The 576716-nt window shown below is 30.1% G+C and overlaps 5 protein-coding genes, 1 long non-coding RNA gene and 1 other non-coding gene across 17 annotated transcripts; 3 read left to right on the forward strand and 4 right to left on the reverse strand.

Annotated features, from left to right (window-relative positions):
* Positions 1-33776: 33776 nt before the first annotated feature.
* Positions 33777-76437, reverse strand: LOC142321531 (adenosine 3'-phospho 5'-phosphosulfate transporter 2-like). Of its 5 annotated transcripts, XM_075359688.1 has the most exons (6): positions 75923-76437; positions 69351-69496; positions 47208-47847; positions 46757-46801; positions 41718-41904; positions 33777-34088 (listed from the first exon to the last, which is right to left on the reverse strand). In XM_075359688.1, the coding sequence occupies exons 4-6, from the start codon at positions 46791-46793 to the stop codon at positions 33926-33928; spliced, it is 387 nt and encodes a 128-aa protein (XP_075215803.1). In that variant the 5' UTR covers positions 46794-46801; positions 47208-47847; positions 69351-69496; positions 75923-76437; the 3' UTR covers positions 33777-33925. The 5 variants fall into 5 exon arrangements, with proteins under 5 accessions (XP_075215803.1, XP_075215805.1, XP_075215802.1 ...); XM_075359690.1 differs by lacking the exon at positions 69351-69496; XM_075359687.1 differs by lacking the exon at positions 47208-47847.
* Positions 55601-86738, forward strand: LOC142321120 (uncharacterized). Its single transcript, XM_075359110.1, has 9 exons — positions 55601-55641; positions 58307-58393; positions 68041-68142; positions 69020-69143; positions 71877-71991; positions 78749-78789; positions 82801-82820; positions 86265-86365; positions 86626-86738. The coding sequence occupies exons 1-9, from the start codon at positions 55601-55603 to the stop codon at positions 86736-86738; spliced, it is 744 nt and encodes a 247-aa protein (XP_075215225.1).
* Positions 86739-102356: 15618 nt separating this feature from the next.
* Positions 102357-212418, reverse strand: LOC142321533 (GTP-binding protein RAD-like). Its single transcript, XM_075359695.1, is given in 7 exon segments — positions 102357-102771; positions 102774-102818; positions 107236-107425; positions 194135-194300; positions 201767-201947; positions 211841-211929; positions 212279-212418. Coding segments are annotated over 6 exon segments (831 nt in total). The 5' UTR covers positions 211881-211929; positions 212279-212418; the 3' UTR covers positions 102357-102562.
* Positions 173166-254701, forward strand: LOC142321534 (uncharacterized). 5 transcript variants are annotated; one of them, XR_012755655.1, is made up of 6 exons: positions 173166-173396; positions 188647-188710; positions 192630-192822; positions 210294-210391; positions 246780-246898; positions 254199-254701. It is a non-coding gene; the product is annotated as an uncharacterized LOC142321534 (long non-coding RNA). The 5 variants fall into 5 exon arrangements; XR_012755658.1 differs by lacking the exon at positions 188647-188710 and having other exon boundaries at positions 254199-254700; XR_012755659.1 differs by lacking the exons at positions 188647-188710; positions 192630-192822 and having other exon boundaries at positions 254199-254697.
* Positions 218396-395292, reverse strand: Sap-r (prosaposin). Of its 3 annotated transcripts, XM_075359691.1 has the most exons (21): positions 395118-395292; positions 341135-341234; positions 328729-328879; positions 317738-317944; positions 314635-314817; positions 306613-306771; positions 305303-305476; positions 304557-304688; positions 301829-301925; positions 295067-295154; positions 290241-290388; positions 279687-279890; positions 277109-277420; positions 273385-273414; positions 267265-267390; positions 263566-263791; positions 260456-260562; positions 256887-257073; positions 228076-228215; positions 225626-225823; positions 218396-218938 (listed from the first exon to the last, which is right to left on the reverse strand). In XM_075359691.1, the coding sequence occupies exons 1-21, from the start codon at positions 395164-395166 to the stop codon at positions 218861-218863; spliced, it is 3096 nt and encodes a 1031-aa protein (XP_075215806.1). In that variant the 5' UTR covers positions 395167-395292; the 3' UTR covers positions 218396-218860. The 3 variants fall into 3 exon arrangements, with proteins under 3 accessions (XP_075215806.1, XP_075215807.1, XP_075215809.1); XM_075359692.1 differs by lacking the exon at positions 273385-273414; XM_075359694.1 differs by lacking the exons at positions 218396-218938; positions 225626-225823; positions 228076-228215 and adding an exon at positions 247631-248139 and having other exon boundaries at positions 395118-395290.
* A 72142-nt stretch (positions 395293-467434) lies between these two features.
* Positions 467435-518144, reverse strand: LOC142320875 (uncharacterized). Its single transcript, XM_075358854.1, has 4 exons — positions 518016-518144; positions 494048-494156; positions 485394-485495; positions 467435-467622 (listed from the first exon to the last, which is right to left on the reverse strand). The coding sequence occupies exons 1-4, from the start codon at positions 518052-518054 to the stop codon at positions 467555-467557; spliced, it is 318 nt and encodes a 105-aa protein (XP_075214969.1). The 5' UTR covers positions 518055-518144; the 3' UTR covers positions 467435-467554.
* A 44148-nt stretch (positions 518145-562292) lies between these two features.
* Positions 562293-562457, forward strand: LOC142322530 (U1 spliceosomal RNA). Its single transcript, XR_012755924.1, has one exon. It is a non-coding gene; the product is annotated as a U1 spliceosomal RNA (small nuclear RNA).
* The last annotated feature ends 14259 nt before the right edge of the window (positions 562458-576716 follow it).

The raw sequence follows: 576716 nt of genomic DNA on the forward strand, positions 1-576716 counted from the left end.
GGGATGAAGACTGCAGGCATACATTAAGAGATTGGCGCAGGGCTTTACGTAATTTCAATTGAAGACCTACAACTGAATTGCTCTGCGCCTTCCACAATGCGAGGACCATTTGCTGTTTAGTGTTTCGGTGTGCTAAACAAAAATCTTGGCTGAATTATATAGATTTCATATTTCAGACAACACAATCGTCTATTATATGGAGAATGGTTCAGCCCATGTGTGTATCAGTACAGTCACCACAGGCAATTGGACTGGAAAGCAGTGGTTCCTTGTTATCGCGACGATTGATTTAGTAAATATATTTGAAAGGTCGTTTAGGGCAGTTTTTCTCTTACATTATCTTACTGTCCTGAGTTTGTGAAATATAAGTTGCAAGTAGAAAATACTCCATTTGTGATTGGAGACACATTAAATGGATTAAACATGCCCTTTTCTTATAATGAGCTAAGGTATGCCTTGAATAATTCTCGTGACGTTTCACCCAGAAATGGTAATATCAGGCTCAGAATGTTATCACACCTTCCAGATACCGCACTATGACATGTTTTGTATAACTATAATAGAATATTCTCTGACCAGGTGTTTCCAGAATCTAGTCAGAAGTACTGGTGATTCCCGTACTGAAACCTGGTAAAGATAAATCATGCCCAACAAGTTACCATCCTACCTCCTTGACTAGTACCCTGTGCACGGTAATGAAAGGAATGGTAAACTGTCATCTAGTGTGGTACCTTGAGACAAACGCTTTAATTCCCCTAGAACAATGCTGTTTCCGCCAAGGTAAATGGTCTATTGATCACATAATTACCCTGGAAGCAATTATTCAAAACTTTTTTACTTCGCCAATGCCTGGTTGCTGTATTTTTCGATTTTCAAAAGGCATACGACACGGCGTGTATGAAAGGAATCCTTAATACACTTCATGAATGTTGTATACAAGGAGATTTCCTTGCATTTATCAGCAATTAACTCGGTAGTCGGTCCTTTCAAGTCGGAACGACAATATCCGAAACTTTCACACTAGAAAACTGATTATCACAGGGAGTGTACTAAGTGTTACTACTTCCTTACCGTAGCCATAAATAGTATAATAGTAGCGAGCGTAAATTATGGTTGGTTAGGTTTTGACCAACATTTCTTTTTCTGTTTCACATCCAGGAATCACCTTCAGGTATTACTTCAGAGGATGATATGTATGAGTCTAAGTGAATTGTATTCTTGTACAGTCTAGGTTGACAATTACTGATATGTGTGGTTTAATTGAAACCCAATCACCAAAGAACATGGTATCCACCTGAAATCTAGTATTCAAATCCGTATAAAAGTAACCTTTACTAAAATTTGAAGGTTGGAACACTTGACTTTGAAATAAACTGATTTGCAAAGATGCTTTCACTATTAGACCAACTCAGTGGGTCAGGTTATGATCCAACATAATCTAAACAAATATAATGAATCATATGTATATCAAATACATATACATTTAAATATACCTTAGCATTCATTTCATGATGTGATTTCGCAGGTATATACTGAATTGATATTATGCATATTAAATTTATCCAGAACTTTATTACCATACATTGCTTGATGGAGCGAGATAGTACCATCCTTTTCTTTTTGAATTTGTAATCACAGATATGTGCATGAATAGTCTTCAGTTACTTCAAATTCTTGGCATAATCTGTGTAAAAGTCTATCAGCATCCCTTTGGTTTTTGGCCTGTCTGTTCGACAATACAGGCTGTTAGTAAGGTAGTGAACTGGGCCTCATCTTAGAGGAGTGGGAGATGGAGAACATGTCTGACAGTATTCTTTTAGTTGTGAGGAATGGCTTCAGGACATTGCTATGGAACATGATAATGGCTTTGCTCAGTAACAATGGTATTAGCCCATATTTAAGAAGGCAGGTGAGAGAATATTTTAGTGAAAGGTGGGCGACTGCAGACATGGAGAGAGGTCTACTCTGCTTTCAAATATATGGTGGTGTGCCGCAGGACTAGGTCCTGGGCCTTTATTGTGGCTCATCGTTTACGATGATGTGCTGAGATTGAGGGTACTGAAACAATAGCTTTACAAACGATCTTGCAGTATGGTAGGAGGCTGAAATGAAGTGGAAGTTTCAGACCGAAAAACGAGTCGCTTGCACTGACTGGAGCGTGGATGGCTGAACATGGTTTACAACTATTGCCACATAAATGCGAATACATTGCCCTCACAGGAAAGAGAAGGTTCAGCCCCATCTCTGCTGCTTCAAGTAAGAGACATTGTGAAGTTCTTGGATATAAAACTTAACAAAGGGGGTAGATTCAGCGAACATGTGCTGGAATGTTGTGAGAGGGCGGAAAAAGCAAGTCATTAAACACTATACTGATGTCACGTACTGCATGCAGATTATCTAAGAAGAAATTAATAGCATCTGCGATAACATGAGCTTTACTTTATGCAGCCCCAGTTTGGTGCACAGCAAAAAGAAACGTCTTAAGACTGCAATGCCGCCTACAGACTTATTGGTGCAAGAACGGGCCAGTAGGTCAACGGCCTGAGTAAGCAAGAGCCTATACAAGTTACTCGAGCAGCCTGGAATATTAGATGGAGGTCAGGTGAAGTGTCAGAGTGGACCAGGAAACTGATCCCAGACTTAGAACCTTGATGTGAACTTTTGGCTTTGCAAATTTTTACTGACCATGGAAATTTTCTTTTCGGAATTGGAAGACAGGAGACTCAGACATGTATGTTCTGCACGTTGGAGGATACAGTCGAACGTATGCTTTTACACTGTCCAGAATGGGCATCTGAGACAGTCAAGTTGGTATTGAGGGCCCCAGGCCTAAGGACATAATATTGCATATATGTTGGAATCGAAGTTCAACTGGATAAGTTTGTATTCACAGTTATTGATGGGAAGGACATTAAGGGTAGAATAAGAGGTTATTAGATTAGGGTTTGGTGGACAGTCTCACCCGTGAAGGCCGGCATACTCAGGTGTGCCGATTTCAATGATCGGGTGGGGACTCTGAGGAAAAGTAGGAGAGGGAAATGAAAAGACCGAGATCCGGCCGTCTGGTGGAAGTTTGGGCACAACGTGGTCGGGCCTAGACCACTTCCCTGGCGGTTAGAGACTGACAATGCAAAAGATCGAGACCCAATTCCTGGAGGGAGTCCCAGGAATGACGTAATCGGGCCCGGTTATCCTTTCTGGAGATTTGAGGCTGGCACAAAAGATGCAAGCGGGGTGGCCAGACTTACAGCTGGTGGGTGGAGAGCCTCCCTTTGAGTTTAAGGACACTCTCCTGCACCGAGTTTTACGTAGTTGTACATGCAGCCCAAGGGAGTAGGAGGAAAAAAATTTCAAAAGCTCACCTTCTTTATCCATAACTGTTATTGGCAGAGAGATCAACTTTTAATATTTATTTGCACTAAGGCCTGGTTAATATGTAACCTCTTCACACTTAACAATTTTTACAAACTTTTGAGTAAACAACTTTTTATTCTTTTATTTTTCATAATAACAAAAAATATTGTTAACACAATAATGGGTCCATAACCTATTAATAATTGCACAGATTGTTTAAAAAGAGTTGATTAATTCAAAAGGAAAATTTATTGTATAAGAAGATGTGCCAAAAGCCATAGGAAAATTCTGATGTGGATACCACATGACTTCGTTATACGCCTATTAAATTACATATACATGTTTTTTTTTAATGAAAAGTACATAATAGTTTTATTTCATTAATAACTTTTGATATTTTTTCATAATCTTTTTTACAATCGGAGGTTAATAATTATTAATAAATCAATATATTTAAAATAAAAAAAAGAGATGAAGTCTGATTTGAACCGATATGCCTTCCCCTTATACGATCCAAATATTTCATTAATTAAAATTTTATTTGGCTATAACTCTGGAACCAATAAAAATAAGTACCACTTATGATATGTTGTTGAAAAGCTCTCAATGAGGGCTTATTAGTGCAGTTAAGATTAATATTAAAATCCAAATTGTTTTGGATTTTGGGCTTATTTGGACACTTTTGATTCTGTTGATTGCAATCAAAAGGGGAGGTGCAGAACTAGATGTTAGAACAGTCCAAAATCCAAAATTTCAACATTCTATGGCTTATCATTTTTGAGTTATGCAAGATACATTTGTACGTACAGATGTCACGCAGAAACTTGTCAAAATGGATATTTCCATGAAATTTGAAAACCGAAATTTTTAGTGATCACAATACATCCTTTACTTCGGACTAGGAGTAAAAAGATATATAACTATGCCACATAAAAAAAACAACTATAACAGATGGTTGCAACACATACTTATAGTTAACTGACATCTATAGTTTCAGATTGTACTAAAACATAATTTTTATTATTTGTTTTTCGTATATAATATTATTATAAACACTGATATAATTAATATTCAGCAGTAATAATATCAAGATTGAAACAAATGATGGTTCAAACAATAAATATCTGCAATTCAAACAGTTAAATTTTAATGTTGACATTACCATTACCAGAATATATAACTTCAATATTTTTTTAATTTAAACTTACCTTCTGTTGTTAAAATTAAGTTATCTCATTTTTACATTTTAAAATCAAATTACCAATTTATATTAGTCATGTAAAATTTTAGCAGTTTGTCACAGAATTTTTTTCGGAATGATGATCATTTATTTTACTTTTCTCTTGTTTAAGATAAACTTACAAAATACTACTGATTATCCTTTTACAGCCGTAACCAAAATTAGTTGCATTTAATTCACTTCGCCTATTTTTCAGATAACAGAATACTTAATCATGAACTCTTGAGGGTAAAATATAACCATATCTTTAAAAATGAATTTTTAAGTTTGTTGAATGCTAAAATTTGCCTGATTCAATGAGAAAACAAACTGATTCCCAATATTTTTAAAACAGTACAATCTAAATGTATCCAGTATTTCATTAATGTAAACAAACGCAACCAAAAAAACATATTTCATTAATACTTTTGTTTAAATTTAGATTAAAATTTATGATTCTATAATGTACAATGTATACAATCATTCTGTGTATCTCTAAATCTTTAACTCTGTTCATTAAAGTGGAACAGATTTGCAACATAATTTATCATATAGTACATATAATGACAATTCAAAACATAGACTATAATAAAATTCAAATTAATGGAAAAGATATCAAACATTACACTTTACAACATGATGAACAGATTCCAGTCTATCAGTGAAGTAAAATAAATATACAATTTACGATATATTGCAAATTAAATATATATTTTATATATATAGAGAGAAAGAGATTAGCTTTTCCTTATTTATTCCTTAAAGTATAACATATAAATGTAAATACAATTTACATTTAACTGACCAAAATATTTTTGGTACAAAAATTTTTTTATTAGTACAATACATAAGAAACTTTTTTTATTTTCCATAAACATATACAAAAACACTGTACATTGTGGGAAATTTAAGATTTTTATCACCAACCCCATCAGAGTTATTTGAAGCTAAAATCTGAATTTAAAAAAAAAATTATTTTTCAAAAATTCACAAATTTAGGGATAAGTATATCACCATTAATATTAATAATTATGGTAAAACTACTAACATATACCTTCATACAAAAACATAATTAAACTGTGTATGCTATCCCTGCCTCTTGAAAAAAATTAACAAAGTGAAATTTCAACTTTTTCATGTTCAACTTTATTGGTAATTTTCTCATAGAAAAAAGAGAGATAGGTAAATAAACCACTGAACCAATCTTTTACTTTGAGAAAATATGATTAGATTGTTTTTGTTTTAAACTTCCAGGATCAATACTTTTTAGTTATGATTTTTTTCTGTACACCGTTAGAATCACAAAAATAGGTGTGCACACAGTAACAAAAATGGCCACCACAGGTAAACTGCTTAAATAAAAAATTTTAACAAAATACTTTTAAGGTCCTGAAACATGTAGGAAACAAGTGGGTAAGTTTCAGTTTTTTTTGAATTTGTAAAGCATCCAGCTTATGTTTTTTAAGACACTTCAAATGGATTGACCGAAATTTAACATTACTGTCCATTGAAAATTAAATATGTGAAAGATTAGGCACTGATTTAATAAAAGATTTTGCCAAAATATAAGCCCAAAAAATACAATTTCATTAAATATTGTTTTTGATTTTGGTGAAAATTGTTGTTTGATACATTCATACTGATACAAAACCAGAATACTTACTTTCTCATGTTTTAACAACACAAGTGATACATCACAGAAAATGTGTACAGAACTACTTTTATACAATATTTTTATCAAATACCCTCATTTTACACCCACATCTTTATTCCGAATTGCTCATGAATATAGACAATTTTAACAAAAACTGATTTCTGCCACCATGTTTATTTTTTTTGGAAGCTATCATTTTAACTCGCAACCTAATTTTCTGTAAAATACATAATAAAAGTGAAAGTCCCTATATTTCACATAAATTTAAACTATAAAATAGATTATAAATATTCACATATAAGAAACTTACACACTTAGATTTAAGACAATCTTCAGACATAACAAACATTTTGCTTCTTCTACTTCCTTCTGCTTGATTTCTATTTTAGTTTTAGTGCACAATGGATCTTCATCTACATGTGATTCACAAACTGGTACTTCCATTCTCTATAATGAAAACAAAAATTTAAATTCATTAAAAAATAAGACTAATAAAAAATTTAACATACCAAACAGTACTTGTGTATTTTAACGGCGTCAAATTATAATCTAACTTTATACCAATGTACCAATAAAATTATAAATATAATTAACCAAATTTAACCTACGCTCTCTAACCTTGACTAGTGAGCAAAGGTTAAGTTTGGTAAATTATATTTATACCTTATGACAACTTCCCAACAATGGCGGTGCCGTTATAATACACACAAGTACCCATCAGACAATAATCCAATAACAATTGATAATATAGGGCTTACCACACTATTTTACTTCATGTTAATAAATTTTGTATTTAAATTTTAATTAAAAAACTACAAAAAAATGAAATCACTATTTACCTTAACTTTAAATAAAAACTGAAAATGCATGGATTAACCATAATCCTGATATTTTCTGATACAGACTGTGTTCAGTTCATCTAATCTCAGGTATCTAGTTTATTTATGACAGCTTGTATTAACAGATAGATATTTTATTCAGACTGGTAAATAATTATGATTATACAGACAAAATTAAGAATATGTGCAAATCTATGAACAAAAAAGAAATAAAAAACCACAAAAATAAATAAATATATTTTAAATAAAAAGTAAAGGGAAATTTTTATTTGCCTCAACCACATGTTTTGCAACTCTGAAAGCTCAGCTTTCCACTTTAAAGTATAATGGCAATATCAAAGTGGTTAAACACATAGATGATTCACAATAATCTATGAAGTGAAGTTGATGAAATTGCAAAAAGTTAAACAAAAGGCATGCCACAACTTTTAAACAATTATGGATGATGTAAAATTCTGAGAATTTTTTTGTAAGTTTTAAACATCCATCATCATTGTTTAAGCAACTTCTTACAATTTTCAATCATCCATGATTCTATAAAATTTTGAAGAACATGTTTGCTGAGTATTACGTCACCTAACAGATCTCAAAGAGAATTGCTTGAAGAGAGGCTTTTGAAACATTATTTAGTTGAAAGATTCATTTCTGAAATGGATAATAACCAATGAGACATGGATCCATTACTTTGAACTCAAGAGTACGGCTGAGGTTACAACTTTATATTTTACATGACATCTTTCATCTTGTACGATGAAAAAATTCAAAACTCACATGACTAGAAAATCTGATAATATTCTGGGATATGAAGGTCCAGTTTCTTTCTATTCACTTCACTATCTAAAGGTTAAGTGTAAACAGAGGATAAATAGGGATGGTTGCAACCCCTGAATGCAAAAATCTAGCCCTAAAAGCCATAACTTTCACTCACTAAACAGTCCTAATCTGGCTCCACGTGATTTTTAACTTTCTGGCACAATGAAAGAAGGGTTGCAAGTTAAGGGATTATGAAAACGATTGAAAATTGACTAAGCACAGGAATGAAAGTTTCTTTCGAAGGAATTAAACAATTTGTTAAAAATGGAACAAGTACATAGAACGAGAAGATTACAATGCAAAATAAGTAATATTATTTATGTAAGTACAGATAAAACCACTATTGCTTTATTAAATTTTATTTTACTTTTTTATTCACCTGCGTATATAAAATATTTATTTAAATTTCCTTTTCAGTCAAAATACACTTAAAGAAGTATTTTGCATTAATCATGTTTTAACAATTAGTTCACACTTAACTTCAAAGGTTGAACATAATACTTGACGAAACAAGAAGTCTAAAACAATCCCATAATTTCGTAAAATTATTAAAATACTGTGAACAGAACAAAAGTAAATAACCTTCTCAATGTTACCCAATGTCGATAAGAACAAAAAAATAGTAAGTCAAAATAAATAACTCCAAAGACATTTATAATAAAATAATTTAACATCTACAATGATAACATATAATCATTACCAAAACAAAACACAACATAAAATACGGACAATAACTTGTTAGAAAAGCCACTGATTTTCCAGTATCAATCGATCAATGATGCCAACATTATTGCCACCATAATTAGATCAATAAAAATTATAAATCTTTGTTACTACTGAAACTAGCACTTTTACTCTGCAGCAGCATCAGCACCTTCATTTCCATCAATGGTAATGTGTCTAGAAATTCATCCAATTACAAAATTTAATCCTTTATACTAAGATATAAGCATTGTGTAAGTAAAAGATACAGAAAATAAACAATTTAAAAATTGAGTTAAGTTATCTGCCCCATTGCTTTTTTAACTTGTACATAGAAGAAGCAATTCAGAAATTGAAAGACAGATTTGATTCGCCACTGATAATGTTGTGATAAAAACAAAAAAAATGAAATGGCATATATTTAGGAGGAAAGAAATTCTGCCTGAAAATAAATAACTTTTAAATAAAGGTTAACAAAACCTGACTGAAAGGAAGATAATGAAGTTAATTGATTCCACATAACTTCAAAAGTAGGGTTGTTAGATTTAAAAAAAATGCATATTGCTTTTACAACAATTTTTTTAAAAATATTATTAAAAAAAATAAATTAATATATACATTTTTAATATTAAATAAATTTGTTGTAAAGTGAATATGTTTTCTTTTATAATATGACAACCCTACTAATGAACAGTTATGAGGAATTAATTAAATTCTTTATAACTTCCCATAACATGTCTTATTATATGATAAAGAAAAAAAACATAAAAGTTTTTAATATTTTTCATTTACTGCTGCATTTTTCAAAATGTTTTATGCTTGTTCATTTTCAGTTTTTTAAAAAATTGCGAAACTGCTTGCATGGGAACCCTGTTCATAAGCTATGATGGGTTAATATAAATACCATTAGTTTTGCTATTTGGGTAGCAAAATTGCAAAGATTGTTTGAAATAAGGTAGAGATCAAAAGTATACTAATATAAAGCAAGGAAATTTTTTTGTAGAAAGAAATCTGTTAGTATTTGATAAAGATTAATAATTAAAAAGATTTATTCTCAATAGAGTGGATTTCATTGCAAAAGATGGATGATAAAGAAAGGAGGAAATGATTAACATCTTTATAATTATAATTAGACTAATTTTTTTTTCTTGATGCCCATTACTTATATCATTAAAAAAAAATAATAAAAAAATATGATTAACTTGCTGCTCTGATTGCTGGCATTCATTGATACTATTTTTTGTGAACAATCATTAATCAGATAAAAAAGTACAGTCACAAAACAAAATTTTCAGATATTACATATAAGTATATTTATTTCAGTATCCTACAAAGATATTATAAAATATACTGAAAAGTCAGTAGCCAGATTTGAACCGGAAACTTCAGGGTAATGAGAATCTTTTATTTCAAAATGTGTATGTTGCAATCTGTTCAACTAGGGAACAATAAGCAAACCCCCCCCCCCCTCAATGGCACATTGCGATGAGGATGAGGTCTAAATATGTAAAAAATCAGTTATGTTTATGAAATTAAATTGTTTCTAATAATAGTTGCTGACATCTGAATAATCTGTTTTTAAAGAAATCAGTATTTGTTTTTTTTACTTATGAAAAATGAATCTCTCAAATATAGCCAAAAAGATCTTATTTTTATTTTGCTCAATGAAAAGATTAATTTTTACTCTTCACTAAAATAAAGACCAGTAATAAAATAATTTTATCCCCGTTTGATTTTATTTACCCCATAGAGTTGTTTTTATGTAATCATACCTATTTCTTAATTTTTTTTCAAAAATAAAAATACCTGTGGTAACAATCTGCAGTGATAACAACTCCTGGATTATTGTTGTAGAGAGGAATTGTAAATTTAAGTATACTTGGAACTAATAGGGCAAGCCTGTCCTGAAATAATGAAAAAACTGTTAGAATTTTACAATAAAATTTAATTGTGTACTGAAACACACTTGAAATGTCATACTGAGAACATTTAGAAACATTAGTATGAAATGGCTGACTGGAAATGGAATATCTTTGAATTCAGTTATTAACTCGGATACTTCCTTTGAAATTATTTGCCCTGTCATTTAGCAACAAACCCCCACAATATACTATATTATTATTATTATACTATACTCTATAATATAGTATATTAGAGAATATAAGATAAAAAACTTGGTCTGTTAGATCTCATAAGCATAATTGTAGTAGGTTGGTGACCTGACAGGACTACAAAAACAGCATAGACAGTTATTTGCTACAATTTTTTTCTCAAGAATAAGAAACTTCCCATGTCTGGCTTACTAGGGAAAATTAATAGTTAAATGGTGTTTTCAACTGTCTTTTTTATTAGGATATCAGTAAATATACTGTTCCATACCAGCATGCCAAGCCAACATAATTTTTTTTGGAGTTATTAATCAATTGTTTGATGGTATTTTCTCTTTCGTTTTGTTCTTTGCTGATTTTAAAACTGTAACTTAACTATGTTGCTTCTTTAGAAAACTTAGCAAATTTCATCCTCAATTATCTGTTTTATACATTGCAGTCTGACTTCCTCTATGACCTTTATCTTCTACATTTCCCTGTATTGCTAAATTAACTAATAGGCCAACCAACCATCCTTGGTTGACTCTGCAAGACTTTGCTGTAAACTTCTCTCTTCTTTGATTCACTCTTCATAAATTCACCAAAATAAAGTGAATATTCAGCTCTTAACAGTCTGTTCACCAGTGGGAATGGTTGCACAATGGGTATCATTAATTCTCAAAGTAAGCAAATTATTATATCACTTTGTAACATTTTTTCTGTGAAACAATGCCTTGTACATACTATCACAACTCAGTGTGAGAAATAAAATAAATAAAAATCTCATGAAACAGAGTTCATTTGTAACTAAAATACAAATGTGAGCCAGAAGAATGAATATGTCATCACTTATAAAAAATTGATGGATTCAAATTATCACAACAAAACATGTACCAAAGTTCAAATACATTTCACTGTGTTAAATGATTGCAGAAACGAAGATATGCTTGAGATAAATCAGGTTCTCATTCCACTTATGACAGGTGTTCAAAAAATTGCCATTTGTACCGGATCTGTAGTCTCGAGGTAAAGGACACATTGCCACTTTTGTTGAAAATGGGTTTGAATGATTCGTATAGTACTTTTGGAACTCATTCCAGAGGTACACAACGCTATTCCCAGTTGATAATAATATATCAGATAGCTACTTTTAAAATGACTAAAAGTACAAATTTGACTGAGGTAAACACCAAGTGCAGATATCACTGTATACCTCTTACAACAATTAGTCTTAAGTACATCATGTATGTGCACATGGTGTTTTATAAACTTGAATCTATAATTTTTATGTGGCTGTTGTGAGATGAGTCACAAGATGACATATGATAGAAGAATGAACTACATAACACACAATATTACTTTTAAATATTTTGAAATCATATTAAAAAAGTAATTAATTTTAAGTCAAAATTAATTACTCATAGTGGTATTCATTTCATATTAGTGCCTATCTAAACTTTCTAACATTCACAATTCTAATAATTTTATAGAAGTTTTTTCTAAATAAACATTTCATCATTATTATTAATATTATAATTATTATTATTGTTATTTTTCTCCTCTTAGGTTTAGTCTTTAGTTAACATAAATGTTTCAATAGCTGTTCAAAGAAACTCTTAAATGTGCTAATTTTTCCTGATGTTCTTATTTAATCACTAGAATAATGTAAGTAATTTTCATGATATGTCAGAGTTCCAGTGGACTGCTCAACATGATGTTTTACATGCTAATTGCAATTGTATTTCGGCTTATACTCAAAGATTATGAAAATCTTAGTGCTACTTCCTTTAGGTCCCCTATTCCACCTTTGACTTGTTACAAGGCCAAAGTAATATGACTAATTGTTAGGCCAGTAATATGCAGCTTATCATGAAATTGATTGTTGAGTAATTGAAATTGAAAAATCAGCTTTTAAATATAAGATTAAATATATGGTCAGAATCATTAGTAAGTAAATAAAGTAATCAGGGAAATTTTTTTATAGAAATTACATTACCTATAAAATTCACATTATCCATGTTGTGGTCACAGCTGGTTATAATAATATATATTCGTGCTTTAATGTGGGTAATTTTATCCTGGCATTTGGGAAAATCTTACTGTAAATGCTTTGTATCGACCTTATGCTAATTATTCTTGTTTTTTGAAGGCTTTCAATATTTTGTATATTTCAAAATACAAAAAACATGTTTGTTAATTTTAATTAACAAACACGTTAAAATATTCAATTTTTCGGCTAGCTGCACAATTATAAAGGTTTCGGTTTATTCAAACTGTAATTGTGTAAAAATAGGTAAAAAAATGTTGTTATAGAAAATTAATGTAAATGAACCATTACCTTCATTTTAAAATGAACAAGTCCATGAGGGAACCTCAGCTTTTCCCAATTGCTCTCAAAATGATCAAGTTACAGTCACATTTGTTAGAAAAGACATGTATTTGTGACTGAAAATACTTAAGAGGATGAAGATTATGTACCATCTTCAAATGTAAGATCTGATTCAGAGAATGAAATGCATAAACCTAAGAGAAGGTATTAATTAAAACAGTCATTGAACAGCAAGGTTGAAAATGACAGAGAAACATTGAACAGTAGACTTGTAATATTAGCAAACAGAAGTACTTAGCTGGTGAAAGCAATCAAATAAAAAGGGCAAAGAAGTGGCTGCAAAAGAAATTAAGCCTCTGTATATGTGTAAAATGAACTGTTATCAAAAAATTACTGAGTTACAATGCAATTAAATTTTTAAGGCTTACTGGGATTCAAGAAAGGGTCACGACTTAAAAACACAGATCATTGCATCCTATATTGAAGTAAGTTTATAAGAAAGATGTATAGGTATGGATGGTACAAAACCAAAAGAAAATTCTTGTTATTATAGTTTAACAAAGAGGATGGCATACACTTGCTATGAAAACACCAGAGGAAATAATTCAAAATGTTATTCAACACATAAATGTTATCCTGAAATATGAGAGTCATTGTTCATGCTTGAAAACTAAGAAACTGTTTCTAAGTCCTGATTTAAATTTAGAGAAGTTGTATTTAATTTAAAAATTATGTGCTGAAAATAAGGTAGGTAGAGAAAAAGTATCAAAAAACTGGCTTTACATAGTCATATACTGCGATACCTGTGATTTATACCTAGCAAAATTAAAGGGTGAATTAACTTCAGATGGTAAAAAATTGATTTAAAGTAATTATGAATTGCACCTTAAGGAATCATGGAAGTGTTATGACCAAACAGTAAAGATACTCAAGATGCAAAGAACAGTAAATGTGTTAACAGCTGATTTACAAAAATGTTTATCAAAACCACTGTTAACAAACATTAAAAGTTTCTACTGCAGGAAGTTGCAGACATTATTTTCACAATTTATGACATGGTGGCAATGAAATATCTTCTTGGATGCTAAGATAGCCTGAACAAAACATTGCCAAATAAAAAACTGAAGAAATAGTATTATGGTCATAAAATTGCTATGCCCAGTACAAAAATTTGGATATGTTTTATCTATACTTTACACTGAGGCTATATGTATATGGAAGCAGTAAATGTCCAAGCGCTGATAGAATGAAACAAGAAGAAATAATGAATTTTTACAGATGCTGACACATAGGGATTGACAGCAGCTGGTTCACCAATGTTCAAAAACGTATCTTTTCAAAATGGAATTACATGATTTCAAGAATTTTAAATCACTGTACAGTAATACATTTCCATTTATTTACACAAGTTTTTAAGAAGCAGCCAATAATCCTGACATAATTTGTTCACATTAAAGTTCAGCAAGAAAATATTGATGAATTATTTTATAAATATGAAGATATTGGCAAAGAATTTCTTTCAGTCAATTTATGAAAAAATTTGAGAAAGAATGACGCAAGTTTCTAGATGTACTTGTTGTCATTAGGCGATCCAAAACTGATATCACAATTAAAATACAGAGACCTGTTAATCTACTTCAATATTTACCATCAGAGTGTCATCTGTTTTATCAAAACATAAGTAACTGCAGTGGAGCAAATGATTTCCCTGAAGAAGAAAGTGATGAAAACAACAAGGAGTAATTATTGTTAATGAAAAATTTAGTTTAGAATACTTTTCTACTATTTTATCATTTTTTATTATTAATTTTCAATGTTTTGTGAATTTTTATTGTACAGTAGATAATATTACTTCTGAGGAAATTATATTTTTTCATTCTTTGTAATTTTTGTTGAATGTCCTTAACAATAATGTTGTATTACACTTTTTTTGTATGAGCAATATAATTTTATAATAATAATAATTAGTCTTTTAAAATTACCTTTTTCTTTTCATTGCAACAGTGTTACAATATTTTACAATCTTTTTAGAATCAGACTTCATCTCCTTTTTTTTAACTTTTTTGCAATTTATTTTAACATTTTTTTTAAATTTAAATATATTGATTTAATAATTATTATTAACCTGTGATTGTAAAAAAAAAATTTACAATAAATTATAATAAAAAAGCAATGTAATTTAATACGCATTATTACTTATATCTTTATAATAATACATTTGATGAAACATCTGATTATTTAATATTAATTGAAAATTATAATTTAGAATACTTTTTCTAATTTTCTTGTTTAATTTCTGTTTAATTATATCTACTTTAAAGTCAACTATAGAGAGACTGAAAAATACAAGAAAAACATATATACTGAAACATACATGCCCGAATTTTAATAAATTGCAAAAAATTCTTACCTTTTAGTTCATTACGCCTCTCATGTTATCGGACAATATTTTTCCTAAATTTGAGTTGATCATTTCATTTATTTGTCTTTGTTCCCAATCATTTAATCACTCTTTGGTTTGATATAATTCTTCTGATCTTAATATGTGGACAAGTTCTCTAGTTTTCAAACTTTCTCTCTTAAAATTTACTTCTATCATCCTCCCTTATTCTTTTTATTCTTTCCTTGGTTTTAATGATTTCTTCCTCTTCATATTTATAATCTTCTCTTAATTTTTATTTTTTCCTTGTTTGCAACATTTTCTTCCTGTTTATTTTTTATTTTGGCTTTTAACAGTTTCATCCATTTTATTTTTTCTTTGGTTTTAACATTTTCTTCCTCTTTATATTTATCATCTTCTCTTAATTTTTTATTCTTCCCTTGTTTTTAACATTTTTTCCCCTTCATTTTCATCTTCTTGCAATTTTTTGAGATATTACTTCGTGCTGTCTTTCTTTCTCCTGTCTGATTGTTTCTTTTGCATTTTTAATTATTCACCAAATAAGCCAATATTAAAAAATGAATGTTTTACACTGTAAGGTTGAAATTAACATTTTTAACCAGTATACAGGAGTTCACTAAACGGAATAGTTTAATTATTATTAATGTTTATTAATACGACACACTAAATCTAAAACTTTTGTTAATTAGCAACTCATGAAGACACGAATAATACTGATCTAGTAATAAGAGTAATAAAGGAATTTTTACTCTATCCTAATACTTTATGTCCTAATACTTTATGTAAGATTGTTGAATTAATATTCAAAGTTAATAAACACTAATATTTCAGCAATTGTGTAACTGTCCACATTATAAAAAAATTGGAAGATCGTATCCCACTTTCAAATGAAATAAGTTTAAATGAAGTGCAGTACAGTAATTTAATAGGCATAACAGATTTTTTTTTTGGTTTTTATTTTATTTTTATAATTTTTGTTATTTTTAAAAGATTAGTGAAATAACTGATAAGTAAAATTTCTGTTGATGCGTGAAAATTAATAAAACAAAAATTTAAACGTATAAAAATCAGTATTAACTGTTGAAGGAAAAATTTAAATTATGACTAGAGATTCGAACTTTCCGTATGATAAAAACATTAATTTTTTTAAAATTCTTATCTGTTCATAAAACTGGAATATCTATCAACTTTTAATAAAATAATTTTTAAATTTCTAACTAGGTAGAAGGTTTATTCCTCTTTTAGTGATCAGTATTTTTTTATAACCTTCTGAGATACGTTGAAGTTTTAGGAAAGAATTTAAAACAAAATATGTTAAAACTATCCTTCTATGTGCAAAGTCCTTCTATGAGCAAATAAACTCCACGCTCTTTGCATTATAAAAATGTATTGGCTAAACAGTTTTTTTTTATTTAGGCTTTATTTACTTTTAAAATTCAAGAGATAAGAATGATAAATATTTAATGATTACATAATTAAGAAAAATTTTTAAATGTTACTCCTCAATAATTAATTGAAGTAGGTAGTTAAAATAATTGTAACTTATTCAAAAACCACAGATGAAGAACATTTTAATTCATTAACAAAAATGAGTTTTTTATTATAATTTGGGATATAAATCGAAAATGAATTAAGTTTGATTATAAACACTTATGACAAAATAAATTTTTAACGGCACAATAAAGTGTGTAAATGATTTAAAAAAAATAAAATACCAACAGAAAGCATATAAAACAATTTAAAAGATTACATACATTACATATCTCTTTTTAAAAGAATGTGGGTCTATTTTTTCTACCTTGAAAAATTTTGGCATCTTTCTAGCACGGTCTCCAATTCCTCCTATTCTAAAATCAAAAATTTCAAGGCTGATCAAGGTTGTTTAATGTTTCTGAGCTTCAAATGCTATTTTTCAGTGTAATCCAAGCTATTTTCTGTATTCTGCAATCTGATATATGTTGGCTAATCCAATTTTTCAATGTTTTTAACTACCTTGACCCATTCTGGTTGCTATATTGTATGACCATTATCATCCACTATATTGAACAGTGTGATTAGGACATAGGATTACAAGATGATTTTTTAGAACTGCTCAGATTGATACTCTATCCCATTCTGTAACAGAGGACCTACCAAAAGTTTCCATACTACACTCAGCTTATTTTTCATTAGGGTAACTCTACATTTGAATTCTGCTATCTGTATGGTGGAGTGTAAATTTACTCCCCCATAAAAAGGTGTTGAGTATGGTTAATCTGTTGTAAAGCTGCTTTGCCTATACTTTCCTGGCTAAATGATGTCCTCTGGCTGGAAATAATGCAAGCTTCCTTTTCCTCATGTCTGTGATGAAACCTTCTACTGATGGTTTGTGAAAAAACAATCATTTTCTTAGCGCTTTTTTAGTACAAGATTATTGTATTTGTATTTGTTTTTCTTAAAGCCAAACCAGAAGTAAATCAATCCTATTCTTGAACTGTTGCATCCAGATGGTTCCTGCTAAGCATAAAATTACCTGCATTAAAACTATTCTCATTGTTGTTTTTAAGCAATATATAAATGACTGATATTCTTATTGTTATTTTTAAGCAATATTTAAATGACTGTAAAAATATTACTCATGAGCCCTTAGTTGAACCCAAAAATTTTTTATCCCCTCTCCACATCAAGCTAGGACTAATACAAATTTTGTAAAAACAATGAAGGATAGTTCTGGGTTTTTGTACATCAGGCAGAAATTTCTGAATGTAAGTGAAGGAAAAATTAAAGAAGGAATATTTGTTGGTCCTCAAATATGAGAGTTGACCAAAGATGATGTGTTTAACTCAAAGTTAAATAATGTAGAAAGTGCAGCTTGGGCTTCATTTAAAGATGATTGTCAAAAATCTGACAATTACCATGATATTACTAATCAACTTCTTACTTCATACAGACCTATGGGATGTAATATGTCTTTGAAAATACATTTCCTCCACTCACATCTGGATTTTTCCCCGGATAACCTTGGAGATGTAAGTGACGAACATGGTGAACGTTTCCATCAAGCCATTTCAGTGATGGAAAGCCGCTATAAAGGGAAATGGAATACTAACATGCTAGCCCCGATTACTATTTTACATTAATTTGTGATGTGTCTGAGGCTATTTATAAAAGAAAAGCATCAGCGAAATCATTCTAAACAGGTATGGCCATGCAAAATTATAAATTAAAAAAATTTTAACTATATTTTTCCTTAATTGTTTTTGAAGTGTAATTAATTTAAAACTAAGGGTTATAGAAAAATTGTATTTACAGATCTGTAATGTACGCAAAAAAGCAATTCAAGAAATGGTATCATACTTAGAGAAACATTAAAAAAACTTTTTTTTGTCTATCAGTGTTATTAATCATCTGTAGTAAGTGTCAAATACAAAATAAATTAATTTACAAATTAAAACTTCAATAAATAAGATCAGACAAACAAATACAATACAGAAAATAAATTTGTACTCTTTAAAGTAGTACAGTATTTTAACATGCTGAAAGGTCTGTTACAAATTGATAGTTGGTCTTTGCTTTTTCTGAGATAGTCCCATTACTGGAACCTATTGTTTCAACTCTAATTTAGGATGATTACATAAATCTCAAAACCAGCTAGCTAAGATTTATTTGGATTTGTATCAAGGTACTTGCAACATGGCAAAACAGATGAAAACATTTATGAAACTAGAAGGCTGAATAAATATTAGTAAATACTAGATATCTGCATTGAAATTAGTTTGTTCTGAATCAGTCTAACCACATTTGACATGAATGGATTTTGATCCTGATTGTTTCAAAAAATCTTGATGGTTGTAGATTAAAAACGTTTTTAACGTACTTGCCATGATATCAAAATGATGTTTTACTCTATTGCAGTGTATAGTAAAGTATCACCTGAAAAAAGGGTCTGTTCAACTGTGCTGAGACCGGTAGTAATGTCAGTGGTTAAAACCACTGTTAATTGAAAATTGATAACAACAGATGAGAATATTAAGGTGTCCCTGTAGTAGTGATAACCAAAAAAATGGTGTTATTAGAAGTAATATAGTAGACTAGATAGTGGAATATTCTCAGAAAGAAAAGTGTAAGGTATGTTGATAAAGGTAAAATCGTAACAATGAAGCTGCTAGACTGTAAAAAAGATATGTTAATAATAGTGTAATAATATAAGAATAGTGTTAATAATATAAGAATTCATCTATATAAGACTAATGTAAGGTTATGGGTGTAGACCATGACAAATAGAAGAAGGAGAACATCTTCTCCTAGGATCTCACATAAGTGATAATTAATGTTGAATACACTTAGATAATTAAATAAAAAGTAATGACTAATTTAGAGAGTTATAATATGGAAAGAAGGCAAAATTTTTAGTTATCAGCAAATATGGCAACTGAATTAGAATGAGCATATCACAAGCAGTATAGCAAAATATTTTGAAAAACAATTTTCGTGTTAATTTTTTTGCGAGGAAAGAACAAGTGGTTTAACAAAGTATTGAAAAATCCAATATGAAGTGGGAAACTGAAATGTTATCTATGCAGAAAAGGACTAAATATTGTCGGTGGTAAAGGCAAAGTCAAAGAAGAGTATAATACAAGGAAAAAATTTCAGAATCAAATTATGGGCTGTAAAACGTAACCTGAAGTGGTCATGGAGTACACCAAAATTTACTTATTATGAAATATCTGTGTGATAGATTCAAATGTAATGAGCAAATTAGCTGGATATTTTGGGATTTTTCTTTCTCTGAGACAAAGTGAGTGCATTACGTCTTACTGACCATATGTTTTATAAGAACGAAATTATTAATTTAGAAATGACTTTTCAAATAAAAGTTATTAGGAAATCATTCTTAAAAACTAAAGTAGTACACTATAGATCTTAATTTACTTAAAACATGAAGTAACGTGGTAGCAAAATAAAAGTTAATTAAAAACCATGGATATAAAAGTATATGGGAATTGCTTTTCAACAGTACAAGGTGAAAAGATAAAGATGCTACGATTTGCTGATGATATAGTAATTCTAGCCGAGAGTAAAAAGGATTTAGAAGAAACAATGAACGGCATAGATGAAGTCCTACGCAAGAACTATCTCATGAAAATAAACAAGAAGAAAACAAAAGTAATGAAATGTAGTAGAAATAACAAAGATGGACCGCTGAATGTGAAAATAGGAGGAGAAAAGATTATGGAGGTAGAAGAATTTTGTTATTTGGGAAGTAAAATTACTAAAGATGGACGAAGCAGGAGCGATATAAAATGCCGAATAGCACAAGCTAAACTAGCCTTCAGTAAGAAATATAATTTGTTTACATCAAAAATTAATTTAAATGTCAGGAAAAGTTTTTTGAAAGTGTATGTTTGGAGTGTCGCTTTATATGGAAGTGAAACTTGGACAATCGGAGTATCTGAGAAGAAAATATTAGAAGCTTTTGAAATGTGGTGCTATAGGAGAATGTTGAAAATCAGATGGGTGGATAAAGTGACAAATGAAGAGGTATTGCGGCAAATAGATGAAGAAAGAAGCATTTGGAAAAATATAGTTAAAAGAAGAGACAGACTTATAGGCCACATACTAAGGCATCCTGGAATAGTCGCTTTAATATTAGAAGGACAGGTAGAAGGAAAAAATTGTGTAGGCAGGCCACGTTTGGAGTATGTAAAACAAATTGTTGGGGATGTGGGATGTAGAGGGTATACTGAAATGAAACGACTAGCACTAGATAGGGAATCTTGGAGAGCTGCATCAAACCAGTCAAATGACTGAAGACAAAAAAAAAAAAAAAAAAATATATATATATATATATATATATATATATATACATCACCAGTACAGGCAAAAGAAAGCTGAGAGAATAGGAAGTTTAAACTATTGCACAAAAGTAAATGGAAAAATTTGCTTAGAAATTGATGGGAAAAGAAAACAGTGATTATTTTATATTATACTATTTTATTATCAGAATTTGGTAGGATTCTAAAATTTTAGGCAAAAAGGTAGTAGGAATAACAATAATAATATCATTAAGATTGATGTATTCATTCACAGGTAGGCTTTAATTTATGACAGTGAGCATGTACCCTCAGGTTTAAAGAAAAAAGTATAATTATTTTAAAACTAAATATGTATCTCCAATTGCAAATAAATCCAATAATTGTCAGCCTTACTCTGGCATCTTGTGCATTGAAATTATTAACTAAGATAATTTATAGATGAATTGAAATGAGATGGACTTTAACTTGCCTAAAAAAAGAATTAATTTTCAGAAAGAACATCAACGCAATGCAAACAGTGTCATATAAAATTGTGTGTTATTTTCAAAAAGGTATTAAGTTATGATAACATCTAAAATTCATTTTCAGGTTTCTGTTTTCTTTTTAATTTTCCCTCTTCAGAAAAAAATAACTGAAAAATTCAGAATCTATTAAAGATGTCTTCTAAAAAATTAACAACATCATGTAAAAAAAAAGGGATTGAGCTAAACTAAAGGAGAAAAAAGTTTTAAATTAAAAAGTAGAAAAGAAAGGGATCGACCAAGAGACTATTTTAGAAAGAGTAGGTCAATTTACGTTTAATTGCTTGCCACAAAAATATATCAATATTCTTAATCTGTTAGTTAATTTAATAAATTTAACTTGAAAATTCAAGAAATATCAGTAAAACAAAATTTGTCAAAAAAGAGGAACCAATGAGAATAAAACATTTCTGGAGAAGATATTTTCTAATATGCATTTACATTAATCAAAATGTTGTTGACCATTAATATCCTTAATAAAACACCCCAAACTCCCTACAAATTCTAGAAGGGATTGGTGCTCGACAACTTGAAGGGTTCTTGAGTTATTGTCCCCAATCTATGCTCTTATGTTTTCTGTAATGCTGGTAGCAGCATAAGTATAATAACTGACACCTATTACATAAAATTGGGCATTCTCAAATATAAATAGAAAATATGGTTAGTCTTTATACCAAGAAAAGGATTCTTTGTTTCCACTGAATGATGACACAGTAGCGGTAACCAGTCTTTTTAAGTCACCAGATAAGTAGACTGACAATCACAGAGAATAAAACTTTAAACATTGCACTTACCAATTTCAGATCTATGTCCCTGTCGCAAAATGTTAAGATTCTGCACAACTGTTATGTACTTTATGAATAAAAACAATTGTAATCTCCTGATAAAATTTTTAAATCCGGAACTATACATGTTAAGAATGAATTTACCGTGTTGTAAATTGTTTAAAAAAATAATGTTAGGTATTACCAGTTCTGATTGCCCAACTTGGGATGACAATGATTTCATATGGGACAATTTTGTAATTAATGAAAATCATCAAAAGTGCTGTCATTAATAATAACTTTTATTTTTACTGGATAATAGATTTAACTGATCACTTTCTACAAATTTGGGTAATGAGACTAATTAAATTTTATTTAACTAACAGCTGTTAAATAATATTTCATTATGCCTATTCAAGAATTTTATGATAGAGGAGGGTATTCAACATCAAATAAAATAGAACATTTTGAAAAAAAATTACTGGAAGTGCATATACAATTAGGTAAGAATTAGGGTTCCACTTTTGTAAGTGTAATGATGGCAGAACATTTTTATTTGAGAGTTTTAATGTCAAGGATATTAGAGCAGTGATTTAACTAAAAATTTATTAACTAAAGAAAGTCAGAAAGAAACATGTATTATTGTTATTATTTGAATAAGCAGGTGAATTTTTGCTGTAGTTAACTCAACTCTACAAACGTCTATGTATGAATTAATAAAACTAGAGACAATGAAACAGATTTTTTTTTCTAATGGTTCTTTTGTTCACTATGCACTTCTTTATAGGTTCTCTATTATAATAAATTTTTGGTACTTTGATGCTATGGAGATGTAGACTGAAGTGAAATAAAGTCCTAAATATTTATCAAAATATTTTTCTGATGAAGTTATTACGCAGCTTTAACAAGGGTTGAGTGAGGTTGCTCATACTGAGAGTTTGCATTGCATTTAGCTCTGTGTTTAATAGCTTTTTGGTAAATTTTAAGATACGGATAAGTCTTTAGTTTCAAATTTTTTTGGTTGACAGATTGCACTGTTTTTTAGTGACAACGTTACTTCTCCATATAAGACAATGCTTAACCTATAGACTAGTTGGGAGAATATTTTCTAAGTCTTTAAGCACTCAGCAAGACTGTGAAGTCAACGATTTTGTAAGTAAACAAATGTCGGCCTCTGTGGCAAGAGTGGTAGCGTCTCAGCCTTTCACCCGAAGGTCTCAGGTTCGAATTCCAGTCAGGCATGGCATTTTCACACACGCTAACAAATCATTCATCTCATCCTCTGAAGAATGCCTAACGGTGGATCCGGTGGTTAAAAAAAACACACAAGACTTGTAATGCTTTCTATACCAGGGATAATTTTTTCTAAGTCCTGAGGCTCATTATATGGGGGAATTTTTATCTTTAAATAACTCCTGAACCATACCTAATCCACCCGAACCATTTTGGATCTTCACCGATCACACCCCCCCGGAGCCACTAACCACCAAAACCCCAACCTCAAAAAATACCCTCCCGAAAAAAATTCAAAAAATCATTTTTCTTCAGGTTTCACTCTTCAGCACCCTTCTGACAACCCCCACCTTCCAAAATTTGACCTCAGATTTGGGGTAATACATTTTACTTGCCCCAAAAAGTCCCCTTCCAAAAAGGGGCTTAGGAAAAAGGCAAGTGGGTACTCAAATTGTGCGAAATTGAGCCCAGAACGAGAAGTCAAGACCCTCTTTGGGATAAAATATACCTGACGGCCAGGGATGAACGAAAACGTTTTTAAGACGTCCAGTAGACTAGAGAGGTCACCAGTTAGGGATAGTCCATCAGTTCATGGCTCAACATCATCGTTGCGGATGGAAGCCCCAGGTGCGACTGCTGCACCGTCGATCTCGGGAAGAACCACGCTAGTGGGTAAACGTGCCCAAGTTGCATTGTTAGACGAAGAAGAAGAAGAAGAAGAAGCTGTCGACTTGCTAACGCTTGTTGCTAAACTAGAGGTACTTTCTAGTAATTTAAGTAGCTACATAGAAAGGAGTACTAAGCGTGAAATAAAACTCCTGGATAATAAACTTGCTTTAATGGCACTCGATTTTCTGACATTGTGCGAACAAACGCCACCACAGGGGCATATACAGAAGAACCTTATGCCGGTCACTCAATCGATGCTGACAGACGCACACAAGATATCAGAAATTGACGAGATTCTTAGAAGCGCCTTATCAAATACTGACCTACTGGACCAGCTTCCGCGAAGATGGCCGCCAGAATTTATAAATAGAGTTAGAGAGGTGAAAACGCTGTCTTTTGAAAATGTAAATTTATAGTCATTAATCGCACCCGTGGAACAGGAACAGAGCAGCCGGCTGTCACAAGTTATAAACCGGAATGTCGTTAGAGGAGTCCTATCTCTCATGGAGGAAGAAGTCGAATCTCAATGGAGATGCAGATATAGCATATATTACGAACAGCACATATAAATTTAAAAAAATCAGCAGTCATCTTGAAGGCAGTGACAACAAGAGTGCTGGTGAAGTCAGCATCTCCGATATTTATCCTCCGAGGAGGCCTGCTTGGAACAGCGGTCAAAAAGATTTTGACTTACCTCTTCAGGAAGAATGCCGAGCCAGTATCAGTGGTTGTCCCAAAACCTGAACGCTCCAGATCGAGGTCGGCTTCAGCTAAGAGGTTGACCCCTCCAGTCGAAGACAGCCGCACTGTAGTAATATGCGCCCAGGATAAGACATACGCAGACTTGTTGCAACGATGAAGATGTCAATCACTAGAGAATAGGCGGGTGAAGTGCTGTCTATAAGGCGGGACAGAGGAGATGAATTACAAGTTAAAATTAAAGGCAAACAAAGTGTGGATCAATTTTCCAATACATTACGAGCCGAGCAGCGAGCTTACAAGTCGACATGTTAGAGAATCCTAAGCCCCCTAGCATCAAAGTAGCAAAAATTTATTATTATAGAGAACCTATAAAGAAGTGCATAGTGAACAAAAGAACCATTAGAAAAAAAATCTGTTTCATTCTCTCTAGTTTTATTAATACATACATAGACGTTTGTAGAGTTGAGTTAACTACAGCAAAAATTCACCTGCTGATTCAAATAATAACAATAATACATGTTTCTTTCTGATTTTCTTTAGTTAATAAATTTTTAGTTAAATCACGCTCTAATATCCTTGACATTAAAACTTATTAACACATTCAGTGAGAACTGGGTTTATAATGGTGACAAAAAGTGAAAAGAAACAATTTTATTGTTGTTTACAATAACGCATGATAATGATAAAATAAATACTGTGTGTTTCAAAATGAATATCAGGGTTTTAAAATGTGATATATGTGTTAAATTTACTTACATTAATAAATTATATATGAAATGAAAGAGAAATTCACAGTTTTTTCTGTCAGTGTTCAATGTAAGCACTATTCGTTACACAGTACACATCCGGCCGTTAGGAGAATTCATTCCATGTAATTGGTGTGACAGCTGCTTCAATCCTGAGTCAAAGTTGAGTAGGTCAGCTGGAATGGTGGCACATATACTTGATTTTTTATAAACCCCAAAGAAAAAAATCATACAGGGTTAGGTCGGACGAACATGAAGGCCACATCAAATAAGCCCTGTCATCTGGTCCCCAGTAACCAATCCAGCAGTTGGGGAGAATTTCATTCAACCAGTAACGTACAGTGTTATGCCAGTGAGGAGACGCACACCATCTTGTTGCCAAATAAAGTTCTGTGGTTCATACTGCAGTTAAGGAAAGAACTATAGTTGTAGCATAGCCTAGAATTTCCTGGACTACACACAGAAGACTCTCTTACATATTCAACATTGTCTTCAGACACAATCGGTCATCCTGTACTGTTCCCTTTAGAAATACAGCAAGTGTTTTCAAATTGTTTATACCATCTATGAATGCTGTTGTCACTCAGAGGATCATAATGGAATTTCGAAAAGAATACTTTCAATTGTGGAGGGCGGGTCGTTTGAAAGTGAAAAGCGTGGAGGGGTGAAAAAGCGATAATCATAAACAACGACATGAATAGATTATTGCAGTGGTCGATAGGTTTCAGTTGTGTAGTTGGAACAATGGATCCGCTTTTGTTTGATGATAAATTAATGCGAAAAGAATCGATAGGGTACAAGCAGATACTGCTTGTTCAGACTTGTAAGTTGGAAATGCAGTAGTAAAAAAATTAGGGGAAAGGTGATTTTCACACTGTCTGTAATGATAATTATTTCAGAAGTGTAGATTTGATGGAAAAGTTAAAGTGACAGAAGCTACGATGTTCCCATTATCCCGTTCGCTTGTGCCACTTTCAAATACGGAGATGAGATCAGAATTCCTGTGAATCAACTCGATGTGTGCACATTACTTGGTGAAAGTTGACTGCATGTTGAAGAATATCGCGGATAAGAGGAAAGCCACTAAAGTTGGTGAACAACGCGTTCGCGTTCCTCTACGAGATCCGTTACGAATTTAATACGACAGAAATCACAAGGATTAACATTTTCATTAATATTTGATGATGATATTAACAATATAGTATTTCAAACGAACCTTTATGTCCAACAGACTGGTAAAAGGTATAGTCCACCGATTTTACTGAAATAAAAACCTTTCTTGGGATAAATCTATTGATGGTAATCAAGAAATCACCCAGTACAGAGGTTATATCCAAATTGATGCCTGTTATTAGATTTGGATGGTTCTTTCGTAATCTGCAAATAAATAATAATAGCATCATGCCTATTTGTACTTCCCCAGATTACTATAAACTGTTCAGGATAAAGCCTTATTTAGACAGCTTGAAAGTAAATATTAAAAAATGTTTCTTGCCATCAGCTATTGTGTCTGTTGATGAGAGCATGATTAAGTTTAAAGGTAGATCCAGTATTTACCCAACAAGCCTATAAAAAGTGGATATAAGGTGTGGGTCCTGGCTGACAAAACAGGATATATGCATGATTTTGACATTTACATAGAAAAATTGGAAATACAGTAGTAAAAAAATTAGGATAAAAGTGATTTTAAGAAATGACATCTCAGTTATGCAATAAATTTCATAGTGTCTCTATCGATAATTATTTTAGAAGTGTAGATTTGATGGAAAAATTAAGCTTTGTTAAATTTTAGCTTGTTGAACTGTAAACAGCAAGAGAAATTTGCCAAAATTTGTGAATGAAAAATCTCTCCATCAGTACAAGTTTGATTACTGAAAATGAAATGATTTTTAGCAATATTATGGAAAGACAAAAGATATGTTTGTCTTATCAAATTTTCACAATCCTGATGATGTTGAAACAGTCCCTAGATGGGACCGACATGGTATTGTTTCGGCAGTATCATGTCCAAAAATCATTAAAGATTATAATTTAAACATGAATTCGGTTGACAAGTTTGATCAGCTGAATTCAGTATATGAGCCGGTGAAAGGAAAAGTGATTTAAGTCATACTTACATGGTTTTCAGATTTATAGTGCTTTATTAGAAACGATGCTGTAAATCAGACAATTATTTTGGAATATTGTTATTTATTTTAAATATTTCCAAAATAATGGTTTTCTTGTTAGTTTTTTACATTTAAAAATTTTAATTTTCTTTAACATAAAACTGACTTACACCACTTCTACACTTACAACACTGCACGAAAAAATAACTTATAAAATTTTAAGTTTCAGAATAATGTACTATAATCAAATTAAGATAACATAAACAAATATAAAATACTCCTATTGAGTAATCATCAGAATGTTCATCTATCATAAAGGGGCCTTCTGCTGCATTCCTGTTCTCATCTATTAGTTAGTTAAAAAAACTCATGATGAACTTGGTATGAATGGTAAAAGGTCAATCATATCTCTTTTTTTTGGGTTGCTGATGGGGCGATGTTCTAGGTACAGCTGTAAGGTTAAAATTATACCCTGAGTTGAGTGGTTTCTTTCTCTCCTTACTGGTGTAATGTCTAGAACATTAAATCCAGTTCATTACTCAGTGATTCTTTGTAAAGTATTTTAAATGGGTCATCTTTTACATACCTTAACCAATGGAATTTTGTCTAAGATACAGAATTTCCTATCTCATTAATTTCTTCTTGTAACTGATTTTTCAAGATCTCTAGTAGAAAAGAATTCTTCCTGAGTCATGACTTCTACATGAAATGGTCTCTTTCGCTTTGACTGGGCAATAGATGAATACCAGACATTAGGAACATGCATGAGTTTTCCTGTAGAAAACTGCTCAACTCTACCAAAATCACAATCGTTAGGCAAGAAAGAATGGCCACTACCATAAACTTATGGTCAAGTATCTAATATTGTTCTCTTGCTGCATGTAATGCGTGCAAGTTAGCATAATCTTAATGTTCTGGTTTTGACCTCCGCAACAATTACTGAACATGACAACTTCTTCTACACTGTTGGAGGGTCTTTAATGTAAATATTTAAATTCTTTGATGCAAGCCATAAATTCTTCATAAAGACACCCACAGGAATGCTAGGAGAAAGTTAAAAACCATACATGAAATTGCCTGTAGAAAGTTCATGGCATCCAAGATTATAAACATACATATTACACTTGTAATATGCCACTGAGCACTGAAGCATGGGAAATGGTAATGCCTTCTGCAAATCAAATGTAAAGGTGTATAAATTTGGGATTGTTAGACATTTCAGTTCCCTGATCCAAAATTTGCTGAGCAAGATCTGCTCTGTGAAGATGCAAATCTGCTGATTTCAAGAGCCTCTTTTTTCTTCAATATTTTAGATGAATCAATCTTTATTTTGAAAATATCACATTTGACATATCTTTATTAGGCCTGTGAAAATGTAAATTAGAATCTAAATTAAAAGTTCGGCAATAGATAGCTTCAGACACAGGTTTTACATTAACATTAGCATAGTGTTATTTGTTTAATTATGCATTAACCGAATGTTCAAATTTCTGGCAAGTACTGTCTATGTGGATTATGAGCTGTTGTATAGTGTGTCTAATAACAAGGAAAAGAAACAATGTGTGATCACTTAAAATTTTCATCTCTTCATCATTTACTTTATTTACAGGGGTTAGCTTCCCTCTCGTATCATATCCTGGTACTATACCATCACAAACTTTTTTAAGCGCTCTAAAGGCTTGGTCATCAGATATTTGAAATGTATCTAAAAAAAAAAATATTTTTTACAAACATTTATATTATCATCTGCTACCTGGAAATAGCATTCGACACTAATCCCTTTAGTACCTCTTCTATCATCTCTTGGACGATGCATTTTTGGTACAGTTTGATGACAAAGTCCAGTAATGTAAACATTTGGAGTTTGAAAACTTTCCATTTTGTAAAAAGCATTAAATAAAGAATTTCTCTGCTCTTCAGTAATTTTCTCACCACAAATTTACATAGGCATGGTGAATTACAAAATTTTTTCTCACAAACTATTTTTCTTTTGTAAGTAAAATACTTTTTACCAGAATAACATTTTCATTTATGCTGTTCTTTGACATTAATATTTTCTTTGCCACCTTCAGCTCTTCACATTTGCATTATTTTATACATTATGTGTAACAAAAATTGTTACAGATTTCAATAAACACTGTTAGGATTTTTATTTAAATAAATAACTTTTAGTTAAATTAAAATACAGTAGCATGGGTATAAGATTAATTTATAAGACTTGATTGATACAATAATAAAGACAGTGTACAGATGCTAAAAATATTTTAAAAGCTGTTATGGCTCAAAATACTTGTGTAATAAAAAACTACTTTAAAATGAATAGTTTTAGCATGTTATTACTGAAACTCTTTTATTTAAATTCTCATCATATTTTCATTGACAAGCGGATGGATGGGTGTGAGAATCAGCTAAGGGCCAACTTGACCTAGTCGATAGAAATCTATCCACTACGGTTACAGTTTATAATAATAAATAATTAATACTTTAACATAATTATAATACTTTTTTAAATTATAACACTTTTACGGTTATAATAATAAATAATGATATTACTGTAAAAACTATTATCTTTATAATATACTGCTCATAATGATAATCTGTTTTGCAGACATCTTGACAAATAGAAGATTCAGACTCACTACTGTCAATAAGATCTTGTAAAATATGTTTATTGTTCATTATATTGAGTTAGTTTAATTATTTAAATCTAAATTCACATCCACTTGATGCCTGTAAACACTAACAAACTAATACAGGTTAAGGAAAAATAAATTAATTCAGACTTGCACCACTATTCCTTACAACAAAAGAGCTGTTTCCTTGTACAGCATAACCAATGCCTTCCGTAATAAAAAATTCTTTGAGCTATTTGACTTGATTCACTTTTCCTTAAACATCGTTAAGGTACGTAATTACCATAGTAGTAGGAACTTCAAGATTTTTGACTAACATCACTTTTCCTTTTCAATGGCTAATATGAAATCGAAAAGCGACAAGTGGTGGTGGCATCATATATTCTTTCACTTCTTAGATGCCAGTGTGGTCAACGCTCGCATATTAAACGCTTGCTAATATTTCTCCAAAGATATGACTAAATGCATCAGCACATTAACCAGAAAGAAGTACCAGAAGATGCTGTGATTTGTGTAGTACAAAGAAGAAACCTACACAAAGTGACTGGGCATGTAGTACTATCCGTGTTACATTATGTCTGGGAAAAAATAAAGACTGTTTCCAATCATATCATTCTAATAAAATAACATGTATAAATTTTCATTAATTAAATTTAGTTTTTTTTTATTACGTTTTGTTATAAATTTTGATTATGTTTGTTGCATTATAATTATATTAATGATAGGCAACATTTTAAATATTAATCGTATTATTAGGTACAGTAAAAGTATTAATAAATCAATTTGCTTTGGTTAATTTCAGATTACGTACATATTTTTACCAGGAATGTAATAGAGGTGGTGTCCCTTATAAACTGACTGTGTTCATAATTGTTTCTAAGTTTGACTATGATTTTTTTTACCATACAAATTATAATAATGATATTAAACATTTTGAATAAATTACTTTTTTGTGTATACTGAAATTAGTTTGCTGATGTACAATTTAGTTTTATGAAGATAAAAAATTACTTTTATGGGATGGTAGTCTAAATTTTAACCTCCCGCCTACCTATTAAATAACTATATAAATTTTACATATTTTTTCCTTGTATATTTGTGGTTACTTAGTAAGAAATATTAATAAATTTGGGTAAAATTTATAAAAAATATTTCTGTGCTGCTAAGCTCTGTTAATGTTGTGGCTGATCCATGCCTGAAAGAGTGATAGATTATAAGTGATAGAAAACTGATAGATTATAATTGTATTAACATTTACATCAGTTTAAAAACAAAAAACCCTCCTCAATATATTTGACATCATGCCTTATCTGGTCTTCTTCTTGTTAATTTGTTATGAAATTGTTATACTTAACTTTTAATTTTATTTATCTATTTCCTGTTTTCAATAAATTGAGATTCTTGAAAAGTATATTCACTTGATTATTGATCAATTCATTTATGATCGTTTTATTGTTACTTTATAATTTAAAATCTCTAGATTTTCTATAATATTCATTGTTCTTCCTTGTAACATATGTGAATTAATTTTGTTGATTCTTCCATTTTCATTGGAGTATGTCCTTCTTTTATTAAATTTTTGCATAATTAGAATCATTTTTTTTTATTTCTGAAAGATCTCATGTGTTCATTATATCTTACTTTTAATTTTCTTCCCATTCGTCCATTGTATGTTGCATTGCATTTACATTTTATATTGTGTATATCATTACTGCTATATATATCTTTTTCTTCTATGTTGTTATTAAAAACCCTTTTTTAGTGTATTGTTTGTATTTATAGCCATTTTTATATTATATTTATTAAAGAATTATTTGATTGGGTAAATTTCTTTCTGACTAAACTTGGTCAGATTATTTCTATATATGGGGCATTATTGCCCCAAGGATCTTAGAATCTTGTGATTTCACCTAATTAACATGTTTGCTGCGACGGATAAAATGGGGAATAACCATTTTATAGTATAGGCAACTATGATGCCATATAGTAATTACCTATTATGCGATACGGCGCATACTGGCCCATCCTGAGGTTTCATACTTTGTGTGTAGTTTCTATATGGAATTACTCTATCTGCTGATCTGTTTGACCTTGGATTTTAATTCGGTATTCATTTGTGTCTTGCAACTGTATTGTCAACTTTTTTTATACCCGTTATTTTCTGCTATTCGAAAAGCAATGTTTAATTTTTTTTATTTGCTGGTTTCTTTAATAGTAATAAGTTTTGATAATGGAGTGATTCCAAAATATGTCAACAAGAGATAAAAGAATGAAGCTAAGAAAGTTAAGCAGTACTAAACATACAAATTATCAATCAATTACTATTTTTATCTAACAATCTTATTTAATTCTATAGAAAAATTAACCCATCAGGTTAGTCTGGTGACCAAACTCATCATCGCAAAATCAGCTGATTTTTGAAGTCGAAAGTTCTAAGTTCTAAGGTTTGAGTCCTCATAAACACAGATGCTTTTATATAGATTTGAATACTAGATTGGATACAAGTGTTCTTTTATGGGTGGGTTTCATCAATTAACCACACATCTCTGGAATAGTCGACCTGAGTCTGTTTAGTAATGTTTAATGGTACATTTACACTTACATTTGCAGCTGCAGGCCTGTAAGCCAGTAACAGTAATTGCATTTGCCTACACACACACATACTCAGACCTGGCAGCAAGCTGAAAAACTGGTTGAAATAATGATAAATAGAAAAATTGAAATGAGAATAGCTTATGGTGGAAATTTTTATTTATATTTAGTTTCTCAAGGCCTTTTTTGATTGTTTTCATTAATAAAATTAAAAATGTTCTTTTCAGTCTGTTATTGTTCATTCTATAATGTCCAATGAATTTTATCCATTACTTTTTTTCTTAAAAAGAAAAAGAGCACTTATTGCAACAGTAGATAAAAAAAAGAGTCCAAGTGATTAAGAATATTCCAAAAAAAAATATTTAAAAAACTAATGATTGTTAAAACACCTTCTTTTCAGTTTTATTTTATTTTTCTATTTCACGTCCAATATGCTTTTTTTTTATTTTACAAGTTATCTTTTTTTTTAGTACCCAATCTAAATATAAATTTAATAACGCTCAACAAATTACACAAGATTAACAGGATCATTGATGTTGTAAAATATATTAATTAATTAATATTAGTAGATAGGTTAAATAAAAAAAAGAAGAAAAACATTATAATATGAAAGACTGTCATGTTTAATAAGCCATTTTAAATACACTGAGTACAATTCATAATATACTTCTAGTAAGAAGTGAATATTTTCCACAATATATAAAGTTATAAATGCTTTATACATAATATTATACTACAAATATTAGTTCTAAGTATCACAGTTTTTAAACAGTTGAAAGAATATTCTTTCGTTCTTTATAATTAGGACGAAGTACACCAATAATTTGCCTTGGAATGTGTTGCAAATACAAAATGAACTCCTTATTACTTTTACTAAGAATATTAAGATATATTGCAAGCACTATTAGCAATCCCGACCAAACATACCTGAAACAACAAAAAATTACTATCATACTTCTTATTCTGAAAGCAGAAAAAAATTATAAAATAACACTCCTAAACATCATTTTTCTTTCCTAACATGCGATACATGATTTTAATCTGTTTTTAGATGCTGAAAATGAGTATGAACTCAGAATCTTTTATCACCCACCATTTTTGAATGTTTAAATTTTAATTAAAGGATTTTTTTCATTTTTCAATATATAGTTAGCATTTTAATCTCCTGTATTGTATTTTGTTAGCTCATATTTTATTATTTAATTTTGTTAACATAATTTGTAAGCTATAAATAAACAATACTAGGCAAAGAATTAAATCATATCATAGTCAGATATTATGACATATCTAATGTTGAAGAATAAGCCTTCATGGACAAGATTAATCATGTCTGTGCAGGTCAAAATATGTAGCTGAAAACACAGCTGTGTTGGTTGTATTAGGCACTGGATATAGGAATGAATTAATTTTGTTCAGTATTATTGCTGTCTTAAGTTTGTTAACAGTGCAGTGCCATAATGCCTCTAAATTGTGTAAACGATGTAGATGCCTTTTGTTACATATGTGGTGAGTTTACAGTAAAATCAAATAGAATAAATATTCCACATTTAATTAAAAAAGCATATCATTTGTACTTTCAGTGTAAAATTGGTGATCAGGATAAGACATGGGCTCCTCATATAGTATGCACTAATTATTCTGCATATTCAATAAGATGACTGAAAGGTACATGGAAGGCTTTGTCATTTGGTGTACCTATGGTTTGGCGTGAACCAAATAATCATGTAACCAATTGCTACTTTTGTTTAAGTGTGTCTGGAATTTTGTAACAAATCTAAACACACTGTAAAATATCTTTCATTGCAATATGAAATCAGGCCTGTACCTCACAGTGAAATTATTCCAGTTCCTGAGCCACCTGTGAATGTATGTTTCAAAAGTGGCGATGAAGAATCAGGCAGTACTGAAGAAGACAGCAATGATTTTGATTTTCAATTATCTTCCAATAAGCCACATCTTATATCTCAAGGTGAATTAAATGACTTGATTAACTATTTAAAGTTATCAAAAAATCAAGCTGAACTGTTAGGATCAAGATTGCAAGGTTGGAATTTACTTTAAAAAAAATACTAAAATTTTGGGCTTTTGAAGCCGACAAAAAGAACTTTCTCAGTACTTTATTGATGAAAATAGTTTGGTGTATTGCACAAATACTGATGAGCTTATGTTGCACTTAAGACAAGCTCATAAACCTGAGGATTGCCGCCTTTTCACAGATTTGTCCAAGTATTGTTTAAAAGTCGTTCTACTACACAACGGTAACAAATAAACTTCAATACCAATTGCCTATGGCATTATTTTGAAAGAGACATATGATGTGATGAAAGACATTCATGAAAAATTATAAAAAACATAGCTGGAACATATGTGGTGATTTGAATGTTAAAGCTATTTTGTTAGCATACAGTTGGGCTATACTAAGTACTTGTGTTTTCTTTGCGAATGGGATAGCCAAGCTCGGGATAAACATTATGTTATCGAAGAGTGAAAGAGACGAAACAACTTAACTCCAAATGGGAAAAATATTATTCATATTCGCCTTTAGTTGAACCCAAAAAAAATATTTTTACCCCCTTTCCATATCAAGGTAGGATTAATGAAAAATTTTGTAAAAGCAATGAAGACAGATGGTCCCGGATTTTTGTACATCAGGCAGAAATTTCCGAATGTAAGTGAAGGAAAAAGTAAGTGAAGGGATTTTTGTAGGTCCTCAAATACGAGAGTTGGCCAATGATGATGTATTTAACTCAACTTAAATAATGTGCAATTTAAATAATGAAAGTGCAGCTTGGGCTTCATTTAAAGACATTTGCAAACATTTTGTCGGCAAAAAAAATCCAACAATTACTGATATTGTTAATCAACTTCTTACTTCATACAGAGCTATGGATTGTAATATGTCTTTGAAAATACATTTCCTCCACTCACAATTGGATTTTTTCCAAGATAATCTCGGAGACGTAAGTGACGAACACTGTGAATGTTTCCACCAAGACATTTCAGTGATGGAAAGCCGATATAAAGGGTTATGGAATACTAACATGCTAGCCGATAACTGTTGGACATTAATTCGGGATGTGCCTGAGGCTATATATAAAAGAAAAGCATCAGCTAAATCATTCTAACACTGGTACGGGTATGCAAAATTATAAATTTTACAGATTTTAACTATATTATCCATTAATTTTTTTTGAAGAGTAATTTATTTAATACTAAGGGTGATAGAACAATTGTATTTATAGATCTGCATGTAAGAAAAAAAGCGATACAAGAAAATATATCACACTTAGAGAAATATAACTTTTTTTTGTCTATCAGTGTTAAACATTATATTCTTAATTTTTCTTTTATTTACCTTAAAATTGTTATTTTTTATATGATGCATATGATGTTCGTTGACTTCTATTATTTACAATATTTTTTAATAGATTTTGTTGAAGAATAAGTCTAACTAATGATGTATCATTAACAGGTAGACAATTTGTGGTTTTGACTGAACCATCAAAAACAACCTGAATTTTAGTCGTTGAACTGGATGGTTTAAATACTGCATGTGATGAGGTAAATAAAGTACATTTGACCTACTGACTAACAAATTGTCTGAGTTAAGTGCAGACATGTGACCTAAATATCAGTGCTCCTTGATAAAGATGGAATAATTATCCTTAAGACTAAAGTTATTTTTTAACATACATTTGAAAGATAGAAATCTACAATTGACAAAATAATCACCAAGTTCAATGTCATCAGATTTGCAAGGTAATGAAACGAAGAATCTGCTATCTTTATTGCGGAAAGTGTTAACAGAAAAATCCTTTTCACACCTTGAGTGTTTAGTGATTGAAACATCAGTGTCTTCCTCTACTTCTCAAAATTTTTCAATTATGGATTAGAGATTTTTATTATCATTAAGAATAAAAAAATGATGAAAGAGTATTACTGCTCTTAACATCTAAAGGGAGACATCCAGCAACATAATCTGGTTTCTTGGATAATAGGATACTGAGGATTTTGCACAAACTTATTAGTTAAAATGAGAATCAAATAGAATTGAGCACCTAACAAAATATCAGTGTGACCTGGGATATTGAAATTAGGATCAGCAAAGAATAAATTATCATGTAGATTGAAGCGAGAGGCATCAAATGAACCAGCAGGTAGGCTATCTGTTAAATTTGGCAAACAGCGCTTGTACTTCAAATGAAAAATTTTTATAAGAGAATGTAATTTGACTGTGACGCTATAATCAGATTCACATGACGAATTACGAGGCATATTCATAAGTAAGTTTGATCATTAAAAAATCCTTATAATTCTTCAAAATCATGATAATTAAAACCTTTTCGTGAGAAAACGTTTTTACTTACAGTTTACTGCATATCTACTTCACATTTCCACATAACTGCTATTCATTTCTAAGCACTTTTCATAATGCTGCACCAGTTTCTTTAACCCCTCTGCACAGATGTTTGCCGCCTGGAAATTGAACCAGTTGACAACAGCAGTCTTGGTTCCTTGTAGTTTTCAAACCATTGTCCATCAAGCCACTTTTTTAAATGCAAGAGGAAGTAGTCACTAGGTGCGCTATATAGAGAGTGGTCTAAAAGTTCCCAACAAAATTCTTGAATCTTCTTATAGATTAAGGCAGCGGTGTGAGGACGCAGTTATTGTGAAGGAGGATTACACCGGACGACAGTTTCCCGCATTGTTGATTTTAGATTGCACGTCTCAGTTGGTGAGTGTTTCGCAGTACACATCAGTTGTAACTGTTGATCCACGTTCCATGAAGTCAACCAAAATGATGCTCTTTTCATCCCATAAAACAGTAGCCACATTTTTTGACTCGAGTACAAAGATTGCTTAAACATTTTCAGTTTTGGGGAACTTGAATGGTGCCACTGCATTGAATGTTTGTTGTTTCAATTCTGCATTGGTGTAGGATATACACGTCTCATCACCCATAACAATGTGAGAAAACAATTCATTTCCATCTTGTTGACAACGGTCCAAAAATGCTCATCCACTGCACATTCTTTGCTCTTTGTGTTGGTCGCTGAGCATTTTCGGTACCCACCTTGCACACAATTTGTAATATCCGAGCTTTTCTGTGAAGTCAACTGCCCAATCATATCGCAGTTTTCAGTTCACTTGTTTTGTCGGTTTGAATACAGGGCCTGCCACTTCACTTTTCGTCATGCACATTTGTGCAGCCATTTTTAAAGTCTTGACACTATTGTCTAACCTTTCCTCCACTCATTACTGTAGGTCCATACACTAGGCACAACACCTGATTAATTTCAGCAGCTGAAGATCCTTTTGCACACAAAAATCGAATCACAGTGCGCACTTCACAACTGGCGGGAGAAATGACTGTCGTAGACATTATGATCTGCATTCACCAGCAGGCAAACAACTACCGAATCAAAACAACAATTGCAGTGGCTTTGTCAATAGCTGATAGATGACCCTGCATGCTTGAAGCTGTGTTCAGATCTGCTAATATTTAAATATAAGCCGATACCCATACTTTATGAATATGCCAGATACAAGATTATTTTTGGTAATATTAAGTCCTAACTTACGTGCAAATTCATCTACACAAAAATTTGCTTGGCTGCCAGAATCCAGCAAGATTCTGCATAAATAAAAATTTCCAAATTTGTCACTAATATTACAAACTACAGTAGGTAAAATAATGCTTTTATTTGTTTGAAGTTTGAGAGCACAATAAGAATTGTTTTCAGATTTATTGCTTTCTACCTTAGAAAGTTAGAAGTTAGTTAACATCTATATGAATCTGAGAATGATGTTTTTTAGAACAGGTTTTACACATAAGCTTATTAAAACAATCATTAACAAAATGACCAGTATACAAACAATTAGAAGAACATTTGTTTTGAGTCAAAAAAGCAATATAATTGTTATTCGCTTTTTAACTTTTTTACAATAATGTATCTGACTTACACAAATTAGCAGCAGACTCCTCATTAGTAGAATCTATTCTTAAAATATTTTCAACATCATGAACAGAAATTACATATTTGTTATCAATTCTCTTTTTAAGTAAATCTAAGCTAACCAAATAATTTTTACTGGTCATTGTAAATTTTTGACAATATTTAAAGCTTCATCCTTTAATGATGAATGCAAGTAATGAATAGTAAAATTCTCCTTATTCGCGGGGGTTAGAGACCATAAAAATGCCATGAATATAGAATGGAACTAATACTCATTTAAGAAAGAATGGTTGGTTAAGTTATATATAAAATGGGAAAAATCATGCGTACTTCCTTAGGAAAATGTTATTGATGATAAAATACAGATGGCATCATTAATTATAAGCATTGGTTTAATACACTATATAGGTACGCTATACAAAAAATATTTAACAAAATACCATTTATTTCCTAATTTACTCAAGCACTTACCAAACTGCTTGATTTAAAAACTCACTACAGTACGTACAGTATGTACTATATTAGAAAACGGTATTACATGTTCAAATTGTACTCAGTAATCGCCTTAAAAAGTCAAGAAAACAGCACTACAGTAGTAGATACACTAAAACTAAAATTACTGTAAAGAAAATTTATAAAACTAACCTACAATAATTTGGACTGCATTTACAGAAATTTGTAATTTTCCCTTGTATCGCTCTTGTTTTTAAATCCATGTGAAGTTCTGTGTATTCTTGCACAACATCTTTAATTTTGCGCTTAAAGTTAAGCTTCTATTCAAAGATGGAACAGCATCTATAAAAAACCAGATAAGATCACGGGCTAGTTTAATAGCTTACGTGAGCATTTTGCCATTTAATAGTTTTCCAGGGATTGTATCTTCTATCTCTTTATGTTCATACTCTTAACTGCGCCGTTAAATCTTTTAATATTTTTACTTTTTAATGTCGCTACATAATGTAATGTACGTGAATACGAAAAATTCTAGCTGCGAATATAGAAGAGACATTGCAAAATATGCACCATGAATAATGAAATTGCAAATACAGGAAGCACAAATAAGGAGATTTTACTGTAGTTTTTGCATGTCAAATAAATCAACTCTGGAATGAACTAAATCACTAAACATATTATGGTAGTGTTGCCATTCCAGTAAGTTTCCATTAAAATATCATAGATTTATTGGCTGTAACCGAATCTGTCTGGCACTAGTGAAAATTAGTTTTATGTATTTATTGAGTGATTTCTCTTTAATGGATGTTTGATCTATTCAAATTTTTAATTTAAATTCAATTTTACTCAGTTATCTTGGCCAAAGAGACAGTGTCACCTTTGTTATCAGCTTCAAGCTACGACTGAATGTCACATTGTACTTGCTCTGTAATTCAAGAAAATTTCTTAATTTAATTTGTAGGGTGTAAGTTTCACCTTGCGTTGTGTCAAAATTGTCTGCGAAGGTGTTAATTCTAGTAACTGAGGCTTTGATTATGCTTCTCCTTTTTATTAAATGTTTTTTGTTCATGATTAATTGATTTAACTTAATAAATACAAATTTAACTTTAACAAATAAGAAAATAAATTGAATTATAATGAATAGCGATGTTGTGTTACAACTATGATGTACGTTCACTGGTGTGAAGATAATGCATGTACGCTTGATAATGCTTGTTTGCTAGTATATTGATAGAAGATAGTGAGGAATGTTATGCGACGTTGACTAAACTGCTGGCACTTGATAACGTTGAGTCTGCGACCTTAACATCCAAAAATAGCTATTTTCTAATGCTCACATATACAAAAATTAACACAATTCACTAATAGTCTATTAGATTTCACGTTTAGTATCTGGTTTGGAGGACCAAAAATGGTTAACAACCTTCCTTGAATCATTCAAGGATTGCAACTGTTAATGGTGTTTGATGTAGTAAATAATTGTTGAATTGTAAACAAACTGTAACTATGTTTATTAACTTGACCAATTACATTATTCTGTTTGATGATGAAAGCGTTTAGGTAAATTACAAATCTACACTTATAGATTTGATTTATAATATAAAACACAACATGATTGCAATAACTGAACATGTAAAAGAACTGCTATGTATGAATAAATTGACATGACATGTTGCTGTAATGAGTGGAGAAAGCCAACTGAACAAAGCAACCATAGAAGCAGAACACCCTAGTGGTCAAAAAACATAAAAAAACTTATGCTTTTAACTGCTATCATCTTAACAAGATTTGAAATTCTTATTCTAATTCTTCACAAAGGCATTATTCTATTTCCTGTGATAGACAAGTTTAAAAAGATATTTTCAATATATTAAAAAAAAAAAGTAATATTCTGTACCTCTTGTTCTGAGATGTTGCAGAGTTATACTGTAAATTAATATTTGCAAATAAATTATTCATTAAATTGATCTTAGATCAATTAATCTAAATTAATTAGATCTAAATTGATCTTTAGACTGAATAGTGAACACTGTTTTGAATTTTACATTATTTCTTTATCTTATATTTTTTTTTTGTAAAAAATTACACACTGTATTAACAATATGAACACATTTATTAAAACAAAAAGTTTTCATATATAACTTACTGGAATGTAAATGGTTTAGCAAAGAAGAGAAATGAAAGAACAATAGTGATGGCTTTTCTACAAGTTGTAATTGTTACTGCACCAAGAGCACCACAAATTCTCACTAATGTCAGAACAATCTGAATACCAAGGTACCCAGATAATGAAAACAGATTGTTCAACAGATTGTTGCATACACATAAAAAAACTGAAAAAAAAAATTACAACAAAACCTTGCTTGATTAGAACTTTATAAAAACAATTTATAAAAAATGTAAAATTTACAACATTTAATGAAATAATGTGATCTCTTCTTTTTAGACAACTGCTTGGGATAGAATGAAACTAATGTTCTATTATTATTATTATTATGCTTTTACGGCCAACATGGGACCACTTAAGTTAATTTTAGTTGGATCTTTTCTGAGAAAAGCGTGTTATTTTACTCATCCGAGCTGTCCAGTATTTCTTCATCCGTTCAGATCTTGCTTTCTTTTCTTCATCCGTAAACACCCTCTTCGTTATTTTGTTGTTGTATTTTGTCGTTTGTCTGTCTTTTGTTTAAATCTAATGCTTTTGTCTTTTAGCTTTGTAATTTTTCCAGTTTTATTCTGTAGGTCAGTCAGGGAAATTCCCAATTCTTTCATATCTTCTCTAGAGAATTAATGTTGTGAGTGGCAATGTAGTTTATTTGTTTGTGTTTTATCCTCAATTTTGAAGTTGTGTTGTTTTTGGGTGTTTCCAAACGCTCCGATTCATTGTTATCTTTTAAGCAGCTGTCCACCGGATCCGAGTGCAGCCTTCTCTGGTATTTACCAGACGGTGGATTTTTTCTTAAAAGACCTTCCATATTTGACTTTCAAAGGCAAGTCAGCCTTGGGTGGGAATAAATTCCCCGGATGTGATCCAGAGAGGTGATTCCAATTTAGTTCACCAGTAGAAATCTCCACGTTTCTAACTGGTTATCCAGACGAACCATCGTGGAGGCGCAAACCGATTTTCTTAATTGAGATTTTAAGTATGGAGAAAGTTTAAATCGGTTCCGGAATCATTTCGTCCAAACTAATGTTCTATCATAACATTTTTTAGTAGTTAACTAATATGTTACATTTCAAAAAATTTAGACAATTCTTTCATGTGAAGATACAGTTACCCACTATGTGTTTGCAATATTGCATTCATAAACGCATGCTATGAAACTGCCAATGACTTAACTAAAATTATTATAAAAATAGCACAAATAGTTTATTAAAATTAAGTAAACAGTATTTACAATTTTTACAGGTGGTAGCCTCAATTTTAAAGGAAGTACCATGTTTTCATAGAAATTTTCCCAAACAATTAGCTATCAATTTTTTTCTTTTTCATAAATTCTTTATTTCATTTCGAATTTAACAGTGAAAACCCTAAAAGTCCGTTAAGCAAGTGAATTTTAAAGCTGTTGACATGTTTTTTTTTGTAAGGCACACAATAAATAATGAAAAATAAATAATTAACTATATAAAAATAGTACTAGGTAGAGCTGTATTGAGTACAGAATTTCTTATATGACATTTTGAGTGACCAACCTAAAACAGTATTGACAGAGCAGAAAATGTCCATACACTTTGATGTCTAAAAAATGCAAAAAACTTGCAATTCTGTAATTACTTTTTTTCTATTATACCTATACTTCTTTTTTCAATGTACAGAGGTCTCATAATTTACTATGCAAGTGATTTAACATGAGGTACAAGTCTCTTCTACAAAACAACATAAAATGCTATTTACACAAATCTCAAAAAATTTGCATTTCATACTACACTTGCCACAGAAAGTAAGAAGTGAAAAATTACTTATTTATCGAGTGGAATACACTACTATTCTGCATACCAGCATCTCAAGCCCACTGAAATTCAGATGCTGTCAGTTTCATAAATGACATCTACTTTCCATAGTGAATAGATTTGTTTTCCAAAAAATAATTCTTAAGCAGTGCTATTTTATTTCAAGTGCTCTTCAAGTATCACAAATATGAGGTTGTATAGAAAATAGCTGAACATTTTTAATTATGTGCCGATGGAGATGTTTAGTGAAATGTGGTTGACAGCAATGCATTCTGCATAACCTCCTCTGTAACCACATGTTCTTAGATTGTTAAAATTTCATTCAGTTTTCGTGTTACTGTTATTTGTATACAACATGTTTAAGTGTTAGTAACAATTTTTATAATGCTAAATATAAGAAGAAAAAATTACAAAAAATAAATGTATGTATACATACATTTTCTTTATTTTTTAAATAAATTATATACATAAAATAATTAATAGTTTAAATTATTTCACTTGATACAATGATACACACACTGACAGTTACAAATAAATGTGAAATTCCAAATCATAACAGCATTCCTTCTTAAGGCCATAATAAATATGAATGTAAACATATTAATGACATGGATTATAGAAATATCTGTAATACCATAACTAAATAAATGATATATATTAATACTATTAAACAAATAAAAATAATAATTAATATAATTTAATAAAATAACACACATGCTGAAAAAAAATTCTTAACCAGAATCAATAAATATTTTTGTTATAATTTTAAATAATTTATTTCACTTAAAATAGAGAACATAATTTTTAAGGCAAAGAATTCAATTTTATGTCTTATGATTTTCAGGACCTTTAGATACAATGTACAAAAATGCAGACTTTAAAAATCGTTCAAATTGTACCCATAAAATTTTTATATGATAAATCTTTGGACTTATCTGTTATCTTGACCTCTCCCCTACTATTTGAGGCACCTGTCTATTTTTCATTTCATTCCTATATGGCAAATAGTAACTGAAAAAATAGAATATCAAATAATTAAAGTTTTTGTGTTTGTTAATAAAAATACGTGTTTTTCATTGTCATTCACTTGTGCATTTTTGTCACATTTTATTTGATATAATTAAAGTATAAGATTCTAAAAGAGCAGCTCATTCCTCCATGAATAAGTTTTAGTAAATTATTAGAAATGAAAGAATATGCATAATAAGAAATTGTTAAAATTTAGGCAGAGCATTGTGAAATTGTGTTAAGATAAAAAAAGGATTAATGTATCTGTAACTGCCTAAACATGTCATAGAACTCTTCATAATATTTGTACATGAGCTGGATCAAGCAAAACTGTTATAAAGATTCTGAGGCAGATAGTGAAATGTCTACCAAGAAGCAGTAATTGACCAGAATATGTATCTATGTTAGATTTGTTTCTACGCTATGGCCAAAGACGATGGAAAAATTAGTGAAAATGCAATAGTTGTAGAAAGAGATGAAAGTTAATTTACTTGTCATAAAATTCATACAAAAATGATGGAGGTTTGATGGTACATGCAAAGAACAAAACCAGTTATTTATTGTATATGTTTCTAAATATTTTTGGTAATGGCACACAAAATGAAGGTGGTCCAGATCACAGACAGGTATTAAAATTTCTATAAATTACAACTTTTTAAAGAGAGAAAATAAAATACAAATCATTACTTCCAAACACTCTCATCCATACACAAAATAAAGTCCATAAATTTTTATGTGTACAGAGTTTTGAGTTTTAAGATTTTGATGTGATACAGTTTTAGCAAAACTGATCCATGTTCCAGCATAAATGATCATCTGCAAGTCACTTATGCATGCTACAAAGGAGGGAAGACTGGCTACTAATTATAAACCTTGACCTAGAACACCTTGTTACTGTTGTGTAGATTTAGTAGATATACTGTACTATAAAAATACAATAGCTGGTTTAATTAGTTTTTAAAAGTTTTAATAATTTCAACATATAACCTTAAGTTAGAATGGGCTCAATCCACATAAAAAACCATGCACTCAAGTAAATGGCAGGAACATTAAAAAGTTATAGGTTTTATAATAAATTGTTACAGGATGCAATATAGAATGCTACAGGATGCAATTTCCATAACTACATATTTGTTAATTAAAAAAATTATTAAAATTACCTAAAAACTAAGTTTGGATGAAGGCAATCTGATTAGGTTTAAACATTATATACAAGCTCTTGTACTACATACAAAGAGAAATTTTCAGACTGTTCTGATTACATGGCAACATTAAGATATAGACAGATGTGCCAGTGGAGTAAATGGCTGTACTGAATACATAGAAACTTATTATAGAACGAATAAATTTTTTAGAGAATTTGTAACTACTGTTATGTAATCATAAGACAATAGAAAGAAGCGATCAAGATTCTCAACATGGTTGTCATTTTTTGTGTGGAAATCAAGGTAAAATCTATACCAATATTCAAAATAATTCTTGAGTTTCAAATTAAAAATGAGATGAAGATGTCATGCTCATCATTATTGTGCCTTGAAAGTGGTAAAAATTTAACAGTTCATGCACATTACTAACCGTCTGCAATACGTGACAAATTAAATGACTGATTGATTATATGTGGCTGGTGTAGGTTAGTAATGTGGTCCTCACAATCATGTGTCATGTCACCACATAATAGTTTCCAGGTTACTTACGCCTGAAAAAAAGCATTACTACCTGGAATAACTGTCAGAAGTTAAGAAAATGCAAATAGCGGACTACCAGAGCATTTCCAGTGCCATAAGAAATAACACAACTGATGTAAAATAGAGAACTGAAATGAATAGATGCCTTAATTCAAAAGAAAGGGCTTGAATTGAATACAGCAAGAAGCCTTAGAAAATTTTCTGCAACTATCTGAGTTATGAGAGGGCACTAGCATTTTTGTATTGGCCATAAGGAAATTAATCTACCAAGGATGGAAGCCAACTGTAAAAATACAATATAGATACGTCTACTTTTTTGTTAAATCTGGAATGTTTTTAATAATACCATGTTATTATACAAAATTATAAAATACAAATATTAAAATTTTAACTACCTTAGGAACATATAATACACCAGTCCAAATACTGCCAGTTAATGTCATTAGTACTAATAAATAAAGAAATCCAATAGCATAGGAATACATGACTAGTTCAGTATTAGAAGCAAAAAATTTTTTTAACATTTTTTCTTGAACATTACCAATAATAGCATCACATAACAGAGCGCAGGAAATCATTACCACACCTGGAAATAATGAAAAAATATAACTTGTAATTACTGAAGTAACATATTGAATCTTTTGAAAAATAAACATTATAATTATGCATTAACTTTAAAATTATTTATTAAAGAAAACGATACTAAACAAACTTATTTATTTTTTCAGAAAATTTTAGAGAAACAAATTAGTATTTTAGCAAAAACAAATTTGCGAGAAATTCTTTACTTTTTTGCAAATGCGCGAGAAATTATTTAATATTTGACAAATTTGCAAGAAATTCTTTAATTTTCCTCAAATTCGCAAGAAATTCTTTTTTTTGAAAATGCGCAAGAAATTATTTAATTTTTCACAAATTTGCAAAAAATATTTCATATTTCTCAAATTTGCGAGAAATTCTTACATTTTTTTACAAATGCACAAATTCTTTACCTTTTCCCAAATTTGCGAGAAATTGTTTTCTTTTCCTCAAATTGGCGAGAATTTTTTTAATTTTTCACTAATTTGCAAGAAATTCTTTTCTTTTTCCATAAATTTGCGTGAATTTCTTAATTTTTCACAAATCTGCAAGATATTCTTCACTTTTTCCTCAAATTTATGAGAATTTCTTTAATTTTCTCAAATTTGCTAAAAATTCTTTTTTTTTCACAAATTTTTTGGAGAAATTCTCTAATTTCACCAGACAAGAACTAATGTTATGGTTTGATCATTTGTTTTTCTTTTCTTTAAATTAGTTTAAACATCCATTTTTTACATAAATACCTTTTTATTCTGTTTCTATATTTGTTATTGATTTGTCAGATATTTAAAATTATTTTTGTTTTCTTACTTTGGTTTTGTCTTGATGATTTTTAAAATTAACTTTATTTCCTAAGTCTTGGTCTTATTCAAGAAGAAGTTTTGTTGCAGAGTTTCTTTCTTGAGTTCTAGTTTTTTACACTTAAAAAAGCTTCTGATCTTTTCTTCAGATGTATCTTTTAATGCTTCCTTTTTCTTTTATATTTCTTGAAGTTTTTCTTTGATTGAACCTCAATAAGTTTTAGTTCTAAAGTCAAGTTTATAACATGTACTCCTAAAAAAAATTCTAATAATAAGTGGTTTTAAGATATTATGATGACTGTTATTAATTACTGATAGACATTAAAAGAGAAATGTTTTTTAAATTAATGTTTACGCAACATCTATATTAATATTGTTCTGAATGTGAGTAGTTAATTAAAAGACAATGAATGTTATTGCCGTATATCTCTCCACAATATAATTTTTTTCTCGTTCATACCATACCATACCAGTTTGTATCAAGTTTAGTTATGAGGGTACTTGAGTATATAGGTAGATTTTATTTTTTGTTATCTTACCTACTTTACATGAATGAGTATTAATAATTTTCATTAAACATGGTTTTTGGTGATCTGTTATGTAAAACAGTTTAATGCTATTTTCTTGTCCCTGCCTTCTATACTAATCTTCTAACCTGAATAAATACTACACTAATTAAGAATGTGCAGTTAACAACTTTATGCTCTTGTCCCAGATACTAGATATCTCAGTTTAGATTTTCTTAAAATGCAACAGTGAAAATGCATTTAATTTTTTTCCAATAATAAATTTGAAAAATGAAAGCAAATAAAATTATGTAAACAAGAATTCCAACCACATGATGCCTACTCAGTCTAGCATCTTTACATTATAAAAGAAACATGTTTCCCAATATTTATAATAATTTAGATGTGGTATACACAAATAACAATGTAGATCTAGTATAAGTTAACTAGTTTTCAGAAAGATAAGTAAGCTATTTCAAATTTATTTTCCTTATTTCTTATTGCAATGAGAAATCTGATAACATTTTTCTGTAAACAAGCTAATCTAATGTGACATTAAAAATGTCAACTTATTTTATTATACATAAAATTCTTTGATTGTTCTATATTTTACTTCAAGTATGTGGTAATTTTTAATTGTTAATGATTTTACAATATATTTAATAATATTGTTAATCTACTATTTTTTTAAATTCTATTTGAAAAACTATTTTAATGCGAAAATATTATTTTTCTTAAGGTCTACTAGGTGGTCCAAGATTCAACAATGCAATATAACTTGGGTCCATATGATAAACAATTGGTTAAAAAGTACTTTTCTTTCCAGAAAACAAAACATGACATTTAAGTATACAAACTAGATTTATTTATTAACACCTCTTTGCATCAGTCATTAAATGCTTAATGGTACTTAACTTTTAAAAATATGCAAATTTGGCCAATTTGGAAAATTAATAAAGTAGCCTATTCAATTAGTCTAAAGTATTTTAATTATCTGAAAAAATACACAGGAAAACCACAGTTTATCTCAGTAAATAATAAAAACTTTGGCTCATTCTACCCTGTATGCAGCAAAATCAAAAGGAAAAATATGTGTTCTGTGACCTTGGGAAGTGCCACCAATAGCAGGAGGAGGAAATTTACATTCAATGTCTTCCTTGAAATGTCATAAATATCTTCCTTGTCTAAAAAAAAAAAAATTATTGCTGAAATTCACTCTTTCGTAATAATGAACTTCATACATCTCATTAGGTAATTTTTCCACAATTCTTGCAACATAAAACGATCTCTTCCTTTTTCCCCCTATGATTTTTACTAAAACAAAGTCCTCAATTTCAATTTCCAAATCAAGGCTTCTTTCAAATATTAAATCTTCTAATTGGTCTCTTATATACATTTCAATTAAATTATCTAAATTGTCATCACTCATGTCCTCTGCATGGTTGTCAATTCTGTCAGGATCATCAGAATCTTCATTGTTCATAATCAGTTTTTTCTTTGAGGATTTCTTCAAAGCTGTCTTTTCATATTCTTTTTTGCTTTCTTTGCTTTTGACTGCTTGATTTAACATTTCCTGGGGTATCTGTCAATATTCTTGTCTTGCCTTTTTTCTTCCTTTATTTCTTTTTCTTGATGGAGCCTTTAGGAAAGGCGGAATCACTTCTGGAGATACTGCAATAATTCCTTGAGATTTTTCATTATCATTAACAGATGCAGGCATTTTGTCATTCAGAGGAATGTCTTATTGTTGTGTGCTAGGCCCTGCTACTGCATTGGGTTGAGTTCCCTGTTCATCTGTCACATAAGAAGATAAATATTCTTCTTCTCCAAAAATATTTTCATTGAGAGGGTAGATTCCATTCACATGAAATTCAGTCTTGAAATGTTCTGTAGTAAATGCCGGGTTGAAGGTTGTATTGATCAAACCAGCAAGTTCATATTTAGTGACTGGTGTTCCGGGGTATCTGGATCATTCAGTCATAAAGGTCAGCATAATAAATGAACTGTATGGTCTGAAAATTTCACGGTCAAGAGGTTGGAGTTTGTATGACATGTGGGGGGCAACGCCAACATGATGACTTGATTTTCCTTGGCCACAGTCAGGATATGTCTTGTAGTTATCGATAATAAGGAGAGTTGGATTATTTAGAGATGGTCTGACATACTGAATGAAGTGTTTGTGGTATTATATAAACAAAATTTCACGGGACTACCCTGAAGGGTTTGCCTTGGTGACAGTGTCTGTCAGTACTCATATGATCATACATGTGTTCCATGAAATTTGCCTTCAGCAATATAAACATTGGACAAGCATGGTATCCAATATTATTTATAGCAGCTACCATTGTGATATTCATGCCCCCACTCAGTTGATGTTGCTGAACCAAGCTGCTATGTTTTTTGTCACATATAACTTTTGAATGCTTGTGAACTGTAAAATATCCAGTTTCATCCAAATTATAAATCATATTACGTGGAAATTTATATTTCTCCAATACTATTTTTAGATTAGTAAAAAAGGTTCAAACATTTTCCTTGCTGGAACTCATGGCCGGGGAAAGGCTTGTAGCTTCAGGCTTCCATAACGTTAAATCAGGAAAACATTTACAAAATAGCTTCCTGGCTGATTGTGTTAACTTCCAATTTTCAGGGACTTTAAGTTATTGAATTTTGCATAATCATAAGCTAACTTAAATAGAGACTTTTTGTAAGTCCATAGAGAAGCTTTGCAGCATGATTCAAATACTTTAGCACTGTTTCTTGTTGTTTTAAAAACACTTTTTTAGCATCAATATTAGATGTATAAAAAAACAGTGCATCAACAGACCTAGAAAGTTTATGTTTATTCAAATGCCTTTGCAAGGTAGTATTTGAAACATTGTGTTTCAAGGCAGTTTCCATAATATCAATTTGGTTCTGCAGCACATCATTTGCTGCTTTTTCATGAAATATTATGATCACTGGCTTCCTTTTATTACCCTTTTTGCTTCTAGGCATTAACTACACAAAAAAAAACTTAGAGGGTCATATATGTTACTTTAATATAAACGTAAATGGAATGGTTGTACCTTGGGTTGACCTAAGGTACAAACAAATTTTAACATGACCCAAAGTACAACATTAGCAGTTATTTTACAAACTGCCTCATGTTCCCTTTATAGGTTAGGCTTTTAGACATTATTATATACCATTAGATACAGAAAAATACAAAATAATTCCTGTATGATTTTTTCAGCTTGTTTATGTGTTTCTCACCAAAAATCAAGAAACTCAATCAAAAATATAAATTTTCATCATTGAAAAACTAATTTTTCAAAAAAAGTTAGTGTTACACATGGAGTAAAACAATATTCACAGTGCTCCTAGCGGCAAATCAAATAACTACAGACACTACTTCGTTATTACCTGTTCAGATAGCAGTACAATGCAGACTGATCCAGGTACATCCGACCCAACGAACAACACTTTTCCCTACTTATTGCATAAACAATACATATTAACACAATTTGTAGAAAATGACGATAATGAAATTCAACAAAGAACCTTAAGAGACTATTAATCATAACTGATTTGTAGTATTAGAGTAGGTTACTTTTTGTGTTCAAAAGACAATAAATTGTAAAAAAAATTCTAAAATATATGCGAAAGTGAAAAAATTACTTTAATGATTATTCATTTCTGAGCCTGCGACAATGCTTCGTTGAAAACCGAAGCTGTTACTTCAAAAAATTTGTAGAAAATGACAGGGTATGATGTCACGGAATCTTAATTTTTACTGGTAAAAAGCATTTTACATGGTATGAGATAACGCTAATCGAATGACTTAATATTTTGATTTCTTTTTTTATTCTTTGTTCCAAAGTCATATCTGCATGAGACCAACAATCTGAAAGAAATATGATTTTAATTAAAGATGAGTCGGGAGAAAAAGTAATTAATTTTGGTCAACGAGAGAAAAAATATTGTCTTTTGATTCAAATGAAATGCGTTATTCCTTGGTTTACATAGGTTGGAATAAGCTGTTTCCTACTTGTACTGTAATACTAATGAAATGTAGTCAATAATAATAATAATAGTAGAATCATAGAGTAACCACGTTCGATAATACTGTATTAGCAGGGCAGGATTAAAACGTACAAATCTAAACCACATACTGACTGGTTCAATCACAGGAACAAATTTTTTGAAACGGATAAATAACAGCTGTTTTAGCGACTATTAATTACTTTCATTAAATGACTAAATGAATCATTATTTTAAGGTTCAAAATACGTGCGTTAAATAAATTAATGAATAATCAAATCGAACAATACTCATTGAAAACGTTTATAAGCAACAGCAATAAAGTACACAAACGTAAAAGCTACTGTATTTGGTATAAATTAAAAATATCCTACAACTTACACGTGTTCTTAACGAACCTAATATTTTTGACATGAAACTTACAAATCCACGATCATGAAAATTAAACATTATTTACTGATTTTAATAGTTATTTGTTTTGGAATAAAATCTACTGAATTATTGTAAGTTTTTACACATATATAGTTCAATTGTTTTAAAATTAAAAATGATGTATTGCTGTAGTAAAACAATCGTAATACAAAAACACTGCATTTTTTTTTACTTTCTGTAATATTTTTATAATTTAGTTTGTTTTTTTTTGTCATCAATTTGACTGAATTGAAGTACTTCAGAAGTCCATACATAAAAGGAATGCTGCATTTTTCATAGCTTCAATATATCTCTTACATTTATATCCTTAATTATTTATTTAAATTATTAAATATTTTTTATCCTCTACTGTTTTTTTCCCCTTCACAATTGTTTCTACAACCAGTTTCACTAACCTTGGATTTCAGAAACACATTTTATGTGTTGCTAAAATTAAACACAATATTTTCCTTTAAATCTTTATCAGTAAATTAGCATATTTTTTATAATTATGATTTATTATGACTGGAAAGTATAACAAAACATAATACTAAAAGTATTAAATAAAAAAGGCCAATATTAATGACAAATTCATCCAACAGCATTCTTTAGGCCATAACCCAATAATACTGTACTTATAATACAAAAAAAATTTTTGTAAAAATAATGCAGTAAAATTGAATTTATAAATTTGAAAACTGATGAAATATTATGATTACACTTAACTTATTCATTTAAAGCATAAAATATTAAATTGTTATTTAAATTTTACATTAATTTATTTTTTTAACAAAGGAAAGATTTACAGGAAATACCAGTAAAAAACTAATTCAAGAAGTTCTTCCACTTGTGTGGTTGAGGAAGTTTAATTTTAATGGTTTACCTTTCAACATTCAGCAAAGATTCTCCTTTTCTTTACATAAATCTCATTTTGTAATTGTCTTCTTTATCTTCTAATTGTCCTACAAACAGAAGTTTCTTCTTCTTTTATACAAACGCTTCAAGTTTAGAATCATTTATTAGTATTGCAAAATTATCATTTTCAAAGAACATATTTTCTTCAAATTTTTATGTCCCAAAAATCAAAAGTTGTTCTACATCTTCACATTATAAAGATACTTCTCCACTCTCACTACCAGAAGATTATCAAATAAAACTTTTTTTTACAGGCTTGTATTCATTTTTTATCTATTTTCTTATCAACTCAACTTAATAACTCAATAAGTCTGCTGCAGGGTTTTTTTTGTTTATTGTAGGGTGATTTTCAGTTGTGTAGGTTGCTACAATAAGCAAAAAAATCAACTCTAGGAGATTGATCCTGTTGCAGGACTGCTACTTTAAGAATAGGTCTAGTATTAGGCCTAACATTACACACTTCAAAATCAGAAATTGGCCAAGTACCAATTGCTTTAAAAGCTTTACTAATATTTTTCATTGTAAATGAAGAAATGTAAGCTGCGTTTGTTAATGCAGCCAGATTGTGGATGGTGATTGTTTTTGCAGGATTTGATACTAAATTAGCTGATTTCAAAGTTGAGAGTTCTAAGGTTCAAATCCTAATAAAGGCAGTTAATTTGTACAGATTAGAATTAATTTGTACAGTGGTAGATCATGGATACCAGTGTTTTTTGATGGTTGGGTTTCAATTAACTACACTTCTCAGGAATGGTAGACCTGAGACTAATAAGACTACACTTAATTTATGTTCATACATATCATTCTCCTTCATCCTCTGAAGTAATACCTTACTTCACTAAGTTTAAACAGAAAGAGGCTAACTGAAAAAAAGAAAGAGAGAGTGAGAGAGAGAGAAAGAGAAAGGATTTGATACTAGCAAGTCATTTTGTGCTTTTCAGTTTAGACTTAAATGGTCCCATTATTCTAACATTCAAGGGCTGGAGTCAGTGCGTGCAATAAGGGGGAAATGTTATTAACACTATACCATTGCCCCTAGTAAACAATATAGCATCAAGAGTTCAATGGCTTTCATGGTTGTCTATTACCAGTCAAATTTTTTTTTCTTTCAAACACCTTGTGTGTTTTTATATGTTCTAGAACCTGTAAAACTAGAGGGCCGATCATCTCTACTTTTGGTACTGTTTACTAAGCCTGAACTTCCCCCAGGTGCTCTAAACACAGTGTATCACGGAATTTCACCCTAGGAAATAAAAATACTGGAGGGACTTTATTTCCGACAGCATTGACAATCATACACACTGTTATTTCTCATACTTGTTTGTAAGTTAGGCTATAGTTCATATTTGAACTTTTTACGATATGAAAAAGCATATTTTCTTGATCTGTGGTGAAAACTTGCCAACTTGTATACTTGGAGTTAAAGAGTTTGATGAAGTATCCACTGGTGGGTTATTGTCAAGATCTATTGCCTTACATTTTTTGGTAATAAAAATTAAACTTACTGTTTTTAGTTAATAGAATTTTTATTACTATTGATAATAAATTGTTATTATACTTCTATGATGATCAATTACAAATTCATAAAATTTTTTTCTATCTTATAAAATAAAGCAGAACAGTTCATTCAATTTGTCCTAAGGGACACACCATCTTTAACGGTTTGCAAGGCCTTAGCAATCTCTTCCTCATTCACGTCTGTCTTACTATGCTTCTTTATGTAAGTTCATATGAAATTGCCTGAATCTGAAAGAAAACTTATTAAATTAGTAGTACTTAACTATTTTGAGGGTTACAGTGTTACAGTGTTAAGGTTACAGTGTTAACAACTCTTTTCAAAAAAGGAGTTTCTAGTTGTTAATATGGTTAGATGCAATAATTCTTAATTAATTTTTTGAATAAATCTAACCTCAATGGATGGCGATTAAGAAAAATAATTGATAAAAACAGTTTTAATTTTACAGAAAACAAAACAGAACTAATTCCATAACAAAGCACATATAATGGTAAATGGAGGGGAACCTACTGCCAGCTGTTCTATCATAACAGTAGTTCCTATTGAAACTGTTGAAATGTGCCCTCCTCTAGCATAATTAAAAAAAAGGCAGTAAATAGTTTTAGAAAAATATCATGCGGAAGAAAGTAGGCAATATGTGGACTACAATTGGGTTAATATACATGACTGTTGAGAGGTATGGAGAAACAGATGAAGGCATAAAATATGGAAACAGCATTTTACTGACTAATATGGCATAATCTAACTAAATATTAAAAAGTCAAGAATTAGCTTGGAAAAGTAGAAGTTAATTTTAAAAATTATATCTGAATTAGAAAAAAATTATGAAAACAAAATGCATGCTAACCAAAAGGAAGAGAACTAAATCAAAGTTCTGTCCATCTTAAATTTTGTTCAGTAAGTAAATTGAAGATATGTGTAATATGAAGATCAAAAATAGTATGAAGGGTTCAGCATTTGGGGAAAGAAAAAAAAATTATTGCATAAAACTAGCAAGTGACATGGTATTTTTAGGGATGAAGCAATGGATATTAGACGGATGACTTAAAAATGAGAAAGTATGGCAGACTGTGTAAAAGAAGTTAATATTAAGAAACAAAATAAAGGTAGGGAACAGTGCAAGTGGGTAATGAGGGTTTACACAAAAGAAGGAGGAATTAAACAATCCACATACCATACAGTACATTAATAAAAGATTAATGAAAAATGAAGTTAAGAGTTGAAAAAGCATTTTTTCAATTGTCGAACTGGAATGCACTTTTATATAGGTGTGAAGCAACAACATTAAGAGAATGGGATAAGGTAGGTTGGATGCATTTGAAATAAAAGGTTGGACAGAATAGAAAATAAAGAAGTAATGTAAGTAGATTATAATAGAAGGTTAATCAGAATGGTATAATTAAGTGAACTTCAAAATAGGAAGAGAGATACTGTGAAAGAAGGATTGATTAAAACAGCTATAATGAAGAAATATTATATAGTAGAAAGAAAAAAATTATGGAAAAGAGTAAAAATATTTACAATATAAAAGAAAATGGGAGCTATCATAAACTCTACAGCCTATTTTAATCATAGACTAAACATTTTAATACTTATAATATCAAAACTTATATCACAAAATTTTTTAAAATTATAAAGTCTGAATGGAAGCATCAAACACACGCAAATTTTTTCTTTATCTGGTTCAAATGGTTTACTATTATCTGGTCAGATTTAAGAATTAAAGGTAGTTCAAGAAAAAGGTGATGATGTTACCAGGATGGCACTGCAGCTGATTGCAATATAAACAAAAATTTTACTATTAACAAATAGCTATAATTTTTATCAAACTTACTAGATTACCAATCTATAATGCATATTTATAAAATTTTGTGACGCCTTTTAATATTTTAATTATAATAAAAACATAAATCTTAAAGTAGAAGATAATTTTAAAAATTATATCTGAATTAGAAAACAATTATGAAAACAAAATGCATGCTAACCAAAAGGAAGAGAACTAAGGCAAAGTTCTGTCCATCTTAAATTTTGTTCATTAAGTAAATTGAAGATATGTGTAATATGAAGATCAAAAATAGTATGAAGGGTTCAGCATTTGGGGAAAGAAAAAAAAATTATTGCATATTTTACATATACAGCAAATACATACATATATTTTTACAAATATTTTTTCCTAATATATTTTACCTTACATATTTTTTCAAATCAGCAGATCCTCAAATAATATTTATAAAATTCTTGATAATAGTTGTAGAATGTCTGACAAAAATGCATACAAAAAACTTTCCTTCCTCACATTTAGGCTGACATACACACTTTTTTCTTTTTTATGTTTGAAACTATTTTACCAAGTTTCAAAAAAAGTATTAAAATATATAAAGGTCATTAAATTTGGTTTAATCAGGTAAGAATGAGTAGAATAGTAGTTACTATTTTTCTACAAGTAATTTTCTTAGCAATAGAAAAGTTATTTATTACAGATTTGTTTTAATCAATTTATAATTAGATTTTTTAACTTATGGAGATTTATTAAAATAGTAAATAAACTTAATATACAACAATTTTAAACCTTTTAATATTTTCAATATAACAAGTGTTGATCTACAAAATAGAAATAAAGAACTATGCCAAACAGTTATTAAAATAAAATAAACTGAAAAACAAGATTATACTCAAAAAACTTTCTAAAATAAGATGGTCATTTCAATTGTTAAATGAAATGGTCATCAATTGTAGGCATTGAAGAAAAAGTGAATATAAGAAAACAATCAAAAAATTAAATAAATAACCAAATTAATAAAAAATAAATAAATAATAATAAAATAATACTTATAATGTTATCATATAAGATTAATGTAACATATAATTTATTAGTGAAGAAGGAAACAGAAAAACATTTCATTCATTTTTTCCTTGGTAAGCCTGATGTAGGATGTTATACTGGAGAATGGCCATGTCTTTCGGAATGACTTATGATTCCGGAATAAGGTTGCCTACAACAATCACACACGTACACACAGACATTTACACAATCTTATTATATAATTACAACACAGCACCTGATATCAGTCATTTCAGGGTAGAATTTTCAAATCCCAAATGTTTAAGAGCACAACTTAAACTTAATAAAGATGGTGTGATAAAACACAAATATAAACTATGAACTTGTTGCTGTATGCCAGTGAAAATGTCAGTTATGTACAACTATATATTTCACATGAATGAATGAAGCTATTTAATCTTGTTTCGTGCACTTAAACTGAATACAAATATAAAATATGTTATATATCTAATGCTAATAAAATTTGTTTTCAAACAGATGCCAAAATTTCTTTTTTCAGAACAAAAATTCTAACTCAAGACATCCTTAAGGAATTTTCATTTCCATATATGTTAGGATTACCAAAAAAATTCCCTTTCTTACAAGAGTAAGTAAAGACATGAATACTTTTTTACTGTAAATTTTTAAAAAAAGTGGAAAGGCAATGTTAAGAATTGTTGGGGTTATTCTTGAAGTATTTTAATTCCTGAAATTAATTAATTTTACAGATGTTTAAAATCTCATAATGGCAAATCTCATAATAAATTCACTCCACTTATAAGTACTCAGATAGATAGTGTATTGAAAAGATTTAAAGCAGGAATACAATTTTAATTCGATAAGTCCCAAAAAGATTTATCATTAATCATACAAAAAAAAAATCCTAGTGCATAATAAATTACCATATGATAAGAGGGATCTATTGTGGTGACAGGTTGGCATCTGTAACCTAGCAGCAGTGAAACCTTAAATTCTATAAGGGAGGTATGATCTGAAATTTCCCCCTCTGTGAAAGTTACAAAAAAAAAATCTTTGTAAAATATTTCATGACTCCAGGTCTTAGAATAATGAATTTAAAAAATGTTTTTTTTTTTTTTTATATCAAGCACTTTATAATGAGAAAAGTATATATTGTTCGGAAAGTAAATGTCTTCTTTTTTACTTTTTAAATTAAAGTAATATTATTACATTACAGGAAATGGCAGTATATAATACTCAAAATGTCTGTTATGTAAAATTATTTTTTTAGGAGGTAAAACACAAAACTCCAACCAATTTGTGAATTTTTTCTAACAAAACATACTTCCATTTTCTTGAATGAGTAATAATACAAATTTAATAATTTTTTTTTTGTTATATCAGTCATATAAGTGATGCAGTTTTCTAATTCTTTTCTTTAGTAATCTCTCAAGCTCAACATATTTACTACATTTTATGTTTAGTTAACCATTTCAGTCTCTACTTCTCTCTTTACTTTCTATCTACACATCCTTCTATTACAAAATTAATTTAACCTTATTATCTTAGTATGTGGTAAACCAAACAATTTCTTCTCTTTACAAGATTCCAGCAAAAATTTTAATTCTCTTAAGTGCTGCACTTCACATAAATATTTTAAAGAAAAGCTTTCTAATAGTTAGATCCATATTTTTTTAATAAAACTTCTTTTGTGCATGAAAACTCTACTTGATTTTGACAGAATGGTTCTGATCTCTACTTTACTTTATACATCCTTTATCATTTTGAACTTCTGATAAATTTTGTTCCAAATATAATTTTTTAAGAATATTAATATACATTTGAAAGTACTGAAGATGAAACAGTTTTTTTAATTCCCATCACTTCATTTAAAAAAATAAATAAAAGTATTAGTTTATACATTTGAATTTTCATATTTAAAAAAAAAATAAGTGTGACAGATAAGTAATGATAAGAGTAAGCTTAACTTACCAAGAAAATTATAAAAACAGTTATGTTTACATTTCTATGGGTATACAAATACATTTTGCTTTATATATATATATATATACACACACACACACTTTGTGCATATACCTTTTTGCTTTAAAGAAGCTGAGTATAGTTGCAAAATTTATTAAACAATTAATAATTATAAGAATTGTATTATTTCTATAAATGTGATATGTAATAAGTATAAATGAAATTGGGCCAATAAAAATTTTTCTATTTTTTCCTTATTATATGAAACGCTTAAACCTAGTTTATTATCTACTATTGTATATCTATTGTCTATTACATATATTTAACATGTATTTTTTTAAAACAAAATTCTAAATTAATAACAGATTTTGATAATAGAAATATAGTGTCTTACCTTTTTTGATATCAGTATCATTTTGTTAAAAACAGTTAACAATACGGTTAACAGTCTTACCATACGGTTTACAATTTCATTGTAATTTTTTTTTTGTATTTATTATACTATTATTAGATATTACTACCATATATTCCATTGTAGTCATAAATGACATCATTCATGATCATAAAAAATGAATATAAATAATCAGGAATTATTTTATAATAATTGTTAATTATTATAGAGATATTGATTCTGGTTTTGTCAATACAGCGGTCTGTGTTGCCAAAAATCAATAAATTTACTTATTCTTGGTAATTTGTAAGGTTTGTAATTAAGGTTGTAGTGTAGCTTTAGCGTCAATAACATTAACAATCAAGTCACTAATATGCAATAAAAATTATTTCCAATTTAATAAAAAAATTTATCTACAGTCTGATAATGGAATATTGTAATACTTTGTCAGAAATTCATAATCATGATTTTGAATTCAAAATAGTTCTTGGGATTAAGTATACTTACAAAATAATATTTATACAATACCTATTTTTAAGTAACGCCAGTTTTGAAATTAAAACAAAATTGGAAAATGTGGACAAACTTTATATTATGTACACATAAAAACTACAATTATTTACCACTTTTCTATGTAACTACCTTAAACACATTTTTCATAGGGTTTCACTGGCTTAATTTCTTCTAAAAGAAATTACGAAATTTTAATTTTTTCATTCCAAACTTCATAAATCAAAAATATCCTTGTGACATGATGAATCGCCGGTTTTCTCGATTTATTCGTCAACTTTTTCAATCAAATCATCCTGATCACCGACGGTGGCCGCTACGTTTTTCATAATGAATATTCGTTTGCCCTTCTCAAAATGATCGACACCACTATCTTAATCTAGCTTCACTAATAATAATATTTGGCCCGTTGTCACAAAGTAGCCCGTGAATTTTAGCCGCAGAATTGTTTTCTGCCATCAAAAATCGGATTAATCCTCCAACTTCATACGTGGCATACAAAATGTACTTATATAAATGGATGAATATAAACAACTAGTTACAAAGTTACTAGACCAGCGTTTCTGAACCTTTCAGTATTTGCGACCAAATTTTCATCATGCCCCACCACTCATACAATAACAATGTATACAATAATAATGTATTTTGACGCTAAAGCTACACTACGACCTTAATTACAAACCTTACAAATTACCAAGAATAAGTAAATTTATTGATGTTTGGAAACCGATCCGCTGCATTGACAAAACCAGAATCATAACTCTCTATTGCTACCTGTCTTATCTCCACCATATCGGACATTCTCGCGGCTTCGCGAGAAGTTCCGATTTATCTCGAAAGTCTGCGCAAACGTGTATAAATGCTGCATCTCGTTAAATTACAGCCAGTCTCAGTCGAGTCGATCTTTCTATCGCTTTTGAATCTATCGTGAATGTGTATGCTGTAATTTGCAATTCACGGTATTAAATGTTCACGGCAGTAGGTTTATGCAGAATCTGGATAAATTTTTAACTGGGCGTAAGCGAGCATTAGACGATAATGAAGCATCAACAAGTGTACAGACGAACGTGGTTCCGAAAATAAAATCAAGAAAATATTCTCCAGAATACTTAAATTTTGGGTTTACCCAGTACTGAAGTAAATTAAGAAGAACAACCTTTGTGTGTCATTTGCTCAAAAATTTTGGTAGAAGACAGCATGAAACCTAATAAACTTAAACGGTATCTGGAAATGCTTCATAGCGAGTACGTTAACAAACCCCGAGAATTATTCGAATTAAAATTAAAATCATATGAAAAGCAAACATTTGAAAAAATTTTGTGAATGAAAAAGCTTTACTTGCCTCCTACAAAGTTTTATATAAAACAGGCAAATGTAAAAAGCCTCACACCATTGGTGAAGGGTTTATTCTGCCAGCTGTAATTGAGATTGTAGAAACTATGTTCGGAGATAATCTTGCCAAACAGTCACAGTCCACATACCTTTATCAAATGATATTGTTGCCCGTCGAATTGGTGATACAGCTAAAGATGTACAGCATCAGCTTTTCGGGAAGTTGTGTGACAGAAATTTTTCAATACAGCTTAATGTGGCAACAGTTAGCAATAGAGAAGCTCATTTCATTGCCTATGTTCAATTTTGTGATGGTAAGTCAGCAGTAGAAGAACTACTTTTCTGAAAACCAATAGAATACAAAGCAACAGCACTCGCATTTTTTGCTATCTTGAATGATTTTATAAATGAGGCATAGAGTGGAAAAATTGCGTCGGAATATGCATCGATGGTGCTAGTTCACTTGTGAAACAAAATTCTCCACGGTGTGTCACATTGCATGATCCACAGAGATCACCGACTTCCAAAGAAATGAGTCCTGGTCTGAATGTTGTGCAAATGACGGTTGTAACCGTAGTAAATTATGTAAAAATGAGACCCCTAAAATCATTAATCTTTCCTGCACTTTGTAAAGACATGGGTACAGTACATCCCAGCCCCCGTAAGGGAAGACACCCACCTTGTGGCTATTCCGGTTGCCACACCACCCTATCTGTTCCTAGCCCTGATAGGCTTTAATGGAGGTTGTCTTTTGACCCTCTAACTGATTATACATGTTATTATCAGCCAGGCCCCTAAGTTGGGTTGACACTGATGTAAATGCCTCGGTAGACATTTACATCCCTGAATTTTAGTTCAGCCTTTGCCTTCGCTGCAGACTTCTTTCGGACATCTCTCTTCTTGTCCTACATCATCGCCCTCTAACAGATCATTGCCTTAACTAGATAACAGAGACTGTGGAAGCACGAACCCCGCGCCTAGTTCACTTTTATGGGTGCAGTGCATTTAGCATTACTATTTTACTGTGAGGAAAGACAGTTATCACGTGGAAAATTTTTGCAATGTGTTTACGAATTAAGAGATGAAATCTTCATTTTTCCTAGAAGATGAAAACCGAGAAGTTTTGAAATGGTTTATACGTGATGGAATTGAGCTACTTGGTTGAAATGTTTGAGAAATTAAATACGCTGAATCTTAACTACAATGAACAAATAAACATATGTTAGATATGAGTGATAAAGTCAATGCTTTTTGTAGAAAACTGGAATTGTAGGGCAGAAATTTAAAGTAAAAAACCTAGAAATATTTCCAAATGTGGATGAATGTGTTAAAACTTACAAGGTTGAAAAACAACATGTGAAAGTTGTTTTTGTAACCATTGAAAATCATTTAGTCATACTGGCAAAAAAGTTTAAAAAGTATTTTCCTGCTGACAACTTGGTAGCAAGTTACGAGTGGGTTTGGGATCCATTTCAAAATACTACCGAAGAGCTGTCAACTGCCGAAGAAGAAATCTTCATAGACTTAACAGCAAGTGGCCAAATCAAAAAAAAATTTAGTAATAAATCACTCACTGAATTTTGGGCAGGGTGGATGATCAGTTTTCTTGACTGAAAACAAAAGCATTTCATTTATTATTACCATTTTCAACATCCTTCCTTTGTAAAATCGGATTTTCTGCGGTGGCTGCTTTCAAGACAAAATGTAGATCTCAGTTAAATATAGAAAAAGAACTCAAGAGTGTCTATTTCTAACATTAAACCTTCCTTTGAAAAACTTTGCTTTGCAAGACAGGTCCAGGGAAGTCACTAATAATTATTAAACTTGTTTTTTTAATTTAGTATTTATAAGTTAATTATTAAATACATTGTGCAGTACTGATACAATCCTATTTATATGTGCATTATATCAGTGTAAATGTGTATTTTATTATTTATTATGTCAGAATGTATTTTGGTTTCTTTTCAGAAAATTAATAATTTTTTTTTAATAATATTTTCTTTTCAATATGCTTGCGCTATCGATTTAGTGTTATCACACCCCTCTAGGGAAGTGTGCCCCACAGGTGGAAAAAGACTGGACTAAACTGTTCCTGCTAATAGATGATCACTGATTGAAATAACTGGCTGCATATACACCATCTTTACATGTGTTTATAGGCGGCAAGTTAAAAAAACATGCCTCATACATCATTTATTAGGCCTTTGTGTAGATAATATTCTTGTAGACAATAATAATAATTTTTACATGCATGTGATATAACCAGTTATAACAAACAGATAGTCATGGTAAATGTATGAAACTAATACAACAACAAAATTTATGTTTTACTCTTAAAACACGTAAAAGTAAAAATTACCTTTTTAGCTATTAACATAAATAATAATAGAAAAAAACTGAAACAAATATTAAAAAGATAAACTCTTTACTTTTTAAACTATAATACATAATTACTCATTAATTAAAACTCATAAAAATCATAATATTTATTCTATAATACGAAATAAATTTCATATGCAAAATAGTTGTACAGACAGTATGCCAAAGTTAAAGATAACTTTATAAAAAGTCAATAAGTCATCTGAAACTCCCATTAAAATGGTCTTTTCATGTAGTTTTAAAAAAATACCACTCCACTGATCTCCATGATGGAGTGTCTGCATTTCATCCAGAAGATTACAGGTTCAAATCTGGTCAAGTTTGATATTTATCATAATCTTCAAAATTCATCAGCCATAAAGTGACTTGATTATGCATAAGCCTGCTGTTGCTCAAATAACAAATAAATAAGTAAAAATATCTTTTAACTGAAAAAATAATAAATCTAAAAAATAATATATTTGGTTTTTAAACCAAAAAAATAAATAAGATATAAAACAAACCATAAAAATAATTATTATAGAGGTAACATCTGTGTACTTAATTACCTGTAACCATATTTATACTGGAAAAATAAATAGTAACTTAAATGTTTTAGAAATTAGTAACTTACTAAATATGAATTAAAACCAAGAAAAGATTATAACCTACAATTACATTTTCTTTCCTAATGTGTGTGTGGTACAAGCAATCCTGCACAGGCCAATCAGATGAAGATGATATGTATATGAGTCTTGTATACTCATGCCAACTATTCCCGAAATGTATGAATTATTGAACCCTGACCACCAAAGTACACCTGTGTCCACTGTCTAGTATTCAAATCTGTATAAAAGCAATTAACTTTTACTAGGATTTGAATCTCAGAACTTTTGACTTTGAAAACTAGGTGTTAATGATTTGCAACGATGAGTTAACCATGAAATCAGCCTGGTGGACTATTTAACATTATGAATGTAAAATTTATGAAACAGAAATGATCAAAGTGATAATTTACTTGTGGATAAGAACATGTTAATGGGCTTATTACATTTCTTTTGTACATATTATGGATGAAATCAATTATATCACTTTTGTATAACTATTTTTCATATGAAATTTAATTTTTTAAATTTTCTTTATTTTCATGTGTGTATATCACATTTCTGTATATCACTTAAACTAGTATAGATTATGATTTTAATCCATTTTCCTGTTCACTAATGAATGATGGGGACAAGTTTAATTTTTGGCAACATATATTATGAAGTTTTAAAAACTTTTATGAGCTGGTGTTTAATAATAGTTCTCTAATGGGCATAATATGCTGAAAAATATTTATGATAATATTTCCAAATAAACCTTTTTTGGCAGTTTGATAAAAACTAAACAGCCTACGTTCCAAAGTAAAATGGTAATAAACACTATAAGGAAAACCATTTGTTAATAACATCAGTGATGCCTCTTTTACAAAAAAAAAAGTCAATAGATTAATGCTAAAATGATTAAGGTCAGATGATTAATCCATTCTTTGTTATCAAATTTGATCTGTATGAGCAGAAAAAATACTCATTATAAGCAAATGTTAAAAACAATAATTTCATTTCCCAATGAAAACCTTTTAGTTTGATGGTTCATACTCATATATGTGACACTATTTCATTATTAATATCTATAATTTTTTAATTAGTCAGTAATTGTAAAATAACTGTGTCAGGTTGCCATAGTTTAATAGTTGTAAGTGGCTTGTAAAAATACACTTATGCTCAACTCCACGCTTAGTTTTCTGAATTGCACTTCAGATTTACCACTGCAAGTGATACCTTTATTCTGCTCACCATAGGGATTGACAGTATATAGAACATCATTATTTACAGAGGCAGTTGCTCAAAGTGGTGTCGTAAGTTGATTTATATCAATTGAAGCCATTAGAAAAAAGAGGTCAAGTTATATAAATCAGGAAAAACTAATTTGTCACTTTCCATCAAGAAGAAAGTAATTACTTGATTTTTACTATTTTTTTTCTACTTTATGTTGAGGCCTTTAAGTAAACAATCTGCAAGTGTGTAGTGCATGCAAACACACAACACACATACATATGACAACCTTCAACCAGTTGATGCAATCCACAGTGGATAAAAATGATCATCCTTTTTAAAAACAGCTATCACACGATAAGAAAGTTAATCATTTCCTATGCCTGTTATTAATATCAGATTATAACATTATTAGTTATAATTATGTAATTATAAATATGTTAGGTCTACAGCAATGTAAACAATGCACTATTTTTAAAATTTATATTAATTGTAGATTCTTAATTTTATAATATTCATATTATTTTCTACTTGAAGCCTAAAGTAAACAAACGTTCTATGCGTTAGTGAAAGTATTTGTAAATTGCAATTTGGTACATATCATATAAGACGTTATGTAAACAATAATAATACTTCATAGCTATTAATAGTTTTATGACACAGTTTAATTATATTTCCAACACTCTTTTAAAAATGATTACTTGGTCTTGTGAAACTTCATTGTTATTTTAACTGCTTGTGATAGAAGTTTCTTTGAGTGAGGTTTTCTTTGTCATTAATTTGGTTTAAGTAAGTATCATACTGAAATTTATGACTTATTTGCTTTATTAGTGTTAGAGATTAAATTTTTGTTTTTAAGTGTCATGAAATATAACTATGGCCGAGAGTCCTTCTTGCAGTATAGTTAAACACAGAAAATGTACAGTATTAGGAAGTGGGGAAAAGATGATAATTTGTAATGGCAGATAAGTGGAGGAACTGTGTTGATATCGATTTGATTTTGTTGATATCGAGGTGGATAAACTTATTAATTTCAAAAAAGACTTCTCGAATCTAATGTTAGCGAAGATGGTGATGAGGTTTTGTGTGGATGTGATTCACTGTAAGAAACTGAGAAAAACCAACAAAAAATGGTAATAAATCATAAAATATTTTTTAGTATATTTTATGCATGTAAATAGTTTCTCAGAGTTTGTGTAAAGCACTTATCAAGTATTTACAAACCTATTTACGTTTAGCATTTCATTAAACCATTATTATTTTATATAGCTACTAACTGTGTATGACAATCTGTGCTGTAACAGTAAAAAAAAATTACCACCGAAGATAACTTTAATATATTTAACAATTTATAACCTTTTCTTAATTTAACAAACATTATATGTTTTAGAATATACCGAGCAATAAGTAATTTTTCTGTATTATTATTATTACAATATAGACTAAATCACGCACACAATTTTTTGTACATCTGGTTCATACTGCCTCGCTCGGCATTTTTTTAGCATGTTTTTTTTACTTCAGGCCTCAACGTAAAGTAGACAGGTATTTATATAATTTTTTATATAATGCATTTAATACATTTACTTCTTTTATTCAGTAGGGGAAAAAAGGTATTTTTGATTAGTGAAACCTTAGACCATACATCTTGTTCATTAGTTTATCTTGAATTTACCTATATGTTCACAATTAGGACATCATTAATCCCACATTTCTAAGAGTGAATAAAATGACAGACAGTTTAACATGTTATGGAATTCTTGGCATACCAAGCAGTAGTAAAATAAAACCAAGCCCAATATTCTTAATAAATCTGATGTCATGAAAAATAGTGCCTACTAAAAGACCTACTTTACAGAAATATCAAGGATTATGCTATATTTTTATGAAATTCTTTATTTTCAGTTCACCTTCTACAGAATCTTTTTTTCGGGCAAATAGTTGGACAGGGAAATTCGGCAACCCACAAATACCAGTTTATCCTAAAAATTTTCCTTTTCCACCAGAGTAAGTAATGATTAAAATATATTTTTTTTTAAAACATTACAATAATAGCTTTACGTTAATTAGCTATAGGTAATAGTAAGTGTATATTACTGATATGGTGTACAAATGAATTGGTAGCAAAATAATGTACATTTACATAAATTTGTTAAGATGCATTTAAAACTACTTGCTTTCTAAATTTAGCAAAATTGTGGTCTCACTTTTTAGAACTGTGACCAGTAAGTAATGATGGTGAGTTGAAGAATAACTCTAGATTTAGCTTTGAGAGAGAAAGAGTGAGCGAGAGAGTAGGAGAGGGAGAGAAAGAGAGAGGTGCATAATTGTTATTATCTTCAACATTGTATTCATTATTGTCTTCATTCATAATGAAGACAATAATCAGTGTTATAATCTGTGTTAGGCGACTCAACTATATAATAAAAAAAGAATTTACCAATTTTTTGTCTTTCTGCATCCCTCCTTTGGACAGAACAATGCATTGCTGATTTTGTGGTTCTTTCATTTTTTCAATGTATTGTATCTACTGTTTTTTCTAAAATTAATAGCTATAATCCATACTTTGCTTCAGTGCAATTGGGTAGCTGATTCATCAGCATTCCAATTTATTGATGCCACATCTGTTTAATTGGTTATGTTGTAAGCCATCAACAAGTATATATATGAGACAAAACAAATATCACCTCCATAACAGTATGGTAACAATTCAAAAGTACCATCTGGGAGAACCTGTGTTTAAATTCCAATTAGAATTGGTATTTTCATACACCACAAAATTTTAAACAATATCTCCATGAAGGACAGAAACAATTAAGTACTAGTACGATAATTTTTGATAATTTTAAAGAAAAAGGAAAAAAAAAGTGTTATGATTTTATAGATGTGAACAGGTACAAGACATTCCTGGGTTGAGATTTCCAAGAGAAGTTGTATGTTCAAATAAAATTCCTGAGATGAAAGTGAAAGAAGAGCACAAAACATTCCTTTGTAGTGATCCACGTTATGTAAGTACACAATTTTTTTTCCAAAAAGTATTACTTAATTAAAAATTACAATTATTTAATGATATAATTGTTAATATATTCTCCAAAATAAATGCTGTTTATTATGTGAATATATATTATAGTAAATATTATGTGTACTGTAAATATTAATAATTATTGTAAATACAGTTAACAAAACTGGTGTTGAATTACTTTAAACCATGTTACCTGTGCATCAAGCCTGCTGTGTAGTTTAATTAATTAATGCAATCAACTAATCAACATACTATGTCACCTGAAGACCATACATGAATATTAAACACTGTAATAGACCTAATGTTCAGAAATATTACACCACACCTACTGATAATCTCCTACAAAAAAAGGAATAAACTAAACATAAAAAACATCATGTTAACATATGTATAAAAAATACTTGGAAAACAAATTATGTTACACAACTGTAAAATAACAAAGGAAACCACTACACACAAAACCCAATCATCAAATAAAATAATGCCCTTGTAATATATAGACTGTACTGACTGCACAATGTTCTACATAGGTAAATAGGATATAACTACAGGCAAACATTTAAAAATGCTTCATAGTAACATAAAAAAATTTAGCATTTATCATATTATAAATACAAATTACATCATTGATAATTCTAACCAAAAAAAGATATCTTAATACAGTTAATGTTTTGAAATATGTATAACACTGCTACAATAAATAGACACAATTCAAATGTTTGCAACACCCTTTCTGACCTCATTCTATGTACACATCACCGTAATAAAAAATGTTATTGTTTTGGTAACATTAGCTAATGCCATGTAAAACAGCAGTAACAGTTACTAAAAATAGCACAAGGGTGAATGAAAACATTTTAACATAGTTTTCAAAATGTTATATTTGGTTCAGTTTGTCATTAATAAACTTATATTTTTATATAATATACGGTATTAACTCGCTGCCATATTTTGGTTTTACCACCTATGTGAATGCAAACTGTGATTTAATAGCTAGTTACTACTGACGTCATGAAGACAAGCAATCCATTTTTTTTGTAGGCTCTTCAGCTACTGTTTGTCAGGCAAAAAAATCTCATTGATTTGTAAAATGAGCTATAATACAAGTAGCTTATAAACTTCAACATGTGCCATAAACAAATCAAATTAATCATCAATAATTAACTTAAGTGACTTTTTCAAACTCATTACTTCCTCAGATAATCACTTAAGATGAACCAACCCAAAATTAAAATATAATTACTAATATATATTAGTCTCTTCCTCATTTCAAAACATTTTCAACTACACTGGTTAGTCTTTAGCAGTACGTTTAATATTATCACATTAAGGTGTCAAATAAGTTATTATTAGTAAGTAGTTTATCTCAAATTAAGAGCATAATTTACATTAAAGTAAAATTGGAAACGTCTGTTGAACACTTTATTTTCTATTGCCTACAATTTTATTTATAGGTACTACAAATACTTTTTTTTGAAGTACTTCCACATGATGATCACTGTATATGATTGTGGTTATTGTTTGTCCATTACATTTAATTTAAATTATAATTTTGCATTTCTTTTATATTTAGTTTACACGTAAAATAAAAATATTTGATTATTAATTCCTAATATGATCTTTGACAAACCCAAATAATGCCATTGAAAGAAATTAAATGTCATAAGAAAGGAGAACAAACTAACAAAAAGTGAAATGAGAATAATTATCGGAATTAATGATATTACAAAACAAAAGTGTAGGTAGGGCAAAATGTACAGAGTGTGCCAAAGAAGACACCCTATCTATCCTGATGTTCTTCGGGGAACCACTTGCACCTGTTATAGTTTTGTTTATTAAGAAAGGTGAAACCTTTTGGAGGGAGCCATCTTCCTGACTATTTCGGAGAACAACGAATCTAATATTTTTAGAATTCAAGTCTAATGATTTGTGGTTTTCTTCAGTAGGACTTTTATCCTCGTCAGACAAAGCTGACCGAGGTCTCTTCACAAGACTAGATTTGGTGGTTTTTTTCAGATGGACCACCAACCATCATTGTATTTATTATTGGAACTGAAATTTTGGTCCCACGAGTACCGGTGAAAAATGGACCACTCCAGCAGAGCGCATGCGTACTGGAACTAGAGATAAATACAACTGGGTTCGCCCTGATGCCCAGAGGACATTGTTCGAGACTCACATTGTTCGAGAGCCATTCACCCATTGGCACGATTTGTTCCCACCTTGGGTTACGGTTGCGTTTCGTAAGATGTCGCAAGACCACCGAGTGTCTTGCGACATCTTACGTAAGAATCAGTGTAGGATGTTGTTGTGTAATTGTGTATGTTGTAATTTATGTAGTGTTCTTGGTGTAGAATATGTGTATAATGTAAAGTGTTCTGCAGCTCACTGTATAGTGGGAAGAAAAGCTGCAGAGGCTAGGCCTGTGGGGGACGCCAACCCCAAAGTCTTAAAGAATAAGACTTTGACCAAGTAAGACCAAGGAAGTAGTTGTTAGTGTAGCTATAGATAACAGCTCTGAAATCTTCTATTCACTTAGAAAGAGATTTATTTAAAAAAAATATGTTTAAAGCACTGACTTAGTTGTTTTTTTTTTTTTAAATTTATTTCAATAAAGAAACAACTACTTATTTGGTTTAATTTAAATTAAATTAAAATAACATACAAAAACATTACAATTTCTCTGATACTAATATTATTAAATCTTAATATTTTCTAGGAAGAAAAATTTTTTATGCTAGTAACGGTCTTTTATGCAACTGACAACAAAGGTTTTGTTAGTACATCAGTGGGCACAAAATACTACGATCAAAATTATCAAGAGATTAATTATAGTAAGTAAATCTTAATTTACCTATAGATTAATTGTAACTGTAAAATCTTAATAATTTAACCATCTATCATGGATCCAATCTGAATTATTGAACTCAATAAAAAGTGCTATAACTTGCCACTATATTAATTTTTTAACTGTACTTAGATTACTATAAACTATAAATATAGCTTAAAATTACTATATTTAAGAAATTAAATATATAGTAAGTATAAAAGGCAACTGCGAGCATTTCAACCCTTTTTTCTTAAAAAAAAAGAATTTAATTAATAATAATAATAATGAACATATGAGAAAACAAATTTTTCAATATATTTTATATACATTTAAGCAATAGTAAAAAATCATTGTTTTAAAATATTTTTAAAATAAAAATTATAGAACATAAGTGAGCAATTGCTAAGGCACTCCAGAAAATTCAAAATGGAATATCAAGATCCTAAAGGAAGATATTCATTACCAACATGACATGCAAAGTTAATCAGAACCCTCAGCAAATATACTATTTAGATGTGATTATACTTGTACTACATTAATGGAATAATTTTTTTTTTAGAATAAAATTTAACCAGCTTAACAAATAACTTAAGAATAGTATAAGTGCACTATTTTAAAGCTTAAGAAAAAGAAGATCATAGTGTACAAATGTTGCAAATGGCAGGCACCTATTATTATTTTAAGTCCATACAAGAACTGTTCAACTTATTATTTTTTTAAAACACAGAAATAATATAAACTTCAAAATGTTGGCCTTATTTTTGAATAAAATAATTTTAGGAGTGTAAATGTAGATCTGTAAATTTCCATTAATTTTTTTTAAATGATAAAAACACTGATACTATGACAATATTTTCCAAGGTAACTGTTGAAATACTATTTACACAGTAAAAAATGAATTTTAGGTGTTTTTATATATTTATCTAGCTGTTAAGGTACAAATATGTACCTCAATACATATATCATAATTAGAATAGGTTATATACAAAACATGTAGGCGAGAATCTTGTTTTACTTGGTTGATGCTGTGATCACTCATATATATATATATATATATATATATATATATATATATATATATATATGGTAAACATTGAATCCAGAAAAAACTTAAAACTCATATAGTATTCCTTATTTTAATAAGGATGATAATTTCTTAAATTTAATAATTTCCTTTTTTTAGCAAAAAGCTTTTAATGGCTTCCAAGAAGATTGCTTTTGAAAGGACATCAAAACATATAATTTTGAAAAAGAAGGATGTGAATATTCCAATCTTTCAATTTTGAATTAAAGGAAGCTAGAGAGAGGTCTTTGCACGAGTTCTGTTCAGAAAATAACCGAACTTTACTTTTTTATTAATTTTACAGATTATTGGTCCTTGTCTCCTTCAAAGTACTCTCCTCCCCTATTCACAGACAAATTACTTTTTCCCACCTCCCCTATTCACAGACAAATTACTTTTTCCCAGTCATGGTTAGCTTCATTTGAAATGACCTTTAAGATGAATTATGACAACGGCGTCCTTTCATCATTGATTTTAATTTCAGAAATAAGAAAAATGCAAGAAGCCAGGTCTGGCGGGTAGAGAGGCTAAGGCAGGACAGTCATCTGATGTTTGACACAAAACTGACAAACTGACAGAGCTGAGTGTGCACACGCATTGTCAAGCTGAAGGAACCATGAGTTGTTTCATCACAATTCTGGTCTCTTTTGTGGATTTTTTTATGTAACCGTTGTAAAATGTCTTGATAGTATGCACAGTTCACTATTTCACCTTGAGGCAAGAATTCAAAATTCACAATTCCATTAAAATTGTGGAGATCCTTTGCCAGTCCAGTTCAATCCGATGAATTGAACTTTTGTCTCAATGTATAGCCAGCCGTAAACCCAGCTTTTGTCTCCCGTTATGATCCTTTGCATCATGAATGTTTCATTGTCATTGACTTGTTCAAAAAATGACCAACAAATGTCAACTCATGTTCTTTCTGCTATTCGGTCATCAAAAAAGGAACAAACTTTGCTGCAACTCGGCCTACATGTTTAATTTTTTAGTCAAAATGTTATTGCAGGATCCAATTGATTTGCTGACCTCTTCTGCAAGTTATTTGACAGTCAATTGGCGATTTGTGCACGCATCTGATCGTTGGTTTTCTGAACATGGGTGTCATAAGTTGAAGTGGAAGGACTTCCTGGTCGAGGGTCACCTTTAATTGGCCACTTTTACATGAAAAAAAACCATTCATAACATTGTGTACGACCTAGAGCATCATTTTCGTAAGTTCGTTTCAAAAATTGAAATGTTTCTGTGAAAGTTTTCCTCAGTTTTACACAAAATTTTACATTGTATCTTGCTCCTGATAATTGCTTCTAACACTATAAAAAGTTATATTCAAATAACAAAAACATGAAAACTAAACAAGATATCAATAATCCAAGAACATGTGGTTACAGAGGTCATGCGTAACACAATGCTGCCAACCGCAAGTCACTAAATACCTCCGTTGGCACATAATTAAAAATGTTGGGTTATTTTCTGAAGAGACCTCGCATGATGACTGAAATTCTTGGAAAACATTATGTTTCTTAATTTTACAGAAGATTAAAAATATTTTTCAAAACTACGCTTCAAATATAAACAATCTTTTCTGATTGAGGGTGATAGAGGCCATGAGCCACTTTTACAGGCAAAAAATTAAAAACCTGTTCTATAGGATATTGAGCCTTTTTTTGAGTTGCTTTAAAAAAAGCTTACACAAGGCAGCACATATGAGAGCAATGGTGCATTAAAATCTTGTTTTAATTTTTTTCCTTAATAGTTAAACACATTGGTACTTACATATTAACGCCACCGCAGCTACAGCTTCATTTAAAAACAAAGTAGTCAATCGGGTTTCGTTGGAAAATGAACTGTCTCTTTATAAATTTTAATAAATGGTTATTTATATTTATTTATTTTATAAATATAATTTAACCAAACTTAACCTAACCTTGCTTCACTCGCTAACCTTGACTAACTAACTCCGTAATTTTTTGAGTATTTATTTAATAAATTCATTAATTATTGCAATTATTTAATATTTAAATAATCAAAACACTCCTGTTAATTAGTCAAGGTTAGTGAGCGTAGGTTAAGTTTGGTTAAATTATATTTATAAAATAAATAAATATAAATAACCATTTATTAAAATTAATAAAGAGACTATTTTGAATCTGTTAAACTCTATATCGGCCCATTTTCCACCGAAATCCACCGATTGACTATTTTGTTTTTAAATACAGCTGTAGCTGCAGTGGCGTTAATACGTAAGTACCTATTTCTTTTCGTACTGCTAAAAACTTCAACAGCTCCGACAACCTCCATACCACCACTTGCCCCTTTATAATTTTTGGTGCAGTTATGTTCCTGTGCATTCTGAGTCACACATTTTTGACAGTATTTGCTCAATACACTAACATCAAGAATTTTACTAGTATCAAAATCAGTTACACTCACAAATCCATTGAGTGAAGTGTGACCAAGAGCCACGTTTAGATTTCATGAGTTATTGTTTACAGATACAGCTTCCTCAGTGGTTCCTATCATACTCTCTTATGCACAACACTTAACAGCACTCTAAATTAATTTTGGGTAAACATGAAGTTTTGTCAGAGGTGGGGATAAGTCCATGAGGGAACAAAATACCTTACAAGGATTCGGACCTTTGCCACCAGTTCTCAGACATACACAAAATTCAACTGCAAATCATATTTACCACTCTTTGTTTTATCTGCATTCATAAATTCAATTGATGTATTACACTTATCACAAAATAATAAAATAGTTTTGGCCAAACAAACTACTTTCTTATCAGAATAAATCAAGTTTACAATACTTACAAATAACAAATGTTTTTAAAAACTTAATAAATTAACATCAAATATGCAATATCCATCACCTGATTTTTTAAAACTTGTGTAACAATCTAAATTCAGTTTCTTATTCACAAAAAGAAAAAACTGCTAGGCCTGTTTACATTTGGTAGCGACTGATTAAATGTAACAGGTAGATCTTTTACAGGAATCCTTTTTTTAATGTATTGGTTTCCTCTAAACTTAATGGTTTTTTGTAAACCTTTCAAATCACGGTGGTTTGTACAAACACTTGTTATATAAACTTCACGATACACAATTGTACTGATTACAAACTTGCCACAAAGAAATGAAAACTAAACAAAAATTTACAACATAACCTTTTACGAATAGCAATGTATAAGCAAACAAACAAACAGCAACTTATGTCATGTATTTTTACCAACATTTAAAACAAAACAACGGAATCTCTTGCGGTATTATGTAGAAAAATATAAAAAATATAATAAACGAATTTCAGGTCTAAACAACACATTACAAAAATATATCTTCCGTATTTTTTATCGTATGAGCAAAATAACTTGAGTCTCGGGACAGGACGGTGAGGATACCGAAATGAGCCGATCGCTTGCTCGAGTTCTCCTCACAGTCGAGCCACGCGCGTATTTCAAATTCAGCTTCTAATTGGTCTCTAATCAAATTAGTCTCTCAAAAATCATATTTAATCTTTTAAATTTTAATTTGTTCTCAAAATATGTCGTCTAAGTATTCAATTACATGGTTATATACGAATTTTGTATATATATTTTTAATTAAATGGTTTAAATAATTATTTTTCTGACAAAAATAAATTTAAAGAATTGATAAAACGACTGCTTTAATTTCGAAAAAAAAAGTTTATTGATTAATGTGTTTAAAAAAATAATAATTAGTAATTCTATTAGGCTGAAAAAGTTTTCGCTGTTTTTAATTAGAATTTAATGTTGGGAAACGAGAACTTTTTAACGTCCTAATAGATTAATAATTATTAATGAAATAAATTACAAAGTTTTATTGATTTTTGTCCGCCATTTTGAATTTTTCAAAACGAATTTAAAATTCGTAATATAAGACTTGAAAACCCCTTGTATAGCGAATTTTACAAAAACAATGCATTTCTTCATTTTTTTGCCCAACATTTTGAATTTTGAAAAACTAATTTAAATTCGTAATAAGCGAATCAAAAAATTTACTGGTACAAATTTTCGTCGAAAATTGACTAATCAGAAAAACGTATTGGGTGAAAGGGTTAATGAAATAATAAATAAAAAAATAAGATAAAAATAATCGAAATAATACATTTATAATTAATCAAATATTTATTTTTTATTCAAAAATAATTGCAAATAATTTTTTCATAAATAAGTATAACTAAGAATTATGAATAAAAGCCGTCAATTAAATTCACGTTCAAGTCGTAATTTCTTTATTGGAAGTTGAATTTGAAATACGCGCGTGGATCGATTGTCAGGAGAAATCGAGCAAGAGATCGGCTCATTTCGGGCGAGTTCGTGGCTCCTCACAATCCTGTCTCGAGACACAAGTAGCAAATTTAAACACGGAATTATAAATGTATAATAAAATGATGCAAAACAAAAAACCAGTTATTTTGCGATTTTTGATGGTCACGCTTACCTTAAGCAATCTGTGGTTAAGAATACATTATTACCTTTCTTCTTTAACTGTGTGATTTTTATTTTTTGAAGAACACATTCTGTAAAACAAGAATTAAAATATTACAATAATTCAATTTTTATAAATAATATGGGGTTGTGAGAGGAGAGGCTTGCAGGAGGTCAAAGAGCTGAACAATTTTGGATAAAATTATGTTTTAATTTTTTTACTTAAGGTTGAACATTTAAAAAAAAATTAGTGGTTAAAATATTGTAGAGTTCTTTTCATCAAGATGCCCGCAGCCGATCTACTTAGTCAGTTGTGATTGTATTAGTTGTTATATGGCGCCACTGAAAGGAGAAAATGAAATTATAACTAACTTTAAATTTATGTAGTAAATGAATATAATCTAACTTATATATAATATTTATAGTATATATAGTATATTATTTATTTATAGTGTTATTTATAGTATTTATTTTTATAGTATATTATTTTAATGATATTACAGTACAATGCATGTATTTAAAAATTTAAAAAAATGTACTAGTTATTTATTTTTTCCTTTCAATGGCACCATCTAATAACTAACTACAACTACAACTAACTACACATCTGCTGTGGGCATCTTGAAAAGTACTTGTGGTTCAACTTTTGTGAATTGAGGATAACTAAGGGATATGAGCACTTTTGCAGGGAAAAAATGTGTATATTTTTTAATCTAAGTGTTTTTTTTTAAGTACAAAATGTTTCAAACATTGATATAATACAAAAATAGTTTAAGAGTAAGTGGGTAGATCCCCTTAGTATCAAGGAGAAAGTAAAAGAGGTTAAAATCTTTTGTAAAATTTTGTGATGGTTTTGTAGAATTAAATTCCAAAATTTGTTCAAAGTATGATGAAACAGTTTAAATTAGATATTATTTTTCATCTTTATATTTATTGTAAATCAAATTACCATGATGGAGCACTAAGGGCTGAATTTGGGTGATTAATAATTATTTCATAGTCTATGACAACTGGGAATCAACCTTTCAACCAGTATAGGAATTTTATATTTATTTTTGTGTATGCAATATGACGTGTGTAATAGTGTTAGTGGGATTGAAAACAATGACAGTAAACTGTTATTGCAGTAATATTATTGAGGGCATCAGACATTTACTGATTAAGTTAACTGCAATAGTTAAGATAGATTTGTGAATCTCTGAATAATGATAAAAATTATAATGTTTTACGTATTTTTTTTGTTTGTTTTAGATGCAGATGTTAAGTACCAGCCAGTTAATCAATTCAGTAAAGTATGAATAAAATAATTTATACAATTTGAAATGAAATAAATTTTTAAATCTAGTTAGTAAAATATATTTTTTTTTTTCACTTCAGTTCAGTCCAAAAACAATTTTTTTCTATTCTATGATCATGTTTAAATAACAATGAATTGTTCAACATTAAATAGTTAATGTAACTGGCCTTCTTGGAAATTATCAGTTTAATTCATTACATCACCTTAAACAGTTAATTATTGAAAAACTAACACTTTAAGTCAGAGATAAGAATGGAAAATAGCAATATGTAGAACGAGACTTTTGTACATGAGCTGACAATGATACTTTACCCCTTCCGAAGTACAACAGAGTCCTGACAGTTCACATATTAATAATTTATACCACAAATATAAGTAAAGATTAAAAAACAATCAATGTTATTTCTATATTACATTAATGTGATAGATAATTTGTCTCATAAGAGTATATGATAATCACACTCTTTTGTTGTTAACTTATTGCATTGTAATACATTTTTTAAGTTTTTTTTTTTTTGTAATTTTAATAGAAATGTACAGGATTTTACTTAGGTATAATCTGTACTAAAATGAACATAAGTAAAATCCTGCACATTTCTAATAAAATCCTGAGCCCATTATTTGTCATAAAAAAGCATTAATGATAAAGTGAAAAAACATTTTCAATAAATAAGAAATTATAACACTATTGTAAATATTTTATTTACATTCCACTGATCTCAATGACTGAGTGGTGTAGCATCTTGGCGTTCTGGCCATCCAGAGGTCCTGGGTTTGAATCACGGTCAGGCATGGCATGGCACGGCATTTTTCACGTACTACAAAATTCTGTTTTCAAACCCCATGTACAAGACTCAAGCTTATCTGGTCACCTCAGGTTTGCTATAAATTTTAACTTATTCAGAAATTAAAAAGACTGTAAAAAAAGTCTTTTAATTTAAAAGGAAAAGGTTTGTAATTTAAAAACAAAGGTCAATTTTATGAGAAACCTGATTAGACAATATTAATTATTTTTTTATTATATTATTTCAAAGAGTTTGAGTAGATGAGAGAAAAAACATTCATCAAAGCTCAATATTTACAAAATTTTCTCATGATTTTCTATTACAGTGCAGTAAGTTCTGATTTTATGGATTTAAAAATTATTTTGAAATTTCTACTATCGTAATGCAAATCTTTAAGTTTGTGTGGAGAGATATGATTAGTGTCAGAAATCTTCTACTCTGAGATTTGATTATTGTCCATCAGCAGGAGTTTAACTGCAGTAATAGTAAACTATATTATTACTTCAAGAATAGTATACAGTATATAAGATGTGTAATAATACTAATATATGATATAATAAAATGAGAATTTAAATACTTTATTACTCCACGATAGAGTAATATTGTGTTGTTTCTTAAATAAAAGTTCTAAATATGAATACCATGCAGTCTTAACATCTAATCTAATATGTTACAATAATGAAAGTAATTAATGTTAAGTATCATAATGGTGTAATTACACTGTATTACTTTTTTATATTTACATGAACATGAATTAAGTTTACATACAAAAATAATATATACATATTAAAACGGCAATAGTAGAACAAAACTGTTATTAAAAGTATATAACACAGGGTATAGAGATTAATACAAGTTTGTAAATAACTTGAGGACACTGGTGTCAGTCAGGCATTCACATCCTACTATTTAAGTGACCAGATTGCTATCTTCAACAGCATAGACATATTTTATTAACACACACTCAATCATAAAAACTGATTGGAGAATATTATTATTTCATTGTTAAAAATTGAAAAATATAATAAAATTTTCTGCATATCAGTTGGTATGCAGATTAACAAATCTTAAAATAAACCACTGGATATAATGCCATATAGACACACTTGGCATGCCAGTTTAACAGTTACGATAATATAAAATTTGTGTTTTAATTAAATATTAATTGATATTTGTACAATCAGTATTACATAATTTTTTCATAAAAAAAGACAAAGCCCTATTTGTTTGTTCTCAAAATAACAACTTTCAAGTTAATTACAGCATTAAGTACAATAGTTAAACTAAAATATACAGCATTCTTTATTTAAGAGTGCATTACTCACCTGAAACTACAATTTGTTACTCTTGGGAAGTTACACTCTGGTTCTAACAACATTCCACTGATGATACTATAATGGAAATCATTTGTCATTATTGCTTTCACCTTATTCATTTTTTATGTGTAATTTACAGTACCAAAATAATAACCCTTCATTTGATGTCAGATTTAAGGAAGAGATAAAATTCACATTGTGCACAAGAAAATAGAAATTAAAATTGTGAAACTTACGATCCAGTTGCAAACTATATTTTCATTAGTGATCATTTACATTTTTACTCTACTTATGAGGTACAAACAGGATAAACGTATACAGGACTAATAGGCAGTTTAACCTTTTCTCTTTTGAAGAAATTGATTAATTTTATTATAAACCTAAATTATTTGATAATAGAGAATATTGAATTATCCAGTAAGAATCTAATTTAAATTAAAAATAAAAATTCACTTATTAGTTTGAACATATAATTGATAATTAATGATAATAACCATTCAAATATGAAAATTTTACATTTTAAGAGTATATTACTATAGTATGTTACATTTTAAGATAATTGTTTAACAATTTTATTAATTAAAAAGGGAAAAATAATGTTTGGATTAAGTTTGTAGGCCAGTTTAATATCATCTCCATATTATAGATCTGCAAAAATAGCAGAAAACTTATAAATAAAAACAAAGAATTATGTTTGTAAATAATATGAACCTGCAATTATTTGAAAATCTGTTTGGTGCGAGAATGCTTACGTACATGTAGGCTTATATACTGTGGTCACTAAGTTTCTTTCCACCTGAAATAAAAATTAATTATTTGTCATTAGTTTATTTAATTTCGTTATCGATAAAACTTATTTTATTAACTTACATTTGAATATGCTTCTCTGTTGTCCATTCAATTTGTATCAGTTTCCAAGTGCATTTAGACATTCTCTTCCACATTAACAGTGTTCAGCACATCAACAATCCTTATTTGCAAAAGAGAGTTGTCAGGTTGTTAATTTTAGACTTCTAGGTGAGCACTGAAATTTGGATCCTTTACCATTCCACAGCCCATCAAAATGCTCATTAAAAACTTTGCAATTGAGAATAATGAGCGAGTGGAACTCCATCTCATAGTAAAATGGCAAATTATTCTATTCCAATCAATCAAAGCTGAGAAATAAAATAATTCTCAAGCATGTTAAGGTATGAAATGCTGTTAAAATTTACTTCAAAAATAAAATGGTATTAACAGATATTGCTGCCAACATCGCATGAAAAGAATCATAGACCACACATGTGATTGGTGATGTATGATTTTCTCTTTAAAAGGTGATATTTTTTACACCAAAAATATATAATTCAAGATCTGTTATTAAGGTAAAAATGGCACAACCATGTAAGAAGAAATGTTTTTCAGTAATTGAATATTAGAAAAATGTTGTAGAAGAGGTTTGCAACAAGTTTCCCTTTAATCCATGTTCCAGTCAGAAAGCTCATTAACATGAACAGTCTTAAAAGGTTTAAAACTAAGAACTTATTTCATTATTTAATGAAGTGTTGAATGGAATATTTAGTTCTGAAGACCTTACCCTGATTAACTTATGAAGAGATTGTAAACAGAATTCTTCAGCAATCTAATCACTTGATTGAAGGTCGCCCAGACTGTTTCAAATTGAGGGGTGGCCTGGTAGAAAAGACTTTTCTTTCTCCATTTATTAAAGTGTTACTACGGGTGGAGCTGAACAAATTTGTTACTTATGTTTTCATCTGATTTTCTATATTCATGAGTTCAAATGTTAGTAACAGCAAGTCATTCTTCAAGTGAATTCTTTGTGGCCACTTTGTATTTTCAAGGAGTTTATTCTGCAGAATGCCAGAATAATTTCTCAAAGTGATCTGTTTTCTTTTTTCTGTTTAGCCTCTGGAAACCACTCCAAGGTATTACTTCAGAAGATGAACAAGGATGATATATATGAATGTAAATGAAGTGTAAATTTGTACACATTCAGGTTGACCATTCGTAAGATGTGTGTTTAATTGAAACCGAACCATCAAAGAACACTGGTATCTAAGATTGTGGAGAAAAGATCCCATAGGCTTTTTTTCATAAAAATTTGAATATTATTTTTATTAACATAACATTACAATATTAAAATTAATTCCCATCAAACAACTTGATAATTAATTATATGGTAAATCATTAGTAACACATTTTGATACCACATTGAAAATATGTTTCTATATTTTAACTCTCATGTAATGTTATCTCTGTAAAATTAAACAAACATACATATATAAATATATTTCCTTTCTAAAAATTGAGAATGAAAATTACTCTTTTGTTTTTGTCACACATAAATGTTATAACGGACATAATTATATACATATATTATTATTTATCTTAACTGCAATATATTTGTTACATAATAATTAAGTAGAACATTTTAAAAAAGATATAATAATAATCCATTAATCCTAAAATTCAGAATATATTTTAAAGGCACTGATAATAAATAACAAACAAGTTAAAACACATCCACTGACATAAACTCTAAATAACACAAAAACATATTTCACTAGACATTAAACAATATATTTTATTTTGTATTATGTTATAAATATTTAAATATTTTTAATATTACAGAATTAATAATTTCTTAAATATAACAAATTACGCAAAGTAATATTAACATTATTGTAATATACTTCCAATAGTAAAAAATCTATTCTATACGTAATACTATGCTGTACATATATTATTGTCTATCAACATAAACTTTGGAAGATTTTTTTTCAAGTAGCCTAATGAAAGTTACGTTCAAATATTTAGACAACTTGAGAGAGTATGAAAATAATTTAGAGAATGTGTTTTTTTTTAAAGGATAGCCTTTATGGACTAAGAAACCCTCATTTTCATTGCTAGAGTAGTTATATTTCCTGTACTTGATAAGATACATTAAATAATATAGGAAGTGGCTGTGGACTAGGGACGTGCAGGAGCAAATATTTATTAATTATGGTCAGAATAATTAAAGACTTATTATATTAACCTCTGATTTATAAATGATGTGCATGTATTTTACTTACAAAAAAAATTATATTTTTTTTATTAATAATATATTTTTATTAAAAACTATTTTTTAATTTTATTTATAACAAAACTTGTAAATTAATCTGCTAATAAAAATTAATTTTCATTTTATTATATATATCAAGGAAAGAGATTACTTAAAATAAAAAACCTATAATGCAGCAAATTTTTAAAAGTTTTTATCTTTATATTCATAACCTGATGTGTTTAAAAAGTTACAAAGATATTAGAATCAACTAAAGTACACTTTATTTTAAGAAGAAAGTTATAAAACTTTCATCTACATCTGAGCTGAACACAAAGCAGACATACTAAAGTAATTTGATGTATAGAAACACAAATAAATATACAAAAACATTCTGAACTAACACAATTCAAATTGCACACTGTTCGAATATATAATAAATATAAAAATCATTCAAAACACAGTTCCAATGCCATATCCAATTGGCTTCATATCACTCAATGCTGCCAGTAGCAGTTTGAAGAAGCTTAACATACAATGAGAGCTAACTCAGACACATGTAAACATTTTATTACTTTCAAATTACAATAAAACATATTGATTTCTTTTTTTAGAATAATATAACTGAGTTAAGTGCCTGTAAACAATGAAATTTAAGATGCAATACTTTTCTGATTGTTTATTTGTACTTTACTATAATCTCTAGGTGGATAGTTACTCATAATTCATTTAAATTATTAGACTCTCGTACATTTGGAAATGTACTAAATATGTCTCAATTATGAAATCAGTTCTAAAAATTAACAGATGATCATTATTTTTCTTTAATAGGTGTTTAAAATATATAAAATTAATTAAAATGGCTACAAAATGACTGAATTTATTTTATTAACAAGAATATGTTAAAATATATTTTCTAAAATTCATTTTAATTTATTATACCATATAATTACAAACTGAAATATAATTAGTGTTTTTTCTTTAAGATATGTTAATCTAAACATAGTAATAACACTTTTATATTGATATTTATGTACAACTTCATCTAGGGCAAAAAACATTAAAAGAAACTGTTTACAAGAAAAGAGAATATCACTTGAAAAAACAGCATATTTTGGTAATTAGGATAGTAATTTATTAGTACCCACGACATGCTATTATGAAAACTAATTTTATGGACTAAAAAATTTTCTCAATCCTTAAACTTAACAACACAGAATCTCTGAGAACAGATGGAAATTTCCTAACCATCATTGTAACAGCACAGGAAACGCGGATGTCCCATTTTTAGATATCTTTCTTTAGAACCTTTATATATGGGATGGTACTAGTTTTAAGTGGTTTCATGTTATTGAAACCAATCTTATTGGATATATGTTTCATGTTAAAAATGATCAGATAGTTTTATTTATTTTTCAGATAGTTTAATTTATTTTTTCTTGACATCTTGGTCTATTATCATCCTACTTATTTGTAAAAATTGACTAGTGGTTTTAAGATGATTCTATTTATATAATTCTATGATTCTATTTAATCTTTATCTATAGTTTGTACATTTTCCTTTTGTTTAACTGTAATTTTATTTTAATAAATGGATGTATAGGAAAATGATGATGATTTTATTGAGCACTCAAAGACCCTGATTATAGTAATTTTGTTGAAATTAAGTAAAAAAATTAAATTAATGAACAGCTGATTAAAAATCTATCCAACTACAGCATCATAGACAAAGCTGAAAGGTTTACCAGTTTACTTATGAATCATAAGTAATCAACTCATTAAGGCAATAATTGTTTAACTGGAAATGATTTATTGTATAAATGAAAATGTCACAATAGGTGAGGTGTTAATAGCATTTGGTAAGTTTAAAATAGTGGTTAAATAAAAATTTGAATCTAGCTGATCTCAGAGACCAATAATTTTCTACTTATACATAGTAAAAAGCAATGTTTAGTATAAGGGCTAAAGATTAAAAGAAGTATTATTAATTAATTGCAATTAATATATATTACTTCAGTTTAAGTTTAAGGATTAAGAGTAAAATGAAATATTTTTGGTAATTAATAGTGATGTATGCATGACTAATGTATGTACCAGTCATTTTATGAATTATAACAATGCATGAATAATATACAATATTAATGCAGTTTATTATATTAATATTTTTATAATATTAATATAATAATGCTAATATTATAAATATTTATAAATATTTTATAATGCTATTCTAATAAGCATCAATATTTTTTTGCTAAAAAAATTTACTAAATTAAGTAGCAGTAGTAAGTTAAAAATATTAAGATATGAACTACTAACATCATTGTAGTATTGAATGTCCTCCTAAGGCTATGCTTTGCTTAGAAATGTCACTAGATATGGAAGATAATCTTGACTTACTACAAGCATTAACAACTCGGGCATTAGCTGGTAAGATGCGATGAAATTTTTGTGCCTATGACAGTTTTATGGACCATCATGCTTTTCTTAATATTCTTCCCAAATTTTATTTCAGTAATTAGAATTTTGGCTGTGCCTGAGTCCAGCAGTTACAAAATTATGTATACTGATATCTGCAACCTTATTAAGAATTGTGTGATTAAAAGAAAATTTACTGACTTACTGATATTATTCATTAACGAGTTTTTTATTTTTTCTATTGCATTATTTGTTTTAATTTTATATGATAGATATTATTAGACATTATGATAAACATAGATATGATAGACATTATTTTAAGTGTTGTAGATATTTAAAGAATGCAAATGATAAAGGGGATATAAAGTTCTATGGTAGATTGTAACTTTATAGTTTTTTGCTTTTTTCTATAATTAATAGTGAAAAATTATGATATGTCAATAATTACATTATTTTAGTCCCATAAAAATTGGTTCCAGTTTTTAAGTTGTCAACAATTTAATTTTAAATTATTAAAGGCCAGATAAAAAAATGGTCATACAGAATAAATATTAATAAATAAAACACAAACCCTTTGACAAGAAGTAAAATGTAATTATAGAGCTGTATATAATTTTAAGGAATTTTAAATTATTATAAACGAGCTAAATTTTTCTCAAAATATGGATGTTTTTTGTGCCTGTTTTCCAGCCAAGGTCTCAATTCTTCCCACTACAAATTCAATAATTATTCTTTACTTAAAAATTAGCGTAAGATTTACATCTTCATGAGTACAGATTATGTAAATGGTAATATTTATGTAATGTTAAAAAATACATTACAATTTATATCAAATAATTTTTTAACAATAACACATCTATTGTAGTTCTTATTAGTATTGTTGTTTATGAAATAGCCTGACAATTAAAATTAATTTTAGATTTGAAAGTTAATTTAACTATAATAGTAAAAGAAATACTAACTATTCTAATTGTATTTTTAATTAAGCTACATGGTCATTACAATATTATTTTTTATTTTTAAAATTAAACTTTGTAGACTATTTGTAAGAAAGAGTTAAATTTATAGTATAAAACTTTTGGTCATTTTAGAACAATGTAGAGTACATAAATTTCATATCTAATACTGTGTAGTTAGACATAGTCTTATCCTATTTATAAATGTGTAATAGTAATAATGCTGGTAAAAGTACAGTGTTTTCTAAAAATGTAAGCATATTTGGGTGTTTATTTAAAAAGAAAGTTAAGGTTATACCAGATTTTTCATTGAGATAAAAATCAATCAATTTACTTTTACCTTATAATTATTAAATTATACTAATTGGATTGGTTTATTTTTCCATTCAGTTTTCAGCCAGTTCTAACTGTTCTTAGAATTATTTATGGAAACAAGTAGTATTCATTAATTTGTATTATTACTTAAAAAATGCAGGTCTTTTGGAGTCAGTTAGGAAAACCTGTTGTACGTTTAGTTTTACATACTCGACAGAGTTGTACCTACTTGTCCATTCTTGTACAATTTCAAACCTTTCTTCGCTTCAAATATGTATGAGTTTCTAATAGAAAGAGTCTCCAAAATAAACTTAGATAAGATTGTGATATTTTGTTTTTCATTTTGAAGTTAAATAAATACTTTATTAATTTGATAAGAGATATCAGGATCCAAATGACACTGTGAAGTATAAAACTTAACAGAGGTCATAATTGTTTTTGATTGTAGGGATTTATTTCTTTTACGATATTTTGAAACAAATAATTTTAAAGTTTATTATGTAAAAATAATTTTAATACATATACCTAACTCTGTGTATCTGAATCTCCTAGCTGAAGAAAAACTAATTTTAAAATGTTATATTGCACTTCATTAATATTTTAAGAGATAAAAATGATATAGATTCATTAAAAATTCATGGGAAACGTATGGCTACTGGGAAGAATAACCAAATTCTAAACATTAATATCAACAATTCCATAAACAGAGGTAAATTAATTTTATTACATGAAGTTTAATAAACTAGATTTCACAGTAAAATCAAGTTTCATTATAAACATACAGAACTTCGTTAAAAATTTGAACTCAGGACTTCTGCATTACGGCTGGCAACTTAATGTAGAAAAGGTCATAAAATTTACTATTTAATATTTCTCAAAAAAATATTAATTTTCAAAAGAGAAAAGATATTTCTAATGAAGGGCTTATAGAATACAATATTTAAGGCCCAAATATGTTTTATTTTATCAATGTTCATTAACTCTTCCAGGAATATACGGTGAATGAAGGTGGTAATATAAATATGCATGAAACTGTTTTCTGATTGAACAGAATATTAGCTTTTGATTAAATAAAATTGTAATACTGCTGTGGAGAAACCATTCCAAAAAGTATTCATGTGTATTTTTTGTTGTAGTAATTTTAAACTAAATTATATACATCCTAATATATAATATATATATATATATATATATATATAATGTGTGTGTGTGTGTGTGTGTGTGTGTGTGTGTGTGTGTGTGTGTGTGTGTGTGTGTGTGTGTGTGTGTGTGTGTGTGTGTGTGTGTGTGTGTGTGTGTGTGTGTGTGTGTGTGTGTGTGTGTGTGTGTGTGTGTGTGTGTGTGTGTGTGTGTGTGTGTGTGTGGTGTGTGTTACACAATCTGGCTTTTAGTTCATAAGATTTATAAAGTAGTACATAAATACATATTAGATATGATTAGTAGCATAAAAAGATTATAATTATGTGCATTATAAATTGGACCAATTCTTACATTAATTATTTATTAAATTATTAAGGATTAACAATAGTATCTACATCATAGTTAATGTTTTTTTATAATAATTAGTAGTGATCAATAAATTAATGACACATAACATGGAATATAAGTTAGGAATTTGTTAATTTAAAATAAAATAAGTGCAAATGTAATTATTTACAATTAAAATATTAATATCAATTAATTCAGTATTAAAATAATTTTTATTTTTGATTATTAACACAATCATTACTTATCATAGTAAAAGGAAAGTAACAAAAATAACACTTCTTTTTAAAATGAATTGAAAGTTAAAAATTATTTTGTAATTTTAATCCTAAAAATTTGATTTATCAAAGAAAAAATTGTTAGAAATATCAATAGACTGACAGATTGAATATCTATTAAAACATTCTCATATTGTAACATACATCATTAACCAGTCATAAATAATACTAACCAGTCTTTTTGTTAAAACTTAGGAATTCATAACTTCATTAATCACAATGAAACTACAAAAGTGCTATAGGCAGTACTTTAAGTGCATCAAGTGTGATACCTTATTCCGGCTTATATTGTAAAAAATTATTATTCCTTAAACTAGCGTATAACACTTTTTTCCCATTTTTTTTTCTGGGTTTAGAAGGTAAATTAGAAAAAATCATTTTTATATTTCAGTAAGAATAGAAGAACCATTAATTTTGAGATAAGTATTTGAAATCAAAGATCAGCTATTTATTATGTGGCATTGATAGTCTCATATAAATGTATTGTTAATTTTAACTGAATTTGAATTACTTTTGTTTATTAGAGCTCAAATAATATCACAGAGATATTTGGTTTGAAATTAGTCAAGGCCAACAACACCTTTACGATTAACTTATGCCAGTGTTCTTGCCAGTAATTTTGAAGCATTGTTTTAAGAGCTTCATAGTAGCAAAGCTTAGTTGCTGTATCACATCTAATTCTGAGGTCAGATAATTTTGTTTTTGTGTCACAGCCAGAAATGTGTAATTTATTACCAGCAGTAATGGTAGTAAAAATTGGTAATAATATTTTATACAAATTAATAATCTTGGTCTTGAAATTTTTATTAGTTTTACTTTTAATGAACTAACTATTAACAAAACAGGTAATAAAATGTAATATAATTTTTTTATATGGTGTCTGCTTTTCTTCAGACAGCTTTCCATTTCTTAATTCTGGCTCATTGCAGAAATTCTAAAACAAATAATTTTTAGTATTCAAATATCTATATAAATTAAAAAAAAATTATTCTTTGTGTTTAACAAATTATGAAGACTTTGTTAAGTAGTTATAACGATCTTAAATACATTTTGTAAGTTTTTGGCATGGTTCTTTTTATCTTTGTAAATATATCTGGCCAGTAAAATATCGGTTTGAACATTTTTACATAGCAAATAGGTGGAGACTGCAATTTTAGAGTAATGCCTGGCATAGTTTCTGGCATATCTTACAGTTTTGTGTTGTACCAAATTTTTGATGGAAGTATGAGTACAAATGCTAGTTTTTCATATTTGTAAGCTTATCTCCTTAATAATTAAGAAAAAAAACCCGCAGTTTATTTTATAAAAATATATTCTAGATGATGTTTGTTTAGGGAGACAAAAGCAGTACCTTGGTAATTTTTAGTTTGGCAGATGTTGCTTCAAAATAATCTTTTCTTAATCAAAACAAGTTAGAATATCTGAAGAAACAAAATACCTGCACTTTCAGCTATGATCCTCTTCTGAGAGCGTAGAGGTTGTAAAAAGGTAACACAAATACAAAATATTCAAAGTCAAATTGCGAGAAAAATAACTCCAGGAAAAGATGAAATAACACTGAAGTCATGTGATATGCCAAGAGATGACATAAAGAAATCACGAAGAAGAAGACGAACTCATCCAAGTTCCTCTTCCTGCACATGAGTCCTAGCACCAAAATGGCTTTCAGAAAATAAGTGAAAGGGAACTGCAATATGGAGTAAAGTTTTCAAGAACCGCTCTCTGCTGAAATTAATCTAAAAATTATTAAAGTATCTATGATCTAAAGGAATATTAAAGCAAACCACCCTCTAATCTATTCATTTGTTATAATTACCAGACATTTAAAAATACATAACGGACAATTTTTTTAAAAGAACTAGCAGCACAGAATGAAAGTTGGTAACATATGGAGGGGAGGATAATGCATCTCTTTAATAATGTTTCTTTAATAGAAAGTTTTTTAGAAAATTCATGTACTATAAAGATTTACCCTAAAATGTCGTTGATTACATAAAAATTATTGGTAATTTTAAGGTTTAATGTTTTACTTTTTAAGATATTGCATTTTAGTTTTATTTTTAAGCAAATGGTTGTAAATTACATTTTGAATACTTTTTGTTTTATATAATTCTCATTGTTATTGCTTAATTATTGAAAAAAAGTTCCTTGAAATTTTCTTCAACATTTTGAAAAATTTTAGTTTTGGATAAAATTTGTTTGTTTTTTGAAATGAATTCAAATACCTGAAATACATCAGCTTCTATTTAACAAAACATATTTGACCTTAAAAATGTATACTAATGCTTTTTCCCTTTGAAAAGCAACTTTAGTCTTAATTATTCACATTTATTATTGGTGAAGGAAAAAAATAATATAGTATTTATATATTACTGAAAAAATGACTGAAACAAATTTCTTTTTATTTTCTATTTTTAATTTGAAGCATTTTAAAATACCTTCAATAAGTTTCTGAGAAACAGAATTTGTTATAATGTTTTAATAATTCATTATCTTATCATTAGAGTATAAATACACGATCGTATAAATACACAATCATCAAAAATGCATCACAATCACTAGGTTCATTAGAGAATAATTATTATTTTTCTTTATCTACAGTAAACTTTTTTAATTTGTCTCTCAAAATTAATGGTTTTAATTTATTTTGAATTTGATAACTCCTTAAATTTCAGTGTTTAATTTTCTTTTTTATCTTTACATATGGTTAGGTTTTTGCTCAATGATCATATTTTTTTAACCAATCTTGATTAAACACCACTTATATACATCTGTATCTTTTTTATTACATGTTGCTACTTTAGTTCCATGTACTGCCTTTTTGAGAGTCTGCCTAGTTGTTTTAAAACCTTATGATTATTCTCAAAGAACATCCCTTTTGATGTATTTCTTTCCTAATTTCATTATAGATGGCAAAATAAACATTCTATGAAAATATGACTTACTCTAATCTACACTAAATAAAATTATTGTTAAATGACTAACTTTCAAATAGAACTTTTTCTTCTAATGGCCTTTAGATGGTTTCAGCTTTTACTGCCACAGAGTACTTGGTAGCATTCTTGAACTTCAGTTACATTGCAGCTCTGAAGACCTTTGGAAGAAAATGTTCTATTAATTTAAAGTAAGTCATTTAATAACTTTTAAGTTTTATTGCATTTTATCATGCACTTTAACAGTCTACACTAAATCTCTGTATACCAGTTTTCTTGAATACAAATTAATTTTTACATAAAACCATCTCAATTTTCCAAAATCCTTTTAAACAATCTCATTTTGGTCATTTGACTTTTTTTTTATTCTTTTATAATTAAAGCTCTAATCCATCTAATTAGATTTGAAGTTAGTTGGTAAATAATTCATAGTTCATCATAATATGTGTATTTACTAAACTTTTGATAGTGGTTGGCTGAATTTTTCTGCTTTGGATCATTGTGTTAATAGCTACATACAGTGACTTCAATATTATCATTTATGTCTTGGTTTATTTCTTTAGTAAATGGTTATTTTAAACATTAAATTGTCACTCTTTGTATATTTATGATTACCCAAGGATATAATAAAATAAATTAATATCTTTCATCTATTTGTATTAATAAGGAACTACATTCCTTTTTTAGTTACACTGAAGTCTTGCTGTTTGCTGTAAATTGCCAGTATGTATCCTCTGGACATGATGGATAACTGTAACTGATTCTCAATGAACTGTTGAGTAATTGTGGTGCAAAGAATTACCAGTTCCCATTCAGGAAGTAGACTTATAGAGTCTTGGTAGGATTGGTTTAATTTAATGCTAACTACTTCCTACCATCTCCTGATAACCTGTTGGTTTTTAAGTAGTAATTAATAACTTATCCAGAGATATACCAAACTGCAGTAGGTATCTGGAGTATTACAAAAAATTTCATCTATCAGTCAGTCAAATAAATAGACGAAGCTTATTAGTCTGAGTTATTCATAATAATTATTTTGGTTTATTCTGCGATTTCAATTATCCATCATTTATGTGGAACAAGATCTTCCTAAGTAAGAGTATCCTTGCATTATATCTGTAGGTATTTCAAGTAATGAGAGGATCTAAGTGTTTTAGGGTAGGTGCTAAGCTTTCCTGGCTCTAAAGAGAACTAAAAATAGTTAAACTCTTAACAGCAAGAAATAAAGCAACAGAGTTTCTTTCATGAGAATGTTTTATGATTAAATGATTTAATCATTTCAACTGTTGTAATTATTTCAACACAATTGAAATAATTTATCACATGTTAAGACAGTGACAGAAGATTTATAGTGATATCTTGTATCATGCAAAAATATGACAATATTGTCTCCTAAAAACTAGATTAATCAAAAAATAAAATGAGATCGCTTATAACTATTTTGTTGATTTATAAGTACGTATGAAAAATAAGTAGACAAAAATTTTTTAAGTGTAATAATCATAACCAGCTTATTAATGAAAAAATCGATATACATACAAATTTTATTACTGAATAGAAAAAAAATTGTGATCCCTTTGTTAGAAGGCAAAATAAAATATTATTACATACAGATATCATTTGTAAAAATATTACATTAAGCACACTAAAAGAAAACTACATTTGCAATTATTTTATGTTCTGATACTATGTTGAAAATATTCTGACACATAAATATAATACAGTAACAAAAACAATTGATTAGGAAGACAAATTTTTAAGGCTTATGCCTTCTATTTATGCAATATTTTTTTTTTTAATTTTAATTAAATAATATAATTACATATTTTAATTACTTGATTACACAAACTTTTATTTATTTATAAATGTATCAAAATAAGGGAAAAGAATTTATTTAATAAAACATTAAAAAAATAATAAAAATCAATAAACAAATGATATAATCTAAAAAATCTTTTTAACTGGGAATAATTTGCATGTACTCAGTCTTCTTAAATTTTACTAAAAAAATTAATAATTTATATTTTTAAACAAACTACTTTTTTATTGTTTAATAACATTTATTTTTATTTAATACTTGGGAATAAAAAATTATTCTTCAGAAAAAATGGCTTACGGGTAATTTACATTATTATGCACTAAATACATACATTACATACTTTTTTGAGTGACAGCACTAACTTAGTTCAACATTCTCCAAACATATTATAAAGTAATTAGAGCAGCTCTTAAATGACAATGTAAAGATATTTAGATTAAAAATATTCTTCAATAAGGTAAATATTTTTTCAGATTTAAATTACATAAAATACTTGATTATTTTCAACTTATACAATTTTTAGTCATTTGGAATGTACTAGAACAAAATTGTACACTAGCACTTCTACAGCAATATTAATTTAATGACTGTTAATTCAATTCCCTTTTTATTTTCTGTAATTTATCTTTAAAAAGATATTAATGATAATATTATAACTAATAGATAAAATATGAAAATTTTTAATTATATTTCATTTTAAAGATAAAACCAATCAATGACATCAATTGCTTCATGGACATATATAACTAAAATTAAATTGATTTTTACAGTAATTATTTAATATGTTACGATAAATTTTATTTTAGCAGCTTATACTCAGCAGTTCTTTGAGACAACATAAAAAACATATCTATGTACACTGTACCAAAGTAATTCTTCATTTCTAGTTAATAAGAATGCAGTTGTAACATAAATAATTGTAAATATGTTTTGGAGCAAAGATAACACTTATTTATATAATAAAAGTAAATATAATTTGATCTAAAATAAAAATATATTTAAACAAAATTGTGGATAGATTTTAAACAATATGTCCACGAATATTGTCAAGAGGTCTGGAGAAGAGAAGGTTAAATGTCCCTCACATCTGAAACTATTCTAGAGTAATTTTATTTCTTTTTAAATCTTTAAGAAGCCAGATTACAGTGAAATATTAATTTAATTTATACTGAAGAAAATTATGTGAATTGTTAAAGAGAAGGATGGAGTGATGGAATGGTGAATATTTCAGGAATATTATTTTACAACATCATTCGATTTTAACAAGATGTCAGTAAGATTTATCTTTTTTCCATGAAAATATCCCATCTTTCAAAGCAAAGGCAGTAAAGGTACTGTTGCAGAGAAATTGACTTTTTCTTAATTCTGTACATGTAGGTTGAACATAGTTATTATACTATAAGAAAGTTACTATAACGAACTAATGAAAGTTTCTGTAAAGAAAGTTCTTTCTTTACAGAAAGATTAATCATGAGGTTCCTCATGATTATGAGACAAATAATTATTCTTAGAAGACCTTTACAGAAGATGTAATACTGCTTTTCATGACATGTGCTTGGAAAAGAGCTGTTTTTTAATACTTATTTTTATAATCTAAAAGACTGGATTCAGGAAACTTTTATGTTTTTATACACAAAATATACATAATTGCATTTTTATAAAGGGTTATTAAAAACATTCACATTTTATTGACAGACACATGGACAAATGTTATGGACAATTTCGGTTTGTTTTTCTTTATTACATTCTTTACAGGAAATAGTAACTCGGACATGAAAGTGTGCAATGTGTGTAAGTGTAAGGTGTGTTTGTGTAAGTGTGCAATTGCATATGTGCATATATGTATACAGTTGACTTTTTGTGTTTGTATTAAATTCTATTTAAATGAAATTATCAATTTTCTTTAAAACTGTGCTATAAATCTGGCATCATGAATTTTTTTACTTCTATCTTTTGAAAAATATTTTTGGCTTGTAATGCCTAATTTCTAAGCATAACATTATAAACCAAAATATAGCAAAGTTCTGGTAGAATAGGACAAATGTTGTCTTCAATAAATGAGTTTTTCAAAAACTTATTAAAATTAAGATCTGCATTTTGCAAAAAAGATATTTTCTAAATATTAATTCTAAACTATATTAGCATTTTTGTTAAGGTACTGCAATATATTATACTGTATGTGAAAATTAATTATTAATAAATACTATTAAAAAAGTAGAGATTAATAATTAATAGAGATTTTTATTAATAATTAAATAGAGAAAACAAATTAAGTGGTAAAGGGAGGTATTTTTTATAATGATATGACCAATAATATTAGGTGTCAAAAAAAAAGTTACAAAAAATAAACATCTAATATTTTACATGAATGTACTTCTTTCTTTTTCTGTTTACCCTCCAAAATCATGTAAGGTATTACTTCAGAGGATGTATGAGTGTAAATTAAGTATATGCAGTCTTGTACAGTCTCAGGTCGACCATTCCTGAGATACGTGGTTAATTGAAATCCAACCACCAAAGAACACCGGTATCCATGATCTAGTATTCAAATCCATATAAAAGTAACTGCCTTTATATGTATTTGAATACTAGATCATGGATACCGGTGTTCTTATATAGTGAACATTCACATCTTTACCCTGCCATTCCCAATTAAATCATTCTATTGATCCTAAGTTTGTACTTAATCCTAAAGTTTGTTACTTTAATTAAGTACACAAGGTGTCTCATTTATAACTGCTAAAATGTGACAATTAAATTTATACTGATATTTAAATAAAAATATTAAATTATAAAATAAAATTAAATATTTATGATTACTCTAATTATTCAACATCAACTTAACACATATGATTTGTGTTGACTGGAATTAAAAGCAACTATGAATGGCTATTTATAAGAATCTATTATTGATTATTAATTTTTTTTTAAGTTTCTGTTTACATGAGCGAAGCACTTTATTTCACGATTAAAGTTTTAAAATAAAAGTTATATAATTTTACTTTATGTTGAAAAATGTATTGCATTTTTAAATTAGAAATTCTGAAAGTAATTAATAGTCAATCAGTTATATTAAAAGAAAATAGTAAATGAAAACAAAGTTGAAAAAAAAGATTATAAATGTATTTGCAGACAGTATAGTTTAGTATATGTATGCAATAAAAAATCTGGTGTAAATGTTAGTCAAAAAGAAATTGTATATACAAGGTATAATTAAATATCTGAAAAATAAATCCATGTCTATTAAAAAATATTCTGCCGATAGTTTTCTAAAACTTGAAACTCAATTTTTCTAGAATTTGATAAATAGTGGAAGTATTTGAATGATATCATAAATGACAACTGAAATGTTTGATCAAAAAATCATGTTAACAGAAAAACATAAGTTTAATCACATATTTCTAATCAAATCACATCTAATAATAATATATTAATAAAAAAATAAAAAAACTATTATTTTAATGTAATAAATTACTGATCAAATTTACAAAATATTAGAAACAAAATCTTGCCAAGTCTTCAAATAAATATCAAACATTGTTTTGAAACAGTTTCCTTAATAACCAATATTTTTTTGCATAGTAGTATCTATTTTAAATATTATAAATATAAATTAATAAATAGTAAAGAAAAGTTTTATTCTAATTTATTGGTAAAAAATAAATAAATTAAGTTAACGTACATTAACACCTCACTTTTGTGTATTTATTTTCATCTATTTGTTTAAATTAAAAAAACATAAATAAAACATATATCTTTTTTAGTATTAATATAATTTGGTATTTCAGTTTACTAAATTATATTCTTTAATCAGCATCTGAAAAAGAAAAAATCAGTCTACAAATAACAATGATTTTATTATGTGAAATATTTGATGCATGAACTATTGAGAATAATTATTTTGTTAATTTTTTTCCAACTACCTCAGAATAATTGTCACAAAAAATAAGTAAAGATTCTGGGTTAAGTCAGTAAAGTGTATTTTACTAGTAATTAGGTAATAAGTATAGAATGCTTATGACCAAGCCAGATTTTATGTATCACCATGTCTTCGAGGTTCATTGAAGTAGTCATTGATCAATGACAACAATGTGTGCAGTTTTCTTACATGTTGCTGGCATTTATTAGGCTGTTTTATCATAACAATCAGTGATAATAACAATTATTATTAGTGTTCTGGTTAGATGGTACACTACTTTTCTTATTACCTAGTAATATCTGCTATTCTTTACATGTCTCTGGAAAAAGAATCATATATAAATAGAAGGATGTAAGGTATGGATAAGTGACAAAAATTATAACTATGTTTAATAATAAACATACTGAAGATAATTAATGGTAAATAGTTTTATTTTTGTATTAGTTACTGTCAAAATAAAATACTATACATATATTTTGATGAATGAACATAGTAGTCAGCGCTAGTGAAAAATGAGATATTTAAAAAAAATTTAAAACAATTGTAATGATACTGAATCCTGTAAAATCTCTTAAATGAAATATCAGTTTATATCATATTTTGTGTAATGGAATAAAATTTACAAATCTCAAACCAATTGTTCCATAAAGTAGTAGGAATTTTTCCTTCTTTTCTTCATTAATAGTAAAGAAAGTGATCTTATGGGATTGCTGCCATGGCAAATAGTTTCTTAAATATAGGTTTAAAGAAATATGCCAAGAACCACTCTGCAGCTTATTACTTAAGCTGCAATGATGTTAAATAATAATTTTAATAACCATGTACAAATAAACACCAGTTTACCAGAATATATAGAGTAGATATTGAAATACTACTGGAACTTGTGTAGCAGTGGCTGAGAAAGAAAAATATTGTTAGAAAGGAATCTATGAAATGCTCAAGATACCATTAACTAAAAAAAATGAAAATGAGCGTGATTTTAGAATGAACAGAACACATGATCGCCACGCCCATCAATTGGTGCCGTAATATCATGGGCCGTTGCTGCCATATGCATAAGTCATGTGGAATTGATTTTACTTATGCTTCAGCTATTAACCTTTATATGATGTGTTAGTTGAATACTTAAAGTTATAAAATTGTTTGTGTTTCCAAGGTTTTTCCATTATTTTCATAATGGCTGATGGTGAAATCTTGGGTCTGTCTCAGTCAAAGAGACAACGATTTAAAGTTAAAAAGATATTATCCGCATAAGAACTAAAACATATTTTAGAAAATGAGAATAAGATCAGTGAATTTAGTGCTGAAAGTGACCCTGAATATTAATATTTCGATGACAGTGATGAAGAATCTGGTAGTGAAAGTGATTTGAATGAAGACGAAAATCTTACTGACACTCAACTGTGCAAACTATACTAAGAGAAACTGAGACCAATGGTGGTGATATTTAGGTAGCTGAAAATGACATTGTTGCAAATATACCTGTGCCAAAAATCACTCTATGCACAACAAATTAGTAAATTGGCTAGTAATATAGTGTGGATGATCGGACCATCAGAATAAAAATAAAGTTGATTTTTCTGAAAATCCTGGTCTTTGTATTCCCACAATTGACTATTTTCAACTACTAGCTGATTGTATTCATAAGATAATCATATTCATAAGATACAATCTTTATTTAATTTTTTTTAATGAAAGAATGACTAATTTATACTATACTAGAAGAGATTACGTATATACAAGTATGGTTTTGTGCCTAATTTTTCAACAGTATAATAAGAACATAAAGCATAAATACAGGATTAAAAATGTCTTTGATCAGTAGTATTTTAAAACCAATCTAGTCAGCACCAAATGGCGTTGTGGCCCTACATAACATGCATTCATTCAACAATGCCAAGAGGAATTATACACAAATATGGCGTTATAAGCGATATCATTATTATTTTGTTTAAGTTAAAAACAATTTAAACTGAAGATTCAGTTATAGTTAAAATAGTTATCACAATTTGCTTACATTTAGTATTTATTTAGCTTTTAAAATTTCAGTATATTTTACAATAACCATTATATTAATACTGTGAATAGGATTTATCATGTAAGCAAACTTTTTTTGTTGATATTAATGTAAACAATAATTAATGAGCATAAAAATAAATTAACTAATTCTATGAAAGGCATAAATGATGGTGGTAATTCATTGTAAACAAATTAGAAAATTTTATCCTAGAAGCATATTATTTATAAAAATAAATCTTTATTATTTTTTCTTCTTTTTCTCTCTGTTGAGTGGTCTCGCAGAAATTTTTGCTTTGTCAGAAGGCATGAATAAATATATATATATAAAATTAAAAACATAGAAATAGTATGTTTACAATCTCAGTCACTGAATAAAATGAACTTTTCTGCTGCTGTTACAATCTGTGGCATATAAGACAGATCTGGTAAATAGTTATGAAAAAAAAGTTATCTTTTGATTAAAAACAAAAACAACTAATTGAGCATAAAATAAAAAAAAAGTTGCTTAGAAAAATAATTTATAATGTAAAAAAACAATAGTCTTTTTTCTGCTACATCTTATCTACATTTTTAATTCAAAAATTATGTATTCATGCCTTCTGATGAAGCACAGATTTCTGTGCGATTATGCTCACTCAATATAGAGAAAAAGAAAAAGGAATAATAAGCAGTTAAAAGAATGAGTATTTGTTTTTATAAATAATGATGATAATAATTAATTTGCTGTGAATTATTTAGTGTAATGCCAATGAGCTCTGTTTCACCTAGTAAGAGATGTATAGGTCTTATTGTAGTGATCCCCATTTATTGTAATAACTTTTATTCCCAAAAAGTCTGTTTCGTTAAGGTTTTTTACTAAACATATATTAATAACTAAGCTTAATTAATGTTTTAAGGTGTATCTAAACAATATATTACTGACCTGTATATCCAACGCACAAGCTACACGCTTCAAGTTTATGTAGTAATATCAAGCCAGAAGTAATGAGTTTGAAGTAAATAAAAAATATCATTTGCTACATTCCATAAATCATTCCCTAGAAATTAGTTGTAGTTAGTTAATTAAGGATTGATCTACATAAATTGTTTTACAACGAACAATTATTATTAATGTAATTTTAGTGGCTGTTAATAAAATTGAACCTTGTAATAAGCTAATCACAAAAAATAAATACTTTTTTTACAGATTGTTTTTCATGTGATGTTGAAGATATACTGTGTGTATGGGAAACGCATGAATAAGGTTAATTAATTAGTATTTGTTATGTTTTATCTAATCCTTATTTTCAGTAAAAGATTATTAGATCATTAATTTCATTATTCACTCACCTCCTAGACAATACAATTTTAATCATAATACAATCCCATTGGAATTTAATTTTTTCAAATTTTTTGTTTGTGAATTGATAGTTAACACCAATACAAAACAAATTACTTACAGAAAGCTTTGTTTGAAGTTTAACTAGTATAATATAACATGGCAGTATCAAGTGGAAAAACAAATGCAAGGTTTTTTTGTGGTAAGCATTTAATCAAAAATCAAAAATTGTAATTAAATGAAATTTTGGTTTGTGTTGACTAAGATGTGAGGTAAAATTGAAAAATTTAATCATTAAAGTGGTACCACCATTGCTGATGTTTGTAACAGGCAATGACCTATGATAGGAAAATCCATTGGGTTTATATTTTTAAAATATCCACTGTTTTTATTATTGGTGATAAATGCATAAATTTAACAATGCTAGTTTATGATTGACTACCACCTTCTCAAAAAAAAAAGTTTTTCTGTCTATACTTTAAACATAATCGATACTTCTAAGGTAGTTGGAAATACATTTTCTAGCTTATGCACATATTTTTGAATAGAAAAATTGTTTTGTACTAAATATTTTGTACTTTATTCAATCATAACAAAAATGGAAAAAGAAGAATTTTCTATAATCAAACATAGAATTAATTAGTGATATGTCATTTTTGTGACTGTAAGAACAATTTTATACAATTTAATTTTTTTAAATTTCTATTTATTTCTTATACATAATTAAAGGAAAAAGAAAACATTTTTCATGATTTACAACATAAAATCTATAATCGTCAAAACAAATGAAAAGGTTTATCATATAAAACAATATTTGATATGAAGTAAAATATAAAAATACCAAATTTACTAGTATAATATAAGATTATTTGTTTTAATTCCAAACCAAAACCAATTTAATCTCATCTTATAAGTAGATTTCTGTTAAACATTATGTTATGTTTTTTAATGACATTATATGTATAAAATTGCTAAGATGAAAACAATTTCTAAGTGATACTTTGTACCTATAAAAAAAAGAACATATAATACATATTTATACTTCACACTTATATTTAATAATGATTAATATTTTTTTATTATTACAAATATCTACCATACATAATAAAAAAAAAATTATGACTAGAAAGAAACAAAAACTGCATTTTTTATTTTATTTTTAGGCTGTTACAGAACATGTAAATTTTCACAGTTTTTAAATTTTGAATCTTCTTTACCAAAAATCCATGTAAACATTTGGCGTGCTTTCATACTTGCTCGAACCATGCCACGATTTTTATACCAATGTGAACTAGTATCTTTATCCCCTTGTTCTCGTTTTAGGCGTATCTGGTTAAGTATACCTACGAGAAGTTCATCAACATTGTGGTTGATGATATTTCTATGAATTTTGCACGGTATGTGCATGCAAGGCATTTACCATCTGTAATAAAAAAAACAAATTTTTTGCATGACATTCCAAAAAACACACAAAAAAAACAGAATATCTATTTTTTAGATTTGGGGTATATATTTTAAGAAAAACTTATCTAAAGATATTCGTATATAGGTTAAGCTTAACAAATTTGCTTAAGTAAAGCTTTCTCTAAAATACCTCTGAAAAAAATAAATATTAATTTTTTTGTGTTATCCTCCAACCCTTTATAAAATTTGAAATAAAATTAATAATATCAGTCCATTATAGATATTTGTAAAAAAATTTTAAGAAAATTGGCTTGGTCAATCTCAAGATATATGGCCAAAAGTAGTGCAACAAACATATGTATGTATATTTAACTTAGCAAATCAATTTTTTTCTTGTTATTGTATTTGTCCATATTCCCCTCTGTACTAATTATGTCAAATATAAAACTATAACCTTCTAGAGTACAGAATTCAATAATGTTTCTTACCTTATGCTTATTGTTATTTAAAAAAAGTGCTTTTGAGGGTTTCCTTCATCATCAGTTAATAAAAAACTTTTTCTTTTTAAAAATCACACATTAAACTTAAAACATTCAAATTGTAAACATACAAAAATATATAGTCATAAAACTTGTGTGTCCAGTCACACACATACAGTACTATACTGAAATTATTTGAATTATTTAATTTATATAAATGTGCTGCTATCTAAGGTGGTTTAGATAAGAAAGTCATTATCAAATTCTGTATGTACATTAATCAAATTAAACTTTTGCCTATACTTGTAAATATAATATTTGTTTAATTATTTAATTTATTATTATTATTATCACATCCTTTTACAATTTCTATTATATTTAAATTTGTATCCAGATTGGTGATTGAATGCTTATTGATTATTAAGTGGTCTGCAAGATTTGAGAAGTCTAACTTGTTGTTTTTACAAGATCTAAAATGTTCTGCAAACCTTGCCCTAAATGATCTACTAGTTTTACATATATGTATATATTTTCATAAGTTGATTACATACATACGTAATTTGCACATACACGTGAAGATTTGCAAAAAAACCTAGTACTTCATTCTTGACATGATCACAATACTTCCCCCCCCTTTAATGTAGCTATTCTACCTATAATTGCTGGGAAAGTAATATCAAAGACCAGTCACAAAAAAAATTAATGCTTTGTAGCTGCAGAAAATAGAATCATACAAAAATTGCTTTAAGAAAAAAAATAAATAGTTGGGTGGTTCAAATGCAAAATAAAAATGAACATTTTATTTTTTTCTATGATATATTAAAAGATTAAATTACTCAGACTCTCAGATAAGTATAAACTTACAAATTTGACTGACCAATGATACAATTAAACACAAGCATTATAATAAACCCATTATAAAATCTCCCTTGAATAAAAGTGCCAAGCCTTGTGAAATTTTTTATTAGATTTCTAATGTAGGCTGAGAATGAATTTTTGTAGACTAAAGTCATGATTGAGCAAAATCATTTTATGAAAGCAGAGCATATGGAAAATCAACATTATCCTTGGCAACCAATTACTTTTTTTAAAAGTCATTGGTTTTTTAAAAACTTGTGATCTATATGGACCAGTTGTAAAATAACAAATGTCATTACCTGAAGTTAGTAATTAATGTTTGAGAATTGAGCAATAGTTATAACTGAGAATAATACATGTGTTCTTGCTTTCTTTCACCAGACAACAAACATTTATTACCTGTGACAATTACTTCCTTATTTTGAAAGAGGAGATGACCTAATCTTTGAACTCTATTCTAAATTTGATGAGATTTGGATCCACCATTTTTACAGGGATCCTGATTTTTTAAATTGATTTTTATCAATTGTCATCTAAACACACAATCACCTCCTTCTCCAAGAAAGTAAAATTATTTCTTCACTAGGGTAGATCATAACTTCCCATTACCTGGGATTCAAAGGACATTTATTTATTTAAATTTTCTTGCTACAGATGAAGAATAAGTGAAGGTTCAGTTTTGTACTTGTAAGTCATGCTTGTCCTTTTTACTTATTAATTAACAATAACTACCTGTTAATTGAAACTATATCTTCTTCCTTGTTTATCAAGCAGCTCTGACTTTATTTCATTCAATTGTCACTTATTTAGATCACTGAAGAAATTTTTGGAGAAAAAAATATTCAAACACTAATTACAAGAATATTGAAGGTGTTTCAGGTGGTTTGAGAAGCAATGAAAAGATTTCTTTAAGATTGGAATTAAGAAACTTCCACAAGGCAGTTTAGTTAGTTGATTGTATAGAGATTTTGATTTAGCTTTTATTAAAATTTAATTAAGTACTTATTTATATTCTGAACCATGCTCATACCTTCAAAAAAATTATTGTACATAACGTAGTATAAAAAATGATAATTTATCAGATAGCTGCTCCCTATTGGAGCTTGATTAATCTAATCTGATGACTCTGCAGTGTGTTTCCTTCGAATAAAATTAATTATTCTGTGATAAATGCTGAACTTTTAAAATAATACATCTCTTATCATTCACACTTATTCGTATATTTCCAGACAAACTAATTGTCATTTAATAACAAAATTTAACAAGTTATTTCTCTTTCAAGAAATTACTAAATTTTTATGATATTTAATCACCTAATTCAATGCATTTATATACTTGTACAACATAGATATAAAATGTAATAATATGAGTATATTATGAAACTTTTATTAATTTATGTTTTGGGTAACTTTTATGGTATTACACAGAACAACACTCAGATTTTAGTGAATGACTTAAATATCTAAACTGGCAGTAAATGGGATAATAGATAGTAATTAATCATATTTTATAACTGTCAGTTACACCTAACAAGCACGACTATTTATCATTAAGGAATACTTTTCTATTTAATAATTAGTCATTTAGTTTTATTTTAGAAAGGATTCCAGTTGCAGTGCTAAAGTTAATTCTTTTGTCATAAAACTAAAATAAATATAGTGCCTTTTTCTAGTACAGTTTGCTAATAATCAGAAATAACTCTCATCCATATATAAATCTTGATGCATATTGTCTTGATGTAACATTAATTATAGATGTTAATTTATAATGCAAAATTTAAATTTAGAACACCTACATAATAAAGGAGTTAAAGAATTAATTTATTTATATAATTATAAGAAAAATTAATTAAGATAAATTAATTCTTTTATAGAAAAACTAACAAAAAATTTGAATTAAATTAAGTAATATTTATTTTCTTACTCTGATGAAATTCATTTTATACAGGAGTTTATTACCAAAAATAAATAAAGTATAATAATATATTCTTGTACCTTTATTTAAATAAGAATACAAAAAGGTACTGAATAGTTCTTAGCCTTTTGGTTCTCTAAAATAAACATAATTTTGTCACTGCAGCTTATAACTAAGACTAAACAATAGTCCTTACAGATATAGCACTCAGATTTTCCATAGCAATAGAAAATGAGGAGCCAAAAATTAGTTGGAAAGGTCATGATGAATAGTATTTTGTGGGTGCAGAATTTTAGAAACATAATATTTTTAGAAAATATTTTGATGATTGACTTTCTTAAGAACAGTCAACTAATTTAAAGCACTACTCTAACAAGCAGTAACAACTGCAGAAGATACTAAAAAGCTGTGAATTTCCATTTTATTTACATTTTTCAGGTATGACATATCTTTAAAATGTAGTTTTATGTAGCTGTAAGTATTGCTCATTTGTAAGTCCATATATTTTGAAGCTGTAAAGATCTTGACTTAACAAGGAAACATTTCTTGAATATATTTATCAAGGAATAACTCTAAAATAACCTAATTTAGTACTGCTAAAATTCTGGACAAGAGAACCTTTTCTTGTCCTTTTCTTGAAAATTTTATAAAAAATGAGTATAGAAATCTTAAGAGAATAAAGATTATGTTATTATTGCTACAAAATATTTTCTTCATTAATTAATAAGTATGGTCTGACATTTTCCTATTTCAATGAGACACATTTTGAGGAATATGATAATGAATTAAAATGTAAGAGACTTATTTTTCAAAGAGCACAGTGGACTGCTAGAGTAATAACTAATTCTGATTGTTTTATAATGTTATTTTTCTTGTCCATTTATTTGTTATTATATATATACATAGCATAATTGTAATAAAAAGTAAAATTAAATGTAAATTATTTATTATATAAAACCGTAAATAAAACGACAGAAGGAACCCTACTTTTATTATAATGGGAGCAAGTTTCTCTGGTTGCTCTGATACTCTCAAAATGTTTGTACTAATAAATACCAATAAATGCAAGTTTATATATTTTTTGTTGAAGTCAACGGAAATAAATATAAACTAGAACCTTTACATAAATTTCAATTATGAAATTTTTACAATGGAAAAATGTAATTATAAACTTATTAATATTACCTTGTGAGGATACAGCTCTGCTACGAACTAGATCAACCTTATTAGCTACAAGAATGGCAGGGCGAGACCTTAGCATTTTATTATCTTGTAGTCGATTTAATTCAACCTCTGCTCTCTGAAAACTTGCTTTATCAATTACGGAATACATTATAACATATGCATCAGCAACAATGTTTGTATCCAGTTCACCCTGCAAAATAAGAAAGAAAATTAATTTTTCTAATAATTACCATTTTCAGATTTTAAACAAAATTAATATTTAAAAATTCCTGTACTATAAAATATAACCTAATTAAAAAAAAATTATAGTTTAAAATACTGTACCAACCATCTAATGTGAAATTCAACATGAGACAGTAGCTTAAGGAAAGATTTCCATACCGATACCTTTCAGGCATATAGTAAGTGGGTGTCCTACACTGATGTGACTTTTATTGATGATTATTGAATAATAATTTTATTGATGCGGTAGAATTTTATTAATGGAATGTATTAATGAAGATGTCATGGATAGTAGAGTCTGATGGTTGGGCAGTGAGAAACAGCTCTCAAGTTGTTTATAAAATTCAAAGTAAATAAATAGACAAAGTAACTAAGAGACAGGTAAAGTAAATAAAATTCTGTACATATTTAAGTAAAATAAAAGTTTCCATTCCATGTAAGTTTTTCATTTTATCTGATGAAAGTTGCATCAATGAAATGTTGTAGGTGGCTTGAGTGAGATAAAAGTCCATCATTCTGAAGAATACAAGCATTTACACCAGGATTATTGTGAAAGATTTGGGGTGAAGTGGATTCCCGCTGTTTTATTCATTGAACTAAATGTACTACCTGACATCAGCACTCCAAGCAATCAAGTGAAATTTATGTTTCATCAAACTGTTTAAGTACTTGTTCTGAGTGTCATTACTGTCGGATATTATTTATAAGATATCACCTACTGCATTAACCAAATCTCCAAAATGTTAGTTATACTAATTCCATCATATAAAAATTGTACTTCAAATCATAAAAATAGAGCTATATTAAATATTACTTTAACATGTATTTTATCTTAATATTTATTTATTATGATTTTCTTCCTCAGAATAGGTTGTATGACTGTTTAAACTCAGCAGTTCTAAATGGCTGAGTTCTAAATAACCTATTCAAGTCAGTTAAAACTAGTTACTCTTTTGTATAGTTTGTAATATGACTTGAACCAGTTCCCACAAAACCACCGAAAAACTATCACAATATGTGATTGAATTGCAGTCTTGTACTTACCACTCACCTAACTGATACTGTGTAAGTGGTATAATTATTAGTTACCCTTATAATAATAAGTTTTAGGAAATACCATTTGTATGTTTACAAGTAAACCTTACATAAATATTATTCTTTTAAAATTCCAAAGAGATAAAGTAGTAGTTATACCATAATAACAAATAGGACTATTTTGTTTATTGTAAGTAAAAATTAAGATCTATCAGTACATGTTAAGCATAGTTAGTTATATTTTGTAAAAGTTGTGAAACTTTATTTTTTTAAATTTGTTGCTGAAAATAGAACGCTAAGTAATTAAAGATTTTAAGCCACTATGAAGCTGAATAGAAATAATAAGTGATGAAAAAGTTTACATTTTAAAACTACAATAAAGTTTAATGACATCCTTTTCATTTGTTGTAAATATATGTTTACATGTGTTGTTCCAACATTTAAAATAAAATCTAAAAAGAAAAAGTTGTGTAACGATGATATAAAAACAAATTATTTAATAATATTTTTATTATTATAGTTTATAATAATTATGTATTGTTTCAATTAAATTGAACTGTACAAAGATTATTTGTCAATATAAAAATTTAAGTATTTTTTTACTTCTAATAGTAACTCAATTCCATTTATTTTATTCATTAATACTATTTTTTAACAGTAAAGCGCTTCATCTAATTTTATTCAGATTTTTTCCTCATCTAATACTAATTATAACTGTATGTTGAGATAGCATACTGCTTTGAATTTCATCAGTTTAATAAAATTACTATTATTATTATTTCTTTACTAATGCATAGCAATTGCATTATTAAGAGGGCGTTGCTAGCACACGCTCTGGCAAGTATGACAACTTGACAGAAAGATGGTGCCACTACCTCTATAATCTTTAAAATAGGGTTTTTTGACACCTTCTGTACCATGAAATTTATAAATAAGAATGATGAGTTTATGAATGATTGTGTTTAGGTATCCTGAATAAAAATGTAATCTTATGTGCAAAACAGTTTTTCAATTGGCATTCTTGCTTTTTTATTGGAACGATTTAAGTTCCACAATAACTATTATAAAAGTATTCAGACATCAGACGTGGTTCAACTGAAATTAGCTGATACTGATCAGTCAAGAACATGAAATTTTTGACCCTCAAAACTTTATACATAGGCATATGTATATAAAACACATCCCGTCAAGTATTTTTTCATATTTATTTATTATTATTTAATATTTATTAATATTTATTTTGACACTGTTCATGCATACAAACATACTTTTTCAAACAGAAATGAATGTGAATTTATTTTCAAAATTACTGATAATTCTTTTTTTTACAAAAAAGATTATTTAGGAGCAATAAATTAGGACCATAAGGCATTTATTTAGGACCATAAAGTCATTTATGGTCCTCACTACATGGAACTCTATGGACAATTCCATCTTTAACTCAATGCAAAATATGAAGTAAAAACACATTCTGTCAAGCTTAAACTTTCATTCAATCATTTTCCTGCTACATGAAGTTTCTTTTATACTTCAATATAAGACTTTTTTTTTACATAAAACTCTATGCCTATACATATCTATGTTGAGGTAATGTTTTGAATCTAATTTTTCTCCCATTTATAATTTATGTTGCTAAATGAAAAAAAAAAACAATCTAACAACATAATATAATACAGAAACTTAACATGTCCAAGCAGTCCAATTATCTCCAGATAAGAGTATAACTTACTCTGAAATCTCTTCTGGCAGCCCAGTCAAGTATGATCAAAGTCCCATGTGTTCTTGATTGAAAATAGTAATGATATGGATTACTTGAATGATTCTACTTTTTCTATACGGATCCCATTTTAATGAGACATATTATTTTTATCCTACAATGAATTCTACAGGATGAATTCAGTAAGATACGGGATAAGATATTGGGCAAACTGGAAGAAAGTTAAAATTAAGATTTAACAAACATATGAGAGAGCCTGTATAAGTATGGAAAATAGGAAAATTATACAATATATGTAATAAAAGAAGAACATACCCCATTGAAAACGGAAGGCTCAATGAAACTGATTCACAATAGTGTAAAAGAAAAAAGATTTAATATTTTAGAAAATTTAGAAATTTTTTAATCAAGAAGTAATGGAAAATGATTATAAATGAACTGATTAATAATACTGGGGAACAATAAAGAATTTTTTTGGCTCAGGATTCCATTTGCCTTGATACCTCTTTTCCATAGCTGAAATCTCCTGATGAAAGTGTTTCCCGTGCTCATCACTCACTGTGCCAAGATTTTGTAGGAAGAAATCTAGGTCCAAATGCAGAAAGTGTACTTTTAAGGACATATTACAACCCAAATTTTTATAAGATGTTATAAGATTGTTGACAATATCACTGCAATTTTCTGCCTTTTGATTTACCAAAAAACTCTGAGGAATATTTTTGAATGCTTGCCAAGCACCTTTCTCCAATGGATTCAATAGTTCCTCAAACTTTTCATCATGCATTAGGTGTTTGTATTTGTGGACCCACAAATATTCCTTCTTTAATTTTTGCATCACTAATTTTAGGAAACTTCTGTTTTAAGTACATGAAACCAGACTATTGTCCATGGTATTGACAAAATTCTTCATTAATCCTGGTTTGATATGTAATGGAGGTAGATAAACATTTTTAGGATTACACAATGGCTCATGTTTCACATTTTCTGTTCAGGAATGAGTGATTTGCGTTTAGGCCATTCTTTTCTAATGAAATGGTTTTTTCTGTCCCTACTATCTCATTCACACAAAAAACAACAGTACTTTTTGTAACCAAGCTGCAGACCAAGAATAAGTGCAATTACCTACAAATCACTACAAATATTCCATTCATACATTGCATATTGAAGCTTTTCCAATATAAATTAAAAATTTTCATATGTTTCTTTCATACTAGCAGAGTGAGCCACAGGTACTGATGGGAATTTATTGCCATTATGCAGAAGCACAACTTTTAAACTAACTTTAGAGGAATCAATGAACAAGCACAATTCTATTGGGTTATGTTCATTACAGTGTCCCAATAAGACAAGAAAAGTCATTACAAAACAATAAGCGATATTCTTCAGAAAAATAATCTTTAAATTCAGAATTACGATTACGATAAGTATATATCTTTGCATTCTTTTGAAGAAGATTCCATACTTTTAGCTGGGAAGGAAGCATTTCAGACTTTTTTAGATAACTTTAAATCTCGTATGAGATCATTAAGATTTTCTTGAGTCAGTAAATGAGGATCAGATGCTGTGTTCAAAAGTTGTATCACCAGAATCTGTTTCTTTTTCTTCCTTACTTCCATCAGACTCTTGAGCTCTCTTCATCTAATGTCACATGTTCTGGAGGCTTTGGTGTGGGCAATTTTTCGCAGTGTGGAACTGGCCTCATTGCAGATTGCAAGTTAGGGTACACCACTGTATGTTTTGATCTAATGTTTGTTAAGCAGAAATAACAGTCAGAAGAATGAGCTTTGGGATCCCTCCAAATCATAGGTGTAGCAAATAGCATGTGGCATGTGTCATTTTTCCATGCAGTGGGTGGGACCCTTGCCCTTGTTTGACCCCTTTCTTTACACGCAAAATAAAGTTATAACACTTTTTTACTAATGGAGTAAGGTTTCACCTTTGGGACTTGAGCATCACTTCACCACATACATAAAAAAAAATTGTTAGGATGATTTAAACAAACTCTAGGCATTTTGTAACTAATTACTACTTAAAAGAAAGAAATAAAGTTGTAAATATGTAATACACAGTAATCCAGTCACACAAAGCACTCACAATTATGTGTTTACTGGTTCACTAGTATTGTGATACTAGCCAGTTGTGAGCAACTGGCATCAATCTGATGAATTTGTGCTTCACTAGATCACATTTGTACATGTCTATACACGTCTGAACCTGCACAACAGTACCAACGCTACCCTTTAAGTTTACAATACTCTAGGAGCTTTTACTTGACAATGGACGAACAAAAATTTAAAAATATTTAAAAAAAATTAAAATAACAATAAGCTGTAGGTGATGGAGAATTTCCGAATACAAATTTGAAAGAGGATAAAAAAGTGCATTAAGTACACCTATTGGTACTCATGAGACTAAAATCATATGACCAGTGTAATCAAGTGGATGCTTTATTTAAGAATCTTAATTTGCTCAAAACAGGAAATAGATAATTACAAAATAAATAGATGGAGTGTAACTGATAGAGAACAAACAACAGTAAGAAAGATTAACCAGATATATATGATTTCACTAGGGTAAAAGACATGAACTAATGTTGTATAAAGTCTTACAAAGTAGAACTGTCAGTACAGCAAGTTTTGAAAATAGATTGGTAAATGTGTATGTGCATGTATGTGTGTGTGTGTATATAAGAGTGTATATATGTGTGCATGTGTAAGTGTCTGTGTAGATGTGTACATGTGTATGTGCTTATGTGTGTATGTATATGTATGCGTGCGCATGTAAATGTGTGACTGATGATGATCACAAGAGTTACACTAAATTTATGGAAGTGTAAAAAATTGCTGTGAACATTCATACACTTGTACAAGCATGAGACAGATCTTATGTTTTTTTGTTCTGTTACTGCAGTTATTGCTGGGAAATCCTGCCAACATCTACTGAATTGTTTCCTGTTTCCTGCGGTATAGCAATAAATTTTGACTAAGGTACAAAGGATATACATATTAGATATCGCTTTGATTAGGGGTGGTTGAAATATGACTGGGTATGCTCCCTATAGAGGGAGGGAAATACCCACTATAGGTATATCTACCAACTATCACTTTCCCACCAAGCACTTTATAAATAGTCTAATAATTATTCTTATATATATATATATATATATTACTACTCAGATCTTTTTTTTATGTAGCTTATCAAACTGAATTTGCTGGTGTTTAAAATCTTTTAAAATAATCTTTTCTTACCTAAGGAACTATTATTTGAAATATGCGTCAAAACCATTGCAAAAAAAAAGTCTAAATTGGTCAAGAATAATTAAAAACTAATGAGGCAATTAAATGATTATAGCATACTTTTAAATTTGTTTTATTTGCTTATTTCTCACATGTGTAATGAATGGTAAGTAATTACATTAAAAAGTATTATAATGTTTCAAATAATTTCCTTTCTTTAATTTTTCTTTAGTTAAAGAAAAAAAGACAGTAATGAAATGAAATTATGTTGGTTAGCTGAAAAATGATTTTGTAATAAAATAAAATCCCCTTTAATATCTTCCGTGATATATTGTAACAAAATTCATAATCTGTTATAAACTTGATTGGCCAAAGTTTGATGAAACTTTATAATTGATTGCAGTTTCATAAAATTGATAAAAACTGTTTGTTATAAACACACCTTAATTTAAACAAGTCAATTTTATTAAAACTTATTCATTGACATAAGATAAAATTGCACAGAAATTTATCAAACATTATAAATTAAGCTGTTATATATTTCTAGCTGAATTAATTAGCATTCCTTTAGATGAAAGTTCTTATGTATTATCAAAAAAAGGAAAACATTTAAGAAGTTTCATACAAAGATTGTTTGCAATATAATTTATTTTAATGTTTTTATTGTGCAAAATAAGTTTTTGATGAATAAACAACCAAAATAATATAAAAATTGTTAACAAATGACTCCCATACTAAAAAAATTCCTATTTTTTATTTTTTTTTTGAAATCTCATTTTATCATTATGAGAAAAAAACAGTTTCATTATATAAAGATCATATTTTTTTCGGACACTTTCATTTTACAAACTCTATGGTCTTTAATTTTTGTCATACTATTTTCGGGAAGAGCTTATTAAGATGAACTAAGTTAGTAGATATCTCCAAAATAATATATTTGCAAGAAAAGAGTGAAGCTAACTTTGGACATTTTAATTTAAGACCTAAATTTTATTCCAGTCAAGGTTAATAGTAGATTTTAATTTTATTAAAATTAGTTGGAACAGTCTTGTGTTCTGTATTTTATTTTAAGAGCGATTAGAAGGGCAGTAGCATAGATTAAGAAAGAAAATTACGTAAAACATGAGTTTCATCATTTTAATATGTTCCACTAAAATAACAGAACTGATTACTATTATTAAATATTACAGACCAATTGATGGTGCATAACTGATTTCAATACTGAATACAATGTTTCCATATTACTTAACAAAAGAGATAAAATAAATCAAAGAACAAACATAAAAAAATTAATACAGCTTTTTAATGAATAAAAATCTTATGCTAGACTAAAATTTTGAATGTGTACTAATTTAAAAACCAGAAAGTCGTATGGTTTAAAAAACTGAATTTTGGCGAGAATAATGGATAAAGATTAATTATTGGCCAATTAATATGATACATACGTACAGTAGATATATATAAATATAGGGAAAATATATATGAAGTAGATATATACAATGGGATATTGCCAGCCCTCCTAAACTCTCTTAATATTAATATAGAACTAAAAAATGGTTCAACCAATTTTAATAAAATTAAAATCTACTATTAATCTTGACTGAAATAAAATTTAGCTCTTAAATTAAAACCTCCAAAGTTAACTTCACTCTTTTCTTGGCAAATATATTACTTTGGAGAAATCTACTAACTCTGAGTTCACCTTAATATCTTCCCCAAAATAGATATGATACAACAAAAAAGACTGTAGGATTTTGTAAAATGAAAGAATCTTTGAAAAACTAATATGGAATCTCCATATAATGAAACTGGGTTTATCTCATCATGATATTTATAGTGAAATATTTCAAAAGAAAAATGAAGTAATTATACTTTTAAACAACTGTAATAGGAATTTTATTTTTTCTATGGGAGTGCTCTGTTAATTTTTATGTTTTGGTGGTTTATTCATGAAAAGCTCATTTTGTATGGTGAAAAAATAAAAATAAATTCTATTGCAAATTTTTTGGAGGAAATTTCTGAATTTTTTCCTGAGGGCTTTGCCTTCAACAGCTTGCTAGTTAAGAGGAAAATTAAAAAAACAAATTATGTAAATATGCGAGTAGAGAGCGAAGTAAAAATATTACTCTTTGAATAAACTTTTGAGACATGAGATAGGTGGCCATATCTCCCAACCCTCTTGACCAATTGTAGCCAAAATTAACAAAACCCATACTCAGAAGTCATTGCACAAAATTTCATAAAAAATAGATTAATTCAGTAAAACAATAAACAATGAAAAAAGGTAAAAAATTGGGCTTGTCACCCACCCCTAAATGAAATTGCCCAAATACGTAACCACAGTAACATATTAATGTATGTAATGGAATCATCTAATTAGTATAAGAATGTGACTTTTAATCCAGAAACATCAAAAAAAGAAAAAAGGGGTTTTCCTCCATCATTTTATAGAGGTTTGAATAAGATGAAACCCTGTTAGAAATAGCTACCTAATTGGTATTAGATTAGATGAAAAGATTTACCTAATCTTATTTACCTACTCTTTGAGTAAAATTTTGATATTCGACACTCTTAAGATCAACATCTCCCTGATCGCTTGTGACCAAAATTGAATGACATGAATGCCTCATATATAAACCATCATGCTAAATTTTATCCAAATCGGTCCATACAATTTGGAAATGTAAAAAAAAACTCCATCCCCAATATTTCAGAGCTAAAATGAAATGCCAAGATCTGGCCAAAATTTGAGCAGATTAGTGAGTGTACCTTCCCTTAAAGTATACTGCCTAACTATACAAAATAATACACATGTAACTACTATAGAGCCGGGAAGGTAAAAATAGAACAATCATTTTGTCATTATTTTTCTGTTATAACTACAGAAGCTGATAGTATTAACAATGCTGATTCGAAATGCATCAAAATGAACATTGTTAATACTGTATTAAAATCAAATATTTACATGTTTAAAAAATAAAAAATCATTTTGTCATTATTTTTCTGTTATAACTACAGAAGCTGATAGTATTAACAATGCTGATTAGGAATTCATCATAATGAACATTGTTAATACTGTATTAAAATCAAATATTTATATGTTTAAAAAATAAAAAATGTGAATTAAAAAACAAAACAAACAGTAAAAATAAAATAGAATGTACAACTGTTTCAAAAGTATTTATTTGTTATAACTATAGAAACTATCACAGCATTGTTAATTCTGGTTATAAATTCACTCATAATCCTGCATAAGCTTTATGAATACATAATCAAATGTTTAAATATTTAAAACGTAAAAAAAAAACAAATAAAAAACCTGAATTTTTTTTACTTTCTGAATTTTTCTTTATTTTGTAGTTAGTATATTTACACTTTTACTTTAATAATATTTAATGTAATTTTTAATAATAGTTAAATGATAAATTCCAAGTAGATAAAAATATTTTGATATTTCCAAGTAAAATCAAAATATTTTTACTCTAATTACTCTAATACTTTATTACTCTAATTTGTGATCTACCTACCTACCTACCTATATGATGTATGTAATTTATCAAAATAAAATATTTATTTAAATATTTAACTACCAAAAATGTAAAAGGAACATTTGTTAATATATTGATACTGTCAGGGTAGAAATGAAATTGACAACTGGAACTTAATCAAGTTACGCAGTGCCAGATTTTTAGATAAAACAACTGATTTGATAATTAAATTCTTTTATACACAAGAAAGAATTAATACTTTTATTGTTGTAAACATAAATTTGGAAACACATCATTACTGAGTGTCGGCTGGCAAAATATTTTTCCCTGATTTCTATGCTTTCGGTAAAATAAAGCCAAATTGTAATTCTTCCAATTACACTCAAATTTAGTGATCTTACGTGAAATCTGTATATAGGAGCTTTCATGAAATAGAGTGAAAGAAGGCAGAAGACTGGGGTCGAAAACACATTGTTTTATGTTGTAGCACAAACTTTGTTAAAAGGGTAATAAACACATAAAAATTTAAAACAAAATTTATAGAGAATTTAATTCTGAGTAAAATGGTATAAATATAGACAACAGAAACTTAACACAAACATAAAAATTTCAGTCTAATAAAACAAATTTTAAGTAGGTATTAAATGAAAAAAAGCTTTACAAAAAACAAATAATTAAATATTATAAAAAATAATCAAAACTTAAAAAAACAAAAAAAAATTATTAGTTATATTTAAAGCTAATTAAAAATTAATTTTATCAAAGTTAGTTTGGAATAATTTATTTCAAAACAAAGTTTTTGTATTGCATTTGAACAGCTATAAACACTTAAAAATAAGTGGATGTAATAACTGCGAATGTCATTATCTAAGAGCACCTAATAAATTTTCCACTGACGAATACGCAGACATAATTTTTGTTTACGGGTTCAACAATGGAAACACACAAGCTGCACAGTGAGAATATCATAAAAAATTCCCAAACAGGGGGATTTCAGGCCAAATAACCTTTGCTAGGTTCTTAATTTCAGTTCCAAGAATTACATTCTGGCTTAATCTTACTGAAGGAGCAGAAATCAGGGCAAAATCTTTCACCGGCCATTACTCACTTACGAAGCGTTTTCAAACCTATGTTTATATGAACATTTTATTTATTTTCATCAGTATAATATGTCCTGAAAGTTAGTGACATTCTTCGTGAATCACTCTGTATAATTATTTTATGAACCAGCAAAATAATATTATATTACTGTTAACAAGCCACTCACAAGTTCTACTAGCAGAGTGTATTATAATATAATTATAATAGTAATACCTATTAAAATATTAATACCAACATTAATAATGTATTTTTTATTTTTAAAAGTTTTTCTATATTTTTTAAATTAAAAAACTTTTTCAATGAACTTTATTATTTACAAATATAAATTATTATTATTATTATACATATATTTATAAATGCTTCCTAATGGTTAATTTAATAGTTACTTTCATTGATCTTAATGAGTGTAGGTAATTTTATTTACTCTGTTGTTATTTAATCTGTCATGCTTCAAAGAAAATGATGAATCCTTGTGGATTTATCATTTCCTATTTTTGTTTTGAATGAAGAAATGTAAGTTGATTAGAAGTGTTAACACGACTGGTTATTACTATTAAATATATCATCAGATGATTCTTTGGATTTCAGTGATTAAAATAATAAAACAGTTAACCATGATTTTAGTGATTACAGAATGAACTTATTTTTAGGGGTTTTTAAAAAGTGGATTGAGAAAAAGGAGTTATTACATTGCGGTCTGCTTGAATTAAAATAAATTCTATTCTCAAAACAATTGTTTTCCGAAAAATATTTTTCTGGTTATTTTCTTAATATTATAGGGGATGTCCCACGAAAATACGGAGAAACTTTCAGAACATGTTCTATTGGTGAAAATAATGAAAAATGTTCATAAAACAAGGTCTGGAAACACTTCGTTTTCGAGTTACGGCTAGCGAAAGATTTCTCCCGGATTTCAGTTCTTCTAAAAAAAAAGCCCTATTGTAATTTTAATAAAAGGAGGCTCAAATTAATGTGTAAAGTTGGCGGTTTCTTATGTGATTTAAGCTGGTAAATGGGATAAAATAGGTCTCAGAGCTGTAATTCCACTAGTTTTTATGATATTCCATGTAAAACACAAAACTCAGTGTTGAAAAACAAGTTTTTTTTTTTTAGGTTTGTCGTACATCCCAACCCCGTAGGGGAAGTGTCACCCGCCTTGTGACGCTTCCGGTCGCCGCCCTCCCCATTCCTACCCTTTATGGGCTTTAACGAGAGTTGCCTTTCGCCTTCTAATTTTTTACATCTCATAGTAATAAGCCAAGCCTTGTTGGGATACGACCGATGTAAATGCCTTGGTAGACATTTGCATCGGTGATTTTTAAACTCGGCTTTTGCCTTCGCTGTAAGCCTCATCAGCACATCTTGAATGTCTTACATCGTTTCCCTCTGAACTAGCTAACCGAGTTAGAAGCACGAACCCCGCGCCTAGTTCTACATTTTACAGAGCCAATTTCGTAAATATCTCATAATAATCGAGGCAATAGAATAATAACATACCACCAAAAAATGTTATTCACGACAACTAACTTTAGACCTAGTTCCTTTAGTGAACTCAACTTTTAGTTCGTACCCCTGACTTAGTTTCATTTGTGGACTCCGGTCTGGTCTACCAGAGAGAGGCGGACAGACCTCCTACTCCCACTCAACTTCATCGCAGAGTCCCGCATGACATTTACTTTCACTACTAACATCGGTGTATCAAGATGATACGCCTCACGGATGCATGGGATCGCCATCCCGCCTGCCAACACGACTACCTCCGGCCAATCAACTGTCCAGGCGGTCTCTAGCCACCCGGGGTCTATTATACCCCTTCAGCCGACCTGCTCGGGCGAGGAAACTGAGGAAGCCAGTCACAATAGTCCATTCTCTGCGAATTTTCCAGTTGACTCGCAGATCAAAGAAGGAATTCACACTCTCGAGCTCCCTAACAACTCTGGTACGTTCAGCTTTGTAGGTTTGTTGTACAACAGCTTTGTTAAATGACTAATAAATAAATGAGGACGATTTAGTAAGAAAACTTGTTTGGAATTTAATTCTTAGAAAATTAATCAACCAATAAAAAGTGAACAAAAACTTTTAAAAAGCGGGTTTTTATTAAAGCAAAACAGACGAAAAATAGACAAAGTCGTATTATTCTTTCTGCACCTAATAAACATTCTTTCAGGTAGATTTCATAAGAAAGCTACCTATTGTAATGGGTACCATGATTCGACTTGCGAAAAATTTCGACATATCTTTGCGCTTCACATTTCCCGGACACCAAAACCACAGTCAGTTCAAAATTTCGGTCGAGTTAGTTAATGAGCAAAATTGGGCCATCGGGGTCTTTTTCGAAAAAAAACGAAATATCGTTATAACTTTCTTATTAAGTAAAATATCGAATTCGTTTAAAGTTCCTACTATTCTTTGGATAAGAGCCTAAAACTTATACAAGTAAAGTTTTTTGACATTACCACATTGGCCCAGGGAGTCGGAAAAATGGGGTTTCAAAGACAAAAAAAATTATATCTCCCTTAATAGGTACAGCATCGAATCAGTTTAAAGTGGTCATTAATTTTCTAAATATTACCTAAAACTTTTGTCTGAAACAATTTTTGATATGACGAACCCTTACCGGCAACGGATGACCAAAATGTTGCTGCAATTGTAAGAGGATGGGGCTTGTCGTATGCTAAACATGTGAAACTTTTTTCACATGCAACCATCGTCATGTTGAGTAAATTTGAAGTTTTTCTTAACTTTAAGGTGGAAATCTTTTTTATTCCGTACTCAGCACCAGAGAAATCTACCACTGCCTTCCGGCGTGCCGAAAGGTTTTTTAAAAACAAAAACGCTAATTACTGAAAATAATTTTAAAAGAAATACAAAATTTGTAAAACAATATTTTTTAGTTGTGTGTTATTCAGTAATTTAAACCGGTAAAACGAAATGATTACGTAATAAACTAAATTTAAATGTACGTTACTTTAGAAATATACTTTAAAAACTATTGTATAGGTCGAAAATACTTACAGATGGTCAACAATGAAAATTGTGACCAAAAGTTTTTATTAGCTCTATTTACATTAATTTTCTCAAAATTAAATTCTCTACAAGTTTTATTACTAAACTTCCGCATTTATTAGTCATTTAACAAAGCTGTTAAAAACGTTTTTCGACACCAAATTTTGTATTTTATGTCGGATATCTTAAAAACAGCTACTGGAGTTATAGTTCTGAGACCTGTTTTATCCTATTACTCAGCTCATATTATAAAAAAACCACCAACATTACTCCTTAATTTGGGTCCTAGAAATTACAGTAGGGCTTCTTTTTATTATTAGAGCTGAAATCCGGGCGAAATCTTTCGCTAGCCGTAACTTGAAAACAAAGCATTTTCAAATCTATGTTTATATGAACTTTTTTCATTATTTTCACCAGTAGAACAGTCCACCAGTAGTCCTGAAAATTTCTTCGTTTCTTCGTGGGACATTCGTGTATATTAAACATCTTTTAAATAATTGTTTATTGTTATTTAAATAAGAATGAATACTATATGTAATTAAATGAAGTATTTTTTAATTTTTTAGTCGCATTAACAGTTAAACTAATTTGCGACTTAACAACGTAATGTAATTCAGGTAATGAACAAACTTAGGCCAACCATTCCTGAGACATGTAGTTAATTGAAACCCAACTACCAAAGAACACCGGTGTTATTTAGTATTCAAATCCCAATAAATGCAACGACCTTTATTAAGATTTGAACCTGAGAACCTTAGATTTCGAAATGAATTGATTTACGGCGATGAGTTTACCACTAGAACAACTCGGTGGGTCAAATGATGTAGTGTTTTAATTCTTTTTTTTTCATTTTACGTGCTTTAGGAACTACAAATCTGAAACTTACATTAAAAAAAAAATCACGTAAAATTTCACAAATTATTAATATACAGTATTTTTTATTAACCATTTGTATTATAATTTTTCTGTTAAAATTTTGATTTACATTGAATTAATCTGCTTTAATTTTAAACTATAAATTATTCTGTAGGTAGTAGTAGCAAATATATGTATTCAGAACAGGGAATCTAGAAAACAGCTTCCTGCCAGCTCATCTCACGAATATGGATTTATGCCTGGGGTAAAATCATTGCCAGTAGTGATGAGAGAGTGTGCTTCAAATACAACAAAAAGGTCTAGAGAATGTAAGCAGCTCTGATGGTGATGGTTTCAAAACATCTTCGTTTAATTTTGAATATCATGATAAGCCTCACTCAAAATATACAAACACACATACACATAGTGATCTGGAGAAGGGGTCAAATATAAATTAGGAACGGCGTACAGATACCTGAACGCATGCGCTTATACACGAATACGAATGCACATTATTTGAAAGTTACCATTCATAAGTGAATATAATCACTAGCTATAGTAAAGATTGATTACTAACATAAATACCAAGAATCCTATCCTAACACAGATTTTGATGAGTAGAAATTGCAATGTAAATTAGAAGCGACGTATACAAATAAACACACACATACACGCGCGCGCGCGCGCGCACATACACACACACACATGTGTGTGATCTTAATGTGAATTCAACAATGATCTTTTATTCAATTTTATGTAATTTGAAATACAGGTAAAAAATAATTAAAAATTTAATCAAATCTAATCTCAATAATACTTAACGTTAAAAACCTAATTATTGTTATTTTCAGATTATTTCAGTTTCGGAAAATCGATGATTATTTTAATATATATATGTATGTGTGTGTGTGTGTGTGTGTGTGTGTGTGTGTGTTAAAAATGTACGTTTATATAAACGTACATATTCTTTTTATAGAATATGTTTATTCTTTTTAACTAGAAAAACTAAACTGTTGTAAAATTCAAATATGGTGTACTCACAATATGGTGTACCTCTTACGAGCTTTGCATGATTAAAATCAGTTCCTGACACGCACGTTAAAAAGCCTGCATTTAGTCTTATACGGTTCTATCAAACAAAATACTGCCCACTGATTTCTGATTATATCACCGTAATCAACTACCCACCTTGAATGAGATCTTTTCTCCCGAATAGTATCATACTTAATGAATGGAGAGCTTGCTGTCGCCTTGAAATGCCGCAGGCTATATTTTTACTACCTGTATTGTCACTGTGAGCCGCAAAACAAGAATTTTTATTTTATTTTTTTGTTTAGCCTTCGAAAGTAACGTAAGGTATTACTTCAGAAGATGAATGAGAAGGGTATGAATGTAAATGAAGTGTAGTATTAAACATCTTAACATCTGAAACGTGCGGTTAATTTTAATCCCAACCACCAAAGAACATCCTCTGAAGCAATAACTCTAACGGTGGTCCCGGGGGTTGAAAAAAAAACACCACCAAAGAACACCGGTGTGCACGATCTTGTATTCAAATCCGTATAAAAGTATCTGCCTTTACTAGGATTAATGCTAAAACAAGAATTAATGCTATTCATCCTATTCAGTATTTTCAGCTTCAAATCAAAATCCAACACGTTCAACTACAGGATCTGTGAATCTTTCTTGCATTCCGGCAATAGGAAACAGACCGGAAGCAATAGGTTATTACCTATTGCTTTCTATTCTGGACTCTGTTGAGAGCAACAGATAGACACCTGGTTATATCCGGCTCATCATGCGAGGCAAAATTGCTTCAACAATTAGAAACTAGTGCCAGAGTTCTGATCTAGTTTGGAACCAATCAGTTCGTGGTTTGGAATTGAAATCCGCCTGGGATTGTGTTTTAAAGTGTAACCTTAATGCCTACCGAGATCAGTAAGGACCACCATCATTACTGATCTAAACTTTGGTTGGATTCGGATATACTACCAAGCCACTGATGGCATGTAAGTATGCGTATGGTAAGTATGAGTGTTGCGACAGTTATTGGTGTGCGTGTGTCTGTGCGCGAGTAGTGTATACCTGTTGGTATGTTTGGTTCAAGTGTGTTTGGTGTTGTTTTGTGCTGTTTTTTTTTAGTTATTTGTGGATCTGTTTTTGTGTGTGTATGTGCCTTGCTATTTGCTTTGTTGTCTGAATGTGTGTGTGTGGACGGCGCTTAATCCCCCTTCTGAAGTAATGCTCTACCAGCTATTCTCTGGAGGGGCGGGTCGCCACGGGTGGAGGTTTAATCGGTAGTGCGCAAGGACACATACGCCTTTTTTACTATCTTGCGGAACCTGTTAGCGAGTCCGACACTGCTTCGGCGCCTGTAAATGAGGTAAATTAGCAAATAATTTCACATATTAAGAAAATTGAGCTGAAAACCTTATTCTAGTCCGTCTGAGCGTTCTATTGGACAGATCGGGGTGGTTTTATTTTATTCTTTGGTATTTTTTGCTTAGAATGACTCACAGTTATGTCATGAAGCGTCATCGGACCACAAACTTGAGTCTTCTCTGAGAAATTCTCAAAAAATCTTCATTTTTACTTAGTCGAGAAACTTTCTGAGGTTGTTACTCACAAGAAAATCACTCTGAAAGTCAATCAATGCTTAATGACATATCCGTGGGCCATTCCGAGGAGAAAAAAAAATTCGCCTAGTAGAAAGTCTGTACGGACTGGAAATAGGTTTGAGCATGCATTTTATCTGTGGTAGAAAAGGAAAGAGAAAAACAGGGGAATTTGAGGTTAGACGTGTTGTAAATGGAATAGGTTTTTGCCGATTTTTTTTAAATATTTGTCATTACTTTGTAATAATAACGCTGCTGAGCAGCAGCGTTATTTTTTTTTTTTTATTTTTATTTTTTTTTGAGAAGAGCAGTCTTGTTTATGAACTTTTGAAATTGGAGTGAATGATAGAGGACCAGCCAGAGATTTTTCTTAAAAGAACCGTTTTGACTTGTCTGTAGGTGTCTGACCATACGAGTCAGGTTCCCGGCGAGGGAGCCAATTACTAAACTGTGTTAGTCAACAAGGGTTGCCTATTACCCTAATCGGCAGTCGGGATGTGCTGAAAGTTACCTGGATTGAAATTCTTCTACTTTTTCTTTCCGAAGTGTCATCTAGTCTCTCCATTAACGGTACTTTACATTTTGTATGGAAGAATTGTCTTTTATAGGTGCTAGACTGTAGTGGGATTGTTGATTGGTGAGTCGGCGTATTGACTGGTTAAAACAACGATAATTCTTAGTTGTTGCCGTGGCTCGATTCACAGAAAACTGTTGGTCAATCAACTTAATATAAAATAATGTTAATGTTTTAATAATTGATTGGGTAGTTAAGAGGTTTTTAAAAGATTTAAGAGGTTTATAAAAATTAAGAAGTCTTTCAAAGGTTGCTTTGATTATCAAAAATCGAAAACAAAAGAGGACTTTTTGGTTTTTGACAGAAAACCTGTGTGAATTACATAGAGAACCTATTTTCTCTTATCGGGTCCATAACAATATTATATATGAAAAAATATTTTTTATATTTTTTTTTATTATGATTGTATTTTTAAGTAATAATTACGAAAATATTAAGAAAGATAATTAATTATTAAAGTATATTTTAATAATTTTTCATTTATCGATAAATCACCTTCCCCGTGTTAATTGGCTGTTTAGTTAATTTTTACATTTTCTGATTCAATACATAAAAAGGAATGTTACTTTTTTTTAATTTGAATAATGACTACTTCCAAAAAATTGTCTAATTGTTATCAGTTATGATAATTGTAAAACAGTTTGTCCAAATTACTCAAAGTAGAAGAGGATAATGAGTAAGGTTAACCGGTTAAAAGAATCCATTAAAAAAAAAATTCATACGAACATATGAACGAGTCGTAATTAATTAAAAATAAAAAGTTGTCCACAAACGAATATTATTGTTCTTTAGTTTTCCTTTTTCTTTATTGAAATAAATTTTAATAATGAAATAAAATTCCTTAGATTAATAGAGAAATGTCGGGGGGAATAAAATAATATTTTATCCTTCTTATAAAGCAATTTCGAACTCATTAAGATGTAGGAACGTCTAATAAAAAATATAAATCAAACTGTATAAAATCTTTGAAATCAGTAAAATTATTATGCTCAGTCGTAAATAATGTCTCTTCATGAAGATCTATTACCAAATTATAAACAATAGTTAGGCAAGAGTATTAAATCAAGTTTATTTTAAATACAGTATAACAAAAATACACGGATGTTCAGTAATTGAAAAATGATTGATATAATGTAAATAACATTTACAATATGTTATCGTTGGCAATGATTTAACAAGACTTTACCTCATGACTTTTTAAAAATAAGCAATAAATATATTCTCTTTGTTCTACTATCAAATAATTTAGCTAAATGTTTGTTTTGTTTAAGTTATGAAAAATCTATTTTAAAACCATTTGAAATTTATTATTTATAGTATTTTAATTTTTTTTTTTTTTGTTTATCAAAGTTTAATTGAAAAGTTTAATATTTATTTATAAGGTTAACTATATAAAAGATCAATAATATATAGATGTAAGGTTGTACTAGTTCTTGTATAACATTTATTATATAGAATTTGACTTTTGGCTTTATATTTATAAAATGGTTTTATTAAAAAAAAAGAAGAAAACAGATAAATGCTTCTTACTTTCTTTCTTTTTCCTGTTTAGCCTCCGGTAACTACCGTTTAGATAATACTTCAGCGGATGAATGAGGATGATATGTATGAGTGTAAATGAAGTGTAGTCTTGTACATACTCAGTGCGACTATTCCTGAGATGTGTGGTTAATTGAAAACCCAACCACCAAAGAACACCGGTATCCATGATCTAGTATTCAAATCCGTGTAAAAATAATAACTGGCTTTACTAGGACTTGAACGCTGGAACTCTCGGCTTCCAAATCAGCTGATTTGGGAAGACGCGTTCACCACTAGACCAACCCCGTGGTAAATGCTTCTTACTAATATTATTTAAACACACTATAAAGTATTGAGTGCATTAAGCATTTCTAACTAAACAGTTATGAGAATTTTTAAAAATAAAAAGATTTTCTTTCTAAAGAATCTAAATTTATTTTATGTATAGTAGTGATTATATCTTTCTATTAATTCAATCCATGAGATTATTTTAAAGTATATACTATAACTGTGATTAGCAAGTCATTTACACAAGTAATAGTTGTATTTCAGATATGTAGTTGTAAAGTGAATGGTGGTAGGCGATCTGACAGAAAATTTAAATTATACCTGAAAATAACACGGTAATATCAAAGGGTAACAAATTTTGGAACTAATCGGTTATCTGCCCGCCACGTACAATCGTTTAAATTAATGTTTTAATCAAACCGTCTGCTTGTCTACTATAATTAATTGCAACTTCCTCAGATGTTTTCTGCAGGCGGCCAAGTGTCCTTAATCGCCTCAATTATAGCGTCAAACGTGTTTTTTTTTGCGAACTTCTTGTCGCCAAATGAACTTATTATATTTATAAAAATTATAAATATAATCTAACCAAACTTAACTTATGCTCGCTTCGGTCGCTAACGTTGACCAGATTAGATTTATAATTTTATTTATTTATTTTCTTATTTCAATATACCGTTTCAGTGGCGCCATCTTTTTTTTCCTGTTTAGCTTCCGGTAACTACCGTTCAGATATTACTTCATAGGAGTATGAAGTAATAACTTTGTTTGTAATGAAGTGTAGTTTTGTACAGTCTCGACCATTCCTGAGATGTGTGGTTTATTGAAACCCAACTACCAAAGAACACCGGTATCCGCGATCTAGTATTCAAATCTGTAAAAATGTTACTAGGTCTTGAACGCTGGTACTCTCGACTTCCAAATCAGCTAATTTGGGAAGACGCGTTCACCACTAGACCAACCCGGTGGGTCTACAAATACAATATAAGCCAACTAACAACTACAGTTTCAACCCGTTGGAATGGAAAAATACATGGCGGGCAGTAACCGATAAGTACATGGCAGACAGATAGCCGATTAGAATCCAAATTTTTCTAACCATAATGAAGGAAATAAAGAATGAATGATTTCCTTCATATAGAAAAATATTTTTTTTTTACATCAGTCTGCCAATACCTAAATAAATTCAAGTAATATTTGGCCCTTCGATATTACCTTCACACTATTCTGGCGGTATAATAAACATCATTACTGTACAATTATTGCCATACATTTTAACTGCTTCACTAATAAATCTTACATAATTGCAGGTTGCGTAAATAATGAAGTAACCAACATATTTCTAGGTTAAACTGTAATTTATTTAAATTAAAAAATGTTATTTTAATATTTTATCTTCCGCGCAGCATATAAATATTTTCTAGTAAAGATTTGATACATTGTTTATTTTAGATAGGTTAAACTTTAGTATCCTAATAAGACGATTTATGTTACTCGTTTAATGAGTTGCGCAAGACTAAAGAAAAAATACCAATACGTTGGTTAGAGAATAATAAATAAATTAATAATAATAAATAATAAATTATAGGTTACAGAATTAATAGGTTAGTTAATTAATTATAGGTTAGAGAATAAAGAAGAAATTATTACTTGATTTCACGTCTGAACAATTACTCTCAAGGAAAGTATAAATAACTGGTTCTTTTATACCTCAGATACTTCTTACTCGATACCGATGTAATGAGAACAGTACGATACCATAGTTTAAACAATATTTCTGCAATAACCAATACACTCAAACTTTTATATTACGTCAATTAAGATGGATAAAATCTATTGTTAACAGCATACAATGTAGGCGTCTATAAAGTGAACACAACATATGAAACCTTTGCCCAGAATAAAACTAATTCCATTAGTTTTAAAGGAACCAAATTTGAATATTTTTTAGGCCTCTTTCAATATTAAGCTTTTTTTTGTTTCATGATTTAACGAGTTACAGTCATACATTTTCGCTTACGTTTCAATAATATTTTCTCTAAATTAAAATTGAGATATATTACAAAAAATAATTTTAAAATTCTTGTCGTTCTCATTAAATATTTTATTATTTTATGTTCTTTTTTCGATTTTTTAGATATTTTGATAATTTTTCATCATTTTATACTGTTATTGAATTTGATAAAATACATACTCTTGTGTGTTTCCTTGTGCGATCGACTTTAGGGTAAACTAACGAAAAATAGCTGTATGGGTATCGCAGCCGTTTAGCCCTGATTGCATCACCTTTGTCACCTGTTTATCGTTAAAAAGCCTTACAGCTTTACTGGTAATATAAACGTAACAAATATGATTACTATTTTATCATCATATAAGGCTAGATGTTATCATCCAAAATATAACCTGTTGAGAATTTTATAAATTTTTGCTAAATTACGAAAGAAGATCCTAAAAGCCGTACTTTATATTTAAATCTCAGTTTTATTATAATAAATTAAAATAACTGATAAAAGTATATGAACATTTTTTAGAAATCAGATTTTATTTTTAAATTATACATGATAAACACGGACACTAATAAAAATTATAACCATTTCATTCTTTTCCCATCGGAATAAAATAATGAAAATTATTCCTTTCAGAGAAACACTAACTGTGCCCTTTAAACTTCAAACATACTATCTGCGTCACAGCCATGAGGAAGACTGGAACTATTATTAATGTACTGACTATTTATGTACTGACTACGTAATGTATCTGACTATTATTAATGTAAAGCAACAAATTAATTTATTTCTTTTCCGTTAACTACGCATTTATTATACCCTTGTCTCTACTAACGGACTCTTAAAACCTGTTATATACAAAGTGATTGACAAAAAGAATATAACAACACAACCTTTCACGACATCTTTTACTGGTGAAAATAAAGAAGAAAATTTATATATAAACATAGGTTCGGAAACCCATCGTTAGCGAGTGATAGATTGGCGAATGATTTCAACTTCATTTGTTGGCCTTTTAAAGTTAAGCCAGACTGCAATACTTAGGACCCACAATTAAGGGATAAATTTAGTAGTTTTATACTTTTACATAAAGAGGAGGAAGATTTTTGGTTGTTTGGAATAAACAAAAAATTTCTCGATCAGTCGAACCAAATGTTTACCGTGTTTCTTAACATAACCGATAAGGTTTTTAGATAAATTTCACGTCGAAAAAACTCGAAAATATGTATATATGTAGTAATGGATATTTTCGGTTGAAGCATAAACTTTAATGAATTGAATTGCATAAACTGTGTGAATTGTGGGTCTCTGACTGTGTGAGCTGGGTTTGAACTGAATGATTCAAATCAATTGAAAGAATAATATTACAAAAATAATAGAATTACATTTACGTTAACTAAAATAATAATGAATAGATTTAAAACAAAAAAATTGAACAGTAATAGGTTTCACGTGGGGACTGCGTGCGAGTCTAGAATGGTGAGGTATGGGAGTACCTCGTGGGAGGCTAAACCAATCATCATCAACCGGTTACAAACGGAGTGTTCCTGGGGCGCTTTTTTGGGAGGTGCAATTGGGTGTTCTTATAATATCTCTGCAAACAATCCTCCGATTTTCAAAATTCGAAGGGTATTTGTTATTAGGTTGAAGGCTAACATTTGCTTGTACCAGGTACACTTTTGATTTAACAGATCACGGTTATTCGGAAATGTATATATATATATATATATATATATATATATATATATATATATATATATATATATATACACACACACACGAGTTTGTCTGTTTGTTTGGTATCGGATCACGCAAGAACAAACCGACAGATTACTTTCGAATTTTTAAGATTCATTGGTGTTATCCCAGGGAAGGTTTTAAATCATCGACCAAGGCCCTAGCTCCTTTGAAGGTTAAGATATTAAAAATTTTCGCCCCCCCCCCCAAGGTTTGTAAAGTTGTGAATTAAAAATATTCATTAAGGAAAAAATAGAATAACACTTTTACTTCATTATTATATTTCTGCCATCATGGCAAAAAATTTACTTACGAATTTTTCGTCGTCAAAGTTGATTTATACTTTAGTTAGCATAGTTACTATTATTCTTTTTTAATTTAGCTTCTTTTTCAGGTTTCTATAAAGCCTGAATACTATAATTATTATTTATCAGTATTATTCTCCAACCACGAGGATAACGTACAGTGCGGGAATCCAGAGAGCTCGGAAATAGCGACTGAAGCAAGCTCTACGGGTGTCCAAGGCGCCGGTCCTCCTGGAAAATTGGGAATGGCGAGAGAAGCGAGCTCTACGGCCATAGGGTAGGCCTCTTGGCTTCTTGACTCCTTGGCTCTGGGAAGCCCCGAGGCTCTAGGTTCTGGCTAGACGAGTCAGCTAGTAACACACACACACCCAAATAGAAATAGAAATAAATAGAAAAGATTCTATTTAAAGTACTAGTAAACCTAAAAAAAAATTGACGCTTACATGAAAAATGTCGTTAGGAGGAAATGCGATAAGTCTATAAACCTGAACCCACCGGTTTGGTCTAGCGGTGAAGGCGTCTTCACAAATCAGCCAGCTGTTTTAGAAGTCGAGAGTTCCAGCGTTCAAGTGCTAGTAAAGTCAGTTACTTTTATACGGATTTGAGTACTAGATCATAGATACCGGTGTTCTTTGGTGGTTGGGTTTGGATTAACCACACATCTCAGAAATGGTCGACCTGAGACTGTACAAGACTACACATCATTTACACTCATACATATCATCCTCATTCATCCCCTGAAGTAACACCTGACGGTGATTCCCGGAGGAAAAACAGGAAAAGAAATAACTGTAATATCTTTTACAGTTAATTATAACCAACCAAATCATAACTCAATAAAATCAACATAAAATAAATTTAATAAAAAACACGTACTAAAGAGTAAAAAATACTATTATTCTATTCCTTGAATCACAGAAATTTTTAAATGTTCTTTTCAAATGGCATTTCATTTGGTGCAGTCTTCAAATAGATGAAATTTTAAGAATTAAAAATACATTATTTTCTATTGCGCGTTTTTTGAAGTAATTTTTTTTTAATTTGTTCAAAAGTTTTTTACTATGTTTAAAATATGAGTAGGCAAACAAAAATATTTTATCTGCAAGAAAATCGATTTTCCAAGAATACAAAGATGTATAACCTATTGATAAAATTAAGAAAAGTTTAAAGAAATATAAAAAGATTGCTTTTTAGTGAGTGTGAACAAAATTATTTATATATACTCCCACATTCTTTGCAATGGACGTATATAATTATATTTTAGCCTAGCTAGAAAAAAATTCGTACAAATAAATTTCACGAAAATCTATCAGTTTTAATCTACGGTATTGATTTTATATATATATATATGGTATGGCTTTATATAGCATCGGCAGAGAGAAGCAAGAATAATTATGATTAGTTCATAAACAACGGATTCACAGATTATTAACGGACAAATTAATATGTAAAATAAAATACTTAAAATTTTTTTAAATTATAATTTTAGTGTTAATAATTTTTTGGAACTATTCAATGTGTGTGTTATTAATATTTTTATTTTGTTTCTATCTCACGTTGGAAGGGAGAATATTGAAATTTTTGTGTCTTTTTAACGGCTCTCATTTATAGATAAAATTATCTTCTTTCAAATTTTCCAATGCTAATTTAACTTAAAAAGTCTTAAAAAAGGTAAAGTCTTTCTTTAGTTTTCATTGTAATATTCAGCTCATACAAAGTATTGTAATGTTCTTTCATTTCTGCTCGTTATTTATGCACAACGTCATTTACATGCCGAATTAGTTCATTCATTGTTAAAACAAGCACAGAGAAACCTCTTCACTTTCTTTCAAAAATAGATGTCGCTATATTTAGCTCTGCTCTAGTAGTCTTATTATAACATGTAACAATTTGTACGAAAACTTCGTTACATACAATATATATATTTTATTTTTTATTTTTAATGTACATTTATAGGTTTATTTTATATTATAATAATAATAATATTTAAATATATGATAATTTCAAACTTAGGTTTCAGTAGATTAGAATAATTTAAAAAAACACTTTTTTAGAATAATTTGTATTTTACCGGCGAATATAAGTTATTAAAAAATGGGGAAGTATCGTGACCATGACAAAAATGGGGTATCGGTTTTTTTGCAAATTTTACCCTTTTAGGGTCCTGTTAGTTCATCTAGACCAAAAAACATAACCCACCGGGTTGGTCTAGTGGTGAACGCGTCTTCCCAAATCAGCTGATTTGGAAGCCGAGTTCCAGCGTTCAAGTCCTAGTTAAGCCAGTTATTTTTACACGGATTTGAATACTAGATCATGGATACCGGTGTTCTTTGGTGGTTGAGTTTTCCATTAACCACACATCTCAGAAATAGTTGAACTGAGAATGTACAAGACTACACTTCATTTACACTCATACATATCATCCTCATTCATCCGCTGAAGTATTATCTAAACGGTACGTTACCGGAGGCTAAACACGAAAAAGAGAGAGACCAAAAAACGTATGTGCCGTTCGTTGTTCGTGTATTAATCGCAGTGCTTTTTGTCTTATATTGCAGGATTGACCAAACCGATTTTCTCAAATTTGACTCAAATATTTCTAATATATGGGGTGTTGATCATATTAGTTTTTTCAAAATTTATTAAGGGAGTTGGAGGAAATTTCGAAAAAAACAATTTCGATTTTCTTTAGTGGCATTTTAGAGAAAACCTTGTTAAAGCAAATTTATTACTTAAAATGCATATATAAATAATTAAAAAAAATTTAATTGTAATATATGTTTTTTTATTCATTTTCTCTATCACACTTTGGTTTAAATAGTATTAAAAGCTTTTCTAAGTTTTTATATATGACTATCAAGAAATGTCTGCAATTTAAAAAAAAATATAAACCCCGGACCCTAAATGCAGAAACCTTTTTTTGGTAAATGTTTTTTTGCTTATTTTAGCCTATAAGCTTAACCTATGTATGAATGTTTTTAGAAAATGTTCTTAAAATTTATTTCCCACCATAGATATATTCTTTTTTTTTTTTGGCTGGTTTAATTTTTATTATTACATTTTTGTTGTATTTTTTATTGGTCGTAAATTTAAATAAGCAATAACAAAGTTTCAACCTCAAACTTCAAGATACTTGAAGATTTCATAAGAAAGCTACCTATTGTAATTGGTACCATGATTCGACTTCCGGAAAATTTCGACATATCTTCGCGTTTCACCCCCACACCCCAAAACCACCGTCAGCTCAAAAGTTTATATATATGTAAATAATATATATTTCACTTTCTTGTGGACACGATAAATGCCGTAATTTTCCCCCAATCACTTTCAAATTGTTTCCTAAAAATAACTCGACCGAAAATCTCGATCGAGTTCGTTAACGACCAAAATGGGGTGGCTTTTTCGAAAAAACAAAATATAGCTTTTTCTTATTAAGAAAAATATCGAATTCGTTTAAAGTTCCTATTATTCTTTGCATAAGAACCTTTTTTGATATAATCAAAATTCCACACTGGGGGTGAAAAAAATGGGGTTTCAAAGACAAAAAACCATACCTACCTTAATAGGGACAGTATTGAATATTTTTAAGGTAGTATAGTTGGTCCTCTGAACATTACAAACTTTTTTCTGAAACAATTTTTGATATGCTCAACCCTTATGGCAAGGGTTGACCAAACGTTTGCTGGAATTGTAACATGGGACTTTCTTATGCTAAACATGTGAAACTTTTTTCTCATTACCGTATTGAGTATATTTGAAGTTTTTCTTAACTTTAAGGTGCAAATTTTTTTATCCCCTACTTAGCACCGGTGAAATCTACCTCCGCCTTCCGGCGTGCCGAAAGGAATTTTGTTATTTTAGAGATTTTCATACTACCACAGACAAAAACGTTTTTAAAAAATAAAATTTCAAAAGCAATAAAAAATTACGTGTTTGTGTATTTTATTTTCGTTATGATTTGTTATAATAATATCTTTTAATGTTTCATTAAGAACATTAAGAAATTTGGTTACCAAATCATGTTTGTACAATTTTGATATTTTTTTATAAAAATATGAAATTATTTTATTATAAAAATAAAAGTAAGACACTTAATGTGTGAATTGCAAACACTTTTAAGATTTTGCAGTGAAAATACTGTGCAATGATGGTATGTGTGATATGTAAATGATATATTATCTGGGTCTTGTGTAGATTCAGGCTGATCATTCCTGAGTTGTGTGGTTAATTGAACACCAACCACCACTGTATGACTTGATCGGCCTATCCAGATAAGTCATGTAATACTTTGCCAGCTTTTTGTTATTTATAATCTTATACTTTGTAATGCTGCTTTGATCAAAGTTTTTTCGTCATTTTTCTTGAGCCATCCAGGCACATGTCGGAACAGTTAATCAAATTAGGATAGAAAACGTATCGTTCCTGATATGATCAGTATGATATATAATATTGTTAATTAATAGTCAGGAAAACTCTATCGTAGAAACAAAACAGAATTATTTATAAAAATAAATTCTCATTTAATGGTTTTTTTCTAAGTTGAGCACTTTCGCATAACGTCAGAAGATCTTTTTCTTAGCACGTACGAATGTAAAATCTTTTAATTAAAAATATAGAAAAAAATTAAAATTTATGGAGGACCATTTCAGTCCTCCCTACATTTTTAATTTTTTAATTATGTTCTTAACCCAACATTTATTTATTCATACGTTCTGACAAATCAAAGATCTCTATGAAATCGTTCAATATAGAGTATAGGAAAAAAATAAAAACAGTAGCTATATTATTAATGTGTACGTTGCAATCTATTCCAACTAGTGAACAACAAGCAATTCCCCCATGACCCAATGAGATGAGATTCATATGTATGACATGTAAATGAGGTGCAGTCTCGTACAGACTCAGGCCGAACATTCCTGTGTTGTGTGGTTAATTGAACACCAACCATCAAAGTACACCGGTATTAACAGTCTAGTATTCAAATTCATATAAAAGCAATTAGAATTCGAACCTCAGAACCTTGAACTTTGATAATCAGCTGTTAAACAAGTATTTTTTCGACGACGAATTTACTACTTGACCATCCCGGTGGTAAATAAATAATAATAAATATAAATGAAAATAAATAGGTAAATGAACATTTATTTTTATAAATTCTGAATTAAGGATTAATTTATTCAAATTTTTAAAATATTTTTAAAGCAGATCCTGGATAAGGGTACTAATTAAAATTAACTGGTACAACATTTTGGAGGTATTACAAAAAAAAAAAAATATATATAGTTTATATGATTTCTATTTATCTCTGCTAATAGAAAGATTAAACAAATATACAAAATGAAAAATGTGGATAGATTCTGGAAACAAATTATAATAAAAAATAAAATAAAAAGTAATCAGGTTAATCAAAGTTTAAAATTATAATGAACATTATCAATGGCTTAAAGTTTATTTTCACAATAATTAAATAAAGGTGAAGATAAATAAATAACAGTTGATAAAATTTAAGAACTTTAAATAAATAGGCCTATAAGGGATCTTCTACTGACAAGTATTTCGGAATTAATTTAAGTTTAATTGGTACAAAAGGTAGAAAGGTTCAGAGCTTAATTGAACCTTATCGCCCGTTTGCATTATAATGTCGTATATCTCACTCATTCAGTCTCTGCTTCTAATGGGTTTTAGGAAAGTTTGAAAATTATTTATAATAATTTTCAGTAACGTGCCATGAAAACAACATTTTTCTAAGAAATAATTTGTTACAAGGTCTTGAATAACTATTACGTGATGATTTGGCAATGCTGATCCTATAAAAGCATAAGCTGTTGCTATGACTACGACCAATACCGATAAAGCAATTCACCTAGGGTAATCTACTTCGTAACAATATTGCTCAACTCTGATTAACACGGAAATCAAATTGTCATATAAATACATAGGTACCACTTCTTGGTACCTACGGTATCATACCTCCTTAGTTTTGATATGGCAACCTGATACCTTTTAAAACTTTGTATCAAACAAACTATATCCGTGGATTTTATTTTAAAATTTACTCTTACAGTGGGTAATGAATATTACTGAGTGATCTAAGACCGGCTGAGTTTGTAACCGCGAAGCATTTTGTATTATTCGTAATTTTTTGTTTCATTAGTATAAATGATAGAAATTAAATAATTCCTGCACAAAATGAAATATACTATTATTACAAAACAGATTTTAAATTATATATTATCCTTTTGGGCGAAGAAGACCACTTTGGTTGTAAAGGTAACTAAAATTTTAATCTTGAATATTATATTTTACTTGTGACAGGAGTGTCATATATTATTTTTATAAATTCTAAACAGCAGTTTTGCAAAATTATTATTAGAGAACGTTTTTTAAACTACTAATAATTATTAATATTTTTTACAAAATTATTATTATAAATGAAAGTTTTTTAGATAATTGAATATTTACGAAAGCTTTTTTCGCGTAATGGAATCAAATTAAAATTAATCTGGGCTTATATGCATTGTTTGCATATTTGTATATACATGCTGCATTCATATGTATGTAGTAGCTTTTACACATATAAATATACAACATAAAAGATTTAGTTCGACTTAAAATTATTTTGTTTACGATATTTTCGTACCTAGAATACTATTTATAAAGTTATTAAAGATATACGTACAATTTAGTGTGTATGAGCGCACGTGTGTTATACACGATCTAAAAGTAAAAGTTACAAGTTAAATCATTTCGTAATGATTTCATTTATTACAGTAATTATTAGAATGAATCCTTAACCTTGTGATCAAACCGCGAAAAATCAATCCATAATTTTGTTACCTAAGTGGGAGTTAAGTTGTAAAAAAACCGTTTTATCTGAAAAAAATATCAATAAATGGAATAAAAAATTCCATTATTTTACATATATATACGACGTACTCTTGAATAAGTCAGTCAATGAATAAATTTACGGCAAAAACCGAGTGGCAACTGCGTGAAACTTAAAATTTTGTTTTTAATTTTATTTTAATTTATTGAAACTAAACTTCACTACACATTATTCAACCCAATTTTAATAAATCTGTTAATCTTCACCTAACCCATCCGTATTAAATCCGTCAATTCCTACTGCTGTGAGTTTGAAAGTGTTCATCAAGTTTTTTCTAATGAGGTAAGTGATTATCTACTGAGGAAAGTGAACTAGTAGAACATTTAAGCAAAACCTTTCCGGCGAAGTCCAAAAGTCTTTGCAATTCAATCTATTTTTATTATAAATCTATTTTTATTTTCATAACAAACGATTAAATAAATATAAGCATCAAAAACAATTTCCAAATTTTTAAAAATTTTGGAGCCCCCGTATCAATGATTTTATTAATAATCAAAATAAGATTAAAGCATCAAAATTTCCAAATTTCAAATAAAAAAGAGCCAAAAATACAAAGATTTTGAGGTTTTCTTACTCTGTGGGGACAATTTAGTTTTTTTTTTTAATATAGAAATGGTCCTTAACAAAAAATAAATTAAAAATTAATTGTATACAATATTGAAAAAAAATTAACTTTTATAATTAGTAATGAAAAAAAAAATTACTTCTTATTTTGGGTCCGGGATATTCTATAGGGGCCACAATCATTTAAATTTTAATTGGCATTGCAGTGACAAAGAAAAACAGTTTCAATCATTCAAGTTAAAAGTTAGAGCCAACCCCACAAAAAAAAAATAGAATAAAAAATAGAATAATATTTCTTTTAGAGGTGGGAGAGTAAATTAAAAAAAGAAATTTCTACAAATATTCATATATAAATTAAGTTTAATAAATTTGCTTAAGTAAAATCTTTTCTAAATTTAACACCCCTTTAATAAAGACTAACATAAAAATGTAAAAACTTTCAAAAAATCTTTCTGTTTTTATAATTATAAACCCGAGTCCGGGATATTATTATATATTTCTACTATGTAACACGTATATTTACGTGTATGTTTACACGTATATTTAGTGATTTATTCAACTTAAGTTTCACAGGAAGAAAAAGTTCCATCAAATTTACAATATAAATGTCCGTATTATGTTAATATAAAAATGTATTATGCAATATACTTTTCTATATTATTTACTTCTTAGTAGTTTTATTTTCAACTTTTCAGTTTACTTCAGTACAAAAAATAACTTGACAGACATTTTTCATGTTATAAAAAGTACATATGTAAATTTAAATTACGAAAATCTTGATTCACAACTTCCGTGATTCATATACCTTCACTTAGAAATTCCTTGTAAATTAGTAATAATTCCTTGTAATATTGAAACGAAATTCTTGTTCTTTGACACTGAATTTTTGGGAGCGAATTATTTCTCATACTGAATCGTCTAAACAGTTTTGGAATTAAAAGAAATACAATAAAGCAAGGATAATTGTGGTAGAAAATTATTCTTACTGCATTTGTTAAAGAACTATTTTATTATCGAATAAATTATTATTATTCTTTATACATGTAGTGTTTCACTTTCTTTCTAATTTTTAAGATATGTCAAAGATATTTTAAGAAACTATATAATATCTAGAAGATAAATAAATGTTTCTTATTTCTATTACAATTTTGTTGAAGGAATTTTTGTTGATGATGACAATAGTATATTTTATCAATAAAAGTAGCAGGAGATTTAATAACAGTAGTAATTTTAGGAGAGACAGAAATAGAAGAAATAATCAGAAAAAGGTCTTGATAAAATAAGAAAAAAATATAAGAAGAAATCTTAATCGAAGATGATTCAACAAATAAGCAAATAAAAAAAGAAAAAAGAACGGTGAAAATAATCAAGCCGAAGAAAAAAGGTTAGTTAAAAAAGAGGAAGGAAAGGGGTAGAAAAGAACTATAATAACAGAAACTAAAAAAAAAAAAAAAAACTGATAGAAAGAAAGAAAAAAATAATGTAAACAAAAAAAAAAATAAAAACAGTACAAAAAGAAAAATGAGTATAATAATTTGAAGGAGAATTAACAGAAAAAGAAATAAGGAAAGAAGAGACAATTAATCTGGAACGTTAGGAAAATCCGAAAAATTAATTAGATTTTGAATTTAATTTAAAAAATAATCAAGTTTTACTCTTAAACATAATATTGTATAAAAAGTGATGTGTTTAATAAATATAGACACTAATGTGAGAAGATTTTATGACAAGTGTAATTTTAGTTTTAATATTAATTTAAAGCTATATTCCCCACGTCCGGAACACAACATCTACGTTCCACGTCCAGGGCGGCAACAGCTGTACTCAAGTACATTACATATAGCTGGCTAACGGGGTTCCGAGTGTTGTTTCTCGGATATGCTTTTTTCGGTCGATTTACATCTATAGGCTGAATTACAGGACTGGACTTTACGGCCACCTGCAGATACGACATTATTAACGATTACGGAAATGGATTAATACCGCCTTTAGAGCTGGCGATGTGGCGGCCACGGCCAAAGTTATTTGCAGGTGTAACGGAGACCTTTCGTCGTCCACATGCCCCCCGCGATGGCAAGCATGTAGTTAAGGTGCCCATGTTCGGAGCATGGGAGCCCTGAAAGCTTCGGTGTGTAGGGGCCTGGAGTCAGTGCAGAGACTGCGCATCCGCTCTCTGCCAGGACATATGCCGGTTCCACCGGAGTACCGGAACGGACCTCCAGGGTTGGTAGCCCTGGAGTGGGGGTGTACCCCGGCGGCTAGCCTTACTACAGAAGGGATTATTTGTTCATGGAAACTGAACAATTAAACGTGGCAGAGGGTTCACGCAAACACCCTCGTTTAGAACCGGCTGTTTCGCCTGCTTTCCGCACAAGTCCGGCGGCTAGTCTGATGTCTGAAGCCGGAATAATGCCACTACATTATAAAAGAGAGATCCGCTTGTTAAGATATGCAGCAAATATATGGGCTTTCCCTGCTCATATAAATAATAAATTGTTTACGAATCATCCCATGGCTGCATTATACGAACGTCGTGCTACCTATTCCAGACCAGCCGGAATTAGGTACCACGAATTAAGAAATAAATATGAAATTGCCATTCCAGATACATTGGCAATTTCTACTAGAGAAATACCGCCATGGCTCTTGCCAGCGGTTAATACAAGTTTGGATCTCTATCAAGGAGAAATAAAAAAGAAACCAGCAGTGATCATCCAGCAGGAATTTTTGGCAACCGTCAGTAGTTACGAAGAACATATTAGAATTTATACTGACGGTTCTAAAATCGAACATGGTGTTGGATGCTCGATATATGTAAATGAAGAAGCCCACTTTTGGAGACTGCCAGATGTGGCCAGTGTCTACACGGCAGAACTCACTGCAATTCAGCAAGCTCTTCGCTACCGAAGAGAGAGTGCTAATATGTTCCGATTCATTAAGTGCACTCGTCGCAATTCGGAACAAGAATATTAAGGATGTCCTAATTGCAAACATCCTGTTCATTTTATACGTACTAAAACAACGAGGACAGCGATGCGTATTTGTATGGACTCCGGGGCATGCTGGTATTACAGGTTATGAAATCGCAGACGAAGCTGCCAGAAAGGCAACAGTCTGCGATGTTTTGGATGCATTTCCTGTAAGAGTGGCAGATGTTAAAAACCGTCTAACAAACATAGTACAAAACAAGTGGCATGCTGAATGGAGGAGATTAAATACAAAATTAAACACAGTAAAATCTTCTCCTTATAAATGGAAAAGCGACTATAAGTTGACTCGCCGTGAACAAGTAGCGGTGACCAGACTTAGAATCGGTCATAAGCGATTAACAAATTTATATTTGTTAACCGGCGAAGTGAGACCAATGTGCGGTGTTTGTAATAAAACACTGACAATCAAGCATCTTATAGAAGAGTGTACCATATATGAGGACCTCAGAAAGAGGTTCCGTTTTAGAAATAATATTACTGCTGATCTGGATAATGGAAATGAAGAAAATATAGTTGCATTTTTACACGCCAGTGGACTTCTTAAAAGTCTATAAAAATGAAAGTTTAAAGCTGTGACAAAAGAAACTCTAAGCGGTAGCTTATATATATATATAAAGAAAAAATGGTATTGATAAGTTTAATTTTAAATGTATGCATATATACATAAGGGAGTCTCGAAACGTGGCACGTATAGTGACGGGAGGTAGCCCTCTTGCCTAGGCCATTTTGGCTCACCTGCATTCAAGAGCAGTGAGTCGGGGTGTGTCCGATGATGGCATGGGGGACCCTCAAGGGTGGATTGAGAGCGCGAGGCTGTGGGTGTACGCTATGATTGCCTATAGCCTGTTTATAAGAAGGATTCAACTGCCACGGCACCCTGGCGCGACTGATATACTGCTCAACGGCGGTTCTGGTCGCCCCGAGGGTGCTTAAACAAACTATAAATGAGACTCGTAGAAGAAAGAAAGAAAGAAAGATATGGTAGGATAAGTTTTAATTTTAATTTAATGGTCTTTTGGGAACCTATCTCAAATTTTAATATTGGGGCCCTTTACACCCCATAAGTGTTTTGTGATTGTCCTTGTCTTTATGTCTTAAATGTTTTGTGTAGTTTGTGTTTTTTAAATAAAATGTAAGGGCCCTTTACACCCTTACATATGACGATCCAGATGGTGATAGTAGTTTCTTTTAAAGATTGTGACGAGGGCTAATGACCTTAGCAGTCAATGCCCATAAAAATTCAGAAAAAAAAAGACTTAAAGTGAAGTTAAACAATAAAATTAGATTCAAAAAATAAATAAACGGTAAATGTATTTCATAATATAAAATTTTCCATAATGGCTACAATTTCTGTAATTTAATGATGGTAATTCCGTAATTTTCCTCGTGATAGAAACAGGATATTGATAATTGTTTTATACAATTTTTGATAGAACGTAAATTTCTTTTTAGCACGAAAAGCCTCCTAAAGTACAAGTGAGAGTACAAGTTAGTCACTTGTACTAAATTGTTTTCTATGAGATTAATGATAGTTATTGTAAATCCTTCTAGTGATAAAACACAATAATGTTGTAAATTATTCGGCCTTGATTTTTTATTGAAAATAAAAAATTATTGGAAATCAAGAAGCCAATGTTTTATAGAAGTACATAGAAAAATTTACGATAATATATTCAGCTTAGAGAAGAAGGTAACATATTACTTTTAATTTTCCTCTTGAGACGATTTTATTTAATGCGGCTAATTTTGTAACGATGATTTTTTTACTAAATAAATATTTGGAACACACGGAAAAGTTTATAGAAAAATGTGCGTGCCTCTACTAAACATACAAATGGATTTATGAATTAAAGATAAATTTTTGAAAGTATTTATGTGCATTTTAGATTTTTATGTCAGTGAAACATGGACTATAGAAAATGTAGGAAGGCAAAAAATATGAGGCTTTTGAGATATACTGTGACATTATAAAACCGTTGAAAAATGTGTAGGCTGATAAATTACTAACTAAAGAAGTTTTAAGACTAGAAAAAAAGCCTGTATATAGTTTTCATTGCTAAAATTATTAAGTCGGTAAATTATAATAAACCGAAAGTACAAGGGATAAATACTGCAATAAAGACAAAGATTAGAATTCAAAAAAAAAAAAATTGAACTTGTTTGATCGAAGATATGATGGAATTAAAAGACTGAATTTCGAAGAGAATAAAATAAAGAAGTATAAAAAATAATCAAATAAATAACATAAGAATAAGAGTATATTAAATGGAATGATTACTGAAAGAATTTCAAGGAAAACCTTTGACTACTTTTAGTGGTTTATTATTTATTTATTTTTTTAATGACAAACTTTTAATGTTTCCATTTAATCGTATTTAAACTTTTTCTAATGTCCTTTGCAATAAATAATAATGTTACAAAAAATAGTAACTAGAATACCACCAACTTATATAAAGATAAAGAGACAATGTCTTTTTCATTTGTTCCCGATAACCACGAAAAACTACTGAACCAATAAATAGAACATTTTAACTAGTTTTATTATGCTCCCGAACGTATAACACAGTAAAACTTCACCGATCTCGCTCTATATAAATCATAAATAAATAAAACGTATAAAAAATAATTCAGAACTTCTTTTACTAAATTTAACTTCGCTGTTTCTATCGATCGTTGTCTGTCAGTATCTACTTCAAGTTATTCCTTTTATTTATTTGATGCTTTAGGGGCATGGACTGGACTACTGCGGTCATTAACCAGTTCCCTTTCCACATAAATAAAAGGAAAAATAAATATTTCTTTCCCTCCCTAATAAAAATATTAACGACATAGTCAGAAGACTAATCATGTCATAACTGATCATCCAGAAACAGACTTCTCAATGGATATTAAAACCCCAAAAACAAATACATGACAAGGCTATAAAGGGTCTTTGCAACTTAAAAACATACAAATCACTTCTAATGTAGAAACTCACATGACCTCCTTGTACGCCTATTAAATTACATATACACTTTTTTTGTTGCAAAAAATTTCCTTAACATTTTATATTAGTGTATATATAAATTTTTTTTCATATCCTGCCGATCAAAAAAACTTCTACAACTTACTTCTAATTTGCAGATAACATTTTTGGAATGGCGTGTTGACAAATATGATGCGAGTTCAGACCGTTATGTAGAACGCTGGGATAACTTCAGACTACGGATGTTATTTCCACGACGGTTTTTTCTATCATTTCAAACAACATTTTGACACGCTCAGTATTTTCGTGGTAGATTGGGATATCTGCTACGAATGTAATTTAAGCAATAGTATACAACCATCTCTTAAATACTTACAGAGATTGTAATCTGCTGTTTTCTTCGTTACTGATTCACATATGCTTGTTCAAGCGGTCTTAATGTTCCTGATGGTGATTTTTTTTCTTTTGAGTAAAATACAGAATTTGATATGTGCGCCGTTCAGTTGCTGACATTTTTCACTGTACATAGATGGTATAAAAAAAAAATATATATAGCTAGTGTTGTAAGTAAACCAGAAAACTTTTAATATTTTTATTATTAAGACATGTGAGTGCAGCCAACGGGAAAATTAAAAATTACCTTATTTCAATTACTGTTATAAGCTGTATGAAGCAATTCTGGGAATTTTTTTATTCTACTGTGTGTGTAGTTTTGTGAGAACAGAGAATTACTGATATAAATATTCCAAACATGTTATTTAAGTGTTTATATATATATATAAAATATTTTATTTTTATCTTATAGAATTTGTACTGATAAGATAAAAATATGTTCCTAATATGAGTTCATATCTGGAAATGAACAAAAAAAGTCATTTGCATGCTGTAATATATATCAGGAGTGTTAATAAGGTAAGGGAACTTTAAATAACATCACCAAGAAAAGTGAAATGCAGCAATTTAATATTACAACTAGCAACCACGGGAGAATGCAAATCAAAAATTAAATGGAAAGAATGGCAGTTGAACACATCCTTTTAAAGGCGTTAAAAACAAAACTTTTATCGTAAAATAAAAACTTCATGCTATAACAATCTATCCGATCTATCCGATCCGAGACCAATATCTTCTATAGATCCTCCATCCCCCCCCCCCCAATTTTTTCGGGGACACCTTTGGTCGGATACATATTCGCCCCCCTCAACCCCTGGTTACCCCTAATTTTTCTGAAGACAGAATCGGGACCGTACATTTTCCGACCGAAAAAATAACCCTCCCCCGTACCCAAACCCCCACCACCACCCCCGAGTGAGGCATCTACGGACTTGGAATTGAGCTGAGAGTTCGATAAAAATACTGGTGATTTTTTAATTCCTTCCCTATGGAAGAGGGGATGCAATTAAGTGTTTCCGGGCATTCTGGCCCCACAGAGAAGAAAGGATGGAAGGCGGCGGATCTCAAAGGGACTAAACGAGTTAGAGCCGGTTCCTCCGAGGAAGAAGAGACTACCCCTACGTTGTGGGATCTAACTTATAGGCTGGGGCATGCCGTTATAACATTTAGACAAAATCTGGCGAGTCTATACTCATCAAAAGAACCACGAGAGGGAGCTGACGGAGATATATAAGTCTTTTCAGCATGTTAATGACGCGATGACTGATGCAGATGCTAAATCACTTCCGTTGACCCTCAATCTGATAGCTATGACAGATGTAGTTTTGTAGACTTGAACAAGCAAATGAGACCTAGTGCTGCTAGCGGCAAATATGCTAACGCTAAACCGGGGGGCACTCGGCATAGACAATACCACCATTCTAGACGAAGATAGCGTTTCAACTGATCGGACTAGATATACAATCCTTTACGACTCTTCAGCAGGAGACCGCGCTACAGCCGCCACTCTCCTTAAGGCGTTGAAACGAGTCGTGGTGAAAACCAGGGCTAGGTCCTCGTGCTTCCACGGGTACAACGATAAGGAAACCGATCATATATCTGACCAGAAAAAAGAAGGAGCTCCCGAAGATGGTCCTGCCCAGATTGGAGGACTCACTTCGGACTCCCTCAATATCGACTTCAACCAGGAGGGGCACACCACCGGTAACCGATAGCAAAACTAACGTTATTAACGCTGAGGGAAAGACTTCCGCCGACCTGTTGGGAACAATGAAGTCACCCAGGAAAAGGCAGGCGAGTCCTGCCTTTTCCTGGGTGACTCAAAATCGAGAACTCACCACTCTTGTGAGAGATCTGTCAGCAGCAGCGGGGACTCCTGGAGTCCGTTAGGTGTAAATGAATGAAAAAACCGGGACCCGGCCGGTGGTGTGGGTACCCGGATACGCTTTGGCGGTTTCGGCTCCTGCGCCGTCGGTTTGAGGCTGGCAAAAGGAAAGACCGAGACCCGGTCTCCGAGGGGGGCTGGGAACGGCATAGCCGGGCCTGGTTTCTTCCGTCGGAGATTAGAGGCAGGCAATTAAAAGATCCGGAAAGGACACACATCCCCGAGTCGAGCATACTTAATTGGATGTCGGCTCGGGGATGTAGGGGAAAAAGAACAAGATAACCTAACCCCGTAGAACGGCTGAAATCTGTGAAAACGAAAAGATTAACGGAGGCAAACGAAGAGACCGGTTTGATCAGGTAAAATCTCACTGTTTCGGACGACGGACTGAAAAAATTAAACCGCGTCCGTTTTTTTACACAGAAATATAAAGTCGAATCCCGAGATGAACGTTCGGTAAACGGCGGACGGATGGATAGCCGAAGAGATCCCCCTCTGACCTTGAAATCTAGTCAGACCGTTGAACTTGTGTTTACAAAATATCGAAATAAAATATAATGCATCGGCCGACGTCTGTGAAAATTTATAACGGAAATTTGAAACTACATAATCAAGATTCTATTCTCTACTTCCTTTTATTTCCGCATACCTTTGTGCGGGGAAATTACTTCTGAGATACCGGTCGACTGCCGTAAGCGATAGTCCTTTTACGATCAGAAAATTATTCGTCGAATTACTCGTAACGTAAACAGGAATATAACATCAGGAACAGTGTTCCCGTTTAAAGACAGTGGTAAAATTATATGTACCTCAAAACGGATTTTAAATTTACGTGAATCGGTCTCTAATACTGTTTCTTCAAAACTATTTCTACTACCGCTTCGGTTTCCGCGCGATAAGGCTCATCGTTTTTAAAGAACCGTTGAAGTTCAAAGAAAATAACGATTAACGAGAGCAAATAAACTAGCCGAAGGAAAGTGTTTTACGCGTATAATTTTTAACGACTATCAATATTTTTATTTTTACGGAATTATGTCAGAGATATGTAATAAAATGTAACAGGAAGTTACGTAACAACAGCGAATAAACTACAAAGACGGTCGTGCGCTTAAAACGGAATACGTAAGTAACAAGATAAGAATAGAAATTAAACGATAGGCGGCGTAAAAATTACAAAAAGAACTTTACGTGAAATAGATAACGGTACACTAGTCCGTATTAGCGGTTATCTATACTCGTAAAGAGTGTATTTTCGAAAACTTGAGAAAGACCTGAGGGTTTTTATTTTATATTTTACTTATTTATTTGTCGCATCAAATTACTATTTAAACATCAATTTCGATCGAGCGATAACCGGGAACAGCATTCGGTAAGAACGAAAAAACATTCGCCGTTTAAAAAAAAAAAACAGCGATAACAAAAAACTAAAAAAAAGAGCATAGGCGATGAAGAAATAACGAAAAAATCTTGCGCTTTTAAAAAAATTACGAGCTAGAGTAAAAATCAGCTTGTACTAGAATAGCAGATTAAAAATTTTAACGAAACGGTACGTTTTAAGTAATACCGATCACCTCTTAACAAACATCGTTCGTACGATGGATTTTAGTAAGTCATAAAATAGTATTAAAAGATATCATCCTTATCAAACCGATCGTAGCTTTAAAACAAATGCGTGTCGTACGGGGGCCTTTCGTATTCGAGCCTTTACGGAAAAACATTAAAATTATCTTCTTTTCTTAATTTCTTGAAAATTTTGTACTTGGCATACGTGTTAAAACGGTTCCCAGAAAATAATTGCGCTCTCTAAATAGCGATATAAACTACTAGTGACGTTATTAAATATATATATATATATATAGATTTTTTTTATACAATCGTTCTTAACGCCTGTAATAGAAGCGTTAAGTAAAGGCTATTAGTAATAGTAATATTACGTATAAAATTATTACACTAATAAAAAGCGCAAAATAAATAATAATAAAGTATTAATATTACTTTTACGACTCGTTGGAAACGATGTAAAACTAAAAAACTTCAATTCATCGATGAACATTCGTATATTTGATTTCTGACAGACGGTTCGTACTCCTGAGGTTTCTGTTGATCGGAAAAAGTAAATTCTCATTCCCGCAACTTTTAAGAGATCCTAGCGACGACCGGTCTGCCGTTTCCGAGTATATAATTAACTACGTCAAAAAAATTTTGGCTAACAGTCTAGTAGTTCCCGGTAAAAAATATTTTTAAACGGCAGACTAGTCCTTCCGGTCGCTAGTACTCAGAAGTGCTTCGACGTTTATTTACGGTACTTATTTTCTGCAGTATACGTATTATGTTTACCGACCGCCTATCCTGTGTTACCTTCATTTCATCCGACCGCGGATAATATTTCTGTTTTCTGTCGGTGCCCGTCCATAATACTCCCTGGAACCGGAGCAGATACAAATGTTTTATATGAAATATCTTCTTCAAGTGCACTTTTAACACCTTCCAGGTTACCTCGTACGGATGACTTTGGATGACGTACGGATGATTAAACTTTCCTTTCAATTTTCGGCATCGTATGGCTTTTTCTGTAACAAAAATCAAAAGTCGCTCGTCAATTTTACTTAAGGAATAAAATTTTATTTTTTCTATATAATAAAATTTTTAAAATAAAGAGTATTACGTGTTCTAAAGCAAAATCCACCGATATAATTATAACCTCTAATTGAAATTTCAAAAAATCACTACGTTAATAATATAAAATTATATATTTCGATAAAAATTATTAAAAAATCCTAAAGATATTGCGTCAAGCCGGTGGAAAAAAAAACATATACCACTTTTTTTTATTATTAAAAACCGCTCTAAATGTAGGATTAAAACCGATTTATGTACGTAATTTGTATTATCGATGTAGTTTCTCCCTGAGTCGCGAGTAGGAAGTAAAATTCGCTACTGATCGGTCCGCTGTCGCACTAAATCGTTTACAAAGTCGTTCGTGTACATTTATAATAATTATAATTAATTTTTTTCACTGAGCGATGTCAAAAAATTGTCATCGCTTAAGTAAAACAGTCCTGACGATATATAAGCTATAAAAGTAAACTATAAAATGGCGGCTAGAGTTTCGAATATGAAAAACATTTTAGAGGTGGTCGCTATATTATCGGTGTTACAATTACGTCGCTAAACGAAATCTTAGAGCTGCATGACCCTTTGTGTCACTCTGGTCTCCTGAAGTGCGTCCAGAGTGCTGTGATTAGATCTGCTTTTTGGTGTTTTTTGGCTTCTGGTCGAGTGTGGATCTTCCAGTGGTTTCAGGCTTACTGAATTGCGGGATTGCGATCGCAGTTAGTGCTTTCTATTATAGACTTGTCGTTTCACTTTCTACGGGAGGTGACCGGAGTGAGCTTTATACGGCGCGTACCCGCCTCATCAGAACTGAAAGGTGGCAACGACGTCTGGTTGTAAGTCCCCGTAACAAGCGAGGGAATATTTTTGTGCTTTCCCTAGTCCTGCTTGCGCTCTTTTCAGAGCGAGGGCCGTTATCCGTGGTTTTGTGCCGTACGTGTTCCGTATTGTACTCGATCGATCCAGAAGCGGCTAAGAGGTACAAAGAGTGATAGGGGAATAAAGAAGGTCCCCAGCTGTCCGTGGCTCGCTGCGTGCAGTCGTCACATTCGTGGGTTCGCCCAGAGTTTTAGTAAAAGGAATACAGCGAGTACGTCTCGTCCAGACAGTAGGCAGGTTAGGGTATCTCTGGCCAGTCTAGATGACTAATAAAGTGGCACGACAAATGACTATACTTTTCCCGCGGGGCGAAACTGAGAGACAAGGTACAGTCCTGTGTGAACGTGGCAGGTTCACACAGGACGAGGCGACTGCTGCAGTCAATAAACTGAAGAATAAGAAAAGCCCGGGCCCAGATGGGGTTCCGGCTGCAGTCATTAAAGGTCTAATTAGGATCGTCCCGTGGGAGATGACGGACGTCGCCAGTTACGGTTTACAACACCGCACATTCCCAGACTGTTGGAAGGCAGCGAGAACGGTTTTCCTACCTAAATCGGCCGCTAGTCATGGCACCAACGACTACCGTCCAATAAGATTAATAAACAATACGGGCAAAGTAGTGGAAAGGCTTCATGCAATTTGCTACAAGAAGAATTAGAAAGAAACAACAGCCTGCACGGTGAGCAATACGGTTTCCGTAAGCGTCGCTCGACGGTAGACGCAATAAATAGGGTGGTGCGATGGGCAACGGAGGTCCGACAGGGCACTTGGCGAACGAGAAGGATACCGCTAACGATACAGCTTGATATAAAGAACGCGTTTGGGTCCGTTCCGTGGTCGGCTATAGTGGCAGCGTTGAGAGGAATGAATATAAGTGACTATTTGATTAATCAAATAATTTGTTATCTCAGTGACAGACGGACAGAGGTCAACACGGTTGAGGGGATTAAAGTTTCTATTTTCTTATCTTTATTACGGTAGAAGGCCGTATGCAGAGGTAAAGTTGGCCGAAAGCGATCTGGCAGTGCTCGACTTAATAAAATGGAGAGATAGACTGAATAAACTTCCGACGTCGATCGGTACTAAAGTCTCTGCACGGGGCGGAATGTTTTTTTTTTCATAATTAATTGTTATAGGATTCTCTTACCCAGGAATCTATACCGTTATGTGGATGACTAATAAATTTTCAATAAATTTCTTATTGAAATGTAATATTGCAGGCAGGCAGGCACGCGCGCGCACACACACACACACACACACACACACACACACACACACACACACACACACACACAGAGAGAGAGAGAGAGAGAGAGAGAGAGAGAGAGAGAGAGAGAGAGAGAGAGAGAGAGAGAGAGAGAGAGAGAGAGAGAGAGGGAGGGAGAGAGAGAGAGAGAGAGAGAGAGAGAGAGAGAGAGAGAGAGAGAGAGAGAGAGAGAGAGAGAGAGAGATTGAGAGAGAGACAAAAATACACATACACACTCTCACACTCATAATTACGTACGTACATACATAAAATACGTCACGCCGAATTATCAAATCAAATTGGGTTTACTGATGGTCAAAATGGATATTTCCGTTGAAATCTGTAAACCGACTTTTTTCGCGACGACAATATTTCCTTTACTTCGTACAAGGAAGTAATAACATATTTTTACATTTGTAACATATTTTTGAAGTGTAACATAAGTTATAACATATTTTAAGGAGGTATGTGATCGCGAAAAATTTCGGTTTACAGATTTCAACCGAAATATCCGTTATGAGCATCCCTAACTTTATTTTGACTAATTTCGGTGTGACGTCAGTATGTATGTACGTACGTATGTATGTATCTCGCATAACTCAAAAACGATTAGCCGTAGTATGTAGAAACTTTGGATTTAGGACTGTTGTAACATCTAGATGTGCACCTCCCATTTTGATTGCAGTCAATTGAACCAGTGTTACACAAGTAAAGAAGTGTCTTAAAAAGCTCAACATCCAAAAATTTGGATTTTGGAATTTTTCTTAATTGCAGTAACGATATATCATAAGCGGTACTTATTCTCATCGGTTCCAGGGTTAAAGCCAAATTAAACTTTAATTAATGAAATATTTGGATCTTACAAGGGGAAGGCACATCGGTTCGAATCGGACTGCACCTCCTTTTTTTTAATTTAAATACCTGTGTAATGATTTATTAATATTTATTAACCTCTGATTGTAAAAAAAAGTTTTACGATAAATAACAATTCAATAATCACAATAAAAAAAAGTGAAAAATATCGGAAGTCATTAATGATGTAATATTTTATATACTTTTCATTTAAAAAAAAAATGTATATATGTAATTTAATAGACATAAAAGGAAGTCACGTGGTGTCCAGATTTTTTAATAGACTTTAGGCATATTGTCTACGTAATGTGAAAGCTAACTGTATACAAATTGTGCTCATAAAAGTTTCAAATTCTATTTGTGTTATTATTAATTAATTAGATCTAATTATATAAAAACTCGTTAAATACAAATATTATTTTCAATCTAATGTAGTAATGATTTGTTACCTTTTTTCTCGAGTTATATCAAGTATCTACTAGTGAAAGTACAAAAAAATAAATTATTGAATCATAGATTTATGAGAGCGTACCAATAAATCCATTTTATGACAATAAATAAATACCTATGTGGTTTTTAATGTCGGAATACTAGAATCGTTCATTCGTAGACTTCCAAAATCAAACAAGCTATTTTTCCATTTATTTTTGTGTAATTTTTATGGATTATCGTGGATTTTTATATTCAAAAAAATGTATCCTTTACATCGTGTGAAGGTTCACACGTGTTCCTTTACATGTACAGGAACCAAACAGCAACAGTAACAATTGAAGAACATAAGAAAGAAGCCGTAATAAGAAAGGGAGTCCGACAAGGATGTTCCCTATCTCCGTTACTTTTTAATCTTTACATGGAACTAGCAGTTAATGATGTTAAAGAACAATTTAGATTCGGAGTAACAGTACAAGGTGAAAAGATAAAGATGCTAAGATTTGCTGATGATATAGTAATTCTAGCCGAGAGTAAAAAGGATTTAGAAGAAACAATGAACGGCATAGATGAAGTCCTACGCAAGAACTATCTCATGAAAATAAACAAGAAGAAAACAAAAGTAATGAAATGTAGTAGAAATAACAAAGATGGACCGCTGAATGTGAAAATAGGAGGAGAAAAGATTATGGAGGTAGAAGAATTTTGTTATTTGGGAAGTAAAATTACTAAAGATGGACGAAGCAGGAGCGATATAAAATGCCGAATAGCACAAGCTAAACTAGCCTTCAGTAAGAAATATAATTTGTTTACATCAAAAATTAATTTAAATGTCAGGAAAAGATTTTTGAAAGTGTATGTTTGGAGTGTCGCTTTATATGGAAGTGAAACTTGGACAATCGGAGTATCTGAGAAGAAAAGATTAGAAGCTTTTGAAATGTGGTGCTATAGGAGAATGTTAAAAATCAGATGGGTGGATAAAGTGACAAATGAAGAGGTATTGCGGCAAATAGATGAAGAAAGAAGCATTTGGAAAAATATATTTAAAAGAAGAGACAGACTTATAGGCCACATACTAAGGCATCCTGGAATAGTCGCTTTAATATTGGAAGGACAGGTAGAAGGAAAACATTGTGTAGGCAGGCCACGTTTGGAGTATGTAAAACAAATTGTTGGGGATGTAGGATGTAGAGGGTATACTGAAATGAAACGACTAGCACTAGATAAGGAATCTTGGAGAGCTGCATCAAACCAGTCAAATGACTGAAAACAAAAAAAAAAAACATCGTGTGAAAGGCCAAGATACGTCAAAATTTCTCGGAAGTCGAATCACGGTACCATTACAATAGGTATAGCTTTCTTATGAAATTTACCTAAAACATTTGATCGTCCAAAAATATAATGAAACAAACTATTTTATAATTTGGGGGGTTTTACCCATTTAATTTCCTTAAAATTGGATAATTCATTCGGTTTGAAAAATATATATTTTACGTAAAATTAAAAACAATAATTTTTTAAAATTATTACAGATCTTTTACCGATTTTGAATAAAAGTCCATTTAAAACCAGGACCTCCTTTTTATTAGATTAAACATCGGACCTTTAATTATAAAATATCACGTGATTATTTTCAAGTCATTTAAATATTACGTGATGCATTGATATAAAGCGTAAGCTTCCATACCCTATTTGTATTGTATTATAATATTAAATTTAATTTTGCTTTTTCATATAATAATTTGTTATAAGCGTGTCATTACACGTGTATTACTTTTATTTTTTTGTAAATTTTGTTTTTATAAGATAGACATTTTTAATATTATTACGTGCTATTAAATATTTTATCTATTTAATTTTTAAATAGTAAATGAAATAATATTTTTATTACTTTAGATCGGAACACTCGTTTATAATTCTATTTTAAAATATGTCGACATTAGAATATAAATAAATAAAAAAGGGATAAATAAGAATGATATGAGTGAATGTAAATGAAGTGTAGTCTTGTACAGACTAAGGTCGACCACTCCTGAGATGTATGTATGGTTAATTGCATCCCAACCACCAAAGAACATTATATAGCATGCAAATCCGTAAAAGGTTATTCTCGCCTTTGGTAGGATTTGAACCTTAAAACTCTCGACTTTGAAATCGGCTGATTTGCGACGACGAGTTAACCGCTAGACCGACCCGATTAAGCCTGTTTTTCTTCAAGATCGAATCGTTACAGCATTGAATTTGATAACCAGGGACCGATAAAAATATCGATAAAAATAATTTGGGACGAATTAAAATAATTAAATATTATTTATAAATTTAGATTTTTACATCCTTGTACGAAGGAAGTATTGTAATCGCGAAAAAATTCCGGTTTTTAGATAGCAACGGAAATTTCCATTTGACCATCCCTGAATCCATGTTGACTAGTTTCGGCGTGACGTCTGTACGTACGTATGTGCGTATGTATCTCGCATAACTCAAAAACGATTAGGCGTAGATTGTTGAAATATTGGATTTAGAACTGTTGTAAAATCTAATTGTACACCTCCCCTTTTGATTGCAATCGACTTGATCAGAAGTGTCCGAAAACGCCCATAATCCAAAAAAATTTGCATTTTTTTCTTAACTGCAGTAATAAGCCCTTATTAATAACTTTTCAACGATATGTCATAAGGGGTACTTATTTTCCTCGGTTCCAGAGTTATAGCCAAATAAAATTATAATCGATGAAATATTTTGCTTATACAAGGGGAAGGTACATCGGATAGAATCCGACTTCATTTCCTTTTTTTTTTTAAATGAAAAGTACATAAAATTTTATTTCACTAATAACTACTGCTCTTTTTTCATATTTTTTGTTACTATTGAATTATTATTTATTGTAAACCTTTTTTACGATCAGCAGTTAATAATTATTCATAAATCAATATAATTAAATTTAAAAAAGTTGAAAAAAAGAGATTTCGCCGCTGCTAAGGAGGGGATAAAAACATGTCCATATATATATATATAAACGTTTCAACTGACGGTGGTTTTGGGATCTGGGGAATGCGAAACGCGAAGACATGTCGAAATTTTCCGGAAGTCGAATCACGGTAGCCATTACAACAAATTGCTTTCTTATGAAATCTACCTAAAATCAGGTTTTTTTTAGTTTTTTTTTGTCTTCAGTCATTTGACTGGTTTGATGCAGCTCTCCAAGATTCCCTATCTAGTGCTAGTCGTTTCATTTCAGTATACCCTCTACATCCTACATCCCTAACAATTTGTTTTTTTCATATTCCAAACGTGGCCTGCCTACACAATTTTTCCCCTCTACCTGTCCTTCCAATATTAAAGCGACTATTCCAGGATGCCTTAGTATGTGGCCTATAAGTCTGTTTCTTCTTTTAACTACATTTTTCCAAATGCTTCTTTCTTCTAAATCAGGTAGCTATCATAATTATACTAGTATTTCTTTTGACGTTTCTGAAAAAAATATTTAAGTCTTGACATGTGTTTAGCGACTGGATGACACATTTATAAAAATACCTAAAATTTAAATAACCGACTTCGGTTTGGGGTGATTTTATTATTCTGGCTGCAACTCTATTAAAATTTAATAAATTTTATCGTAAAAAAAAGAATCTGTTCTAGATCAGATCAGCTGAAAAGGCATTATTTATTCATTTATATTACTTACAGGAAGTGAAACTTGGACAGTCGGAGTATCTGAGAAGAAAAGATTAGAAGCTTTTGAAATGTCTTGCTATAGGAGAATGTTAAAAATCAGATGGGTGGATAAAGTGACAAATGAAGAGGTATTGCGGCAAATAGATGACTGATATTTCGCGAGTCGCCGGTACAATTGAATGAAGTTTGTTACCGCGTGTAAAATGTAACCAACGATTTATTGCCATCGGTCCACCAAATATCGGTAGTTACTGAAACATGTTTTATTGAATTTAGATATTTTTAACTTTTTCCGACGTCGAGAATAAATTACCTAATTCTTCATTTAACTGTAAAGGATGTTTCCGTATTAAGTGCTCTTTTAGGTTTGTAATATAGTCGAAAAACATTAATGTTTTTTTTTTTTGCAAATTTTACAACAAACACTTTTGTTGTCTTCATTTATAGCAAACAATGTTTAAACGATCGATGATTTCCCTTCATAAATAAAAGTTAAAAAAGAAACTTTCTTAACGGCTAAATTATAAACGAAAAATAATCAAACTATAAAACCAAAATTTAACGGAATAATCTCTAAACGAGTAAATTCTAATAAGTAATAATTCCAACGATAGTAAAATAAATGAAAAATTCTGTAAACCGAATTAATAAAATTAAAGTAAAAAAATTGAAAAACGCTACTATTTAACGCTAACTGAAACGGTGACAAATAACACCGTAAGAATTGACGCGATATATATAAACAAAAAAAAAAACTAAGTTACCAAAATATTAGCAACTGATTGACAACGCGATAATAATTCAAATAAAACCACAGCATCTGCAGAAATTAATTTTTAGGGAGCGATTAATCGCGGCGCAAGTAACCCGCAGACAGTCAAAACTTGTTAAATGAAAATTACTCAACCGATGTATTATATCTTATTCGATGTTTGTACTCGTGGAAAAAATAAGTAACGTTCACATTTCAAATGAATCATTCGATTATTTATATCGTTCCATTACTAATATCTCTATTATAAAAATCAATCGATTTAGCCTATCCCTAGAGACGAGGGTAGTAAAATAAACAATTAATATTGGAGTTCGTAGGTATTAAAAGTGACAAGCTAATAATTGTAGTTCGAACCGGGTCGCTTCTGTTTTAAATCTCTCATCCTGTTCATATGAAAGTAATTTCGCTCTCTAATAGATAATTTTCGGTACGTTTTTGAAATATAATAAACTGTAAAACAATCGCATACAGAATTACTAAACAAGAAGTAAAATATACGAGGTATATGACTTAACTGAATTTCGTTGTAATAAAACAGGTTTGGCTAATTACCTTTGAATTATTAAAATAAAATCTATTAGGAATTCAGTAAAAATAACGTTTGATAAATTTAGTACGCTTCATTATAAGAAAATTGAAATAAAATAGAAAAATTCCAGTACAGTACGTAACTTGACTTATTTCTCTAAACCTAGCGGCAGCCTATTTGGAAACATCTCGGATTTAAAATGCATTACGATTTTGATTCGACGAAGTAGATGCGTACATTGCAGACGCGAAAGAAACAGAGCACCGTGACGTAATTTTTTCCACATAAAAGTAATAACTGAAATCGGTCGACCGAGTTTAAAAATTAGTCGGATCTAAAGTTATTTAATAATAAACTCTATTGCTCGGTCAAAGTAGGCCAGAATATACATATTTTTTAATTCACCATCGCTTGGGAAGCGAAATAACGGTAAGTACGAGTTAAATCAAATAACTGTAAGAAAATCCGTAACAATGAGGACTTGGAATTTAGCGTTTGAAATACCGATGCTTTTTTATTACATTTCATTCGACGTACAAGTGTAAAAATTACCTGCGGCAGAAAAGTTTCACACAAAAAACTTTCTGATGCTATTCTAACGTGTCACCTACTAAACGGAGAATATTAGAGGAAAATCCTAATAAATATATACACTTACACACACACACACACACACACACACACACACACACACACGCGCGCGCGCGCGCGCGCGCACACACGCACGCACGCACGCACGCACGCAGCCAACACTACTCCATATTGTTGGTAAGTACATCATATCCCGCCAAAATTTTAATGCACATAATCAGAAAATTTTATAAAACATTACGTATCACGCTAAGATAAAAATAAGAAGTAACAAACTTAATACAAAATAATTCCAAATAGTAATTAAATAATAAACTATACGAAATACTGAGTACTTTAACCCACAGATTACTTTAAATAATCGCACGGAATACTACTACATACATATTTATAAAAATATATAAAATTTATATATATATATAGAGAGAGAGAGAGAGAGAGAGAGAGAGAGCCTATGACAGTGGTTCCCAAAATTTTCCGAGTCGCGGAGTCCTTTATGAATTAAAAGTTTTTCCATGGCGCTTTACCCTAAGTATGAATACTCGTATGTAAGAGAAAAATAAAAAAAAACTCGTGTATCTTCATTATTTAATTTTTTGTTTTTTCATTAACAATTATAAATGTTTCGTTCAATTAATTATGAAACTTTTAAAATATTTCGCAGCGTCGCTGTGAAGAGGCCGCGGCGCACAGTATGGGAATCATTGGCCTATGACGCTTCCGGTAACGAAAGGATTCCAACGTGGAGCCGTACATCTAAATCGGTTCGGCCGTTGAGCTGGAAAGATGGAACATACATACGCACAAATATACACCCTAAATACATTACATTCTTTTTTGTGCAGTCGTGTAACAATCGAGAACGTGATAAAACTGAAATTTAAAAAGTATAGCGCGTATAATTACAGTTTGTTAAATATAAGAAAATCTTGATGCGTTTAGTTTATGAAGGGGAAGGATAATACACCCAAAAGAAATGAGATCGGTATATTTCCAAGAATAATTTGCAATAATGTAGTTGAACGAACGAAATCTACGAATCGTTTCCGGGATAGTAGACGTTTTATCAGAAAACGTACTTTCGCTAAACGTTATTGTAAAAGTATACAGAAGGTAAACGTTTACTTGGAAGACGAAAATTTACAAGTTTGTATTACAAAAAAACTAAAAGAAAATTAAAACCGCATCTACATCTTTTTTAAAGTAAATAAAACCTAACGCAAAAATAAATAAAACGGATGATATTTACATTTATCGACACAAAAAGAACCAAAAGGTAAATTCAATTACGATAGAACATTTTTGCAACTACGTGTTTATATATTTCATAAATAATTTTACACAAGGTCCTCGTAACACCGCACTAATATTTTCAGTTTTCATAATTACAAACCGATAGAGACTGAAACTTGTCTCCTCTCTGTTACTACTTCAAATCTTGAATTCAAAATTAAAGCCGCTAATAATTTAGATGTCCATAGTACGTCGACTGTGCAACTTCAAACTTCTATCGCGATTAGAAACTCGGTTTTTAAATGTCTTGTTGTTCATCGTGAATTAAATCCATTTTCAAGATGTAAAGCGATCGCATCTTAATTTTTTAAGCCGCAAATAATTTGGAAAATATCCGTACTGTTTATTATACAGATTTAAATTGTATTAGACTGTCATTTAAAATTACTCCTCACAACTGCAAATCGCTAAGAATTTTGACATTATTCGCTTTAACATTTAATATTCGTTTATCGTCGATTGAAAATTACATATACAATTTTATTCAACATATTTATCTTTGACGCAGATAGCAAAAGAAACCTTGTGCGCTATCCGCGAGTTCATATTATTATAACAGGAAGATTAAAAAAGGAATTAATGAAAAATACAATAATTACCTAAATAAATATACATGATACGTAAAAATTTAAATTGAAAAATTAAGTAAAAAAAAAAATGCATAGCATCAGAATGTAAAATTATTTAAATCTACATTGAAATTGTATAAAACCAAAAATAAAAAAAACAAGATAACTATGATAACACAACAATAAATATTTAAAAGACAACGGAATACAATTATGAATTTATACTGCCTATGTGGATTTTTTAATGTTAAGTAGTATATTATTAATTTATTTTGTCGTATGATATTCATTATAATATGTTAAATTTATTGTTATTAGTGCGGATTATTTTTCTCTTTCGATGTTGTAATTTAATATATATATTCAATTATGCTTCACCCGTTCATCTATTTATTTTACTGGATTACTCTTTATTATTTGGACGTTAAAATGGTCGGGGCCTTCTTTAGAAAATATAATGGTGTAATACGGAAATTAATGTTTGCAAACTGTTGTTTGAAAAGAATGCGGTATAAGTATTTTTTCCTGCCGAACGAGTATTGTACGGTGTATTTTTAAAATTAAATTCATTTTTATATTTGTTTACGTGTAGTATTACTTTCTTGACATATATTTATTTCTCTCAAAGTAGGTACTTTAAATTCTTCTTGAAAATATGGTCGGTGCAGCCGGTAGACGGAATTACGTCATCGGGACTGTTTTGTAAACGTGAAGATTTGGTTACGTATAATTTAAATTCATATAGTCGCATAATAGCAAGAAATTAATTTATCAAGTTATTATTATCATCGTGAATATTCAAATTCGTATTAAAAATAAGTAATCATCCGTCTTTATATTTTGTAAATAAGAATCTAAGCCGATCAGGGAAAAAATGTATGTTCTGGAAGGCGATCGATTAACGGCAATCGGTTTAAGGTTGTTCTTGTTATCGATTCTAAAATTAATATCAACTGAATTCGCACTTTGTGTAACTCTTTCATTATCTCGTGTTTATATTTTTTTATATAAATATAAAATTAAAAAAAATAATATAAATAAAATTTATAAAAATAAATTATAATATAATAATAAACATTCTTATCTACAAATATTATCACGGCACAGATGAAGTCCTACGCAAGTACTACGGCATGAAAATAAACAAAACAAAACGAAAGTAATGAAATGTAGTAGAAATAATGAAGATAGACCTCTGAATGTGAAAATACGAAGAGAAAATATTATCGAGGTAGAGGTATTTTTTTATTTGGGAAGTAGAATTACTAAAGATGGACGAAGCAGGAGCGATATAAAATGCCGAATAGGGCAGGCGAAACGAGCTTTCAGTCAGAAATATAATTTGCTTACATCACAAAATTAATTTAAACGTCAGAAAAGATTTTTGAAAGCATACGGTTGGAGCGTAGCTTTCTATGGAAGTGAAACTTGAACGATCGGAGTACCTGAAAAGAAATGATTAGAAGCTTTTTCGAAATGCGATGCTACAGTAGAAAGTTAAAAATCAGACGGGTGGATAAAGCGATAAATGAAGAGGTGTTGCGGCAAATAGATGAAGAAAGAAACATTTGGAAAAATATAGTTAAAAGAAGAGACGGACTTCTAGGCCACATATTAAGGCATCCTGGAATAATCGCTTTAAATTTGGAGGGACAGGTAGAAGGAAAAAACTGTGCAGGCAGGCAACGTTTGGAATATATAAAACAAATTGTTAGGAATATAGGATGTAGAGGGTATACTGAAATGAAACGACTAGCACCAGATAGGGAATCTTGGAGAGCTGCATCAAACCAGTCAAACATACCGTCACTGTTGGTGAATTTATTATTCTGAATCAATACGTTATAACCTACTGTGAAATTAAATTCGATGTCATCACCGATCCATGTTCGGTCGATATAATAATTTGAAACTTAACGTTACTATTAATTAAGTAAAAAAACAAATCCATCAAAAATTTTTCTTGTACTTTTTATGTTCATATGAATTACGTTTAGGGTTAAAATACAATCAAGGATTAAAATTAAAAAAATCATTTACTTCTACTGTATCGTAGCAGTCATTCGCTATCAAATCATCTAATTCATTATTTTAAGGCGTAATAGCATAAATAGTTAAGTTAACATCATTAACATGTCTCATGAGAAATGAAAAATAAACACAATAGCAATAATAACAACACAATTAAATAATAAATCTTAAATACCCGATTCCTGTCGGGCTAAAATTAATATCTGTTATCTGAACAATCAATTAAATACGTAAAATATTAAATTTTCTGTTACCCGTTAAAAAATTAACGCCTACACAATTATAGTGAAACATAATGAAAAAGAGTATATCAGAATCAACGTATTTTATTCATAGTTTTTTACTTCGGTTTTTTAATCCGTTTTACAGTCTATAGGGGATAATACTATTTCGCTATAAAAACATCTATATCTGTTTATAGTTTTCTTCGGGTCATTTTATCAAATAATATCGCAATACTAATTTTACGTAACATTTGCATTCCATTTCTGTTTAATGTACGAGAAAAGATAAAAGATTTACTGAAAGTGAACGCTGCATTTAGGGATGAAAACTTACTTAATCAGGTACGGTTACTTAATTCACATAACCTCATTAAATCTATTCGGTAGAAGAGAGAGAGTGTGTCTACGAGTGAATGTGTTATGTGATGTCGATAATTAGACGAAAAAATTATTTTACTATTTAATTTAATTGTATTTTTAAGGGCTCCTTTTTGTATTTTGTTACAGATATATTTATTGATCGGTCAACTTATACTGAACTTTTTAATGTTTGCGGTAGCTTTAGTTTTGTCATATATAATAAAATAATAACTAAGGTAATAAATTAATAGTTCAATTTAAAATATTTAATTAATCTATCCATATTCAATCTACCGATTAAAAAAAAAAAAAAAAAATGTGGCATATTTTATTGTAGTGTTTCTAATTCTGGTGTATATTATTATATTGTTTTTTGGGATAATATTTAGATTTCAAATAAAATAAAAAACAAACGTGTAATATTAAATCGATTTTATTACGAGACCGGTAAAGGATTTTGAAATTTCAAGGAACGATTTATTTAGGTTCAACGGCACAAAACAATCGCATATTAGTTAAACAATCTGTAACCTATAAATTCGTTTCAAAATCAAAAGGCAAATTTATAAATTGACTACGTATATTTCGATTAATGGATTTGCGTTAGTGTAATTTGATACGATAACGGCATTTTGAGTATAAGTAAGCTAATTTCAAATTCTTCTACCTTTTTATTATTTTTTTCAAAATTAGACGAATTTCAGAATTAATTTTAATTAAAGATTAAAAAACAGATCACAAACTAGAAAAGTTAGCTCTTATTCCGACTAATGAATATACAAGGATATTTTCACTAAACAATAATACTTATGCGATAAGAAGCAAACTTACTGTATTAGCGATAAAAATGGTAATTAAAAATTATTATGGAATAAACTGGAAACAGAGTGTTCATAATTTCAAAAATAGTGGATCGGATTTGTTTTCCGATTTAATAAATCAAAAGGATATTTCGATGCTGTGTGACACGACTGAGTGTCGTCAGTACGAGAAAATCGTACGAATCAATAAATTAATACATACATTTACGTAATAAATATTTTCTAAATAAATAAAATCAAAATATTTCGTATATTCTACTTACATTATTAAAGTCGTGTTTTGCCTGATATCCATTTATAAAATTTTATTTGTTACTTAGTAAAACATTTCATCACAAAACTTTGTTTCACCGCAGTATATCGCATTAATGAAGGAAATACGCTAATGAAAATTAAACATATTAAAAAAAAAACTTGCAATCCAAAAGCAGCATAATTCAAATTCTTTTTTTACTTTATTTTAAATACATAAATTTTAATTTAATCAATTAAAAGCTGTTTCAAAAAAAAAGAAAAAGATTAATTTTAAAATTAATGATTTATCTTTGCTAACTATATACAACTTAATTCTAGTTCTCTCTTTAGAGAGCATTACGGGCTGATGAAAAAAAAAACTTTTACGATGACTAATATTTTAATGCCTCACCCTCTCATCGACATGAACAGCGTCGGTCACGTACAAACCATTTGTTAAGTTTTTTTCTATAGTATCACTTGTCCTTGAAAGCATTACAAATAATAGCGTCTGTCTTTTTGTTTTAAACTATTGTAGTTTTAACTGAATTCTTTTTTTTTTAGCACAAGCGGCAGTGTAATTATAAAAAGAGTTTAGAGTAAAAAGAGTTTATAAAAAGACTATAACATATATATATAAATATATGTTAAAGTTTTATGGTTGTTCATCAATTCCTTTATAGATAGATATACATAACTCTTGTACGAACAAATACAAAAAAAATTCAATAAATAAAACTTTTTTTCAGGCTTAATAGGGAATATAGGAAAGAAATTAAATAGATTCCTGTCTTCGCCAAAACACGAATATATATTTTATATACTGATATAACGATTCAAAATGTTTATAATGATCGCCAAATGGTTATCTAATTAATAAACATCATTACTTTCATAGTAAATATTACTCTTAATTAGTAATATTAGTAGAGGATATTTTACATACATCACAGTCATTAGAAAAAATAGAAATAATATGTAAAACAAGAAATTAATGTACGAGTTTTGCGCAAAATCCTTTAAAAAAAAGAATGACAGAATATGAATCACCACACTACAACGATCCAATGATGTTGCCAATGTGTTGTGTTTACCTTCAAACCGTTTGTAATCTTTGCAACGAATCTTACATGCGTAATAATGTAATAATAATATTGAATACGTAATAAATAATTTGATCAAACCGAGTAATAAACCCACCAGGTCGGTCTAGTGGTGAACGCGTCTTCCCAAGTAAGCCGACTTGGAAGTCGAGAGTTCCAGCGTTCAAATACTAGTAATGGCAGTTAGTTACTTTGTCTAGCATTTGGCTAACGTTTGCACGCATCAGGCACACTCTCGACCTAACAGATCACGGCAATTCGGAAATGTCGATGTAAATACCCGCTCTTCCGATTTCCAAACTTCAAACGGGGTATGTCCTCCCGAGATATTTTTCAACGGATATATGTATGCATGTAAAGCTTGTCTGTTTGTTCTCCGATCACGCGAGAATCAACCGACCGATCGCTTTCAAATTTGCAGGATACATTTGTGATATTCCAACGAAGATTTTAAGACGTAGACGGAGGCCCTAGCGCCCTTAGAAATAAAGTTGTGAAGCAAAGATATACGTTAAAGAAAAAAGAGACGGTAAAAGACTACACTTCATTTACGTTCATATATATCACTCTCAGTCATCCTCTGAAGTAATACCTTACGTTAATTCCGAAAACAGAAAAAAGTTACAATTATTCTGGATTCTGTAATTCAGTTTCTTTTTCGTGTTTCTGTAAAGCCTGAATATTTATATTGTTACTTATGACTATTATTCTCACAACCTTGAGGATAAACAACTGAGCAAAGATGAGGGTGGCGGAACCTTCTGGATAGACGGAAATCGCGAGCGACGTCAGCTCTGCGTCCCTGAGATAGGCCCCCGAGGAGCTCCTGAATTAAATCCGGGGTTCGACTGGACCCCGAGGGTCCAGGTTCTGGCGAGGCGGGGGGGGGGCTAGTATCTATGTCTACGTATGTATGTGTGTAAAAACTGAAAAATAAAGCTAGAAGGAAAGTTTTAAATTGCGATAAAAACAAAATTCCTAAAGGTTTATGAATGGACTGAAAAAATATTTTTAATCTAATTACGTTTTCTTTATATTACACTTATCTTTACCAATCCCGCGCGCGCAACACACACACACACACACACACACATTATATTTATATTTGACCGACATTATTTATGCTTTAGAGCATATAAATAACACAAATAATAACAGCGTCATACGAAGTTAAACAAATTCGACAATACAATAATCTCATTTGATAGATTTATTAATTTTTTTCTTGATGTTTACTATTCCCAATGACTATTATTACCACATTTTTATTTAAACGAAATAAATAAGAAAAAATGAACCGTTTAGAAAAATACATACACACTGCAATTCCTTTGTAATCAGATATATATAGTCAATTTGTATTTTTATTTGAAAATCCTTACCCTACCGATTGATGTTTTCTCCATATGTTAGCGGTGATGAGGGAAGCTTAACTCCAGATTTTTAACATCCTCCTCCCATATATTTTTGAAAACTAAAAAAGTTTTTGAAATGCGTTTTTCTCTGAATTTATGCATTTTAGAGAAACGTTTTAAAAAAAATGTACAGGACATTCTCTTCTACAATTAATGTCTTTAAAGTTATGCCGTATAATTTGAAATTGAAATAGTAGGTGGCGCTAAAAAACGTGTTTTTTCGGTTTTTTAACCGGAAAAAATTGTTTTAGTCAGTATTGCATTTGGTAAAGTCGTTAATCTCAAAAAAACACACGACTTTTATTTAAACAATTTTCTTGTACGACTTACCATTTTGGAGCTGTAGCTTGTGAAAGTGTGAAAATGTTGTGAATCGGGCACGTGTTCGAAACCGGTCTACCCGTTTACAACGTTTTTTACAACTTCAGCGCCACCTAGAATTTCAATTTCAAATTGTACGGCATAACATCAAAGGCATTAATTGTAGAGGAGAATGTCCTCTACATTTTTTTGTTTGAAAAACGTTTCTCTAAAATGCATAGATTCAGAGAAAAACGCATTTCAAAAACCTTTTGAGTATTTGAGTTTTTCAAAAATCTACGGGAGGGGAATGTTAAAAATCTGGAGTTAAGCTTCCCTCATCGCCCCTAACGCACGGACAAAAGATCAATCGGTAGATAAGGATTTTCAAATACAGCCTGTTTTGATGACAAATTGCCTGTACTAATACAGAAATTCACACGTTACAAAATGTTAATAAAATAAAAAATCGTTTTCTCTTATTTAATAATAAATAATATTTTCACATATTTTATACTAACCCGAGAATCAACGACAGTAATATGCACAATTCATACCTAACTACGGAAAACGTTCTTGTTTCCCTTCATCTGGAAATAAAACTTTCATTCATTTGTTTATACGTTCAACTAACTTTACTAGTATCTTATAAGGAGATTTAACTATAAAAATACCTTATAAATCGGTTAAATTGAAAAAGATGTAACTTGTATCTTAAGTAATTGTTCGTTTCCATCAAATAATATTTGCGTTTTTATCAATTTTTTTCTTAAATTGTACGTATTAATTTTTCTCTAATATAATATATAAATATATATATCAAAAATTATCTGTAAGAGTATAAAGGGATCGATCGACATATCAGCGTAGAAAGAGGAAATAAAATGTGTAACCTTTTTACACGACAATGTTTTTTTTTTTGAAAATGAAACGCAGGATATTAAACAGATGATTTCACAATTAGAAAACATCGAGCGAAAAATGAATCTTCGTAAAAAAAAAAATAATTAAAAGCTATTGAATATATCCATAAAAGAGAAAAGAATTGAACGATACTTTAATAAAATTGTAAAAAAAATTAAAATCGTGAAATAAAATAATAAAATTAAAATAGCAATAGTTAAGGAAATATACGGCTAAAGTGTGTTCCAAAAAGAATCATCCGATTTAAATCGTATGTATTTTGAAAAATATTGAATATAAAAACTTAAGATTAATTTTGTATTAAAGGTTTATTCGTAAAGTTTCTTTACATACCAAGTCATAGCTGCTCAAAATGCATCCCTTGGGACGACGGTGCACGGTATCTTTATTTTTTGTTTGAAGCACTTACCATCAGCTACTCCGGTATCTCACCGCCTCTAGAGTTCCTAGGCCAAAGCCTTTACCTGCAGTCCTCAGACTCAGACTTTTCGTGTTGTGGCGCTTACCACGCTAACACGTTCCATTGCTAAAAGTGTTCTCTAAGAAAAAAAAATTGACCGTACACCTTTTCCCCCGAAACCGCACAAAAAATATAACTTTGGAAGAGTCTCTCTCATGCTGTCCAAATTCACGCGGCATCTCTCCGTACCCCGTCATTCTAATATCGATCGTAGCGGTTCACCTTCCCGCTTAAATGAAAAGTAGCTTAAATGAAAAGTATTCGTCATTAAACACTAAACGCATTACAAAATAGTCATCTTCTTCCTCCGCCTTATTAAGGACGAATTCACAAAATTCCACTCGTCGGTGTTTTTGGTGTCACTTCATAAAGAGATTGCGGTAACTGAATCCTGTACGGTTTCGTAAGCAAACGACACACAAAACACACCGGATAGACGTTCTGAGAACGTTTACTTTTCTACCGGCACGGCGAGTTTATTTTCGGGGGCTGCTTGAGAAAGTCAGACGGATTCGTTCCATATCTTGGTCTGACAAACGGAGTAGTCCGCTTGATTTCCCTTACGTAGACAACCCGTGTCTTTAAATCGTCTATACGAGCCTAATTCTCTAAGCGGAAGGACGTTCAGCGCCGTACTCGCTATGGAAATCACACCGAACAGTAAATACGAACTCACGCTGTGTGAGAACAAGCGTGATTTCTGTCGTGAAGTCGCCATTTTTTCTAACGTTGAAGCGAACGAAGTTCTGGAGCTACCCGGCGGCAACCTCGTGAAATTCGAGAGTTCCCGCTTTCTAACGGTACTTTGCTCGATCAAAACGGACTAAAAGCTAAATAGTTATGAAATTTCAAAATCGGATGATCTTTTAGAAACACGCATATTATTTAACAGAAACTGTACTTACGTAAGAAGATATTAGAGTTATAGAAGAATCTTATGTAGAGTTATGTTTGGAGTATGCGTAAGTACGGATGATACACCGAGACTAAGAAAGAAAAAGAGGCTTAGGAGATTTCAATTTGAAATTGAAGAAAAAGACAAATTAACAACGAATCTGAAATCTTTAGATCTGCTGTCTGATGAAATAAGATTACAAAATGCGTCTCAAACTTGACTTCCGTAACAGAAAGATAATGAATATCTCAGCTTTTCGTTTGGAAAGTACTGAATTCAAATTCCGGTCAGGATCGATTTTTTTTCGTATAAAATTTCAATCGTTTATTTTCACGCTTATATAGCTAATTAATTTATCGACTAAAAAAATAATAAAATCTTGAAGTAGAATCGAGAGTAGTATCGACGTAGTAAATTCACCAGAATAATAAGTACAAAACAACTAGCGCAATAATCTTCTTATCGACATAGATAACTAATTTTTCAAAATTTGGGAGATATAGAAGAGGGGTCTTTTAGTTTAATGAAATCTAATCGAAAAAATAATCGGTCACGATTTAATTAATGTAGAAATGAATTTACAAATAATCTACATAGATAATCGGTATTTAATTTCCGATGAAATATATAGCATCTTTCATCAGAAATTCCAGTACCTTTGTTTTGACGCGCTTCATTTCATACAGGAGACATTTATAAATTGAAATCGCTAGAAATTAACTTAAAGTTTTCAATTAGTTATAATTTTTTATTTTAGCTAGTATTTAACGAAGAATTCGCTAATTAACTAAATTACATTAAAGCGGTTGTTTTTGAGAAAGAAAATTACAGCATATATTTAGCATAACACCGATTATGTAAAATCAAAGAGTGCGCCTAAGAAATTCTGTTCCTATCCCGATGTAATTAAGTATAAAGGTGTTTTCGTCTAGACGGTAAAATTATTTCAGACGGTGACAGGACAACAGACCTGTATTAAATCTACAAATAACGGTATATAAATATTTTGCAATGACAATGCATTATACAATTAAGATCAAGAAAGGTTAAGGATGGAAATACATCGATAAAAAAATAACTCTTATAATACCGGATAAATCAAAGAAAATAGAGGTAAAACTTTAATTAGAGCGACATATAAAATAAAATCGGATGCGGTGAGTCTATATTAGTTCTTAAAAATATTAAATATCTGCATCGATGATCGGTAGATTAAATAAAATTAAAAAAAATAAACAACTAAAAGGCATTGAGCGCATATTAAACGGCGATGCAAAAAACGAATTAAAAAATCATTGAAAACGGAATATTATTTTTTTCTGTAAAAGAGAATATTTTAATTAAATTAACGGGGAAACAGATTTAACTAGATCTTATTAAGAACAACAGCAGAAAAATAATTAACTCCTTTCTTGTACTCCAAAGAACAAGTAAACAGTTCTATTGCCCGATTCGATAAAATACAGGTAATTTTGTTTTGTTTTTTTTTAGAATAAGTGACTACCGAATAGTGTGATGTTAAATAAAAATACAAGGATAAATTAGAATTTATCGTACAACGGTCAAGATGTTTGTTACTTACGAGCGCAAAAGAAAGAGCACACGGCATACATTTGTTTCTCGAAAGCCGTCTTAACCTTTCATTTTGATGAAAAAGGAATGAAATAAATTTTAATCGATACATTTAGGTGATTTTTCTTACTCGTCAGATTATTTTTTTTACAGCAAATTCTGCGAAGAGGGTAAAAATTAACGATAACATTTTGAGGCAGATTATTATTAATAGGCGGTTAAGAAAAGCAAAAGCTATGACGACTTAACAATAAGTCATAAATCTTCGGTAGAGGGACAGCTTTCTTCTTTCTTTTTCCTGTTTAGTCTCCGGTAACTACCGTTTAGATAATTCTTCAGAGGATGAATGAGGATGATATGTATGAGTGTAAATGAAGTGTAAGAGTCTTGTACATTCTCAGTTCGACCGTTCCTGAGAAGTGTGGTTAATTGAAACCCAACCGCCAAAGAACACCGGTATCTACGATCTAGCATTCAAATCCGTGTAAAAATAACAGGCTTTACTAGGACTTGAAAGCTGGAACTCTCGGCTTCCAAATCAGCTGATTTGGGAAGACGCGTTAACCACTAGACCAACCCGGTGGGTTCGGTAGAGGGACAGCTGAGAAGGTTAATCTTAACACAAATTTTGAGTTAGGAGTTTACCTCCTTTGTAACTAATTACCTAAAAGGAAGAGAAAATACACCTCGTATTGTTTGCTTTCATAACACTAGATTTACATTAAATATATTTCCTAGATAGGCTTGACGTTAAGATTAATTATAATTTTTACGTTCGAAGAACCAGACTTGGACACTAACATCACAACGCAGTGATGTTTACTAACCCACCGAATCGGTCTAGTGGTGAACGCGTCTTCCTAAATCAGCCGATTTGGAAGTCGAGAGTTCCAGCGTTCAAGTCCTAGTAAAAGCAGTTACTTTTATACGGATTTGAATACTAGATCGTGGATACCGGTGTTCTTTGGCGGTTGAATTTCAATTAACCACGCATCTCAGGAACGGTCGAATTGAGACTGTACAAGACAACACCTCATTTACAGATACATATCTCTCTGAAGTAATACCTGGACGGTAATTCCCGAAGGCTAAACAGGAAAAAGAAAGAAAAAAATGGGTTACCCGAAAATGTTCGTTATTTATAACGAATCCTACGATTAGCCGTAGGATGTTGAAATTTTAGATTAGGGCTGTTGTAACATCATTTGTGGACCACAATTTTCGATTGCGATCGAAATTAAAATAAAATTTTAATTTATGAAATGTTTGGATCTTAAAGGGAAGGCTCATCGATTCCAATCACACTTCATAACGTTTTTTTTTTATTTTAATTTTTTATTTATTTTTTTTAACTTTCATTTTTTTAGTTTAAATATATTGTTTTAATAATTATTAACCCATTATTTAAAAAAAAAATTACAATAATAAATACAGTAAATTACAATTCAATAATAATATATATATATATATATGAAAAAAAATCAGAAGTTATTAGTGAAATAAAATATTATGGAATTTTAAAAACGTGTATATCTAATAGATTTAGTGAAGTATCTGATTATTTAATATTAATTGAAAATTATAATTTATAATCGAATTATTTTTGGATTTTCTACTTTAATTTCTGTTTAATTTTATCTACATTAAAGTTAATTACAGAGTGACTGAAAAATAGACTCTCATAAGAACAACATATACACTCAGACGTGCATGCCCGATCTTTAATAAGGTGCAACAAATTTGTATCTTTTAGTTCATTACTCTTCTGATATTGTCGCACCAAGTCGGAGCTGATCGTCATTTCGTTTCTTTGTTTTTTTGTTGGCGATCGTTTAATCGCTCTTTGATTTCATATAATTCGTTATATTATACTTAAAAATTTACGGGCGATGTACTGTATATAGATATTTTGAATTAAAATTAATAGAAAAATGAAGAACGGCAAAGTTAAGATCGTCCAAGGTGAAACGATAATCGATAGAAAAATATCATTATCGGCCATAATGATGTACCGCAACGAAAAGTAACAGAAAATTTTGAAGAAATGAAGCTTCAGTACATCGGTAACAAACACGCGGATGAAAAATCGCTCGATCAGGAGAGAGAGTTAATAGATACTAAGTCGATAAGGGGAAAAGCACAGATCAGGAATATTCTAACATCAGGGTATGGAGTAGGGAAAATTAGTAATCTCAGTTAATTTTTAAAATTTCAAAATACGATTTTGAGTTCTAAAAATTCAAAAAATGAACGATATATGGGATGTATCTTATTTAGAAAAAGTAGGGCTAAGAGAGTAGGATAATCGACTGTATGAATAATATGTAACTGATATTTTATGCGACTGGAATAGTATCAACAAAAATTAGAATAAGGAAAATCGAGTTTTTTTTTTGTCTTCAGTCATTTGACTGGTTTGACGCAGCTCTCCAAGATTCCCTATCTAGGGCTAACAAAAAATAATGGAAATATTTATGTTTATTTGAAATAATATCGATCGAGAAATAAATTGTGAAGATTTTATTATTTAATCTAGCGATACACAAGTAAGAATTGTAAATATGTTTAGATGTTTAATGAAAATTTAATTAAACGGAGATGCAGTATTTTTTGTCAAGTGTGCCGCAAAAGGAAAAAATAAAAATTATTAGCTATGTGGTCAAGGTCGCAGACAGCAACGTCGCCAGCAGTTTTGTCAATTTCGCAATACCGGGCTAGAATTTGTCAACAAATGAATGAACGTTTAATAAACAACATACCAACGAATTACACACGCAAGATTATTATTATAATTCTGTGTGGACGATGTTACCAGTCTACCGACCAGTTCTGTTCGTGCTGGCGTCCGTTAGCAGTGTAATTTTTTTGTTATCGATAAATCATCGGGCTAAGCTCTTTACAAGATTCAAGTTATATAAATACTTTATTTAATTCTAACTTACTGTTCGCGGCTGTTTCTGAATTGTCGGAATATAATAAAAAAAGGTAAAATTATATTTTATTATTTTTGTATTTGCGAATGTAATGTGTGTTCGATGCAGAGTGTAATATTTTCAGTTTAGTCTTCTGTTCTTGTAGCGTAAATGTTATTTACCGTATTGTTTTCCTTTATTATAGTTGACGCGTAAACTCTTCTTGCGATTCTGGTATATAATTATAAATTTAACAAACTTTAAATAGCGTTTATGCGACTTATTATTTTTTTCTTTTATCTTTCGTAACCGTTATCCGATCAGACCATCAGATCCTCTCAGAACATTAGAAAACGATAACGAAAAGACTTTAAGGAATAGGAACGTATCTCATCGACCCCAATAATAGTAAAATTTTATATAGAAATAACCCACTACTTTACGCAAGAAAGAGTTGCAGGAATCCGCATTTTTAGACGTTAGTGAATTAAATTTTTATAAGGCTCGTATTTATGTATTGTATTGTAATCAGCAGCTCCCGGGTATTTTTGGGGGAAGGAGGAGTTAGTATTTAGCATATGCAAGCGTATTCCTGGAATAGTAGTAATTCTAAAAGATATTACGTTAAAGTCTATGTTTTTTATTTTTATGTAATTTATCATTCTTTAGTCTTGCACTTGCTACATAGCAATAGCTGAAATGCGCAGAGCAGCATGGCGCATCACGTGTCCCCTCTGCACCAATAGCAACAGAGAAGGGAAACGCAGCTGGCCTGGCAGCACACACACACACACACACACACACACACAGACTCAAAGGCGAAGAAGGATCCAAACATAAATGTCTACGAGCAAAATTAATATTAAAATTAAAAACCGTAAAATTCTACAATAAATCGCAGAATCGTGATCAAATCACTTGTAAAATTGATCAAATCAATTGAAAATGTTCAAAAAAATATACTCTATGCACTAATACTAATCGAGTAAATATTTAATTAATAAATATTTAATAAAAAACAGAAAACTGAGGGACGCGAAAACACATGGTTTTAATACGGCCCTCTTACCTAAAATATATCCTTCTTTACACGTGAAAAAGATATTGTTTTAAACGGTTAATTACTTAAGAGTTAAAAACTACATGAAGTTAATAAACGAACCCGTAATTTAAATGTTAATGATAATCGGAAAAACAAATAAAATAAATTCGTGTGATGTACAGATTATTAAATATATAATCGAATTTTTAATTTCACCCTTAACTGGGCCCCGCAAAGTGTAGTCTCACCCACGAGTGCGTGGGGTCGCTTTCTTTCATTGATTAAAATTTTATTGGGGGCTATAACTCTGGAACCGATGAAAACAAGTACCGCTTACGATATATCGTAGAAAACCTCTCGATCAGAGCTTATTACTTCGGTTAAGAAAAAGTCCAAAATCTAATTTTTTTTAAATTTTGGCTTTATTTGGACGCTTTTGGTTCATCCGATTATAATCAAAAGGGGAGGTGCACAACTAGATGTGTTACAACAGTTTTAAATCCAAAATTCCAACATTTTACGGCCAATCGTTTTTGAGCTACGCGAGGTAATTACGTACGCACATACATATGTACAGACGTCACGCAAAAACAAGTGAAAATGGATATTTCCGTTGAAATGTGAAAACCGAAATTATTCGCGATTACAATACTTCCTTTTAAGTAAAAATAAAAGTTGTAAATTATAAGTAAAAAATAACTAAAACACTTTAAGGAATATATCTTATCGATCCTAATAACGGTAAAATTATATAAAAAATAACCCACAGTATGAGATGAAAGTCGCGGGCATTCAAAATGATATAATGAACTACGTTTTGATAAGACTCGACGCACAGAATTTTATATAAATTTAAAAACAGTAGATTTAGATAAAATTAATTTGTCACCTGTTAAAAAGAAAAAAAAATTATTACTAGTGAAATATCTATTAGAATTTTGTTATCGCATTTAATTTTGGTAATCGTTAATTGTGTAATGTAATGTAGAATATTTAAATCAAGATCACTCGCTACCAGAAAAACGTTTATTATTATTTAAAAAATATATATTTTCAACGGAAAATGTTCACACTTTAAAAGCGCGTAACATTTTTTTATAATAAATAATAGAATCCGTATTTATAATTTTTCAGATTTTTCTTTCAGCGGTAAATCGATTGGTTCTCTGATTTGTGTAATTTTCACGCGAATAAATAACAACCGACTTAGATTTTTTAAAAGGGGTGAAGGAAGGTAAAAAAAAAAAAAAAAATTGCCCCTGCCTCCGGTTAATTTACTAAAAAAACATAAATAAAAATAATAAATTTAACGAGATACGATGTACTGCCACCTCCAAGATTAAAAGAACCGAGCCAGGTTGAAACATAAAGTTCGATTGTTTTATAAATATTTCCGTTTGATATGCAGATTTCTTTAATTTCTAAGGCGCTATAAACATTTTATAAAAACTCGGAATTCGCAAGCAAAGAAATCTACTTTTTTGCACCGCTCAAATTTATTCGTTATTACGGGCAATTTTTCTTGAAATAGATAAAAACAAATTACGCCTTCCAAAAATTTACTAAGCATTTTTCAAAAAATAACATTCAATGGATATAAAATTTATTTTGTTACGCAAAAATAACAAAAAAAATTTAAAATATGAATCCGATTTACCTATCTTAAAATAATAATCGCAATCTTGACGGGTAATTTACAAATAATATCTAATTTTTCATCTAAACTATTACTTACAACCAGCTCGAACAATATTTATCGTTAAAATTACTGTTTGTAAACATTACAATTACTTTCTATTTTAACTTTAACTTCATTGTAATTACGGCAGCTATCCTATTAATTTTTTCCGTAATTCTAACCTAATTTTTTTTCCGAATTTAGAAATAATTGCAAATAAAATTACTGTTTACTCGCAGACGATAACAAACCGATGACAACGTTACTAATATGACACGATGGTGGATAAATTGAGAAAATGAAGACGGAAATGATTATAATTTTATAAGAAATACGTTACCGTTCGTAATTTCAAAGAAAATCTGGTGGTTAATTGAAATCCATCCAAATCGCTTTCGGTAAACCGACCGGGTGTTTAGTGCTGAACGGATTTTGATGTCGGTTTTGCTTGCATTGTTTAATAAAGGTGTGATATTTGTTTGATACGTTTACGACCGTTGCCTATCAGTTTTACGTACCTGTAGTTTACATAAATAAAAACTCCACTAACTCAAAGACGTAAAACTTCTTTTAATTTACGGTTATTATGAAAACGATATCCACCTTTCCTTTTCCTGATTGGGATGAGTTAATCGATCTACCGATGTATTTTGGATTTATTCTACCGAATGTTTTTTTAAATCCCGTTAAAAAACGTAATAAATCTTTTATAATGTTTAAACTTTCTACATCCGTTTATTGAATATAAAGGAATAATTAACGAAACGTTAATTGTGTTTTAAGCACGATCTGAAGCAGAGTTCCAAAAATTTTGAGAAACTACATTAACTGAATAAATTATCGTAAAATACGGTAAAAAATAAGAAATTATGTATTACTCGTATTTTAAAAGTTATTATGCATATAATTTCTTAAAAATTATGTTGTTGCCTTTCTAGTATTATTATGGGGATTAAAAATTCCACAGTAGGAATAAATGTACATTTTTAACGTGGATAACCTATATATATATATATATATGTCTGATACGAGATAGTAATAGCGTATATAAGTAATTTAAGTGTTTATTGTGGCAATTTTGAAACCGGGATAAAGTTGTACATATTTATTATGCGGCATTTGTATTCTTTTGTATATTTACCAAATGTAAAAAAATATTGCGTTATTGTGAAATAGTTTTCTCGTTTTCGAGGTTTATTTATTAAATCGCTCGCTAATTTACGTAACTTATATTGGATTTTACTATAAGTTTCATTAATTTATTATACTGTTGTCACTTCTCTGTACAGCGTTTAAAAACAGCTGTCAAAAATGGGAAAATAGAATACGGGTCGAGTTGAAATTTAATAAAAATAAAATGTTGATACCAGTATTTTTAATAATATTCATTTTTTTTCTCTTTCCGTAGGGGGAGGAATAATCTCTGCCAGCCGCCGTCAGGCCAGCACTGACGGTAGTGCGGGGTTCCCCCCTCTAAAAAACTGCCCCCCTATCATGCAGGGGCCGGATCTAAGCCATATAGTATGTACAGTACCTGCATGATCACGCAGGCACTCTACTATCCGAATCCGTATGACCGGAAGGCGTCTTCTGGGGGCGATCGAGGAGCGACAACACTCGAAAACATCTATGTCCAGACAGGAGCCGGGTAAATTCGTAGCCTGTGTTACCGTGCTTTCGCTCCACCCAGTTCATGACGTCGCTTAATAATATTCATTGTATGTACTGTTTTGATACGGCGTACACAGTTAAACAAATATGTAACGTTAGGATTATAAGTAAATATGAAAAATTAGTAATTTCAGCGATTAACAATTCTCGACCGATAACGCAAAAGTCTATTTCGTCGAAATAAAGTTCAAATATAATTTAGGCAGACCAACAGGTCCTTTCGCCAACCGCGCGAGAAACCGAAAAAAGGATATTTTTATCCCTTTATAGGGGATTGAATAATACCGGAAAATATGTTCGCTAGGAAACATTTCTGCCCTTTGAATAAAATTTTGAGATACGGGATCCTTAAGGTCCACATCTCCTTGCCTCCTACACCTATCGTGACAAATTAATCGCCGTCACGTACAAAAAATCATCGTGCCGATTTCATCCAAATCGGTCCATCCGATCGAGAGATACCCGGTGTCTGGAATTCTTCATCGCTGAAATCGTGTCGTTTGGTTAGAAACAGACACGAACGGTAGCGGTTCGTAGCTAGCATTAACGAGGTTGATTTTCTTAGCCTTTTCAAGGCCGCGGTTAAAGTTTTCTGTAAAATAAAAGAACCGAAAACAAGAATGAATCGATAGCAGAAAGCAGGATAATAATCTAATTCTACATTTTATTATATTCAAGAATACGGCACACCGTTTCTAAGCACATTACGCTTAAAGGCGTATTCGGTTTAATCGAATAAATAATAAAATGTCAACAGACAATATTTTTTAGTAATATTAGGCGATAAAATGTCCGCTTAAAAACACTATACTTCAACGGCGGTTTATTTCAATTTCTATGTACGCAGAAACAAATACGTGATTAGTTTTTACTAATTATCTTCTCTTTAGCCCTTCTGATTTGGCGATCAAAGAGCCCTTGCTTTCCGCCGTCTTCTGATCGCTACTGAAAAGACAAATAAACACTTTCGTATTCCTTCCGCAGATCGAATTAGAGAAGCGAACGAAAAAGGAAGTTTCCGTAAACACGTGGCGTAAAAAAAACTATCTTCCGCCGGCACGCCAGGGTGGGCTCTGCGGGAGCGACAGTGCTTTCTCTTCCTGGCAGTTTCCTATGTGCGCATGCGCACAACAGCTAAACACCACGCCGCTGGAACTGTGAAGCGCACAATTCCGTACAAAGATTTTCGTATCTTTTTCATAAACTGGGGGATGACTACTGACATTAAGGATTATTATATATTGTACAAGTATAAAGAAAGAATTTAAGAAAAAAGGACTCGTTATATCTAAATGTTATCGATAATATTAAGCTCGTTATATCTAAATGTTATCGATAATATTAAGCGAAAACAGGTGGTGCTGGAGTCCACAGTGCCTATACGCGAGCCGCCGCTGGTCATAAAACACAAAGATTTTCAAAAATCCAGACACGCAAAATATGAGCCGTATTATTAAGTTTTTATATTTAATAAAAAAGTCAAGGAAATTATATTCATTATTTATGAATATTTTCTTAAAAAATAAATCGCAATAGACGTAAGATTTAAATCGTAATGCGTTTCTGAAATACGATAATCAGAAGGACAAGGATTTTTTTGTCTTGAAATATCAATTCCCGGGCGTTTAACTTTAATATGACGAGATAGATTACTAGTCGTCGCACCGGCATAAGGTATTGATATACGGCAAAGATTACACAAGGCTTTTCCAGGGCTTGCTTCAGAAATGCAAGTCCAGATGCGACTTCTTTTTCTGCAGCTAACGTTTATAACTTTAAAAACAAATTATTCTTTTATAAAAATACTTATATTATATCTACTTATGTACGATTTAAAAAATAGAATACCGATAAATCATTTAGAAAAAATCGGCTTCTGAATATATAAACTGAAAAAAAATATATATATATATTTTAGTTTTAGTACGTCGATGACAAAACCGTTTAAACTACCTTTTGTTTCCATTTTAAACTATAAAGCCTTTTTTTCTTAATATTAGTACTTCATTAAAAATAATACTTCATTTTCGGATCAAGTTACGATAATATATCCGATAAATAGATATATAAACACATAAAAACAAGTTGTAATCTTAAACGTATTTCCATCTGTCCTTAAATAAGAAAAATAAATTTGTTGAAATTTTTTCTCTCAGGATGTAAGCTTTTTAATACACAAACAAAAAAAAATCTTAATCTTTTACTAAATATATTGTAATGTAAATCGAAACTAATAATTTTTATTTTCCAAACCTGTACGTAGAACAATCCAAAAAATCAGTTTAAATATCTCTTTTAACCGTAATCTTTTATTTATTTAACTTATAGCTTTTTTAAAGCAGAATAAATAGCAAGCTCGTTTTCATTTTCACAAGGGTTATTATTAAATTGATACGACGTAAAGTAGCAGCAAACGAAAAATCTGTCATAATAGAATGAAGTTAAGTCAGACTATTCTCATGAGATATTTATTAAGGGGCTGATTGAGGCCGCTGAAGGAAAAATATTTAACGATTATAATCGACTACGTATAATATAATCTCTTCTTTTTCTTTTTTACAATCTTTTATAATCTTTGCTGATGATATAATTAACGGTAACTCCGGTAAAGATTCGTCGATACTAATTATAATACCTTTACGTGTAAGAAATTTCAAACTTAATTGATCCACCGGGTTGGTCTAGTGGTGAACGCGTCTTCCCAAATCAGCTGATTTGGAAGTCGAGAGTTCCAGCGTTCAGTTATTTTTACACTGATTTGAATACTAGATCGTGGATACCGGTGTTCTTTGGTGGTGGTTGGGTTTCAATTAACCACACATCTCAGGTATGAGAATGTACAAGACTACACATCATTTACACTCATACATATAATCCTCATTCATCCTCTGAAGTATTATCTAAACGGTAGTTACCGGAGGCTAAACAGGAAAAAGAAAGGATTCAAACTTAATTAAACGGTCAGTAAGCGAAGTGATATTCGGGGCGATAGAATGATAAAGATACATACTCGTGGAAAAATTTGCTAAATTTGTATATCTTAAGTGCAACAACATATGTTTTAATAAACCGGGAATCTTCGGCTGAAATTAAGATTTGAACCGAATTTCCTAAGGATGAAAACACTTATGCGGTCATTATCTTGAACCGTTACCGTCGAATGCGAACGGTTCGTCTTCTTGGTTTACAGTGCTGTTATGTCACAGAGATACGGACGGTCAAAACGCTTAAATATTGAACAATTTTAAATGTAGGTCGGCAAACGATTATGATATGATATTTGCAAAATTTTACATCTCATATTACACGACAAAATCTTTGATAAATATGGTCTTGATGAAGAATTTTTCTGACTTAAAAATTCGAGAAAATTTTCGTCTTGTTTAGAGGTTTTATTCTAGAGGCGGTATCGATGACAGCCATTGTATGATTTTTAATTATCATAAGAAAAAAGTAATTTAAAAGAAATAATGTGTATAAATGCACTCCATTTAGAATTACGTTTAAAACGATATGTTTAATGATGGATAAACGTAATAAAATATTTTTTTATAGTAAGAAATGTTTTAATAAAAAAAAAAATAGTTCAATCGACAATTATAAATATGATAAATAATAAAAATGTATCGGTCAAACGCTGACAGAGGACTACTTTGCAAAGAGTAATTTTAGAGATAGTTATTTTTTCGTTTAATTTTTTTTTTAGTAGCTGGGACGCATCAACTAAAAGATTGTGTGAAGGTGTGAGGGGGTAGGAAAAAACCCAGGTGGCTTCCTTCGCTCTGATTGGCTACCGTAGGACAGTACTATATCACGTGATGGTTCGATTCAAATACAACCGTACACTTGTAACGGTCAATATTGCTATACGAGTTACAATGTTAGTAATCCTATTTCTTATATACACATCCGGTATAATTAAATTAATTTAAGATTAGTCGATTATTTTATATCGATTACATTTTATAAAAATAATAATTAATCTCCTTTAATTTTAATAAATATATTAAAATATTACGACAGTTTATCAATTTTGTAAGGTAAAATTTTTAATATTAAATAATAGTGACAGATCAAATTTTTCCGATTTTATTTACAATACGACCTCGTACTATCCTACACGTATATTTTTAGGAATATGAGGTAAATGAAATTAACGATTTAAAAAAAAACCAAATTCTTGCCCAGAATCAAACACGGGACCAGCAGATTTAGAAGGTAAGAACTATATCGACTGATCGGCCGGTTTTTAATACGATAGAATGTTTAATTTATAGAAATAAAACATTAAAGAATAAAACAAAGTAATCGGTAAAACTTGTAATTAACTCGATTAAATTTAAGGTTCTAATAAATAAAACTGTCGGCCAGATACATACAACAACGTTGCGTTAAGACTCTAAAAACAACCTACATACCTACATTTATGTAATCCTTTTATGTTTATAAGTACAGAAAACATAATGTTATTTAATACATTACATGTTATTTAATACAACTAAACAGTTTGCCGACCGACCTCGTAGGTAGGATCTAAGGTCCCGGGTTCGAACCTCAGACGCGGTTGAATTTTTAATTTAGTTTAATATAATGTATATTATAGACGCGTTTAATTATTTATCAAAATATGAGTTTTATTGCAGCGTGTAAGGCATGTGTTTATTGAAGGTTGTTTATCGCTCTACGATTAGTCTGTCGGCGAGTCTCCGACAGAAGGGCCGTTCTTGTCTCCATAATAAAGCGGCTACCGACGGTTAATAGTCGTCTCGTATTGTCTTTATTAATGCTTCTTTTATATATTAATATCTAATACGTTTTTTTATTTGTATCGACAATATACCGACATCCAGTTCGTCATTTACTTTTATTTTTTAAATTTTAATAAAGTGTATAAAAAAGCCAATTCTGATTGGAATTCGAACCCGGAACTACTTAGTACTACCTTTTTACTAAAATAAATTTTTTTTTATTTTACTCTCGTAAATAACATTATAATTTATCGCTCTGGTAACGTTTAAATATTTTAAAATACGAGATTTAATATTTCACAAGCGAATAAAATGAAATACAAAACACTGTAAAACTTTAGTATGAAAACGTATACTTTTTTTTGGGAACACAATTATAAAAGTAATAGTCGGGCTTGGAAAGTAAAAGTAACATCACAGTCAGTATCATCACCCCCTCTCTTAAATATTAGTCTACCTCAGACACCGGGAGAATTCTCTCGCGCTCTCTCTCTTCGGTGCGTGTGTGGGCGCGCGCAAATTTTGAGGGTCGACAGTTCATTTAATTCCTTACCAAAAATGCACTGCAGCAATAATATCGTTGTCGGACCTCCAGTATAATTATGCCTCATCATAGTTCTGTTAAATATTATAAGGAAAAAATATAGCCGAATCAAACTTAATTTTAATCTGACGTATTTTTTATGTACCGTGTACCGATTGTTTGAAATTATTTCGTAAAATAAAAAAATTACATTACTCACTGTGACAGGAGAGCGATCCCATCTATATATTTTTAAATGTTCAAGTTCATCGACGGATTGAATTTATAAACTTTTATTTAAGAAAATATCTTCCCGTAAATGATGTTTTAAAAAAACAACGATAAAAATATAAAGTACAAGATTTTATATTTTAATTTATGTAATAATATATACATATAGTATTTATACAGCCTATGACACTTCCGGTAACATAAGGATTCTAAAGCGAGGTCATGCATCTAAAACGGTTCAGTCCTATTATTATATCCGTAGGAAAATGGCGTTTTCTCCTTCGTTCTTCCCCTGTCTTCCGTTTTATTATTTTTATATAAAAATTAATATCTCAAGTTCGGGTAGACGAATCGCAATATTATTTGGTAAGCGTCTCGGTAATAAAGTTATAGAATTACCAAAAAAATCAAGAATTAAATATCTTAGCAAATTACAAAGTGGCGGCAACGTTTATTTTTCAATTCGTTATGTCTCCGTAAATATAAGTTTTATCAAAATTTATGTTTTTGCTAAATTATTAAGCCTTTTATTTTGAACAAAATTACAATTTTTTTTTTAAATCTGTTAACAAACAGCCGAGTTATGAAAGAAAATTAATGTTGTAATTTTGTGTCTATTTTTACGTTCAATTCGATGATTATTTTTATTTATTGTTAATTCTAGTATCAAATTAAGTAATAATTTTTTCACAATAATAGACCTAATAATTAAATAAATAAAACAACTACCTGTGATAATCTCAAGTTAATTATTGTAGAACATTAGGTGTACACGACTGAAAACGTATAGCTTTTTAAAATTCACTAGTGTCGAATCTAAAGATTGTTTTCAGAAATGTGGTTTTTGGTCATTCGTTGAAGTTTTAATCAAATTTTGTATTTATTTACTCGGTATCAGGAATGCTGAATATAATATTCGACGTGATGTAACCTTTTTTTACATGAAATTACACATGCAAGCAACATAGAAATGCAGCTGAAACGTGTTACATCTTGTTAGTATGAAACAATTCTGAGGCGGGTATCTTATACCGGGCGGACTAAAATTCTGTATCTTTATTTACTGATTAGAAAATAGTTAATAAAGAAAGGTTTATCATGTCCGATTCACATCGGAAGAAGTGTTAAAAGTGTCGCCCTCTGTTCTTATACATCATTCGGCATTTAACCGATTAAATACAAATCTTTGTTTTTTAAATATAATTTCATCCTGATTTTATAAAATCAGGCCAAATATTTAAAAGCTTGAAACGGTTCAGTTCATTTGTTCGAGTAGCTCCTCTTGTAATATCTCATTCTCCACATCCGTTTCATCAAATGGATTTATGATCCGTGGTGGTATTTCCATCGTCAGAATATCTTCAAATCTGATTTTGAAGTCATCATGCAGGGCGATTAAATGTTGAATGTATATCTGAATATCCTCATCAAGGCATTCTACCTGTGACAAGTTTGAAAACTGGGAAAATACGCGCCGACTAATATTTTGCTTCACAAATTTCAATTTTATAAGAAAAGCTGAAATTACACCCTTTGTTTTAATTAAATTGAGATTGTCTCCTTGTAATTGTAAGTTACAGTCGCTGAGCTTCTCAAAACATTATCTGCCTAGATCGATACGCAAAGTCAAGCCAACATTTTAGTTCTTCACTATCGAAACCAGTTGAATTTTCGTGGACCCCCGCTTACGAATTGTGAACCCCCATTTTTTGTAGACCCCGTCGAGTCTCCCGTGGACCCCTGGTGGTCCACCTGGACCACTTTGGGAATCAATGATCTAAACGAAGAATCTTTGCCGATATCATATGAATTTTCCATCAATGTAACCCACTAATTCTATGAAAATGAATACGCCGTAAAGAGTAAATAACATCCCGACCGGGTTTACACGGGATAATAAAAATTGAAACCGTTTCCGGTCGGTTTTTGTTGAACGTAAATTACCGAGAATCATTGAAATATATTTGATATTCTACTGTACAGATAAAACTTCACGCTGTTGATCGTAGAAACTTACAGTTAACCGATAGTATCGCAGGGAAAAACCTAAACGGGATTGTAAGTAGTTTATAAAAGACGATCTTTTAAAAATAAACTGTTTTACGAAATATTACTAAATACATATGTTTAAGTTTATTTTAAAGAAAGGATCGGTAACTAAGAAGGGCGTTCTGAAGGTTCCGTGCCCGAAAGAAAAACAGGATTTTTAAAAACGTTTAATAGCTTTATTTTTACACGCAGTCACCTTGCAATTCCGTTTCACAATTCTCATTTAGACCGATGACTTTTGATATTTTTTAATACCTTCGATATTAGCGTTATATTTTTCCAACTCTGGAGTAAAATAAATAAAAACGGGCGATTAGTTTCTGTGGACTTAATTCATACGTTTTACTGGGAATTAAATCTCTACAAGTTTTGTTAAACAAATTTATTTGTTTATAACGCCCTTTAACAAAGTTATTTTACGCCAAGCGTAAAATAGTGTCTGTCGACACCAACCTTTTAAATTTTACCATAGATTTCTTGAAAACTGTTATATATATTTTAAGGCCTATCGGATTGCTTTCGTTCAGCAAGTATTGGTGATCTATTTTTCTTCATACGGCACCGACTATAGTGAATAATATAATAGCTGATAATAGAGATATAATATAAACGTATATAATATATTTAGTTAATACATAATTTAATAGAATTAAGATAACTGCATGTAATTAATTACACTACTGAATCTCAACAAATTTTGATAAAATGTTAGATTTTATAATCGAATTAAATTCGAAATCGCGTAGAAGTCGACGGTGTTATTATATCTTTGGCGACTAGAAAATTTAACACCGATGATGACACGTTTATATTTCAGAAGTACAACTTTTTTTTAGAAATTTGACGATGTATAATTTGTTCCTTTTGCAACCTCCACCGACATTAGCATCGTCCAAAACTTCCACAGTAATTTGTTTATCGGCAGATCCCGCTTCATCGACGTAAGAAATTCAACGATCGTAGCAGATTAAACCGCGAATGCGGTAGAACTTAGTTCCTAATCGATGATGTCTCAACCGCAAAGCACGTTCGAATAAGTTTTTATTTATAAAATAAGCCGATAAACACGTCTGTTGTTCGGCTTTTAATCGTTACCGGGTGTGCAAGTTTCGCTAACCTATTTATTTTTTTACTCGGTTATTAAGTTTAACATCGAATAGATGTTAAACTAAAAAAAGTAAATTTTCTGTTATATTATTTTATTTTTTAATCGGCAGAATTACTAACAGAAAATTTACTTTTTTTATTTTTAACGGCGAATAATAATATGGAGCGTATTAAAAAGACTCATCCGATTTCGAAAGGTATTAACTTCGCAACGATTTCACTTGATTTCAGTTTCGCTTAATTTCTGACAGGCGCTTCGCTTGTGACACGCTCCTTTCAACGCGCTTCAAGATGGCGAACCTGTAACTGTAAGCGTTCTGCGTACTTCGCATCGTTAACTGTGAGCCTGTGAAAATCGTGCTACTATTCGTAGTATATACTAATCGTAGTATATTTATACTTATAAATACAACAAATATTAAAACTACTTGATAAATTAACTTAATATTATTGCTAGATTAATTAATTAATAACTATTCTTGACAGCTAAAGGAAGATGACCGAAAATTTATTTTGAGCGGGTTTTTGGTTTTCAAATTTTGAACAATTTTTTTTCCTCTTTTTTTATGAACGACTGAAATACGCTATAATTCTGCACAATTATACTAAAATTTATAAATTTAATTTAAACGTTCCGATTTTTTCCGACAGTAGAAATTCTATAAATTTATTTTTTGTCATTTTTTATGTCGAATGATGTAGGCTGTAATTAAGTAAATCTTTTATTTCGATCGGTGTTAAATAACGCGCTATATCAGTGAGTCATTATAAAATGAAAATAGATACGATTAAAATCCATATTAGTTATTTAAATATATTAATACGTAATAATCCTAAAATAAATATATTAAATAAAAAAGCCCTTTCTCGTACGGCGAGATATTGCGTTGAATTGTAATCCGTTGTATATTCTTATTTTTAATTCCTTCCTTGTATAAAGTAAAGGAAGTATCGTGATCGCGAAACATTTCAAGATTTCAACGGAAATATCCATTTTACCATCCTTGAATCCATTTTGACTAGTTTCGCCGTGACGTCTGTACGTACGTATGTATGTATGCAAGTATGTATGTATGTATTTACGTATCTCTCGCATAACTACTACAAAACGATTAGCCGTAGTATGTTGAAATTTTGGATTTATTACTGCTGTCACATCTAGTTGTTTACCTTCCCTTTTGATTGCAATGAATGATGTCCTAAATGACAATGAATGGTGATTGCACTGAATGAAAAGTGTCCAAAAATGCCCGAAATTCAAAACAAATTTCATTTTGGACTTTTTCTTAACTGCATTAATAGGCCTTCGTTAAGAGCTTTTCAATTATATATCACAAGCGGTACTTTTTTCCATCGGTTCTAGAGTACCTAAAGGAAAATTTAATTTATGAAATATCTGGATGTATAAGGGAATGGCATATTAGGTTAGAATCAGACATCAACTCCTTTTCCAATTTTCAACGTGTGTTTTTTGTTTAATTTAATGTATTAATTTATTAATAATTATTAACCCGTGATTGTAAAAAAAAAAATTACAATAAATAATTATTCAATAAAAAAAAAAAAATGAAAAAAAAATATCAGAAGTTATTAGTGAAATAAAATTCTACGTACATTTAAAAATGTGCATATGTAATTTAACAGGCATTATTACATATATGTATATGTAACAGAGATGGTGAAACATCTGATTATTTAATAATAATTGAAAATTATAATTTAGAATCGTATTATTTTTGGAAAGAAAGGTTAACGATTGTAAATGAAAAAGAAAGTGTACTAAACTGGTACAAGGGATATATTTAATAAATTTAAATATAGCATAAGGATATGATTAAAAGTTACGGTTATCCTAAATTTATTGATGTAAATTAATTGAATCTGGAGGAAGTGCAACGCCGAATTACCAATAAACCTTACGAAGTTAAAATAAAAAAAAAAATAAACTTACACAATTTTTCGATTTTCAGGAAAAATAATACGGTCACAGGTGATATATCGATTTGGGCAATAATATAATATTATATATTAATTGTAATATTATGTTTTTGTATTTTGATATATTTATAGGAAAACACTCCTGTTTCTGATAATTTGATCTTTAAATTAACCGTGAACAGTAAACTACGTTTTTCCCTTAAAATGGTTGAAGACCACCAAGCTCTGAAGCTTTTTGAGCAATTCTTGTAAGATTTAAAAAAAATGTATAATAAATTTTACTATCTATAAAAAATTTATTGTCGATTTTTATAAAAGCACAAATATTGTTTTCAGCTTTTGAAATACTGTATTTCTCGGTCAAGCGACTTTTTTGGGACACTTTAATTTCTTATTCAAGGTAAGAAACGGAAATACGTACAGTTAATCTTTTATTTTTAGAAATCATCTCCAGTTATTAGTTAAGAAATGGTCCGCAACCGAAAAAAAAATATTTTAAAGGAAAATTGAGAAAAGATTAAACAAATAATAATATTCATTTTTTTAATAATTCAAATGGAAGTGAATATATCTTTAAAGAAATGTTATTCTATTTATTAGAAAGAATATAACTGATTTAAGATAGAAAAGAAACATTTAAACCAACTGCAGACTAGAGGTAAAACATTACCGTTAAAAAACAAACTGACACGGCAACACAACTAAAGACATAAATCATCTCTTATATTAGAGAGAATGACAGCTGTCCAGTAAAAAAACAAGCCAAGGGTGATGTTATATCTCATGTACACGTGTTCATACGTTTTAATATATATATATATTTGTGTAGAGAGAAAGAGAGGGATAATAAGTGAGTAAACAAGCTCTGTAATATAAATGATTTATTATAAATAACGAACAAATCTGTTCATCTTTTATCTCACTTATGGTTTTTTTCTATGCGATCTAAGTGTACGTCAAATATGTTTCAATACACACGCACGCGCGCGCGCGCACGCATAGCAAAGCAAATAAAATGTTTAGACTGCGCAGAATTAAAGTAAAGAATTAGTATAATAATTTTATGTGTCTTTCATTAAATATTATTAAAATTTTTTACATTTCCAAGCACACAACGTAGAAGGGATAAAATATTAAAAGCTAATAATTTTTCTTAATTTACTGTTATTTATTATATTTAATGGAAGAAATAGAACTACGTTGACAAACAAAACTCGATTGTTTGTCAACGTAGTTTTACGAGGTGTCATTTTATTCAAAATAAAATTCTTAATAAATTTTGTAATTGGTAAAAATTTTATCAAATAAACAATCACAAAGATATTGAAGAATAAAAATTAAGATGACTCCATTTTTAAATCTTTGAAGTTGATGTTTTCAATTTTTTTTATTTTGTAGAATAAAAAATTAAATTTTCCAAATTTAATTAATGTAGGTTAACCCGTTTCTGAGAAATAATTTTGTTGTTGAAAATCACAAAATTGCGTCCAGAAGGAAAACAAAGCAAAGCAGGACTTATGTCGATATGAACGTTTTTACTGATTTTGGTGTCCTGAATCAGTTTCTGGAGTTCGGCGAATACGTCCCGCAACACTCTGTACGTATGTTCTAATTATAAATATATTAAAATTATACATCAAACTGTATGTTTGATGTTTACAATCGCTGATAAAAAATGAACTCTAATCTGTGCTCATCACTGAAATATGAATTTTTGTATTCCACTGAATATTTTACATTCAATTTATTCCGACGTAAATAAATTTTTGAAATAAAATACATTTAACTAATCGGTCAATCGATCTTAAAATTAAAAATAAAAGGATCGGATAAAATAATTAATAATGAATCTTAATTCTAATATATTTAAATTAAATGTAATGTTTATAAAATATAATTTGAAGATAAAAATTATTTTAAAAAAACGATATAACAAATAAATCGCTATCAGAATCATTTACACAGAAGTGTATTTAAATGTAATCCATAAATAGATTTTTTCTGACACGTTAGGAAAACATAATCACATACTTTGTAGTAAAATATCGAGAATATATTTTAAATTAACGGCAAAAAATTTAAATACTTTACTGTGGAAAAATATACGTTAACAGCAAAAAAAATATATAATTAACCTCAATCTATACATATATTGACGGAGTGCTTTTCGTTTGTTCCCGATAACCGCAAAATCTACTCAACCAGTCAATACGGAATTTTACCTGTAACTTTCTTATGACACCTGGAAATTTAACCGCAGTTTAAATCTCATCAATCTCACTGCTATGTAAATCATTAAATAAATACCTTATAGATAAAAATCTATAACTTCCTTTACCAAGATTTAATGTCGTCTATGTTAATATCGACTTCAAACAGTAATTATTTGATTTACTAAATTTAATTCGTTGTCTATAAAATATCAGTTTGTATTAGCGCCATAATATACGTAAAAATAAATTAATTTGATAATAAAATTATAGGAAATACCGACAGTTTACAAATTTACGGCTGTACAGAGTAACATTCTGTATATTTTTAGTTCCCGAACTAAGAATTTACATCATCAGGGTAAACCATTCTCGTCCTTTTTTGTTACGCACTCTATTACCTCATTGTTATTCGAAATTTTGTATCCTGAATCTGAGCAATCCATATTCAGCCAGTCATTTACATCATCCTGTTCCGTTTGCAAAAACATCATTCATGTTCGAGCAAAACAATAACAGCACAAACACCGCTCAAATGAATATTCAAATATTGGACAATAAATTTAATTGTTGATCACCTGTTATTACCTATCTATGAAAAAATAAAAATTTTTAATATGTTTTAGAAAAAGACGTTCTCAAATTTATCTTTATAATTTTTAGCATTTGTATGTAAATTGCTATGTAAAAGTTGTATCACTTTTCCACTCCAGTTTGTATGTTTTGTTTCTAATTTAAGTTGAACTTCTTAAATTTGTGTTTAATTTTAATAGATTTTATTTACATAAATTTTCTCAGAATTAAATTCTCTACAAGGTTAACTAGAAATTTATATTTTTTTTATTGGTAAATTAAAAAACTACTTTGTTCCAAACCCAAAAAATTGTATTTTCTGACAAAAAATTTTCATGTTTTACCGGTTTTTTTTAAAAATCTAGGTGAGTAGAGGTCTGGGACCACTTTTATTCAATTTCTTAGATCAAAAACCATAAGGAAGCACCAAATTTACCCCTCAATTTAAACCCCAAGAATTTTAGTATGGTTTAATTTCAGAGAGAGTAGAAAAGCAGGGCTAAATATTTCACGCCAAAACTCGCTAACGAACCATTTTCTGACCTATGTATTGTGAACTTTTTTTCTTATTTTTGGCTACAGAATCATCTCCCAAGAGACTGCCATGCAATTTGAAATCACCTGTGTATATACAAGTGTCCTACAAAGAAACAGAGAAGAACACATTCTACTGGTGAAAATAATGAAAAAAGTTCATACAAACATAAGTCTGGAAATGCTTTATTTTCAAGTTACAGCTAGCAAAAAATTTCGTCCGGATTTCAGGTCTTCTAATAAAAAAAGCCCTACTGTAATTTTTAGGACCCAAAATAAGGAGTAAAGTTGGTGGTTTCTTATGTAATTTGAGCTGTGAAATAGGATAATGCAGGTTCCAGAACTGTAACTCAAGTAGTTTTTAAGATATCCAATGTAAAACACAAAATTTAGTAACAAAAACATTTTTTTTTAGGTTTGTAGTACAATAGTTTTGTTAAATAACTATTAAATACAGAAAATTTAGTAACAAAACTAGTAGAGAGTTTAATTCTCTAATTCAAATCAGAAGATTTCAAAGTCAAGAGTTCTAAGGTTCAAATCCTAATAAAGGCAGTTACTATTAAACGGATTTAATTTTTAAGTTGTGGATACCGGTGTTCTTTGGTGGTTGGGTTTCAATTAACCACACATCTCAGGAATGGTCGACCTGAGACTGTACAAGACTACACTTCATTTATGTTCATATATATCATCCTAATTCATCCTCTGAAGTCATACATTACAATGGTTCCAGAGGCTAAAGAGAAAAGAAAAAGTGTAAAAATGCTGTTTCAATTTTCTAACAAGGAATATTTCAATATAATTTTTTTTATGGATTTTGTAATTGAAATTCTGAAACTGCACGAAGTGAATATCAGAAGAGAATATCCTGGAAGTCGGATTCCAAATACGAAAATGTTTTCTTTGGTGTATCAGCATTTACGAACAGAAGGGTCATTTCTAAAGTTTGTTTTCTATTGAATGCCAAGTAAATCATTGTGTTAATGATGAATGTTGCAGGATTCAGCATAGCCCAGGCACTAATACAAGGTGAATTTCATGTCACACTGGTTTATCAAAAACAGTTTGGTGCACCCTACGGAAGGAAAATCTTTACCCTTTTCACCTGCAGAAGGTTCAAAGATTACCTTGTGGTCAAGATTACCCCTAGCAGTTAAACTTGTGTCATTGGCTTCTAGACAATGCTGATAAGGTAAATTCAATTTTATTTACTGATGAAGCCACTTTTATGTCAAACAAGTCTTCAGTTCTAAAAATGGTCATTTATGGAGCAAAGACAATCCACACAGTACTGCGGAAACTAGTTTCCAACAGATTTCACATTAATGTTTGGTGTGGCATTATTGATGACAAAATTTTGGGACCATTTGTTTTTAATGAAAACCTTATGGGTGGAGATAAGGTCATATGTTCATTCCTTGAAAAGTAATTTGTTGGCTTTTTTGGAAGTGTATCTTTACAAATTACATTGGAAATGATTTTCCAACGCAATGGTGTGATATCATGTTCTTCTTTAGTAGCTAAAAATCACTTGAATGCTAATTTCTTAAACTGGTTTGGATGTGATGGACCAATCAATTGGGCACCACGGTCACCTGACTTAACGCCACTAAATTACTTCCTTGGGGGTCATGTGAAAACAATTGTATACCAACAAAAAGTTAATAATAAAGAAGAGTTACTCATTAAAATAAGAAATGCTATTGAATATATACAAAACAATTCTGAGATGATATGGAAAGGCCACTAGAAATATTTTATGTCAGGCAGAGTGCTGCTTACATTGTGGAGGGAATTTCAAACAATTACTGTAACTGAGCGTTTGTTATTCTGTTCCCATTTATCACTTCATGTATTTAATTTTTTCTGTTTTGTTATATTAAGAATAATGTTTATTAGGTACAGAAAGAATAATACGATTTTCTATCTATTTTTCATCTGTTTTCCTTCAATAAAAAACCAATTTTTAAAAGTTTTTATTTACTTTTACCACCAACTTTACACCTCAATTTGGATCCCAAAAATTACAGTAGAGCTTTTTATTAGAAGAGCTAAAATCCAAGCGAAATTGTTTGCTAGCCTAACTTAAAAACAAAGCGTTTTCAGACCTATGTTTATATGAACTTTATTTATTATTTTCACTAGTAGAATGTGTCCTTTCAGGACACATTCTACTAGTGAAACACGTTCTACTAGTTTCTCCATTTCTTCATTGGACACACTGTATTATGTATATTATATATCTAAACAAAAAAAAAATCAATCTACCAAGACACTTTTTCACTAAAAAAAATAATCTTCCCTTAAAATATATGGAGAACCTTACAATGGGGTTCAGAGGAGATTCTCTGTAACCTACAAAATAGGAGAATTATCAAATTCAGTCCATTTGGTGATGAGTAAGGTAAAAATGAATTCTAAAGAAAATAAACAGGACTCTTTTCTTATTTCATTTTCACACAAATGTAAAACTAAAGTAAAAAAATCATAATTTTTTTTCAAACCAAGTAATTATGAGGAATAACAGGAGACACCTGACGACAAGTTAATTTGATATTATACTCTGGAATATTGTATTCAGTCCAAGATCTTGGAAATAACGCTGTATATTCTGCCTGCTCACCAGGAAATTCCCAACTCCACTTGCTGAGTCTGCCATTTTTTGGTGCTCTAAAAAACAAAAATTAATAAATAAACTGTATATAACTAACAAATACATATTACAATAAAATAAAAAGGTTATTAAACTGCAATATTCCAATACACATGCTTCAAGCTTATATGATAAATTAATCATAAAAAAACACAATGAATGTATAAAAAACATTTTATTTCATTCAACTTATTGACATGATCTATATAATGTATTTTTATATACTAATCAAAATAAACATTTATTTAATCATTTACTTACTTAATTAAGAAAGTGAGATAAACTATTGCATAGGCAAATTAAAAACTTATTTACAATATTTTATGGAAAAAATTAATGAATACACAAAGTTAATAAAATAATAAATAATAAAAAAAGTAATATTGTAGTAATAAATTGCAAATGAATAACAATAAGAAATATTAATCTTTAAGCCATTAAAATTACAAATGTAACCCACAAAAATTGGCTCAATTTTTTACTAGTTGTAAAACAAATCGCCAAAAAATGTTTAATTACAATCTAACTCACTTAAATAGAAACATGGAAAACTTTGACAAAAATTGTTAAATTTTTTTTAAACCAAACAAATTGATATTCAATTTGTTTAATAAGAGTTGTTATATAAAGAATTAAGAAATTTATTACAAATACTGGATAAAGTAATCAGCCCTGTAGATTTTATCGTACACTTATATTAATGATGCATATAAACAATACATAATGAAAAGCAAGAATAACAACATAATACACTTAGGATGGACAATCCAACATATTTTTTATTTTCCCTAACAGAAACCATGCAATGTATAATATAAAATTTTGGTTGGATAATTTTGAGGCAGTACAAATAATTTCCACATTAATAATCTAACTGGAACCAGAAACTTTAGTCTAAGTAAACTAAAGGCATTAAAACTCTACAAAATGAGTGCTCCTAGAATCTGCACAACTGTAATTTATAAATAATAAGAAAACAAATAATTTAAAAAAAATTCAATTGAAATGAAGAGAACTTTAAATTAATTATAAAATTTAGGCTAAAAATATAAATATAAATCATTGAAGAAATTAGATGAGATTTTTAGAATTTAAGAAAGCATTTAATAATGCGAAGTAGAAAAGAAACATGTTTTGAAATATTTCAAGTAAAATAAATAAAAACTGTACAAATAGCTGTGTTAATAGAAGATGAAAGACAAGTAAATTGTTACTGTTTTTTCAAATTGTACTAAGAAATATTAACAAAGTAAAAGAAAGAAGAGAATGGATTAATAATTATTTTTAAAAAAATGAAAATGTTAACTATTGATGATGACAGTTTTAGAAGAAACTAAAAAATCATTTATAAGAAATATAGTGTAATAATTGTTTATTATTAATATAAATACTCACAGATTGCTTCTGTGTGTCTAATTTACAGCAAAAAATACATCTAATCATATAAAAAAATGAAAGAGATAGAAAGACTAGGGAATTAAAGAAAAGAAAATTATGTCATTTATAATATTTTTTTACAATTCATAACATAGTTTAACAAATAGAGGGAAATTATCAGTGAATAAGTTAACAGTTCATCATATATTAGTCAAACTTTTGCTATGTTTATATGTATGGAGTTATCCGTATATATGATAAAATGGAAGCACAGATAAGAGGAAAATTCAATTTACAAATAAATAAAAAAAAAAATTAATGAAACCAAAAAACAAAAATTACAACCATTATATTAAGGTAGAATACTATACCAGAAACTGAACTATGTTGCTATTCAGGAAGTAAAATTATAAAGGATTATAAAGTAAGAAATACTTGAAAATGACACTAGTATAAGTAGAACTTTGATGAAGAAAATATTACTACTACAAAAAAAAATATTTAGGGTATGGATATAAGAATTTTTACTGTATTAAACTCTATACTTTACAGCAGCAAAGTAAAGGATTAGAAAGAAACAAGCTTTTGAAACGTGATGTAAGGAAAATTTAGAAACTTAAGATTGAAGTTAAATATTAAGATGTTAAGAACTAAATAAGTGAAACTGAACTGAACTGGATACTAAAAGGGATAGTCAAATCAAAGATCAATGATAACCAATATAATCTTTTATATATACATACTTATATATTTATATATATATTTTTTTTTATCTTCAGTCATTTGACTGGTTTGATGCAGCTCTCCAAGATTCCCTATCCAGTGCTAGTCATTTCATTTCAGTATACCCCCTACATTCAACATCCCTAACAATTTGTTTTACATATTTCAAACATTGCCTGCCTGCACAATATTTTCCTTCTATCTGTCCCTCCAATATTAAAGTAACTATTCCAGGATACAATTTTGATAGATCAGTTTTTTTTCATTTTTGAGGTAAAATCACAATTCCGTCACTGAAGAACTAGTGTTTTTCTGGATTAAGTAGAACTGTGATAAGTGACTTTCAGTGGCCACATTCAAAGCCAAATTTATACCATTAAGAGTTCTGTAAAAACCAAATCAAACAGCACAAGGTCAGGACTATACAGTGAATGATCAAAACTTACCAGCCAAGCTCTCTCAATTTTCAATGGGTCACCAAAGATATGTGGGATCTGGCATTACCAAGACAGAAGACAATACCATTCCTACCAATGAATTCTGGTCTCTTTTGCTCAATCGCTTGGCATAATCCTTCCAGTTGTTGACATAGAAGAGGTTAGAATCTATCATTTGACCAGGCAGCAACAGCTCATAGTGAACAATTCCCTCTGATCCCATCTCCCCTCCACACATTACATATAACATAAATTTTCTTGACATCAATTCTGGCTTTGCCACCATTTGCAGAGTTATATCTGACTTTCACCACAATCTTTACAACATATTATTGTTGAAAATGATGCATTTTTCAATGTCTATAATAAGCGCTACAAAAATGTTTCAATTTCATTCCATTTTAGCAATGAATTGCAGATGGAAATTTGATTCATTAAATTTTTCATTATGGCATCCAAATATAGTTTGTTTTTTATATCCAACCTTTTTCAAACAATATACAACTGCTTTGTACTAAATTTTTAGTTAGTTATTGACATTATGACTGCTAACGTGCTGGTCTTTCAATTTTTCCATGATTTCATTGATTTTGTCAGTTATGGCTGACCAGAGCAAGGTGAATCATAGACATTACAACTTCCAAAATGAAAATGCTTGAATCAGCTTTTTGCAACATGTACTGATACTAAATCATGTACATAAACATCACACATGTTTTTATCAACCATTAACAATCTGCTTTTTTTGCAATAAGAATTCAAAATAAATTGAATTTTTTCTTTCTTTTCACTAATTTACAAGACACAATAGTCTTTAAATAAATAATCTAATATAATAATAATCAAGGATGTCACCTTTCAAAGGCCCACAAGTGCTGGCAGATTTGATTAATATTTCCAGTTATACAATGAAAGCCATCTAACAGGAGAATGCAAAGAAATGTTTTTTCCCCCCACCACAATATTCAGCAACAGCAATAATTCATAATATATTTAGCAATAGCAATAATTCAAAATAAATAAGGCGTTATCACCTTAACCCACTTCCTCAAAAAGAAAGAATGTGCTTTCATCACAATTTCTTCTAATCATACCTAACAAAAGTTCAAACCAGAATCATAATAATCTTATTTATATTTTTTTAAATTGTTGTTAAAATTTATTGTTTCATTTCACCCTTCTGCCATAAACTAAACAAGGAATTAACCTTAGGACCCCAGAAGACTGTCTCTGACTTTCAAGCCAAATATTCTATCATCTATCTTGATGAACAAGAAAAATTCATCTGCTCTCTTTGGATTAGCCCAAAAACAATAGCACGACACTGTATGCTTGCTTTGTGTTGATCAGTAAGCTAGTACAGATCTCACCTCACATAGATTTTAATGTTTGGTGACAATATCATCAATAAATGTAGGAATTAACAGCTAGAGGCCTAGTTCATTTAATATCATGGACGTTTTTCCTCTCTGCATTCAATCTTTTACACCATTGTAACACTTAGTTCTTTCACAACATTATAAACATCTGTAACTTATCAATGAAACTCATACACCCATTTTTTGCATTAGCATACTGACTGCTGCCACCTCTGTAACATGTACAGAACCACTTGTACAGACCTACAAGCATGGGTTCTGGAGCAAACAAGACACTTCATTACCTCATTTACAACTCCTCCACTCAAACACTACCTACCTAGCATGTTTATTTTGTTACAGAGGTGCAAAGTACGATTTCTACTTCATTATCTTAATCTAATTAAAATAAACAGTACTTTAGACTCACAGTAAAAAGTATTCTTACTTAAAACAAAATGTAATCCATTTATCTTTAAAATTATACACAGGCCCATATGCTTCCATTTTCCAATAGGAGATGTGCATGGGCTGTGAGGTGTGAGGCTAGATCTTTGTTTGGGCAAGATCTGGGTAAATATCCAGCTCAGTGGCACTTTTTTGGGGAATTTCTACTGGAATGGGAATTGGCAGTCTTGTAGGCGCTGGAGGCCTGGCAGCTAAATCGCAGTTGAATTTATGTAAGAAAAGTTGATTTAATAAAGGTATACTTACAAGTGCATATTCCTTTTATTTTACAAAAATCTTTAGCCTAAATTATTTACGTAATAAAGAAATTAAATAAAAATTTTATGTTTTATAGGTAGATATGAGCTAATTTTTTCATATCTAAAATACTATTCATTGATTTTAAAATTACATCACAATTCACTTTATTGTCTTTATATATTATTTTTAGATGACTTTTGACTTTGGCAGATAATTGGAACTCACTTTTCAATAAATAATTCAATCTATATTTATTATTCTGTTTATGTGTAAAGTCAAAGGTCTGCAATATACAACTTGTACTGGCACTGCTCTAGTCAGGGTTAATTTTAAATCTTCTGTTATAAGATTATCACCATTGAATTTAGACTTGAAACCAAAAGCACTAGTCATAACAAATGGTGTTATAATAAATGAACTTTCATCCAAACATCATCCTTATGTTGGTCTGTAATTATTATTATTATTATAAAATAAATCAAAGCCATACTTTGTTTCCATTTCCATATGAATTTTCCATATAGACAATTGCAGGTGAGAATCATTCATGTCATTAACATAACTGTTATGTTGCAGTACTCCCATACACATAATAGGTGGTAAAAGGTTTCCTTTGTATTCATACAATCTACGAGACATCAATCCACCCTGTGCTATATAACTTCATACACTACAGTTGGTCATCTGTGCTGCATGCACCTACCTAAGAGTAGTTAATTTAATTCCAGTTTTTATACTAGCTTCAAATTATAATTGAGATATAAAAAGGTTTTTACTAAAAAGGTAAAAGATAAAAGGTAAAGATATACAAAGGTTTTTTTAATGGCAGGAATGGTTTAATAGGTTTTAACACACACCTGTGTAGTCAAATACTAACGGCCAGTGGCAGATTTCTAAATAGGCTAGTTAGGCTACAGCCTACAGTGGCAAATTTTTGAAGGCGGTATGGGTCGCACAGTGGTGGCTTGGCGGCAGAGCGCGGCGGCAGCACCGACTAGTCTTTCAGCCTATGGGTGACACATTTGTAAATCCGCCTCTGCTAATGGCATAGGTGTATTATTATTATTTAGTGGAGATACCTGCATATATTTCATTACTTTTGGTAATGTATCCTCATCTGTGTCATAATAATGTTGCACGTAATATTGCTGTAAAGGAGTATGTTCATTAACTAACAAACATGGAAATCTGGAGTAGTCTATTTGAGAACCAGTTGCTCTGCTGCCATACCAATTAGTGATCTCATCGCAAGGATTATGTAGTGGTTGAGTGATAATCTGATAAAGATTATCACTCAACCACTATGATAATCTGATGAATAATATTTACAATTAATGCCCTGATATTTGTTTCCCAGTCTATAAGCTATGACCACTAATGAACTGTCAGCATTTGAATAATTTGAGTCCTACTGATCCGAATGGAAGCCAGAATCCAATAGACATAGCATGCCCTGTGCTACCTACTTTAAAACTACATAAATTCCTAAGCACTACATAACTTGACAAATAACTTTGCCATGTTACTGTTTTGCCAAAAAAAATATAATTATATAAGAAATCAATTATACCATTAAATTTAACAATTTTTTTTTTTAGTAAAACACCATTTGTGTCTTCTTATTTTCTTTTAATTGGTATGAAATAGAAAAATATATTTTTCAAGAGATTTTTTCAGAAAATAAGATGTAATAGAACTATAAAAAAATAACTGAGAGCATTAAAAATGTATATTCTATTTTGTTGTTCATCTACCTCAAATAATAATCACCACAAGTTTTAAACAAGTTCTATCTTTAAAACAATTTTTAAAATGACCATGACTTTTTTCTACACTCTGGAAACTAACACAACATATTGTGATTAATTTGGTATCATTGGAATCAACAGTACAACAAGAATATGACTGACAATTTGATATCAAACTAAAATTACGGAAATGCATAATGAATCTGAAACTATTTCATGAATTAAAAAGGCATCTGGATGAAAACTCTCTTGATCCTGTACACAGTTTCAACTTAACACTATACTGTGACAAATCTACAAACACGCTAACAATAACAAATTGCACCTTCATGATGCACTGCAACCAAATGTATGTAGTTTAATGTAAACTTATCATAGAATGGACTTCTTTCTAAAACACAATATATGGGTGTTTTTAAAATTGTGTTAATCGAACTGGTATTTGGCAGAGTGATAAATAAAGATTGAATGAACAGCATGTTATAATATAAAATTTTTATAATTTCAATTTTTTTTATAGTTTTATAGATCTTACTTTTCTGAAAATCTGTAAAATCATAATTTATTTTCTATTTTTCTACCCATAAAAAAGAAACAGAAAATGACACAAAGTACATTTTACATTTTATACATTTTACTCAGAAAAGATTGATGATTCTAATGGTATAATTAATACTCTCTAGGACTTTCTTTTATGATAGTAACTCGGCAAAGTCATCTGCCAAGTTAAATGGTACTAAGTTTAAAATGTGGATTATGCTATTAATCATACTTGCAAGCCTAAAATTATAATAGACACCAGATTAACAAAAAAATAAATAAATATCAGGATGCATCAGGAATGGATATTATGATATATCATACATAAAGAGGTAGTAAGTAACGAAAGTACTAAGAAATCGAACAATAACTCTCACTTCACATATCACGGGATTTTAAATCTTAGTGCTCATTTTATGAAAACAAAGATATCATAAAAGTGACTTAATTGAATTTCCAAGATCACTAATCTCTACAGTAAAATCATAAAATCATGAATGGATTAACATAAATTTACCCATTTGTTTAAACATAAATTTACCCATAAATCTAAAAGTTAAGTTTATTTTTCATTCGAATAAAAAAGTAATACCTGTTAGGAGATAATACTTTTTGATATAAAGTCTTCCCAGTTTTATCACGAATGGTGACTATGAACTGATTTGCAGGTATGTCTGTGTATTCATACATAACTGGCCTCATACTATAATTGCAAAATTCACCTTTCCAACCTCTTCCTATTATTCCCCCTCCAATCCCACCCAAAGGGACACCTGTTAAAGAAAATACAAAATTTTACTCATAATATAATTTACCTCCTCTATGAATCATGAGACCTTGCCGTTGGTGAGGGGGCTTGAGTGCTCAGGGATACAGAGTAGCTGGACCGAAGGTGCAACCATATCGGAGAGGTATCTGTTGAGAGCCAGACTAAGGAATGATTCCTGAAAGAGGGCAGCAGCTCTTTCAGTAGTTGTTAGGGGCGCGAGTCAGGACGACTTAAACGGCCGTATCAACATCACTCAGTCCTCTGAGTACTGCGCAGCTGAAAGCAATGGAAAACTACAGCTGCTTTTTTTCCAAGAAAATGTGGCTCTCTGCATTTTCACATAGCAATAATGGAGGCGCCTTCCTTGGTAAAATATTCCGGAGGTAAAATAGTCCCCCGTTCGGATCTCCGGGTGGGGACTACTAAGGAAGGGGTCACCAGAAAATTAAAAAATAACATTCTACGAGTCGGAGCGTGGAATGTTAGAAGCTTGAAAAAGGTTGGTAGGCTAGAAAATTTAAAAAGGGAAATGGGTAGGACAAATGTGGATATAGTAGGAATTAGTGAGGTTCGGTGGGAAGAGGAAGGCGACTTTTGGTCAGGTGATTTTAGAGTAATAAACTCGGCGTCAAATAATGGGCAGGCAGGAGTAGGTTTCGTGATGAACAAGAAGATAGGGAGGAGAGTGGAGTATTTCAAAACGCATAGCGATAGAATCATTGTAATAAGGATAAAATCAAAACCTAAACCGACAACGATTGTTAACGTCTATATGCCTACAAGCGCCCATGATGATGATGAGGTAGAGTGTGTATACGAAGAGATTGATGAAGCAATTAAACACGTAAAAGGAGATGAAAATTTAATAATAGTTGGAGATTGGAATGCAAGCATTGGAAAAGGCAAGGAAGGAAATATAGTGGGTGAATACGGGCTGGGCAAAAGGAATGAAAGAGGGGACCGACTTATAGAATTTTGCACGAAGTATAATTTAGTAATTGCCAACACAAAATCATAATAGAAGAATATACACTTGGAAAAAGCCAGGCGATACTGGAAGGTATCAGATAGATTATATCATGGTTAAGCAAAGATTTAGAAATCAACTCGTTGACTGCAAAACTTACCCTGGAGCAGACATTGATAGCGACCATAATTTGGTGATAATGAAATGTAGATTGGGGTTTAAAACCTGAAGAAAAGGTGTCAGATGAATCGGTGGAATTTAGAGAACCTTGAGGAAGAGGAGGTAAAGAAGATTTTTGAGGAGGACATCGCAAGAGGTCTGAGTAAAAAAGATAAGGTAGAAAATGTAGAAGAAGAATGGGAGAATGTTAAAAAGGAAATTCTTAAATCAGCAGAAGCAAACTTAGGCGGAATAAAGAGAACCGGTAGAAAACCTTGGGTTTCAGACGATATATTGCAGCTGATGGATGAACGTAGAAAATATAAGAATGCTAGTGATGAAGAAAGTAAAAGGAACTATCGGAAATTAAGGAATGCTATAAACAGGAAGTGCAAACTGGTGAAAGAAGAGTGGATTAAAGAAAAGTGTTCAGAAGTGGAAAGAGAAATGAACATTGGTAAAATAGACGGAGCATACAGGAAAGTTAAGGAAAATTTTGGGGTACATAAATTAAAATCTAATAATGTGTTAAACAAAGATGGTACACCAATATATAATACGAAAGGTAAAGTCGATAGATGGGTGGAATATATTGAAGAGTTATACGGAGGAAATGAATTAGAAAATGGTGTTATAGAGGAAGAAGAGGAAGTTGAGGAGGATGAAATGGGAGAAACAATACTGAGATCTGAATTTAAGAGAACATTAAAAGATTTAAATGGCAGAAAGGCTCCTGGAATAGATGGAATACCTGTAGAGTTACTGCGCAGTGCAGGTGAGGAAGCGATTGATAGATTATACAAACTGGTGTGTAATATTTATGAAAATGGGGAATTTCCATCAGACTTCAAAAAAAGTGTTATAGTTATGATACCAAAGAAAACAGAGGCAGATAAATGTGAAGAATACAGAACAATTAGTTTAACTAGTCGTGCATCAAAAATCTTAACTAGAATTTTATACAGAAGAATTGAGAGGAGAGTGGAAGAAGTGTTAGGAGAAGACCAATTTGGTTTCAGGAAAAGTATAGGGACAAGGGAAGCAATTTTAGGCCTCAGATTAATAGTAGAAGGAAGATTAAAGAAAAACAAACCAACATACTTGACGTTTATAGACCTAGAAAAGGCATTCGATAACGTAGACTGGAATAAAATGTTCAGCATTTTAAAAAAATTAGGGTTCAAATACAGAGATAGAAGAACAATTGCTAACATGTACAGGAACCAAACAGCAACAATAACAATTGAAGAACATAAGAAAGAAGCCCTAATAAGAAAGGGAGTCCGACAAGGATGTTCCCTATCTCCGTTACTTTTTAATCTTTACATGGAACTAGCAGTTAATGATGTTAAAGAACAATTTAGATTCGGAGTAACAGTACAAGGTGAAAAGATAAAGATGCTACGATTTGCTGATGATATAGTAATTCTAGCCGAGAGTAAAAAGGATTTAGAAGAAACAATGAACGGCATAGATGAAGTCCTACGCAAGAACTATCGCATGAAAATAAACAAGAACAAAACAAAAGTAATGAAATGTAGTAGAAATAACAAAGATGGACCGCTGAATGTGAAAATAGCAGGAGAAAAGATTATGGAGGTAGAAGAATTTTGTTATTTGGGAAGTAAAATTACTAAAGATGGACGAAGCAGGAGCGATATAAAATGCTGAATAACACAAGCTAAACGAGCCTTCAGTAAGAAATATAATTTGTTTACATCAAAAATTAATTTAAATGTCAGGAAAAGATTTTTGAAAGTGTATGTTTGGAGTGTCGCTTTATATGGAAGTGAAACTTGGACAATCGGAGTATCTGAGAAGAAAAGATTAGAAGCTTTTGAAATGTGGTGCTATAGGAGAATGTTAAAAATCAGATGGGTGGATAAAGTGACAAATGAAGAGGTATTGCGGCAAATAGATGAAGAAAGAAGCATTTGGAAAAATATAGTTAAAAGAAGAGACAGACTTATAGGCCACATACTAAGGCATACTGGAATAGTCACTTTAATATTGGAAGGACAGGTAGAAGGGAAAAATTGTGTAGGCAGGCCACGTTTGGAGTATGTAAAACAAATTTTTGGGGATGTAGGATGTAGAGGGTATACTGAAATGAAACGACTAGCACTAGATAGGGAATCTTGGAGAGCTGCATCAAACCAGTCAAATGACTGAAGACAAAAAAAAAAAATATAATTTAATGATTTTATCTATTAATAATTAGTCAGCTACAGACATTTAATACATTGTATAAAGCTAAACCCATAATGAATTCAATTCAGACAATCCATGATCAAAGGACTGATTAATAAGGATCTGGAACAAGAGGTCTGGCTTTATCCAGAAGATACCTCAGCCATTATTGGCTTTCTGTTCAACCTCCTGGATCGGAAATGAAGTGCCTACATAATTCCACAGGCAAGCAGAATCTCTACCCTATTACGGTTCACTAAAAAAGTGACTATCCAGTTGGCTATCAAGTAGAATCAGGACAGTTGATCCAACATGAACAGCACTTGGCCATGGAGAAAGGAAGAGAGGATAAACAAAATTTCGACATGCGATCCAAGGATGAATCCAACTATATGTGTACTCACTAAAAATCTTGCAATATGAGCCAAAGATGAATCAAACTACACGTGCACTCACTATATGAACAAGGGATTACAGTTTCCTATAAATCCCAACAATGTGTATAAAGCTGTACAAGAGATCTAGATTTTTTCCTGGGCGTACAACAAAGTGTCATCATTAATGCCCGAACACAATATTTATATAGTAAATAAATAAATATTAAAAATTAACAATTAAAAATTAATTTAAAAACTAAAACGCAGTAACAAAAACCCATGATGTATGCTAAAATCAAAATAAAACCACAAAGAAATATTACATGAATAATCTAAATTAATATAATAAAATTACCATCTGCCATATGCCAAATGGTATAAATAGTTGAAAAAAACGATAGAAATCAAATATTTGAATATAAACAAACGGCCTTGAGAAATTGTACATTCAATAATATCATCTCATTGATTCCTAAAATACTTGGAAAATTAGCCCCTAGTTTAAACTTTCAAAACAATCTCAAATAACAGACACAATATTCAAAAATATGGTGTACAGTTAGTAGACAGTTGCAGCAAACACAAATAGGTGCATCTGTCTTTCTCCTGAGATATCCGTGAATGAGCCTAGTGTGCCCTGTTTGCAAATGGCAAATAATAACCTCCTCTTGACAGTTATTCCTACATGAGAAGCTCCACAGAGATACAGTATTCTTAAGAGGACAAAGTTTATTGGTGATGGTAGCATTCCATTCACTTTGCCACTGATCACTGATCATCCTTTTCCGAAAACAGACAAGATCATCAGAAACAATACGATTAGTAAACAGAGACTAGAAATAAGCCTCTTTTGCTGCACTATTAGTGCATTCATCTCCTGAAATTCCAATATGGCTGAGAATTCATCAGATGCTTACAGTTGTGTTATGTTGAGTCATTTGAGAAACAACACACTGAATCTCACAGACAATATGGTGTCTGGAGTACATGTCACTAATTGCCTGTAATGCACTCATGGAATCTGAGCAGACAAGTATGTGAAAATATTTTTTCCCTCTCCCTTTCTGAGACCACTCATGGAGCATTGCATCTGAAAGGGGGAAGTATCACGCCATCAGATGTCAGTATGCAAAGTGTTCGCAACATCATTGTGCAGAGACAATCCCTACATGTTAAGCGGCCATCTAAGTACTCAGATGCAGACCTGTCCACCCTGGCACTCTCCAATGTCTCGTTCTCTGGCAGGTCTCCTCATACATATGTAATTTATCCATTACTTTCTTCTTTCTTAATGGTTTTCAACTGCTCTCCATTCCTTAACACCTTTCAGCATTATACATTGTGTATCCTCCGGATGGAATATATCTTCCAAACCCATGTCTACCATCTCCCCCTCATCAAAACGTGGGCAGCAGAAGTGTACATGAAAGGAGGTCTTCTCCTTGTAGAAGTAAGGGCAGTAATCCATGTGGTTCAGGGCATATTTGTACAGATATGCCTTGTAACCACCATGACCTGCCAGGAACTGCGTTAAGCTGCATCCCAGCGAGCCATGGATCCTCCAACACCAACTCCTGATGTTGTTAATGAGGTGGTAGGTCCACCGACCTTTAGTACCTTGGTCCCACCACTCCTGCCAGACCTCCATTAATTCTTCTCCTATCTGGATGATATGTGCTTCCTGTCTCCATGTGGTAAAGACCTTTGCTCCCAAAGTCTTCTCCTCTGCCATATAACTAAGTCAATCAGCATTGCACCCGCCAAAACTTCAGCCGCCACTTTAGATGGTTCTATATGTAGCTATGGCTCGTAAACAACATCATCTATGGAAAATTCATCAAAATATTGAGCTAATTATATTTAAGGCCTTATTAATAGTATACAGCTCCACAACGAAAACACTAACGATGCCAAACATGTATGTTCTGTTGCCATCACAAAAGCACAACTTACAGAATTAACGTTTATAGAGCCATCTGTATAAACTATAGCATCAGGATTCACGCTACTTATGATATTACAAAATTTTTGTCGTAATATAATTGGATCTGTATTCTTTTTATGGTATGGATAAAGACTAAAACAATAATTTACAAGAGAGAATGCCTATAAAGGTGTAATAGCATAGAGCAACAGTAAGAACTGGTGATAATATTACATTTAGAGTTAAGAAAAGGCGCTGAGCCCGGATGCCTAGTGAAGCAGTAGATCTTGGCCATTCCTCATATCAATTAAGGTTGAAGAACACTGCATCAAAGGTAGGATAATCTGGTTGCCCTTTAATGTGAGCTACATAGGGGCAGATCATTTGGTTTTGTCTATTCCAAAGAGATAGCTCACCCTGTCCACTAGTAAACTTACCACAGGGCTTAGGAAAAATACACCTGTAGCAATAGATAGATAGCCCATGCGAATAAATAAGCCACACAGCCATAGTCTAAGCGGGAACAGATCAGAGCTAAGTGGAAGTGCAACATGCATACTCGATTAGCTTCCCAATGAGTATTAGATAGAACTCTCAGCATGTCTAGCATTTGCAGACATTTTAACTTCAGCGCCTTTAAATGTGTTAGTCAGGTTAATTGTTGGTCAAACCACAATCCCAAAAATCAAACCTGCATGCATGGTTCAACTCATTCACCACGTAAAAACAGTTGAGGATCAATATGTTCCCTCAACCACGAAAAGCAAATGCATTTCGTTTTCTCCAGAGAAAATGTGAATCCAGTTGTTTTACATGATTCTAGATGGGTAATTGTGTTTTGGAGCAGCCTCTCTGCAATAGCTAAAGTTCTACAAGGAACATAAATTGAAAAATCATTTATGAGTAATGTACACAAAACAGGTTTCCACAAACAGGTTCTTACAGTATTTATAGCTACAGCAAACAAGGCAACACTTAATACTGCCTGTGGTAATCTGTTTTCTATTGTAAAATTCTCGGATACTGTTGTACCAAATCAAACTTTAAACAACCAACTACTGAGGAAACCAATACTGTTGTACCAAATCAAACTTTAAACAACCAACTACTGAGGAAATAAATGCAAGGAGATTCCTTTATATATTCCATTCATGCAGTTTATTTAGGAGGATCGCCTACAAACCATGTCGTATGCATTCTCCATACAGAAAAATACAGCAATGAGGCATTAGCAAAGTAGGTAGGCATCTTGAATGACAGATTCAAGAGTAATTGCACGATCAACAATCTACCTTGCTGGTTAAGGAAATAAGACTACAACTTGAAGGACATGATTTATCTTTACCAGGTTTCAGTACAGGAATTACCAATGCTTCCAACCAATAACCTGGAAAAACCAGATCAGAATATATTTTATTATAGATACTCAAAGATGTTGTACGGTGTGACGGTGATAGAACAGTGTGATAACATACTGAGCCTGATATTATCATTTCCAGGGGAAGTTTCATGGGAATTATTCAAGGCATACCTTTCTCATCAAAAGAAAAAGGTATGTTTAACTCATTTAATGAGTTTACAATTACAAACAGGATATTCTCTACATACAACTTGCATCTCATAAACATAGGATAGTATGATGATATAATTGAAACTAACCTAAATGAATTTCCAAACATGTTTGCCACATCAACTGGCACGGTGACAAACAGCCCTTGCATTGCGGAAGCAATTCAGTAATAGGTATTCAATTGAAATTTTTTATAAAGCCCTCTGACAATCCCTAAGTGCACACCTGCAGTCTTCATCCCACCAAGGAATAGCAGGCCATTTCAGCTTTCCAGATGCTAAATAGATAAATTCATTTGCAGTATCGAATATCAAGTATTGTGTACACTTGGCAAGTTGGTAGATTATGCTACCACTCTTACCATATTGGCCAAAGGAATCCTTAACATCCCACCCAGTCTGCTTTCTAAGCCACCCATCTGCATGGCTGATTCTGAGGCAAATCATTATTACCGATTGAGATAACCGGTCTGTGATTGCTTTCAAAGAAGTTTTTGGAAGCACACTGAGATGCGTGTGGGAGTACGGATGCTAAATGCAAAGAAAGACAGATCGATGCAGGAAAATGTAACTGATGAAGATGACATAAACATATATGATCCATCATTTAATAAGCAGAGATATAAGATCTGCGTTAACTGATCAACTATAATGCCTTGGGAAGAACATGATGATAAGCCCCATGAATAGGAATCACTGATAGGAGACTGGACAGAACATATTCAGTGATATCGCAATTTGGTAGAAGATGCAGATATTCAGTTTAAATGGCACCAATATCTTCACTGAGACTGCAAGGATGTATGCTGTTAGCAGAATACTAGTAGCTAACATGATTTCCATCAGAAAAACAGCCACACCTTTAAATCCTCTGCCCTCAGTTTGGTGGTCGCATCTTTCTCAGATATAACCGCAAATAGACACATCATCCTGGGGACACAGGTGAGTCTCCTGCAGACACAGTTTTTATTTGTTTAGTTTAGGGTTTTCTTCCTTTAGAAAAATTTTAATATCCTCACGGCGAGAATGGAGATCATAAGCATTCTAGTGAATAATATTTGTTTTTATAAAAATACTCTTTTCCTGTTATATAAAAAAAAAATTGTATGCAGATTATTTGTCAAACACTTTCCAGTTTTTTGTTTTGGTATTGATTACTTTCAGGAAGTCCTTTGCTTTTTCAAGCACCATCAACCTGCATATCCTTAAAGAAACCTTGAATTGAGGTGGGGAAGCCTAGGAGGCCGGTTATACCATACCAGGTGACAATTTTTTAATAATCTCTTCATAAGGATATTGGTAGTTTGCTGTGTTGGTGCAGTGGGAATTTTATTTGGTAGTATACTAACTGAAGTGTGAAAACCACTTCAGTAATGTTTCCATTTCCTTCCTCTTTGTTTATATTTAACATACATCAGTGCATTTTAATTTTATTAATTGCAATGTATACTACAAGTGGGTTGCATGTTATGTATGTTATTATATGATTAAATAATAGCTGAACCATTTCTAATGAAATGATGTAAATATGCAAGGGACTGCTGAAATGTAACATAACATGAGAATGTAACAAAATGTTGCACAACATTTGCACAACTAAAAGATGGTCCTGCCATCTTTTAGTTTCATTCCCCTACTACTAACGTTCAAAAACTTGTTGAGCCATGCCCTTTTGTTTTCTGTTTGTCGCCATTGTTATGGAGTTGAGCAAGCCTGCTATGTCAGTGTTTAAAACAACACGCAATGATTTTTTTAACATCGGAAAACATTTTCAACATCAGAAAAATGCTACTGACACTCATCATCATCTAAAAGTCATTTAAGGTTGAAGTATTGTTGATTGAAGTATTGTGAGTAAAATTTTAATTTTGTGCATCAGAAGCTGGAAAAAATAAATTTTGAGGATGAGCCTTGTAGTGGTCGACCAATTTCTGTAACTGAAGAGAAGTACCAAGAAAGAAGTGAATGAATAGATCCAAAATGACCCATCACATTCTACAATAATGCATCACCACTCAAATATGCATATCAAAAGAAAGAGTAGATATATTACTGTACAATTGAGCTATCATAAAATCTGTAAACTGCAGGTGCCATATAAACTAAAAGAAATGAACATACAACAATGAACCTATACCAAACCTTCCATACTCATTAGATTTGGAGCCCAGCGATTTTCACTGCTTTGAAATCAACAAATTATTTTCACAATTAGCAGAATATTAAGGGTATTAATTTCACCACAGATAAACTGAAGGATACAGAGAGGTCATGGATCAAGGAAAGACTACCAGAAAATTCTTCAGAGATGGACAGAGAAAACTGATTCAACATTGTAAATATTGTGTAGATTGCAGTAAATGATGACTATGTGGAAAAATGTATAAGTTTTTATACGAAATAAAATGTACTTTTATGCCATAATTGTTTAGTTTGACTGTCTCTTTTCATTTGCAAGTCAAGAGTGACTACATTACATTTCAGTCACTCTTTGTAATTATATATGATTAAATTTTTCCAATTATTTCTGGACTATAACTCAAGGTTAAGATAACTGATATCTATAGAAAAGGAATGAGTGTATATTTGTACACGCATATATATATATATATATAAACATATACACATCTCATAATAAAAGAATAAAATTTATAAGCTATATAGGCTAAAATTTATAAGCTAAATAAGTAAATATAAACTCAGCAACTTACCACTTATCTGTTTTGCATCTAAAGTCTTCAAAAAATCCATTATAATAGTCTGGCCTTTTATAAGTTTCCAAATATAGTACACAATGTATCTGTTAAAAAATGAAAATTTATCAGTCAAATTTGTATATATATTTTAATATAACCTAAATCCATACAATTACTTTTAAATCACATTCTCATAAGCATTAAGCTTATATGTGGCAATATGAGTAATAATATTACTATTAATTTTTTTATTATCTTCTGAGAAAAACAATTATGTAGCTGGCTATAGCTGTGTATTTTCTGGTCTTTCTTGAATACAATACATAATTTATTTATTAATAGTGAAGTTTAAGAGTACTAAGTGTTTTTTTTTATACTTAATTTTTTTTATGTTACTTCAATAAATAATTTAATACAGAATATTAATAAACCTATTTTTATAAATTTACTTACACTAGCACATTAACTTTTCCAAATTAAAATATCAGCAAATTGTATAATGTTTAACAAATTTCTAATGTAATGTATACAATTCGATTAATATGAATTACAAAATATAACTTAAAGATGAAACGATTACACCAGTTATGAAATATCGAAACTAAAATTAAAGTAACTAATCAGTCGATAGTCAAATGGTCGATAGTTCATCATAGTGAACATGAGCGCTGTTGCTCCCACTATCGACTTTAATTACTGTTGTCCTAGCAGTAGCGATGGGATAAACGATTCTTTTTCAGGAATCGATTTGATTCTCAGAAAAGATTTGTAAAAGAGAATCCTTTGTCAGATTTAACGATTATTTTCCTTGCCAGCACTACTGGTACTGTAAACTCTAATGGCCATGCTCTCTTTCACTTCTTCAGCTATGTTAAGCGGTTCCACTCGACTCAGCTGATGCACACTTACTAAATATCTTTACTACTGTTAATCTTAACGTTCACGCACTTCAAATATGTTTGATTATTCTCTTTTCAACTCTTTACGAAAAATTGCTATGAAAGATTTGGTTTCCTATCACCTATCCAATTCATAATTTATATTCATGAACAGAATCGGTTTCTCGATTCTTTCGTTCAGTATAAAGAATCGAATCGAAGGAACGACTCCTTCACGATTTTTCCGTTACTACCTAGAAGATATACGGATATTCTACCGTTCAATACATTTCCACATAGTTACAACACTGTGATGAGAAATGATAGCTTTTGTTTAAATTTTTTAAATAGTAGACAATTACTCCAGTTTAGTTTGGTTTTCAATAAATAATATTCATTTCTAAAGAAATTATAAATTCTTTCATAAAACTTAGTTTTTCTCCTACTTTTGCATGTTAATAATAATAATAGTGTGAATTTATTTAAAGTAATTACAATACCTCTTGTCTAACTCATGTACATACAAAAAAAAAATTGAATTTTAACGTAATTGTATAAATTTAAAATAATTGCAAAATAACATAATAGTCTTAAGGTTGTCAATCAGCTTGGCAACAGCATTAAATTAAGACATACTGTAGGTAATAAATCCATAATATTCAAGAGAACGTAACTGTAGAATTATTTTAAAACAAAACAATTATACCTAAAAGTAAACAGAATCTACAAAAGGAAAATTATGCTCAAAAACAAAAATTTAATTCTGTCAATATTATTAAGTTGTTTTGATAGAATAAAAAATATATAACAGATAACACTTTTTCTTTCTGTTTTTTAGTGAAAAGGTATTCATAAATTAAAAACCAAATCACATCTCATATTTAACAGGAGGAACATATAGACTACCAATCAAAATAAAAAATTTGTTTATTAGGAACTAACTCAAGAGGACAACTAAATCACAGTAATAAATAAATCAAGCCTCTTTATTGTATTTTTTTGGGGGGTTTTATGTAGGAGGAGGTCAAAGAATTTGCTCGCAGATACCACAATGCACCTGTATGTAGTTATATCAGGTTCCAGCTAAACCAACCCGGGCTGATCAAGCCAGGACTGACTATCCTCTCCCCCTGTCAATGAAATGCCCAATACCAACCTTTCGGCATCACTCAGAACATGCCACCCTGCTGTGTCAACAGAAGGGTAGCCAAGCTGCACAGAATGGAAACCATTATGATCCCCAACTCTGGCAACCCACTACCCAGATGCAAGACTAAAGAGCACGAATACCTTAGTTGCTATACTTGAACAAGCCGGTATTACAAGACTGAGGCAAAACTTAAGTTGTCCAAAGCCTAACACAGTTTATTATAGGCTTAAAAGCCTGTTTCTCAACAGAATGATGATCAGTACGGTTCGACTGCAGTCAAACATTATTTGCTCCACTTACACTTGCATACCCATACACTCTGTGGTTGTCCTCAGTCTTCTCTCTGAGTTCAGTGGAGTCCTGACATCTTCTTCAACAAAGGTGAGCCTGTAGAACTCCCCCATGTCTCAGCTGCTGAGCTGTCCACCCTCCTCAAATGGTTCTACGAATCCTCCTCATGCAGAGAGACATCCATGCTGGTCTTCTTCAATCATCTTCACTTTTAGAATGTTGTAACACATTTTGGATACAGCATTCCAACTGGATTCTGAGAGGAGCATTGCCCCACAATGCATCCCTTGTTGAGTGGCTTGGTGATGTTGCAGCAATTGCCTCTCCTCCTCCCATCAGATGCTGTAAAACATCACATGCGTGGACATGTCTGTAGCTCTACAATACTGACATGCATCACTATCAAATCTCATAATTTTTTCCCGATAGGAATTGAACAACCCGTGTCTGGTTAAGAACTGGGTTGTCCAAAAATCCACCTCACCATGTTTTCTGTTAATCCACTTCTTGATATCAGGAATCAGTGTGTAGGTCCAGCAGCCACCTACTGCTCGATCCCACCTATCCTGCTCTGCCATCTGTCAAGCAAGCAAGCAAGGTGCATCATGCAATGTCTTTGGAGTATCCCTCCTTCTCTCCAAGAGCTCTCATATTGTCAAGTCTAACAGAGGGATAGCGGATAGCACAAATATAGCCTCAACCGACACCATTCTGTAGTCTTCTTCATTGCTACTGGCCTTACTCTTGTTCAATAGGGATCAAACATTGAACGCATAAATAAAATAATATTGTAGTATGTTAAAAAAAAAGTTATAATGTAATAAGATATGTACACTTATATTTTACATTTTGTAATTTTTTTTATGATTAATTCACCATACAAGTTGGAAGCTTGTGCATGGGAATATGAAATAGAAATTTTGTAGTGTATAAAAAATGCCATGCCTGACTGGGATTTGAACACAAGACCTCTATATATTTTGAGGAAGAACATTCATATAATTTGATGTTTTTAGATCCTGAACATATTTCTGAGTATATTCCTTAATATACTAAAGAGGTAGTAATAACTCTTAAATATGGAAAATTATGCAGAACTGATAATGTTAACTTTGATAAATTAAAAAGATATAAAAAAAATTAAGTGTATTATAACATACATAGTTATCTAAGTTTTTAGAAAGATGTGTTTTCTAAAAAACTAAAAGAAACGGCAGTAATACTGATACATTAAGAGGGCTCAAAAATATAATGTACTAATTGTAGATCTGTATTTTTAGCATCAATCTGTTCAAACATTATAGAGAAAATAAGAAAGTATAAAATGCGTAAAATTCAATACGTTTCAAATAACTTGTAATATTCAGGACACGCATAAGATTATAACAATAGTTGTTATATGCAAATTACCGAACAGTGAATCTTCAATAATATTAAGTTATAATAGGTCAGTCTTCAACAATAATAATTTTTTGTGAACTTTAATATGTTAGAACTAAACTGGATTACAGAAGACAAACTTCAAATGGCCAATCACTCAATTCAATTCTTGCTACAGGTCCAGTAGTACAAGATTTATTTTTGATTATAATTTATTTTAGAACTCACAGCTACGTGCTATCAGGCAATATTCCAAAGATGTATAGACAAATTTGCATCAATCCTCGAGATTTTTCATTACAAAGAATTCTCTGGTATGATGATACCAACTCATCAATTATTCCACATAATTTACAAACAGTTACTTATGGTTTAGCACCTTCAAGTTTTCTAGCTACAAGATGTTTGATTGAAATTTCTAATCAAAATGAAGCTTTCTTTCCTCAAGCTTGCCAATCAATCAAGCAAGATTTTTGTCAATGATTTGCTCGCCAGTTGTGACAACATCGATCAGTTGAAACAATTATACAATGATGTTTCATTATTGCTTAACAAATACGAATTTTCACTACATAAATGCCATTCCAACATTCCAGATATGTTTGACAATTCTGATTCTTTCATCACATTAGATAATGATGAAAATATCAAGACACATGGATTATTTTGGAATTCTCAAGGTGATGATATCATTTATCAATTCAAACCAAAAGATAATAATACTTCTTACACTAAACGTTCTGTTTTATCAATTGTTTCTTCATTGTTCGATCCTTTGGGTCTACTTGCTCCTACAATCATTCCATTTAAAGTATGCATCCAAGAGTTATGGTGCGCTAGTCTTCAAAGGAATGAAGTTCTTCCTGCTTCGTTAGCAGAAAAATGGATAATAACTATCCATCATGATGGGTGGCATACATCTGATCCTACTCCACTTACTCCTGGACATTTTCTAACCTTCACTCCATTAACTTCCTTACCTGACCCTGATTTCTCAGGCATTAACGTAATTATTTTATGTAATATTCTTTGTTTGTATATTAAGTTTCATTTCATGTAATGTATCACAAAATTATAATTGGTGGATGGTGTGTTCTGTTCCACGTCGAGCCGTCCAGTGCTGTGAGCTAGTGCATGCTAGCGCTAACTGGAAAGTGAAGCTTGTACTACTATTCTACATCAGAATACCGTGAGGAGTGATTATGATGGTCTAGGTGACCTTCATTTTCTATTAGAATCCTGCCCAATGCGGTCGCATTATTTATTTCATTAGGATGGACAATTAGTGTTAGTTATATTATATTCTACGTCAGGATCCCGCACAGTGCGGTCGTGTTTTCATTTCAGCCCAAGGGGACTCATAGTTTCTTGATAATGTTCAAGTTCAATTATGACTAAAGTGTCATACATTCTTAAGTTTAATGTAACTATTGTAATTCAATTAAAATGTCAAGGGTGACAACAAATTAAATATAACGATTCAAGAAGAACATAGCGTTGCTTCATTTCATCATCTACCATCTCATCAAAAAAAATACAGTCCAAACTAGTTCTAAATTCTACCACTTAGAAAATGTGCATTATTTGTTAAAAAAAATAATTTCTTAATTATTTATTAAATACATAATCCTCTTAAATATGTTTATAAGCAGCTACATATCAGAAATAATATAGCAAGCAGTATTCATCATCGGGTGGTGACTGTATTTTCAACAAATAAAGTTGCATCTTATACCAGAAAAGGCCACCACTGAAGAAAAATTTTTGAGTTTGATTTTTAATTAACTTTACTCTTTCTTTTAACATTTAATCCAAATTTATGAACAGTTACATTTTTGAATTTCTATAGTAAATCTGTTTATTAATGTGAAAAGATCATTTCGATACTCCTTTAGTGTGTAGAGATAACAATTTTTTTAACAGCTTGGCATCAACAAAGTGTTAAATGAAAAGACCTGATACCAGTTGAAGGTCAAGAGTGGGGAGGCCTATATTTTACTATATAAAAATTGTATATTCTATAACAAGTTTTTGTCAGTTCTAGAGGCCAGTGATAGATTGTACAAAAAGAACTACAGAAATCATGTTTCCTGTGTTTGTCTCAAAAATGTAGTCTCTTTTATTATTGTATGAATAATTTTTTTATAAACTAATGTAGAAAGGAAAAAACTATGGTATGGTATATGCTGCATTTTTATGATGGTTTATTGAGAAATTAGTTGGGCAGCTGCATCCTTTCATTTGCCAGATTATACTGTTTGAAAAGGTTATCATGAATATATGATGATTTATTAGTAAATGAGAATAGAAGAAAAATATGAAGAGGCAGAACTGAATTATACAGTCAAAAAATTTCACTTTTTGCTATATTTGGTGTAATGAAATGCAATATAGAATTCTAAAAAATAAAAATTGAAGAGATTATGCAGAAAAGTAAACTAGAGTTTCAGAGGTAAAACAGATGATGATCACAAATTTTTTACAATAAAAATAAACAGAAATTTGTGGAAATTAACAATATTAGTTTGCTGTTAGTATCTACTACTGTAATTATTATAGGTTACTCTGAGTCAGTTAAAAAAGCAATTTAAATTATAAGATAACTGTAACGTTTGTTTTTGTAAATTTAAAGGTCTCATGAACTGATAATAATAGAGATTAAAATTTATTTTTCACATTTTACAAATAGGCTGAAATTAGAAATAATTATATCTAATATAAAATTAATATGTAACACTTCAAAGTATCATTATCATTAAAACAGAACAAGAAAATATTTACAATTACTCATATGAAAATAATTCCCTGGTTTATCTGAAAACATTCAGAAAACTTAGGATATAATTAGGTTAAAATAAAAGTGATAAAACATAAAGAACACTGAATTATTATTATTATTTTAATTTTTAATAACATAAAATATAACGTATATACATAATTTTATTAATTAAAATATTGCTAAACTTTTATGCTGTTACTGATTATCTATCTAAATTATTGCATAATAAATGCAATTATCACATTGGTAGTAAAAAGACAGATGAAAATTGTACCATATAAAGATTTATTAGTTCATGTCTAATAATATTTATTTATAAAATTAAAAAAAATAGCAAAACATAATAACAACCCTCAGTATAATCAACACAGTACTAACATTTACAAAAAATAATAACTAAACAATTTAACTAACATTTAAGTCTTCAAATTAAAACTATTGAATATATTTTCTAAAATTCAAACACAATTTTTAACAGATATAAAAACAATGTTACTTAGTATACTAAAATATTTTTAGAGATGTTGAGTAGTACAAACAATAACATTCATTAAATTTTAACGGAGTTTTTGAACTGTAATTGTTTGCATTGGTTTGATGGCTTTCCATACATGTTCTTGACAGAAATGAATTACCTAAAATAAAAAAATAACATGTTATTAAATTCATGAAGATATTTATTATAAAAATGCATGTCAGACACATGATTTGGCAAATAACTGGTGATGATATATTTTAGTTTTTTATTTATAATTAATTTTTCATTTCATAGAAACATATTTACAAAATAAAAATTGAAATAATACACTTATTCGCTCTTCAAGTTATATCTTTGAAGTCTTTCGTAAGTTATGTATTATTAATGTTTTTTCAATTTATAGCTATAATTAATAACTTAAGTTACTTATGATAATATTTTCAAAGAAACAGCATTCAAATTTTGAATAAAAAAAAACTACAGGAGGGAAAATGTGAAATAATAATTTTATAGATTTTCATTTTTTTTTTCAAAATTAAAGATATTTGGTTAATTTTTTCCTATACAATTAAGAATTTTATAGTACATCCTAGAGACACATATTTCTTCAAGTGGATTCACTTTTTTTGTCATATTGTACAATTTAAATATCATATGCATCTTACAATGCGGGAAAATTAATAAGTTAAAATATTAAAAAAAAACCTATTTTAATTTTTAATATGTATGGGTGATTTAAAAAGAATGTAACAAACTTTCAGGACATGTTCTACTGGTGAAAATGAAGAAAAACGTTTATATAAACTTAGGTTCAGAAACAGTTGGTTAGGGAGTGTCGGCTGGAAAAAGATTTCACCCTGATATTTGCATCTTTGGCAAAATTAGGCCATACTGTAATTCTTAGGACCTAAAGTAAGGAGTACATTTAGTGATTTTCTATGAAACTTGAAAAAAGGTCCTAGTACTGTATTTTTTAGTAGTTTTCATGAAATTTGGGATAAAAACAAAGGTCAATGTTGAAAAACACACTATTTTGTGTTTGATATAAAAAAACTTGGTAAAATGAGCAATAAATAATAAAAGTTTAAAAAAAAATTCATGAGAATTTGATTGAGAGTAAAATGACATGAATAAAGTCCACAAAAACTAAATACAAACATAATAATTTCAAAGTTTATTAAAAACAAAACATATCAAAATGTGGTGATTTATACTAAGTATTTTACAAAAAAAAAAAAAAAATTCCAAAACAAAAGAAAGAATAAAAACCAAAGTCTAAATATAGTCAAAATTACAATACAATGACTAATCTAATTAATCCATTAATGTTTTTAACATCCTTACAAAAAATTTTACATTTTCCAGGAGTTTAATCATCATCATCTACTTATTTGCTGTAAAATCATTTTTATAATAAAGCCATAATGAAAAAATTATAAAATTCAGTATCCATATACATTACATTACTTGAAATATTTAAATTTAAAAATAAATATTTTATTCTGATCAATAAATAAATAATATTATACAGATTACATCAGAAATTTGTAGGTATATTACTCCATGGATAAAAAAAATAAGTGCCCTGCATTTGCTTGCTTGGATACAGGGAAACCATACTAAATATTGATTGGAGCAGCATCACAAAATACAATGAAATAAAGAAAGCTAGAACTGGTCAAAGTCCATATTAACAATTTAAAATTATAAGTACATGAAATAATAGTTAAATAATGGTTATAAATAAATAATATTAGGGTTTTAACTTGTTATAATAATACTATCTCATCTCTTGGATTTAAGACTAAAATCAAAGAGCAAAAAAGACAGTTGCACATATGACCATAAATTGATTCCCTGCCTTTCCATTTGACGCTATTAGCAGAGATGGCAACTCCTGAACAGAAAGCCTTCTCTATTTTGCAGTTTGCTAAATGTGAAGTCTGTAATGACAGTTTGAAGTGCAATCTGCATTAAGTTTAACTGTGACCTCCAAGTGGCATAATCAGTTTGAAACGACTGGATGCCTGTATAAAGAGAAGAATACTTGACCATAACCAAGGGTGTATGAAAAAGATTTTCAGCTTGTCAAAGATCTTTCCTGTGTAATTCTAAAATAATCTGTTAGGAAGTCTGCAAACTAGCAGTGCTACTGATGAGAGTGAGAATGTTTTAAGGAAATGTCATTCAGAGCTGTCCATTTCATTTACAGCTGTTACATCCTTTGAAGACTACACTATAAGTGCTGATTTTGCAATCAAAATGTTGCCACACGAAGATAAAAACTTTCTTGATCATATTGTGTTTAGTGATGAATCATCATTTCATCATAGTGAAAAAGTTACCAACATAATGTCAATATCTGAAGGTCAGAAAATCCCTATGAACTCTTACATGTAAAAGAACTCCCTAAAATTATTTTTTTTCCCTGACCATTGGATTGGTTGGCATGAACCTACCTAATGACAGAGCTTGTATGCTGTGACCTCCAAGGTCACCCGATCTGACCCCACATGATTTTTTCCTTTGGGGTTATATAAAGGATCTTGTGTATGCACCTCCACTACCTTCCGATCTATCCAATTTGAGGTATAGGACTGAAGCAACTGTCGCTACCAATTACTACAGATATACTGGTTAAAGTATGGGATGAACTCTCCTATCAGTTGGGTAGTACTGCATGCTCATAGGTGCTTACACTGAACATTTGTAGGGAAAACTGTAAGAATTATTCTTTTATTTTATTTGTGGTTCATTATTGTAAGTTAAAGTTAAGCTGTTAAGTTAACAGCTTTAAAATACTGATATTATTTTTTGTACACTCTACAAATGAAGATATAAATAGATAAACTAACTAAAGAAATAAATAACAATTCAGAAGAGATTAATGAAAATTATTGGTGCAAAAAACTTTAAATTAGTATTATGTAAAAACACATCAAGAGATTAATATGGTTTCTGTAGAAGACAAACTTTTAATTGTTCTTAAAATAAATTTTTAGAAAGATTTTTTAAATGGTTTGGTAATCTATTAAAAGTGGTAACAATAGTAAAATAAGACCATTTCTTCTTGTAAGCTGAAGTATTGTTATGAATCACACAAAAAAGAGTTGTGTCATTATTTATTTTTAATATTTTTTCCTATATTGTTAAAGTAAACTCATTCCATACCATACAGTATGACAGGTTTAATACCTTTTTATATTTGCTACATGTAATTATAAATAATAAATAAAATAACTGAAAATACCTAACATTTATTCTCAAATTATAATTATTTAAAACAAAATAAATAAAAATTAAAAAAAATTAGCAATGCATTATAAAATATTATAAAATTACATTCTTAATGACTTCAATGTTTTTGAATCTTTGAATTACAAATTCTTATGATGTTGAGTACAATACTACAAGATTGAATTCTCATTATCTGGTGTAGCGTCAAGTTTATTTCTGGACTTTGATTTGGCTGCAGTATAATATGAAAATTTTGTCTTACATACAGTAAACATGTCATTGTAAAAGTAATAAAATAAATCATGTTACCTACTTTTGACACACTGTGGTACTGTTCTATTAAATTTATCCATAAATCATTTAATGGCAGTTAAATTCTTGTATTTATTTAAAAAATTAGAATCCCTTACTAATTTTTTTTAATTTTCATAACTTCTGCTAAAGTTTGTTGGATTGACTGTCACTGTAAATAGATTCTAAACTATGAATTGTTATTCTCACTAGATTTTGGCAAATACTATAAAAGTTTGTTTCCAAGTCATGCAAATGTTCTAAAATTATGTTAGAAATTTCTTCATCAACTTTAGAATCTGTTTCAATCAAAATTATTCTGTTTAACTGTACAAATCCAAAATTCATCTGATTTAACTGTAGAAACCAAAGGTTGCAATTTTATCTCTTGTATTAAAAATTATAATAATCTTTCTTTGCAATAAGTTTATCTCATTAAATTTTGTTAAAGTATCTGCTAGTTATACAAGATTAACTAACCATAAAGTATTTGTTAAAAATTGAATAATATATTTTCCTAAATTTGAAATCAAAAATGGATGTTTCATTGAATGGATATTCTTGTACTTCACTTGTGCTTGGAGGTGTTGACAACCTTGGATGGTTAATTTTCAAATATGTTGAACCTGTTGCAGAACTTAAACCATTCCACATTAATATTAATTTTTTACTGTCAATGAAAGTGCAAATACGTAAATATTTATTCACTTTCCACAGAACGTAGTTTATGACCCACTGATTTACATGATTCATATTTAACATTACCAAACAATGATCTAACAGCTCATTTTTGTATCTTGAAAACTTGTTTCTAACTTTTTGATGAAAATCCAAGAGATGATGTATTTTAGATTGGAACATGCATAGACATAAGATGATGGTAACATGTATAACTTGCTAAATAACGAAATATTGATTGGATCTCTACACAACTAGTATGTAAAATGAGAGATATGGTGTATAAGGCTTAATTTCATTATCGTGTATACCACCCTTCAATTACACCATATCCATTATGAATTGAAATAAGGCATAATAAATTATTTTTAGAGTTCTAATATTTTGTCCTTAAATATTACTTTTCTAGAAAGCCATAAAATATTTGTTTTAAAAATTTATTTAACTTAAATGTGTTACGTTTTATTTATTACTTAGAAAAAAGTAGAACCTTTTTCCTTTTACAATGCTTATAGATCAAAGAATAGATATGTTTACACAGAGCAAAAACATATTTTTATTACCATGAATTTATGTTAAAATAAATAAAATATGCATGTTGTACAACTTGAAAACTAAAGCTATAAAAGGTTTTTTGCTTAATTGTATGATTTAGTTATATAACCCAAACAAGATCAGATAAAAACTAAATCCTGCTATTTTGCAATGTTAACTAAAACCAATTTAGTAATGAATAGCTTAAAATTAATTAGCATTCCTGTATACAAATGCATTTAAAAAATCCAAACTTTTGTAACATCAAGTGCACAGAGCATGTTCCAATAACTGACAGCTTCCTGAAACACAAGCCATTTTAAATTTCACACTGCTGTTGTTGGTTTTCAAAAATTTAAGTAAACATGTGTAATAACAGCTTGTCAAATTTTTAAATGAAATGAAAAATCTTGAAGAATAGCGTGTTTAAATTTTGCTTCAAACTCAATAAAATACTCAAGCGTATTTAAAATGATTCAGCACGCATTTGGAAAAACTGCATGAACAGACTGCTGTACTACAAATGGTTCAACAATTTTAAATGGGGTAGAACATCAACTGATGAAGAACTGAAACCTGGAAAGTCTTCCATGTCAACAAATGACGATAACATGGTTAGAGTTCATGAAGATAAGTGCTTAAATGTTTGGGAGATTGTTCAGGAAATGGAAATCAAAACAGAGTAATAGCATGTAATTTTAACAGAAAAGTTAACAAGTTTAACAAAAAAGAAAATTACCTTAACATCAGTCAAGACCTTCTTGATCATTCCAACGCTGAAAAAAACGTTTTGAAAAACACTATGACAGTAAATGAAACTTGGATTTATGGCTACAATTTAGAACCAAGATGCAGTCATGTGTTGGTGGGGAAAGGGTCACACTGCCCAATAAAAAAAACCGCTTAAGTTAATGAATTAACTTAGGCGGTTTTTTATTACCTTCAGGTGATGTGTAGGTTTTTTTGACTGGAAAGGCTTGCTAAATTAGAAATTCTTACATGGTCAGAAAATAAACAAGAAGTTCTAGATGAAAGTTCTTTGGCATTTGAGGGATGATATATGCAGAAAGATGGCTGAGCTTGGGAAAACCAGAGCTGGATGTCACCATGCTAATGCGTCACCTTATACATCACTTCTTTTCCGTCATTATCTGGCAAAACACAACAATTCTTGTGCCTCAACCAGTCTAGTCTCAGACACTTAACCCCCAGCAAATGTTTTCTTGTTTCTGCAAATTGAAGATAACCTTAAAAGAATGTCATTTTTAAACCATAAATGAAACTGAAGAAAATATGATACAAAATCTTTAAAAATATATTCCAAGAAATGTTCCAATAGTAGAAGAAACATTGAAAGTGGTGTATTGCCAGTAATGGATACTAGTCTGAAGGGGATAGACTGATCAAAATCCAATGTGTACTTTTATACTGAATTCAATTTCTTAAATTCAGCTACAAATATATTCTACAGAATTTAATTCAATCATATCAAATTAAACATCAAAATGTTCTCTTTATAACTTTAAATAATTTCTGTATTTTATGTCTTGTAAAATATATCAAAGGATTATGTTTACATTATAAAGTATGGGCTCTGACCTTTCATCTGGAGGTCTTGGGTTTGAATCCCAGTCAGGCTTGGCATTTTTCATACGCTACAAAATTCCACTTCCATTTCCCACCCATAAGCTTCAAGCTTATATGCCAAAATCAATAGGTCAAAAAAAAAGATTTGTGATTTAAAGTATATGAGAAATTAATTTCTTCTGATATTTTAATTATATGTTTTAGCAAAAAACAAGAAAAAACCTATTTACTCACTATTATCAAACTTTTATAAATGCACTATAAATTTTTTGGGTGAATACATCAGAAGGAATTAACCAAACTCATCTAAATTTATTACATTGCTTCTGGTAATGTTCCGTAGTCAGCGAGGCAGATACTGTTACATACAAGCGAGTATGGAAGGGTTAAGAACCCCATCAGTAATAACATTTCAGATTTTTTTTGTATAACCGAAAAGACTTATTAATCATACATGAATCCTAAAGAAGAACATAAAGGTTATCACATTACATTTCATTAAAGTTAATTGACTCACCCCTTCACCGCAAGTTGCAGCATTAACTGTAGATGCACACCAGAAATTTGGACCTTGTAAGCAGTTGTTTGAAGAAATTAATGAAATGTGATGCATTTCTTTTGGACACACATGAAGATGACGACATATATAACTAGATGGTATTGTATGAGAAATTGCTACTATCTGTGGTGCCAGCTGACTAACTAAACTTTCACACTATAAAAATTCACAGTAACAGGTTACAACATATAAAAAAATATCATTATCAAACAAATGCATAAATAAAAATTACAATTAAATTAGGAACACAAAAAAAACCACAGAAATCAATTAGCCTTATCACAACTGACTAAAAGCAGCACAATAAAGATTTGATTAGTCAAAAATTAAATCTGAAAAATAATAATTTCAGACCAGCCAGAGAATTTATACTTTCAGTATATACACAAAAATCAAATACAAGTTAAATTATACTAAAAATATGTTTGCAAAATAAGAAAGAGTAAAATAGATGTATATTTTTTTGTTTATTGCAAATTTGATATTTTTTTCTTAATTGGTTTCACTCTATTTTTCCCTTTCTAAAAGCAACATCATTTATGGAGTTCATACTTTTTGAGCCTGCTTCCTCAGCTAGGGATGTACTGCTCATTCAAAACAAGGTAGTTAGAATAATTTTGAATAAACATAAAAGAGAAAATTGAAAGTCTTTGTTTAAAAATAACATTTTTTATCTTGACTGGTATATAATGTAGGGCACATATGTTACTCCATGAATAAAAAGTAGAAACTACCTCACATTTGCCTGGATGGGTCAAGGAAATTATGGTAAAACCATGATCAGAACAGCATCATAAAATGCATAATAATTATAATATAAAAAATAGTGTCATTCAAATTCACATTACTTATTTAAAATATAGATATATGTAATAATGTTAAGGTAAATATATGAAAATACTAAATAATACGAAATTACATTATTCACAATTTAAAGCCATTAATGAAAATTTTTATTTGAGACAAATTTATATACATGTTAAAGAGATAAAGTAAATTAAAGTTTTTTTATTTATTCTTTAATTAGAATTATTTAAAAATTTATCAACAGAATAACACTGTTTTTATAAAAATATTTTTAATAAATTGGTAGGAAGATTTTTTAAATGGTTTGGTAATTTATTTAAAATGTCAACTGAAGCATAATAAGGCATTTTCTTGTAAACCAAAATATTGTGTTGAGTCATATGAAAAACAGTTCTATGATCTGGTTTTTAGAAATGGATAGGTTCAAATCCTGGTCAGGCAAAGCATTTTTCATATGCTACAAATTCCACATTCATATTCACATGTACAAGCTTCCTTGTAAGCTTCTGTGGTGAATTAATTCATCAGTCAAACAAAAGATTAAAACATCTAGAAATTTTGCTTTATGGGCAAAAGAATTTCTGTTGTTATCATTAATAGGAATTCTACAACAATGTTAATCACAAGGCAATAGTTATATCTGTATTAAAATGTCAAAATTATTTCAGCTTATGATTTTTTATACCTTATTCAGCAATATTTGTTAAAAATAATTAGAATAATTATCGAAATTGAAAAGATTGTTATAAAACAAGAAATTGTCTCAATCCTTCTCATTTTCGGTTGACAATATTGGCTAAATGGAGTAAGTTGTTGCTTTACAAATTGATAACAACTGAATTTCATTTAAGGACAAGAATGTAATAATGGATATTTACCTATGTTAAAAATACTGATGAAACAAAACATTAAAGGCTGAAGTTAGAAGGGTTATCGGAAGTTTGTGAAATAAATTTGCGTCCTAAACTAAATCACATAAGGAAGAAAAACAAAAATATAATGTCAATGAACTTAAAAATAACAAATTAAAAATATTTTAAAAACTTAATTACAACAAAAATCATCTTTTTCAATTAAAAATAACTTAGATCTAATTACCATTTAAAAAAATGAGGTTTTTGCAAATCAATGAAATTTTTATATCATCTAACTGCAATGTCCTTGGAAATACTGAAGATATAAACACATCTAAAGAAGAGTATCAAGATAAACTGCCTTGTAAAGACAAAAGTAGAAATTTCATGCATAGGGCAAAATAAAAGAAATCTAGATACTCTTTAATAAGGGTGCATATAGTTCATTATAAGTAATTTTTGTTTAACAAAGATATTTCTGTGTTGGTTCAAGTACTCATGCTAACTTTCTCTTTTTTAAGATAATTTTTTATGTAATCTAATCCAATTTTAAATGGCATGTGTTAGAGTAAATAACCAGTCCAAATGGACTATTAAAGTGTTAGACTGATGCTTACTTTTATTAAATTTCTTGTAGTAACTTATTTGGTTGTGTAACAATTAAAATATGCTTCTAGGACAGATTTTTAATTCAGAAATGCTGTACCAACATTTAATCAAAGTAATATAAATTAAACATTTTCTTACCACATCTTTGTAATCTTTTGGTAAGTTATCACAAACTAGATGTAAGTTATGTTCGAAAGCTTCTTCTACATTCCTATCAGATGAAAGTCCTTGCAAAGAACCAATAATGGCTTCACAAACAGCACACCTTCTAACCATACCTGAATAAATGTCATACGAAACAAAATAATATTAGACTTATATACTACCAGTATTTTCCCACAAAACAGCACGTTATGCACTGTAAGAGTATATTTTTTGATTGCTAAAAGATTTGGTTTACTAAATCCAATACAGATGAATTGTGAGGTATATGTGATGTAAGATTAAAGAACTGTCAGAATTTAATTTTTCACAATATTTTTGCATTTCATACAAAACTAAGACAAATGAACCCTTTAATCTCAGTTGGTTTTTTTTAAGTTAATAAATTTAATAAAAAAACTCAAGGGATACGAATTTAATCAAATAAAAATAAAAACAACTTTTTCAGGAAATATCTTTTGGAGTTTAGTTTTTACTCTCGACAGACTACCACTTAGGAGGAAAATTAAACTATAGTATACAAATAAAGAACTATTAAAAACAAATTATTTTGTTGATATATTTATATATATGACCCATATTCAGAAGTCATCAAAAATTGGTTAATCCAGTCAGAAGAAATTAAGCAAAATGATAACAAGAAAAAGCAAAAAATTAGGTATAATAACTGCACTCCCAAATACCTACTAAAGTAATGGTACCACTGATAATACAAGAGTGTGATTTGAGGCCAGAAAAAAACACTCCTTCCTTTACGAAGATTTGAATAAGACCAAACTCTATCAGAAACTACCTTAGCTACCAGAGGGGCATTAAATTAAGTGAAAAAATTTACCTACCTTTAAGAAAAATGTTGAAATGTGGAACCTCTGGTAGTAAGTAGAATTTACTACTACTCCTCTGGGAGGTACAAATCTTTAATAAGGTTTGTACCTCCCTACCATCTTGACCAAAATTAAATTGCATCAATGCTTCATACACAAATATCATCATGTCAAACTGATCCAGTCTGAAGGTATCATGCAAAAAACGGTGAACATACCCCTAATTTAATTTTTCAATAACAAAATTGTGTTTTCTGGTTAAAAAGGGATCATAGAATATCAAGATCTAGAAAAACCCTGACTTACAAAATTTGACCCAGTTAGCAAGCTCTCCCTTACATATCCTTATAACCACGCAGTAGGGTATGTAGAACTAGCACTCCAAGAAAAATATTTATAATGTAGGTATGAGTAGACTTATATGTAGACTATATGTTTCAGTAAGTTTTTAGTTACACTAACATCAAAACCAAACTTTCATTTTTTTTTATGATAAAATTTATTGCTAGTTTATAAACAACTTAGTATTTTGAATAATACAATTTCATAAAAAAAGACATAGTCCACCAAGAATAAAATTGCCTACTATCCAGAACAATTGAGCGACAGAAAAAGTGTTGAGATATGTGCTTGACTGATGTATTTGGTGACTCACTTCTATTTCCCCCTCTCAATATGTATATCAGTCTAAAAGAATTTTAATTTTGGTGAATATTTTAAACTTCAGTAGAAACTCTGACTGAATGGTTCATAGATAATTGAACATTCTACAGATTATCAATTCAAGAATGTAAATAAGTGATTCTTTGGGAAGTCTCTTTTCTAAGGTGGTTTTTTAATTTCCAGATGAAATCCAGGCTTTCTTGCAACATTTGTTTTTTATTGTACCTCATCAACACAAAGTTTTTGGTCAGTTATCTACTCTTTTATCCTGATTAAAATGCCACAATTTCTAACTAGAATTGTAGGAGCAGGATACCTACCTCTGATGCCTGATAGAACTTTGAAACTGTCCTATAAAAGTTGTTAGTTTCAAGCTGCAGTTCATCTGTGGATAAATTCTCCTTTCTTATCATCCACCTTCTTTAAAATATCTTTGATCAATTTTTTCCTCTCTTAGATTGTGTAGATATAGGATAGACAACTGAGTTCATGTTGAGAAAGCTAGGTAGGACCCTTGCGATCTGGTGAGGAGGGGTGTGTCACGGCAGATGGTTAATGCTTGCCTTCTCATTTGGAAATTTGAATGTTTAATGCTATATGCTTTCAGAGACCATTTATCAGCCATCATTTTATTTTTAAGTTCTAATTAACACCACATTCTAGCCTGGTGATCCATGGATAATCTTGAATAATGAATGGATAATCTGAATCTCAGCAGGCAGATTCATGACATGAGCAAGGAGTGATATTTATCCAGGCTCTGAATCAAGAAAGTTACAAAAAAATCTGTTATGAATCAATTTCTCTGGAAGGGGCAGCTAAAATGAACGTCTTCCCTTTCTGGTGGCTACAAAATAGATTATATCACTAAAGAGCAAGGGGATTTTCAAGCCCTCCTAAAATACAAGGGTAAATCAAATATTAACGAGATTTTATTTTTAATATAAATTTATTTATTGAAAAATAAAAGGAAAACATATTTTATTTTTTTACATAGTTTCCTACTTTAGAAATACATTTTTCCCAGCCAGAAGGAAGGTTTTTATTGCAGCATTGTAGAATGAAGCTGGTTGAATCAGGAGCCAATTTTGCACGAATCCCTCCATGCCCTCATCATCTTCAAATCATTGCCCTCCTAGAGCTTCTTTAAGCAGTCCAAAAAAATGAAAATCACAGAGTGATAGGTTCGGGCTGTAGGGAGGATGATCAAGTTGAGTTCAGTGCATTTCTTCTAGTTTTGAGAGCATTAGAGCTGCAATATGGGGCCTGGCGTGGAGGAGGATGGCCTCTCAAATTGGTCAGTCTCATCTTTTGCGGTGATACGCAGCCCTCATCTTGTTCAACAGCTTGCAATAGTAAGCAGCATTGATTGCGCATTGCTCATGCAAAAAAAACAATGAGCAAAATGCCTCACCGGTCGAAAAAATGGTTGAAAGAACCTTGCCAGCTGACAGTCGAGTCTTGGCTTTCACTGGGGCTGCCTCGCCTTTCCACCACCACTCAATACTGGCTTGTTTTGACTAGGGAGAATGTAGTGGTGGACTCACGCTTTGTCGCAGGTGATAATCTGACTCAAAAATGCATCACCTTCTTTCGCAAAGCTTGCTAAGACTCTGACAGACCTCCAAATGTCTCAACTTCTGATCTGCAGTCAAACGGGACCCATCATAAAATGTGTATCAGATGACGGAACTCTGGCACACACTTCATAGAACTGTAGGTCGTTTGTGATGATAGCTTGACAGCTCTCATAACTTATTCTGACCTGTTGTGGAATTTCAGATCCTCTCACACCTGTCGATCGTCTTCAAGAATGTCTTGAACTGTGCAAATGTTTTCATCTGTAATGCTGGTCCGAGGAGGGCAATTGTGTTTCTGATTTTCCACTCGTTCTTGCTCTTCCTTGAACTCTCTATCATATGAGTCCTTGACAATGTTTGGTCCCCGAACTGTGCAGTCAATCTCTGGGAAATTTCCATCGAACTCCTTCATGATAAAGAAATTTTATAATTATGCATTGCGCAGTGGAGGGGTGCAACTGTTGCTCTGATATCATGAGCGTTACTGACGAATTGGTTGAAAGTGTGGAAATGCCTGCACTCCCCACTCCTAATAACCCCACCCAAGCAAATTAAAAGCGCAGGCCAAGTCCTACCAACCATAGACATTCAGGAATAAAAATCCCGTTTATATTTGATTTACCCTCGTATAAACAGTAGTTGCTTAATTTTATTCTTCTCTCTAATGTCACATTGAGGAATTATCTTTTAACATCAAATTATGTTCAAAAAGAAGCAGAGTTAAGAGCCATGACTGGATCTATTCACTGCATCAGATGCTTGCTAGTGAACACATTATGTGTTATTGAAAGCCATCCATATTTCAGCATCAACATGTATATATATGTGTTTACAGAAGCAAACTAACAAGCTATCATGCACATATATTTTTTAAAAAATTGAATAAATTTTTTTTTTAATGGACTATGTACATTATATATATTCCATGTTTTGATGTACTAATTTTCTAATAAGTTTTCATTAATACTAGACAAACGAGCAAAAGAATACTAGTTGAGTTGTTTCTTATCTTAACATATTGTTGTTTATAACTGTTGTAAAAACATGTAAACATTTGTTAATGTAAAAACAAAATTTAATTTATGTTTTCCTTTTTTTTCATTTCATTCATAAAATGTTACATATTACAATTGTGATTAGTTTGGTTTTAAGTTGCTCTCTCTTATAATAAGTATTACTCTCACAGAAATCTCTTTATATCTCAGGTGTTTTACACATGTAACAGCCATTAGAAAAACAAGGCAGATGATGTAAAATGAAACTCAAATGTATAAATTCCTTTATGTCAAGAACATAAATTTCTAAGCGGTGCATTATACATACACTAGCTCTATGTAATGGAAATTTTTCCTCCATACAGAAAAGGTAAAATGTACTTAAAAATATTTTATCATTATTTACTGTACAATAAAATGTATCATGCTATTTTATGGATTATTCTTGGCATAGAATTTAACATTTTCATCCAAAGAATGAGGCATTTAAAGGAAAAAATATAAATTAAAACTGTGTATACAATGTTACGTTGTTCCAAGTGCAGATTTTCATTTCTCATTATTTGTTTTCAAATAATATTCTGTAAATACTGCTGAGAAAAAAGATATCATGATATGGAAATAAGGTGGGAAATTGATGATTCATCCATGTAGAACTATTGGCATGTAAGTTGGCACAAAAAACTATTAGTATTCAGCAAACATTTGGCATGATACTAGGCTGACTGAAAACATTGTCAGTTTAATATAGATGATATTTATAAACAAAAATACATATGATGCTATTTAATTAAAACTAGTTTAGTACTCCAGTTAATATTATTATTTTAAAATACTTTAAATAATTATTTTTTCTACTCATTTTATTGCTATAGCTTGTACAAATTCTGACATTGCTGTCATCAGTAGATTCTAAAGAGCTCATGTCTGATTCTGAATTCACATTTATCACAAAGTTGTCAATGTGCACAATGTATAAATGTTCATTTTCAATGTATTTTTTTCAACGCTGACAACATGATTGCAGACATTGATCCACTCAACTTCAAACACTTTATGAGATTCCTCTTCGGCTAACTTAAGAATGTCCGACATGTTAAAAAGTTATATTTCTTTTAGCTACTTGTCCTTTCACTTGACTCATTTCAATGGCATTTAAGTCAGGGTGATAAGATGGGAACCATAGAACTGTGACCATAATTTTCAAAAATGTTATCTATTAGAAATTTCTTTTGATTTTTGTGTAATTTTATATCCTACAATTCAGTCTTTGACATAGGAGGAGAACAGTTAATTCGTTGTTCAGCTAACCATTACATCATATTGCTTTCTAAAGTGTTAGAATTTGACTGTTTTTGTAGCAGAATGTTGTGATACGATGTGTTATCTAGTACAATGACTGACTGAGGTGGCAAGTTGGGAATATACTTCTCCCGTAACCATCTTGTTTACTTTTTGGAATCCATCAATTTGTGATAATCTTCTTTCTTATTTGACTCATTACATAAGTAAAGCATGTTAATGAATTCTTTATTACAGCCAGAATGAACAATTATTAATAGTGAGCTCTTGGATACTGGTGTTTTCAGACACTCATAAAGGTTTGTTGTAGGTACCCATGATTCGATCATCCTTCTTTGTGAAACAGGGAAATTTGTCAGAGAAATTTCATTCTTTACAATTTAATGTCATGCCGTTCAACAGTACATTCTGGTTGTCTTCTGTTTTTTTCCATCTAAATCCAATTTTATTTAATATTCTCTTTACAGATCTTTCACTCTCTTTTAAATTAATTTCACTTTTGCGGGCTTTTTGAATAATTCTCTTCACAGTAGAAATGCATTTTTCGATTACATAAAATGTCTCAAAGCATCCGTGTCACACAAATCTAAATTGCGCACAGTACTGGGGTGATTTTTTTTCTTCAGTGAAACGAACATAGATGGCTTCTTAGTTTCAGTTCATTTTGATACTTTTGTCACTTGAACAAACCGTATTCACCACTTCAGTTTTCCTCACTATTCCGGTTCTGGGATTGATTTGTAAAAAGAGATTGCAGACCCTGAATACAATTCCCCTCCCCTGACTACGACCTACTGTACCTTTTCCTCCTAACTTGGATATTTTAAAAGAAAATAACTGTACTGAAATACTAAAAATTTAAATGACTGAATTTATGACAAAGCCTTAAATGAAAACAATACAACAAATAATAAAAATAAATCACTAACAGCTACTTACTTCATTAAGTAAAATGTACACTGCAATAAATGTTTCTATAATAACCACTTCTAGAACATAATGACAAGTGATGTGTGACATATGATTCTTTACAGCGCAATGATTAGAATAGATTAAAAGTAAGTAAATGAAATTCTTAGAATTGCGTGTTATGTTACATATTAATAACACATTAGTCATGTATGATTCTATTATTATTAGTTGCTATACAACAGGAAGTAGGCCTATATCACAACATCAATATATAATTTTGAAAAATTATATATTGATGTATACAACATTTAAATACACTACACCAAGTTTATGAAACCTGTTTTTTATATATTACCATGCCACAAAATACATAGAAAGTGACAGTGTTTTTAGTTTGCTTACAACAGAGGTCAATGTGTGCAAAATGCTAGTACATAAAATTTCAGTCAATGCATCAACATATCTGCCAATAAATTTAGGGACCTTAAAATAGGACAAACAAACCTACCCAGAGAGTTACTCAAATCTGCCCTACATAATGGTTACGGGACAATTCTTAAAGATCTCTATGTATCATAACACATGGTGGAAACAATATACAAGGGCTATTCAGAAAGTAACTTCTGATTTTTTATTAGAGAAACAGTTTATTATATACATCTTATAGCTATTTTTCTACATAATTGTTGTCCAAATTAAGCCACTTGTCATATCTATACACAAGTTTCTTAATACCCTTGTCAAATAAAATTCTGCTAAATTCACAGTAATACTCTTTTTCAACTCCTTATCACTTAGAAAATGCTAAGTCGCTAACATTTCTTCATTTTTGGGAAAAGATGAAAATGACTGGGAAGTCCATTCAAATTGAGAAGAAACATACAAAATAAACAATGCAGCATGGTGAGTTCAGGTATAGTTTTTCTTCATGATGGTGCTTGTCTGCATACTGCAGTACACACTCAACATCAAATTAACAGTTTGAAATGGGAGTTGTTTAACCATACTCCATCCACACAGCCCTGATTTGTTTCCCAGTGATTATCACCTTTTCCCAAAAATGAAGAAATGTTTAGCAACTCAGCGTTTTGAAAATGATAAGGAATTAAAAAAACAGTGTTATTACCAGGTTTAATTTACGGATGGCAGATTTTTAAGATGAGGATGCTCAAAAACTTGTTTACAGATATGACAAGTACCTTAATTTGGATGGAAATTATAGAGAGAAGCAGCTTTAAAATGTTTATAATAAATTGTTTTTTTTTTTAATAACAAATTGGAAGTTAATTTGCGAATAGCTCTCATATAATTGATGAGTGTGTAGCGATCAGCTGAAATATATGATTCAAAAAATTACTTTTCGTTAAGATACTTGAGCAGCATTTGATAGTATGCAGTGGTTTCCCGAAGAAAACTCTTGTCCATATCTACAGTTGTATAACATGTGGAGTATTCAACAGAAGATTAAACTGTTCATCCAAATTACACTGGAGAATTAGAATATGATAAATTTTCTCAAGTCTTTCAATTCATCCACAAGATTATTTTTCATCATATTGTATTACACTGGGATAACCTAACTTCCTAATCACTTAGGAAATGCGTATGTTAAAGATACTAATAATCTTTGAAGTGAGTGAGGTTATTTAACACAACTTTTATATTACTGTGACATCATTAATGCAAAATGAAATTCAATGATTGAGAAAGAAGACACAGTATATAAATGAACAAACCATTTAATAAATTGTACTATATGAGGTGCTACTCAAAAGTTCCCAAACTTTGAATGTGGCAACTGAACCAAATGTATTACAGTTGCACAGATAGTGCAAGCTCTACTTCATATTAGTCAGCATGTCTTGCTACGTGTACATTTGTATAAAATGTAATGAGATTAAAGAGTAACAAATTCTACTTCAAACTTTGCAAGATAGTCATAGAAATTCACCAGCATCAATAATGATAATGAGCATTCAGGTTATCCTTCCAACTGAAAACATTCCTCAAATTGAAAAAGTGTTAATCACACACAAATCCTTAAAAAAAAAGGAGAACAAACAATTGAATTTGTGACTTTGTAAGCCTACACACAAATCCTTAAAAAATCAAAGGAGAACAAACAATTGAATTTGTGACATTGTAAGCCTATCATATCGTGATTGGCAATAAGTTCAGTCCCTGAAGCTCAACATTTGGCATATTGCTGAAAAACATTTTCAACTGCTGCTAATCATTTAACAAAAAGAGCACTGTTTTCAAGTTTGCTTTGGGCTGAAAGAACTACCCAGATCTAATTCAAACTTTATATCCATCATCATTCACAACTATACCATGAAACAAAGTAGGCAGGTCATTGCAGTAGAAGAATCCTCACAGCTGACGAAAGTAACACTGGTTCAAAGCAACACATCAAGTTTGATTTACTTTTTCGACTCTTATGACAATATGTATAAAGGGTTTCTTCCACCAGCTCAAACTATAAATAAAAATTTTTTGAGAGTTCTGATGGAGCTCAGAGAAGATATCCAGTACTAATAACCTGGCAAGTTTCAAACAAATCTTCTTTCCAGCATCACGATAATGCACCAACCAATATGTCACTCGTTTGGTACCTAATAAATATGACACATGATTCTTAAACAGACGATTAGGTTTTTCAAAGATTGTGAGACTGATTTATTGGTAGAGCACAATTATACATCTCTATTGATTTGTAAATAGAGTTAGAATTTAGGAAGTCTGTGCTGGCTTATGAGAAAAGCAGGCGGCGAACAAGGGACGTGAGATGACAGTGAAAATAATTAAAGTTTGTTTAGTGAGAGGTAAAAGAATCAAGGAGATGATGCTTTTATGCAACAGTGGGACTTTTAGAAAGACAAAATAAATTTTCTTGGTTGATGTGCTGAACTATTTCTCTGAAATTTTATTGCCATTAAACAGTATACGAGACCAAGCTCCACTGTTGCAGATTTATGGAGGCATACAATCTGATCAATGATGATAAAAATATCTGATCACCAGTTGTTAATCATAAGCTGAATTTTTTCAATATGGAAACACAAGTACACACTCTTAACATGTTATGAAAAGGGTATCTGGTTAAGATGAAATGTGTGGCACTCATCTGGAAATGCTTATGTAAATTACTTATAAATCTGTATAAATTTATGTGGGATTTCAGTCACAAATTATGGGTTAGAAGAGTTTGGTAAGATATTAAACGTTTTCACAGCGATTTTTGGTGAATAAAGAGTTATTACACTTACTAAATGTCATTTCATTTTGTTTTGTAGGGTCTCATTTTGGTTGGCCTTCAATCTTTATTACATTTTACTTTTATTTCAATAATATTTTAACTTTTAAGTCAATGTTATTTTCTTAAATAGAAATAAAGTTAATAATTATTTGTTTCTGTTAAAATGCTGAACTTGTGGAATGATTTTCATAATTCATATCAGCTCTTTCTTACAGGCTTGTGCAATATGCCATCAAATTCCTAATTTGTCATTTTTTTAGGAGAATAAGTTTTCATACTAAAGAGCGAGAGAGAGAGAGAGAGAGAGAGAGATTGAGTGATTGATTTAATTGCTACTTCCCCTCAAAATAAATGCAGTGGAACGCTGATTATCTTGATTGGCCTTTGCAAGACTGAAATAACTGGAAAATTAAAAAAAGTTTTGTCATTTGTACTGGACATATCATTCTAATGTTTAATGAACATCACATTTAATAAAAAGACAAAAATATAAAAAATAAATGTATTCCGCTAAAATTCGAAGTGCTGTATGAATTACAAAAAGTCAATAAAAAAACCCAGTAAAAACAAAAAATCAATAAAAATATATTTTCTATTGAAGCAAGCATACTTGTTTAGATTTTTTAGTGTATTAACTTTTTTTATCTGCTTAGTGTGGATGTAAGTAGTACAGATACTTGGATATCTGTAAAATTGGCACTGTACATTTCTGAATATGATATTAATAAAACTCTTCAAAAACGCTATTAATTACAATTAAGTTTTTCAAATCCAAATATTTCAGTTAATATTGAACCAATTTTCACCATTCAAAAATAGTGGTTTTAGAATCTTCTAAAGATTTTATCTTGTCTATTTTTCTCTTCATTTTTCAAACTTTGTAGTATGATAAAGAAATTAAGATAAAAATATTAATGTACACTTTTGTTTTTCATATCGATGTCAAGGTTGTTAGAAGAGGCATAATAAGTCATTAGATTCCATATCTGGAATTTCCAGTTATAAAAATTAAATTTTATAATATACTATTATTTTTATACTTTATCTTGTTCCAATGACAGCATATGATAACATCCAAAAAGGAAATTTTACTAAATGTACTTCTCTACTCTTATTTATTTCAAACAATAGTTTTATATTGATATTTTACATTAATCCTCCAGTTTCTTGGGCCTTTGTTCAGCTCAGTTGTATGTTATACACCCTCATGCAAGCCTGTTATCAATCCCAACCACAGCTTGACAATAACAATAGCCAAGAAGACGTTTTGGTACAATCTAATAATCTAGAATAATGGATAAATTATTACTTTATATATATCATTTAAAAGTATTTTTTTATAAGTAAGAGGTTTTTTTTAAGCGGAACAGCATTGAATCCAAGTTAAGGATAAGTCAATTTATTAAATTTTATAACAAATGAAAATTATTTTTATTTATTAGTAAATAAAAGTAAAATAATATACACTAGATTATATTTGAGCAGTGACGCAGAAATATAGACTACAAAAAGTAAACTTTTTTTTATAAATCTCACAAAATTACACACCCTGTGAATTTTTGCATAAGGTTGTATATTTAGAGATTAATGTAGAGAATGTATGTATAATGAGCAATGGTGTAATGTCAAATTGCTGTTCGTCAGTAATAAAATTTACAAATCCAGGCGACTCTTAATTTTAAACTCAAATGCATGGTAAATGAAATATACTAAACCACATTTACACAAGATGATTTCTGAAAGTTCTATTTCTCAGTTGAATTTTATTATAATCTGTCAATTTTAGGTAATAAATGTTCAATTTCTGAAAATTAGTTTGGTTACAATGGTACATTTAAGTAACATGGGATTGAAACTGTCATCTACAAGATTAAATAACTTGTTTCAATCTTAACTAATATTAATGAAAACATTATTTTGTAAACATTTCTAAATTGTTCCATTCTATACTGATTCGTGCCAAAAAATGTTTTCATGATGTTTTAATTTTGAAATAAAAACTGAATAAATGATAACTGAGATATCTAGATTCCTGACTGGTAACAATAGTTGGATGACTAGATTTCATAAATTTTCTAAATATTTTATATTTCAATTGAATTGTATCACTCATTTTAATCGCTACGATTAAATATATGATCATATCTGAAATTTTGTATATCAAGAAATATCTTTCTCGATCTATTATAATATTTTAGTCTTTCATTGCTGTGAAAATCAATAATGAAATCTAAAATATCAATATTTATATATTGATTAACTGTTTATCTCATGTTATATATTTTTGGTCAGGTGAAATTTACAGTAATCCATAATTTAAAAAAAATATTCAACTTTTGTTTTATTTTCACAGGTTGTAATTCTATACATCAGGAAGTAATTTTTCCACTTAAAAATTCTTACACACTTTTGCCAACTTTGTAAATTATTGATAATTTAAATATAATTAACTGATAAATAACAAATTAATTTTATTTGTCTAACTTGATTAATTCTGTTACTGTCCATATTAAAATGTTTTCATACAGATTCAACATTTGAATATGAATAATGAAAGTGGTATATAAAATTTATATATACTTAGCCTCTAAATTCTGACATTTATTGGCTCTGATCAGTGTTAATTTATTTACTACTAATGTACGTATCATTAGTGAATGATGTTATTATAAAGTTCTGTTTAATTTTATAGCACACTATAATTCTGTGCATAAGATGAAACATTCACACTACTACTCTTCAGAAATTTGTACAAGAAATTTTTTTCACCTTTGCTAATAATATTTGTAAAATTTAATCTAATTTGTTTACTTGTATCAGATCCTATACTCAAATAATATTTAAGAAGGTATAGTATTCTCTTCTTGAGAAGAAAAAATCCAGATGATACTGAATAAAAACCTGATTATGGGGTAGAAAACAATAATCAAAAATCTTTGTTACACTTAACATCTACTTTTTAACTTTTTCAAATGTTATACAACAAATTACAATTAAATTTAACAACCTTTTATTTCAATGTTACGATACATATTCAGTTAAGCACTAATAAAAAAAAATGCATATTCACTGCTTTGTACAGAGATAAATATTCATCTTCAATTCTGAATTAATAATATATATATAGAATTGTAAAATAAAAGTGTAATGCTGTATTACTGAAAAATTCAATATTCATATTTAGATCAATGGAGTGACTGTTTCCAAATCTCCACAAAGGTCTGATCTTCTCCAGTCATTTTGTAATTCTTCATTTCATCCAGTGCATAAAAAAAGAACAGTACTTAAAATCTAGAAATAACAGATGATATATACTAGATCAAACCAGAAAACTGAAATGAATTTGAAAAACTTAAAAAATGCTATTAATTGGATAGCAGATGCTTATAGTGAAATTAAAATAGAAACTCTAAAACAAAAATAATGAAAAGTAAGCATTATTTATTCTGAAGAGACTGATATAAACCATTTGTGAGTGTAGTTCAACATATAACACGTTTAACCACTTTAGTATATAGAAAATACTGGATTGCAAAATCTTAACTGAAGAAATTACGAAACATGTAGGAGGTTCTGATAACATAATAAGAATGATAACAAGCAATGATATTGAGGCGGAAGAACATGATCGACAACAAAGCGACGCACTTGAACGGACACTTTTTTTTGGAAAATGCTTAAGCTATGTTGAACAGCAGCTTGCTTGAAATGATGGTTAGTGACATTTTATTTCATAAAAGATGGAACCCACTTACAGAAAAGAAACTATATTCTTCCAAAAAATAACAAAAATAATGGACCATTTGAAAAAAAAAAATTAAAAAGGTAGTCATAAATTTTATTTATATTACATATGGCCAACTATTGTAATGCTATGTTAATTAAACCAGCCTTTCATAATACTGGTAGCTTAATAAGTTAATTTTTTACATTTCCAATAATCCAAGGAGCTTGAATTTTATATTAACTCTGATTAGCAAGAGTGCTGCTGTATTTCATTTTCTTAAAAAAAAAAAAACTTCTTTGATTTGTTTTATGTAACATGTGCAAAATTTTTTTATTGATAAAATGTAACCTAAATGCAAAAATTTATTAAGCCAGCAATTTTTGAGATTGAGAACCATACAAATGTTTACATATTATAGATAAGGTTTAATACACTGTAATGCACTAATTAAGAGATATCAAGATAGGATTTTACCTTAAAATTTTAATTCACAAAATTATATAATTTTTATAAAAAAATAAACCTAAATTATAAAACAGTAATAATTTAATTACTCACCATGAAATAGTATTAAAAAAATTTGTTTGAAGTTCTGAAGAATAAAATCAACATGCAAAAACTAAATTGTATAAATTACTGATTACATCACATTCATGCATAATTATACATAATATCGACTATTTAAATAAAAAACAAATATTTAAGCAACAAAAATACAACTAAATAAGATTACATCAACTTTAATAAAAAGTTGACATGCACAATAACATTCTTGAAAAATGAAACTGAAAATAATAATAAAAAAAATTTATCATAAATTTAAAACAATTTACCTAAGATTTTAACAAATTTACATCTCAAAATACATTTTTATCTTAACAGCCAAAACTGTTTATACATGCTATACTGGTACTAGCCAAATTTCAAATATAATTATTCATGCCTGGAATGAGTTAGCAGCAGAATGAAAATGAAATGAAATACCACCAAAATAAACATATCAACTAACTGTCTAAAAAAAATAAAAATGGCTTTACTATCACGTATGGTTAATTAAATAAAAGTGATTGAAAATATTAATTTATATTAAAAAATTATAAATGAATTCATCTTGCTTTGATTTAGTAATTTATTTATAGAAAATTTCAAAGAAAAAGTTTCTAAATATTTATGTAAGAATTTTCAGAAACTACTTTCTTACTTTGATGCACATATTTTTCATAACAGTTAATGTCAGTTTCTGAATTACCATACACCTCATATATATATATATATGGTTTCCAGGTATCCTCAAAGACAAATTTTGAGACGGTCAGTTGGAGAGAACGACTAATAAATGAACTCATTTCACAATTCTCTGACATTAATTTAGCTCAAGAAACTTCATTAATTATGTAGAAATACTACAGATTTTTCTTTTAACATTATTGTTCAACATAGCGTCATATTTGAGGAAGTATTTATAATGTGGAACAATGAAGTTTGCAAGTAAAGTTAATCTCAAATGCAATATTAAGGTAATTCTGGAATCATAGCAAAAACACAATCTTTCCATGTCATTGCAAACTATATAAAAAAGGTAAATTAGCTGATTTATGCATCAATCAACTTAACTGTACATTTTATATAAATTATAACAATAAAATATTTGTCTCGCTTTCCTTAATATCAAAATTCAATTCTAAAATAAGTAAAAACAATTACCTTCAAATAATGATTCCATGAAAAAATTTCCAAAATGCAGTAAAAACTCTTCTAAAAAGTGCTTGTAAAACATGCATTTCCATTCAGTAACATCCCTTTTGAAAAATGTAAATTTTTTTGTCAGCAATTTTCAGATTCTGAATGAAATTATCCCAACTAAACAACCTTTCATTTCAACATAAGGGATAATAAAAAATTTTTATAAAATAACTGAATCTAATTTTCCATTACAAAACTATTTTGCCAATGCCTAAAAAAAAAAATCTTACAAATATTTTATTTTATATGCTGACAAAAAAAAAAAAGTAGCACATTTATAAAAAAATGATTTTTGTTGAAATAATAATCATAACATAAGTTATTTATATATTATTCTGACAATATCTTGCAAATCAGGTCACTAAATTATCCAGATGATTATTTACAAAAATTTTTAGATTTTATTAATTTTAATTTTATTACACATGATTTTTGTTATAATAATTAATGCTTTTAAAGTTCCTGGATAAAAATTAAAATCTTTTCTTAATGAACACTGGTTAAACTGATTTTACTTTTAATAAAATATATATCATTATTTGATATAACATTAAAGCACAAAATATAGTGCATGCCTGATAACAGGTTACCAAAATTTTGTTACAATAAAGAGTTGATTAGTAGTACAACTGGTATTCACAATTACGGAACATATTAGGTGAGGTTGGTTTTCAGTGGTTATGGCTGGAACAGGACATGGCCAAAGTAACGGAATATAAAATTTTAATTTTAAAGAACTGGGAGAATAAATTACTGATTGAGGAAACAAAGAGAATTTATTATTCTAGTTATAATCCTCTGTTTAGTTGTATTGTGAATAATGTTTTGGCAGAAGATATTACTATGCATATCAGATTGAAAAGAAGAGATTAGCCAGTTGCATATTAATAATCCAAATTCATTAAAATTGTATGATTACGGGGTTCGGCACACACAGAGTTCTGAACAGGGTTGCCAGATATGTAACTAATCAAAATTATATGAATCATTTTCTGATGAATCAGTTTATAAAGGGTTGCTTGAGTGTTACATTAAAACTGATAAAGATTGGAATATCACTGATGATTTGTTAAAAGTATTACTTCTGATAAAATTAATTTATTCAAATTTTTTTAGATAGAGCACTGAGAAAGTGCACTTGGAGTATTTTAACTATATGTATTGTAAAAATTACTTAAGAGTAACTGCGATTTTTATTTTAAGTATTCAAGATAAAGATACGTTAAAATAAGTCTTTATATACTTATTCATTGATCTAAGGAATATTAATGCATGTAGATAAATTTGAAAAATGTATTTTGAGTATAATTAGTGTAGTTTATGTTTGTATGTGATGTAAACTGTTTTGGTTAGTTCATCAAATTCTGTAAATTTTTAACTTTTAAACAGCCAATAAATAATAGCGAATAATAGAGCAAAATGTAATTTCCTTCTTTACTTGTCATCTATAAAAATGTTCTTATAAAACAATTTCTTTTGTTGTAATATTATAAGACATTTACATTGTTAAATCTATTTATCATTATCTTAATTTTTAAGATGTTTCTAATAATTTTTTCCTTAATGTATCATGTTAAAATTATTGGTGTTATAAATAAATGTTATTATGAATTCCTAGCATGGGGATTTGTTATGCAAAGTCTAAATATGATTGATTTTATGTTCATTATATTATCACTGTTACTATTACTGATTATTCTTTAAAGAAATTTGATAAATGTATTTTCCAATTAAGTAGATTGCTTTACTTTGGATGTGAACAGCTATAAAAAAAAATTGCAGTTTATTAATTTTATTTTAAATAATTTATTTGGTCCATTTACCTTGGATCTTGTAAAATTACTTAATGGGTTAGTTAAATTTTATTATAATATGTTTTTATATATTCAGTTATCCACCACTCACTATGGGTTACAAAAATGAGAAAGTTAGTTTTTCTTTTTATAGCACATTTTCATATGCTCTTTTTTTTAATATTTTTGTGAACACAGGAAAAGATTTCTGATACGTTCTTAAATTCTTTAATTCTGTGCCTATTAAATAAAATAATTAATGTTATTATTAAATAAAACAATTTTGTATATAAATTAGGTTAAGATTTCAGTTTGGTTTGCTTTGTCCAAGACTATTACTAAGAAGTATTTTAACACAAAAGTTTTAGGCTAAAATAATGTAATAAATTTTATTGGAGTAAATTATAATCTAACAGTCTGATTTTAAACGAAATCTGTTGGTCAGAATTTTATTTTTTAGTTTTCTTAAGTAATTGACTTCAAAAAGTAACCTGCTTTTGGAATTTTCTTCCTTTTATTATAAAATTTTTTTAAAAATTCAATAATAATAATAAGAAATCTAGAATTAGTAGTTATACTCCATTTTGTACACAGTGAAAGATTTTTTACTCCATTTTGTATAAAGTGGAAGATTCTCAGTTCGACCATTCCTGAGATGTGGGGTTAATTGAAACCCAACCACCAAAGAACACCGGTATCCACGATCTAGTATTCAAGTCCGTGTAAAAATAACTGGCTTTACTAGAACGCAAACCCATATATGAGTCTCTGAATGTGGCTATTTGTCTTCACATAGTTACATATAAATTCCAAGGGATGTTTTTTCAATCATTTTGGGTGGGAATTCCTGATACAATGTGATTGGAAACTATTTTACTTCCGTTATCAGGTGAGTTCAATGACTATACGTATGTAACAAGACGTGTGCATTATTTTTTTCATGTTTTTTGCTATTTTTAAGTAATTTGTTTACAAACTGTTCCTTCCAAAACCTCGTTTTCAGCTTGCTTCATTTGAATTCAAACAAAATTTTCGAGAACAAAAATTCAGAAGGAAATGAATAAAAATATTTATATTATTATAATAAAACCATATTATATTATTCCATGCCCAGGTGTACTACTTCTTCAAAATTGCTATGTTATATTACCATTAATGTTACTATTATTATTCAGTGTCTTTTACATGGAAAGAAGACAACGTAAAACAACCAAAATCATCACCTACAGTTTGCAAATTCTAATGTGCTCAGTGAGACTTATGTCGTTTTCGTGTAAGCTTTGAATTGCGAGATAATTAAACAGTGTTCCTTAACCAGATTAGTGGCAGAATTCATCAAAAACATACGTTATATGTTATTTTTATGCATGAATGCATGTTTTAATTTACTTTAAATAGTTTTTGCATGAAATTTTTCCTTTCACCCACAGCCATAAACATTGTCACCCACGAAGGGTTAAAACATGTTTGGTTTTTAAAATTTATTAAATCAAAAACAAATTAGATTAGACGAAAGCATATAATACTTTTAATTCTTACATGAATTAAAAGTGTGTCTAATTATTCCACTGTTACTACGGATAAAGTCAAAATATAGAAACTATTTAAATATTTAGAAATAGTGCTGCGATTGAGATAGTTTATGAGGTCTGTTAAAAAAAATATTTGTCATTAGGGTGTTCAAATAAAAGTATTCACAAATTTAATTTTTGTTTTTATTCAATTTTCTATGAAAATTTATGTTCCTTATGATTCAGTGGACTAATCCAGCATCTTTTTTCTTCTTCACTGGTTAGAATTTTTAAGATTTTCACTCTCTTTATAATGTTATTAACTACCTTAAATCCAATGCTAGTCTAATTTATTTTCTTATTCTTTACAGGATCTTACCTGGAGAAATAGTTCTTGGTTCTAAAAAAATGGTTAAAATTCACATACTTAGGGAATCTTCTTAAGATAATGAAAACTAGAGAAAAAAAGATAGATGCAAGGGTACAGAAGGTAAATAATATAAAAGATTTAATCTTGGATAAAAATCTTGCAATGTACAAAACAATTATTTACTAAGCTTATTTTGTTTAAAACACAAAAGAAAAATGGATAAAAAAAATGTAAAGAGTTACTGCAGGATTGCATTCTTTAGCAATAAAATTCAGGAGGGATAATTTAGAAAAGATAGGGAAAGATAGACCACAGGAAGTTGCAGTTAAAGAATAGTAACATTTCAAACATTCAAAATAGTTATTTAAGGATGAAAAAAGTCTCAATAAATAATGAAGTTCTTAGAAAAATTAGAACTTGGAAATGAAAATTTATGATGATGATGATGGAATTTTGATGTAGGAAAAGGTGCTTACAGCAAAACCTTTAAGTTAATATAGATTATAGCTCTAATAGTATAACCACACTCTTGGAATGGTTAATCATGCTATGTAGTACACTTAATAAATGGTCACTGAAGTAATAAAATTTACTATGTATTCCTTATTTTACTATTATTATTATTATCATCATGATCATCATCTCGTAAGACAAAAAAAAAATAACTATTAACCTTCAAAGTTAAATTTTATCATAAATAAACCTTAGCAAATTAATGCACCACTATATTTGCAATAATCATAATTGAAAAAATGATTAATGTAAAAAAAAAAGTGTATAACAAATACTGACTACAGCTTATAAAAAAAAACTAAATGAACAAAATAAGAAAAAAAAGCAAAACTAAAATCATAGTATATCATAAAAATAATTATATTTATTAACAAAATACTTTATACATTTATTTAATTGATTACAATAATTTCTAAATTAGATACAATCATTCTTAATAGTATTTTAAATTACACAGCCAAAATGAATAATTTAATTAAATCATATCTATCATGATTGTACAATATTGAATTCATAATTGATTAAAAGACATTTACAACATAGATCAACCTTTCATAAATAAAATGAAACTGAAAATGGTAAAAATAAACTACATAAAACGACACAGTCAGTATGACAAAACTATAAATCATTAGTTAAAAAAAAAAAATATATACATTATTTTGTAACTCGTGAATAAGGAGGATTTCGTGACATAAAAACTTTCCTCGTCTTAAATGCAACGAGTATAATCAAAACTACACAGACAAATGCTGCAATACAAGTGTAAATAATGAACATATTTAATTGATGTTGTGTCTTTACGTTAGGCAAAGATTGTGGTGGAGACGTTTTGTTATTTATTTCACCTGAAACATAGTAAATGAAATAATGAAAGAATAAAAACCTGAACTTAAAAAAATATATAAATGTATACAGAATGAATACTTTATGTATCTCCTAAATTAACTTATAACTTAATACAAAAAAATTACATCTTTATGGCTACAAAAAATAATAACAATTAAAATTCATGTTTTTATTTTCGATGATAGCTCTATATAATTAAAAAGATTACTTATAAAATAACTAGTACACTTAATAGTATTACAATCATAAAAACCAGTTTTGATTCTCTACGTATTAAGCCCTATAATACTGACTAATAATGCTTAATTTTTAATTTGTTTTTACTGAAGCAATTATTTATATTCAACAATTGGATTTAATAAAAATAAAACAAAAAACAGATAACAATTGACTTAATTAACGGGCAAAGATTTTAAATAACTCTAGTGTTTGCTGATATTAAACAGACCTCAGACAATAAAGTGTTTGCCAAATAAGTTTTACATTTCATTGCTATCAATTTTTTATTACAATGATTTAAATTTCAACTGATTATATTATTTATTTACATAAGCTAATTCCTAATTATAGGGGATGGGCAGGAAGTCCCTTTACATTGTAATAAATCCTGCATAATCAGGCTCTACTGCTGCCAATTCTCTCTGCTGATATCGCTCACTACTGCAGTTAATCGATACAGTTATCAGAAAGATCGATGAGTGGTTGCTTCCAGAATTAATGGCAAAAGGGATTACTGATATCATTATGTTTCAGCAAGATGGTACTCCAGCACATTTTACATTAAATGTCTGCAGATGCCTCAATGAAATTTTTCCAACTGCTGGATTGCATGTGGATCAGAAGAGTTACCAGCTCCGTTACCTTGGCCAACATGAAGTTCTGACCTCATCACACCTGACAATGCACCCTGGAGTTTGGTAAAAGAAGAGATCTCAAAATGAAGATACATCAATAATGAGCAGCTTGAAGACACTGTTCGGTCAGCATCTGAAATCATCACTCCTGATATGCTGTTGTGGATATACAACCAGACATGAAGACACATACAGCTGTGCATGGAACCCACACAGATGATTTAGATTCACAGAAGGTAAACTGCACCTATCCTAATAATTTCATAACAAGCATAAAGGGACTTTCCACCCACCTCATATAGAAAATAGGGGTGTACGAAAATAGCACCTGTTTTAAAAGAAAATAACCATTAAAAGTTTTTTAACCAAACACTATTTTACTTTTATATACTTTAGATAATTTTCCCAGATAGTCTACCTGAACAATTAGGCATTTATTATTATATATAAAATGTTTTTGTATATCCTCATTGTACTTGTTTATCACTGGTACATTCAGAAATATAGTGATTGCTTCTTTCACAAATTCAAACAATCATACAGCACAGTTCTACTTGCATGTCAAGTTTGTGAGAAGGTAAAAAACCAGTAGGATCGTGGACTGTCAAAAAATTACTATTTCAAGTGTTCAAAAAGTTGTGTCAACTGTCTGTATGAGAACAGGCATCGCTGTGGAGAAGTTTTGCTGATAGAAGATAAGTACCAACAGGAATTTTTAATTACATATTGCAATCTCTTTTAGAAAATGCATCGCTTATTGTATCTTTTATCTTTCAGTAAGGTTACTTAAATTCCATGCCATTACATAATTGTAACTTATAACTTCATGGTTTTATATAGGGAATGAAGGTGATTGTCAATGTATAATTTGTATTTAATTAACAGAATAGGACACATCAGTTTTCTTGCCTACCACAATGTACATGAAAAATTCATTTCTTTCCATTTTGTATTGATCTCAAAATTAGTATGGACATTCATCCCTTTCCATTTTGTATTGATCCCAAAATTAGTATGGACATTCAGCTGTCATTACGGATGATTATTCTCATGGATAATCTTCCTCCTTGCATTTCTAATTGTTGCCACTACCAGTGAACGCACTGTTCATTTATCCATAACATCACAATTACCTTCCTTACAATAATTCTCAAAAATCATTTTCAATTTTAATTATTATAAAAGGCCAAGAAATAACACTAAAATTTCTATAGTGTTAGAACAGACGCAGAGTCATTAAAGTTACTAAGATCAGCATATCTTGAAATGGTTAGGATTATTAAGCCACATTATAGCATTATGTTAATAGCAACTACTTTCTGTACACCCTTACAATAACTTTTCTCCCCATTTTTTTTTTTTTTTTTGTTGATATGTAAGTAAGTAAAGAATGATGGCCATTTCCTAACCTTCAATTTAATTCAGAATTAGTTGGATAAAATGCTAGCTTGGTGCAGCATTCAGATAAAAGTATATCACTTTAAAATTAATGAGTCACCTGTTTTAAACTATATAAAAAATCTTAGCAGAAATAATATACCAGGAATATAAAATTTAATCATAAACAGTATTTTTTATAAAGTTTGGGGTTACTTTGTCACAACTTGTCACTTATATAAAATTTCTTTTCTTTCCCCCATTTTTCTGTCTACTTTCCCTCACTTCTAAAAATATTAGAATACAATGTTATTTAAACAAGATAAAATGCTTTATTATTTAAATATATATATATATATATATATATATATATATACACATAAGTTATTAAAATCATAGCTTGTAGAGGCAAAAAAGAAGAAAAAAAACTAGGCACTATCAGTTACATGTAGGAGTCTCTTCATAACTTACTCCTCACTTTTTCCTATTTGAATACTCTAATCATTTTTTCATTTTCCATCAGTGCCTATTCTATTTTTTGCTGAATCTCCAGAAAGGTTTCAGATATTCATCCCTTGCAACTTCACATTCATATTTAAGAACAGGAAAAAATTACAGATACCAAATGCAATAAAATAATCCGTAATCCAAGTTTTTTTGGACTCAAACACTACTATAGAATACTGTTAATAGAATACACAATAAGTTATTCTAAAACAATATTTCATACATTTTTCAGACAAAGTGTCTGAGTGTTTCTATGAATTAGGTAGTATTTATTTGATGTTGAAACTATCCTCCTACTCACCCAATTGAATGTCTTTCATTTTAACTCAATTCTAGATAGTGTTTAAATTTAAGAGAATCTGAAACGTTATAGTCAGATGTATCCATTTTAAAATCATCTAGCATTCTCCTTCTACCACTATAGAATAGGAACACCTTGATTTTCACTTTTAATGAACAAGTGATGTTATTCTCTTGCAATTATCACATTAATATTCAAAATACATGCCTGATTTATCAATATCCAGTTATGAAACAATTAAAAGTAAATATTTTAATTTGAATTGAAACAAAGGTACAATATTATTGCAAACATATGAGGTGTGGCTATTAAATGAGAATAATGCTGCTCAAGAAGAACTGCGCATGCGCCAAATTAGTACAACTGACAGCTGTGTAACGTGAAACCTTTTCTTTCGATTGTTGCCACTCCAGTTTCTGTAGACAAATTAGTCTGGCCATGACGACCCTTGTTTGGATAAAATCTTCTTTTTTTTTTTTTATTTTATTTTGTCGAAAAAATTAAATGTTTTATTAGAGCAAAGAATTGTCGTGAAATTTAATATAAACTTGAAGAAACTGCTACGGAAACTTATCTTTTATTAAAAAAAGAATATGGTAATGAATGTGTATTACGCGTGCAGGTTTTTGAGTGGCTTAAGCGTTTTCAAGATGGCCGAGATGTTGAAGATGATGTTTATCCCGGTCGCTCTTCCATGTCAAAAATGAATAAAAATATTGAAAAAAAATTGGTAATCTGACCCGATCTGACAGTCGGTTAACTATTCTTGTCTTTATTCAAGGGCCTTGCTCAACTCCTTAAAAAACAACCCAAACTGTGGAAGAACAAGTCATGGGTTTTTCATCAAGACAACATACCGGCTCACACTGCATTGTCTGTCCAGATGTTTCTAGCCAAGTATTTCATCCCAGTGTTAGATCATTTGCCTTATTCACCTGGCCCGGCACCATGCGACTTTTATCTGTTCCCCAAGGTCAAATCTGCATTAAAAGGAACAAAATTTCAGACCATTGAAGCTGTGAAAGAAAAAGTGGCATGCGTCATGAAAGAGCTCACAGAAGACATCCAGCACTGTTTTGAACAATTGAAAATTCGCATGGAGCACTGTAGGGGTGTAGAGAGGAGTGGTGTATATTAAAGGAGATAATAACTAAATATGTATAAATTTAAAATAAAATATTTTACAGCATTAGTTTCGTTATTTAATAGCCACACCTCGTACACAAAAACCTATATTGTATTTCGACTAATAAAAAAAATTGTTAGAATCATTTAAATAAGTACAAAGAATAATTACAAGTTTACAAAACAACTATAGTTTTTAATATATTAATTTAATACCACAAACAATAATTAATTTTCAGAGCTAGATTCAACTGTAAGTAGTGAGACCTGGATGGAATGTTTTCTCTCATTCTTATCCAGAGGTTATGTGCCATGTTATTATCAACTTTTATCATTTAACATTAGTAAGACATTATGAAAGTGTAAATAAGATTACAAAAACTATTTCTCATGAATTAAATGTCTGTGAAAACAATATCGATATTGCAATATATACAAAACTATAACTCAACAACCTGACAATTAAAAAAAATCTTTCACAAAAAAAACTAAGAAGGAATGAAGTTACACTATACTTGAATATAGGTTAAAAATCTAATAGAAAGAGGAGAGAACATAAAATCATAGCTAATAAATTTCTTAACATGACATGACGACTAAGTAAAAAGAAATGTTACACTAGACTAAGAAAACAGCAGAAAAAAATTTGTCTAAGGTATAACATTAGATACAAAAACATTAAGGAAATAAACTGCTCTTTCATACATAACAACCACAAGAGATTAATTGTTGACTCACTAATATAACTCATAAATTATGTATCAATAAATGACTTACCTATCAATTCAGTCATCTGTTTCAGTAAATGAATGCTCTTTATGTAACACTTCTATTTGATAAAACTATACTGGCAATGATGCAATAAGAGGTAATACTTTCACTAATTTACATATAACTACAGATAATTTTACTAATACACAGATTTATAATCACACCAGTTTACAGAAAATGGAATGCATAAGCAATGGGTTTTGATAACCATTACATGACCTGATGCAAGCTCTGCTTAAATAATTTTACATTTACTATTGAATATACATCAAGATTTGTCAATACATAATAGTTTATGGATTCAAATGGATTAAAATGAACAATACAAAACCCCACAACTTAAAAAAGATATACATCCAACTGAAGTCTCCAAAACAAGTTCTGTATTTTAATAACATGCATATTTAAGCATTACATTTAGAATTTAGAACTATGTAGTAATAAAACTGATGAAATATAATAAATGCAAGATTAAAAGCCACTAACACATCTGTATTAAAACTAAATTAGAGCTGATAAACATTTACATGCAAACACAGAAATAACATGAAAAAATAGACATTTATTGTAGTAACATGTAGGAAATCTTACACAATTTTAGTTTTTTATATTTTTTTGCAGGTAAATATTATCTAATCATACTGATTACTTGCTACAGAAAGCATTTTCAAACTTCAAAAGCCAATATTTCTCAGTTATTAAGACAGGGATTCTATATTTTAATAATAGCAGAGAAATTTCAGTAAGCAACTCTTAATGGAAAAATGAGATTAAACAAAATAGTTATTAAAGAGACTACACATATGACCCTTGAAGGTAAAAGTAATGCATAGTTTAGCTAAGAGCTTTAGCTGTAAACCACATATCTCCATAAACTACTGAAGGTACTTTCTAGCCTCTGAAGCAGGATTTAAGAATTGTTTATGTACTCTAAAAATTGCATATTATGTATACCAAAATTTAAATTACTTCAACTCTCTAATTACATTATTTATAAGCAACTATTATAATGTACGCAAGTTTACATAATATTCACTGTTAGATATATAGTATAGTTACTCGGATATAATTTAACAATACCCGTAAAACATCTTGATATCATAATGCAATTTTTATTTTACAGTTTGTTTGATGGGAGATTTAAACTGAGGGACATCATATATTTTTGAGATTCAAGAATCAGGCAGGATAAAATTAGAAAAAAATCACTAATCAATCACAAAGTTAAATAAAATGCATTATCATGAACTATAACAATGTTTTTCTGAAGTAATAAAGAATTAATACCACAAATAAAAAGGATATTTTTTAAAATTTGCAAATCAAATTCAGACAAATGTATAAATATATATATATATATATGTGTATGTAACAATAATCATACTATAAACGTCCATGTATTATCACAATTCTCTTTGGAATGACAATTGCAAAACTAAGGCTGCATGTCATACATGGATTTTAAGGCATTACAATGAAGACGATTCATTAAACTTACATGTAATAATGAATCCATGGGAACTGTAATAAATATGTTTTGTTTTGACTATGGAACCTAGATCCAATGAAATAAAATGATTTAGAAAAAAAACAAAAAATTTGGCTTTAAGTAATTATCAGTATTAGAAAATTAGACCCTTTTCTAGGATATGAACCCAAGTTTAGAATAAGAATAGACTACAAGTCTATTCTTATTTCATACAAAAACATTTTTTTCAATCATTTTATGATCAGTTTTGATTTTGATAACAACCCTATATGTAAATACTTCTTGTACTACAGAATGAGTGAAGAAGAGAGACATATTCATTCATTGTTACAGTGAAGTTACATGTTATTGCTTATTCAAAGGAGCATGGAAATCGTACTACAGACAAAAAGAGTTTGATAGAGCAGTCCTGGATTCATGAGTGGTAAAAATAAAGAGAATGAATTTCTCATAATCAATAAAAAAAAAGATAGAAGAATGCATTTTGGCAGATATCTGTAAATAGAAGATAAACTTCTGGTGCATCCTGTAAATATGGAATGCATGTCAGTTTGGATATGCGATTTCACCAGAAATGTGTCAGATGAAAGTCCTGGTAATCTAAATCTGTCCATTACAAGCATTGAAGGGTTTTTTGTAATAAAGTGCTTGGTTAATGCATTTAATCTAGTCCAATATTAATTCATTATTAAATCCATTCTTTTTCTTCTCCATGTACAATAATAATAGCAGGCAGAAAATTTTTACCTTTTGAAAGTCTTTCATACTGACATAATGAGATGATTTTATAAACATAAGATGATTTTCAACCCACAGATAACCACAATGATGTTGCTTAAGAGCCAATTGGCTGCTTCCTGAAAAATCCGGGTTTGAATGGCTGATCTCCCCATTTGGTATGTTATGGATAAAAAATACCTGGTTGTTATCCTTGATGTAAAGTTTCGGTTAAAGGAACATCTACAGTATGTGGCAAAAAAGGTCGCTGATGCTTTTCATGAAATCTATAGTCATTCATCTCTATTGGGGTTGAATTACCGCACCATGCGTAATTTAAAAAGGTGTCAGTGAAGCTATTATGCTGTATGCTGTGTCTGTCTGGGCTCAATGCATGCCGTTTAGGTGTTGTGCAAGCATTTTTTTCCAGGCCCAGCGACTCTTGCTGGTTGTTATAGGTGGTTATAGAACAGTCTCACGGGAGGCAGTCTGTGTTATAGCCAGAGTCAAACCAATAGATATCTTGGCTAATGAGCATAGAGAACACTACATCTCCAAGGTAAATAACCTATTGACGTCAGAACGAAAGAAGGAGATTGAAGACTGGAGCCTTACATCTTGGCAGATCAGGTGAGACAAATCCCCAACAGGTTGCTATACGCATGGTATATTTCCTGTAGTGTCTGATTCAGCTGCAATTGGATGGGTCTCCCCAAATTGGTATGTTACACAATTTCTCTCCAGGCATGGTGCCTTTCAGGGGAGTTTGGCTAGGTTTTGTTTGGTGGATTTGAGTCAATGCCCAGATTGTGGGACTGATGATACAGTGGACCACGTCCTCTACGTCTGTCCCTGATACGAGAGTGAACATTCACGAGCTGTTAGGGAACTTGAGAGAATACATTCCTTTCTGGATCTCTGTATTAACTGGATGATCCACGAGAAGTGGTCTACAGTGATCGGTTTTCTTCATGCCCTTTAAAGAACTAAGTCATTAGTTCTTTAATGAATTTTTCTTTAGAAAAATTTTCTATCATTAAAGAACTCCCTAACAATAAAGTTCATTTCTAAGTAGCTTTACTACAGCACTAATACCAAGTCAATACAAATGACTTAAAAACAGGACAAACATAATGAAAAAAAAAGTTTTAGTATCAACATATGTGAAGCACAACTGGAATAAAATCTCATTTCATTAGCTGTTTCAAAGAATCAAATTTAAATACAAATTACTTTAACAATATTAGATCTTAACAAAATATGTAGTGCAAATTATTCAAAATTTTATAGCTAGTAATTTTGTGTATTTACTTCTAAGAATAAAATCAAACAATATTATTTTGACAGCACATTTTTACCTGGATGTATTAAACTCATATAATTAAAAAACCTTCCTAAAGTAGGAACAATCTACCATTTAGAAAAATTATAAAAGTTTGTACATTCAAAAGAACGCATGACTAAACTTAAAATTGTAGTTCTACTCACGAATGAAAATTTTATAAATATACATGATTCCATATCAGCAAGCACAATTTCAATACTTTATAAATAAATAACGATTTTGAAAGTGTATTCATGCTTAAAAAAAATATAAAAACTTACTCTTCATCAAAACAGAAACATCATGTTTACATAAGTGAATAGCCGTACAGATCTGTTCTGGTTCTAAACTAGCAGCGAGCAGTTCGATTACCAAATCTGCATACTGTTTGACGAACTGAAGGCACTCATTTTTGATAGTAGTGGGCAAGTGAACACAAATATTATTTACAGTATTTTTGATCTCCTCCTGAAAGATATAAAATTAAAAAAAAATCATTTAAATTAAAAAATATATAAAATAACCTCACAAAATAATTAAAAAAATTTTTTATCTTTAACTTATTTAAAACATGGATAAGATGTACAAAAAAATGCTACCCATATAGAAACGCTAAGCAAGAAATGATAAAAGAGATCACTACTAAAATGTGAGCTAAACTACGTGAATGCAGAATATGTATAATTTTTCACAAGTTTTCTGATAAATTTTGTTGAATTTTTATGGAGAAATACTTGGAATATAAGAATTATAACAGGTTGCATATTATTATGCTACAATAATCCAATATTAAGCAAAAATTATGATGTTAAAATTAAAGATATCTTCAAATACACAATGAAATTCTTCATTTGAATAAAGCACATACAAGTTTTAATTGAAAACGCGGTTTTTCCATTTTCTTATGTAAAAATATGTATTACTTTCAACACACAGATTTTTTTATGAGATAAATGAGTTAGTATACAAAGTATGGCCTTTAAAAACTACTTTAAATTTATTCAGTTAATAATGAATTAATTTAGTTAAAGATAAATAGCTTATGAATTAATTTAGCTTAAGACAAGGCCAATTTAAAATTTTCAATTCTTTTCTTATATTATGAAATTATGATTATGGATGATTCCAAATTATTTCTGTAATAAAAATTTTTTTTTTTTGTGAAAAGTAGCTTCCAACACAAATGAGTGAGATCAAGATAATTTCCGATAAAGAATTAAACGAAAGAAGGAAATAGTCACAGAATGTGAACCTTACAATAACTTTAATTTATCCTCACTTATAATTATACTATAAATATCCTCACCTATATTATACTACTCAATATCTCCCTTCCAACCAAGAAACATTCCCAATTATCTAGACGCAGATTAATCAGTTAGTTAACTAATCAAATAGGAGAGCCAAAATATATTAAATTTTATCTAATTGTAATTAACTTTACAAAATACCTGGTTCAAATTTTTGCTGCAAAAAAAACCTGGTTAGAGTCGCTTAACTTCACCCTCGACAGATTACTATTTAGAACGAAATTAAGTGGAACATTAATGTACGAAAGTAACAATGTAAAAAAGATACCTACTCTGAGCAAAGTTAAGCTACTGAACAGTTAAAATTGGGAAGAACAAGTGTCACTAGTCTTCACTATAGCAGAAGACACACGAAAGTTTTGATTCGTTTTTGTAAAATCATATCAATTCATAAAGGTAAGTGTATAACAATTTGGGAAACTTGTACTGTAACAGCACTATCCATTCCTTTATCTCTGGTAAGCTTAATTACTGCAAAACATGTTCAAGGTGCATTCAGAGACGGTTGACTTGGATGACAATACCCAAATACACATTTGTACAAACCTTCAATAGATTTTAATAACTCAAGATGAAACCTGAATTCATAATTTTGAGCAGGAATCCAAATGTCTAAGTATGGAATGGAAACATCACAGTTCACTGGCCAGGAAAAAGATCAAAACCTAAATGTCAACCAATAAAGTTATGCTAACAGTGTTTTGGTTCTATAAGATCCAATTTATTGCAATTATTTGGAAGAACACACAATAAACAATGAGTACAGTTGTGACATACTAAAAATAAAGTGAACCATAAAGAAGAAATATCCTGGTCTTTTTGCAAAAGGTGTAATTCTTCTGCATGACAATGCCCACCTCCATACTGCTTAAAAGCACAGGAACTTATTCTAAGGCTGGGTTTGGAGGTGTTACTGATCTTGCACCATCAATTTTTTTAGTCTTCTTAAATTTTTACCTGATACAGTTTGGCAATAATGATTGTATCAAAAATGAATTAACCTAAGTCTGGGGTTTGAACTGAAGTTGAGTTCATTAAGGGAATTAGGACTAAATTTTGTTGTGAACAATACTTTTTGGTGTTATGTTGCAGTTAAATTGCCTCGAATTTGAGACATTTATTAGAAATTGGCTCAATAAAATTAGAACTAGGTGTGGGGTTCTGTGGACTCTGTTAGCTAGTTCAGAGGGAAACGATGTAGGACAATCAAGATGTCCAGATGAGGCCTAAGTGAAGGCAAAAGCCGAGTTCAAAAATCACCGATGCAAATATCTACCAAGGCATTTACATCAGTGGCATCCCAATGAAGCCTGGCTTATTAGAGTAAAATGTAAAAAGTTAAGAGGTTGAAAATGACCCCCGTTTAAACCCATCGGGACTAGAATAGGGGGGGGGGGAGTGGCAGCGACTGGAAGCGTCATGAGCCAGGTGTCTTCCCTTACGGGGTTGGGATGTATCAAAAATGCAGTACAAGAATGGCTGCAAGGTGAATGATTCTTTTCTACTGGGATAAGAAAGACAGGAAAATACCTGAATGTAGCCATGGTGGATGGGGAAGGGGGAGATTATACGGAAAAGTAGTTAGTTTCATTGTCAATAAATAATCTTCCTAGAGTCATTTGTCTCTTTATTTAATGAAAGACTCTCATAAAATTCATGTGATAATCATCATGAGTTGTTAATATGAGAAAAACCAATCAAAAAGGTTAGGACCAAGGACAAAATTACAAAAAATTTTTCATGATGAAGATCCTGAAGACCAAACCTGACATGGTTCTGTAGTCAATAACATCAAATTTTTGCTGGATTATTTGTAAACACTTAATCGTTTGTAATATAGGTTGGATTAGAAAGTTCTGCTTTATACCAGTGGGTACTGGTATGTCATCACTAGTATAATCATGATTATTACTGGACACAGGTGGTCTAGAGTTAGCCTTCTCTTCTGGAGGATGTACTGGCACTATTGGCATTTTTAGCGTGGACTAAGTAAGGACAAACTTAAATTCCCATAAACAAAAATGAGAAAGAAGGGGTCAAAGATAAAGAAAAGTGATCGGGGTTGAGAAAAGACAATCCTTGAAAGAAACTTTAACAAAATGAATAATTCTAATGAATTCTCCAGATTTGTGTGACATGTGGAAGATCTAGGTAGTGGATGACACTTAAATTAATAAACTATCCTTAACCTCTAGTGCGTCTGACTGGATAGTTTCTGTATAAACTGATGTTACTTAAAAAAATTATTTAACCATCAATAAAAATTAAAAACAGAAGTAATAATATAATTGCCTCTGATATGATTTAACTTTGGTGATTTACCGATTTATTAAATACAGATTAGACCATTGCAATTTATCTTTCATTACTTCACAACATATAATTTTCAGGAATGCTATTCCCTATGACAACATTATGGATGTTAAGGAACTGTTTGGGTATAAATAGTAAAAATTCTTACTCCACAGTAAAACTCCTTAACAATTACAATATAAAATACAGCATAAAGTACCCATAAACTAAAACACGTAAAAACTTACAGAGGTCTTCTTATCCTTTAGTTCTTGATCAAGCTTAGACATGATGAATTCACATATGACACATTTATTATCAGGTTTGGAAACAGCTGTACCAACTTCATTTGTTTCTGTGAACATATCAAGATGCAGAAATAAAATTTTGAAAACAATATTTTATTTATTTATCCACTTATATTAGTAAATTTTTTTCCAAACTGAAATTATATACAGTCCTGTTTAGTCACAAGATTTTCTAATCAACTATGATTTCAATCCCCAAAAAAGCATGATGCAATAAAATATCAGTATCAAGTAACTTTATTTTACATTTGATAAAGATAATTTGGTGAATTCTGAACATAAGGCAACATAAAAAATGAAACAAATGGCTACACAAAATTATGAATTCAGCAAGGAAGGAGGCACAAGGGATATGACTAATTTAATAAGAACTATTAAGAGAAATGTGTGCGACAAAAAATTAAGTGTATGGAAGTCTATGTTTTATAGACATTCAACTGCACCTCAAATGGAATAAATGGAAAACTAGAAATTAAACCTGAATAAAAAAGACAGCTATGAAAAAAGGAAGAGAACTAATCAAAGGTCATAACTTCCATACACATATTGAAGGTATGATAAAAAAAATTCTGATGGCAAAATGGGATCAGAGCATTGCAAATAAAACTGCAGATAACGTAGTGGTTTTAGGAAGTGAAGAACAGAATATTCAAAAGAGTTTTTTGAAATTAAAAGATATCATGATTGGATATGTTATAAAAATAAATAAGATAAGCTAAGAAACAAAAGTAATGAGGACAGACACTAAATTAATGAATATATATATATATATATATAAAACTTAGCAAAATCAACTCTTTTTTTGTTATTGTATTTGTCCATATTGTGGAAAAAACAGGATAAAAAGCAAATGAAATAGAATCTGAGGTAAGGTTTAAAAAACATTACATGGATAGAAAGTGAAAATGAACAAGTAATGAGAGATTTCAATGAGAAAATAAAGATCAGAAAATCCAATTGGCGGATCATAGTATGAAAAGAGAAATAATAATAATACTAATAAAATATTATTTGCAATTAAAATAACACCCATAACATCATAAGCTCCTAAGACCTTCCAACAAATCTATCTGAAGCAAATGAGTTTCAGTATCAGTAATAACATTAGTATTAGAGTCTCAGTATCATAATAACATATGGAAAATAAGTAAATTTTTCAAATCTATCAAATTCAAAATATAAATTGGTTTTAGAAATTTGTATCGGTTATTAATTTTCTAAAATTGTACTGAAATACAGTTGTAGGTTCAATTATTAAGGGCAAGTGATCAATTGATGAAGATTATATGCTCATTATATCTGAATATCTTGTGCAGTTTGTGAAATCAGGATTTGTATGAAACTGCATTTCTTTTTGCAATTCTTCTAGCTTCTTGCATTGTATTTCAAATTTTCAAGCTATGATGGATTTTAAACTAGATCGAACAAAAGAATGAAGAAATGTTTATATTTTAAGATACAGCCAAGTACAAATATATAATAAAATTTGAGCAAAGGTTCTGGGAAAAGCTGTTTTGGTCAGAAAAGTTAACTATTCACTTCAAATTTGTATACGCTATTACCTTTATAAACACACAGGAAATATATATATTTTTTTTTTTTTGTGAAAACAGACATTGTTATAATATATAAAAGTATACAAAAAAAAAAATCATTCAAATATAAAAACTCATCTAATTTTAGCAAAAATAATTTAACAAAAGATTCAAAATAAACTGGAAGTTTTAGACGAGTTTTTAAATTAAGAAACTCCATCGGTACAAAAAATCTGATGTGAGCACACATGACTTCCTTGTGCAACTATTTAATTAAATATACACATTTTTTTAAAAATGAAAAGCAAATAAAATTTTATTTCATTAATAACTTCTGATATTTTTTCGCATTTTTTAAATTTATTATCATTGAATTATTATTTATCGTAAACTTTTTTTTTTACAATCTTAATTAACAAATCAATATGTTTAAATATATTGATTTATTAAAGTTAATATAAGTTAAAAAAAGGAGATGAAATCTAATTTGAACTGTTGTGCCTTCTCCCAAGTTCCAAATATTTCATTAATTAAAATCTCACTTGGCTATAACTCTGGAACAATAAAAAAGTAACACTTATGTTACTGAATATATATCATTGAAAATTGATATATATCATTGAAAATCTCTCAATGAGGGCTTATTACTGCAATTACGAAAAAGTCAAAAATCCAACTGATTTTGGTTTTTTTTTTGGACACTTTTAGTTCAGTTGATTGCAATCAAAAGAGGAGGTGAATAACTAGATGTTACAACAATCCTAAATCCAAAATTTCAACATCCTATGACTAATCATTTTTGAGTTATGCGAGGTAACATATGTATTGTATGTATGTACATACATAAAGGTGTCAAGCCAAAACTAGTCGAAATGGAAATTTCCGTTGAAATCTGAAAACTAAAATTTTTTGTTATCCCAACACTTCCTTTACTTAGTACAATGAGGTAAAAAGGGAATTTCAGATCAAATAAAAAGATTACATTAAAAAAGAAAATAATACATTGTAAAGATTAGCTGTAAATGATCTAAGGAATGGATTGAAATAAACTATTAATTTTAAACTTGGAATAAAAATTGGTAAAACAAAATGAAGAAGAATGATTTAAATAAAATATTTTTAAAGAAAGAAAAAGCTTCTAATAGTCAAGGTACATGAAGACAAATTTTAGAAGTACAGTGGCAAGAGTTAACGGTGGAAACAGAATGAATGAGGTCTTAGTAAACATTAATTTTAATTTATGGTTTACTGATGTTTAAATTTTTGTGTTTTTTAAGACTGATTATGTTTTTATTTTAAAGACAAAAACTATTAAGTTGCTGAACTAATCTGCCAGACTTGTTCTTGTATAAATAAGTATTGCATAAAACCTGGTACTAAATTTAAAGCACAAATCTTCAATTATCACCTCACTATGTGACAAATAAAGGATTTCTGAAATTAGGGCAATATACACAATGTTAAAAAAAATTGAATCATAAATAAATAATCAATAGATCATAAAATAACACTCACCAATATCAGGAACTTTAACTTTTTCAGTCGATGCAGTAGGAACTTCATTGCTGTTAGATGAAGCAGGACAAAAGTATAAATACTGACATGTCTCTTGAGGTGAAAAGTCAGCCATAATAGAATCAACTAATTCACCACCTGATTTCTTAATGAATTTTTCACAGTCTCCCTGCATATTTTTTGGCAGATCAAGACAGAGACCTTCTAATGCTTTTTCAACATGTTCCTAAAAAATAAATATATTAATTCCAGCTTTTAAAAGGTAATACATAGCTTATATTGATATGTTTAACAGGCATGGATGATAAAAACTTGTTTAATAGTCCTGGTAGACCTTATATATATATTTTATTTAAATCAAATTAATAAAATCTTAAAGAAATGATTAAAAAATTAAGATAAAGGTGTTTTTGTCTTTATTTTGATGTATAACGCAAATATTATTGGTAAACAACCAGGATACATGCTTAAATTTTATTAATAAAAAATTCTGTCATTCATAAGAAACTAACCTACAACTAAAGAAAAATAAAATTATTAAGTTACATTTACATTGGAAAGAAATGCTAAAATTTCTTGATTTATTTTTAAATCAAGAAAAATTATTTCCCAATGTCAGTGACTGATCCAATTATCATTATGTAGGTGATATATGAAGCTCAGCGTTAAAAAAATGTGCTTAAGTTCAGCTCCAATAAAAAATAAACTCGTACATTAATAAAATAAATGACCAAATAGAAAAAAACAGAAAATACAAATTGAGAGACTTTTACATTAATAAAATAAATGACCAAATAGAAAAAAACAGAAAATACAAATTGAGAGACATTTTAGATGCTTAAATCATATAAGATGCTATAATTTACAAATATTTGTTACAAAAAATGTTTTTTTTGCATTTGATCATTTTTGTTTCAGATCATGGATTGAAAATAAAAAATTGTTTAGACAAAGAATTGAAAATGTAAAATCAGTACAGTTAACATACCACTATGAATTTTCTTTTTACGTTGTAATACCTCTTTTGTAATACCTATTATATTTTTTATTTTGAAAATAATAATAAAATTTGAAAATAGAAAAAAATTAATACTTTGAAATGATTTGTTTCATATGAAACATGTCAGAAACGTTGCCTCATTGCTTCACTAAATAACAAAATGTAATTAGGATTATTTTTGACACATTGCATTACCTCTGTAGCAAACTGATATCATAGCTAACTAATATAATTTGGTTTACTCCATTCAGTTCATACACGCTGTTGAACATGCCAAACTGATTGAAACTCCGCTAACCAAAGCATGCACTGAACTATCTGTTGTGGGATCCACATCCCAAACTGACTACAATTGCATTGAGTTGGCTTGTCTAGGCACACATATTCTGCTGATTAGTATACAGAAATAATCTTGGGAGATCAACAAATCCTGTTGATTGAACCTACATTTAAGATATGACTGGTTTCCTAAATGTATGTCATTACTTTTGGATACCTTTAGTCTGCACCCTGTATTTACAAACTTGCATCCTTGCTAAAAGGAATACTCACTTATTTTTAAATAAGGAGAATTCCTTTCATTTTATCTGTGGAGCATCTACCTATTTCTGAGATGATTTACTTAAAATATCAATCAGAATAATAAATTTAATTATTGATTATATATATATATATATATAAGTTATATGTGTAGCTGCAGTAGTTTATGATTATGAAAACTTATTGAAATTGATAACATTTAATTTTGTGGGCTATAATAATTTTATAATCCAAATCTATAAAATTTTACCTCTTGGACATTGATCAGATTTTTAGTGATTAGTTAACACAATATATATATATATATATATATATATATATATATATATATATATTACTTTTCTAAAGTCAATTTTTTTGAGAATCATATTCCTCTATACTAATACACAAATTATTTGATAAAGTACAGAATAATAAATAATAAAGTAGGATGACACACCTTATTCCATTAAAACATGCAAAAGTATATTCCATTATATATGTAATTTCTCACATCAGTTGCATTACATACCTTTACAAATTATTCGCATCAAATTATATATTAAAATTAAAATTTTAGTAATTGACGTCACATTTCTATATATGCAATTTTAACTTTTAAATTATTAATTCTAATTTTTTTAAAAATTTAAATTTTAATATTTAATTTGATGCAAATAATTTGTAAAAGTAATGCAGTGCAACTGATGCAAGAAATTTGCGAGTAACTATTAAAACATCATAATTTTACTTCTAGGGAATAAAATTTTTGAACTGCTAGATCTTAATATTAAATTATCATTATTTTGGGCTGCCAGTTTATTATTTCACCAGGTAGCACCACCTCATAGAGAACAATTACTATCGGATCTCACCACACAGAGCATCACTTTCTTGGTTCATCATGGCTTTGCCACTGTTGCTCTGCTGTATGGACAGCTGTTTTGTGGTCGATATTTAGTTTGTTACTGTTATCACAACTGTTAATGTTCTGGTCTTGCTCAATTTTTTTCAAGATTTCATTGATTGAGCAGAGCAAGGTGGATCAGAAACATCAAAATTTCCAGATTGAAAATGATTCTGTCAGCTTTACGCTATACGTACTGATAATAAATCATGTCCACAAACAACACAAATCTCTTTAGCAGTCTGAATCACAATCTTACATTTATACTCAAAACATCACCCTTTTTTTCTTCATTTTCAAGGTGCAATTTGTTTAAATAACTAACCTAGTATTATCATAACCTTTCTCAAAATACTCAACATGTTAACTTTTTAAACCTGTTAAGTGTTGTCAGATTTGATTATTCTCAAGTAATATGTTCCTGGAAGTATATGGACAAACGTTTTCCCTAACTCCAATGATATTCATTATTGAACACTATTTCAAGGAAATAAGCCATGGAGGAGTTTTCTTTTTCTAACATTGAACGGAAACTAAAATTTTATGTTATATGTATAATCTTTCTGAAACCATAATGTCATCTATTACTTCTTCCAATGCATGTACTTACTACTGTTCACCAAAGTGATTATAGGATGATAATAATATTTCATCAAACAATTTGCCAGCTTTATACACCTGCTGTAGCTTTCAGGATTTACCACTCTATTAAAGGTTGGCACTTTTATTAGCTACCTGAAAGAGATGGTCCCTCTTTCAAGATACATTCCTTAGTTTTAGCTCCCCATAGAGAGACTTAATATTGGTTCAGTTACTTGGCTTTATTTTACTAATTCACAAGTTTCTCCATGAATAATATTTCATAATCTATTAGTTTTATATTTATAAAAAACTAATTATCAAATAGTTACTAGTAATTACTTTATCCTTTTTTCAAGTACAGCATTTTTGCAGAGAACTCTGCTTCATCAGAACATATGAAATTGCATGTTAGGTTATAAAAAAAAAAATCTGTAAAAACCTCTGAGATGCTAACACACATATATAAAACATTATGAAAGTCACCCATTCAAAAAGAAAAACTACAAGAATTCATTTTTCAAGTATTTTATGAAATTTCAGCGAAGTTGGTTTCAAAACTATTACAAAAGTATTGGAAACAGTAAGAATGGTTTGTTTAAAGGTAAACACCTATGAAAGTTAACTTACTTAGCAATTTTAGCATATAAACTATAATCTCTACAATTATAATAATAACAAAACAAATACATACTACAGTTTTGTTGTTTAACACTTTGTTTTCTATAGCTTCTACGGCCAATAAGCACAAAGGACATGTTGGTTTAACGTTGTCAATGAAACCTAAGAATGCTGGACATGCTCCGATGCTTGGGCATACCTATAAAAGTAGAAATTAAGTAATATAAAATTTTTATAAATGGTATAACAAACAATTATAATATATCCTGGCACTTGTAGGCTATGTTATCTTAATCTTAAAATCTATTAATACATGACAATCACATAATGAAATGTTTTACTGTAAACATATTTTAATTATGGGAAGATGTATTTAACTTTTACACTAAGCTTAAAACTTTAACATTAAATGTAAAAAAGTACAATTAATCTGTTTACACTTATTAATTACTTTTTAAGGACTGGCACAATACATGTGACAATTATTCAAGTAGTGTGTGCTATAGCCTAAAATTGTAAACATTAATTTCTCAACTTTTCCAGGGGAGTGCTATAATTGGAATAGCATGATCAAAGTAATTTTACTATGCGGTCTCTACTATTGAAAATTTAGTACAGAATGCAATAAGTAAACAATTATGGCAGGCCTACTGCAATTTCATCCCACTTATATATCTGTGTTGTGCAAGCGATCTGGATTGTTGTGCGAAATTTAATTAAATACTGAAGTAGATAATGGTTTGATTAAGTAATAATTACAATTACAGTTCATCAGAAGGTAGATGACCAGGATGAGAATTGGAAGATAATTTTTCAGGAAGAGCAGATTTAATAAATTTCTAAGATTCAAAAAACTGTTATGTTTATTTCTGATTTCAAACCAAGTTATAGAGAAATAAATTATTCAACCTATAACTTATGTATACATTTCATTTAAAATTGTAGTAATGAAATGCTAAATAATATTTAGAACCCCATTTTGTAGTAAAATTAATATAAAAAAGATGTAATGACTATTAATAGATAGTAGTTGTAAACATCTTACGGACATGACGTTACAGTCTTATTAATGCATAAATTATTTTTTATTTCTTGAACATACTATTATGAACGTAACATCTTTAATTTAAATATAATTATATACATGACATATGAATTTTCAATTAACGTCTAATAAGAAACTCCTGATGATGAAGTAGCGACTCCGAAAGTACTTGGAAATATATTTGAAAATTGTTGGTAAGTGGAACATTAATTTATACAATTAATGATTACACAAGCCTGCAAGAAAATTTGGGTTGTGGAATGTTTTTTAATTTTTGAAAACTGACTCCATGTATTTTTTAGCGCTAAATCTGAAAATAACCTTCATTTTTTACATCATGTCAAAATTTGTAAAAAGTTGAAAAACTGCGAAAATGTGATATTATAGAATAACATAAAACTTTTTTTTTCTAATAATTAATTAATATAAAATATTCACTTTTTTGGGTAATACTATGCATTCTTATAGCTAAACAGCTGAGTGATCTGAAGATGATGGAATGGGGAGGGGTTTGGGTTGGGTTGAAGATGACAAGACGGTGGGAGAGCTTAGCCAACAGGTTGTGACAAGACTTAACAGGCTATAACATGTTATATTGGCAACTAACTGCTAAGTGTTCAGATCAGAATGGTGAGGCAAGAGCCATGAAATCATACCCATGATTATTACTTTTGTTCGATTAGTGTTCACGGTTTCAATTTGAAGAATAAAAAAGAAGTATATCCAAAAATGCTATCCACTTTATGCCTGGTTCCTCATAGTCCAAACATACCAGTGCCAATTCCACCAGAAAATTTACCTGAAATAGATGGTTTCACAAGTGATTTAAATGAAGATAACATCAAGGAGTACAAACTCGAAGATAGCTGTGCACCAGAGCTTTAATCACAGACTGAACTAAATGATTTGGTTCGAGACTTACATCTGACCAAAAAAAAATCCATAATTACTTTGGACACTTAAAGAGAAGAACCTGCTAGCAGTTGGCACCTTCTCGGTTCATGTATAGAAAAAAGGATTTTCTTCCATATTTTTCAGAAGAAGAATGTCTTCTGCACTGGTGTACATGGATTTTGACTTGATTTAACATTCCATACAAAAGTACTGACTGGAGACTATTCATAGATTTGTCCAAAAGAAGCCTCAAAGTTGTCCTTCTTCATAATGGGATTACATATCTGTCAATACCCTCTGGACATTCTGTCTGAAAAGAGAGTTACGATAATTTGGAATTTGTTCTTGATAAAATTAAATGCGACACTCATAAGTGGATTATGTGCAGCAATCTCAACATAATATCGATGCTCCTAGAGCAGCAAAGAGGATATACAAAGTTTTCTTGTTTTTTGTGTGAATGGGATAGCAGAGCCAGAGAAAATCATTGGATAAGGAAAGCTTGGCCAAAAAGAAGTTTCATTAGAACCTGGAACCAAAAATGTGCTTCAAAAAGCTCTCATAGATCTAAATAAAGTTCTCCTTCCATCTCTGCATACAAAGTTAGGCTTGATGAAGCAATTTATCAAAAGAAGCCTTACCAGAAGATGGTAAATTTTAAATACATCTGTGACAAATTTCCAATCTTATCAACTGCCAAACTAAAAGAGGGTGTCTTTACTGGTCCTGACATTAGAAAAAGTTTCAAAGATTGTAAGTTTGAAACAAATGGAAGTTACAGAAAAAGAAGCCCTGAGGCTTCTTTTTCTTTAAAGACATAGTAACCAAGTTTCTGAGCAATAAGAATGATCTGAACTTCAAATTAGTCGCCGAGAACATGCTGAAGAAGTACAAAAATTTATGCTGTTTTTTGAGATGAAGGTTCACTTCTTAAATTCACATATGGAATATTTTCCAGAAAATCTGGGTGAGAAATTTCATCAGGACATGAAAGAAATGGAAAGGAGGTATCAAGGAAATGATTACTACGATGATTGTAGACTATTACTGGATGTTACATCGAGATGAACCCTATACAGAACAAAGAAGGAAATGCGCGAAGGAGAGTATAGGCCGTTCAAAGAAACTTTGACACATGGAATAGAACTGTAAGTATTTTACATACTTTGTCATTAAGGGTGGGTGAAGAGAGGGGAGTGGTATCCAATGGTGTTTATTTTTTATTTATTTAATTAAATAAAAATACTTATTTATCTTTATTATTTTTTTTTTTTAAATTAAATTAATTTAAAAATGTACTATAATAGAAATTAGGTTATTTTGTGGCATTTTTCATTAGAAATTAGGAGGTTAATGACTCCTCTTGCCCTCCTCTTCTAACCACAACTGTTTAGCTATAAGAATGCATAATATAAGCCAAAAAAGTGAATATATTATATTAGTTTATTATTAAAAAAAAGTTTTATATCTATTTTATTGTATCACATTTTTGCAATTTTTCAAATTTTTACATTTGCGTTTTGCGAAAAATCCTGATTTGATGGAAAAAAAATTAATGTTATTTTCAGACTCTGTGCTAAAAAATACATAAGAATCAATTATCGAAAACTAAAAAAAACAACCATTGCAGGCTGAGGTTATCAAATCTGAAAAGACTAAAAGCTTTTACATCAGTAGCATATATATGAATTTATGGTCCCTAAATATTATTCTGGAAAAAAGAAAATAGGTACTAGATTATTTTATTTTAGATTACAATACATTTGATTAGACCCCACCCATTCACCTCATCCCATGTCAATTGGTCATTGGGTGACCTATTCTTTTCTTCCATTCCTCTCTATTTTGACCTTCCTCAGTTCTCTAACCTTCTAACCTTTTTTCCCCGCACAGAACTCCTACTCTTTATCTTTTACCTCTTATACTTAATTTATAGCTCACAAAAAAAAATTTATCAAAAAGTATCCTTTAATCCACAAAGAAAAATTAATTTCCCATAAAATAAAGTTACAACATTACTTTTTAATATTAATATCATCACAATCGATAATTAATATTTTATTGGATAAAGAATTCACACAAAGTTAGTATACAATTGTAGATTTATTCTCATTTCAAAATATATTTCTTAAACAGATTAGAACAGTTGCGCAATAAATTACTAAATTTATTTATAAATAATTTAAAATTTTAAAGTAGCTTCTTTTTTAATTAAATGAAAAGCATAAAATAAACAAGTTTATTATCTGATTATACAAGTAAAAAAAAATTTCAATTTTTTTTTTTCATTATGAACAAAGAAAATAAAACATTTTGTAGGAATTGATGTCAATAGGAGAAAAATAAGTAAGAACATGATACATTTCCTGACACATTTAACACTAAACCTACAGCGGAAATTTTAAATGAAAAACATTTTCAAACCAATACAAATAAGCATACTTGTATTTGTATTACATTTTTGAGCTTGGTTCATCCATTAAAATTACATGTAAGTATTGTATTACATGACATTTAACTAATTTTTCTTTTTAATTTAGATTAATTTACTAAAGATTAAAATTGTTTCTGTAATCTGACTTACAGGAGGTGTAGTATAAATCATAGAAAAATCCTTTGTAGCAAATAATACAGTTTTTAGAAAATACAGTAGAGTAACTGTAATCAGAGTTAATAAGAATCACAGAAAAAGTTAAAATTATTGCTATTATTATTAATTATTTTTTAATGCAGTAAAGTTGTTTTTAAGGAAGGTTACCATTATTTGCTGCAAGATGATTCAATTTTTTAGGAAATAAAATATCAATTTGTTACTACAGGCTGCGTTCTACTTAGTACAGCGCTCACTTTATGTTGTCTGCCATCTTTCCTTCCACCCTACTATGTGCATTGCAAGTACTTCACATCAGTAATTTCTTCTTTGTTGTCAGAATCCACCCACTCCTTAATTTGTTCTTCTGATGAGTTTATGCTACTCAAGTTTTTTTAGCTACCAGCTCACAACAATTATATCTCTCTGTCTGTAAGAAACTATGGTTTTTACAATTTCTGTAGGCCTCTACTTTTAATTTCACATCCAGCATTCACTGATCAATAATTGGCATTTTACATTAATTTTTCTTCAAAATCTGCTGTGTTTGACATTCTACTCCAACACCTGCTTGATTTTGATAAACAGCTTTTCTTGTTCATCAAGAGCCATTTCTTGTCTCTATTGAGGGACTTAAGCAACTTGAGATGTGACAAAATCTAGTCCCCCCATGTTTTCCCCCCAATGTTTTCGTTACATTACAAGAAAAATCTCAGCCTAGGCTCACAACAACCATATATCACCTGGTGAGTTCTAAATTTTCTATGGAAAGGCATGATGAGATGCAAAACAAATCTCAAGAGGTTGGGGGTTTGCTGATGGAAACACAAGATGCCATTGTGGACTGATCCAGGATTATGAATACCTCCTAGTGTGCCTTTGTGACGAATCCCTCTTGCACCCATGACCTCATATCAAGCAATGACAAGGCTATCTATGAAACTGAGTATTAGAAGAATCGAATATAACATGCTTTGTACATGGAAATTATCTTTATCGATAAAAACTTAATGGTAATAAAACATGTTAACTCTTTAAACTCATTTTACATTAAAGTGAAATTTAAATGTTAAATTTATAATATGGTATGGTACAAAAACACTTGCAAAAGAAAGCGAATATAAAACTAAATATCTTAATTATGGGTTCAAAGAATTACATACAGCATAGCACAGCACTGTTAGTGCAAAGAACAATCTAACATTTATGTCACTGATCAATGTAACAATAGAACACAGTAATAAGATTTTTTGAAACTTCATTGGGTTGGTTTTTACAAAAAGATTTGGTTGACTCATTTTCTATAATAAATGAAGTGATATTAAGATAAATTATATTTAACAGCAGAATACTCATCATGGTTTTACAATAAAATGCAATTCTAGTTGCACCTACACAATGAAAGGAAGAGAAAGGAATCACAATACAGTTTGACAATAGGCCTATAAAATGTATTTTCAATATGGAAAAGGATAATCTATTAATAATTAATTATATTTGTACTTTTTAAGATAAATGGATCAGATTTTAGTAAACTGAAATTACTGAAGCTTGGATTAATTATGACTGTACGTAATAATAAAATAATACATTATAAAAAAAAAGACAATAGAAATTATTTTTTAATGCATTTAAAAAAATTCTTATGATAAAAATATTCTTACCCATATGTATTTTAAATTAAATTCAGAGACCTGGAAACCAAATTTTATATCAAATTTATTATAAATGATTTAATTTACACATTAATTATTTAGTAACATATCATTAATTTAGTGACATATTTCACATAAAATTAAAAAAAAAATTATTACTTTACTAAACAAAATAAATGTTAAGTCAAATGAAAACTTTTTAATTTTATACATTATAAAGGGATAATGATCAGTGTGAAATATATGGTTTAAATACCTAAATAACTGAAAATTACTAAATGATAATTTAATATTTATATGTAGTAGTTAAGAAACCAAAGCTAGGGAAATTCATTTTTAACAACTATCAATTAATCAGAACTTAGCAATTTTAAAGTAATACAAAGAAATATTACAATGTTTAGAAATGTGCATCTGACTTTTAGAATGAAAGACGATTTTAAAGATTAAGTAACTTTTAAAAGTTATTTAATTTATTTAATGTCATCCCATTTAAAAACACAAGAAATTTGTTTTCTCGTCAGAAATTCTCTGATGAGAATTTTTCATTTCGACAAGTTCCAAAACAAAATTAAGATTAAAAAACTTAATTTAAACCAGTCATGCATTTATTTCATTATAGTAAGTTATCTGGTGGTTTTTTATGGCCCTGTGATTTAATATAATCAACAAATAATACAAGATTACACTAGCCAGCCAGTTCAACAACTGACAATAATTTATTAAAATCAAACAGAAAAAGACAACAAGTGAGTTGTGGAACTCAAAAAATAATATTTATCTTTTCTTGGCCGACAAATTTTTACATGGGCCATATCTATCGCTTCTTTTGAGATATGATCTCATGGAACTCAATTTAGGCTGACATATCCTATGCTTTTTAAAATTATTCACATCACTATGAAAAGATTTATCAAATTGTAAACATTCCCATACTCTTAAAACCACTGGCTACAACAACTAATCATACAATTATTGTAAAAATACTTCAGAATGCTGGAAAAATTGAATAGGTCTGATTGTTAATGTTACTGATTTATTCCTTATTATTTGAAACTAATAATTCCCTTCGGTAAGAAAACAAAATAAACTTTTAACCTATTTAGTTTAACGACTCTTCAAAGCAGGCCCATTCTGATTAACAAACTTATTCCAGCGATATCTACATTGTTGGAAACATATTTCAAAATCAGTTTTAGTGATCAATCTAAGTCCTCTTGAAACATTTCTTTTGATCTCTTTTCTATCTTGAAATCTTTCCTTGAAGTGGAATTTTAAGCTACAGAAAGGATAAAAAATCACAGGGAGCCATATCTGATGAGTAGGGAGTCTGCTGGAGTTGCTTGATCCCGTGTTTTGTCAAGATAAGTAGTGATGCATGGGCTAAAGCTTGATGGAATTTTCCATATTTTTTGTGACAAACAGCATCTTTTAGCCACTGAAGAAAAGTTAATTATTAATCTTTATTAACAATTTGTCCTTGAGGAGCATACACTTAACAAACCATGCCTTAATAAAAAAATAAAAAAAAAAAAAAAAAAAAAAAAAAACTACAAACATAAACTTCACATTGTCTCTTGATTGCCTGGTTTAAGGTCTTTGCTATACAACCATATTTCATATCTAGTTTTTTTCTTTTTTTTTTTTAATAAGATCAGGATTACTATTAGCACATTCCAACAAGCAGTCAGTTTTCCATTTGTTCATGAGCAAGAGAAGTTTTTGTTCATATTTGAGAAACATCCCAAGATCTCCCATTAAAATTAATTGGAATGAGCCAAATGAAATTTCTATTTCATCTTCAAGGTTTCTAAATTTTATTAGATGATCATTAATCACAATCTGTCAAATTTAGTTGATTTTTCAGGATTTTGCTGGTGGAAGGTCTGCCAGAGTATATATGACTTTTGATTTAGCTATCTTGGAAATGGCAATATCACACTTTTATTTGTGTGTCACTCATAGCTTGATCACCAAAAGCTGTTTGAATCTTCCATATTGTCTCTACTTGCATGACAAAATTTAATGCATATTCTCTGCTCAATCCTTTTACCATTTTGAACGACAAAGAAAATGTGACAAACACCTACTCAATGTTAAGCAGCATTGAGTATTTTCATGGTAAGCAATGGACTGGCTGCAATGGGAGGAAACAGTTAATCGTATGCAACCAATACGAGTCAAGGTCATATTCCATGCTGGTCAGTCCCACTTGCAACTTGGTTATACTGTAATAAAAAATAAGGTCAGAGATTCTTTTTGATCACCTGTATAGTAAAATCCTAGAAAACAATAGCATTATCACAATACAATAATTTTAATGAGAATAAAATTCAAAAAAAATTTCCACAAGAACAAGAGCTTTATCCTACTCACAAACCTAGGTCTTGGGGTTAAGACCTTTATCCTACTCAACATTACTTACTTTCAAATGATAAAGCTACAAGATATTATTCTAATCTATTTTTTATTTTGAAAAAAAAAGAATTTTTATAAATGAAAGACACAAAAAATTAAATGAAATTAGGTAAAGTTGTATAATTTTGTACATGGAGAGTCAACAAAATCTAAAGTCAAGCTCATTTAGTCATTTGTCGGGTTTTTAGAAAGTCATTTTGAAGCAATTACTATTGTGTTCAAGGTTGATAAACAAAATAAAAATTTATCTCTGCATGTGAGCAAAGTTGGTACAAACTGTCAATGCAGTCAACAAGTTAGTACACAATTTGGTAGACAGGACCATTGGTAAAACTAATTATATACCCACATTTGATAGATGTAGGAGTTTGTAAGTGTTTAAGAACAGTAGTCAATAATGGAAAAATTAAACATAACAGGATATGAAACTACTATAATTTACTGTTTAGTTTTTCAATAGAAGCAGAGTGATATAATAACTAATGAAATATAAAAATTTTTTTTTGAGAATATAGTAAAAATAATAATTATAAATAAATTAAATAAAATTTTTATTTCAAAATAAAGTTTTGTTAAAATAACAAATTTTCATTTATTTTATAATAAAATAAACAAATTTTTATTTTAAATAATAATTTTTTTGTTAAACTATAATATTGTGATTAATTTAATATACTGCTAAAGACATTTTCTCAATGCATTTTCTACAAGTGTAGAAAGTCAAAAATATATGAGGTAACAAAAAAATTTCTTTAAAATTTTTTCAATTTACAAATTAAAATTTCACAAGTTACATTTAATTTCTTGTACTTAAAAGAATGAGCATGATATACAGAATTTCATATCCTAGAACACAAGAGAAAAACGAAAAGCTATATTACCCAGTTATTGACATAGATTGCATCAAAGACATCAATCAATTTAAGATAATCTGAGATTATCTAACAATTAAAGTCTAAAACTAGATGATCATTTCAATTTTTATGAATCAACAGGCTTAAAAAAATATAATATTTACTTTACAAATATTGTTTATTTAGTAATTTTTTTAATTTTATATTATTTTAACAATTTTTTACATCAATTTCTCAATAATCTGCTGATGAAGGCTGTTACAAAACAATCAAAATGACTGCTTTACATAACTAGTTTTAGAATCTAATTATTTTCTTTTTTGTTTTATTAATTTTGTCTTATTTGAAAAATGTTAATTTAATTTTAATGTAATATGGTATTAATGGCAAAAAAGTTTTAGCAAGGATATAAAAGGATTGTGATAAAGCATTAAATATAAAAATATATTACACAAACATACCACTGAAGGATCGATCTCCTGGGCAAGAAGAGCAATAAAATCATCACCATAGACTTCAATAAATGATGAACATTGGGTAGCAACATCCTTTGGCAGTTTGATACATACACCATTGACAACTTTTTTAATTTCATCTTCTGATTTCGGTAAAGTTATTTGTTGCTGGATATAATGAAGGAACAATTCACAAAGTTCACAAGCTTCTTTTCCTCTTTTATAAATTTCAGTTTTCATAGGTAGATTTGTGGGGAGTTGTAAAAGCATTCGATCAAGAGGCAGAGGCTGGATAGGCAAAACTTCTTCAGATTTTTTCTGTAATACATACTTTTTAAATCATCACAAATAACATAAAATTAAGCACACTGTAACTATTGACTTAAACAAGATTTTGTCAGTAATCATTTTAAGATACAAAAAAGCCTCTCCACAGTATTCTAAAATGGTTAACCACTAATTAATATTCAATCAGTTATTAAACATAGCTTTTTTTTTTAAATAAATCAATTTCTCTTTCTTGCGTAAATAAATATTCTGATCTGTTAGGCCAGTTTCTGTCTTACAGGGCATACAACTGCACTAGATAAGATTAAAAATGTGTAATAAGTTACTCTCTGCACAGAACATTGGAGTGAAGAATATAGGATCAATGAAGGTGTTTTAAACACCTTAAATCCAGTTCCAGAATAGATTAACTTTTATGAGAAGAAAGAGTCCTGGTTTTACCCAGTAGGCATTTATGTCTAAGTAACTAGTATATTAAAGAAAATTGAAGTCTTAAATGTTTCTCGGACTTATTTCTATTTTTCTACTAAACTTAAAATACCACCTAATAAAATAATAATTACTACTAATAGAAAAGGTTTTTCTAACTCTACTGCCACTTTATTAATGTTTCACTGCAATAATAGCCCCTCCGTAGGGGACTGTCATTATTACAGCGATTCCCCTGTAAGGGGCATCGCTGTAATAATTAGTTTCTATCTCGGTAAATAAGACCAAGAGTGAATGAGGAAAAATTATATGGTCTGTTGATTAGTATACCTCATTTAGGCAGGGAAGACAGAATTTAACAGAAAATTTCTAGCGATTCATTTCCTTAGGAAATAAATTGCTGTTACTGGAGGATATATACAAATTAGTTTCAAAATATTCCTAGAATTGTCATAGTATTAAAACAAAGGTACATATAGTACTTTAATAATGATGACAAATCCATAGATTTGAAAATGTTTTTGTATAAACTGGTCATTTTAAAAGTCATCTGTTCGAAAAAACTACAAGACTTAAAAAAAAAAAACTGAATATTTACTGCATATACAATTAACGCACTTCCTCTTGTGCACAATGTCTTTTCAATTTCAAGAAATCTAGTTGTTGCAAATCTCTAACGGCAACTATAATTTTTAAAATAAAAAAATCATTGGCTAGAGATCAGGCGAGTTCAGAGAATGAGGGATGAGCGAATTTTTTGCACAAAACTCATGAATCTAACAGTAATGCACAGGTGGCACCGTGAGTTGTTAAGCCAAAGTTTAGGTCTCCTTTTTCTTATAATTGATCATCAGATAACTTCTAGGTAGTAATGGCTGTTGACTATCTGCCCTGCAGGTATAAACTACCTAGAATAATGCCTTAGATGTCAAAAAAGACTGTCAACGCCACCTTTGTGGTATTGAAATTTTTTCCACATTAGGCCATGCTGATTATTATTATTATTGTTAAGATTTCATCAATATCATTATTTATACTATTAAACAGTTGCTGTCTTTTTGTTCTTGTTTTAAAAATTTTGGAATGAACTTGTAAAGTTTTTTTAGGATTTTGCGACATAAACTCACTGACTCACTGAAATCCCAGTCTTCCATCTGCTTATTTCACTAACTGTTGAACATTTATTTGACTAGCAAATTATTCACTCGGCAATGTGGGACACGACTTTTGACATCGATAGACTTCAGTAAATTCTCAATCACATTTATAACAACTGAACACCATTCACAGCATTGTGTGCTACTCAAGTGTCTTCCATGCAAGTTTGATGAATAATTCTGTTTCAGTAAAAAAACTTTTGCCAAGCTTAACACAAAAAATTTCAATAAAGTTCTTTGTTTATGTAAAGTCACTCGCTGCAGATATCACAGAAGGCTCCAAACATCTACTTAGAATAAATGCTACGCAAAAACTAATTGTTAGAGACATACTCAGTTGGTGGGGGATTGTACCAGCAGTTCCTACCTGCACTATAAGATGCCAAGATTTACTTCACATCGAAAAATATTCCTATTAGCAACAAAAAAAGAAAAAGAGAAAAGAAAGTTGAGCTATTTATATTAAACTTGCTATTTTGGTGTGTCAATAGTGATTTTGTTAATTAACAAAAGATTTAAAATACAGAATTCTCTTGGTTAAACAAAAGCAACATTCTGTGAGAAATAACCCATTTACAATTTATAATTTAAGTTAAACTAAGTGCATTTTTTAAAGTTTAAACTAATCTTTAGGTAGTTAATAAAATTAGGATAACATAAACATGTGCTTTTTTTTAACTACTTAACAGAAATTATGGTAAAAGAAGTACCAGTTTTTCTTGTTGTAATAACAGATCCATTCTAGCTGAATTACAGAGACCAACTGTTGCACATACAACCTGAGGGTTCATCTGTGATGACAAAGCTTCAATAAGTTCAGGAATGAACTCGTCAACCATTTTAATGCATTCTGTTTTCACCACTTTTGTTGGCAATAATTTGCAAGATCCTTCTAACACTTCCCTCAGTTCTTCCTGTAAAAATATAAATAAAAAGAAAAATGAACAATGTAAACTAAATATAATAACAAATTATCTAGCTAATTAAGAGTATAATTTAAAAAAAATTATTGTAGCAGTAGATAAGATGGAAGTAATTAAAAACAAATCTTCTTCTAGTCTAAAACATTTAAATGAGTAAAAAAAAAATCACAATTTTTCAATTTAATTTAAAAGTACAGACAACAGAACTCATGTGATTCAAGATCTAAATTTTAATTCAATACATTTAAAATAATATTATAATACATATGTATATATATTTAGATTAAATTAATTACATAAATACTTTCAACTGATCTAATTTTACATAAAAATTAGTTTATTAAATATCAACAAAACTAGTAAAAAATAAAAGAAAACATAACCCCTGGTTAAAATTACACTCCTTTCGAAGTAATAGTTTTATGGTATCTGGTACATTAAAATATATAGCATACTATTTATCAATATACTGGGTGATTCAAAAAGGACTTTAACTTACAGATTTGGCTGAGGTCTCATTTCATAAAAAAACACAAGTTTTGACTCATCTAGTTCATTCAGTACTGAATTCAGTTACCAATATTGTTAAAAATGGATACATTTACTGATGTGGAACGTGTTTGCAGGGCATTTTTCTTTCATGATTTGCAATCAGCCACTGCAGTTCATGTAATTTTTGTAGAAAGTACAGTAGGAAGCCTCCTAATATGCATACAATTTTATTCTTGGTATAAAACCTTCACTGAGAGAGGTTTTCCTGTTAACATACAAAATCACCAGAACTGGTTGGAACAACTCTGTGAAAGGTTTGCACGTAGTCTGAAGAAATCAACTATATATACGTCATGTGAGATTGGAATTCCACAAACGACTGTTTGGCATGTATTATGTAAACAATTGCACTTTCAGCTATACAAACTAACTATGGTTCAACACAGATGAAAACAAAGTTGCTCAAATGCAGTTTTGTGTGAAAATAATGAATAAAATTGCAGACAACATATTTTTAGAGATGAGCGAACGTTTCACATCACATGTTACTAGGCATTCACTGTAACTGCCGAATATGGGGTAGCAAATACTCTCTTGAAACTTTACAGCACATTTGTGATAGCCCTAAGGTCAATATTTTTTGTGCTCTAAGCAAACAAGGGCTGTACGACCTATTCTTCTTCCAGGAGGCAACCGTAAATTTATCATTTATGTGAACATGCTTCAAAATTTTCTAATTCCTCAGTTAGATGATGACCAAGATGGGACACCCATCAGTATCAGCATGATGGGGCACCATGTCACTACTACCTAGAAGTTTGAAATTTTCTTAATACTTGATTCTCAGGTCGGTGGTTGGTAGTGATGATTTTATTGTATTGCACCTTGTTTTCCAGATTTGACCCTGCTACATTTTTTCTTGTCAAGTTTTGTTTAAGTTAGGTTTATGTACCACCTTTGCCTGCTGATCTTGTTGAGCTAGGACTTCGAATTAACGTTGCAGCTGTAGAGGTAATACCCAACTTATTGGCTATAGTCTGGAATGAAATCGCTTCAGGTGGGATGTATGGATATTACAAATGGAAGCCATATCAAACCTTAAGTGAATGTTGGGTGACAAACTTTATAGTTTTTCTATGAAATAAGACCTCAACTGAATCTAAGTTATCTCAATAAATTTTTATATGCTTTTAAAATTGTGAAGTCCGTTTTGAATCATCTGGTACGTACATTACATATACTAACAAATTAAACTTCTTTTTCAAAATATCCTTATATTAAATGAGAGAAGTTGGTTGTTTCACTACCAAGAAATAATCGAAAGAAAAAATCTATTAGAGATATATAATGGAAAAAGAACTTGCTCTAATCAGATGAAAAGGTGAAAAAGAGAAAGAAATTCTTGCATATAATTTTTACATTCAATAATTGTTTCAGCTTTCAAAAGCAAAAAATTAATTCAGTAGTTAATAAGTTTTATGAACAAACATCATTACCTCCACTTCTAAGATACTTATTGAAATAGTTAAAATCTATTTCATTCTTATATTAATAAAGAAAATTAAGTAAATGACCAGATTACTCTCAGAAACAATTTTTTTAAACGATGATAATAAAATCCACGTAGCTGGTTGTAGAATCTATAATTACTGTTTCCATGATTATATTTAATATAGAATATAATTATAAAATATTAACTACTGAATGTAAAAATCAAATACAGTACTGTATAACTTACTTTCATTAATATTCCACTCCCTCCATCCACACACACAGCGTGTATTACAACAAATTATATTATATTACAATATTAGCCTAACATAAATGTTATAATGTAGGAGAGTAAGTCAATAGTTATTCACAATATATCTACATTTGTATTTGTCGGAAACCTGAACATAGATACATGTTATTTCTGACTTGATATGCTTCTGAACAAATCTGAAGCTGATAAGGTCAGTTCTATTGTTGCAACAGTAACATTAATCATGGCTCCCTTTCACTTTCCATTTGTATCCAAACAACAATGTTCAGTAATTCATTTTTTGTATCACTGAAACCTATCAAAGACTTTTGGCACAGTAGAGGAACAGTGTTTTGCCACCACAAAGTGTCAATAAGTAGATGGAAAAATTGAAAAAAAGATCACACAAGGTATTATGCACAAAGTAGGATCTGATCAACTGTCTATATTTACAATTGACAGCAACAGTGAGTGCCTGTATGTCTTTGTTCTGAAACACAGATGACTACTTATGAAGTGTAAAATGGTTTATAAATTCATCACAGTTCCATTTACAAAATCACCAACAATAGGCTTAATATTCATTAAGTTTGTGCAAGGTGTGTTCCAAAACAACTTACAATGCTGCAATAACAACTATGCTTGGATATGTCAACAAAATTTGGACAATTATGATAATGAAAGTGACAGTTCCTGAATTAAATCATCATTTAAAAGCAATATGAAATTAGATCTATAATTTTGAGAGTAAACAGCAGAATGTGAAATGGAACACCCATGATTGGTTCAGGAAAAATTTCAAAAGTAAATTGTCAGTAAGAAAATTTGTGTTTTTTTAAATCAATATCACATTCAATAATCAACAGTGTTCATTACAGTTATGCATAATGTGAAGTTGAAGCCTGCAATTTGAAGAAACACAGACCAAAACTGTCAAAAGGCATATTCTTTTGTTGCATGACGTTGCCCATCTACATACTGCTACCTAACAATTGAACCCCTTCAGAAAATAAAGTTTCAGACCCTAAATCAAGTTTTAGAATAATGGCTCAGCTTTTCTAGTCCTGATTTTGCTTCTTTGGACTATTATTTGTTTGGTTCATTCAAAGAGACATTGAGGTTGTTGAATCATCTATAACTAAGAACTTAAGGAAATGTATACATGACTGACTTTCTGCTTAACCAAAAACAATTTTCAAAGTGCATAAGAATCTTGTGGTATAATAGAAGAAGAGTGTTGAAAAACAAGAGGTGTAAGTTGGAAAATATTATGTCTTTTTTATTGAATTTACAGTTTATAGCTGTCATTATGAACAATTATTGACTCAGCCTCATGTAAGCAAATATATAGAAATATACAGAATTACAAAATATACAGACTGCTTTTTAGTTATGGTTAGCAAAATATTTCAACATGAACCTGATTTCTGTTCCAAGCGTAAAATTAAACTGTGCTAAGATTTTTAGAACAAAAGCAGAGGAAAATTTGGTGGTTTTACATAGTTTTTGATCTGAAAAATTGAATGAAATAGTAGGTTTCAGACTATATCTCAAGAATCTTTTTGAGAAAATCATTAAGTCAAAACAAAACCTTTCTTTTGGGGGGTTTACCATAAATTAATTTTATTATAGATAATTTTTATTTCAAAATTATTTACTACATATTTATGATTAAAGATTCTAATATAAAATTAAAGTAACTATTTGATGTGGTCGATAACTTGTTAAAAGGAGCAATTCAGCATGACGAATTATACGAATATTCTTATTAGCAGAAGCAACTTCATTGATACGATTTTTCTTTTTTCTTACTAATAAGTGAAGAATAAAATGACTTCATTTAATCCCAAAGGAAATATTCTGATGGTGTAAGATCAGGATATAGCAGTGGCCATTTTATTGGTCCATTTTGACCAATCAGTTAATGTATATATTTCTTAGATTACCTCAAATGTTACAAGAGAAGCGAGCTGATGCACTACCCTGTTACATAAACCATATTCCTGGTCTGCAATAGGTATATTTTCCAAGAGTTCAATTGATTCACTTGCAGGACATGTACTGTACCCCTTTAAAGCTTTCATGGTAAAAAGAAAAGAGCAATGAAATTATCACCAATACTGCACTGCAAATTAAATGAAAAAAAAGTATGTTGGTATAACACTGGAAATCTTATGAGGGTTTTCCTTCGTCTGACTATGGGCATTTAAAGACTTCACATTCTTTTTTTTTTGTAAAGCATAGTTTATCACTAGCCAGAATATATTTAAAAAAACTGTAGTATGTGCATATCTAGTTAGCCATTTACAAGATGTTTTATTATCAGACAGTCATGTCATTTATATGTGTTAGATGAAATGCATACGACTGTTGCTCACAGTTATTTGCAAAACAGTTATAAATAACACAAACCCTCCTAATGCTTGAAAGAGGGGAGAATTGTATAGCATTATAGTATTTCTTCCTCAGCATTTGCATTTCTTACAAACCATTATTGACCAGCAACTATCATATCATTATTCTTTACTGTAACCATCAATTAACAGATCCATGATCTCTCAATAAAATAAATTTGTGTTATCCTCCATTACCTATAACATCAAATTTTAATTATTTTTTTAAATTTTGTCTACTTACACAAAATTATTCTCGTAAAATACACAAAACTTAATTGTTGGAAATTTTTTATGCAGACTTGTAAAATAAAAAATTTCTTGGATAATTTAATTTACTTTATGTTTTTTCTAATTATTTATGAAAAAATAAATAAGTAAATAAAATAATATGAAAATTTTTGTTCTGTTTTCTTTTGAATTAAAAATTAAATTTCTGATAGTGGTATTACTTTTTATTAACATCATTTTTCTCTTGAATAAAGTCTACAAATTTTGGTGACAATAGCAAAATTAATTTAAGGATAACCTAAAAAAAATAAAGGGTTTTCACTCCAACTTTTTGGGCCAGCAAAGGTTTTTTTTTAAAAATACTCTTTTGGATCTGTTTTGTAGGAATTTCTTTCATTATATTGATGTCTCAAATCACTTTGCAAAGTACTGCTGGGCAATATGAATCACCTTACAATAGTATGCAAATTAACCAGAACACAGATGTTATTTAATAAAAAGTAACTTTAATTAAAAAAAAAAAAAAAATCATACTTGTGCAATCTGTGAATATCTAGTAATAAATATATCCTTTATTCTAAATCACTTTACATACACGATTTGGCATCACGATTTAACAAATGTACTACACTTTTTTTTTTTTTCATAAACCAAAACCCATATTATTGCTTTAATGAAGTAAATGTTTAGGGTACAATTCATTTTTGAGAGGTAGCTATTGCCCAAAGATTTTTAATAGGTTTTAAGTCTGGTGTATTCAAAAAGTAAATTGTCAGTAAGAAAAAGTATATATTTTTTAAATCAATATCGCATTCAATAATCAATACTGCTCATTAAAGTTATGTTTAATGTGAAGTTTTCCTGGTCATGGGAGCACTTTAACATTCTGTTCTTCAAAAACGTTTTCCACTTTTTGATATGGCGCTTCTTTTTGAAACACTCTGTTGCCTTGCAGAAATTTGTTTTGAAGTTGTGTCTCAACTCCTTTCTACAGAATCTAAATATATTCATCACGTTTCAATACACAATCTACTGGAAGTAATGAACAAGGGCCTTCAAATGTTAAACTACAAAATATTTTTTTCTGGGGATGTTAACTGATTGTTGGATATGAGTCAGCAATGTATTTTTATCTGAACAATAAAAAATTCAATTTTTAAGTGGTTTGTAATTTATAAGGTTTGGTATGAAGCATTAAGGTACTGCCTTGAGCATTAGGCAAACAATAAATGTTTTTCATTAAAAATAATGATTTACTGGTTAGCTCCAGCATTTTTTTTTTTATAAGACTGCATTTCCAATATTCAAAAAAACATACATAGAGAATAAAAAAGTATTGCAAAACTATTTATTTATCAATATCTTATCTTTGTATGCCAACGTAAAATAATTTTAATAAGAATGTCCCCATCAAATTCTGTTTGCAAATTTATAAGACTGAATTATAAACAATTTTTCTAAAATTTCTAAACTAGTCATATTATGATTATTATTTATTAAATATAGTCAGCTATATTTGAGAAACCTATTTTTTTATTTTTAAATGATCTAAAATGTTCATTAAATTTACCTTTAAAGGAACTATTCGTTTTACCAACATATTTTTTTTTTGCAATCTCGGAAGAAACTATTTATTTTTTACTTTTTTATTATTATAATATTTTAAATGTTTTATTTTATATGATTATCACGTTCATAAGCAGGTTTATATTTTTATCATTATATGCATCAATCAAGTTTTCTATAATTTAATTTGTATAAGAGTATTTTACATTAATATTTTCACTATTTTTATTTTTATTTATGGGCATTAAAGTAGTAATGTTTGTGTTATTAAAAAATTATGAATTATATTTTTTATATATATTATCAAAAATGATATATTATTTTTTATTGCTACATTTTTTATTTCAACATACAATTCCTGTTTATTGTTTATATATATTTTACTCTATTTATCATGTTTTTAAAAATATTAATTTTTTGGGACCGCGGATGATTAGAATTCTTGCTTACAATGATTTCAATTGAAGTAGGTTTTTAATATATTCCAGTTATTATTTGACTGTTTTTACTTATTTTAATATTTACAACTAAATAATTTATTTTTCTGTTATGATTATTTATAACTGGTTCATATACCAAAGTATCAACCGCATATCTGACCCATAATAACATTTTATGTATGTGATTTGTATAGACTATTCTACTTTCAAATTCCAGGGAATAAATTTCTGACATTATGGCAGATAGGAAAATCCCTTGGGTAAAACATTTTCTTGTGTATAACAAGTTCCATTAAATTCAAAATAATTCTGCTTATATATACCGTATTTATTCTAGTACCTCCGCACTTTTTTTCTTGGAATTGGAGAGAAAAAATAAGGTGCGGGGCTTACTTGAAACATAGCCAGGATAATTTATGTAAAGTAAACGTTTTCTTAGAAGTATCTAAATTCAATCACATAAATATAGTTACATTAGGCTTTAGTTTATTAATACCGGATGCCGCTTATACATTATACATCCTGTTCATATTATCAATAGGAATGAAGTTACGGTATTTTTAATAAAACTGATTCATTCGGTATAGGCTGAATCCGGTTCTAATGACACTATAGTTACAGTATCAGTTACCCATCATCATCTAGTCTATTCGCCATAGTCATTGTACTGTTTGTATATGTGGACGGTTATGTGCATTTTATCTGTTTAGTTTATCTTGTAAAGTTTAATACGGTGATTTATTTTAATTACGGCATTAAAATGAGTACAAAAAGGACAACAGCGTCTACAATCTTTTACAGCAAATGAACAACTGCGCGTTATAGAAGAGGCTGAAAAAATTGGAAATTGTGGCAGGAAGAAAATTTGACGTAGATGAAAGCTGCATTCGAGACTGGCGTAAGAAGAAACAACTTCTGGTGAAAGGCACTGGTAATAAAAGGGCTTCTCGTAGCTTAAAACTAAAATATACAAACAGAGAAAAAATTGTATGACTTCGTTATGGAAAAAAGGAGATGTGGTTATGCTGTCATGACAGAAATGTGTCAATCATATGCTCATGAAATCGCTAAATCATTGAATAAAGTGAGCCGTGGATGAATAACATGATTTTTTGCACGAAATGGTTTGTCAATAAGACGAAAGATGAACATTTCTCAATGACTTCAGACGCTTATGAACAAAAAAATATTACACTTTCACAAATACATAATAAATCTTAGAAAAGATAAATACTATTTGCCTTCTCAAATAGGAAATGCTGATCAAACCCCTGTATATTTTGAAATGCCATTTGACAAAACCGTAAACAAAAAAGGTGAAAAAAGTGTTACGATTCACACTGGTGGTAATGAAAAACAAAGGTGTAGTGTTATGCTTTGCATTACTTCTGATGGCTCAAAATTACCTCCGTACATTGTTTTTAAAAGAAAAACTCTTCCTACTGTACAGGTAAATGGAGTTATTATCAGAGCAAAGGAATCAAGATGAATGGATGAAACCTTAACTGTAGATTGGATCAGGTGTGTATGGCAAAAGCGATCAGGAGATTTACTTAATAAAAGAAATACCGGTATGCTAGTAATGGATAGTTATCGGGGGCATACAACTGATAAAATGAAAGACATTTTAAAAAAGGGTATGACAGACCAAGTAATAATTCCAGGCGGATTGACATCTCTATTGCAACCACTAGATGTCTGCATTAATAAACTGTTCAAATCTGCATTAAAACAAATTTAATGCAGAAGAAGAAAAGTCCAGATTTTAACCAGATTGGTGTTTGGATAAAAGATGCTTGGGAGGGTATTTCCACAGAATTAGTAAGGAAAGTTTTAAAAAGTGCGGGATATCTAATGAACCTGATGGTAGTGAAGACGATCGATCATCTTTGGCAGAGCGACGTGGAGACTACCGGTAACTCTTCTACAGACATTGACAGTGACAGTGATTAATTAAAAATAAAATTCCATATTAAAAGTGTATTGAAATGATCCTTTTCAACATGATACTTTCTTTTCGTTTTACTGGCCTACTGATTCTGAACTAAACTAGTACTTACGGTAATTAATTAATTAATGTAATATTAATAATGTAATTTAAATGAACTAATTAAATGCTTTACTTTCGGAGTATTTTCGTATTTATGTATTTATTTCTTTATCATATCTGTTGCACTTTGAAATAGCGGTATATACACACTTTTTTTTTTACATTTTCGGTCTGGAAAATCGAAATGCAAGGCTTATTCGGGGGCGGGGGTACTCGAATAAATACAGTTTTGTAATTATTGTTATAATATTATTTATAAATTTTTGGTCTTCACCTGTTTTTATTAATTTGTTTTCTAATATTGAGACTGTACAATTAATGGGTATATTTAATTATTATACATATTAATTAAATATTTCTTTGTATTTAACTATCAGGTCTTTTGTAATTCTTAATTAAATGGGTAAATATTAATTATTTCAAAGATAATCATTTTAGTTTTATTATTAATCAATTCGTACCCATTTTTTATATTTATATTCTAAATTTATCTTTGATCTAATTACTTTATCAATAATTTTGAGAATTATATAACTTGGGACTGTTTTGAAATTGATTAATATTCTCATAGGGATACCTTCTTTATGTGATTTTGGGAGTCCTGTAAGTTTTGGGGCATAAGGTTTATATGGATATAATCTACTGCTATTTTAATTTATTATTATAATTAAATATTTCTTTGTATTTAACTATCTTTTGTAGTTAAACTGTACCATGTTTATTTATTTCATTGTTTGTTATTTAATTTATATTATAAATGTTATCTGTATTTTTTTTTTTTTTTTTTGTAATTTGTCTTTATATTTTTTTTTTATATATATTAATGTTAGTTTTTATATGATCATATATGTAATTGAACATAATATTACCCAAAACGTTTAATTAATTTAAATGTATATTATATAATTCAATGTTTATGTAATTTCTCTTGTAATAAGCATATTCTATTTCCTGCTTTATTCTGAAACCTTCCGCATATGCCTTAGTTTTATATATGATTTTATTATATTGAAAACCCTTAATATTTATTTTTGCATACTTAATAGTATATACATATATGTATACTATTTAGTCAGAATTCAATTATAATTACGCATGGAAAAAAATATAGCAAAAATTACAGAAAAAATTTTAATACAATTTTTTAAACAATCATTAAAATTACACTTTACTCCTCTTTGGTAAAATTTTCTATTTCATCACATAAAAAAACAATTTAAAAAATATTATCTCATTCATTAGCAGAGTACTACTTATAATATAAACAAAATCTAATCAAAGAAAGAAAACAGATATTTTAATTCATATATACATCTAATTTAAATTTCATGCCTTTGAATAAAAATAAGATTATCACACAGTAAAAAAAGAAATCAGATTAACTAAACTAGTACAGTAAAAAAATAATTTTTTTTAAGATAACACCTGAGTCTCATTGCTGTTCAACTGGTCTCTAGCTTGCTTCACCATATCTTTACAAACATTGCATATATCTCCATTATCAGCTGGCAGTTCTATTTTTTCCCACAATCCAATACAATGTTTCAAAGTTCCTGAGCACTGTTTTGTTGTTCTATAAAACAAATACAACTTATTTAAAAAAAAAAGGTAATAGGTACAATGAATGTAGACAGATTCAAAAAAGAAATAATAAATCTTATAAGTATTAAAATGTACGTATATAAACTAAAAAGAAAGGAAATCTAGTAAAAGAATTGGGATGTGGATAAAATTTATTGTACAGATGAACAAACAACAAAGGGGTATTATTTTGTACTTTATAAAAACCTGACAGCTTGGTCGAGTATCTGTAATCAGACGTAATAATACAAGTACCATCACCTAACTCAATCTCAACGTAAATCAAAAGTCTTAAGTCAGTCATTTCAAAAACCATGCTCCTGAAGTTGGTAGATGAAAAAGTGTAGACTGCATTCAGGAAGAGGTTTGGAAAAAAATTTAGAAGCTTTCCAGGGTTGCGTGATTTCTGGTTGGTGATCTTAAGTGGAACTGTAGTACAGAAAAATATTCAGAATGGTTAACGATGTACTAGATAATAAGTAATATAAATAAAATAAAAAGGATTGGATTCTGCACTTTCATCAGATTTGGTAATGAAGTTTTTTCTTCTAGAAAAATGAGAGTTTGTAATATATAAAAGTGATGAAGGAGAAAACCAAAAAAAATTCTTCTTGATAAAAGCAATGTCTACAAGGAAGAATAATAATCATAAGAGAACATGTAGTCAGCACAGGGTAAAGCGCTAAATTAAGAACTCATATATAGAGGAAAATGAGAACGTTAAAAAACACAAAGTGGAGACTGAACTGAGTTTAGGAAGTTACTTTAAGGAGGCGGCTATTTGACAGCTACAACTAACAAAAAGAGAACAAGAATGGTAAATGGTGAGGCAAACAATTAAATAAATCTTAGGAAGATTTCAGGAGAAACTGGTAGTGGAATCATGCACTTTGAGCATCCATCAGCACAAGACTTAAATTAGACAGAATAACTTCAGAACAAATAATTAACGAGGCAGTAACCTCCAAACAAATTCCATGTTTCAACTTAATGAAAAACTTTATTATGTCTCAAATAAGCTCCTGTTTTCATTAAATTATAAAAATTTATCCCCAACCTCCTAAAATAAGGGTAAGGGATGGAAATACAACACTTATTTTCAGAATTATAAGGTATGCAACCTTATCCTACTATTTCATGAATAGGGTCAAGTTGAAATACTCTAACTGCAATGAAAAATGGATGAGACAATTCTTTTACATTCTTAGCTTATGAAAATAAAATTCTGATTAATGAAATAAGAATTGTTAGTTTCAGTTGTGTTAAATTCTTTCAAAAATAAATTTTTAGAAAACTATAGGAAAAAAAACATACTTTTATAACAGTAACACAGAACCATAAAGCCAATTTAATTATTATTAGTTTTTTCTTTTTCTATGATCTTGTCTCCTTGCTTATTAAGTACCTATTAATCTAGGAAAAATGTCCTTTCTCAATGGAACAAACCAACATCAAAACCTCTAATGCTAGTCTCAATAAGGATGAAACTGGATAGCACAGTGGAACAATGCATTTTAAATAGTGTTTATATGCACAAATAACTTACCACTTTCACAATAGAGTATCTCAATAGCTGAACAATATATTAAAGTTTGAAAATATAAATTTATTGTGATAATGTACTTCTTACAAAAAAAAAAAAAAAAAAAAAAAAAAAAAAACATTTTGTAGAGAAAAGTTAGCTTTACAAAATAAAACATTTTTGTCATCATTTCTGGATAGACCTCTCCTCTAGCTTTAATAAGCTATAAGACTATTTTCCTTGAAAATAATCTATCTATAAAAACATGATAAAAAAGGAATGCGCTGAATAAGGAAAATCACATTTTTAATTTTATTAGATTCTCAAAAAGGAAAAAAAGAATGTCTACCTAAATGCTATAAAAATGTTGTCTGAAAGAATAATAAATATACAAAAAACTATAATATATGCTAAAGAAATCTACCTAAACAATGCTTGTATCTAAGAACTGAATTATATATCATTGATTATAACCAAATATGAATTATAAAAGGTTGAACACACCTTTATTTTAAATGTTCAGAGACAAACTGGAAAACAATATTTGAGCTCTTTAAAGTTTACCATTACATGTATTTATTATTACAGTTTGGTTTTATATTCAAATTTGAAAAATGTAATATTTAAGTTATATTCAATTTCTATACAGATACAGATAACTTGGAGATTGTAATGTATAGCTCTAGGAAAATACTCTACAAGATAGGAATGAAAATGGATCTTTACTTGTAACTGTGGTGCAACTCCTACTTGAAAAAAGGAATTAAATAATACATAAAAAAGGAAATCACATAAGATTCTTATCAAAAAGTAAGTAAGTAATAAATCTCTTATCTGCTGACTCTTTCAGCAAATGTGTTGAATATCCAATTGTCAATAGCTTTAAAACCTAAACATCCAACCATTTACAATTTTCTACAAAAATAACATACTTATCCGTTAACAGATTACAGGGAAAATTCTTCAACTCAGTTTCAAGGACCAACAAAACTTGATTTAGGATAAAAATATAAATTTCTCTATTGGGATCTGATCATTAACAATATGAACATCTTGGGGTATGGCATCCTGGAAATTTAGGGGTAAAAATTAAAAATATGTCAACATCCAAAGCTGTGTGTTAACTAACTGGTTTCTGTGAATTTCCAGTTTCTTGAACAAATTCTGGGTAGTTATACTGGCATCCAGAATTTATTACCTATGAATGATGACAGCATTAGATGCCACTTAAAAAAAAAAAAAAAATGCTTGTCTCCAATATTTACATAAATGAGATGTGCAATAACAAAAAAATCCTCCAAATTGGATTATCAAAGTTATCACATAAAGGTTAATCTTCATGTGATAATCTTCGGTCTAACTGGGCACAGCTATTAGATTGCATAACTTATTACTAAATAAGTTCTTTTTAACAAACCATTATTACATGATTTTGTTTATTAAATAAAAAAATAACACATACACATACGTGTGTGCACGCGCACAACAAGAAGTCTACCAAGCACTGGGTGAAATGAAGAATTACAAAGCATTGGAAGATCAGACTTTTGTAGAAATCTGAAAACATGCAGGAAGATCAGCAAAAATTGCCCTTAATCAACAGTTGGATCAAAGAAGAACTACCAAAACACTGGATGACATTCCTCATCTATCCATTACACAAAAAAGGGGACAAAACAGACCCAACAATTACAGGGGAATCTACTCCCAGACACAACATATAAAATTCTTTCAAGAATCATCTTCAACAGGATTGGTTAATAGCTCAAGAAAGAAAGAACTATGAGAAGAGAGGTTTCAGATCCTGGAGGAGCTCTATAGATCATATCATGAGTCTCAAGCTAATAATGAATTACAACAAGAAAAGAAACAGACATGGTGATAACATTTGTAGATTTCAAGAAAGCTTATGACTGCATTTGCAGAGAATCCCTACTTAAAATTCTATGACACCTTGGAATAAATACCAAATTAATAAAGATGATAAAACTGACCCTTACAAACACTTAAGTTGAAGGTCAAATTCAGAGGAGCTCTCAGAACCTTTTGAAATCAAAACAGGACTGTGCCAAGGCCATGGGTTCTCACCACTAACATTCAATTGTACTCTAGAAATGGTAATGAGGGAATGGCTCAAAAAATGTCCTCCAAAAGTAAAAATAGGCTAAAAAATCAAAACAAACTGTTTTGGTTTTGCAGATGACTTGGCACTGCTAGCAAACAACACTGATGAAGCTAAATCACAGATATTAGAACCTCAAAACACTGCAAATAAAATTGGCCTCAAAATAACATTTGAAACGACTGAAATTATACCCCAAAAATCAATACGATTACAAAAGGTAAACATAAATGATAATAAAATCAAAATAGTCACCTGATTTATACCTCAGAGAAATAATAATAACAAACTAAATGAAAAATTCTCTACTCAAATAAGAAACAACTAGCTAACGCTCAAAAATTAACCTCTTACACTTACAATGAAAAATGCCAATCAATAAATGCAAAAATAAGACACAACAACTCAGTTATAAAATCAGAAGCCACTTATGCAGCAGTAACATTCTTTCACCTGAACAAAGAATCAAAAACAGTCATCCAGAAAATTGAAAGAATAATTGGAAGATCCTGCATCAATAAAAGTACCAGAAAGATGAGCATTGGTGGACTGTACCCAACAAAGATGTACAAAGAGTTATTAGAACCCATCACTGATACCAAGCATAAGAGGAGAAGAGGCTTTTTCGAACATATCATGAGTATGCAAGATTCAAGACTTCTGAAACAGTTGCGCGCGCAGTACAGTACAATCTCGACTCAAAAAATACCAAACAGGATGCAGATGGATCAGAGAAATAAGTAAGGATCAGAAGAAAATCAGCCTTACACCATAGATAAAATAAAATTAAACAAGAAAATCAAGGAACAAAACACTCGTTTCACATACACAAGATAAAAACTCACAACATAACATTTTCACCCCAGAAAGGACACAAAGATCGGAATGTATGAAAAAGTAATAGGAGGGCCGCAAGGACCACACAGTCCAATTGAAGAGACTTGGATAATGGACTGACTAAAGTAACCCTAAGTGGTCATAAAAGATAACACACATACAAAAGAAAAAGAATGACCTATTACTTACGTCATGTTTTTACACCAAAAAGCTGGACCCCATGTGCATTTACTGCTTCCCAATAGGTGAGGATGTTTAAAAGCAGGTTTACTGAATTCTAAAAAAGATTTATTTAAACATATTTATTTATGTATAAATATATATACACACACAAACTAACCATATAAATATTTTTAATTATATTAATATAAATCACCTAGTACAGAATACTGGGATAAGGTAACTTAAACTTAACTTAATTTTACCATGAAAGTACTTTCATCGGATCCTGCATCCTCACTCATGATTGTATTAATTTAGTAAAACTGCACAATAAAAATGTCATATTAATTTATCATAAGAGTGCTGCTATGTATTGCAGTTTTTATAAGATCATCTCCCTCAAACACTCTGATGGCTTATGAAATTGAAATTTTGTTTGTGTACATGTGTATTATTTTTATAATATCTACATCTTCACTTAAAGAATCTTTGCCATTAAACTGATTTGAATAAATAAGTTGTAATTTTCTTTGTCATAAAATGTTTAACATTTTAATTAATGAATTAAGCTAGTTCAGAGAGCAACAAAGCACAACAGCCACATGTCCAAAAGAAGCAAACAGCGAAGGCAAAGGCCGAGTCAAAATTCTCTGATGTAAATGTCTACTTAAGCATTTACATCGGTGGCATCCCAATGAGGCCTAGCTAATTACTGTGAGATGTAATCAATTAGAGGGTCAAAAGACGACCTCCGTTAAAGCCCACCAGGGCTAGGGAACAAGGAGGGTGATATCTGAAATTGTCACAAGGTGGGTGTCTTTCCCTATAGGGGTTGGGATGATCTTGGCTTTAAAAAAATTAGTTCTTGATGGGCTTCTGCAGTTGTTGACTGAAAATCAAAAACAGGCCAGGTTGGAGATCTGTGGGAGACTTCTGAATCAATTTCAGCAAGAAGGGGGCAATTTTTTGACGTGCGTCACATGTGAGGAGACATGGGTCCATCATTACACTCTGGAGCCAAAAATGGTGAGTAAGGAATGGCGAAGGAAGGATGAGGACTATCCTGTGAAAGTCAAAACCTGTCTGTCAGCCGGAAAAGTTCTTGCAACAATTTTTTTTGACTCAAGGGAAGTTTTACTCGTTGATTTTCTCTACAGTAAATGAACGGTAAGTGCAGCTTACTATTGCCAACTTCTACAGTCAACAAAAGCAGCCTACTGATACAAAAGACGGGGTATGCCCATCAGATGTCATCTCTCTTCATGACATCGCCAGGCCACACACCACAATTTTGACAAGGGATAAAATGGAAAAAAATGTATTGGGAAACCCTCAACCTCCCTCCCTACAGTCCAGATTTGTCCCCCTGTGACTATTTTTTGTTTGTGTCCTTAAAAGAATTGCTTGGTGAGCAACGATTCCAAAAAAATGAAAATGTTGGGAGCGCGTGTGCAATTAGTTGACGACTTGTCCTCAAACTTTTTATCAACAAGGAATATTCAAGCTTCCAAATCATTGGTAATAATGTGTAGATTGTGCAGGAGACTATATAGAGAAATGATGAAGGTATGAATTACGTAAGATTACTGTTTATATTTGATTCAGCCTAGTGTGTACATATAATTACTATAGAAATAGAAAAAAATTATTTAAACGCTTTATAACATAGAGCAGTTAGAAGTAATTCTTGATAATTTATAAATAAACATATATTATACCTAATTCAGTAAACATATAGAGTTCAAGTACAGAAACTGCATGTATGACTGTTCAGGCAGTTAATTCACACGCATCTCCTGTAAATCCTGACGCACATAAAACAAACTACATGACATTACTATTCAGTAATCACATGCTATTATATTTAAAAAAAATTATATACATATATTTTAAACTTAAATAAATTAAGACATGTTGAATAATCAATAAATATTTCTTACCTTGTTCAGCACATGAGATAACCCATGAGTATTTTATTCATTAAAACTGTTTCTGAGTTTTTTAAGAGTTTGTCAATTATCAACCTCCAGTAAAAGTTCACTAACAGTTTACATTAAATTTCTTTGATAATAAATTCAATCCGGCTTTCGTCATCCGATAGCAAGAAATCTGTAGTGTTGTCCTTATTAAGATATACAATGAGAAGCTCAATTTTGTTTTCTATTATATTATCAAATTTCCAATAATTTGGTTCAACAGTATCACTTAGAAGTTTTATACAGTTCTTCCATTCCTGCTAGTCTGTTTTATTAATGGGTTTTAAGCATAACTTTTTAACATCATATACTTAAAAGTAGTATTTTCTAATGCTATGCAACTTTTAATTTGTCTTTAACTCAACTGGGTTGAGTTTACAATGACAGGAAGGTAATCAAAGCAAGGTTTTACCACTGCATCTTACTACTCATCAATTTTATACACATCAAAATTATTTTCAATGTGTGAAAATAATTTTAACTATTGCAATAATTGGACCTTAAGTTCATTTACTTCAAAATCACTCCTTTTAAACTAAGCCACATTTTGAAATCATTTTTTTCTAAGACACAGCTGGAATTTTTTCCTTTTTACATGAATGATAAGGGAGTTGTCCAAGACAATAACCGTACGAATGTATGATTACATGACTATTATATGAGTAATTATACAGTGACTAATATATGAGTAATGATTATAGTGTTCTATAAAGAGATATGGTTGCATTGTGAATCTGCTCTGATACAGGGACATGTCTCAGCAGAATCATGATGAAATCACTCACACAAATGCAATGTTTATTCTTCACTCTAAAAGCTAACTGAATACAGTATATGGATGACATGTAATATGTATTAGTGTTAAATACCATAATTGCAATGATTAGATAATTTGATACGAAACTTGAAAAAAAAAAATTATTCATTAGCATCTCATATCAGACATCATGGTAAAATAAGGATGCATACTCTGAGCAACGTTTAATTATGCACATCACTGTGCCAAAGTGATGTGCATTCAGCCTTAAGTGACACAACAGTCATTACCAACTGTATCTATACATTACTTTATGTAATGGCTTGTATCTTCATTACTTTAAGACAATGTGACAATGTAACTAACCGGTACAACAACTCTATATTTGAATACACTCACTACTGACATAAAAACTCAATATAGATACTGTAAACCAGCAAGTTAAAGTGTATTATGAAACAATGGTCAGTAATTAATTGGGGCATTTCATAATGTAATTCTTTACAACCTTGAATCTGCCTGATTGAATACAGTTAAGTCAAAATATTAAGTATATTGAGTATAGTATATGAATAATTCTTAAGTATATTAAGAATATTAAGTATCTTGTATTTTTATCAGAGAGAAAGTTGATAAGGCAAATTGCTGTGAGAAAGGAACCAGCTGTTTTTTATGCATCTTTCAAATTAGCAGGTGATATTCTGCAACTTAAGCAGCAACAACTAGATGAACCAAAATAGCCTTATAATGGTGACTATACACTCATATGTAATTATTAATAATTAATGCAGTATTTAATTTACAATTTTTGTGAAAAGAAAAAAGTTAACAACTGTAATTATTGTCATAATCATTAATTTATTCTTTTACTAATTATAGTCTCATGTCAAATTATATTACTTAATTTTTTTTCCCACTTAATTTGGATATAAACTTAGAACATGATAAATGCAATGCAAAGATGCACCATACTTCCATTTAAATTAAACCAAAAGTGTGTTCATTTCCTTCCCATGTACATAAAGGAAAGGAAATAAGCCCAGAGGCATTTTCAGTCATAAGGTTTATGAAGAACTATTAACATTAAATTATCTATTTAATTCTGGGCTCTGATAAATGCAAGAGCCCCCTTTCCAGCCAGACTATGAATATCAAAACCACAAACCCGTAAAAAAATTACATTTAAGATGTGTTAGGGTTTTCACTTTGGGCTCTTACAAAAATGACCGCATTTTAGTCTCTTGGAATTGATGAAAAACAAATGGGTGTAAAAACTGAAATATCAAACTGAATGGTGGCCTGTACACCAACATTTTCACAATAAATTTACTAAATTCTAATGCACCATTCTAATTCAAATTCAATTATATTCTCTCTAAAGCTGTTACCAAGCAATAATGGTGATTTGTCATCCACTGTCAGTTAGCAATTTTACAAAGTAACAGCAATTTCCATTTTCATATTTCTTTACATACTTTTTCCAACTCAACTAAAAAGATGCCAATTCTGTGTTAAAAAAATGTTTAAAATGTCACTTAATATTATAGTGGATGATTATTCTCATTTGTTATGTTCTCTGTAGTGGTTTAGTTCTAACTTAAAATCACACTTCCCTTTAAGTAAGCAAATAATATTATATTGTTTTCTGTATTTTTCGATCAATTAACATTTTTTCAGCTTCAAATTTATATAAAGCAGGAAAAACATTTTGAAAATTGTGAGAAAAAAATTAAAAAATGAAATTGTGGTAGAGAGGGATGTTTGACAAGGATAAGCCTTTATCTTCTTTAAAAAAGATATCAAATTTATAAGAAATGGTTCTCTTCACATTCCAGTAACAAAATTATGTGCAATATATTATGTAAAATATTAGAATAACTACATATAAAGTTAAAAAGCAAATGGCTTAAAAACCAGGAATTCCAGCTGCTACCAAGTCTGATGCCATGAGCTGCTAAATGTCAATAAAAGAAAAGGTTGCTCTATTTTTTAATAATGCAACGTTATATTTAAGCTAGTCAATGTAAAGCAATTCATAAGTAATGTGCTGCACCCATCCTGGGTACAAATGCCCAGACTTCTAAGCGATTGTAGATAAGATCAATGGCAAATGTATGGAGGGAGTCTTGGGGTGCAATTTATGTGGAAATTGTTATTTTGTCTAGTGTTATGGTTCCTCTGAGGATAGATTGTTTTTGTTTTACCACTTACTTAATTTTCTACATGTTAAAAACATTTCTTCCTTATTTTGGATTCTGTGGGATGAGGTCATATCCTATTAATTTCATGCTGATGATACCAAAACCTAATGCATCTTAGAGTGAACTGATAGGTGAGCGACCTCCTTTGGATTGATCCAAGAGCTTTATTTACTTTCCAGATGAAATATAACAAGCTTAATTGCTGAAGGTCATCAAATAGTTTGCGCCTAATCATCTTCTAATGAAAGAAAGCTTTTAAACAAAGATTTTGCCAAATCATTTACTCTTTAATGTTACCAGAACATTAAATGTACATGCTGAGCTATCAACCGTCAGGCTACAGCTGGCATAATGGAAAGTGCTATCTACCATTAAACTATTTATAAGAAATTAAATAAATTTTGTGAAATGTACCTATCTAGAATTTTATCTTAACATTTCAAAAAATTATAATGATTTGCTAATAACGTATGCATTTTTTTTTGCAAGGCGAAAAACACTTTCATGTTATCATTGTGTGATAGTGTATGCAAAATCAAAGAGGATATTTTATTTTTTTGATAAATTTTTAGAAAAAAGGTAAATACCAGAATTTCAGATATATTTTTCCAATGAATTAATTAAAAAATTTTATTGTAGTTTCATATACAAATTATATACGAAATACAAAAAAAAATATTGATAGTCATTAATCTTTTAAAAATATTTCATTCCAGTATTTTAATGCAATAATGTCAAGAAAAATATACTTTTAAATACTGCAAACCACATCCTTAAAAAAAGACAGTTCATTAAAAAAAAGTGTGAGGAAATGCACAAATGAGTTTGCATAAGAGAATGGCCAAAGGTTGATACGCTACCGTGCTGGTAGATTAAAAAGAGAATAACAAATCTTTAATGAAAAAAAAAGTAACAAGGATCTGATTTTACTATCAGTAAAATTCTTAGCCCTGTGGAGGATGGTTGAGGGGATCTGATATTGTTACAGATGTATAGATTAGCATAGCAACCTGGGTGCTTGCTTTGCTGAGACAGGCATTTTGGTATTTATTCCCGGTTAGCTTAAATATTCACTGCAAGAATGAGATGGATGTCTAGAGAACTCTGTGATGGAGCTGCAGGGTGGGAGAGTGTAGGCATTGGACTTTGATCCTGAAAGTAAATCAGAGCAGAGATAGGTTAAGTTTTCATTAAGAGGCTAATTAAATTGGAGAATCTGTTTCTTGATAGTAAATCTAGAAGACTTTGAGTAAATTGAATTGTAGGAGACAGAACTATTGTTATTCTGATCAACAATTGTTTTGTTGGTATTTTTGGTGTTTGAGACTCAATCAAGTAATGATCTGAGTGCATTGTCTAATTGAAGGTAAATAGATACAGGAAGTGTCTTTATATGAAACCTTCAGTGGTAGAGGAAGGCATAATCACGCTTCTATGAATCCGATAATTGATAGCTGAGGGTTGTAAGTTATGGTAGGTGGTCATGGTTGGAAGGTACCATACAAAAGTGATAGTAGGTTGTGTTAATACACTGATGGAAACATCTGCTGAGGCATTTGCATCGATGGCATCCTAACAGAGGCCAAACTGATGACCTGAGTTGTGTAATTAAGTTTATAGGGTTTAAAAGATGACTTCCAGTAATGCCCATCAGCACTAAGAACAGAGGGGGTGCTGTGGCGACCGGGATCAACACAAGGCGAGCGTCTTCTCCTACAAGGGGTCAGGCTGTCACCAAGCAATGTGGTAATAAAGCGTTAACATTATTTTACAGAAAATTCTATAATCACACATATCTTAAAGGTATGCATAACTTTTTAATTTGTACCATTAAAAATAATAATTATAAATTTACCTAATAAAGTTTTCGTTAATGCAACTTTATGAAGTGAAGTTTCATTCTTTAATGCCGCATCTAAATCAACCACTGATGGAACAAGTGGCCAGAGAGGCTGCAAATAAGCATAAAAGTAATTAATTTAATTATATTCAATCAATAAATTTACTGTTATATCATTAATTCAAGAGTGATACAAATATAAATGGGTGAACAGGATATAACCACCACACTGTTTTACTTTAAACAAAATTACTAAACTATTATTATACATTATAAATACTATTATATATAGTATTTAAATAAATTGTATTTATTCATACAATAGTAATAACAGGTTAATGTCTAATAACAGTCACTGTGATGGATGATAATGAATTTTTTAGTAAGTGATAAATCCCATGCCTATTCAGGAGTTGAACCTGGAACCTATGGATCAAAGGCCGAGGCCCTATCATTTTGACTTTGTCAAGGAAATAGCAATATAATATAATTATAAATAAAAACAGGTAATACGATGCTTTACAAAAAAAGTGTTTTATAGTTAAAACTTTCTCACAATGATCAGGAACAAAAAAGATGGCTGGGTGAGCATAATATCATAAAATGAACAAGCTTCTATAATTATTATATGATTCACTTGTTATGTACCTACAATTCCCTGAAGAGGTTACAATAAACCAAAGATTACATCATATACTGAAGTGATCAAAAATTAACTAGTAGTAAGATTCGCTGGAACTGAAAAGATTAAACCTGTTTTTTAAGTGGAAGGGGTACGATGTCTAACACTCCAATTGGAAAACAATATATCAGGCCAAAAAATTTAGCAAAAACAAAAATAAGTTTCTTAAGTTATAATATAATTTACAAAAACAATGCTTCTTGTTTTAAGAGTATTATTCATACTGCTAACACTCCATATAATACTGGTTTTCTATATTTATATTTTTATTATCTATAGTGCATTAGTAGAATAGGGTTGAAATATCAACAAGGATGGTTTCAAGGGAGAGACTTAACGGATTAGTTCACAAAATAATTTCTGAAATTTTATAAATTTAAGCAAGAAAAAAAATCCACCTTTGTATATAAATCAGAATGTTCAAGTTTGTCTTTTAGGGCATATGTTATTACTGGAAGAAACACCAATTACATTTAAATAACTAAAGAATTACTAATTAAGCAGCTGAATATTGTTCTACCAGAACAAAAACTTCCCAAAATTTTGTAATGTGATGAACAATAAACTAAATGATGGGATATTCAATGCCAGCTGCTGTACAACAGGCATACCGAGTTTATATGTTGGGCTGATCGGTCTAGTTTTATATTTTAACATTAAGGTTGTATCTTTTTCTAAATCCATTAGAAAAAATCACAATGATCATCTAACATTACATAACCAAAATGTACACAGTCTGTTAAAAGTGCATACCAGTGCAGTAGTTAGAGGATCCTTACAGTTGCCTCTACTTACCTACTGATGTTATATTTTTCACACTTCGCTTATAATGCATACTTAAGTAAAAACTATAAAGATAATAAAATTAAATGATATAAATCCTTAAGAGATCAAAACAGTAATATATAGTGAAGTAAGGCTTCTTAATAAAATACTGAACAAGATGAAAAACATATTTAAAAAATATCTTGGCTGTTTAATAATATATTTCTTGTTCGTATATAAAATTTTCTTTCAGTTATAATAGTTTACAAAACAATGCTGCTTGGTTTCAAAATATTCTTTTTTTTCATTAAATTTTATTTCATAACATGCTTGAGTCTTGACACAAATTTTATTTAAAAATTTTTAATTTATATATCATGTGAACTGATTAAATGAATATCATTTAAGCCGTGTACATATAATTTACGCATAATATTCCATTATTTAAAAATATATGGCTAAAAGATAATATTTGTATAGAACAATGCTACATATACACTTTTGCTGCACTGTTCTGAACTTCACCATACCCAATGCCTTACCCGTTAATTAATTCACTGTATCATTTATTTATAAAATGAAGTGTTATAATAATAAAAAGCTACAGAGATCAATGTCATAAACCGGGATGTTTTTCTCAAAACTTGTGCTAAACTACGGGCACTTAAAATAGCAAACATATTTTCTGGTTCCAATTACAAATCATATTCATAAATTTCACTGAATATCATAGTTCAAGACCATGTAATTCAGTAAATTCAATGGTTTGACTTTTATTAGTATATCATTTTATTAACATTTTTCCACTGACTACTGATATTTAATATTTGCGTTGTTACTAACAGGCCTAATTTCAATCTATATTAATCCAAATACAAAAATCATATACTTTAATTTTCAGTCTAAGATAATGGTAGATAAGGTAAAGTAAGTTCCAAACAGAAACATTACACTGTTTCAAACAAAATATTACTCTAAAATTGTTAAAACTTTCACCTTTAGTTATTTAGATGTAATTGGTATTTCAGTAACATATACAAGCTGTCATTAAGTTCTAATTTCAACTTAATGAAGAAAAAGCTCCAAAGAAATTATAAAGGTCAATAAGTGAAATATTGTTCTAGTAATAATTGCCTATGACCAAAAATGAAAGATGTGAGATCATAAAAAAAAGTTCATTATCCAATTAAATTTTTGTTTTAAATCTGTAATTTTTTCTTGTCTAACCTTAAAAACATTACTGCATAAAACAAACTCAAATAAAAACCTTAAAAAAGTGAGTAAAAAAATACTTACAACCACTTCATCAATTGCAGTACCTTTCTTGGGTTCACACAATCTGATTACTTTACATACTTCTTTACCATCAAGTTCAGTAACAATGAACTGGTAGACAATCTCATAATAATTGTCAGCAAGTTCTAAACACTAGAATAAAGAAAACATTTTCAACAAATAATTTTAAAAACAAATCATAATTAGAAAAATGTAGACTTACCCTAAATTAAATAATATAATATTTTTCAAAACAGCTTAAATTAGTTAATGCTACTTGTAAAATAAAAATTTCTTATAAAATGTAAAATACAAAACTGTGCGATATTCAGCCGCATCAGACCTTAAATTTAATATTATAAAAGCCATAAACTAGCTATCAATGATAATATAAAAGACTGTCTGACGTTAACATAAGAGAACATTGATATCAATTACTGCTTATGTTTATTAATATATTTCTCATAAATAAATATCATATCTGTGTATGAAATAAGTACATAAGACTAATATACTCATTATTTTGACAGATGGTGGACTGCACAATCACAACCCATCAGAGAATTAAGCAAAAATTCTTTTCAGTAACTTGAAAGTAAGGCAGCAGCTCTTTAAAAAACATACACACCAGCTATTAAATAACAGTATAATTTACTTAACTATAAATATACTAAGTTTCCTAAAATAAAGTATTACTATAATATATTTTCCAAGCAAGTGCTACTTAAACAAAAATAATTATTAATTTGACTTTTATTAATAACTACCTGGTCTTCAAAACTTCCAGTTTGTTTACAAATTCCTTCAAGAACTTTTCTGAACTCATCGGCTGTAGTGTTAGCAGTTAATGTGTCTTTAACATGGTCAACAAGTGCTTCACAAAAGTCACAGACTTCATCATTAGCATCTTCTGGAGCATTTTTAACAGCTGTTTCCAATTCCTAAAATAAAACAAAATTATAAAAAATAATGCAAGAAATAAATTGCAGCCTTATCTATATAAAGCTTGCATTGCTATGAGGTTTGTTTAAAAGTTTGTGCAATTTTTTGATTTCCTACACTAGAATTGAATAAAAACTTTTTTGTGATATACTGTCCTTGATAACCGTGTACATATATGACCACATCAGAAATGCAGTTTAGATATGGTAGCCAAGAATATAAGTTGTGGTTTGATGATGATATAATGGAAGATCGAAATGTAACCATTAAATTAAAAAAAAAAAAAAAATTATATAAACGCTTAATTTGTCATATTTTTTAATTGAAAATCTAACATATAGTATAACAGGCAGTTAATAAAATAGTACAAGACTTAAATGTATAAATTTATAAACAGTGTAAAGACTTATAATCAGCTGAAGATGCTAGATAAAGTAAAAAAATGGGAAAACACTAAGGTTTATTATTTAAAGCACTGTTAAGGAAATTGTTGAAGAAGATAGTATCTCATATTGTTCATGCAAAGCATATTCACTTTTATGGGCGTTACCACAAAATCTGTTACAGAACTGTTAAATTGTGATTGAAAACTTAGATGTAAAGAAACTGCCAAGCAAATGATGATATATCATAACTGATGACAAATTTGGCTACAACATTCACACATAAATTTGACCCAGTCATCTAGATATGACTATAGTTAAGTACTCTATAGTACTTCATTTATTGTATAATTTGCAAAAATGTTTGAACTCCTTTCCTCCTCAATGTTTACTCTTTAACATGATGCAATTCCATGAACTTCTTTCCATAAATCTGGTCATTTAATTTACATAAATATTTGTTAATAGCATAAAATTCCTTAACAGTATTCTTTATTGACTGAAGCAGCCTGTGGTAAAAATTCATTACCACACCTTGCTAATTGAAGAAAACTATTTAACATTTAATTTTTTTTAGTCTTTACACTATAGTCATACCTAGATCACTGGGTCAAATCTATGTGAATTTTGTAGTCAAATCTGTCATCAGTGATGATGTGTGTCTTCCAAGAATAGAAAATCATGAAAAAAGTAGTTCATTAAAAAAAAAAAATGTATTTATATATATATATATATATATTAATTATACTCACAGGTGTCATTTCATGGAAATGGTATAATTCATCACAAACTCCACTAAGATGGCATACGTCATCTGCTCTCATTAAACTTAGATGATCATATAATGAAGTGAAATAGGAAATAACGTAAGCAGAACAAGCATCAGAAAATGAACTTAAACGTTCACAAATCTGAAACAGGTTATTATTTTTTAACAATGACTACATTAACAAAGAATAACTAATTACAAATGTCACAGATTCATCTAAAACTATTCAACCATAATTAGAAAATAACTTCATAGAATGTTATGTTATGAAGAATCTTTAAGTAAGAATTTACATTTAAATCAAAATTAAATTACATCTGAGCAAAGATGCCGAGACATAAGATGTGATAAGTTACATCAACTAACTTATTTTCTTCTGAATCAGAACATGATTGCTATCATAAGTGTTACAAAATTACTTACAATTAGTTGTTAAATATATTAGTAAAAAATAAAAAAAACCATTTCTTGGCAATTTTTTCCTTAAAAAAATAAGAAAAAAGAAATCAAGAAAACAGTAGTTTTTATTCTCAACCTAAAATGTATAATAATGTAAAATGTTATAATTTAAACCAACATTATTTGAGACATATTATGCTAATTACAAAAAATAAGTCTTAAAATGTTTTGTAAAAAAAAAAACTGTTATTAAAATAAATGATTACAACAAATTAATAACAGTTATATTAAAATAACTGTGATAAGGCAGAAAGTATTGAAAACATTAGTTTTTACTGATAAGTCTGTTTCGCAAAACTAAAGCAATGAAATGAGATTTATAATCAATCATCTTTTTATAATATAGAAAAAATTACGCTTGTACCTTTCTCGGTTATTTCAGTTATTTTAATGACTACTATTAAGATGCAAAATATTTTTGTACAATAAATTTAGATCTTCGAAAAATTAAATTACTTTTAATTAATTTATTTTTTTAAATACTCAATATGGTTTATACTGTATTAATTTATAATACATGTTTGATAATTCCACCACTGGTATCGATGTACTTTTCAACCAGTTTCCTTACATTTTTTGTTACCAACCTAATGATGTCTTTGTGACCCTTGACGAGGGTATGATGTGCGTCTACTTTTTGCTTGCATACCTTGTGCATTTCATCCATCCCTGCAAACAATATCTGAGAGAGAGTAAGGTCTGGTGATTTAGGTGGCCAATTTACTGACCCTCTACATCTAATCCACTTATCTAAGTTCATTTATAAGTAAATTCTTCATCTAAGAATTGTGTTACTTCATTTGTGAAATATTTTGGTGTCCCATCAAATTGACAGAACGTTTAAATTCATTTCACCAATGAGACATTTTCAAGCACTGTAAGAAATTCATTGTTAAAAATTTCAGGTAATTTTTCCATGTGACATGTTGCTCTAGTATGAAAAGGCCTATTTGGTAGTCATTCATGCCACACTAAATGTTCACTGAAAATTGTTGCTAGGACTAAGCTGTACCACCTGAAGAATGCTTTCCCTTCCATCAACAAGTACCAGTTGAAAATGATTGCTGAGAAGTGTATCATTCTCATGAAGATTATTAAAAATTCAAATATCTTAATTTACTGTAAAAAAAATAACTCAGTTTTTAATTTTTACAAATTCACAACATTTTTCTATAAAGTTTTGGATTAATAATTTTTTTTTCACACACTTTATTACATTAATTTTTTTCAGAATTAAATCCTCTACAAGCTTTGATGATAAAATTAAGCATTTATCAGTCATTTAACAAATTCTACTTCAAACCTAAAAAAAACAGTTGTTTTTTATCAATATATTTTTCTGCTTTAGGTTGGATATCATGAAAGTTACAAGAGATATTTTCTGGGACCTGTTTTATTATATTTTCTGATCAAAAAACATGAGAAACCAATAAGTTTTATAACGGCTTAAAAATTTCAGTCTGACCTCATTTTAATGGTGGAATTGAAATGTGAAGGAAATTTTTTTCTAGCCATAACCTGATAACAAAATGTATTCAAACATATATTTATATGAACTTTTTTTTTGCCTTACTTCAAGCTCTAACATAAAGCGTACTGGTTCTAGAATCAGCTCTCAAATTACTTCCCTTTCCTCCTGAATCAGTTTATACAATTTTCTGTCATAATTAATACATATGCATTACAGTATGTACTAGTATTCTAATTTATTATATATGAATTGCAGGATGTTTAATAGACTGGTGCAATTCAAGAAATGCACTTGTACATCGTTGAGATCATTTTTAGTTTCCCACATTTTTGCTAAGAGCATGCATATACCAAGTTTTTTGCTAAGATACATTCATAAATCTGTTGTTGGCAGTTGAGTCTATTAAGTATTTTGATTTGTGAAAACTGGACAAAAGGAGAACTTCATGGTGATCAAATATTACGTTTTGTAAACTGCACATGAAACTCAGCTAAGCTGGATAAATAAATACTACAATGAGTCATCTCTACGAATGAACAGTTTGGTTATTTTTGGAATGGTTATATGAGCACAAACTATGCTAAACATTCTGGAAAGACAGTTGATATTACAAAGAATATTGAAAAAAACATGCTTGAAAACATTTGAGATTGCTAAGACTAGGCATCTCATATATGCAAAAACTGTCTGCAAGATGGGTCCATGTTTGCTTAGAATCAGTGAAAATTGTGAAGGAGTACATTTCTAAGTACAGTTTTGAACTGTTTTAACTAAGAGGAATTTTTCACAATCTAGTATCAGTTAATGAAACTTAGATACATCACTACTGACCTCAAACTGTCAAAACAGTGGGGTTGCAGTTAGGAAGTTGCTCCAAAAAAATGCAAAAACCATCTTATCAGAAGGAATGAAGATAGCGGCTGTTTCTTTTTGGATGACTGTAGTATGATCTTCGACTTTCTGCATAAGAGTAAAATGATAACAGGGCAATATTATGCATTCATTCATCTTTGCTGAATGATTTGAGAATCTAAATGAATAAATAAAGGAAAAAACAACCACATTTGATGAAAAAGATTTTTATTTTTTATGGAGGCAACGTAACATTTCTCTCTTCAATAATTTGACAGCAAAATTGTTCAAATTATGTTATGAAATTATCCCAGCATCTCCCTACATGTCAGACCTAGCAGATTGTTATTTGTTCCCAAATATGAAAAATAGTGGCTTACTGGAGATTAAGAAATTTACATTAAATTACTGCCTAAACATTTGCCTATTTTGAAGACTTTGATACTCATATTATAAGAATGGGATCAAAAAAATGTAAGAACTTAAAAGAAGATTATGTTTGACAAATAAAAATAATTCCCCCCACCAAAAAAAAGATTGTTTTCTTTCTTTTTCTACAGACTTTATCGTACACCACTCATGTTATGATTTTAGAGTAATATTTAATGCTGTAGTATATCTTGTTCATAACTGTATGGTAAAATTTCTTGTATTTATGTAGGGTAAAATTATTTACCTCTGTAATGGCTTTCATTCATTGCATAAAGGTTATTATTAATTGTGATAACAATGAATATTACACAACTGATGATGTTACAAATATCAATTTAATTTTTACTTCCCTGGCCAATACAATACAGAATTTAACTATAAGCAAAAGTCATATAGAGTCAAAATTTTGGACAGCTGATATTTTACTTGATGCTTTGAAATTCTCTGAAATTCAAAAGGAATTTCAGGGGAAAAGGAGGGCACAATTCTGCATACAGATGTATTATTGAAAAGTTACAGCTAAGATTTGATGTTCACATTTCCACTGTGGGCTTTAGAAGGAAATTCAAACATTTTATTCGTGCAAATAATATAATACAAAAATATATGTCTCAAAAGAAAACATACGAAGACCAGGAGTAAATAGAGATACTTAAAATATATTATATATATTTCCAGGGTAGATAAATCCTTAACTCAGAAAAGTGATCTACATGGACCCAGTAAATTTAAAAAAAAGTAACTAAGTGTCAATTGAAATTGAAATTAACTATGTTATTGTAAAAAAAAAAAAATTTCATTATAACATTTTTGAACAAAAATATAAAACAGAACCCTGAGCAATCATTTACAAACTCAGATTGGTACTAAAAGTTTTCACATCACATTGACAAATGAGACATGTCTAATAATTATTTATAATTTATTAACACAATTGTAAATATAATACTAGTACAACCATATCTTAATTATTCTTATACTTAAATCATTTTAAGCAGCCAAAAATATATTTACTAATATTAACCTTTTACTTACCTCTGGAAACACCATTAGGTATTGCTTCAGAGGATGAGATGAACGATTTATAGCACGTGTGAAAATGTCATACCTGACCGAGATTCGAACCCGGGACCTCCGGGTTTTTACTATAATTAACTTACTGTAATTAGGGACGGCCCTAAGTGTTTCCGATGTTGGGAAAGAGGGCACCTAGCGGCGGCATGCAAAGGGCCAGACCGCTCGAAGATGTGCTACAGTTGCGGAGCGGAGGGCCACTTCCGTCGTGATTGCAAGGAACAAGCCAAGTGTACCAAGTGTGGTGTTAACGGACACAGTTTCGGAGACTTGGCTTGTAGAACTAAGAAAACTACGCAATGAAGCTCATCTATATGAACGCTAATAAGAGTGGGCTGGCTCACGATCTCCTGTGGGAGGCAGATATAATATTGACATCAGAGCCAAATGGAGGGGTGGTCAGGGACCAAGACTGGTTGGTAGACCCCAGAGAGGATGCGGCGCTCAATGACTTGTCGGGCAGGTATGCACTATCTGACCAGCGGATGGAAGCAGGATTCATTTGCACTAAGGTGGGGGAGATCATCGTGTATTGTTGCTACATCTCCCCCAACTCGTCGTGAGATGACTTCACGGCGTTTCTGGATGCCTTGGGAGAGGATGTTCGGTGGATGGAGCTACCTGCCCTGCTGATCGGCGACTTCAATGCCAAGCACGATAGGGTGGGTGGAGGTGTCACGGATAAGCGAGGGGAGGCTCTTGCAGAGCTCACCTCCGCACTCAATCTGGTCAGCCTCAATGATGACACCCCCACCTTCTGGAGAGAAGAACGAGGGTCCTTAACCACGCATATGCTTCAGAAACGGTGACTTCACTTGTACAGGAGTGCGTAGTGCTGGCAGATGACTTAGGGAACGACCACAGGGGATTGTGGGTAGAGTTGAGTGGCCCACTTCCAGCCAGAAGTCAAGTGACGTGGTACGTTGACAGAGTACATCTCGAGGAGCTGAAGGGGAGGCTCATGAAAGTATTCAATGAGGATTGCAGGTGGGAACCTGAGGAGCTGGATGTAGCAGTCCAGGAGGCCTGCCACCTTGAACTTCAAGAAGCAAGACGCCCCAAGAAGAAGGTGGACTGCTGAAGTCAGGGAAGTAAGGGCGGACGTGCAACGAGCACGTCGCCGTCTACAGAGGAGTAGGGCGCTGGATAGAAATGACGTGGAAGAGCTGACCCAACAGCTCCGAGAGTCTAGGAAAAAGCTGAGGCGAGAGATTTGGAGAACGAAGAGTGAGTCGTGGAAGCGTCTCCTTGACCAGCTGCAAGAAGATCCTTGGGGACAAGCGTATAAGCTTGTCCCCAAAAAGCTGGGAAGGAGACTGCCAGTCATCCCAGGAGAGCAAATCAACAGAATAGTGGAATCACTCTTCCCCAGACTACCGGCCGTTGAGTGGCAGACGACGCCAATAGGAGAGCCAAGGCGAATCTCGCTTCAGGAGCTGGAGGGGGCAGTGGCAGCGCTCAACCCCAAGAAAAGTCCGGGACCTGATAGAATTCCAGGGGAGGTGGCCAAGATGGCGGTGGGGATATTCCCATGGATGGTGCTGGACTGTTTTAACCAGGCCTTCATGCGGGGTGCTTTCCCATCATGCTGGAAGAAGGCACGCTTGGTACTTCTACCCAAGCCGGGGAGGAATCCAGACCAGCTAGGATCTTTCCATCCAGTGTGCTTACTCAGTACATTGGGCAAGATGTATGAACATGTCGTGGAAAGGCGGCTCTTGGCAGAGGTACAGGAGCAAGGGGGACTCTCCCCTCGTCAATTTGGATTCCGGAAGGGCATGTCAGCAGTCCACGCAATTCGTGAGGTAATGTACTCTGTCGACGCAGCAGCAAATGGTACACGGCAGACAAGAGCGATTCTGGCCTTGATACTGTTGGATGTCCGGAACACCTTCAACAGCCTGCCATGGGAGGTCATCGGGCAGGCGTTGAGGGCGAAAGGAGTCTCCGGACAACTTCAAGCGATCATTAGTAACTACTTAAGTGACAGGGAAGTGTGCACGTTCACGGATACTGGCGAACGAACGGGTGTTTCAGATGCGAGCGGGGGTCCCCCAAGGCTCGGTGCTGGGCCCTCTCTTGTGGAGCATCACATATGATGGAGTTTTGCCAGGCTTATCCGGAGGGGGTTGAAGTCTTTGGATTCGCCTACGACCTGGCCTTACTGATCAAAGGAAGGGATGAGAGGCAGGTGGAGGCCAATGGAAACATTGCCTTGGCAATGGTGCACCATTGGATGGTGACTCACGGTCTGCAAATAGCACCAGAAAAGTCAGAGGCACTGGTGCTTGCAGGTCGACGCCAGCTAAGGGAGATGCGCTTCACCATCGATGGTGCAGAGATAAGCCAAGTCTCGAGGGCCAAATACCTCGGGGTCTGGATGGACAAGCGCCATTCATTCGGACCTCATGTAGAGGAAGCAATAAAGAAGGCAGAACAACAGGCTGATGGTGAACACAGTAGGGCCACGAGAGAAACGTTGATGAGTTATAGCTGCAACAGTGACATCAGTCCTATTGTATGCGGCCCCTGCATGGAAAAGGGCAATGGTGGTTCAGAAGTACAGGAGGACTGGAGGCCACTCATAGGAGGCTGCTTCTGCGGGTGACATGTGCCTACAGGACAGTCTCCTATGACGCGATCTGCGTCATTGCAGGAACGCCGCCAATAGATCTATTGGTTGAGGAACGATGCTTGCGGTTTGAAGGCGTAAACAAAGAGAATGCAAGGGTGCAGATCATGGCCATCTGGCAGCAACGGTGGGAGGCGAGCCAGGTAGGATGGTGGACTATGCGTCTGATTCCGGACGTGAGTGCTTGGGTGGTATGTAAGCATGGTGAAGTTGGATACTGCCTCACTCAACTACTTTCGGGCCATGGGAACTTTGATAGCTATCTGCATCGCTTCAAGAGGAGGAGAACGAGAGACATCAGATTCCGGTGGCTTTAACACCAGATAATGTCGTCAGACACATGCTCCAGAGTGAGAATGGATGGAGGGAGGAAGAAAGAGTGGCTCGTCTTGTACTAACAGCGAAGAGGCAGGAGGAACCCCCTTGACGTGCACATGGCCCTCGATGTCAAAAGAGGCGTCGAAATGTGTTTTGTTTTTGTAGTTGTTAAGGTACTTCGCTAGGTTAGGAATTTATGATTGTATTATGTGTCTTTGCTCATGTTGTTGTTGGATTATGCTGCCAGATATACCGATGGACATGGAGTGGGAGGATATTGTGTGCGGTGCTCTACCGCTGACGGCGAAGGAGGCATGGCGCAACAAGTAATGAGGGGTCATGGGAATGCGTGGGTGATCGAGGACAGATACTAGTCCATCTGATGCGTGTAGGGACCAGGGAGGCAGCCTCTATGCCTAGGGTGTTCAGGCCTACTCACGCGCAAGAGTGGGTGGGTCAGAGCTCCCCGATGATGGCATGGGGGACCCTCGAGGTGTGCATGGGGGGACGCGTAACTGTGAAGGGCAAACGAAATGTATGTCTTGATCAGGTACAATAGGGACTGGAAGGGTGCTCTCCTGCGGAGAAAAATTCTGATCACCAGAAGAGGTGATTAGTATGTTTTCAAGGAGGCACAAGAAACCATGAAACCCTGAGGCGACTGTGTTAAGCTTTTTAGCGTGGGCTGGTCGTCTTGGGGGAGTTTAAAAACTTAATGTAATTATAACATCATGTACATTTAATTAATTGATGTTAAAACTGCTTACTTCAATCATTTTATTGAGAACTTCATCCTTGGAAGCTCTACTAAATATTTTTTTCCCAGTAGTAACTAATGTGTAACAATCACGGCAAGCCAATTTCTTCTGAACATTCTCTTCTGACACAGCTACTGATTTGGTATCACTGGCATCTGAAGTCAATGAATGAATTTCAGATTTTGAAGAAACCTGAAACCAGAAAAATTTCAATGAAATCTTAGAATTTTTGATGACACAATTAATAAAGTTACTATAAACTAAATATCATTAATGATCAGAGGCCACATTATTATTAACATATCTTTCATCAATGATTAAGTAATTCAAACCTTTTAAACAGAAATAATTTCTTATCTCAGCTATTTTTCAATGATGGATATTGGCAATTTAATAACAGTCCCATACACTGATTTATTGATTTTTAAAAAAATAATAATTTATTACTATTTTTTTAATATTATTTACTAAATGTCAGTTTCAAAATTTTGTAACCAAAATTGAAATATCGCCAAAAAATGTCATTATTAAAATAATTTTATAGTTATAATACTACAATCAAATACAAAAATCAATAATTTTACTGCAACACCAACTTAAATGACAAAGTGTCTTGCAAAGACCTGCTTTCAAAGAAAGGATTATCAACTAAGAGCGTAAAAAAAGTTTACAGAGTACGATTTTTACAGTATCACACTTTAAAAAATGGTAAAATAATAGAACATATTGATTGGTATAAATGGACCAAATGAAAAAGTCCCCCAAAAAAATATTAAGGCAGTTTATCTAATTTTGTTACACAAGGTATGTTTGCTAATTAAACATATAGTAATGAATCTAAAAGTAAATTAATAATTTTTTTTTGATATCCTTCAAAAAGACTATGAAAAAAAATGGTGGCGGTAGTAAAGTAATGATTAGCAAAGAAGTAAATGTCAATATTGAATGTAAGTTGGCTATTATTATTAACATAATCTGAGCATGGCATAATTACCATTTGAAAAGAAAAACTAACATAAAAAAATGAATAAAAAAACCTATTTGATAGCTGATAAAAAAGCCGGTAACTGATAACACAAGGAAAGCCGCTAATAAATAAGATAAACAATTAAAACATACTTTTTTTTAAAGGAATTTGTTTCATCAGAACACTTTTGTGACTAATGTAAATGAGGAATGAAAATTTGTTGTATTAAACAACAATACAAGTCTTTACGAACTAATTAAAACTGACACTCACAAAAAAATTATTCTACATCAGAAATGTTTATTAATTTCAGAAACATGAAAGGCTTCATTTTTTGGTAAATTAAATGTCAGTGGGAAATAAAAAAATTAAAATGAGTACCATTTGGAAACAAATTACAACTTTAGTTTTAACTGGGTTTGTTTAAATTTATTTTTTAAAGTCTGTAAATAAATTTCATAGTTATCTTAAAAATAATAAACTATTACTCCTGTAGAGAATGGCACAAAAAGTGAAACTTAAATTTTACAGTAGTATCAGCACTCACCTCAAGTACTGACGGAAAAGGAGGTTGTTCATGAATGATGTATAAATTAAAAAATAAAAGATGGCATTTGATGTTCCCACCAACCATGAAATTTAAGCAGTAGTATATGATCTTTAAAATTTCAAAATGTCTTACAGGCCAAAATCGATAGGTAACTATTGGTTGCTCAGTATTGTGTTTATGTAACAAATGAAAAAAAAAAAAAAAATGTATAAAAATGTTCCGAAACAGTTGACAATCAAATGAACAAGCACTGGCAAAGGGCATTCTTGACTAACACTAGATGATGATTTATTATTATTTTCAAGTGTTGAAGAATAGTGCTGCAGAAGCTTACTACGAAAATTTCAGGAATATCATCACCCTATCTGAAATTGGTAATGATTTTGCAAACAAAGATTACTGTATTGTTCAAAAATAAAATGTTCTGCTGTAGCCGTAATCGTATAGTGGATAGTACCTTGCGTTGTGTTCAAAAATAAAGTGCATTTATTATTCTGAAATGACACCTCATTTGTTGGGAAAATTCAGACAGGATGTTTTCAGTTATCCACTCAAAACAAAGATTTTGTATCATGCTTAATTTAGTCTAGAATTGTGATGGTATTTTGAAGCTATTGGATCACACAAACTTCAATCTTTGATTACAACAAATACCTTAATGTCAATGGCAATCATGCAGAGAAGCAGGGATAGGTATGAAATGAGATTATTACAATGGAATTAACAACTGACTCAGACTGTCAATATTTAATCATGATTCAATCAGACATAGTACAACTTTTAAAATAATAATTTTTTCTAATTAATCAGTTTTTTTTTATTTGTCTTTCAAACACACATACATTTTATTTTCATTAGATTTATAAATTATATTTATATATTTCAAAAAGATATAGCCTCATTCGACAATAAGTGTCCTGTGCAAAGCTTATTGGAAAAAGTGAGATGTGAAATGGTTTCACACCACTTCTTTTGATAATACTATTGGTTATTATCCCAAATCCAGTGAAGTGCTGCAAGTGATGTACCTTACACTTGTCGATCATAACAAAGACAAATTAATAACACTTCCTTTCATGAAATAACACATTACAAGCACTACTTTTACTCTACAGGAGAAAACAATCATCGATAGCTATGTACTGACAAGAGGAAACTCTTGATACTTGATAAAGATTATTTACTAGTTTTTGTTTCATGAAAATTTGATAATTGTCAATGTATAGCACCAAATTCTTTTTTTACAATGCTATTGCCAGATCATAAGAGGAATTACAGTTCAATAGAATTTTCATGTTTTAACTAAGAACCATTCTCAGCAACTACAACTGCAGCTTATTTACGATACCATGTTTTTAAGTTACCATCTAATATGCAGACTCTTAATATTCAAATTATATTCTAGAATATTTTTAAGAAATGCATAAAAATTAGATAACAATAAAGAACAAATTTCAAATAAAATTCATTAACACATAAAACTACTACTGTAAAACAAAATTTAACAGTTAAATTTAAAAATATAACTGTTCAATTTTTATTTTAAAGTTAAAAATTAAATAAGTTATTAGGCTTCAAGAATAATAATACATTACTTGAATTTGTTTGACTTCAAAGTATTTACTATTCGTTTTTATTGGATCGCAGAGAAATATTGTACTGCAGAATACGTGAGGATCAACGGATTTAATGTAGGACTGTATATCTGGCAGGAAATGATTAACTGCAAAAGCACACTCCCGTCCAATAATGTATTGTGGAATTAGGTGACAAAATGCATCCAATACTATTTCCATCTGATGCTGTAAAATAGAAAAATCAAAAAAATTAAAAATTGATTTTAACTAACTTAATATTTTTATGTACTTTAATATATGAGAATAACTTCAGACATTCTAATTCTATTTTATTGGATCAGTTATTACTTTCGTTACTCTTTATTTACACACAAAACAAATTAGTTGGTCTGTACAATTAATGATATTTCTTGGTTCAGTACACTCTCAACAATATGAAATAACAAGTATGCTGAACATTTTTATAAAGCTTAAATAAAATTGTACTGCATATTTTGTAAAATGACTATATAATCAAACATATAGGCACCTGATGTTTAGTGCTTTGTAAAAATTAAGACCCAAAAATATTTGATGGATAATTTACAATTTAATTTTTATATTCAATAATACAATATTTTTGTGAGCCTCACCAAAAAATGTTAATTTAAAAGAATGCAAAACTATTAAAAGTAATTTTTGAAAGTACACTAGCATTAAAATGAGAAAATAAATTTTACGTCCCCTGTTTGTTTCAGCCTTACAATGTAATTTGCAAAAAGCGGAAGTAAAAATTTTATCTGTACAATAGTAAAAAGAGAACATTTAATTATGAAATTTTCCAAGAAAACAAAGTAAATAGTTCTTCATAATGGATTTTCAATAACTATTCAATAAAATTTAAATCTCATACATATTCTTCTTTAAATTATGAAGGAAAAAATCTGATGTGAACACTACATGACTTCATTGTACACCTATTTTAAATTACTAACACATCTGTTTTTTAAAATGAAAAGTACAAAAAATTTTATTTCATTAATAACCTGAGATATTTTTTTTTTAATTATTATTTTTTTATAATAAGAGGTTAATTATTAATAAATAAATTTATTTAAATTAAAAAAAAAAAGGAGACAAAATCTGATTCGAACCGACGTGCCCTTGTAAGATACAAATATTTTGTTAATTAAAATTTCATCTGGCTATAACTCTGGAACCTACCACTCAACATATATCGTTGAAAAGCTCTCAATGCGGGCTTATTACTGTGGTTAAGAAAAAATCCAAAATCCATTTTTTTTTTGGATTTTGGGCTTTTTTGGATACTTTTGGTTCAGTTGATTGTAATCAAATGGGGAGGTTCACAACTAGCTGTTACAAGTCCTAAATGCAAAATTTCAACATCCTACGACTAATCATTTTTGAGTTTTATGAGATACCTACATAAGTATGTACATACATACATACGTACGTCACGCCAAAACTAGTCAAAATGGATTCAGGGATGGTCAAAATGGATATTTCTTTTGAAATCTGAAAACCAATTTTCACGATCACATACTTCCTTTACTTCGTACAAGAAAGCAAAAAAAGATTTTTATTTATCTGGAACTTTATACTTGACTGCTCTAACTGTAACAATTTCTACAAAAGGCAAAATATGCAACTTTTCACAACACTCAAAAAAAAAAAAAACATAATGCATTTCACCAGTGAATCCAACTTTGCAAATTATTTCATTGAAACAAATCATACATACATACACATACATACAACAAGCAATCCTGACCCATAACTAAAAATTCAGAATCCTAACGAGGCAGTAAACTAAACTGATAAGCATATTGTACTATCTGACCATCCATTCCCTTTCCTTATTTTTTTCTCTCTTATCTTATTACGTACTTACTTACTGATATCACTCCTGTAAAAGGTCTGATCCTGCTACATTCTACATGCTGAGAACACCAGACCCTTGAGTTCCTAGTCAGTAAACTATTAGTATTTAAGTGTTAGCTATGAGCAACCTTGAGAACTGTTGTTTCCTTCTATAAGCAGCAAATAAACCTAATGACTTAAGTTTATCAGATAAACCAGGCCTTAATCCTCAGAAAAAGGGGGGCAAGGATACTAATAAATTCCATGAATGCTTTAACACATCGACAAGAAAGATTCTACAACCAAACACCAATACCACACCTGTTGGTAGACAAACATTCAGCTCTGAAGAAACTTGATATAGAGAGAACACTAATTAAGGCAAAAGTGTAGTAACTTTTAGTGTAAATTAAAGTTTACTGAAATTGAATAAAATCTATTTTACTCAGGCCCAAGATTACATAAAAAAGGGAAATAGGAATGTGAAATTTGGAGGACAGACTGGAGAAGAATCATGATAGTTTGAACATGAGTATAGATCACAAAGTACATCATTTGAAGGTTCATGACAGGGAGAGAAGAAGGTCATATAAATATTTCATTAAGGAACTAGGGTGAAGAGAATGAAAAGATCTCCAATTTTCTCAATTCTAAAACATTCATTTTAAAAGAAGATTAACACAAAGATAAACCTGATAGAATAAATAGCAAAAAATAAATAAAATTTTAAAGTAAATAAGAAAATAAGTAAGTTTGCAAAACTAGTAATTTTTTAATTTTACATTAAAAAAATGAACGGCATGGATGAAGTCCTACGCAAGAAATACTGCATGAAAATAAACAAGAACAAAACGAAAGTAATGAAACGTAGTAGAAATAATGAAGATGGACCACTGAATGTGAAAATAGGAAGAGAAAAGATTATGGAGGTAGAACAATTTTGTTATTTGGGAAGTAGAATTACCAAAGATGGACGAAACAGGAGTGATATAAAATGCAGAATAGCACAGGTGAAACGAGCTTTCAGTCAGAAATATGATTTGTTTACATAAAAAATTAACTTAAATGTCAGGAAAAGATTTTTGAAAGTATATGTGTGGAGCGTCGCTTTATATGGAAGTGAAACTTGGACGATCAGAGTACCTGAGAAGAAAAGATTAGAAGCTTTTGAAATGTGGTGCTATAGGAGAATGTTAAAAATCAGGTGGGTGGATAAAGTGACAAATGAAGAGATGTTGCAGCAAATCGAAGAAGCACTTGGAAAAATATAGTTAAAAGAAGAGAGAGACTTATAGGCCAGATATTAAGGCATCCTGGAATAATTGCTTTAATATTAGAGGATCAAGTGAGAAGGAAAAAATTATGCAGGCAGGTAATGTTTGGAATATGTAAAACAAATTGTTAGGGATGTAGAATGTATGGGGTATACAGAAATGAAACGACTAGCACTAGATAAGGAATCTTGGAGAGCTGCATCAAACCAGTCAAATGACTGAAGACAAAAAAAAAAAACATTAAAAAAATTTTTTTTCACAATACAAATAGTATCGGAAAGCATCATTTTTGCAATAACCTTTGGTTAATAATGATAGTTTGTCAGACTGTTCAGATTTCTTGGAGTAAGCTACTTCACATGTTGCAGGCAATTACCTCTGTCATAATCTTCATAAAACCTTTTTAAAAGTCTAGTCTAATTAGTAATTAACAATGAAAAAATCAATAAAAGAAAAAATTCTCTATTTCTATGACAATGGACTACTCCATTGTCTAGCACTGTCAGCAGGTCTACACCTGCTTCATAAATAGAAAAAGAAAAATTCTAACACCACATTTCAGAGATGACATAATTATAGATTATAAGGCATAAAGAGTCTCTATTTAACATGAAACTGGAATTAACAAGTAAAGTTAGTTACAATCGTGTAACAATTTTATCAAAACAATAAAGTATCTAATGGTTAATGATTACACTGGTCAAAATGATTCTGCTACATGACCAATAATTTAGATTCTTATGCATTTTTGAGTGCAGATTCTAAATATGAAGTCGAATGTCCCTATTGGCCTCACTTTTTTTTTGTAATTGCCCTTCCTATTTTCCAGCAAGTACATGTGGATAAAATTGCAATGCAATATATTATTTTTACTATCCAGTCTATATAGCAGGGGAAGTATTATAGCTATATAGAACGGGAAGTACAGTAATCTGTCAAAATTGGGCATATATGGTTTTCACTGAATCTTGATGAACTGACTTCTAAAACCGAAAATTTTCACCAAACTTGGCTATAATATTTCTATAGTAGAGGCATTGATGCTATTCAATTTTCAATTCAAATGGTCAGGGGGTGGGGGATACAGGGGCAAAAAACAAGATTGTCTCAAGATTTTGCATAATTAAAATTATATATATTTTTTGATAATTTTGTGAATATTAATAAACTAAACTTTTGTAAAAACAGTTATTTGCTAACTTCCCCCCCCCCCCCCGCAAATGGTTTTAACTTTTGAGTTATAGAACACAGTACAAGGGGTGATTTTCATTGCATTTTTTAAAAATATTTTTGTTAACAATTATAAAAATAATCTTTTGTATAAACATTTTTTTTGCTAAATTGCACCCCCACTCCAAAAAATTGTAAAACAGTGAAACCTCTATAATAAGGAACCTCCTCAAAACTTATGGTTTCCCAAAGCCCGATATATTTTATAGAAATTAATTTCTTTAAGACATGGAACTCCGCAATATGGAAACGGAAAGGAAACATAGATTTTACTTTCAATTTTATAACTGAAAGAAAATTAAAAAAAAAAGATTGCATATTTTACGATTTGCAAATTATACATCCAGTAGATTATTATTATTATTATTATAAATACTGAATCTAATTATACACCATCATATTCTTGGCTCCAAATTTCCAGCATGTAAGCCAATGGTCATTATTAAAATTTGAGGGCGGGTGACAGCTTATGTAAACAATCCATGTACAGTTCCAAGAATAATTTTATTCAGTGCCTTGAACACCGTGGTACGCAGCAGCATAGTTTTCAATTTTTCGTAGAAGTAAATTGCTATAGTTACACTTTAAAACATGTAACTTATTTTAGTTTTAGTTACGTGTTTTTTTCTTTAAAAATTTTGTTCATAATTATGGCAAGAAAAAATACTTTACTTTTAAAGGACAAATAGAGGTTATTAATTTAATTTCTAATACAAACATTCAAGAACTTAGTGAAAAGTTTAATTGTGGAAAAACACATATTTATGGCATTTTAAAAAAATAAAGATAAAATCAAGGAAGAATGATTGAAAGGTGAAAGGAATGCTAATTGTAGATGGCAGACTAAAAGCAAAAAATGAAAATTAAGTTAAATCTTATTTAAATGGTTGACACATGCAAAATCAAAATCACATGCAATAATGGATGGATGGCTAGAAAAATTTTGTGCAAGGCATTCTGTTTCTTACAATCAAATTTCAGGTGAGCCTAAAGATGAAGACAAAGAAATAGTTATAGACTGAAAAAATAAAATTAAAAAAATAACTGCAGGTTGCAAACCAAAAAAATATCAGTAATTGCAAAGAAACAGTTTATTTTTTTGAGCTTTACTGAACAAAACAGTGTTTCAAAAATGAAGTGTGTAATGGAGGCAAAAAATCCATAGAAAGACCGACTGTTCTGGTGTGCGGTTTTGCGGAAGGCAGATTACTTAAAACCAACCACTGCTGATAGGTAAATCTAGGAAGCCTCGCTATTTCAAAAATGTCTTTCAGTTACCACTGGATTGATATGCAAATAAAAAGTCCTGGATGACATCTAACATAATGGAAAAATGGCTACATAATTTAAATGAAAAAAATGGTTAGTGAAAATAAAATTATTCTACTGTTTTTAGATAACGTGTCGTCTCACCATCATGGAAATTATTCTAACACAAAGCTTATGTTCTTTCCTCCAAACGCAACTAGTGTAACTCAATGGATCAGGGGGTTGTTAAAAACATAAAAATTCATTATTGAAAACACATTCTGCAGTCACTAGTCGCCAAGATGGATTCATGTTCATCTGTTCAAGAACTGATGCATGAAATTATTGTTCTGGATGCACTTGATCAAACAAATTACAAATAACCATGTTAAAAAATGCGTTTAAAGAAGTTGGTTTCTGTAGGGAAACCAATAATGATTATTTTCCTGATACATGTACTTTGCACAATACAACAATATTGAATGAAATTGAATTTCTGTTGCAAGAAAAGTGGTCAAACATTGGTCCATGCTGAAGACTTCGTGGGTATTGGTAGTGATTTGGTAACCAAAGAAGCACTTCAGACTGTAGATAAAATTATTTTGTCTGAAACTAGCAAGATTAACAAAAGTTCAGAAGAAGAAGGACAAGAAGAGGATGCAGAAAACAAAATTAACAGTTTCGGAGAAGCATTGGGTATGGTCGCACAGCTAGAATTCGCAATTTGCATAAACAACGATGAACTGCGACTGATTATGTTAAGTGCTACAAATTTTATTGAAAATGAAAGTTCCAAGAGTAAACTATTGAAACAGAAAAGTGTACTTGACTATTTTAGAAAATGATTTTATTTTAGAATGTGTTAAATCATGTTGTGTTTTAGGCTAAGTGAATTTTTTCTGTTTACTTGTACTACTGAAGTGTATAATTATTGAAAACGAAAAACCAAGGGTGAATTATTGAAACAAAACTGCTCTTGATTATTTTAGAAAATTATTTTATTTTAGAATTAATGTTAGATCATGTTAAGCGAAGTATATTTCTTCTAATTAAATGTAACTTTTAAATAAAAAATTACTACATGTAAAAATAAAAAACACCCTCTTTTAGTATAACTGAACAATTTTTGAAAATTAGTGGTAAATGTTCTCTATATACAGTATAATTTCTGGATTACTCCAAACATTTATCCTTGTCTAACTTCATTTTACATTTGTATAATTCATAGCAAAGGATAAATTAGCTTGATTTTTAGAAACTCTGGAAGATGGAAAACTCTTCGAAACGGAATTCTTATTCGGTCTTGTCAGATTCCGTTTTGGGGAGGTTTTACGGTAATTTTGAAACGTTGTAGAAGGCAGTACAGTGGGTCTTTTTTGTTGCAGTTTTTTTTCTAGTTGCATCTTGTTGGATCCATAAATTTGTTCCCCATCAAAATGGGATCTTAACCCAGCCACCCCCCTTTCCACATCCCACTTAGTGGCCTGACTACTGCTGTACTTGTCTGCTATGTTGTGATGACACAGGTGAGCAGTAAAATTAAATAAATTAATAATATTTAAAGTGTAAAAATTTATTTAATACGTTCCCTGCAGTAAGGTGCATATATGTGCCATATTAGGGAGTCGCTGTGTGCTTGCCTTCTTTTGCATAATTCCAGTACAGTGCAGAGCAGTTAAGTTATTTAACTTAACTCTTGTGCTGTACAGGCCTTCATTGTTGTCATTTTCTATTTGATGACTGTGCGTTATGGCACATAATGTGCCGTATGTAATAAATATTTTATTTTTCTTTATAACTAAAAATATTTCTTAAAACAATTTTATAGTCTATGATATGTTTCAGAAAACATGTGAACTAACTCAAGGTTGAAATAATTCTTTTATACATATTGTTATTTAGCATCTATTCAGAGTGAAGTCAAAAATAAGTCAATTTATTAATTATTTAATAATTTGGATGATGTTTACAAGCAAGCACATAAACATTTTATCTGAAGTGATTCAAACCCAATTATTTGGAAATAAATTTTGTTTTATCTAGTGTTTATATTATTAAAATATATAAATTTGAATGGTTGTTTTTTTTTAAAGAAAAATATTTCAATAAATTTTTCATTTAGGAGTAATAAGATGACAAATCAGAACAGTGAGAGATGGATTAGGTGATGTAATATAATTAATTTAATTTGTAAATAAAAACCAGTATTTATAAGATTAATATTATGAAAGATTTATTGAACAACCTGTGATAAAAATATATGAAAAGGAAATAAAATTGTCAGAAACAGATTAAAAAATAATGTGACATGCGGTACGGCACAAACGTATACTGAAAGAAAATCCAGTGCCAAACCGATCAGCATACAGAGTAAATCTGTATAAAAACTATATGCACAAAACAAAACCTCAGGACGGGCTAAAATGTGCCATATCACATAGTGGGTAATTAATATACAGCATCATAGTTGCCCATACAGCAAGATGTGTTAAAGTGGCCCTACTACCATGACACCCGCACGAATGAAATACAGTATGCATGCACGCTTTAGTTAGAATCATTGAATTAAATAAACAAAAAATATTATGTTTACATAAAAGGATAAATATATTTCAAATTAAGTTATGTGTGTAAGCCATGCATCATAAAAAAAAGCTGCGTGAAAGGAACATCCTAAAACTGTATTGTCAGCTTTTTTATTTATTGCAGCAGTTAAGTTGTTAAAAAACGATATAATTTATTTGAGTATAAATATTCATTAAAGTATATAAATAATTAATACAATTACAAATGATACACATATGAATCATGTCATATTTTATCTACATGTAAATTATGTCACTCACTGCCAGTATATATGAATTTTGTTTTGGTGACTCAGTGTTGGATATAATACTGTAGACAGTAAATATATTGTGTCATACTGGCTAAGAAAAATTTCAACTACATCAGTCAAATGTGAGCTCTTGTGTGTAAAATTTATGATGCAGTTTTTTTTCATACTAATTTGTGATTTTATTTTATCCTGTAAAATCAGTGAATGTATTACATTAATCTGTGTATGAGGTTTTTTAATATGTTTCTGAATGTATTGCAGTGAATCTTTTAATAAAAATGTAAATCCACTGATAAAAAAATCACATGATTTTTTTTTTGTAAATGTAAAGTAGTATTTTGAATGTAAAGCAGGTGATCAGGGCAAGTTCCGTCCTAGGCTACTCATATTTGCTGCAATTCATGTGAAAATGTGCAATACTATTGACTGGTCAGTTGAATTGATCTGGTGATCAATTGACATTTGCAATTCCAATGATTTGGAAAGAATCTAAGGATCACTTCACGAACTGCTATTTTTGTAAAACAAAAATATCAGGAATAACAGCTAAGACTAGACATTATGTTACATATTCTATTCCATCTGCTATAAAACCAGTGCTTCTCAGTCCACAGTTTCCAATTCCAGTATCACCAAAAACATGGGACTTAGACAAAGATGAACCTGGTGATGTTGAAGGTTGTGCAGATTTATCATATGATGAACAAAGGAAAGACCCTGACTTTTTAGAAAATACAAATACTGAACCACTCTTAATTTATAATGTGTTTTTATAAACACCAATGATGTTCAAGTATAATCTTGTGCAGATAAAAAATATAAAAAAAGGACACAAATTGAAATCACTGATTCGAAATAAAAGCCTTTTCTTAGGTTTTTATGAACCACAAAGATAAAAGAAAATAAAACACATTTTAGTTTACAAACTTAAATTACATTCTAAAAATACATTGCTCTGCTAAAAAATTTGATTTTCTGCTAATGAAAACTGTGATACGTGCTGACATTTTGTGAATAGTTCACATGATTGTTAAAGTGAAATACAAAAATAAAATTCAACAAATTAACTATACTAATTTTAATAGATGGCAACCATAGAAGTATCTCTTACAGAATATGATTTAGCCAATCAGCAGCTCAAAATATTACCACATGTGAAATACATCTTTTCATTCTGTTTAACATTTACTTTTCACCCAGTAACAGTTATCAGGGCCAATTGACAACTATCCTTAAATTTTAGTAACTATCTCAAATGGTTTTTCAATTTTAAGCAAACATTGGTACATTCACAAAGACATTTTGTATAGATAAAGATAGTCAAACAAAACAGTAACTATTAGGTGCACTGGGATAACAATAAATTTCTACATCTGGAATGATTGACACTAAGCATTGCAGTTACTTAAATATCAACACAGATTAAAGAAATCACTATTATTAAAAGTGTTAAGACATGCCACTGGTGCCAAACAACTGAAGAGTAATTATTCAAAAATAAGTATACAGCAAAATAGTAGAAATATAACTACAAAAAATTATTCCTCTTAAAGAGAATAAAATGAAACAATAACTAGATTCTAAGTTCTAGAATATTAAAAAAAGCTCACTTAATTCCTATCAGAAAACTGAGGAAGATTAAATATTGAAATGCTAACAAGCATATAATTGTAGTGACACGAACAAACAAATAGTCAATCCATAATTTTTCTTTTATTTACACACTAATATTTATAAGACTTTAATAATAGGATTCAAGGTTCTAAAATTATAACATCAATTTCATCCCCATTCAAAATGATAGGTTTCAAAAACTAGTAATATCTTGAAGATAAAAATAACATAAGAATTTGAAGCATGTGAACTATCAGAACAATTTTCATAAAACTGGTTCCTTTTCCAGTTACCATAACACTAAATAGTTTCCATTCGAGCTACACTAACTGCATATTTTTCAGTTCTATTCACATGAAGTAGATTATGCTCCGAGTGTATGTACATATAAATATGAAGTGCCATAACCAAGATTATTCTAAGTGATCTACATGTGATAAAACTTTTAAAACTGAAATAGCAACTTTAAAGATAACAAGCATTCTCTGTCAGGCTAACTAAGAAAATAAGGAATTGAATGGTTTCCTGTCACTCTCTCACTGAGCCAAACATATTACATATAGGCAAGCTAAGCTCAAATATTCAGTTCTACAAATAAAACTGTTTTTCATAATTTGGAATATCTGAATAGTAAACATATTATATTACTTATAAAAAAAAATGTTTTGTCTCTTATAACCTTGAACGGCTTACTTGCAAAAAACCACTGGGGATAGTGTAAACTATGGATTCAAGCAAATTGAGCATCAATATTCTTTATTTTAATTTTCCTTTATACAGGCCTAATATGCCTTACTTGTGTCACAACTGTAAAAGAAACAAGGGGGGTAGGATAGAGCATCAAATTAAATGGACTCTTCAGTCAAAACACAATGCATTATAACTAACACATATATATGTGTGCACATACATATCTTAATACACAGACAATAAATATGGATACTTACAACAGTAATATTATTAGACGTAGCCTCTTTAACAGTAGAAACATAGTCAACGCAAGTATTACAGATAGAGCTAGAATCCTCCTTTGGTAAATTTTGATGCAACCACACAGTTTCAAAACAATGCTTTAATGATCCACAATCACTTGCCGATCTGTAAAAAAAAGTGTTAATGGTTATAAAATAAGTGTGAATAATACTGCTATAATCTTAAAGAGATTTCATAATTTTTCATCAAATACTGGACTTCATCTCATGTAACATGCACACGCAGTTTAATTTGTCATGTTGAACTACAAGGTAGTATAAAAAAAATACTTAGTACAATGTGAGCCTCAGGATATAAACTAGTTGTAAAATTGCAACATAGTTCTACGTAGTTGTCAAACAGGTAACTGTTTGTGTCATGTGAATAACTACTGATAATCATACAAAAAAAAATTATAGCCTTGTTTGAGTTATGACCCAATGTATTAAAGTCATGCTGAACAGGATAAATGTTCAGATTTATTATTAACCTTCGTTAGCCAAAAAGAATTTCGACTGGTTTAAAATACTGAATGTTTGGTGTGGAGTATTTTTATTAACTCATTTTTAGCTTTTTGCAATAAATTCAGCTGTGTAGCATAATGTTAAGCGATATCATGACCTTATTTAACCAGTAAAAAGAAAACAGTATTTGCTGTGATATTTTTACAGTTAGATGATGAACATCAAAAACATTTTAATCAAAAGAATGATTAAACAAATAAAGTTATGCATTCATTAACCTATTAAAGGTTTGGACTATATCTGAAAAGGGTAGAGGGCCACCATAAATTATATGACCCTCTGCCCTGTTTCATAAGCAGAAGTGTAAATGTACACGAAATGAATTAGAAGTGCTCTACATTATTTCAGCCATCGGACCCCCCTGTCCCCGTGTGATGGCAGCTTGGAGGTTCAAAAGACCTTAACTAAAGGATGCCCTCAGGGCAGTGTTCTCTAAGTCCCCTTCTTTGGATTATAGAATTCGATTCCATGTTGTGTTTGAGGTTGCCATGTGATTGTCATATCACTGCTTATGCTGACAACGCACTGCTACTGATTGAAGGGGATTCATGTAATGAAGTAGAGTTCCGAGCTGCTCATGCTTGTGAGACACTCTTGCTGTGAAGTCTCCAATAAGATGATTTACAGCCCAGAGAAAACCACAATGATGTTGCTTATGGGTCGATTAGCTGCTTCCTGACGAATCCGGGTTCAAATGGCGGGTTTCCCCATTCAATACGTTACAACTCGCAAGTGCCCCAGTGTTATCCTTGATCAGAATTTTCGGTTCAAGGAATATCTACAGTATGTAGCAAAAAAGGCCGCTGATGCTTTTTATGGAATTCGTAGTCATTCATCCCAAATGGGGGTTGAATTACCATATCCTTTACAAAGGTGTCAGTGAGGCTATTATGCTATATGCTGCACCTGTCTGGGTAACTGCTTGGATTTTAGGTGTTACGCGGACTTTTTGCTGCAGGCCCAGCAACTCCTCTTGTTGGCTGTCATAGGCAGTTATAGAACAGTAACATGGGAGGCAGTCTGTGTTATAGCCGGAGTCAAACCAATAGATATCTTGGCTAATGAGTATAAGAAACACTAGATTTCCAAGGTAAATAACCTATTGATGTCAGAAAGAATGAAGGAGATTGATGACTGGGGCCTTGCGTCTTGGCAGGTCATGTGGGGGCAAATCCCTCACAGGTCGCTACATGCATGGTATATTTCCTATAGTGTCTAACTTAAGTGTGATTAGATGGGTTTCCCCTAATCGGTATACCACACAGTTTCTCTCCAGGCAAGTTTGGCTAGGTTTTGTTTGGTGGATTCGAGTCAATACCTAGATTATGGGACTGATGATACAGTGGACCATGTCTTTTATGTTTGTCCCCAATATGAGGATGAACATTCACAACCTGTTAGGGAACTTGAGAGAATACATTCTTTTCTGGATCTCCGTATTATCTGGATCATCCGGGAGGATTGGTCTATAGTGGCTGGTTTTCTTTGCGCCCTTGTGTTGTGTAGGTCTGCAGAGGGAGTTTAATCGAGGTAGGATCCCGGGTGGCTAAGGTTATGGCCTAGGCATTGGGTTGATTGGAGGTAGGCGAATTGGCATCATGCCACAGTTACATGGTATTGTTTGTGATTCAATTTGGAGCTCCTACTGGTGGGGATGGCCACATTGCTGGGGTATGGTAGCCTATACAACCAGGGGTGTGGCTTCGTTTCGTCAGTGGCAATCCTGATTGTGACTTTGTAATGCAGTGCGAGACTCCATGATGGGACTGGATGGTGGTGCGGGGTTTGTCCCTGGCTCCTGTGCAGACTGGAATGAGGTTACATTCCCCTTGTTAGGTGATCTAATTTGGTAGACTTATTTGGGTGTAGGTCTGAATTTCTATGTTGCGTAAAACATAAATTTTGATTAGTATATGAGTGTAGCACTGATTTAATTTACAACTCGTTCATTTTCTGAGGCATTCATAGTCACAAACGGTGTTGTCAAATTTAGACTAGGCACGAAATCCACGATTCCACAGTCTCGGTTAGTTAGTCTGAGGGAAACACGCTAGGTTGGACGTACAGATGTCTGTTTGAGGCCTACATGGAGACAAAAATTTGATTTGTATTTTACTGATGCAAATGTCTGCCGAGGCATTTACATCAGTGGCTTTTCGACCGAGGCCTGGCTAATGACTGTGAGATGTAATCAATTAGAGTCTCTAAAGACGACCTCCAGCAAAGTCCCTCAAGGCTTGGAACAGAGGGGGTGGTGTGGCGACCAGTAACATTACAATGTAGGTGGTCTTCCCCTTACGAGGTTGGCATTAACCTATTAAAGGTTTGAACTGTTTAGCATGATTACTCTTAACACAGTATCAACAAATGAATCAGATCATACATGTTTAAAATTTATTGTTACTGTAGCTTGTAGTGGGGTTGTTTTCACAATAGAAATAGTTGAAGTATGACCAAATGACATATTTATCAAGTAAGATCCTATAGATGCATGCTATAGTTTCAGACACGTGCATTTAGTTGTGTGTTTGTGGCAACTAAACACACAAGTTGAGACATTTTCTGAAAATGGATGAAATAGAAGTTCAAGCCGTTATAAAGTACTTTGTTTTAAAACAAAACTATGTCCTGATGGACATACAGAGTTAGATTTCACTTTATAGATTCTCAGCAAAATGATAAACAATCCTGCTAAAAGGGAGTCACTCAGCAAGTTGAATGTCTCCTGCCTCTTCTCACCTTCTTTCATAACCCTTGATTCATTCTTCCTTGAAAAATAGCACGGAATCAGTTCAGACATCCTGGTTTCATGGTTTGTGGTGCCATACTGGCAACTTCTGGTAGCCAACAGGGTGATTGCTACTTTACCGTAGTTTAGTAGGACAGCTACCCTGCATGACTGTGCCACTATCCAAACTTCTATTTGGAAACTGCGAAAAAGCCACACTAGTGGCGAAGTGTCTAATGGGAAACCTATTCCTATCCCTATCAATTAAAACAGACTGACAGTTTTAGCTTGTGCTGACACATAATGAAATAAAGTCTCTTGTTAGAAGTAAACCAGCTACACTCTAAACATTAACAAATATGACCATGTCTGTACTACTTGCGAGTTAAATTAACCAAAAAGGGTATGGATAAACAATGATATTTTCAAAATATTGTTTTACAAAAGATTCAACCCAGAGATAGAACATTTTTTTAATAAAAATAAATTATTAAGAAAGACTTGTCTAAAATTAGTTAATGTGCTCTTTTGACCAGACGAACAAGGATTAAGTGTGGTAACATTCGTGCTTTTTTCTCACACCAAACTCACTAGTTTAATACAATCTATGGACCAGAGGATTTTGAGAAAATTGTGAACAAATACCAATATTGTCTGCAGAAGTTTTTCTCATAAAAGCAATAGAAGTAGAAAATAAATACTGTCATAAGTTTAAAAAATGAATACAAAAACATCATTTACTATGTTAGAGTAATGAAATTAAGTTAGGACCAAGATGATTGCTAGACTGTAGAATAAAATTTTGCTTTTTGGACATATTCAAACATAATAATGTAACACTTATTAAACATCTTTTATGCAATGTAAATTCTGCAAAAATGGCCATTAATTGGCGATTAATGATGATAGATTTAATTGTAACTGAAATATAGTAAAAGGACAGGATATTAAGAGGAGGCATTATTATGAACAACAGCAAGGGGAAGCAGCAGAATCTACTGATGTCCTTCTGGTTAACTGATTAGAAAATATTGTATCAGAAAATCAATTAATTTAAAAAATTAAGACATTTTACAGGGTGTACAAAAAAGAGTATTGAGCTTTTAAAGCTATTTATTTAGTAGCTCTTAATTTTGACTTACAATAATGAATAACAAATAAAATGAAAGATTAGATCATCCAGTTTTCCTAAGTATTCAATGCGAGGACCTTTCGTCACCGTGGCACACATTCATCCATTAGGAGAGTTCATCCCATACGTCAACTAACATGTCTGGAGTAATGGAAGTGACAATTGCTTCAATCCTGTACTTTAAATTGGACAAATCAGTAGGTAGCAGAGGCTTATACAAGATTCTCTATAAAACTGCAAAAGAAAAAATTTGTATGGGGGTCAGGTCAGTCTGAGCAATCTTGAATACCACTACAAACAAACTCTGTCATGCCAACTGATCCAGAGGAGGATCATTCAAACAATCCTATACAGAGTTATGCCAGTGAGGGCACAAACCATATTTTAATGAAACTTTTATTTTGGATTATGAGAATTTGGTAATGTTTATGAATAGATTAGATAATTATAATGTTTTGTATATTCCTGCAATTAAAACATCCAAGTTTGGTAGATCACATGGCAGCTGTGTTTGAAATTAAAAAAGGTAAAAAATACGTAAATAGTTAAAAGTTTGTTAAACCGAGTAATTACAATGTTATAAAAATGGCTTTCTCCTCCTATAGTGTGCATGTGGTACTTGTTTAAATTGTAATACATGGCGACTGGACTTTGAAAAGCTACATAATATATTATGTATGTTGAACTACTAAACTACAGTCGATTATAGATAAACAGGAGGATTATTTCTCAAATCATTTATCAATAATAACTATAAAATGTATGACAACTATGAAATGTATGACAACTATGAAATGTATGACCCGGACAACGTATGTCAATTTGTGCAAAATTAAACTGGAGAAAGGAAAACAAAAAAGCATTCCAAAACAGATTAAAACAACAGGTTAGAGAAGGTATTATTTGGTCTGGAGATTCAGAACATGATTCAAACTTATTAACAGATATATTACTAAATAATGGAGAAAGTCTAAAAGCTAACAACAATGTGACAAATTTTTAACAGGAATAGTTTAATATGGAGTGCCACAAATTTTGGAAAAGTGTTTAAATTTCTCCGAATGTATAAAAGGACTAATTCAGAACATTTCAAGCACAAATATCTAAAATTTACCAATTTTTTTTTCTCCAATTTTTTCTCTTTTTTTCACAAAAAAAGAGAAAAACGTATTGGGGAAACAATATAGTTAAATTCAGAGAATTAAATTCAGAGAAATGAAAGTCTCTGGAGAGTTTTGGAAGCTGGTCGGCTGTTTTAAATGGAAAATATTTCGTTCTGTGAATGATAATACAGGTCCAGAGTAGGTGGAGTATTTTAGTAAGATTTTGAATCCAAATAGTAGTTCTTGCAGAATAATTTACTATGATCCTTTATTCCTTGATGAAAATTAAGATGCTCCCTTTCAACAGAGTTGCTCAGTTTAATCAAAAGAGGCTAAAATAATAAGGCGCTGGGAGAAGATCGAATACCCTGAGATTTTCAAGAAGGCTCCCTCTGTTTTACTGGATAAATTGTTGAATATTTATAATAAAATACATGAAACTGCTAAAGTGCCTGAATGCTTTAATGATACATCAATAATATTCGCATTACATAAAAAAGAGATTTACATTTAAAAGAGATATAAAAAAGGTAGGACAGAGGTATTTCTTCTGGAAGTACTATCAGAAAGTTATTCTTTAATATGTTATTAGTTTGGCTTAATCTCTGGGCAGAACGATATGGGATAATGCGGGAATGCCGGATTCAGAATAGGTTACAGTACATTAGATAATATTCATAATTTAGTTAGTAATCATTAAAGTAAATGACATCAGAAATTTAAACTCACATTTTTTTTGACTTCTTCGCTGCATTTGTTAGAGTAGATTGACAAGCGCTTTTTTATAAACTGTCTGAACTTTCAACTAAAATGGTTAAACTCCTAAAGGAAATGTGTAGTGGAACACAGGCAACAATATGGAGTTCTAATGGATTAACGAAAAAATTTGAAACAATAATTGCTTCTAAAACAAGGATGTCTGTTGGACCCTTCCTTTTTTCTCTTTTTGTTAATGATCTGGAAATGATTTTGAAATGGGGAGAGTTTATATAGTAAGCCTTTTAAAAAAGTTGTTAGTTTATGCTGATGATACTGTCATGCTAGCTGAAGATCCGACTTAGTTATGCTGATACTGTTCATAATTGAGTGATAATAATGATGATAAAGGAATGCTACTGCACTGCCAGAAGTGTTTTTGCATATAATTAAACTGCATTTAAAATACGTACAGCGTTGTTTGAAACTGCCAGAAACAAGGTATCAAAATATTTTTATTTTAGTAAGGCATATTATAGAAAAAAGAATATATTTTTATGAAGATTTTAAAGAGCATGTTTAAAAGTATAACATAACACTCAATTATGTCACAGAATTTCAAGTGAATTCTATTGTAGAAATGATTAAGAGAAAAAAGAAGTCGGATTACTTAAGTATTTTGAACAATAGTTGCAGTCATCTAATTTACAAAGAATTAATTAACTTTCTGGTTAATTATGACAGTAATGAAAATTTTAATTTGATTAAAAAGATTTTTTAAAAACAATAGTCGAATTGATTTATTTGAACAAGTACTCATTTTTGAGTAACTCTGTTTTTTCTATGTGTAATTTGCAAAAAGAGGTGGACATTGCACATTTTGTCCTATTCTATGGGTGATGAGGCTAGTTTTTTAACATGGAATTTTTGGAAATGTAGGATCTGAAGCAGTATCTTAATGGAAGTGGTTTGTCAATATTAATTAAATACTGAATAAGGCTTGGAAATATAGATTTTCATTGATTTAAGAATTTAATTTTTAATTATAAGTTTTTCTTAGTTCTACAATCCCTCTGACATCATAGACCAAATAGTACTGTTTTTTGTAATATTTTAAGTTTGTTTGTAAATATTATTTCAATAAAGGCTGTTATTATTTATTACTTTAGAGAATGAGTGAGAATGACATGTATGAATGTAAATGAAGTGTAGCCTTCATTCCTGAGATATGTGGTTAATTGAAACCCAACTATCAAAGAACGCTGGTATCCACGATCTAGTATTCAAATCCGTATAAAAGTAACTGGATTTACTAGGATTTGAGCCTTAGAACTCTCGATTAAACTAATCAGGATATCCACTTCTTTTCTGTTTGGCTTCTGGAACCACAGTTACGTATTATTATTATTTCAGAGGATGAATGAGGATATGTATAAATGTAAATGAAATAAGTATTATACAGTCTCAGGTCTACCATCCCTAAGATGTGTGGTTAATTGAAATCCAACCACCAAAAAACACCAGTATCCACGATCTAATATTCGAATCCATATGAAGTAACCACCTTTACTAGGATTTGAACCTTAGAACTCTCTACTTTGAAATCAGCTGATTTCCAATAATGAATTTAACCATTATACCAACCCGGTGGGTTTCTGGGTTTCCACTAACACTACAGGGACTTTCTACGAATTTGAACAGATTGCCTCCTGTATGGCCAAAACTAGTAGGATTCACATTCATATATAACTGCCCACTTTGCCCCTAGCCTTCTTGAACTAACCCACCAGAGTAGATCTCTCCTTCCAGGTGGATATCCCTACATCTATAGTCAAATCGTCCTAGGAAAAGTTTCTGCCCTCCTCTTCCACATGAACTTTTTTATTTCAGTCTCATCCATCATGGCCAGAGATACCCTAGTTTCCTCTGATTGATTAACAGACATGCACAATTGTCTTCACCTACTTTCTCTAGTTGGGCAAGTCTACAAATGTGACTACTACCCGCAGCGAGCCATGGATAGCTGGAGACCTTCTGTATTCTCCTGTCATGCTTGGCACCCCTTCACTGCTGCTGGATCGGTTCTAAAATGCAAACATAGATTACAGCCCTTGTTCTGTAAAGAACACAAGTAGGACTAAAAAGAAGTATTCCCTTGCTTGTAACAAGGACTTACAACCAGAAGTTGTTGTCACCACTTCACCGCAGTGAGGTGGGTGCACGTCGTAGCATAAAAATGCCTTACACTGTGTCCAAGGGTCAAAGATCAGTCTAACTGAAATGGAGCATACCTATAGCTGCAATATACACTAGCTTTCAGCTAGCATCTAGCTGAAGATACACACTCGATTGACTAGTTAAAACAGCACTAAAAGTATATTTGATAGCCACAGTCACTTTCAATGCATCTGAGGGACCAGAGTGTTTCCGGGTATCCACTCTTTTCTTCTGTTTAGACTCTGAACCACCATACGGTATTACTTCAGAGGATGAATGAGGATGATATATATGAATGTAAATGAAGTGGGAGTCTCTGTTGAGAAGTGAACATGAAAGATTGTGTTAAATAGTGCTCCTGGGTTAGTGTGTTACTAGTGCTTGTGTGTTGGTGTTCTGTTTCGTTTCTGGCCCACCTGTGTCCATCACCATGTGATGTCGGCAACATCCCATTAGGATGCCTACCCAGGCCTTCAGCCACATACCAAGCTATTGTCAACAACCGGATAACTTTTAAAAATTTTTTAAAAACTACCTAATTTTCTTTATTTCTATAAGTTAATGTACTAGTGAATACTATTGAACTTTTACAAGTAATTTTATTCCTAATTCTCAACTTAATTTAATTTAATTAATTTATAAATATTAATATTATATTTATAAAATATAATAACTCTGTTAAGTTATAATATAATAAGTTATAATCTAGATGCCGTGCTAGAAAATTGGGATGGGCCCATGATACTCATGGGCGACCTCAACGCTAAACACGAGTCTTGGAATAGCAATCTGACAAGTTCAAATGGCAGGTTGCTATACGAAAGGGCACGAGCACGCCGGTTAGTCGCCGTAGGCCCCAAGGTGCCCACCTTCATCCATCCAACGGGAAGATCGAGACCTGATGTACTCGACATCGCAATTATGAAGGCGGTAACAACTCCGGTCATGATTGAAACGATAGAAGACCTCAGCTCAGACCACTCTCCTGTCTTATTGGTGTTGGAACAAGCAGGGCGAGGCCAAGACCCCCCCCGGACTATACCCTGAAGGTCAGTGAATTGGAAAAGGTTCTATGAAACTCTCCAACGGGATAACAGGCCAGCGCATCCTGAACTCCTGACCACACCGGAGGAAATCGGCGACACGGTCAAACGCGTCAATGACCGAGGCTCTGGTACAAGCTCCTCGGGAAAGACCACGAGGCCTATCCGTAATAATCTCCCACCTCACGTCTCTTGACGCTATAGCAGATAAGGGCCGACTGAGGAGGAGATACGGAATCACCCTGTCCCCCGATGATAAAAGGGCTTTTTATATTCAAACGGACAGAGTGAAACAGCTGCTGGCACAAAATCGAGGATTCGTGGAATGAATACCTCGCCTCGGTCTCAGACGACCATGCCTCGATGTTTAGGCTAAATAAAAAACTACGAGAAAGAGCCACCCGGTTGAAGGGCAACGAGGCCTTCTGACATATTCCGAGGCGGACAGGGCGGACGTTTTCGCTGACACCCTGGAGGGCCAATTTACTCCAAACCCCCCTCCCGCCACGAACGACGACTACACAACCGAGGTAGAGTCCTTCCTCGTAGATTATTTAGCACAGGTGGAGGACGTCCCACTAGAAATAGACCAATTTACTGAGGCGGAGGTTTCCGCTGCAATCAAGGCCACAAGCCCCGTCAAGGCTCCGGTGCCCGTGCATTCCGGAATGTTCCACCCGCTCTTATAACGACCATAACCACAATATTCACGTCAATTTTGTACGTTGGATATTTTACGAATTGCTGGAAAACTGCAAAGGTGGTATGCCTACCCAAAACTGGGAAAAGTCTGCTCTTTCCCCAGAATTACAGGCCGATTTTCTTATTACCAGTGTTGTCAAACCTATTCGAAAGAATTTTCCTGGAGAGACTTAGGCGACATTTGGGAAAAGGAATACGGCCTGAGCAATTTGGGTTTAGGGAGTGCCACTCGACGACCCTGCTGCTGATTAAAATAATAGACAATCTTGTCGGAGACCTAAATAGCGGTAACTGCAACCGTTTTTCTAGATGTGGCTAAAGCCTTTGAAGTTTGGCATATCGGCTTGCTGTATAAACTCGCAAATACGACGATTCCCTGTCGCTTTGTCAGATTGATACGGTCTTATTTACTAGACCGACAATTTGTTGTACGCGTAGGGGGAACAATCTCCTCCACCAGAGACGTAGCCGCTGAAGTCCCCCAAGGAGCAGTGCTTTCGCTGTTCTTGTACACGCCTACGTCAACGATATGCCGCTGTCGGGAAGGAGTCAAAACGCAGACGCAGACGACACGGCATATATTATGAATCCGGAAGTGTAGATTACGCCATTGAGAGACTCCAACGGCAATTGGATCTAGTAGAGCCGTGGCTCGATATGTGGAAAATCAAGGTCAACGGTGAAAAATCGGTGGCAGTGATGTTCACATACAAGTCACGTGCTCCAGCCAGGCAGCTGGAAATCTTAGGAGAGAAAATCCCCTTTGGAAAAACAGTCAAGTAGCTGGGAATAGTCCTGGATAAACGGCTTACCTTAGGAGAACATGTTAAATATGTGACTCAAAGGGCAAAGGCCGTCAGGGCTTCACTATACCCAGTACTGAACAGTGCCAGCCCATATCTACTCGCGACCAAATTGCTCATTTTTCGGCGATACGTCCTGCCGATTCGGCAGGGGGAACTTTGTTGAACTCCACGCTTCAAAAGAAATTAGAAACAGTCCAAATCATAGCATTGCGGACGATATTTGGAACACCGTGGTTCGTCAGAAACGTCACTCTTCACTACGATGCGGGACTACACACAGTATTCGAGGTGGGAATGGCGCAGGCACGCAGACTGTTCGGCAAAACGGCCGTTTCCGAACACGACCATCTTGGGGGTATAAGAAAACCCCCGGCCTCATGCCGTATTAAACGAACACCGTGAAGAAGCGGTACGAGAGTCAAAAATGACAAACCAGGCTTAGGAGCCTCTATATCGCGTAACCTATAAACGGAAACCGCGCAAAAATTCCGGCCATGAAAGTAACCGTTTTCACAATTAAATTTTGTTAAAACTATAAAAACCTAAGCAACACCCCACAACGTCCCACGAAGAAACCACAATTTCATTTAGTCAGCATATGCGACTCCCTCCGGAGAACGGGGCGCATTTCTCCCTCCGTTGAACTAGGGCTGCGGTATACGCATTCCTGCTAGCCCATAGGTGCTGGTACCGAAACGACTTCAGCGGATGGACTGAAGGGGAATCATACCGAGACTACTAGGCTCAAAAGCTTAGTCTCCCACGGTCAGAACCAGTAAATAAATTTCACGCTGTTCCATACAGATAGGAACGCAAATTACCAAATCTGTCCATAAATAAAACTTAAAATTTATAACCGCCACTAAATAACCGATGAAACCCGCCCGATAATAAAAAGATACAGTAGCAAGGGACATTGTCCAGGCTCTGCGATCTGTAGGGACAAATACTGTAACTCCCGCTATTCTTGCGTCCCTCTAAATGAAGTGTTGTAGTCTTGTACAATCTCAGGTTGACCATTCCTGAAATATTTGGTTAATTGAAACCCAACCACCAAAGAACACTGGTATCCAAGATCTAGTATTCAAATTCGTAAAAAAGTAACTGCCTTAACTAGGATTTGAACCTTAGAACTCTCGATTTCGAAATCAGCTGATTCGTAACTGAGTTAACCAGAAGACCAGCCTAGTGGGTTTCCGGGTATCCACTGCAACTGAGTTAACCAGAAGACCAGCCTAGTGGGTTTCCGGGTATCCACTGCCAAATACCAAAAATTTTGCATTAGCAATAAAGGCTTTTCTTTGCATTCTGAGAGATTTCTATCAAATCAAAAATATTGTAGCACAAAACAACAATACCATATGAGAAAAAACTTTTCATTATTTAAATAAATAAGTTTCAGATAAATTTTCATAATTAACACAAAGTACCTTAAATTCTGACACCAATATCCTGGTCCTTGCTGACATTCATCAGGCCAATTTAAAGCAGTCTTTTCTTCTGGTTTTGGAGTGGTATTTCCTTGTGATCCTGTAAAGAAAGAAAAAAAATTGCACTATAAATTAAATAGGAAAATGTTTTTTTTTTTTAAGTAACTTTCTACCTACATTCTTTACCAATTAAACCCCCTAAATAAGGCTTATCGCAGTATAAAACAAAAATATTTTTCTACATAAAATAAAATTGAACTTAACATTGTTAAGTACACAAAAAGATACAAGTACAATATTAAATTCTGGGGTTTTAATACATCAACTGAGAAAAAAAGCGTCCGCGCTTAGCCGATTCCTCCACTATGCCTACCACGAGCTGTACGTAGATGTTTGGTAAGCGCACTCTCTCTCACCCTTATACAGACTAAACGTACACATGTGGCGAAAACGTTATTTTACACCATTAATAATGCATACAAGAGGTCTGTTCAGAAAATAAAAGAACATATTTAATTATGCGCCAATAAAGATATTTAATGACGTGAGGTTGGAAGCATAGTCGCCTCTGTAACCACATGTTCTTGGACTGTTGATATCTCATTTGGTTTTTGTTTTATTGTTATTTGAGTGTTTGTGTTTAAGTGTTAGTAGTAATTTTTGTAATATGCAATTTTCAGGAGCAACGATACAACGTAAAATTTTGCGTAAACTGGGGAAAACTTTCACAGAAATGTTTCAACTTTTGAAACAAACTTACGGAGATGATGCGCCGAGTTATACGCAATGACATGTTATGAGTTTTCACAATTTAAAAGTGGTGTCCGTCAAATGAAGATGACACTCGACCAGAAAGGCCTTCGACTTAAAGTGATGACACCCAAGTTCAGAGAATCAACGACATGGTGCATGCAAATCGCTGACTGCAGAGAACTTGCAGAACTTTTCTGTATCCAATTGGATCATACCATGACATTTAGACTGAAAAATTGAACAAGCACTGAGTTGCAGCGAAAGTTTGTTCCACGTTTTATAACTGAACAACAGAAAGAACATGGAGTGGACGTTTGTCGGTAGCAACTTCTTGAACAAGCCGTGAAGATAAAACATTCATGCAAAGGATCACACAAGAGACAAAAATTCAATCAAAAAAAAAAAATTGTGTATTACAAAAATCGCTACTAACACGTACTCAAATAACAATAACACAAAAACTAAACAAGATATCAAGAATCCAATAACATATGGTTACAGAGGAGGTTATGCGGAACACAATCCTACCAGCCAAATGTCATTAAATATCTCTGTTAGCGCGTAATTAAAAATGTTCGGTTATTTTTTGAACAGACCTCATATAAAAATGCATTAAGGAGAAGTGAGTATTGAGAATTATATTTTATACAAAATTATGTTTCGCACTTCAGAGTTTTTTTTAGCTCTTTTAAAAATGTGAATTTATTGCTTTAGTTAACATTAACTTAATTTCACTTTTAAGCATTCAGTGTAATGATTTTCAACCTCATTTTGACTTAATATTCACTGCAGTCTTGTTATAAAACTAATTAGAAATTAAAAAAAAATTATTTTTGCTAAAAACATTGATACACATTTTATTTTTTATTTCTTGATCCCAAAGTAGTCCCAGTTTCAAATTTTCTTAACTGCTTAACAGTATAATGACGAATAACACATATTTTTATTTATTTAAAAAAATGAAGCCCTTTTTTCTGAATTTCAACCTTTGATCTTGAAATCAAACTTTATGTAAACATAGGCTTGTTGTATACCATATGAAAGAGCATCAAATAACCTATATTATGAGACCATGTTTATAATAAATAACAAAGTTATGTTGACTTAACATTACTGCCGTAAGTCAAAATTGGTATTTTCCAGCAAATTTGAAAAGCTCTAAAAACGAAACAGTTTATGATCAAGATCAGAAATTCATTATTTTCTCAAATCTCTATCTACAGTTAATTCATACCAAATTTCATGAAAATTCCAGTTGGACAGGTTGTGGGCCTTGTTGATTTAACATGAAATGACCCATGCTTCGCTTCCGTTAACCGTCCATGCACCGACATACTTATATCAAATCAGCAGCCAGACTGTAGTAAAAATACGCGTTCATAAGTTTTGTATGAACAAGAAAGTGAATCAATTTTGCAAACTTGTAAAGAGGAAGATATTTTTTCACATTCTGAATTCCTTAATAGTTAGTTGACTTTAGATGAAGTTAAATCAGTGATCCTTCATTTTCAGAAGCAAAAGCCCCACAACTACACCAACTGAGGCAGAAAATGATGGGAAGAAGTAGACCATTACTTAACTGCCCTTCCAAAAACATTTTTCGGGGTTTAAAAAGTACAAAAGGTATTTTAGCAAAACAATTTTGCATATCATTGAATAAGATATTATTATTGTAGTAAAAACAAAGTGAAATGCAAATGATAATCACTCTACAGAACATATACTATTCTTGTAGAATAAAAAAGTGGTTGATACAACAGTATCAGAAATATGAAAATCTTTTGCAATCCCTATTTACATGGATTTTTTGACTACTCAAGCTTCAGTGTTTTATACAAAAATGCTCATTTCCAAAAGTAATGAGCAGGAACAGAATCCAGCTCCTTCTTACATTTGTACACTTTGCTGACAATTCATCAACTGATACTCAAACTGTAATGAAGTCAGGAAACATTTGAATTTCATGGTGGAACGATTTTAATGCTAAATATACACCTGATGAAACGTCAGTTGTTAATGAAGTAATGATTCCTTTCAGAGGAACCTCATTCTTTAAGCACTCATTATATATCCATTATAAAGCGTAAACACGTAAATAAATTGTTAAAGCCCTCTGAATATACATTGCCAACAATAGTTTATTCAGGGTAAGACTAAAAAAGAATGTCAGTCTTGCTGAGAAGGCCGTTTCAGAATTTATGTGAGAAGTGTTTACATGAAGGTTGAATTACAGTAGTAGATGTCAGGACCTTAATCCTCTATTTAAGTCTGTTATTCAAAAAGATGCTCATTTATTAAGAACAGAATGACATAACAGAAAACATCTAACAAAAGATGGAGCAGAAAATAAAATAAAAAGAGGAGAGGTTAATAATTAGAAATCAAACTTGTAACGGAATTATAGTGAAGTGGAATTTTTGACTACAAAACACTCGCTAGGTAAGGTATCAACTGGAAAAATAAATTCAGTATAAGACGAAATGACACAGCCTACTTCTAATATAGAATACAATAAAGGAAAGCAAGAAACACAACTGTCTGTTCAAACAGCTAGTTAATTCTCTCCTCTCAGAAAGTATATCTTATGGAACCACAAAGTAGCTGTTAAACATATCCATTGAAAATTACTGGATTGTCTGCAAGAATTTTCATAACAAAAAAGTGCAAATTAAGTAATTTAGAGAAATTTGTCCACAGATGTTAAAAATGGAAAACAGATCTTTGCATTCAACCTAATATAAGTAAACATGTCTAAGTGAAATCGGTTGAAAGAGATAACAAAAATCAACTGAAGAGATGGTCCAACCAAACTAAAAAAATAATAATGAAAATTAAACAAATTTATCACAAAACTGAATATATTCCGAACTCAAAAAATTTTGAAACATATACGACATTAGTCAAATAACAAATCTCACTTGAATAAAAAATAAATAGAACATGAAAAAAATTCAATGCATAACTTTAGAATCAGCTTCTACATTCTATGAATTTTTAATCGTAACAATTTTACTCTAGATATCAATATAAAAGAACACAAAATACTTTCCTTATATGTGTATTCAAAGGAGATTTAAAAAAGGGGGAAAAGTAGTTAATAAGGAAGTTGACATATACAAACATCATGAAACAAATCATACTCAATAACGATGTATATGCATGAATAACTTGATTAATATTCAAACTGTTGAATATCCAATGAATCATCAAGACGATTCATCGACCTTAAAATAAACTTCACGTCAGCATTAAAACCGGTTTTGCTGTACTCATCATTTATAAAGATAGGAAAAAAACAATTAAAACACGCTTAACTATAAGAAAATCAACAAACTTAAGTTAAATGCCAAAGAAAAAAATTTATTTATATTTCACACATATAGAAGCTTGTGATTGTATTTTAAAACAGCTGACTGTTAATAATTTACGTTTAGCTTTAACATTTCAACAATCTGAACAAAAAAATATGATGTGGACACCACATAAACTTCCTTATATGCCTATTAAATTACATATGCACTTTTTTTTTCTTATTGATTATTTACAAAAATTTTTACAAAAAACCTTTTTAATAAATATTTAAATTTTTACTAATAAAAAAAAAAAAAAAGGTAAATGAAGTCTGACTCGAACCGATGTGTCTTCCCCTTGTAAGAACCAAATATTTCATTGAGTAAAATTTTATTTGGCTATAACTCTGTTAACCAACGAAAATAAGTACTAATGATATATCCAATTTTTTTTTTTAGATTTTGGGCATTTTTGGTCAAGTCGATTGCAATCAAAAGGAGAGGTGTAAAACCAGATGTTGCAACAGTCCTAAATCCAAAATTTCAACATTCTACAGCTAATCGATTATGAGTTACGCGAGAGATATATACGTACGTACATACAGACGTCATGCCGAAACCAGTCAAAATGGATATTTCCGTTGAAATATGAAAACCGACATTTTTCGCGATTACAATACTTCCTTTACTTCGTACAAGGAAGTAAAAAAAAAATTAATAATATTCAAAATAATCACAGAGCTTCAATCGAAAAAAAGATATTTTAAAATAAATTAACATCTATCCTAATAAAGCTGGACGGCTGTTTTCAGTAGAAACCGCAAATAATAATGATATAATATTGATAAACAATTTGTCAATATTTTTAATCTAATTGCTGATGATAATATTTGGAACACAGCAACACTTGATTTTCTAAGATTTGTTTGTACGGGGGGGGGGGGGAGTGAATAAAGACTCAAAATCTCTGTTAGGTCTCTAATTTGGGTCTTACTGAGATTGCAAAGTACGCAGATGGGTAGATCACACTTTTTCCACCCACCCAACCCATTTCCTTATTCTTCATAATTATTGGCTCTTAATGCAGGTTTGACCCTCACAAAGTCCTGTTTGATAAAAAGCACTTTTTGGGTATAATCATCCAGCATTCCATTTCCTTCCAAAAAAAAATTGGGCTAATACTGCAGGTTTTGCTCCTTAAATAGGGTAAAAGCAATTTTAAAACAAGTGCTAATAGATATTCGATACTTACGTATTAGCCCGTCAACCATAAGACCCCGTAACTTTGAAAATATCATTAACGTACTTTACACATTAAAAGTATAAGCATTATTGCTTATAATAATAGATATAAATTAACCTACGCTCACTAACCTCGACTGTTTTGATTATTTAAATAATGAACAATTGCAACAGTTACTGAATTTATTATTTAATGTTCAAAACATTACTGTGTTAATTAGTCAAGGTTAAGAAGCGAAGCAAGCGTAGGTTAAGTTTGGTTAAATTATAAAATAAATAAATTTAAATAGTTATAAAAATGGTAATATAGTACAGGCAATTTGTCATCAAAATAGGCTGTATTTGTAAATCCTTACATACCGATTGATCTTTTGTCCATGCGTTAGTGGTGATGAGGGAAGCTTAACTCCAGATTTTTAACATCCCCCCTCCAGTAGATTTTTGAAAAACTCAAAAAGTTTTTGAAATGCGTTTTTCTCTGAATCTATGCATTTTAGAGAAAAGTTTTTCAAACAAAAAATGTAGAGGACATTCTCCTCTACAATTAATGTCTTTGAAGTTATGCCGTATAATTTGAAATTGAAATACTAGGTGGCGCTGAAGTAGTAAAAAAACGTTGTAAACGACTAAACCGGTTTAGAACACGTGCCCAATTCACAACATTTTCACACTTTCAGAAGCTTCAGCTCCAAAACGGTAAGTCGTACAAGAAAATTGTTTAAATAAAAGTTGTCTGTTTTTTTTAGATTAACAACTTTTCCAAATGCAATACAGACGAAAAACAATTTTTTCTGGTGAAAAAACCCGAAAAAACACGTTTTTTACAACTTCAGGGCCACCTAGTATTTCAATTTCAAATTGTACGTCATAACTTAAAAGTCGTTAATTGTAGAGGAGAATGTCCTCTACATTTTTTGTTTGTAAAACGTTTCTCTAAAATGCATAGATTCAGAGAAAAACGCATTTCAAAAACTTTTTGAGTTTTTCAAAAATCTATGGGAGGGGGATGTTAAAAATCTGGAGTTAAGCTTCCCTCATCAACCCTAACATATGGAAAAAAACATCAATCGGGAAGTAAGGATTTTCAAATAAAAATACAAATTGACTGTACTATAATATAACTATATCGGGTGATATTAACAATAACCCAAAATTTTGCAATTTATTGGTCGACGGGCTAATACGTAAGTTCCGGATATTCTTATGCTGTAATGGGGAATTTTTGATAGCTTATTAATATTGTTGAGTAAAGCATAATAAGAATTTATCAAAATATAACTTCTTAATTTATAAATAAACCTTAATTTACATAGTTTTATGAGGTGCAGTAAAATGTCAGTGAGAAATCCTGACTAAATACAGACAAATGAATCTTAGTACATCTAAAATTACTAAGCTGCCACTCAACCAATACAAATTTGTTGTTCAAGTTATTATGTGGCCTGACATTGATTTAACTGCCTCACTATTTACACACCACAAAAATAAATTATATAATAAAATTACTTTATTCGTCGTAATATATAAGAAGAATTATAACTTTATTTGTACATTTATTAATCAAAATAATAAATTATTCTATGAATCATAATAACAACAATTTTTATTACAAACAGAAATAAAAATCAATAGATCATGAATGATTTATTATTTCATATTATTTAAGTGTACATAAATAAAACTGAATGTAAACGATTAATATTTGTTTATAAAAATTCTGGTGCGTCAAAAGGTCGGTTTTCAAGTGGCCTAAACGATAAATACTGATAACGCTTGCGTATAGATAGTACAGAAAGTACGATGTTCGAGACGCACAACTTATAATTTAAGTTTGAATATAATAATTATATATTGGTCAACAATTATCAGTCCATTTCAGAAATTATATTTGCAAGTCACATCTTAAAGCACGCAAAACAACCACTTCTACCTAAGTAAATCACTTTATTTACCTGGCACATAAATAAATAAAATATATATTGTAAATATTAATCGAATAAGAGGGTCATTTGGAAAGTTCTTGGTAGACGTAGAGGATTATGGAAGTACGACCGACTGACTTATTGTATTTGTCAAATATGATCCCTTAGATGGCATGCTGCAAAGTTTCAATTGCATACGTTAATAATTTGTGGCAATCAAGTTTTAAAAATTTTTCTGAAAAATGGACAAAATTGAAGTTTGGGCTGTTATAAAGTTCTTTATTTTAAAAGTTTAATCCCGATGTAAATAGATTACAAGAAGAGTTAGATTCCACTCTATGGGAATTTTAACTGTAAAAACTATGGGCTGATGTGAATTTAAACACGGTTGGTTATGCAGCCATTCAAGATATGGATGGTCAAAAACCACTAAGATTAATAAAAACATCACAAAAATTCACCATGCCATATTAAATGATCAGACTGAGGGTACATGATCTTGAATTGAAAACATATCGTTAGACTGTGTCCGCTACATTTTACACAATGTTTGGATATGAAAACGATTTCTGCTCGATGGATGTGTGTCTGATAACTAACATCCAAAAACACAATTGACTGAACAGTTCAAAAAGAGTGTTTAGGATAATTTAAACTTGATTCCGCTGGTTTTTTTTTTATGTTTACAACATTAGATGAAAGATGGATACACCATACTATTAACAGATCAAAAAACAGTCTAAACAGTGGGTGGGAGCAAATAAAAGTGTGCCAAGGAAAGCGAACACGGTTCCATTTGCAGGAAAAGACATGGTTACAGTTTTTTGGGATTCTTGTGGTATGATGCTCATAAGCTATCTGGAAAAAGGCAGGATCATCACTAGGGAGTATAACGCTTTGCAAAAGCACGATTGTAAGGTACTATTAAGGCAAAATTTCCATATCTGGCCAAAAAGAAAGTGTTCTTTCATAATGCATCTGCACATATTTCTTTGATTGTTGCCGTAAAACTCCATGACCTATGCTTCAAAATGCTTCTTCCACATATGCTGAACTTTATTTCCAGCAATTACTACTTCTTCTTCCCAAACTTGAAAAAATGTGAATCTTTGTTGAACAAAGACTCACTTCAAATGATGAGGTCAAGGCTGAGACAAACATTCAATTTGCAGAACTGGACACATCGGAGTACATTGATGGTATCATTAAGTTGGTTATCCATTGGTTTAAATGTGAAGAATTGCACGGTGACCCTTTGAAAATGTTTTTAAAAGTATTTCGGAAAAATATTTTTTCTTCATCAGGCCAGAGAACTATCCGAACAGCCCTTGTATAAATATTTAACACAGGAGTGGAGCAACAATGCTTGCTCAAGGAACAATCATTAATAATCTCGTTAACAATTTTATTTTATTTTTTTCAAGTTGAATACGTACACTGTTTAACAAATTTCACTCAGTTTGACCAACTATATTCCAAAGAAACAATTCTAAACAAAGACATAAGCTCCATCCTTGTGTGTTTTTTTTTTTTTTTTTTTTTTTTTTTTTAATACAAGTTATCAGACCTCTCTATAGATGCACAACACATCTTTAAAATTTTCAGATAAAAAGTGTAGGAATGCTAAGTGTTTAATCACTTATTTATCAAATTGCTTCTGGACATCTGCAGAAAAATAAACAAAGCTTTCTGTTAAAACACTTCTATATGTTAAAGTGGTTAATAACTCAGCATATTTAATCCTAGAATATAAATTCTTTCGTACAAAAATGTGAATAAGCCAAACACACTAAAATCACCAACAGTGATAAGTATATTAAAATTTTTTACTAGAAATATTGTTATAGATATAAAATAATTATAAATTACATTTTTAGTTCAATTAAATCTGTATTAAATAGATTACACAAATAGACTGGACAAAGAAGTTCACCTCATTTGTTCTAATATCTAAAAATAGACATTCATTGTCAAATAAACATTAGCTTGTCTTTATTTAAACTTTTCTCCTTGTTCAAGCAATGACCTCAGTAACATTGAATAAAAATGCATAAGCACGAAGACAACAAAAAAACAAGGAACCACCGTCTCAGAATAATAACCACCATTAAATAAATCAGAATAAAACATTAAGAAAATACTTTATTAATAATATTTATAGAAAATTATTTGTCAAATTCAACAGTTTTTTCCCCTCATTTTTAATACATTCATATAGTTGAGATAATGCCAAGTAGATATTAAACAAATGTACGCTGCTGCATTTCTATACAATTTATCAAAATAGCAAACAAGGCATGTTTAAAAGTTTTTTAAACATGCAACAGTTGGCAAATAAGATGGAAAATAAATTAAATTCAACCCTACCAAAAATTCGTCCGCGTTCTCTTTTCTAGCACTTTCGGTCATCCTCAAGAAAAGTTATACTTCAATTTCGGTTCATTAAAATTAAATTATGTAAAATGTAAATTTATACAATGTTAAAATCACAACTCGTCATAGTATAAAGATAGTGATCATGTATGTTATGTAAGAAGATCGCAGTTGTTAAAACTGAAGAATAACTATTCCTGAGGATGGTCGAATGACAAAGGAACAAGGACGAATTGCTTGTAAGGTTGAATTTCATTTATTTATATACAAACAAGACATAAAAATCCCACAATAACAAAATTGTTAAAGTTTCGGCGAGAGTTTGCGGTCAATTGAAAACATCAAAAAACGAAAATCAAAGTTCAACTATTTATTTATTTATAGTTCTTCAAATAGACATTGTCCGAATCCAAAAAGTACAGATATGTATGAAAGGCAAGGTAATAATTATGTATTTCCCTACTCATTTCTAAAACACCGTTAAATATTTTCTACCTGCTCTACTAATATTGTAACTAAATGATAGAACTTTTTTAATGTAAAGAAAATACGAAATCATTAAGGAATAATTGGATAAACAATTTTTCTTTATATACTTGTATATATACTTAATAACAAAATCATGTAATAAAATAACATAGTTATTTTATTTATATTTTATTACACACACACACACACACACACACATATATATATATATAAAATAATAATAATATAAATATTCATTATATGCACAATTTTTCGAAATATCACAATCCTAGCGCCACCCAAATTGTTCTAATTGTAGAATAAAAACTACTTACCGAATTTATTTCGGTTTTGTGTATAACACTAGTATAATCCCTTGTAAACTAATACTTTTATTTATTTATTTATTATTTTTTTATGAAGTGATGGGAGTTAAAAAAACTGTTTCATCTTCAGTACTTTCATTTACATAAGAGTATTTAGTATTAAAACAAGCTGTGGCATATTTTCTTTTAAATTTAATTATTTCAAGTACTTTATAAAGTTTTTGTACGCTACCTAGTAATATCAATACTGCTATCTAGCGGCGCGATTCGTAAACGGGTTAGGGGAAAAAAATAGGGTTAGCAAAAATTTCACATTTTCAAATTAAAGAACGTGAAATTAGAAGATTATCACATATTTATCGAAAAAACCTATATGGAATAAGAACATATGTTTCTGCGATGATATGTAGCTTTAATTAATCAAAATTATTATTTTTTCTATATTTTAAACACTTTTAAAAATTTTGAAATGTCGATTTGCGAGTTGGTCAATCATCAAATTCAGTTAAATAAATTTGAATAATCATGTTAAATAATAAAATTCTGGTAAAAAATCTTTACCACCAGTAAATGATAATTATTGTTAAAAAGTATGTCATGAACATTAAAAAAATAAAAAAAGACCACAAAAAATATCATTAATTTGAGAACAGTCAAAAGAAAGTTTAAAAATATAACTTTATACAAAAGAAACTGAGGAAACCATAAATGGTTTAAAAATTTATACAATATGTGAAACAGTCATAACGGTTCCAGTAAAAAAAAAAAAGAAAAAAACTGTAATGAATAAATACTAAAACTAGTGAAATATCTGACTATTTACTTTTAATTAATATCAATTTACACTTTTCTAATTCACCCATTATACTAAATTTTCAACCCTGTTATTACTCTTGAATATATTCTAACAAACTATGCATTAGCTTTTTTCAATTATCGGTAACAAGACAAAAACAAATATTCTAAATCAAGTAAATATACATACTCTCTCTTAACCCTTTCATGAAAGCTTTTTAAGTAGAGGCCCCCGCATTATGTTAGTTTTTGCTACTACAATTAACTGACAAAAACTTTTGCAACTTTCCATGCACCCAATAGTCATTCAAAAGATTATTTTTAATATAGCAGAAAAGAAAGATTTCATTATTGCTGTTTTACTAAAAATGTAATAAGACAAGAGTTAATCTTTTTGATAAAAAATCAACAACTGATCATTTTTTTCAGTGATTTTTTGTATTTTCTTTTCTTTTTTTTATTTTAACTTAAATAATTTTCTTCATAGAAATTAATTTGTAGACATTCAATAATTTATTAAAAAAAGCTTGCTGTCATATGAATCATCAGTTATTTACTACTATGCACATCCTTTTTATTTAATGAAAAATTAATTGCAGATGCTTCTTTTTTTCTTTTTAAATAACACAATATAGTATTTGTATTTTTATCATCTTTATTACTAGTTTTTCATCATTAATTACAAAAACAAAATTTGGTAATTCTTTATAATAAAGTTGTTTACATTATGGTGCCAGAATGCAATTTGCTAGACTTTATTCATTAATAATGGTTTTATTACCATGGGAAATGCCAATTCGGTAATTAACATGATAACATACTATTTTCTATGAAAAAACAATTAAAAAGCAATGTAAGTAACATAATGTGATATTTCAGTTAACTACAAAAAAATGTCTTAAAAGAATGATAAATTCTTTTAACACATTTTATTAATAATATATGCACATTAAATTGGATTACATTTTATGAAGCCTACGTTCCTACGAGAAACCTCAACCACAAGTTTAGCTTTTGTGCAATCCACAGACACAAGTAGATTAGTCTCCAGACCACAGAACTCCAATAAATAACGCCTCCTTACCAGATGCTACAAAGTGCCAGCAGAATGGGGCAGATGGGAGGACAGCTGACCCGACTCCTGAGGCTCTTTTCCAAGGAAGAAAAGATGATGAATAAGAAAAGGTAGAAGGAGAGAGGAAATAATTGACCCACAGAAGGCTTGCTTCTGATTGGAAGAGTTTATTGTCTTGGACATAATGTCTAAGTGCATACAAATAATGATAAACTTTTAAAATAAAAAAAAGAAAAAGTTTTTCTAAATAATGCATACAGGTGATTCAAAATTGCACAACAATTTCTTGGATGTTGTTTTGGCATATTATATAAGCTAAGAATTCCAATCATAAAATGTTTAAAGCTGTGAAGAGATGTATTAGAGAAACAGTTATACTGAAACCAAAATTAATAGGTACTGTCAATAACAAATCTGTAAAATAATGCAATACTGAAGAATAAAGTGCAATAAATAAATAAGTGCCAGAAATCGGTCATATTTAAATGTTTCACAACCAACCAAGAGTGTGGAAGACATTACATTAGCGACACTTTTATTCAATTCTTCTAATGTGTATGACATATGACCACCAAGACAGGTAATTAGAAAATAAGGACACAAACTTGGTAGATTTGTCATATACTGGTTTTCAATGAGTTGTGCTTCACAAGAAATGGAATTGTTAATTTTCAAAACAATGACACTTGAGCAGAGGAAACCCCCTATACGAGATAGCTATATATAACACATTTCCAACATATATCTTCTATCACAGAGCGTACTTTTTTTTGGTGACAATCTCATTGTCGTTTTTTCTTACAGACTTAAACTTTCAGAAGATTAGTTAGTACCTACACATTTCTTTGGAAACAAATCAGATTGAGCTCTTGGAAAATAATTCATATAGACACAGATGGTATGATTTAAAACTGTGGGGTACCACCACACTTCCTTCATTTCATAAGATATAATTAATACATAAAGTAACTACTGAACTGGTCAAAATCAACGAGTAAAATGAACACCAGATCCAATCCACACTATCAGGCTATATACATCCTCTGGGATAAGATGAAATCAACAGTTATTTTACAAGTATCAACATACAAAAACTAATAAATCACATCTCAGAAGCTGCATTCAACAAAATGACAGCCTCAATGAACAACTAATTTGTATTGTATGTTGTCTTTTTATCACCATAAGTATTTTGGTAATATCTCAATATGGTTTATTACCAAAATACTACAAAATTACATTAATAATTTATCTCAATATAAATTATTAATGTAATTTACCTTTTTTCAGCATTATGAAGATATTTATTATTTAAAATTGTAACTGTTTTCTACTACAGTCTAGTCTGTTTTACTTTAAATTGAAGTGTAATTTCTAACCATGTATTTTTTCTAGACTTTATTTATGTAATTTTTTTGCAATTTAGGCATAACTAAAAGCCATATTTTTACTCTTAATTTTTTGAACTTTGTAACAATCATCTCAGAAAATATTGGTGATACAATCCTGGGACTTGTTTTATAAACTTTTTCAGGTCAAAAACAGAAAAAATGAAATGTATCACCTAATTTTAGGGTCCTAACATTTTTTCTTCATTACAACCTTGAAGCAGAATTCAGTGGAAAATATTTTCCAACCTTAACTCAAAAGCTATTTCCAGACATAGGGCTTATAGGCACGTTTTTTTTATATTAATTTTTTGAATCAGCTATTTTTAATATTGTAAAACAATTTTAGATTACCTGTAGATTTTGTATATTTTTTGTTTATCAGTGTAAATAAGCAATAGTGTTTAAATGCCATAAAAGTGAAAACCGCATTCTCATTTACAAGTAACTGAAGCACAAGTGCCATATAAGGCTCATATAAAGAAGAAATAAAAGTTCAAGCAACGAATAATACAAACCATTATATAATAAATTAGTTAATATATAAAATTATATAATAAATTAGCTAATATATAAAATTATATAATAAATTAGTTAATATATAAAATTATATAATAAATTAAGTTAATATATAAAATTATATAATAAATTAAAATATTATTAAAAAAAAAAAAAAACTATGTATAATGTATTCTTTTCACAAAAACAAATATATTGAGGCTCCCACAGACTAATATGGAGTATTCACAGCAGCAGCAAAAAAATTTGCAAGGACCTACAGACATGATGGATTATGTTCCTAACCAGCTATCTAGTAGTGAGAATATGAATTTACAATATTTAAAATAGCTGTAAATTTTATTTCACTAATAACAGAAGTTTTATTGTTGCAGATATTTCTTATAAAAAAATTTCACTTGTATAAATTTTTTATAAATATCAAATTTTATATGCAAAAAATTTAGGCAAAAAACTAAGTTTAAAATTTTATTTTATTGTAAAACATAAAAAGTGTCTTTTGTTAGCTGTGGCATCAAGGTAAGTATTTCTCCAGATTTGTTTTTCTCTAAATTAATATCATGGACTCACTTTCAATTATTAGTTAAAAAAAAAAAATTAAAATTGTGGGAAATTAAAATTTCCCACAATGTTGTGACTGAACTAATGGTTTGGTATGAATAAAATACCATATTTTGTTGTCATGGCAGCTCAGATTTTACGGCTTTATATTTAATAATTGAAAAAAAAAGTAATTTAAATCTCTCAATTACTTTATTAAAAACAACAGAATGTATTGTTTTTTCTTTTTATATCAAAAGAGGAAACCAACAATTTACTTTTTTTAATGTATGTCCAAATCTTATTCTTCACCAAATCTGTTGATTGTGATAATTCTTTTTTATTATATAAAGGAAGTTTTAATTCCTCCAGTAATCTTGTTAGATGTATATATCATCCAGGTAAATGGAAGATGTTTTTTTTTTACAAAAAAATCTAAATAAAACTGACTTCATTCAATTGTTTTTTTGTAAATCATTTTATTGGATTGTTAATGATGCATAACAGATTTAGCAAAAAAAAAATCAACATGAAAATTGAGAATATAATGATATTCTGCATTCTAAAATGCAGAGCTGATAATTACGCCTGGTAGCAGTCCCTTTGCAATTTTTTACAGTAATCATTCTCTCATTTGTATCAAGAACTATGTTTTGATACTTATATATACACCTATGCCTTGAAAATGGCTTTTACAAAAAAATTCATTTTACAATACTGTTCATACTTTAAAAAATTATAAATTAAAACAACTTAAAATACATTGCATTAAAAAAAATTAAAACAAAATTTACAATTGTTCTTTAAATTTCAACTTTCAAAGTCAGCACCTAATAAAGAATTAATTAATATGGGTTAATACTCATTTTTAATTTGGCAACTTAAAACCAACATTTAAAATGAAATAAATAAGTATTATTTTTATTATTTTCCTAACGCAGTTTAAAATAAATTTTATAAATTTTTCTCTACTATAGAATTTGTTTATATTTCTAACTAGCAGACCCGGCAATGCTTTGCTATTGCTAGATTTGAGTATATATATTGATTAAATGAACACAATTGAAAATTTGATAAAACATTAACAAAATGACCCTTACGTAACCTCACAAATTTAACCTTTCCCTTTCCCCCCTTTTTCTTCCCTTCCCTCATTTCCGTTTTTCGCCTTTCCTCTTCTTCCCTTTCTCCCTTTTTCCCTACGCATAAATTGGCCCAATAGTTTTTTAGTCTATAACAGACACACATATCGGAAACATTGAAATGAAATCTTAAAATATTTAGTATAGCGTGTGTTGTTTTTATGTACAGATAGCGCTGTTATTTTTTTTAAAAAAAAAAGGGCATGTTTTTATCTGTGATAGGTGTTACATCTTAGGTATATAAATAGTAGGTATATACAAACACGTGTATTCGAATGCAATTTGTGTCAAAATTCCACAGCAAACAGTGAAGAACTTTCAGAGATTTAAGATTTTGAAAAAACAAACACTTAAATTTTTATTTATATAGATTAAGTATTTATTCAATAATTTGCATTCAGTATAAGCTTCTGTGTAGAAGCTTATACTGAATGCAAATTATTACAGTATATTTTGTTTAACTAGGCATCAATATACTTTTTTTTTTATAAGATATACTAATCAATATTCATCAAAGATATAATACAAAACTAACATGATTATACAGTAGTTCACAATTAAAATAGCTCGCCACAAAATAACAGCATCAATTTAAAAAACAAAATAATTGAGTGTGTAAAATTAAAAAATATATCTTAAAATTATGATTACATCTAATCTTTTATTATTACAAACAGTTACATGAATAGTTAAAAAAATAAAGGATAAAAACCAGATTGAAAAAAAAATACAGTGAAAAAAATAAGATGATTAAAAAAGTTCACATTCTCATATTGTTAACATTAGCATTTTCACATACGCTAACATTATCACATAATCATTTTACAATTCAAGATAAAAAAGTTTAGGAGATGAATTATAGGCAGTTAAATCAATTATGAACATTAACATAAAACAAATTAATAAAAAAATGAATAATCATTTAATGAATGACAGCTAACAAAACATTTTACGATAGTGTTATTTTTATATACAAATACAATTACATTCCCTAATTTATATCCTTTGGGAGAAAAATTAGTTGAAAAATTAGGAAAACTTTCCGTAAAAAATTGCAGTTAAGAAAAATCTATAATCCTATGAAATTATTATGAAGTGAACTTTTTTCAAATGTGATATTTACTTATAGTTTGATAACCTACTTTATTGGTGTACTTTGGACATCAGGATTTAATTAACTGCAACTCTCAATATTAAGTGATGTGATATTACAAAACTAACTGCAATAAATAAATGGGTTTATACAGCCTACACAATAGTAAAATAATATAATCTAAATATATAGATAAAAGTAAAATAGACTTTTTTCTATATGTCTATAATATTCACAGTTTGGTAAACATCACTAAGAGCTGCCAAGTATAAAATTGTTTATCAGAGATGTAGGTTTATTTCAATATACTAAGTAATATAGATGAAATTATTTTTTACAGATTTATATTCTAAACTCAAAAAAAGTTTTAGTATATATATCTACCTTGAAGTGAATAAATAATCCTTTTTTTAAATCCTTTAAACAAATTATATTAAAAAATCTACTTAGGCCATTTTACTGTTTATTATGCATTTTCATCTAGATTTTTGAAAGAGATAAATTTCAAAATCTTAAGCAGAATAACTGATATTGAATAGAATGAGCTAATTAATTAATTAAATCAGATTAACCCTGTTCACTTCCCCTTTCCCTATTTAACAAATAAAATTTTATCAGTAACACATTTTGTTTATAATAAATTAATTTTTTTTTTGTTTTCTTACAGAAAACAAGGTATAGTTTAACACAGTACAGAAACAATACTTGCTAAAAAGTATATCAAAAGCCTAGATATGGATGACTAATTAAATAAAATATATACATAGAAGTCAATGAACTAATGAAATTAAAGGTATGCTTATAAGTTAAAAATACTGTTTTATTAAATCCTTTTTTAACAGCCATGTTCTGTCAGTGTGAAATAAAAAATGTCAATGAAATTTAAAAAAAAAATAGTGTGCAAGTGAAAAACTTGAAGGATGTAAAATTATGGATAAATAATTAAAAATAATACTTTATTTTAAATATCATTAAAACAAATTTACTTTTCTAAAATTTAGACAATTTAATTTGTGTAAAAAAACAAAATTGATAAAAAATTTTTTATCAAAATAACGCAGAAGAGTAAATTTTCAAAATCACTAAATTTTCTTGTTTATACTGATATTAAATACTTTAGTAGTGTAGATGTGAAATTATAAATATTTAAAAAATACATTATTTTAGTAGATAAGAAGTAAGAGCAAATTACTCCCTCTCATATAATAATAACTAATGCTACCTGCAACAAATATAATCCTTTACTTAATTTAATAATAAATTAAAAAAATAAACTTATAAAAAATATGTCCTTACATGTTGAAGATTTTATTTATTCTACTCTGTTAATTATAAGCATAAGTTTTTAGTTACTACAAACTGTTCTATTTGTTTCTACGATAAGAAATAAATTTTGTACTACAAGACAGAAATTCCACGCTCGAATGGGGTCCAATCAAACTCAGAACTATCTGAATGAAATGAAGAGATATTACAATTTTTTTCAAAAGAAATCAATGGACTACCTCCACTGAAAATTAGACACATAAACTAAAAAATAAAGAACACATCTGACCTTGGATTATCAGTGCAACTATCAATTTGATCTATAATCAGATCTATCAACGATAAAAATATTAAAACCCTCCTTTGAGGCTCTGGTTGACTGCTTCAGTTACTAGCATGAACACAGGGAATGACAATTATTATAATAAATAATATTAGTATTATCTCATTTCTGTCATTCTTTCAGTGGATTATGGATTTGGGATTTTCTAATCACAGGAAATATTTTCCAAGACTGAATTTATCTCATTTCAAATGATAGTTATGATGTGCTCCATCTGTTGATAAAAATATTCCTAATAACTTGAAAAAGCTACTGAACAATATCTTTTCTCCATTTAAAATAATAAAAATTCAGAAAAAATAAAATACGGAGTATATTAGATACTTTAACATCCTCCACTGGAAGTCTACTTTTTAAAAATTTCATTTAGTTACTTCCATACACCACACAATACAGTGGATGGAATAAAATTTTCCTTACATTACCCTGAAGTTGGTCCTAAGAAGGCTAAAGTGCAGGTAAAATAATTTGTTGCAGCATAAATTTTATGTTATTAATGCAAAAATCATAGATTAGTAATAAACTACTACCACTTATAAAGACACTCTTAAATCTCAAGAGAAAATCTTCTTTGGTTGAATCTGAATGTCACATTTCACGACCAGTCTGTAAACTGTCCCTTTCTCACTGTCCACCCACTCTCTTATCCATAATCACTTCCATCCTGATCATGTTCAGTGGGCACTAAAATGAATTAGTTATATGTTACTATAATAAGGATATTTAATAGTGTGGCGTCTTGTGAGAAGCTGCTGCCAATGTAACTGTTAGGGAATGTATCTGCTGGCCATATGAAAAACCTAATCTGAATCCGAAGTGCTTATCTGGTAAATCCAGAGCTTTTAATACATACCGAGTGGTCCATTTAAATTGAGAAACATCTATATCTGAAAAACTATACATTTCAGGAAAAAATGTTCGCATTTCAAGGGGGAAATACGTTCACAACCTATGTTGCCCTTGATAAGGTCAAATAAAGGTCATCTCAAGATCAACTTAATTTAAAAAAAAATAGAAACCTGTATTTTTTATTGCAGAATCAAATTCTTTGCAAAAAAAAATTAAAATTTCATTTCAGATTTTTTTTTTCTAAAATTAATAGTTTTTTAATTATTCATCTTCAAAAATGCTGTAGGCCTATAAACTGGTACTTTTAGTTTCATTAGATCTGGCCCAGCTGTCGAGTTACACACAGCAGCTGATGTTAAATTTTAAATAAAAAACAATCAATTAAAGGATTAAACTAAATAAAATCCATCTACTTTTAATGCATTTTTTAATCAAATAGTACATACATATGGTACACAGTGTACATGTGTTGCAAGCTTTGGTCAGTTAAGTTATGTTAACTCTATGAAATTATTTGGTGTAATGAATTACTGATTCTATAAATCTTTTTTTAATGCTCTTTATTTAAAATAATTACTAAAACTTACTTGACATAAATTACAGCAACGAATGTTTGAAGTGGTGTCCTACTTCTATGCATTTTTCGATACGTTTTAAAAACGACCCATGAACATTTAATAGTTTTTCACCTGATCTCTACAGGCGTTTGTTATACTTTTAGGTACACCCCTTTTATTTAAGGTAACCCCACAAAAAAAGTCTACTGTAGTACTATCAGGGGAATGAGCAGGCTAATGAACTGGAGCAATCCAACGAACATTGTATCTGCGATCCAAAATTACTGTGGTGATAATTGAATTATGTGCAGACAGCCATCATGATGAAATCACATCATTCTTCTCTTCTCCAAGAGTAGTTCATCAAGAAGTAAAAACAACTGGTTTTCTAGAAAATCTGCGTATTTCTCTCAGTTCAAATTTCCATTGAAAAAATGTGGTTCGATTGAAGTACAGCCTATGATTCTGCATCAACATTTACAGTCCATGGATGTTAATGTTCTACTTCCCTTAGCCACTGTGAAATGCACTGCATAATAATGCAAATTGCCTGTTTACTCTCCACAATAAGTATAACCTGATTTGCCGGAAAATAGAACATTACAAAAAAAACTTTTCCACCTGCACTTTTTCCAGCACCTATCAACAAAATACTACACTTAATTAAGTGAAATATGATACGGATGGAATTTCAGGCGTTTTAATATTCTCAGAACACTGGTTTTTGATATGTCAAGCGAAATTCTTCTTGAACTAATATGAGAATTTATAATGACCGCTATTTCATTGTTTTCTGGTATCAAAGTATTTTGACTGTTCCTATTTTTGGCCCCGACACTTCCAGCATTATTAAATTGTTTACAATTCTGTACGCAGAAAAACAACTTGGAGAATTTATACCTGGGAATCATAAAGCATACAAACACTGTCTGATCAACGTTTTGGTGACATTCCCCGTAAAGCATAATTACCTCAGTTTTTCTCTAATTGTAAATCATTCCATAATTTCCAATAAATAAAAACTAAATAATTTAATATTTATTAACAGTTGGTGAGTAACAAAGTAATAAAAAAATTAACTGAAGACACTGATAATACATTCACTTAGACAAATGTCATTTGCAACTTGAACTTCACTTTTGGGTATTTTAGAAAGTTTGTAGTAAGGTAAAAAGTTTGCAGTTTGTAATAAGGATAAAATCAAAACCTAAACAGACAACGATTGTTAACGTCTATATGCCTACAAGCGCCCATGATGATGATGAGGTAGAGTGTGTATACGAAGAGATTGATGAAGCAATTAAACATGTAAAAGGAGATGAAAATTTAATAATAGTTGGAGATTGGAATGCAAGCATTGGAAAAGGCAAGGAAGGAAATATAGTGGGTGAATACGGGCTGGGCAAAAGGAATGAAAGAGGGGACCAACTTATAGAGTTTTGCACGAAGTATAATTTAGTAATTGCCAACACCCAATTTAAAAATCATAATAGAAGAATATACACTTGGAAAAAGCCAGGCGATACTGCAAGGTATCAGATAGATCATGGTTAAGCAAAGGTTTAGAAATCAACTCGTTGACTGCAAAACTTACCCTGGAGCAGACATTGATAGCGACCATAATTTGGTGATAATGAAATGTAGATTGGGGTTTAAAAACCTGAAGAAAAGGTGTCAGATGAATCGGTGGAATTTAGAGAAGCTTGAGGAAGAGGAGGTAAAGAAGATTTTTGAGGAGGACATCGCAAGAGGTCTGAGTAAAAAAGATAAGGTAGAAAATGTACAAGAAGAATGGGAGAATGTTAAAAAGGAAATTCTTAAATCAGCAGAAGCAAACTTAGGCGGAATAAAGAGAACTGGTAGAAAACCTTTGGTTTCAGACGATATATTGCAGCTGATGGATGAACGTAGAAAATATAAGAATATTAGTGACGAAGAAAGTAAAAGGAACTATCGGCAATTAAGAAATGCTATAAACAGGAAGTGCAAACTGGCGAAAGAAGAGTGGATTAAAGAAAAGTGTTCAGAAGTGGAAAGAGAAATGAACATTGGTAAAATAAGACGGAGCATACAGGAAAGTTAAGGAAAATTTTGTGGTACATAAATTAAAATCTAATAATGTGTTAAACAAAGATGGTACACAAATATATAATCCGAAAGGTAAGGTCGATAGATGGGTGGAATATATTGAAGAGTTATACGGAGGAAATGAATTAGAAAATGGTGTTATAGAGGAAGAAGAAGAAGTTGAGGAGGATGAAATGGGAGAAACAATACTGAGATCTGAATTTAAGAGAGCATTAAAAGATTTAAATGGCAGAAAGGCTCCTGGAATAGACGGAATACCTGTAGAATTACTGCGCAGTGCAGGTGAGGAAGCGTTTGATAGATTATACAAACTGGTGTGTAATATTTATGAAAAAGGGGAATTTCCGTCAAGACTTCAAAAAAAGTGTTATAGTCATGATACTAAAGAAAGCAGGGGCAGATAAATGTGAAGAATACAGAACAATTAGTTTAACTAGTCGTGCAACAAAAATCTTAACTAGAATTCTATACAGAAGAACTGAGAGGAGAGTGGAAGAAGTGTTAGGAGTAGACCAATTTGGTTTCTGGAAAAGTATAGGGAGGACAAGGGAAGCAATTTTAGGCCTCAGATTAATAGTAGAAGGAAGATTAAAGAAAAACAAACCAACATACTTGGCGTTTATAGACCTAGAAAAGACATTCGATAACGTAGACTGGAATAAAATGTTCAGCATTTTAAAAAAAATTAGGGTTCAAATACAGAGATAGAAGAACAATTGCTAACATGTACAGGAACCAAACAGCAACAGTAACAATTGAAGAACATAAGAAAGAAGCCGTAATAAGAAAGGGAGTCTGACAAGGATGTTCCCTATCTCCGTTACTTTTTAATCTTTACATGGAACTAGCAGTTAATGATGATGTTAAAGAACAATTTAGATTCAGAATAACAGTACAAGGTGAAAAGATAAAGATGCTACGATTTGCTGATGATATAGTAATTCTAGCAGAGAGTAAAAAGGATTTAGAAGAAACAATGAACGGCATAGATGAAGTCCTACGCAAGAACTATAACTAAGATGGACGAAGAGGAGCGATATAAAATGCCGAATAGCACAAGCTAAACGAGCCTTCAGTAAGAAATATAATTTGTTTACATCAAAAATTAATTTAAATGTCAGGAAAAGATTTTTGAAAGTGTATGTTTGGAGTGTCGCTTTATATGGAAGTGAAACTTGGACGATCGGAGTATCTGAGAAGAAAAGATTAGAAGCTTTTGAAATGTGGTGCTATAGGAGAATGTTAAAAATTAGATGGGTGGATAAAGTGACAAATGAAGAGGTATTACGGCAAATAGATGAAGAAAGAAGCATTTGGAAAATATAGTTAAAAGAAGAGACAGACTTATAGGCCACATACTAAGGCATCCTGGAATAGTCGCTTTAATATTGGAAGGACAGGTAGAAGGAAAAAATTGTGTAAGCAGGCCACGTTTGGAATATGTAAAACAAATTGTTAGGGATGTAGGATGTAGAGGGTATACTGAAATGAATACGACTAGCACTAGATAAGGAATCTTGGAGAGCTGCATCAAACCAGTCAAATGACTGAAGACAAAAAAAAAAAGTTTAAATTTTTGTTCTTCTTCTTCGCTACTGTTAGCATCGATTGTTTTTTTTTATATAAAATTTAACATCAGCTGGATGTACTTGTCAGCTGGAAGTGAAAATTACAAAAATATAGCATGTTTAACCACAGCCAATAAAATTATCACTTCTACAACAGCTTTGTAGAAAATTTAATTCTCTTGACAGGAGGGGCTCTCAAAAAATGCTCAGTGAATTTAATCTTTCAAATTGTAAGAGCTAGAGCAATAAGAGATGCCATTCGCTACAAACATTACTCTACCTAACAGCAAGTATATTTTTAAGTGTTTCACAAACAGCTGAAATGACAAAAGGTCTAGTTAAATAAGACTTTACTTGGATTAGTCAACAATAATACTATTTTTGAGTGAGTTATAAATGAAAAACTGTAAATGCATACAATTTATATCCATAACAAACTCTAATCCAATTGGAAAACATATATAAATAAGGATACTGCAGGAGGTATCTTAATAATATTTCTGATACAAAATAATACACCATTTCATCAGAAAAAAATTCAAACAAAAATATGAATAAACAGGGGCAACATTTAAGCAATCTTACTTAACATACTTAGTGCTTATGAAGCCAAACATAAAAGAAGCCACATAAGTAAAAATTCTTTTACAATGAACAAGGAAAGAAAAAAAAATATGTTGTAGAACATCTTATCTTATCTAAAGAATCTTATCAATCATAAAAATAGATATTTGACAACTGATTTTGATAAAACATGCATTAAAATATATTCTGTTAACAAATGTAGTTGCTAACAAGAATTATTTATACTGCTATTGTAAGCTCATGCAAAAACATTACATCTACAAACACCTAATTAAAACATGATCATAATACAGAACCATGCCTATAGGTATAAAGTATTTTTACTTTTAATATAAAAAACAAAAAAAAAAACATCAGAATTAATAAGAACTACCCATATTATATATGGCTAGTTCTTAATAAATAAATATATATAAAATTATTATCTCCTGTTTTTCAATTATGTTTCTAAACATTGGGAATGAAAATATTTTGATTATCAGAATGACTTAAAGATACTCAAAAGCTAAATTCTTCAATATGATCTAACCACTCAATAAATATGGATCAAATCAAGGACCATTTTCTTAATTTTTTAAGTTAAATAAGATTTAACCAACTTGTCTTTTTGTTCCTTGTAAGATTTTTATAACCATCAAAAATTTTAAATGAATGTAATGGACCTTTGCCGGTGTTCTTACATTTTAGAGATTCAAAGATAATGTGATATTACAAACTGAATAACAAAAAATAGTTACCTTAAATTTTATAGGTGCTGATACCTAGAGTAATAATTAAAACACATTTGGTCCAGTTTTTTTTAAGCAATAAATATTGAGGCATGCGTTAACAGATAATTTGAAAAAAGAATATAATTTTCAGAAACCATGATAATAAAAGTTTAATATGAACAAATACAACATAAAATAATTTAAAATATGATGCAATTTTTTAGTTTCAGACCAAGATACCAACCAACTGATCAACAACAGAGCCTTGAAAATTCAATATAAGTAACAATTAATATTTTGAATCACAATTCAGTATTCATAGGTATACAGGATAAAAAAAATTCTATGTAGTTGAAAACACAAATACTGTAAAAAGTTTTATTCTAATTTTAAATGTTATAATTTTCAACTGACTTCAGATAGGGCATTAAGATAAATGCATTGTGTCATAGAAATGACACTTGAATTATATCAATATAAAACATATATGTTGTTCCACTTCTTGATATTTATGTACATTTTTGTTTAAAATAAATGTATAAATACGCTTTTTTACATAAAGCAGACATTAAAATTATAAAGGTATTCTATTTGCTATTCCTTGAAATATTGTCAAAAAAAAGGTATGAGCGCAGAACAAAGGAGAAAGGGGTAAAAAAAAATAAGTTGTTTTCTGAACTAAGTGAATGTTTCATAAATTTAACTTATGTACTACTAAGAAATTTAGATAATATGTTCAACAAAATTGATCTTTTTAGCTAGAATCTTCATACAAACATGGAGGTAAAGGACTAATACTTAAACAATAAATATTAGAAAAATTTTTAATTAAAATAATGATATTTTAACTGTTAATCATAAAAAAAAGAAATACAAACATAAGGGCAAAAATTATAACAAAAAACCAATTCATCTACACCAGCACATGATCAAATTTCTTTTTTTTAATCCAATAAATAATAACAAGTAACATTTTCTTAATTTACATACTTTCTTCGACACATAATTTGTTCTAAAGCAACCAGTTCCTCAAACTTTGAAATGCGTACCATTGGTGGTAAACAGAACTTTTCAAGATGGATGCAGACAGACACAAAAAATAACCTATTATAGTTTTAGAATTATAATACAAAATTATTAGTACAACAGATATTTATTATTATTATTAATACAGTGGATCGGCGGTTCTCAAATCTTTTTTGATATAATACAAAATTATTTTATCATGCACTTTCTTTTCCTTTAATCTGAGGAAATTGTTTGCGTATAGCAACAATAAGAATATCAGTTATTCAGCTAGCAAGAGAACACAATGCAGACGGGTTCTTACATGCCACTATAGATTTGTCTTGTGGCATGCATGTACCACATCGCATATATGCAAAAACAAGTTTCTTAACAGCCAATACAATGGGATTCCTATATCTTCTTCCAACAGTTAAGAAGGTAGTTGTGGTTATCAAACAGATAAATGGATGCAGTTTCTTCTGGTGCTTTAATCTGTGATAATTTGATTTGAAAACATTATTATTGTTACTTTTTAATTTCATAGAATTGAAATGCTAATGTCAGCATACATAACTTTAAAGGGAATTTTTTTCTAATAAACATATTTGTTTATGAACTTCGCTTGAATTAATATGGTTCAGTTTATTCTGACATAACATATAAATCAACATGGACTAGCTTAACAGAGCAATGACAGACAAAACACTGTTGGTTAAAAATCGTGTACCATTGAGCTCTACTTCTAAGCTACTTGAGATATTTTCAACTGCCTCGATGATGTAAAGTTAAGTTTGCAAGGTGAAAAAAAAATCAATTCTCAGTAAAAGACAAAATAAAAGCATTTATAAAAAAAAACTGTCCAGTGATGAATACTAGCATTCTGAATGAAACTTGCACTATTTTCCAATTTCAAAAATTTTGTAATCTACAAAGTTGAAATGAAAGATAATCTCATCAATAATAAAACACCATTGCCTAATGGTTGCTAAAACTTTAGGAGAGTATTTTAAAGAATGCTATTCTGAATTCCTCTGCATTTGCAGAGGAATTTCATATTGTATATCATACTTGGAATCTTAACTATAACAAAGTAACAAAAATCTTGAAAGAACTATTTTGCAATGGAGGTTTGAAAATTGAAATATGTGAATTTTGACAAAAGGATAAGAATGAATATCCAATGCTGTCCATAAAAACACTGTTACTTTTAGTTTCATTTTCTATACATATCTTTGGAGAACTGAATTTTCTAGTACGGTGACGGTCACAAATAAATTTTGTAATAAACTGAACCTTGACCCAAATTTGTGCTTAAAATTAAGTTTAACTGAACCAGATACTTCATTTGTTTCAAGCATGCAGAAAAAATATATTTCTTACTGAATTTTTAGTCTTCAAGAATATCATACAGTATAATTTTTAATCTTAATCATAATGTAAGCAAATGCTAAATGTAACATTTCTTAGTAAAATAAATGTTTTTTTTTGAAAAAATGATTAAAAAATCTGTAATAAATAAAATAATTGTAATATGTAATCTTTATTAAATAGATACTTTCAAAAAATATTGAATTACTTTATTGTTTTACTGTTCAGAGATATAACTATTGCTATCCTAATGAAAAATTTACGCTACTGATTTGTAATTCACATGAGTGGTATGTAAAATAGAATGTTTGAGAATCTATGTTCTAAAGGGCACTTATACTGTTGTTATCACAAAGTAAATATAATTATACTTGATTAACATGTATTTAAGTTGAAAATTGTTTTTCTTATCTAGACCTACCTGATCAACAAGCATAATTTAAATTTATGTAACGACACAGAAAATTGTAATTGCAACAATCTAGCTGGCAATTAATTATAATTTTTTTTCACTTATAACAATAACACTTAGTGAAACAATTTATAATTTTCCTTAATCAAGCAACAAAAGGAAAGAAAAAAATTGCATACCTTATATGTCACTTTTACAAGCAAGTAAATCAGATTGAAGCTCAATGAGAGCACAAGTAAACTAATACAGTTCAAAAGAAATGCTGATTTGGGAGGAAATGAGACGATTATAAAAAAAGGGCAATACTTTTTTAATTGTGAAGGTGTAAAAGCATCTCAGAGCTGTTATGAAAGAATGAATAAAGATTTAGAAATTCAGACAGCAAATATATGCCAATATACTTTTAAAAATTACTGTTAACAAAATCCAAAAGATTTAGAGGGGCATCATTCAACACAGTCTATTAAATACTATTGAAATTTTGATACTATCACAAAAGAATGGAAAATAGATGGTTTAGAAATCACTCAAAAAACATCCTGAGAAAACAGTTTGGGCCAGGATAAAAAGGGAGATGTAATTTGGGGTTAATAAAGTTGAACTTAAAAAAAGTTTTGTTTGTGTAGTTACAGCAGTATATTTAATTAATAGGATTGTATGACAAGATCCCACCAAATTGTTAATGATCTCCTCTTGTCCAACTTTAGAAGTATTATACTTATCACTTTTAAAGTGGTTTTGATTTAAACAGATTTTCTTAAAAATTAGTTTCACATGATTTATACATACAATTATTAAGTTTTTCACACCATAAGTTGTTTCATTTCAAAAGCGGTCTACAGTATCACTTAACACTGATCAACAGTGAAACATTTTTTTTTTTTAATTTAGCAGATACTCCTAGCTCAAAACTGTCAATTTTTTCAGTATGGAACCATTACTTGGGGAATTATAGTAGGCTATGTCTGAAACTAACTGGAACAAAATTAAATGGCTACAATTTTAGTTAGGGTTGTCACAGCTGGAGATTTTGACACCAAAATATTTGTATTTTAATGCAATTTAAAAAAATATTTTACAACCTAACTTTCAACTGAAAACTTTTGAGTTATCTCCCATGGAGGTTCCTTAAGTGCTTAGTCACATACTGAAAAAAAAATCATCATTTTAAGGTAGAAGCATTTGCTAAATTTCATTTTTCTATGTTTAACTGTTGGAAAGTTATTTAAGATTAACTTAAAAAAGTTACATAACAAACTAAAACCACTTAGTTTATTTAACTTAAAAAAACTAATATTACTTTATAACTTAATATACGTCGTATAATATGTAAATATCAGATATACCAATGACTATAAGGGACAAGGCTAATAAAAAAATACTCTAATAAGGGAATACTCTAATAAAAACTAGGCCAATAAGAGCACTGTTTACTCAGAAATGGTAACAGAATAAAATCATTTAATACAGGATTTACATAAGAAACCTGTATTATAGGACATTTTATATAAGAAAAAAAATGATTTTCAATAAAGCAATTGATAATTTTCTGTTCTAGAAAATATGTCGTAAGAATAAGTTGTAATAAAAGCAAGTCAATACTACTTATTTATGCTAACGTGCAACGATACTATTATTGCATTAATCACCTGACTTGAATAAATTACACTAGTGTCTACGTTGTCAGGTGCAAAATATTTTCAATGCATTACATAAAATAACCATGTTTCTTTATTACAAGATTTTTTCATTGATTCTCAATAACTGCATATTGTCCAGGCAGTATCCAGTTTAAAATGGGCATATTTGGGTTTTTTCTATATGATCACTAATTTTTGCTTTAATGCATCTGGAAAATCATCAGAAATGATTACTGCATTATGTGCCAATTGAAAAGCGTGCTTAAATTTCTATTAAAAGGTACATTTTTTTAAAATTTTTCTCCTATTTCCCTAGATAACTGCTAATTTTAGATAAAAGATAGAGAAAAAAAGTTTTGATATTAAATTTAACACACAAAATCAATGGTTGCAAATTGAAAAATACATTATTATTGAAGCAAAAAGAGCAATAAGATTTTTTTGAGTATTTATAATATACATAGGACCTTCAGATTTTGCCTCAAAGAACTTTTTGACATTATAAAGCAACACACCAAATTTCAACAAAATCTGTCGAAGCTTTTGCAATCCAAATAAAAAAAAAAAATATGCAATTTTTCCAAATTGTGTAGAGCCTGAAATAAAGTCTCTAAATATTTGAAAATTTAATCACATATAAAAGAGCACAAAAACTTTCAAATGCATTTAAAAAAATTTTAATCGGTTAATGTATTTTTCAATTTACAATTGATGATATTGTGTGTAAAATTTAATAACAAAACTTTTCTCTCTCTCCCTCTCTTTCAATCTTTCCTCTAAAATCCCAGTTTAGGGAAAAATTCCCAGTTAGGGAAATAGGAGAAAAAACTGATATTTTTGTGATTTTTTTACATTTTGTTTAATAAAAATTTAAGCACGCCTTTTTCAACCGACGCATAACAAAATAATCATTTCTGATGATATTTTGGAAGCATTAAAGCAAAAATTAGGGATCATATAGAAAAAGTCCAAACGAAAACAGATACTGCCTGTACTAATAGTACTGCTACTAAATACATCAACTAAGTTAAATATTACTGCATGCTCGATCAGGATATTGAGAGATTGGCAACTGAAAATGTTTATAATTACAATTTATTGGTTTAAAAATTTAACTGAAACAGGACAAATCAATAATAATGTCAACAGTAATAATAATAGTAAAAAACAATAATAAAACAGATCATGAAAATAGTAATCATTACCACACAATAATAATCAGAATAATAATAACAATAATAGCAACAGCAAACAACAACAATAAAGTTAAATGTCAAGAATAATGGTAGAAATCACAAACACAACAACATTAATATTAATAATCAGTGATTACATGCAAAACAGAATTTAAAGTAATCATCAGGATTTATTCACAGGAAGATAAATAATGAAAAGCAGAATTCTGTCTAATTGACAAACGACATTAGCATGATCACTAATCTTAACACTTTTAACCACTAGTCTTGTATTAACAATAATAGTACAATAGATAAGGCAAATATTAAGTTCTTTCACTACAAATACCTTTGCTGTTCACAAATAAAACTACCCTAACAGTTTAAGAATGAAATTCATTACATTATCTCGTCCACTTATTTTTTGTTTTCATGTATTGTCTTGTCTACACTGGAGTTACTTGTGACATTACCTTAATCGCGTCGAACGTGTACACCTAGAAATTCGCTTTGTCACTGTTCTACTCTCACTTCAAACTCGCATATTAACTCCTCTATCGTAGCACTCTTTCATCGTAACAACTCGCTTAGACTAACTTCACAGAACTGACATCATATTGTCTTGTTTAGACTGATTTCACAGTATCCATATCAACTGGTCTTCCCTGGAGTATTTATACTACTATCTTTTTTATTTGCTGGATCAGACCCCAGTTGAGCATGAGAACAATCAACTGAGCCCTTTTGTTCCCATGCATTCCTAACCTGGGTCCGGTAATCTTCTCACAGAAGAACATTTGTTTAGGCATGTCAGTGGGCAGTATTACAAAAGATGGTTGTTAAACGGACCTGTTACCTTTACTAAAAGGATTACTTTTGCCCCTTTCTGGATTCTCCTATTATTATATTTTATACTACTTTCTTCTTAATTGGTAGGACTCCATTATACCAGTCTTGTTACAATATATTATATCCTGTACTAGGGAATATTCATAAATGCAAGAACAAGATTCACTCCCTGAATCTTTAAAATTAAATATGTTATTAATGTAACTTAACTTCAAATCATGTGAATCCAAAACTATAAAAATTTATACAGTGTACAAAATTAAAAATTAATTTTATAATGGCAGGTACTATTTTTATGCTTTTTGTCAAAATTTGTTCATGGTATCCACTAAAATTGCTTCTTCAGTGACTGTAATGAATAAATATGTTGGATATCAATACAGCTTTTCCTACATTTACTTTATAAGTATTACTGTTAAGGGAAAAAATCTATCTAGTTTGATATAGTTGCAAAAGTAATTGTCTCAATAGCAACTCCCAAGCGAGCTAAGACCACAACGAAGCATGCAAATTTCAATTAATTAATTTCTGTTTTCTTTGATTACTGTAGAACAGTATTCTATGAATTTTTACCATAAGGTGTTATATGTTCAATAACTAACTTTAATTACATGGTTTACTCTGTTCCTGTAAAGTTATCCATAAAAACTGATCAAATTTATGAAAGGACAACTTATGGAAATTATGACCATGATGCCACCACCATCTTGCCATCATCGACTTTCTTTAAAGGTATCAATGATATTTATGCCGTAATTAATACTAAGAGGTAGAAAAGTAAGTACAGTTGCATGGTATTTCAACTCTATTAATCTTCTAAATGTTAGACGTCAACAAAACTTACTGATTTTATTTATTTTCAAAATAAAAAACCGCATTAAAACTAATTAAAAAAAAAACAAAAATCTTAAAAGAACTTTTTTTTTTGTAAAAAAGTTTCTTTCTGCTAAATTTTTATTAACTAAACACATATGAAGGCTTGCGGAGAAGTTATTTTAAAATATAATATATAACATGTAGAAATGCGAGTTGAAATCCATACTTCTTTTACATAAATTATTTATGGATATCCCAGGCATATAGCAAAAGGATTTTTTCCAACATGTAAAGTATAACAGAATAATATTATACATAAAATGGAAATACTGACATATTCTTAACAACACTACAAATAGACAGAATACTTAAGAAAATAAGTGTTCATAATAAAAAAAAATTTTATCTTATACAGCCAGTATGAAAACTTTCTCTCTGATAAAGGAAAAACAGGTATATATAAGAACTAACACATAATGCTATCATTATAACATACTACAGATAGATATTTAATTTATCATTAATTAACTGGTTTGATGCAAGTCTTTGTTCTCAACTATGTATTTTATGTTAATCTTTTAACCTCAACATATCTGCTTCGGCCTACATTATCAATTGTTTGCTTAGTTATTTTAATCTTTGTCTCCCTTTAAAATTTTCATACTTCTATGAAACCATAAACCATACTCATAAACATACAACCATAAACCTCAATATAAAACCAACCATCAAAATGTTTTCTTTTTATAAGATTTTTTAAAATCCCTCTGCTGCCCTATTAATTTTTAAAACATTTTTATATTGACTACATTAAACCACGAGTTGTCTCAAAACACCATTCTTCTGTTTTTCTAGTTCTCCAATGTCCATTTTTATATCTTATTAAAAAAACACTCCAAATAAAAAGTAAATCAATAGACAGATAGAAGAAGTAAAATGAAAAACAAAAACCAATTACAAAACACCACAATATCAATATATCAATTACATTAATATGAAAAAAAAAAATGCTGCAACACTTAATATTATCATTTCAAAACCTAATTCAGTATAATTTATTTTTTAATTTAGTAATAATTGAAACATTATAACCAATATTTTTGCTTTACGTATTATCTCATTCTTTCAATACATACAAGTCTATAGGTTAGTAGACAATAGTTACTTAATAATGATAGTACATATGTAGTAATTTCTTCACAATCGTTCATTAAAAATTAAATACGCCTAAAATATTTTATTGCAAAACAAAAATGAATACACTAATCTGATACTTCACACAATCTTTCCCAGTCTTTCTTACAAATGTGATGAATGCAAAATATCCATGATATAAGTCAACGGACAAAGTTACTTTCTTTGAAAATATGGGCAAAATGGAAAACCAGCCCTTATGATTAGATCATCCTTGTACTTTTTCAGCATTCATCCTTTACCTCATCCTTGATCCCTTCTTCTCCATTATCAATCCTGTGGGTTCACATGTAATCTGCTATTCTCCACTGATGAAAATGCAGGGATCTGAAGAGCTACTCTATTCTTACTGGCAAGAAGCCCATTCTAATTGGCAAGAACTGCCTGTGAACCTACTCAAGAACTCTGTTTTCTAATGGTACTAGCACAACAAAACTACCAAGGGCTGACAATCAGCTGAAAACAGAATTTACAGATTCCTTTTTTGCAGGATTCCTACTTAAATTCAAAATGGCAGCTTCCAACTTGACTGATTGAGTAAATTCCATTAAAAAGTTTTAAGTGGTTCAAGTAGCTTATTTTTATGTCAATTACAGCAGTACAGAAGCTGAGCACTGATGTCTCAAAATCACGAGGTCTCAGGTTTGAGAGCCATTTTTTTAACTTTTATTTTTTCGATAAATAAAGAGCGAGTCAGAAGTATGGAAACCTCTCAACAACTTTAAAACAGTTTGAGAAAGAATACAGTAACTTTCAGTATATGGTATGTCATCTACTTTACCTTCTAACAAGAAATAGAATTTGAACCCCTTCTTGGAAGGTTGGCCCAGGGATTGTAACTCAATATTTTAAATGTTAAAACTCTTTTTGTGATCAATCATTTTAAAGGTCTCTTTAAGATAAGAAAAATGGTATAAAGTTGGTAAGATGTCTGTACCCAAAATGGCAGTGGGATAAATTTTGATTTTGAAAAAAAATTACACTAATAATTTAAGGAACTGTTATTGCAAGTAAATAAATTTATAAAAAATTGATTATATGGATATTATTAAATAAATTTATTTAAAAAAAAAATTATTAAGCATAACATTAGCTTTATTTACTTACATTTCACTTGAGTAAATATTCAAAATGTCCTCCTGTTTTTTAAAGTGTGCCAGTCACTTGTAGAAGAATGATACTGCATTATTCAATGATTTCCAAATGATATTTTGAGCTAATTCTCGAATTCTATTTTGTAAATCATTAATATCTCAGGGTTAATTATGATAAACAATACTTTTTTAAGTGGCTCCATAGAAAGTAATTTAATGGTGACAAGTCAGGTGATCTCGCTGGCCATTCTATTTGACCCCTTCGACTAATCCATCTTCCAGGAAAAAATGCATTAATAATTTCACATAACTGATGACCGAAATGAGACAGGGTACCATCTGTTGAAAACAAACTGTTTTGGAAGTTGGATCCAACAACATTTTGAATGTTTGGAATGGTACGGTCGAGAAGCAAAGCCTCATATTTCACTGCGTTTAAATCTCCATCAATAAATATAGGCCTATAAAATCGTCCATCAACAATACCTGCCTGAACATTTGCTTTGACTGGATACTGTTTATGTCCCTTAAAATACCAGTGTTAATTAATTCAGTCTGGCAGTATCGACAACTGTGGCAATTTATATTAAAATCAGCCCATCACTAAAAACTATGTTGTTTAATAAATTAGGATCTACACAAATATTGTTCATCATAATTTCACAGAACTCAAGTCTTTGATCGTAGTCGTTTTCATTAAGTTCTTGCACCAGATAAATTTTCTGGGGTTTAAAATTTTCACTTTTTAATGTCTGATTCACTTAACTTTGGCTGATGTTATGTTCTCACACTGGTGTTCCAAGTTGAGGAATGAGGATTCTCAATAAATTCTTGCATAATCTCTCAACAATTTGTTGCAGATTTTGGCCTATTTCATTTCTTTTTATTTAATTTTATTATTTGAACTTAATAAATTTAGTAATTTTCAAAATCCAAACTTTATCCTGTCATCATTTTGGATACACACAATGTATCAGCTTTTTATTAATACCATTTTTCTTGTGTTAAGGAAACCTTTAAAATGATGTATCACACAAAGGATGCTAATGTTTAAAATACTTGAGGTACAACCCCTGGGCCATTCCTCGAAGAAGGGGTTGAAATTCTATTTCTCATCAAAAGGTAAAGTAGATGACCAATAAATACCTTATCCTGAAAGTTACTGTATTCTCTCAACGATTTATACTTCAATAAGATTTACAACTGGCTACTATCTAAAATTCATTATTAATTTGATTTTGTGGCAAGTTGTTCTACCTAACATGAAAACTCAGAAGTGACTCAACTATGAGAAAAAAAACATAAAAAGTATTTTTCTGTATCAGTCTACAGGAGTTATACAGAAAAATTCTATGTATTCACTGTTAGTTTTCAAGTCATAAAATTGTATAAACATAAAAGCATCTTCTAATGAAAATATTAATAAGACTGGAAATATATACAAAAAATCATAAGACTAAAAGAAAAAAAAATGAAGAAAAAACTTAAGGGTTAATCCACTTCAAGGAAAAACAAGAGGTTATAGAGATTAACATTTATTTCTCTCAACCAAAATAGACTAAGAAAGTTTTTTAGTGTTTTGGTGCAATCATACATAATGTTTTTTTTATTACTAAAAGTATTTTTTAATACCTAACTTTAAAAAAAAATGAAAATGAAAATATTCTACTATCTAATTAATTAACATTTATATTTTTTTAATCAATCTGATTTATTTCTACCAACATGGTCTTCTATATATAATTCAACAGTGTCAGTGAATCAATAAAACAAAATTTTGCATGTTTTATAAAAAAAAAAAACAAACTGTAAAATAAGACTGCTTGGTGTTATCATTATGCGCTTTGAATTAATAATAATTTGAATATTATTATACTTAGTCAGTTACAATGAATTTATAAACTTTAAATGAAATAGCATGGAAAAAATAAATCAAAAATGATAACCAAAGTATTTTTATAAAATTGTATTCACCTTCGAACTTTTGATAACTATAAAAAATATCAAAATATTTGAAATAATTTGACATAGTCAAAAGACTATGTATGATAATGTATTATCAGAAAAAAATAAGTACAGCAAACTAATTTTTAACAATGAATAAATATAAAATACAAATATTATTTTATAATATAAACTGACTCTGTAATAAAGAGCACAGTCAATAAATTTTTCACATACCATACATGACATTAAGTAAAAGATATATTAATATAATATTCATATTGAAAAAAAAGAACATGTTAAAGAGAGATAATGACCACAACTATTACTAATGACCATCACACATAACTAATAACAAAGATTAATCTAGCAGTTATTTAAAATGAAAAGCCTTTTTTTCCAAAATTCACTACTGATGTTTCTACATTCAAAATTTTTAGTTCTTTTTAGATTAAAAAGAAAAAAAACTTTTTTTTCAGAAAAAAAGTTCTGTATTTAATTTTTACTTTTTTGGATAATATCACTATTGCTGCTATATCTATAAACAGAAAGTATACTGAAAGTATATTGATCCAAAATTTTTTATGTCTGGTTCTTTGTGAAAGTTAACATTACATAACCCCCTGAATCCATAAAACATAAAAAAAAGAAATTTCTGGATCATGCACATATAAAAGTGCATATTTCATACTTACATGTGTTTGTCTGTAACCTGATTAATAACTGGGCAGATTTTTCAAAAAAGGCTCATATCATTTCTACATATCTGGCAAGGATAGTATTAAATTTTGGACAAAATTTAAGAAAAAGCAGGGGTAGTTTTTGTCATGTAGAAATTTTTACTTTTTGTCTAAAGGTTGTAGAAAAATGAACTTCAGTATGATAAAAGTATTTATTAAATTATTTAATATTGCAAAGTTTTAAGTTAACTTTATTAAAAGGTGAAGGGATATTCAAAATTATTTCCAAACAATTTTTGGCTCATAACCAGAAAACTCATTGCCAAAAAATTATGAATGGAGAAATATGTATTAATTTTACCAAAGAATGAAAGTAAATATTTATTCATCAAAAAACAAAAAAAACAAACAATGAAAGTAGAAAAAATGGCAATCCTGAAATTAAAAAAGGGGAAAAATTAAGTTTACAAGTCAAAATATTTTAAATCATATACTGAAATATTCTGTTGTGCTTCTGGAGATACTTTGAAATTAAAAATAACACTCCTTACATGTTTTTAATTTGATTTGGTTTCTCATAAATCAACTACTCACTACTAAAGGTTATGAGAAAAAATCATAAATCAATCATTATCGCTCTAAAAAGCTCTTAAATTTAGCATTTTATTGCAGCTTTGCAAATTATTAAAAAATTAACGTAATATTTACTTACACAGGTAATTAGATTTAATTATAAAATAACATGTGACAAAAGCAGTAACACATGTGTATATGAACCTTTCAAAGGCAAATACAAATGATAAAAATAACAAGACTAATAAATGAATTTTCATCACTAAAATATATCAATAATAATAAAAGTCTTGCACCTTGTCTTTGATCTTGTAACTTTTACCCTCACAAGATCAAAGCTTAAGATTACAAGGGTTGATAAGAATTAACTCCTGATTTACTCCAGTAAAAAAACTGAGATATTGCAGTACTTGTACCTTCCTTTTTCAAAATGCAAACTTTAGAAAAAAATTTAATTAAAAGTCATACAAAAAAAGTGATCATGCCTTCTTGCTCCCTAATCCTCTGCAACTGCCAAAAATTGAAATGTGATATCAGAATCACTTCTTTCAAAATATTATATAGTAAAATAGGCCAGCTATTCAAAACATATTAGACGGCATGTGCAATCTAAAAACCATGGTCATTAACTAACTGAGCAAAATGGCATCTAGACACAATAAATTGCAACTATTTTTGTCAGGGTTCCTTTGTAACATCTCTGTTAAACTGCACAAATGCCAATAAATTTTATATAACAAAAAAAAACTCAGTATTAAAAGTAGAAGTGTGATCTAAGGCATTGTGGTACAACCACTCTCAGGTTCTTGAATACTTTTTAAAATGTACTTGCTTCATCCAAAAACCTATCATAAAAGTATTATTTTGCAGTTTTTCTGATTAACACACAATCTAAAGTTCCTACTACAATAGCAAAAAAAGATTATACACATATGCACACACACACACACACACACACACACTCTCTCTTTCTCTCTCTCTCTGTACACTGGAAAATTTTTTTTTTTTATAAAATAAAAAAGTTACTTTTTTCCTTTAAAATTATAAAAAAATTATTAACAAAAGATACTTTTTTTTAAATATAATTTCTAAAAAAATATCTAAATTCTAAAACCAAACTAAAGTTGCAGACAACCTTAATGAACAAAATTATATTTCAGTTACAGAATAAATTACTTAAAACTAGCAGAAACAATAAATCATTAATATTTGATATGAAGAGTAATTCTGTATAACTACAGACTTTGTACATAAAAGATAACTCCACATCATTAGAAATAGGCTAACAACTGTTAAAACAATGTAAATTTTACATGAATTGTATCTTACTGAATTGTTCATTCTGTATGAATCATAATTGATAGCGCTCGAGCTAAGCCTACAGTAATGACTTAACCACATCACCAGAGATAAAATAAAATTGATAATGCAATCAGTTTCCTGTCTAAATATTTCATGTGGGACAGATATCTCAAAACTACCATTTTAGGAAAAATGTTTTCTTAAGTTTTCCATTTAAAGGAGGAAATACATTCACAACCTATGTTGTCCTTGATAAGGTCAAATAAGGCTCATTTCAAGGTCAACTTAATTTTTTTTAATAGGAACCTATATTTTTAAATTCAGAATCGAATTCTTTGCAAAAAAGATTAAAATTTCATTTTAGACTTTTTTCTAAAATTGATAGTTTTTTAGTTATTCATCTTCAAAAATACTGTAGGCAAACAAATTGGTGTTTTTAATTTCATTAGGTCTAGCCCAGGTGATAAGTTACATCCAGCGGTTGTTAAAATTTTAAATAGAAACAATCAATGCTAACAATAATGAAGAAAAAGAAGTTAAGCATGTAAACACTAGCGAATGTTTTCCCCAGTAGATATACTCCAAGTCATTCTTCCGTGTACAGAATTGTAAAACAGTTTAGTGACACTGGAAATGTGGGAGCCAAAATTAGGAACAGTCAAAATACTGTGACAGCAGAAAACAATGAAATAGCAGTGGCTGCAGTGGTAATTGTAAATCCTCATAATAGTTCAAGAAGAATTTCACATGACTCTGGGATATCAAAATGCCTGAAATTCCATCTGTACCATATTTCACTTAATTAAGCGTAGTCTTTTGTTGATGGGTGCTGGAAAAAGTGCAGGTAGATCAAATTTTTTTTTAATGTTCTATTTTCCGATGAATTGGGTTTTACTTATTGTGAAGCAGTAAACAGACAATATGCATTATTGGGCAGTGCAAAATCCACGGTGGATAAGGGAAGTTGAACATCAACATCCATGAACTGTAAATGTTGGGTGCAGAATTACAGGCTGTACATTAATCGGACCGCATTTTTTTGATAGAAATTTGAACGTAGAGAAATATTTCTAGAAAATCAGTTGTCATTACTGCTTGATGAACTACCCTTGGAGAAGAGAACGATGTGGTTTCATATGATGACTCTCCTGCACATCATTCAATTATCACCATAGTAATTTTGGACCGCAAATACAACGATCGTTGGATTGGTCCAGTTCATTGGCCTGCTCGTTCCCCTAATGTTACTCCAGTAGACTTTTTTTATGGGGTTTACCTAAACGCATAACAAACGTCTGCAGAGATACCAGGCGAAAAACTCATTGTTTTTTTTTGTTTGAATGTTCACAAATCATTTTTAAAACGTATTGAAAGATGTATAGAAGTAGGACGACACCACTTCGAACATTTGTTGCTGTAACTTATGTAGAGTAAGTTTTTGTAATTATTTTAAATAAAGAGCAACAAAAAAAACTTTTTAAAGTATCAGTAATTCAATAAACCAAATAATTTCAGTCAATATAACTTAACTGACCAAAGCATGAAACACATGTACACTGTGTACCATACCAGTATGTACGATTTGATTAAAAAAATGCACTAAAAGTAGATGGATTTTATTTAGGTTAATCCTTTAATTGATTGTTTTTATTAAAAATGTAATTTTTTTCAATCTAAAATTTAACATCAGCTGGGTGCAACTCGACAGCTGGGCCAGATAATGAAACTAAAAGTACCAGTTTATAGGCCTACAACATTTTTGAAGATGAATAACTATCAATTTATCAATTTATCAAAAAAACTATCAATTTTAAGAAAAAAAAAGTCTGAAATAAAATTTTATTTTTTTTGCAAAGAATTTGATTCTGCAATAAAAAATACAGTTTCTATTCAAAAAAAAATAAGTTGACCTTGATGTGACCTCTATTTGGCCCTTATCAAGGGCAACATAGGTTGTGAATGTATTGCACCCTTGAAATGGAAAAACTTGAATAGGAAACATTTTTAGTTTTGGAGATATAGATGTGTCTCAATTTAAATGGACCACCCGGTAAATCAGATAAAAATAGGATTTTATTTTCTAAAAAAATGTATTTATTGAAAAACAAAAGGCAAATATAATTTATTTTTCTACATAGTTTCCTGCTTTAGAAATTTTTCTCAGTGAGAAGAAAGGTTTTTTATTGCAGCATCATAGGATGAAGCTGGTTGCGTCAGGAGCCAACTGTGTACGAATCCCTCCTAGAGCTTCTTTAAGCGACCCAAACAAATGAAAATCACAGGGCGATTGTAGGGAGGATGATCAAGTTGAGTTCAGTGCATTTCTTATAGTTTTGAGACTGTTAGAGCTGCAGTATGGAACCTGCTGTTGTTGTGGTGGAGGATGACCTATCGAATTGGTTGGTGTCAACCAATTCGATAGTCATCCTCCTGCATATCGCTTTTGCAGCGATATGCAGCCTTCACCTAGTACAACAGCTCACAGTAGTAAGCAGCATTGATTGTGCATTGCTCATACAAAAAAATCAATGCGCAAAATGCCTCGCTGGTCGAAAAAAACGGTTGAAAGAACCTTGCCAGCAGACAGTCGAGTCTTGGCTTTCACTGGGGCTGCTGCCCCTTTCCTCAGCCACACTGTACTGGCTTGTTTCAACTGGGGAGCATAGTGGTGCACCCACGTTTCGTCGCAGGTGACAATCCGACTCAAAAATGCATCATCTTCGTTCGCAAACCTTGCTGTAAGCCTCTGACGGACCTCCAAACGTCTCAACTTCTGATACATAGTCAAAAGACGAGGGACCCATTTGGCACACACTTTACGGAACTGTAGGTCGTTTGTGATGATCGCTTGACAGCTCCCATAACTAATTCCCACTTGTTCTGCAATTTCGAATACTCTCACCCGTCATTAGTCTTCAAGAATGTCCCGAACCACGAATGTTTTAGTCTGTAATGCTGGTCCGGGGACGGCGATCGTGTTCCTGATTTTCCACTCGTTCTCATCCTTAATTGAACACTTTATGCCAGGCAAACACACGAGTGCTTGACAATGTTTGGTCCCCGAACTGTGCAGTTAATCTTCAGAAAATTTCCTTCGCTTGAACTCCTTCACAAGCAAGAAATTTTATAATTATGAGCTGCGCAGTGGAGGCTTGCACCTGTTGCTCCGTCATTGTCAGCGTTACTGACGGATTAGTTGGAAGTATGAAATGGCCGGCTCCTCTACTCCTAATGACCTCACCGAAGCATACTAGAAGCGCGGGCCCAATTCTACCAATTGTAGGCGCTCAGAAACAGAAATCCCGTTTATATTCGATTTACCCTACACATACACACATAGATTTATGTGATTCCAACTGCAACGCAGTCTCTTGGGAAACGATTCTATAGCCAAAAATAAGAAAAAAAGTTCATATAAACATAGGTCAGAAAACTGTTCGTTGGCAAATTTCGGCTCGCGAAACATTTAGCCCTGCTTTCTGTTTCCTTTGTGAAATTAAACCATACTTAAATTTTTCGAGTATAAATCAAGAGGTCAATTTGTGGTTCCTTATGGTTTTTTTATTTAAGAAATTGAATAAAAAGTGGCCCCAGACCTCTATATCATTTAGGTTTTAATAAAAATGGGGTAAAACACGAAAAGGTTTTGTCGGAAAGTAAACTTTTTAGGTTTGAAATAAAATAACTTCGTTAACTTACTGACAAACAAATAAAAATTTCTAGTTAAATCTGTAGAGAATTTAATTCTGAAACAATTGATGTAAATAACACCTATTACAATTAAACACAAATTTGAGAAGTTTAACTTTAATTAGAAACAAAAGGACACAAAATGGATCAGAAAAGTGATATTTTTTTAAAACAGAAAAATTTACATACAACTGGTAAAAAATTATAAAAATAAATTTGATATACTTCAACATATTAAAAATGTTTTTTTTTTTTTTTTTTTTTTTATACTTTGGCAATAAAATCGGATCAACAATTAAGTTTAGCGTCCAGGTTTTAAATATGCATTTGAGCGGTGTTTGTGTTGCTACTGTTTGGTCTTCATTCACAATGAGTGGTACTACAAATTTGTTTCATTTGGAGAGCTGATTGACATGTTGTTAAATTATGACACTGTAACTAAAAATAGATTGGATGCTGTGTGTGAATACCGGGAAAATTATACAGATCGTCGGGTACTGGAACTCGAGAAACAGGTATGCTTAAAACCACTAAAATCTCATGCTGGTCATGAACGTTTCGAGAAATGCCAACGCTGAAGAAGTTATACTGAATGCGATACAATTATCTCCCACCTCAAGCACTAGAAGGTTGTCATATGGCTTTCATGTTTCGCAATAAACTGTGTGGTGAACGTTATGGGAGCAGAAATTATACCCATTCTACACTACACGTGTGCAAAAGTTATTACCACCTGATTTTATTAAACTATAAAATTCTGTCGATGGTTAATTAGAAAATTTGATCATTTCGATTTCCTAAATAATATTCTAATTATTGATGAATGCTGTTTTACAAGAAATGGCATTGTAAATTATCGAAACGCTCACTTGGGCAGAAGAAAATCCCCATGAGACTGCTACAGGTCATTTCCAACGCAATTTTTCATTTAATGTGTGGTGTAATCTTCTTGGTGATAATCTCAAGGGCTCTTTTTTCTTACCCCCAAGGCTCAATGGCGAGCGATACTAGCATTTTTTGCAAACAAATCTGACGGAACTCTTGAAAGATATTCCACTTGCCGATAAAGTGCAGATGTGGTTTTTCAACAATGGCGCAACTACTATTATGATGTGAAGAATCATTTAAATAACACATTTAGTAAGCAATGCATTGGTCGAAACGGGCCAGTAAAATGGCCACCTTGATCTCCCAATATCATGCCAGAGGACTTTTTCCTTTATGATTGGATGAAGTCATTAGTCTATTACGCTCATATTGGCACACAAGAAGAATTGAGACATCGTATAATAGAAGCTAGAGCTACTATTAGGGATGATAATGATGCTATTAGACGTGCCAAACTAGCATGGATTGGACGTGCTGAACTACACATCGAACAGAATGGCAGCTGCATTGAGCAACTATTTTGAAGAAATGTTTGCAACTTTATCAAGTAACCATTTTCAAATTTAATAATCTTTAGGAAAAAAACCCTAAAGTGATTTTTATTTTTTTAAAACTATTTTTTTTTTCAGTTATGAAAAGTATTCTATTTGTTTTTTTTTTCATTACGTTCTTCAAACATTAATGAAAATTGTTCTGTTTAAAATTGCAATCCAGTTTGTGTGTTTGTTTCTCATTAAAGTTGAACTACTCAATTTGTGTTTAATGTTAACACCGAAAAAAGTGACCCGACAAAACGTTTTTCACTTTTCTTATAATGTAAATGAGACAAAGGTATGGAGAACCACTTTTATTCAATTTCTTAGATCAAAAATCAAAATTCACCCCTTGATTTGTCCCTGAAGAATTTTAGTAGAAGTTAATTTCACATAGGAAGCAGAAAGCAAGGTTAAATGTTTAGCAAGCCGAAACTTGCTAATGAACAGTCAGAATTTCCGACTTATGTTTATATGAACATTTTTGTTTTTGGCTACAGAATCATCTACAGAGGAATTGCCATGCAATTTGGAAAGACCTGTGAGGTTTGTATATATCACTATTTGATATGTAATATTTTAATTATTCTTTGTTGATTACATTATGTATTTTTATGTTTTTATGTCATGCTTACTGTTTTAATTATGTTATGTTTTATGTCCTGTAATTATAGTTTACTACTGTTACTCTGACTATTACTGTGGTTGTAATAACTATATTAATATTTGTGATCATTAATTGTTTTATTATTGTATTTATCACCTCTGTTATTATTAATCATTTGCCTGGTTGTAATTTGAACAATTTAAATCGATAAACTGTAATTATATAAACACTCTAAATTTTCAACCTCTCAATATCCTGATTGAGCCGCACGGAACAGCGACAATATGAACAAAATTAAAAAATCATGAAAATTTTGTACAGTTCTTTGTACAGTTCAGTTCGCATAACAATCTAATTGAAAAGCAAAAACCATCATAATCAAACAATATCTTATACATAAATTTGAAAGTTTGTTTATCCATTTGCAACAGCAGCATCAAGTGAGAACCAACTGACCAATAAGTTTTAAATTTTCAGGATACATTCATGTGTTCAGGAAGGTTTAAAATCATAAGATCAAGGTCCTAGCCTCCTTAGGGGTTAAGATATTCATTAAAGAAACAAAAATTAGTCCTTTTTCTTCATTATATTTCTGTTATGTCACCACGACAGAAAGCAAGATGACTTTTTTCTTTATTGAATATTTGTAAAATATTTAAAATTCTTACAACCATGAGGATAATGAATGCTTCAGGAGTCCAAATGGCCCCCGAAGCTTATAAATATAAAAAAGATACATATTTTACATGCGCGCTCGTGCACGCACAATATTTTATCAAATTTTAAATGAAGAGATAACTTCTATATTTACAAAAGAAAAAGTATTAAATAAATTAATATTTAAGTATTATTCATTGCATATTGGTATTAATTTATAAAACCGAGTAGAAATTGCGATAACAGAAACAAAGCACTGAATGTAATAAGGAAAAATAAAGAAAAAAGGAAATAATGATTATTCAGATACAGGCCTGTTATCACATCACCATAAAACAATGGAGTTACTGTAAAGCCAATAAATGAAAAAAATAAATAAGTTTTTAGTTCATGTAAATTTAACAAGAAAATAAATGGTATGATAATACATAAATTGATTCTTCAAGAAACTAAGAACAAATATGTCAATTTAAAAGACAATGATGAAAAGATTCTTATAAAACGCGCAGGAATGTTTTTATTTTGCCGAGTACACATTCTCTGCAAAATGTGTACGTTTATTTTAACATACACAAACTCAATTGAAAAAACTGAAAATCATTATAAGGTAAAAAATGTTAGTAATAACCTTGAAAATTGTTTTGGTATTATGGAATGTTATAAAAGGAAAATTTTTTTATATTAATAATTGTAAGAAAATATTCCCACCATGCCGCCTGTTTGGCTTCATGAACAAGGTTAAAATTTAATTATCGATGTATCTAACATCAGACAAAACCATAAGGACCTTAATAATAATTTTGCGATGCATATTTCATACAACATAATAGCAATATAACAAAAATATCACACAACCATACATACAGGTTACCCTGAAATGTACACAGAGACTTCGGTAATAGATTCCTACACTAAAATAAGGAAAAAAATGTTCTTATAACCATATGACCAGTAACACTAAATTTTTCATGAATGTCATTTTATGTTTTTTCAATATAAATTCATTTCTCCACAGTGGATTTAATTACGTTAACACAATTTCATAAATAAGCTTAATCCGCATGAATTTTTATCAGGGCTGAATATGGCACTTGCAAACATAATGGGCACAGTTTTGTATGCAAGTGCACACATAAAGGGCACCACCATAAATGTAGCTGCAATCAGCACTGTCTATTTAGTCTAATTTCATTGCTTTATACATTGCAATATGAATGTGGCAAATCAAATAGAACAGAGTGAAGTTCAAGAAAACAGCAGTTCATATCATTTAAAATTGAAAATCATTTAAATGTCTACAGTGATAGTGATGACTCTGATTAGGTTGGTGGAGGAAAGTAGAAAAAATCTGCAGCAAACACAACTATACTTTCTAAGGATGGGAAGATTCAACAGAAGGTGGAGCTTCCACAACATGAACGACAAGCTACCCAAAACATTATCAAAAATAAACCCGATATCATAAGATATGTATTTTCCAGGATAACATATTTAGCAAGTTCGTTTCATTTTATTTCAACTCTATTGAAAAATGAAGCGATAAAAAAGGACTCCGAATAGCAATTTTCCTACATTAAAGAGCTCTGAATAGTAATTATTCTAGATTAAAAAGTCCCTGACTACAATTAAATATTTTTGTTGAAGGTCAAAATTTTCTTATTTATGTAAGACCAGTGAGAACTTAATCATTGGACAACCTGCCTATTTCTGCAAGAAAAATATATTTAATAAATTAAAACTGTCTGAAAGTTGATTGGTCACTCATATTTTATTTAATTAAATATTGCGTAACAATGTTTAGTCATTTATTTTCATACCTTGTTTTCTTTCTTGGCGTTTTTTTAGTTCAATTTATTTATATATTTTTATTTTTTGGCAGTCGTGTCTTTTAATTTTTATAACTGTTTTTATTATTTTGAATATGATAATGCTGCACTATAGTTTATTGTGGATATGATAGGATGATAGTGCGTTGTGCAATATTATTACGCTATGCAAACCACGTGGTTCAACTAAAAGAAAGTTTTCAGTCATTAAACAACAATTAATTGTCTTATTTAAAAAAAATCTGAAATAGTAAAATACACATTTTTTTTTCTCATTAGCTACTGTACTTTTAATAAATTTTTGTTAAAGCATTACACAGTACATACATTACTAATGCACAATCAATCTATTTCAATGTACAGTTTTAGTGATAGTGAACATTTTTTATATGTAGATAGATATTTTGAATAAATTTCTGACTATTACTTTTACCAGGTACATAATAGTGTACAGTGTAAGTATTTTGAATAAATTTGTGGATATTACTTTTATCAGGTAAGTAATAGTGTACACTGTACGATTACGTGATTTTAACACATATTACTTTATAAATATTATTTTTGGATTAAACACAATTGTGCTATGATTTTGGATTATTCACGATCCTCTTCCTGGTTATTATTGCTGATAATCAGGAATTGACTATTTTTATTTTCTACTTTGTTTATTTTTACAAAATGTATTTTATTTTGTAGGCACACAATTCCAATGTGATTCAATTAATTGATGTCAGTAATGACTGAAACCAAAAAGAGCATTACAGCTGAATAAGTCTGCTAGCAAGACTTAGAAAGATTTTCGTAAAGGTATTTGGGTTCTTTTCAGTTATCTTCCTGCCACATACTTATTGGGTAGGTTAGGTAATGTGCTGGAAACTGGTTCAAAAATTACAGATTACCTTTCTTAACTGTGGTTAAGTTTTATTTACTTTAGGTGCGAGAAACATCATCGATTACATGGTGTAAATGAGAACTGGATATGTTGGATGAAATGACCGTTGATTGGAATGACTGTTTACTTTCTCATTTGCATTCCCAATTGTTCATTTTCAACGTCGATGAAAGGAATTGAAAAACACATAAACAGTGGAAGGATTAATGGTGTACACAGATTAGTGGCAATGGATTACAGCAGTAGACTAGTGAGCTGTTTGATTAAAACATTGATTTATACAGTGATTGTATGTGGCGGGCAGATAACCAATAAGTACTGATATTTGTCTGGAGTGTAACACTAATGGCAGTAAAACATGGACAACAAAGCAGAAAAGAAAAGAGGCGTTAGAAATATGAGTATGTTTTTACATGGTGTTGAAAATCAGATAGGTTGTTAAAACATGAACATCTAATCTAAGACAAATACGAAAGAATGAAGTCTGTGGCAGAATCTTGTGAAAAAACAGGCTCAGTTGGTGGTAATACTCACTCATGATAAGTAATCATGAGTAATAGTGACACATACATGAGTAATATTTTTAAAAGGGAGAATAGTTTGACAGAAGAAAGAGAGATAAATTTAATATTACTCACTCTTGAATATAACTTTTCTTTATTGTGTGACCACAATAAAGGCAATAAAATATATATTTTAATCAAATTATTAAGTACATTAAGCTATACAAACCCAATATAATAAATATTACCACATTAAGTAATCTGATACAGAAAAAAGTCTTAAACATAATAAATAATACCAGCACTGGTTAATCTGATTAGGGAAGAATAGAAATAAATATAAAATTCCTATCATAAACAGGGAACAAATTGAAAGTTATTCTAAAATGATCAACTGCTATCAAATTGTTAAGTAGGCCTACTCATTATCTAATTATATTGTTTTATAATGTTATCTGTTAATATTTCTAATTTTTACATAATTTCAAAATTATTCTTTTTTTTTTGTAGGGCGAAAAAGATTTTCATGTTATCATCGCCTAGAAAAACAAAATGTGAAATATAAAAATAAAAGATAAAATCTAATAAGACACTAAGAAAACAAAATTAAAAATATAAAGCAAAAACGTAAAAACAAAATTAAAATACTAAAAAGACGAAATAAACTTAAACTAAAATGTTAAATACAAAAATATACAACTACCGTACAAAAATTTAATAATATATATACAATATTTTACTATGGCCATCAATATTAATTACATTCACTGTATTTTTAGCTGTTTTTTTTTTATAGAAATTTGGGGTAAAAGACATAAAACTGGGATGGAAAAATACACTATTTTATATATGGTTAAAACAACTTTATTAAATGGGTAGTAAACATATAAGGTTTTTAAACACAAATTGTAGATAATTTGATTCCAGAATAAAATGATATGAATACGCAACAAAACTTTGCAGTTTAAATTTTTTATTTATTTATTTTTGGTAAACTCTAAAAATACATTTCTGGGATATATCCGTTTTTCTATTCTTTCCAGTTCTGGGATTTCCGCACTAAATTAAATGTGAAGTATTTGAAAGTATTTACTTTTGAAGCATTTTTACTACCTTAATTAGGATCACAAGAATTACAATCTGACTTAAATTTACTAACAGCACAGAACTCAAATCAGGCAAAATCTTTCGCCAGCTTACACTTGCTAACAAAGCATTTCTGAACCTATGTTTATCTAAAACTTTATTTTGATCAGCAGAGCATGTCCTGAAAGTCTGTTCTGAAATTCTTTGTGAACCACCCTGAATATATATATATATATAAAGTGCCACTTCAAGTCATTTCACATTTAGCCAAAAATTGAAATGCTACTAGACAACTGATCATGAAGGTTTGTATCTGAAATGTAACATGAATACAGAATGTTTCTCTAAACTAGTTATAAAAATATGTTATGTCAAGATGGAAAAGAAAGTGTAAAAAACTACTATTTCATCAGATATTAAAAAATGAGATAGTTTAACAGAGCAATTTAACCACAGCTTAGAAAATCTGATGATACAGGTGAGGATGAGTATCATTCTTAAAATATAGCAACAACAAAAATAACCAAAATAACCTACTGTTGGAGAAAATTGTGAACTTAACTTCGTCAACGATTTGGTAAATTATCCTAAATTCTTGCACAGATTTAACATTTTCAGGATCCTCTTCTCAGTAGTATTAGCTTTCAATGTAGAAGGCACTAATAATGTTACTTTGAAACTCAAACCTCCCAATTTAACAGCACTTTACTCCCTACTCAACTTTTACATAACAGAAATGATAAAATTACAAATGTAAATTAGCATAAACTGCTTCAAGCTCCTACATTTTTCTCTTACCAAAGGAAAGGACATCACTCTTTTTTTCAGTTTCAGATTAAAACTCTAATTTCACAATAAGATCAGTTTTACTACAAAAAAAAAAAACCTAACCTAATGGAAAATAAAACAAGTACATGTGAACAATAAGTAAAGCAAGTCATATCTACACGTTACAATTCAAGCACTCATATTTTTTTCTATTAAGATCAAATTAATAGATATTTATTCACAATTTATATAGAAGGAAGATAAATATTTAATCTATCATCCATTTGCTTAGGTCATTAATTGCTACAGCATATATGGCTGAAGGATCTATCATAGGTAAATTTAATAAAATACAAGGGTAAGTCAATTATCCGCAATGTAGATATAAATTTTATTGCAATACAAAAAGGAAACTTACATGTACATCATTTTTCACACATAGTCCCCTTGCATTTCAATGCACTTAGTCCATCGTTGCACAAGCTTCCTGATGCCCTCATAAAAGGTTTTTGGTTGCGCTGCGAGCCAGGAATGTACCACTTCTTTCACCGTTTCGTCCGAGGTAAATCGACGGTCCCTTAATGCCTCTTTGAGTGGACCAAACAAGTGGTAGTCAGAAGGGGCAAGATCAGAACTATACAGAGGATGAGCCAGTACTTCAAAGTTGAGTTTCTGGAGTGTTGCAGCAGTATGTGGACGGGCATTGTCATGCAACAACACAACACCTTTTGACAGCAGTCCTCGGAGTTTGCTTCAAATTGCAGGCTTCAGCTTGGCAGTAAGCATCTCACTGTTTATTATCGTGCCCCTCCTCATAATACTCCAGTACTGGACCTTGTGAATCCCAAAAAACTGTAAGCAGTTTTCCTGCGGATGGTTGGGTCTTAAACTTTTTTTTTTTGCAAGCTGAATTTGGATGTTTCCATTCCGTACTCTGCCGTTTACTCTCAGACTCATAATGATGGATCCATGTTTCATCACCAGTGATGATTCTGTCTAAGATGTCCCGTTCGTTACCATAGCAATCCAAATGTTTTTGGCAGATGTCCAAGGGTGTTTGTTTATGAAACTGTGTGAGTTGTTTTGGAACCCATCTTGCACAAACTTTATGAAACCCAAGTCTGTTGTGAATGATTTCGTAGGCCGAACCGTGACTAATTTGCAGAAGATGTGCCACTTCATCAATAGACTTGTCTAAGAAAACCATGTCACATGCACGCTCAATGTTTTCCTCATTTGTGACGGTAAATGGTCGTCCGGCTCCTTCGTTATGTGTAACACTTTTGTGACCATTTTTGAATTTTTCAATTCATTGGTAGAAAATCTCTGTTGTGGCAACACACTATTCCTGTACTGTACCGAAAGTCTTTGATGAATTTCAGCCCCCGATTCACCTTCCGACCACAAAAAATGGATCACTGAACATTGCTCTTCTGTGGTGCAAACAGAAAGCGGAGCAGCCATGGTTAACGGCAGGGCAGCAATAATGGAACTAACCTAGCAGCATCAAACCTGCACAGACATAACAACAATAAACCACGCATGCGTCATCCACGCCAAATGACAGTACTACCAACATAAACAAAAATATAACTAAATTGCGGATAATAATTGCTTACCCTCACATAATAAATGCATTCCTGCCGACAACTTTGTAACCAACATATTTTCTAACTGGAACAGGATGAGCAATTCTTTTATTTTCCAAACAAAGTGAAGAGAATGACTTTTTCTTTTTTAGATGTAACTCAAACACATTCATTAAAAGATGCAGAAAAATGTATTACAAGCGACAGTTAGACCAAATTAAATGTAGTTGTCTTACCTTGCAATCATGGACTAAACAAAACGTTTTATAAACTGATTTTTATTAATGCTATTTATCATAAACAACAAAAAACAACTATTCAAACGACTAAACAAAATAGTCATTTAAATAATTTGTAGAACAATTAAGCTAAAGACTCTTGGAATTGGTACTCTTTTGGAATTTCCCCCAAAATCTTTTCTATTTTTTTCAACGATATATGATGAATGGTATGTAATCAACATAATCTAACCAAACATAACCTACGCTTGCTAACCTCGTCTAATTAATATTACATATACAAATTATATATAACAATTATGCAATCTTTAATGATGGCTAATAGAGTTTGTTCAATTCTTATTTAATGAATTTCTATGGCATCACCAACATACGGATAAAGAAGATTTATTCAACTTGATATTTCAACATATTAGCGAGTTTCATCCTGTAGTATAATTATCGTTTAGTAAAATAAGTATTGTATTGTATTTAGTTATCAATAAGTAATTGTAATTATGATTTTTAATAAATATTATATTGGATACATTATACGAATTTTTAATTATACTCTATCTAATCATTTTAATGATTAGATAAAATTATTCATTAAAAATGCATTTTGATACTGCACAATATTTTACCACTATATATTGCTAAAAAAAATAGAAAATTTTTGGGAGAAATTCTGAAAGGATATGATACTTTTTTATATGATTTTTGGGTATAATCACATTTTATAATTTATAAACACAGTTAAAACTTGCAGCAAAATACAAATATTACAAATCTGTATACAATAATTGGGCAGAATTTTATATTTCCTATAGTTGCAATACAGATCAACCCAAGCAATACAGTTGAAATAATAGATTTAATTTATTTTATAGACAATATTTTTGTGATTATTAGTAAATTTAATACTATTACTATTAATCTTGGAAGACATTTTTAATATGTAAAGTTTTATTGTTTTCGGTTTTGTGGAATAAGATGATTTAATAATAAATCATGTGGTAAGGCCCAACTACACCACATGAATATTTTCAGTACAGATCTTTACTTTAAATGCTTTAGCATCCATGCAATTAGTTTACAATTTATTAAAATCAAACAAAATTATAACCAGAATATTTAACTATAATAATTTATAACAGCAAGTAAAAATTCATATGTTTGCAATAGTTCAAAATTTTACGATAATAAAAAATTAGGATACAGTATCCTAATTTTATTTATTATCAACCTAACTGTTTATTATAGACCCAACTATACTCAATATGGCTAATTTCAAAATTCCATGGGTTTTACTACAATATTACACGTCATACACATAAACAACATGAATCTCCCAATATGCAATAAAGAGTAAAAAATAATTCCGCATAACAGTAATATAAGACAAGTTGGATAATAATATAATGAAAATCTGTGATTAACAAAATGTGAATATTTTTAATTTTTACGTAAACAGAACTTTAATATTGCAACAATTACGTTTGTTTTCGTGATTTCTGAATGTTTATTTACTTCAGTGCAAGAAAAAATAAAAATACTGCTTCAGGCTCTTACACCTGACTAATCTTAATCACTCAGTGTTAATGCTAAACTACTCAATATAAGATAAGATTAAACATGATTTTTAAACAAATTGATCCGCCACCTTAAAAATAATTACGCAACAAATCACTGAAAATGAAAGGCTCTGATAATCTAACAAAAGACTGTTACCAAGGTCATAGAAAAAAAAGTAAACATTAAATAAATGTCAAAACTTACCCCGACTAAAACCAAAACTTAGGAATAATATACACTGAAGCCACATCATTATTCAGAATTTATTTGCCACCATGAAATATTCAATATCAAAATTAAACTTCTTTTCTAAACGACTCGAATACATACAATAACACCAACGATTCATCCGCAACAGCAGTTAGCAATTCATTCTCAGTGCTGACAACATAATAAGAATAACAGGAAATGTAAACTGTAGTTTTAATCGCTAACTAAAAAGTAAAATTTAACTACTACAAAATAATTTACAATTAATTCTGATAAAAATAACTACTGTTGTCAATGTCATGTTCTCTTAATATTTTTTATGTCTTAATTTTTTTATAATTAAATTGTTTACGGACTATATAATGAGGGATCTTGCTGAAATTTTCTAGTACTGTTATATGTGTTTGTTTTTTTCTTTCGTAAATGTGTGGAGGCAATGATAAAAAGATTATGTAATGCCTCCAGGTTTTCTGGGTTTCACATAGTGAGTTTACAAAACCGTTAAGTTTATCTATAAGTTCATAGAGGAATTAAAAACATTTCGAATAATTCAGGGGGAACAATACACAGGTTTTTTTTCTACGCTAAATAGTATACATTAGAAGTGATTTTATAATGGAACAGGATACTTATTACAACCTACTGAACTACAATATTTTCTTGTGAATATAATAAAATATAATTATTTTTAATGGTGCTCGCTATCTTAGCGTAAGCAACTAAGGATCGTCAAAAACGTTAAAAATAAGCAAATTCAAGTAGAAAACAATATAAAGAAATTCTTGATAATTTTTTAAATAGGCTACACTTTTAAAAATACAGTACACTTTTTATTGGTGAAACCCATTTTAAAAACTTTACCTTTGCTGGGAGCTGGCTTATAATGTGTTATGCTTAAGAAACTGGTATTGCTAGTACTGAATGCTGTAACTATGTATTTGAATAGGGGTTTGAAAGAATTGTATTATTTATGATGTATTTGAATAAAAAAATGCATGTGATTTAAATTTTTGTTTATTTACTATAGATTTTGTTCCTGTGACCTTTATTATTTAAGATTTTCATGTTGCTGATATTTGTAGTTATGTGACTTGTTTCAATAAGCCAAACTGTTACCAAACTGAATTCATTAGTTCCAATTTTGTGATGTCCATTTTGTGAGTAGGGCTTCTTTCTGCTTATCTTACATAGAACGTATTACAGTCTGAACAGTTAAGATTGAATGCCACAAGTTAATCAGATTTGTTAGTTTTAAGAGAATTGTATCTGATAATATTCTTTTATTTGTACTTCTGTATGCAATGTCAGTTTTGTTTTGTATATATAGCCTGTGGCTGTGTATGAATATGTCAGTTGTGGTTAGTTTTCTGTACTTTTAATTGTGTACTATGATCATGAGGTCCAAGAAATTTATTTCTCCCTTTTTTTATGTTCGGAAAAGAAGGTTATATTTTCATGATTTTTGTTGGTTTCAATAAGAAGTTGTTTTCATTGCCTTATTCTTCCATTTTGAAAAAAGTTAATGTGATATAGGTGACTATAAATAGAAATCATTTTATGAGTATATATGAAGATTTTCACTTTTTAATTTATTGTAGAAATATTTTAACTAACATACCTAAGATTGGCGAGACCATTACTAAATTGAGTGTAATTATTTTATGATTATTTTGTTAATTGTTTCAGTAAATAGTTCTTTACCTACACTCTGTTTGAGATGCTTGATTATTCCAGAAGTGGGAGTTTCTACTCTATATACAAACAGGCTCTGTGAGGACTTGAACATTTTAATTATGTATTTCATCCATGTTATTTTGTATTGTAATGGTTTTTATCAAGGTGTATAATGATATGCAAATGTTATGCAAGTTTATTCTTAACATAACACTAGAGTTAACTCAGATGGATGTAAACTTTTTACAACATTCACCTTCAAAATAAAATGAAATGTGTACTTACAAGGGCAGTTTACAATTGGTTCCTACTTTAAATCCAAAATGGTACCTTTGAACTTACTCCATTTCCAAGTAAACTCCAGTTAAAGATTTCTGAGCGATTCAAGAAGCTTATTTACACATCTACATTTACAACAGTAGCAGCTCTTGTGTATGTAGATATACATTCACAACATTTAATCATTTTGATTTCAGATTTTTAGGACAATGTAATATGGCTAAACTTAAATAATTGTAAATATAATGTCCTCGTAGTCAAGTCATAAGTATTTTAATCTCACAATCAAGAGGTATCAGGTTCAAGTCTTTATGTTGTTTGTTTAAAATTTTATTTATTTTACAAATCCATTAAAATGTAAATTAATGCATAGAGACTGGACACATTCAAAGATGTCCACAAAGTGGAAATTATGCATAGTTTGTTAAAACCACAAACTCAGCATACTTGAAAACTATGTGAATTAATAAATACAACACATTTCAAGTATATTATTTGACCACTTCTGAACTACAATTTTCTTATAAATTTACAATAAACATAAGCAACAACACTGAGAAAGGTGTTGAATTATAGTTCTTATTACATTTTATGGAAGGGTATTTACATGGGTACGTGGAAAACAAATTGTAATTGACCTATAGTTTGATAACAGTTTAAACATGTGAATTTTTAAGTACTTTGTGTCTAATGCTTTAAAATTTGAGAACTTTTTGAAATTAACTAATAAGGGCAGCTTACAGTGCTTACACCAGCTTACAGTGTTGTTTATTTATGTGGAGAATGTTTATTGCTGTAGAGTGTTAGTTTAAATTCAACTTTGTCTCATTTTCGAGTAAACTCCATTTAAAAATTTTTGAGTGGTTCAAGTAACATTTGTATTTTTACAATCATAGCAGGAGGGTCAATCCATTCGAAGTGTCCCAAAAAAACATAAGCTGGTTGCTTGACCAATTCCAAAAAAATTGAAACTTACACACTTGTTTCCTACGTGTTTCAGAATCTTAAAACTATTTTTTTAAATGTTTTATTTAAGCAGTTTATCTGTGGCAGCCACTTTTGTTACAGTGCACAGCTATTTTTGTGATTGTAAGGGCTTACAGAAAAAAATTATTACTAAAATCAATTGGTACTAGAAGGATGAAACAAAAAAAATTTAATCATATTTACTCAAGGTAAAGTATTACTCCAGCGGTTTATTTACTTATCTCTCTTCTTTCTATGAGAAAATTCCCAATAAAGTTGAACATGAAAATGCTAAAATTTCATTTTTGATCATTTTTTTCAAGAGGTAAGGATGGGACCCACAGTTTGAATTATTTTTTTATATGTTAATAGTGTTACCATAAATAATATTAATGATGATATACTTACCCCTAAATTTTTATGAATTTTTGAAAACTAATTTTTTTTTAAATTCAAATTTTGGCTACAAATAACTCTGATGGGGCTGGTGATAAAAATCTCAAATTTTCACAACTGTGTTTATGGCAAGTGTTTTTGTAGATGTTTATGGCAAAAAATGTTTCTGTGTATTGTACTAATAAAAAAGTTATAACGTCTCACAAATCATGAAAAACCTGTTAAAAGCAATACTATTTTGACTCGCTAAATAAGTACTCCAAGGAGCTTTCTTGTCTTCTTTGCACTTTACATTTTTTATATTTAGCCCCTATGTTGTTGAAGTTGATGTTTTCAATATTTAAATTATTAATGATAGGTCATAATTTAATGATAATGTAACCAATACCAGAAACCTAATACAATTTTGATTCAAAAATGCTTGTAAAACTTACCAAAACTGAGATTTCAATGAGTAATCTATATCTTTTCAAGAATTGATTTTTATTTATTTATTTTTTTTTTTGTGAGGAAGGGGAATACCAGTAACGTATGCCCCATAAGGGGCAGTGATGGATTCACCACAGATTTCGCAAGGTATTAATTAAAATGCTTATTTATTCCTGCACCCTACTGACTAAACCTAACCCCCTCCCCACCAACTCCCTCATCTGGAGCCTGACCAGCATTGAAGCATTACCATGGCCCCGGCGGGAGCCTTCAGACTCAGGGGATTTAGAGTCCCCATGCATCATCACTATTGCAGATCTTCACCTCTTCGTCCTCCAGTTGTGCTCTTCTGCCTCTCCCAGAGGACTTTTCCCAGAAACTATCATTCCGCTTGCACTGAGAAATCCTACCGAGTACCCAGCTCAGTCAGCCAGTATTCCAGTTTTCTCTTCTATTTCCTTTGTACTGAGAATATTTGCTACCATACTTGATACCGCTTGCACTGAGAAATCCTACAGAGTACCCAGCTCAGTCAGCCAGTTCTCTCTTCTACTTCCTTTGTACTGAGAATATTTACTACCATACTCGATACCAGTTCCCACTGTCTAGTATCTTTAAACATAAATTCTATCACATTTTCTGGTATCAAGCTGGCTAGTTCAGGTGAGATCCTAAAGCATTCCATCTCAAACAAAGAACACATGTTCCTGAGTATCTTCTGATACACAATAAAGTCAGGTGAGGATCTTCTTTTGAACCTGTTTAGATATGCCCCAAATCCCTGAGAGGAACTACGTGAGGACGTATGAAACCCTCCCACACCCCCTCTGGACGTAGGGTTCAAGTCGCAGTCCAGACACAGATGCTTGGTCCACACTCCTTTAGTTGAGGCTTCTCAAGACTTCTGCCATTCTTCCAGCATTATTTGGTTTGCCTGTTTCTTGGGAACCCCATAGTGAATTCTGCAAATCAAATTAATTCTGAGGCTGATTGGTGGTACACTGGCTATTACTCTGACTGCTATCCCAGATACTGTTCGGCATGCCATAGCTGACATGATCGCCAGTCTACGCTGGAATGACTGTAAATAGCTTCTCTTAATTTCTTGAACTGATCTACTAGCCGAGGCCGCATATAACATGATGTTGCTACTGTTAAAATAACCTTCCATACACCAGTCTGGGTCCAGACTTTGTTGGCATCAGTTTCCTTAGAGTAATCATGGTCCTCTCAGCTTTTACAACAGCCTCCCTGGCATGGGTAGTAAATTTCCAAGATCTCTCCAAGTACACCCCTAAGTACTTAACTTCCTTATCCTCCTTTATTATTTGTCTGTCTACTACAAGAGCCATATCCCTCAATTTCCATCAGCCAACCATTGGCAACACCGCCGTCTTATTGGGAGCCAGCTCCATCCCCCTTTGTCTGAGCCAGCCACTGACTCTCCTTATAGCTTTGTTGGCCAACTCTTCAACTCGGTCCTCTCTATTTGCAACCACCAACAGGATCAAATCATTGACATATGCGACCATCATGGAGCCCATTTTTATTGATCTTTTTCGTCGCCAATTGTAACTTCCCCATAAAGAACCTGTGAACCTCATCACTGAGAATCTCAGTCCACTCCTTTTCCATAATACAGAAAGGGGATAATATCACTCTCTTTGCGTGCTCCTTAGACAAGCAGGAGAGCCATCTACCCCGCTTCTTAGTTGCTATCTGGAAGCCTCTTCCCCAGGGGTCGGAGTCCAAGTCAGAAATTAATTTATTCCAAGCATCTGATTTTGATTTTTTAATTGCAGCGCTTAGTTTCTTCCTAGCGATTTTCTCAGGACTTTGCAGATCGGTACCCACACTTTGTCTTGTTGATGTATGTGATCTAGCTGGGTGGTAAAAATGAACCTGCAGATTGTCATTTTCGAGGCTAATATATACCACTTCCTGATCGTCATACACACAAGCAATAGAATCTTTTTCCTTAAGTGAAAGTAGTACAATTCTTGACACAGGATGGTCTTCATAGTCCTTGGAGTCTGAAGTAAAGTAACATCTTACAATGCCTTCTGATACAGGAACATACTTTGGTAACTTCTAGTACCAACAACTATTTTACAACAGTCAAAACGTTTTTTTTTAGAGTTTCTGAAATCTTAGCTATCTCATCTGATTTAATTAAAAAATACTTAATGTTTTTCAGCTTGTGATTACAAAATAAATACATTTCAACATTTAGTATCTGACTGACTGGCCTTTGCAGGCTTGCCTTTGCCACCTCCTGTTTAGTTGTTCCTCCCACACCATCACAGGCATTTTTTCCATGGGATGATCCAAAGAAGTGCTATTTGGCTTCAAAGTCAGAGTCTTTTTTGTGATTACAAATTAGCAAAATTCTTTTTATTTTTATACTAACTTAAAGCACCATCAGTAAAATAGATGAGTTTTTTTAATGTCTGATGTACTTTCTTGTTATGGTCTGTTAACATTTTTGAAAGCAATAAAATGTTGCTGTATTATGCTTCAAGTGATCACTTAAAATACAGAGACTTTTGTGTTGTAATACATCATTTTCCTTGAAATAAAACACAAAAGGGTGAACTGTGGCTTGGCTGTTGACCCAATGGAAGCTTTGTATCTCATCTTGAACAAGAAATGAAAATTTTTCTGCAAATTCTGTCAACACCAAACATTCTTTTTCACCTAATTCTGATTTTTTCTTTTTGAAAACTGAGCTTGAGATTTTGACACAAAATGGTGAGTTTTCAGCTTTTCCTATTTTTTCTCTGATGATTTGAAAAACTCATCTTTGGTCTGAAGAACAGTAATCATCTATGCCCTATCAACTGTTACCCACTGTTTGTACATTATTGTATCTGGCAGTCATCATACTCTTTGGAAAAGATGAGTATGTCAAACACTGCCTGCTTACCTGGACATTTGGTGCACACATTCATCATACAGCTTTAGTTATCCTTGTCACAAACAAATTGACAAATTGTATGATTTTCGGATGCACCAGCCGATACACCATTTTGGTGTACTTTGGAACTTTGATCTTCCAATTTTTTCCTCAGGGTTTTCATTTTTAAAGGAGCCATACAATTCATTTAAGTGTATCAGAACAAGGCACTTTTGCTTATGCACTTTGACACCATCAACATGTGTGCTAACACATTCCTTTTTACCAGGAAACAGCCTGCTATTATTGTCATCTTCATAAAATAACACATAACATAAAGTAATTGTCATAACTAATTTCTGTTTTATGACTTTTACCTAACTCCAGTAGAATGCCTTGCTCATTAACTAATTCTCTAGTAAGTCTAACCAAATGCTCAGACACATTGAACTCTGATGTTAATTTAGATCTGGTCCAAGATTGGTGAAGTAAACTGATAATTTTAAACTTATCTTCTTTAGAAGCAAGAACATACTTTTCTTTTAGTTTTAAAATATGATCATCATATTCATGTGAAGAAGGTTGAGCTGGATTTTCATTTTCAGAAACTTTTGAGTCAAAACATAATTCAAGATTCTTTTAAATTTTAATTCTTTTATTACCTTGTTTATTTTAAATTTTAATGCTGATGGCCTTTGAACTGTGCTTAATTTTTTTCAATTTTGATGGAGATGATACACCCAAAATGCTACAAGCAGCATCCAGTTGTTCAATATTGATGTGGGGCAATGTATTGCTCTTGGTCTTCACATGTATATAGATCTTTTTTCTGCTGAAAAAGGTACTTTTGAAACAGTTAATACAAATAGACTTTCCAGGAACTAAATTTAAATTTGGAAAAATGTGTTCTTTAAGAGCTTGCTCTAATGTTATTTGTGTTAAGTTTTTCTTAACTGTTTTTTATGAGTTTTCAAAGGGTCACAACAGAACTGTCCTTACAGTGACTGAATTCTACAAACACGTTTTTTCATTATATTTACAAACAAGTGACATCTGAATTAACACATAAAAAAATAAGATGTTTGTTTTCATCACAAATCTTAATGAATTCTTTTGACACTGTACCATTCACAGTTTTATGACACTCTTCATTCACATAAATTCCAATGGAACATCATTCTTCCATTGTTTTATGTAAAATTACTTGAAAATAATTTAAAAATTTAATTGATTTTAAAATTTGCAAATATAATATTAAGTAAAACTTATTTATTTAATAAACACTTCCAAACACAGGATGAAATTTGAGACACTTGGTAAAGATGTGAGCAGGTCACTAACTAATGTCAGACTGACCAGTCTGTAACTGCAAAGCTAAATGATACAACAAGCATAAATGAATATGATGCAACATAAATTTTCCTGACGACTGGAAATGACTTTAAGCACCTGTTATAGCATGAAAACTGCAGTTGAATGGTTCAGACAAGTCTATTTCAACTATAGTAATACGTATAAAAATATTAAAGTGCCAAGAAGACAAGAAACCCCCTTGGAGTACTTATTTAGCGAGTCAAAATGGTATCGCTTTTAACAGGTTTTTCATGATTTGTGAGAGGTTTATTAGTACAATACACAAGAAACTTTTTTTTTTTGCCATATACATCTACATTTATGGTAAAACTACTAATATATACCTACATATAAAAAAATAATTCAAACTAAGTGTGTCAGCCTTCTCTTAAAAAAAAATTACCAAAAGTTAAATTTTAGCATTTTCATGTTCAACTTTATTAGTAATTTTCTCATAGAAAGAAGAGAGATAGGTACATAAGCCACTGGACTTATCTTTTACCTTGAGGAATATGATTAAATTTTTTTTGTTTCATCCTTTCATGACCTAATTTTTTGTTATGGGTTTTTCCGTAAAAATGGGCGCCACAGGTAAACTGCTAAAATAAAAATTTAAAAAAATAGATTTAAGATCCTGAGAAATGTAGGAAACAAGTGGGTAAGTTTCAGTTTTTTGAATTAGTCAAGCAACCACCGTTGGACCACTTCAAATGGATTGATCCAGCAGCGGCAACAGTCACGTGGCGAGCATTCCAAACTTACAATCAAGAGATATCAGGTTTGAGTGTCCATGTCTGTGTTTTTTTGTAACTTTAACTTTTTTTTACATTAACAGAAATGATTTTTTATTATATAGTATTTATAAGAATTTAGATAAAAACTGTGAATTTAATATTTGATGATTATTATTTTATTTGAATATAAAAATTATAAACCTTACAAACTCATTTCTTTACTTTTTAACTAAAAAGAGATTAAAATAAGTATATCTATTTTTATTTTCAACTTCTATGTTATGATCTGAAAATATTTTTTGTTTCATTTGTTTTTTTTTTTTTTAATAATTTTCATCCTATTTATTTAAATTTTTTCAAGTTTTATAAAACATAATTTTTTTTGTTTTGTATTTGTTAATCCCTCATTCCCTATTCCCACATGATCATACAGATTTTTAGGTTAATCATTTTGATTAAAGATGTTTAGGGCAATATAATTTAGTTAAACTTAAATAAATGTAAATATAATAATGACCAACTTTTTAAGTACTTGGAAATGTGCTTACAGAAGATCTTTTGTTAATGAATATGTGTTTCAGATGATGCAAAGGATTAGTGCTTGTGTTTCAGATGATGTAAAGGATCAGTGCTTGCCTTTTCTATGTGGAAGGTTGAAATTTACCACCAAGCCAGACAAATTCTTATAATGTAACTAACTCTTGATAGTATCCTCTTGCCTCCATTCTGTTGTTGTTCATCAGGTTTTAATATTTCTCAATTGTTTCTCTCCTGTACAGAACAGACAAAAATGTATTTTGATGATTATATCAGTTTTAATTATAAATTAATGCAACAATATTCTAAAGAATACGATATTGAACTCAATACAATACAAGTATTAAATACAAATACAATATTATGTTCAATTTATAATAATTTTTCTTTATTGTCTATTTGGTTTGCATATTTCTTCCTGCTTGCAATAAATAATACACAGTAGTATTAATACCACCATTGCTGTGTAATATAAATGCTTCTCTTTTTTATATGTAGTTAAAACATCAAAGTGGCACAGTGGTACAATATATGAGCTGAAAGTTTGCCCCTTGCCAACTGTTGTGTCCATACTAGTCATTGTTCTGTAATGTTTATATTTAATATACAAAATATCATGTTATTAGTAATTGGATGATGCTATCTGGTTAGATAGTACAATAAACCCTGCTCACCTGTCCTGCGTAAGCTAGCTAACAGTTGACAAAGACAGGGACAAACCTTCAGCTCACTTAGTGTAAATGACTAGATTACGAGAACAAATTTCAGGCATTAAGGTAAGATATAAAATGAATTTTTAATTTTAGAGCACTAGTAAAGAATCTAATAAAATCTGGACAATGAAATTATAGCTGAGAATTATAATTATAACAGTTTCTGACCACTATCAAATGAAATTATCTACTTTCTTAAAAATAAATACATCTTGCTTTTGATGAATATTAATGTAATATTTTTCATTAAAACACTGAAGTACTTATTTTTTTACATTAAAATATGTGTTATTTAAGAGCTAAATGATAGACAGGTTGAAGTGTAGAAATTACCAAATATCTATAAGAATGAAACAGTGTAACTTTATTGCAAATAACTCGCAGATAACAGATAATGTAATGACTCATCCACTAAGTCATTGTGTGCTGAATGGTCTATTTGGATGTACATTAAAACATAATACATTTTTAATTTTATAAATAAACAGATAGATAAAATGTAAAGATAATTTCACTCAATTTCCTTGTAGTAATTTGTAAAAATAGATTCATTAATTATTGTTTTCACTGTTATGGACTATAAATGAGTTTTCAACTCTGCTTGGATATCTAAAAGCATCCTGATAATAGAAGTTTAAATCATATTAGTTAAAAATATTATAAATGCCACCAAGCTCTGTAGCTGTTTGGTAGTGTCTTTACTTTTCTTCTGAAAGGTTATCAGTTCAAATCCTTAACAGGATAGAATTTTTCATACATTACAGAACTCATCTCATCATTAAGATAATAAAGGTGACTGTATTTGGTTGTTAGTCTGTTACTGCAGAGATGAATAAATAAACTATGTAAAACACATTATGTGGTCAGCAGATCAGATGATGCACCTAATCCCCTTGTTAGAATTTTGAGTATGATCCTGATATAAAGCACTCCTCACCCAGCTTTTTAATTGTAAAATGATATTTGAACAGATAAAGCTATAGATGGATATTGTGTATGGAAGTGGCTCAAGTTATTGTTGATAGCTATTAGAAATATGAATTAATATCTGTTGACTGTTAACACTGAATAAAATACTTGACTTATTGCAATGCGATTATATTTTAGATTTAAATGTAATGTAAAAGTATCCATTTCTTGCAAAGGGTAAATATTGAAATTTTAACTGAGGAATCCCGTTTTGATTGCTAAGGTATTATCAAACACATTTCTGCATACTTTTCTAAAATATGTAGATAGGAATAAATAGCCAAATTTTTAGCTTTCTAGGTAATTAGATAATGAGAGGAGTAATGAAGAGATTATCAGTAATGACTTTCCTATTTAAGTAATATAGATTTAATTCCTCAGAAATACTTGTATTTCACTCTGAGTTAAATATTTGTAGCACTTTAAGAATATAAATAGAAAAATTAGCAGAATTCTCTTGAGTTTCATCTTTAAGGTGACTTAAAAGGAATTTCTGGAACACATGTTCAAGAATTTCATAATTAGTATCTGTAATAAACTTGAGTAAATATAGAAATTTTTATGAGAATTAAACAATCTGTATTTATCCCAGGGGCGTATCTAGCTCAAAATGGAAGGAAAGGGCAGCTTTCTGATTTTAACTTCTTTCATGGTGGAAGGGTAGTTCAAGAAGGGAGGGTGTTGTGCAATAATACACAACAATAAAAGGAAGAATAAAATATTTATTTAAAAAAACAAAAAAAAAAAAAACAACTAATTTTGTAACAATAGTTTGTGAGGATTAAATGCAAATTGTCTAACTACAGTTTCAACTAATTTCTCCTTGTTAGCGAAAACCCATTGTTGGTGATTTCTTAACACAGCTATTTAACCTGTTTTCACCAGTAATAGTTATGTTTTAATTTGACAAAGGGAGCTAAATGAATGCTCACTAGTTCTTGTTGGGCAGGGCTGTAAAACAATATCATATCAGCACAGCCTTTCTAAAAGTTGGGTTGGGTCGGGTTGATTGTTTCGATTTGCTTTTTCTGCGTTTCAAACCACAGTTCCTCTTCTCCTTCAATGTCTTCTAAACTGTAGAAAGTTGCACAACCTTCATTCTATTCCCCCAACGAAACACCTCTCATTTTACTTAGATGGAGATTTATCAATGAAAATGCAGGCGATTTATCTTCAGAAAATCTGAATTCTACAATAAAATTTGGATGAATTTTATTTTATTATTTATTAATCCATCCAAATTTTAATTTCTAAACTTTGGATGGAACGGTTCAAAGAATTGAATTGAAATATGAATTCAAAGAATCCATCCAACTTTTAATTTCTAAAATTTTGATGGATTTTTCGTGAATGTTGCTTGTATGCTTCTGTTGGCCAGAAATACAGGTGGTGGTTATATCAACATTGAAATGCATTGCAATGTCACCTGCTTCTTTTAAAATGGCAGTCATGACATTCTCTGCAAATTCCTGATGAACTTGTGGCATGTCAGAAATAGTTTGAATGTGTTGGTTGGCTTTGACTATGTGGAGCGTCTTCAATTTAAGTGCATTTGCTGTAGGTTCCAGTATAGTGGAATGCTTAACAATTAATGCTACTGACACAATAAATGAAGATCTCCTTGCATTTGATAAGCATTTTTTCTCGTTACTGCATTTTCCTCTTCAATTAAGGTCTTCAATACATTAACAACATCAATGAAGTAATTCTTAAAAATACAGATGCTCTTGAATTTCTTTGACCACCTTGTCTCACACAATTTAGGAATGCTAGCAATAAGCTTGCATCGTAAAACGGACTTGCAAAAAAATCTGATTATCTCCTTGATAGTTCCAACACAGTTTCAAATATCTGGGGCAACATTTTAAGTCATTCATGACAAGGTTAAGTTTGTAAAAAGAGCAATGGAAGTAGAAGGAATTTTTTTACTTCTGTCTCAAGATGATTGCCTACACACTTCTTTCTTTCCCAGACATGGTGGAACATCTGTCAAAGCCTAATCCCACAGTCCTTCAAGTTCTACAAAGCCTAAAAATTCTTTGATTTCATTGGGTTTTTCATCGAAGAAATATATAATCCAGTAGGCAGCTGTTACCATATCTTCAGTTCACCATATCTTCAGTTTTGTCAGGCAAAATGGTGTAAATGCAAGCTTTTAACTCTTGTGATGATGTGTTTTTTTATTGTAGTGCCGAATAAATCAATTATTTCATTTTGGATGATAGGTGATTGGGATGACTTGTTTTACAGTCCTTGCTCAAAATGGTCTTTTAGTTGTAAATCACCTAATTTGATGTGTTAATTGCTTAAGTCAATAAGTATGTCTTCATCCAGATCTTCTCTGAGAGGTAAATCATGTGTGCCAGAAAAAATGATGCAGGAAACAATTGAAGATAGTACTTTTTTGTTTTTTTATATTAATTTCTATGAAGACTAGTGAAGTTGGATGCCCACTGGAATGCACCATATAAAGATTTTGCAGATTCCATTGCTATTTTTGTTGCAAGTAGGATGGTGTTGGCATGTAACATTAATTCTTAAATCTTCTCACAGATACTGTGAATTTCACTCACTATATTTCAATTAGTTTCTTTCAGAAAGTTTAATTTTATATTTCAAAAATTTGTTACCATTTAAAAAAAGTTTTTTCATCTTAGAAGGGGGGCAGCTGACCCCCTTATCCCCCTGGATATGCCCATAATTTATCCCTTTTTAGGTGGTGGCTAAAAGAGTAGCTCTAATATTTTTTAAATATTGCTGGAGTTGCTTTCAGGATTGACTTTTCTACTTTCTAATGCAATTTGGGATATAAAATATAGGAACTGTAAAATCCATCCTTAAACCAACTTCATTCTTTCATAGGTGGTTTAAAAGGAAAATCAGTATTGTGTTGTGTTTATATTCAATATTGGAGTTACTATCAATGTTGAATATGTCCTTAATCACAATAGATTCAGAAGATGTAAAGATATTTGTTAATGAAACTTTTATCAATTATTTTTGTTAGGGATGCTTTAAGGAACTTTCTAAACTTCGAATAAATATTACTAATAGATTTCAGTGCCACTGGAGCTGATGTGAATAACAATTTGTAATTAAAATTTCTTAAACCATTTATTTATAAATTTGAGCAATTAATTCTATAAGTTACTATCACCCAAAATTAAATTTTACATTGAATATGAACTAAATAAACTTATAAATTTTGTTGACATTACCATTAAAAAAGCCATCTTTCAAAATATACAGAAAGTTCATATATTGTATGCTAACAATGTTTTGCTAATTTACAATGCTTTTCAACTTTTGTTGAAAAGTAACAGTGAAGATACTCAATCAGAAAATATTTCAAATTATTGATCCTTCGTAAATTAGTCTTTTATAAATGTGATGCAAACAGACTGCATGAAGATATGCAGAAGAATTCAACAGAAGTTGTATTTCAACAAAATACTTAATTCATGTACATAGATTCAACAACAGACTCATTGACTTCTATATAAAATAGAAAAGATCAAAAAGACAAAAGCTATAAACTCATTGACTTCTATACAAAATAAAAAAAGATCAAAAAGACAAAAGTTATGCCAAATCAAAGGAGACAAAGATTTGGAAAAAATAGCTTACAAATTTACAAAAGCTGACTATCATGTAGTCTTCATAACAAAAAACAATGTAATTTTTGTATGTAATGGTTTATAAAATAAACTATTTTATACAAAACACAGTTACCAAATATAGATAGTATTCCTGTGTCACAAAAATGAACTGCTGTAACCTTAAAATGGTTCACTTTGGAAACAGCTTTACACAATCAACTGATACATTGTTGTGGTCAACCATCTGATTGTGAGCTAACCACCTCAAACATACACATCACAAATCTATTAAGAATAAACACCCTTGATATTTTATATATACACAAAATAAGGACCACACATTAACACACAGTCAAGGACTATGAAATATACTAACATACAAAAATAAAAAAAAAAGATATATTAAATAAACAAATCGCACTTAGAACACACTTTTTTAACCACATTTTAAGCTCATTTCTGCCTAACCCAAAAAAAATCAGCCATAAACTAGTTTATGCTATAAGGAGAACAGCAGCATCAGCCAGAATAAGAGTAATGATAACAATCATAATGATACTTCAATTTCAATAACACGAATAGGTAGCTGCCACAAAATTTATAAAAGCATTATGATGAGGGTTTTAAAAATTCTGTACAGTATTTAATAAATCTGATTTGGTTTGTATTTCAAAAAAGTGATAATTTTGTATAAATAAATCTATCATTTTTCAGATAGATGTTTGATTTATGCTCATAATGAATTATAACATTTGGAATAATTACTTTGAATTTTATATTTATTTTGATGTAAAAACAGTGATTGCTAATTTTTTTTTTATATCCAAACATACTATCTTGATTGTTTAACTTCCTGTGAGTTTAAAAAGGGGCAAAAACACTTAATCTCTTTATATTAGTCCAAAAAAGCTTTATTTTGAAGAACACAGCTTATATTCCCACTTAAGGTAAGTTATTCTTCAATAAGTAATTCTTTTATTCTGATTGGTACATAATAATATATTGCATAGAGCACATCATAATAAAATAAATTATAAATACAAAAATTCATCGTAAGATAAAGAACAGATGTGATTACAAGCCATCTTAATTGTTTAAATATAAACATTAAGTAATTAAAAATAAATACACAAGGTAACAAATATTAAAAAATAACCACAAAATCATTCAGATTTCATAATGGAAATTATTTTGAGTACATATTTATTCCTGGGGATTGTGATGCAAATAAATTGTGTTTTCTTTTTAATTAATATTATTTAAAAATTCATCAACAGAGTAATACTGTTTCTGTAAAAGAAAACTTTTTAGTTATATTCTAAATAAATTGGTGAGAAGATTTTTCAAAGGTTAAGCAATTTATTAAAAACGGCAACGTAAGTTTAAATAAGGCCCTTTGTAAGCTGAAGTACAATGTTGAGTTATACAAAAACAGTTCTGTTGTCTGGTAATAAAGGTGGATATTGTTATCTTTTTAAGAATAATATGAGTATGTTGATGAAATCATAGTGCTATGTTCAACTAACCCAGTGATTAAAAGAAAAAACAGAGCATTACCTTTTGGCATACTTATGATTTGGTGAGAGGCTACTAACCATTATGATGACTGCTATTTTTTCTTAATAAATGTTACTGGTTTCAATTCAAACTATAAAAGCAGTATTGCATATCCAAATGTTCATTCAGCTATGACACCAGTACTTCATAGTGTTGATTTACTGATTCCGATTGTTTCAACTTCCCCAGAAGGCTCAATCGATGAATCCTCAACTTCAGTAAATATTAATTACATTTCAGAAGAATCAAATTCTGAACCTCACCTCATTACGCAAGCAGACTGAGTAACCTAATTGTGACTTGTATTTGTCGAAACATGCAGGACTCCTAGACTCATGTTTAAAGAATAGAATTTATTAAACAAGGATACTGAAATTTCAGTATACAGAAATCAAAATGAAAATTTATTGATATACTTTAGAAGAGATGGTTTAATTTGTTCCTGCCATGATTTAGGAGGCTAATGTCTGAACTGGACATTGAATATGTTATTCATGATCAGCATTTACTTATAGACTCATCAAAAAGAAGCTTAAAGGCAGTTTTGTTGCATAACTTGAAAATGTTTTTTTCTATACTGGTAGCACATGCTGTAGAAATGAAAGAAACATATGAAAGTATGTTATAAATTTTAAAAGCTATTAAGTATGATAAACACTCATGGCGAATCATTGCTGAACTGAAAGCGATAGGGCTTCTCGGTCTTTCTTTCTTTTTTTATTTCTGTTTAGCCTTCAGAACAACCATAAAATACTTCAGAGGATGTGTGACGATATGCTTGAATGTAAAAGTACAGTCATGTACAGTCTCAAGTTGACCATTCCTGAGGATGTGTGGTTAATTGAAACCCAACCACCAAAGAACACTGGTATCCACGATCTAGTATTCAAATCCATATAAAAATAACTGCCTTTACTAGGATTTAAACCTTAGAACTCTCGACTTTGATATCAACTGATTTTCAATGATGAGTTCACCACTAGACCAACCCAGTGGATCTTCTTCTCGGTCTCCAGAGTGGCTTTACAAAATATATGTGTTTCTTTTGTTTGTGGGATAGTTGGGCTGCAGATAAACATTACAGTTAAAGATTGGCCAAAAAGAAATCAGTTTACCTCAGGAAAGGAAAATGTTGTCAGTATTCCTCCTCTTAAAGCAGATTGTGTTGTTTTACCACCTCTACACAAAACTAGACCTGATGAAGAATTTTGTAAAAGCATTAAATAAAGATGGAGATGGCTTTAAATATTTAATTAGGTTTTTCACAATTAAGTGAAGCCAAATTAAAAGAGAGAATATTCATTGAGCCACAAATAAGAAAATTAATTTGTGAAAATACATTTGACAACAAGTTGAATCCTAAAGAACTAACAGGATGGAAGTCATTCAAAGATATCATTATCATATGACTTCCATGCTTCCAGTCTCTACATACATGTATGTACCTAAACGAATCATTTCCACAACTATAGATAGAGCAAGAAGGTCTGGCCTCCACAATTTCTGTATCTTATCGTGATAAATTTTTGTTTGTGAGGTTATTTAAAGACATAAGTATAGAAATTTGGATCATTTAAGTCAATGGATTTCTGAAACTATGTGTCTACTACACTAATGTTCTCTATCATGTATGGCATGAGGCCGAATATAGTTTGATGCTGGAGAGCAATTAAATGAATGCATATTGTCATGTGTTCACAGCTCAATCAGGATGAGAGATTGACAATTGAAAATGTTTATATAACTACAATTTATTAGCTTAAAAGCATAAGTAAAGCAAGACAAATCGATAATAATAACAATAGTAATATTAATAAATTACAATAATAAACATGATCAATTTAATAATAATCATAGTAATCACAATCACAACATAGTAGTAATAATTTTTTTTATTTTATATTAAAGGATGGCCTCCTCTCATCCCTTACAGCCATATCCAGCTCAATGAATAACCCTACTCTGAACAGGGGAGCGAGATGACCGAACCTAACACAGAAGAACCATGTGCAGCAGGACAGAAAAAGAAACCTTAATGTGTTGTACACAGAACCTGTCAGGGAAGGGGGAACTAACAAACTTAAACAAGCAATAAATATACAAAAACAAATAGGTTTAATACTACGTAATTACTCTAGTATAAGAAAAACGTGGTAAGAATCCACGCTAAATAACAATAGTCAAAAATAAAACCTAAAGAAAAATCCTGGAAATATCTTTATGAAAAAGCCAAGCCTGTTATCAAATACATCAATATCTTTATCTGTATCATTTAGTGTCTTTATACATCTCATCAATGACATCAAAATACTCTGACTTTCCACAGCTTTAAACATCTTTTGCCTTCTAAACCGCACATGCGGTACAACAAAACCAATGTTTTCTAGATCAACATTGATATACTCATGAATTGTCTTATACAACAGGAGTAACTCCTGCATCATCTTTTTACCTTTTAATGGTGCTAAAATCAATGATCTACAGGTTCTTCATAACTTAAGCAGTGTTCCATCAGGCCATGCATTTGAAGTGTGGTAAAAGACACTTCTAGATGATTTCTATTATATTAGTTGTGCAGCCTCACTCAAACTTCCAGACCACGTAACAATATTCCAAAATAGGTCTCACTGTGGTCTGGTACAAATGCAGTATGGTGGTAGCATTCATAAAATTCAGACTAATTCACAATAGCAGCCCTAGATTTCATCTAAATCTGGCAGTCATCTTCTTGACATGGTTATCAAATAGCAGTTTTTCATCAAGCATATCACCCAAGTAACTCACTTCACATCACGGCATATATCACAACCATCAATTCTACTATACTTAAACTTTACTGCAGTGGTTTTCCTAGTAAAAGTGATCGCTACTGTTTTATCCACATTTATCAGCATTCTATTATCCAATGACCACTGATCAACTATATCAATATCTTCCTGCAGCGAACAGAAATCCTATTGTGATTTCACCGGTGCATAAATTTTCAAGTCATCAGCATACATAGAATGCTTGCTTCTCAGGTGCCAAGCGATGTTATTCACAAAAGGATAAAAAGCAAAAGCCCAAGATTAGAACCTTGCGAAACTCCTGATGAAGTGCTAAACTCTCTGGAAATCTTTTCAGAAATTTTTACATGAAATTTCCTGTCTGAAAGATAAGAAATTATCCATTTAATTAAGGCACCACAAACGCTATAACCAATTTTCTTAACAATATGCTATGGGGCATAGTATAAAAGGCTTTTCTAAAATTGAAGTTTACAGCATCGACTTGCTTTCTACTAACGACCTCAGGTGCAACATTATTCAAAGCCTCGAAAAGATTAGACACTGTGGATCTCTTTACCATAAAACCGTGTTGGTGAGGATCAGTAAATTTGACTACTGGATTCATCATGAACGTATGGATACATTCCTCAAAAAATTTAGCAACAACCTTGATCACGGAGACCGACCTGTACATTGATACATCATGTAGGTCGTCTTTCTTAGGAACAGGCAATACCAGAGTCTTCTTCCAACGTTTCAGAAAAACGCATTCCTTCAGGTTTCTATTAAACAAACTGCAAGTGCTATGACTCTGCCAATTCCTTTTATAACAAAAGGAGGAATTTTATCATAACCTGCCGCAGTATTTACACTCAAAGAGTTGATTGCCACCAGCACTTCCTTCTCACCAAAGTGAGGAATATCCAGGGGTTCAGGTGTCAAGCTATTGGTGTTAACTGCCAGATCTTCAATAGCAGGCTGGTAAACAGAACTAAAATATTTACCAAATGCTTCACTTAATTTCTCAGCTTCAGTCACAATTTTCTCCTAAATCTTAATAGGATGGACGCCACTTGAATCATTCATAAATGATTTGACATATTTAAATAAGTTCATTGGCTTGAATCTCAACTCACTTTCATCTGTAGCAGCTCTTTTCTTCCTATTCCTATTCCTTTTCTTCCTATTCATGAAGTGTCATTGTGAATAGCCTTGCAGCCTCCTCCACACTTTCCACATCAAGAACTCTCCCCAATCTTTATTCTCAACTGCCTTTACAGACCACAATAATTTCCATTTATGAAATCAAAAACTTTGACAGATGATGTAACATCAATACTCTTGCTGGCTACAATTCTAATGCTAAGGGGGTTGTGACATGTTTTTGGAACAACAAGGATATCAGTCTCAACATCTACAGCAAGCTCAACATTTGCTAGTACAAGTTCTAAGATTGACTCACCCCCTCTCAGAATGTGTTTATTAAATTGAGTATTCCTCAAATCATCAATAAAATTAAACATGTCTAAAGTTTTCTTTTTTGCATGAAAGTGGATATTGGTGGAGAGGAAACAATCGTCCCAGTCCATGTCAGGGATATAAAAATCTCTGTGAACCACTGTGAATATCCAATTTGAGTGCCACAGCATTCAAATACACATTAATTTCTACTGGCGGAATGCCAGGGCAGAAGTAATGGTTTCCCAACAACACGTTGATTGCATCCTTTAGCTTGATCTCTAGCCAGGCATATTCTCACCAGTTCTAGATCAGAGTGTCTAAAACTTTGCAGTCCATTTCTTACGGTGATGAGAGACCCACTGCCATGCATCTTACCATCCTACCAGTCTCTAAAAAAACTCTATTTGATCTGTACACATTATAACCCACACGAAAATACTCTGCTATTATTGTTTTTCCACTAAAAGATGATTCAGTAAGAGCCACAACATCACAGTGGTTCTGGACAATCGAAGATAGAAACCCATCTGCTTTTGTGTGTAATCGTCTAACATTTTCGTAGTATAATTGAAGGTCCTTACCCATTATTGCTGTTAGTATTAGCAGCTTCCACTGCCTACTTATTCTTATTTCTATCATACATTTATTTCCCCTTCAATCCACCATAAGATGGGAGAACTAAAATACTAGCTGGCCATATTTCCAAACTCATGATGTTTTTAAAGTCCACGTCAGATATTAAGACTTTTTTTTTTGTCTTCATTCATTTGACTGGTTTGATGCAGCTCTCCACGATTCCCTATCTAGTGCTAGTCGTTTCATTTCAGTATACCCTCTACATCCTACATCCCTAACAATATTAAGACATGAAACAAATTGTAAACCTCTTTCTTTGTTTTCAGTCTAGTAAATTTGACTGTGGTGATATTGACAGCCTCTTAAATAGTATCACATACATCATTTACCTTAATGTTACAGTCAAATCTAGTAACAAATACGCCTTGTGCTTTGGCATTACCAAGTGGGTCTCATTTACTCCACTGTCCAAAATCATCTTCTTCGCAGGTGGTAAGCCTTCCTCTTTTGACTTTGCCGGACTTCCTTTCCTGCTGCGTGCCATGGTCTTCCATCCATCATTAGCGGCAACAGAAGTGACAGGTAAATCAACCTTAATGACTTCAGCAGATGTCAAATCAGCACTCACAGTCGAAACAGTGGGCACCGCAGGTATTACTTTGGCATTTCTGCCTCTGATTTGCTGCAGCTTGCCTCCATATGCCCAGGGTGCATCAGATCCTTTCAACACAATATTCCTGGCAATATCATGTTAAGAAGTCATCTCCTTTGGACAGTCATGCACAACACATACTACCTTAGGGGCTTTTAACAGGTTCTCATTCTCAGCCTGCAGGTCTATAATCTCAGACACAATCTTCTCCAGCTTACCGCCAAGTGCATTCACGTTTCTTTCCAACATTTGAATAATTTTAAGCAACAATATCCTCACAGGCACTACAAAAGGATGTGGCTTACTAACAATTTTCTTCCCTTATGATTTTTTCAATTTACTCAATACTGTCACCACCTGCTTTGTCTCCAAGAACATCTTCTGTACGAATATCAACCTCAATCTCCTTGTCAACACTGACTGATGTAAAAAATTTACTAGTTGGAGACTAGTGTAATGGTGAGCATAGGTGCCTTCCAGACTGGTCCCTCAACAATGTGGTATGAACTTTACTGACTGGAGTCAAATCTCCCTTAGGAACCTTTGCACATTTGTCACATTTATAGGTGCCCTCACCATCAAGATATCACATTCAGTTTTCCCAAACTGTAAACATTTAGCATGAAAAATGCTTGAACGAATTATACATGGTAATCACAATTGTTTGCCAAATATTCCTTTATTACAAATAGGAGAAGGCTTACTCAAAGGGGCCATCCTTCCCCAAAAAGCAACAAATATCTAACACTAGTTAAGAGTCAAAGAATAAAAACTTCTTGGAGCATCAGTTACCAGTATCTGTTTAAAAATGGATAATAAAAAAACTCAACCTGCAGTCACAGGTGAGCAAGAAAGGGGATCGCTTCTCTGACCTGCCTCAGATGCAAAAGATTTTACCTCACAACTACCTCAAAAGAAAGGGGCAGATGGTATATGGTACCAAACCATGGAGGAAGATGGAATTTCCTATTTAAAAGGAAAAGAATCGAGATCAAACCCTAAACCGTTAGTCTGTCAGCCATGCTGCGGGAAACTCTCTTAGACTAATACCTCAGGCAAAACCACAGCAAATTGCTCAGCCCCACAGCAATTGCACAGCCAACAATGCCTGTGAACAGACAGAGAAGACTGCACGACACTATTTGGAGGTAGATATGTGAACCAAAAGATGTAAAGAGGCTGACTAAAGTGATTGAAACTTTCTGTATATGGAATATGGAAAAGACCAAAAAGAAGAACCTAATCCACCAAAAAAGGTGGAAAACTCACTAAATCTTACAATAGGCTATTATGAAACTAACGACCTTGTGTATTATTATTTTTTTTTAAGTTTTAGGGGCATCAATTGCTAAGGCCATTAGCCCCTTCCACATCAAAAGAAAAAAAACTTAAATCGTGATATTTCACACAAAACTAAATACTGTCACTTAAATCCTTATTATTCACTAAAGTAAATAAAGATAAACGATCATGAAAAAGCCTGATTCTTGAACATTACAAACTGTTTTGTTTACCTTTTAGGCTTTCCTTTTGGCCAGTCTTTCTTGAGTCTTTTTTCCATCCTCCTTACAGCTTCTACTTCAGATGACAATGTATCTGAAGCCTCGGAAATGGCATCGTTGGTATCTGAAAGAGACAACGATGCCATTTCCTCTGCAGATGACATCTGGTGATGATGATTTAGAAGGAGTGGATGTTACTGAATCCAAACTTGAATCAATCTCTAGTAATATACTTACGCCGGCTGAAGCACTTGTACTTTCCTTTGATGTCCTCTGGGCTTTTAGAGATTCCATAGGTGTGTGTTCTATAGTGTCTAGGTCTGGTACTTTCTCCATTGATACTTGCACCTCCATCAGGCTATTTCCACGCTTTTTCTGTGCCCTTGCCACACCCTCCTTCGCCCTATGACTGGACGAAGAAGTGATGGTTTTTAGGTATTTTCAGATGTTCCTTTATCCTTATGCACAACATCAATTACTTGGTGGTGCCATGATCGCGGATTTTGCTGTTTCATTCCGTTGAGAGGGTTCGATCCCAGCGTTCATCTGTATATGAGTTTTTACAGGTTTAATTATTTCCTTTCACTAACAAGATTCAATGTTTGTTTTGATGATTCTTTCTATCACAGTCACAAGACTTGGTACAAGCGTGGAAAGCAGCTGCTCTACGTTAACTTTGGATGATGAAGGGGGAGCAGTTGCTTCAGCATAAGTCGTTGTTGGTCAAGGTGTTCTACTACTAACAATTTTCCTCGCTTCATGGTAGCTTATTTTCTGCAGTGTCTTGACATCCTGAATTACTGTCTCCAATTTGTATACAGGGCAGTTTTTTGAACGACAGTTATGATGTCCTTTGCAACTAATGCAAACTGGAGGATCTTTACACGGATTGCCTTCATGAGTTTCAACTCCGCACTCACAGATTTTTTGCCTTACACATCTGACTGCAATGTGTTCAAAACGGCATTTAAAACATTGCATAAGCTGCGGAATAAATGGGCGTACATCTAGACGATGGATGCCAGCGATTTGTCCTCTTTCAGACAAATTAGGTCTATTGAAGATAACATATGTGACGCTGAAGGAAGAACGTCACCCATTTCTCCTCATGGTTAACCTGAAGCAATGAATCTCTCCTTGACTCGACATTTCCTCTACTATTTCTTCTTCAATACAATTAAGAAGGTTACGACAAACATCGACTCCTTTCGGTGAGTTAAGGTACTGTGTGGTTGAACAGACTCAGGGAACTCACCGATCTTCTTTAAAGCTCGAACCTTTAAGTTTTGACTCTCGTTCACGGTTTCCATGTACAAACCGTTAAAAGTCTTACGAATCTCGTTAACAGGACCTCCAGCACAATTTGTAATTTCTCGAGGAATTAAGAATGAACTAACTTTCTGGAAGTTTCCATTCTCTCTTGTTATCATTAGATGTCTAGCTTTCGGCGCATTGCTGCTGAACATGGCTTTCGGCAGATCTTTTCTAATTCTGTCAGTGTCTTTCTTAATCCTTTCAGATTCCTTACTACATTTGCTCTTTGCTTCTGGTGAATCGGCTGTTTCTAAACGAGGGTGTTTATGCGCATCCTCTGCCACGTTGACTTGTTCAAGGTTTTACATTAAATTTGATTGCTTCTGTAGCAAGACTAGCCGCCGGGGTACGCTCCCACTCCAGGTCTACTAACCTTGGAGGTCCGATCCGGCACTCCGGTGGAACCGGCATATGGCAGAGAGCGCATGCGCAATCTCTGCACTGACTCCAGGCTCCTACTCACTGAAGCTTTCAGAGCTCCCATGCACCGACATACACGGGCACCTTCGCTGCATGCTTGCCATCGTAGGGGACATGTGGACAACGGAAGGGTCTCCGTTACACCTGCAACATCGATAAAATCAATCGATAGGTGTATCGCCATCGATACACCTATAACATCGATCCTGGCCGCCACATCGCCAGCTCTAAATGTGGTATACGTTAATTTCCAAATCATTTAATTGTACTTTAAATGATCTGCAGGTGGCCGAAAAAATCCAATCCATGTTGGTGACTTGAGAGTGGAAGCACAGGTCAAATAAAAGAACACATTTCTGAGGAAAATACTCGAAGCCTCGTTAGCCAGCAATATGTATTGTACATATATACAACTGTTGCCGTCCTGAACATGAAACGAAAGTGTTGTGTTCCGGGCGTGGGGATTATCTACCACAGGGCATTATTATTATTTGCAGAGGAGCAACAAAAACCTTCGAGGCAGTAGCAAAAGAAAAAATAAGAAAAAGAGGAAAAACCGTAAAGAAGCAATCCTCATAAAAAAGATCGAGGGGAAAACTTTGCCAAAACTCTCAGTCAAATTCGGAAGGGGGTGAAACTGGAGGCGACTGTGGCAGAGGTAGCGGCAATACGAAAAGCCAAGGCGGGAGATGTTCTGATTGAACTTGGGAGCGCTAGCAGAGACAAACAAACCTTTACTGCTGTCCTGAAGGCTGTACTCGGAGAAGGTGTCGTATTCCACAATCTATCACTATCTATATCTTCGCAAAGGTCTTTTCAACACTTGCTTTTGGCTTTTTTGGTGGCTGCTGTATATTTGGATCTAGCCTCCACGTATTCTTGTTTGGCCTCATCCTTGTGAAGTTGACACCCACGTCTATTAACTTTTTGTAGTTTCCTTCTAGCTGCCCAAGCTCTTTTACGTAAGACCTCTAGCTCAGGTCCCCACTAAATACATATGTCTTTTTTCGGGTACTTGTACCAGGACTACCGCCTTGTCACATTCTATAGTAACAATTTCTGTCAGTTCTTCAGGGTCTGTTACTTCAACCACTTTCTCACCAATCATCTCCGAAAAACGAACACACCCGCGCCTCGAGGTGGTAGTTCTACCTGGCTTTAACCATTCTTGTTGTTGTTACCTCATACGCTAGTATGTAATGGTTCTACAGACTCTCTTCATCCAATATTCTCCAATTAATTAGAGTACTTACATGATCTTCAGAAATGAAAGTCAAGTCAATTGCCAAGCTGGTTTCCCCGCGATCTAAAAGTAGGCTCATCATTTTATTTTTCATACAAATTAACTTTAAAGCATTGATTTTTTCCGCTAAATGTTGTCCCTCTAAGTTTCACATAGTCCTTGCAAACTCTGGAGACAGCGTTAAAGTCGCCACCCAAAATTATCTTTCTGCCTCTGAACCTTAGAGTCGCATGCCCTAATTCATCAAGGAGAGCCACAGAACTGACAACTCCCGGATTTGGGGAATGGTACACAGCGAAAATCACAGTATCCCCCAAGGCTGCCCAGACATAACCTTCTCTAGTTCCACTTATTCCTACCGGAGTACCTACTGAAGGAAAGCCAATTGCAACTGTCAAATTCTCGTCTCTTATCCATTCCGGCCCGGAAGTCACTGATACATTAGGTTCCGGAACAATTATAATGTCTACTCTATATTGCATAGTCAACTCCCATCTGGAGTCGATTCATATCATGTCATATGCCCATCTGGTACGATTCATATTTAATTGTAGTATCTTTATTTCTGGAGCGTACACCTTCCGGTCCAGTGGCCCTCCGAAACACATATCACGCATGTCGTCGGGCCTTCGCAATGAGCGCTCTTATGGCCCGGTTTCCCACACTTGAAGCATAACTGACGTCTGTCTACTACTTTACAATCCGCTGAGACATGGCCCGAAGACCAACAACGATAGCATCTGTCTTCAGGTACTCGGATATAGGCACGATAATGTACCCAGCCAATACGTATTCGGGCCTCATCGCTGCGCGATATATCGTGACCACTATTGCATTTTTGGTTTCTCCATAAGCAGGTCTTACCGACGAGATCTTAAACTCATCTGCACCTTCGATTTCTGAGCTATTGCGTGCTTAATTTCTTGTTCACTGGTCTCACTGTCGATATCTCTTAGATGTACAATTGTTCTACGTCCGCCTCTAGTCCTCATATCGACTTGTAACTCTGTCCTCTTAGCTCGTAATGTAGTAGTAAGTGCCTCAGCCTTTTCTTTCCACTTAACTCGTATGCATAATTCTTCATTATTCCCTTTCCTAAGGGACAACACGTCTCCAGCATCTTCTTGGGTAACATTTTGTTTTATAGTCCTTAAGAGATCTGCATAGGACCTGCCCTCTGCTTTGAGTATTATAGTTCAGCTCTCTTGTATAGGTTGAGTAGCACGTTTATCCACGGACTTTTGCTTTCCTGATTTACAACTTTTGACTTTGGAATCAAAACTTTCACTTGGTCTTCTCTACCCTTTGTTAAATATACTAGTACTTTCCTAATGAGTTTTCCAAGTCTGCCTCCTGGTAGCATAGAAGTCGCTGCCTTACTGGTTTCTAGTATTTTCATCGCGGCTTTTAATATTATCGTTACTGCATTTTCTCTCCTTTAACTGTTTCGTAATAAATAGTCTATCTACTGGCTGGATTTATAGCTTGCTCACGTCCTACGATAACTGTATCGTTTTTGAAAATATCTCCAGAGACCATTCCCGTGACACCACGAACAGGGTGATCTCTTCGCCCGGATTGGCCCGTTAGGTCATAAAAACTAATTATGTCTCCCTCATCGGGTATTTCCTCGACTTGAGAAACTCTTGAAACTATCTTCTTGAAGCCATCTTCTAACGGACAACGCTACCAAGTCCTCATCAGATAAGTTTGCTTCCAACTGTTTCCTTATCCCGAGCTCGCGAAACCCCTCAGTTTGTGTAGCCTGCGTAATCGTTGTCAGGGGTGGTGACAACTCCATCAGTCCTTTAAACCCTTTGTATATTCTACAAAGCTCCTTTTCATGTGTTGTTATATATTTTGACAGGCCGGCTCCTGAATTTTGTTTCAAATTAAACACTAGAAGTCCTAACTGAGTAATCAGTTCATCCGTTGTCCCCCACAACAGATTCCTCCTCTTCCAATGATATCTGTCTGCACCTCTTTTTGCCTTTAGCATACTCTTTCTTCATCTTTGAGAGTGCCGGAGGTCTCGAACTACCAGGTTCCGCTGAATCCACCAGCGGAAGTGATCTTTTTCTTTCCATTGTTGAACCAAAGACTAATCGAAAACCTAATGTACAGACCGTCTTCAGCGCCAAATACCGCTTAATTGGAATATCCACTCGCCAAAATCGTGGGGGGGGGATTTTGGGGAGGTCAAGGATGGGGTTAGGAAGGATTCGGGACGAAAAGATCCCAGGGGGTTTTGAGTTAGGAAATATGGGAAAAGAGTTAGGATGGAAAATAGGAATCCCCTTATAAACTGCCTCGACACTTAGAATTATTTGCTCACCTTATATGAATAATAAGTTGAAATTAAGTGGTTGTTTACTTCACTGTCTTCTTGTTATAACTCGTAGAGCAATAAAGTAGTCAATAGTAAACCTTACTGCCAATGGCAATAAGGTCGATCCACAAAAAACTAAAATAAAAAGTTAGTCCGTTGTCCAAAATCTTCAAAACTTAATAAACACCTCCATTAATAATTAACCAAAACTTTCCAAACGTCCAAACCAACAAAATCCCAGAAAAACCACCCAAAAAACCACGGAGCGTTCGACAGCACGTCTTCACTACTCAATGTCTCTTACTCAACGTTCATTGGTGGTTGGGTTTCAATTAACCACACATCTAAGGGAATGGTCGATCTGAGACTGTACAAGACTACACCTCATTTACATTCATACATATCATCCTCATTCATTCTCTGAAGTAATACTTTACGCTGGTTCCGGAGGCTAAACAGGAAAAGAAAAATCTAATGGTCTTACATTATTTCACTCATAGAAACTGAAAAATGTTTTCATGCTGTGATTACATAATTGCAATTAAGGCATACACTTCTAATTTCAAGCTTACATTGCTTCTAACTGTGATTTTAATGGATGAATGTACATAACAGTTTCTGTTGCTATATAGGACTCGCCGGTATGAACGAACTGATGAAGCCAGTAAGAAAGCTTGTTCATAGCCGACTTCCATGAAGCGAAAGACCCGTTCTGATTACACGTATTTCGTGATAGGTTGGACGAGGACGGTGAGGCAGGACGAGTGGGTGAACATTGTGAATTATAAGCTCAATCATATTTTACTGGTATTGTATTTTCGCAGAAATATTCAATACTAGATAATAGTTTGAAGAAATATACTTCATACAAAGTTAAAAAAAATTAGTCTGGTTATTCGCCTTAACAAAAAAAAAAAATTAAAAATGGATTAATATGTAATGGAAGACGTTTTTTCAATTACTTCATACTTCCCAAAACTTCAAAAAATGTACAGAAGATTAAAAAAATCCTATCAATTAATGAATAACTAGTTAAATAATTGTAATTACACATTCTCTTGGCGAATATAGCTAGTATAACTCCAGTAAAAATAAAGTATAGTAATAGATCTCAAAAATGATAAAAAAATCAGTTTTTTTTTAAATTGTGTCTCAAGCGGACACTTTAGAAAAGTTTTTAGAGAATCAACGAGTAATGTAGTTAATAAATGAATCAAAAAACATCAATTTATTATGTTACTACTATATTCGTTTGTTCCCGGTAACCGCGAAAGCTACTGAACCAATCATTGCGATAAAAAAGCATAATTAAATAGCCTAGAACTTCTTTTACTAAATTTAATGTGTTTGTTTTATTTTAACATCGATTTCTTAAGGTAATTATGTGTTTTACTATATTTTTCATTGTCTAATCTGGCGGCGAGTCGTAAGAACATCATCAGGCGAATAAAGTAGCACTAGAGATTTTTATACCCTGATATAATAAGATCCATCAGGGTAAACCATACACATAATTGGCATGGATTCGGCTTTCAATTTGGTTTTAATATTCTTATATTGTCCAGGTCGACGAAGACAGAGATAGAAAGAAGAACTTCTAGGATTACTAGAATTTATGATCGTAGACAACGTGAATTAACGCCAGAGCGTTCTCAAAGATTTGAATAGCAACGTATACGCTCGGCTCAAAAACTAGTTCAACCTTTCAGAAATACGCTATAAGTTTTGAATAGCGATAACTAAAATGCACAATTCCACACGTAATTACTAAAAAATATTTCCAATTTTCGAAGTTCTGTAACCATATAGCGAAGCTACGATGGGGGATGCTAGTAAATAAACAAATTGCAACTTGACTAACTTTATTACGGTAGTAGGATGACATGATTAGTCGACAATCCGACTCCATGTTATAAAACGTCTTATAAAATTCTTCTATTTATTTTTCTTCTTATACAACCATTTTCTATGGAGTTTAGTAGAGGGGGTGATTGCTTTGGTAATACATTTTACGGCCAGATTCCACTGATGAATTTTTACACCCATAATAGTTTGAAAATATTGTAATTTCTATTGGCTACTTTTCGTGTCTAAGGAACATATTTGTGATGTTTTATTTTACCATAGTTACACACACATTCTGAAATTATATTATTTAAATCATTCTACGTTTAGTAAATTACATTATAACTTTCGGCTCAAAATTTACATCATGATTATCAATTTCTAGAAAAAAATTAATTTTTTACTTAATTATGAAATTTTCTTTGTAAGTTTTTAAAAGTTTTATTTAGTAAGTGGCAAGGAATAATTCCTATTTGAATTATCCTTATAAGTATTTTGAAAGTCGTCTTTTTCATGGTCGATTTTATTACAGAATTATGATTTTCATGTTAATATATTTTTTCTAACTTTTTTCTAAATGTTGCTCTTTATATTTTCAATAATGATAGATTTAATTTAACTCTAAATTTAATAAAATTTAGATTGATAAAATGAATCTTAGGATTATGTGAAATGATATTTTGTTGGAAATAATCAATTTAAAAAGTAAAAAATCATTTCAGGTGTGCGCAGCCTCCCTTGATTAAAATAAATATAAATATTTTTGTACGTCCATTTAACTGAATATTTGTATCCACTACTGTACTGATTATTTAGGATTGTTTTTTTTTATCGTTTTTATATTAACTAGAAAAAAATACATCTCTCTCCAATGTAATAATAACGTGAAACTTGAAGTAAACAGTGGAATTATTGGTAATAGTGAATTAGGTAACTTTCAAGTAAATCAGTACCAAAAATAATCTTAAAATTCTCCAAAAATAATTTAAAATCAATATTGCAGGCTTTATTTCCTGGCACTCTGGAGAAGTTACTTTTACAATATATATTCAATTTTCTTTTAAATGAAAGATTATAAGATTAAGAATTTAATAGTAAGTGAGGATGTAGTAGAAAAGCATATATTGTACATACATTCGTAATAGAACATTCTGAGGCTAAACTTAGGTTTAAAAATGGCATGGAACTACTGAGAGAGATGGGAAGTGATGTGACGTCAGATATAGATTGCATAATCTGTGGAGGGAAGACCCATCCACACATTATGAATTGTGTGTTTATATATATTTCATAAATATTCATTTCTTGGAGAATATATTTAGAACAGCTATATTAAAGAGGGAAGTATGGTATTCTTTTTAAAAATGGGGTACCAAATATTTTGCAAATCTTTATGTTTTAAGGTGCAACTTGTTCATCTAGACCAAAAAAAGTTTGGGGATTGCATAGCTTTTTTTTACCTTATATCTAAGTATTTACCAAACGAATTTTCTTCAAATTTGACTCAAATATGGGACATAGAACATGCCGCTGTAAGAGCAGCATATTTAGTGGATACTTGCATGTTAAATAGATATTGATCTACTTACAGCAGCATATTCTAGATGATACTGAAAAAGAAGTTAGTCGTTAAATCACATCATCCAAAAATATTATTTTACACATCATGATTAAAATTCAGCATTTATATTTGCAGGTGTTATTAAAACTATATTTACAACTCATCCTTTTAAATATCTTGTGATATTTAATGCAAAATATATTTATTTTATTATGTATTCCTTTCATGAAAATTTCCACCTTTGAACCTTTATTTATAATTAACTTTTTTTATAGAAAGGAAACATGTCAGTCAGTCATGAAGCTTACATGTTCAGTTTTCCTAGACAAACCTTAAGTTTTATTGCTAAACATTTTGTCAGTTTATACAAACTTTGTGAAACTTGTGATGAAGGCAGCATGAAGATATGAGCAAATGATAGTTGCAATTGATAAGCTGCATCATATTAAAAGCAGCGTGTTGTGTAGGAAGTCATCATTGCAAGACAGATCCTAATTGGTATCCTTTGTTGATTGCTTTAAATAAGAGATTAATCCACACATAATTTTTTGTGTCATCTGATGATGCTTTAAATCTCACTTTTATAACCTTTATAACAGTGCATCAGACTGTGTATGTAATTGACTTACACTGCTTTCATACAGAAGTTCAAATTAGCACACAGAATTGGCAGTGTTTTAAGTGACGTGGTCAACATTGACAAGCTATTTAAAAATGCCTGAAATCTAATAAATAGGATTCTGTTTTGTTTTTTATAATAAATTTCAAATTATTTAGTTTTGGATAAGAATTCTGTGAACAATAAACACTCCTACCTCAAGTTCATTTTATATTTTCATTATTGGTAATTTAATTATTCATGACTTGTTTTTCTTAAAATGTTTAAGATCTGAATTTATCTAATGAATAAATTTAATAGTGTGTAGTTTTTATATAAAAATTAATAGTTGTTAAATCATATTAGGACATTGCAACCAGATGAAATAGTTCAAAACTACCTTTAGAAGATTAAGAAAAATTAGAAACCAATACAGTTGCCAAAGCAGTCTAGTTATTTTAAAACAACACAATCAATTTGAAGAATGGAAGAACCAAATATTAAGGAAGTAAAAAAAAGTTACAGTAATTTAGAACACATCCATGTTGAAAATATAAGGTCAAGGAAAGAAAAAAAAGGAAATACAAAAAATGAATTGGTAACATGTGGCAAATCTGCAGAAGCAACTAATAATAAAAAAGTAGTTTCAAAAACTAATGACGAACTGTTGCCTTCTGATAGTCATGATTTGAATGAAATGCAACCACAAGAGGACAACATTCAGTTAGATATATCTATTAAAAAATCTTGTTCAACTATAACTCAGACACACAATATAGAACAAAAAAAAACAAATTACGACTATCCAGTTAAAATATCTAAATATATACCATCGGCTAAACCCAAGATAAACTATATAGATCCAAAAGAACTGCATCATGACCAACTTATTAAAACATCTGAGTACTTACATTCAACTATACCAAAGACAGACAACACAGAACAATGTATCAAACAACTTGTTAAAATAAATGACTATTTACTTCTTGTTCCGGTCGAGACAGAGCTTACAGAACTGAAAGAATCAAGACACGACCAACCTATTAAAAAATCTGAATGTCTTCCTTCAACTACAACTAAGACACACAGTATAGAACCACCAAAACCAAGTTATAACAAACGACTTAAATCATCTGATTATATACGATTCTTTAGACATTTGGTAAATAATGCAGAACCAAAAGAACTACATCATGACCAACTTATTAAATCATCTAAGTACTTCCCCTCAAATATACCCAAGATGAGTAATACAGAACAAAATGAAGCAAGATGTGAACAACCTACCAAAAAATCTGAACATATTCTTTGTCATACCCAGGACAGTCAACACAATACTGACAACACAGTGTGAACAACTTTTTCTTCTTTTTTTTACTTCATTGTGTAATTTAGTATCATATTTTTGCTCATCAAATGAACCATGTTCTGCAGTCTGCTCACTTTCATCACTATCATTTATAATAATAAAATATTTATAAAAAATTCTAGAGTTATTTTAATAAATGTGTAAAGATCATTTTTAATTAATATCTATAACTTTTTTATTTATTTAAAATTATTACTCGTCTGACAAAAAAAAAATATATATATATATAGGGATGCTAGTATATATATATATATATATATATAGTAATTTTATTTTATTAATAATAAAATAAAATACGAGATGCTAGTATATATATATATATATATACTAGCAACCCCGTCGCGGCTTCACTCGCTAAATATGTTTGCTTGCCTTTCCCGTCGCAGTCAATTGTTTTTTTTATTTTATGTTTTTTAATTAAGTAACCCGTAGGTTGGTGCAGCCAGTCGTATCACATATACAGTAATAATGGCGGGGGCTATGTTGGTAGTCATTGTCGCCCTTCTTAAAAAATTAAAACCCGAACACGTTTTTTAGATATTTTGTCGCAGACGTTCATCACGCTGTTCTCGAGATTCTTGTCAACGAATTTCTGCTGTTCTGATTCGTTGAGCTGCGTTTCTTGCTGCAATTTGTTCTTCCGATTCATGAGCTCTCTTAACACACGTGCGTCGTGCATCTTTGCTACACGCATTGTTAAGGTTAGATTTTTTCCGCGGCATTATACTGAAATTGAAAAAAATTGATAATATTTATTATTTAAATAAATAAATTAGATAAAAATTAATGAACGAATTAATTAACAGATTAAAAAATCAAAATAAAATAAAAAGCAAGCAAGAAATACTTACACGTTTTTGAGATGATATGAAAATAAACAGACAAAAAAGTTATCTATAAAGTTTTATGTTATTATTATTTTTCTGTTAAAAATTATAATAATATCCAAACGATACACTGCACAATTATAACACATTATAATTAAAAAAAATCATTCACGATAAAATAAAATAGTACGGTTATGTCGTAAACATAAACAAATATGACGTGAATAGAATGTATTATCTAGAAATTCAAACAACGCTATCTACCGGATGTCTACGCAACCTAGATGTCAACGATGTTAGGGAGTTAGCATAGAACCAACCTTTTAATACAGACTATAGTCGTATAAAAACATTTAATTTGCAATAACAAATATTGAGGCCAATAATTGAGATAAAAACTATACCATCTTTTAAGTTGGTCCAAATTACAGATAGTTACGAAATTTGATCAAAATCGGTTCAGTCGTTAAGGAGTTTTTCCCGGGCATATATCGTGACATGAGATTTATATATATATATATATATATATATGTTTTGCATAATTATGTAACTGATTTTAGTTTAACTGAACTGCAGCATTGTTTGTGGTTTTTGGGTGATACAGACCTCTCTGCTTGTTTAGATAAGAGGTGTGCATTTTGTATGAACAGTAAGATAGATTTAAGAATAAGCTGAATAATTGAAAAGTAAGAAAATTTGCATGACCAAGATATCATGAGAACATGAGTAGGTGTGAGACCTTTACACTCTGTCTGGATAACATTTTATTTTACGCATTCATATTTAATGGTTCTTTATTTTCTTTTGTTTTAATCACTATTTTATCTTTGTAATCTATTTTATCTATTTTAATCTTTATTTTTGCTTCTTTTCTGAGTGGCAGAGACTTCTAAACCTATCCAATTTTGTTTTCATTCCTTCAAAACATCATAATGTTTTTTTGTGCCACTGTTTCTATCAATTTTTGGATTGTGGTGTTACAAATAACCACTCTGGGTTGTTAGGCTTAAAATTTAGGAAACTATCAAAATTATTATTCTTTTGAAGTAATAGTTTCTCTTCCATTTTTAATTCAGAGCCCTTTGACTCTCACATGAATTTTTTTCTCATTTATATGCTTATTTATTTCTGTTTTATGAATGTCTTTTTGATTATCTGTGTATTTTTCTTCTCTATAACATCTACGCCACTTTTTCAGAATTTTTACAAAAATAAACGGTGGTATTTCTTGCTAATAGAGCACTATTATTGCTTGTGTCTGGGCAACAATAATCATTCTAGTTGTTAAATCTACATAAACACAAAAAATAATAAATTAAATTAAAAAAATATTACCACTATCCATTTATTCAGTTTATCTGAAAAGAGTTACAAAAATTGCAACTCACTCTTATTTCACATAAATATTTATTTTAATTTAAGTTTGCTTATTGTTCATATTTGAAAATTTCTTCGTCAATCATCTCTTGTTCATATTTCGTTAGTTTTATTTTAAAAAAGTTAATATTATTAAATTTTTTTTATGAGAATTAATATTTTAAATCTTTACTAAATGAATGGTTTACCAGGCCAAACCTAATTGTTTATAATGTTGAATAGAGTTGGTCTAATTATTTTATTTTTAACCCGGAACCAGAAGTGAAATTTTGAGAATCATTGTTTTAACCTAGTCAATTTAATTTTTTTTTAAGTAAAAAGTGGATGTATATAAACATATTATTAATTTATATGCCTAATTTCTAGGCAGTCTATCCTATAATTACAACATGAACCATACATCTAAATTTATTTTCTTACACTAACATTAGTTAACAGATTACAATAGTGAACACTGTCTTTCTGTGCAAGCATTATGATTGAGAACTTTTACACTCAAAATTATAATAAAATTCATGCAGATTTAATGCACTAAAAGGAATCTTTTATCTTACGCATATTGCAGACAGCCATATTACAGAATTTTTATTAGATCTGTCCTTAAGTATTTAAATTTTATCCACTGACTATCTGATGAATTAATTCATCAGAAAGCTTACAAGGAGGCTTGTATGAGAGAATATGAAAATGGGATTTTGTAGTGTATGAAAAATGCCATGCCTGAGCAGGATTCAAACCCAGGACCTCTGATGAAAGGCTGATCACTACCACTTCTACACAGAGATCGACAGATACATTACTGGAAGAGCTTTAAACTATTTGAAGTTCACAGGGATCTTAGGAATCAAAGCTATTGCAGTATAATGTTTATTTAATTTAAAATTATTAATAAATAAAAATTAAAAATATATTTAAGTAATTTTTTTTTAATTATATTTTTTAATACAAAAAACCAAATTTTAACTTATCTGTATACAGACATTAGAAATCCATTTTAAGTATGTAATGATGATATTATCCTTTCCTGAAAAAAGGTTACCCAAAAATTATAGTTGACAGACGTGAGAGGGCACAAAGAGCAGTGACTATTGTTAGAAAATTAGGGCTAGATATGATTTTTGATAAAATAAGAGAAATAGATGGAGAGGTCAATTTTATTTTATTCTAATGGAAATGAATGAGGGATTTAAAAAAAAGTGTAGTTTGAGAGGTTCAGTTGGGCATGGTATCACAATATACATCATAAATTTAATTAAATTTGGGTGAATAGGACTACATAATGATTTAAATATCAAAGATTTTATTAACATGGTATTCAGAGCAAGAGGTAGGTGGAACTCTTAAACAATATGCTGATTAAAGGAGATCAAAAGACCTCCTATGTAACACTCTAGTAAATTTTCTAGATTCATGCTGGATTCTCCAAATATTAGGTTCTTCTGGTGCAAAATGAATTAGAAGAGGATTGGACTAAATTAATTATCTCCTGGATGGAGTAAAATTTAGCAGGCAGTAGGTAGAGGAGTTTAATTTAAAATTAAGAAAGCCAATATTTTTTACATAGCTTGTCTTTGATTTGTAAGTTTTGACAAAACTAATATTGAACATTGTTTAAAATGGATTGTTTTTCTTTTTTCTTTGCATTTATGAAGCCAACCTGACAGTCTTGCAGTCATGTCAAGGGCATGGTAATATTATTTGTATGTGAATCTATATACATTTGTTATAATTCTATTTTATGTCACACATAATATACTATAATTTAATTTTTGTTACATCATTTCATTTACAGGAAAAATAAATAAAACTCCACTGGTTTCCTGAAATTGCAAATACTGCTACTATTTTATGGCTAAAACTGTATACATATCTCTCACATCATTCAGTATATTTTGTAATATTTTATTTTTCTAAAATAAATTTTTAAAATTTCTTATGTTTTATTTGTTAAATAATCGTTTATTTATATTACTTAACAGTACAATGTACAGTCTACAACTTGATTTATGATAATTGTAATTGTAAGAAAACAGTGGGACCAAGTGATTTTCCTGTTATTAAATCTGATGTCAAAAGGGTGGGGGAAAATAATTGAAAACATTTTTTAAAATTTAATTTACAACCTTACCCCACAGAGCCGGAAGGCTGGTAATATGCTTATTTATATCTTTATAATCACCAAATGACTGCTCTAATTTCATGCAGTTGATACGAGACAATGTGCTAGAACCACACTAGAGACACTAGTTAAACGATTTGCAGGAAAAATGGACTGTAGATACTATTTATTCTTTTTGCTATAATTAGAAAATTTCTTTATATACTTTTTCATTTTCTACCTTTCTAAAATAGTATTGATGGTTTTTCTTCCATTATAAGAACGCAGTTTGTTTTTCATACATTTTGGATAATAAGCTCTCTGACACATTTACCATATTAAAACAAAAACTTTGTTTTTCATAAAGTAAGGGTGAAATATGGAATAAAATATCTTATAAAACTGTTTTCAAAAATGTAATTTTCAGAGTGATCAGTCTGGTAAAAATAAAATTATCACTTATATATATATCTCCAATCAGTTTCCCAGCTTCTGCCAGGTCTGGGTGTGTGTGATAAGCAAATGGAATTACTGCTTCTGGCTTGTCAGACAAATGCAATTACTGCTATTGGCTTGCAAGGCCTGACATAGCTGCATTGTAACTGTAAATGTACAGGTAAACATGTAGTCTGGAAAAGACTCAGTCCAATCACTCCTGAGATCTGTGATTAATTGAAACTTAACCACCAAAGAACAATGGTAACAATGGAACAGTCTATCATTCTGATCCATACAAAAGCAACTGCCTTTACATTTACAAGGACTCGAACCTTAGATCTCCAGACATTGAAAATCAGCTAACTTTGCGATGAGTTTAACTACTAGACTAATCTGGAGGTTAATGAAATTACCTCCTACAGAGCTGAATATAATCTATATTTCAGTGCTAGCTAGCAGCAAGCCATAGCCTCAGTGAAAAATGAATAGAAAGCTACCACACTTCTCAAGTCAAGCGTGTCTGTTATTCATAAAGTAGATACAGTATTTTGGGAATGACTACATTAAAGTACATTAAAAATATGTTTTAAATGTTGATTATACCTCTACAGTTTCAGTTTTCATGAATAGCTTCCAAACACTTAGTGTCCTTGCCAATTAAAGAAAGATTTTGGTGGCATCTAAAGCCATTTCTGAGGTAAAGTTGGGATTACTTTTTTTGTAATTCTGGTTGTTCATTCTCAGAAATATTTTTATTGTTATAAAAATAATTTATAATCTCATTCATTTCTCCAAGTTATTAAATAATCAATTGTTTTCAGATGGAAATGCAAAACATTTCAGACAATGAATTTTATTATCAGTAATATGCTTCGTTAAATTAAGAATAATTTTTTATGAAAGTATAAATTGGGTATTCAGAATATTCAGCATTGGTTATTGTATAAATAGCTCAGTTTCATTGTGGCTTATATAAATAGTAATATTGGTGATTCACAGATAAACTGGTTTTTAAAGGTAGAGCAGTACTAATTTATTTAAATAAGTATTACACATCATCACATAACATCACGAAGATGTCATTGTTGGTGTTTATTTTATGTTGAAAGAAAGTTGTGTAGAGATCCTCATTAAAAGTGTATGCAGTTGAAATGAGATTGATTTATTAAATTGTATTAGTAGGACTTTACTGGCTGAGATCTGCCAGAGCCTGGAAGTATGGATATGAATTAATTCAAGAGTTTAATTACATGTTATTTATTTTCCTCCCTTCATGAATCATGAGACCTTGTCGATGGTGAGGGGGCTTGGTGCTCAGTGATACAGACTAGCTGGACCGGAGGTGCAACCATATAGGAGAGATATCTCTGTTGAGAGCCAGACTGAGGAATGAGTCCTGAAAGAGGGCAGCAGTTCTTTCAGTAGTTGTTATGGGTGTAAGTCAGGAGGACTTAAATGGCCATATTAAGATTACTCAATTTTCTGAGTACTGCTCAGCTGAAAGCAATGGAAAACTACAGTTGTTTTTTTCCAAGAAATTGTAGCTCTCTGCATTTTCATATAACAAAGATGGAGGCGCCTTCCTTGGTCAAATATTTTGAAGGTAAACTAGTCCCTCGTTCAGATCTCTGGGGGGGAACTACTAAGGAAGGAGTCACCAGAACATTAAAAAGTAATATTCTACTAGTAGGAGCATGGAGTGGAATGTTAGAAGTCAAAAAAAGGTTGGTAGGTTAGAAAACTTACAGGGAAATGGATAGGTTAAATGTAGATTTAATAGGAATTAGCGAGGTTCAGCGGGAAGAAAACGACTTTTGGTCAGGTCAAAAAATCATAATAGAAGAATACACACATGGAAAAAGCCAGGAAATAGTGCAAGGTATCAGATAGATTATATCATGGTTAAACAAAGATTTAGAAATCAACTTGTCAACTGCAAACCTTATCCTGGAGCAGACATTGATAGTGACCATAATTTGGTGATAATGAAATGTAGATTGTGGTTTAAAAACCTGAAGAAAAGGTGCCAGATGAATCGGCAATTTAGAGAAACTTGAGGATAAGGAGTTAAAGAAGATTTTTGAGGAGGACATTGCAAGAGGTCTGAGTAAAAAAAGTAAGGTAGAAAATATAGAAGAAGAATGAAAAATGTTAAAAAGGAAATTCTTAAATCAGCAGAAGCAAACCTAGGTGGAACAAAGGGAATTGGTAGAAAACCTTGGATATCAAAGGATATATTGGAGGTGATGGATAAACATAGAAAGTATAAGAATGCTTCTGATGAAGAAGGTAAAAGGAACTATAGAAAATTAAGAAATACTATAAACAGGAAGTGCAAATTAGTGAAAGAAGAACGCATTAAAGAAAAGTGTTGAGAAGTGGAAAGAGAAATGATCATCGGTAAAATAGATGAAGCATACAGGAAAGTCAAGGAGAATTTTGTGGTCATAAATTAAAATATGTGTTAAACAAGATGGCACACCAATTTATAATACAAAAGAAAAGGTTGATAGGTGGGTGGAATATAACGAAGAATTATACGGAGGAAATGAATAAAAAACTGGTGTTATAGATGAAGAAGAGGAGATATAAGAGGATGAAAAAGGAGATACAATACTTTGATCTGAATTTAAGACAGCTTAAAAGATTTGAATTGCAAAAAGGCTTCTGGGATAGATAGGATATCTGCAGAATTACTGTGCAGTACAGGTGAGGAACCAATAGATAGATTATACAAACTGCTGTATAATATTTACAAAAAAAGGGAAGTTCAGTCAGACTTCAAAAAGAGTGTTATTGTCATATCAAAGAAAGAAGGAGGAGAGTGTAAGAAGTGTTAGGAGAAGACCAATTTGGTTTCAGGAAAAGTATAGGGACAAGGGAAGCAATTTTAGCACTCAGATTAATAGTAGAAGGAAGATTAAAGAAAAACAAACCAAAATACTTGGCATTTATAGACTTAGATAGGGCATTTGATAACGTAGACTGGAATAAAATGTTCAACATTTAAACAAATTCAGGGTTCAAGTATAGAGGTAGAAGAACAATTGCTAACATTTGTAAAAACCAAACTGCAACAGTAATAATTTAAGAACATAAGAAAGAAGCAGTAATAAAAAAGGGAGTCTGACAAGGATTTTCCCTATTTCTATTACTTTTTAATTTTTACACAGAACTAGCAGTTAACAAGAACAATTTAGATCCTGAGTAACAGTACAAGGTGAAAAGATAAAGATGCTACGATTTGCTGATGATATAGTAATTGTAGCAGAGAGTAAAAAAAGATTTAGAAGAAACAATGAACAGCATGGATGAAGTCCTACGCAAGAATTACTGTATGAAAATAAAAAGAACAAAACAAAAGTAATGAAATACAGTAGAAATAATGTAGATGGACCACTAAATATAAAAATAGGAAGGAAAAAGATTATGGAGGTAGAAGAATTTTGTTATTTGGGAAGTAGAATCACTAAAGATGGAAGAACATACAACATTTTGGAGGTGATGGATGAACATAGAAAGTATAAGAATGCTTCTGATGAAGGTAAAAGGAACTATCGAAAATTAAGAAATACTATAAACAGGAAGTGCAAATTAGTGAAAGAAGAATGCATTAAAGAAAAATCAGAAGCGATATAAAATGCCAAATAGCACAGGTGAAACGAGCTTGCAGTCAGAAATATAAACGTCAGGAAAACATTTCTGAAAGTATACCATTTAGAAAGTGTATCATTTAAGATGCTTTGCTAGGATTTTAAGGTTACAGCATGCAGAGATAAGACAATAAACAGGAGATTGAAAGTTGAAGACTTAGTTGTTCATAAAATGGAAATGGACCAATTAGTGTGATATGACTATGTTAGAAAGCTGGTAGCCGAATAAAGTTTTAGATTACTATCCAGAAGGGTGTTGTAAAAGAGGTTGTCCTATAAAGACAGGTATGGAGATAATACAGGATAGGGACAGAAGATGGCGAATAGAACAATAGGTGACTGACATTCAAGATGCGATATGCGAAAAACGAATTGGTAGGAGCCCTGCTAAAAGATAATATTGCACATTAATCTTTTGATAATTATTTAAATAATTTTACAGCTACTGGAAACTATTTAATACAAAAATAAACTTAAACTTACATTAATTACACATTGAGATGTCAAATACATGACAAATATTTTTATTTGAAAGCTGAATATCATTAAAAATGAATTAATTGAAGTCATAATAATTGATTTAAAGAAATGCATCATTGCAGAAATGATTTACTCTTATCAAACTGTCTGATAATACATCTAGATCAATTTTTAATTTTAGCCTTGTTTTATTTATTCTTTGTTTATTCACTCATGATCTTTTTTTATATGTATATGTAAATCTAAAACATTGCAAAATAAATACCAGTACAGTGTAATGTAACTGTCGAGTTGATTCAAAATATATTTATTAATGGTAATTTATGTTAGAACTAAGCACTAGGTGTGACTGAATTTAGAACAGATATAAGAATTAAAAACTTCACATTATGGTATAATTACATAATTAATCTTATTGTAAAACAAGAAACAGAATGCTCACAAATTGCTAAAATCATGAAATTTTCAGGGGATGATAAAATATAAATGCAGCATAGTTATTGCTTCTACATACTATTACTGTATCAAGTTGTTTGAAATAACAGGCTGTCTTAATAACAGTTGTTCAAGCAACTTGAAAACAAAAGGTATCTTATGAAGCTGTGGGGAATGTCAATCAATACATGTAGCATATAATATCCTTATAATTTAAAAAAAATTATATTTTTTATTTAATTATGAACATAACTGAAGCCTCATGAACTATTAACAGGCTATAAATATCTTCTAAAGAAATCATGTAATTTTCTTCTTTTTTGTTATTAAGAACCTGAATCTCTCTTTCACATATATTTTAATAAGAAAGATAAGATAATATGACTTTTTTTCATAATAAAAATAATTATGCATTGTTAATAATAGTCTATAGATATCAAATACATTAAGTGATAATGAAAAAGTATAATCGATCATGCACATCTGCAAGCAGAAATATCTGTACTATAATGGGTTTTCTGCTATTGGAATGTTTCATTTTAAATTTTGTTTTAATTTTAACATACAACTGTAATATTCTCTTAATTTTATTGTTTTATCCAAATTCTTATGTACAATTAGTTTTAAATTGTATACTTTTGATTTCAATTTTAGTTAGTAATGTACCATCTAATGTAATGGAATTATTGGTTACTTTGAAATGTAATTACGTGTAAATACAAGCAGGTCATCTAGATAACATCTGTTTACACTAATTAAGCTTCCTCTGTTTTGTCATCAATAGTGACTGAACATTCAATGCTGAATGGAAGCGTAATATTTGTTAGATAAACGTGGTTAATTGTATTACAGACATACTGCTTTCTGGATAAACATGTCATAATTCGAGTAATAAGGGGAGTAAACGTTTCCACAGCAGTAAATGTTAATGCGGAGTAAGCTTCAATAAGAAATTATGGTCGGCATTACGCAGCAATACAGTATTCAGTTAGTTTGCACCTTCAACTCTGGAAATTATTTATCTATTTACATGAAAACAACACCAAGATAGGGTTATAGTTTTGATTAGTACAGAATGTCTTAAATTTTTTCAAAATCAACTAACTCAAAGTAAAGCAATTAAAAAATATCGTTGTAGTCATAAACATCTAAGGAAAAATTGTTTCTTAAAAATTATACAACAGTTTTTTTTTAAATTTAAATATAAAATATAACAGGCCTACTACACATTAGGTGAAATGAAATTTATACAACTCTATTTCACAAGAATATTATTTGTATTCAGGTTATTTTAATTAAATGGTGATATACAAAGTATCTCAGGAGGTGTTGACCAAAATTAAGAGATTGGCTCAGGAGATCAAAATAAACAATAAGGTTCATGAAGATTATAGTCTTGTTTTATTTTGTTTTTTCAATAAAAATTTATATATTATGAATTAAGAGAGATATTTTAATAAAATTTGGTGAACATGTACCCAACAAAATCTTCTATAAATCAAATAACATTAAAAAAGTTTCTTTTGAAAATTCCAAAATGGTGGGTGTAACTTCTCCACGATGTTTTAAATCGCCGACATGCTACTACTTGACCATGAAGTTCCTCGATGATTTCCCCCTCTGTGCAGTTTAGTAAATGTCTGCACACAGCCACTCCTTTTGAGATGTTTAATGTTCTGTATGGTGAGATATCGAAGTCCGTGACTCCCATCCTTGGCGGTTTCAAAAGTCGTAACGATTGTGAGTCGTTGACTGTTTCAACAAATAGTCCAACATTGTTTTTCCTTGTCTCTTACAGGACTACCTGCATCTTTCTTGATGCCTCGCGCCATCACGAAAGGACTAAGCTTTAAAAATCATCTTCCTTCCTCTTGATTACTAGATACCTCGAAATCGATCCGATGCTCCTTAGCCGAAATTTAGTTCGATCCCTTTTTTTCTGGACTGTACACTGAATTCTACGTTCTTCCTTTGCTTCGCTTCCGAAGATAAAGGCTCTCCTGGACGAGGGTTTTTACATGGACCCTCTGCCATGAACGTTGTGGAAGTAGAAGTATCTATAAAAAATGAAACTGTCAGTCAAAATGCCATAAAGTGCCGGCAGAGAGACGGTTGGGCATGCTCCGGATCATCGATCCTGTGTGTGTTCCCCAATCAACCGCCGCCCGCAAATTTAATCGGAGCCGGAAGTCAGGTACCTAACCAACGGTACCAAAAACCCAGGGTTCGGAGGTAGCAGTAAGGGCTCCGATATCCTTACCCATAGGACAATCCCTGCCAAGAGCCGAAGTGTCCGACACCACGCTGAGCGGCGCAAGACTTCGGCAGAACTACGCTCACAGCAGCCCACCCTAAACCCGGCTTCACAACCGGGAAAAGGGAAAGGCACTCTGTTCACATTCCACCCAGAGTCGGCAAAAACAGATCACGGTCATGACTCCCGCCGCCGCTGCAAAAAGCGAACCCGAGAAGCACAACCGCAACCAGATCGGATAGCTGGGAACCACCAATCCCGTACTCCACAGGGAAGCTCCTGAGCAAGACCATTGCCCCGTTGCCGACATAAGTGAAGTTACTAAAGTACCATGTAGTCCGCCCGGGATGTGTGCGTAGATGTCATTGCACGGACGTGGGGTTGGATTTGTCCGAAATTTTATTATTTTTTTCTTCGGGGTTTTGAGCATCGACTATTTTGGTCATTAATCCTTTTCCCAAACAAAAAAAAGAAGAAAAAAATACTCAAATAATTTCAAATTTTCATATTAAAAAATTAGACTATTAAATGTTCCTCAATAATAAAGAATATTACAAAATGCTGAATCTTTATTAGTAATCATAGCACATTGTTTACCGCCTTGGTTCTCCTTTCAGCCACTATTTTTTACATCCTTTCTTTATCTTCCCTACGGCCTCCACCTCTGACGACAGGACAGTTGAGGCCTCGGACCTTGTATCTTCTTCCTTTGCAGATACAAGTGATGTTCTGCGGCCGGCACCAGGTGATGCTGACCTAGATAGAGCAGTTAGCATAGTTAAAGAGTCTAAATTTTATGCACTCTCCAATGACAAATTTGGGGCGGCAGAAGTATTCGCCCTCTCCTGAGGTGTCCTCTGCGCGTTTGGAAGTTTCATACCTCCGTGTTGTCAGCCTCTGTACCTAGTTCTTACTCTGTCACTTGCATCTGAATCTCACTAATCTCAAATTTTTTCGGCACCCTTGCCACACATTCCTTTGCCTTACGACTGGTCGATGGACTGATGTTTTTGGCTTATTCAGACGTCTCTTTATTCTTATGTACAACTCCAACTGCAGCTGTGTCTTCGTGGGTTTTAATGGTTCTTTTCGCTGAGTAGATTCCGAGTAGATTCTGAGTATGATATTTTCTATCATAGTAGGAAGACTTGGCGCGAGAGCAGAAAGAAACTGATTCACCTTAACTTTGGATGAAGAAGGTGCAGCAGCTGCTTCTGCATAAGTCGTTATCGGTGGAGGTGATGGACTGCTAACAATTTTCGTCGCTTTAGAGTAACTTATTTTTTGCAGGGTTTTAACTTCCTGAATCGCCGTTTCCAATTTGTACACAGTACAGTTTCTTGAACGGTAGTTGTGATGGTCTTTGCAGTTAATACGAACTGGAGAATCTTTACACGGATCGCCTTCATGAGATTCCATTCCACACACGCAGACTTCTTGCTTTTCACATCTGACTGCAGAGCCTGAAATGTTGACAGTTTACACTTAAATCATCGTATAGGTTGCGGTATGAATGAGCGCACATCTAGACGATGGAGGCCAACACGTAGTTTCCTAGAAAGATTAGGCCTAATGAACGTTATACATGTCATGTGAAGCAGAAGGAAGAACTTCATCATTTCTCCTCATGGTTAATCTGTGGCATTGAATCACTTTCTCGATTTGACATTTCCTCCACTATTTATTCTTCGGTAAAATTAAGAACATCACGGAAAACAACGATTCCTTTCGATGAGTTAAGCGTGCTATATGGAGACACAGTGAATTCACCGATCTTCTTTAAAGATTGAATTATCTGATTGATTATCGTTTACAATTTCGATGTACAAACCACTGAAAGTTTTGCGAATATCCTTGACAGGATAATCAACACAATTTGTAATCTCTCGAGCAATTAAGAATGGGCTAAATTTATTATTTTTTTGAAGTATTAGGGACATCGACTGCTATGGTATCATTAGCTCTTTCCACATCAAAAAGAAAAAAAGAAAATTACTTTCCTCTCCCTGCTAAAAGCAGTCAGTCGACTAGTATTGTCATAACAGATCATCCAGAAATAGACTTGTCAAGAGTTTTTAAAAATCCCAAAAGAAACCCAACATGACAAGGGTGTAAAGGCCCTTGTCACTTAAAAAACATATAAAACTCTGACAGTTTAAAACCATTTCAAATAAACATTAGTTCTCAAACCATTTCTTACGAAATATCGGTGCTGTAAAATTAACTTCGCTGCCAAACAAGAGAAGTTAAAACTCTTTTTTGATTAAGATTCTTCAAAATTCTTAAAAAATATCTCAATCATTATCGTCCAGGTTTTCCATTAAACCGCCCTTTCTTCTCCGTTTTTCCATCTTCTTGAAGACCTCGACGTTGAATTCCAAATTATCTCAGGCCCCGGAGTAGGAGTCTTTAGATCCACTGCATATCGCGGAGGATCTTCTGCTGCCGGCGTCAGATGACACCAGCTCCGGTGAGGCGTCAGAAATACACATTAGTTGAAACTAGGTGTATTCATCGTTAGAACACATGTAGGCCGGTCGAAATGCTCGCCCTGTCACCTATAGACTTCATGCTTTCGGAAGCTCTGTTGTTGTTTTTTCCAAAATCATTACTTCTGGTTTCGCAGGTCCCTGAGTGGGGATTTTTTTAATCTTTACCTTAGCTTCACGCTTCGTAAATTCACTTTCTTTCGCCTTCTGACTCGTCGAAGGTTCATTCCTCAAAGGAGACGAACCCTTTTCTTTAACCCTTTTTCTTCTACCGTTTTGAACTGTTTACTCTGGTTGGACGATTTCCAAGTTTCTTGGTGGGTTCAACCATACTTACTAACGCCAGTGCCAACTTTGCAATCATATCCTTCGCTTTGAATGAAATTGCAGGAGCTGACGCAGCCTGCGCATAACATTACCTTCGACGATCTATTTTTAACTATTTTCTTCGCTTCGAAGTAGCTTACTTTTTGAACTCTCTTAACTTCCTGGATTGCTACCTCCTCTTTATACATCGGACAGTTTCTCGATCTTGCCGAGTGATTCCTGTGATAGTTGACTCAGACAGGTAGGTCTCTGCATTTAGCCGGCCTCCGTGGCAGCGTCTCGGCCTTTCATCCGGAGGTCCTGGGTTCGAATCCCGGGCAGGCATGTCATTTTCACACACTACAAATCATTCATCTCATCCTCTGATGCAATACCTAACGGTGGTCCCGGAGGTTAAAAAAAAGTAGTAGGTAAGTCTGTGGACGGGTCTTCGGGATGCAGTGGTTCACCACAAACACAGATCTGTTTCTTTGTACAACATGCCGCTGTACGTCCAAACCTCTGAGATCCAAAGCATCACAAAGGTGTAGGGATGATAAGCCATCATAAGGTCTAGTCTATGAAAGCCGCCCTTTATGTGTAGGGATGAACGGGCAGACGTTTATTCCTACGGACGTTTAAAGGCGGTCTGTATTTTTTTCGGACACTTCGGCTGTTAAACGTCAAGACATGTGACGTGGAGGGTAAAATTTCTCCTTTGCACCGGGTGTTCAGTCGTCGACATGATATAACTCCTTGTTCATTCAGTTCTTTGACGATTTCCTGCTTCGGTGCAGTTCGGCAAATTCCTGCACACAACAACATCCCTTGACGTATTTAGGATACCATGTGATGAAACCTCAATATCTAGCAGTCCAATTTTCTTTACTTTCAGCAGACGTGACGATGTGTGTCGTGTACGGTTTCAACAAACAATCCCACAGCAGTCTTCGTTTCACATCTTTTACTGGTCCTCCACCAGCTTTCGTGTTGCCTTGGGCTATCAGGAAAGGGTTATCTTGCTAAAATTTACTATTTTTTTGATGATAAAATATTTTGGTATCGCTGCACTGCCTTTTGGTCGAAACTTGGTCGATCCGACTTCTCATTGTCCAGGAAATCCACACACTCCCTCCTCTTTGCCTGCGAGGAAAGAGGTATTCCAAGACGAGGGTTTTTACGTGGACCCTCTATCACGGATCTTGTGGATGTTGTTACTTCCATAACCTGAAAAAATATGTCAGTCAATATGTTACTAGGTGCGGGCGGAGAGACTGTTGGGCGTGGCCCGGATCATTGATCCTGCCTGGGCTCCTCCAGTCAGCCGCTTCCCACAAATTTAACCCGGGCGGGGGAGTCAGGTATTGTCTCACCTCCAGCGGTGAGACTGACTCAAGCTGACGGCCAAAGACTTCGGCAGAATAAGCTTGCAGCAGCCCACCCTCAACCCGGCTGCACAATAAAGGATGAGCACTCCTCGTCTGCACTCCGCCAGCGTCGGGAAAACAGATCGCGGTCATGCCTCCCACCACCGCTGTAAAGAGCGAAACTGAGATGCACAACCGCTACCAGCTCGGGACCGCCAATCCCGTACTCAGGAAGTTCCTGATCAAAACCATTGCTCGCTGGCTGACAGAAGTTAAGGTAAACGCCCACCTCGGACGTTTGCGTAGATGTTATTCCACGGACGTGAGGTTGAGTTTATCCAGGGTTGAATACTAGATCGTGGATACCGGTGTTCTTTGGTGGTTGGGTTTCAATTAACCACACATCTCAGGAATGGTCGAACTGAGAATGTACAAGACTAACACTTCATTTACACTCATACATATCATCCTCATTCATCCTCTGAAGAATTATCTAAACGGTAGTTACCAGAGGCTAAACAGGAAAAAGAAAGAAAAGGGTTGGTCTATCCAAGTATTGGTGTTTTTTGAAAATACAAAATTTTGAGGAAAGTGTAGAGAACTTTTAGTGGTACAGCCCTTTTGGACAACGGTTAAGAACCGAAGGGGTGTGGGATTGTAAGTAAATAGAACTACAAGGCGATATACACGGACAGAGTGAGTTAAAAAATACTTTGAATAAGGTTTTTTTTAAGTGTTTAAGTGTATACATTTAACTTATATAGAGACAAAATTTTGCAAGTCAAGCGACAAGCTCTGGCTTGTTTGTGATGTCATTGAAATACAGGTAAACAAGGACTTGTAAAATTTTCAGAAGTTTTACTCTGTACTATTAGAAATTTTTCTAAGTGTTTGCGATACTTTACACGGGCAAACTCCTATCCTTCATATCTCCTATAGTTTTTACCATAGAACCAAAATTCCCAAATATCTATCCGAATCCAAAAATTTCTGACCTTCTGACCCCCCATATTTTGAACCCCCCAAAAATTTTCAATCCCGGATTTGGACACATATTTTACTTCCCCCCCCCCCCCCCCGTGTCATGAATCCGTGTCATGAGAAGACGAAGCTCGATTCCAATAGAAGATAAGGCCTCTCAAGAGGCTGGGCCCTCGAGGGGAACTGCCGGAAGGAGGGATAGTGCTTCTGAAGTCTCAGAAGACATGGACATTACAGGATTAAATCAAGGAAAAGCAAAGTGGAAGACAGTAGAGGGGAGAACCGCCAAGCGGCTGAGAGCAGGCTCATCAGAAGAAGAGGCCCCCCTTAATTTGAAGGAGGTTACGTACAGGCTGGGTAATGCACTATTACAGCTTAGGCAACTAACTGGCAAGGCCAGTGTAACGGCAATAAAGGCTCATGAGAGGGAGCTGACAGAAATTTATAAAGATTTACAACGAATAAATGATGAGACTCCAGACACAGTTGACCAAAGTAAGCAAACCGAAAGTCATGGCAGGAACGAGATGTCAGATATTCTAGATGTAGAGCTGACAGATGAACAACTGATAGACAAATTACCCACACGATGGTCAACCTGGGTAATGAACAGGCTGACCCAGGAGAAAGATCTAAGACCAGGAGATGACAGCTGTTTTTTCATCGATTTGAATGGATTAAAGCCATCCAGGCGGTATGCTGGGACGGCACCTGGGGCAATGATCTTACAAGACTCCACCATCCTCGAAGATGGAAAGATCACAAATACCGGAACTAGGTACACGGTAATCTATGACTCTAGAGAAGGAGATAAGATAATGGCCTCTCATATTATAAAGGCCTTACGAAGAGCTGTAGGTAAGCCGGAGTCAGCTGTCTTTGTGGTTCCCAGTGGTCCAACGGGCATCATAGTGAGAAAAATAATAACATACATGATGAGGAACCTTGCCGAGGATGTTACTCCCCAGCCTGAAAGTAAAACGGTCGTAGTAAGGGCCCCCGGTAAATCTTATGCCGATCTGTTGAAAACCATGAAAGAAAAGGTTAAGGTTGAGGAGGCCGGCGAAATACTGTCAATTAAACAGGAAAGGGATCAACAACTAGAGGTCCGGATTAGTGCGGCGCAGAAGGCAGGGAAGTTTTCCTCCCTGCTGAAGAACAGAGCAGAGGATCTCCAGGTGGATATAAGAACAAGAGGGGGCCGCAGAACAGTCGTTCATGTAAAAGACATGCTGGGCGACACTACTGAGCGAGAGGTCGGGGAAGCGGTAGAGGAGGTACTAGGACAAGGAGAAAACTTTCAGGTCACATCACTAAGGGAGGCATTCGGAAACACAAAAAATGCCACGGTGGTCACAAGTCAAAGGAATGCAACGAAATTAATTGCAGCAAGGCTGAGAGTAGGGTGGGTGAGTTGCAGGGCCTACATCCGGACCGATATAGAGAAATGTTATCGATGTTGGGATGTCGGTCACAGCAGAAGAGAGTGCAGAGGCCAGAACCGTTCAAACCTCTGCTTCAACTGTGGTAAACCCGGCCACGTAATTAAAGATTGCAAGGAGGCGACCATATGCCTGGACTGTGGAGCCACTTCACATAGGACCGGGAACCCGTGCTGTAACAAAGGTCATGACTAAACTAATACTAGTTAATAATAACAGGAGCCTACTCTCTAGTGATCTGAGCATAGAAATAGCAGCTAGATACGAAGCGGACTTCCTGGTGGCCACCGAACCTAATGTGTATTCGGCGGCCAGAGAACAGTGGCTGACCGATGGGAACGGTGATGTGGCAATTAGAAAGATCGTTGGAAATGTGGATTATGATCTGTATGGTAGAGGTGACGGACTCATTGCTGTTGAGGTAAGCGATAAGATTATAATAGGTGTATATATCAGCCCTAACTGCAGTAGGGAATCTCTTAAGAACAGACTCCTTGACCTCCAACAAGTCATTATACGAGCTTGGAAGAGAATATTGGAGACTTTAACTGCAGGACTGTTCTAGCTGGAGCGGTCTCTTCGAACGCTAGAGGAAAACTCCTGGAGGAATTGCTGGCAGCGACAGGAATGACATGTATTAATGACGGGACAGCCACCTACCAAGCAAGAGGGCATCAATCGGTCCTGGATTTAGTTATAATTGATGGAAGGATGCGCACTGATGCAGCTGATTTCATGGTTCTTAATGACGAAACAGCCAGCGATCACAGAGCCATCTTTGTTAACTTCAGAGAGCAACGACCAGAAATAAGACAGATAAATAACAATATCAGACTGTCTGATCAACAGATATATAGAGTGGCTAATAATGCGGCAAATAGAATTAGAAATAGTACTCAGATAACACCTGAAATATTCCAAAATATAGTTAAAGAAGAGATGGCGAACATAACGAGGAGAAATAATATTAAACATAATATGGTCTACTGGTGGTCCAGGGAGATAGAGGAACAGCGTAGAATTATGCAAAGACACAAGAGGACGGCCCAGAAGTTGCGAGCTAGAGGTGGTTTGAAAATAGGATGTAACATTGCGACAGAGCAATATAGACAAGCGAGAAAGACGCTTAACTTCCTCATAAAGCAGGCCAAAAGAAGGAAATGGTTAGAACTATGTGAGGAGTTGAATGCTGATCCGTGGAGAAAAGCTTTCAAAATAGTAACCAAGCGGCTTGGGAGACAAGCTCCGACACTGAATGAAGAAACGGCTGCGTTGTAGATCAGAAAGTTATTCCCCAGAATGGAGGAGCAATATAATAGAGAGGTGATAGAATGCCAGGGAGGAAGATTTACTCAAAAAGAGGTCATGGAAGCTATAAATAAATTAAAAAATAAGAAAAGCCCCGGCCCAGATGGCATCCCAGCGGCCATCATTAAGATAATAGCTAGGATCGTACCTTGGGAAATAGTCGACGTAGCCAGCTACGGCCCACGAAATAGAAGCTTCCCTGAATGCTGGAAGGAAGCAAGAACAGTCTTCCTCCCAAAGGCAGGACAAATTCAAGAGAACACAGCATGTAGACCGATCACGCTCATAAACAATATGGGAAAAGTAGTTGAAAGGTTGTTAGAAAATAGACTTAGAGAGGAAATAGAGGAAAAACAATGTCTACATCCAGAACAATACAGATTTAGAAAGGGACGGTCCATGGTGACCGCAATCGAGAAGGTAAAAAACAGGGCATTAAATTGCAGAAGCGGTACATGGAGGACTAGAAAAATCCCCATGATCATAATGCTTGATGTTAGAAACGCATTTGGTACGGTCCCCTGAACAGCCATCATTGAGGGGCTTCAAGCCATGCAAATAAGTAATTACTTAGTAAATCAGATAGATCAATATCTGCAAAATAGGTTCATAGAGGTCAAAACCCTATAAAGGAAAGCGATATTTCAGGTATTCAGAGGGGTGCCGCAGGGATCTGTCCTTGGCCCAACCTTATGGAATGTTTTCTATGATAAAATCTTCAGGCTGAACTACCCCGAAGGGGTATCGATAGTAGGATACGCGGATGATATCGCAATATTAGTAGAAGACAGAGATATTAATGAACTGGAGAACAAGGCAAACCAAGCGCTAAGAACAATAGATGAATGGATGGAGGATAACAAATTAGAAATAGCTCCTAATAAATCCTGTTGCCTGGTCCTCTCGGGTAGAAGACCATTAAGAAGTGTGAATCTAAATATCAGAGGACAGAGAATTGATGAAGTAAAAGAAACAAAATACTTGGGGGTACTTCTGGACAAAAGTTTAAGGTTCAGCAAGCATATTGATATGATTTGTGGGAGAGTTACTCCTGCTGTAAAGGGATTAAAAAAGGGATTATTTCAAAACCACAGCACACCTAAAATGGTTATTCGAAGATTGATAACCGCGGCTATCACTTCGGCGGTCCTGTATGCGGCTCCCATATGGGGGGCGGCAATGAACATACAGCGAAATAAAAAGAAGTTGAGAAGTGCCAATAGACTGGCATTGCTGCGTGTAGCTGCTAGTTACTGTACGGTATCGTATTACGCGCTGTGCGTACTGACCGGGGTCCTACCCATAGAACTTCAGATAAAAGCCAGAACCCTCAGACACAGCGGTATGTCGAAAGAAGAGATGGAAGGGATTATAGAACAAGAATGGCAAGAAGAGTGGGCAGGGTCCAGAGTGGGAGAATGGACTAGATGTCTAATCCCTAATATTAAAACCTGGAATAACAATAGACTCGGAGATGTCAATTTTTACATGACACAGTTACTGTCGGGGCACGGCTCTTTCAGTCAGTATCTGTATAGGATCGGGAAGAGAGACACCCCGCAGTGCATCTATTGTCCAGAGAACGACGATGCCGAACATACGTTGTTCATATGTCCAAGATGGGCCGTTAACAGAGGTCAAATAGTAATTAATGGTCTTACACCAGAAAATCTCATAAACTGGTTGGGGTACAACAATGAGAACTGGGAGTGGTTCCGCAGGTTCACCGGGGAAGTTCTGTGGGCCAAAGAGGATGAAGACAGAAGAATGGGAGTATAAACAGTAGGGTAGGACAGTCACTTCATGGAGGGCCCGTACGCCTTGGTGTGCGGGTACCTGTGAAGGGGGGTGAACTCCAGGGGAGTTTGAGTTTGGGTTAAAATAAAAGACCAAGTCCCGGTCGGCGGGGTCGTCCCTGCGGGAGCCTAGGCTCTTTGTGGGGTCGGCGCTGTCGATTAGTGGCCAAAGGCGTAAAGACCGAGTCCCGGTTTCCTGCTGAGGCGCTGGGGAACGGCATAACCGGACCTTGGCTCTAAAGCGGGGAATTAGAGGCAGGCAATGTAAAACAAAAGATCCGAGACCGGGGAGGCCAACCTCCTGTGCCGGACGTATAGCCGGCGGGTGGGGGACGCCTCCTTTGAGTAAAAGGACACTCTCCCCGACTGAGTATACTTAATTGGATATCCGGTCGGGGAGAGTAGGGGGGAAAAAAAAAAAAAGGGTTGGTCTAGTTGGAGGTTCACAGTCTGAAGTATTTGGGTGTCAACCTCCAGAGGAATGGTAAATACACTGAACACATAGATAACATCTGTAAGAAGGCCGAAAATATGGTGAGGAGTCTCAACATCATAATGTCAACGCAGAACGCCCCTAGGGCATCCAAGCGCAGACTGTTAGCATCAACAATAATATCTCCACTCATGTATACGGTACCTGTATGGGATCAGGCGATAGACATGGGTCGTAACAAGGAGAAACTTGTCAGAATACACAGGAGGATACTACGTGGCGTGGTGGTCGCTTATAGGACGGTGTCCTACCAAGCACTCTGTGTGCTTGCGGGAGTGCCACCGATCGATCTTATCGCGAAATATAGGGTTGAGAGGTCTAAGGGAAAAATAGAACAAGAGGCCAAAGAGGAAATCAATACTTTGTGGCAAGAAAAATGGACCAATGATGGTGTGGGTCGATGGACGAGGAGGCTCATCCCTGAGATTACACTGTGGATAAGAAGAGAATATGGTGAAATGGATCATTACTTGACACAATTTTTCTGTGGACATGGCGTATTTAATTATTATTTAAATAAAATTGGCAGAAGGGAAGAAACAACCTGTATGTATTGTGACCAACTTGACAATGCGGAGCACACCTTTTTCATGTGCGACAGGTCTTGAGATTTAATCAGAACATCAATGGATTAACACCTGAAAATATAATGCAATTTATGACTAGCAGTGAATATAACTGGAACACAGTAGCAGGTTACGTTAGGCAGATTCTAATCCAGAAATATGTTGATGAAAGAAGCCAAGGATATTAGTATAGACTAGGGTAGGGAGGACAGCCTCAGCGGGGAGGGCCGACATGCCGAGGTGTATCGGTTCCAATGAGCCACTGGGGACTCCAGGGGCTCTAAGTTAGGAATATTGAAAAGGAAGATCAGTGAAAAGACCCGACACCACGCCACGACAAACCAGGTATGGCGTGGTGTCAGAAATGGGCAAATCTAAATAAGGAACTCTCAAAAGAGCTGAACCGGTGGGCCGACCTGTCATGCCGGACGTACAGCCGGTAGATGGGGAGGCGCATTAGAGTCAAAAGACACTCCCCTGGGTGGCGTAATACCAACAAGTTGGTCCGGCCCAGGGGAGTAGAGAGGAAAAAAAAAAAGGGTTGGTCTAGTGGTTAACGTGTCTTCCCAAATCAGCTGATTTGGAAGTCGAGAGTTACAGCGTTCAAGTCCTAGTAAAGCCAGTTATTTTTACACGGATATGAATACTAGATCATGGATACCGGTGTTCTTTGGTGGTTGGGTTTCAATTAACCACACATCTCAGGAATGGTCAAACTGAGAATGTACAAGACTACACTTCATTTACACACATACATATCATCCTCTGAAGAATTATCTAAACGGTAGTTACCAGAGGCTAAACAAGAAAAAGAAAGAAGGGCATTATTATTATTATTAGCAAACACAAAACCATGAATAGGAAAAGTAATAAATTTATTAGAAATATTATTAAAAAAAAATAAATTTATTAGTTTAATATTAAATTATATTAATATTAAATTATATTCTTAAATTATAAAAATTAAAAACCAATAATTATGAAATTTCCTACCCTAAAAGGGGTTCCTCTTCAATCCAGTGGTCTTCAAACACACCAGTGAGACTTCATTGGTTGCATGAGGTCTGGTGACACCATGTTGAAACCAAAAGTTAAGACTGGCTTATAATGGAATTTCCTCAATGAGGTAGGTAATTCTTCTAGGTGCAATATATGAGGGTGTTTCTACTATAATTCTACTAACTGTAAAGGGAATATCTGTAATTCCATTATATTTTTTTATAAAATTAAGTATAACACAAATTTTCAAAACTATATTATCCATATTTTCTGGTTTTGATTAAATCCCATGGTTATAAACTCTGAATTTTTGGGTCAGAATTTTGAGAACATTCACAATGACTTCTGATGGTGGCATAAACAATAATTATTATGTGCTTGTCACTGTCGCCTAACTGTTGCCCAGGGTCTCATCAAATATGTTTTAAATAGGCCATCTTGGAGATATACCATGCAAATAGTTAACTGTTATCACTGTCATGGCACGAGCACTACAGCGAGGACTCTGTTATGTTTGAATAGACCTTTACTCAACTTGAGTGGAACAATCAGGTCAACCTTCCAACCAAACTGTATTCTGTTTAGTTCTGCTGTAGAACTGAATTATTTGTTCCTGTTTTATGGTGGTAGGTAGAAATAAACTATCCAAATTTAGAATTTTCTCACCATTTTCTCTATTATTGTTGGGTGAGTATTATTATTAAACAGACTGGCTAACTTCACATAATGTTAAACGTCAATATTTTCATATCATTGATGAAAATTATTTTTAAAATTCTTTAATTTTAAATTAAAAATTTTAATTTATTAGTTTAGGTACTGTTAGTTTTAAAATTATGAAATGGCACCGGAAAGTGATGAACTGAATGTGATAATGACATTATTTTGCAACGTTTGGAAACTTATAAAACCTATATGTGTCTGTGGAATACATTTCTAACCTCAGTACAACAATAGAAATTTAAGGAAAGAGACTTATCAACATTTATATATATATATATTTTATATATATATCAATCTGTTGTGTTAGATAACTTGTTGGTTGGACCAACCAAATTGGATAACGTACACTTTTTTTATTGTTGAAATTAATTTTGTAACATATGAAAAATCCCAATTCTGAGAAGAAATTTAAAATTAGAATTATCTGAATAAAAGATAGATGACTTCATTTCATCATGAAGGTCAATGTTACCTATCTATAAAAAATCTAAGACATAAGTGGCACTAGGCAGAGTTTCATTTGTTAGGATTGAATATCATCTAGATTTCAGTAGGTTCGGCTTTCAGAAACTAATCAGAAACAGTTTATTCCTCATTTTACTTTCTAAGCTTGGCATGGCATATTGTTATTCTTTAGAAAGATATGCTGATTCTGTGAATAACTAATTTCTCATGTCAAGCCTCAGGTCTCCTACAATATTTTTATGGTACATAAAAACATACATTAAAAATTATTTAAAATAATTTTTTTTTAAACTTAGGTAGAGGTTGCCAGATCACGTAGAATTATGAAATTTGAGAAAGGATTTGGGATAAATATAAGAATCAATAAATTATGACATTAAATAAAAAAAACAAAATAGGTTTATGAAAGTCTTACAAAGTCAAAATATTCCTTTTTTGCACAAACAATAATTAAAGAAATATGTAGCATATTTAAGAGAAATATTATTATAAATAATGATAATATTTTATCTATAATAAGTGAAAAAATATTCTAATAAAATAATTATACTTACCCCTAATATTTCGTAAAGGTTAACAAAATAGATATTATCTACAAAGAATCTAAAAAAGAATTTCCTTTGTTCAGTAACACTACGTACAAAAGTGGTGTAGTATTTTACTTAACCACAAGATGGTAGCACTTATCTCAAAAAGAAAATGAATATAAGTAGGATTCTTACTCTGTAAATACTAAGTCGTGTTTACCTTAACAAATACTTTTTACATCCTATAAGTGAACTGTGTAGTCTTCAAACAAATAGAAATCCCTTTTTAAAAAATATAGTGATTACCTTTTAAGATTATAATATCATTTACAACAAAATATTAAAAGAATCCCGTAATTAACACTGCATCGATGAATTTATATATAAACAATAATTTAATTTTCCAAAAATTAAGTTTTTATGTATACATTCATTTATAGATTCATTCGCTTTTATTTAAAAATTAATTATATTAATAAAACATTTTACAAAAATTAAAAAGTTGAAGATAGATTAAAATTAAAAAAAAAAAAACAGACGGTTACAATCATTTTATTTTCAAGTGTGTTTTTTAAATTAATTAAACACTATTTTAAGCTGTTACGTTAAGTTTTTTTTATCATAGTAACAGTGAACTAGGTCATGACGTGTGATGATGGGATAGAAGTCAGGATCTTTCTCACTTGAATATTATAAAAAAACTTGAGATAACTTAGAAATTTTTATACAAATTTTTTTAAAGATATTATATTTTCGGTGTACATTACTGTGTTTAATATCGTATGAATTACTTTGCCATGCTTATCTGAGATAATTATAAGCTAATCTTGAAATATTTATACGTCTAAAGAGCACGCACTTTAATTCTATACTTGTAATTAGTTGATTTAACCATACCTCTCATGCGGTCAATTACTCCATTTTAGGTTGATTTCATAAGAAAGCTACCTATTGTAATGTGTACCATGATTCGACTTCCAGAAAATTTCGACATCCCTTCGCGTTTCACGTCCTCCAGACCCCAAAACAACCGTCAGCTCAAACGTTAACGATAACTGCCGTAATTTTGCACCAATATCGAGTTCGATAACGGGTACCATAATCGAGTTCGTTAACGGCCAAAATCGGACCATGAGGGTGGAAATTGGAGGCTTTTTCGAAAAAACAAAAAATCGCTATAACTTTCTCATTAAGTAAAATATCGAATTCGTTTAAAGTTTTTACTATTCTTTGGATAAGGACCTAAAACTTATCTACGTGTTTTGATATCACCAACCATTGGCTCAGGGGGTGGAAAAATGGGGTTTTGAAGACAAAAAAAAATCATACTTCTCTTAATAGCCACAATATCGAATCGGTTTAAAGTGGTCGTTAGTCCTCTAAACATTAACTAAAATTTTGTCTGAAACAATTTTTGATATGATCAATCCTTATGGCAAGGGATGATCAAAATGTTGCTGTAATTGTAAGAAGATGGGGCTTGTCGTATGCAAAACATCTGAAACTTTTTTCACATGCAACCATTGTCGTATTGAGTAAATTTGAAGTTGTCTTAAATTTAAGGTGGAGATCTTTTTTATCCTCTACTTAGCACCGGTGAAATACACCTCCGCTTTCCGGCGTGAGGTGTAGTTAGTTTTCTAACGATTTGGGAAATGGAGAATTTGTAATAAGTAAACCCGTAAGGATTTTACCATGTAAAAATTATATAGTATAAATGTTACACTTTTATGTTACATATGTTAAAACCGATTTAAATATTTCTAACAATTTCAGATTTAAGGTGAAAACACGAAACATATTTACCTAGTTTTACCATCTTAAGATAGATGATAATTGATTTTATTAAAGTTCGTAACTAATTTCTGAGGCGGAGTGGTTGCAACTTGGTTTTTTATCCGAAGATCCGGGTTCGAATCCCGGTCAGGCAGGTTCTCTGAAAGAACCTGCCTGACCGGGATTATGAAATGAAAAAATGTTCATTTCATAATCCAACGGTACAAGCTTCGAATTTATGTGGTGAATTAATCATAAAAAATCAATTTGGTTACAACAAATAAGTCTGTTGAATTTAAGTTTCTATTCAATGAATAAAAAATATTCGTAGGAATAAAGGAATCTGTATTTCTCTGTTTCACTCTTTTAAGGAGGCTAAGAATAGGGACACAACTTAAAAAAAGTAAAAAACAAAATAAGTTACTTTTAGGGCAAAATTCTTGATTCTATCAAAATTGGATAAAAAAAGCCGACACTGAATTGCTTTCCCAGCTACGCTGGTCAAGTTAACCATTCAATCTCTGAGTCGTGATAATAAATTAAACAAATCTGATGAGGAAACTACATGACTTCCTTCTACGCCTATTAAATTACATGTACACCTTTTTTGCTGCACTTCATTTAAACTTATTTAAAGTGAGATATAATCCTCCAATTTTTTAATAAAGTGGTCAGTTACACGATTGCATTGTAGTGGACATCACATTGCATCACATTTTTTTGTGATGCAATATCAAAAAATATTCCAACTTGCAAGTTGGATTTAAATTTAAAAAAATGTTTTTTAAATTAAACAAATATTTTTTGTTACCGCAGACCGTTGGAATGGGATAGGCAAGAAGTTTCTATAGTGGTTTGGAAGTCTATTAATTTAGAAAATGTAGATGCAAAAACCACCCATTAATACATTTTCTGAAGCAAGATATAGCTAAAAAGTATATATACAAAGTAACTTTTTGGGGATGGGATGAATATTCAATAAAAATGTCTGTTAATTTGTAATCTCGGTAAAAAACGTCAACTTTTGTAAGAAAAATCTTTTTTCTTAAGTGCTCCAATAAAAATCTGAAATTTTATTTCGGCCAAAACATTCCCAGCTCTTTTTCCAGTTTTTTCAAATATTTAATACATTTTTTACTCTTGAAGGTCAACGGGATCCATAGTTATAAGAACAAATACATACGCAAAAACGTCCGTCTGACAAAAATAGATTCTTTGGAATTGGAGCTTTGAAATAAAAAATCTTTGCGTAAGATTATTTACAATCTATTTAAATCAATGTTTTGTTTGTTAATATTTTTTTTAATGCCTATTTTAAAGCACATAATTTAATAAATAGACTTTATAAATAAAGACCAATTCTTTTAGATTTTTTTCACCGATCTATATACTTTCCCGTTACACTTTTCCGGTTACATTTTTAATTCAACACTTTGGATTAAGTATACTTTTTGTGTAGTTCAACGTGATACTTCGGCTTAGAGAAAGAGCTATGTTATGATTCCAATGCCATTTTTAATAAATTAATAAATCATCATCATAAAATCTTCCCACCATTTTATTCAAAACGCAATTAAAACATTTTCTTTTACAGAAAAAATATTATACCGTTGAAAAATTTTTAAATAATATTAAAAAAAAAATTTCTAAGTTTTAGTACCCTTTTTTTTTTTTTTCTTTTCCTGTTTAGCCTCCGGTAACTACCGTTTAGATAATACTTCAGAGGATGAATGAGGATGATATGTATGAGTGTAAATGAAATGTAGTCTTGTACATTCTCAGTTCGACCATACCTGAGATGTGTGGTTAATTGAAACCCAACCACCAAAGAACACCGGTATCCACGATCTAGTATTCAAAGTTTTAGTACCCTGTTCAAACCGTACATAAATGTGGTCAAATAATTTTCATTAATGTCCGATATTTTTGTATATTTGGTATTTTCATATATTTACCTTAATATTAGTATGTGATTATTTTCAAAATAATTAATACGGACTTTAATCACATGTAGTATTTTTTTTAATAATTAATTACCTATTTTATGATGCTACTCTGATCAAGTTTTTTCCACGGTTTCCCTTGATTCATCCAATCATATGGATAGTTCCTTTTTTATCAGTTTTTATACTGTCCAACTTCCGGAACCAACGTAAGGTATTACTTCAGAGGATGATATGTATGAATGTAAATGAAATGTAGTCTTATACAGTCTCAGGTCAACCATTCCTGAGATGTGGTGGTTAATTGAAACTCAATCACCAAAGAAAACCGGTATCCACGATCTAGTATTCAAATCCGTATCAAATTAACTGCCTTTAATAGGATTTGAATTTTAGAACTTTCGACTTCGAAATCAGCTGATGTGCGATAACGAGTTCACCACTAGACCAATCCGGTGGGTATCGTCTGTTTACTTTCTTTTTCTGTTTAGCCTCCGGAACCACCGTAAGGTATATACTTCAGAGAGTGAATGAGGATGATATGTATATGAATGTAAATGAAGTGTAGTCTTGTACAGTCTCAGGTCGACTATTCCTGTGGTTCATTGAAAGCCAACTACCAAAGAACATCGGTACCTACGATCTAGAATTAAAATTATCTGCTTATAGCATAATAATATTTTTTTCTCATTTCTTTATGTTAAACACTTTCCGAGAGAATTTTATTTTATCAGGACATATGAAATTACATGTTAACTTCTGGAACATTTGCTAAATTAATTTTTTTTAGGGTTTTCACTTTTGGGCAGTATTTAAGAATGGATAAAGACCACTTTTGAAACTAGATGTGAAAAATATGAAATTTCTATATTTTAATTATAAAAGATATATTTTTAATTAAATATACATTACAATTTCACGTATGCTGATAAAGCAGATTTCTTTGCGAAAGCGTTAAACGTGAAAAAAAGGAAGAGGAATAATAATAGTATTAAACAATAAGCAAGTGATAATAAGTTTTTGTAAATAACTTTTAGATGCTTCTTTACAAATTTCACAGAAACATGTTAGGCTAAGGCAAATAATGCAAATCAACAAACTAATCTATCCTTTTCTTTGAGAAATAATAATTTTAATAATAATAATAATAGTTTTTTTTTTACATTTAAACAGAAAAAAATATTTTAAATTAATAAATTTTCATATATTACGTATCAGTGCATATTATATATATATATATAATATGTATAATATATATATATATATATATATATATATGTACGTGATGATTCACAAAGAATATAATAAACTTTCAGAAGACAGGTTCTACTGGTGCGAATAAAGAAGAAATTCATATAATCATAGATTAGGAAACACTTCGTTAGCGAGTGTTGGCTGGTGAAAGATTTCGCTATGATTTCTGCGCTTTCGATAATGATTTTCTAGTTTTTATAATAATTTTTTATTTTATTCTGAAACATTTACTTCTTTTGTTTTTTAATACTGAAATTTTTTTGTTTTGTTAATACCTGGTTAAAATCTGCCACATTTTGATGCTTAATAAACGTACAAATTATTACATTTGTGTTTGGTTTCTATTGACTTGATTCGTACTATTTCATTTATAATCAAATTCTTTACAAGTGTTTCTTAAAACGTTCATGTGTTTATTACCCATTTAAGAAGGTTGTTTTATACCAAACATAAAACAAATGTATATATTGACAGATTTTATATAAAATAACAATCATTTTATTTACAACAACATGTAGATCTTCGCAGAAGCTACATGTTCTCATTCTGTATTTCAAAAATACTGATAGTTTAATGTTAAAATTTTTATTTTGTTTATGTTTTACCACTGAAGATGATTCCACTGGAATCAAAATAGCTATATAGTGTTTTTATATAAAATAAAGTATCAATTTTGAAAATTTATACAAGTGTTTTTATTTGTTGTAATAATTAGCAAAATCAAAGTCAAGAAGTTTATCAAATTTTATAAAATAATATGTTTCTGGACCTCGATCTTTAGTTTTACCTGATTTCTCAAAAAACACTAAAATACAGTTCTGGGACCTATTTTTTTGTTGTAATTTTTCAGATCAGATTTCATATAAAACCACTAAATTTACCCCTCAAATTGGACCCCAAAACTTATAGACTGGCTTAATGTTACCTGAGGTACAGAAATCAGGATGAAATGTTTCGTTAGCCGACACTCGCTAACGAAGCGTTTTCGAACCTATGTCTATATGAACTTATTTATTTTCACCAGTAGAACATCTCATGAACGTTTGTTACATTCTTCGTGAATCACTGTGTATTTAGTGATAGTTTGAACGAGTCACTTCGTATAGTTCTTTATAACTGAATCAGATCATTATACTAGAGATTTAATTTTCAGACTCGTTATTAAACTATAACATATAGAGATAATAATAGTTAAAATATAACTAATGTAAGCGTAATTTTATTTAAAAAAAACTCATAAAAATGATAAGACATTATTAAGTTTACTGGTAAATAAAATTAAAAGTTTCATGTTTAATTGAAAATATTATAATATAATAATGTGATGTATGATAAATATTTACGCTGCGATGTAAATAATCCCTTTCAGTATGCTGGAAGGTATGCTAGGGGATAACAAAATTTCCACCTTTAAGTTAAGAAAAACTTCAAATACGACAATGGTTGCATGTGAAAAAAAGTTTCACATGTTTAGCATATGACAAGCCCCATCTTCTTACAATTCCAGCAACATTTTGGTCATCCCTTGCCGTAAGGGCTGGTCATATCAAAAATTGTTTCAAAAAAAGTTTTAGGTAATGTTTAGAGGACTAAAGACCACTTTAAACCGATTCGGTACTGTGCCTATTAAGGGGTATGATTTTTTTTGTCTTCGAAATCCCATTTTTTCCACCCCCTGGGCCAATGGTTGGTGATATCAAAACACGTGGATAAGTTTTAGGTCCTTATCCAAAGAATAGTAAAAACTTTAAACGAATTCGATATTTTACTTAATAAGAAATTTATAGCGATTTTTTGTTTTTTCGAAAAAGCCCCCCCCATTTCCACCCAATGAAGAATTTTTTTCATTAACAAACTCGACCGAGATTTTGGGATGTTATATTTTATATATAAATTTGAAAGTGATTGGCGCAAAATTACGGCAGTTATCGTATCCAAAAGAAAGTGAAATATATACATATCTATATATAAATGTGTATATAAACTTTTGAACTGGTTTGGGGTCTGGGGGATGTGAAACGCGAAGATATGTCGAAAAAATTCCGGAAGTCGAATCATTTACTGGTAACAATAGGTGGTAGCTTTCTTATGAAATTTACCTTACAATGATAATAAGGAACGTCAATTTATTTAAAATAAAAATTTAACAGTTTTAAATCTTGATTTAGCGCAAAAAAAAGTTCAGTTTAATTTTAAAGAATGTGTAACACGTGTTAACAAAGTATGGCAACCATTAAATTATTTAAAATTAAATTTAGCAAAAGCTCCTATTTTGAAAGATCTATTTTAGTTATGCATCAACAAACCTAACCATCCAGGAAGAGCTCAAAAATTTTAATTGGAAAGGGTAGGTAGTTTACAATTTTGAAGTGTTTTATTAAAGATTAAAAAATCTGATGTAATAAAACATTGGCCTATGACAACGAAAATTGCGGCAATTTAATATTTATTACAGGTAGTTTCAAGAGTAGCTTACAGTACACCCTAAATTCAAAACGGAATAGTGTTTAGCAGTAGTAACATTAGTTATATTTAATTTTTTTAATGTTTCACTATTGTACACTTATTTAAAAGTTTTTGTAGAACACTTTTGAAACCCGTTATTTTGATTAGAATTATCGTAGACAGAAGTATTGCACGGCAATTTTTTTTCATTCCTCTTTAAAATGATAAATCACAACCTAACTCTTATCATTTAACATGTTTGAGTTGTCCCCCACCCCTAGTACTTGTGGTGGGGTGGCCTTAAACAAAAAAAAAACTAATTAGATTGTTCCAAGGTAGGAACATTTGTAAAATTTAATATTTTTTACACTCAACTGCTGAAATGTTATAATTAATTCAGGCCCGTGTTCGGAGTGTGTAGGGCCATTAATGCTATGCGCCGTGTCTTATATGTCTATCTCAGATACGAAGATGAACGTAACAAAGTAGCTAGAGATCTTGTGAGGATCAATTCTGTTTTTGAACTCCAAGTTAACTGGAAAACCGAAAGAGAATGGAACAAAATTGCAGGCTTCCTTACATTTTTAGACCTGTGGAGGAATTCTGTTTTAGATGTGCAGGTAGAATAGCAACTTGTGTGGCTAGAGGCTCGCCTGGGTGCTTATTCCTCTAAGATAGGCGTTTTGGCATCTAGCCCCGGTTATCTGAGATATTCATTATTAGGATGAGAGTAGATGTGGGAGAATTCTGTGATGGAGCTGTAGTATGGGAGGGTGTAGCCGTTGACCTCTCTCCCGAAAGCGGACCAGGGCAGAGAGAGATAGGGTATGTTTTCATTAAAGACTTATTAATTTATATATGCTGTGGGGGTGTATCTGAAGTTGTGCAAGTGAAAATTTGATGAAGACTGGTTGAGTCGTTTCTAACTTACGCTCCATCTAAGGCCGACAACGGACAACATGATCTCAATTTGAGGTATTTTTTCAATCGCATGGCGGAATTAGAGGGTGAAAATAAATTTTCTTTGTGTTTTGTGGTATGAAGATTACGAAAATACCATTCATGTATAAAATTATGTGGGTCGAGAAGCTCTAAAACTACCACATCAATTTCATTGAAATTAAGATATCCATAGCAGTGTATCTGACGTTTTGCAAGTGAAAATTTTATTAAGATTGGTTATCTTGATTTACGCTCAATTTATGGACAACAAACATCATAACCTCAATTTGAGGTTGTGTGACTTTTTGTTGGGGTATCTTTCATACGCGCTGATGCAATGAGTCACAGTGGTGAATGAATTTAAAATTGATGCTTGTGAGTAAGAGATCTTTCTTTGTTTTTTTCTGTTTTGCCTCCGGTAATTACCTTTCAGATAATACTTCAGAGGATGAATGAGGATGATATGTATGAGTATAAATGAAGTATAGAATTTTACAGTTTTAGTTCGACTATTCCTGAGACGTGTGGTTAATTGAAACCCAATCACCAAAGAACACCGGTATCCACGATCTAGTATTTAAATCCGTGTAAAAATAACTGACTTTAGTAGGACTTGAACGTTGGAACTCTCGACTTTCAAATCAGCTGATTTGGGAAGATGCGTTCACTACTAGACTAACTCGGTGGGTGTGAGTAAGATCTACTCGTTATCTTTAATTATTTCAACAAATTACTGTTATAATAACTTAATTTTATTACGAACAGAAAATATATTTTAATATTAAATTTAAAAAAATATATACCTCTCAGTATTCTCATTTAATTTATGTTTTATATATTTCTTTTCCAAAACATTATATAAAAATAATTAAATAAAAATTATTATACAAAATAAAATAACGAAAACTCGGCCTTCTTGTGCAGAACTGTGCAAGAAGTTTTTATTTTTCATAAAGCTTAATGTTGTGTTAGATTATGAAATGTTAAAAAACAAAAATGGATAAGTTTCTTTAGGCTTTACTTAAAGAATTAAGGAAAACTTTAATAATGAAATTAAATTTTTCCATATTAACAAAAATAATCAGGGAACAAAATAAAATGAACTTCGTTATTTTTGTTTATTAATATTACGAAGCGATTTGTTAAATTTCAAACGTATCAGCCAAAAACGTAACACAAATGTATAACTGACGTACATCTCACAGAATTAAAAAAAAAGAAAAAAACCAGATGAAACAAGTTTAATCGGAACGGATTAGTAACTTTTATCCGTTGCATTGATAGTAACTATCCATTTTGAATTATATACATATTTTTTAATTAATTATTTGTTATCTATATATACACAAGAATAATAATTATATGTTATCTATATCTATATATATATATATAGATAGATACAAGTCACAGCAACGTAGTGCAAAATGTTTTGACAACGAAATTTTTTGTGGAACGTTAAAATTGATTTCGTTTCTCAAATTATTAAAATTTTTTTGTGATTTTGAAGTGATTTTAATTAAAACGTTAAGCTTATCATCATTAATAAATATTAATGTGCATATATTTACGTATAAAAGTTTGTGGTGTTTTATGTTGGAATTAATTAAGTGGACATGAGTTTTTAGGAATAAAATATCTTTGCTTATTTCATAAAATAAATGAATAACAAAACAATATTTTTTACCGTAAAACCAGATGTACATTACTACACCACAAATTAAAAAAAAACAAAAAAAACAACAAAATGGTATTTAATGCGCGTGTGTTTTCAATAAAAATTAATTTCCAATTTTGCAAAATTTTAAAATGCATATTATAGACTGCAACTAAATAAGTAATCAGTTACAAACCTAAAGGTTTCATTAAACCTAGTCAGTTATTTTATCTTAAATTGTTATATATAACTTATACAACACTGGTTAAAACTTTTAGGATTTTGGGCTTACCCTTTAATTAGGTTACAAATTAGCTAAATGAAATAACAATTAATAGGTAGATTTAAAAATAAATAAATATTGATTGTACGTCTAATTTATTATTTATACAACAGATAAAATGTACAAAGTATTTACATATCAAATAATTTTATAAATTTTTGGTTCTTCTTAAAAATAATTTAAGAAAACAAAACAAAAAAAAACATATATATTACATCAAATATAACATTATGTATTTTTACGATAAATTATAAGAAGTTTTTTTATTTTTATTTTTACAAACAATGTAAAAAAAAAATAAACGGATGAGCAAATATTAGCTAAATGTAGCAAAAGAAAGTGCAAAAATACAATAATATAATGATATGTCTTAATTATTATAGTAATAATAATTACAAATGAAACTAAATTTACAAGGAACTGTTTCCTAATGTATTTTATAATTTTGTGATATCCAAAATATTTTTAATAATTTACAGAATATTAAATTAAATTATCATGACCGTTATATATATATATATATATATATATATATATATATATATATATATATGAACAGATAACTGTGGTTAAATAAAATAAATAGATAAAGACAAAACAAAAAGGTATGATATGATAACGTCAAAAAAAAATGTTTATATTATAATTATTGCACATATATAATAATAATAATAATAATAATAATAATAATAATAATAATAATAATAATAATAATAATAATAATAATGAAAACAACCATATTTATCCGACTCAATTTATATAAACATATACATTGAATTGTACAAATAAATGAAATGGAATGAAATATAATAATATACTTATGACATTGACATATAACTTAACACAAAACATAAACACATGTATATATAATTACAAAGATACTTACAACTGAAGATCATTTAATATAAATTAACTAATTATAACAATAAATTAAAAATAAAACTAAAAAATTGTAGTCTAAACATAACGTTAAGTGATATGAAATGATATTCTAGTAATATAATTTCATTAAGAATTTAAGACAGTTTGAGTTGTCGTTTTTAAATTATTTATACATTTTGTGTAAAAATGACTAGTTTTACACAGTTAATTAAGAGATAAAATAGGTCACAATCTATATGAATTATATACAACTAATGTGTAATTGCACTATTGTTTCTTTGGAGACTAGATTTGAGTTTGTAGTCATTAAATTCGTTAATATATATGTGTATATATATTTGTTTTTTAAATTTTTGTTATGTTTAGACTTCTAAGGCAGCATATTAATATTACAGTGTTTATTAAAAAAAAAACAAAAAAAAAAAAACAAATAAATAAATAAAAGTAATTAGGCCAAAAATAAATTACAAATCTATAACTTTTTAATTAAAAGATTTAAATTTAAAAAAATCTTACTATTTATCAATAAGAAATAAGCAAAGTGATAAATTTATTTCATAATTTTAATTTTGTACATTTATTTAAAGGATTTTTCATCGGTATAGAAAAACAGAAGAAGGTTATATACTAGAATTAAATAAGGAAATTTATAAAAATCCAAGAAGATTTGGAAGCCGTAATTAATAAAATAAGATTAACAATTTCTCAAACATATAATTCCGAATGAATAAATACTTTTTATTTTTCAAAATTTTTGGAATTTAAAAAAACCAAACAGGATAAATAAAGGAAACGGAAAACGGGCTTCAAAACATAAAGGTATAAGAGGAGAAATGATTAGGTAAAATGAAATTTAGAGAAATAATTTATAACGCGGATGAAGGAAGTAAGAACACCAGAAGAAAATGGACAAAAGAAGAAAAACTAATGTACACCGAGAAAATGGAGGATAAATAAAAAGAAGTAAAGCAGAAGTGATATGGTATCTATTAGGCCGCTTAAAAATAAAAAAAAAATGTAGTTTATAAAACTAAATTATTCGATAAATTGAAATTTTTTATTAACCAGGTATAAAAAAAAGAAAAAGTAGAGTACCTCGGAGATACTATAGAATGTAATGGAACGTCCAAGAAAAAATAGCTCTTAGAAATCAGATGAACAGAATGGAAGCGACCTAATGAATCGAACACAAAGAATACACTACAAAGATTTATCTCTATTAATGCAAAATTAAGGTATACGGTGATTCATGAAGAAATAATGTACGCTGCAAAATGTTTGACGATAATCGACTAGGCTCTTTTAAAAGGAAATCCAAAAGAAAGAAAAGTGATTTGTAAGGAAAATATTTTGTCCTATTCAGGATAAAATACTTTATGTATTTAAAAACTTCACCTAACATAAATCTAAAGTATTAGTTTATGAGAGATCAACTTTCATAAACCATATTTTAAAGATGAGTGACGGTACAGTTCCCTAGACAATTCTCATCTTTTTACATTCTCATAAAGTTATGAAAGACATAAAGAAGTTATGGACTTAAAAAACGGTAAATAATCAAGAAAATATTAATAGAAATCTCAAAAAGGAGGGGTTTCTTCGAAGAAGAAATTAAAAAATAAATATTTTCAAAAGGCTTCAGAAAAAAGGCTAATAAGATAATTTAAGAAGTACTGGCAGGAAATTAAGAAGAGGGACTCTAAGAAAAGTGTTAAACATGGCTATTATTGACTGAAAAACCCATAATTTTAAAATTAGTCACAAAAAAATTGTTTTTATCTCGCTATATTTAAGAAATATCTTTTAAGTTAAAGAAAAAAAGAATAAATATAAATTTTCACGACGATATAATAAAATAAATAAATAATTTATTATTCCTTCAGGATAAGCAAAATTAAAACAGACTTTTAATTAAATTTCTCCCCAATTACTTTCAAAATTAAAATGATTTATCTGATATTAATATCAACCATTTTACAAAGCTTTACATTGTGTTGGTCATACTTTATTGAGATGTAATTTTAATTTTTGAAGGATATTAAAATAAAAAAAAAAAAAAAAAAAACATTAATATTAACATCATTAACATCTTTTTAGAAAAAAAAACTTTGTATTTTATAATTAAATAAAGATTTATGAAAATCATATTACATTTATTTTAAAATAAAATATGAAATTTATCTTCTGCAAATAAAATCCAAGTAATAATATTTTATATCAAATAATTTAAAACAAAAAAAAAAAAATAATAAAAACACTACTGTAATAAATATTTACGTTCAATATTAAACATAATTTAAATTATAAATAAATAAATTATGATACTAGATAATAAGGACAAATTTACAAAAGATGTGAAAATGATACAATAGAATGGTAATAAATAATGGAGGTAGAGTCACGGAAAGAAGAGATAATTGTTATCTATAAGATTATGAAGTCGTTAATTAATTATTATAATTTAATTATGCCTAAGGGCTTCCTTTCGTTACCAATAGTTAACTCCTTGAGAGTATTGGGGGCCGTTTCCTGGAAGAGCACCAGTAATGGCAGAACCTGAAACAAAAAAAAAAAAACAATATCGTATTAAGTTGTACTAAAATTTTAAAATCAAATTGGATTATGTAAAATAATGTGTAATAATTAATATATAAAATATTTATATTTAATATATAAATAAGTACATTAATCAACGAATAACAAAAAAATAACTGGCCTAATAGTTGCATGAAAAGTTAAAAAAAAAAAAATTGAAAGAATAAATAAATAAAATAATATTTATATGAAATATAATGATCTAAATTTTGTATCTGAAGAAAATAAATGGATTAGGAAAGCGTTAAATTAAAAATAAAAACGACATAACCCATCCCATAAATTAACGAACGATGTAAAAAAAAAAATCAAGTTTATTTATATTTTTTATTATTATTGATAAAAAATGTTAAATGCAATTTTAAATAAAGTAAATAACTATTAAAAAAGATCTGTTATCGAAAATTAATTATAAGTAAATGTACGTAAAGATGTTTTTTTTCTTATAACATTATTCATCAAGGGTAAGAAATATATTTACTAAATAAAACCCGTATGTGCCTCCTATATGCCCGTTTGTACTACGTCATCGAACATCAGGTCCAAAATATTAGTAAAAAATTTAAACTATTTTGGTTAACAGTTTTTCACGCTATGAGAACAAAAATTAATATTGAATATCTCTTTCTCTTTAAAATTGATTGACTTAAAACTTTTAAATTTTAAATAATTTATTCAATCACTTTCATCATATTAAAACTCAATTTTCTACGACTACTATAAAAAAAAATTCAGGTTTTTCTGTTTCATAACTATTTTTGGAAAAAAAAAATTAATTTTAAATAAATTGGTTAAAGAAGTTTTTAGATTACCGAAAAATAATCATATCATAATATACTAATATATAAATCCGAATGTTTGTTACTCACGCAATGTTTGTCGCGCAAAAATCTACGGCACTGATGTCTATTAATCTTTTTCAATTTTCATTCTTTTTTATAGAGAAACATTTGGCACAAAAAAAATTTCGCAAGCTGAACTTCAAGCAGCATCCAGAGCTGCCCAGAATGAAATGAGCGTAGAAGGACTCAAGCTACACATTAAGTACGAATGCGAAGCCGCGGAAGCAATTAGATACGAATAAATGTAAAAAGTTCCTTTCTTTCATTACAAAAATAATACATTTTTAATATCAAAGTACAGTATTTCTGTTGTCTAGTTAAATACATATAAAGTATTCATGAAATTATCATCATATATGATTTCTGTTTTGAGTTAGGTCTTTTATAAAAGTTTCATTTATTTTTATTACTTTATATTTTAAGTTAAAATTTTATTTTAATGTAGAAAAATAATCTATATTATAATTAAAAAAAAAAACAAAACAAGAATTATTTCATTATCGAATAAATTTAGAAATAATATTTTTCTGACACGTTTCAGTGTGTTTCGTTTAAATAAAAGTCAAATTTTTAAACTTTTTTTCATTTTCAGTTGACAAATTAAATGCTCTAAAAAATTTTATTGGTTTACTATCTGGAATCTAAGTTCTTGTATATCACACCTAAAAATTACGTTTTACAACTACTCTTTTTGTGTTTTACAATAATTTTCTTAAAGATTACTAGATATTATTATTCAGTTCAATAATTAATTATAATTCAATATAGTATTGTTCAATTATTCAGGTCAAAACCCATATTTAATAATCAGATTTATCCCTTAATTTAAATTCTAAGAATTTCAGTAAAGCTTAATTTTATCCTTCGAACAGAAATATCAGATCGAAATTTTCCATAAGTTACAACTCGAAAACTTAAGCGTTTCGGGGTCCATATTTATATGAAATTTGTTTCTATTTTAATTTATAAAACGTTTACTGAAATTCTTTCCGTTTTCTCTCGTGAGATATCCTGTTTAATTTATAGGAGTTCCTTTTGTCTTTCCAAAAATAAGTAAAATCTGGTTTAAAAAGAAAATCTAGTTAAGTAAAAAAAAATTTATATGGAGTTTAGTTTTACTTATGGTATGTATATATGTATATCCATTAAATAATTAATAAATATTATTATCATTATTATAGTTGATATTTAATAAAAAGTACTAACATTTGCTTCTATAGTTTGTAATTAATTCTATTCAAGATACTATTTTAAAGATATTACATAAAAAAGTTCGAATTATAATTTGTAAGTAGAATGTTACAAACGATTAAATAAAATATTAAACAATTAAAAATCAATATTTAATATATTTAATTAATAAAATGGTAAAAAACCAATAATTATTTTAATTAAACAAATAAATATATTTTTAATATTAAAAGATAATCTGAGTTAAAAAAATAATCATTTGAATAATTACATTATAAGGTAATAACAAAGGATAAAAAAAGAATCACTTAAAAAGTAAATTCAATACAATAGTAGATTGAGAGAGGCTGAAAATTGTTCCCTGCAGCTTTGGGCTACACGCTTGGTCGATTCTGCAGGCTGGTTTTCAGCCATGCGCGATAGCCGATTTATCACTAAAGTAACTAAGAGAACCGAACAGAGGCACGCCCCATGATAATTTTTTTTTTAACTAAGAATATAAAATTAATTGGAATTTAATTAAAAAATATTAATAATAATAATAATTATAATTATAATTGTTAACTGATATAACTACAAAACAGTAGTTTACAATAATATTTTATAGTAAAAATAAAAATATTTAATACATAATTTATCATATAAAATATATTATAATATTAAATGTTATAAAAAAATAATAAATACAACAATAACTTTCTTGGGAGGGGCATTAACAATATTATTGTTACGTATATTTTTTAATTTTATTTACTTTTCAATAAAGTTAAGAAAGAAAGAAAGAAAGATAAAAGGATATATATATAAAATAAAAAGCACGATTCGATCTGTTGGGTAATAATGCACCAGCACGAATCTTTTTCTTTGTATTTTACCTGCTCTTGTTGTTAAATGATCATAGTGGCACTGTTACTTTCAATGAAAGACAACATTATGAGTGAAATAAGTTGAACCAGTATCTGATTTCTTCACTTCCCTCGTTTTATTAAATATAATTACTTCTCTGTCTTCCCCCTCTCTCTTTATCAATAATTTATTTTATATTTTCAAACATATATATATTAACAATAATAAAATATCTTCATTTGAATTTTACAAAAATATAAAATAATAACAGCAAATGGTTCAAACAAATTCAAGAAGACTTGAATGAATTAATTATTACAGGTGAAACAATTCAGCTTATCTTAGAGAAATAGTAGGAGATGAAAACCACATACTCAAAGGAAAACCAAAATCCAAAAAAAAGCAAAAATTTCAGAAGAAAGAAATCAACCTAAGAAAGAATAAAAGAATATGGGATAAAAAGGAAAGTAGTCAAAAAATATAAAATATAACTGATCCAACATACCCCAAAGTGGGTAATTTGAAAAATAAATCAGTTATAGATGAAAAGTCTAGTAAATTTTCCAAACGAAAATTTTTGTTATTAATACCGTTCTCTCAATTAATTTATAACAAAGTTATTATCTCAAACTTTTACCTTCGGTACATACGCTAAGTTAATATAATTCATTTATTTCTTGTTTTGGTGGTTTTATGGCATTTTTTTTTCAATTATTAAAAAATTAGTTTTCGGCCATTTTGGGGCCTTACAATCGATTTAAAAGATTGATATTTATATATTTTATGTATTTTAGTAAACCGTTTAATGCGTTTGAATCTACTTTATACATTTTTTATACATATGTAGTTCCCCCCCTCCGGAGCCGTACACGAAATTAAGCATAAACTTAGCTCCGGGAGGTGCCTTCGCCTTACCTCGGAAGAACGCAAAGCCCCGCCCAGGCAGCCGGGACTTGATAGCTTACAATGATATTGCGTATCGATTATTACAAAAGTTTAATTTTGACGTCCTTTTTGAGGTTAATTGAAGGTTTTTGAGGTTCCAATCGCAACCATTCGCGTATTTTTGAAATCCTATATTTGAATCCGAAATCAAAATCATAATCCGAGACAAAAAGTGTTCACACACGTACACAATATGTATTGACCAATAACGAACTGTGCGTTCGTTGAAAATTATATAATGGAATGAATAAATGAGAAAATAATTATCGATTTATAAATCGATAATATTGCTTTATAAATATATAACGAGGTTCTAGATATAATAAATTCCTGCAGATGGATTTGTCAAACTTAAATAATATTTACAATTACTGGGTGTTTTTTTAATAACGTTTAGACAATTAATATTTCTTTTAATTCAATGGATAGATATTAAATTAATATAAATTACATTATTTTACTAATTAAACGATTTTATTCAGATTAGTAATAAGTACATTATATATTATTCAAGAATTCATGAAATAAAAAAAAGAAACCTTTCCACAATTTACGTGAAAAAAAATCAAGAAAACTGGAACAGTTTTTGTTAAAATTGCATTAATAAGTAAGAAAATAATTAATAAATAAAACAAAAAGAAGAAGTTAGAATCCGTATTAATATAAAAAAAATAGAAATAATTAAATTTCTTATTCTAACTGGTAAATAACAATACATTATACAGATCATATCATCAATGGATAAATATGTTACTCTGCGATTACAGAAAGAAACTGGGTAGATTAAACATTATTGCCTTAATCCAGCGTTTATCTGGATGAATCAAGGGAAACTGTGGTAAAATTTTGATCAGAGAAGTTTCATAAAATACACAATTAATTATATAAAATTATATTAAATACGATAATAATTATTTAAAATAAAAACAGATGAAATAATGTTAAAGTAAATGCATGAAGTACTAAATATATATTTAAAAGTAAATATATATTTAGTACTAAATAATTATTTAAAATAAAAACAGATGAAATGATGTTAAAGTAAATGCATGAAGTACTAAATATATATATAAAACCTGCAATATAAATCACAATCCATAAGAGATTAATGAAAATTATTTTAACACATAATATTGTGTGCATCTTAATCGAAATGCAAAAATTTTAATGTTTACAAAAAAACTAATTTTTATTATTTAAAAATTCATTGGCATAGTATTATTGTTTCTATAAATAAAATCTTTTAATTATATTTTTAATTAATTGGGAGGAAGACTTTTTAAAAATGTTTCGGTAATTTATCAATTATTGAAATGGAAACATACTAATGTAATTTCTTATAAACACAAGATTGTGTTGAGTTACAGGTGCGATACAAGTGGAAGTTGCCATTTATTAAAAATAAATATATGCTTTTTTTCAGTAAAGATTTTCACATTCATAAATATATTTATTTGGATCAGTTAACTTTTTAATTTTTTAAATATTTGTCAACGTAACTGATAATTAATGGAGTGATAAACTGTGATCTATCAGCCAATTTTTTTACTTTTAAATTCTTTTTCAGAGAGCCCTAAGCAAAATATTACACTTAAGATGGGATTAGTTCCTTTTTAACTTGGTATTTAATATGTGTTATAAATGCCTTTTATCAGTACTGGATTTGAATTTATATAAAATATGAGATTTTTATTAATGCGTTACATCCTTTTCGTATAGTATTCCTAGATTAAAAGAAAATTATAGTGGTCGATAGGATGTACTTTTAACGATTTATTTAATATTATTTACTTTTCATTAACATGGTTTATTTTTAGAATCTGGCTCATAATTCAATTATTTTTCATAATTCTGGAATCAGTAACATACCAAATTAGAAATGATTTAACTACCAGTTTAAATAAATAAAGATTTGTTAACTACAGTAAAAATATTTTCATATATAAGGAGATTACTTGAATGAAATGTCTGAAGTACAAAAAAAAGTAGAGAATTTTTTATCTGGTCAGTTGTTATAAAAAAAAATGAAAGAGAAATTAATTACTTTCTTCTTTTTTTTAATGAACTCAAAATGCGCATATAATCAAATGTTTGTTTTTTATATGTATATATATATATATATATATATATATATATATATATATATATATATATATATGTATTTTATAGTGCAGACCTGAAAGGCTTTGAATTTATAAAAAAAAAAAAAAAATATTAGCAGGACTTTAACTAGCTTCTTAAACTCTTTAAATTCTGAAGTAGAAGGATTTCCTATTAGTAAATAGATTCCTTTATTTCTTAATATTTAATATTTACATTAAATTATACTAATCTAGAATAAATATATGTTTTAAATAGAAAAAAGGAAGGAAATATTTACTTGAAACAGAAACGAATTTATGTGAGTAATTTAACCTAGATATTTGTATAATAATATACATCACAATATTTCGAAAGCAAACAGCGAAAAATTATATAATAAAATAACAAAGAAAGTTTACTTTTGTTTCTTTAAAAATATGACTGAATTGTATAAATTCTTATAATACATATACATATACATATACATACACACACAACACACACACACACACACACACACATATATATATATATATATATATATATATGTATATATAATACTTACAAAACAATAACACATCGCAGTTTTGACTCAATAAAAAAAATACGTAAAATGTGTTCAAATATTATCTGTGGAATGTATGTATGACATTATTCATTTATATTAAACAATAGAATATGGTAAATATATATGTCAAATGTAATATACATGGTTTATGTAAACGTCTGAACCAACAACATAAACGAGGTAAGTAAAGGAATGTGAAATATGTTTCGAAATTATACTGAGGACTACAAGATACAAGAAACACAATAGTTAACTCATACACAATTTCTCATCATACTATCCGTTCTATTATATATATATATATATATATATATACTCTCTTTCCTGTTAAAGCCCACTCCCTTTTACTAAACAATAATTCAAGTGATGTTGTGAGATATCGCCCGAGGAACTAAAAGTCAATTGTCTTTGGTAGAAGAGGTGAGTTCCTTTGAAGTATTGGACGTGATGAGGAGCCTTTGACCGCAAGTAATGTCATCTGAGAAGTGCAATCAGGACCCAGTCCTTCTTCCTTTCTTCATTCAACTCATGTTTGTTGTTGTTGTTGTTGTTTTAGAATTCCTTAAGGCAATAGTGTAGATAATAGACCAAGCCTTAACCTTTACAACAATCATTTTCAATTGATTTTCCAATATGATATCTTAGAAATAAATCATATATATATATATATATATATATATATAAATCAAAGATATTTTTATTATTAGTATTACTTTCTAATTTGAATTTTATTTTAAAAATTACATCAAATAAAATAAAAAAAAAAAAAAAAAAAAATTAAATAGTTTTACGATGGAATTGAAAAGTACTATTATCCCTTTCATTTTTATTGATATTTTAATAGCTTATAAGTAAAACTTAGGTAATACTGATAAAGGTTATATCTAGACTATTTTTTTTATTCAGATCAGTATGATATTAAAATACTTTATAAGTAGACCATCAGGCTAATAATAAGGAGATATATCAATCAACTAATATGAATAACAACAAAAGGTATTACCCTAATATTACTTGGAAAGTTAAAAAAATCCTAAATTAGAGTAGAACAGGTTAAAATTATTAGATAAAATAATAATTATATGAATTAATAATGATTTAAATATTATATTGAAGATAATTAATAGAATAAAATAATAATATTACAAAAGCGTTAATATTTAAATAAAAATGACATAGCCTATCCCGAAAATTAATCAAAAATTTAAAACAAAGTCGACGAAGAGTTGTATAATTTCCTTGGATTTGTCCTTGAAAGATTTTTATTTCAAATATACGAACATACCATAGAGGTTTTAAATATTAACGACATATTATACAATATTTAGAATAAAATTGAAAAAAAAAATCAAAATGTTTATAAGTGCAATTTGGGTCTGATTTAACTTTAAGCAAATGACCTTTTTATTTAAAAAAAATTATGAAGCATTGAAAGTATAAGAGAGAGAAAGCTTTTTGATCCCTTACTCGATGGCTACATCATATAACATTTCTGATAACAATTACAACCTGAAAAACAGGTAAAATCTCAGAACTTATTGAGTACAATGTGTTTTGACAATGGAACTATTCCGAAACGTGTCATCATATAATAAAAGAATGAAGCTAAGAAAGATAAATAGTACTCAACATAGAAACCACAGTGTTCTTAGTTGAAACTATAATAATAATAATATCTTAATAACAAAAAAAAAGTTATGTTATTAGGATATACATTAGAATTTTGCTCGATTTGGTAAAAGTTATTCATTAAGGCTATAAAAAAATATTTTTTTCCCCCAAAAAAATATGGATACCGTCATATTCCCTTGCTCGACGGGGTTGAAAATCAGTTCCAAGCTGGAATATAATATATAACCAAATACCTATGTCAAATTTTAACTTTTTTAAACAACAGTTTTTCAAGATATAAGATAAAAACTGTTTTGAAGTACTGTTAAATTAGCTGTCCATCCCTACATCTGACTGACTAAAACTTGGAATTTTAAATAGCTTAATAAACTACGTTCATCGTGCTAAAGCTAAAATTTCTACGAGCATTGAATAAAAAAAAAACATCAGGGTTATTTATGTTATTATTATTGAAAAAAATGTATTTCAATTTGAAATAAATTAGGTAAAAGAATTTTCAAATAAATTATTTATCAAAAAACTGTTACGAAATTAATTACGAGTAAATACAAAAAGGTTCTTTCTCTTCTTAAAAAAAAAATACGTTTCGACATGAAAATATGATATAGTTCTGTTGCATATGTATATTCACAAAATATAAATTTTTGCTCAATAACAATTATAATTACAATAGGCTCTCCTGCGGGGCCATAAGTAAGTTTCCTGACAAAAGCACGTGATAAGAAGGTCCTTAAGGAACCCCCAAAATAAATAATACACAATAAACAGTTGCAAGCAAACTTAAAGTCAAATATGAAATTTCAAGCTCAGTCATAAATCACAAACCAATAATTTCAGCACCATATAGTCCACAAATCAAACATTAATAAGAAATAAAAAAGAAAAAGAAGTAACAAGAAATTAGATACGACACCACTAAACTTGACGGTGTTAGATTCCAAACTGTTACGCAGACCCTAAGTCGAGTACATGGGCACGTTTCAACCGTCGGACGTCTCTGCTGTTATCGAGTAGATTAATTGCAAAGTGGTTTACATGATTATCAAGCCTCTGCAGATATTTGACGTTGCGCTGTCGTGCAATCTCACGAACCGATGGGAGCTCCAGATAATCGTGAATCTCATCATTCAGAATATAAATATAAAGAAATATAAACATATAGAAATTTTTCAATCATATCATATGGTTAGAATATTTTCTGGTTTATTAACTCCCATTTTGTTGTCTTCTATTAGTTACAATATGCTTTTTTTTTTTTAGTTAGGTTTTGATAAATTCTTCTCTTATGATGTGTCCCAGTAAGTTGGCTTTTTCCTAATTCCAAATGATAATTCTATAATATTTAGCCAAATATAACAAAATATCATTCGACTTGATTAATAATTATTATTGTTAATAATCAATGATATACCGTTGTTCAATTCTATCATTATTTAATAATAGTAAGAATGTAAGTTTATATCTGCTTGCGAAATAGATAACTTAAAAAAATAGTAAGTCCATCCACATATAAATAAAATGCTTCTAAAACTGATTTTTATTTAATACCCGTCTTTTTGTTGAGTATTTTATACTCAAAATACTATATTGTATATAGGGTTCAAACATAAGAATTTACAATATAGTATTTTGAGTTTTTATACATAAAATAAATTTTAATCTATTATTATCATATCTGATACGAATTTATTAACAAATCATCAAATAAATAGTTGTAAGAATAATAATTATGTCATGTAATTCATTAAAAAATAACGCCAAATTATAATTGTTTAAAAAGGAACTGAAAAATTTCTTAATTAAAATTGATATTTGATGTTTAAGACTTATAATATTTCATGATAAATTTACTTAATTATAAAAAAAAATTAGTATAAATGAAAAGCCATCTTAGCTAAATTTAAATAAACAAAATGATGATCTGACACCTTTTTTTTGAAGTAGAATCAGAATGTAATAATTTAAGGGAATATACATTAACATAGTATATGATTAATAATATGTTAAACAGGATGACGTAATTTTATTACATTTTGAAATTATTTAAATTTTCGGAGCCAATTACAATAAAGTATTTGGTGGAATTGTTCTTTAAGTACTCCTTTCTTAAAAATAAATCTCTTAATTATGTAATGAATTGACTTATTATGTTAGTTCGTTTAATATATATATATGTATTTTTTTTTCATATTTTCTATATTTGTAAATTACATGCTTATCCAAGTGTGCTGTTGTCTTAGATTTTTATATTATATGAATAATTTTACACGTTGTGTTTAAAGTTTTTATATAGATCTTCTTTGTGTTTTTTTTTTTTTTGAAGCGACTCAATGAATAACCAACTAATAATTAATTTTAATTTTAATTAATTATTAAAAAGCTTTTAATAATAAAAGTTAATTAATGTGATATAACTGTCTAATGTTTAATAATTTTATAATTTAGTAATGATGATGATAAATTTATGTGATTTATTTTTGTTATAAAAATTTGAAATTAATTTGATCGTTAGAAGATACTTTATAATCTTTAACAAAGAAACACAACTTTTATTAATTTTTGGGCAATAGAAATACTATTTTAATTAAGCGAATATTATTAAGTGATTAAATAATGTAAAAATATCTTTATCTGTGAAGCATATTGGAATAGTTTTGTAAATTTTTAAATCGTACAATGAATTCACTGAATGAATTTTAAATTTTATAATTACTTGTAGTATATAAAATTTGTCTTAAAATGAAAATAAAGTATAAATTTATATAATTAATAATAAAAACAAATATAATATTTCAGTGTTTATAGGATAATAAATGCTGAATATTAAAGATTTAAAATTCAAAGTAATATTTGTTGGGAGTTCAAGATAATATTTGATCCTTTGATGTAGCATTTAAATATAACATTTAAAAAGTTTTTTTTACACATGAGATTATATAGGTTGGATGATGAACATATTTAGGTAATTATTAATAAATTCAAACACCCAAACACACACACACACACACACACAGACAAATAGAGAAACAAAGAAATATTTTCATGTTAAGGTGAATTAAATGCAATACTTGTTACTTCTGACAGCCAGACTCATAATAAGAAAAGCATATTCAGATGTACAAGCAATACTGTATACTGTTATCGTGACATATTGTTAAGTATAATAAATCTGTCAATCAAACTAAACTAAAACAGGAATCAAATATGTTTCCATACAATATTTAATCATAAAATACAAGTATGTTCGTCTATGTTGCATAAATTTACAACATGGACTATTATAACCAATAATAAATACGTTAATATTACAGGCGAATAGGGACATTTTTACAGACAGAATTATATACATATATATGGAGATTATATTATGAACATTTCTATATATATATATATATATATATATATATATTCTCTTATTTAATATGTTATAATAATATTATATTATATAAAACATATATATTATTAAAATAACACATTATATTATTACAATACAATAATATATTAAGTTATAATAATACAGAATATATGTTATATGAATAATAGATTATTCTATTAACATTTCACTTATTTTATGAATATTTCTAAATATATATACATACTCATTTAATATAGAATAATATGTAAACATATAAAGAAAAAGATAAAATAGAAATATTAGAAGAAATAATAAAAGTTAATTTATGTAAAAACAAAGTTGTAAAAGTAATAAAAAGCAGAAAGGAAAGAAGGCCATATACAGAAATAAATGACTAGGAAAATACTTCCTGCAGTATGTTAATTTAAAACACAGAGAAAGAATTATTATCATTCCAGAGGAGAAAAAAAATTAAAATTTACAGATCATAATTTTAATTTCATTTGAAAATAAGAATTAATTAAAGAAATTAGTAGTAAGTAAAAATAAAACCAATATAAAATGAAGTGTAATCAAAAGAAGGATAATTAAAGAAGAAGATTAAACATTAAAATATAAAATCATAATTAAAAAAAAATATTTAATTAGAAAGGATGGTAGAAATTAATAATTTCTACCATCATTCGTTAAATTAAGATTGATACAAACAAGAAGATATTTAATATAGAAAAAATATTTTCTAATCAAATATAGAATTAGGACAAATTAAAAAGAAGAAAATTAGAAATTTGTATAATAGATACACACTTTACCTCAGAAAAAACATTAAGAATAAGAAAAAAAAGATTATAAACTTAAAAAGGTCAATGAAATAAATAAAATCGATAAATTATACAGTAAAAATAAAGTTTTAACATGATCTAACAAAATAAAAAATTGTGATAACATCTTTAAAAAATTGGATAATTAATTTAAGTTCAGTAAATTGTTTTTGTAGAAGGAAATGTTAAAAATAAAAAGCTTTAAATATTATAATAAAGTATTTAATTTAGGATAAAAGAATATGTAAATATTAAAAGATAAGCATAATATAGAAAGGTATAGTTAGGAATTAAATCATTATAATTTACAATAATTATAAAAAATTGTAAATAATTTTTAATGAAATTTAAAAAAAACTTTTAATACTTTTTATGGAAAAAGACTAACTCAGACCACGCAAATATCACTTCTTTTTAGCTTCTTTCCCTTCTTTCAAGCGTTTCTTTTTTTTGGCATGGCTTCATTTTTTACTCATATATCCATTTTCTTCTTGTCTTTCTTTTTTCTGCCACAAGAACTTTTTATATTGTAAATTATTCTTCGGAAGTTATATCTATTGCAAAAGAACTCTTCTTACAATCCTATCCTTTAGAGCTCCTCTTCCATCTGTTTCCGGTAATTTAATTTGCTTTTCATATTCCATAGGCCGTCGAAGATTTGTTTATTTAATCCGTTTGAGTTATTGAATATTAAAAAATAGTACAACCAGTTTTGCGCAACAAAAGTAACCACAGAAGTATAATAATTATCAGTTGTACGTTAACAATACTATATGTGAAAATCAATAAAATTACAATCACTTAAAATTTGGATGAAAATAATACAAGTTGACAGACTGACTAATATAAGTGAATTAATATAAAGAATTAATACAAATATATAAAAAATAATAATTTTTATTATTATACGTTATAGTTAAAAAAAGAAAGCTTACTTAACGCATGGGATGGTGATAGATACTGGACTGAGTTCTTGCTAGTTTCGACGTCATTTGGTGTTACATTATTCCTTTGTACTATTAACTGTACCTGTTATTTTATACATTCCCAGTAGAACTACTACTTATCTACGTTTTGACGAGTAATACAATACAAAAAAACTCCCTTTCGGGACGCCGGAAGGCGGAAGTATATTTCATCGGTGCTAAGTAGGAGATAAAAAAGATTTCCACTTTAAAGTTAAGAAAAACTTCAAATTTACTCAATAGGACAATGGTTGCATGTGAAAAAAAATTTCACAAGATTAACATACGACAAGCCCCATCTTCTTACAATTCCATAAACATTTTGGTTATTCCTTACCGTAAGGGTTGGTCATATCAAAAATTGTTACAGACAAATGTTTTAGGTAATGTTTAGAGGACTAAAGACCACTTTAAACCGATTCGGTACTGTGCCTATTAAGGGGTATGATTTTTTTTGTCTTCGAAATCCCATTTTTTCCACCCCCTGGGCCAATGGTTGGTGATATCAAAACACGTGGATAAGTTTTAGGTCCTTATCCAAAGAATAGTAAAAACTTTAAACGAATTCGATATTTTACTTAATAAGAAATTTATAGCGATTTTTTGTTTTTTCGAAAAAGCCCCCCCCATTTCCACCCAATGAAGAATTTTTTTCATTAACAAACTCGACCGAGATTTTGGGATGTTATATTTTATGTATAAATTTGAAAGTGATTAGCATAAATTTACGGCAGTTATCATGTCCACAAGAAATATATATATTTCCGGAAGTCGAATCATGGTACCCATTACAATAGGTAGCTTCTTATGAAATCTACCTAAAAGCAATTCATTCAAGGAGTTTAGATATATTTTATTTAGCTTCGTTTAGGTACCACTTGTGTTCAGATTTAACCTGAGGTATTTTTAATTGAAGAATAAAATAAATTTAAATTCATGCAACCTTTAAAACGAATAAACCTTGATTATTTTTAATTGGTAGTTGTTTATATGATATTTATCAAAATTTCTCGTGTAGTGTTTATGTATGAGTAAATTATTAATTTATTATAATATTTGTAGATTTTTTTTTTTGAAGAACATATATAAAAACAATATAAAGAAGAATAAAAAATTTATAATTTTATTTGTAGTAGGTGGTCGGGTCATATTATTTATATGATCAGACTATGTATATCCGAAAAATAATACGAATAGTCACTTTCTTTTTAAAATTGTATTGATAAAATTTGAAATGGAGACATTTTATGACGAAATGGGAAAAAAGAATTTAGTAGATATAAAAAATAAATATTGTAAAAAAGGAAGAATATAAAATAAATAATTAATAAAATATAAAAAAAAGAAATTAGATTGATATTAAGACATTAGTATAGAACAAAACTGAACAGAGAAACTGATCTAACCAATCAAATAATTTATTATAGAAAAAAGAAACAAAAGTAAAAATATAAGTCTTGAAAGAGTGAATTTAAATTTTATAAATGGGAATTAAATCACTTTATAAAATAATACTTTATGATAATAAATTACCATTACTGTAATGTAATTGAAATTATAAATTGAATTTTTAAGAAATAAAATTATATAACATAAAAATAAAGTAATATGACTGACGCGCGCGCGCGCCCACACACACACACACAAAGAGAGAAAGAGCTAATATAGTAAAGATATATATAGGAAATGTAAAGAGAAAATGAAAGTGGAATGAACAGTCTCAAGGACGGTGTGGTCCAGTGTTTCATGGCCAACTGTCTGACAGTAGGGGTGATAGAGAAGTAGGAGGCAAGTAAAGCAAGCGGCAAGGCAAAGCGAATCGTGCAATCTCTCAAGTTAACCATTCAAAGCAAACCGAGAATAAATATAACGGTTTACGGTTATAGCAATACTAATTGAACTAAAACTACACACCTGATCAGATACAATCAAGGTCGTATAGTATCCTTATGCACAATATTGCTACGATAGATATAGGATCTTAGTTTTCAGTATTATAATTAATTTAGTTTTAAACTTTAGTAATAAAGATAGTTGTATTATATTCTATTTATAATTTGTCAAAGTATATATTTAGAATTAGAGAAAGGTAGCCCGTGAAAGAAGAAAAAAATTAGTAATAATAATAATAATAATAATTAGATAAATTTATGTCAGATAAAATTAATTAACAACAAAAACTAAAGAATGAAAAATTTAAAATTCCCAGGTACAAAACAACATTAATCATATTTAATGTCCATTGCCTATCATTTGATAATAAATTAATTTTTTTTTAATTTTTTTTTTTATATTTAATATATAGGAAAATGAAATGTACTAATATCCATATTGAAATTGTATTAAAAAATAAATTAAAACCTTTATATTGTTTTGAAAAGTGAATTTTTAAACGATTTTTTTTTAAAGTTAAGATTAATTTTTGATAAATTATGTAATATCCTTAAAAAAATTAAACTAAAATAAAATTAAGAAAAATCTTTACTATTTTCACTAATTTTAATATAATCCGTTTGTTTAATCAAATGCTTTCTTTCACTTTAAAGTGAAAGAAGTAAATTCAATTAAGAATTTAACTTCTCAATTTACATTTATTTTTCCAAATATTTTTTTTTAACTGTAACCTATATAAAGCACCTGAGGTCTATTTGGCATTAAAAAAATTGCTTTCTTTGAGAGTCATGATGATATTTATTACACCCTGTTGTAAATGGAATAAATATGTCATTTGTAAAGTTAAACATCACCAAAATTTTGATAAGAATTTAATATAATTAAACAAAGACAATAACATACCGATTTGATTACTTAATTGTATAAGTAAGCCTGTTATAGGAATACTGTTATTAGAATAATTAAGACGATTTTGGCAGAATTTTTCAAAAACCGACTTCTATTCCACATCAGATCACTGCTTGAAATTATTTCTGATTATTGAACCTAACATATCTACATACATCTATCCTTTCTGAATTATAAATTAAACACTTCTAATCTATGATGTAAATAAAATTTACGCTGTTTTATTTATATTTTTAGGAGATTTTTTACAAATAAAAAATAAAATTTTGGAAACACATCTAGTACAATAAAAGGTAGGCTAATTCATTTGGATTTAAAATTTTAGTATTTAGTGTTTTGAAATACCGATCTTCCTGATCGGTATTTATACCGATGCCTGCTGATATCCCAGCAGGTATGAAACCCGGTCATTTTTTCAGATGGAAAATTTTATTCCATATACTGACGCACAAGCAAACAAGTGATGAAAAAAAACTTGTTTTACGTTAAAAACTTTATTTTTTCATGATTGCCTTTTGTTTTAATCTTTTATACTGATATATATATATATATATATATATATATATATATATATATATATTTAGTACAGTTAACCGATAGAAATTAAATCTGTCCCAGATTCATTATTGAAAGACTTTTCCATTTACGGTAGATGTTTCAGTTATTGAGTAAGTAGCAAATTATTTTATTCTTGTTTATTTTTTTATTACAGTAAACATTTTAATTTAATTAATTACTTTAGTATCTTCTTTTTTTAAAATAAACGTAAATACAAACGTTCTTATCAGAATGGTTTCAAAGATTGCTTTAAAATAATAATTTTTTTTTTACATAAAACAAATATATTTATAATTAATACTGCATGAACACTGCAGTCAAGTTTTTGTTCCTTTTCTTTTTTTTATTTATTATTTTCTTTTTGAATATAATTTAAATTATTACTGGTTGCGAAAAATAATGAAGTACAGCAGGTTTTTACCCCGTGATTTTTCCATGGATAACAATTAATTTTATTATTAAGCATGTTCCGCTGGTATTATAAATTAATTATATAACAATATCCACTTACCAACAATTTTCATTATTTTGTTCGAGCGCTTTCAGATATTAATTCATCATCAGGAACATCTACGTGTTATGGATTATAATTATTTTCTTCACAGATAGACATCTTAGAAAATAATCATAATTACAATCCAGATAATTTTATTAATATTCTTGAGTATTCCATAACTTTCATAAAAAAAATATTATTGAAAAATATTACATATACTTAAATAATAAAAATTTGATAAATGATCAAACGAAATTTGATAATGATGAATTATTTAAACAAATATTAAACAATAATTTTGATTCTTAGATCGGTTATACTGATTTATACTAATAAACATAACAATTGAAAGCTTCATACTGACATGTCGTGCAACGTCGATATTATTTTTCTCTTTTAACGATCAGTTGTTGTATTTATAATTTTTTTTTAAAGAACTCAAAATTCATTTAATATATTATTTGTGAAGGAAATAATTATAATCTATAACATATACATGTTATTGAAACTATTTAACCAATATTATTAAAAACATAATAAAATCAAATAAATTAATAAAAATTAATTGAATATTAATATTGTTTTATACATATTAAAAAAACAATGTGAATTATTTATAGTCTACTCACCACCACTTCCAGAAGGAGGAACAAATCCATATCCAGATGCACCCACTCTAACACCACTGGTTTCTGAGCCCGGAGGATTTGAAGGGAATGTAACCGGTCCTGCTGAAACGAAATAAACGAACAAACTTACAAATTAGACCAGAAGTAACTCGTTTTATGAATGAATAGTAATAACAATAATAATAACAACAACAATAAAGACACACACACACTCATTTTGCATCTACTCTGTTCAACGTACAGAATATTATAACAGAAGCGCTTTTTCTATACAAATATCTTAACATAAAAGAGGTCATCTATTTGAAAAAAAAAGATTAAATGGATAAAAAAGAAGACGATTTATAATAAAATTGACTAGTGCAAAAGAAAAAAAATATAATAATTTTGATAAAATATTTAAAAAAATTTAAGGAACAGAAAATAAACCAACAAAATGGGAAGAGATAATATATTAATGCATAATAGGTTTGTATTTTTTAATATTAGAACGAAATGAAAATAATTTTATTTGTTTTAGGCATTAAATATTTTATTCATTAACATTATGTTAAAAAGACAAAAGAATCTTTGCCTATTCAGTTTTTCAGGTTACAAATTTTCATATTTCCAATTTAAAATGGTTCTCAAATTGATTATATGTGGTAATTTTAAAAATATTGGTTAAAACTTCAATTTTTAGATTCTTAATATACAAATACATATAAAAGAAAACTGTAAAATATGATTAGAATTGTTTACGAGTGTAAAAATGCGTTTACACACACACATACACACACACACACACACACACACACACACACACACACACACACACACACATTATATATATATGTAAGATAAACTCCCCATGAAGTAACCAAAAAATCTCTAACATATTATTATGTAACCTAATCTACAGATGTTAATTATCATTATTAGTAAATTATTATTTCAGGAAAGAAACTGAAAATAGATTATTGAAAAATAAAAGACAAATTGTTTAAAAATATTTTTTAATAAAAGAATTTATTTATATTAAGTATTTTTTGTTTTTTATTTTAATTAATAATTATTTCTTTCATATCTAGTGGTGGGGTGGTAGTGATAATAATTTAACAGTAGAAATGGGCGTATAATTATAAAATTCCATTTATTAAATTTACTATCTTAATAACTGTTATTGGACGTCAGACTCTTGCTACTACTGTATGAATGGATAAATAAATAAACGGTTCTTATAGGTAAAATACTATGGATTCAGAGAAGAAACAGAGTGTAGTAATACAAATTGGTCAGAAGAGAGAAAGAAATAACACAGATTGAAAATAAAGGAAAGGTGGAAGAAAACGAGACCGATCCGTAGTTACTTTAACTATTAAAAGTGATCCTATAGTGATAATGATGATGAAAAAAATGGTTTTTGAGCATTGTTTCTCTTTGTAATTTAAAATTTATTTATTAAAAAATTCTATATTTAAGATAAATTTTTAACGATTTTATAATTTATTATAGCATTTATGTATGTATTTATTTATACAAACTGATTAATTCAACACGTTAATTGTCTGAAAAGACATCTAACAATAAATAGGGAAAGACTAAAATATAAAAAAAAATTCTGGAAAAATTAAGATAAAACAAAAAATAAAGTTAAATTAGTTTTTAACAAAATATAAAAATAAAATGAGATTTTTATTTTATTTTTCCAGTAAAAAAAAAATGAAAAAATGAGGTTTTTCTTTTCCCAGAAAAGTAATGAAGTTAGTTAACTGAGGATGGTAGAAAGGAAATATATATAAGAGAAAATGGAAACTTAATTAAAGAATAGAATCAACTTTATGTTTTTAAAATTAATTTTAAAAGTAATAATTTTAAACTGTTCTGGTACATGGAAAAAAAAATAACTCAATTAAAATTTTCAACGTAATATTAACACATTAGACAGTATAATTTTATTACTATAATTTTAAAGATGAATTAGATTAAATTTAATATAACCCGTTCAAAAAACCTCCCCCTACAACATACATTTTCCTCCACACCTACATACAACGTACACATGCATACACTACATATAAATGCATTTGTGTTATATTCAGAGTTATAATGCAAGTATTGCGCAATGTTAGGTACTGACACAGGGAAAGCTGATAATTGAGAGGGATCTAAAAGCGGCGAAGGGGGGTTGCAATATAGGGCCCGGATATAAGGGGGGATTAAAAAGGGGTGGCTAAAGTGGGCGGATGCATAGAAACGAGTGCGCATGACCACGGTCCAATACGCAGGCTTAACCACTCCCATTGATCAATCTTCTAAACATTACAAAACAGGGTTGCCAACACCCCAAATCAATGTGTAAATAAAATTAACAAAACTATCTTTATTTTATTGCTTTATTTTAGATAGAACGTGATAAACCGGTGGGTTTTATTAAAGTTGTTTTTAATTATTATTCTGAATAGAGTAATCCAATCGAATACTGTTAAATTTTAAAATATTACACGCAAAATGTTTGGTAATATATTACCAAACATAAATATATATATAATATATAATAATATATAATATATATAATATATAATATAATATAATATATTACCAAACATAATGTGTGTATAAATATATTAAAATGCTTGAATTGTATTATAAAATTATTTTAAAAACATTAAATCATTCGATTCTCTTTCTAAATATTTATAATTATGTTTCTAGAAGATATTTTCAAAACTATTTTGTAATTGCATATTTCTTTTTTTTTTAAATGAGTTACTTTAAAAATAATGTAACAAAACTATTCCTGACAGTAAATAATGTTTTATTCTGATCAATACATAATAATACATTATACAGATCATGTCAGAAATGAGTAAATATGCTATTAGATGACTAAAACAGGAACTATCTCGACATTTGCCTGGGTATATCAAAAGAAAAGTGATAAAAACAGATCAGCATCACAAAATACATTAAAATTAATAATATAAAAAAATTAATGTGATTGTAATCTATATTATTTATTTAAAATATAAATACGTGAAATAATGTGAAAGTAAATACACGAAGATGCTAAGTAAAGAAAAAAAAAATACTATAAAATGCTACTCAGAAGAAGTTAACGAAAATTATATTTGCAACATATTTTTAATACATATTGAACGAGATGCAGAACATTGAGGGGATTTTTAAGAATTAAAATTAGAAAAAATTCAACGATAAATAATATTGTATGTAAAAGAAAATTTCTTTAATTCTATTTTAAATAGATTAGCAAACGTTTTTTTGTTAAAAAAAACCTTTACGGCTGTTTTTATAAGGCCTTATAGAACATTTTTTTGTTAGACGAAATATTGAGTTGGGTTAAATGAAAACAGTTCTGTTGTCAAGTTTTCTGGAGATGAAAAATGTTATGTTTTACTTTTAAAATTAACTATTTTTTTAAAAAAAATATTAAATTTTTATAGATATAAAAATAAGGATAAGTAAATAATTAGCATACTTGTAACATATATTTTATACTTCTCTTTGTTATTTGTTTTTTTAAATTACATAATCAAAATAAAATTTGAGAAAAGTAATTTAAAAAGTTTTAACGGTAAAAATTTAATAAGAGTTGAAAAGTTTTTAAAAATAGTGAGTATGTTTTTAAAATTTTAATTTTTTATGTATGTTCCGGCCTTTTTTTTATTGTAAAATGTACTTGAAGATAATTTTTTTATTTTGAAAAGAAATCCCCTGTTCTAATCGTTAAGTATATTTTTTTCAGTTTAGTAAATTGAGAATTCTAGATCGTGAATACCGGTGTTCTTTGGTTGTTGGGTTTTAATTAACCACACATCTCAGAAATAGTCGAACTGAGACTACAAGACTTCATTTACACTCATACATATCATCCTCTGAAGTAACACCTGAACGGTGATTCCCGGAGGCTAAACAGAAGTAAGTAATAAAAAAAAAGTTTAGTAAATTGAAGTTTTCTTAAAGATAAAAATTACACAACCGTATAAAATATTTGAAATTTTTTTTTTTATCATTTATTAGAATTTTTATAATGTAATGATAACCCTGAAACCATTTGAATATTCAAATTATTTTTTGTTCACTTCTAAAAAATTAATTGGAAAAATTTAAGGAAAAAAATAAATTCATATTTCAATACACGAGACAGATTTTTTACACCGTGTGTTAACAATCGCATCAACGATATCAGTCATTAACGGCTTAAATAAAATTAAGTGATCATAAATAATAATTAGAGAATAAAAACAAAAACATTAAATAATAAACGGGAACATGAATAAAAAAATGGGTACCAAATATTGGAATATCACCACTGTATTTTTACTTGACTATTTTACGTAACTTTTTACTAGACTTGACTTTTTACATGATTATTTTTACTTCCCATACAGTATTCCGTAAGAGATCTCCTGTAAGCAAAACCGCTAAATTAAGTTCTTCGTCCCACTGTTACAGAGAGACCGCAACAATCTTTTAATGTATTTCTTCCGGACAGACTTAGTTCACGTTGCAACAGTAGTTAAGACTTAATGTTATTTTTCATTATTTATTTCAATCTTTTTTTTTTAATCAAATAGCCGATTTTTATTTTTATCATTTCTTATGAAGGGCTATTTTTTTATGAAGGTGTTGTTTCTTATAGGCCTAACCATATTTTAAATAAAAAAAAAAAAAAAAAACAAATAAAATAAAATTATTCTGATGTATTTCGTAATATGTTCTTTTTATATATTTCTAATTTGTGAAATAATTTGCAGTTACAAGGAATACTGCTGAGTATTGTTTTGCACAGAGTTTCTCCACGCGTAATTAATTACTTATAGTATAATAAAATATAATGTTTTAAAAATAATTAAAAGCGGCTTAAAAAAAAGGAATATTAATGAATTATTTTTTAAATTAAAACATTTTGTAGTCCAAATTAAATCAAGATTTCAAAAAGTTAATTTAAAAAAGAATTATTTTAGTACGTTTTTAAAAATCCGTTTAATTTATTTTAAAACGTTTATTTTTTATTAATTAATCTAATAAATAATAAGTAAATCAAAAATTATGTTTTCCATTTATTTGGTTTGTTTGTTAAAAGCGCACAAAAAATAAATAAATTTAATTAAATTAGTAGCCTTTTTTATTTAGATTACAGAATAAACTTTTTCCATTATTTTTCAGAAATTTAATTAAAATTTATAAAAATAAATAAAAATTTAATTAAATTTTTATTTATTTTTATTACCGTTAAACAATTTTTAAACAAATTATTACAATTTTACGGTGTTATGATAACATTTAAAACAACAGGATATGCTTTGGAATATAACTCCGTTCTGTAAATACGTATTTTATAATAATAATAATAATAATCAAAAATGTAATTTACTATTAAACAAAAGGATTTACAAAATAAAATAGATAAATATAATTCTTAAAAATATATGAAGAATCTAATTTAAAGAGAAATTATTTTAAATTAATTGAATTTAATATACAGATATACATTTTATTTCCAGACTTCGTAGAGATATTTATTAACTATTAATATAAATTGATAATTTTATTTATTATTAATCTAATTTTTAATTTAAAATATTTAAAAAAATGTATTTAATAAATAAATAAACAAAAGTATTACGTTTTTAAAACAGTTTTTTTTTTGCATTTATATTTTATGTTTTATACGTTTTGTGGATTATCTGTGTATATTATCTATGATCACTATCAAACATTACTACGAATAATCGGGAGTTTGTTATATATTAAATCATATTATTTTAAAACAAGGTGTTATTTGTTTATTTATTGTTCAGTAACTATTATTCAAAATACGTAAGTATGATAATTTAATTTTTTTCTACTATAAAAAATTATTTATATCAGATTTTGTTCATATACGCAATTTTATTTTCGGGAATAAAAGGAATCATTTAACACCTTTTTTTTAAAATAAAAATCGACGCAACCGTTCTCAGATAAAAGGAATAAATATATATATATATATATATAAATTTAAGATTTTCAATAGTATTTCCATTCTTCCGAAGTCCGATAAAAAATAAATAACTTAAAAAGAATCTTTTTTTACATCATACAAGCCTGTAAGGTATAATAATGAAGGAAAAAAATATACATATATTCAAGATTAAATGATTATAAAATACTAATTTAAAAAGACCTGTAAAACAACTTTTTTGAAGGTCAAGTGCAGATAAAAAGTACAAAAAGAAAACCGTTTAATTCATTCGCCTAACTCTTATTAAAAATGTACTTCAATAGAAGTTGTTTTTTATTTAGGTACAATCTTCCACGTGAATAAAAATAACTTCCTGTAACCAAGTTTTAAAAAATGACGCCCAGTAAACGTCTTTTTGTTGTTGTTATGTTTATTTATACATCCAAGGATTATTATACTTATAAATTATAATAGTGTACCAAGTGGTATGCAGCAGGAAGAAGTGTGTGTGATCTGATCTTTAGACCGGATCTGTCACCGCGAGTTGTTGGCCTTAAACTCAGTAAAGGTCGAGTTGCACAACTGGCCGACCAACTGGTTTATTACATTATCGATGCATCGTCAACCGACCGATTTTATATTGCGTAGTATAAGTATATAAAACATTAAAACGATTTTATAAATCCGTAATAAATATAAATTTTGTTTTTACAAAATACTTAAATATGAATTATTTTATTAAATTTGCATTATCTTATTTATGTTTATCATTCAATAAAATAAATAAATGTTATTTATTATATTATGAAATATTATTTTTCAGGAACTTGATTAACGTAAAATTCAAATAATTTTTAAACTTTTTTTTTTACTAGCCTTCAATAAAACGAGAAGGTTTACGATTCAACTTTTTTTTAATGCAAATTCATATCGTACGGTTCATTAAATAAACTGATTACATTGAGCTTTTTTTATTTTATATAAAAAATTCCTTTTGGAGTTCCGGTGTTTGTATTCCACTTAACTCAGGTGAAACATTTTTTAAAATGAAAGACAATGTTATTTTCACTTTTTTTCGTAGATAATATTTTATACTGGGTTCTATTAAACTATGTATTTTCATTGAAAACTTAAAAAAAATTAAGATAAAAAACAACATAAAAACGGCTCTTTGACTCCTGTTCGATCTTATCCTCACCTAATTTCTTTGCATTATTTTTCTAATATTTAAATTGACATTGATTTATTGATGTCATATTTTTCTTTTAAGCGTTGTTTTTATATAAGGATTTGTAGATTGATTCATATTCTAAATAAATAAAATTTTAAAACAATTTTTTTATAATAATTTTTTTTTAAATCAAATTTTTAAAGCTTATTTTTGCTTTACAAAACATTTTACTCGCACTTTTTTATTTTTTAGGTAATAAAAATATAAATATTATTGGAACAGACCTTTTTTTGAAATTAAATTGAAAAAAACATTAAAAATAAAGGTTTATTCATTTTCTTTCTCAATCGTTATGAATTTAATTTTATTAATTTAAAAATTGTGTTAGTTGTTTTATCATGATCAAAACAGTTTTAAACAGTTATCAGAGGGTTGGGGTAAACAAATATTACCTCAAAAAGTAAGAATTCTATAACAATCTAACTATTTTTCCTGAATTTTATTTTAGGGTTTCTTTTTAGATATTTAAAAAATAAATTTTGTATAACGAAAAAGAATCTTAGCTATGGATTCAATTAGGGGTCATTTTTGTAGTAACTTTATGAAGAGATCTAAAACAAGGTAGAGAATTAAAAATAATTAAAAAACGAATTTAAAATTTTTAGCAATAAGGAAGTATTTAAATTTAAATTTTATTCAATGACTGTGTAAGTTAAGCATAATTGTTGCCAAGTTACTTCTAATAATGAGCGAGTTAGCAATACATTCATTTAACTAAATAATAACAAAATTAATTGTACACCATTAAAAAAAGGATTGAAAATATTATAAGCTGAATCATTGCACAGAATATTTTTTTCATTTATTCATTCATATTTAAAATTAATTGTATAATTTTTCCTTAGGGATTTTCCAAAAGAAATATATCTTTAACAGACCAGTAACATTTCATAGGAACTTTTGCATTAAAAATTCTTTAAAGGTAAAATTCTCAAGGTTTTGCTTATTAATTATTTTTATTTTGTTTTATTTTTTAACTTATCGTCTACCAACGCAAAGATATAATTTTTACATAAATAAATATTAGTGTATATTTATATTAGTTTTCTTAGGTCGAATAGTTATTAAGTACCGTTATTATATTTTGACGTAAAACGACTTAGCATTGAGAAAAAAAATTACAAAGCTGTTGAAAGAAAAATCATTGAAAATACCTAAAATTTGCATTAGATATACTACAATTGATGTAGAGAAAAAACTCAAGGAGTAACATTATAATTATAAAAAAAGATCTCACTAAATAAATATTACATCATTTTCAACGTGTTCCTAATAATTAGAAAGTATTCATTTAAAGATAAAATTTAAAAAACAAATCAGATTATTTAATTAATAACTATAAATAATTTTAAAAAGTTGAATAAATATTTCCAGGGCTGTAGGAAATGTAGTTAAGTTTCTGTACATTAAAGTTTCTGTTTAATAATTAAAAAAGATTATTGTTTTTTATTTTATATAATCTGTAACTGAACTGACCTCTGTTTCCTCTTTGATCCCTGACAACCCCACGTGAAAAGTAACCTCCAAAGTAATCATAGCCTTGTGCAGAGACTAGACATAACAACATAGCTAGGAAAACTGAGATCTGCAACAGAAAAAAAAAAATTAAAAAGTAATCAAACATTAATAAAAAAATTAACAAAAATGAATGTAATATAGTATTTCTTTTTTTTAAATTATTAATTTAGAATAATTTCGTATCAAAATATACTGTTTTAACCCTACTATACTGTATTAATAGTCTACATAATTTGTGTTTGCTTGTATTCTTATAAATAAAAAAAATAATAGAACTGATTCTTAAAGATTAAATATAAAATGAATTGTCTCAATCAAATAAGTGATAAAGAAATATAACTCGATTTGAAAAGAATAAAATTGATATCATTTAATTAAATCTGAAAACTAAAATTTTTTAAAAACTCAAATCGTCGGGAAGGGAAGGTTTTTAAAGTAATTGGGAAATTTATTAAAAGTAGCATCGGAAGGCTCTATCTCGTAAGCTGAACTATTATACTGAATTTCACGAAAACTGTTCAGTTTTCTATTTGATAGTGAAGGATTATTAATTTTTTAAATAATAAGCGACTATTATTTTTAGCAGAGATTGTACATTCATAAATATAAACACATAGATAAAGTTAACATATTTAATTTTCTAATTATCGGTCTATACGATTCATATCTATGGGTGTCACATAATGATTCTCGTATCATAAAATCTCGTTCTGAACTTTTGGTGTCGCAGCAGATTTATTAGATGGGAATACATGTAAGCATAATAAATATTTGATAATGGTGATAAACTTAGACTTTTTATTAAGCTCTAATATGCTACGGTTTTTCATAATATCAGGAACTGCTTAATAGTTTAAAAAAAGAGATTATTTTTTTCAACTATACCAGCATAAAAATATTTTTACTTTAAATATTTAAAAACTCGAAAGTAGTTAAAATCTTTTAGGTGATAATACGAAGCCATATTAAAAAAAATTAAGTTTATAAGTCATCGGATTTTTAATCTATGTTTTCCCTACAAAGAAGTTATTTATAAGTCATCGGATTTTTAGTCTATTTTTTCCCTATAAAAAGTCGTTTAAAAGTCATCGGATTTTTAGTCTATTTTTTCCCGATAAAAAGGGTTTTTCTTAATATTTTTTTAAGAAAAAACAAGAATACCTAAAATCAAATGTTATATTAATAAAAATTCTTAATATACATAATATATTATAATGTATACATATAATATACATAATATATTATAAGCGTTTGGGGTTGGGCTCAAACAAGGTAAATTTGAAATGTAAGCGGTTTCCTACATTGTTGATGAATCATCAAACTAACCTCATGACAGATGTAGGTTAATCTGATTTCAGTAAATTATATCTCATATTATTATTAGTAATATTAACAGTATTCTTTAAAACAGTCTTTAATAATGTTAATTTTTGGGGACTAATTAAAAGACAAAAATTAATTTTAACTTAAACTTTTTGTCGATTATTTATAATAATAAACAAATCAAGTTTTATTTTAATATGAAATATTCATACCAATGAGTGTTTTAATTAAAAAGTATGAAATCCCTTTAAAAGTAATTAGTTGTCATCAATTTGTGACGATTTCATTAATATTAATTAAATGAAAATACAAAGAAAGAATTCTGGTATTTTTTCGATAAAAAATTGATAAAATTCCGGCTTTTACCGAGGGTCATGGTAGATTTTTGATTTGAATGAAACTTAAATGAAACATTAAATAAAGTATTTAAGTATTCAAGTACAGAACTATGTAAAAAAAAAAAAATATTCTATCCCTTGAGTACAAATTTGTAAGTCGAGACCAATATTTCCTCACTTCCTTAACCAATTACAACTAAAAATAAATGGAATAAATGATCCGTATTCAGAAATCAGCGTACTAAATTTCATAAAAAAAGATAGGCAAATCAAGCCAGAAGATATTAAGTAAAAAGATATTAAACTTAAGATTATTAAACTAACGAAGAGATATTTAAACTAACGAGGATATTAAACTAACGAAAAAACAAACAAAAATTAGGCTTATCATCATTCATCCCTGAATAAAATCGTATAAATACATAATTAAAATGACATACTAATGTAACGTACAGGAATGTGACTTTGAGTTCAAAAGTAAAAAAAAGATTTTCTCTCCAATTTCTTTATGGGGATTTAAATAAGATCAAACAATATCGGAAATTATCTTGGTTACTTAAGAAACAACTGAATACAAATATTTACTTTACTTATAGAGTAAAAGTTTGATATATGAAACCCAGAAGGTTTGTTTTGGGACCAAAATTAAATGGTTGAATGCCTCACATGTATAGAAATAATCTTGCCAAATTTAATCAGAATTGATTTATCTAGTTTAAATATATAAAACAAAAATTAGGACAACATATAAATTTACGTACATTGATTTTTCGATACTGAAATCGTGTTTTTTAGTTAGGGGAAGTTCATAAAACTTAAAAATCTGAAAAAAAACCCGATTAGCATGCTTTTCATTATAGTGTACAGTATAACTGTATAGCCGGGATCGTAATAAAAAAAGAAATTGATGTATAAAATAAACAGCACGGAATACCAATGTATCTATACATATATATATATATATATATATATATATATATATATATATATATATATATATATGTGTGTCAAACGTATGACATAAATGAAATATGTCAATATAAATAAAATTTACGTAATGATTTCCAATTCCTAACATTCAGTATATAAATTCTTATGTACATAGCGCTATAGGCGTATATATATTTAAAAAACCAATAACACGGAATTTCAATGCAATATATTTTTACTAACTGGCAACCATATCACAATTCGCAATGTCAATCAAATTATGTTTATCTATTCTGCCTAGACCTAGATATAAATTGCAGAATAAAAAAATATATAAATAAGCTATATTACAAAAATATTTAAATTGAAATTGAGAAAGAAGGCAATAAAAATAAATTATTGCGGTTAAAATGTTTTATATTTTTTTGTATTTCAGTTGGACGATTCTGTTTACAATTCCTTAGCATTGTTACCTTTTTTTTTTTTTTACTAACCCCTTTGCTTTCCTAATTTTTGATAATTTAGTTTTTTGTTTTATTTTTTGAAAGAATCAATATAATAAAACATCGTTGAAAATAATAATTAATTAGAAGTTAATATTCAAATTCTTTAGATCATCATCATGAATACAATTCAAAGTTTTAAGAATTAAATATATCATTTAATTATCCACGGAAATGAAATTCAAGCAGTAGATAATCTGTTGATAATTTTAGATTTAATTTCGTCATACTTTTACCGTAAAATATTTCTTATTAAGTGTTTATAAAGAGTGTAAATGATAATATTTTCTCTTTTGCATCGACTCGTTACGCTGATTTTATGCACTTTTCCAGTTCCTTTCTGCTTTAAGCCAACCTCTTACGGTTTAACGTTACTTGTACATACATCCTTAATTATTGTTTGATAACATGTTTTAATTTTAGTCTTCCTTTAAATATTTTTCTCTAAATATATTTTTTTTCTTTTCATTTGGTTCTACCATTAATTTATTTTTTTTCTAATTCCTCTTAAAAATCTCTTCATTTTAAAAGATAACATTTTTTATCTTTATTCATCAAATGCTTTTCTGTATTAATGTTTTAATTTTTATTCTGACATTCATTAATAATGTTTTATTTCCTTTCTCTCTCTCACTCTCTCTCAGATACTCCTTTCTTTCCATCTTAATTTGAATTTTCCTCTCCTTGTTTTTTAACTATCGAACTCCAACTATATTCAACTGCTCATTTTGTAAAACACTATCTTTTCTTTTCATCGTTTTCTTGTTGATAATTTTTCCGATTTTCCCATTGTATAGTTTTTTTAACTGTAAATATAGATACTGTAAAAATTTAATTAAAAACTATAAGGTATCTTGTAATTATATTTATTAATGTACCATTTTTGCAAAAAAATTTAATTGATAACAACATCCACATTTATTAAACTATAACAGAATTGTTTTCATGGAATTAAATAATTTAGTTTATAAAAAAGGATCTTGTTATGGTTTCCTATCCATTTTGAATAAATTACGAACCCTTTAAAAAAAACTAACCATTAATTTATATGAAATATAATTAGAAGATTTGTTTTTACAGAAACAATATTACTCTGCTGATGAATTTTTAAATAATATTAATTCAAAAATATAAAAAAAGAAAAAATTATTTTTTTTGCTCCCGTTCAACGAATACTAAATATGTGCTCAAACAATTGATTTATTTTTTAGTCATTTTTTATATTTAGGATCTTTATATATTTTCTTTAACATTATTCCACGTATTTATATTTTAAATAATTAAATCGTACTTTAATCACATTTACTTTTTATTTTATAATTAATTATAATGAATTATTTTGTGATACTGCTCTGATCAATATATTACCACGGAAAATACTGGCAAATACTGAATAATATTTTGAGTCATCCAGGAAAATACCGGAATAGTTCCTATTTTTAACTGTAGAGTTGTATAACTACTACTGTGATCTCTGATCTGTGTAATGAATGTATTATGTTCGGATCAGAATTAAAAACATTTATTTTTCTTTCTTTCTTTTTTTATATATCTGTTTAATCGAAAATTTTTTAAGAATGAATAGAAATAGAAATAAAATAAAATAAAATATTATTATTATTAATGCCGATAGTTAAATTATATTAGAAATCAAAATATATTTTTGGCATATTTATAATAAACAAATATATATATATATATATACACACACACAAAGTATTAGACAATTTTTAATGAAATATTTTCAAATAAATTTATTATTATTATATAAAAATAAGTAAATATATACAAAATATTCGAAAGTTTAATTAGTATTCCATTTCTTGAAAAAAAAACTACTGTAATAACATCAATAATAATAGATTGTACTTTCTCTGTTGACAGCAAATTAATAATTTATTTTATATCCGTAGAAAATTTATTACAATTTATAATAAATATAACGAGGTTAAAATAATTAATATTATTTTAAAGACTAATTATAACAACAAGAACACAAAAAAAAATTAGAAGTATTACATGACTTTAAAATCAAGGTCTTTATTGTTATATGAGTGAAGTATATATATATATATATATATATATATATATACGTACTTTCATATAATATATGAATTTTATATCCGATAGTAAAAATTATCGAATCGTAACGGAATAAAATGTAATTATCTATTACAAAATAGATATTATTATTATATTATTATTATTATTTTTAATAGCTATAAATATCCAGTAATGTAAAATATATTAGCTATTAATAACAAAAATAATAAATATGAAATGATTAATTATTAAACTAAACTATTTGGATCGTTTTTGATGATTATTTCTTAAGATGATCCAAAAATGTTTATGATATTTATTATATCTAATGATAAAAAAAAATCAAATAAATAATTAAAATCGTTATCTAGAAATAGAATCATGAATTAACCGTTTAAAAATTCCTTTATAAATAAATAGACGGACAATAATATATACCAAAAAATAAACTTACGACATTTCTTTAATCGCTGCTAGCTGAATCTCATACAAAGTAATAAAAATTATACTTTTTATTATTATAATAATAATTTCCTTCAGAAAATAAAAATCGTATCGTAGCACGTTGTTCTTCCACGGTATATACATTTCAAGTGCAGCCAACAATTTTGAAACTAACAAAAAAGATTATAAGTGTAGAAATTCTTTTCGAACAGCTTATATTTTCTACATTAGAGATGCAATATAAATTTTTTGCTGAATTCCTTTACTTACAATCAGCTTCTATATTGAAGCTATAAGTAAGTAATATGACGGAAAACCACTTGAAAGAAGGTCACCCAGTGACAATCGTCAACGACTACAAAAAAATTAATATGATAAATACTAAGAATAAACACTAGTAATTATGAAATAACAATATTTGAAAGTGCCTTTGTATATAGTTAAATGTCTTCAACTTTAATCAAGTCCGGTTGTAAATAGAACAAAATAATTAAATAACTAACTTTAAAATAACCGTAGATAAATAATTAACGTAAGCGCCCATAAAATTGAATAACCGAAAATAAAACAAAAATAATTGTAAGTGTTATCTCCAACTAACCGGATCATCATAACGGTCCATCAACCAGATACCATATTAAATTATTTCGGCCTCCAAACGTCCTCACTGTTGTCTAGTAAATTCAAACCTAGATGATTAACGGGCTTCTCAAACTTTGAAACATATTTCGAAACTAGGCGTTTAACTTCTTTTCGAACGTATGGAATACCTTTGTAATCGAGGATCTTAGTATTCCTCGCGGACAACGGCGCTTGAGTTACGTTCTTAGTATTTTATTATGGAACTGTATTTTATTCTGGATGCAAAATTGATCGTACAAGGCAGTATTGTAATCGTGAAAAGTTCGGATTTGCAGATTTCAGCGGAAATATCCAGTTTGACCATCCCTGAATCGATTTTGACTAGTTTCAGCGTGACATCTGTACGCACGTATGTATGTATCTCGCATGATTCAAAAACGATTAGCCGTAGAATGTTGAAATTTTGAATTTAGGACTGTTGTAACATTTAGTTGTACACCTTCCATTTTGATTACAATCGAGTTGGCCAAAAAAGCCCAAAATCCAAAAAATTTGCATTTTGGAATTTTTTTAACTGTAATAAGTAATAAGTCCTCATTGAGAAATTTTTCAACGATGTATCATAAGTGGGACTTTACATTGGTCCCAGAGTTATAGCCAAATAAAATTTTAATTAATGAAGCATTTGGATCTTATAAGGGGAAGGCACATCGGTTCAAATCCGACTTTATCTCCTTTTTTTAATTTAAATATATTGATATTAATAATTATTAACCTCAGATTGTTAAAATTTTTTAATAATAAATATTAATTTAATAAGAAAAAAAAAGATTTTTTCTGTACTGGAAATACTTAAAGAGAGGGTTATATTATTTTTTAATTAAAATCTAAATTTCCATAATAATTTATTTTATCTTACATTTGCACAGAATCAAGTTCGTAGTAATTCTATAATGATATATTATTTTAATATATCATTATCTAAGCTAAACGAATTTTTAATAAAGTTACTTTATTTTTAATAAAAAAATTGTAAATAAGGTCATAAGAATATTAATAGTAATTTTTTAAATTATTGTTGTGGAACAGGCAGAATTTTTAGCTCTAATAAAATGTTGGAAAAATACAGAATCATTTTAACCAACTTTTTTATCATATATTTATGTTATTATTTTGTATAATTTTCTTTCTAAACTAATAATTAAACAATTTTTTATTATTTCCAGTATAATAAAAAAAAAATTATTGTAATATTTTATTGACTTTTTTAAAATTTTTTAATACACAATTAGTTTTAGTTAATTAATTGTTTCACAATCTATTCATATTGTAATTTTTTCCTCATAAATATTATTTTTTTATGATCCACGTGAATAGTAATATATAAATAGTTGTTAAATCCTATATAGTAAGAAGAGAATCTGACGTATAATTAAAAAACTATTTAAATCTAATAAAATATGAGTTAAAAAAACAAAACCAACGTACAATTAATTCTAATTCTAGAAGATTAACAGATAATAAATAATTACGGTATAAAAGTAGATAAGTTACTATAATTATAAGTTATAAACTTAAGGTAGATATTAAAACGTAATTTGTATTCAAAACAATATATGGTGTAAATATATGTCACAAAAAACATGCAGTATTTGCAAATGTAGTTAAATAGTTTTCAATGTATTTTCTAATTAGTGTGAAAATTTAATTACTGCCCATTATTACACACTGTTAATTTATTTTTACTTAAGATATAATTTTGTTTATAATTATACTCTAAAAATAACATTAACAGTAAATGTTACAATAATAAAAGTAATAATGCAAGTAATTAATCTATAAAGGAATTAACAGTGCAAACACAATAGAGAAAAATATAGAATATAATTTCAATTGCGTTTCATAATAACTAATTAAATAGAATAAATTTTAATTTTCTTTGAGTATATTAAAGAAAAAAATCTGATTTGGACACTACATGACTTCCTTGTACGCCTATTAAATTAGATATACACATTTCTAAAAGTACATAAAATTTTATTTCACTAATAACTTCCGAAATCGTTTCATATATATATTTATATATTTTTTTATTGTTATTACTGAATTATTATTTATTGTAAATATATTTTAACAATCAGAGAGGTTATTAATTATTAATAAATCAATATATTTAAATTAAAAAAAAAGAAGATAAAATCGGATCTGAACCGATTTGCCATCCCCTTATAAGATCAAAATATTTTATTAATTAAAATTTTATGCGGCTATAACTCTGGAACCAATGCCAATAAGTACAACTTATGCTATATCATTGAAAATCTCTCAATGAAGGCAGATTACTGCAGTTAAGAAAAAGTCCAAAATGAATTTTTTTTTTTATTTTGGGCTTCTTTGGGCATTTTTGGTCAAGTCGATTGCAATGAAAAGAGGAGGTGTACAGAAGATGTAGATGTTACAAAAGTCCTAAAACCAAAATTTATACATCCTGCAGCTAATAGTTTTTGAGCTTTGCGAGATACATAAGTACGCACATACGTACGTACGTACAGAGTCACGCCGAGACTAATCAAAATGGATTCAAGGATGGTCAAAATGGATATTTCCGTTGAAATATGAAACCGAAATTTTTCGCTCATCACAATACTTCTTTTACTTCGTACAAGGAAGTAAAAAAATATAATAAATCTAACATTTTACAAAAGTTAGATTTTATATAAAAAATATAATAAAAAAGGTCATTTAGGAATCGTTAATAAAAATAAAGGAAAGAGAGAATAAGTTGCCCAAATAGGCATTAAAAATTATAAGTGTCCATGAGTAATATCAAAACAAAATGTTTAACTAAATTTGTGACAAAATAATTTTTTTACTAATGTATTACACATGATAGGATTTGAGGATAATTATGTATAATAATACAGGCAGTGTAATTTGAAGATAAATATCTCGGAAATATGATCAATAACATTTTTTAAAATTATACATAAAATGAAGTCTTTAAAGCTTTATTAATTTTGATTACCTTTAAACTTTTCAAATCCATAATCAAATTATTTCGAATTTTTAACAATTATTTATCATAGATTTAACAATGAATTTAAAATTCTTACAGAATTTAAAATTACATATTTTTACGATGATCTGATATTTAAAATGATTGTTAATTGAAATATATTTATAATTAATTTTTTAATCTTTCATTAATGTAATTACGTAATTTATTATGTTATATAGTTTTAAATACTCCGCAACTGCATACTTTAAACAAAATTACAATGAAAAACAGACATCAATATTAATTGCTTTAAATAAATATTTTAATTTTTTGTTAAAAATTATACTCATCCAAACAAGTGGATGAAATTAACAATATTTAGGTGATATTAACATTTATATTTTTCATCCTGGGTTCAAAATCTTGTCGAGCTTGTTATTTTTTGTTACATAAGAAAAGTGAAGAAAAGGAATGACAGCTAAAGTGAGTATCAGATTATAAACAATTGCAGTTGGAAGAAACATGTCGTATTAATTTCCTTTTGAATTCATTGTTATAAATTCAATGTAAACAGATTATTTATTTGTTTATTATTATTTCGAGAATCCGGCCGGGAAGAAATCTAAATATTGTTATTATCTGTATATACATGTAAATTATAAAAAATTAGTAAACCGAAAATAATCTAAAAAAAATTAAGTCTCCTTCATCAGGATTAAAGATTATTTTATTGGTTATTAATAGTGTTAAACTATCTGCGTTCATTAGATCGTTTTTGGAAATTTTTTGATAAATACATTTTTAGGATGAAAAAAAGAATGAAATTTTTATTAAAGAGGAACAGATCCACGAATTTAAAATAATTTTCTTATAAAATTTGTTTTATATTTTCATTTTATTTTTGCAATTTTAAGTTATTAAGTTATCTTTAGCATAAAGAAGTAAATTAAGTAAATCATAAAGAAATATTTATATTTTAAACAACAATATAAGCCCATTCAAAATTTAAAAAAAACAATGTCCTTCAGTTTTCTATCTTAAATTTCATGATTATATACAGAAAGGAGTAGCAATTGAATTTTAATGTACATATTACAGAAAAAAAATTATCATATTACTATACTGACTGAGCATGATTTACAATCGAGTTTTTTCGAAATCAATTCTAATAACTAATCTTCGTAAAAAAGCAACAAAAAATAATAATTATAAATATAATAACATATTATTAGGCAAAAGAGATTAATTTATTTTAATAAAACTGACAGATGTACGTACATAACTTAAATAAAAATAAATTCAATATATTGTCAAAATAGGGGATAATTATATAAAGAATTAAACTGGATGGATTCAACCCTTTGATCCTACTGACAAAAGCGAGGGGGGAGAGATTTAAAGTTTACCTCTGGGGGGAAAATTCTCCCTCTTACTGTTACATTTCTCCACCCATAAAGGGCGGTACATAGAGAAGTAAGGTAATCATTAAACCTGTACAATGGCGGCGGAAATCTCATTACACTCTTTAAAATTAGAATTTAATTAAGATGTTATAAATCATATAAATCAGAATTTATAACTTTAATTATGAGCGATAATAAGTTTGAATTATATACTCTTCTACCAATTTATTATAATAGTTATTTAATAGTTACCGATTAAATAGTTACCATCACGAATTTAGTGTAATGATGTGTGTATTAAGAAATTTTATTTTATTAAATTTAAATTTAAATATATCATGCAGATACTGAGGAGGGTACAATACTTCCAAGTGAATATTGTAGTTCGAATTAAAATTTTTTAATGTTATGTATTAAAAAATCAGAATACATCTAGAAATAATAAAATTAATTTTTTTTTTTTCATAAATTGCACCCGTAAAAATTTGACTTTTATAAATATTTCTAATATTTAAGTGTTTCAACTTATATATTTAAAATTACAAAAAAAGTTTTGTTTGAATCCGACGTTATTAGGATGAAAAAAGATTTTTTATCATTAGACAGTTAATAATCCCCCACCATTAAAAATAAGAATTTTATTAACTTATTACTGTTCGAAAATAATGATTAGAAGTTACAAAAAATTTTTTTTGTTATTTAATGTTATTAGAATTTGTACACTTTTTTCACGAAGCATTGTTTTACAACAAAAAGGGTACAATCATTTTTTTCTTTACATTTTATATATATATATTTCATAGCTCTGTTGTATATACACATTGTACACATTTTTTTTAACAGAAGTAATTAATTTTTACAGAATCAAAAAAAATTAAATAAAAGTTTTGGTTTAACTATTCCGTTAATAAATAGAACATTTTTAAAATTCATAAATTACCCGATTGTCATGGATAAATTTCTTCGCTATTTAAAAATATTTCGTATTAATGTTCATTTATTACTTTCCTAGCACCTTAGCTCTAAATCTATGCTACAAGAAAGAGAGTATGGTAATCAGTCAAAAAATGGGAATGTTTTTTTGCATTTTTTAATGTTTCATGAACCATTGACTCCAAAAAAAAAAAAAAAAAAACAAAAATTAGGAGGGGGTAATATTCGTACGAATGTATTACGCATGTACGTGTGTTAATGTACTTGTTTGAAGGTTAATAACGTATGAGTGGAAAAATGATTTTGATGAAACTTGGCACAGAGACTCGTCTATATGAGACAATTTTCTGGTAAAAGTTTGAGGTTAATATTTCAAGGGGGTTGGATAGATAGTTTCTATTGGTTCAATTTTTTTCAAAATTTTGTAAACATAACTTCGCTTTATATTAAGCACAGTCCACGCATACTTATTTATTAAAGAAAATTATTTATCTTACCATTAAAAAAAAAAAAACTGCCCCAAATTCTCTCACTTTCTCAGAAACAGAAAAAAATTATTATTTTATTTATTGCATAATTTTTAATCGAATATTTTTTATGTCTTCCTAAGTATAATAGCAGTGCAATTGGCCCAAAAAAATAATAATTTGGGGGCAATAATGGGGGTAGGAGAGCCGATAAAAGTTTATTTTTTAAAGCTTTTTTTAGTTTCTATAACTTTTATTTCAACTAAATTTAACAATAAAATTTAATGATAATTCAAACCCCCCCCAGTGGAATTTTTGTTAGTTTCTTCCATTTGACAAATCAAAACCGATTTTTTGAAAAGTGATTTTAGGGATCGATTTGTTGAATTTTTTAAACTTTTCATGTATCATTATTTTTCCTCTATATAACAATAAGTAACCATTGCCAGGAAAGATAACAACTTGGGTTGTCAGCTTTTTTTTGTCTTTCTTAAATTTTTTAATATTTTACGTTGTAGTATTTTATAAACTTTTTTTAGATTCTATTTCTACTTAAAATTTTATTAATATTTATGAAGCTTTTAATTAAAATCTTCTTTATTTATTTATAAAATTACAAAAAAGTACATTTTACATTAACTGTAAATATATCTTACAAAAAATGATCAGTGATTATGTAAGATACTAACTAGTCTATTTTTAGTGAAGAAATTTATAAAAAATAAAAAAAAGATTAATAAATAAAAAATAACCTGGATTAGATATTAAAATTAATTATAATACAATGATAAATAAATAAAATTTTGGAATTTTGCCATCAATTATTAATGCAAAAGATTTATTAATACCTACCTTTCTTAAACGTTGATGGTCATAACAATTACAAAATTTAAACTTTTTATTATTACAGTGAATTATAATGATTTCAATGTCAAATTTATTACAACTGTAATCTTTAAATGTAATACAGCCAAATTTTTGAAAAAATTAAAAATTTACCACAGCTTTTATTATTTTTTACAACAATTTTATATTATGAAAGGAACAACTCTCAATGTATATAAAAAAAATAAAAACACGTATACAATGATAGAGAGGGCAAGAGAGAAAGAGAGAGAGACAGAGAGAAATTGGAAATGGATATGGGTGGATTGAACTTCAATGCCATGGAATGTGATTTAATATATACTTACGGAATTGGACTTAACGACACACAGTGCGGAACTCGCCTTGTTGACAAGGCCAAACTAGTTAACAGGAGTTACACTAGAGTTAATATTGTTTGGAATAACTAGATTATTTAATAAATAATCAGTTTATAGAAGGTGCTTTAATCAATAAATAATAGTATTGACAAGGGGACATTTACTACGTAAAAAAAATTTCGTATTTTTTATCCTCACAAATAGTAAGGCTACAGAAGATGTCAAAATTTCTCAGATCTCAGATCAACTCTTTTACTCGTAAATTGATAAATGATCCTATAGGGGTTTTTTTATAATAAATAAATACAATTAATGTTTTGTAACTAATAAAAAATATTATTACACTTGACTTTATTTATTATTATAAATGTTGATCACCGTGACAAATTATAAATGCTACTGTCTCATTCAAAAGATTATAGATTCGAACACCGGTCACGCTTAATAATTTTAATATGTTGTTATCGCCAATAAGAAATTAATAATTATTACCTAGGTATAAAGAAAAAAATTATATCTATAATTAAGCGTCAAAAACTTTAACATTTTTTAATTTAGAATTAAAAAAATAAAATTTTAAATGGGATTGAAGCAAATAACAAACCATTGGGAAAAAAGTGGATAAATAAAAACCTTTAAAGTTAAATTTATGGGAAACTCTTTACAACCTTTCAAAGTTGTAAATGGAGTTAAACAAGAAGTTGTATTACCTCCACTTTTTTCGACTGTGTTTTAGAGAAAGTTATTAGAAAATGGGAAAGTCTTGAAGATGAATATAATGTCAATAAATATATAAAACTGGGAAAAACTAAAGAATCTATAGGCTGTCTAACGATGGTAGATGATTTAATTATTGCACATTTAAACTTAGAAAGCACCAGAATGAGATTAGAATTTCTTAAGTAAAGGTAGTTTTAGAGATATCATTTGAAAAAAAGATAATATGTCTTTTCATAAGAATGCACCAGTACGCAAGAAAAGTTACGAAAACATTAATAAAACTAATAATTTTAAATACCTTTGAGAAAACAACAAAACTGAAGCTTTTATGAAAGTTAAGAGCGTATATAACAAAAAAATGTTTAATTTACTAAGCATTTGGCACCGTTGGTATTAATAAAATTGTATAAATTAAATTTCCTCTTACAAACAATTTAAAAAGTGGTTAGTTGTATACAATTTAAAAATAGGTTAGTAACCTATTAATATGTAAACAAATTATATAATAATAAATTAATAGGTTGGTAACATTTCATTTAATATTAAATCTATTTCATAATAGTCGCAAACATCTTACAAACATGACGTTACTTTACTGTCTTATTGACGTACGAATCAATTTTATTCTTAATGATCGACTATTATAAACATAACAGTTTAGTTTAAAAACTATTATTGATTTGAATTTAAATTAAAATCTTTTAGAAAATCCCTGAAGATGGAGTAACAGCTCCGAAAGTACTAGGATTTACACTTTTTAAATTGTTGGTAAGTGGAAATTTAATTTATACAAAAACTGTTTATTTAAAAACGTTAAAATATGACACTATAACGCAGTAATAAAACCAGAAGTTCTTTGTAGCTCAGAAACATTATTTGCAATACAAGACTTTAAAATAGAAAATTAATTATAATTATTTACATAGAAAAGAAAGACAGAAAAATTGTAAGGAAAATATTGATTGAGTCCAGTCATTAAAGTGTACTGGGATAAATCCAAAAATTGAACAGTAACACTTTTGTTAAAAAATAATACATGAAATTAGAAAAAAAAGAATTGATTTTTATGTCCACCTTGTTACTTTCTTGTTACGTCTTTTTCTTTTTTATTTGCTATTAATATTTGTTTTGTGGACTATATGGTGCTGAAATTATTGGTCTGTGATTTATGACAGCTTGAAATTTCATATTTGACTTTAAGTTTGCTTACAACTGTTTATTGTGTATTATTTATTTTGGGGGTTCCTTAAGGACCTTCTTATCAAGTGCTTTTGCCAGGAAACTTACTTATGGCTCTGCAGGAGAACCGATTGTGATTATAATTGTATTGAGCAAAAAAAAAAAATTCCACTTCAGAGACTGAATGAAGAATGATTAACTAAAAAAAAGTATATAACTTTTTTTTGAAAATACAAAAACTGAACAAAATAAGGGTTGGGAGGACAAACTAGAAAATATAGATAGAAATAGGCATTAAAAAAGAATTAATATTTGACATAAACAACCTCAAAAATAAAATAAAGAATTAAAGGTTTTCAGAAAGAACACCCCCAAAGAATATTTAAAAGAAATAATAAACAGAAAAAAGTAAAATAAGTAGTTATCTTTTCGTGATCCATATATGGCCGGCAACGAAATAATAATCATATTATTTTTATTTCATTATTATTAAATAATCTATAAACAATAAAACTTTAGAAATTATATAATATCAAATAAAAAAATAAAAATTATAAGTAAAAATTATGAATAATAAAGTTTTGTAATATATGTAAAAAAAATATATCCGCTATGATATGGCACATTGTCTCTCACGCCAGCTGATTGGCGACACAAGAACGGCCTCGAAAAAACACAACTTCACGCGCTAATAAGCTCAAATAAAATAATCATAATTTAAATCAAGTGAAATCTATTTATATTATAAAGTTAAGTTATTAACAACACTATTTGGTAGAGTTGGCATGGCACATGGCAGTGCATGGCAGCGTAACAGACTATGTATGGTTACTTAGTCTTAGTCACGATTATCTTGTAATTTTAAGTAAAGCACAACTACAAGTAGTGGGATACTGCAAGCCGAATCACTTATATGTTAAGATAAATAATAAATATTGCATTCGGTTTACGCTATAAAATTCAAGTACATCAATTACATAAAAAAATATATAGTTATCAATTTTATCCTTAAAAAAGATGGTAATAAATAAAATTTAAACTAGAACAAACGTTAGAAAATTAACAAGGAGTCAATTTCAATTACATTACACAATATTTTCCTTTGAATTATTGCGGTTTGAACAAAAAATATTACAGGGTCATTTAATAATTAAAGGGACGGATGAGTGTAGAAAAATGATTATTTATTCAATGCCAATGAAACTAACGCTACATTTCAACATATTCCCAGATGCATTTAGGCAATTGTCCATCTTACTGTAAGATTTCTTATTTCAGTAGTAAAGAATTTTTCACCTCACTGAACAATTCTTGTACCGCATTCTTGACCAACTAATTATTTCCGAACCTGTACTACGTAAAAGTCCTTTGAGAGTAAAACAAAAACTATGATGGCGAGAGATGGTGCGGTGTAAGTTGAATGTGGGAACACCTCCCAACCCGACTTCTAAATGGTTTTCCGTGTCTTTTGAGGGATATGGAGCGAGTATTATCGTTCACAAGAATTACTCATTTTGAGAGAAAATCAGAACGTTCCCTTCTTTTTGCGGGTTTCACTTTATATTTTAGTAAATTATAGTACTCGCTGTTAATTGTAGGTTTTTCTTTCAAATAATCACAATAAATTGGGGTTTTATATTCCCAAAATATTGTTAACATCGTTTTACCGGCTGGCCCATAGTTTTTGAATATTTCAGTGAAGGACGAACTCGAATGTTCTGACATTTCTAAATTCTGATTTCTGGATTCCGGTTCAAAATTTTGAATCCAAATGTTTTATAAGAATTTGTTAAGCAATCTAAAAGACATTTTTTCCACTAAAAATAATAGTTGTTTAAGTTCCGTACAAACATAAATTCGGGTGTCGTTGTGATTGTGAGTCGACATCTTAAAATCTTTCTCGAACAAGTTTTGTAGAAATTTAGCTTATGGGTAACAGATTGTACTCGCATTAAAAATTTTAGCATTTTTTCAAATTTTGATGGGTTTGACCTCGCAAATAAGAATTTTTATTTTTATTATAACGACACAGCAACTTTACAATCTGTACCGCAAGATAATTGAACAATAAGTAAATAAGAGGTATATTGAACTAACATTAAGTAGTCACAGACCCAGCGGCTGGTGACATAACGATAACAACGAAATGAAAGAAATGAAATAGAAGAGCACTAGACTATACTAGACACTAGACTCCGTACAGCCAGACTATAAAGTCATCTAATTGAAACGATAAGGTAAACCAAGAATATTATTCCTTAGCAATATTGTTAAATCACTGATTGTGTTATCCAATAAATTGACCGCCAAATAATTCGGGTGCCGATCCAATCGTTTGTGAAACCGTAGGCTGACCTCAGAGATTTCCTACCGAACGTTTCGCAACTTAAGATCATTATATGAGGCTATTGCTTACGTACCAGGGTATGTTTAACATTTTTCGCAATGTTTTTGTCTGGTAGCGTTCAAGTATATCAGTACTGGAGTTGCATGCTGTACCCCACAATTCAAGCCCGAAAGTTCAAACAGGCTTCAAGATTGATTTATACATCAGTAATTTACTTTCTACTAAAAGCCGAGATCTATGTATAAGAAAATTAATGTAATTTTTTTTTCTGGGATGAAAATCGATGACTTTGTTAGACAAGATTTAAACTTTTCAATCCATTTATAAAACTTTTCAAAGTTTTATACCATACTGTTTTAACATCAACAAATATTTTTTACATTTATCTATTAATGAATCCTTATTATAGGATTTCAATTTTATTTATTTTAATTATATTTTTAATAATTAAAAATGAATTTATCATTAAAAAAACTCTTCAGCAGTTCTGGCACAAGAAGACACCGACTTTTCCGTTTCCGACGGCCACACTATTTTTCAGTCAGAAACGCATGATATTCAGAGTTCAACGCGCTACATACGTTCGAATAATCAGTAGACTCTACACAAAAGTATCAAGTATCAGCTCACTTGCCATTGTGACTCGCTGCATAAGTGCGAATGAAAAAACACTATACAGTCAACATAACTTCAAACTCTATTTCAGTTTTAAATTGAGCGTAACTCAAAAATTACTCAACCAATCTTCATCAAATTTTGATGCACAATTACAGATACACAACTACAGCATGTAAATGTCAATGAAACTGACTGAACAGTTTTGGAAATTTTCGCGCCACAAAATTTTATATACGTTATAATTGAATGATATTTCCGTACTCCTCATACCTCAAAACGTAAAGAAAGTTAATTTTTACCCTCCAAACCCACCATGCGACCGAAAATAATACCGTACTTTTTTCTTCGAAAATCGGTAAAAATTAGTTTTTTTTTAGTTGCGCAAAACAATGAATAAATACAAATGAATCCTGTTACAGGTAATAATCATTTTAAATTTAATCACTAATATAAGTAAGTTTAGAATACTATCCAATTTGCAATATAGTCTAACAACTTCGTTGTTAGATTATATATTTATATATTTTTTTAAATCGACTAGAAAGAGGAAACAAGTACTGTTTCATGATAAGAATGACATTAATTTTAAAAATAAATTCTAATTTTTTTTAAACATTTCGTATGATTTTGAAAAAAATTATTTTAGTGTAAAATACAAAAAATATTTTTACACATACTGTGTACTGGTTTTTTTAAAAATTATTATTATTTTTTTAATAAAACGCTTTACATAAATAAAGTTTATTAACTGAGGGAGAAGATAATTTAAATCTTTGTAGATTATAGTTCAATTTTAATTAATAAAGCAGCCAGAATTTTTCTTAATTCATTCTCATAGAAAAAAATAAGTTCTTTTATTTTTTTAAATAATTTTTCCGAATTTCTTTTTTTTGAATCGAGGATATTATTAAAAATATACTCTATAACTAAATCAACAAAAGCAAAATATTTATTTATTTTTCTAACAACATTATTGATTAAAATAACTTTATCAACAAGATATATAAAAAGCATAGATATTGAAAGAATTTACATTGGGAAATAACACAGGAAATATATCCGTAAACTTACTTGATTCAATGGATAAATAACCTTGTAAAAATCCACAAAGAAGAAAAGGTCAACACCGGTTTTGTCACATAGCAATCTACGTTTTAGAATGTGGCCAGAATTAATTATACATTTTTTTTTTTTAATTATTATTAAAGTTAATATAAGGTAATACGTTCGTAACCTTGTAATGCATGATTAACGGGAAAGTGAATTATGAACCATACATTAAGTATGAAACGGGTCAATGATTAACAAGAAAATTATAACATTATGGATAAAATAATATATAAAATATACATCAGACAAAGAATATCAGTTTTGATTTTCATCATCTTTTCGGTAATTTTAAGTAAAATATAACATATTATAAATTATAATAATAATAACATATTTAATCACATTAAGATAATAATAACATATTTTTAAATTTTCATTAAAAGATTACGAAATAATAAACTTCATTTTAAACTACAAAAAAATTAGAAATAAAAATTTATTAATTAAGTAACAATAACTATTAATTTATATGAGATATTTAATTCGTAGCTTTTGAAAAATTTTACTACATTTAAAATTAATATAAAGGTTCATTTCAAAACCGTTAACATGAAATAAAGTTTGTACTTTTTTAGCGACAATCCCAGTTAATAGAGAATATTATTTCTAAATGAAGAGGCGTAAGCAATAATCTAATGTTCTACAACAAGAATAAAACTAAAGAGAATGATACATCTGTCATGTATTCTGTAGTTAATTTGAATGTAAACAACATAACGTGGTGAACAGTTCACAATATAGTTACCTAACACATTATAAATAATATTTAATTATTAAAAAAAAAAAAAAAACATTAAAAACTAAAAATCAAATAAGGAATTTATACAAAAAAAAAAAAAAAACAAAGAAGATTTGGAAAAACTCAATTAGAAAATTAAAATTCCTTTTTCTGAATAAATCCGAAAAGACTAAATAAACACACTTTCGGAAAAGTATTTGAAAAATAAAAAGCTAAAGAGGTACATAAAGCAGATAAAAAAGGAACTTCAAAATTTAATGATAAAAGAGGACGATTGTTTGTTTGGGTAGAAATCAGAAAATTATAATAATAATTTACTTATTATCGTAATTTATGATAAAAAAAATTTGGGTAAAAATTTAGATAAATAATTTAAAATACACAGGTTCTTGCAGATGAAAGAAGAAAGAACACCAGGTAAAAATGGACAAAAGAAAAAAACGGGTGATATTACAAGAAAATTTAGAAAAGAAGTAAAGAAGAAATGATATTAATGTGGTGCCTAGCAGGCCGTTTAAAAAAAACAAAAAGATTAAAAGGCGGCGTTAAAAAATTAAATAGAGTATATTTAAGGTTTCGATTTGGACTAACGATTTCCCCACTTATAAAATCTAGGGACTGTATGATCTCATGCCTGATTTGATTTTTAATAAAATGCGAGTAAAAATGACATGATATATATTTTTCTTATACAAGATATAAAAGAATTTTCGTAAATTATTCGGTACCATAAGCATACAAGCGGGTTTAAATAATGTTATGAAATATTGTGGAAAAATTCTTGATATACAAATAGTATATAACTTATATATAAAAATAAAAATCTTTTTTTGGTATAAAATTTTTAATGAAAAAAGTATATATATATATATATATATATATAATAATAATAATAATAATAAAGGTTTATTTTAAATGGAATGTCTTTGGGTTCATTTAAATATATTATTATTTTTTTATATTTTAATTATTTTTTAGTTTTACTATTATTTACTGGTAACAAAAAATTCTAAAAAAAGATGTTACTATAAAAAAATAAAAATTAGGGTGTATATATATATATATATATATATATATATATATATACTTTTACCCCGCAACTTATAAAAAAAAGAAAGGAAAGGAGTAACTATTAATAAATTAAAAAGTCACTTCGTTTTCATAAGGAAAAATAAAATTAAATGGTCAATTAAAATATAGATACGCATACTTTTATCTTGACATTAAAAAGAACAAATTCTTTCAAAGGCAAGGCCAAGGCATTATTAATAATAAGAATAATGTAGACTAACTAAGAAAACGTAATCAAGGTTGCATTAGCTAAATAGATATAGTTTAAGTTTAGTAACTATTTAAATACAAATGAGTTCATTACGTATAAACGTTGAATATAATTTCTGTGTAATATCTAAATATTATATATATATATATATATATATATATATGTGTGTGTGTGTGTGTGTGTGTGTGTGTGTGTGTGTGTGTGTGTTTGTGAATCATTTTCGAATTTATAAAAATAAAAATTAACTAATTAATTGGTGACGGAATGGTATTATCTTGACCTTTCATCCGGAGGTCCAAAATTCCATTTCCATTTCCAGGCACAAGCTTCAAGCTTATGTGGTGGATCATTAAGAAAAAAAAAGGATTAACTTGAGTCAATCCTTTAAAAAATAAGTACTTTTCTTATTAGGATAAGAAAGAGAAACAGATATACTACTTCACAATAAAAATAAAAAAAGAAAAAAAAGGCACACATTTTATAAAACTTTTTAAAATTCCTAACTTTGGATTTTAAATTTGTTTAAATTATTATTATTGTAAAAAATATGAGATATCAAACAATGGAAACAGTTAATAAAATTTATCAGAATTTTACAAATAATGTGTTACATTCAAATGTTGTATGTTTAAATTTATCAATTTGTTAGTTTTTCAAATTTATTCTTTAAAATGAAGTGTTATCAGGAATGGAAATAGTTTTTAGCAGATACAGAGAAGATTAATTAATTAAAAAAAATAGTTTTTAAATTATAACTTCTTATTCAAATCTCTTTAATATGTTAGGTTTTTTAATACTTTTATTTATAGTTGCATCAACAATTAAAGTCAGCGACTTATCAATATAATGTACCAGTAAATTTGTAGTCTTGAACAAACTCAGGTCGACTACTCCTGAGACGTATAGTTAATTGAAACTCAACTAACAAAGAACATCAGTATCCACAATCGGCGTTTAGCCTCCGGAACCACCATAAGGTATTAATTCAGAGGATGAACCAGGATGATATATGTATGAATGTAAATGAAGTGTAGTCTTGTACAGTCTCAAGTCAACCACTCCTGAAATGTGTGGTTAACTGAAACCCAACCACCAAAGAACACCGGTATCTACGATCTAGTATTCAAATCCGTACATTTTACATTCCGTTAGTTTCAATTTTATCTTGGCTAGCACCCTGAAACAATTAATGATTGATTATAATGAAAAATTTAATTTTGGAGCCAGTGAAAAATACGCCTGATTGTTACCCAAACCCAGAACCTCCAGATAGAAGATGAGATGCTACTACTCTGCCACAGAGATTGGTGTGATATTTTAGAAAAGAATTTCTTAGCATAATATTTCGTTTTTTACTAATTTTAAAAGTTATGTAACAAATCTTTGTACAATTATAACAGATTTTTTTTTTGATATGAGAAAAATTCAATTTTATTACGAGGGGTGGACTAAATTTAAAGCTATAGTAAAAGCAACATCGTTATCTTTTCTTATATTTGGAAAAACCGAGTATTTTAACTAAAATGTAACTGATATCTTAAGAAGTTATTAAGTAATATGTATACATATAAAATCTGAAAGTACGTATGAATGTATTGTGTTCATAATATAATTTCATTTAGCATGGTGTAATAACATATAATGACATTATAAAACTGACATAACTATACAAATAAAACGAAATGTTATTTAGGGTAACAGTTCCAGATTATTAATGTGAAATCGAATGTAAGCTTTATATAGGTTTATGATTATAATGTAACTGCTATTAAAAAGTATTATATTAAGAGTTTAAAAAATATATCTTAACAAAATTAGTTTGTCGTATTTTTTTTTTTTAAATAAACAAATAACTATTTATTATCTGAAATTAAATATTAAATTTTTATTATTATAATTATAAATTTTATAGTTATAAATTTTATCGTTTTATGTACGAAATGTAATATTTTATATATATATATATATATATATATATATATATATATATAATGAAAAAAATTAATTTAAGTTCACAAATTATGACTATCATAATGGTTATCTATATATGAAATTGAAATATTATGTTACTACACAGAACATTTTTTAATTTACCTTATTAAAAAAACAACAAAAAATATATTCCCTGTTAGTTGGGTATACTAATTTTAATTAATTATTAATTTGTTTCAAAAGAAAAAGAAAAAAATCTAAAACAAAACAAGGAATCGTGAAATTAATTAATCTTTTTAAATAAAGTAAAATATCTCAACGATATTGATTTTTTAGATTCTATTCGCAAAGTTTGATGTAGCAAACAAGTATTCCATTGCCATAACTACGGGGGTTGATCATTATTTAATTCTACGGATATTATTACTTGTTAAATAATAAATAAATAAATATTGTCATATAGATTCCTCATCATCCTTATTAGAGTTTATTTTAAATTATAACAATTAATATTTATTTAAGAAAAAAAATAATGAAATAAAAATTTTGTATTCGATAATATATTAGTAAATTTAAATTTCACTGAACTATCAAAAAATTATTTTTTACACTTTCCTTTGATATATTTTCATGAATAAATAAAATAAGCAATGACTTAATTTGAACACCGCACTATTATTACGACAAACAGTAATACTGATAAGATTTTTTTTAAAGAAATCTACTGATAACACCGTTGATTTTAATTAATTACCACGAAATCACTGTTTTATTATATGAGAATTAAAAAAGAACACGATGTTGGATTCTGACACGAAATTATCACTCACCAAAAGAAATTTGTATGAAGATACTGCTGGAGACTGCATTGTAGATATCTGTATTGTATACGTTGACTGTTGGTCAGCTGTTTTTAACCTAATGTAGGCAAGTAGAAGTGTAAGTATGGAGGTGTGTCGCACACAGAGTACTGAATAGTTCAACCTCGACAACTAACCATTATATAGTAGAAGCGGGGGGAAAGGCATTCGACCGCCACAAGCCTACCAAAATAATTACTACGAATAATCATCATCGAGCAAATCCAATATCCGTTAAAACTCTTCCTCTTCCAGTTTTTAATATTATCAAGGTCATCCGGTAAACTTGTTCAGCAGATGATCTGAACTTGAAATATATATACTACGTTATACGTCATTATTATCAATATCATTATTAATTCTTGATTTTATTATTATTATTTTAAATAATGTTAATAATAAAAACAACCATATACCTCCCTTGTATACGTCACAGCTTCCTGTCATCAACAACGCTTTTTTACTTAATGCGGAAAATTTAGAGGTTAACCACAAATTAAATTGGTAAAATAAAAAGCGTTAAAAAATATATTAAAGATAAGGAACTATTTAATTATATTTCCTCTAGAAAAAAAGGACACTTAATAATTTGTCAAATTATTGTAATTTTATTGCATTAAAATAAAATTAAAACAATGTCATTACTTAAAAAAAAAAAATATTTAAAAAGAGAAAAAAATATTAGTTTCTGTAGTCAGACATTAAATACGGCATATTATACGGCATTAAAATTGCAAATCTGATTGACCTAGAAAATCTCCACAAAATCGAAAGGAAAATCCTAAGGAGAATTTATAGCTAAAATCAAATAAGGAAATTTATAAAAGCAAGAATATTTGGAAACTGTAATTAAAAAAAGAAGATTAAATTTTTGGGACCCTTGATCTGAATGAATCTAAAAAGACTAAATAAACAAATTTTCGAAAAAGTTTGGAAATGAAAACAAGGCAGACAAAATATATGCAGCGGATGAAAGAGGAACTTCAAAATCTAAGGAAAAAAGAGGAGAACTTTGGGTAAAATAAAATTTAGAGAAATAATTTATAATGCGGATGAAAGAAAATGAAATGATAATTAAGAAATGATAATGGTGTGGTCCCTTAGGCGGCTTTGTAATAAAAAATAACTATATATAGCTTATTGAATGAAATAACTGTAGTTTCTGAAAACACAATATGTGACTTTTTAAAAAAATCAGGTATGGAAAAATAGATAAAGTAAAATACTTTTAAATACCTCTGATAAACTATAGAATGAAACATTCAAGAAAGAAAACCCTAAAAAATCGGGCAAAAAACAGAATCAGCTTAACGTCGAACACAAAGTAGGACTACTACAAAACATCTATTTCTATAAATGTAAAATTAAGACATCTGACTTCGGAAATTCTTCCAGAAACTTTGTACGCTGCAAATGTTTGACGATGATCGACACGGGTCTTTTAGAAATAATCCAGAACAAAGTAAAAACTTTTAAGGAGAATATTTTTGGTCATATAAAGGATGACATACTTAATATACGAATATAAACTCCACCCTGACAAAATAATATAAACAAAATTGATGAGTAGAATTCTCAAGAATTATATAAAGTGATATGGTGTTACGAAAATACACACGAATCGTAGGAATGGGATTTTTGTGCCACTTTTATGTGCAGACTTTTATTCGCTTAGAGTAAATGTTAGAGAAGTTTATGTTTTCTCAGACTGAAAATATGGAGGACCAAATTTTCCAACAGGATTGTGCCTTCTCCAGATTATGAAGTATGTATTGCGTTCAACAAGTTCCTAGAAGGCCGGGTAGGCAGAGAAGCTCTCCAATAACTTGATCACTTCGAAGTTCTGAGGTGGTCAGAAATTTTGTTTTGTTTAATACTTAGTTAAAATCTGCCACATTTTGATGCGTTTGGTTTTTAATAAATTTCGAAATTCTTACGTTTGTATTTAGTTTTTGTGTACTTTATTCAAACCATTTTACGTAAAATATCAAATTCTCTACAAGTTTTGTTAAAATTTTAAGTCAAATATAAATAACGTGTTTTCGACTCCAACATTTTGTCATTTACCCTACATTTCAGTAAAACTACTAAAAATACAGTTCTGTGAATTATGTTTTTCCCAATTTTTCAGGTCAGATTTCGTATAAAACCACTAAATTAACACATAAATTGGGTCTCAAGGATTACAATCTGGCTTAATTTTACCGAAGGCGCAGAAATCAGGGAGAAATATTTCGTCAGCCAACATTCGCTAACGTGCATTTCCAAATCTATGGTTATATGAACTTTCTTCTTTGTTTTCATCATTAGAACATGTCCTGAAATCTTATTTCATAGTTTGTAAAGCAAATTCTGAATAAATATCAGCAATTAAAAAATTACATATTACAGAAATTTTTTAAACCACATATAAAAGATAGTATCATCTATTTTCCCTTCATAGAGATATATTAATTATTTTCGTACATCTATGTATGTAAAAAGAACATGTCCTGACTGAATGATTCATCAACATCCAGCAAAAGCTACTGAAAATAAATTGATGAAAATTTGTATACATGTTTTTCTTACGGTATAAGTGCACATTTCAAAAGGATTTTTTGAAGTTCCGACTATAAAGGGTTAAAAGAGTAACAATGAAATTTACTTTTTTTTTAATTTCTCTGTAAAAAAGATATCAACCGGGCAAAATACATTTTTACCCGTAATTCGTACGGGTAACCAGTTATAACTAATATTATTAAGATAGAAGGCGACTGTTTCGGAACCACTACTTTTTGTTCATTGGTGTTCTATCAATTGGTGGTCCCCGGAGCCGGGGACCCACAATTAAGCATTTACACAGCTCCACAGGGGGCGCCATCGCCTCAAATTACCTCGGCGGAACAAAGTCCCACCCAAGTAGCCGAGATTCGGTCTTTTATCCATCTGCCATGCATCTAATGAGGGGACCCCGAAGGGACTCCGGTCTTTACGCCTTGCCTCTAGTAAGGAACCCACAGAGGAATTCCCCACCGGGATTACGGTCTTACATTCCCCCCGCCTTGCAGCTAATGGGAAATCCCCGAAGGGATCCCCCACCGGGAGTACGGTCTTAGTATTCCTACCACGTAGAACCCCAGGGAGTTCACGTTCAATCATCGAAGTTGGGACACCTAAGCTTCCCACCCATGCTGAACGGGATTGTCCGGACTCATCCAAACTACTCCGCAAATGGAATCTCATGTCGGTGACGAGACCCTATAGCCACGACCCCCAAGCGAATGAGCGACCCCACACGTTACAGGAGGGACATCTGGCCTCCTTTGTTCAATCAAAGCGCTTATCACCAGCGCAAGATGCGCTGGTGATAAGCGCCTTCACAGTTAAAAACCTTCTCCCTCCTGGCCGGCCCGCTGCTAGGACCCCGCACGGTGATCCACTCCCCAGTACCGAAAACAACTTTTTTCTTCCGACCGGCGCATCACTCGGCATGCCACCCACCCAATACGGACACGACCTTGTGTCAGCAATGCACCCGCCAGGATGGGTTGTACAGCAAACGTCGCCACCTGCGTGGCACCATACGCCAGGCGCATTGAGAGTACGACGATGGTCACTGACTCTCCAACGACCCGGTGCAGATCACGCACCTCATTGGTCAAGAGCACATCCACATCTTTCACCAAAAGGAGAACCCTTCAAGCTCCGCTAGTCAATACCGTGGTGCCCTCTACCTTTTCCAGGATTTCCTACCTAAGCTTGGCCGCAGTGTCACCTGCGTCACGTACCTGGATGAGGAGGTCTTCCCCCTGACTCTTATGGGCAGAGAGGATCCCCACCTAACCCGGCGACACATTCCTCTTAACTATCCGGAGGAAACCCGCATAGGACTTTCCCTCTGCTTTCAGCATCACTGTGGTTATGGGTTACCCCGCGGGTTTTTTCGGGGCACGACCCGCCATAGCCTCCTCCATCAACGTTTTTTCCAAATAGACAAGGAATGAAACCCCACCCCTCCTACTAGTATACTCCAACAGACGGCGCAGGAGCTGTCCCACTCGTCTAGCAGGCACAGAAAATCAGACGGCACTGTCCTTCACCACTACCTTGGAGATGGCCATAACAAGACTAGAGAAGATCTCAGTCTCATCTCCGGCTCCCTCCAATCCTCCATTATCCAGGGCTCCACCAGCAAGGTCGGTAGCACTGGTCTGTCCCAAGAAAACGTGTTCCTTCCGCACGTTACCGGAACTGACCAGGCGTCCCATCCAAGGTGCACGCTCTTGAAAGTTATTCTGGTGTTGCCAGGTGTGAAGGATCCCCTGGCGTTCACCATCGTTATCAACCAAGTTCGATACTAGAAAAACTTCCTTCAGACGGCCCCAACTTCGCTAACACCGCCCTCGAGCGCCCACCGGATATCCCGTTTATTGCCAAAAAAGAGCAAAATTAACCACCGTCCATAACAGACTAAGAAAATAACCAAAATTCACATTCTTATCCAAAAACCACATTCATAGATCACTGAAAGTTTCGGGTCCTGTACTGACAAAACTATTGTTGTGAAGAAATTCAGTAAACTGATAGTTTTTATAAATAGAACAGACTTTAATTTTTGTTTATTATTATCATTCTCACAAACATGAGTTTAATGAACAAAGGGGTTCAAGGGGACAGACCCCCCCCCCCGGCTAGCCGGAAAGGGCGAGTGAAGAGAGCTCTGACCGGCTAAACATACCCTGACAACGATGGGAAACGTAACCGTATAGCACGGGCGAAGCCGCAACGGGTCTGCTAGTATTTAATAAATACAGTATAAATTCTTTCATTTCCAATACAAAATCATATAAATAAATACAGTAGTTTAACATACTAATATAATTTAAATTAACAATATTTATGCTAGAAATCTTCTTAGTATCAGTTGCCAAATAATTTAAAATAAGAAGAAAAATCATGGTCTTTGAAAATTTGTTGAAAAGTGCTTTATGTAGATGTATTCTAAAAGATAATTTATCTTCTGTTAGCTGGCAACGACTCAATAATGTATAATCAACTTTAAAATTTAAAAAGAAAATTATAAAATACTGGTTCCTTTATTTATAATTAATTTAAAATTAAAAAAAATCATTCAGAGAAATCATTGACATATACTTAAAAAAAAGAATCACTTAAAGACGGTAATATTGCAGTATAAACAATAATAAACTGAATTAATCTTCCATTAATAGTTCGCTGACTAAGAGAAGAAAGATTAATGAATAAAAATGAGTTCTTATACGCAGCAGTTTATAATAAACCCTATTTTCAGAAGTCCTCCAAACTTCAATAGAAATTGTATGATGCGAGTTTTAAACATTTGGCTTGATTCCAAATGAACAGCTACAGACCTATATAAATATTTGTTTATATCGGATACACAATATAAAGAAAAAGAAAACAAAGAAAGAAACAAGCTACAACTTAAATGCAGAAGAAAAATTGATGTTTGTAGTCACCGCTATACTAAGTAAAATATTAATTGTTCTAATTAGTTCTTCAAGAGTGTTTGTTTTCATTATTGACAGTGTTAGACGAATTCTTTTATTAAAAAACTAGTGAGGTGTATCCGGATATGATTCATTAATAAATTTATTTTAATTTCATTCATAAATATATATTTACATATGTAATAATATAAATAAATATACATTTATTAATACATAACATATATATATATATATATATATATACTTGTATACATCCTGACCCCAAAGAGAAAGATCCCGCCTTGTGTGACGATTCCAGTCGCCACGCCACCCCCTCTGTACCTAGGTCTGATCTGCTTTATCGGAGGTCATTTTCTGAACCTACATCTCTCAGTTAACAGCTTCGCCTCCGTCAGGATGCCGCGATGTAAATGCCACGAATGAAATTTCTGTCGGTGTAAGAACGTAGTATCAATAAACACAAAACAAAAACAAATTACTCAAACAAACAGAACTGAGTAGAAATAAAATATTTAAATTTTTATCTATATTCCTACCAACGAAATAAAACGAACATCACGAAATAACAGAATAAAAACAAAACTACGGAGCGCTTATCTTAGCGGCAAGAGAACGCCCAAGCGGTCCCAAATCACCCGGGTATCTCGAACTCCCCATCCTTCACGTCCTTCGCTACTCGCTGAAGAATCATATATTTCATGAAGATTTCTCCACAAATGACCATTCAGTACGGCTTTTCCAGTTAACATTTAAATCTAAACTAGACCCAATATCCCCGAGCTGCTTCACTACATATAATCGTCTTTCATTATACCGATGATAGACATATAAAACATGAAAGGCATCATCTAATATGCCACACCACGAACACAGACCCGATCAGCCGGGCCGAAATGAGCCAATTTATTCTTGAAAGCACCATGGCCCGAAAGAAACTGACTTATATACTTGTTAGGAGACACCCAATACGCGCCACATAGACTCCTCACACAGGAAAAAGACCATGCGTGTAACGCCCGTCAGCCGTCTCATCTCACCTAGACTGCCACAAAATTGAAATTCATCATTCTCAATATTTCTAATTCTAACAGAACTTACTTGACTAAACTTCTTTGCAAAATAGCTCAAGCGCAAAAACATCAGTAGGCTTTACTCCAATATATTTATATACGTAATATCTATCCATTTAAATACATAAATATGTATTTATATACGCCGGTCATTTTTTATATATTTATATGCGTGTACGTAAATATATGTTTATATATGTATATACATAAAAACAAATCTATTACAATCTTGTACTGAAATGGCCGAAAACAGAGGACTTCGCTCTCGACAGAATGGTTGAGAGCAAAGTCGCTAGTTGCTACTAGTCACTAGTATATAGAAGGAAAACGAAATAAAACATTAAAATGTTTAAGTAAAGGATTATGTAAAAAAAAGTACTCTAACCTGAGTAAAATTTTGGGATGTGGGATCCATGATAACTGTACTTCAACACTCTCTTGATTTATTGTAACCAAAATTAAATGGGATCAACGATCCCATTTAATATTCAAAGGTTATTTTATAGAATTTCATAAAAATCGGTTTATTCAGTCCAGACCTTTTGAGTGCGACGATGTCTAATTATAGCTAAAAATAACTATTAACGAATTACTAATTATTGATTTAGTGCCAACTTAAAAAAAACAAAATAAAATTAAACGCAGATTTAAAAATGATTAATCTTTTTATTTTATTTTTAGTACCTTTTTTACCGTCTTTTCAAAGAAAATTACGGTATTACTTTCGGTCGCATAGCCCGAGTGGGGGGTAAAAATGAATTTTATTTATGTTTTGTGGTATGAGAAGAACGAAAATACCATTTACTTAAAATCGGGAAACCTTTATATACATATATTTATTTAGGCCTAAGTATAAAATTTTGTGACTCAAATGTTTCCAAAACTACCCGATTAATTTCATTGAAATTTAGTTATGTATTTAGTTGTATATTTGAAGTAGCACATGTAAAAATTTGGTAAAAATTGGTTGATCCGTTAAGTTAAAAATCTTGCGACTCGAAAATCTCCATAACTTATATACATCAATTTCATTAAATTTTAGATATCCCCTAGTAGTGTATCTGAAGTTGTGCAGGTGAATATTTGGTGAAGGTTGCTTCAGTCATTCTTGTTATGTTCATTAATTCGAAAAAAAAATTGTGGTTATGTTGACAGTGTAGAGATTATTTTTCATATGCACTTATCCAGTGTCACAGTGGTGAGCTAGTTGAATCATTTTTTAAATTTTTTTACTGTAGCGCCCTTTAAATTTGTATTTGGATCAAATTTTTTTTTTGTAAAATTTAGATTATAATGAGTTTTTCAAAAGGAAACAAAATAAAATAACCAAAACTCGGTCTTTTTGTGTAGAACTGTGCAAGAACCTTTTAAATAGCGGTGTAAAATATTAAATAGCCGTCATTTTGATTAGGGTTGGGTTAATCAGAAATTTACTATATCAATATTTTTTATTTTTAATGACTTTAAAATGACGTACCAAAACGCTACCGTTTTCTTTTAAAACCCCTGTGTTGTATTGTCCCTTATAGAGATCTCATAGATGCATAAGGTATGGTTGTCTCTACCGAAAAAATGATCATTTCAAGATAGAATCATTTGATAAACGTCATTTTTATATGTTGAATGATTGAAAAATTATCAAGTTGCCTTATTTAATGAATAACCTGTGTATATTATATATATATGTATAGAGTGAAATTTTTTTTATAAATTTTCCACATTTCTGTATATTCCTGTTTTTGAGTACAATTGCTTATTTTAATAGTGTAAGAAAATGAAAATTACAAATATATACTCTCTTTAGAATTTTACTTATTCAGTAACATATTTTAGATAAATTACATTTGTTTTCTAATTCTGGGAGCTTTCTATTTCTATTTCGTAAATTTTTTCTGATGGAAATACAGCTCTGAAGACTTTAACCTAAATATTTATCCGAAGTAAAAAAGTTAAACGTTTTATTTAAAATTAAACAATATTTGAAAGCTTTTTAGATTTGTTAAACCATTTTATTTTCAGATTTTCATGAATTTTATTGAGTTATAACATTTGATATGAAGATGGTAAGTATACATAAAATCACTTTTAAAAATCTTAATAAGTATAAAATCAAAATTTTAAATAAATTCACAAAAGTGTTTGAAAGGTTATTTTGTATTCTAATCCCTCTAAATTCTTTTTGAAAATAGTTTGTTATTTGATGATTTTAATTTTTTTGTTGTAAAGTACACATATATTTAAAATTTAAACCTAAACTACCTGAAAAAAATGAAATTAATGTAATTTTAAACAAATTTAAACATTTTTGATATGAAATTTTTGGATTTCGTAGGAAAAATATTTTTCCATATAAAACAGCAGGTTTTAAGATGTTACTTCAACCCAAGAGCGTAAAAATAATACCTATTTTCTAACTAACTTAAATTTTTAAATCAGGGGAAAATAATTGAAACCAAATTTATTTACCCTCTAAAACACATTAGATAGTAAAAATTTATAGTGTTTACCTGTTTATAAAAAGGTAACAGATATTATAGGGAAGATATAATTTCAACAACAGTCAGTAATTTCATTGAAGCAATTAGCTACAATCCAAATTAATGTAAATTTATTCATCAAGGAGATGAAATGAATACTTATTATCTGGTTATTGAGAATTATTTACAGAAGTGAGATGAATCAGTTTTTTTAAACATAAACCTTGTTACTTCAGGTTACATTAATGTATCTCAAATTAGTAATATTTCCCGTAATTTGTTAAAAAAAATTCTGTTTAAATCAAAGACTTTGATAATTGGTTTGGTTAACACGTTACAAGTGTTACTTTGTTAGAATAAATTATATATTTAATTAACTTCAAATATTATTTCTAAATATTTTAATTTTACAGTGGTGCAATAAGTATACAGTACGGAAATGATTAAAAAAAAAGATCTCTCATTTTCATATTCTCATAGAATAAGATTCCTTAATATTATAAAATCATATCCTAGGACTGTACAATCCATAGCATGCTCTGAAATTCGAAGGAAAAAATCTCGCAAATAAAATTCTGTAGTTTAATGAAAAAACTGAGTTGTATACTGTAAGATAGAATTTGTTCTTTTCTGTATATTGTACCAATTAAATTCTGTATTATTAGCACCAATTTTTTTTTTTTGCAAGTACCAATTAAAAGGTAAAAGGTTTTAGGAATTGTGGAAGATTATTCATAAACAGTACCTCGGTTTTCATATCCTCTACCTTAAAATTTTATCTAAAAGTATTCGTTTATTGTCATTTAAAAGTAAAAAAAAACCTTAAAGGTAGGGTTTTTTTATATTTAAATTATCCTGATGATATATTCTTTTGATATTATTCTGAACTTTTTTTGGGTATTAATGTAGTAGGCGATCTACCGCTATAGTTAGTTAGTTCGTCACTGAAACGCTGTATTGAAATAAGAAAATAAATACAAAAAAGAATGAATAAATGAACTTATTTAAGAATAAATGGAATTATTTTTATTTCAGTAATACCGAAATTATAAACATAATCTAACCAAACTTAACCTAGCTTGCTTCGCTCGCTAGTAAAGGTTAACTAGCGAAGCGAGCGTAGGTTAAGATTGGTTAGATTATATTTATAATTTTATTCATTTTCTTATTTCAGTATAGCGTTTCAGTGTATTAATAACTCTCAGGTGTATTAATAACTCTATTAATACCTTTTTTTATTTTTTTTGCTCAATAACAATTACAATTACAATCAGCTCTCCTGCGGAGCCATAAGTAAGTTTCCTGAAAAAAAGCACGTGATAAGAAGGTCCTTACGGAACCCCAAAAATAAATAATACACAATAAATAGTTGCAAGCAAACTTAAAGTCAAATATGAAATTTCAAGCTCAGTCATAAATTACAAACCATTAATTTCAGCACCACATAGTCCACAAAACAAACATTAATAACAAATAAAAAAGAAAAAGAGAGAGAAGTAACAAGAAATTAGAAACGACACCACTAAACTTGACGGTGTTAGATTCCAAACAGTTACGCAGACCCTAAGTCGAGTACATGAGCACGTTTCAACCGTCGGACGTCTCTGCTGTTATGGAGTGATTAATTGCAAAGTGGTTTACATGATTCTCAAGCCTCTGCAGGTATTTGACATTGCGCTGTCGTGCAATCTCACGAACCGATGGGAACTCCAGATAATCGTGAATCTCATCATTCCGTGTGAACCACGGAGCTTCGGCAATTACCCTCGCTACATTGTTCTGATTTTCCACATTTCTAGTACTAGCCGTTCCCCACAATTCTACACCGTACGTCCAAATTGGGTGCAGGATAGCCTTATAAATTAACATCTTGTTGGATAACGCGAGGCCTGAGTTCCTCCGTAGCAGCCAATGAAGTTCCCTGTATCTTGCATTTAGCTGTTTTCTCTTCTTCTTCACGTGACACTTCCAGCTCAAACGCCGATCCAAGTCCCAGATACTGCACAGTCTCCGTTTGCGGGATCAAAAAATTTTTTTTTATTAAAAAAAAGAAAAAAAGTGAAGCATAATTTATTTTCGGTGTAATTTTTGTATATATTCGGTCAGTAACTTCTGGAAGGGCTAATCCAGTTTTTATTAGCTTCATATAATTTATCATATAATCGAGTTAGAAAATTAACCAAATTCAAAGAGAATGTAACGTAAAAAGAAACAAAAAGATTAGATATGAAATAATTCTTTTTCTTGGTTAATACCAAAGAACATTTTAATTCCCTTTTGCCAAATTCTCAAGGGCTGAATTGTCCCTTTTTGAGACTACTAAAAGCATGAATTTTTTAAATTAAAGAATTATTTTTAATTAAATTTATTTATTAATTATCTTTAATTAGTTATCACCTATTTCATAATTTATTTTAATATTAACTAGCACATGAATGAATGTCCATTTTAGCTCTCAGAAGGACAAATAATTAACGAATGAAATTCGGAGAATTCAGCATTAAAAAAATCATTGGTTTTATACAGATTCCACGAGTTGGTTTAAAAAAAAATATAATGAAAATATCGTCTTTTATTTCTATCTGTTAATGCTTACTCGTATGAATTTATACCTCGAATAAGTTTTCAAAAGAAAATAGATTTTTTTTTAAGAAACCTACCATAATTTAAAGGTTAATATTGTAGTGACAAATTGGTCTTCTGAATTTTGGTCTTGTTAAATTATTTATAGTGGGAGCTTAATCTTTGAAATGTACAGTGGAGACTCTGTTGACCTGCAATGTTTAGCTTTTGCGTATGAAGTTTGTTTTTTAGGTGAAAAACCAGATAAAATCTATTTAAGCGCTTCTTTGTAAAAATATTAGCGTTTTGGGCTTCCAGAATGACCAGAGAGTTAGGTGAGCTCACTCTAGAACAAGTCTTGTAAAACTGTCCATGAGAAACGTAATCTTCTCGTAGTTCAATTCCCACCACATTCAGAGATTTTCCTGGAATTTATTGATAATCATGGTGAAATAAAGCTTTAGAGAAACTAAAATCTTTTGAACTCAAAAAAATATTCTTGTGGTGTAAGAGAATTCGGGGAATAAACACAGTCACCGTTTGGCCATAACCGATTAGCAGCCCTATGGACGTACTAGACGTATGGGGTCCTCTCTTAAAAACCCACATTATTCACAATTACATATTATTGAGAATTAGAATTTTCATACAACATTTTGGTCCGCCCTCTTGTACCCTCACATTGATTCTAAAGAGATTAAAACATGTGCCTTTTTCAGTTATCCTCCCGTCAGTCAATGAATTAATGACTTTCAGTAATGATTTTCAGAACTTTTAGAATACTTTACATTTATAACAATTAAAGATATGCAAACTGTAGAAAGAAGTAGAAAATATGACTATATTTTATTAATAGAGTGCCTTTTATTTGATTATGAACCTACTGACTTATTTGCGCCTGTTCACTTCACCGATGTGTTGATGCTTGACGACTGATTGATTATTAATTTTTATTTGTTTTTTCTTATTCCGGTTACACAGTGATAGCGTGAAAGTTAGGTTCCTATTGTTTCCGTATTGGTTTTTATTCTCCACGTAATGAATGTTCCCGGTAGTACATGTTATTTGTACGAAATAACTCGTGAAGTAAATATGTGTGTTTGTATGTTCAAAATTTTAGATAGCAAACAATATATGTAATCGAGAACATGAAGTTTTCGGATAACCAAGAACTACGGCGTTGCAACAAAGGGAGAATGCCGAGTTTACGTTCAGCTTGCTCCAAATACACGATTGCAAATTTCAAACTAAATCTGTATATAATATTGTAAATTGTACATTCTTTTAGTTTTGAAATGTTATCAGTTAAGTTAATGAACGTGAACTAGATAGAACCACAATAAATTTGTTGACAACAGCGATTACTTTTTTGGGAGACGTACAAATAAACTGTTAAAGAATGTGTTAGTGGTGGTCAGGGAGTAACTGTCGAAATTAATGAATCTAAGCTTGTTAAAAAGCATGACGTCTGCAGAGTACCTCGAGAGCGATGAGTTTTAGGCGGGATCTGTCGCGAAACACGAGAGTGTTTTATGTTTGCTGTTGCTGACCAAAGTACGGATTCATTACTGGTAATTGTAGTCGATTTACTCGTCCCGGAGCGATGAGATTGACTACTATTCTATCTTCACTACTATTCTATCAGATCGGTGCCGGCTTACAACGGGATATGAAATTTGAACCGAAGTTACGTACACGACACTGTTAACCACACTCAAAAGTTTATAGATCCAATTATTGGGCTATACCCAGACTGTTGAAAGGCTGTGGGGAACAGCAAAAAATAAGATTCGTCGAAAGAGCGGAAGAATGAGAAATTTACTAGATAGCTATTTATGCGAATTTCCCTGGCGCCATAAAGTAGAATTAGGGGGTCGGGATCTGTTTCAGACCATTCTGGAAAACATTAACGCCTTTTGGCCTGTACAAAAGGCGGTAAGTAAAAACCAACTAATTACTTAAGTCATTAGTCGGTTTTTGTAAGTACAATAAATATTACTTTCAGTAATAATATATTTTTTATAAGTATTTCACTTACATAAAATATATCCATGTTGTAAAAATAAAATATCACATAATTAAAAACGTATTAAATCTACATGTAATAAAATGATAACTATGTCGTCCCTGAGCGTGCATCACGCAAAAACTACTGGACATATTTTAATAAAACTTTGCAGATTTATATCTTAGATGCTTGGTTAATATCTTCAATTAGAATTATTACGATATTCCCAATGAGGATTAAGATATGAAAGATATTTATTAAATTAAAAAAAAAAAATCATTTTAACATGGTAACAAAATATAAGACTAATTTTTTTTTTTAATGAACATTTGTAAAATATTTAATATTATTATTATTAGCTTTAATGTGCGAATTTTTATTGGTTTTGATTGTTTATATCTTGACTGCCTATACTGGATTGTCGAAAGTTAAAATAATATGTCTTCAAAAAAGAGAAGTAATCTATCTTATTATTCAGTCTGCTAAAAAAATGAGAGTATCTCGGTTCTCTATAAAAGCTGAAGTACGTGATTCTCGGTTAGCTGCTGATTGAGAGCGCCCAAACTCAAGCTCATAAGTATGAGCGTATCAGAGTTTCTACGTCAAGAACGAGGGATACACTAGAGGAAAGAAAAAATTTTCAGGCTTTATTTTTTTTTTTTGAGGTTTTTAGGGGCATCGACTACTTTGGTCATTAGCCCCATCCCACTTCAAAAAAAAAAAAATAAAAAAAAAGGTTCTTTAATTCATATTTCCATGAAGAAAATAAGTGATCAAAATTTCAATCTTCTAATTTAAAATCCACAAATTACCGCCTAGGCTTTCCTTTCGGCCATCCTTTCTTACGTTTTTCATTCTGCGAACGGCCTCAACTTCCGACGACAGAGTGTCTGAGGCTTCGGAATGGCATCGTCTTCTCTTTCTGACGCCAATGACGTTCGCCGGCTTACATCAGGTGATGAAAGCTTCAATGGTGCTGTGAGCATCGTTGCAATTGAGTCTAAACTTGCAACCGATGCACTTTCGGCGGCTGATGAACTTGATTCAATGTCTAAGGCTGTGCTTGGGCCGGCTGATACAGATGCTCTCGCCACAGTTGTTCTCTGAGCTTTTGGGGCCTCTGTAGGTACGGTTTTAATATCGTCTGTGTCTGGTGCTTTTTCGATAGTTACTTGCACCTCCATTTTGGTTGACGCAGATTTTTCCTGTACTCTTGTCACAGTATCCTTAGCTATATGACTCGTCGTCGGGGTGATCTTTAGATCTTTGTCGGATAAATCAAGATTTTTCTTCATTACGTCTATTGCTGGAGTTATAATCGAAGATTTTGCCGGTTTTTTAAACTGCGCTGGTACGGGTCTTCTGTCGGCGACGTCAGTCCGGGAATGAGCCTTCTCATGTTTACTTTGTTGTATCTGATGAGTCGACTCGATCTTGGAATCAATGATTCTTTCTATCATTGTCGCGAGACTTGGTGCCATCGTATTACGCAACTGCTCCACGTTGATTTTAGGTGTGGGGGGAGCAGCAGCTGCTTCTGCGTATGTAGTCGATGGTCTAGGTGTACGTAGGTTTACAATCTTCTTCGCTTCAGGGTAGCTGACTTTTTGAAGCATTTTAACCTCCTGAATGGCTGTTTCTGATTTGTATACTGGGCAGTTCCTGGATCGACAGTTATGGTGCCCTTTACAATTAATGCAGACTGGAGGGTCTTTACATGGATCACCCTCATGTATCTTCATTCCGCATATACAAATTTCCTGCACTTCACATCTAGCTGCAGTGTGTCCGAAACGTTGACATCTAAAACATCTCATCGGCTGCGGAATAAATGCCCGTACATCAAGCCGATGGATGCCAGCTCGTACCTTTTCAGGAAGACTTGGCCTATTGAATGTCAAAACATGAGAGGCCGAAGGAAGAATCTCACCATTTCGTCTCATAGAAAGTCTGCGACAATGTGTCACTCCCTGACTAGACATTTCCTGCACTATTTCTTCTTCAGTACAGTTAAGAAGATCAGGCTTTATTTGTTATTTATCAATATTATTCTCATAACCGTGAGGATAAAGAACGCGATGCTCCTCGCTAATCTTCTAATAAATTCATTTAATGAATTATAATATTAGTTATTATTATTATTAATAAAATAAATTTTAAAAAGATTTATTGATAAAAATTAGTGGGAGAATAACGGTAGACAACCCGTTTTCGTTTTCAAAGAAAAGTCCAAAAATAAATTTTCACGATTGTATCACTTAAGGGTTAATATAGTTTTATGAAAAACCGTACCTCCTTTGCCCCACTCAGAATTGTATGTTTGAAAAATGATGAAATACATGTAATTTTTTTTAAAGGTAGTATCTAAGTACCAATTTTCATGACTGTAACAACTTCGGTTCGTAAAGTATAGGATTACAAGCCTTACACAGATATTTATGAGTACTCGCTCAGAGTAAGAATTTGATTTGAACAAAGTAGAAATAAAATCCTTACGTTAAGAAATCAATTTATAATTTGAAATTTATTTAAATCACCACTAATTAATAAATAATAGTGTATAGTGTGAATTCTACAGATATAATGTTTTGAAAAATGCTTAAAATTTTCGTTATTATTACTAAAAATAAACCGCCTAATGCCTATAAATACTAAAGAATACGTTTCGAAATGATTTTCGTAGAATACCTCGTTTTAATAGATCGTTAAATTATTATAGTAAAAAATATATAATAATTCATCATATTCCACTAAGATGTTCTCTACAATTGTGCACAGATACATTACAGAATCTATTAAGCATGTCCATATTTGTCGACTTTACGGAGGGCCGAGGCGTTGTAAATTTCATGTAGTATCTTTCTGGTGTAATGATCGTACGATCGTATTTAATCAGTCTTTTGTTAACGAAATGTGGCCTTTCTACAATCGATGCATCTTTCAAGTTATTGATTTTGTACTGTAACATAAAAAAAAAAAAAATACTGGCAACTGATATCGAATAACGATTGAATTAAAGCCATCTGATTTTTATCAGGAAGTATAAATTTATTAAGTCTTTAAGAAAATAAAATGTAACAATTTAAAAAAGTATAACATTTTTATAACTGACCCTTCTTGGAACTATAAACACTGCTAATTCCCTCTAAATTAATTCAAAATAATTTTTTTTATGTTTCCTACACGTTAAAATAAATTATAAGAACTATTCTAATAATAGATTAAATACCTGGAAAACAGTTCATACAAATATATTTCGATCATACGAGTATTGTTTCAGAATAAGGGAGTATTTTATCAATAAATGCTTTTATTTTTGTACAAACGCGAACAACAATTATGAAAATATAACACATTGATTTGCTCAACGTTTTGTATGGATGTTTCACCATTAATAACATTCCGGAAGTGAGAAACAAAGCTTTTCCATTGTGACAGGGTAAAATTCCATTAGCTGCTCACCATTACTTTTATAATATGAATTTTGTTTGCCGCCGACTACATTTTATTTTAAGAACAATTTTACATTTCTAGGCGACCTCATTTTATGTTAAATGAAAAACAAATAATTCTCTCCTCAAAGCTGTTTACTGAATTGAAAACAAAACATTTTCATAAATATTAGAAACCACTTGGTGCGAAAACAACTTTCCAAACGGAAAATAATAATTGACAGTTTTCTGTATTTCTGTTTCGGTTCTTAACATATTTTTCAAATCCTTATTTTAGAAGCACTTCTGTATTAGTATACGTCCTTTGGAATGTATTTTAAAACAATCCTTTTAAGTTACATCCCTTAAAATTTTCCCAGTTTCGTCCAAAGATCCTAAACCTTCCAATTATGTAAAATCTTTAAACGTGGCTTTGTTTTACCGTTACAGGAGAAATCAGAGCGAGATTTTTTGCAAGCTATTACGAACTATCTCCTGACCCATATTTTCTAGGATAGTTAAATAATTAGGTACAAATGGCAGATAACAAAGAAAAAATGTTTAATAGAATAAACTGAAACTATCTAGCCATTTAAGTTGGCATTGCCGACCTACTAAATATCAGCTGTTCAAACGAATTTTCATTATTATAATAAACTCTTTTGTTTATTTTAAAATGACCGCTCCATTTGTAACGAGTCTAATGGAAGAACAGCGTGCTGAAACAAAAGTTTTATTCTCTGAAGGTGTAAAACATTTTTTATTTTGTGAAGTTCACCCGAGAATATGGTAAGAAGTGTACTTTTATAAGTGAATTGAAGAGTTTAAATCGGAAAGTAAGTTCCAGGTCATGGATCTTCATCGTAGCAGAAATCTTGGAAGTTTCGACTGACGCTTTGGAAAATCACATTACGGTCTTATTCAAAAAGACCCATAAACAAATTGTTATGGGTCAAAAAGACCCATAAATAATAGGAATTGCTGAAATTTGCAGTGCGAATCGTGTCCATTCAATTATTCATGATTAGTTGAATTATAGCAAAAAATGGGGTTTGAGGTGGGTTCGACTAAATAACAAAGACACTTGAATTCACACTTGTACTGAACTTAAACAATGATTTTTAACGGAAAGTAGTGCTTTTTTAAATTTGATAATAACTTTTGAGGAAATCTGGATTCATTATTTTGAACTGGAATCCAAACATCAGAGTACTGAATGGATACATTCGAGTTCGCTCGCTAAAAAAGTATTCAAAACTTACGCGTAAGCCGGTAAAATGATGCTAACAGGTGTTTTGGGACTATAAAGTCCAATTTATTGCGATTGTTTGGAAGAAAAATGTACAATCAACAGTGAGTAAGATTTGATAGAAAATAAAGTTAAACCCTCATTAGGCAGGAAATTTTTATCAAAAGGCGTAATTCTTCTGCATGATAACGTTCGCTACATATCGCTCGAAAGATACGGAAAACTGTTCAAAAGTCGAGTTGAGGGGTGTGTTGCCACATCCACCTTATTATTCCATTCTCGCACCATCAAATTTTCTTCTTTTTTTTGGTCTTATCAAAGAATTTTTACTTGGCACCGAGTCGGTAACAAAGTGCTGGTCATGAATACAGTGGAAGGATGGCTCAGTTATCCACCGAGGTGAATAATTCTTTACTACTGGATTAAGAAAGCTCACATAAAAATGAGACAAGTGCCTAAATATAGCCGAGGATTATATTAAAAAATAGCGTTAGTTTTTGTTGTAACTGAATAAATAATAATTTTTCTAGTCATCTGTTTCTAATATTAATATATGAAGCTTTTTCTTAATTTTTATTTGCAGATCATGCACTGAAATTCTTTTTATTTTTGAGATAATCTGTATAATGAACATCATTACTTTCAGGGAATACAATGATGATTAGTATTATTACGCTACATATGCGTAATAGCTATACGAAATATTGAGAAGTGAAACGATAAAATATAATGATCTTTATGTCGATAATAGTTTTATATATTGCCTCCAGTTAGTAGGGAAATCTTTTAAATTGATACAGATATTTCACAGAAAACCAAACATACATTATTTAAAACTTTAAAAAAATTAATTTTTAAAAAGAATGATTAAAGCTAGAAGAAACATTAAACACAAGCTCTGAATCAGTAGGAAACTATTAATTTTTGCATATAAATAACTAAGTGTGTGCGCGTGCGTCGTGTGTGTGTGTCTGTGCGTGTGTGAGCGCGCGCGTTTGTTTGTAGATAGATCTAGATACTGTATTCCCCTATATAAAAGCCCAGGGGTGAAAGGCCCCTATCTAATATTATATAGATCCACTAAATTACACTACATTATGCTTCATCACACAATACTACCAACCTTCACCTATGAGAATATTATTTTAATAATATCGTGATATTGTTACAATTTATTTACAAACTGATATAAATGTTAAACAATATTGATCAGCAGGGAAAGTCTAATCGTAAGTCACAAAACTACAACGAATATATTATGCAGGCACATATATAAATGTATGCTTATAGCATATATTTACAAATTTTTCAGTTAAAACATAACATAAAATTTGTAAGAAATAAATTCATATATAACGTTGTTATTATGCAGAATACGTCATACACACACACACACACACACACACACACACACACACACACACACACACACACACACACACACACACACACACACACACACACACACACACACACACACACACACACACACACACACACAAACACACACACAGCGAGAGAGAGAGAGAGAGAGAGAGAACCACACACACATACACATTATTTATAGCAGCAGTATGTGTAATCCGTATTTATAAATTTCTTACATATATCTTAACAAAAAGAATTAAAAGCTAATACGAGTAAACAAATGATTACGTATTTGTTTAAGAAAGGTTCAAATAATTTCATAATCAAGCTAATAGGAAAACAAATACTTAAGAAATAAAGTTCAAAAGGTTAACAAATACACGCATATAATAACTGTTAACTATTTTCTGAAAAAATAGATCAAAAAGGAATAAAAAAAAAAATTCCATGCAATAGTAATTAAGTAATACTAATAATAATAATAATAATAAAGTAAGTATTAAGTAAGTAGTAAGTAATAGTAATTAAGTAATTAGTAATTAATACTATTAATAATTCATATTAGCTGATTTGTTAATTTAAAAAAAAAATTATAGTAATTATTAATAAAAAACTTTTTGAACCGACTACAAGAAAAAGTTGCACTAAAAAGGCGTTTCACTACTGTGAGATTGTTTAAAAAACGTTCATCCAAATCAGTGCACTTGGTGTAAAGTTTCTTTGTAGGGCCTTCAATTAATAAATTTAATGATTAAAAATGAGAAATAACCATCATAATGGTCTACCCAAAATCTAACCACCCCCAACTCTTTTTTTTAGTAACTGTTGATTATTAAAACATCTGAAACTATCCCTAAGGTAATTTGCCAATAGCTTATTAATTTTCCTCGTTACTTAAGTAGAAAAATAACCGGCAACGAACTACATAACTTTCTGGAAACATTTTTGGAAAAATTTTCTTGCTAGGTCAGAAAGTAGAAAATAAGAATGAACTTTTTACTTTCGAAAATTAGGGCAAATCCTTTTGGCTAAGCCAAAACATTTTTCAATTCCATCATTTTAAGCTCAATTTGTATCTTTATGATAAAATAATTCCTTTCTATTGAAAAACAATAACTATAATTTGAACTTTTTTTTTAATTTTTGTAAAAAATTTATTTATAATTTTATGATACATAACTAACCCGCGATCGGTCAACCTGTTAGATTTACCCTAACGAAAAAAGTTACTCTGAAGAAAACTTTTATATTTCGCGTCTGACAAGCCTCAAACCCCAGCTTTGCCTAAATGACTATTTCTGACTATTATTCTTCATATTTCCATGATGATTCATAGGCGGGCATCAATGTTAGGCGACACGGAGGCGCACAACTTCAGTGTCGTTAGTAGCAATTTACACAGTTGACTGATCACGTCGCTCTTACTGTACTGAGTTGTACACGGTTGACTGATTGTGTTCGTATTTTTGACGTGTTTTTTTTTTAATTATTATTATTTTTTTAATTTATTTAGTATTGATTCGTTATTTGTGTTTTGTATAACTGGTTGTATCAGTGAAGTAAATAAAATTTATTGTGGCAAGAAAACCTGATTATGGAATCAGAAAATGCAGCACTGCTTGAAAACGAAACCGATAATGAAAATGATTCTTTATCTGAACATTCAAGTCATAACTCAAATACAGACAATCAAACAGTGAGGATGAATAAGAAAATAATGACACAGCGGACATTTGTGTTTGTTCATTAATAGGGACTGCTGTTATTATAAAAAGACTAGTGCAATCTGGACCGCGGTACATCGAAATAGATGAAATTACTAAATGGCAATCGCATAAATCAGTTTCTGCTTAAAAAATACCAAAATAAATATTGTTACGAAACTCCCGCGAGTAAAACCTCCTGCCAAAGATTATACACAGATTTTTGTTTGTTGGAAAATATTTTTTCCTGACCAAACTATAAGTAAGATTATCCAATTTACAAATGAGCAACTCATGTAAGTGAGAGCTAACTATTCTCGAGGAATCTTACATTGCCAAAATACAAGTTTCAAAGAAATAACCATATCTCAAAAAATAAATTGTCAAAAACCATCAAACGATTTGAAGAAATAGGGAACATTAATAAAAGGGTAAAATTAGGGAGGCCTAAATATGCAACAAATAATGACAAACCGTTAGAGATTACGCAAGAATTTATTGAGAATACTTATTCCTCACTCGAACAGCAGTACAATAACTTAAAATTAGCCAAAGTTCGATAATTCAAACTTTAAAAAGTGAAAATTTCAGACCCTTCAAAATTCGTCAGTTCCAAGAATTTAATGAAAATGACAACGATTGAAAAGTTGAGTTCTGCAAAATTATTTTAATCAATATTTTTGCAGATCATAATTTATTAAATAACAGTTTTTGGTGATCAGGCTTCATTTTTTTAAAAAATGGCAATGTAAATCGCCATAATTGTCTATATCGGATTGATATTAATCTTCACTGATATCATGAGCCACATACAGTATTCAGTCTAAGTAATTGCACGAGAACATATTGTAGGCGGACGACTGATAGGGCCGTAGGACGATTTGATAATATATATTGAAGGAAATTATACATAGTGAAATATGAGGCTTCGCTTCTCGACCATATCATTCCAAACATTCAAAACGTCGTTGGCTCCAACTTCCAAAACATTTGGTTTCAACTAGATGATGCCCCACCTCATTTTGGTTTTCAGATACGTGGAATTTTAAATGAATTTTTTCCTGGAAGATGCATTGGCCAAAGGGATCAAATAGAATGGCCAGCGAGATCACCGGATTTGTCATAATCGGATTACTTTCTATAAGGCCATTTAAAAAGTATTTTTTTATCATAATTAAATCCCAAGATAACGATGATTTACAAAATAAAATTTGAGAATTAGCACAAAATATCACTAGGGAATCATTGAATAATTACATCTGACTGACACACAGTCAAACAACAGCAAGAGGACATTTCGAACATTTATTAAAATTAAATATAAGTAAATAAGCAAACGTTATGGTCAATAAATATGTATTATTTTTAAATAAATTTAATTGATGATATTTATTCAATCAAAGTTTTATAGATTTATTTATTTGCGATAACAGTTTCTTAAATTATAAAAGTATTTTTTCAAAATCCAAATTTTATTCCGCCGCCATTTTTAGTACAGACATCGTACCAGATTTTAATTTATACCAATGTTCTTGTCTTAAAGAGACTTTTAAAATTATGTTTCACACAAAGGGTGTTAACATTTAAAAATAATTGAGTTACAACCCCTGGACCACCCTCCAAGAAGGGATTGAAATTCTATACCTCGAAGGTAAAGTAGTTTACCGATAACTTATCCTGAAAGTTACAATATTCTATGTGGAATGGTTTTAAAGTTGTTGAGGGATTTCCATACTTTTGACTTACTCTTTATATATATATATATATATATAAATAAAGAGTAAGTATGTATATAGAGTATAAAAATCTATAGACATATAGATTTTTATACTAAGTATGTCAGTGGGTTGCTAAATAATTTGAATTATAATAAAATAAAGGAAACTGGTAGACAAATAAAAAGATATAATAAAGTACAGTCTAATGTTTTCTCTTATACTATTGCAGAATATTTTGACCATGAGTAACAAATTATGATCAATTTTCTATTTAATAAGTAAAAGGAAATGCAATATTAAAAAAAAAAAGAAAAAAGTGAAGTCTAAAGGAAATAAATTATCCATTCAGAATGTATCATTTAGTTATTTGATGGCAAAAATTTATAACCTACATTAAAAAAAAAAAAACATGCAGCAAAAGCTTGAAAGTCAAGTATTAAAATTATCAGCTACCGGAAATCATTTAAGATGGACAATAGAATTGCATAAAAAATACTATGTCGTTTTATTTGTTTTATTATTATTATTATAATAATAAAAATAATAATAATATCCTTGTGTACCACAGATGGTCATAACATTAGTATTCTAGGGGTTGGACGGTTAATTGAATAATATTAACCGCCCTAGGACGGTTCGCGGTTCTCGATGGTCTGTACATTACTATTGGAGGTCAACCACTATATCAAGGTTTCTCTTTCTCCAGAATCCATTTTTTTATACTGTTCCGGGCTTAAACACTTTATTTAAAATTGACTACGACTCTTAGTTTGTATGTATTATTAATATAACATATAAAACGCCTACAGAAATAATCTTGATCATATACATATATGAAAAAAATCTATATATTTCAAATATTTTTGTGCGGTGCCGTAATTCAACAAATTTTATTGGTTTTTAATGAAAAACAAAGGTTGAATAAACAAAGAATAAATACCATGGAGCCCTGATCGTATGACAAAATAATTTTTTCCATTTTCTCCATTGAATTTTGATTTCTAAAAAAAAATAACAAAATTTGTTTAGTAATAATATATAATGAATTAAATATATATATATATATGAGAAAAATAAGTCAATCAGTTTAAAATTTCATATATAAAAAAAAACACTGATTATGGGAGATGGTATAAATATAAACAAATTCTTTTTTAGGTGGACTACAAATAAAAGAGAGATTATTCTAGCTTTAATAATAATTTTAGTAGGCTGGTTAAAGGAAAATTAAGACATTTACACGGCATATGTAGACCTGGAAAAAACATTTTATTACTTACAATAAAATAATATAATTAAAATTAAAAATAAATAGACTTAAATAAATGCAAGTATTTAAATTTATATTTTATATTAAAATTTCTAGGGGCAGCGTTAAGATTAGATGATAAAGAAAAATATTTCTGATTCATAAATGAATAATACAAGGATCTAGCCAGTCATAACTTTTCCACTTGTACATAAAAGAAGCAATAAAAAAATGGAGAAAAAATTGAAGTCTGGTAGCTATCTGGGAAAGGAAATAAAAAAAACATAAATATTAATATTCACTGATGGCATTGTTCTTATTATAGAAATAAAAAGGAGTTAGAACAAACACTGAACACCTAAAATTTATTGCTAGGAAAGAAATTTAGTCTGAAAATAAATAATATTACTTTATGACAAAAGTCATAAAATGTGAGACATTAAGCATGATAACGAGGAATTAAATATTAAGATGGAGAAGCATAATATATCAAAAAGAGGTGAATTTTTTTATTGAGTAAATTTAAAAATTATAGATGGAGTAACGTAGTGGTCAAAAATCTCTCCTGGATATCCGGTTTGGAAGCGGGAGGTGTTGTAGAGGGGAGGGGTAAAAGCGGATGTGGAGTCATCACTTGTCTGTAGGCGGCAAGAGAGATGGGATCAATCGACGAAAGGCAGTTGGATCAACTGACTGATCCCGGACCTTCAGAGATGGCTGTGCCGAAAACGCGATAAATTAAGGTACCAGTTGTTCCTTACAGGACACGATGTTTTAAGGCACACCTGTAAGCGCGGTCGCTGAGATCCTTCATGGAATGTGATTATTGTGGCGAGTAGGATATCACAGAACTCTCAATGTTCATTTGCGATATAGGTTTTGACAGCATAGGAATGCAGGAAAGATTCGGAGTGCTTACCTCAGTGAACATCATTGAGACTATGCTGCAGACCGAACGATCGCAGCACGCGGTGACCGCTAAGTTAGTTAAGATCATCCGAACCGAAAGTTGGCAGAAGCCCAGGGATCAGTAATTCCCTCTGAATCTTCCTTAGGGCAGGTCCCCGGCCCCAAGCTCGAGATTTTAAAAACAAGACAAAAATCCGATATAGAATATCAGAATTCCCATTCCTTAACTACCCGCCGAACAACGAAAACATCTTTTTTTTGGTCAATTTTCAGACCCGACTTTTTATGTCGAAAAACCTTTTTCAACATCATGGTACTACCGCGAGAAGCTGCTGCGTCGATTGCAACAAGATTTATTTCAATCAGATTAATAGGAAAAAATATATGCGCGAACAAAAGCAAACAAGATACGGGGCGAATATTTTTACTTAACAAACCTTTATTCGCAGAACATACTTTTCTTTATCATCTTTTCTAAAAACTGCCAAGAGATTTTTTTATAGAATATAAAGAAAAAAACACCGATAGATGGGGTCAAGGCATATAGAGTGCTGTGATAATAGCGTAAGGTTGGTCCGGCATCCATGTTAGAGTGGTAGGGATTTTAGTGGGTAGGCTGGCAAGGGAAGTCTTATAGTACCATGTGGTTCGAGACTACATGGTGTCTATAAAAGGTTTTCCTACCTCCGGCGAAAAAAATCGTCAAAAATACAGGTTGATAGATAAACAAGGAGAGTTTTTATAAAAAATAATATCTGGCAGTATCAAACATTTTCTAATTAGAAGAATTAGAATATTCTTAAAAACAGTTATGTGAAGTGAGTCGTTTTATGGTACAGAAATATGAAGAATATTAATAATATAAAACAGAACGGAGGGTTTTGAAATGTGATACTTTCAGAAAATCAGGTAGGTCAACGAAAGTGGAAATGAAGATATCTTAAGAACAATAGAAAAAAGGAAATTTTTGACAGGATCTTGTACAAAAAAGAAATAGATTGGTGGGCATATTAAAAAATTCAGGTTTATTTCATTTGATATATGTTTAAGGTAAAACTGGAGGGGAAGATAAAAATTTATAAACAGATAATTAAGTACGCAGGATGTCGTAAATATCTGAGGTTAAAAGATTAGCACAAGACAGAAAGGAATGGAGAAGAGTATAAAGTAACTGATTTCGGAAAAAACCTCAAAAAAAGTTTAAACAATTTTTATGTAAAACCTTTTTAAAAAATAGACCCCTTTTCCGGTTATTGGAATTCTGTTCAGGGCTACACATTATTAAAAATTATTTAAGATACACATTATTATTAAGCTAAATATTATTAATGTCCAATATTGGACACTAAACAAATTATGAAGACATATCTATTGAAGGAATATAAAAAAACAAATGAATATTAAACAAAGAAATAGCTAACCACAAATGGATTATGATGCCGGGTTTGTTTGGGTATACAGGAATGTGTAACTTAAAACAAGCGTTCATTTATGATTACCGCCTATATCGCGACTGTAGCGCTACTATCGGTTGTTTCCGTTACAAATCTTTTCTATTGTTGTCAGTTGTACTTAGCTCATGTTATAGTATAGTAAGTTTTGTCTCAGTTTTGTTTTTTTGGAAAAAGAAAAGATTGGTATAATCGAAGGCCGCGTTCAGGAATCCTTAAAGAAACGAGTTACATATTTACTGAAACATTTTCCTAATGCCAGTATACCAGCAAAGAATAGAATAAGATTTTATTAAAAGATTTGCATGCAACAACGTGGGTTGAAAATGAAAAATGAAATATATTACTTTCTGTTAGGAGATCAGAGAGCCCAACCGATATTCAATGAAAAATCTCACCAAGTTCAAAAAAATTTATACGAAAATTATCAAAAAAAAATTATTTCAACCTCAAACTGTAAGTTATCTCAATAAATTTTTATATCCTTTTAGTGTTGTGAAGTCCTTTATGAATCACCAGGTATTTTATACCAGAATATATGTTAGCATAATAATTATTTAATAATGAAGATAAGCTTAGCGTTTTATTAAGCTGCTTCAAATCAGAATAGTATGGTTTGGTTTTCTAGCAAACGAAATCAATTTATTATACCACGAGAATTTGTGTTCTAATAAAACACCTACAAATTTCGCTTTATGGAGAACAGAAATACTGTCGTTTGTTGGATAGAAATTTGATTCATGCAATCAGCAATGTAACTCTACCTGAGAAGCACAATGCAACTATTTTGTTCATCTTAAAGTTAGATGGTTATAATCCATCCAGTGAATAATGTTTTGATGTGCTGTCGTACAATTTTTAAATCTTTCATCAATTTAATTAATTCAATTTCAGTTACTTTCAGATACAGTTAAATCGTCTGCGAAATGGATAACAACGAATAGCTCAGGATTTTGTGGCAGGTCATTAATAAAAAACAGAAAAAGCAAGGAACAAAGTTCACTACCCTGAGACGCCTTTGCACTCTACGTCTTAAAATGAAACCTAAATTTTATAAGTGTATTCGTATCAAATGATTAAATTTAACTACTTGTTTACGGCGGTGAGGTCTTTAATCGAATGGAAGCAACTCCTCTGATAGCATAGCTAATATAAGCTTATTCATCAGGAAAAAACATGAAACTAAATCAAATACTTTTCTGATATCGCGAAAAATTGGAAATGTAATTTTTTGTTTCGTACGGTATAAAAAATGTTTTTGAAAACTGAGAAATGAATGTGTCAGTAGAAAAGGTTTTTCTTAAAACGTTCTGAAAGTTTGCTAATACATTATACTTAAAAAAAACCGTTAAAATTTTATTTTTCATAAAAGTTTTCAAATATTTTACAAAATACAAACAATAATGAAGTTGGCCTATAATTTTTTTTTAATTTAAGCGCCGATTCCTTCTTAAAGAGGATAGTAACAATGGAAGTCTTAAAGCAGCTGAGAAATACTCTTCTTATTGAAAAATTCATTAATTAAATTTCCAAGTTTTTATTTTTTAGGAGTTTCAATTGAGATTTTCTCTTTTGGGTAAAATATAATAATAATTAGTGCCCGAAAAATCAATAGAGAAAATGTACTAACGTTCAACTATTTCTAAAATAAAAGGACATAAAATTTGCAGTACGAATAAAAAAAAAATAACCAAATTTGATAAAAAAAGTATCCTAAATAATTTCAAGTATCCTAAATAATTATCCTAATTGTTCTAATATTAGAACTATCTAGTGTTAGAATCTACTGTTAGTATCCTAATATATCCTAATAATTTCCTAAATAGTTATTCTAAATAATTTTCAAATATCTTGAAAATTTTCTGACAGGTAAAATAAATTGTAAATGGTAATGAAACAGGACCTAATTCGTGAACAACAACCACGTATGTGTTAAGCAGACAAGGTACATGAGAATTTAACGAAAGCATATAACATGGGGAGGAGCCTTGACTGATTATATTTAAAATTTTACACAAGGATACTTTCATTTACAGAACGATGGACTATATGGAAAAGTGACTTCATGATTAACTATTTAATTATTTATTTATTTTTATTCTAGTAGAACATTCATATTCATCATTACAGGAGACTGATTACGTTATTTTCAGAACAAATCTTGTAAAATAAGATTCTCATAATTTACCTAATCCAGTTTTCAATTGCTACTTTAAAATCATTTAATAAAAATGATTTAATCCTTTATTTTTGTATTTAATTTCATTAATAACGTGATTAAACCAACTTTAATAACATCTTTTTAATGTCAACAGTGTTTTAAATCAAATTATTTTTCGGTCACATCACATCAACGAATGATGTATTTATTTGCTTTTAAGCAAATCCATTGCATCAAATCCGTCTCTATTAATAAACATTTTTTGATTACATTAGCTCCCATCTTTTTTTTTTATCCTCGGTTATCTCTATTATTTTCCGGGCTATCCTTTTCTTGATTTTCTAGCATCACTTTAATCAATTCTTTCCCACCCAGTTTTTACCGGCAATTTACCTCTTCTAATTCTGAATTAATCAGAATAAGCTTCTATTATTATTAACTCTTCTCATTACGTCTTCATTTTTTATACAAATTCCATTAAATATATATTTTAACTAGCTCCCCGTCGCAGATTCGCCCGCGCTATATAGTTACTTTCGTTTTCCCTAGCGGTCAAACTTTTTATTTGATGTTTATTAGTCAAGTAACCGAAGGCAAGTGCAAACAGTCACACATACAGTCACAGTGGCAATGGCTGTGGTGGTCGAGCCACAGCGCTGTACCCTTTCGTACCCCTTAAAAAAATCGGAATTAAAAAAAAACAGAAAATGCTTTTTAAATATTTATTTGAAGAATATTTGCAAGCCCAAATCTACTGAATATCTCGTTTACTATAGTCAGGATTGGGAAAATTTACAATCATTGTTCAAAACCTTTTTTACTGTAAAACCTTTTTTTTATTTAGTATTGATTTAATTTTAAAATTTAGTTGAACATAAAGGATAACGCGGGGAAAGTTTTGCATTTTTCTTTACATGTGTAATTAATTCTATTCACTGGACGGATAAACATGATATTGTTTAATGAAATTTTAGAAAAAAAAAAAAATCGTGTGCTGTATTTATGTCAAAGGTCAATTTTTATGCTAATCAAGTCAAACGAATAGATCGTAAAGGACAAATTACCTTTCTGGTGGGGGTCGTTCATTGCACCTCTTTCTTTAAATATAATAATACTAAAATATTAAAAACATTTCATGAGATATAGTATTATCGTGTTATCTCTTTACTGATGATTTACGATAAGAAGCTTAATAATTAATTTTCTTCACAATAAAGGCAAAATAAAATCCATTTACATTATATTCGAAATACACCTTTGTGTTAATCTACAATAATTAATAATGACTTTCCTCGATTGGGATATATTTTAACAAACAATTTTCCAATAAGCTCTTTTCAAATAGTAGCTATATAAATCATGAATGATTATAATAATGAAAGAAAAAAAAGGAAAAACCCTAAATAGAATCATGTTATATTTGTAAATAAAGATAATGGTAATTATTTTGCATTAGTATTATACATGATTTCAGTGACTATTTCATTATAAGTGAGTACAATAACTTTTATATCAAAATGACTCAGCTGGGCGTTCTGAAGAAGAGAACAAAAATACAATTGGGTTAATTTTTATTAATAAACAAACTTTTATTCTGAACGGTATATGATAAAACACTACATAAAAATGGGTGCCTACATTACTCCACGGAAAAACAAAGAAACTGTCCCGTTATTTACTCGGATGGATGGAAACCGTAATAAAACGTCGATCAGAGTAGCATCACAAAATGCACAATAAATTATTAAATAAATCTAGATGTAATTAAAGTCCATATTAATTATTAAAAAAAAATATATAAACATAAAATAATATTAAGATAAATACATGAAGATGCTAACTATGAAAAATAATTAAAAAATAAATCACAATTCAGAAGGCGTTAACGAAAATTATTTGAGCACATATTCATGTATGTTTTGAAAGGAATGCAGAAAAATTAGATTTGAAAACAAATTATTAAATCACTATTATTAAAAAAATCCATCGACAGAATTATTTCTTTAAAGAATACATTTTAATCTTATTTTTAAAAAAGTTGGTAGTGAGATTTTTTAGATGGTTTGGTGATTTATTAAAAAATAGGAAAGAAAGTGTAATAGGACTCTTTTTCCGTTAAGTTAAAGCATTGTGCGTTTAGTAATACGAATACAGTTCCGTATATCTGTTTTGATAAAGGTGAATATTGTTACTTTTTAAGAATAAGCAATTATTTTTCTGAACAAAGATTGTACATTCGTAAATGTAAACACGTGAATTTAATTTACCAAATATCGGTCTATACGATTAATACTTATGGCTACCAAATAATGATTCGAAAAACCATTTTTGTATCTTAAAATGAAATTCTGATTTTGAGAGGCTCCAAGATATATTTCAGACTTGAATATACGTAAGAAAATGAATATTAATAATACTGATGATAACTTAGTTTTCATTAAGGGTCTTAATACAGATCAGGGCGGTTTATTATTTTATTTTTGAAAACGAAATAAATTTTGTCATTCCAAGAGAATTTGTCACTTAATAATACACCTACAAATTTAGATTCATTAGAAAAAGAAATACTATCCTTATCATTAATGGAAATTCTATCCACGCGATTAGCAATGGTACGTTTATCTGAGAAGCACAATGCAAAGTACAATCTGAAGTACCATTTCATAGTACTTTCACATGTCCCATCAACGAAGTAATGGTATTGCTCAGGTGCTCCCTTTAGAGTAGCGAGATTGGCGGTCCCGAGCTGATTGCGATTGAGTTTCTTGGTTTCGCTGTATGCAGCGGTGGTGGGAAGCATGATCACGTTTTTTTTTTGTCAACCCTTGGCGGATTGCAGACGGGAAGTGCTCATCCCTCCTTCCGGTAACGGAAACTGGGTTGGGATGAGCTGATATGAGCTTGCTCTGACGAAGTCTTTCGCCGCTCACCTAAGTCAGTCACTTCGGCCCTTGGCATACAGTGTCCCATGGATAAGGGTATTGGAGTCCTTACTGCTACGTGTGAGCTTTGGTATGTCGGTATTGTAGGCAAAACAGTACCTGACTCCCCGGTTAAATCTATGGGAGGCGGTTGACTAGGGGAACCCACGATTAGTGATTCGGAGCATGCCATTACCATTTTCCGCCTTCACCATTAACATGGTGACTGGAGTTCCTTTTTTTTATAGAATTTTTAACTTTCACACAATATGTCCACATAATATGATGTGGACTTAATAATATGGTCCACACAAAAATCCTCGTCTAGGAGAGCCTTTGCCTTCAAAAACTAAGCGAGGGATCGCTTAAAAGTCGGATTGGGCCAAGTTTCGGCCGAAAATCAGTGCAACGATACCAAAATATTTGACTATCAAAAGGAAAGAAGGGATTTCGGCAAAATTAGACCTTTCGTGATAGCTCGAGACATCACGAAAACTGCAGGAGAACTAGTAAAAAGTTTAGAAAACTGATTGATGTAGAATTGTTCATTGAAACCATCATAAGCGTCTAGGTTACTTCATTTCGACTTCATTGCGGTGCTTCGGATGTCACAGATTTGGACATACAGCGGCACGTTATACAAGAAAACAGATGTATGCTCATGTTCACCCTCGGTATTTTTTGTTATATGTGCAGAGATCCACCTGTTTAAGTAAATTTGAATGGACATCGCCTAGCAAGATCGCAAAACTATACAACGTACAAAGAAAAGTAGCATTTAAAAGGTAAATACCATTCAAAGTTCAGCTTTTTCGAAGCGAGGAAAACTGTTCAAAGTAGATCGCCGAAGGTCATGTCATATGCACAGGTCGCTGCGGCTCCTGAAACTTCTTTCATAACGAATGATATAGTTGTAGAACTAACATCGGCATTAGCCAGTATGATGAACGTGTTTTTAATAAAAGTTTAATAAACGACTAACAGAGAAGCTCATAACCAGTAAAGAAGACAGCAGATGTGGTAAAACAAAAGATTTATTCTTCACCGAGAAATAACGTGAAGAAAAGTGAAGCCAAAATAATCAAAGTACAGATTAAAAATAATCTCCATTTCGGGAATCGAGAAGGAAAAAATAATGATATTAGAAAAAGAGAGTATGGGAAACAACAATGAAGCCTCCAAAAGCACGGAAGCCTCTAAATGAGGCGAGCACTTTAGCCGCTCCAATCATATCATTTTAGCAGGGTGTGCATCTAGTCTAGACTCTAATGCATTGCTCACCGCCCCCGCTGGATTGGTATTATCTAATGCTGGCTGCAAAACATCTTCTGTGATTTATTGCGGAGATGGATCGGAAGATTCTATCTTCGAGGCCTCAGACACCCTGGAATCAAAGGTGAAGTCCGTCAGAAAGATAGAGAAAAGAAACAAAAAGGATGGCCTAAGAGTAAATCTAGGTGATACATCATGTGCGTGTAATCAGTTTTATAAGTTTTTTTGACGAGTTTAATGTAAGGATGAGTATTAATAATTGCAAGACTTTAAAGCCGTTTTAATTGATTTGACCTTTTAATTGATTTTTGATTTTTAATTGATTGATTTTTGATTTGACGTTTTAATTGGTGAGCTTTTTGAGTGGCAAAAGCTCTATACATCCTTGTCATCTTGTGTTGTTCTGGGGTTTTAATGTCCAATAACAAATCTATTTCTGAACGATTTGTCTGATTAGACTAGTCTTCCGACTAGGTCGTTAGTTATTTTATCAGGGAGAAAAATAACTTTTTTCTTTTTTTTTGTTATTTGTTTGGGATAAGGGCTAATGACCACAGCAGTCAATCCCCGTAACTCTGAGAAAAAAAAAGAATTAATAATAACAGAGGGCAATAAATACTTAATATGAATAATTTTTGCATATTGAATAAAGGTAATATATGTTTTTATGATGGGAAAAAGTATTTTTCAAAAGGATACTAAATAGATGTTTCTTTTCTATTTTTTTAATGTTATCTTTCTTACTCTTCCTTATAGCTAAGATACTTGTAAAATACCTACTGTATAAGAATTGCTCAGATTTACTCTCTATGAGAGTAATAAAGTTAATTACGTTATTATTTTTCAATAGAAAAATAGCAATCTACAATAGAATTCTTAAGAATTGAGAATATAATATGTCAAAAAATTATTCACTGGATGAATTGTAACCATCTAACTTTAAATATGGATAAATTCGTGCTTCTCAGGTAGATAAAACATGGATGATCGCATGGATCGAATTCCCATTAATGATAAAGACAGTATTTCTGTTAATCACAAAACGAAAATTCTGGATATTTTATTAAATAAGTTCTACTGAGATGGTCAAATTGATTTCGTTTGTAATAAAATCAAACCGTACCGTTTTACTTTGAAGCTCCTTAATAAAATGCTAAGCTTGCTGATTGTTAAATACTAGCTGACCCGCCAATGCTTCGCCATTGGTAGATTTGAGTGTATATATATATATATATATATATAGATTAAATGAACACAAATGAAAGAAGACAAAACATTAAAAACCTCAATATTACAGAACTTCACAATATTTAAGCTTTCCCTTATTCCTTTCATTCAATTTTCCCTTATTCGCATCTTCCCTTTTCCCCTTTATCCCTCTCTATTTTCCTTTTTCGCAAAAGTATTTACTTTCACGTAACTAATATATATTCTAAATATGAGCCAAATCAAACCATAAACACAATTTTTCGAAATACCTCGATCCCAGCGCCACCAATAGCGGGTCAAAATTAATTCAGAAACCTTCGTGGGCATGCGCACAACTCACCAAAATTTCATCGCATTCGGATAAATGGTATAGGAACGCATACGGGACAAACAAACATTCATATATATATATATATATAAGATTTATTGTGCCTACATATATTCCCGTATAAAGTATAATTTAATCTGTTAGGATTCCTCAGAAAGTCAAAACGTGTTTTTAACACAAACAAATTAGGCTGTCACATCATATTCTGGCGTCCATAAATATGAATAGTGTTGACAGATATTAAGAAAATTCAAAATTTTAAGTTATCCTTGTGTTTATATTTTTTTTTTTTTATGTGCAATCTTTGTTAAAAATAATATTCTCTTAATATTAAAATATATTTATATTCATCTTTATCAGACCAGGTAAGGGAATTGTTATCGTACTACTCAGCACATTTCGGCTTACGAGATGCCGTTTTCTTGTTTTAAAAAGTGACTAAACATTTGAAAAGTATTTTTACCAGTATATTTAAAATATAATTAAAAGAATATTATTCTCTAGAAAAATGTTTATATAACACTAATTAAAAAAAAATCATTTCGGCACGCCGGAAGACGCAGGTAGATTTCACCGGGGCCAAATAGGGATAGGCAAACTCTAATTGATCGATCCTGTCCCTGTTAAGGGAGTTATAATTGTTTTTATCCTTGAAACTCCATTTTTTCCTCCGCTTGGCCCTCATCCAAAGAATAGTAGCAACCTTAAACGAATTCGCTATTTTACTTAATAAGAATGTTATAGCAATAATTTGTTTTTGGTCATCCCTTGCCGTAAGGGTTGGTCATATCAAAAATTGATTCAGACAAACGTTTTAGGTAATATTTAGAGGACATCTTTATACCAATTCGATATTGTGTCTATTAAGGGAGGTATGATTTTTTGTCTTCGAAACCCCATTTTTTCCACCCCCTGAGCAAATGGTTGGTGATATCAAAAAACTTTACTTAGACAAGTTTTAGTCTCTTATCCAAAGATAGTAGGAACTTTAAACGAATTCGATATTGTACTTAATAAGAAAGTTTTGGCGATATTTTGTTTTTTCGACAAAGCCCCCATTTCCACCCTTATGGTCTGATTGTATCCATTAACGAACTCGACCGAGATTTTTATTTGTTATATTTTATACATTTATATATAAATGTATATATAAAATTTTGGATTGACAGTGGTTTTGGGGTCTGGGGGATGTGAAACGCGAAGATCTGTCGAAATTTTCCGGAAGTCGAATCAGGGTACCCATTACAATAGGTAGCTTTCTTATGAAATCTACCTAAAGGAAGTGATTTATTTGCATTTTGTTCAACTTGTACATAAATATGTGCTCAAAATAATTTTCAATAGAGCCTTCTGAATTTTGACTTATTTTGTAGAAATTTTTTTATATTTAATATATAGAACATTATTTCACACGTTTCTATTTATATATTTAATATGGACTTAAATCTATTTTTTTTTTATCTTACAATTACGAGATAAATTTTTGAGATAAATTTTTTTATCTCAAATTGTAAGATAAAAAATAAAGAAGATTTTTTAAAATCTTTTTTAATTTTATGTTTAAATTGAAGGGATAAAGATAACCTATTTTTTGTGATCGATATAATGATTTACCTTCGATGACCTTCACCGACATTTGGATTAGAGCTTTTTATAAACGCTTATAAAATATAAAATACAGAATTATTTAGAAAAAAATATGTATACGAAGTTAAAGTTTAAAATGACACGAATAAGAATGGATAGTAATACTATCTAGGGATTGTATATAATATAAGTAAACAGGACAAAGAGATATTCGTTAAATTTGAAGTGACTGCAGAGTAAATTTTAAAGGGAAAGAGAAGTAGAACTGGGTTGGTGAAGTTGAATATATGGCTAATAATTTATAAACATAATGAAGTACGATAGTAGCAAAACTGGATGTAATCGTTGACGAACAATGAACGACGTTTGGCTCGAAGCACAATGAATGGTTCAACGGCGTTTGGAAGGAGTATGATGCATGAGATGGTAGGGAGGAGGAACATTGAGCCAGAGGAAGAGTGGAACCGTGTTATGTAAAGAGAGAATGAGTCCTGTGTGTCAATTATTCGTTACTTATTCAGGAACCGGCATCTATCTACTCTTATTACCAAGACTGTTACCAAAACCGACCTTCTCTGACATATATAAAGATCATTTTACCTAAATAAATAAATTCCATGATATTGTTTATGTTACATACAAATAATTAGAATATAATTTAGATCAAAAACAATATTTGCTTTTATTTTTTATTTTTTTGTACATTATTTAGTATACACGAAGGATTTAATGTTCTTTAAGTATGACTTGCAAATAATAATTCGAAGGTTACAGAATAATGATTATACAATGTTTCTGAAAAATAATGGTGGGATTTCAAACAATCACATTTTAGAGGTGTATTATATCAAAATAAAGAGAAACTCTCCAATTGTACGATAGGTAAACAAGTACTAGCGGATGCTAGTACTGCATATAATACATTTACAAAGTAAAATTCATTATCGGATAGTACTTGTTTATCGGATGATATTAGTCACCATGATTAAATTCAGTGTGTTTTGTGATTAAGTTTAAGTAAATTACACTTAACAGTCGTGAATATACCGTTGCGGGTTTAGTGGAGAACTGCTACATGAAAATAGCATTTTCCGATGGGACAAACTAAACCTCAGAGAAAAAATAGTCTACTGAAGTAGTCATGTCCACGACACCCATCAGTATCTGACGAGACCGGTGAAGCTATGCGCAAACAAGTTATTTTCATAGCCCAAAAAAATCAGTCCTGTAGAATTAGAGGCTAAGAAAAAACAGATATTTTGAAGTAGATTAGATCATGGTGAGAAATTTTTAAACATATTTGTTTTTCAGTGATAGAATTACGTTTCTGTTTCAAGATGATGTCTGTATAATGTTCGAATAAGGTGTTTTCAACTTTTTGGACATCAACGTGACAATCCAAGAGTTATGTGGGTTCCTAACCGGAGAAGATTGCATCATTAACCCTTCTATTCTTACTTCCTTGTACAAAGTAAAGGAAATATTGTGGCTTTCAGATTTCAAGGGAAATATCCATTTTAACCATCCCTGTATCCATTTTGACTAGTTTCGGAGTGATGTCTGTACGTATGTATGTACGTAACTCGCATAACTCAAAAACGATTAGCCGTAGGATGTTGAAATTTTGGATGTAGGAATGCTGTAACATCTAGTTGTGGACCTTCCATTATGATTGCAATCGACTGAACCAAAAGTGGTCAAAAAAGCCCAAAATCCAAAAACAAATTGGATTTCAGACTTTTTCTTAACTGCAGTAATAAGTCGTCTCTTCAAGGCCTCTACCTCATAGCCGATGTGTCTTTCTTCATCTCTCGGCGCCTTTCTAACGATCGCTCCTCGCGCCGAAGTTCCGTCATCTCCACATCCGCTGAACTATCACACCCACTGCCATCGGAGGGGACCTCACGCACTTAAACCCGTGAAGTCTTCCTCCTTACGGACCATCAAAGCCAACTGTCTGCAGTTAGCAAATGATATTGACGTGATTAAAGCAGTCCAAAAGAAGTTTTATCACGTTCTTGTCAATGGAGGTTTTATTGCTCTTGCTCCTTATATTGAACTGTCCCGTAAATTATAATTAGACTCTTTCCATGGGTGCTGCAAAAAGGTGCTGAATTTTCCTTGTACGGGTCTTTGCAAGTACTGCAGTAAGATAAATAAATACGCAAATAAAATGCAATTATGGAACCTTCAATAATTGTCGTCAGCGTGTGAATTAAAATAATTTGTGTCTTGTTCCACGTTTAGTGCTGTATTTCTACATTTTACGTTTTCTTCCTTACATGTTCTATGTTTATTTGTTATTTATTCTTATATTTGATAAATTGAATTCGTGCAGCGTACAAAGGTTTAGAAGTGTTCTGCTCGCACAGTTTTCCCACATTATACGAGTGTGTTCTAACCTGGTTGTTTGGGCACACTTGTGGAAGGAAACGGCAGTTTGTAGGGAAGAGTGGAAGCCCTGAAATAAAAGAAGTTATTAACATAATTATTAAAAATCTTGACGTTTTTCTTCATTTTACCATTCACTTCATGTCTTTATCATGCTTTGTTCTAAAACTACAATTTGTTTGAAACCTCACTGTTATTTTACGGAGAACTACGTAATAGCGAAAATAACAGTAGTGAAAGAAAGATGGCAACGATATTGTTGAAGATTATCTTTGAAATACAGCTTAAAATTTACGTTTTTCCTTATAGTTAATAATCGCTTTTACTCTTTCTAAGTTTCTTTCTTATTTATGTAATTAAGGTATCACAAGTAAACGATTTCAGGTGTTCTAGTATAAAAAAGCTTTTTTGGATAGGAGCGGCGACGTATACTAAATTTTAATGAAAATGAGAATGTTTATGCCTCCTTTAGTGAGTCGCATACACTGTTGCATAAAAATTTGCCATATCAAATAAATGGTAAAAAATAACTATTAGATCAATCTACTCTTAAGATAAAAATGAACTATTTAATGAAAATCATTACTTCTCAGAGAGAGAAAGAAAGGAAGGAAGAAAGAAAGAAAGACAGAGAGAGAGAGAGAATCTATGATTGATACCTATTATACCTCGTTTTACTTGTATTTGTCATTATAAATAGAGATACAATGAATTACATACTTTAACTATCACGATCGTAGATACTTTCGTATACGACGTAACAAAAAGAATAAAATAAATAAATAAATAAAATACAAATGAAATTGTAGGTAAAAAAATGGATAAACTTGAATAAAATACAACTAAAAAAGTGCCCTTCACACACACACACACACACACCCACACACATACACACACACACACACACACACACACACACACACACACACACACACACACACACACACACACACACACACACACACACACACACACACACACAAAATAAGTAAGTTATACAAAAAAATAATTTACTTTCACGTAATGTAATAAAAATTTAAAAAAAAATAATAATAAGAATTGTGTGTATTAGTAGCAATTACCAATTATTTTTTTTCGGGGTCATATAAAAAATATATTTTACATTTAAACGGCATTTACAAGTCTATAACAGAATATGTTTAGTTCAATTATTGTAAAGAAAGGTATCAACCGTGGCCTAGTTCAATCTCACAAGGGAAACAAGACTCGAACCACGACCTCCTATTTAAAGTAACAGGAGGAACGAACGTTTGCTGCATCGTATTAAAAAAATAGAACACTTCCTTCATTTAAATTCAGTAAACATAGTATGTGGATTTATAATAAAAAATAAATATATAATATTAATAAGAAAATTACAAGAGATTATAACTTTAAATAGGTTGTAATTGTATTTTTCTTGTAAATACTGCCTTAAGATAGAGATAAAAGTTGCTATTTTATTTATTTACCTTTTTTATATAAAACCAAGTCACTTTTTAATAACAACTATATAAGTTGTTGTATATATATATATATATATATATATATATATATATATATATATATATATATATATATATATATATATAGAGAAAGAGAGAGAGAGAGTATCACAAGTTCCCCCGGGACTACCGTAACGTTTTCTAATCGTGAAAATAATAGAAAAAGTTCACATACACGTATGTCCTAAAATATTCGTTTGCGAGTTACTGCTAGTGAAATATCTCGTTCGAATTTCAGCTACCTTGGTGAAATGAGGTCGTACTGAAATTTTTAGGACGTTAATTAAGGGGCAGAATTAGTGATTTTTATTATTTTTTACCTGAAAAATCAAATAATATTGGTCCCAGAAGCGTATCTGCAAGCTATTTAAAAATCTGGGATGAAAACCAATAAACCCTGTTTTTTTAATTTGAAATATAAGAACTTTGTTAAATGGGTAAGAAATAACATAAAATTCTTAAACAAAACTTGTAGAGAATTTAATTCTGAACAAATGATGTTTAAAACAAAGAAAAATGAGAAAAATTCGTATTTTGAAACAATAATAATTTATTATTATACGAACAATATAATTCGTATTTTGAAACTATAATTTGTCAGAAAAGTACTTATTTAATACAAACAAAAACCAAATTCGTTTTTTTAATGATGTGAAACATTTGTAAAAACAAAATTTACTGTTAAAAACCTGGAAAATTAAAAACCTGGAAATTACACAACAATGTAAAATAAAAATTACTTTTATAATAATTTTTTTATTAATGACAGAAATACAATAAATTATTTGAAAAATTATTTCAAAGCTGGCAATAAAATCACAACAGCTGATCAGCATTGCGAAATATAGTATTAGTGTTTAAAATTTTCTGTAAGGTGTATTAAGTATATCGGGTACTGTGAGCTGTGCTGTCATTAGCGAGGTTTTCTGTAAATTTTAGTTTGAACGTGATCGATTTGCCGTTGAAGTAATGCTGTGCTTATTTGGCAACAGAGGAATTCGTTGATAAGGTATTCATTTTGGTAATGCAGATGTAATGGTAGTGCTACAGCTGCTTCAGTAGAGTATGAAATATATTTTCCGAATCGCAGGATCGCCAAATCCAGATCCCACAACAATTAGAACGACTTTTCACACTCTACGGGAAACAGGTTCACACTACCTAATATTCGTACCAGCTATGAACGGTCTCTCCAACACGACGCTGCTACTGATGAGTTTATTATCGATGCAGTTCAGCACAGTCCAGGCGTCAGTACACGTCGTCTTTCCAAGCGGATCGGAGTTTTGTATTCGATGGTTTGAAGGACACTTAAAACAAGTTTTATCCTTATCATAAACAGCCATTAAACACCTGAATTTAGGAAACGGTCTGCTTCGTTTACAGTTCTGCAGCTGGTAGAAAACAAATTGACGACTCTATTAGTAGTTTTGTTTGCCGACAAGGCAAATTTCACTCGATATGGAGTCAACAACTTACACAAAGGGCACACATGGATAGAAGTAGATCTTCATGAACGGTGGAAGGTAATTTTCTACACCGATTTAGAATCAATGCATGTTGCGGCCTTCTTTACAATCAGCTGTCTGGACCGTTCATATTACCTGACCGCTTAAATGCTGAGGTCTACTTGCACTTTTTCAAGAATTTCCACAGCTGCTTGAAGATGTTTCTCTAGCGCTGAGACGCAACGTATACTTCCAGCACGATGACCCGCCTCCCCACTTCTTTTATGCCGTTTCCATTCACTTTAATCAAAATTTCCCTGAGAAATGAATCGGTCGTGGAGATTAATATTCCTGGCCACTGAGATCGCTTGATCTAACATCTTTAGATTTTTGCTTCTGGGAATGGATATATAAATCCATGGGTATACAAAATATTGTATACAAAACTACATTCTCGTGAGAAATTAATTGTCCGCATTATGGATACGGTTGAGCAACTTAAGGACAGCTCTGACGAACTAAAAAGAGCAACAAAAACAGTAAAGAAGCGTGTCAAGAAATGCGTTGAAAATGGCTGGCTCACTTTTTAACATTTATTATATACTGATAAGTATAATGCACTTTGATTTAGTGTACTGTTTCTAAATAAATTACGAATTTTTCTAATTTTTGTTTGTTTTATTCAAGTTATCTTACATCTTTTGTTTAGAATTTAATTTCTACAAGTTTTATTTGTTTATTGCCCATTTAACAAAGTTATTGTTAGTCAGACATAAAAGAACAGGGATTTTTACCCCAGATTTCTCAAAAACTACTGCAGTTTTGTTTTTTCTTTTTGGTAAAGCGATTATAAAAATCACTAATTCTGCTCCCATAATTAACGTCCTAAAAATTTCAATATAACCTCATTTCACCGGGGTAGCTGAAACCAAGCGACATCTTTTATTAGCCGTAACTCACAAATGAACCATTTTAGGACATATATTTATATATACTCTTCCCATTATTTTCACGAGTAGAATAGGTTATGGGTACCGGGAGTATTTCGTGATACACTCTGTATCAGATATATATCTGAATTATATTAATTCAATCAGACCTTTAAACAAATATCCGCGGGAATTCCATAATTTTTAAACAAGAAGCGGACAAAGTTGTACGAGTATAAGTTTTTTACACTTGACATTCAATCTAACCACTATCGACATATGTATAAACATAAAAAGCCCTTGAATTAAATAATAATAATATAAACGCACACTCACGCGTATATATGTAATATTTATTTTTGTTCTCATTACAAAATAAAGAAATTACATAACTATAAAAATAAAAATAGTAATGCACGCCCACACAAAGCGAGTTACATTTATGTAAGATAAATATTATATATATAGCTCAAGTTGTCTAATATAATAATTCATAATTAAATACGTGTACAGAAAAAAAATATATGGAAATATATCTACTGAACGTATTAGAAATTAATAACTGGTTATTATAATAAAAAAAATATCTAAGCTTTTTTACGAAAAATGTGATAGGCATTTCATTAATTATTAAAAACATCCTAAGAAAAAAAAAGGTAAATTTAACCTCGCTAAAATTTTATTGGTTCAACAACACCGGAAAGATCTCAAGGAGTAGCATTTTTCTAAAGAATTAAAGGATTTAAATTCCAGTGATTAAAACAACTTTTAATAAACCGGTTCATACAAATTACATAAGTTAAGTAACAACACTGGATATTATTTTTTTTGGGATGGGTAACTTCATGTTATTGACATTTAATACTAATGGTTTTCTTATACTAAGCGCCATATAATTTGGCGGATGAATCTGTCATGTTACTGCATCCTTGTCAAAAAACAAAAAAATTGTAAAAAAATGTACACCGTTAGAATATTTTCAGCATAAAGTATACAAAACACCAGCTGCATGTCTGTACGTTCGTGATCACGTACACACAGTTTCAACTGAATATATATCCTGGAGCAATTAGTAAAATTAAGAAAAAAGGAAAATACAAGTTCATAATAAAAAATTATAGTTACATATTGCATTACAATCAGGCTGTACTTTAGCAAAACAACTACCGTTCCACTCACGCTTTTTTAATCCGTAAAATCATTTTAAATTTATGTCCAATACGCCTTTCTATCATTTATTTCCGTTTGAAATTATTGTAAATAAATACATTTTTTATTCTGATCGGTACATAATAATACATTACGTAGAATGAAAAGAATGGAGTATTGGGGAAACGTATTTAAATCACTGAAAAGTTATCTAAAGATAAGTAAAAAAAGTAAAAATTTCGGAATGTGTGAGTTATGAGAGTATGGAGTACCTCAGGCTCAATACCCGGTCCATTACTATTTATCCTGTACATAAATGACATATATCAAAATACAGATCGACGGGACATCCTTTCCTTTGTAGAAAGTTAACAGTTAACAGTTTTTACTCGGTTAAAGATTAGAATACATTGTTTAATAACGTAAGTTCGGATTTTCCTTCAATAGTCCAATGTTTCTTGCAAACAGGTTTGCAATTAATTGTGAAAAAACACAGATTCTTCCAAATTGTGTGTCACAGTGATACTATACAAACTTTTGTGCATTTACGCTTCATATTTTTTTTTAATGAGATGAATGATTTGTAGCGTGTGTGAAAATGCCATGCTTGACCGGGATTCGAACCCGGGACCTCCGTATGAAAGACCGAGACGCTACCACTCGCGCCACGGAGGCCGGCAAATACTTACCTGGCGTGGAAGTTACCGTGATCACGAAGGCGGTTCCTCCACAGTGAGGCCTTTTCATTGCACTTCGGATTGGCTGAACTCTGCGAATATCCTAAATGTAGATATGTCGGGCGCACAATTTTTACGCTTTATTAAATGATTTAATAAACATTACTACTAAAAAAGTAAATATTGCTAAATATTTGGGTATTTTATTTATTCACATATGCGTTGGAACCAATTTATTGGAAAAATCACTGCTAAATTAAGAAGATTGTCATTTCTATGTTTTAAAGGGAAATCTTTAATAAAATATAGATATCAAATTTTCTTTGGATTCATATACTCAATATACAATAGGGAATATTTGCTTGGGGTGGAGGTGGAAAAATATACTATGAACATGTTAAAGGTAAGACATAAAAAAATATTATTTTATTATTTTGTAATTGAAGATTCCCCTCCGAAATACTGTATCGATCAACTCAATTATATAATCGTAGTGTTAGAAAAATGTTTTTTAACACCGCAATCAAAACTGTAATAAAAAAAAATAGAAATCATATGACACGGACATGAACCAGTTTTTACAATAAATATCTGTTGTAAAACACCTGAAATAGCCAAAGAAATTGGCAAGAAGAGCTATTTTATATATGTTTATATTATATATAAATAATATATTATGTATATTATATTATATTATATATATGTATATGTTATACATATGTTATATACATATGTATATGTATATATTAAAAAGTATCTGAAAAACAATTAAAAGAAATAATAGGGATAAAATCAAATTTAATGTAACTAAATGAAAAATTATTTTAGTTATAAGTTTGGAGGTAAGCTCACAGTTTTAAGTTAATATTATTCTATTTTATCTATTAAATTTGTGTAATAATAGAAAGTGGACAAGTACAAAAAAGGTTTATAAATTATAATTTGTGTATTTACTCGGAATAAATAAATAAAAATATATAGATCACGTTATTATAAAAAAAAGTTAATTATAAAATATAAAATAGAGATGATTAAAGTCTATATTAATTATTTAAAATATAAACACATGAAGTAACATTTAAGATAAAATACATGAAGATATTAAATATGAAAAATAACTACAAAATAAATCAGAATTCGCAAGATGTTATTGAAAATGATTTTGAGTTTATATTATTTAAAAGAAGAAAATTCAAGTTTCTTTTAAAGATTTTTTGGTTATTTTTATTAAAAAACAGATTCAATAAATTTTTTTTTTAAGAAAACCGTTTTATTTTATTTAAATAAACTGGTGGAAACATTTTTTTTGAATGGTTCGGTAATTTATTAAAAATGACATAAAAGCATAATGCCTTTTCTCATAAGTTAAAAGTTATTATTTGAGTTAAATAAAATTCTATCGTTTAGTTTGATAGAGATGGATGTTGTTATCCACCCCTATCAAACTGTTATTGTTAATAATTACCTATTATTAAAATTAATTTGTTAATAATAATAAACAATAAAAATTTGTTATTATTTGTTTTTAAATAATAACTGGTTTTTTATAGATATTATTTTGTAATTGTAGGTTCCCCTCTAAGGTACTGTGTCGATCAACTCAATTATATAGTGTTAGAAAAATGTTTTGTAACATCGCAGTTAAAACTGTAATAGAAAAAAAAATAGAAATCATACGATATTATTTTTTTTTCATAGTTAAGTTTACTACTCTTATTAAAAAAGATTGAACATTCATAACTACACAATACTAGAATAGCTGAATTCGTGTTGGATTAACGATTCAAACAATATTGTAAAACGCCTGTGAGATCCCGAAATGTGAAAAAAAACATATTAAAAAATTTTAAAAAAAGAAAAAAAAACATTTATTTGAACTGGAAATGAGTATGATAGATATTTTAAAATGTTTACTTTTTAATATTTGAGATTATTGGCTTTTATGTCAAACGAGATAAGAATCCAGTATCACACCAAATATTTAGATTAATTTTTTTAAGCATAGCCCGTTGGTATTAATATATAAATTGCTTATATAATAGTTTCCACTTACCAACAATCTTTAATAGTAATGTTCGAGCGCTTTCGGATTATTAATCCATCCTCAGAAACAATGATGTATTATACATTATAATTATTTAATTCCCATAACATTAATTATACTAAACTGAATTTTATAAAAATATAAATATACATTTTATATTCGATGATCAATTGTTATATTTATATTTTTATAAAATTCAATTTTGTATAATTAACGATATGTGAAGTAAATAATTGTAAAGTATAACATATCATTGTTCCTGAGAATGGATTAATAATCAGAAAGCACTCGAACATTACTATTAAAGATTGTTGGTAAGTGGAAACTATTGTATAAATAACAAAAAATATCTTTGGCTGTACACATATTATCAAGCTTTTGGTCATCTATTTTGTAATTCTATATATTAAAATGTTTCTGTCTTGTAAAAATCAAGAATTTAATTTTAGAAATATTTAGTGTTAGTATGTTTTAACGCACCATTCTTTAATATTAAGATTTTTTCGAGAGTAAGAAACTAACTTAAATGAATGACAATCGAGTCATTCAGTAGTTCTATCATTGCAACGGAACAGTTATCACGTTTACCAATGCACATACAGGGACAAATGAAAAAGTAGATTGCCCGAGACGCTAATATATAAAGTGATTCTTAGTTGTAATTGATAAACAGTTTTCCTGTTAAACAAGAAGTTTTTTATGTTGATTTTATTTTTTCGGTTTATTATTTTTTTTATTATATTTTATTATTTTTCATTATTTCTTTGTTTATATTACTTAAATAAATAGAAAATTGTTTTGTTACTTTAATTAAATTACAGTAATTAAAATCATCAAAAGAATGGAAAAAAATTAATATTAAACAATTAAACTAAAGTTAAAAAGTTTATAATCAGGAATAATTCGTGAAAAGTAGCTTATTGACAACCTAGAAAATGTATAAAATCTTTTTCGTATTTACCTATTTCGAAGAATAGATTCTAAAACTGACCTTTATTTGGTTTTGTCGCTGCAATTGGGCGTACGAATAGGTACTCGTACATTCATCGTTAAGTTGCTCTTATTTTTCAATCATAATACAATAATGATAAGTATTTTCGCTTCTGTATTTTTATATTTTCCCGTAAAATTCGGTAAATCTTTCCATAATCAAACTGGTATTATAACCCAATGCGTTAAAAAAATAATAAATTATAAATGTGTCATTGTTATTAAAGAACGATTCGATAAACGCTTCTGTTATAACAGATTTGCTCAAAGCGTAGGTAAATTTTTTCACATAATTTAATGCGCCTTAGATATCTAGGATAATTTATGATGGGATCTTACTCAAATTTTTGTAATCTTATGGGGGGAAAGGGCAAAATCATTTTTTCTTTTTTGTCATCTTTGGACATAAAATTACATTCTTGTACTAATTAGATGATTTCATTACAATAGTACTCCACTTTGGTTATGTATTTCAGTAATTTAATAAGCCTAACGTTTTTTATCAATTATAATTTTATCTTGATTTCTTCAGACTGGATTAACCAACTTTTATGAAATTTTGTTGATCTCTTTTAAATTTAGGTCACTGATGAGATTTAATTTTGGTTAAAATTAGTTAAGGGAGTATAAAAATACCATCACCATGTGTCATATATTCCAAATTTTACTCAAAGAATAGAACACTTTTCCCTAATTCAATAGAATTATACAACTTTTATTTATACACTTTTTATTAGTAAAGAAAAAAAATCACTACACAATATTCTGTCAATATTTGTAACAAATAAACAGTTATTTATATCGGTATATACTGGTAGAGTTGTACAACTTTGCCGGATTTTTTAAATGATGTATCATAATCATTGAATTTTTTGAGTTGTCTTCACATGGGGGCCTTGGGCTGTGGTGATGTCATACCGTAAAATAAATTGATTCGAGGTAGGAGCATTCACTAAATTTAATTTTTCCATTTTAAGGGAAGAAAAGTTACTTCGGTTGTCATAATTTTTAAATACCCGGTATTTATATAAAAATAACTCTAAACGAAGAAAAAATAAATAAACATTACATACATCAATAATATTTTGTAAATAAATATTGCATGTTTTATGAAGGGAAAAAGTTGGAGACTAAGAACTGTAAAATTTATTATTAGTTAACTTTTTTGAAATTCCCCACGTGCAGAAGTTCTATTCCTTTCACTGCCTTGAACCAGGCCTTGGAACACACAGATAGAACGGTGAGAAAACGGCCTGCCAATTATGCTATCATAACGTACGATATGATTGTGCTATTTAATATACTCACGTGATCATTAAATTTGAGGTAGATTGCTAAGTTTGATTCCTGGCAAGCACTATTGTATTTATTACATAATATACTCTAATAAATCAAGTATATGAAATTTTATCTTTTTTTCTCAATTTATTTGAAATTTTATAATTATCACACATCTATTACGTTTTACTTTAAGTAGAGTAGTATACACACACACACACCACACACACACACACACACACACACACACACACACACACACACACACACACACACACACACACACACACACACACACACACACACACACACACATATATATATATATATATATATTTAAGAAGAAGTACAGAAAAAACTAAAAGTTAATGCCATCTGAAACGGTGAAGAAAAATTCAATTTGATTATATATTACATTAATAGAGATATTAAAAATCAGATGTATGCATAAAGTGACAAATGATGAGATGTTGCGGCAAATTGATGAAGAGAGAAGCATTTGGAAAAATATGGCTAAAAGAAGAGACAGACTTTTAGGCCACATCTTAAGGCACCTTGAAATAGTCTCTTTGATACTGGAGGAACAGGTTGGGAAAAATTGTGCAGGCAGGCAACGTTTGGAATATGTAAAGCAAATTGTTAGGGATGTAGGATTTAGGGGGTATACCGAAATGAAACGACTGGCACTAAATAGGGAATCTTGGAGAGCTGCATCAAACTAGTCAAATGACTGAAGACAAAAAAAAGAGATCGGAAATAATTTTGAATTATATTTTTATCTTTACAGCTGTTACAAACGAATTGTATTATTTTCGGTTATAATATGTGATCCTTTTTATTCTCCAAGTATTAAAAAACTAACTACTCCAGCATTTATCTAAATGGATCAAGTGAAACTGTGGTAAAACCATGATCAGAGTAGCATCACAGAATACACAATTAATTAAAAAAACATGAAACAGATGTCATGAAAGTCCATATTAATTATTATTTAAAATGTAACACACGAAATAATGTTAAGGTAAATACATTAAGATACTAAATATAAGAAAATAACTACAAAATAATATCAATTCAAATTTTTTTATTATTATTTTTGAACTGGTATTATAGAAACATTTATCGGCAGAGTAACATTGTTGCTGTGAAAATCTTTTAATTTTATTTAAAATAAACTGATAAAGATGATTTTTTTTGATTAAATTATTTATTAAAAACTGTAACAAAGTCCATTCTCGCAAGCCAAAGTATTGTGTTGAATTATACAAAAATAGTTCTGTTGTCTGATTTGGTAGAGATGGATGTCATATAATTTTTTTTGAGAATAACTGGGCTTTTCGTTTTAGCAAAGATTACGGATTAATAAATGTAATAAATACATGGATAAGTTAACACTTTTAATTTTCTAAATATAATCATACATCTACATTATTCATACTTATAGACGCCAGATTATGATCTGACTAATTTTTGCATTTAGAAATTAATTTTATTAATCATTGCCCGTTGATACTGATATGTAATTTATTTATATAATAGTTTATACTTACCAACAATTTTTAATAGTATGTTCTAGCGCTTTCGGATAAGTAATCCATCCTCAGCAACACTGATGTGTTATAATTATAATTATTTACTTCACATATCAATTCACGTAAAACTGAGATCTTTGTACTGACATGACGGATAACGTTGACATTATTTAACGTTTTGACGACCAATTGTTATATTTATAATTTTTGTTTTTAAAATTCAAGTTTGTATAATTAATGAAAGTAAGTGGAAACTATTATATAAATACATTTTAGAAACTCATTCTGACAAGCTTATCATTTTATTAAGGAACATAAAGCAAAACAAAAGTGCTGTATTAAAAATAGTTTTTAAAACACAAGATTATTTTTTTAACAATTGTTCTTTTGTAAGAAACATAAAGAAAAGTTAAAAAAAAATATTTATCCTTAAGTAATGTATGAGAATCAGGGTGGCAGTAATACTTAAAACAATTAGCAAATACATAAATGTTTAATTTGGAATACATTATGTTATCTGAGTAAAGATATAGAAAGTGGTATTTTTCAATATATTTTGGATATTATTTATCATTTTAGATAAAAATGCAAAATTTAATCTTTGCAGGTTCTATAGTTTTTGAGTTATAGGATGTACAAAATATAACAAAAAACTTCAAGCGTTTATTATTGACGTGAATACGTTTTAGGAATTGTCTCAAGGGTTGAGATGCATGCGCAAAAAAGTTTTTATTTAACGAAATCGTAATAGCAGATCTAATGATGAAAATTAAACTTTTGTAAAACGAAATTCAAATCGTTTTAAATATAAAATGAAGGATGTAAAATTTGTGTGAAAACAGTTTTTTATCTTTCACTTTCCCACACCATTCATCATACAATCAATATAAAATAAGCGTCATAAAGTTTTTTCCCCAGAATTTCAGGTTATATGCTCAATAGGCTTTATATGCTTAATAGATATAATAAAAAATCAAAAATAATCACAAAACATACAGGAGAATAAATTACAACGAGATGAATCGAGAAAGACGCCACTCACATCAACTGAAGAAGTTAATGGTTTAGGCGCTAAAGAAACTGCGCGTCTCCTAGCCGCCGAGTACGTCTCGCACAGTTTTCGCGGATATTAAATGACATTAATTGTTCTAATAACTGTGCCTAAATGCACCTTCCAGTATTCAGAACTTATGCCGCTGGATGATTAATGTCTTTCAATAAATACATTGTTAGTGTGATCGATTATATTTTTATTATATGTAATTTATAACAGATTTAGATAGATTTTAATGTTGTATTATTAGAAAATTATTTCACATTGTTGAGGTTAATTATGATGTGCATGTACATTATTTATATTTTAAGAAATATTATATTAAATTATTTTATTCAGATTCACATTTAAGTTACATCTTTAACAGAACTGAATTAACTTTACATCTTTTTAAGAACTAATTTAACTACATCTTTAACTGAATTGAATATCTTTTACTGAACTGAATTAATTAAACATAGTATTATAAAAACTAAATATATATTATAAAACAGCTGTTGAACTCAACTAGATTAACTATTTACATGCCTTAGATAAGTAACATGAAAAGTTACATAGTTTGTTTATCATTAATAAGGAGGACATGAAACTGAACAGTAATAACCTAGAAAATAATGATGTAAAAGTGCACATTTGTTTACACAACCCGATGAAACGATAACTGTTCAAGAACATTAGTTTAATATTAAATGATCATACAGGAATAGACGTTTCGAAAATTGAGTCTTGAAAAATGAATTTGGCCAAGCATACGGTGTTTGTAATCATTTAAGATTTCTCAAAGATCTAAAACCAAAAACAGATTCGTCTGTTTTAATTTTAGCATAAATATTAAAAAAATAAAATGTAACCGACTTTAAAGTATTTTCAACCTGCAGACAATTTTAGTCTGCAGGATGAAAATGAGAAAATTCTGCCATTATGAAAATAATTTCAAAATCAAAAGTGGATTGCCCCTGCTGGATCCAATTTAATAAAGATTGACTTAACTAAGTTTTCTATTCATGGAATTAAAACTACTACGTTACGAGAGCAACTACAAATATAATCGATTAACGTATAAACGTGCCAGTAGATGGCCAAACATGATAAAGAAGAAAATTACTTTTCTTTTACTTAATTATGGTTCACGCATCCAATCATCGATAATTCAAGACGTATTCACGTAGATACTTGAAAGTGCTCCGCTGATACAACTTACCTCAAATATATTTTATTTTAGTTATCCAAGACATAAACATTTTTCTCTTGTTTTCACAAATTTGTCTGAGGTCTTAGGAGGAAGAATTTAGTGTAAATTTACTGAGGGATCTAACCTATACATCATCATATAAAAGGATTTAATTCAAATTATATATATCATCGATACCTGATTTTCTTCAATAAACATAATCTATTTAAGAGCCAGATACGCCGACGGAATGATTAAAAAATATTCTTTATACTTCGAGAGGCTGCTGAAAAGTAATTCAGACTGGAAGTAACGGGTAGTACAAAATATCGGAAAAAGCACCTGCCACCTTGTAATTTAAATTCCCTACCACTAACATTCCAAAACTCAGCAAATTACGCTCTCTCATTTTCTGTCAGTCGCTACTGTTATGGAGTCGAATACACCTAAAAACCGTCTAAAATAACGTACAGTGATTGAGTTTTCAACAACGGAAAATGGGAACGCTAGTGACATCGGCGGCCTTTAAAAGCTGTTTATGGTAATGAAACTGTTGATTGAAGTACTATAGGTAAAACAATTTCAAAAAGCAATAAAATTTCGTGCATCAAAAGCTGGCAAAGAGAATATCGACAGTGAATCTCGCAGTGTCTCGACCAGTTTTTGTGACTGATGAAAAACACAAAAGAAAGTGAATTAATCGATTCAAAATGACCGTCGCATCACACAACAACGAATCGCCAACCCGATAGGCATATCGAAAGTACGTGTATGATACATTATTGCACAAATTGGTTACTGTAAATCTGTTCTTAGTGGCTGCCATGCAAATTTACTGAAAAGAACAAACAAAAACGAAAATAATGTTGTAAACAACTTCTGATCTTGACGAGGAAGATGACTTGCTTTTCAGTATTGCGTTTGAAAAAGAAACTTAAGTGTATCATTAAATTTAATCTTTGAGGCTTAATTTACTCTTTTAATAAAAAAAAAACAAACTATTAATTGTATGCAATGCTATGCATAGATACTACACAGGAACTGGGTGGGATATTAAACCGGGAAGAAAACAGTAGGGCATGGAATACCGGCACAATGGTTCGTCATAATCATAAAAATTCGAAAAAACAACCATTTGCAAAAAAAAATTCCTTAACAGTGTTTTGGGAGTCTATATACTTTTAGGTTTTTTTTCAGGGCGAAAAACAGTTTCATGTTATCATCGCTCGGACATGATGTATTTGTTTAAAAAACTAAGCGTTAAAAATTTACAATTAAAAATCGATTAACAAGAAAAACCTCTTTTTTAAAAACAATTAAAATCCATCTTAAAATGAAATAACCTGTAGCTATCCTAAGAAATGACTGATTATTTGGAAGCCGGGTCGATTGTAAATTCTGTGTGATGTATAGAAACCTAAAAATAGCAGGATACTTGAGTGTCGTGTTCGATAATCTACGGGACCTGTAGCACTATAATGTTAGGCCACAAACATTCACATCGACACAAATCGGCAACCGCGAAGCTTTTACGGATTTGAAATTTGAACAAATTCCACACCCTCCTACTCATCAGATTTGGCGCTCTGAGATTTTAACTTCTTTTCGCCAATAAAGTGGAAACTTAAGGATATTCATTTCATTGCGGATAGTGAACTGAAGAACGCAGTGAGGTCGTGAATCAAGGAAAGACCGCCAGCTTCAATGACGGAACCTGAAGATTGGTTTACCTATGGAAAAAATGTGTTGCTGTGTATTGACTATATGGAAAAATAAATGTAATTCTTTATAGAAAATAAAATTTAGTTCTATATCATACTTGGTTTATCTCTTTTCATTTGTGAGTTTTGAGCGGACTGTGGATTACATTTTAGCTTCCGGCCTGTTATATCAAATGATTAAGTAAGTGATGTGATTTCAGATGAATAATGCTTTAGGTGGATTAATTTAATCTTTTAATAAAAAAAACTGTAACTGTATGCAATGTATGACCGAATAATTACGACAGGCACTGGAATATTGAATATGAATTGACGTAACATAATATTAAAATCTGATTGTTGTTGGCCGCATAATCAAATGGGCTATGTCCAGTCCAATATGCAATATGCAATATTCTACGTAATAACTCGATTATAATGGTAATAGTGTTGGCCCACTACTGATGCTTCCTGTGTACTGACTACCTCTCTATTGATCGATGCGTTGTCTCATAATGTAATTGAACTCAGCATGCGGCAGCTGTCTCTTTAATTAAAGGCAATATAATATTTAATTTCCATTTTTCCTTTCGAGAGGAAAAACTTTATTATCTGACTTTCAAGTAGACTATATTACGAAATAAAAGTCTACTTTCAAATAAAAGTCATTTGAAGTATATATTACAAATGTAAACTGTTTGAAATTCAACAGCTGGGGATATAAAACTGTTGAAATTACGATTTGAAATGCAAACTTATATTTATATATATTGAGTGCCATAGACACACACACACACACACACTCTCACTCACTCTCTCTCTCTCTTTCTCCCTCCCCCTCTTTCTCCATCACCGTCTCTCTATCTATCTATCTATCTATCTATCTGTGTGTGTGTTTTGTGTATGTCAAACCTGTTTGTGTGTTTAAATGAAAAGAGTAAGATTGTGCCATATCATTTTAAAGCGTCTTGAAAAACATGAAGTTTTACATGAAAGAGTTTAGATTATGACAGACCTAACCAAAATCGCAATGAATTAATATTTTTTACTGCTAAGTTCAAAAGTGGCCAGTAGTACACCCTCAAGCAGTAGTCTCATAAAAAAATAGATCGTTTTGAAATAGCAGTATTTGCTAAATTTGATCTTTTTAGGGTTTAACTGTTGAATAGTTATTTAAGAGTTATTGAACGTGCAATCATTTTATAAACTACGAAAAATATTAAATTACATTAATTTTGTTTAGGATTTTCGAAGTCTGATTTTTTTTAAGTCAAAATTTTTGTTTTTCATGGACCTTTAAAGTAATATATCACAATTCTATCCTTTCCATTTAAAATGTTTGAGTAACCCATCCTGGGCGCTTGAGTTATGGTGGTCTCATACCGAAAAGTAAATCGTTTCGAGGGAGGAACATTTGCTAAATTAAATTGTTTGTCACCGATTTTCAAAAATAAGATGTCATTTTATTTAAAATGAAAGACTTAATATTAATTAATAAAAAACGTATTTTAATAAAACTAACGATTAGAGATTAAAGATTAAACTAAAGATTAAAAAATTAACTTGCCTCCTTTTTGAAATTTGAAAACTTCTTTACACCACAATTTTTAATTTATTACTTACAGTTGATAAAAAAAACTCAATCCAATCTTGAGAAATAAGAATATTTATTTAAAAAATACAAGATGGTGGATAGAAGAAAAAAAGGATGGAAAATCTTCATTTTTCATACTTTTTTTGTTCGTTTGTATACTAGAATCCAAAAATGAACAGTTTGGTCTGCTTTTTTTTGTTACGTTCTATTTATACTTTTTGGCTTATAAGACAGTAGTTTACAGTAAAAATTAAACTCTGTCGCAGTAAGTGCAACAGAATAGCGGATTTCCGGTTTTAGATAACCTTGAAAAGGTACCCAAACACCCAGTTTTTTACCCCTTACCTCCAGTTGCTGCGAATCGATTCGCCTGAAAATCAATAGGGTTTTATTTCTACTAGGTTTACATCATCCTACCAAGTTTTATATAATCAGTTAAAAACTGCGTCCAATCAAACGAAAAAAATTAAAATTTACCCAAAAACCTCGTTTTTTGGCTCTAACTCCAGTTCCTGTCGACTGATTCCCGTGAAAATTAATTGGGCTCTATTCCCAATAGGCAAGTTTCGTCAAAATCGGTTGAGCGGACTGTGTTGGTAGCATCCGGTTGAGCGGTTGACAAAATCTTATACATATGTACGAGTATATAAACATGATCGGGTGCAATTGCGATTTTAAAATTCTTTAGGAATCCGCTAAAAATATTTTTAAAAAACAGGTAAATAGAAATTTTTCAAATATAAATATAACAAGGTATACGATTTAAGATTTTTATCTGTTTTGTATTTTAAGCTTGCAAAGAATATGTAAAATAAATTATGTTATAAAAACAATTTATTTGTCGACAAAGCTGCATAATTGTGTACAAATGTACGTTACTTCCTTTTAAATTTTTGTTATTGTCATTATAAATTATTTATTTAAGGAGAGATGATGTTGTACATATACAGAGTGTTTCTAAAATGGTGGGTTTTCTATACTTTATCGGATTCTACTTGTAAAACTAAACAAAAAATATCCTTAGGTAAAATGGCAATTTCTCCTTCATTCTCCCCCTGCCAATCATTTTGTTATTTTTTATAAAAATTTATATCTCAAGTTCGGATACAGGAATCACATTAATATTTTGTAAACCTCTTTGTAATAAAGTTTTAAAATTAGCAAAAAATCAGGACTTAAATACCTTCGCAAATAACAAAATGAAGTCCATTTTTATTTTTCAATTCGTTATATCTTCATAAATATAAATTTTATGAAATGTATGTTATTTGCTCAACTATTAAGCCTTTTATTTTGGTCAAAATGATATTTTATTTTTAAAATCGGTTACAAATAGCCGAGTTATGGCAGAAAATTGTAATTTTGTGTCTGTTTTCATGTCCTCCACTTTACGTTCAATTCGATTAAATAATAATTGTTTTTATTTATTATTAATTCAAATATTGTGAATTACTATCAAATTAAGTAATATTTTTTCACAATAAAATTTAACATTACATAATAATAAAACGATTGATATAAATTTTTCACTTTTGAATAATTTTATACAGAAACTATTACTGCTGATCATGTTAACAATGTAAAAATTAATCTTTTTCAACAGGAATGATGTTCAAAACTATCACAACCAGCGTATCTGAAGCGACAAGAATCCTCATGGTATCTTCCAAAGTAGCCACCAACAAAGATTTTTTCTGAACATACGGACAGGTATTTTTAATGACTACCTTTGGGTTTTGTCATTCTACCAAAACATTTCGATGGAGAAAATTGTCTTGCTCATTTGCCGAAAATCTTCCACATTTTTTGGAACCTCCACAATTAAGAGGAAATATGTGGTTCACCACGATGGAGCTCCAGAACATTTCAGTCAGTTGGTATCAGATTTCCTGCATGAAATTTTCCATGAAAAAATGGATAAGTCCCTCAGGGCCAGTGCTTTGGCCTGCCCGATCACCTAACTTAAACCCTTTTGATTTCTATATATCTGCGAGGCCATTTGTAACACACTGTTTGTTCAACTCCAATACTCAACATCGAGGATCTTCAACAAAGAATTCAAGATGGATTTCAAGAAATTAGGAATATTCCAGGAAATTTTGAACGGTTAAGACAATCTCTTAGAAAAAGACTGGGGACATGTTTAATCTAATGGTGAACACTTTGAACATCTCTTGTAACTTTTAACAATTGTTCTGTTTATTTTTTAAAAAAATTACATCTAATGTTCTACAATTGACGTAAGATTATCACAGTAGTGGTTTTATTATTGTAGGAAGGTCTATTATTGTGAGAAAATTATTACTATATTTGATACTAATTTACAATATTAGAAACAATAAATAAAAAAAATTAATATTTAGTCGAATTGAACGTAAAGTGGAGGAAATGAAAACAGACACAAAATTACATCAATTTTCTGCCATAATTCGGCTATTTGTTAACCGATTTAAAAAAATAAAATATCATTTTGTTGAAAATAAAAGGCTTAATATTTTATCAATAACATACACTTTGACAAAACTTATATTTATGGAGATATAACGGATTGAAAAATAAAAATGGCCGCCATTTTGTAATTTTCGAAGTTATTTAAGTTCTGATTTTTTTGCTAATTTTAAAACTTTACTACAAAAATGCTTAAAAAATATTAATGCGATTCCTGTATTCGAACTTGAGATATACATTTTTATATAAAAATAACAAAATGGCGGACAGGGGGAGAATGAACGAGAAATTGCCAATTTTCCTAAGAATATTTTTTATTTAGTTTTACAAGTAGAATAGAAAAAGTACAGCCAGCCAACCAACCATTTTAGAAACACTCTGTATGTATATTAACAGCTAATTATTAATTTTAACACGAACTTGTTTGACCTTTTTATTAATGTACGTGAGTAATGGTTCAATATTTTTTAATTATTTAATTATTATAATATAATTTCCTTTTAAGGCAAAAGACAAACAAGTTATAACAATTTACAAAAATGTCAATTAAATATAAAATAACACTTCCGAGGTAAGGTAATTTAATAACTGGTTAAATCAATTTATGATTCCTAATC

The sequence above is a fragment of the Lycorma delicatula genome, chromosome 3, assembly GCF_047948215.1.
Source record: "Lycorma delicatula isolate Av1 chromosome 3, ASM4794821v1, whole genome shotgun sequence".
NCBI lineage: Eukaryota > Metazoa > Arthropoda > Insecta > Hemiptera > Fulgoridae > Lycorma > Lycorma delicatula.

Coding starts and splice junctions, on each gene's coding strand:
- LOC142321531 (XM_075359686.1), bottom strand. Junction 41,905..46,756: donor GTTATGTGATGCTATTATTG/GTAATGTTCAAG, acceptor TTTTTTTTTCAG/TTTTTTTATGTGTATGCAAC. Junction 34,089..41,717: donor GCTAAACCATTTACATTCCA/GTAAGTTATATA, acceptor TTGTTGTTTCAG/GTATGTTTGGTCGGGATTGC.
- LOC142321120 (XM_075359110.1), top strand. CDS start 55,601: ATGTGGACTACAATTGGGTTAATATACATGACTGTTGAGAG. Junction 55,642..58,306: donor ATATACATGACTGTTGAGAG/GTATGGAGAAAC, acceptor TTCTTTTTTCAG/AACAAAAATTCTAACTCAAG. Junction 82,821..86,264: donor CCTCTGGAAACCACTCCAAG/GTATTACTTCAG, acceptor ACATCATTGTAG/TATTGAATGTCCTCCTAAGG.
- Sap-r (XM_075359691.1), bottom strand. CDS start 395,166: ATGATGTGGCTTCAGTGTATATTATTCCTAAGTTTTGGTTTTAGTCGG. Junction 295,155..301,828: donor ATTAACGAAAACTTTATTAG/GTAAATTTATAA, acceptor AATCTTTTTTAG/AATTCAGTAAACCTGCTTTT. Junction 273,415..277,108: donor AGGAGATCGATCCTTCAGTG/GTATGTTTGTGT, acceptor TTTGGTTTCCAG/GTCTCTGAATTTAATTTAAA.
- LOC142320875 (XM_075358854.1), bottom strand. CDS start 518,054: ATGCAGTCTCCAGCAGTATCTTCATACAAATTTCTTTTG. Junction 494,157..518,015: donor CTTCATACAAATTTCTTTTG/GTGAGTGATAAT, acceptor TTTCTGTTGCAG/ATCTCAGTTTTCCTAGCTAT. Junction 485,496..494,047: donor GGATCAAAGAGGAAACAGAG/GTCAGTTCAGTT, acceptor ATTTCGTTTCAG/CAGGACCGGTTACATTCCCT.